We start from the raw sequence: 576,716 nt of genomic DNA on the forward strand, positions 1-576,716 counted from the left end.
GAACCACTTACAAGTGGCTTGTAAACACAATCATGTTGCACAAAACCGCTTATATAAAACCTTCCACGAACTTAGAATGACCCTCCCTACCATTGTCACAGTACTATTATCCCCTTTTCAGCATGAAGTGTATTTAGTTCTAGTTCAGTACCTTCGTGAAACAAATTTGTCCATATGAACGTTTCTCGGAGCATCAGAACGTGCTGAGCTTTTATTTAGTACATTTCTAAGTGTTTGCTCTTTCAGTCGTGACTGTTTTATTTGCTATGTATGTTTCCCATTCATTGTCCTATTCATGTATACGTGTCTGGTGGCTGCATGGTCGCAAGACTGAAAGCCAAGAATAAATTTAAATAAAACTTCCAGGCTTTAAGTTACCCTTCTCAACAATTTTCGTCTCGCAACTTGTCAGCAGATCTTACACAAGTGACAGTGTTCCAGTTCCAGTTGTTAATACAGAGGTTACTGACAAAGACAGGATGAACTCTCATTACATGACAAAAATTCGAATCTATCTGACTGAATCATCAAATCATAATGAAAATTATAAATTAGTACATTCGAGTAAGGAAAGAAGAGGAGGAGATGAAGCAGATTGTATTGTGTTCCTGATAGATGTGAAGAAGACTGCAGCATAAGTCTACTGTTGGCAAATATACGAAAGAATGATGTGGGAAAGTACAGAAATAGTAGCCTTACCTGACAGTCATAGCTGGTATGTGCAAAAGGATGATTAAAATACTGCGTTACGATACTACAATACTGCTTTGAGGAAAGAAAAAATGGTAATGGGCAATAAAAGCAATATACTGATGCAAAATTTAATTACAGATTGCTGCCGTATTGGTGAAACATGATCGACCCGGTAATTGTAACAGTAAGGTTTGGCGTGAGACTGTAATGACATCAGACTTCCAACTGGTCGTGTGAGTAACAGTTGAGCAGAGGATAAGACGCAAAATCTCGGTATATTTGATCGCGGCCAGATTATCCATGATATACGTATGGAAGGTGATTGGGGATTTAAATAAGACTATGGAGTAGGTATGTGGGAAACTGGGAGTCAGATTTCTAGAATCTAATGGATGGTTAGGAGACAGAGATTTGCGCCCAGATGGTCTTCACTTAAACAGCAGTGCTACATGTAAGTTAGGAAATTTGTTTAGAAGTGTTATAGGGAAGTACATTCAGGGAAACGGGGTGGCCTAGGGAGCGGTGATAAGGAAACAGGGAACTAGAAATCAACTACGGATGACATAAACATGTTAGTGCTCAACTGTAGAAGTATTCTAATGAAAGAAATAGAATTAAGTAATTTAATAGGTGTACTTACCATATATTGCAATAAATCATGTCTCAGAAGTGGTATAATGGATGCTGAAATTTTCTCATAGAACTGGAGGATGTATCGTAGAGATAGGATAGAAATGGTAGGAGGGGAGTATTCATTCTGGTGAAAGAAGAATTTGTAAGCTACGAAAAAATTATAAATGACAAACATGAAATTTTACGTGTAAGGCTCATCTCTAAAGATAATAGTCAATTTGATGTCTTTGGAGTGTACAGATCGGGAAAGAGTAGTGCTGACGCTGATTCAGAATTATTTGATAAGATAATCAGCTATGTGGGATACGATAAGGAAAGTAACGTAATTGTATCGGGCGATCTCAGTTTACCAAATGTCATTTGGGAAGGTAATGCGAACAACAGGAAGCATGACCAACAAATTACAAATAATTTAATATGGGAAGGGCATCTGATTCAGAAAGTGATGGAAAAAACTAGAGGGAAGAATTTTCTGGATATGGTGCTGGTAAAAACAGATGAGCTCTATAGAGAAACCGAAGTAATGGATGGTATCAGTGATCACGAAGTGCTCTTTGTGGTAGTTAAAAATAATTGTGAAAGAAAGGAAGATATAAAAATTAGGACTATTGAGTAGTACCATATGGCGGATAAAATAGGCATGAGGGAGGTATTAAAAAGTAAATATGATCGGTGGAGAACGGTAAATAAAAATGTAAACAGACTCTGGGATGGGTTTAAGGCGATTGTTGAGGAATGTGAAAATACGTTCGTACCTTTAAAGGTGGTAAGAAATGGTAAAGATCCACTACATTTTAACACAGAAGTAAAGGGAGGTGCAGGTTGGAAAGAAATTGAGTTAGAAATGGCTGTGGAAGTGAGGGGAAATTGAAGGAATTTAATAGGAAATTGAATCCAGTAAGGAAGTCAGCTAAGGATAACATGATGGCAAGAATAATTGGTGGTCATACTAATTTTTGTGGAAAATGGAACAGTATGTATAGGTACATTAAAGCAGAAAGAGGTCCCAAGATGAATATTCCTGGAATCATTAATGAACAAGGGTAGTGTGTAGGCCAGGTTCTTCAAAAGGCTGAATTATTCAGTCAGCAGTATGTAAAGATTGTTGTTTACAAGGATAATGTCCAGAGTGACTAATACTAATGAAGTATTAAAATTTACCTAAGATAACAATGGCATTTACTGTATGATACAAAAGTTGAAAACTAGAAAAACAGCTGGAATTGATTAGGTTTCGGGGATTTACTAAAGACAATGGGTTGTGATATAGTACCATATCTGAAGTACTTTTCTGATTGTTGTTCGCATGAAGAAGTTATACCAAATGAATGGAGAGTTGCTATAGTAGTCCCTGTGTATAAAGGAAAGGGTGATAGACATAAAGCTGAAAATTACAAGCCAGTCAGTTTGACATTCATTGCATGTAAGCTTTGGAAGGCATTCTTTCTGAAAATATAAGACAAGTTTTCGAAATTAATAACTGATTATATGGAAGGCAGTTTGGATTTAGGAAAGGTTATTCCACTTTAGCTCAACCTGTAAGATTCCAGCAAGATATTGCAGATATATTCTGGATTCAGGAGGTCAATCCGACTGTATCGCGATTGGCCTATCTAAGGCATCTGACAGGGGATGTCATTGGTGACTACTGCCAAAAATGAGTGCAGTTTGACTAGATAAAATAGTGACTGAATAGGTGGTTATATTTCTAGAAAATAGAACTCAGGAAATTAGAGTAAGCAAAGCTTTATCTGTCCCTGAAAGAATTAAGAGGGGAATTCCTAGGCCAGTATTATTGGAATGTTATGTTGTTTTATATATATCAATGATAAGTGTAAAGAAATTGCTTTTTTTTTATGCTAGTTGCTTTACGTCGCACCGACACAGATATGTCTTATGGCGACGATGGGACAGGGAGGGACTGGGAGTGGGAAGGAAGCGGCCGTGGCCTTAATTAAGGTACAGCCCCAGCATTTGCCTGGTGTGAAAATGGGAAACCACGGAAAACCATTTTCAGGGCTGCCGACAGTGGGGTTCGAACCTACTATCTCCCGAATACTGGATACTGGCCGCACTTAAGCGACTGCAGCTATCGAGCTCGGTAAGGTAAAGAAATTGAATCAGAGATAAGGCTTTTTGCAGATGATGATATTATGTACGGAATAATAAATTTATAAGATTGTGACCAACTGAAAAATTACCTCGATAATGTGAGGTGGACAGTAGGCAATCGTATGATGATAAACGGACTTAAAAGTCAGGTTGTGAGTTTCACAAATAGGAAAAGTCCTCTCAATTTTAATTACTACGTTGATGGGGTGAAAGTTCCCTTTGGGGATCATTGTAAGCTCTTAAAATAAGGAATGATCTTCATTGGGGTAATCACATAAATATAATTGTAAGTAAAGTGTACAGATCTCTGCACATAGTTATGAGGGTATTTAGGGGTTGTAGTAAGGATGTAAAGGAGATGGCATATAAGGAAGTTTCTGGTAAGCCCCCAACTAGAATATTGTTCCAGTGTATGGGATCCTCACCAGGATTACTTGCATCTATACCTAATATTTGAGGCTTGTGCTCAGACAACTAAAATTCAAACTATTGAATAAATAATGGGGAGTTTGAAGCTGTGATGGAGGGAGAAATTATGTTATGTATACTCTAAAGCCACACTGAATTTATTCAGATCCCACCCACTTAAGAATTGCGTTACTTCTAAGAGTGAAAGAAAATTAGGAATGAAGAATGAATGTTTCAGATATTGGTAATTAATCTAAACCTGAAAATCTACCACAATATTTACCTCAAGATGAAACCCTCAGAATGCACTTGAACAGTGAACAGACACTGAACCAGTGTAACCAAGTGCAGACCATGTATTAATGCATGTCAGTCAAGAATACAGCTTAGGGTTTACAATGAAATAAAGGCTTACATTTATTTTAATCAAAAGTGGTGTATCCCTGAAATGATCAAGATTGAAAACAAATTAATTTGGCTTTATTTGAAAAGAAATTTCAGAAAAAACCACCATATCTGGCGATAACTTCTTGTGAATGAATCTACATACTAGGAATGAATGTACTGAATTGGGAATTTTTAAGATAGCTTTAATGTACAAACAAATCACTGTATTTTACAAATCATTTAGCTATGTAACTTCTCTGGCTTATTATGTTTCAACTGAGCACATTACATAAGACAGTGCTGAACGACATTTATGAGCATGAAATTTAGAGTGCCAACTCCCGTTCGTAATTTCCTTAGAGGAAATGTTGAAGTTCCTACCTGAATTCGATCGCTCGAAACTTGGGATATTACAATTATTTAATGAACTGAGACAGTAACAAAACTCTGATTTTAAATATTGATTTCTGAATCTGATGGCATTTGCATCTGTATTGTTCACACTGACATGAAACTTACACACGAAGTGTTCATCAATGAATCATTCAAACATGTCTACCTAATGAACGTTTAAGAGTCTTTACGAGGTTCTATATTAGTTGTAAATAAAACATTGGCGAGTATGCAGCATTTTGTTAAAAAAACTAGTATAATAAAAATTATGTCATATTAATACGAATTATAATAATAATTATATTAGTCACATTATTATGATTGTTTTACCAATAGTGATGAGAACACTAAGACAAATTCTCCACCAGCTGTATGACGCCTTCACCAGCCAGAACATCAACACAGATTTGCAGGAGAGAGTGGTTTTTGGATACATGGGGAACGTGCCAAATAAGGACACGAAGGATCCATCAATTTAAGCATTCAAGGGATCAATAGTTCACTAAGCTTGGATAGTAAAGCCGCTGAATACTACTGAACACAGGAAGAACTCGAGAAAATTTTAATAATAATAATAATAATAATAATAATAATAATAATAATAATAATAATAATAATAATAATAATAATAATAAAATAATAATAATAATAATAATAACGGACTACACAGTGAATGAGATCCATCCCACGTACTATATTAGACATGGAATCCAAACTTAGCTGTCACTCTCTTTAGCATGGAGGTAAACTATGAAAACGTGATATTGACATGACCTATCTATCATGAAGAATGCATTCAACTTAGGGTAAATTGAGTCCAAATCTACATCTCTTCATTACAATGTGTTACCGGGGTCGACGTTTGCTGTTACGATCTGAAACTTAGATTAGCAACGAGTGATCCAAACCAAACCCCATGCGCAACAACCCTGACGGATTTGGTGACTGCTGTACAGCCTGAACGAGTGCAGATCACGAGGTGACCGGTGATCATCTCAACGTACGCTCTCAGCCGTTATTCTTCGGTTTCTAGGCCTGGGATTCTCTTACCGTAAAATATCTCCTCACTTGTTCCCATGCAAGTTGAGAAGATCCTGAAGTAGCCTTCATATACGGTAATAATCCCTGGTATTTGCGTGAATAGTATTCAGGGCATGCTTGCTACCCTTACACCCACACAACACGTGACCGAACAATAATAAGACAGAGATGAAAATAAATATGGAGAAATTAGATCAATATTTCCATGTTCGATACATTTCTATGATTCTCACAAAGGCACTGTAATCGATATGGGAGTGATCAAGAGCTCAGCTGTTGAGAAATGGACCACGTTTTAATGTTGCAGCTCAAAATTGCAGCACATAGACATCAACCAAAATCTGAGATTCAGAGTCGAAAACTAACCACATGATACTTAACAAACACTTAACTCGGGCACCAAATTGAGGTATTGAGTACGATGCAGGGAATTTTTCTTGATGTTTACAATGTCTACAAATAATGCTTAGCAACCGAAACACCGTTACGGCCGTCAAGAATAAGTGTCCTTAAATTAAGTAAACAACTCTGTTACAAAGATTATAGGAAGGAAACAAATGTTCTCTTTTGAAAATTTACATTCATTACGATTCAAAGGAAACTTGTGGGTAAATCTGCATGAATATCAGGTGAAGACTCAGCCCGCCTGGTGGCTATAATCCTAAAAGTGCCATGTCTACATGGTTGACACCGTTTTTAGCCATTTCGAGTCGTCCAATGATTTGAAATTAAAATATATGTTCCAAGGCACAACTTAGTTCTCAGGCATCTGTAGCCTCCTTGTTTCATAGTACATTAATTATATATTGTACCGTATTGTTTAGTTGGTGTTTTATTATGACGACAGTATTTTAGTGAAAGATGAATTAATTTGAAAATTCTCATCTCAAACTTAACAGTGTAACTAGGGGTACGTATTTCAACAGGCAGTATAAACATAATTAATATTCATTTGACTCAATTTTTGTGTGTAGAAACATTCATACCAATTTCAGAATATGCAAGGAAATCATGGTTTCATACTATTATCACCCTGAAATTAAACTAATAAGAAATTACTACGAAATCACCAGTACAAATAGTGAAAATGTCTAATGATACTTTAACACACATAAAACAAAGTTCAACTTGTTCTCAGAAGGTGTAATAGACGTGTATCATACAGTTTAAAATTAACTCAATGAAGCTGAGAAGAATTTGAAAATAGGATTTATTTGATAAATTAAACCCAAGAAACCAGTGGTTATGTCACATGACAATTTTGAACTCCTTCGACGTAAATGTCATCAGAATTTCCTTTTCTCAGCACTCGAAATTTCTGCCATCATTTAAACACCCAACAGAATCTGCTCTACAGAATTGTATAAGACGCACAGCATTTAAGTTACCTATTTAATTTTATCCAATACGAATACAGCATCCTTGAACAAAAAGCACACATTGTCACGAAGAGATAATATGTTAGATTGCACCTCGTTTCATCATCACACTCATGCACATATTACGTATCTGGAACTTTTTAGAGTACATGTTTTATTTATTGTCCCTTTTATTAGAAAACTGGACTCATCAATACAAGTTCACTAAATGATTTATATAGGCCTGTAAAATATAATTAAATTCACACCATTCTGTGACATAATGTCAGCTTACATATATCTGCGCAAGAGGGAGAGAAGTATTTAAAATATCCTTGCATAACAGAGTGTACACTTTCTATAAAATTGTTTTTTACTCTCGATCAAAAAATGACCACTCGAAATACGTCATTTATAGTTGCACTCGATAAAATGGTATGTCGACGAAGTTAACGCTGCACTTCCACATGTGTAATGTAGTCACATACATGGATTTATGCAATTTTAATGTTTAGTTTTCCATGAGTCCTACCAAAATGTGATAGATTAGTTTATCTATAATATGGAACTCAGTTACAGAGGTTGGAAATAACATAACATTCAACAAGGCCGTTTACACACGTTTCATATTAATAATTATATGCTTCATTAACATAATCACGGGAATAAATAAAAAACTAAAACCTCCAATAAATCATCGCTAGTTCAGTGAATTAATGTATACTTTCATAGCAAAATTTGTGAAATGATTTGAAATTAAAATGCATTAAATTGATAAATTTGATAAAACATACATCAATTTATCTACCCCATGTAATTTCCTGTAAATTATTATAGGATATTTTCTTGTCATTTTGATTGTAGTAAACGAATTCCGACCCTTTAATTCCCCTCTATTACTTAAACGCTTCGGTTCATATTACGTATAGAGAAATTCACATACTAACAATGAACGCATGTGTATAGGACGAACAATTGTGGTTTAAACTTTGATATAAGTAATTCCCGATAGATTACAATGTAATTATAACCAAGTCCAGAGGTATTCAAACGTACAGTACCTGAGAAACGCAAATTGGACTTATTCTCGAAATTTGCATGGTCCAGAGACATTTTATGATATCTTATAAGGTAAGTCATTCAGTGATTGTTTGAATATTAATACATTCCGTATTTTACAAGGTGATAAATAAATGAAATACCTCAGGAGGTGTGTACATCAAGACTAATAGAATTGTGAATGAAAATTCATATATTTCCTCAAACTTCAGCGTATGGCGAAATAACACACCATTAGCCTCCTTAGGTACTAACACGTGACGAAAACCACAGAGGTAGAGTCTTTAGTAAACTGTTCAATGTACTAGGCTTTGGTGTTATTTTAGCTACCCAATTCAACCGTCACGTAAGTACATAAATATTTGAACGATTGTTGGATGATCGTTTGAAAAATGCTACCGAAAACTGAAACTTATCTTCGGAAGGAAGTTTTAACTTGTCCTATTTCTCCACTCGGAGTATGGATATTAATAATTGGTCATACATTCACTCCTCGCATACATAGTGCATTAATGTACCGGACACGCTTTTGAGCTTGCATTAGTTATCTATGAACGTATTGTTTTCTCATTGCAATTATTTTGTTAATTTCTGACCCATATAACCATTGTCTTCACATATACATTATCCAAAATCATATTCAAGTACTTCAAAAAATTTTGAGGAGCTGTACTTAATCTCGCAGTAGTATCAACAATTTAACTCATATTTTAAAATTATAAAATTCAATACTATTTTCATTATATTTTAACTTTCATATTCTCTTTACGATATGCGAAAATATAATCATGATTTCCACATGCTACACGGCCATGTTGATTGCTAAATAGTCTCAATTCTTCGAGATCTGTCTAATTTTTGTGATGTCCGAAGAATAAATCTAAAATTTCTTATCTCTGAGATTGATTTTCCGTGCAATAACGTTCAAAATTCCTCTCCAGTTCCACGCTGTCTAATTCCTATGCACAACATATTCTACTAAATCATACGATCATGAATTCGTGAAAGTAATGCTCAATCCAATATGTATGTCCGTAGATAGAATGTCCATATACTTGTTCTATACAACATCTCTGATATTGTTGGCGTTACACAGCTGGTAGCTACAGTTATGAGCACCGATGTCACGGGCAGGGTTAACAGCACCAGTTAGTTGGATGGAGGAGACTTAGCCCTGGTGTCACCTCGCCAGCACCAGTAGCCAGAATAGCGTGAGCTGTACTGACACCCTATGACTTAAGCCTTGCCACCACGAGCCGCATCCTCCATGCTGCATAGCTGCTGGATTCTCACCTGCAACAAACACAAATTATATTATTCTGGAGGAGAAAAATGAAAATGGAAAACGAACAGCTTCACATATCTAACATAATATTTTTACAAGAAATTTGTACCCGTCAATGATTCAAAAATTATATGCAGTAATACAAAGCGAGATTTGAATTTATTCAATGAATCGTATATATTTTTACTCTTTACTGTATAACTACGAAATTAATAAAATTGTACTGACAATGGAAGTAAATAAATATAAAACTAATCAAATGAAAAGGTAGACTATACTTAACCTAGGGCAAAATAACAAAATAAAAAATTCTGCACGAAAATATGTTGTTAATTTTTTAAAATTGAAATCATTGGGATGCAGTCTACAAATAATCCACCTGTAGATTTTATCAGAATAACACAGTTACGTAAACGTACCATTGATGACAACTGAAGTGTTATATCACAGCAAAGAAAGTATAAAGATGTTTGAGTAAGCCGTTCTCATGGATTTCTATTTTTAAAAAAGAAAGCAAATGTAAGCTGGTGTAATAATTCGAAAATGTCAATATAGAAAAGGAAATGCTGTTGTGATTGAGAGCTGCTGATTGTTTGAATTTCCTCATGTTCTTATACAGAATTTGTGACAGTGATAAGTTTTGATCGTATTATTTTCTTATTATCATCGCCTTAATTTACCATTCATAGGACTGGTTATATGCCATGAAGTCCCTCAATGTCAGACGATCTTTCGCAGTTGTCTTCATTGCCACATTCATATGCTGTGTCATCCACGACAGCGGTATCTCGCCCGTCAATTTAATTTTTCCTTCAATGAAACCTTCCACTATTTCCTGCACGAATTTTGAATGGTATATCGCATGTCTTTAACGTGACAAATGCCGGTGTCCTACCATAACTACCTTAGAATCAGAGATTTTATGCCCATATTGTGATTTTTCGAAGGGATATTGCTAGAGGACAGCAATATTTGTAAATGTCTAGTCACATTTGCTTACATAGTAGAAATGGCATAAAATTATAGGGGCTGAATAGTAACTGTGAGTTTTCCTTTGTTCTCAAATGGTGTTATGATTATTTTGTAATATATTTCCTATTATTGTACTTCTTGGCAACCCGTTTATTTATATAGATTTTTAGACTGTAAAATTACTATTTAGCAAGTAAGTGAAATATTAATTTCCTGGAACATTAGGCAGATATTTTTGATACTCTTTCCTTTTCTATCATACTATATCGATGGCTTTCTTTAAAAACCTAGTAAGTCCGAATACTCTTCCTATCCATTATATTCCTTAAGACTGTTCACGCCTCCCACTCTCATATTTATATGCAGTCCAAAAGAATAATTTTCGTTATGGTCATTTTCCTCTGCCAACTCGTAGAGGAAAATCAACCTTAAATACATTATACTGTAGGAGCGTGTAAATTTGCCATGCAATCAACATCCCTACAATACTGTACGGTAAGGTCCATTTTTCTTTAGACATTCGCAAGGGAAAATGAACACAGCGAAAATTATTCTGATGGACTGCATACAAATATATGACCGGGAGGCGTGACCAGTCTTAAGGAATACAATGGGTAGGAAGAACATTTGGACATACGAGGTTTTAAAAGAAAACCATCGATATGTTATTGCCTAAGGGTACAAGATCATTCAAATTAATAGACAAATCACCTTCATGACCTGACATTATAATCCCAGTCATGGAGAACGTAATATGCCATAAATAAATATTACTCTCAGTAATATCTTGCTATGAGCATAAGCATTAATTTCTACTTGAAATGAATTATCTAGGAATGATGAGACCTTATTTCATAAAAATTCCGAATAAATTCCGTTAGCACAGATATAGTAATAACTCTAACCTTATTCAATGACCATTATTTCAGGTACAGTACGATGGTGGCTATTGTTAATTTCAGTTAAGTCATAGGGGTAGTCGGTCATCCCTATAATCTATTGAATCTATCTGAAGATTTTGAATAGTGAAGGGACGTGAAAATATCAAATATTCGCTCAATGTAACAAGTCTGGTGCCACTGGATGCAGAGGGGAGGAAATGTCCTTCGGAAACTGTTGGTCGGGTGAGATCAGTACCAGAAACACAAAGATAAATTGAAGTAGTTTTCTATAATGCTCTACTAAAAATAAAGCTGATGGGAATGACAGTGTTCACGACTATCGTTCTATGATTTATTGCTGACGTCGGGCAGTACATAAAAATGAAAAATCGTCTTGATGTTTGTGTTCATAATATTCCCTTTCATTTAACTGGCTTAGCAATTAGCTATTAACAACTATTATACAGAATACCTCTTAAACTTACTATGACACGTTAATGAGTATATAAACAAATAATAAATACATTGTATTGTTAAATAAACATTGAGATTTATTTATAGTTTATGAACAGTTATTTCGTTGTTCCTTATGATCGTAACCATATTTGTATTATCCACGTAGGTAATGGCCAAATTAATACCAGTAAGGCAGTGAAATTTAGCAGTCGCAGTGTTTGAGGTCTATAATATGTACATATTTCTGCGCTAATAACAGACCCTCATCAGAAGCCGAACCGAACTTATAAACTAAATATTAAATTTCGAATACTTTAAAGTATACGATCATGTCAATACATTCGTGGAAATGACATATTTAATCACACCAAACTTTGTAAAATTATATATTACATTGTATTTTTATATATTTTACTATTTGATGCTCCTCCTCTTCAATATATTCACCCTTAAATATAAACCATATTCATAGGAATTAACAGTCCGACTCGTTGGCTGAACGGTCAGCGTACTGGCCTTCGGTTCATAGGGTCCCGGGTTCGATTCCCGGTCGGGTCAGGGATTTTAACCTTAATTGGTTAATTCCTACGGCACGGGCGCTGGGTGTATGTGTAGTCTTCATCATCATTTCATACTCATCACGACGCGCAGGTCACCTACGGCCGTCAAATAGAAAGATCTGCATCTGGCGAGCCGAACCTGTCCTGGGATATCCCGGCACTAAAAGCCATACTACATTTCATAGGAATTAAAACGTATTGATGGAAAACTGTAACGTTATAAATCTCGAAAAAATGACTCGCAAATGTTCCGTAATAAGTCCTTCAATAGGATATTTTCTATGGAATTCTTGAAGATCGATCTTCGTGTATCTCTTCTGTTTACTAACTTTAATTTTGACGATACTGTCCTTCGTTATCAAGTCCGTACAACTCTAGATCCCGTCTCGTCCTTTCGATACACATCATTATAACCATCCACTTGCCTTTTCTAAGTAAATCTTGTCCTTAAAATGAAATACTCTACACTGTATTTGGAATGATAAATGATGGCGCTTCATGAATATTTTGTCTACTATTGTTCCTTAAATTTCGACAAACCATTCCAATTTACATTTTAAAAAAAATACAGATCTGGAGAATAAATCTCAAGGTTTCTTGTATTTAGAGAGAAAAGCAATTTCACGCTTCATTTCAAGAATAAACCTATTTTTTCTGTATATTTGTTCTCTGTCTTTGTATTATATTTTCCTGTAATCATATCAAAAAGATTCTAAAATATTCACGTTTCTTCATTCATTCTCCAACATTACCCGATCTACGTACCGTTGCACATTTTACTAGGCTCTAACCTCCTACGATAAAATTCTCCTACATGAGGGATTTCACTGAATGCATTTAAATTTCCTATCCTTCTTTCTCAACCGTTTTAATAGTTGCTATATCCATGAATTTGTTTGTTTTGTAATTTTAATAATGCGGACCTATTGATAGCTTAGCATTACATCAGGAACATTTATACCAAATATGGTTATCAATTAATACTGGAATAAGGTAATACTCAACAGTTAACAGCCCAAAAGTACTTGACGCAGTCGAATATTCGACAGAGAACATGAAATGATGATGGAAGAATTGTAAATCACCAAAAAATTATACTAAGGTAAATATTGAAACCCATTGGACATAGGTACCAATACACTAGAGCAAACTCTGTAACATTGACTATTTCTTACATATTAGGAAAATAATCTGGAGGGTTATAAAAGTAAGAACTGTTTGCAGCGGAACATTCCAAAGAATGAATCCAAATAGTCTCACTGGAATATTTCATTTATAATTAAAAATAACCAACACATGGGCTAAAGAGACTTCAGGGGATATAGAACAACTCCAGGTTACCCAAGAAAATATCAAGGATAGATGACTACTGGGAAACAAAACGTCTGCCAGGAAAATAGAGAGAAGAAGGACTAATGAAAAGGAAGAGAATAAACACAAAAGAACGAAGCAGATTATTTGAAAGACAACGCAGAAGGACTAAATATATATGCAGTTTATAATGATTCATCCGAATAAAAAATGAAATACGTACAGATGCTGATATAAATAAAAATAAATAATCAATCCTTAAATAACCGAAAAATATAATACTAATTGAATGTAGTAATACATTATTCGTGCTTGTTCCAGATTGTTTGTTTTCAGGGGCAAAATTAGGACATTAGATATACTATCAAGAATCTTTTACCGTACCAATTAATGGGACATGTGATCCTGCCTCGTGTAGTTTCATTTTGGCAAGCAATATTCTTAAAGGGCTTTGTGCAACTTTTTGTTCCTTGTCGTTTCCTCGTCAAAATGCTGGGTTCGCCAGCCTATGCGGGCCTTCCACTTTGTCCAGTTAGTCCGCAGGTACAGCAGGTTGTACGCCCATTTGTCTATCCCCACCCACAAAGTCAATCCAGCGCTTTCCACACTGTCTTCCGGGTCTCCGTACGAGGGAGTTAAGTGTGATAGCTTGCTATGCAATATATGCTGGTTCAGCTAGGGCTATTTGCCCATACAAGCGAATCCTTATCTCTGGTAAAAAAATTTATCAAAGCAGCTTTCAAAAAGGTCTGGATGGTTTAATTTCCGATGTTATAGAGCCGCATGGCCATCTTAGCACCTTCATTTTCATGGTATGAGGCATCTAGTCGTGGCTTGTAGACGGGGACCGAAACTGTGCCCCATAGACAGCCACTGGGTAGACAACCTGCGGTATACATTTAACTTCAGATGCAGATATATCTTCCTGGCACAAAGGATCTCTGTGATCTCCCACCATTTAAGCCAGGCAGCATTCATGAGGGCTCGAACACCCCGGAGCGCGCCAACATTTGCTAACAGGCATTAATATACCTGAATTCGTAAGACATCGTAGAATGAATTATAATGACGATAATTATCCCATCTTTCTGGGTCCCATATTCCAGTTGTTTATTATTAGATACGTTAGGCCCCAGTCCGCGTGCATCATCCGTCCTTTTCCAGGTTGATGAACGATTCTAATCTACTGCGAGAGTCACTAGCCAGTATAACATCGTCAGCATAATGCAATATTATTACTGAGTGTATTATAATTATATGCAGTCACATAGTACTTGCAGAAACTGAACAGCTACGGTGATAAACTCGAGGAGGAAATAAACAAGAAAACTTATGAGAACCCTACCAGTTTTTCAAGGACCAGTTTCTTAAACTCCCAAATGTAACGTTATTAATGCATATATATAACACGCACGTCAAAGAATTAGAAAAATAAATAGATCAGAATGAATACAAAAGAAGGAGGAAACCTCAGTGGTAGCGTGCGCAGCAGATAAAGTGGTGACTACGTACGTATGTTTAAATGTGTAATTAGAAGTTCTTTGAGACGCAATACTGCTGATATTCCTCTACTGGGATTACTTCGTACGGTTTGCATATTTGCTTGGAGATATTTAGGAGATAGGTCCAGCAGCCAAAGTTGTTGCTTCCTTAGCACCACCCTGGAGTCACTTGTAGGGCTTATTAAGGTTTAACCTACGGACGTGAAGCAACAGTGTGGAGGTGAACATCTTTGGTCTTTATTCCCACCTAATTCGAGGTTTGATCTCCCAAGAAAACTTGGATCATCCTCAATAGGATTCGATGCGGTCATAGAGTCTGCGCTGCGTCCCTTTATAAATGGGGAAAGATACAAAACCGAAGTGTGACTGTGGTGTTCCTTTTCAAACCATCGAATACAATGTAAAGACGTGTAGCAGAAGGGCCTACCCTGGAGATCGGTTTGATATTCTAGAGGCCATTACAGAGGCTGTAGAATGGATAACAACATTGGACATTAAGATATAATGTACTTGCTTTCCTGTTTCTGTATATATGTGCCGTACGATAAATAATAAATAAATAATCCTCTATTGGGTACGAGGGAGAATAAAAGTTTGATTCTGACTACTACACGACGCACACAATTTTCACATCATACGTAATTGTTGTTAATGTACATGTACTTCAGTAACTAATCTTCTGTGAATTAAATATATATTATTTTGTTAATAACGTTAAATGTTCAAGCTTAAATATCCACGTGAGTTCTTTTAGAATATTGGATTCTCCATAACATTTATTGCTTGTGTTGTGGCGGTGTGCTGGTCATTGTATTTGAGGGAGCAGAGCGAGTAGGAACTGTGAAGCGAGTTAATCCGAGGAGAACCGTTTGAGGCGTTGATATACACCAAACTGAGAAATTCCAATCTGTCTCTTGGAGATCGTCCGTGTGTTACGTGACTCTCCCCACAAAACTCCTCTCCTGTCGACTACCAATTCCATTCCCACACCCACTAGATGAGGCAAGACGAAGCAGTCCGTCACAGTGCAAACCAATTACAACCATCCTTCGGCTACCTCTGCTGAACTTAAGTCGGAGATTTGAATCAGTCACCGTCGAAAGCTGTGAGGATTTCTGCTTTACCATATGCGATGATTATGCCGTTTATGAAATGTAATGTATATATCTTATGTAGCATTTAATTTCTTATACAATTTATTCTTTCATTCCAACATACTTGAACGATTTTATTTAATAGTAATCAATTATTGAGAAATGTTCAACAATTAAGTGATCTGTTTTGCAAACTTCGCACGCAGGTAATTTTCTAAGTATTACATACCAGATATATGGGAATTAACAGAATATTGACAGTACAGTTGGATATATAAATACAAGTCTAAGAATGTTCCAACTATTAACAGAGGTAGTAAAGCTATTCAGTATTTGCAGTTTCCCGATACAGCCATCTGTACTACCCTTTGCATTAAAATCTCCCCTAAAATATGTCACGTGCCCAAGTAGATTCTAGTTACATTCTAGTTCTAGAGTGCGTTATCCTCTCGAGTTCCCCTTCAATTTATTTATCGTATGGGAAGTATACATGAAACTTTACAAAACAGAGAAAGAGAAAATTCAGTACATAACACAGGAATAATTTTCAGGCTGAAGAGCTATTGGTTTCTATATCACACATACAACACATGCAAATCTTGAAACAGCTAGTGCATGAAGTTGGGACATTAATCGGAAGATGTCACTCATAAATAACAAAGTATTTGGTTATCTTAACATTTCTTAAACTGACTGGATTTATTTATTTTGTTTGGGTGTACAGCAATAATTTTGAACTTTTCTCCATTGATGCCATTACAAAAACTGGGGTCATGCACTCTGGTACTCGGTGGAAGAACTAGTGATTTAAAGTAGTTTTGTGTTCTTATGTTTTCTCAACTAAATTAATTTCATTACTTTTGATATTTCAAGGTTTAAAACACCTCCTTCTCGTCCCGCCAGCTTTGACTCTGGCCAATGGGAAATGGTTTGTATTTATTTTTCAGCCTATGATAGGCTTCTTGTAACTTTTAAACTATCCAATAAACTGAGGGGGTGTGTCCGGATTTCGTCCAGAGCCTTCTCAAACTATTCCCTCGGGTATATAAACTGCGGATTTTTCAAGCTACATGGGATTATTGTGTGTTGAGGCAGGAGGCCGGGTGCCTCATCCTTCGGCAGGCAGTTCATCAGCCCAGGTAATGACCAACAGTTTTCTATCTATGTAGCTAGCTCTGCAAACTTACCCGAGGGGAAGGTCCTAATCTTCGACTATGTAACTAACTGTTTTCTAAAATGTAAACTTTCTTCCTGCTAATGTAAAATTTCATGAAGTCTTAAACTGTAAATCGGGGATAGAGAGTGTGTTACCCTCTCGAGTTCCCCTTCAATTTATCTTGAGGTCACTACGATTTTGTAACTATTTGTTTTCCTGTAATGCATTAAATTATCCTTTCATGTTAGTCACCTCAGTAGTGTGGGATTAGCCTCTGCACCATCGGGCCACAAGCCCAAGTAGTGTTTTAAAAATTGGTTTTCAAGGATCGCAAGTGTACGCCTCCATATTTTTGTGTTTGGGCCAGTAATTTAACATATACTTCTTTCCCACGAAGGCCCGTTAGTTTGGGTTGTAGATACCCCTGTGTACAAAAATTGTAAATTGTAGTTTGGGCCTAGAGAGGCCAGAAATTTTAAGATTTTTTTGTGTAATATTGCCTTGAGTAGGCTGGGAGCACAGCCTCCTTGGTTGAAGTTGGAGAGCATGTAAGCTCTTTTCTGAGATTTCTGAGATTGCTGTAATATTGAGGGGTGCCTCTGGAAGGCTGTAAATTTTAACAGTTGGAGCAAAGTGCTCTGTTGAAGTATGCGCTACATTGGCGACATTGTAAATTTGTAAATTAGGGGCTTGAAGCTCAAAAGTGTTAAATTTCCTATTCTGTGGTTTTCTATTCTTATATCGAAATTGTCATTGTACCTGATACACTGTTATTTTCACTAAGTGAAGAATGTTGTTAAGTTTGATTTTGTGAAAAGTTATATAACCTTTGATTTAAAGTTTTATATGAATCTTGATATCGTAGATAGACCCATTCAAGCCTGCACCTTCTTTTACCTCTCTGTGATCCACGAAACCCCGGTAACACTATCAATGTTTTTCTTTAATGCCATTTGTTCAGGGCGTCGACCTGTAGAGATCTTTCGCTCCTACTTGCACCTTGTGATATGAACCTGCGTGTAATTGGAATTGCAGAAGTGTAGAGTGTTGAATGGGTTGAAAGGAACGTTAAGGACGACAAAACCCTTAGTCCTCACGCCAGGGATATTAATCATTTACAATTAAAACGCTTGACCCTGCCGGGAATCGAACCCGGGGCCGCCCGGTGACAGGCGGACACATTTCCCCCTACACCGCGGGCCGGACATCTATGAATGTTAATGGGGCTTATGAGATACAGTAAGTAGAACTAACTGGGTAAAATAAGAGGATGCGTTGAACGAGTTAATGGCATTCGGGTAAGGGAATATAACGAGAAAGAGGATATTATACATTGTTCATAACATATATTAAGAGTGGGAACGGAAGAGAGTGGGGATGGTCTTTTTATCAGCAATACTATTACATGAAACATAGTTTCTGTTAGGAATAGAAATGAGTGAACGATTTAGCATTTGACGGAAATAGAAATGAAGGATGTGGAGAAGGCACGGAAGTTCTAGGAACGGTAAGCGCTTTCTTGAATCATATACTTTGAGGTGATTAGCAGTTACAAATACATTCTCCAAGCACAAGGCTATTCACAGCTGCACGTTGGAGGGTAGGCGCACCGTATACATAATAGAAGGAATAATAACCGGCTTTGAATTGAGGAAATCGATTACGAATGTGCGGGTAATCCGGCGATTTTTCGGTGATACAGACCACTATCTGATCTGTAGCGAACTGTGTATCTACAAGCCTAGGATAGGGAAAGTGAAATTAGCCAGCAGATGGATAAGTGTAGAGAATCTCCAGGACGAGGAAATTATACAGAATTCCTTGTATATGATTAATGGAAAGTTCCTAACAGTAAACAGCAAGCAGGTTCAAGGTATAGATACAGAATGAGTTACGTACGGGAATGCTGTACTAGAAACATCGATGGAACGCCTATAAATAACTGTGTTTGGAGATGAGGAAACACGAGTATAATACTGGAATGATGAGGTGAGGGCAGCTTGTAAACGTATGAAGAAGACGTATCAGAAAGACCTATAAACGAGGGCTGATGCGTGCAGGGAATTTTATGTAGATGAAAGAAACAGAGCGAAGAAATAATAACTGAATCCAAGAAGTCATGGGGAGATTTTGATAATAACATTCAAATGTTTGGTCAAGTGGCAGGACATAATTTCTGGACGGTGATGAAGAAAGGTAGGGAAAATTGAGGTGTTTAGCATTTTTGCGTAGATCAGATGAACTCATATTCGATCCGAGGGTATAACTGAAAAAGTGGAAGGAATATATTGAAAATATTCTTGTATGCAGACAACCGAAGTCATGGAGAGGAGGACAATGGTATTAGTAATATTATGCTAGTGTGAGTGGAAAGCCTGGCAAATAAACTCACTCTCTATAAAGCAGCACGTATAGATAAAATCAAACCGAGCTCGATAAGTGCAGTCACTTAAGTGCGGCCAGTATCCAGTATTCGGCAGATAGTAGGTTCGAACCCCACTGTCGGCAACCCTGAAAATGGTTTTCCGTGGTTTCAAATTTTCACACCAGGAAATGCTGGGGCCGTACCTTAACTAAGGCCACGGCTGCTTCCTTCCCACTCCTAGCCCTTTCCTGTCCCATCGTCGCCATAAGACCTATCTGTGTCGGTGTGACGTAAAGCATCTAGCAAAAAAAACCCGATTTTGCGTGTAATCTCGGCAATGCTCTGACCGAAGCGCCATGGCCCGAAGATCATCCCACATTCGAAGTCCGTTAACTCGCGACGTGTTGCCGCCTTCACGACACTGATGTCTGTGATAGACCGCTCAGCTACACCGCAGCTATCCGGGTCATACAAGGGCACATTTTCTAAAGGGACAACCCTTCCCGTGATGTTTGGCCACTCACTGTGTATTACTGGAGTGTATCAATTTACCTTACTCTGTATCCATGATTATATTAGAATGTACTTCACCACAGTGAGCTTTAGATCATGCGCTTGGCCAAATGGTCTAAATAAAAAAAAAGAATTAAGTTAGAAGTAACAGACGTGAAATTAGGGAGAGTAATCTCTGGTCAAACAAGTGTGACCAGTGGAAGTAGGACACTTAGAATGAGATACACAGTTTGAAATGACGTCGATGGATGAAGCTGTAGGCATAAGCTGGTTTCGGTAATGGGACATTGTGAGGCAAATGATGAAGATTAAGTCAGACAGGTGTATAATGGATGATAGGGGAAATACAGATTGATCAAGACGACGGTAATTAGACTCAGGTAAGAGATATTGATCTAAACGAGCGTACAGAGCTAGTTAAATATAGAGGATGTTTGAGGCGTTTAGAAAATTCACAGAGTGCAGAAATGCGTACTATCTGTAATCAAAATATGTGTATGTATGTACATATGTATTGCACCCAATTTGCCTTAGAAGATATGGTAGAATATATTAATTCTTTAGATTCTGTGTATTAATGTTACATTCGACAATTTTAGCATAGGACTTTAGTATTGTCACAGCCCACAAACGTAGAAGGTTTAATCAACCTTAGAAGAGATACGGCACGTTCTGTTGGGGTTTGTTAAACAATTATGTTATAAATGCACTCAGCCAGATTTTCCCTGGGAACTTCCACCTGCCGCATCTTGGGACTGTCGTTTACTACACCCGGAGAACATTCTTTTGGAGATTTTCCACGCATCTGTGTAAGACAGAGAAACTTAAGATGTACGAAAAGGACAGAGGATAGCTGAAATCTTTGTAATTAGACGAGTAGACCCAGTAAATGGCGCACCCAAACAAATTGCCCATTTTTTGCCGCCGAAATTCCAGCTGGGAGTTTGTGAAAAATTGCTCATCAATTGGGCTTCTAATAATTGTATTAGTGTGAAAATAAATTTTGGTGGACCCATTTAAATTAATTACAAAGTAGGGGGAATAATAATCATTGTGCGCAACTGATCACGTGTAGATAGCGGAAGTAACAATAGTAGCGCCATCGAGCAAATGGTCCGCGTTAGTTTAATTGAATCAACGCCAAGTGAATTATACTAAACGGTGCGATCGTACTCATACTTTCATCTCCGTACCGCGATACAATAAAAAAAGAAACCACGGACACTAGTAGAAATGATCCTAGTTAACAAGCGATAACCTAGTGAGTAAATGTCTACGAATAAGAAAAGAATGTTAATGAGAAAAATAAGAATCTACGTGGAAATAAGAAATGAACTAATGAAGGACTAGCCACTGTGTAATAGAGATAGGCAGATGTCTGCATAAAAAAGTCAGTAAATTATCTTTTTTGTGATGGTGGCTTTAAGTCGTACAGAAACAGATAGGTTTTATGGGGACGATGGGACAGGAAAGGGCTAGGAGTTAGAAGGAAGTGGCCTTGGCCTTAACTAGGGTACAACCCCAGCATTTGTCTGGTATGCAAATGGGAATCCACGGGTAAACATCTTCAGGGTTGCCGACAGTGGGATACCAACCCACTATCTCCCGGATGCAAGCTCACAGTTGCGCGTCCCTAACCGCACGGCTAACTCGCCCGGTGGTTAATAAATTAATGAAACCATTGGTTTAATTTGTGACGCTCCTTAATATCACCGGAAGTTGAGTTATAATCACGTATTAGAACCGAAGGCTGATAACAGACGTGAAACGAACCAAGAGCAAACTAATCATCGGCACTTTTTCCTGGACACCACTTTATCAGCACTCTCGTGAGTACAGTTCAAGTTCATTTTCAGTCAGTCGAACAGTTGAGTTCAGTCCATAAGTGAAGTCCGTCGTAAAGGACTACGTGTGCGTGTTCAGCCGAATTCGAGGGAACGCTAAGCGATCGACTATTCAGAACTTGCAACAAGGAAATTGAAAAATGTAAGTGAATATTCATAAACTATATTTTATTCACTCGCCGTGGAGAAATAGGCTCTAAGTAGAGGACTTTCTTAACGTAACAACTTCCTATTTCGTAGGACATTGTTCATATCATGAGTAGATGGGAGAAGTACAAGTAGCCGGTTTGTTTTGAAACAGTGAGGTGGACAGCATTACATTCCGCAAAGGCTAACGGAACATTGAGCAGGTAAAGAGGGAGCAGTTTGGTAAATCCGTTGTGTGGTCACCTGTATTTTAAGTGCGGGAGCATGTCCTTAAGCGCATTACGGACAATCATTTAAAGGACAATGAACGTTAAAAGGAAGAGTGGGAATAATTCTTAGCCAACCGTCAGGAAAGGTAGCACATTTGACCGAGATTTTAAGAGGGCCAGTTCGCCACATATGAGACCGGCTGATAGGGAGGTAGGTAAATATAGGACAGTGTCACAAATTACGCTGAGAGAGCGAGGGAATGGTTTGACGAAACATTAACTGTCTCCGTGTAATAAATAGAATTTAACTTTTGAGTCAAAAGGCTTAAATGAATATGAAAGACGAAAAGACCCTATAGATCTTTATATGGAATTGTACGTATTTTGTTTGGTGGTATTATTAATATGTATTTCACCGTATTTTGTTGGGGTGACACAAAGATAAATGTAACTCTTTGTTTTACAAACATTGATTTATGAAAATTTGATCCGTTAATAGCGATTATAAGATAAAGTTACCTTAGGGATAACAGCGTAATTTTTTTTAAGAGTTCATATCGACAAGAAAGACTGCGGCATCTTTAGGAGTGTGTTAGAATAAATAACAATATTAGAGCTTAGAATTAAGTTGAAGAAGAGTGTTTCGTGTGCATAAATAAGGCGTTTGTCATAAATGTAAAATACGCCAAGTTTGATATACACCAGATACACAAGAAAGATTGCGTCATCTTTAGGAGTGTGTTAGAATAAATAACAATATTAGAGCTTAGAATTAAGTTGAAGAAGAGTGTTTCGTGTGCATAAATAAGGCGTTTGTCATAAATGTAAAATACGCCAAGTTTGATATACACCAGACTTCACCGTGTCAACGTTAATCTTTCATATGGTTTAGCCCAAGGAAGTTGCCATGGATCGCATGGGATAGCCTGACTGATGCAGTTTGGAAACTTTAAGTAGCAAATTTAAGTGCCAAGTGATTGAAATGTTGTTGTAATTAATGTGTAAATAAGTAACTATAGCCGCGACCACGCTGTCATCCGGTGGAGATAACTATGCCTATCTTGCATTATTTTAGGGTTTCGTGTAGGACAGTTAACATTGCTTTAAACGAAAAATTGTAGGTCACGTACCATAAATTGCCAACATGGCGTGAATTAATGTTAAGGGCGCAACATTAAATCATCTATTTGCTTCACGCGTATTGATTTCATTGTGTGCAAAGTGTTGGAATGTCTACTGTATCGTTTAACGACCTAAATTTATATCTATCCGTGTCAAGAATTTTCATAGTGATGGATCGCAACCATAATAATGATAATTGTCTCGATGTTTGCCGACGACGTGATTAACAATAACTATTTATGAAAATTTGTAAAAATAAGGTGGTAATTATTATAATTCTGTCGCTGTTTGCGTGAGTGTTTAACTGACTCTCAGTTATGAATTTTAAGAGGTTTCTGACATAACGTCAGAACAGTTGGATATTGATATCCCAGAGAGGATGTGTTTGGCCATGCAGTAATAAAATAATTGGGAACTTGTAAGAAATAAATTATGAATATATTGGACTGTTTACGTAACATTGAATAGAACTAATATTGTGCCGATTGGATGTATAGAAGTGAGTTGAGGTATGATATAATGATATATCGAACAACAAACAAGAAAAATGAGAATCCCCGCATGAGGAGGAAATACTACTTTGGGGTACTAGTAGAAATGATCCTAGTTAACAAGCGATAAGCTAGTGAGTAAATGTCTACGAATAAGAAAAGAATGTTAATGAGAAAAATAAGAATCTACGTGGAAATAAGAAATGAACTAATGAAGGACTAGCCACTGTGTAATAGAGATAGGCAGATGTCTGCTTAAAAAAGTGCTCTATACACGAGATAAGACTGCCGTACTCACATCCAGACGCATTGAAAATATTTAATTGATATCGGATTGATTCCAGATTTGTACTCTGTTATGAAGCAAAGTTAAATGTATATCCAATTATTTTATACTATAAAAATTACACCTGTGAATAACAATAATAATAATCCATGACACAATAACATTTTCTACGGAGGTTAAATAATGTTTATTTATTCCTGTCCAGGAATTTTGATTGTTTGTTCATTCGTAATTTTTGTCATGGATGGATGAGTGTTCATTTCTTAATCTGATTTTCTTTGATGTTGAAATTATGCAAAGTTTCAGGCTTCTTTAAATTATTAGAGTGACCATGATATGATGAAATTGGACTTGGTCACACACACCGCCCACGGTGAGATATTACCATAGACACTGTAACGAGAGAAATCAATAGAACATTTGGTGACATTCAGTCATTTGAAAGACAGGTGTCTTCAGCATCTGAGATAGAAGTTACACTCAATTTTGCACGTGATCTTGCAGCTTGATGTAAATATTATAAGTTAGATATGATAGGATGTCTTCTCCTTCAGGAGTATATTTACAGTAGATCGTAGAATTATTATAATTGAGGTTTGGCTGCCTCTTTCTTTCACTTAGTTTGTTTTATTTAGTCATCGTGGGATTCACCCAAGGTCTAATGTAAATATGAGGTCATTAACTTTAGGGGAGGAAAACAGCTTGGTTATATTCTTAAAACAACATTTCGCTTTCAGTATCCAAGTAAATCACAACTGAAAAATAAAGTCACTGAACAGGCCTCTGTAGAATTGTAAATAAGTAGGACTGTAAGTGTAAAGCAGTGGACTTCGGACATTTGTATATAATTGGTGAAAAGGGTATTGGAATCATGCAACACATTTGAATGTGTAATTATAATATGTAATTGTTAAGCAGATCTGTTCACTTGATTTCTTTGTGTGAATTTATAACCTAGATAACCCATGGTGAAAACACAGAGATCATGAAATTCTCATGGATAAAAGTCTTGTTTGAGTATTCTTCCGATACCAGATAATGTAAGGTCAGTTGAGACCAAATTTAATCTTATGCTATTTTAAATAACAATAAGGTAACAGGCAGCAATAAACTCCCAAACTCAGGTGTATTCTCAGGAAACTCCTAATTATTTATCAGAGCAGTACCAATTCATACAAGTCAATGTAACTATTTTTTATGATTTTAATTTCGATACCTGTCAATTAAACAAAATATAACTTTAACACTGCTCAGCGTTCTCTTATGTAATAATTATTGAATTTGGAGTTGTAGATAATGGTAACTAGGTTACGCCAGTCATTGGTCAATAATGCACACATGTGGTGTCAATAATTAATTTCAGTCTAATAAGTCTGTTATGGAGAATTCTTGCTGATGGTATAACCGAGTTATTGGTGGCTATTTTACAGTCCTAGTCAATTTAATGATTTAATTTGCCTACTAAAATATTTCGATTTTTAATTAATTTATATTTGAATAAATTATTTAGTAACATTTTAACCTGTTCCATCCTTATTTGGTAGTAATAGTACCGCAGGAAGTAGTATCCTTATGTACCAGAAGAAAAAGAATAATACCGAACCGATCGCGCCAAGTATATTTTATTCCAGACCGCCGTGGCAGAATATTTTTTTTCGTGTGGCTATTTCTAGCCGAGTGCAGCCCTTGTAAGGCAGACCTTCCAATGAAGGTGGGCGGCATCTGCCATGTGTAAGTAACTGCGTGTTATTTCGGTGGAGGGTAGTGTTATGTGTGGTGTGTGAGTTGCAGGGATGTGGGGGACAGCACAACACCCAGCTCCTGGGACATTGGAATTAACCAATGGAGGTTAAAGTCCCAGACCCAGCCGGGAATCGAACCCGGGGCTCTTAACCGATAGCAGGTACGCTGACCACTCAGCCAGCGAGTCGGACGGCAGATGAATGATAGGGGAGATTACCGCTGACTCCACATTCCCAAGGGTACAGTATGTATGTATATCTGTAAATATGCTTGTGAAAAGAGAGCCTGATTACTCATTGTCTCCAGAGCGCCATTACTCATTGCATATAAGCAGCCAGTGAATGACAGCATAAACAATCCCTCCCAATAAATTTATATGGAATTGTAAGACCGGGACAGAAACTTCCTAATGTAATTCGGAGTGATTAACAATTCCAAATTATAATAACCTTCTTTCGGCATGTTGGCATCATGAGAAGTTTTGTGAGGTAGGAAACTATTTTCTTTCCCAGAAATGCTCCATTTAATGAAAATTAGACAACATTTCGTTGTCAAAATTTCCAGAATATTTTGAGATATTTTCCGAGCATAAGGGCCAAAAAATGCATGGTTTCTATTAAAAAGTGATACCGCAGAGCAGATATGTTGGAACCGCACCACGCTGTATCAAACGTGTGGATGGATCTTGTGGAAAGGGAGAAGAAGGAAGTAGTAAGCTATAGTATCGGCCATAACATTCAGTTGCACGCATTGGCTATATTTTTATCTACAGTTGAAACTCAAGTCAAGATGTGAAACCCTATGGCTCACGAGTTTGTTATTATGCGGAGTAGTATTTGGTGGAAAGGGAGTGATCACAAGCCCATTCAAAGTGTCATCTGGATTTCATAATGGACGGACACCATGATAAATGTAGTCATTTACCATCGGTATTTCACAGTGATCAGCATATCGATAGATGACGGACACATTTCGCGGGAGAATGAGTCAGAATTCTAATTATGGATTTGTTGTTACGAAGTGAAATTCGGGACTCTGATCTGCGAAGGAAAGACTTGGTCTTATGAAGTGAGAATCGGGACTCTAAATTTTTTGTGATCTGCAAGTTAGACAAGACTTGTTTCATTTCGAGAACGAGGCAAACTGACCTTTAGGAAATACTTTGTAATTTCAATACTAATTGTGTGACTGACGTTTCATATGAATTATTTTCCTACAAATATTTCCAGTATTTGTGTTAAATGAAATAAGATTTGCATGGTGGAGTACAGCTGTAACATTAACTTTGTACAGCCGAGATTTTCTGTGAGAAGTCTGCTTTTATAACACACCCTATGAGACAGCTGTGTTTCAAGTAGATTTTTTACCTCTTTCTGCCGTTATCCAGCTAATAGTAGCCGGCAGTCGAGCACCAGACATACTGTGATCGATTTTTGTTTTGTTTTTTACGCCGATGAATGAAACTGATTTGAGCGTGCTGATTAATCAAGTGACATTTCTATTATCAGTAAGAAGTGTATACGTTATTAGTGCTCATTTAAGTATCATGGTAGTTTCTATATGTACCATGACGCAAATGTTATATTTTTAAATGTTATGTAAATATATCTAAGCCAAAAGAAAGAAGTGGGAGGAGAATTTTTCATTCAGCTTGAAAGTTTGTAGTATTATGCGGTTCTAAATTGGAGGTTGCTGGTTGACCAACAGATCATCGTATATTGCTGTATAAGGTCTGTTGAAATTGTATTATAACCAAGTGTATATTTGGGCGCTTTTATTCTTGTAAAGGGTAGCTGTTCCTGTTAGCGGTGGGTGGTAAATTAAGATTAGGTAGTGTTATGTTATATTTTGTGTCGTGTAAGTCAATCAGTGTCAGAGTTGAGTTATTTTTCATTCGATAATTGGTGGTTATGTCGTGTTCTGAATGTTGTTATTATTATTATTAATAATAATAATAATAAAAATAAAATATTCGCGCTGTGTTCGCCGAGATTTATTCCGACAAGTTTTGGTAAACTTTCAGTACAGACGATACAAATTTATATTTCATATTATGTGTAACACGGTGTTTTAAATTTAATCTAATGTAAGTTACGTGTTCCAGATCTGTCGATTGGAAGTAAGTCAGTAAATTTATGGCAGAAAGGAATACTGCATTTCAGCGTTAAAGGCTACCACAGTTTCCTGAGATATTTTCAACTGAATACAAATGATATTTTAGGATTACCAAATCAAAAGAGTTTATTTCGATAGATTTTCTCGTTGCAAAAGGCGTATTTAATCTACATGGGATTTTAATGCCAGGTGCTAATAACTGATGCTCCTTGACCAGCATAATTTTTTTGTGCCTTGGATCAATTTGATCGTTATTTTGTTTATCTTGATAGGCCAGGGAGATTCTGCCTTGATCAATCCGATCATCATACTGTTTTTGTGTCCACCTCCGTAGCGTAACGGTTAGCACTATTAGTTGCCGCCCTCGGGGGCTCGGGTTCCTTTACTGCCAGAAATGTAAGATTGGCAGGAGGGCTGGTATGTCTTTGAAATGATATATACAGGTCACCTCCATTGGAGGTGTGCCTGATAAAGAGCTGCACCACCTCGCGACGTGGACACGAGTTTATTCCGGCTCCGTGGGTAAGTAGTTAGCGTGCTGGCCTTTGGTCCAGGGGGTCTACGGTTCGATTCCTTTCTGGGATTTAAACCTTCGTTGGTTAATTCCAATGGCTCAGAGACTGGGTGTGGTTACCGTTTTTATCATTAGAATTCATCACAGGTATAGTTCTATCCCTACAGATGCGCACGTCGCCTGTACGGCGTCAGCTCGAAGAACCTGCATCAGGTCTCCATTATAGTAAAATTACTTTGTGGCACAGTGGAGACATTTTTCTGGACATTTCACGTCCGTTTGTCAGGATATGGCATCAAGGTCTTATCTAAAAACTTATTTAAATAGGTGTCCCCCTTTACATGGTCAGGATTTTCTCCAATTGAATCCTGGAAATCAAACGCCACCTACCTGAATTTTTTCTCATTTTCGGTGTTATGATGGAAAATTATTGCAAGCATAGCCTACTATTCATGTATAGCATAAAACCTCGCAGTCTTAAAGTAACTAGTCAGCTACAAGCTGTTTATTATTTCGTGTAAATCACAAACCAATTTATTAAATGAAGTTAGCAAGTTTCTCTTTTCCATATATATTCTACCATTAGTTGGCAGTACTATGGCATTCCAATAGAAGGTCCGAATGACACAAAAACCGTAACTTGCGACTTCCAGTGAAATCCACACCCGCTTCCATCACAAAAGTTTGCGATGAATTCGACCACATGCAGACATGGGTGGATGAAAAATGAAATGACGTATGGCTTTTAGTGCCGGGAGTGTTCGAGGAGAAGTTCGGTTCGCCAGATTAAGGTCTTTTGATTTGACGCCCGTAGGTGACCTTCACACCGTGAAAAGGATGGAATGATGATGAAGATGACACATTTACCCAGCCCACGTGCCAGCGAAATTAACCAATTTTGGTTAAAAGTCGACCCCGGGACCCCGATGGCCAAAGGCCAGCACGCTAACCATTTAGCCATGGAACCGGACTCTGGATGGATAACTTTGGTGTACAAAGAATGTGATACAATAAACCAGTAACATATTAGCACAGTGAAGCAGACGGCCACAAAGGGTGTTCTAATGCATGCAGTGTATTAATACTCTGTGTCAATCAAGAAACCGTCTCATCACAGGCACATAAAATATTTCTTTAAATAAAATGCTATCCAGCTATCGTTATTTAGTTATCCCTAGTTTGTTTATATTAAGGTCGTCCTGAAATTTTAAAACATATCAATATGATCTAATGGGATACATACCCATAACATAGTTTTTTGTTCCGGCTTTAAAATTTGGTTTACTGGAGTTCCAAGTCAACAAAACCCTGTCCGATCCCAGCCTAACTACAGCGGGAATGCCACAGAGTAGCGTTATCTCACCGACACTATTCAATCTATACACATCAGATACACCCGGTTCAACGTACGCGAAAATCTATATGCTGATGGTGCTGATGACAAAGCAATTTCCTCTTTCTCATAGGAAACTCAAAGAGTTCAAAAATTTCCTACAGCAGCGCAACTCTTGCCTGGAGGATTGCAGCTAATATCCACCTGAACGGGGTTCAGCGTGTACAGAACTTCGCGTTATCTCAGGAGTACAATGATTCGAATGGAATCAAAACTTCCAAAATGACCTGAAATAGAAGATGCCTGTACCAAAAAAGAAAAAAGAATGCCTGTACATTCTACGCCTGCTTGTCATATAACCCAAATGCCCTAATATCATATCTCGATTCCGTTCTAACTAATAGTCCCACCGTTTGCCATCTATGTTGTCCAACTTCACTATGTTCAGAACTGCACTCAAGACCCCAATGCATCAGGGGGCTATAATCCCTCTGTTAGGTTCACCAATTAAAAATCAGAAAACACCCCACTGAAATCATATATTTTTACTATTTATTCAGAAGAAAAAACAATCACTTCTATATGTCAGCCATTCACATTTTTTTCAACACCCACACACCCTCTCTAACCCAGACATCTCTCTCTACTGCCAACCCTATCATATTAAATTTAATTTCAAATATGTTACAAACTCAACATCCTCCCACCTTGAGTTGTGGGAACAACGCAACACATCATTTATCCACATTAGAATACAAAACAGTAAGATCACCTCTCCCCTTTCATGTCTCTTTTGGAACTCAAAATAAAAAACACTTGAGATAAATATCACATAGAATAAATGAACACTTGTGAAAAAATATCACTCAATCCTCAAATCTTTTGGGTTTAATCACCAGTCTCCCACTACTAGATTTCAGTTTGGAGCTATCGGTCGATGATTTAATTGTCCTTCGGTCACTTTCTTTCTTTTCACACAGCTTAAATTATCTGAAGACGTGGTCTTCTGCAGATGTCACTTCGAGTAGGTATACCTTCTGCACCGGTCTCAAGAGTACCCCTCTTTCAGTCTTCAGACTAACAAGTCTCACAACACCACCTTTGCCAGGGATAACTTCCATCACTCTTGCCAACGGCCAATTCAGTCCTTTGGGGTTGTCATTGTCTACTAGTACTACTTCATCCACGAAGGGTTTGTACTGACGTTTTGTATGGTAGTTCTTCTGAATTAGTTGTCCAAGATACTCATTCCTAAACCTCAACCTTAAAGTTTCTTTTCTTTTCTGTCTATATCTGTATCTTTTGTCGAATCTTACATTTTCTATCATGTTGATATCGGGCATTCCAACCTCCTTGACCTCTTGCAGAAACGTTGCAGGGGTTATTGCCACCAGGTCACTCCCATCATTGGACAGGTAGGTAAGCGGCCGAGAATTCATCACAGCTTCGATGTCACACAAGACTGGCATCATTTCTTGGTACGACAAGCACGAATTTCCCATAACTTTCCTGAGCATTTGTTTGATAACAAAAATCAAACTCTCCCACCAACCTCCCCACCACGGTGCAGCGGGAGGATTAAATTTCTATTAAATTTCATTTGCAGAACTATATTGAACAATTTTATCCCACTGAATCGTCTCCAAGGCATTACAGACGCCATGAAAATTCGTCCCATTATCACTGTAGACTATCGCTGGCCTTCCACGTCTGGATACAAAACGTCGAAAAGCTTCTAGGAATGTTGAGGTAGCCAAAGATGTCACAAACTCCAGATGGACCGCACGAAAAACTGCACACGTGAACAAACAGACCCAGGCTTTCTCTCCTCCTCTCAAAATCATAGGTCCTGCAAAGTCTACCCCTGATATCTCAAAAACCGAAGCCTCTCTCACTCTGTCAACAGGTAGATGAGCCTGTTCCGCTTCAAGATGTTTTCCATGGTATCTTCGGCAGACAACACATGATGCAATTGCACTCTTCACAGTTCTTCTTCCACCGAGGATCCGGTATTTCAGTCGGAGCCCGCTGAGCAGAATCTGTGCACCAGCATGACATAACTCTTTGTGTTTTTCCCTAATGAGAGCACGAACTAAAGCATGTTTTGCAGGAAGGATAATAGGACAGCGGAAAGCATAATCATACCGACGTGCTATTATCTTTGTTTTCAGTCTCATCACTCCCTCGTCATCAGTGAAAACACAGAGTGTGCTAAATCTCTCGTCCTTTACTTCTACAAAACACTCTTTTTTTATGAACTTCATCACCATTTTCTCCACTCTGGTCGTCTCCTCAACTGATAGTTCTGCGTATATAATAGTTAATTTTTGTTGTCGACAATTGTGCAGAAATCTCAAGATCCACCCCATCATGCGACCTGTTTTCCGAAAACTCGAGAAATAGTCGAGGTGCCACTCTTGCGTATTTGACTTATTTTCTATTGCGGTCATAGTGTTGACTTTTCTTCTTTTTTCTTCGAACACTTCTTCATCGTTTCTTGTAACTTAGGAGCAGGGCCATTGAGTAGGGGATTGTTTCAGCCATTTCGGACCCTCCCACCATCTCTGTTCCAGTAAATGCTTTGGATCACATCCTCTTGATGCCAGGTCAGCTGGATTCATGGTTCCTGGAACATGTCGCCACTGTTCCCAGTAGAATCTGTATGGTTCCTCGGTCTTGTACGTCAGTTAAACAAATCTTCAGATCCTTTATCTCATCACTCCAAGTACCATTTCTAACATATGGGACAACTTCACAAATTATTTCTTGGCTCAAAACTTGCAGTTCCTTGGAATAGTTTCCCTCTAATCTTCTTAAACCTATGTTGTAACAATCATGCTTTACCTCTTGGGAACATACTCCACCAAACAAAGAGTGTATTAGAGTTTCCTTTCCGACTGACTGGTGCCCCATTTGTTCAGCTAGGCCACGCATAATGTAAGATTTAGTAGACACGGTATCAATGATCGCTCGCACTGTTTTTTGTTTACTCTTACCCACAACAACAACTGCCAGAGTTTGCAAATATACCTCAGGAGAACAAGAGACGTTAGCCATAGTCTTATCTACATGAGTGGCATCCTCACTAATCGACTTTCTTTCTCCCTCAAAATTATTTTTGGAAACACTTTCTTTGTCTTTGTTAACAAGTTTATAACACATTAGTACCACATGCTTCCCACCACAAACAATACATATAATAATGGATTTACAAGCTTTACTTTAATGACCTCTCTTTAAACAAATAAAACAACAGTGCTTGTTACTCAAGATTTTCCTTCTTTCCTCCACAGTCATTTGTTGAGCTTCAATGCATTCTGAACTTGAATGCGGTTTAAGACAAAATACACACTCCTGCCTTTTAGAAATATCACTAGATAACAAGGCAGAAGCGGTGGGGACATTTGGTTCAGAGGCTTCCCTTGGTTTTTTGCCTCCCTTAATCTTGAGCCCTTGGGATGTATTAATGTTGAACCCTTTCGTTTCTAATGAAATTCTTTCCTCACTAACAACTTCACTTTGGAGAAAAGCCATGAGCTGTTTCAAACGATCTTTGGAGACAGAATCACATCTGAAAGAAGTATTCCTTTGCCAGGCCCTTCTTCTTCTGGCAAGGATGATTCAATTAACGGGTATAGCATTGCAGTGCACTTTTCTGTAGTAACTCCTAAACTTTCCAGAGACCTGAGATGTGATTCTAATTTATCATATAAGCTACTAAGTGTTGGTTTTTCTGTAGAATTGACTGCATTGGTTAAAACTAGCTTCAGTAGTTCACGAACGTAAACTTCTACCTGTAAGTCCTCCCTACCAAATCGAGCTTGAAGACTGTCTCTCGCTTTATGATAATTGTCGGCAGTCGGGGGGAAACTTGTGACTAACACGTACGCTCTAGAACCTTATATCATAGCTTGAATGAGATACTGAAATTTATCTTCCTCCCCCGTGTCCTCATCTTCGTGTATTTTACTGAACTGACTCCAAAAATATATTATTTCCCCAGAAAACTTCTTCAATTCTATTTTTGGAAGCCTGTATTTCTTTCTTTTAGCTATATTTTCATTTACTACACTTTGGGTAGAGGAAGCCGGCACAGTGGTGTTCAAAAATCTTGTTGCTTTAGCCCTACAGCTCAATAATTTACGTCTATATTCATCAGTTGATTCTTCCTCATCTGCTATTTGATCAACCTCACAATTATCATCTATCATCTGTTGAAATACCAATCCATCTAAATTAGCGATAGTATCACACCTTTCTTGAAGGATTTCTAGTTGTACCTGAATTTCTTCTGTGTCTGGTTCACCGTCTTGTAACGATGACATAACCTCGTTGTATACTCGTGTAAATAACCGCCGCTTTACGGTCCTTGCTTTCGTGAGGTTTTCCATCTTTTTTTTCACGGGGGTCTTCCTTTATTAATGATGTCCTGTCACGGTCGCCAAGTAAATGTTAGGTTCACCAATTAAAAATAAGAAAACACCCCGCCGAAATCATATATTTTTACTATTTATTCAGAAGAAAAAACAAGCACTTCTATATGTCAGCCATTCACATTTTTTTTCAACACCCACACACCCTCTCTAAGCCAGACATCTCTCTCTACTGCCAACCCTATCATATTAAATTAAATTTCAAATATGTTACAAACTCAACACCCTCAATGGATTAGGGCAGTGGTCTATCTGTCTAATGTTCACCGCTGTCTGTAGAATTTGCTGGCGAAGTGTAGTGTTTACACTGCACTGTATCTTCTGGGATGGGCTAGAAACAATTTGTTACTTACATTGACCTTCCTCAGTCTCATTCTTGGATTTGACAATATCAAAGTAACCGGGGTATGAGCGATGCTAGTAATGGCATTCCTTATGCAGCGAGTCCCTGTTACGAATGATGTGAAAATATTGCTCATAGGGTACGTTGGTGCATGTATTTCAGTGGGATTGGCAGACTCGTATGTAATAGCAACTTCTGGCTCCGTGAGGAAAGAAACAGGAAAGTACAGTACCTCATTCCTCATTTCCCTAGTATGCCTCTTCAGTGACGCCTAGGCTATCTATGACAGCTTTGAAGGAGCTGTGGAGGATCAAACCAGCCGTCGGGATGAATACCCAACATACACAGCATTTTTTAACCGCGACGTTTCAGTAGGTTAATAATAATAATTTCGTGTGGCTATTACTAGCCGAATGCAGCCCTTGTAAGGCAGACCCTCCGATGAGGGTGGGCGGCATCTGCCATATGTAGGTAACTGCGTGTTATTGTGGTGGAGGATAGTGTTATGTGTGGTGTATGAGTTGCAGGGATGTTGGGAACAGCACAAACACCCAGCCCCCGGGCCATTGGAATTAACCAATGAAGGTTAAAATCCCCGACCCGGCCGGGAATCGAACCCGGGACCCTCTGAACCGAAGGCCAGTACGCTGACCATTCAGCCAACGAGTCGGACAGTAGGTTAATATTGAATGCTGATAGGAGTACTGACGTCATTGTCATGCCCTGTGCCAGTTTAGTTTAATGTGTGTCTTGTTTCTGTAGTAATATCCCGGGAAAATAGATGGGTGGATGTTAAATACACTTGGTATTTCAGTTTAGGATAAGTTCAAGTAGGATCTTAGCTGTAACATTTTCCAAAAAATCTTTAGAAAGGTGTGTTTCAAAAGGGGTCCAAACCAAAATCTCGATGTATCTCACGGTTGGATTGGCACGAGAATAGTCCATATCAAAATTTTGTTCAATACATTTTTCCGATAACTTGAAAAATGAGGGATTAATCTGTGGCATTCATGTGAAAGTTAAAGCCCAAGAGCAGGTAACTAGCGCTATAGACTGTAAAGAGAGTTGCTACTGAGATCGATCCGGCAACGTTTTAAGGCTTTGTACGCATGCCAGTATTATTGAATACTGACCCGGTGCTTCGCTTTCTTTTATACTGGAATGAAGAGATAAAATAAAAATCAGCAATAATTCAAAATAAATCAAACTGTAAAGGGCCACGGAGAGCAAGGACGCGAGCACGTCACAACAAGCCACTAACAGGGAGAGGCATACCCATTTATGTACCTAGAAAACTGGGAAATAACATGAAGGGTGGACAAACATATCATCATAGACATGCTAAGTGGTTGTCACGTTAACGACGGGTACTACAGCTAGTGTCAAATAAAATTATTTCCAAATTTCCACTTTGGAAATTGTTGTTGCTTAGAACTGACAGTTGAAGTACGAAGTAGGTTGTGTTAATAAATTACAGAACTCAGGAAGTGGAGAGGATGAAATGTTATTCCGCCCACTTCCTTAATATGTAATAGGTTATTATGCAGGTAGACTGAAGCGGGATAGAAGGTCAGTTCTAATTCTGACTATATTTGGCCACATAAGTTACTACTTGTCACCTCCCCTAATACTACACTGCACACCTCCATAGGTGGCTTTAATAGATTGTATCATCTTTTAAGACACCCCTAGCAGAAATAATGTCTCAACAAATTGCCTCCTACTGATGGTGTTGGTGGATATTTTCCAAATCTTCAGCAGTTATGTACAATTTTCCTCCTTTTGGGATAATATATTTCTATATTCGTGCTTTTACAATCATAATGTTATTCGTTGTTCTTCTATATTATTTTTCTGAAACCACTTTGATATCTCGAGGGATGGGAAAATTCTTCCGCCCAATTCATTGGTCTATTGGTCAAAATTCCTGTGTATATATTACTTAATAAATGCAGTAAAGTTATATCTCTGTAATTACATAAACATCAAAAGTAGTATAATAAGCGGGTTCGGGCGCCACCTCCACCTCAGGCTCCCAGTGGCCACCTCCACCTCCACCTCAGCCAGAGGCCTCCCAGATGCCTCCTCCACCTCCACCTAAGCCAGAGGCCTCCCAGAGGTCTCCTCCACCTCCCGCGGGAAATTTGAATTTGTAAACAAAGCCACGTGCTTTTTGACAGCTGTCATCGACAACAACGCAACGCTAACCTCAGTACTGCCATCTTGACGGGCCTAAACCTCAGTAGTGCCAACTTAACCTAACTAGCGCGAGGTAAACAAAGCCACGTGCTTTTTGACAGCCACGTGCTTTTTGACAGATTTGTAAACAAAGCCACGTGCTTTTTGACAGCTCTCATCAACAACAAAGCATCGCAAACCTCAGTACTACCATCTTGACGGGCCTAAACCTTAGTGGTACCAACTTAACCTAACTAGCATGAGGTAAACAAAGCCACGTGTTTTTTTTTGACAGCCACGTGCTTTTTGACAGATTTGTAAACAAAGCCACGTGCTTTTTGACAGCTCTCATCAACAACAACGCATCGCAAACCTCAGTACTACCATCTTGACGGGCCTAAACCTTAGTGGTACCAACTTAACCTAACTAGCATGAGGTAAACAAAGCCACGTGCTTTTTGACAGCCACGTGCTTTTTGACAGATTTGTAAACAAAGCCACGTGCTTTTTGACAGCTGTCATCGACAACAACGCATCGCTAACCCCAGTACTGCCATCTTGACGGGCCTAAACCTCAGTAGTACCAACTTAACCTCACTAGCGCGAGATAAACAAAGCCACGTGCTTTTTGACAGCCACGTGCTTTTTTGACAGCTGTCATCCGCCATCTTTAAACTACAGAGCACCGTGCTGCCCTCATTCGTCACCTGTCATCGGCAGTGCTGCCATCTTGACGAGCCTAAACCTTAGTGCTACCAACTTAACCTCACTAGCTCGAGATAAACAAATCCACGTGCTTTTTGACAGCTACGTGCTTTTTTGATAGCTGTCATCCGCCATCTTTAATCTATAGAGCACAGTGCTGCCCTCTTTAGCTACTTACCTTTGAAATGTGGTGGCGGATAATTTGAAAAATGCTTTTCGACAAGCAGCCATCTTTAATCCAGAGAGAACAGTGCTGCCCTCTATGTGGTGGCGGCAAATTGAAAAATTCCACATGCTCTTGTTTGAAAACAAACTCACGTGCTTTTTTGACAGCTGTCATCTGCCATCTTTAATCTATAGAGCACAGTGCTGCCCTCTTTAGTTTGAAATGTGGTGGTGGTAAATTCCACGTGCTCTTGTTTGGAAACAAAGCCACGTGCAGCTGTCATCCGCCATCTTTAATCAACAGAGCACTGTGCTACTATCATGCGGGCAATTTCATCACCTGTCATCCGCCATCTTTAATCCACAGAACACCGTGCTGCCCTCTTTATGGCTACTACCTTAAGCACGTAGTAGCGGACAATTTGAAAAGTTCTGTTAGCTATCATCCGCTATCTTTAATCAAGAGAGCACCGTGCTGCCATCTTTAGCTAGATACCTTTGAAATGTGGTGGCGGCAAATTGAAAAATTCCACGTGCTCTTGTTTGGAAACAAACTCACGTGCTTTTTCGACAGCTACCATCCGCCATCTTTAATCAACAGAGCATAGTGCTGCCCTCTTTAGTTTGAAATGTGATGGCGGCAAATTCCACGTGCTCTTGTTTGGTAAACATAGCCATGTGCTTTTTTGACAGCTGTCATCCGCCATCTTTAATACAGAGAGCACAGTGCTGCCCTCTTTATCGTAGTAGATGTAAATTCGTCACCTGTCATCCGCGGTGCTGCCATCTTTAGCTAGATACCTTTGAAAAGTGGTGGCGGATAATTTAAAAAGAAAAATTCTACAGCAGCCCTCTCTCGACGCTAATTGCATAAGATGGTGGCTATACATGACTCCTTAAGGGTGCTTACGCAAGATGGCTGCTATACACAGGTTCTTATGAGACGCCCTTGGGATGCTTGCGCAAGATGACAGTTATACATGGCTCCTTATGAGATACCCTAGGGATGCTTGCGCAAGATAGCGGCTGATCTTATGGGACGGCTTAAGGGTCCTTGGACAAGATGGCTTGAGACGCCCTAAGGATGCTTGCGCAAGATGGCGGACACAAGATGGCAGCTATACATAACTCCTTATGAGACGCTTTAAGGGTGCTTGCGCAAGATAGTTGCTACTCTTAGCTTAGAGGCTAACGTGTCGTGATAGTTCGATTCATTAAATTTAGGGCTTAAATGCAAAATGTTAAATATATCGAAAAGGGTGCACCGTAGAGCAAAACGGACAAAATTTTTCTGCCTAATACCTAGGTTCGCAGTATGAGGAACAAGAAAATCATAGTCTAATGATGGGATCAACGGTTCGGTTCCTACTTAGGCCCTTTGGCATTTGCTCTGTTTTAGCTTGTATTGAAGCGAGTCTTCGTAACATGATCAGGTCTAGCTATGGTAGAGAGTATAACGTACCGTGCAGGTTCGATTCATTAAATTTGGAGGCTTAAATGCAAAATGTTAAATATCTCGAAAACGATGCATCGTAGAGCAAAACGGACAAAATTTTTCCGCCTAATACGTAGGTTCGTAGTATCAGGAACAAGAAAAAACATAGTCTAATGATGAGATCAACGGTTCGATTCCTACTTAAGCCCTTTGGCATTCGCAGCTATCTATTTCTACAAGATGGTGGCTGCTCTTATGAGAAACAAGATGCCTTGAGACGTCCTAGGGATGCTTACGCAAGATGGCAGACACACAATGGTGACTATACATAGCTCCTTATGAGACGGCCTAGGGGTGCTCGCACAAGATGGCGGCTACTCTTATGAAGAAAGCTAGCTTAGAGGCTACTGCGCAAGATAACAGCTGCTGTTATGCATGTGGTGGAGGGCAATTTGAAATTCTATGTGCTTAATCAACAGAGCACCCTGCTGCCCTCTTTAGCTGAAATGTGGTGGTGGATAATTTGAAAAATTCTTTTGACAGCTATCATCTTTAAAAACAATGGCGACTATACATAGGCTGTTAAGGTCTTATCATTCTCCTCCTCCTCCTCCTCCTCCTCCTCCTCCTCCTCCTCCTCCTCCCCCTCCTCCTTCTCTACCTCCTCCTCCGCCTCTTATGTCAAGGCATAGCTTTATATCGAACAAGTTTAAACCTGCATCGCGAAGGCAAGCGTGTGCAGCGATAACATTATTGTGCATGTTTAGACTTTCGAAACATAAGAAGAGTAGAATCAAACGCTGTACTCGATACGACATGTGATCAGAACATTGATTGATGCGTTCAGAAAAACAAAATAAGTGATCAAGACTAGAATCGAACAATGTACTCAATACATCATGTGTTTAGAATATGTCAGGGGATACGCTTGTTCTAAGAAGATCAGATTGAAACATAACAAGACTAGAATAGAACACTGTAATCGATGTTGTTAACTTCAACATGTGATCAGAACATTGATTGATGTGTTCAGAACACAAAATAAGTGATCATGACTAGAATCGAACACTGTACTCGATACAACATGTGATCAGAACATTGATCGATGTGTTCAGAACACGAAATAAGTGATCAAGACTAGAATCGAACACTGTACTCAATACAACATGTGTTTAGAACATGTTAGGGGGTACCCTTGTTCTAAGAAGATCAGAATGAAACATAACAAGACTAGAATCGAACACTGTAATCGATGTTGTTAACCTCAACATATGATCAGAACATTGTTTGATGTGTTCAGAGCAAAAGTACAATTTTGATGATTTGCTTAGTGTAAAATCAAAAACTATGGAAACACACTGTGCACATATCGCGTAGCTAACTCGCTCAGTAAGCAATATTGCAAAACTACAACTTCAATGATTTGCATAGTGTAAAAATCAAAAACACACTGTACCCATACTGCGCAGCTAACTCGCTCGGTAAACGATATAGCCAAAGTATAACTTCAAATTATTTACCTTCCATCATTCGTCTTGTGTGTAAAAATCAGTCGAACAAGTTATCGCATAAACATGGCTGAAAAAAAATCGTGATAGGGTATGGAACCCAGGGGTTACATCTTATCAGAAGGGCAAAAAGGATGAAAGGACTCTTCCTCCTCCTTACCGCACATTCCTTGAAGGGCTAATTGGCTGAAGGGCTAATGGGCTAAAGGGCTAAAGGGCTAATGGGCTAAAGGGCTAAAGGAGCAACAACCTCGTCGATCGCTATCAGCAAGAACGTTTGTACTTTGTTAAGTGTAGAAAATTAATCTTTATTTGTAAATGGTTTCATGTTCAGAACAAGGAATGGAAAATCCCCGAGGTGCGATGAGTTACGTTTTTCGAACTAGTGTTTGGAACACTGAACTTTTCAAGATGATAGCAGAGAGTTTAGCAATGTTCTGTTGTTGGATTTTAAATTCCGCGCTACAACATGCATAAGTTGGTAGCCTTGAGGTTTACCGCCGTAAAGATGGCAAGAGTGAGGTTAACAATGTTCTGTTGTTGGATTTTAAATTCCGCGCTACAACATGCATAAGGTGGCAGCCTTGAGGTTTACCGCCGTAAAGATGGCAAGAGTGAGGTTAACAATGTTCTGCTGTTGGATTTTAAATTCCGCGCTATAACATGCATACGGTGGCAGCCTTGAGGTTTACCGCCGTAAAGATGGCAGCAGTGAGGTTAGCGACGCTCTATTGTCCTTCAAAGTGAGGTTAGGGTTCGTCAAGAAGACAGCTGTCAAAAAAGCACGTGGCTATGTTTACCAAACAAGAGCACGTGGTCGTGACGTCACGGTCACGTAGTATGTTGCCTCAGCATGTAAAGTTCAATGTCTACACCTACGTAGTTAACACTCTGCTATGTTCACAAGATTTTTTACACATAACTATTCTTTATGCTTTAAGTTCATGCACATAGGCTATGCTAAGATAGCAGTACAAACACATGCGAACTTTTTACATTCTAATGGAATAAGTTTAGTACTGTGTGCATCATGGATACATGATGTGTGCACGCATTTAATCTTGACTATACGTAATGCTGCTGCTTTGTTTACAAGATTTTTATACATTGCTATTCTTTATGCTTTAAGTTCGTGCACGCACAAGCGATACTTGTACGCTCTAGCAGGAGAAGTTTAGTACGATATTCGATACATACATTATCGATAGGTGATGTGTACACGCTTTAGAACATAGCTCATCTTTATGCTTTAAGTTCGTGCACAGGGGTTTGGGATACACAAAAGCGATTGCTACATGCTCTAGCGGAAGAAGTCTAGTACGATAGTCGATGCATGTAAAATCGATAGGTTATGCTAAGATAGCAGCACACTTACATGATTTTAGCACAATCTAGTGGAAAAAGTTTAGTATGATAATCGTTTCGTGCAAAATCATTAGGTAATGTGTAAACGCTTTCAAACAAGGCTATTCTTTGTACTTTAAGTTCATGTGTATGAGTTATGCTAAGATAGCAGCACAACCTAGCGGAAGAAGTTTTGTACGAGAGTCGATACATGCAAAGTCGATAGGTAATGTGTACAGGCTTTGAAACATGGCTATTCTTTGTACCTTAAAGTCATACGTATAGGTTATGCTAAGATAGCAGCACAATCTGGCGGAAGAAGTTCAGGGTGATCTGTACACGCTTTGAAACAAGGCTATTCTTTGTACTTTAAGTTCATGCGTCTTAGTTATGCTTGCGATAGTCGATGCATGTAAAATCGATAGGTTATGCTAAGATAGCAGCACACTTACACGATTTTAGCACAATCTAGTGGAAGAAGTTTAGTACGAGAGTCGATGCTTGCAAAATCATTAGGTAATGTGTACACGCTTTGAAACAAGGCTATTCTTTGTACTTTAAGTTCATGCGTCTTAGTTATGCTAAGATAGCAGCACAATCTACCTGAAGAAGTTTTGCACGAGAGTCGATACATGCAAAATCGATAGTTGATGCGTACACGCTTTAAAACATGACTATTCATTGTACTTTAAGTTCATGGGTATAGGTTATGCTAAGATAGCAGCACAATCTAGCGGAAGAAATTTAGTACGAGATTCGATGAATGCAAAATCAATAAGTAATGTGTACACGCTTTGAAACATGGCTATTCTTCGTACTTTAAGTTCATGTGTATAAGTTATGCTAAGATAGCAGCACAACCTAGCGGAAGAAGTTTAGTACGATATTTGTTGCATGCAAAGTCGATAGGTAATGTGTACACGCTTTGAAACATGGCTATTCTTTGTACCTTAAGGTCATGCGTATAGGTTACGCTAAGATAGCAGCACAATCTAGCGGAAGAAGTTTAGTACGAGAGTCGATGCTTGCAAAATCGATAGGTAATGTGTACACGTTTTGAGACATAGCTCTTCTTTGTTCTTTAAGTTCATGCGTCTTAGTTATGCTGAGATAGCAGCACAATCTACCTGCAGAAGTTTAGTACGAGAGTCTATACATGCAAATTCGATAGTTGATGTGTACACGCTTTGAAACATGACTATTCATTATACTTTAAGTTCATGGGTATAGGTTATGCTATGATAGCAGCACAATCTAGCGGAAGAAATTTAGTACGATATTTGATGCATGCAAAATCAATAAGTAATGTGTACACGCTTTGAAACATGGCTATTCTTTGTACTTTAAGTTCATGTGTATAAGTTATGCTAAGATAGCACAACCTAGCGGAAGAAGTTTAGTACGATATTTGTTGCATGCAAAGTCGATACGTAATGTGTACACGCTTTGAAACATGGCTATTCTTTGTACCTTAAGGTCACGCGTATAGGTTATGCTAAGATAGCAGCACAATCTAGCGGAAAAAGTTTAGTACGAGAGTCGATGTGTGCAAAATCGATAGGTGATGTGTACACGCTTTGAAACATGGCTATTCATTGTACTTTAATTTTATGGGTATAGGTTATGCTAAGATAGCAGCACGATCTAGCGGATGAAGTTTAGTTCGATGGTCGATGCATGTAAAATCGATAGGTCATGTGTACACGCTTTGAAACATAGCAATTCATACTGCTGCTCTGTTCCCAAGACTTTTAAGCATAGCTAACCCTAATACTGCTCTTAACGACGTCGAGCTAAGGATTGATTACGTGACCGTGACGTCACGACCACGTGCTCTTGTTTGGTAAACATAGCCACGTGCTTTTTTGACAGCTGTCTTCTTGACGAACCCTAACCTCACTTTGAAGGACAATAGAGCGTCGCTAACCTCACTGCTGCCATCTTTACGGCGGTAAACCTCAAGGCTGCCACCTTATGCATGTTATAGCGCGGAATTTAAAATCCAACAGCAGAACATTGTTAACCTCACTCTTGCCATCTTTACGGCGGTAAACCTCAAGGGTGCCACCTTATGCATGTTGTAGCGCGGAATTTAAAATCCAACAACAGAACATTGTTAACCTCACTCTTGCCATCTTTACGGCGGTAAACCTCAAGGCTACCACCTTATGCATGTTGTAGCGCGGAATTTAAAATCCAACAACAGAACATTGCTAAACTCTTTGCTATCATCTTGAAAAGTTCAGTGTTCCAAACACTAGTTCGAAAAACGTAACTCATCGCACCTCGGGGATTTTCCATTCCTTGTTCTGAACATGAAACCATTTACAAATAAAGATTAATTTTCTACACTTAACAAAGTACAAGCGTTCTTGCTGATAGCGATCGACGAGGTTGTTGCTCCTTTAGCCCTTTAGCCCATTAGCCCTTTAGCCCTTTAGCCCATTAGCCCTTCAGCCAATTAGCCCTTCAAGGAATGTGCGGTAAGGAGGAGGAAGAGTCCTTTCATCCTTTTTGCCCTTCTGATAAGATGTAACCCCTGGGTTCCATACCCTATCACGATTTTTTTTTCAGCCATTTATGCGATAACTTGTTCGACTGATTTTTACACACAAGACGAATGATGGAAGGTAAATAATTTGAAGTTATACTTTGGCTATATCGTTTACCGAGCGAGTTAGCTGCGCAGTATGGGTACAGTGTGTTTTTGATTTTTACACTATGCAAATCATTGAAGTTGTAGTTTTGCAATATTGCTTACTGAGCGAGTTAGCTACGCGATATGTGCACAGTGTGTTTCCATAGTTTTTGATTTTACACTAAGCAAATCATCAAAATTGTACTTTTGCTCTGAACACATCAAACAATGTTCTGATCATATGTTGAGGTTAACAACATCGATTACAGTGTTCGATTCTAGTCTTGTTATGTTTCATTCTGATCTTCTTAGAACAAGGGTACCCCCTAACATGTTCTAAACACATGTTGTATTGAGTACAGTGTTCGATTCTTGTCTTGATCACTTATTTCGTGTTCTGAACACATCGATCAATGTTCTGATCACATGTTGTATCGAGTACAGTGTTCGATTCTAGTCATGATCACTTATTTTGTGTTCTGAACACATCAATCAATGTTCTGATCACATGTTGAAGTTAACAACATCGATTACAGTGTTCTATTCTAGTCTTGTTATGTTTCAATCTGATCTTCTTAGAACAAGCGTATCCCCTGACATATTCTAAACACATGATGTATTGAGTACATTGTTCGATTCTAGTCTTGATCACTTATTTTGTTTTTCTGAACGCATCAATCAATGTTCTGATCACATGTCGTATCGAGTACAGCGTTTGATTCTACTCTTCTTATGTTTCGAAAGTCTAAACATGCACAATAATGTTATCGCTGCACACGCTTGCCTTCGCGATGCAGGTTTAAACTTGTTCGATATAAAGCTATGCCTTGACATAAGAGGCGGAGGAGGAGGTAGAGAAGGAGGAGGGGGAGGAGGAGGAGGAGGAGGAGGAGGAGGAGGAGGAGGAGAATGATAAGACCTTAACAGCCTATGTATAGTCGCCATTGTTTTTAAAGATGATAGCTGTCAAAAGAATTTTTCAAATTATCCACCACCACATTTCAGCTAAAGAGGGCAGCAGGGTGCTCTGTTGATTAAGCACATAGAATTTCAAATTGCCCTCCACCACATGCATAACAGCAGCTGTTATCTTGCGCAGTAGCCTCTAAGCTAGCTTTCTTCATAAGAGTAGCCGCCATCTTGTGCGAGCACCCCTAGGCCGTCTCATAAGGAGCTATGTATAGTCACCATTGTGTGTCTGCCATCTTGCGTAAGCATCCCTAGGACGTCTCAAGGCATCTTGTTTCTCATAAGAGCAGCCACCATCTTGTAGAAATAGATAGCTGCGAATGCCAAAGGGCTTAAGTAGGAATCGAACCGTTGATCTCATCATTAGACTATGTTTTTTCTTGTTCCTGATACTACGAACCTACGTATTAGGCGGAAAAATTTTGTCCGTTTTGCTCTACGATGCATCGTTTTCGAGATATTTAACATTTTGCATTTAAGCCTCCAAATTTAATGAATCGAACCTGCACGGTACGTTATACTCTCTACCATAGCTAGACCTGATCATGTTACGAAGACTCGCTTCAATACAAGCTAAAACAGAGCAAATGCCAAAGGGCCTAAGTAGGAACCGAACCGTTGATCCCATCATTAGACTATGATTTTCTTGTTCCTCATACTGCGAACCTAGGTATTAGGCAGAAAAATTTTGTCCGTTTTGCTCTACGGTGCACCCTTTTCGATATATTTAACATTTTGCATTTAAGCCCTAAATTTAATGAATCGAACTATCACGACACGTTAGCCTCTAAGCTAAGAGTAGCAACTATCTTGCGCAAGCACCCTTAAAGCGTCTCATAAGGAGTTATGTATAGCTGCCATCTTGTGTCCGCCATCTTGCGCAAGCATCCTTAGGGCGTCTCAAGCCATCTTGTCCAAGGACCCTTAAGCCGTCCCATAAGATCAGCCGCTATCTTGCGCAAGCATCCCTAGGGTATCTCATAAGGAGCCATGTATAACTGTCATCTTGCGCAAGCATCCCAAGGGCGTCTCATAAGAACCTGTGTATAGCAGCCATCTTGCGTAAGCACCCTTAAGGAGTCATGTATAGCCACCATCTTATGCAATTAGCGTCGAGAGAGGGCTGCTGTAGAATTTTTCTTTTTAAATTATCCGCCACCACTTTTCAAAGGTATCTAGCTAAAGATGGCAGCACCGCGGATGACAGGTGACGAATTTACATCTACTACGATAAAGAGGGCAGCACTGTGCTCTCTGTATTAAAGATGGCGGATGACAGCTGTCAAAAAAGCACATGGCTATGTTTACCAAACAAGAGCACGTGGAATTTGCCGCCATCACATTTCAAACTAAAGAGGGCAGCACTATGCTCTGTTGATTAAAGATGGCGGATGGTAGCTGTCGAAAAAGCACGTGAGTTTGTTTCCAAACAAGAGCACGTGGAATTTTTCAATTTGCCGCCACCACATTTCAAAGGTATCTAGCTAAAGATGGCAGCACGGTGCTCTCTTGATTAAGGATGGCGGATGATAGCTAACAGAACTTTTCAAATTGTCCGCTACTACGTGCTTAAGGTAGTAGCCATAAAGAGGGCAGCACGGTGTTCTGTGGATTAAAGATGGCGGATGACAGGTGATGAAATTGCCCGCATGATAGTAGCACAGTGCTCTGTTGATTAAAGATGGCGGATGACAGCTGCACGTGGCTTTGTTTCCAAACAAGAGCACGTGGAATTTACCACCACCACATTTCAAACTAAAGAGGGCAGCACTGTGCTCTATAGATTAAAGATGGCAGATGACAGCTGTCAAAAAAGCACGTGAGTTTGTTTTCAAACAAGAGCATGTGGAATTTTTCAATTTGCCGCCACCACATAGAGGGCAGCACTGTTCTCTCTGGATTAAAGATGGCTGCTTGTCGAAAAGCATTTTTCAAATTATCCGCCACCACATTTCAAAGGTAAGTAGCTAAAGAGGGCAGCACTGTGCTCTATAGATTAAAGATGGCGGATGACAGCTATCAAAAAAGCACGTAGCTGTCAAAAAGCACGTGGATTTGTTTATCTCGAGCTAGTGAGGTTAAGTTGGTAGCACTAAGGTTTAGGCCCGTCAAGATGGCAGCACTGCCGATGACAGGTGACGAAAGAGGGCAGCACGGTGCTCTGTAGTTTAAAGATGGCGGATGACAGCTGTCAAAAAAGCACGTGGCTGTCAAAAAGCACGTGGCTTTGTTTATCTCGCGCTAGTGAGGTTAAGTTGGTACTACTGAGGTTTAGGCCCGTCAAGATGGCAGTACTGGGGTTAGCGATGCGTTGTTGTCGATGACAGCTGTCAAAAAGCACGTGGCTTTGTTTACAAATCTGTCAAAAAGCACGTGGCTGTCAAAAAGCACGTGGCTTTGTTTACCTCACGCTAGTTAGGTTAAGTTGGTACCACTAAGGTTTAGGCCCGTCAAGATGGTAGTACTGAGGTTTGCGATGCGTTGTTGTTGATGAGAGCTGTCAAAAAGCACGTGGCTTTGTTTACAAATCTGTCAAAAAGCACGTGGCTGTCAAAAAAAAACACGTGGCTTTGTTTACCTCATGCTAGTTAAGTTAAGTTGGTACCACTAAGGTTTAGGCCCGTCAAGATGGTAGTACTGAGGTTTGCGATGCGTTGTTGTTGATGAGAGCTGTCAAAAAGCACGTGGCTTTGTTTACAAATCTGTCAAAAAGCACGTGGCTGTCAAAAAGCACGTGGCTTTGTTTACCTCGCGCTAGTTAGGTTAAGTTGGCACTACTGAGGTTTAGGCCCGTCGGGATGGCAGTACTGAGGTTAGCGTTGCGTTGTTGTCGATGACAGCTGTCAAAAAGCACGTGGCTTTGTTTACAAATTCAAATTTCCCGCGGGAGGTGGAGGAGACCTCTGGGAGGCCTCTGGCTGAGGTGGAGGTGGAGGAGGCATCTGGGAGGCCTCTGGCTGAGGTGGAGGTGGAGGTGGCCACTGGGAGCCTGAGGTGGAGGTGGCGCCCGAACCCGCTTATTATACTACTATCAAACATTGACGGTGCTGCAATATCTAGAATAAATGACGAAAAAATTATATAGAATGCTATACTAGCTTTACGAAAAGATGCCTTTGCTGACGTCAATGTATTCACTATTCCTTGTTGTTGTGGTTGGTAGTGTGGTGTTTAGCATATAGATGAAGATGCGTGTATTAAGACGAACATTAATACTAAGTTCGAGCACCAGGTCATTAAATATATACAGTTAATATTCCAGGTCCTTAATCGGACTCGTAGCTCTCTGAACCGAACGACTTTGCGCTCAGTATTCAGCCAAAGATTCGGATGACGCAGGTACATAATAAGGGGTTGATACATTGTATCACACATCACACATTAATAATCATTGGAATTAACGGTTCTAAGAAATTTGATCCCAAATGTAATTATTATATGCTCTGGACCGAGTACGTAAACAAAGAACTTGAAGTAGATTGTGGGTATTTTATTTCAGTCCGTGAAAGATCATTCAGGCAAATACAAGGATCAATTCAGTAGCTGTCCAGATTCTAACATCGGATTTTATATGTTGAACACCACAATACTACCATTGAATTTTTCAGTGTTTCTGAGTTCAGAAGAGAATACCAATATTTATAACCATTTTCAATTGCACCCGGACGGAGGACAGTGTATGTTTGATAGTGATAAAATAATAATAATAATAATAATAATAATAATAATAATAATAACGGTAATAAAACATTTCAGTGGAGTGTTGGTAGTAGTTCGTTTAAAACTGTTGCCATTCGCAGTATTAAGCATAACTAATGGAATATGTAATGTAATGACATTTCAATACTGTCTTCCTTTAACCCACATTTCATCCGTCCTCAGAACGTGGGCTGAATAATATGTAGCAGTAACACAGTAACTAATTCATACGACACAAGTTCTCAAACCGAAACGTCCCGACAAGTTAAACGAAGCATTCGGTACACATACGTGCCTCTCACAGAAAGCTTATAACAAGCCTGCTTGTGTCACACAACAAAATAGTTGCATTACGCCGAGCTGGTGACTAGGCCATGGCCCTTCGAGGCTTTTGAGCCATGGGTTGTTTGTTTTTTCACAAAATGTCTTCCTTCTGTTGAATCCCCAGTGAGGAATTTCACGCTCCGCCACTCGGCCAATCAAACCATACATAAGTAGATATTATATTTTGTTATCTAAAAGCATTGAGTACACAAGTACATTACGAAAAATCTAAAAAATGTCAAATTGGTCCTACAGGTCTTCCTTACATCATTGAATCGACAAAGAAGTCGTTGAATAACATCGGTTGGATTCAAGTCAGGGCAATAAATGTTCGACACTCCTGCACCCCTCCTCCCCACAACCCCTTTCCTAAATTTAAAGGCCCCTGGCTTGGTCACCGTGGAGTTACCTGTTAATAGCAATATATTGTAGCTGTTTCTTTTTGCTAGGATTTTAACGTCACTGCAACACGATTCTGCGAGAGTAGGATGGGATGGCATCAGCCGTTGCATTAATTAATATACACTGTCGGAAATAACTTCTACACCTAAAAGAGATGTTCAAATTTTCGTGGCAACAAAATTTGTAACCTGGAGGATATCAGTTAATGTGACGGACGTTTTAAATACATCGACTAGGAGGTGGCATGCCGTATCCAGCCAGGTATAATACAATCACCCGTTCGCCTGGAAGGTTCAAGTTTGCTTACGTATGTATCATTCAAGGTATAGACGTACCTCGAAGACGGTTACGTCCCACTCTTGTGGAATTATAACCTTTTTGGAGGTTTCACTTCATGGGATGGGGGAGATATAAAAATAATAGGCTAATATAGGCAAAATATCGAATTTGTCGTATAAGGACGAGACAATGCTCAATTTAATCCTCTTGACGCAAAGAACAAAACTCGGTAAGCTCTACGGGCCCGAAAACCATGTTTTAAGGCCCTACAACCAACCGTTACGGAGACATTGCCACCACAATACCACTGCTCTAAGAATCGGATAAAGTAATGAACTGCCGTAACCACGGCAACGTCAGCCCCAGGATTCTACAGGAGCGAAATTATCTACAATAAATCAGAGAAAACTAACACGTTACAGAAATGAAAATTGATATTTGGAATCCCCTTTAAAAATAAAAGAACATAAATATTTGTTTTCAGACAATCCACTTAAGGGGGGGGGGGGATTGAAAAGAAGTGGGGAAGGAGTTGATTATTTATATGATGATACATATATCTCAAAAAATGAAGATGCTACAGACTTTAAAATTTGTACTTGGAATGTCCTTTAAAAATGAACACACTATTTTTGGAAAATCCACTTAAAAGGGGTGAAAAGAATAAAACAGCGGGTGAATAATTAAAATGATTATTTTCTTCTTCTTCTATCGCTTTACACACACCTGTGGGGTTGCGGGTGCGAACTGTGTCGCACATGTGGATTTGACCCTGTTTTACGTCTGGATGCCCTTCCTAACGGCAACCGTATGGATAGGGATGTAATCTATATTTCTATGCTAATATTATAACGAGGAAAAATTTGCATATTTGTTTGTAACGGATGGACTCAAAAACTACTGAACCGATTTTAAAAATTACGTCACCTATGGAAAGCTACATTGCCAGTGAGTAACATTTTCAAAACAATTCGAGGATGGGGCGACGGGGGAGATATAAGAACATTAAAATAATAGGCCAATATAGGCGAAATCGAATTTGTCCTAAAAGGACGAGACGAAGCTCATGTTAAGCCTCTTGACGCAAAGAACATAACTCGGTAAACCCTTCCTGCCCGAAAACCATGTATTAAGGCCCTAAAACCAACCGTTATGGAGATATTGGAAGCACACTACCCCTGCTCTAGGAATCGGATAAAGAAACGAACGGCCGTAACCATGGCAACATCAGCTCCAGGTTTCTACAGCAGCTAGATTATGCATGTACGTTTGGGCATAACTGCCAACCAAAACTGATACACATATGACTTACTATCTGGAAAAAAAAAATGTTGTGTAAGACGCTCATAGCACTCCTTTGGGTGTGGATGGAAAGGGAGTGAAGTATAAAAATAATAGCTCCGGAGATCTCCGTAGTACAGCGACCAGCGGTTGCCGACGGGCCTCCGTTTTTACGTCCCGTGTTTTTTTTTCGCTATTTGCTTTACGTCGCACCGACACAGATATGTCTTATGGCGACGATGGGAGAGGAATGGGCTAGAAGTGGTAAGAAAGCGGCCGTGGCCTTAATTAAGGTACAGCCCCAGCATTTGCCTGGTGTGAAAATGGGAAACCACGAAAACCATCTTCAGGGCTGGCGACAGTGGGGTTCGAACCTACTATCTCCCGAATACTGGATACTGGCCGCACTTAAGCCACTGCAGCTATCGAGCTCGGTTCTTTTACGTACTGGCTTAGGTTTCAGCATTTTGCGGTGGCTGTTACTTACAGTTTAAACTACTTTCTATCAAATCATGGAGTAGTAGGATCACTGATGTTATTAGTGCCGCTATTTTGATCCACTTTTACAATCACTGTAACCATGAAAACAACCTATATACTGTACACAATTGTCAAGGTGGAGCGCCCATGACTTGAAAAAGTTTCTCAACATTTATACTCAGATTCATTATATGATGTGCGACGTGAGTGACAAGCCCTGAGAATTATAATTCACGATAATTATAGTAGTTTGGCGTATTTCCTTGATCATTTGTAATAGTTACGAAATGTCGGATTAAACAAATATATTCAATAATATTTATATTTGTGTACTATCTAGCGGAAGTATACTTACACTAAACCTGCAGCTTTGTGAAGGGTGCAGGTATATCTAGGTGGGAACGAAGGACAAAACATGGTAGCAAAAGATCTTAGAGGGCCGATGACCTTTGATGTTAGGCCCCTTAAAAAAACTAGCATCAAAGATCTCTGAGGTCGACGCTAATTAGGAACTAATATTTAGAGGCCCCCTTGAAGAAAAGAAGATACAGTATAATTCCAAACATGACAAATAATTTATACGTACTTAAGTAAATACACCAGTGATATAAATATCTAATGAAGTCAGTCACACCGATAGTATGAGTAAATAAGGCCACTTTATGATAACTCATACGAAGAACAGGTAATTCTGCTAGTGAGGCTATATTTTCAATGGTGGTCAATTGAACGGGTTCATCAGGTTCGGGATGGCCTCGTTGAACAGACGTACGATGAGACCAGTGTATTGTTAGGGCTTCTCTAGTTGATTGTAAGGCATCCACAGCAGAGGTCCGAGTGAAAGTGAGATTTACTTCAGGAAAAAAGTAAGAATCTGTGTGCTCTTGACCTAATCGAATTCGGTTATTACTCCTGAATAGCAGAGAAAGCATCGCCTGGATAAAGAAATGTAGCCCTATTACGTTTAGGGATAAGAGCAGGTTCTGACTTCATGCAACTGATAGCTCTTTACATGTGTCACGATGATCTAGTGAGCGTCGTCTTGCAGTGTGTATTTGCACCTCGACATACAGTTTCAACTCCTGGCAATCAGGTGTGGGATCGTAATAAGCTACCATTCCCTTTCATCTTTGGTCTTCGTGGAGGATCCATTAAACTATGTCCGCCACATTTTGGGCATCGTTCGACACATTCTGATGCCATTGCTACAATACAAAGGTAACGCACTCTTTCAGCAGGGTAATGCTCCACCATCGCTGCTAGTACGCGACGTGTCTTCGCGGTGTTCGACGAAGACCCTGGCCAGCACTCTCCCCAGACCTCTCTCCCTTTGAACATGGAGGGATAATAATGGGACGATGCCTGGCACAGAATCTACGGTCAGCTACCGACCACGCACAGTTGCCTCAACACAGGATGATATTAGTCACCTATACGATCGTTTACATGCGAGAATACCGTACAAGACTCTGTGGCTTAATGAGGCTTTACACGGTACATTGATGTTGTGCTAAGCACTTTCAGTACTTGGCATCCATTGGTTGATTTGATCATTAGTGTAGATATTTAAAATCGAGATGCCATTGTACCCATTGTATTTTCTAGCGTGTTATAAAATGGCGTCAAAGTAGATGTATAGCCCACACAACTCAAAATTATATAAATTGGACTATGATTTGAAATTTCACTGGAGGCCAAGATCGAGAAGAGAGAGCACAATTCCAGTGGCTGTGAGTAAAGAACATTAAAATATCAAGTGGATTGTTTAAAAAGAAACAAGAAAATGTTATTATATTGTTACGCTAACAAATTTGTCACTGAAGACTTTAGCTGCGTACGAAGAGAAACAAAGATATTTCCAAGTAAAATACATCAAAATTACTTGTCTTGAGAGGAAGATACGACGTAATTTAAATATTCTGTGCTTAAGAAGAGAATTGCGGCGTTAAATAAGAAGATTAACTTTATACAATCTAAGCAAGTGATCAGACAAGGACCGTAACATAACGTCGAAGGCAATTGAAGATAGAGGTCGGAGGACAGAAAATAGTCGAGAATTTTACCAAGAAACAGAATTAAGGGAGTCAGAAACATTAATGAGCGGAATTATTATCGGAATTCTATATAAAAATCAAGGCAGAAATAATACTGGAAATACACTGAACCCAGTATTAAATATTTTGGGAATTGTCAGCTCAAAAAGCAAACATATAAAAGGAGCATTGACAACATATTTAGACTACATGAAGCATTGATATGGACTTTTACATATCGGGATTTATTTATGTTGACATTAGCACAAGAAAGATGATGAACATGAGTTGATAAATTCGCACTGGACCGACCTGGAGATGAGTATGTCAGCGGCCAACCAACCAACCTGATGAAGGAGTGGACTCCAACTGATCCATAGATTCCAGTCGGTCAAGGACAACATGTGTAGCGCAGACAGCTATAAAATCGTCATAAGCCAGAGAATGAGAAGCAAAGTTTACTAAATTATAATTCCTAATTAAGTTAGGGTGTAGTAACCTCATGAAATTATTAGTTTTTGTGGTGTATTTGAGATATCAAGTGACTCGGTGAAGTGCAATGCCTGAATTAAGCTTTTCAAGGTTAAGTTGTGATAAAATCGATATATCTCAAAGAAGTGACTATATATATATATATTGAGTCTATTAGGATAGCTATGGAATTTATGATTATTTGCGAGAATGAGTATAGATTTTACACAGCAATATGAAAGCATATGTACGTGATGGATTTCCTAAATAGGTTAGGAAGCCGAACATGCTTATTTATCATCATACTACCGAGCTGGATAGCTGTAGTCACTTAGGTACGGCCAGTATCCAGTATTCTGGAGATAGTAGGTTCGAACTCCACCGTCGGCAGCTCTGAAAACGGTTTTCCGTGGTTTCCCATTTTCACACGAGGCAAATGCCGGGGCTGTACCTTAATTAAGGGCACGGCCGCTTCCTTCCCACTCCTAGCCCTTTCCTGTCCCATCGTCGCCGTAAGACCTATCCGTGTTGGTGCGACGCAAAACAACTAGCAAAAAAAAAAGATCATCATAATGATATGATATGGAAAGGATGTAGATAGTATGAACTATTCCTTGTCGATGTAAGTCATTAAGAGGTATCATGGTATACTAGATGTTAAATGTTATTCTGAAAGATGATTTATTATCCCATGAGCAGAGGTTACGATATGAAGAAAGATGGTTATGTGGATAAGTGTTATTGAATGAACTGAACGATATACAAAATTTAATGGAGACGTGATAAGGCAACAAAGTGAATTGTTATGAAATTAGATACAGAGGATATGTAATGATGGATGCTGAATACAAATATTCGACTTCTGGATCAGTTACATGAAGCAAGTGCATGGATAGATTAATACGTCATGGGAATATCGTAAGGTAAGGTAGACATGGCTAACCCAAACGCATATGTCAAAGCAAATGATTCTTGCTATATTTAAAACAAGGTTGTGTTATTAGGAAATACCCACATCGAATTAAATATAGAGGTAGTGCACGGATTGAAAGATGAAATGTATATATAGCTGTGTTGAATAGTATTGACATCTGAGATATTAATTGAGCTATCATATTAAGTTGAAAGGAGTCACTTAACTTTTCGAGGCGAATGAGACTTCATTTAGAGCCAAATGTGGAATAAGAGGTGGAAATTATAATTAATTTAGAACTAGAATAGTTATAAATGAGATTTAGATTTTTATTTTAGAAAGATATATGATTTTCAAGTGATTAAATATAGCAAGACTAGGATGGTAGGTGCCAAGATTATAAGTGGCAGTAGGTGTTAGTAACCTTTGCACGTCATTCAATGGAGATAAATAGTGATAAAGCATTGACAATTAAACCATTTAGCGTTCGAAAACTTAAAGATAAACATTCAGGTATGAGAAATATGTGTCATTCTAGACAGTCATATGGTTAATTTTTAAACTAATTATTATTTAAACATGCGATGAATTCAGGAAAATATATAAATATCAGATAGTGGCTGAAGATGTGGTGTTAGCTCATGTCAAGATTGAGAATTAATAATTTTTGATCAGCGCTGATGAGAATGGAATCATTGGACAATTTTAATTTTAATTTTCTGATTTTTGGAACAAATATATCAGTTAATTACTTTCTCTTTCTTATGCATTATATTAAGTTAATAAACTTGTTGACTTAGATTTTAAATGTGTGATTAATTAATTCGTAGGCTGTTACTGTAGGATAATTTAGTCGTAAGTGGATTTTAGCGATCTTAGATATAAGGTGCGTTGGGACGGTATGCGAAAGGATGAAGGCGTTCTTCTGAAATTGAATTATGAGCTAGTCCGGTTGTATTTCTCTTCTGAATTCACGCAAAACTGGACTGTTTGTAAGAAGAATTACCCTAAGAGATGAGTATTTTTATTTACGTCGTTGCTGCACGCAGGAAGGGCGCACTATATTACCTGTAGATTACATAGAGAATAAAGTGAGATACCTACATAGTCTTGGTGTTAACAGTTTTTCGTCAGTCCAGGCATTTACAGCGTGTGAAATTGTACAAAAATAAGAATTACTTTGTGGTTGCCAAAGGTGGGTTTCGAACCCTTCGTCTGCTAAATTCAACCTTACTCTAACACAAGCCAGTCCTCTCACTCTCTATTGCCGATGTATTATATCACCCACCTCAGGGATATTATTATTTCACTGTTAGTACATATTACCACTGGGATATCTCCCAGTTATAAGGATTTCTAATAATGATAACATTGATTTTTATTTGATAGATTGCAGAATACGGAATACAAACTTTTCAATTGTCATCATTGATTTGAAACACAGCTGTGAACTTGCATTCGGTAGACAGTGAATTTAAACCACACTGTCGGAAGCCCTGTACCTTAATTAAATACACGGACGCTTCCTTCGACTCCTAGCGCTTTCCTATCTCATCATTGCCATTAGACCTATGTCTGTCGGTGCGTCGTAGAGCAATTATTTAAAAAATGATTGGAATATTAAGACTTCTAGGTCTCAAACCTCAAGTTATCACTACATCATTTATAAATAGCACCTTTACTATTATCGTACTATCCAAAGTGAGAATGACCTCAACCAATATTCTTATATCATATCAATAACTGCCAAAACTTCATTTAGTAAATAACTAATACATCACTGAAATGTCACTCATATGCTGAACAACATTTAACGACTGGGAGGAAAAGATTTATTGGAAGGCAGTTATTCTATTTCTAAGTGAAGCAGCAGCTTAAAAATTAATGATATATGATGTATGGAATTTAATCAGAGGCTGGCAGCATGATGTCATTACACCGTCAAAGGCACATGTTCATAATGATAATACAAAGTTTGGTGGTAAATAATAGAGTCGTTTAGAAGTAATTCACGAGTGGGCGAGGAACAAGAGAGAATTCATTATATTTCAATCATATACGTTTGGCATCTGGGAAAGGATTGATTCACAAGGAATTTGGAAGTGTTTTACTGACGTGCAATTCTTTCATTACGGAAAGTTTTACAAATTAGGAGTATATGTCCACGACACAGCTTGTAAAATTTTCAAAAGTTTTTCCATCGTTTATTTTAAATTAGGGAATCTATATATAAGGCTGGAATGGTGGAATCTCGATTGGCGGTAGAAAAATTGGCAAACAGTGACTTGCAGATGGAACTTCCCTTATAGCTGGAAGTGAAGAGGTACTCACTGACCTGTTCACAAGTGTGAAGATTATTAGCCTCCACTATGATCTTGAGATAAACTTTAAAAAGGACCAAACTAATGGTAGTTGACCGGCAAGATCGAATCCAACTTTCACGATGTGTAAGGGACGTGGAGATAGTAAAGGAATTTGTGTACCTTGGGTCAATCATCAATGACACAGGAAGCTGTGAATTAAAGATCAAAATACATATTGTTCTAGGTCGTGCCGCAATGGTTAAACTCACTAAGGTCTGGCAGAACCGTGCAAAATCAAAAGCTACGCACATGCGCATGGTTGAATCGCTAGTGTTCACCGTATTTTTGTACAGCTTTGAGATCTGGACCGTGAATAATGGAGACAAAAGTCGAATTGATGCCTTTGAGATGTGTTATTATTATTATTATTATTATTATTATTATTATTATTATTATTATTATTATTATTATTATTATTATTATTATTATCATTATTATTATTGTTATTATTATTTTCGTTAAATTGTACACGAACAATTTAAGTGTGAGAGATGGAGAAAGGGCAAGCCCCGCATACACGGAAGTGGCTCCATCCCAACATGTATGCGTACATAAACTCTACTGAATATTTACATATATGTAGACAATTTTAAATTTACCTATTTACACTCCAAACACTGCCCTCATAGCATAATAATTATTATCTTGATTTATTCTATACATATTAGAGTAAGAAGACCAAGCAATTTATAATCTCACACATACCCCCGTGTACACACTCATTCACAACGCGCACGCATCCACATTCACTCACATTCAACTGTACTGTACTTGCACCCATCTTTCTTACAATTCTAATTTATACCAGTTATATAAATCACATATGGATTTCTTTTTATACATATATTTTCCTGACTACGCGGAGGAAGTGAGGAAGGAGGAGCAGTTTTATCTCAGATGGCAGAAGATTCCAGGTACGAGCAGACCTTGCGTAAAGGCCATTTAAATATGAGGTCGTTCTGGCGAAGGGAGGGACAAGAGTAACTCCTTTGCCTCTCTTAACGGAGCGGTAATTATGCTGCATGCTGTGGAAATGGGAGAGGTCTGTGTTGGGTGTCAGAGATTTCTAAAGGAAGGCTACGTCTGTTTGTGTACATATCGAGTTCACTGGTTGCAATGACCTGACGGAGAATGTTGCATGTGCCCTGGATGAAAAGAAGAACCAATGTTTCTATTCTAAAGGAACTGAGCATCCAGAAACGTCTATCTTTCTGTGTGAGTGAGTGTTATCTCCAGTTCCTCGGCCACGTTTTCAGAAGAGAAGGAGAGAACTTGGAAAGGATCATTTTGCAAGGCAAAGTTGAAGGTACTAGACGACGGGGAAGAACGGCAAGTAGATGATTAGATCAGGCAAAGAAGATCACTGGCCTTCCTCGTCAGATCATACTAAGAAAAGCTGAAAACAGCTCTGGATGAAGGCATCTCGTCAAGGCCGCGACGCGGAAATGAGTGAGTTATGAGATGTCGGCGCTCAGCAATGAGCTAAACGGCTAATATGTCCCATCTCTGATTAACGGCGATATTGAGAAAATGAGAAATATTTAACAGCTAAAACTGGCAAAAAAATGAAGGTTATACGCCATCTACAACAGAAATAGGTACTTTAAGGCAGAAGCATGTTTCAAGAAGGATATTCCAGTAACCATTAATGAACAAGGAGAGTGAATATCTGAGGATTTACAGAAGGTAGAATTATTCGACCAGCAGTATGTAAAGATATTTGGTTACAAGTTTAATCTTCAGGTAAACGAGGTGACAAATACTAAAGAAGTACTGAAATTTACCTACGATAACAAAGACATTTACCATAATATATTCAAAAGTTGAAAATTAGAAAAGCAGCTAGATTTGATAAGATGTGTGGGTATATGCCAAAGAGAATGTGATGGGACAGAGTACCATATCTGAAGCACTTATTTGATTATTGTTTGCATAATGGAGCTTTACCAAATGAATGGAGAGTTTCTATAGTAGCCCTTGTGTACAAAGGAAAGTGGTATGAACATAAAGCCGATAATTATAGGCTATCCAGTTCGACATCTGTTGTATGTAAGGTTTTGGAAAACATAATTTCTGATTATGTTAGACATGTTTATGAAATTACCACCTGGCTTGATAGAATGCGGCTCGAGTTCAGGAAAAGTTATTCCACTGAAGATCAACAACAAAATTATAGCAGCTATTTTAGATCCAGCATATCAAGTAGACTGTGTAGCGATTGACCGTCAAATACGTTTGTTAGGGTAGAACTTGGGAGAGTATTGACAAACATTAGTGCAAATTAGACTAGAAGAAAGAGTGACTGAATGTGTGGCTGTATTTCTAGAAAATAGAACTCGGAGTTGGTGGTATATAATAATTTCGTGTGGATATTTCTAGCCAAGTGCAGCCCTTGTAAGGTAGATCCTCCGATGAGGGTGGGTGGCATCTCCCACGTGTAGATAACTGCTTTTTATTGTGGAAGAGGATAGTGTTATGCGTGGTGTGTGATTTGCAGGGATGTTGGAGGCAGCACAAACACCCAGCCTCCGAGGCACTGGAATTATCCAATGAAGGTTAAAATCACCGACCCGGCCCGGAATCGAACCCCAGGCCTTTCAACCGAAGGCCAGTACGCTGACCTTTCAACCAAGGAGTCGGACTCACAGTAGGTGAAGCATTAACTACTCCTGGAATAATCAAGAAAAGAATTCCTCAAGGCAGTATTAGCGGACCGTTAATGAACTTATACCGGTTGGTTCATCGCCCCCTAGTGATCTAGTTTATGCAACCCGCCACGTTAATTTCAGTACTGTACACTATCAAATCACCTCCTGTTGTAAGGTATGAGTACTTCACATATGTGCTCGTTTTGCGAGTTCACTCGAGGTACCCATGATGAATTCATAGTAGCGCTCACAATGTCAGCTGTCGTCTGTCCTGCAACCACACATTTCGTTATACGAGTATTACCTTGGTTTAGGGAGATGCACAGATGTACTATATTTCAGATTTGAAGTAAAAGTGACGGGATGCATAAAACTAAACCGCAAGGGGCCGGTGGACCTGTCGGTATGTATAAATGACACAAGTAAAGAACTGGTATCAGGAATGAGGATGTAAAATGTCAGGTGCAGCGAGGGTGTCGGTCATTATATTAAAACTGATCAATTTGATTGTGACTGGCAGTAGGCAAAGAGTCTTGCCATTACAATGAACACTCCCTAAACCAGTAGTGATTATACGGTAACACAAGAGATATGCTTCTTCTTCTTCTTCTTCTTCTTCTTATTTATCGGTTTACCCTCCAGGGTCGGTTTTTCCCTCCGACTCAGCGAGGGATCCCACCTCTCCCGCCTCAAGGGCAGTGTCCTAGAGCTACAAGCTCTGGGCCGGGCGATACAACTGGGGAGGATGACCACTACCTCGCCCACGTGGCCACAACGGCTATGCTGAACAGGGGCCTTGCGGGGGGATGGGAAGATTGGAAGGGGTAGACAAGGAAGAGGGAAGGAAGCGGCCATGGCCTTAAGTTAGGTACCATCCTGGCATTTGCCTGGAGGAGAAGTGGAAAACCACAGAAAAACACTTATAGGATGGCTGAGGTGGGAATCGAACACATCTCTACTCTGGTGACCTCCCGAGGCTAAGTGGACCCCGTTCCGGCCCTCGTAGCACTTTTCGAATTTCGCGGCACAGCCGGGAATCGAACCCGGGCCTCGGAGGGTGGCAGCTAATCACACTAACCACTACACCACAAAAACGGACCCTAAGAGCTATGCAATTTAATAAAATCTTACTCACAACGTGTACACTACTTCACCTAGTATTTTGTATACCATGTAGAAATCCGCAGTGAATCACGGGTACAACAGGTAGTGTCAGAGATAGAGTGAAGGTTTCAGACTCGTAGCATGGTCCCAACGTCGTCGACAGAATATTCACTGTATGTCTTAACATATTTATTTTTATAATTGTAAATAATGGCGTGTGGCCTCCCTACAGTCCTGCGGCACGTCTTTTAATTATTTTGTCTCCCTATAGGTGACATGCGGGTCCAGCATCCATCCCCAAGCTCAAAAGAATTAACTAATGAAATTTAAAACCCATGTGATGCATGGAAATCGAACCTAACGAATGGCTAAGTGTTCAGCATGCACGTTTGATTTTTTGTTATTTTCTCAGTTTGTCTAAAATTAATCTGCATCACAATACAGGAATATGAAGGGTTGTTAGGAAGTATGTGAATTTTCCAAATTAGAGTATTTTGATACATCGAAGACAGAGCAGTACAGTATCTTTCTCCAACATCACATTATACAGCTACACTGAGCACTTCTCATATAGGTTCAGTATTTCGATTACACACCATGGTTCGATTCAGTTACATGTAACGTCATTGTTGTCTAAAATACTCATACCAGAAGTAGTTCCTGAACTAGACGAGATTTTCTGGGGGACCTGCCACACTAACTAAGGAATATTTCAATGCCTTACATTTATACTTCAACTCCTTGATCAGACGGAAGAGTTCATACTCTCTCCAGTTAGCCAATATTTACGTGGAACACTTTGAACAGGAAGCCTAATCCACATGGACGAAACGTTTATCATTTACACTCACTTGTGCCGGGCTGAGTGGTTCGGACGGTTCATGCGCTGGCCTTCTGACCTCAAACTGGCAGGCTCGATTCTAATTCAGTACAGTGATATTTGAAGATGCTCAAATACGTCATCCTAGTGTCAGTAGATTTACTGACAGGTAAAAGAACTCCTATGGAACTAAATTCCGGCACCTCGGCATCTCCAAAATCCGTAAAAGTAGTGAGTGGGACGTAAATTAAACAACATTATCATCTTACGTGTGTAACAAACTTCAGTTATTTCTCGACCATTGCAGTTCCTTTCGTGATAATAGTAGTTCATCATTGTGATCGGTGCAGAGGAGAAGCTATCGCTTCTGAAAATCTACGTCAAATTTAACCCCCATGAAACTTTGAGTCAATCAGTACTGATTATCGGAATCCTGCCCAAGAAGACTGATACCTGTATGTTTCTTGCAACACCACTCATAAGATAAAATAATAATAATAAAGAAATACTGCCCTACATAAACACGACAAATCACACTCGAAATATTTAGAAATACATAAACATTTCTATTTTTTTCTGTTTAAATCCTGCCATAAAAGCTATCTGTGTCAGGGCGGCGTAAAACAAATAGCAAAACAAAAAAAATGCAAATCCTTCAAAACGTGAAATTTTGAACTTATTGTAAAGAAGTCTCACGTATTTCCAGGCTATCATAGAAGGCGAGTTGTTGCAATATTACAGCTTGACGTTTATGAGGATATAAACAGAAATAAAACATAAATGTTTATAGAGTTCGAAATATTTTGAGTGTGATTTGACAGAATATGATGTGTTATTTCATCAACGAAACATATCGTTCTATTTTAACTTTCTTCTTCATGTATAATTCTGTTACCATATATTTTCTTTTTAAGGTAGTTTATAAATGTATTTATTTAAAATTAGATTCGTCAGACTCAAGGACCTAACAGTTATTAAAAATATATATTGGAAATTTCAACATCAAGACTATTTATACGCTACTTTGAACAATTGCTCTACAACCTCTTAAAGATACCTTAGCATTGCAGACTAATTAAGTCTACTATACTGAATATAAATATAATATCTGCTACGTATGTGAAAAGAAGAGGCTGGTCACTACCAGACTCAATGAGCATACCCATTACTCCAAGAATTAAGACAAGAAATGTTCAGCTGTAGCTAAGCACTCCCCCGAAATAGTCACGAATTTTCTTCAGAAAAATCTGCAATTTTTATCAGCTGTATCCCATAATCCCTAATGATATAACAGAAAGTAGAAACAACCTAAAAATATGAATTTAAAAGAGGACTTCAAAAGTAGCAATTTTGGTAGCCTATAATTCACGAATTACGAGTATGTAGGACAGGTTATGAAAATACAGGACATCTCCAGCAACATAATAGTCACAAAATACTTCCTATCTGACCGGCGGGTAAGCGTCAGATATCGCATGTACAACGATGTCCTCGGGACTCGTGTGAACATGGGAAAGAAAATCCATATAGTAGTAGTAATTTTATTTCTTGCTTTTCGGCATTCAAAATATTCCAATTACAATGTTAACAGAGCAACATTGAATATCGTTCGGTACTTACAACAATAATTAATACGTAATTCATATATATATATATATATATACACACACAAGTGTTAAAATAATTTATGCATTCCGTTGCCCGTTGGCTTAAGATTTCTCTCATCCACATTTCTCCACCCCCTCTTTTGTTCAATACGTCCTCGTAACGAATTCTTCCTTCTTCTTTCCTACTAGTCCGTGTACACTCATATAACATGTATCTAATAATTTTTTCACTTTCTCCGTAGATTCTGAATTTCCATTTTTCAGTTTCTGTTGGCCAAAGCTTCATCTGAATCTATCAATGATTATTTGGTCTTGCTTGCGTCCTCTTCCGCGTAGACTTTGCGGTATATCCTTTGTTATAATATTCTTCTGTATTTGGCAGTTATGGCATTTCTCGATCTTGTTGACTATGACTTGCTGCTCTACGTTTTTGTCCCTCTTGGGCAAGCTGTCAAGTTCCTCTTCTTCTTGTCCCCACCTCCATCGGACTTCTTCTGGTGAAAAGGCTCTTCGGTTGTAATATTTCCGGCGTCTCGTCTCCCATTTGTATAGTCTTTATTTCCAGCCATGTAGTCCTTTCAAGCATTCTTTTAGTATTTTTTTTATTTTTGCCGCATCTTTGCTTCGAATGCTGTTCTAATTCCGATGTATGTTTCGATGTCATCCCGTTTGCATTCATCCAGTACGATATAATTTGGCGTGAATCAATCCAGTTCCAAGATCCATATTAAGTAACGTAATTGTGTCCTTTCAAGCTTCACATTTCTGTGCTGCATAGAATAAGGTGCTCCTTACTAGATTGTCATACATCATAACTCTTATTTGGAAGTAAGCTCAAAAATATTCGTTTACATATAACCCAGACTTGCTTCATTTCAATTAATGCTCTATTGTTGGTCTGTATGACGTGCTTTTCGGCATTTACGTTCTTGGTGAACAGATACCCAAGGTATTTCAATTCGTGTACTTATTCTATGTCTTTACTTGCCCGTTTAAACTTGCTGGTTATTTCCTAGCTTTTCCTCTTTTGAAGGCAAGCATTTTTGATTTATCACCGTTAAGTTTTAGGTTCTGCTTCTCAGTATATCTGGAGAGTGTTTCTAGCATCCATTCCCTCATTCATCTTTAGCGAGTAATACAAAATTGTCTGCATATTGCAGCGATCATCATTTTCTCCTATGGTTATACCTCCAACATGGGTTTCATGCAGGAATTTCTCAAGGTTTTCTATTAGTGTAGTGAACAGTGTGGAGCTGAGTGGCCATCCTTGTATGACGCCTTCAATCTAGAACTCCTCCGACTAGTTACCATGTATTTTTACTACACATGACGTATTCTGGTAGATTTATTTGATCTTGTGTTCAAGATATCCATTAATGCCGGCGTCTGTCAATGATTTCGAAATTAAATCTCAGTCAACTGTATCGAAGGCTACTTTAAAGACTGAGAAAAATGCGTACAACTTCCCTCCTCTCCATGATATTTCTCTCCCTGCAATATATTTAAGTGTATACTATATGTTATCACTTTTACTTCTTACTTACCTAAATCCTAACTGTGCGTCCGGTAGTGCTTTCTTGTCTTCTCTTTATTTCCTCATTTTCTCTTCCAGAACCGTTGCATAAATCCAGTGTGCGGTGTTAAGAATTATGATTCCTCTTCAATTATCCGTTTGTCTTCATCACCCTTTTTATATAGATGTGTGGTGATTCTTTTCCTCCATACTCTAGTAAAGCGTTTCCCTTTCCGAGCTCGTCTTATTACAAATGTCAACGCTTCACGTCCTCTGCGGGGCATATCTAAGCTTCGTGTCTGATACTAATATCTCGTGCACATTTCTTCTTTGTAAGCTTCTTAATTTGGATTTCTATCTCATTGTCTGATAGCTCTGACATCTCGTTTGAGGTGCGTCCTTTTACCTCCACTTCTATAATTTTCTTGTTCAGTTGTCCTCCTAGTCGCTCCATAAAGCACTGTTCCCAATATACAGTATAACTGAAATGACGTCTGCCGGTATCCCTGCCTTCCGAAACGACATGTCGTCTAAACCGTTTCGCGGAATATCATGATATCTAGCAAAAATATTCTGAGACATGACTAACTTCGTTCTATTTCAAAATATCGAACACAAGAACGTATAATTTATGAAATTGCTTGCGAAAATTTCGTAATAAGTTCCTCCCAGGCTAAGTACAACGGTTAGGTTAGCATAAAAATAACATACCGTTCATTTTTTATATGAGGCCGGAAGTAGACATTTTGATAGTCTGGTTTGCCGAGCGTGGTGAAATAATGTCGGGCATGGATGAAGGAAAGGTGTGTAGGTGTGCAAAATGAACAGCCACTTTGTAATTATGTCATTAACGAAATAATGGAACAAAGCAGTGAGAAGAGCAGAATTATGATAGAAATGTGTGAATACATAGACGATACATATAGCAAGTTGTGTGGGTATGCATAGTGACGTATTATAGGATATATGACTTGGTTTGTACAAAATATATTTCATGAAGATATCCGTAAATAATCAGATACACCACCGAGAATTTTTTGTGGTATATTCATGTAGTAGGGTGTATAAGCAAAATTGCATTTTAGTATTAGTGATTTAGTAACATTTAGGCGTTAGGAATATCTTCAGTATTCTGATTTTAAATATCTGACTACGTGTGTTAACGGAAATAAGTTAAAAGTAAACCCGCGTCCGCGGCCCTAGGTGGTACGGTACTTTTCAAGCATAGGTGAGCTGTATGTACCACTTTTAACCACATACCAGTCTTCCTGCCATTGTTAAATCTCCGGCAGTACCAGGAATCTAACCTGGGCCTCAGATGACAACAGCTAATAGCACTAACCATTACACTATGGAGTCGGACTTACTAAAGAATACAATGAATGAATACCACTTCACTGGTTGCCGGCTATCCTTTATCGGAAGATCAAATTATTTTGCTCAATTTATTTCGTTATTTCATACTCACAGAAGCAATAAGGGGCTAAAAAATGCACGTAACATTCAGTATAGACTCGGATTTAAATGCTTTGAAATAAAACGTACGGACATTTTTCAGGTTATAATTAGAAAATCGTCAAAATTTGTAGAAAATATGATAATATTTTCTCAACCGACCATTAGTAGAGAAATATACCTTCCCCCACTTCGCCTTTTCTCCCCATTATGTGTGGCGTTGTCATTTCAACACTAGTGGCAGGGTAGTGATTATGTGGCAGATAAACAGGATCATAGTAATGTAACGATTTTGAAGTTTGGTCACTGAGCATCAATTGTATAACTAGAGTGACACAAACACACACACAAATCTGAATAAACGTTGCCGTTCGCTTCGGCATGTTAGCTACATGGTTCATAATACACCAGACCGGACAATGGTAATGGAATTGTGAGGGGTATGATGGAGTTGGGGGGAGGGTGAGTTTTGTCACAAAACGAGGACCACGTGGACGGAAATTGAGCACCATTACGTTGTATGCACATATTTTTAATGCAGAACACGTAATTAATCATTGACGGAACGCTGTAATTAAGCTTTTAAATACTACGGCCTTTCTAATGGAACGATTATTCAATGACACCAGTGCACAGTTAATAAGCTTGCAACCAACTTTGCTGTGCGTAACTGGAAATTCACCCATCCGAATAAAACTCTTCACAAAACATTGCATTGCTGTTAATGTATTATACCATCCTCTTCAACAATTTTCATTTTATGTTTAAAGTTTCCGTCATGAATTCGAGTAACACTAAATCCTTATAATATAAGTACTTAGGCTGTTACTGGGAATAATAATAACTTGTTACCTATGAAATGAAGTACATAAAACACCGTATTTATTAACGCTTTATGGTGAGGGATTTATAATTATTAAATGTTACTAGTTATTGTGTTATTTATTTCAAAGTTTGTTTCCTTACTTACCCGATTAATGGCAGCTTTAGCATGTTGATCCACAACGAAAGCGGATTACTTGTTCATGAAAGTATACCAGGTATAAAGTCGGACAAAGAAAAATATTCTGTAAATTGGTTCCATTCAACCACTGTAACATGGTTGTCATGTTTAAACCATCGTTGATAACCTCCTATTAATAATGCTTAGAATTTAAATACGCTAAAATACGTTCCTATCGCCCTTGTTCAATTGCTGCCCAATAGCCTACATTGGTGGTACCTAACCTATATAGAACAACATGACTTCACCTCGAAAACAAAACGGAAAGTAAAACAATCCGTGGTCACGCATATTAATTGATAGTGTTAAGGGAAGATAAGGGGAGATGTCACATTAAAATAAATTTCCTCAGAAAAAGGCGCTTTCTGATATAAGTTCTGAGAAAATCTTATTTTCTTAGACGTGTTCGATAACTGGCACACAAAAATAGCTACAATTATATAGAAACGCTGCTATCACGAAAAACAGGAAAGGTCATCAGTAGCACATGTACGAATCGGTGGTCTCAGACTGCGTGCACGATAAATCTGCCCTTGTTTGGTAACAGAAAATTGAGACACGCTTTCATGATATGTTTCTTCAAAAATTATCGTCTAATCCGTCATGATCCTACCCCATTTTCCCAATGATGGCCACATTTTTATTGTAAACCTTCGTCCCCATTCCCCGAACAGGAATTTGCAATTGATTGCATGTTTCATTCAGGAATTTATACGAAGAGAGAATGAGGATGATTTCCGAATTTATTGCGCGGTACAGTTCCTATTCCTCAATTGTGATAAATTCTCTCCGCTTCTCAGTTACGTATTATCTGGCTGAGTGGCTCAGACAATTTAGGCGCCGACCTTTTGAACCGAACATGGCAGGTTCGATCCTGGCACAGTCCGATGGTATTTTACTGTGCTCAAATACGTCAGCCTCATGTCGGTAGATTTACTGGTACGTAAAATAAATCCCGTGGTTCGAAATTCTGGCAACTCGGCGTCTCCGAAAACAGCTTAAAATAGTTAGGGAGACATAAAATGTAACATTAATTAGTTACATATTGTTTTGTCTCTGACCACTGGCGTGGCGGTGTGACAAGATTTACGAAACCCACCTTGGTGATACCTCCTTTATTACCTGTTCTATCGAAAATGGTAAAATGGCTATATTATTCTTCCCATAAGTCCAGCTTGAAGTGACATGCACCAAGTGTCCAACGAGACTTGAACTAAGAATCCAATTTTCGTACCAATCTATGCCATTACCTGTCGCAGATACATACGTATATTCATAAACGAACGGGAATATCATATTCTTGGAAATTTAATAATCTGACGTTAAGCCTGATGTTAACGAAGATATTTAACAATATCCTTCGTATATGCTCCAACTCCATGTGGTGACCATGACAATATATGCTCCCGACAACACAACATTGAATGGATAGATTGCGAATACGGAGTTTGGTTGAAATATATCCAGCAGTTTCCCAGTTTTAAGAACACAGCCACATAGATGAACAAACAAACAGATAGACTTACGCCGAAAGGGAGTAATCTTTCAGATTATTAGTATCACGTGTGAAACAATTATAAGGAAATATTTCTCATGAAAGTTATGTAAAACACACAAGTCTTACGAATTTACGTATCTAGATTATTATTGTTACTATTATTATTATTATTATTATTATTATTATTATTATTATTATTATTATTATTATTATTATTATCGGCATCAACATCCAGGTCTCATCGTGTTCCCTCTGTGTTCAGTTACAATAGATGGGATTAATGTTAAAGCTGAATTAAATATTATGCGGCTTCTGATTGTCTCCCGTTAAGTATCCTTGAAAACACTGCTCAGCACATTCGTAACAATACAACAGGTTTCAAAAGCCACTACCTTCTGAAGTTCAGTGTAGATGATCTATTTGAGGTTCAGATGATAAAAAGTATTAAGTGGCTGGTGGGGAATTTGCCCAAGCTTTCACAAGACTACTCGAACACTACAGGATATCTGATTAGCAGACACATTTACCAATAAATTGAATCCCAAAACTGTTGTCTTCCAATGCGTGTGAAATTCTTAGCAGGACGTTTACAACACGCAAGTTCCAAATTCAGTAACACGTTATATTATGTTCAATATATTTTAAATATACTTGTTGGAATTTGGGAAACAATGTTTAAATTGTAGGACTCTGTAATTTCTGGCCGGTGTCATCGCAATTTCCTCTCTGTTTTACCAACTTGTAGTTCGTTTAGTATTGTTTCAGTGACTGCGTGTTCATTCTGGGCCTCGGTTAATAAATAACCATGACTTCGATGATGGCATTCCACGGCAGTTTGTAGGCAACTATTATTCGAAGGTCGCTGAAATACTGCGTCAAATTTTTCCTACAGTTCTAGCGGATTTTCGGGAATAATTGCTTGTGAGACTTCCCTTGATTTTCCACTGTGAATATACATACATTATCATTATAGACTGTTATGCATTTCAGCGTTCAGTCTGCAAGCCTTTGTGAATTTACTAAACGTCGCAACAATCCTCGATTTGCAACTAAAGTTGTGGCCTCATTTAGTGCCATAAATCTTATCTTTAAATCGTTAGAAACCGAGTCTAACCACTGTCGTCTTGGTCTACCTCTACATCTCTTACACTCCATAACAGAGTCCATTATTTTCCTAGGTAAACGATCCTCCTCCATTCGCCTCACATGAACCCCCACCGAAGCCCGTTTATGAGTACAGCTTCATCCATCGAGTTCATTCCTAAATTAGCCTTCATATCCTCATTCTGAGTACCATCCTGCCATTGTTCCCACCTGTTTGTACCAGCAATCATTCTTGGCACTTTCATGTCTGTTACTTATGAATTACTTATGAATACTTATGAATACGATATCCTGAGTCCACCCCGTAAAGCAATGTTGGTCTGAAAACAGACCGATATAAATATAGTTTCGTCTAGGAGCTGACTTCCTTCTTACAAAATACAGTTGATCGCAACTGCGAGCTCACTGCATTACCTTTACGACACATTGAATCAATCCTACTTACTATATTACCATCCTGAGAGAACACACAACCTAAATACTTGAAATTATCGACCGGTTCTAGCTTTATATTACCAATCTGACATGCAGTTCTGTTGAATGTATTACCTACTGACATCAATTTAGTCTTCGAGAGGCTAATTTTCATACCATACTCATTGCACCTGTTCTCAAGTTCCAAGATATTAGACTGCAGGCTTTCGGCACAATCTGCCATTAAGACCAAGTCGTCAGTATAGACCAGACTGCTTACTACATTTTCAACTAACTGAATCCCTCCCTGCCATTTTATACCTTTTAGCAGATGATCCATGTAAACTACGAACAGCAAAGCTGAAAGATTACAGCCTTGTATAAATGCTGTAAGTACCCTGAACCAAGAAGTCATTCTACCATCAATTCTCACTGAAGCCCAAGTGTCAGCATAAATGCCTTTGATTGATTTTAATAACCTACTACTAATTTCATAGTCCCCCAGTACAGCGAACACCTTTTCCTCGGTACCCTGCCATATGCTTTCTCTAGATCTACAAAACAGAAACACAACTGCCTATTCCTCTCGTAGCACTTTGTAATTACATGGCACATACTGAAAATCTGATACTGACAGCCTCTCTGTGGTCTGAAACCACACGGTTTTCATCCAACTTCTTCTCAACGACTGATCGAACCCTCCCTTCCAAGATGCCAGTGAATACTTTGCCTGGTATACTAATCAATGAGATACCTCAATAGTTGTTGCAATCCTCCCTGTTCCCTTGCTTATAGATAGGTGCAATTACTGCTTTTCTCCAATCTGAAGGTACCTTACCAACACTCCATGCTGATTTTACTACGCTATGAAGCCATTTCTTCCCTGCATTCCCACTATACTTCACCATTTCAGCTCTAATTTCATTTATTCCTGCTGCCTTATAAAAATGGAATTTATTTACCATCCTTTCCACTTCCTCAAGCATAATTTCACCAAGATCATTTTCTTCGTCCTCATGAGCTTGGCTGTTCGCAACACCACCAGGATTATTTCCTTTTACATCGAGAATATGTTCAAAATATTCCCTCCACCTCTCCAGTCATTCCCTGGGATCTATTATGAGTTCACCTGAATTACTCAAAACACTGTTCATTTCCTTTTTCCCACCCTTCCTAAGATTATTTATTACTGTCCAGGAAGGTTTCCCTGCTGCTTGACCTAGCCTGTCCAGGTTATTACCAAAATCTTCCCACGACTTCTTTTTGGATTCAACAATTATTTGTTTCGCTCTGTTTTTTCATCTACGTACAAATCCCTGTCTGCCTCGGCCCTTGTTTGGAGCCATTTCTGATAAGCCTTCTTTATACGTTTACAAGCTGCTCTCACTTCATCATTCCACCAAGATGTTCGCCTTTTCCCATCTTTATACACAGTTGTTCCTGGGCATTCCCTTGCTGTTTCTACTACAGCATCCCTGTATGCCACCCATTCCGTTTCTATATCCTGAACCTGCTTACTGTCTACTGTTCGAAACTTCTCACTAATCATATCCTTGTACTTGCGTCTAATTTCCTCGTCCTGGAGATTTTCTACCCTTATTCGTTTGCAGACAGATTTCACTTTCTCTACCCTAGACCTGGAGATACTTAGTTCACTACAGATCAGATAGTGGTCTGTATCATCGAAAAATCCCCGGAGAACTCGTACATTCCTAACAGATTTCCTGAATTCGAAGTCGGTTACGATATTGTCTATTATGGATATGGTACCCCTAGTCTCCCATGTGTAGCGGTGAATAGCCTTATGCTTGAAGACTGCATTCGTAACAGCTAAACCCATACTAGCACAGAAGTCCAGCAAACGCTTCCCATTCACATTAGCTTCCATATCTTCCGCACATTTACGAATCACCCTTTCGTATCCTTCATTTCTATTCCCAACTCTCGCATTGAAATCGCCAATTAGCACTATTCTATCCTTGCTGTTGACCCTGACCACGATGTCATTCAATGCTTCATAAAACATGTCAACTTCATCCTCATCTGCACCCTCAAGTGGTGAATACACTGAGACAATATAATTTCAAAATAATCACCTGTTTGGAATCATTCCTGTGTATCCTACCAAGGAAAGTTTTTAAAGTGTGGGACAACTTCTGATTAGGGCATTAACGCTCACACCGTTTTCCCTCTAATTTTATTAGTACCAGTTTAGATACCTATCGTTGATGGGAAGGCACAACATAGGTGAAATACATTTAGAGCATGTCATGTAGATTCTATGTTAGGGAAATATTCCGCTCGTTGAAGAACCCCTAAGGATGGATTCCTAACGCCGGTCAGAACACTATCCATTGACCGCAAGAGTTTTTAGTTGATAAAATGTTATCAATACCGTTCTGGGCTGTATTCGTCTGTCATATATTGCTAGCTATGCTGGGCCAACCTCGTCTCGGTGTATCTATTTATACATAAATTAACTCTAGTGGCACAAAAATATCCGGCTCCCCGGTGCCTTCGGAAATCTTTTAGTAGTTAGTGGGATGTAACATACTGTAACATTATTATCAGCTGTTCCACACGCAATAGATTTACAATAGCGTTCTCCCTGTGAGCTGATCCTGACGTTCTATCAGCATCGCTCTCCGACTGTCTTCTTAAATCTGGCCGCATTCAAACCGGCCTCACATTCAGAAGCAATCTCAGACATCCTATTATTGGACTGGTGCATTTAAGTTTTTAACGATGATTTCCAAGAAGTAGCCCGTTTCTTAGAGGCCATGGTAAAAGGCATCAACTCATCAATGTGTAGTGATCTTCCCGCTGATTCATAACAACTTTCAGTTAATGGCACGTTATGTAGATGGCTAAAAGGAAACTGGGCGAAAGAAATATCACATAATATCACTCAAAGAGAGGAGAGACCATATTATAGGATTAACATTCCCGTACATTTAGAGAACATAAGAAAGATTACTGAGAAATTGAATATAATTGAAGACAGGATAATATTTTAGGGCAGTCGGATAGGACAAATAAGTAAATACTATGAGTATTTATTGAAAAATGAAATATCCCTCACTAAATACTGATCGTATGAGTTAAGGATTTTGAAGGCTATTACAGAAATTTCCGCTTAGGCCTTGTTAAGTATTCAGATAATAAGATGACTGATGATATTATTATTAAGGTTAAAAATGCAAGGCAAAAGCAAGATATTCAAGCACAACATTGAAGAAGTGGAGAAATACAGTAACAAATATAGAAGATTCCACGAAACACCTTACATTGTGATATAAGGGCTGCACTCAACAGTCCTGTTCAAATATTAACAAGCACACTTGGCACTATTCGAAGATGACTGTAGCCGTCAACGGTATTCCGCATATATCCGGCAGAAAAGCAGCATGAAGCCTCTCACCCCTTCTACTCAATGTACAACCACGAGTTTGCATGAAAAATGAAGAAAATGGATTACTTTACTTCCCTTATTGCAAGCAGACTGAGATATTTCCATGGCAACTGATAGACTCATTTACGTTCTCCGAATGTGTCCATAACTCGTGGCAAACACGAACCCCGTAATATTTAAAAACATGATTTAAAATGAAGAAGTCTTCACATATAGTCTAGAACTTTTACAGAAAAGCAGTAGTGTACGAGAAAACATTAAGTAACTATTTCGGTCTTCCTACACACCCCTAGTCTACGAATGCAGTGACTATTAAATCAAATGCGTATTAAAACTTGCTCACGGAGGAGCAGACTCTAAATATGTATTTTGGTTGGAGCACGTATGATCACATTGCAGTAAATGAGACAGCAGCATGCGGAAGCACATCTGACCTTATTGCTGCAAATAACACAACTGACGGTGAGCACCATGAAAGTTACTCACAGAATATACTCTTCTTCCTGCAATATTTCTCCATGTCTTACGCAGTCTGGCCAGGCGGAAGTTCTAATGCTTAAGGTCAACTCGTTCGTAAACCTGTGAACAAATGTTCTAGATCACTTTTACCTCAGAGCGATGGCACTGTGATGCAATAATCTCGAAAACGGTTGGTTTTAGGGCGTTGCTGTCGAGGTAAGGTTTCTCGAGGTATGTTTCTAGTGTCGTAAGACTTACAATGAGCTTTGCCTCATCCTTAGGTCTATAGGACAAATTCGTTTTTCGACTATAGTAGAACATGCTATTGTAGCAACAACCCTAAATCTAGGGTAGAAACTAAATTTTGAAAACATCCTTTCCAAGTGCACCTCTAGGGCAAGAGGTAAAAGTGTGTTCCGTATTTCAGATTCTAGTTCTTATCTGGCGATTTCGTGATCGGTGAGTGGCATTTGGCTTTTATGATTATTTATTTATTTATTTATTTATTTATTTATGTATTTATTTATTTATTTGTTTATTTTTCTTTATGATTCATATTGTGGGTTATTGTAGTCACATCCTAATTTGTGAACCATGGGCAACGGCTGAGTGGCCCAATAAGTATTCCTGAGAGTCGGCATACCAGTTGTTATGGAATGGGAGTGGGTATCTCGGAAATATTCTGAGACATGGCCCTCCTTGTGCTCAGATGGCTAGGACTATACAACCCAACGATGGTCCTATACTGTTAGAATGGGGATCTTCACTTAGACTCTGCGTAAGTAGGGGTATCATCCTGCTTTTCAGCGAGCACGCTCAGAACGTTTTAAGCAAGACTCGGACCTATGGGAGTAACGGAGTCCCACTCTCAATTGACAGGCGGGAGACTCCTTGGAAACAACATGCCCAACGAAATGGAATTCGATTGGGAGCTATAAATATTAATTGGCCTTATGTAAGAAAGAAAGTAGAACTGGCTGACTCGGAAAAGAGAATGCATCTGCATGTGGTAATAATAAATGATATTCGGGTAACATGAGAAAACGAGGAGAAAGTAGGAGATTATAAAGTCTACTGGACGGGTGTAAAAGGGATGGGCAGGTTGTGGGATAGGGTGTTTCAAGAGGAATACTATCTCGCCCAACATAGTTTCTGTTAGGACGTAAATGAGTGAATGATATGCGTAGATTTGGCAGTTGGAGGAATTAGGACGAGCGTGTCTCACTGTATTCACTATGTGAGGGTGCAGATGAGGATGAAGTTGACAAGTTTTATGAAGCATGAGTGACATCGTAGTCAATGTCAACAGCAAGGGCGGGATAGTGCCAGTGGAACGATTCCAATGTGAGAGTTGGGAATATATCTGAAGGATACGAAAGGGTGATTGGTAAATGTGGGGAAGAAATGGAAGCTAATGGGAATGGGAAGCGTTTGCTGGACGTCTGTGCTAGTATGTGTTTAGCAGTTATAAATACATTCTTCAAGCATAAGGCTATTTACCGCTACACATGGGAGGCTAGGGGTACCAGATCCATAACAGACTATATCTTAACTGACTTTGAATCCACGAAATCTGATAGGAATGTAGGAGGTTTCCGGGGATTTTTCGATGATACAGACCACTATCTGATCTGTAGTGAACTAATTATCTGTAGGCCTACAGTAGAGAAAGTGAATGCTGTCTGCAGACGAATAAAATAGACAATCTCCAGGACGAAGAAATTAGACAGATGTACATGTATATGATAGTGAAAAGTTCCAGTAATGGGCAATAAGAAGGTTCAAGACATAGGAAGGGAATGGGTTGCGTACAGAGATGTTGTAGTAGGAACAGCAAAATAACGCCTTGGAACAACTGTGTATAAAGATGGGAAAAAGCTAACATCTAGGGGTAATGATAAAGTGAGAGCAGCTTGAAAACGTAAAATGAAGGCGCATCAGAAGTGGTTCCAAACAAGAACTAATGCAGACAGGCAATTGTACATAGAGGAATGAAACAGAGCGAAACAAAAATTATTGAATCAAGAAATAGGTTGTGGAAATCTTAGGTTAAGTAGCAGGGAAACCTTTTGGGGCAGTAATAAAGAAAGGAAGGCAGGGTAAAAGGGAAATGAATAGAGTTTTGGGTAATACACGTGAACTCGTAATATATTCCAAGGAACCACTGGACAGATGGAATGCATATTTTGAAATCTTTTCAACGTAAAATGAAATCTTCCTGGTGACGTCGCAAACAACCACGCTCATGGGAAGGAGGGAAATGATGTTGGTGACATTACGCTTGATGATTGTAAATAAACTCCATTGTCATAAAGAAGCCGGAATAGATGAAATTAGATCTGAAGTGGTGAAATATAGTGGGAAGGCAGGGATGAAATACCTTCATAAAATAATAAGATTAACATGGAGTGTTAGCATGATACCTTATGATTTGACAAAAGTAGTAGCTGCACCCATCTATGACTATCGAGGTATCGCATTGATCAGTATACCAGTCAATGTGTTCACTGGCATCTTGGAAGGGAGGGTGCGATCGGTGATTGAGAGGAATATGGATGGAAACAAGTGTGGTTTCAGACAATAAAGGGCTGCTGGGGTCAGATTTTAAGTGTGCGCTAGGTAATTGAAGAATGCTACGAGAGGAATAGACCGTTATGTTTATGTATCGTAGATCTAGGAAAACCATATGACAGAGTACCGAGGTAAAAAGTGATCGCCGCACGGGGGGACTATGGGTTTAAGCGTAGATTATTAAATTCAATCGAATCTTGTTGACAATTGGGATGCATTGATGCATGGTAGAATGAGTTCTTGATTCAACGTACTTACACAAGTCTGTTGTTGTTCCTATTGTGCAAGGATCATCTGCTGAATGGTGTCAAGTTGCAGAGAGGGAATCATTTGGTGGAAATGTAGTAAGCGTTCTGTCGTATGCTGACGATTTGGTCTTAACCCTCCTTTTGAAAGCCCATTTGGTTTTCATCTGAAAAATGCCAATGTCCTTTGAGAAGGGCGTTCGGTATTGATTTTTTATTATTAAAAGTAACAGCTATTTCCTTTCAGAATTTCCCAGTACAGTATAGTTAGATTAAGACTAACTATTTTTGCAATAAACAGCCTGTTTTTTTTTCAAGGCCACTGTTTCAGTATATCTGTCCAATCAGCAGGCATATTTATTTGCGCGCTTTACTTGGTGCGTGGCAACACCAGCAGTCCCACTGTGCACCTTGTCCACACTGTGTCTATTTATTTTTTGCACCATATGTTAGGAACCTGCGTTTATTTTGTAAATAGCGGAATTGTAAATTGTTGAAGGATGACACAAACAGCCAGTCCCCAGGCCAGGGATATTAATCATTCACAATTAAAAACCCCTTACCCGGTTGGGAATCGAACACGTAGCCGCCGGGTGACAGGCGGATGCGGTGCCCCCTACACCGCGGCGCCAAACTCTGTGTCTAGTTGCTCTCGATCTTTTCTGGTCCATTTATTGCTGTGAAAACGATTATATATCCATTGTGCTTGACAAAACCAAAGACTTTAATATTACTTATCTAGACTCACAGAGCGCGCTGATGCTATGCGGAATATTTAACACTTTCGCGCATCGCCATGTTGCGGGCGCTTCAGCTTCGAATTCATGGCTAGCACGTGGTAATGTTTACAGACCCTTGCATGTTTTCGATTTGAATTATGCCTGTTTGTGGATCTGTTTTAGTATTATATGCGACGGAGTGATAATATATTGTCAAATATTTTCTAGGAATGTGGGAACTGATACATTACTGTAGTTTCGTCAATATTAGGCCTAAAGTTAGGCATTACCTGTGGAATGGAAAGATAATTCATGAGGGTGAATTCGTGTGCAGCCTTCATACATACAGGGTGCTATCGGAAGGGATCTGGTATTTTTTTTCACATGTGAGTAGAAATTGATCTGTTATATAATAACATTCATTTACCATAGGGCCTAATCGAAAACTAAACAGGTTTTAGGGTGGTTGATTCAGAAAACGCATGGACAAGAAATTTAGAATATTTGGGCTTCTTCTTCTCTTTTTGTTTGCCTTTTTCCAATTCATCGGAAATAATTGTTTAGAACTAAACAGCTGTTCTGAAAAAAGACTACATATTTTTCACACAAACTGTGTTGTGGTATTAAAAATTGTATAAACCTGGGCCTAGAATCCGCAAGATATAATTGATACAACTTGATAAAACCTTTTAATATTAGGGTAAGATATTGCTTCAAATTATCAGTTATCTGAAAAATGGTTTGTTAGTACCGTATGTCTTCATTTCTCCAATTTCACCCATTTGTTTTATAATAAAAGAATACAATTGTTAATACGCTACTCCAGAGAAATCGGACAATGTAAAGTCTAAATAAAGCTCATTACAACCTTGTTAATCCTAGTCTGCAGTAGAAAACGCTAATCACAATAACTGTTCACTGTGATATTAATATTTTTGTTTGCAAGTGCTTTACTTTCAGTTTCACCTATTTTCTTTCTGGTATAAATCATGGTGCTCATATCAGAGAAAAATTAGAACACATTTTCAATTTGTATGTGCTCAGATAATGTTAATTCAGAATGAGTTTGTAAAACCAGTAATATTTAAGAAGATAATATCATGAGGAGGGTTTTACTTCTTAAATGATACCATTCTTACTTAAGCCTAACCGGGCGAGTTAGCCGTGCGGTTAGGACCATGTAGCTGTGATCTTGCATCCGGGATATAGTGGGTTCAAACCCCACTGTCGGCGGCCCTGAAGATGGTTTTCCGTGTTTTCGCATTTTCACATCAGGCAAATGCTGGGGCTGATTTTAATGAAGGCCACTGGCTCTTCCTTCCCATTCCTAGGCCTTTCCTATCCCATCGTCGCAATAAGACGTATCTGTGTCGGTGCGACGTAAAGCAAATTCGTAAAAATAAAACATAAGCCAAAACCACACAGGGAAACTCAGACTAATCCTACGGTAGATATTCATTTCATTTTAAGAAATGCACAATAGAAGACTAGCACTAGTGTAACAAATGTCGGGCAGCATTTAACTAAATCCAAATCACACAATAATGATAACTTCTGCTAATCCAATTACGTTATTTCGTATCCAAACCAAACCGAACCAAACCCCATGGCACAACAGGATCGAAAGGCCGTGGCCTACCAAGCGACCGCTGCTCAGCCTGAAGGCTTGCAGATTACGAGTTGTCATGTGGTCAGCACGGCGAATCCGTTATCGCACCGTCAGATAGAACCGCAATTGTACTCACATAGGCTGAGCGGACCTCGAACCAGCACTCAGATCCAGGTACAAATCACTGACCTGGCCGGGGATTGAACCCGGGGCCTCCGAGTAAGAAGTAGACACGCTGCCCCTACACCGCAGAGCCGGCATTTCATATTCAGAAAATGATAAAACATGTATCTAATTGCTTCAGAAAGATTTCTGCAGTAATGTACTTTTTAAACAATATGTTCAGAGAAGTGAGTAAAGTTTGCTGTAGGCCTAATGACTTATCAGAGAGGAATCATTAGCTATTTACTTTTCATAGAAAGATTTTATTTCACAGGTTTCCTTTTTTGCTGATATTGAAGATTATTGTTATCAGTACAGGAGTTTGTATATATTTAATTTATGTGCTCACCAGTCTGCTGAGTGACAGGCAATTTTTATCTCACGATATGTAATCATACTTAAGTTGTAGACTGCTTTTTGAACATGTCTGCTTATTTTCAATAAAGCTAAAATGTAGAGTCTAGGTTTCTCAAGAGACAGATTGTCACGTGATACTCGTCCTTTGAGTCTTGCCTTCTTGCCATACGTACAATATTCGATTACATCAGTTATAAAACATGACCCTTACATTAAAGTGAGCGACATGATCATTTTCGAGGTACCGCTAGTGTATTTTTGTAGTAGTGTATATTTCAGTCTTCTTATTCAGTCTGCTAAAGTTTTTTTTTAGGTGCGCCACCTATGGGCTATCAAAGGATTTGTGTAGATTGTTCAGTTATTATACAGAAATATATTTGAATATTACCACAGTCTTCATATTATGTATATTTATTGCGTGTGTACACGGTAGTCGGTGTAGCCTGTCATTAATTATGCAGGGCGGATATTTTCATGTGAGCGAAATTTAAGTTAAAGCAGGAATTCCATACGATCTCCGCGTCAAGATGAGGAGCGCCCGCTACATGGCGGTACGCGCATGGACAAGTCTTCGCCAGTCACACGCTTCTGTGCAGCCAGCGGTGTAGGGCCTTGGACAAAACATGAGTTTGTTTGGGAGGTCTTGAAAAATATACCCGTACTGAACTTGATTCTTCTTCTTCTTTTTCAGATTATTATTATTATTATTATTATTATTATTATTATTTATTATTGTTGTTGTTGTTGTTGTTTATAGTATGTTATGTAAGTGTTATGTAAAAGAAGTTTTTACCGTACTTCGTAAATATTGACATACTAGCAAATGTACCCGTGCTTCGCTACGGTATTCTGCTTTGTATACGAATATTGAAGTAAATACTGTACATGCAGTGAATAAGATTGTTTTAAAATAGCATGTCTCTTAGCGTTATCCAAGAAACAGCATGGAGAGGTCCCCATACGTTGTTTCCAATGTAAAGTGCTTGTTACGGATTTGTGATGATAACGACAGGCTCACTTGCCTATTGCCATTCACAATCAAATTGGGAAGTTTACATTATAACTACAGGCCCCATTGCCTACTGCGCGGTCACAATCGATTTGGGGAGTTTCCGTTACAATGGCAGTCCCCCTTTCCTACTTCCAGACATATTACAAATTGAGGCGTTTTTATTATAATGGCAGGAAACTTCCCTACAACCAGTCAAAATTGAGTTGTGCAGTTATCATTATAATGAGAGGCCCCTTTTCCAACTGCCAGCCAGCTTACAGCCAGTCAAACCAAGATGGTGAGTTTCCATCAAAATAGCAGGCCACTATGCCTAATGCCAGTCACATTTTAGATGGGTACATCTGTTTATAACTGCGGGCACGCTTGCCTACAGCCAAACACAATCGGGTAAGGGGAGTTTTGAAATACTACATGCTCCCTTGCCTTCTGCAAGTCAAATCGAGAAGTGAATTATTCATTACAATGGTAGGCCTGCCTTTTTAATGCCAGTTACACAGGAATTGGAGAAGGACCCCATTCCTACTGCCAGTCAAAGTCGGTGTGGGGAGTACTGATTACAATAGCAGACACACCCCTTCTCGATCGCTACAAGACGACATCAGTGAATATTTATAGATCGACATACGAAAGTATATGCATTCTTAAAATATTGCAGACCTTCATTTAGAGATTGACTGCTGCAAAACGGACGTCATATCGACAAAGGATTGTACCATAAGACGTCAAATTTAGCGGCCTAAATGGCTGGTCGTATGATATCTGATCTATTCATGGGTCCGATTGAGTTAGAAACGTTGAATAGGGTAAAATTTATTGTAAGAATATCTCACATTGCATTACTTTTCAGATAATTATGTGACAGCTACATACAATGCATTTGGCTCACATATAGCTACTAGGTGGGCCAATTTTCGTGTAGGGTTTGATGATTCTATCTTTCTTATAAGTGATTGAAAGTATGAATTTTGCATGTGAAAAGTCCAAATTTACTGAACGTCGAGAAATAGACAAAAGTCAAAAGTAAAATGGATTCAGATACAACAAAAGGTCATAAGACCAAGGTTGTAGATCACTCCAAATTGAATGGAGATTGTGCATTCCCTTATTTGATAGGACTTCGCGAAGATCTGCACCATCATTAAAATTGCCTCCATATTTCGATGTTCTTCGGGGAATAATTGAAAAATTTAAAGCTCTTGGAAATGTTCTGTCCGTTACAGGCTAGAACGTATAATTTTGCCTAATTTCTGTTTTCTTGTTCCTCTGGCAGATTATGCCGCAATGTGGATTTTGGGCGAGGAGGGTTAAAATTAGGACTTTCAGGAAACTAAACCAAACAATTATGCAGATGGTTGTTATTATTACCCCTTGAACGCGTAACTGTGCGAACATTTCACCAAAATAGTCAATGTAGAGGTACAGAGTTGTTATGATTTTACTTATATAGATAGACTAGCAAGGTACCCGTGCTTCGCTACGGTATTATACTGAAATTTGTAATTGAATGCTTATTGTTTTAGATATATAATCCGCCGAAATTCGCGATCTGACACGTTTTCAGCGAGAATCCACCAATATTCCCGATCTGACTCGTTTTCTATTAGATTACGCCACGTTTCCTCCCATTTTTCAATCTTCCTTTCCATCAATCGATTTCGTACTTCCCGGGCTAGGCTCAGGTATTCATCCCGGTCAGTTGGGTCCGTAAATCTTTGCCAGACCGTATTTTCCTATAATCATTTTTAATCTGGATAAAATCCTTCAGGAGATCCGGCGTGGTGTCATATTGGGTGCCTTGGCGGCACTGAACCCGCGGTCGGACTGCATTCTTAGTCATTACCCGTCCAGGAGCTGTTTCCAGCGCGGTCCGCACATTTGACGACGGTCCGGAACAATATAATAATAATAATTATTATTATTATTATTAGTAATGTTATTCTTCTTCTTCTTATTATTATTATTACTACTATTATGTGTTGCTGGGATGAATGATGACAGGGAAAACCGCAGTATCCGGAGAAAAACCTGTCCCGCCTCCGTTTTGTCCAGCACGAATGTCACATGGAGTGACCGGGATTTGAACCACGGAACCCAGCTGTGAGAGGCCGGCGCGCTGCCGCCTGAGCAACGGAGGATCCTTATAAGTACATTAAGAACAGTAAAATCAATTGGTCTCACCTCCTTTTACACCCCACCGCCGTTAGTTTTTACTGCCAACCCGCCCCCCCCCCCAAATTAAAAGAACGCGTGTTTCTTTATGTTTAAGGGAGATTCCAAACACCAATGTTCACGTCTATTACATTCAGTTTTGAGATATAAGTATCCCCATAAACATAATTTACTTTTGTCACTTCATTTCAAACTACTCCCCCCCCCCCCTAAGTGAACTTTCCCGCAAAAAATACTTGTTTCTTTAATAGTGAAGGATCTTCTAAATACCAATTATCACGACTCTAACTTCTTCACTTTTTGATTTATGTGTCCTCATGAAAGGAATTCAACTCCTTTACACTCCCGCCCCCCAAGATGGTTTCCCCCCCCCCCCAAAACGCGTTTTTCTTCGTTTTTAAAGGAGATCAAAATACGAATTTTCAGGTCTGTAACAACTTTAGTTTTTATTAGATGTATATATTCTCATACAATTAAAGTCAATTAATTTTTCAATTCTTTCACCCCCCCCCCCCATTCATTGGATTTTCCGAGAATACGTGTTTCTTTATTTTTAAAGCAGATTGCAAATATCAAATTTCACGTCTGTAACATCTTCATTTTTAAGATATCAGTAGCCTAATTAAAAGAATTCAACACCATGTTCAGTCACTTTCACCCCCCCCCCTCCACCCAAGTGGTATTTCCGAAAATTAAAAATACACGTTTCTTTAGGTTTAATAGAGATAAAAATACCATTTTTCACTTCTGTAACATGTTAAGTTTTTTTAGATATACTGTAAAAATTCTCATTTTAAAATTTCACCATTTTTGGGTTCCCCTTAAATGGAGTTTCCAAAAACAAATCACCTATGTTTCTTTACATTTACAGGAGATTCCAAACACCCACTTTTTACGTCTGTAACATTTTACGTTTCCATGATAATCTTTCAAAAAATTCACCCCAATTTGTCACTTATGTTTAACCGCCATTAATAGGATTTTCCAAAAACTAAAAAAATACGTGTTTCTTTATTTTTAAAGGAGATCCCATATACAAATTTTCAGTTCTGTAATATCTTCCGTTTCTGAGATATATGTATCCTCATTAAAGGCATTCAACCCATTTTTCACCCTTTTACACCCCTCCTATTGGGATTTGCAGGAAACAAAAAAATACGTGTTCCTTTATTTTTAGAGGAGATTCTAACTACCAATTTTTACATCTGTAAATTTTAAAGTTTTAAGATGTAGACACATTCATTTTAAAAAATTCACCCCCCTTTTCACCCCTCAATATTTGGATTTTCCAAAAACGAAAAAATACGTGTTTCTTTATATTTAAAGTAGATCCCAAATACCAATTTTTAGGTCTGTAATATCTTCAGGTTCCGAAATATAAGTAGCCTCATTAAAGGCATTCAACCCATTATTCACCCTTTTACACCCTTCCTATTGGGATTTTCCGAAAACAAAAGAATACGTGTTTCTTTATTTTTAAAGGAGATTCTAAATACCAATTTTTACATCTATAAATTGTAACAGTTTTGAGATATAGATACACTCATTTTAAAAAGTCACCCCTTTTCACCCCCCATTAACTGGATTTTCCAAAAACAAAAAAATACGTGTTTCTTTATTTTTAAAGGAGATCCTAAACACCAATTTTCAGGTTAGTAATATCTTCAGTTTCTGAAATATAAGTAGCCTCATCAAAGGCATACAACCCCTTCTTCACTCCTTTTCACCCCTCCTATTGCGATTTTCCGAAAACAAAAAAATACTTGTTTCTTTATGTTTAATGAAGATTCTAAATACCAATTTTTACATCTGCAAACTTTAAAAGTTTGGAGATATAGATTCACTCATTTTAAAAATTCACCCCCTTTTCACGCTCCCATTAATTGGATTTTGCAAAAACAAAAAAATACGTGTTTCCTTATTTTTAAAAGAGATCAAAAGTACCAATGTTCAGGTCTGTAATATCTTCAGTTTCTGAGATATAAGTACTGGTATCCTGATTAAGGGCATTCAACCCATTTTCCCCATTTTCACCCCTTTTCACCCCTCCTATTGGGATTTTCTGAAAACAAAAAATACGTGTTTCCTTATTTTTAAAGATGATTCTAAATACCAATTTTTACATCTGTAAACCTTTAAACTTTTGAGATATAGACACACTCATTTTAAAATTTCACCCCTCTTTTCACCCCCTTAGCGAAGAAATATACAAAAATCCTCTCTTAGCGAGCACCTACATCTTAATATGAATATATCCCCAAAATTTCATTTCCTTACGTCCAGTAGTTTTGGCTCTGCGATGATGAATCAGTCAGTCAGTCAGTCAGTCAGTCAGTCAGGACAAGTTATTTTATATATATAGATAAGGAGAATCCACCTGTCCTTGGGTAGGTTTCAGGGCAAATACTGTTTCTAAATCCATTAAATGACGGGGGGGGTTTATACGAAACCAAAACCGTGATTTTGCACCCCCACAAAATGTACACAACCAAACTTAATAGAAATCTACCTGCCTTAAAGGAAATTAATTTTTAAACCTTTTTTCTCATGTGCATCATTTCGGTAAGAGGATTTATAAGGGAGATATCATTAACCGGACTTAACTTAAGAACGGGCGCGTGTTGAGCGTATTTCTTACAACTTGAAAACTATTGAAGATATTCGAACCAATCTTTATATTTAGCGTCCACCTGTCCAAAGGTAGGCTTTAAAGGTCAATAACATTTCATGTTCCCGGAATGGACTGGCGGTTTATAGGGAACCGAAATGGTGAATTTACTCTTCCACAATATATAGAATACATGACCAACCTGACTGGAAATCGACCAAACGTGATGGAATTCCATCCCTAAACCTTTTTCATGTGCATTTTTTCGTCAGTAGGATTAATAAGTGAGATATCATGAATGGTCTGTTTTGCAAGTTAAGTCCAGCGGACATAGCCAAAAGGTGTTGTACGTGGAGCAGATTCCTTATCTATTTATGTTTATAAATTCGTAACGACTGTGTGCCTGTACATTGACTATTTTGGCGAAATTTTCGCACAGCTACACGTTTAAGGGGTAATAGTGACCATTTGCATATTTTTAGTTTAGTTTCCTGTAAGTACGAATTTTAACCCTCCTCGCCCAAAATCCATATTGCGGCATAATCTGCCAGACAAAAAGAAAATTGAAATTTGACAAAATTATGCGTTTTAGCCTGTAACGGATGGAAAACTTTCAAGATCTTTAAATTTTTCACTTTTTATTTCCGAAGAATATCGAAATATGGAGACAATTTTAATGATGGTGCAGACGTTCCGGAAGTCCTATCACATCACAATCTCCGTTCAATTTGGAATGATCTACAACTATGGCCTTAAGGCTTTTTGACGTATCTGTATCCTTTTTACGTTTGATTTTCTCTATTAATCGATGTTAAGTAAATTTGGACTTCTCACATGCATAATTCATACTTTCAATCACTTATAGGAAATATAGAATCATCAAACTCTTCACGACAATTGGTCCACCCAGTAGCCATATGGGAGCCAAATGCTATGTATGTAGCTGTCACATAGTTATTCGAACAGTAAAACAAGGTGAGATAATCTTACAAAACCTTTACCCTGTTCAACATTTCTAACTCAGTCTGACCCAAGGATAGATGAGATATCGTAAGACCAGCCATTTAGGCCGCTAAATCCTGCGTCTTACGGTACAATCCTTTGTCGATATGAAGTACGTTCAGCAACATTTAATCTGTATATGAAAGTCTGCAATATTGTATACACGCATATACATTCGTATGTCGATCTATATATATTGCTGATGTCGATTTGTAGCTATCGAGAAAGGGTGTGTATGCTATTGTAATCAGTACTCCCCACACCGACTTAGACTGGCAGTAGGAACGGAGTCCTTCTCCAACTCCTGTGTAACTGGCATTAGTAAGGAAGGCCTAGCATTGTAGTGAATATTTCACTTCTCGATTTGACTTGCAGAAGGCAAGGGAGCATACAGTTTTGTTTAAAACTCCCCTACCCGATTGTGTTTGGCGGTAGGCAAGGGTGCCCGCCATTTTAAACAAATGTACTCATCTAAAATGTGACTGTCATTAGGCATAATGGCCTGCTATTCTGATTGAAACTCAGCAACTTTGTGTGACTGGCAGTAAGCTGGCTAGCAGTAGGAAAAGGGGCCTGACATTATAATGATAACGGCACAACTCAATTTCGACTGATAGTAGGGTAGTTGCCTGCCATTATAATAAAACCTCCTCAACAGTTATCTGTCTGGAAGTAGGAAAGCGGGGCTGCCTTTGTAACGAAAACTCCCAAAATCGATTGTGACCGCGCATTAGGCAACGGGACCTGCAATTATAATGTAAACTTCCCAACTCGATTGTGAATGGCAGTAGGCAAGTGAGCCTGTCGTTATATCACAAATCCGTAACAGACACTTTGCATTGGAAACAACGTATGGAGACCTCCCCATGCTGTTTCTGGGATAACGCTAAGAGACATGCAAAATTGAAACTTTGTTATTTACTGCATGTACAGTATTTACTTCGATATTTGAATACAATGCAGAATACCGTGGCGAAGCACAGGTACACTTGCTAGTAATATAATACGTCTTTCAAAAAATATGTGGCGTGATGTTGCCTAGCAACCGTGCAGGCTGTGATGTGAAGTATTGATGGATGACCATAACATACGACCTGTGCAGCTCTCTAGGTACTGTTGCTGGGTAACATCGCGTCACACATTTTGTCACATGACACTATTTCGTCAGACCAATTTTCGGTTGACCGCAACTCTTAAGACATAGCTATTTATGTCAATAAGTGGTTTCATTTCCATCGTGATCAGGAATCAAGGGTTGGCTTCAGAAAGCGCATCCAGCCGTATAATTGGACTTAATCCATTTACAGTGCCGTCCGTCTCCCTGACTGAATAGGTGTGACAGTTGAGACTTTCGGTTCAGAGTGTCCCGGGTTCGATTCCCGGCCGGATCGGGCAGTTTAATCGCATCTGAATAATTCTTCTGGCTGGAGGACAGGGTGTTTGTGTTTGTCCCAACAGTTTCCTCTTCATATTTAGACAACACGCCACACAACTAACCACCGCAGGAACACGCTATAGTGATTACTCTACATCCCTCCGTACCGAGTTGGCGTCAGGAAGAGCATCCGGCAGAAAATCAGGGTCAAATCCACATGTGCGACCCAGTCCACACCGGTGACCCAATAAGTGTAAGAAAAGCGGTGTAGAAGAAGAAGAATCCATTTACAGTGCCAATTCCAAGAAATTGGCCCAGTTCGCACCGCGACCCAACAAGTCTAAAAAAAGCGGTGTAAAAGAAAAAAGAATCCATTTACAGTGCCAATCCCAAGGAATTGGAAAAGGGGATAGGAAGAAGAAGATAAAATGTTCATAAACTCTTGATTATTTTGCCACTGATTTCATGTTTCCGTTCACTTATTTGCCTTTTTATATTATTTCTTCCTAAATCAGTCCCTTTTCCTCTACTTGCTACTCATCTATGGCCAACATTCTTGACAAATGGCATAATATGCATGGGGTTACATTTAACTCATAGTTATCTGTGTTCAAAGTTCAAAGAATATTCATAATAAAAGTATTTTGAAAATAATATTCTGCAATTTTATCAAACACTACTCACCTGGGAAAAACTATTTGTTCCAAACCACTAACAGGTCAACATCCAGAAATGTCCGGCTACATGGCTAAATGGTTAGAATGCTGGCCTTTGGTCACAGAGGTCCCGGGTACGATTCCCGGCAGGGTCGTAAATTTTAACCATCATCGGTTACTTTCAGTGGCACGGATACTGGGTGTATGTATCGTCTTCTTCATTTCATCCTCATCACGACGTGCAGGTCGCCTACGGATGTCAAATCAAAAGACCTGCACCTGGCGAGCCGAACATGTCCTCGGACACTCCCGGCACTATAAGCCATACGCCGTTTTTTCATCAACACGTTAGATGAAGTGATACCAAAAAACAAAATCATGGGATTTCAGCAAGAATTAAGGTGCTTTGTGAGACATGGTACATATCTAAAAGACTTCCGAATGGGGAATCGAACCCACGTCACTTCGAGTGAACCGAGCACGCCTTTATTACCGCTTCGGCCAGGCAGCTCCTAATGTGAATGAAGTACAATCTTTCCTTTTATACTGTGTTGAATTTATTTTTACCTACATAAATCTATATATGTAAAATAAGAGTTTTGTCTGCACATTGCTCATAATTTGAATATAATGGTATTTCTGTTTCGGTTATGTCCACAGTAACAAGGAAATGCAATTTTTACTTTTCTGTAATGTCTGTCTGTCTGTCTGTCTGTCTGTCTGTCTGTCTGTCTGTCTGTCTGTCTGTCTGTCTGTCTGTCTGTCTGTCTGTCTGTCTGTCTGTCTGTCTGTCTGTTCACACATCACTAGAAAACGGCTGAAGAGAATTTAATAAACATCGGTATGCAAAGTCCGGGAATAAGTCGCTACAATCTGGATTACAAATAATTTTATTCGCGCTGATTAAAATGGTAGTTTAGGAGAAGGCCTAAAATTAAATTCTCAAATATGTATATTATTAGTGGTGATATCTTAATTAAAAATTGGAATGCAAAGTCGAGGAGTAAATCGCTACAATCTACGCTATTTATTTACGCTGAGTAAAATCTTAGTTTTAATATAATATATATATTTATTGTTATTTCTCAGATCTACAGTAAGAATACCTATTTGATCCGTTAAAGAGAAAATAACAATGTCCAACCTAAGCCAAAATTCACACTCTATGAACTGTAAAAAAAAAATACATATCACACTCTATGTGCTGTACAGAAAAGAAAAGAAAATAATGTACGGAATGAACAAATATGAGTAGAACAATATTTCTATTGCTTTCCCAGAATCACACTCTATGAACTGTAAAACAAACAAAAAATAAAAAAAAATAAAAAAAATATCACACTCTGTGTGTTGTACAGAAAAAGAAAAAAAAATAATGTACGGAATGAACAAATATGAATAGAACAATATTTCTATTGTATTCCCAGGATGTGCAATTTAAGCTGTATTATGTATGTCACAGACCTTTGTGCCCCTGCTGAGTAAACACGCGAACCTTTGCACATTCCATTCCTCCTACATTTCCTCTACTTGACTCCCTCTGAGTTGCTGATTCCTTACTTCCGTTGCACACACATTCTGCTACAACGTACTCTGCACACGTTGCAAATTTATCACTGCACTACTTATCTGCTCCTGCTCGTCTTATACAGCCATTCTTAATCTAATTTAAATAATCAAATACAACCAACTTTGCTTACCGATCTACCCTTAATTAATGCATCACTTATCAATACCATTTAAACTGTGTTGCCTCTCTTATCATCTATCCATCATCACCTTTCATATTTGGCACTTCAATTAGAGTCCTCCATCTAAACTTCACTACCTTTCTTATCATCCATCTATCGGACTCCACAAACCATACACATACAGACACCATCGCTTGCATATTTACCATCTAAACTTCGTTCTATCCATCATCTAAAGATTCACTACCTCTCTTATCATTCATCTATCGAACTCTACAATTCATCCATCTTATACCTAAAAACACTTGAATAAATACCATACCATTACAATATACTTAAAAACACCTTATCACCTCGTAACCTTTCTTATCCTTCGTCCATATATACAGACACCATCACTTGGATAAATACCATCTAAACTTCACTACCTCTCTTATCATCTATACCATTTAAGCTTCGCTACCTCTCTTATCATCATCCCTCTTGACACTTCCAATCCAGTCGTCATATCATCACTTGAATAAATACCGTACAATTAATTCATCCATCTTTACCTAAAAACACCATCACTTCAATAACAATTATACTACACATCATCCATCTATCGAACTCCACAACCATCCATCATTTACCAGGCCACATTAACTTCAACAATTAGATACACATACTGACATCATCACTTGAATAATACCATCTAAACTTCTTTACCTCTCCTCATTTCCATCCCTCATCTAAACTTCGCTACCTCTCTTATCATCCATCTATCGAACTCCACAATTCATCCATTTTGTACTTACAAACACTTGGATAGCTACCATACAATTATAATACACTTAAAAACACCTTATCACCTCGTTACCCCTCTTATCATTCATCCATATATGCAGGCACCATCATTTGCATAAATACCATCTAAACTACGCTACTTCTCTTATCATCAATACCATTTAAGCTTCGCTACCTCTCTTATCATCCATCCCTCATCATCACCTTCCATTCTTAACACTATAAATCCAGTCGTTATATCATCACTTGCATGAATACCATACAACTAATCCATCCATCTTTAACCTAAAGACACGATCACTTCAATTACAATTATACTATACATACAGGTACCATTGCTTGGATAAGTACATACATACAGACACCACCATAGACTACACTTCCACTCTTGTCATCCAGCCATAGGCAAACTATGTTACTTGCTACTGTTACTTAACTTTTTACTTCTCGTAATTATTCCTTCCATTTTTCCCTTTTTGTCCCATAGGTCCTTCAAACTCAAGCTTCTCCCTTTGATCGCAGCAGTTCTTACTTCTGTTTCCTCTCTCGAACCATTATTCTCACTCCGATTCTGTGCACTTGTCTTCCCCTGTGCTTCTTTTTCTTCCCTCGCGCAGACCTCCGACACTAGTTCGTCCATTAAATTCCTGACTACTTCCATCCTCCTTGCATTTACTTTTTCTTCAGCTCTTTTCATGATCTCTTCCCAGGAACCCCATCTACTCAGTGTTCCTTCCTTTACAGTATGTACATCAGCCCTGGTAGTATCTTCTTGCCTCGAACTGTCAGCCCTGCTTTTTTCTTTTTGTCTCACATCATTCCTGGTAGTTTCTTCATGCCTCAATCTCTCAGCCCTTCTTATTTCTTCTTGCCTCAAACTCTTTTGCCTCGAACTCTCATCCCTGCTAGTTTCTTCTTGCCTCAAACTCTCATCCATTAATTTCAGTTTCGATATTGTCCACTTTCGGGTCCAATTCCTGTCGCTCACCACAAGTATCTGACCACTAATATACGCTTTCAATCCCTGAATTTTTGCTTTCACAAAATGTTTCTTAAGAATTTTAAAATTTTTACTCTCTTCTCTTCCGAAATCTCTCTTAATTCTAATGTTCTCACACTGTAGATTACCAGCGTTCCTTATCACTATATCTGCCATCAATGAAGATATCAGCGACACTTATATGGGCCTGTGCCCTCCCACCTTGCCAACTCTCTCCACATTGTCTATATCTACCTCACTGAAATTTATTTTCATTTTTTTTTTGTATAACATCTACCACTTTGTAAATAATGTCTACCTTAGATTCTGCCTTTTCTTCCTCTACCCCATAAATAAATATGGATTTCTTCTTACGCTCCTGTCTGCAGACTTCAATTTCTTTCTTCAAGTTTACCATCTCTTCTTCCATATTTTTTATTTTCTCTCTTAGTGACACCAGTTCTTTCTCACTGCCTTCTATCATCGCCTTCGTATTTTTCATATAATCCTGGATCCACTGTCTCGTCTTTTCTTGCTCCTGGACTTGTTCTTGAAGCATTTTCTTTAATTGTTCAAACGGACATACCTCCTGTATTACTTCTCTTACTACTTTCCTCATAACCTCTACGTCTACCCAATTCATCGTATCTATCTCCTTGCCGACCGCTTGACCTTACCGCTTCCTCACTCCTAATCCACTCCACTCAGCAGGCGCACGTCACACGACACGTCCGTCCTCCTCACTGGCTTAAGCTAGACTGAAAATCTTAGTTTAGGGGATGACGAAACCTTTTATTCTTAAATATTCACGTTATTAGTGGTCCTATCTCATTGAAAATTTGTATGCAAAGTCGGAGAACAAGCCACTAAAATCTAGGCTATACATCATTTTATTCAAGCCGAGTGGAATGGTACTTAGGGGGAAGGCCTAAAATTTAATTCTCAAGTATTTATATTATTAGTGATCGTATCGATAAATACTACATAACTAAAGTCATATAGAATTAAATTTCCGACCATTTATGTCTTATACATTTTTACCGTACCGGCTATGATAACAAAGATATTCGTGAATTTGTATTTTTGTTGCTAAGTCTGTATCAACGACGAGCCACGAGAAAACGGGTTAAAGGAATATAATAAAAATCGGCATGTAGAGACGGCGAATAATAAAATACACTCTAAACTATAAACAATTTTATTCAAACTGTATTAAATAGTAGTTTAGGGGAGGGGACCTAAAATTTAATTTTTAAATACCTATGTTATTGGTCCTATCGAAAAGTACTACATAACAAATGTTACAGAAAATACAGTTTCCGACCATGTATATTTTATTCAGTTTTACCGTACCGACTATGATAGGAGTGGTATTTCAGAGTCGGAAGAAAATAAAATGTGAAGGCCTACAATATCGAAAGTGCATAACATTGATGAACAATAACATTACATTGACCATTGTTAGTGGCGGTGTTCTTTATCTCTTATGCTGCCTCTCAACTCCGATAGATGGGATTACTGCTGCGTACCGAGTATAACAACCTGACTGATTACTGGCGGAAAATAGCCGGGGATTTAGAAAATTTTCTTCTTTAGCATGCCATTCCTCTGGTTCATACATTTTCTGATACAGCTGGTTATGTAACACACCGGTTCATCATAGTATTCCCGCTGTTCGATCTCAACTCTGACGCGCTGTTTTGAATGAGCAGTGTGCATACTTAAGGCAGAGACTCACTTAGTAGTAGCAGTAGTAGTAGGCCTATGGCCTGGTCTAGAATAACAATTTAGGACTATTCCAATTTAGAGCACCACAATTCACTAAATGACTCAAAATTTAACCCTGAAGAGAGCCGTTTTTAAGCTTCTTCACCCTCACTTTTATTAACTTCTACATTCATTTTATTCAAAATTAGCAGTGAAGAGGGTGTTTCTCCTCTGGCTTGGAGGAGAAATTTGCCTCCATGTGAGATAGATTTTTCCGCCGCCAGTGTAGTGAATTGATATTTACCGACTCATCGGGTACTCCTAGGAAATAGATTAGTAAAAGGGCATGATTTTTGCCCTAGGAGTCTCGACTATTTGACCTCCTTCCCGCCGAAAAATATGCGAAGAGTGTTCACGGATCACGGCTGTCTGCGGCTTGGTCATCCCAGCTCCGAAACTTTGGACTGTAATATCGGGAGCTTAGATCTGTTTGTTAAAAGTGCGAGAATGTGTGGTTTGTGATTTGATCGAGTATTTCATATGAAAGCATTGCTTTTAAATGCGCCATTCCTACTGACGTCACTGTAATGTTCGTTCATTTCAGTTGGAAAAACCAGTAAGACAGTCTTTCTGAGGATGTAAAAAAGGCAAGTGGAGAGTGAGTGTCGACCATTAAAATGAAAGCTTCCCAACCTTATTGTGACTGATGGTATGCAAGAGGGTCAACCATTACAGTGAATATTCCCTAACTCAGTCTTCATATGAGAAAAGATGTTGGGTGACATCGCCGTCGCGTTTCTAGGGTAACGTTAAGAGCTTTGCAATTTAATACTATCTAGCTCACAGCGTGTACACTATCTAACCTAGAATTCTGTATTCAATGTAGAATTCCGTAGCGAAGTACGGGTACATCAGCTAGTTAGAAATATATTTGGGATTAATTATTCCAGTTAGAAACGGGTACGCTTTACAGTGCTAACTAAGGAGTAACATCGTGAAACGGATGCTTAAATCATTCATAATGAAATTTAGATTATTACACCTGTATTTAATTACCCAGACGTTCACTGCTAAGAATGTGGATAGCATTCCGAGAATAACAAGAAAGTCACGTACTGCGCGTAACACATTAATGCGACTGAGATGCAACAGTCTACGAGGGAAAATGAATTATGGTAACAACGTGCTCCACTGCTTGAAAGAAGAGCATATTGTCAACTGTTATTTTCTTACTTACTGTCAATGTAGGGGCTGCCTGGCCGAGGCGGTAAAGGCGTGATCGGTCGCCCGGAAGGACGTGTGTACCTAAAATTTAAGAAACGAGATTTCCACTTCCTGAGGTGCATATGACCCTGAGGTTCACTCAGCCTACACCAAAAATGAGTACCAGGTTAATTCCTGGGGGCAAAGGCGGCCGGGCGTACAGCTAACCACTCTACCCCATCACGTGCCGAGGTTAACAATGTTGGAAGCCTTTACCTTCCACTCCTCCAAGGGACTTCATGGCCTGTACGGAGGTGACTTTGCTTTGCTTTGCTTTACTGTCACTGTACCTAATGATACGTGAGAAACACAAAAGATACATTGGCTACAATTATCAGTCACTTTAACCGTACTTAATTACAGAGGACTCGTCCTTAATTTATGATGTAAACCAAAACAATTGCTCGTAGAATTATTCGATTATATCTTTAGAAGTTACATGTCACTCACCAAGGCGACTATATTCGCAATCCAGTTACTCAGGCGATAGATTGAAACAAGCAGTCAGGTCAAATCAAAAAATAGAATCCAATGTTTCTAGATATACTTAATCGTAATCTTGATTGATATATGACCTTTAATATAGGTAAGAATTCTGATTGCATTTGTATTGGATGGATAATTAGTGAATATCTCCTCAATGAATTACTACAAGTACTGTTAACTCCTAATGAGTTCCTAATATTCTGTAATGAAACGGACTATTGTCAATTCGGGTTTCAGAATATTTAATCTAGTGATTTAATTATGCCATGTCCAAGAACAAACTCAGTTTTTACAAAATACGAAATTTATCCTATGTTCTAATTTTAACAAAGGTAATGTGATGTTAGCCATGTTTATGAAGTCATACATTATATAATGAACAAACCTACATGAAAGAAATGCTGAGAGTTTGTTCTATGACATCACACTTTAAAATAATGATAGTTGTTTTTACGTCCACCAAGGACTTTTACGATTTTTGGAGACGTTGATGTACCGAAATTTAGTCCCAAAAGAGTTACTTTACGTGCCAGTAAATCTACCGGCACGAGGCTAACGTATTTGAGCACCTTCAACTAACACATCACAATTTGGTAGCAAAGTATCAGAGTAAATCGTCGCTGCCGGGACAAAACCTCCTATGTGAAATATTTTAGCTTAGAACATTGGCCGGTAAGGTTCTGTCATCTAAGGTGCAATATTGTGTGAATATTGTCAAGGCATTCTCGCTCTTCATAATGTACGTGCTGCGGGTCAGTATATCTCCAAAAATATTACCACATAGAAGGTCTTTGTCCCGGCAACGACGAAATACTGAATATAAAACAGGGTACAAGCATTTGAAAGAAATTAAACCTCACAAATAACACTCGGAAATGATATCGCGACACAAGAAATTCGTGCAGAAATGCTAATAACCCTACACATAATGTATTCAAAACGGTCCAAGTTTTAACAATTTTGGAATATTACAACACACTTTTCAAATATAACAATGTCAAAAAGTTTCATGAACAGGAATTTCACATCCAGGACAGTTCATAAAACGAATTAAAATTAAATGCAATTCTCACAATACACTAGATAAATGAATTCTTGTATATTACTTGTTGAAAATATAATTTCCTAACTTTAGTCTTCAGTGGTATGTCACAATAGTAATTTTTATTATCATTTCATATGCGCTCTAAATTAACTAAACCACAATAAGTTACATATGTACACAATAATTTCAAATTGGTTCAATTTCAGCACCGCTGATCACGTGATTGAACATTGAAAGCTTGAACATTTGAAGAAGGGACAAACAGACGTGCGTACGAGGTTACCGATAGTTTTGCCAAAAATATTTTATAACAAATCTCCTATTTTCATGGTACTTCAGGATTCTTTTAACAACGTGCACATTAGTCACCTTATTTATGACGCAGCTAAACACAAATTGCCAACTGATGAGTTTTAAAATATTTTTTACAGTAGAATGCATGACGTGATAAGTACTCGTATAATGCCACTAAGGATATTTTGTTCTTAGAGAATTGATAAATAATTAAATTCGCCATGCAGGCCAAGTAGCGAAATTTCATGATTAGTTTTGGATATAAATTCCCTGTCCCTCTCTTACGTCCCAGGATGTCAGGTATGACATCATCATTCCACATTCCCCCAGTGGGCACGCTTTCCATGTGCTCTCTTGGTCATATATAGCGCACTGTTCAATGTTCTATATATCAGGTAATTGTATAAGAATCTACAATCTACATTGCATGCAACATCCCTATGATAAAATTCTAGTAATAATAATTATATTCCTCAACTATTATTTGTACCCGTTCTTCGCTCGAGATTTTGCAGTGGATTGATTACATGTCACCTTCAGGACTTTATGCGAAGTAACATTGCTCTATTCACTTGTTTAACGAGACATGTTAAAATGACATTTTCCTACGAAAGCGCTTGGTAATAACGTGAAATATGATGAAGCTGAGCGAAGTCGAGAGAGAATGGAGACGATTTCTGAATGTATTGTACGGTACAGTTTCTGTGCTGAAGTTGTGCGAAATTCTCCATGGTTCTCAGGTTGCGTATTTTATCTCTAGCCACTGGCGTGGCACTCTGACATTCATCATATCTCCCTTACTAGCTGTCCTATGGAAAAGAGTAAAATGGTTCTTTAGTTTTCTCGTTACCCACCTTGAAGTGGCATGCACGACATGTCTTACGGGACTTGGACTAAAAATCCAGTATTTTGTAATCATCTGCGTTATTATCCGTCGTACGGTAAATATGTATATGACATAAAGGAACAGAAATAACATATTCTTGAACGTGTATTGAACACAATCTTTTGATAGACCTAATGTTAAAGAAAATATTTGAGAAAAATTTTCCAATAACTACCAACTCCATGTGATTACTATGACGTCACACAATCCTGAGTGAGTAGAACGCAAATACCAAGTTTGGTTGAAATAAGTCCACGGGTTTCCAACTTTTAGGAATATGCAAAATGATATACAGTCAGACAGACAGACATACGGACACACGAACACCAAAGGGGAAAGTTCTACCTCACGTAACCTCGGTGTTCAGATACTTTAAGTTGGAGTAAATTTAAAGCCGAGAAAAATATGATGCATGCTCTAATTTTCTCCTTCTGTGGATCCTTCAAATAACTATACGTCTGCGAAAGTATCCGCCACTGGCTGCATAGTACGAAGCCCGTAGATAATAGTAATTTTTTCCGTCAATTGAAGAGTAAGAGAAAATTGAAAAAACACTCTTCAGATAAACTCCCAGTATGTTGAGTGATCTCTAAATTATATGCATATCGAAGCCTGCTCCATGATGAGTAGACTTTAGATATAAAGTTTTGTCAAGGTAAAATCAATAGCGTAAGAGAAATATTCGTATAAACCTCTAGTCTATTCAGTGATTTTTATATGATATGCGAATCAAAACCTGTACCTAGATGACTGGACTCTAAATATGAAATTGTAACTAGGTATATTCAATAGAGAAAAATTGTCTTCTTATCTTCTTATAAACTCCTAGTTTATTCGGTGATTTTCAACTGATATGCATATCGAGACCTGCTCCTGGATGAGTAGACTCTAAATATGCAATTGGCTTTACGTCGTACCGACACTGACAGGTTTTATGGCGACGATGGGACAGGAAAGAGTTAGGAGTGAGAAGGCAGCTGCCGTGGCCTTAATTATATTAAGGCACAGCCCCGGCATTCGCCTGGATTGAAAATGGGAAACCAAACAAAACCATCTTGAAGGCTTCCGACAGTGGGGTTCGAACCCACTCTCCCGAATGCAAGCTCACAGCTGTGCGCCCCTGAACGCACGGCCAACTAACTCGGGACTCTAAATGTGAAGGTTGGTGGAGATATATAAAATAGTGTACGAGAAAATGAAAGAAACTCTTCTGGTCTTCGTTTAAAACCCCAGTCTATTCGGTAATTTTTTAATGATATGCATATCAAAACCTGCGCATGGCTGACTAATCTCTAAATATGACGTTTCGTTAAGATATAATAAATAATGTAAAATAAAAATTGAAAAATCTATTTCGGTCTTCCCATAAACCCCCAGTCTATTAAGTAATTTTTAAGTTATATGCACATCAAAGCTCGTTCCTGGACAAGTAGACTATAAATATGAATTTTTGTCGAAATATAATCATCATCATCATCATCATCCGTTTTCCCTCCAGGTTCGGTTTTTCCCTCGGACTTAGCGAGGGATCCCACCTCTACCGCCTCAAGGGCAGTGTCCTGGAGCTTCAGACTCTTGGTCGGGGGATACAACTGGGGAGTATGACCAGTACCTCGCCCAGGCGGCCTCACCTGCTATGCTGAACAGGGGCCTTGTGAAGGGATGGGAAGATTGGAAGGGATAGGCAAGGAAGAGGGAAGGAAGCGGCCGTGGCCTTAAGTTAGGTACCATCCCGGCATTCGCCTGGAGGAGAAGTGGGAAACCACGGAAAACCACTTCCAGGACGGCTGAGGTGGTAATCGAACCCACCTCTACTCAGTTGACCTCCCGAGGCTGAGTGGACCCCGTTCCAGCCCTCGTACCACTTCTCAAATTTCGTGGCAGAGCCGGGAATCGAACCCGGACCTCCGGGGGTGGCAGCTAATCACGCTAACCACTACACCACAGAGGCGGACCGAAATATAATCAATAGATCAAAATAAAATTGAAGAAAAATATATTTTAGTCGTCGTATCACCTCCCAGTCTATCCAGAGATTTTTAAATGGTATGCATATCGAATCCTGCTCCTGGATGAGTGGACTCTAAATATGAAGTTTGGTTAAGGTATATTCAATAGTGTAAGAGGAAATTGAAGAAAACTCTTCACCGGGGAGTTAGCCGTGGGGTTAGGGGTGCGCAGCTATGAGCTTGCATCCGGGAGATAGTGGGGTCGAACCCCACTGTCGGCAGCCCTGAAGATTGTTTTCCGTGGTTTCCCATTTCCACACCGGACAAATTCTGGCGCTGTATCTTAATTAAGGCCACGGCCGCTTCCTTCCAGTCCTAGCCCTTTCTTATCCCATCGTCGCCATAAGACCTATCTGTGTCGTTGCGACGTAAAGCAAGTAGCAAACAAAAAACAAAAAAGAAACACTTCCGGTCTGCCTATAAACCAGCAGTATGTTCAATAATTTTTATATACTATGCACGTCGACACCTGCTCCTGGATGAGTAGATTTTGGTTTTGAAATTTGCTCGAGATATATTCAGCTGTTTACCAGTAATGGTGGAACAAACAAAGAGACACGAAAGCTAAAAACTACTCATACGATCTTGAATTGACCTGAAACGGATAAATATATCAAAGTTTTACGAAATAAATGGCATTGCAGACAATAAACCCCCTATAATTTTATTTTTAAGATTGAAACTAATCATAACATAAATAAAAAACGACAGTCACGAGCGAGACATCGGGAAGTGCAGACGTGTGAGTAAGACGAGGTGCGCAATATGGGAATAACGCTACAGCAATACAGGATGAGAATTGGAAGATGGCATGGTGCAAGAGGGAGTTGGAAGGAAGGTGGACCTGAGAGAGGGAGAGAAATTAGTGGTTATAAAGGACGGTTGGAGATGATGTTGTGTGCGGCGGTGATTGCGACAATGCTGGTGGTAGGAGGTATAGAAATGAACCCGGGGCCAAACCAGGGACCGTTCGGATGGGAGGAACTTGAAGAGATTTAGAGAGTGGTGAAGGAAGCGAGTAAAGGAGATGAAATAAAGGAAATGATGCAGGAACACCAGGCAAACCAAAAGCAGGAGATGAAGGACTTAAAAAATTTTATAAAAGAAGAAATTGGTGGGCTAAATGGTAAGGTAGTGGAGATAGAAGATGAGTTGGGAAGCTTGAAAAAGAAGGTGGTGGTACTGGAAGAGGAATTGACAGCAATGAAGAGAGAAGTGAGGTTAGCGAGGAGCGAATCAGCAAGAAAAAATGTGTTTGTGTATGGTGTACCTGAGGAAGGAACAGAATCAAAAGTGGAATTAGTATTGAAAGTGGTGGACATAGTTTCGAACAAAATGAAGATAAACTTTTCTGAAGTTGATATAGATGATATATATAGAGTAGGAAGAAACAAGGGTCATAGGCCGGTGAAGTTAAGGCTAATTTCAACCCTGATGGCAGATATACTTCTTAGGAATGCTGGAAATCTAAAAGGATCGAACATTTATTTGAAAGCTGAGACAGAGAAAGAAGACAGGTTGCGGTTGGATGTCTATAAGCGGCATATTTGGCGGGCTAGAGCTCAGGGATTGCGAACCAAGATTGTGGGGAGGTGTCTGGTAACTTCAGGCAGAAATTGGTCGCGATCGTGGACTCAGGAGGAACTGCTGAGGATGGAGAAATGTGAGGAGGAAATGAGTTGCAGAAATCGAGAGCAGGGCGACATCAGTATGGAGAAGGAAGAGAGAAGACGGGACTGCGGTGTCAGCGGTCAGGTGGCGGAGACAGCAGAGTCCTTGGTGAGTCAGAACAACCCAGGAAGGAGTGAATCAACAAGTAGGACACTAGTCCGAAGTGAAGTGGATACAGGTAGTGAAGAGGTGACGGGAAGGGAAAGCAGTCAGGGTAGTGACTCAACCTCCCCGAATAAGAGAAATGCAGAAAGAAACCTGGAGAGAAAACAGGCGTTGAATAAGGCGAGATCGTTAAGTTTAAAAGATCTATGGGGTGGGAAAAAAGGCTCTGGCACGGAAAAGGGGAGGATTGGGGGGGAGAAGAAAGGGAAGGAAGGGGAGAGTGACGTGGTGGAGCCAAAAGGAAGAATTACGAGAAGTAAGGGGGGAAGTGGTGAAACGCAGGATAGAGAGGGAGGGGGAGGAAATAAATAACTAGAGATGGCGATAGGGGTGTTGAATATTGAGGGATTGATGGGGAAGTTAGGAAATAGGGAAATTGTGGATCTAGTGAAAGATTTTGAGATAATTGCGCTAGTAGAGACGTGGTTAGGGAAAGGGGTTGAAATTACATGGGACGGTTATAGAGTAGTTAACGTGTTAAGAAAAAAAATAGGGAAGAGAGGCCGAAATCCAGGGGGCATAGTAGTTTTAATAAGAAATGACGTAGCGGAATGGGTGGAGACGTTACAGACTGGGGTAGAAGGGGTAGTGTGGCTGAGAGTAAAAATGGGGAAGGGGGCAACGGAAGCAATTTGTCTGGCACTGCTGTATAACCATCCGAGCGATTCAGTTTATGCTAATAAATATTTTTTTGACGAATTGATTGAAGAAATAAATACAATTAAAGGGATATATGTAGAAGATGGGATGATCTTATTGGGGGATTGGAATGCGAGAGTGAGCAATAGGGTACCGGTGTACGGGAAAGAAGTAAAAGTAGAAGGGGAACTGCAAAGGAAGAGTAAGGATAATGTTGTAAATAGTTATGGAGAAAGGTTATTACAGCTGTGTGCTATAGAACATTTATTTATTTTAAATGGATGGATGAAGGGGGATAGTGTGGGAGAGTTGACGTATATTACAACAAATGGAGGAAGTGCAGTGGATATAGGAATAAGCTCAGAGATAGCGTTAAGGAGAATAATAAGTTTTGAGGTGTTAGAATGTGGGTTAACGGAACATATGCCTATCAAAATAAAATTGAGAACTTTGGTTGCGGATGAGAAGGGAAAGATGGAGGAAAGTAGGGAGAGATATAGGAATGGTGGATGGAAGTATCTATGGGATGACAATACTAAAGAGAAATTGGGACGACATTTGAAAGAGGAGGGAGATATATTAAGGGTAGGAATTGAAAGGGCGGTAGAAGAGAACGACATGGATAGCGTGGTAAAATTAATAGAACTCCCTGTATGGAGGGTAGGAAAGAAAGTAAGGAGGAGGGTAGAGAAAAAAAAAGAATAAAATGAATGGATGGTTTGATGAAGAATGCAGGAGGAAACGTGAGGTTGTAATGAGAGCCCTAGCGGAGTTTAGGAAGGAAGGTGAGCAAGAAAAGAGGAAGGAATATTGTAAATTGAGAAGGGAATATAAGGAGATATTGAATGAGAAGAAAAGAGGATGGAAGGAGGCAGAAGCTAATAAAATAAATAGATATTGTAGAGAGAAGAAATTTGAGAGGATATGGGAGGTAATAAACAAGATCAGAAGAACGAAACCGGTGGGGAAGGGGGATAAAATAGGAGAAAACGAATGGCTTAGGCATTTTAAAAGGCTTTTAGAAGGGGAGGGGAAATTGGGTAGAGAATTAGACAAGTCATATATAGGAAGTGAATTGGAGGTAGGCATTACAATTTTGGATGGGGAGATAACAAGTCAGGAGGTAATTAGAGTATTAAAAAATGCTAGACCCAAGGCTGCAGGAGGTGTGAACGATATTCCCAATAGTGTATGGAAGGAGGTTGGGGCAAATGAATCGATGTTGAGGGGGATCGTGAAGTTCTTTAATAGGTTGCTGGAAAAGGGGAAATTTCCTAGAGAATGGAGGAAGGGGGTATTATGCCCTATTTATAAAAATAAAGGAGCTAGGAGCGATCCTAACAACTATAGAGGAATTACACTCCTAGACTCGTTGTCGAAGGTGTACACAGGGGTTTTGGCGAATAGGATAACAAGATGGGCGGAACAGTACGGTAGGATATCTGAGTTCCAAAATGGATTTAGGAAAGGAAGGTACACAGTCGATAATGTTTGGATTCTGGACACTTTGATTACAAAGTATGTGAGGATTGCAGGGCGTAAATTATATGTAGCAGCGATTGATTTAGAAAAAGCCTTCGATACGGTCAGTAGGGAGGCGCTATTTTTGAGACTAAGGGAGGTTGGAATGTCAAAAAAAATGAGGGTGGCAATACAGACAATTTATGAGGAAGTGTTTGTGATGATTAAATTGCAGGATGGAAGGTTGAGTAAGTGTTTTGAATCTAAGAGTGGGGTGAGACAGGGGTGTAAACTATCCCCGATATTATTTATATTATTTATAAATAATATTTTAGAGGGTCATGGTGGAGAGGCTTGGCAGTGCCCTTGGATAGGAAAAATGGAGGTTCCGGGGTTGTTATTTGCGGATGACCTATTGATTTTGGCTTTGACGGAAAGGGGATTGCAAAAAGGGTTGGACAAGGTAGTTGAGTATACTAGGAAGTGGTCTCTCAAAGTAAATGCAAGGAAGACTCAGATAATGGTATGTAGGAAAAGGGGTGGAAGAAAGAATAAGGAAGTTTGGAGGCTAGACCAGGAAAATATTAGACCAGGAGTAAAAATGGAATATCTAGGTGTAATAATTAGTAAGAATGGTTCTTGGAAAAATCAGTGTAGGAACGCAAAATTCAAAGGTAGAGGAGCTCTTGCGGTAGTGGGGGTTTTAGAGAAGAAATTCCCAAATGTTAAATACAAAATTCAGAAAACGGTGTTCAAATCACTGGTAATGGGCAAAATGCTATTTGGGGTCGAAGTATGGGGAATGGAGGAGGGCAGGGGTGAACTAAACCAGGTGGTGGCGAAATTTAGCAAGATTATGATGGACCTACCGAACTGTACAGCCAATGCCGGTGCCAGATTAGTCTGTAAAGAATCGATAGAGGTTGAAATAGCTAAGAGGGTGTTTAAGTATTGGATTAGATTGGAGGAAGGGAAGGGCGGGGCATTAGTACAAGAAACGTTTAAGTTTCAGAAAGGTATGACGAATGAAGGTTACTGGGTGAATAAGTGCAAAAAATGGTTACAACAGGTTGGTTTGGGGGAATATGGAGAGGCCTGGGGGGGTGGTAGGAATAAATGGGTATGGGAAAGGATAAAGGGAAGACTACTAGATATTGAAAGACAGAGCTTAATAGGGGAATGTAGAGAGAGAGTCTCTTTATCAGTATTAAATAAATTGGTGGAAGTAATAAACCCGAAAACGGAGTTTGAGGGTAGAAGGGATAAGAGAGGTCTGTATTGGTGGGTTTTGGGGGTGCCGAGGAACAGGGGATGGGTAGGCAGTGAGAATAGTGATAGATGTGTGTTATGTGGAGGGATGTGGGAGGATCTGCATATTTTTAATCAATGCCGAGCTTTGGAGGAGATAAAGATTAAACTACTGAGTAAGAAGGAGCTGGATTTGATAGGGGAAAGTTATAAGATGACATCTTGGTTATGTAGAGAGTGGGAGAAAGGAACGAATATAGCGAAATTCTTAAATGTGGCCAGAGCTATATTTATAAAGAAATTGAGGGAGTAACAGGGGATGTGCAGATAATGTGGTTCTTGCCGAGGGAGGAAGGGGGAGGGCATTCTGCTCAGAGGAATGGATATCCGCCCTGAGCAGATGCGGGAAGGGGATGATATCAGAAAAGGGGGCTGTAGTGTTAGGGGAAAGGGGGTGAGCACCTTGCCCTGTGGAAAAGGTGATCCGCCTGGGGCAGGGTGTTGGGAAGTAGATAGGGAAGTAGTAGGAGGGGAGGAGGTGATAGATTAATGACTTCTGGAATATGAGAGCAGAGGTGTATAAGAGAAGAGTTGGTAACAAGGGAAAGACTGAGAAAATTAGGTAAGAGTTGAGAATAGGGGAGGTTGAGTTGGCTTGAGGGTAGTGTAAATTTAAGAAGCTGTTCTATAGTTTAAGTTTACCGTGGATGGTAGTAATGAAGCTTAGGTAAAAAAAAAATGAAAAAAAATGTAGTGAGATGGCTGAGCGAACTAATGAACTTGGAATGGAGTACTATTTGTTTGTGTGTATATGAGGTGTAAAAAAAAGTATTTGTGTGAGGAGGGAGGATAAAGATGGTGTGTGTAATAGTAATTTAGATAGATTAAGGGGGACTGTAGTTAAGGAGAAAATGTTGGAAGTATAAAATTAAGTTTAACAGTTTGAGGCAAGTGTGGTGTTGTAGATTGTGAAGACTGAGTGAACTGATGGACTTGGAATGGAAACTGTCTGTTTGTGTGTAAGTGAAAAAAAAATTGTTGATGTTTAAGTCTTAAGTGCAAGAAGGTGAGATGTAGTGGGCAGGAATAGTGCGAGAGAGGAGAAGGTGGCGTATCAAGGGAAGAGGGAGGGGTTGGGGGCTTGACCCAACCCAAAGAAGCTAGGCTTAGCATGTCTGCACGGCAAGAAAAGAAAAAGAAGAGGGAAGGTAGTGAGCTGACAATGAATAGAGAAGGTGTGACGTATATAGCGGAAGTGTGTGACAAGCCATGTGATGGGTCGGGTTTCCGCCAAGCTGGCTTGGCACACATGGTAGGTAAGGAATACATTGTCAGCAGGTGTAGGTGAGAAATAAGATCAGTTCTCACGTGGCGAGGCTGGTCCCTGCGATCAACGGGTTGGTGGGCATGTATTCCATACCAGGGCTGACGCAGAGACCGGTCTACTATATATATTTTTTTCTAGGTGGTTGGTAGGAATAGGGGAATAGGGAAATAGGGTAATTTGTAGTGCGGTGCTTTCTGCACGTCTGCCGGCTATCCGCGTGCGTGTGGGAGGACACTGAGTAGATTTAGAGGTAAATAATTTAGCTAAGTAGTTTTAGGAGAGATGTAGTGCCTAGTGTTTGTTTGTTTGTTATTTTGTTTTTGGGTTTCGCTCTGTCTGTCTTTATTACCTGTAAAGCCGATGGTGTATTCTAGGGTGGGTAATAAAGATATGTATGTATGTAAAAAAATAAAAAACGAGGATAGTTGATGCATATATAGGTATCATATTTATATCTAATTTTAATTCAGATCTTCGCGGGTGTTCTATGGGTTCTTTATGGGTTCTTCTTTATTACGTGAGTGTACTTAGCTATGTTCGATAATTGTAAATTTGTACTGTTGTTGCGTTACGCCAACGTTGACCATAGTGTAGAAAATGTGGTCGCGTTATTAATTGTACAATAGATGTTAGTAAGATAGGAATTAGACCGACAAGTGGCGCAGATTAAGTGTAAGCAAAGTTTTAAACGAACACCTTTATTGCAAGAGGTCGTCACGAAACAGATTTAAACTATTTTTTGTGCAACTCTAAGCGATGCTCCTTTAATTTATTTAATATACACTCAATTTAATTTCATTTTTATCAATGTTGTCCACGTCAAATTTAATCCAATTAATCAATACTGAACGCTGAAAGGCATAACAGTCTATAATGATAATGTATCTATGTATGTATGTAATTAATACTAATTCAAATTTGGAGTAACTTTATGATAATTAAATAACGCAGTGACTGTAAATTGATACTACTTTTCTTGGTTCAGGTTTGTAAATTTTATTTGGAGTCAATTAATTCAGCTTATGTTTTATAATTTCAATATTCAATTTCGCAGTTAATGTAATTTCTCCTTCTTCGTTTCTAGCCAATTTCAATCCACTGCTGGATATAGGCCTCTTCCATATGCTTCCATCGTCTTCGGTCTTGAGCCACTTGGAACCAGCGTGTTCTAGTTAACAGCTTTATGTCATCGAGCCATCTCTTCTGGGGTTTTCCATTGCCTCTCTTGTGTTCCCATGGACTCCAGTGAACAATCATAGAGGTCCACCTGTTGTTGTCTACGTATCGTACCTATTGCCATTTTAGTCTTGCTACTCCCTCTCTAGGATGTCTGTTACATTCGTTCTCCTCCTGATGTTCTCTGAACGGTTCTTATCTCTACGGGTTATCCCTAGCATCTGTCGCTCCATGGCTCGTTGTGTTCGCTGAAGCTTGCCAGCACTTTCCTTCGTCAGAGTCATCGTTTCCAGACCGTAAGTAGCAACTGGCAGCACGCACGTATTATAAACTTTGGTCTTCAGGTTAATGACCGGCTCCATGGCTAAATGGATAGCGTGCTGACCTTTGGCCAGAGGGGTTCCGGGTTCGATTCCCGGTAGGGTCGGGAATTTTTACCATCATTAGTTAATTTCGCTGGCACGAGGGCTGGGTGTATGTGTCGTTTTCATCATCATATCATCTTCATCACGACGCGCAGGTCGCCTACAGGAGTCAAATCAAAAGACCTGCACCTGGCGAGTCGAACATGACCTCGGACACTCCCGGCACTAAAAGCCCTACGCCATTTACTTTCTTTTTTTTTCAGGTTAATTGGAACATCCTTTTTGGTCAGAATTAATCTTCGTTTTCGGAATGCTATCCAACACATACCTATTTTGCGAGGAATTTCTGCACGTTGCTTGTCTTTTCCAAGTTTTATCTTGTGTTCAAGCTTCTATATATTGGTTTCCCATTTTAAGTGGTTGACTGTCTGGGCTTAGTATTTTCGTTTTACTAATGTTAATTTCCAAACCAATCTTAACAGAGGCAGTTTTTAATTATTTGGATCATTCTTTCTAGCTCGTCAAGATTTTCAATTATGAGCACAATGTCATAGGCAAAACGCAGGTGGTTCAAATATAACCCGTTGATTTTTCATCCATTACTATCCCAATGAAGTGTTTTGAATACATCTTCCAACGCAAGGATTAACAGCTTTAGATAGATTGGGTCACCTTGTCGAACTCCTTTTCCAACTGGGAATTTATTGGTGATAAGGTTTTCGTCCACTCTGAATACCATTGTTGCTTGATCATAAATGTTTTCCAGGATCTTTATATACTTTGAGTTTATCATGGCATTTTGAAGTGCTTTCATAATCGCCCAAATCTCCACTGAGTCAAAAGTTTTTTTATTATCAATGAAAGCCAGATGAATCTTGATGTACTCAGTGTTTTTTTTCAAGAAGAAGACGAAGCGTCTGGATGTGTTCAACAGGTGAGAAAACTTTACGAAATCCCGCTTACTCGGAAAGTTCATACAAATCCAGTTCTCTTGTGAGGCGGTTGGTTACAACTTTAGTCATGGGCTTGTAAACATTTGATAACTAACTCACAGGACGAGAGTTCTCTAAATTTTCCTTATCACCTTTTTTGAAGTGTAGTATCACTTCAGCATTTATCCAATTTTCTGGTATACTTCCAGAATTAATACACTTGTTGAGGATTATTCTCACGGCTTCTAGAAGATATCTTCCACCTAATTTCAGCATTTCATTCTTTATTTTATCCTCCCCAAGGGAGTTTTTTTTTCTCTGTTGTTTAAGTGTATTTTCAATCTCAGCAGTGATTACTTCCGGTGTTACTTAATGCGTATAATTCTCGGCTAGTTGTTCATCACTGGGTAGTTTATTAATGGTTGATGCATACAGCTTGTTGTAGAAATCTCTAATAGCCTCAGTAATGTACAAATTAAATTCTCATGATTTTTTTAATTTACACAGTTTCTCAATTCAGTTTTCAGTTATTTCAGTCTTTCAGCTGAAAATAAACTTACAACCGGTTTTCCAGTCAGTGACCAGGTCAGGGTTGGAGTGAGTGAAGTCTACATTGATTGATTGATTGATTGATTGATTGATTGATTGATTGATTGATTGATTGATTGATTGATTGATAGCTGACAAATATTCACATAACCACCAGCGCGCGATCAATTAAATTACAGCTACTTCAAAAATTCAAAACCAAACCTATTCACTAGTTCTTCTATTGAAGAAAGCATTTGTCGTGGATTATCGTGCGGCGAGGATAGGACTTTTGCCGGCTGCCGAAGCCTGTCGCATTCCCCTGGGGCAATGATTAATGACTGACAGATGAAATGAAATGATAGTGGAGAGATTTGCTGCAATGAAAGATGACAGGGAAAACCGGAGTACCCGGAGAAAAACCTGTCCCGCTTCCGGTTTGTTCAGCACAAATCTCACACGGAGTGACCGGGATTTGAACCACAGTACCCAGCGGTGAGAGACCGACGCACTGCCGTCTGAGCTACGGAGGCTTGATTCTTTCAGTTAATAAATTAAATTTTGATTCGGTCTGCTTTCATTTAGTAGCTTAGCTCATATCGAAGGCTTGCTTTAAAAACCTCGTAAATCCGAATACTCTTCCTAACCATTATGTTCCTTGAGACTGGTCCTGCCTCCCAGTCTCATATTTATATGCAGTCCAAAAGTGTAATTTTCGTTATGGTCATTTTCCTCTGCCTACTAGTAAAGGAAAATGAACCTTAAAAACATTATACTGTAGGAGTATGTAAATTTGCCATGCAATCAACATCCCTACATTACGGCATGGTAAGGTCCATTTTCCTTTAGACATTAGCAAAGGAAAATGAACACAGCGAAAATTATTCTGATGGAATGCATACAAATATATGACCGGGAGGCGTGGCCAGTCTTAAGGAATATAATGGGTAGGAAGAACATTTGGACATACCAGGTTTTAAAAGAAAGCCATCGATATTTAGGAACCTGTACGTTCTCCAACGAAGACGAAGTGACCGACGGTCCGCACCCTGGGATAAGAGAAGAAATAGTAAGTATCTGAGCAGCACCGACGCAGAACCCGAAGATATTGATCTGTTGAAAGAAGAGGAGCAAAGTAAGGTTACATACACACAGACACACAATTATATTCAATCATTAGTGACCGTACTCCGCCAATTGCTGTAAATTTGCCACTCTATCACATCAGGACTCCAGCTGGGTAGTCTTTACTTTGAAAAGGCTATAATCGTTATTGTTAGGCTAAACATTTTAATTTCACCGCACACGTTCGGTCGCCTTACTCAATAGCTGCACGCTGACAGATTTGTGCACAGGGCTGCTGGCGAGCACAGTAAAATGCCACAGTTCCTTGGCTTGACTCCAAAGAAAGTCCGCTTGAAATACTTAACACTGATAACTACACAGCAACAGCTGAGCAGTGGTAACGTGCACGATGATACTTCTTGCAACGACAATTAACGCTGATCCATGTTGGTCTACACTCCACGGTAGTATGCACAGTACGCCATTGCTGCACTACTGCAACTAGCCTCCTTTTTATTTCCTGATGGTGCAGTGCTAGAATCTTCGGGGTTCGGATAGAGATGGAGCATTCTCGTTGTACGGGGAAACCAAACGTAGACAACATTAGATGAGAGACCGCGGCATGTCCCCAGGCTGGCAGGGAGGTCACCGGGGTGACTTAGGCATCCCTTGTAGAAATACCGGAAGGGGCTACGACAGGCCTGGCAAGTAACAGTATTCAAGAGGCATCGATGAAATCCGACACCCCATCTTACAACATCTTCCTGACGAAACATTGCAGCTTCTCCTCCGGATTGTCAATGAACTTTGGTTTGAAAAATGCATACCTGAGTCATGGAAGACACAAATTGTAGTACCCATCCTCAAGCCAGGAAAAGAGCCAGGAGATCCAGCAGGATATCGAGCTATTTCCCTTTCTTCCTGCATTGGTAAAACGGTGGAAAGAATGATTAAAAATCGCTTGGATTGGTGGCTAGTATCACAATCTCTGCTACCTTCTACACAAAATGGATTCCGCAAGGGTCGTGGCACGTATGATAACCATGCCATATTAACCACAGCGATTCATAAAGCTTTTCTAAATAAACACTACTTTTGTGATCTATTTTTGGACATATCCACTGCGTATGACAATGTATGAATACCAATACTAATGGACAAACTGATTGCTCTTGGATTGCCTCCAACTTTTGTGTCGGGTATATATCAATTTATACATGTTAGATGGCTTTATTTTCGTTATAACCATAGACTTCTCGGGCCACGACGATCGACTCAAGGACTCCCTGAAGGTGCAGTACTTAGTCCCCTACTGTATACTATTTATACCCGAGATTTGGAAAATATTCTGCCTCCTAGAGTTAGTCTTCTTCAGTATGCTGACGATGTATGCATGTTTACCTCAGCCACGACACTACCAGCTGCCAAGTGTCGTCTTTCAGATGCTATGCAGCATGTAAATCAGTGGTTACATCAACATGGGTTAGACCTCTCTGCAAGTAAATCCTCGGCAGTAATATTCACAAAAAGAAGAATTGAACCACCAATTTAAACTTCATCCTGGGATCACACAGCATCTTAGTTCACCCACAAACCAAATTCCTCGGACTTGTGTATGATTCCGGTCTCACATGGACTGCTCATATGCAACATATTATTCCAAAATTGGAACAAGGGATCAATATCCTGCGTACATTAACACGAACTTGGTGGGGAGCACACCCATCTATACTCTTAGTGCTATATCGCACGCTGATACGATCGAAGATGGACTATGGAAGCATGTTTTATTTCAGTGGCGATAAACGCCTACTAAATAAACTAGATAGTAATCAATTTCAGTGCATTCGCATATGTTTTGGAGCTATGAAAACCACGCCAACTAATGCTCTTCTCTTAGAAGCCGCAGATATGCCCTTAACTATCCGTGCACAGTTTCTTTCAGATAAGTTCATACTAAAGCAAACTCATACTAAAAATTCAACAGTTCTAATACCTCTTCGCAGATTACAACATTTAGCAGACGATCAAGACCGGCTTTCTTTGAATCAAAGATATCTCCTGCTGCAAAGTGTCACATATATAGACTCATTACTGACCCAAAACTGTCAAAAGAGTGTGGCAGAAATATATGATATTCCATTTGAGCACTGCATATGCCCTATGGAAGTGGATAGATCACTAACATATCTACAAAGAATCACAGATTGGCGCAGTTATATCAAGAGGATTTGACTCTCCGGTATCCTTCGGCTGTTAAAATTTATACTGATGGCTCAAAAGTACCAATAAGTGGCGTAGGATGTGCATTCTATTGTCCTGATCAACATGAAACTCAAGGTTTTCGTTTGCCAGAACATATTTCAATCTATGCAGCAGAAGCTATTGCCATTATAGAAGGGCTCAAATATGCCAGACGATTCTACCGTAAGAGTATCACTATCATTTCCGATTCATTGAGCGTCCTTTCCACACTATCTACACCGCTCATCCTCCAGAAACCAAATATCTACCATATCAGTATTATTCAAAAAACATATCAACTCCAAAGACGCGGTTCTAGAGTAAACTTCGTATGGGTCCCAGCCCACATCGGGATACCACATAATGAATATGTAGATGACTTAGCGAGGAAAGCATGTGTCAGTGGACAGGTCCTGAACACTCCCAGTAACTTCGTAGATTATGCAGTGATTATGCTCCAACGAGCATATAGTCAGTGGTCACAGAAGTGGGAGGAAACAAAGAGCCACAAAGGTAAATTTTACTCAACGATTGAACAGTATCCCCCGCCACGTCCTTGGTTTGCACAATGGAACACTCAACGACGATTCATCTCGACTATCACTCGAATGTGCTTCAATCACGGAAGTTTTAGAAGTCACCTTTATCGCATCAACGTAGTGGACACACCATACTGCTCCTGTGATGCCCAGTCTATTCAGGACATAAACCATCTCTTTTTTGCATGTGCTCATTACCACCAACAGCAAAATGTGTTTATTACAGCTCTACTTCATGCTAAGCAACAGTTACCAACCTGTGTAAATACACTACTGGCGACCAAAAACAAAAAAGTGTATACTATTATTGGGAACTATTTAAAAAGAACTTGTCTACAAATTTGATTGATTTTCTATGGAAATGTATGTGATTTTAATGTAATGATGTGCAACATCTTACACTGTGACAATGACTTGTAATGAATTGTAAAGTTCAAACTAGCGTACTGTAATATCCAGGTGGCTGTTTGGCCTGTACCTGATCTAAAGCCAAATAAATACATTTTTAAAAAAGGAGTGCCTAGAGAAGAATTGGCAACGGTTCGTTTCTTTACCGTAACGCACACTACTAAACCTTTTAAGTGACTACATTTCCTCCTAGGGGCTTCTCAACGCTCGGTTCACTCACAAGGCCGAGTGTACGATTCCCCGTCTGGAAGTCAAAACATTTTGGACACTTGCGTTCTTCCTCGAGAAGCGAGTGAGTGGAAAAGAAATGGAGGGGAGTGAAATGTATAGACAACCTATTTTACGAGATACAGACAGAATATTCAGAAATTTAAAAAATGAGCCAAGACAAAAATGCAACAGAATGATTTTCCTTTTATCTCCATTTAGGACATATAACATTTCCGTTGCTTCAACAGAATGAACGTATTACCCTGATTCCAACGCAATATTGGATAAACATAACTACTTTCTCTTAGAAACTTGACTGGATCCTGCTCAAACTTTTCGGTAAATGGAGTCATAAAACTGTTTAATTCAAATGGCATGTCTTCAATATTTCTAAACCATTGCAGAATTGTTTAAGTTTTTCACAGTTACTATCAGATTTAAATAGAACAAATCACATGGTTTCAAGCATGGAATTTCCTTAAAATCTCTCTACTGTAATTGTTTTTTTTAACAACGGCAGTTCCATTTTAACAGCACGAATTCTGTTCCTCAGAGCACTAATCAACACGTTTTACTTCGTAAATAAATATTTAAATCCACAAAATGATTCGCAATGTCGACTTAAAAGGAAAGGTCGCCACTTCCACAGAGTGAGGGAGGGAGAGAAAAGTGATAATAGTGAAGGGTACCCATGGGCTGCGTCAGGGCTCCCTCTAAAAACCCTGCCTTGGAATGACCATTTTTTGGATATACATAACATGACAATAAAGGTGCAGACTGCACGGAGCTAGCGAGATGTGACACTGCTGGCGCAGCGGTGATTATGAATGCGAGACCAGCAGCAAACAAAACAATTCCGCCGGTGAATTCTTGAGGTTCGCAATACGAGTAAGTAAGCTCCTTAGAAGAAACTGGAAGTTGATTAACAGCAAGGAAGACGCCTAAAACGATATGAAAATGGAAACTGTCAGAACGTTGTGCAGACTTGCGTAAAAAAAGCGACCTCGGGAAGAGTCAGTTAGTCTAGACTAAGTGAGTGATTAGTGAACGCAAGCAGACGGTCGCGAGTCACGGAGGTTGAAACCGTCAGACGGCTACGCGGAATTCAGCGAGGCTTGATGCGAACTGCTCTGGAATCGGACACACTCTTGATAATGGAGAATTTGACACGCTGGTATGCTGGATTTACATTCATGGGTAAAAATCTGTGTAGAGTGAAAAACTCAAATTCAGTGAATTTGTAAATACTAATTTTACGTAAATAAATGTATTCAGTATTGAACCATATTATCTCTTACAGACATTTTAGTTTGAAGGACCGTGTTAACCAACCACAATAATTACGTCGGAAGGCTATTGGCATACGAGAACATAAGGAGATCGTTGTGTCGGATCTTACACACGAGCGCAAAGGGTAACGTGACCAATTATATGTACAACAGTTTACTCATGTATTGTAATTTAGAACTTTGGGTCACATATTTATGATAATAAATATATTTTTACCACTATTTGTGAAAAGCAGCTTTCCCCCAGGTTAATTACATCACAGAAATAATTCCTTTTCCACCTTCCTCTGGAGAAACCCCGCAAGGTAAATTGTATGACGTCCACACGTCATAAAGAGAAAGTACTGTACGTACACCATCTAATTTATTTCCCTTATTCTGTATGCATAAAACTTGGGGGAAACTTTCCATACAAGACGAAACACAAGATCAATTCACGAAGGCTTCAGGCAATGACGCAAAGAGCTTCTGTAAGAAGCCCCTTCTTCCATGGTTAATGAACAATGATGAAAAAACTCCTATATTCCCATAGAATTTTAAAGAGAACAATCTGAAGATGAAGAAAGTTTAAATGAATATCAGCACGACAATTCACGACAAATTCTTTCCTCAACGGAAGAACTTCAGAATAGACTTCGTTTTAAATTTTTGAAGTAGCTATAATTTTATTGAATGCGCACTGGTGGTTATGTGAATATGTGACAGCTATCAATGAATCAATAAATCTATAAATCAATCAATCAATGCAGAATTAATCAATACCCTGAACATTACCCACTGAACCAGTATTTACTGCACTATAGAAAAACAAAATATGCTGCATTACAATTACACAAGCATGCAAATGCAGTAGTTTGAAATGATATAATCTTAATCAAACTATCGTAGGCGTATGTTAGTTTGCGCGCGAGGAACTATCACAAATTCCTCTGTGAATATTTTCAGAAAGTTCCGAATCCCTATTATTGTTCTGCTAGATATGTCAACAGTGATTTAGAGATGTTCACTCCAAATTGTGCAAAATAATCTGTATACCTTAAAAGTAACTTGAATAATATAATGTATCGCGGCTCAGCTGCCCAAAGATAACGAATATCGCAATATTAAAAGAATTCCAATGGCATTAATTAAATTTATTTAAATGTCTTATTGCCCTTATGTATTAATCAGTACGTTGAAACTTTATGGCATCCATAGTATTAGGGCAGCTATCCTTAGTGGATTTTCTCCCACTGGGAGAAAGTTTAACGTATGATAACCTACATTTTCTCTACATATTTTTTTGCAGAATTTCAAACAAAATGTATATCGTCATTGCCGGGACGAAACCTTCTATGTGATAATAAATTTGGAGATATACTGACCCGCAGTACGTACGTTAGGAAGAGCGAGAATGCCTTGACAATATTCACACAATATTGCACCTTACATGGCAGAACCTTACCAGCCAAAGTTCTAAGCTAAAATATTTCACATAGGAGGTTTTGTCCCGGCAGCGACGATATTTTATGTTTCATACCAATGTTATTATTTTATTTGTCTAGAACATTTATTTGTGAATCACTGATGAAACACACGTAATAAATTATTCTCCCGAAAATATTTGTCACCTGCATTCAATATAAAGTACTATATTCATGTCGTATATTTTCCTCCTTAAGAAATGTGCGCCAGTCACGTGGTGAAAGGTCAGAATGCTTGTGTCTTACGCGTAGGATCTTGGGTGGATTTGGTGGCTCTTTATGTGATGACTAGGGGCTGGAACGGTTTTAACTCAGCTTGGTGAGACCAGCTGAGGAACTATGTTATATGAGGTGCAACTGAACCAATCGCAAAGGGATGGCAGTATATCTGAGAATATCTTTGCGCCGCTAAATATGTTGTGACGTACCCACTTGGCCCACAGATGTTTGACAAAATTATAACGTGGCGTGTCACTTTAATATTAAAATAAATAAGTCATTGTTTCTCCATAAACAGTATCCCAAGGGCGCCAGTCTTCAAGCTTATGGCTTGAAAACAAAAGTTGATAATTAATAATAATAATAATAATACGTAATGAGACTCAAAAAACTCCCAGGGGTGAGGTGAACGGAACACAAATCATTAAGTACACTAACTTGGAATTTAAGGATCATTAATAATAATTTCATGAAATACAAATTAAAACAGCTATATATTAGGATGAAAAACGTGACGTAACGGCGTATTAACGAAATCTGAACTTACGGAAGCAAAAGAAAAATTGAATGAAATTAACTCTAAGAAAATGAACTGTTGCGCGAAGACTTGCAGTAACTTATACCATAAGCTCACCATATGTAGACTCTGTTGTCTTGAAGCTGAAGATGAGTGGATCTCTCGTTCAGGCTGCCTCATCTGTTGTTGGATGCCAGTCCTACTTCTACATTTCCTGTCTTAAACACTTCCTACTGTACTCCTTACATAAAGTCGTAATGAGTCCTAATTTTAAATGCAAAACCACCATGGGTTATGTTCATGGAGAGAATACACTTGTATTCTTCCGTATTACGATGATGCTTGTTGTTTAAAGGGGCCTAACATCGAAGGTCATCGGCCCAAATTCCGTATTACGGAACAGTAGCGTAGCTAAACTAGTAATAAAAGCTCTCCTCCCATCAATACAAGTCAAAACCGGTCTCCCGTTGACTACCTCTCGTCATTGAGATAACAAGTCCCAATGAGAGTAACTTTTGAGTAGTATATACTCAGATGCGAAATGAACTAAGTTAAAATCTTCTCCGATGTCCGATGTGCAGACGTAGAATCGTAATAAGAGTGTCTTCCAAGAGTGAGAATCAGAATCAGAATCTGAATAAGAATAATCATGTCCGAATACAAGTGACAATCTGCTCACGAGTAAGAATAAGAATGTCCTCTCCAGCTCTCGTCTCCGGGTATATATCGGTTTAAAAGTCTCCTTCCATCAGCCATATCACATGGTCCAGTAGGATTATAGGTCTCATCCCTTCTCCTATGTATTGCTGTGAATCCATCACGTTGCTTCATTACGTTCATTCACATAGGCTGAACTTTCCCGCTGAAATAAAGCGTCAGTTCGCGCATTTCGAAAAGTTGGCGTTTATAATGTATCAACCGTCTCTTCATGATGTGGAGAGGGTAAGATCTCTCGTAACCTAGATGACGTACTTTTCCTGGAAATGTGCTGAATTTAGCCTGCTGACTCTCATCACCTCACAACGACTATTGGAAAATATACTGCAAGTTATAAATACGAATGATGTTGAAATATTTTTCCGAATAATTTGTTCGTTCAGAATACGTTATAGCCGCGATACAAAGAAATGAAGTGATGATTGAAATGGATGATAAAACCCAATATATATACATATTAATTTAAACATGACCTATCAGTTATTAAATATATACCTCTTATCAATTAATTACCAAGTTCAATAATTGAAAACATGCAGTGATGTCCCAAACATCACAATGTGACACTCCAATATCTGCTGTCATTCTTGCTGGGCATCAGTCATCTTGGTTACTCCACGGGCTTCTAAAAATAATATATGCAGCAACTTGTGACCACAGTGCGTGTATTACGCTGCTATGAAAAACGCACTTTCCGTAACCAAGTTCTGTAAAATTATAATACCACACATGAACATTCTCAAGATTGCAAGTTATTATATGAGGAAACTTACCATTGAGGACGTGAACAGCTATGGTAGTTGAGGCGACGTCCGCTAGGGAGCAGGTGTAGTTGCCCGAATCTTGTTTATTGGCATTAGCGATGTAGAGGCGGCTCACGGCACCTCCGGGCTGAATGTCGGTCTTAACACTGCAAAAAAGAAGAGATGCATTTTACCAACTACGTAAAAGTACCTCCTGAAGCTTCTCTTGTGGATGAAGGGAATGTCAAGTGAAATACGAATTTAATATTTTAAATATACGGAGTAAATGATATATTATAATTAAAAAGGTATATCACAAAATGAGCCGGCCGCGCGGTCTAATGGCAGCGCGCCTGCATCTCATCCGCAGGACCCTGGTTCGAATCGCGGTCTAGTCAGTGATATTTACTTTGGATCTGAAGACAGGTTCGAGATCCACTCAACGTGAATGATTATAACTGGACAGCTCTCTGACGGTGATATTGCGGCCTGGCCCAGAAAGCCAAGAATAACTACTGAGAGGATTCATCACTTTGACCACACGCCGCACCGTCCTGTAATCTGCATGTTTTCAGACTGAGCGGTGGTCAAGGAAGTTTTTATCAAGAAATGAGCAAGAGTGCACTATTTATTTACTTGATTGCTAGTGTTTTAACGTCGCACTAATACATCAAAGATATTCGGCGACGCTAGGATTTGGAAGGTAGCGGCCTTGTCCTTAATTAATATACACGCCATCATTAGTCTAGTGTGAAAATGGGAAATCACGGAAAACCATCTGCCGGTCTGTCGACGATGAAATTCTGAAGCATCTCCTCTCGGATGTAATCTAACTGCAAGGCCAACTCACCCAGTGAGTGCATTAATATTAAGTTACTCCATGACACGTTTTGATAGATGAACACATTCAATGCAACTTCACTCTATCAGAATGAAACGAATTCTTATAGCGATGAAATTATCTGCATTGTGAAAGCAATCGGACAAGGGCTGGAGCCAGGCCTCTTCGAACGCTTTAAATAATTACAGAATCGGTGAGCGCACCACTAGCATTTTCCCCGGCATTTCGCATTGTATTCTAAACCCTCCGCTTAAAGTTCTTCATGAATTTCCACAGATTATAATTTGGTAGTATATTTCGGCTGAACCAAGAACCGAGTTCAAGGTAATCTGGACTAGTGTTGGCTACTGAATGCATGATTCGAAGCAGTGTATCGATTCATTCAAGTGTCCGAGTGAATCGATTCACAGGCACGGCGAGCTCACGGCACACGATTCAGCTTACTCCCAGCGGACAGTGCTGAGTGGCGCACTCACTGGACGTTGACGGGGAGCCGAGCTTCCGCTGCAACGAGACAGTGAATCATGACACATCGAAAGAATCGTGAACGAGCGCGGCTCAGTGAGACACATGATACACACGGCTCCTTAACAGTGAATCATGACACATCGAAAGAATCGTGAACGAGCGCGGCTCAGTGAGACACATGATACACACGGCTCCTTATCGGCTCACTGGACACGCGGAGAGCCGAGCTTCCGCTGCGGCGAGACATACAGTAAGCCATGCTACACTGAAAGAATCGTATGCTATAATGGACTCTCGAGCTCAGCTCATTTGAAAATAATACCCATTTGCATTCACTGTCCTCTTCTTACAGGGAGGTTTAAATAATAGATGGATTTATTTGCAGTGTTAAAGAGGTAGTCACAACATAATTCTGAAGTAGCTAGTAAGTAGGTAGGCTATTAGGTTATACTATTTATTAGTTTAATGAATCTTAGTGTTATAACTTAGTTGACATTTGACAATTAAACTCGATTCTAGCCTGCCCTATGACTATGAGTCAGACTCATGACCACTCAAAAGGACCTGTTTTATATTGGGAAGAACGGCTCAGTATTCTCTCAGTTCATATGACACATCGTTGCACAAGACTTCAATCATATCTGGACAGACGCAATAACAGTATGTTGAATCAGAAAACCAGCGGGCTACTGTGCCTCTCGGGTAGCCTATACAAAATATGACGATTAAAAAAAAATTCTCGGCTGATAGAAAAATACTTTTTTTTTAAATGACTGAGCGAGTTGTCGTACGGTTAATATCGCGTGGCTATGAGCTTGCATTCGGGGGATGGTGGGTTCGAATCCCACCGCCGGCAGCCGTTAAGATGGTTTTTCCGTAGTTTCCCCTTTTTCTCACCAGGAAATGCTGGGACTGTACCTTCATTCAGGCCATGGCTGCTACCTTCCTAACATTTCCCACCCTGCGTCGCCGGAAACCTTCGATGTATTAGAGTAACTAGCATTTTTTCTAAGAAAGGAATTCATAGTATGAAGACCAGATGGCAGCTGCGAGCACTGAATGCTGTTGTTGCTGTCTTACCAGCACTACACAGATGCAGTAGGAGCGGTGACCAATGAGCCGTGAATCGGATCACTGTATCGATTCAGTAACGTGAACGGAATCAAATGAATCGATTCAGTAAAATGAATCGAATGTGCCATCACTAATCTGGACGGTGGCAAAGTACACGATGTCAACCGCTAGAATAAATAATATTTTTATATATAATTTCATATGGCTATTGTTAGCCTGGTGCAGCCCTTATATATAAGGTAATTCCCCCACCACACCAGACCCCGAGCCAGAGGAATTAATCGCTTACAATTAAAATAGTCGACCTGGCCGGGGATCAGAGCCGTGGCCGTCTGAACCGAAGACCACTACAGTGATCATTCTGCCAAGGAAGAATTAGTGAAATGAATAATTGTCCTTAAATATTTCTGCTCGTAATAATCGTATAATGGCCGTTTGGGGCAGTGGCATACAGATGTAAACTTTACAAGAGAAGGAAGAATAAGAGGTGAGTGAAGTCCAATAATGAAGCTAGTATGCTGGGTAATGGGTAGGACTATCTATACCTGATATTATATAAATAAGAGTTTTGTCTTTACATTGCTCAGAACTTAAAAGGAATGGCATTTCTCTGTCGGTCATGCCCACAGTAACAAGGAAATGCACGTTTTACTTTTCCGTAATTTTTGTCTGTCTGTCTGTCTGTCTGTCTGTCTGTCTGTCTGTCTGTCTGTCTGTCTGTCTGTCTGTCTGTCTGTCTGTCTGTCTGTCTGTCTGTCTGTCTGTCTGTCTGTCTGTCTGTCTGTCTGTCTGTCTGTCTGTCTGTAACTACGTGCATCATGAGAAAACGGCTAAGGAGAATGTAATGAAAATCGATAAAGTCGAGGAATGAGCCACTACAATCTAGACTATAAATAATAATATTCACGCTGAGTGAAATGGTAGTTTAGGAAAAGGCCTAAAATTTAATTATCAAAGTTATATAAAATTGAATTTACGATCATTTATATCAACCATTTTTATCGTAGCGGCTATGATAACAGAGGTATTCATGATTTGTATTTTTGTTGCTAAGTCCATATCAATCCCGAACAATGAGACCATGAGTAAACAGAATTTAATGAAAATCGGTATATAGAGTCGGTGAATATGAAACTACAGTCTAAGCTATAAACAATTTGATACACCTTGGATTAAATGGTACTTTAGGGAAAGGCGCCAAAAATCTAATTTTTAAATACCTATGTTATTGGTCCTATCGAATGTGGTACATAACAAAAGTTATAGATAATACAATTTCCGGTCGTTTATAATTTATTCAGTTTTGCCGTACCGGCTATGGCTATAGTGGTATTTCAGAGTCGGAAGAAAACAAGATGTGAAGGCCTACTATCGAAAGCTGATAAAATTGATCAACAATAACATTACATTGACTATTGTATGTTGTGATATTCTTTGTCTCTTATGCTGACACTCATCTCCGATAAATGGGATTACTGCTGCGTATTGAGTATAACAGCCTGCCTGAATATTGGCGGGGAATACCTGGGGAGTTAGGTAACTTTCTTCTTTAGCATGTCATTCCTCTGGTTCATATATTTTCTGATACTGCTCGTACGTAACACACTGGCTCATAATAGTACTCCAGCTATTCGATCCCTAATCTGACGGGCTGATTGGAATGATCAGTCTGCACACTGAACGTGATCATGGGAGAGGCTCACTTATGACCTGGTCTAGAATTACAATTTCGGCCTATTCCAAATTATAGCACAACAATTCAACAAATAACTCAAAATTCAACCTTGGAAAAGTGTCTTTTCGTAAGAAAAGTTTCTTCCTCTTCACTTTTATTAAATTCTACATTCAATTATTCCAAATTATCAACGTAGAGGGTGTTTCTACTCAGGCTTGGAAGAAAAAATTGTCTGCAAGTCATATAACATTTTCCCCCGCCATTGTGGTTAATTGAGATTTTCCGACTCATTGGGTACTATTATTAAACAGATGAGTAAAATGGCATAGTTTTTGCCCTGAGACTGTACACTGTTCGCCTCCCACCCCAATTATGGTGTGTTCACGGTTTACGCTATTTACGACCTGGTCATTACAGCTCTGGAAATTTGGACTGTTAGATCGGCAGCGTGGTACTATGCGTTAAAAGTGAGAAAATGTGTGGTTTTTCATTTGATCGAGTATTTCCTGCCGGGATGAGTGGCTCAGACGGTTGAGGCGTTGGCCTTGTGACCTCAGATTGACGGTTTTGATCCTGATTCAGTCCGCTGGTATCTGAAGGTGCTCAAATACGTCTGCCTCGTATCAGAAGGTTTACTGGCATATAAAAGAACACCCGTGAGGCTAAATTCCGGCACCTCGGCGTCTCCGAACATCGTAAAAGTAGTTAATGGCACGTAAATCATATAACATTATTATTCTCGAATATTTCATATGATAGCACTGCTTTAAATTGCTACATTCCTACTGCCGTCAATGTAATGACCTATGTTGACTTTAGTTGGGAAAACCACTAAGACAGTCTTGTAAAAGGGTAGGTGGAGTGTGAGTGTCCGCCATTATAACAAAAACTCCGTAACATGATTGGAACTGATGCTAGGCAAGAGGGCCTACGTTTACAATGAAAATTCCGTAACCCAGTCTTCACATGAGAAAATACGTTTGGTGACTTCCCCGTCGCGTGTCTAAGGTATTGTTAAGAGCTACGCAATTTAACACAATCTTACTCACAACATGTACGCTACCTTAGAATTATGTATACAATGTAGAATTCTGTAGCTAAACACGGGCGCATCAGCTAGTCTTGAATATTATCGGCCGAAAAGGAAATGGTACATATTTAACGAAGAAGAATTAGTCAAGAAGGATGTTGCTAGTCATTATTCAATGAAAGCATATCAGATTATCCCCTCTTCTTGAAATTTACCGTACGAAAATTAACAGCTCCGGATGAAAGAAGTGAAATAACCTGAGTTTTTCAGTCAGATAACCCACAGTAAGTGTTCAAATTTAATGGACTGCCAGACTATTCAAATAATAAAAGCGTTTGTTAAATAGAAATTAAACATGTAATAATCCCATAATAATCTGTAAGTAATAAAGTTGTATACATATTAAAAAATGTAACCCCAGTAGGTGTTTACGCGGCCTGATATCGAAAATGACCGAACGGATTTTGATGTGGTTAACACTGTTCCATTAAGCATACAGTATAATATCCATGAATGGTTCGAAGGCGTTCCCTGTTAAGGGGTGATTTTAGTGAAGAAAGTCAAATACAAATCTGTCATTTGTGTGCATTATTTACAATTTATTTATTTATTTATGAATTTATGCACGTATCATATAACAATGTTATATACAAATATTTACAAATATTTACAAATATTTACACTGACATGTGAAAAGAAATGTTCAGATCGAATGTACTTATCAACTGCAGGACTGTAGGTGTTGCCAGCTGAAAATCAGACAAGCCTCCTTAACATGACATTGCCTTAAATTTGGACGCAATGTGCTGACTAGACTGAATAACAGCACCACCGTCACACTGAGGAAATGAAATTTATCCCTAATTGTAAAGAGATCCACTGCAGATTCCATGAATGGTCCTGTTACGAGCAGTCAAAGCTTAACTTGGTAGATTAAAACCAGATGCAGGGTTGTTAATCTTGAAATAAGTCCAAATATGACGATTGGTGTTCTACCACCATTCCTCTCTCCACTGGAAAAGTGTTTACTACGTTGCCTAGTCTGGGCTAGACCCCAAGGATATGTGGAATAGCAAGAGCTCTACAATATCACCCTCGATGGTATACGCCAGTCTCTAAACCAGGGCCTCTCAAACGCCCAAAATCTCACGCGTGCAGAGTGAGGCGCAAGAGCTCCGTGCACTGTGCATCGGTGCCGCTCGGCATGACTCGGATCAACGCTTCGTCTCTGGGCTACTCGGCCAAGCTCGGCTCTACTCGGCTATACTCGGCTACACTCAGCCCGGATTTGGAGCGCTACGGCGCAAGTGGGGCGGAGGGAGACAGGCGGAGCGAGCGAGACAGGCGTGAGGAAAGAGAGAGTAAGCGCTATTGCTCCAAATCGAGGAGTGGGGGGTCTGCACTCTGGTCAACCAAGCCAAGTCGTCTTTTGCACCGTGCACAGCGCATGCACCACGCGCATGCACCCTGAGAGGCCCTGCTCTAAACGGTAGACTCGATAAGAGATTTTGCATTATAGTTTTCATTAAAAGAAATCAACCTTAAAATTATAAATCATAATGTTAATCACGCATACTTTTCAAAAGAAATATACTTGATACCCCAATAATTTTATTAAGATAGAAATGTCTTACACAGTACCAGTATTTAATTTGTGTGTATGGTGTAGATGTTATTCTCGTATAAGTGAAAGTGCAGGAATTCATGGGATATCCCATACAGAGAAAGGAGCGAGCTAACCGGGAGGCTGCCGGAAGAACCATGGAAATACGCCGCAACGAGTTATGTGCGTACATCAAGAGGGGAAAACAACTAATGACGTCTAAAAGAAAATTCAATAATACTCATAAGCATTAAATCAAAATAATTCCAATACGAAAATTCTCAGCTCTCATATCATGCTTTATGTGATTCAATTTACATTTTATTACTAACATTAATCCGTGTTATTAAACTGACGAAAAATTTCCCCGTTAAATTCGACTGAAATGTTTATGATATTAAGCAAAATGTTGCCTCAAACAAGACCTTACCTTATAGTTCGCATTAAAATAAATCAACCTGAAAATTAGAAATTGTGAACTCTAACCAGAGACACCGAAAATTATGGCTTCTAAGTAAACCATAATTAAGAAAATTGGTCAAATTTCTGAAAAGCAACACCGCCAGGTTCGAAGTCTTGCAGTTGTCTTCCATCTCACATGTCACCATTATGCAGTAATTTATTTTCGAACCTTACGAGATTATTATGTACTGCCAATGGTTTTAATGCCGTATCGTGTAAGTCATTACTGGTACATTTCGAACTGGACTAATGAATATTTTATTTGTCTGTGGTATTGTACATTTAGTAAATTATGAACACTGGCGGAAAATGAAATCGAAGCAAAAAGAAAGAATTGTGTAAGATAAACGAAATTCGGTGTATTTACACATCTGAAAGATGACGCCTATTGAAACATGTGCGCATGCCGACGAAGAGTGGTGCTAGTAGCGTCACTATGACGGTGCAAAGCAAGTTTACTTTAAATACGCGCTGTACACTTCGTGAACGTTAAGTCATCGCCAGGTGTTGACGTTGTGAGGTAGGTGTGAGTCGAAAATGCCTTTAAGGAGATGAACAAGGCAGTATCAGCAGCTTACTGAACGATGCCGTGTAATAGGGATAGGAGAAGGTGAGAGTTCTTTTCGCGAAATTGTAGAAAGACTTGGCAGAGATGCGTCCACAGTGCACTGGTGTTGGCGACGATTGTCACGGGAAGGTACTATCACAAGAAGAACGGGATCCGACCGCACAGGTATGACTTCAGAGCGGGAAGAACACCGTAATCGTCGCATGGCTGTGATGGATCGTACTGCATCTGCAGTAGAGGTTAGAGCTTCAGTTGGCATCAGAGTGACACAAGGAACTCTAAGCAATCGATTACTGTACTTGAAGGAGAGCTCCGAGCGAGACATCATGTAGCGTTCATGCCACTAACTCCGAATCACTTCAGTGGTGTCAAGCTAGACCTGAGTGGAGATCTGTTGTGTTCTCAGATGAGAACCGTACCTGTCTTGGTGCCAGTGATGGCCGTAGGTTGATAAGAAGGAGGTCGGGTGAGCGCTTGGAACCACGCTGTCTGCGGCTTCGACACAGTTGACCTATACTAGGAATTATGCTCTGGGAGTGATTTCCCTTGACGGACAGTAGGAGCACTCTCGTCATTATAATAAGACCACTGACAGCATATCTGTACGTCAGGTTGGTGATTGTACCGGTTGTACTGCCATTCATTCGCAATATTCTAGAGGGCGTTTTCCAACAGGATACGCTCGTCTTCACACCGCTGCTGTCACCCAATGTGCTCTACACGGTGTCAACCAAATGTCTTTTCCTGCAAAATCACCAAAGCTTTCGTCCATGTCCACATATGGGACACTATGTGTAGACAAATCAAGCGACATCCAATACCAGCATTATACGTTGCTGATTTGACTGACGAAGTGTAACAGCCGTAGAACTCAAACTCACAAAATAACGTACGATACCAGTACGACACAGTGCATGCAGGTTTTCAGGATTGCATTCACAATCGTGGTGACTGCGGTGGTTATTATTGTACTACCATGTCCCATGACATCTCCGGCATATTTGAACCGGTGATCCATAATAATCAAACAAATATATTACCTAGGCAATTCCAGATATTAGATTCCTTCTATGGGGCGTTGATTTGAATGAGCAGTGTGCACACTTAACAGAAAACGGCAGTTAAATGTTTACGGCTATCTCCGGCCTGGTCATTCCATCTGTGGAACTTGGCACTGTTAAAAGACCGTCGTAGTATTTTCCGTAAGCAATGAGGAACTGTAGAGTTTTTCATTTTACCGAGTATTTCACAATATACCATTGCTTTGAAGAGCAACATTCCAGTCGATTAGTGTATTCTGACAAGAATACTGATGTCGATGTAATGATCTTTGTCTTGTTTAACTTATTATTTGTCTGTATCTGTTACAGCATCACGGGAAAATAGATAGGTGGATTTTAACGAATCTCAGTATTTCAATTTAAATAAAGGGTTCGAATGGGATCTAATATCTAAGTCGTCCAAAAATATCAATAAGATTTGGTGCTTTAGAAGGGTCCTAAAGAACAAAAATTAGATGTATCTCTGTTACGGTTGATTTTACAAGAAAATATCTCGTGGTGAATTTTGCCCCAATACCTCCTTCCATAACGTAAAAAATAAGTCAATTGTGAGTGATTCATGTGAAAGAACAAATGAAAATTAAAACCTGCAACCTGTTTTCCAGTCTTTGACCGGGTCAGGGATGTAATGAATGAAACATATCGATGGTTTTCTTTAAAAACCTCGTAAGTCCGAATACTCTTCCTATTCATTATATTCCTTAAGACTGGTCACGCCTCTCAGTCTCATATTTATATGCAGTCCAAAAGAATAATTTTCGTTATGGTCATTTTCCTCTGCCAATGTGTAAAGGAAAATGAACCTTAAATATATTATACTGTAGGAGTGTGTAAATTTGCCATGCAATCAACATCCCTACAATACGGTGCGGTAAGGTCCATTATCCTTTAGACATTAGCAAAGGAAACTGAACACAGCAAAAATTTTTCTGACGGACTGCATAGAAATATATGATCGGGAGGCGTGACCAGTCTTAAGGAATGTAATGGGTAGGAAGAACATTTGGACATACGAGGTTTTAAAAGAAAGCCATCGATATGGGCTATTATTACAATGGGGTCGCCACTTCCAATGTGATATTAATGACTGATAAATACTACGAAATAATAATGGAGAGTGTTATTGGAATGAAAGATTACAGGGAAAACAGGAGTACCCTGAGGAAAACCTGTCACGCCTCCGCTTTGTCCAGCACAAATCTCACATGGAGTGACTGGGATTTGAACCACGGTATCCAGCGGTGAGAGGCCGACGCGCTGCTGTCTGAAATAAATAAAGTATACTGTAAAGAGACTTGCTATGGAGGTCATTTCGACAAAGTTCTTATAGATTTGTACACTTTTCAGTGTTTTAAAAATATTGACCCATACTTAACTTGCGTTAATACCGGAATGAAGATATAAAATAATGATCAGCAATAATGCAAATATAAATATGAAACTGCAAAGTTCCCGACAGAGCAATGAAGCGAGGACATTACGACAAGCCACTGACAGGCATGCCTACATATGTGCCTCAGACTCTGGGGAACAATGTGAGAGGAAGAAAAAATGTAATCATGCACGTGCTAACTCATTGTCCTGTCAACGTCGGGTACTGCAGTCATGAAATATGAATGAGAGATAATGTGTTCTTCTTTCCTAATGGCTCAGTGGACATGAAAACTGAATCTATTATGAAAATCGTGATATATTTCGTATAGTAGTATGAAGGGGACTCCTATATCTTATGTTTTGTGAACAATATGCTAAAGTATATTACTGCTTTCATTCAGTTTAATTTGTTCTAGTAATGTTTGGTACTTTTAAAATGTAACTAGACAATTTTTCCGCCTCTGTGGTGTAGAGGTTATTGTGATTATCAGCCACCCCCGGAGAGCCGGGTTCGATTCCCAGTTCTGCCACGAAATCTGAAAAGTGGTACGAGGGCTGGAACGGGGTTCACTCCGCCTCGGGAGGTCAACTGATTAGAGGTGGGTTCGAATCCCCACTCAGCCATCCTCGAAGTGGTTTTCCGTGGTTTCGCACTTCTTCTGCAGGCAAATGCCGGGATGGTACCGAACTTACGTACACGGCCGTTTCCTTCCCTCTTCCTTGTCTATCCTTTCCAATCTTTCCATCCTCCACCAAAGCCCCTGTTCAGCATAGCAGGTACGGCCACCTGGCCGATGTACTGGTCATTCTCTCCAGTTGTATCCCCCGACCCTATGTCTCACACTCCAGGACACTGACCTTGCGGCGGTACAGTTGGGATCCCTCGCTGAGTCCGACGGAAAAACCAACCCTGGAGGGTAAACAGATTAAGAAAGAAAGAAAGAAAGAAAGAAAGAAAGAAAGAAAGAAAGGAAAGAAAGTACTAGACAAGTTGACAACAATGATGGGTCATAGTTAAGGCAGCCATATTTGCTTTTTAGGGACCAACCTCGCATGATTTCATGTCTACACCAAGAGAAATATCCGAGAGAAATACGTCCTATGATCACAGGAGTTGGGCGTAACTTACGAATACGCACTGTACTAGTTTTCTCACTCATTTTTTATACTATAAATGACAAGTAGGAAACTTAAAATACAGTATGTCAATAATCACGATGTTAGATTTATGTATAAAGAGGAAGCAATAATAATGATACTTGTTAAACGGCCTTGTAACTACTACCTTAGAATTTCCGAGAACAATTATGAAGGCGAATAGAAGTGTTTCTCGTTTACTCATCGTTGATTTAATTCGAGAATATGGCAAGTCACTCCTACATTTACGATATATAAAATACATTTTTTAAAACCATGGCGCAACAGCCCGAAGATGACCTTGGCGTACCAATCGAACGCTGCTCAGCCTAAAGGCCTGCAGATTACGAGATGTCGTGAGGTCAGCACGACGAATCCCCTCGGCCGTTATTTTTAACTTCCTACTGTACAACGGGATAATATATAGCTGTAGACAAGCAAACTTGTCGCATTACGGCTTAGTTGATTTCGTGACCATAAACTCAGCTACAATACACAAGCGTTTTTATTTCACGCCATCTAGTTTGCATGCATGTCAATAATTTCGACGTTCCATTTTATTATATCAGACTGCATGAAAAAGAATCTATGATAAACTATATATGGCTGAGTTTGAATTCTATTTGTCTGGTAAACAAAAATATATCACCAGAGGTCACTGCATGATGATATCGTACGACATGGAGTATCGGAGGTACATTTTCCACCATTCCAAAATCCATAAATCTCAGCGTGGTTTGCACCCGCGACCTTGGGATCGAGAGGCCGGCACTCTACCACTGATTCACAGAGACAGTTGCCGCAGGAATGCTCACTAGAAGCATACCGCTTGAATTTACCGGGTTTCGAAACTTAATAATTCTTAATATGTTTTCAGTAGTTTTATAATAATATACATTATTAATTTACATTAATGCCTAAACTTTAATTATATTATTCACACGTTGCATAGCCGACGGTGTTGGCGTTGTCCTTCTTTCGTCTCTTAGCGGCCCTACGGCAATTGAAATTAGCAGAGGCCATTCTTTGTTAAATGGCATCAAATTACGAGAATTCCCACAGTCAGTTCTATGTCAGATGTCGGATGGAAAGCGTTAATTGCGAGATTATTAAATTTAAGTTGGCTAGCAGGTATCGACCGAGCTGACTGTTGCAGGTCACTCTTTCTCAAGAGACATGGACGTGATCCAAGCTAGTACAATTGTATTTCCTCCCTAAATGAGTTTTACCGCAACCTTCTGCAATGCTTACTGGGAAGGTAGTCATCTGCAGTATCTAATCAACTAATAGTTCTCAATATGTGTTCATTTGCGTACCTATTTATGTACCTATTGGATGTAGTTCTTTAGTTAAAAATTCTGTCCTGGACTACGGCATGGATAAAATGTTTAACTACTGACCATTCATTAACGACTATTTTACTCTTTAAAACCCCTCTCAGCTGGGTGGTGACATACAAAAGCAAGTAATTTAGCACATCATTGACGGATCTAAAATTTGAAGAAAGCATTATTGCACAGGGGGTGCAAACAAGTACGATCATATCTCTGTTAAAGAGAATAACGAATGTGAACTGGATATGGCTTTGTAATATTAAAGCGAGATAACACTGAAGATTTTGTATCTTCATTATGTGCAATAAATACTTGTTCCACAACTGAAACGTGTCTCTTATGATTTACACAATACTACTAGCACTACCAATAATAATAATAATAATAATAATAATAATAATAATAATAATAATAATAATAATAAAAAAAATAAACTCCGCCATTGCCGGTCCCAAGCCCGGGGCCCCATCTTGCAAGTGATGGGGAAGGAGGAGGGGGAGGAGTAACAACCTCGTAAAAAAAACCTGGTTCCATCTGGCTCCGGATGGTAGCACCCTGTAAGGGCCCCTGCCTAGGGTTACAGGTGAAACCTGGTCAACCGTCTCGAAGGCGGATGAAGAACTTAATGTCACAACGGCGGAGAGAGCGGAAGAACCTAGTGGAGTAAAGCAGGAATAAAAAATCATTTCGGACTAACAATCCGATCTCATCTTGGAATTAATTTCCTACCTTGTACAATGTACAATTTCAATTGCAGAATGGAAAGTCCGCTGAATGAAAGCACTACCCCAGGTGGTAGCTCGGAAGAGAAATCCACCATTGCATTATGCAATGCATCGGGACCTAGGGTTCTGGGGAGTCCCAACATCTGCAGTAAGGGTGAGTCGGAGCATCCTTGGAATCCTTTCAGACTTAAATTTAAGAGTAAATTCTTTGCAGGCATTCTTAATGTAAATTCCTTGCTAAAAACCGGCAAACAGAAAGAACTGGAAATTTTCTTAGATAGACATGAAATCCAGATCTTAGCAGCTCAAGAGACACGGTTTATGGATGAGAATGTAACAGAAACCAAAAATTATAGAATCTTTAAAGGTAAACCAGCAATCAAAATTATGAAAGGAATGCCACTACTAGGTACCGCCTTTTATGTCCATAAAGCAATAGTTGATAATGTTATGGAATTCAAATCTAGTTCAGAAAGGTTATCTCTTCTCACACTTAAATGCAAGAACAAAAAGTATACATTTGTTAACTGTCATGCACCAATAAATGAAGATAATAGCAAGAACCCAAGTAAAACTGAAGAATTCTCGAGTCTTCTAGATGATGAAATGTCAAAAATTCCAAAATCAAATGTTATTATTCTACTCGGTGATTTTTATGCACAGGTAGGCAAAGAAAAAGTTTTCAGCAAAACAGTAGGGGCATATCCGGCACACAAAATAACAACCAAAAATGGCATGAGACTAATTAATCTCTGTAAATCCTTTCACCTAAACTTAATGTCTACCTTCTTTAAGAAACTTCCAAGAAAGGCTACAACATGGGTGTCCCCAAATCCGATGTTAGGTGAGTTTCAGTTGGACCCTGTAGCTATTTCTCAAGAAAATATTAAGGAAATTATGAATGTTAAAGTAATAAGAAGTGGGGAGTTTGACTCCGATCATTACCTCTCTCAAATTAAGCTAAAGCTTCTACCTCGTAGGAATCAAAGAAGGCCGAGAAAATTAATGAAGTACAACATAGATAGGCTCAACATTACACAAGCAACTATAGAAAACTTTCAGGAAGAAATTAAAATAACTCAGCATGGAAAATGGCCAGAATTATCTAAACAGATTAATAGTGCAGCGAAGAAAGTATTTGGATCAGTTAAAACTGAAAAGAAAGTATGGTGGAATAACGTATGTGAGGAAGCACTTATTGAAAGAGTGAAAAAGTGGAAAAAATGGAAATGTTCCGGAAAGAATGAACACTATGAGCTATTTAAACAACAAAGAAAGGATAAGAATAATAAGGCAGGTTAAAAGATCTTTTGAAAAATCGCAGCTAGTCGAAATTGAGAATAATTTTGTAAGAAATAACTCCCGAAATTTCTATCAGACCTTTAAGAATAACCTGAAAGGTTATCAGTCCCGGAGCATTTGCTTCAGAGATGCAAATGGTAATATTGGCCTTAACAATGCCGAGAATTGTGAGATTCTGGCAAAACACTTCGAACACCTGCTGAACTGCCCTGAGCCAAATCATAAATTACAATTTTCAGAAATTCAGGAAAATCTAGAAGCTGATTCACCTCCAACAGCGGAAGAAATAAAGGAAGCAATAAAAAAATCTTAAAAATAACAAAGCTAGTGGGGAGACTCCATAACAGCTGAACTTTTAAAATGGGCTGAACCAAAAATTATAGAAGATCTACAAATAATCTTTGAAGAAATTTGGGAAACAGAAAAGATCCCAGAGGATTGGAAAGTGGCTCTAATACACCCATTACACAAGAAGGGTAACAAGCAGGATGTCAACAACTACAGAGGTATATCTCTCTTGCCAGTTGCTTACAAGATATTCTCAACAATACTACTAAATAGAGTAAAATCGACACTGGACAGTCAATTGGGTGAATATCAAGGTGGATTTAGAGAAGGAAGATCTTGCTCCAAACAGATTTTCGACCTGAAATCTATAATTCGACACAGATTAATAAACTCCAAAGACATAGTTGTAACATTTATTGACTTTAAAAAAGCCTTTGACTCTGTTGATAGGAAAACCCTAGATAAAGTAATCCGTGAATTTGGAGTTAAAACTAAATTGGCAAACCTAATTCGTGAAACACTTACAGACACTGTCTCGAAAGTAAAATTTATGGCTGAAGTATCTCGACCTTTCAAAATAAATATAGGTGTCAAGCAGGGCGATGGTCTATCTCCACTCCTTTTCAATTGTGTCACAGAGAAAATTGTAAGAATTTGGATTGAAAACGGAAAGAATCTAAAATATTGCCACTCATGCTGGGGAAGAAGAACAAAGGTGTTGTAATAAATTGCCTAGCATTTGCAGATGACTTTGCCATACTTTCAGAAAGCCTTACAGATGCAGCAATGCATGTCAATCTCCTTGAAAAGACAGCCAACATGACAGGCTTGAGAATCTCTGCCGAGAAAACAACATTTTTGACGAATATAAAAAGTGCCCCAAAGTTTTTAGCAACGGATATTGGTCGAATAGAAAAGGTAAAGAAATTCAAATATTTGGGTGAGACAATTCAAGAAAATGGTTTAGAAAAATCTGCTATAGAGGAGAGGATACAAAAGATGGAAAGAGCATACGGTATAATTAAGAATACTTACAACAAAAAGTGCTTATCAAGAAAACTTAAAATAAAGCACTACAACACAGTAGTGAAACCAGAATGCCTTTATGCCAGCGAAAGTCTATCACTGAACTACAAGCTTGATAAATTAGAAATATTAGAAAGAAGAATTATAAGGAAAATATTAGGTCCTCCAAGAATTGCAGAGTTCTGGAAATTAAGAAGTAACAATGAAATTTACCAGAACGTAGAAAACATATCAGAAACAATAAGAAAAAGGAGATTGCTATTTCTTGGACACATTTACAGAATGGATGACAATAGACTAACTAAACGAATCTTCAAGTACCTTTGGGAAAAGAAATCAACTACCACCTGGATATAAGAAGTCAAGAAAGACCTGGAAAGGAACAACATACGAGAAGAAGAATTATTGGAAAGAAAGATTTTTAGGAAGAAAGTCTTACAAATGGAAGGATTCCAAGGGAGGAAGGAAAAGAAGACAGGCACAAAGTGGACTGAAGACAGGAAAAAGAAACACATTGAAACAATGAAAGAATACTGGAAGAAAACGAAAGAACAACTAAGGAGGAACAATTGAAATTGTAACGTGGTCCTTAGAAGGCCGGAACGCAATAATAACAACAACAACAATAATAATAATAATAATAATAATAATAATAATAATAATAATAATAATAATGCATTGTTTCCAGTCATCTGCAACATGAAAATATTGGACTCAGCAAGAGAATCCAACTAGACTCTTTCACTCCAACTCCAGCACATAACCTGCAAGAGGTGCCTTTGCTGAGCCGAGCAACACATTGGAAGATTGGGTACCAATCCCAGCGGGAAGTTGGGTCGGCAAACCGATCAGTGCTGGGGGCTTCAAGGCTTACAACATTGACAGTTAACAATTTGTTACCTGCGGGTAACCACCCTAAAAGTTTTTCATAAATCTCGCAACATGGAGAAAAGGACCAACGGAAAAACTACACCAGATGGTAAATAATCTACCCCTGTTTTGATGGGGCAAGCAATCCTTTGGATTCTGCGGAGCTTGCACATTCATGTGAGACGAAGAAATGTTTTAAATTCTTGGCGACCATCAACATCAACTCCCTCTTAGAGACAGGAAAACTAAAACATATACTAGGGGGGCCTATATAATTTAACTGAACACAACATCTTGATAACAGCTGTGCAAGAGACCAGATTCCTCGATTAAGGAGTAATAGAATCACAAGGTTATCGGATCTACAAAGGGCAACCAGGTGAAAGAGTGGTGAAGAATGTGTCTCACTTGAGGAGAGGCTTCATAGTGAGCAACAAGATGATCAACTCCATCATCTCCTTTTCATCTCCTAATGGTAGAACGTCCACTATAGCTTTTAAAATGCTGAACGGAGCATGCACAGTTGTTAACTTTCATGCACCCACTAATGACACCAACAGGTAAGATATTGAAAATGTGGAATTCTTTTGGAGGGTACTCGAAGAAACAATGGACCGAACACAAAGCACCACATAACTGTTTTAATGGGGGATTTTTAACTCCCAGATTGGAAAATGGCAAAGAGATAATATTTGAGGACATAGTTGGAGAATACCCAGCCTACAAGAGTACCAAAAGGAATGGAGAAAGTCTGATTGACCTGTGCAGAAAATACAACTTAGTCCTCAAATCTAAAGCTTTTAAACGCCTTCCTAGGAAAGCCATGACTTGAATATTCCCTAACCCAGTGCTCGGGGAATTCCAACTGGACCATGTAGCCGTCAGTAAAAGGAATAGCAAGGATGTGCAAAATGTCAAATTATTGACATGTGCAAACATTGATTCAGACCACTATCTTTCTTTGGTCAAATCCAATGTCATCCCTCTTAAAAGGAGCAGAGAAAACCACTGCATGAAGTCGCGAATTCCAGGGTTCAATCCAGTCAAGCTGAAAAATAACAATAACTTCACCGAGACCCTGGGTAAAAACAAAGACAAAAAAAATTGGCCTCAACTACAGATGACACTAACTGATGGAGCATCAACCACAATCCCGGCGGTTAGAATGAGTCCATGGTAGACAACCACTTGTGACAAAGCAGTAGAAGAAAGAAAGCAAGCATGGCTAAAGTGGAACCGCAACAAAGGTCTGAAAAACCATAAATTTATGATAAGGTAGGAAAACTGCTACTAAAATGAGCCGAAACACCAAAAGGCAGTAGAATTAAATATATCATTGACCAAGCAGAGAGGAATTTTCAAATAAACAACACTAGAGACTTCTACCAAACTTTAAAATCTCAAATAACATTTTACCCAGCCCCTACATTTCACCTTTGAGGAGCTGACGGAAAGCTGAAACTGAACAATGAAGAGTGCACCACAGTTCTAGCAGAGTATTTCAACAACCTTCTAAAGCCAAAGGAACCCAAGAAGGAACTGCATTTCGAACCTCAGAATGTTGCTAAGTTGGACTCTCTCCCCCCAACGAAGGAGGAGATCCAGAAAGCTAATTCAGAATTGAAACCTAACAAAGCGGCGGGCGAGGATGGAACCAAAGTAGAGCTCTGGAAATACGCTTATGAGGAGTCAATCCAAAGTTATTTTTTCTTTGCTAGTTGCTTTACGTCGCACCAACACAGATAGGTCTTATGGCGACGATGGGACAGGAGATGGCTAGGAGTGGGAAGGAAGCGGCCGTGGCCTTAATTAAGGTACAGCCCCAGCATTTGCCTGGTGTGAAAATGGGAAACCACGGAAAACCATTTTCAGGGCTGCCGATAGTGGGGTTCGAACCTACTATCTCCCGAATACTGAATACTGGCCGCACTTAAGCGACTGCAGCTATCGAGCTCGGTCAATCCAAAGTATCCATGAAATAATATCTAATATCTGGGTGACAGAAGTATTACCTAGCCACTGGACCTCATCTTTCATCAACCAGTTACACATAAAAGGTGACAAATCAGATCTCAAGAACTACAGAGGGATTTCCTTTGTATAAGTGACGTACAAGGTACTCTCCAAAGTATTACTCAAAGGAGTAGAGGCTCAATTAGACTCCCACATCGGAGACTACCACGCTGGGTTTTGATATTAAAGATTCTGAACCTCAAAATCATCTTCACTTACAAAAACCAAAGCGCCTCACTCTATGTGGCAACAATTGTCGACTTCCAAGAGGCCTACGATCCAGTAGATAGAGAGTCACTCTGCCAGACACTTGCTGAACTGGGACTAGATAAGAAAAACTTGAATCTTGTGAAAGCAACGCTTACCAACACTACAGCCATAATCAAATTCAGAGGGGAACTCTGCCAGAGCTTCAAGATCAGAACAGGTATTAGACAAAGGGATGGCCTATCTCGAATCCTCTTTGATTCCTACTCGAAAAAATTATTCGTGAGTAGACGAAAGTGCCAAAGGATGAATCTGAATTGAGAATAGGCTACAAGAAAGACAAGTTAACAGTCAACAGTTTAGCCTTCGCACATGACCTTGCACTCCTGGCATCCAGTGTGGAGGAAGCTATCCGTCAGTTATTCTTTCTTGACTACATATCATGTAATGTAGGGTGTAAGGTCGCCATCAACAGAACACAGTTTATCACCAACATCAGAGATACGCCGAATTCAATCCCACTGGGGGGACAAAACAGTACAAAGGAATAACTCCTTCAAATACCTAGGAGAAAGTATAACCCGAAACATGAATGAAGACCAGGCCATTGAATAGCAGATGCATCAAATTGAGACTGTCAGTACCATACAGTACGCCTCAGAATGCCTAAACATGGTATGAAAAGGGCATCTCAGAAAACTGGAGCTGAAGGAAAGGAAGATTCTGACGAAAAAAAATGGGCCCTATTAAAGGCGAAGGCAAGAACAGAATCAGGTACAGCTATGAACTGTACCAAGAATTAGGGAGCATTACAACATCCATAAGGAAGAGGAGATTGAATTTCGATGGTCATGTCCTGAGAATGGACAATCAGAGGCTCACCTCCAGAATCCCCTACACCATCTCTCTAGAGAGGGCCACTAATGCCGAGTGGGCAAGAGTTGCCAGAAAAGACCTTCAACAATTGGACATTGCTCCTACAGAAATCTGTGACAGGAATAGGTACTAAACATTGATCAGAACATCACACTCTCTCCAGTCACTAACAGAAGAGACAGTGCGTCCGGGAGGAGGTGTGAATGGACTAAGGAGCGAAAGACGTTCACGGTGCAAAAATGAAGAAAGCTGCTAGAGGTGGTCCATAGCAGGCCAAAACTGAACTACTATTACTACTACTACTACTACTACTACTAATAATAATAATAATAATAATACCGTGCCCAGTCAGCTTTCGTGGGGGTCTGGCACCGAATTGAGTAAGCGCTAGACATAACTTCTCGGAAGATACTGGGGTGGGGGCCTCAACCCCGACACGGCGCGTCCCATATGGCTGATAGGGGATGCTCCTGTAGATATGCAGGGCAGGTGTGAATAAGGCCAAGCCAAATAAGCACCCGCGGATCAACTGAGGCAAAAAGGACTGGAGTCAACGGTCTCGACGGCGGAAGAGGATATTTCCCAACGGCTGAGAGAGCGGAAGAACTGGCTCTTCGGCTTACAACCGAAGTTCTAACCACGGACTCCTAAGTAATCGTAAATGATAATTTAGCCAGAAGACACCAAGAGGCACCTCTCGATCTTAACCATCGAGTTGTAACCTTGTGATCATACCAGTATGGTCACCCCCTGCATGTATCTTCAACTTGCAACATTGGCATGGTGGATAACACGTTATCACAGCAACTACCCCAGTCTCTGGACACACCTAGTCCGGTTTCTCCCGATCATCGGATTCTGGGGGATCGGGAGCATCATGCAGAGAAGAGTCGGAGCTTCTCAAAATCTCTTCGTCCCAAGAAAAAGACCTTCTTAGGTACAATTAATGTCAACACCCTACTGAAAACAGGCAAGCTTAAACAGCTAACGGACACCCTGGATAAGTTCGATATTCAAATCATAGCACTCCAGGAAACGCGCTACCAGGATGAAAACCATTTTGACTCTGAAGAGTACAGGATATTTAAGGGTAATCCTGCCATAAGAATCCATGGGAACTTAACACAACTTGGAACAGCTTTTGCGGTACGAAAAACTATCATCAGTTCTGTACTTGACTTTACATCCCCATCTGAAAGAATCTCAGTACATACTGTGAAATCTGGCAATAAAGCTTACTCCTTGGTCAATGCCCACGCTCCCACAAACACTGACAATATGAAAAACCAAGAGAAAGTGGAAGCCTTCTGGGAAATCTTAGAAGAAACCACTAGCAAGATTCCAAAGCATCACGTGAAAATCTTAGTAGGTGATTTTAATGCACAGGTTGGCAGAGAGAGGAAACACAAATGGATTGTTGGTCATCACTCGGCACATTGGAGAACGAACAAGAATGGAGAACGTCTTATAGACTTCTGTAAAACCTTTGTCTTAAAACTAATGTTTACGTACTTTGCGAGACCCCCCACATAAGAAGAAAACGTGGAAATCACCAAACCCGTTATTGGGCGAATTCCAGATCGATCATGTCGCAATCTCCAGAAAGAATATGTGTGAGATCCAAAATGTTAGGGTAAGGAAGGGAGTTGTCGACTCGGACCACTACCTAACACAAATCAAAGTGATATTCCAACCCAACAGATGCAGACCTAAACACAAAATATCTCTAAGAGTTGATCCAGAATGTCTTCGACAGAACGCCACGACCTTTCTACAAGACATACGAGAGCAGGACCCCAAGGACTGGCCAGGCCTTCGTAAAACACTTCAGACATCAGCCATGGAATTAGGACAGCCTCCAAGGAAACGCAAACATAGGTGGTGGAACAGGACCTGTGATAAAGCCATTGATGGACGGATGAAAGCATGGAATCAGTGGAATGGACATCAAACAACTAAGAGATGGGAGACCTTCCTAAAAGTTCAGAAAATCTCCTCAAAAATAATCCGCAGGGAGAAACGAGCCTATGACAAAAATAGACTCATGGAAATCGAACAAGATTTCCTTAGAAACAACTCCAGGAATTTCTACAAGACCTTCCGTGAGAATTTATCTAGCTATCAACCACCATCTTTATGTTTCCGTCGAGCAAATGGAACATTAGAAACGAACACCAAAGAGAACTGAACTATTCTAGCTGACTACTTCCGAGACCTCCTCAATTGTGATCCTCCAAAGGAAAGACTGAACTTTGAAAAGCCCATGCCCAACCCCGATTCACAGCCACCGACAATACAGGAAACAGCAGAGATCATACGATCGCTTAAGAATAATAAAGCTCCTGGAGAGGATGGCATCACTGCGGAGATGTGTAAACTTGGAGATGATCTTGTAAGCAAAATTCATGCAATCCTAGTAGAAATATGGGAAACGGAAATGATTCCACAGGATTGGAAGTGTGCATTAATACACCCATTGCACAAGAAAGGTGACAAGGCAGATCCAAACAACTATAGAGGCATATCTCTACTGCCAATCGCATACAAAATCCTTTCCAAAGCTCTCTTGAACCGGTTAGAAAAACAGACAGATCATCTGATTGGCGAGTACCAAGCGGGTTTCAGGAAAGGTCGATCATGTGCAGAACAAATATGGAACTTAAGACGATATTAAGGATTCGCCGAAGTGCCAGCACGATCGTCACCTTTGTGGATTTTAAGAAGGCGTATGACTCTGTGGACAGACAGACGGTATTTGATACTCTAGAAGAACTCAGAGTGGACAAGAAGACCAGAGCACTTATCCAGCAGACCCTCACAAGGACGACCTCTAAAGTGAAATTCCTTGGAGAAATCTCTGAGCCTTTTGAAATATGTACGGGCGTTCGTCAAGGTGACAGCATCTCCCCTATTCTGTTTAACTTAGTTCTAGACAAAGTTATTAGAGAGTTGGAAAAGGATATCAAGGGTGTGAACATCGGAAATTTGGGAAGCAAGGTCAATGTGAAATGTTTAGCATTTGCTGATGATCTCGCAATCATTACTAAGACCAAGGATGAAACAAGGTATGCCATACAGAGACTGCACAATGTAGCATCAAAGGCAGGCCTCCAGATATCCTACGAGAAAACCAAGTACATGGAAAATCTACGTCAAAATAGCAAAAGAACTCCGCTAGAGATGGAAAATGGCACAATTTCACAGGTGCCCTCCTTCAAATACCTTGGAGAAATTATACTACCATCAGGATTAGACAGTAGTGCCAATATAGAAAGAAACACCAAACTACATAAGGCATACAGACTGACGTGGAATTACTACAACAAAAGAGTCATATCGCGTAATGCAAAATTACGACACTACAAGACAGTTGTATTGCCCGAAGCTTTATATGCCTCAGAAACCATATGCTTAGGTGGTCACTCTAAAATTACAGAAATTGAAAAGCAGGAGCGGAAAATTCTCAGGAAAATTTATGGTCATACGAGAGAAAATGGAATGTGGATTAAGAGGAAAACAGCAGACCTCTACTCCTTCACCGACAGGTTTACTGATGCTGTACGGAAAAGGCGCCTTAATTTCTATGGCCATATCTACAGAATGGACAGCGACAGACTAACTAAAATATTATTCAAAGTAATCAACTCAAAGAAGGTCAAAATAAAATGGCTAGAAGAAACTAAGGCGGACCTCCAAGAAATAAATATTACGGACGACAGAACCAAAGTAGCCAATCATAAATTTAGGGAGAAACCAAAAAAGACAACTGGTAGGAAGTGGTCGACAGAACGCAAGATGCAACACAGTGCATTCATGAAGAGATTTTGGGAGGATAAGAAGGCACAAACCATCAAACCAACTAACAAGTTCAAACGCCCTCTATGAATGGGCATAATGAAGAAATAATAATAATAATAATAATAATAATAATAATAATAATAATAATAATAATAATAATAATAATAATGCTTATATTCTATGCCGTTAACGAGATATATTTCTTCTCCCTACTCATTCCTAGGTCAGCTCTACTACTGCCTCAGTCGAGTTGCCGTTATTCACTGAGCCATGTCTGGGCGAGTTAATGATGCAATGTCCGCCTGGCTGATAGATGTCATTGTCACAGTTAGGCTGTAATAAAGATTTGCACAGTTTAATTTCCACGTGAAAACACATTTTCATAACAAGTTATTGGGACATCCCCAGGCTAATAACGTCACTGCGTCGATTTCCGTCCCGGGCTCTTCACATTTCCGTACCAAGTGCACTCGCACTTGATTGTACTTCCCAGGGCATTCGTCGTTTAGATTTTAGCCACGATCACCCCCTACCCCTATGGGACACATTTAAGGTAAGTTGCAACATCCCATAAAATTGCTGTCCTTTTCATATCACATATACAGAGAATGTTAACACAATAAACACAAGAAATGATTTATTGAAATATTATAACCCATAAATTTGCACGTTGGTACCAGAAATATATTAGTTGAGGCAAAATAATATTAATTCCACGATATTTTCTCAAATAAAGACATATTTCACACGAAAAATATAAAATATGCGTACATTGCCATGCGTGTAAGATGGTACAAGTTACATTGTACAGCAGTAATTATTGATGGGTTTGTTGGTTTTCAAAGCTTGTGAATCAAGAGTTCAGAGCGCATTTTCCTGTGCTGTGGAATTTTAAGGCACGAATCTGCAGGCAGAGTAAAGAAAGAATTCCGCAAAAAAAATATCCTGGAGTGCAAGTGCCAACGCTTTACGGCATTAAGGAAATGAAAATACAAGCAAAACCGTGGGATAACTGCTAAACAAAATATCAATTAAACAATCTATTTTATTACCTGACGAAAACGTTCAGAATATTTGCGAAATGACTTGAGCGATCCTCCCTAAAATCACTCAGGAAACTGGCTCAGCAATGTGAGGTTTCATATTTCCTGCACGGCGGGTGGCAAGAATGAATTAGAGCCTTATAAAGTCACGGAAGTGGAAGTTTAAGCACAGGAGATCGGAACACAAGAGGAGCTTATTGCATTTGGTTTATTCAGTCTATCATTAATAGTAAATTAAACTCTCAACTCGTGCCCTTTAATTATTAGGCGTGGTTTTCTTTGGATGGAAGCTTAAATTCGTAAAATAACCGGTACTGGTTACGAGAGAATCCAAGAGTAATTAATGGAACTTAATTTCTTGACCTTAAATAGGAGTTTTTGTGGGCTATTGGTGCTGAAATAATGGTAGGGTGAATTTCTGAATGACACCATTAATTCTGACCGATACAAGAGGTAACAATGAAAAAGGTTGTCAATTGAGTGAACAGTAAAGGTTTATTGGATATTTAAAAATCACGCTCTTTCATACCGCATGTAATCCCCAGCGATTACCTTTCACCAGAAAGAACGTATGGATACCTCCTCGTGGTGTTTATCACATAACAACAGGAGACATGCAGTTTACTAAAATAGTACTCACTGCGTGTAAATTAAATTTCGTAGCAATCCTTATAGAACGCAGAATTCCGTGGAGAAGCACGGGTACATTTGCTAGTCATATCTATAACACGATGGGTAAATGCAAATAGTTATCACTCATTTTTTGGAAGGGATCAAATACTTCTCAGGAAATTCGAGCTCAACAAGGGCAATGTTTTACTCCAAAATTAAATAACCAGAATCGTGAAATCAAATACATTTCAATAACTCTAAAACTAAATAATAGGTCGGGGCTCAACATAACAACCCATGTTTAAGCATTTCTTTCACCTGGTGGGGTATATTTTTGTAAAGCTATCAGTTCGATGGTATGTGAAGAGGTGTCGCTCTTGGGAAGTTGGAAATCTGCAGACCTCGTTTTGATTCATCTACCCGTACATAACCCAACTCTTACAGCATAAAATGTCGGCTTCACGATGTTCTCGTAAATCTTGGTACGTAAAGCAACATTATTAAATTCAGCCTCAGGCGCCCTAGATTTTCAGTGGCGTTCACTCTGGGAGCTGAACCTTGCCTGCTGTCAGTATCATTCCCCAAATTTCTTCCTAAATCTGAGCACATTCAAACCGACTTCACGATCAGAATTATTCCCATTTTTCACACCAGGAAAATGCTGGGGCTGTACCTTAATCAAGGCCACCGCCGCTTCCTTCCACCTCCTAGGCCTTTTCTACCCCATCGTCGCCTTAAGACCTATCTGTGTCGGTGCGACATAAAGCCACTAGCACAAAAAAAAATCGCACATGTGGATTTGTGTTTTTAGGCTTTGAACGAAGATTTCTCAAGCGCAGCAACTCTTGACTCTCAAAAGTGTCACAACGTAACCACCACTGACTCTAAGTAATTCCCAGTTAATGGCACGTTATGTAACTTAATCGGCGAAATCATACACTGCGAATGAAAATATGCATGAAAGAAATAGTGCATAGTATCATTCAAGGAAAGAGGGTCCAAGTTTCGGGATTTATGTTCACATACATATCGATGGCTTTCATTTAATACCTCGTATGTCCAAATGTTCTTCCTACCAATTATATTCCTTAAGACTGGTCACGCCTCCCGGTCATATATTTGTATACAGTCCATCAGAATAATTTTCGTTGTGTTCATTTTCCTTTGCTAATGTCTAAAGGAAAATGGACCTTACCGTACCGTATTGTAGGGATGTTGATTGCATGGTAAATTTACACACTCCTACAGTACAATGTATTTAAGGTTCACTTTCCTTTACAAATTGGCAGAGGAAAATGACCATAACGAAAATTATTCTTTGGGACTGCATATAAATATGAGACTCGGAGGAGTGACCAGTCTTAAGGAATATAATGGATAGGAAGAGTATTCGGACTTACGAGGTTTTTAAAGAAAGCCATCGATATGGAGAAATTTAGGAAGAAAATAATGCAGTTAAGAAAATTGACAGTTTTCAAGACGGAATAATAACTGAGGACAGCCGGATAGGACAAATACATACTTATTATGTGGATGTATTGGAAAAATGGAATATCTCCCACTAAACTGTGATGATATGAGTTACGGATTCAAGAAAGTGTTAACAAAAGACTAATATAGGCCGAGGGATTCTTAGGTAATCAGATAAAGGGATTATCTGTGGTGTTATCACTTAAGTCTGAAGAGGTCAGACAGAGGCAAGAAATTAAAGCAGAAAACGGAAGTAGAAAAAATACAATATATCTGGAGGACCCTTGCTGTTCCCCATAATTCATTTTAAATAGTTCGCTTAGATATGTCTGCCGTAGTCATATTGCTTCCCCTGGCCTTTCGAATGGTCAGAATTCATCCTTCTGATGTCACCATGCCGTCTGTTTGGTAAACATCTATCCATATATTCTCTATTTATCTCGCAGTTCTTGATGTAAAGCTTGGTATTGTGTCGCAGAAGGCAATGTTACTTTTAATCACAGTTTTTCTACATGGAACAATTATGTAGTGATCGCATAGGTTAATCTCAAAGGAGCATTTCCTGCCGGGTAGAGAACATTTTTAAGATACATGGCCTTCACCCCTTCTAGTGTAGCTAGGTTAGTCATCGATAGGTGTTCCCAGAAAATGTATAAGGCGTACGTCATGATGGGATCTATTTGTACGTAGACTGCTTTATTTTAGCAGCATGTAAGTTATTAAGTTCGCTATGCCATCTTTTTAATATATTTGGAAGCTTGAAAAGTTAGAGAATCGAAGAGTATCTAGCAGGGAATAATATTCTTCGTTGATCAAAGGAAGTTTATACTCTCTGGCTTGACAGGTAGTAATCAAACATGGCTGCATGCAATTACATTACTAAGGATTAAAATAATATATAAGAATATTAATGAATATGTTAATTGCTTTGCAACCTGATAAGTACAGAATGTATTGCGGGTTAGGGTAAGCCTTAGCCTGAAATTATTGGAGTGCTCATTTAATGATTTGATTTTATGATTACTCAACGTTGGCTGAACTTAGAGACCTATCAATGTAGGATGATTCACCGGCAGGTAATTCCGGAGATAATAAAATTAAAACGGAGGAAATCGGTCTTGTAGAACGGACAGACGAATTTACCAGGGCTGTTTTCAGTGAACGTTTTTAATAATGTGGATAGCGTATGCAGAAATCACCTTGCAGTGTAAAATATTAGGCCACACTCTGCGGTAGTGTTGATGTATAAACAGCCACACTAAATACTATTCGGTATTCAGCAAATATTAGGCAGAATTGCAGCTTGACGTCTCTCTCGTCTTCTACCCCATGAACAACAACGAGTTTACAGGGATGATGACGAAAATGGCATTAAGCTACTTCCTTGCTGGCAAGCAGCCAGAGACGTTGGCTCTATTCAGGATCAGAATTCACGAAGTAAGAAATGGTATTAGTGATCATGAAGCTGTTTTTGTGGCAGTTAAAAATAAATGCGATAGAAAGGAAGGTCTTAAAAGTAGGACTATTAGGCAGTACCATATGGCTGATAAGAGGGAGGGGAAGGAATGGGGGGAGTTGTAGAAGACAGGTAGTCTAATGTTCTAAGGGGAAGGAGATTGCAAGTGTCTGTGCGAAATCGGTACGAGTCACAGAGGGAAGATGAGGGACAGGGAACTGTTGGTGAGATGTGTGGAAGTAGGAGGAAGGGAAAAGGTAGGAAAGGGAAATGTAGAATAGAGGATATGATAGGAAAAGACAGGTGGAACAGAGTCATGGGAAGGAAAAAAAGGGAGGAGGAAGTAGCTTCTGCAGCTATCAGGAAAGATAGGGCTGACCAGGAGGGGAGGGGAACAAATGAGGTGGGTGGGGTTGAGGCTCTGGTCATGGGGGATTCCATCGTTATACACATGGGGAAAGTGTGTGGAGGAAAGGGAACCAGGGTAGAATGTTATCCAGGAATTAGGTTGAGGCAGATGTTGAGGAAAGTGGAAGAGAGGGAGGAGGGGAAGGAGAAGGTGGTAGTGTTTCACGTTGGTACCAAGAACGTAAGGCAATCTGATATAAGTACCAACATAGTTAGAGATGTGTGGGATCTGGTAAATGCAGCACGGGTGAAGTTTAAGAAAGCGGAGATTGTTATTAGTGGAATACTGTGTAGGAGGGTTACTGGCTGAAGGGTGATTGGGGATTTAAATGAGACTATGGAGTGGGTATGTGGGAAACTGGGAGTGAAATTTCTAGATCCTAATGGGTGGGTAGGAGATAGGGATCTGCGCTCAGATGGCCTTCATTTAAACCGCAGTGGTACATATAAGTTAGGAAATTTGTTTGGAAGGGTAATAGGGAGGTACATTCAGGGAAACGGGATGGCCTAGGGAGCGGTGAAGGAAATCAAGCAGGGATGACATAAAATTGTTAGTGTTGAACTGTAGAAGTATTGTATAGAAAGGAATAGAATTAAGTAATTTAATAGATATATATTTACCAGATATTGTAATAGGAGTTGAATCATGGATGAGAAATGGTGTAATGGATGCAGAAATTTTCTCACGGCACTGGAGTGTGTATCGTAGAGATAGGATAGGAATGGTGGGAGGGGAAGTGTTCATTCTGGTGAAAGAAGAATTTGAAAGCTACGAAAAAGTTAAAGATGAGACACATGAAATTCTAGGTGTAAGGCTCATCTCTAAAGGTAATAGGCAACTTGATATATTTGGAGTGTACAGATCGGGAAAGGGTAGCACTGACGCGGATTCGGAATTATTTGATAGGATAGTCAGCTATGTGGGAAACGACATGGAAAGAAATGTGATTGTAGCGGGAGATCTTAATTTGCCAGATGTTAATTGGGAAGGAAATGCGAACGACAGGAAGCATGACCAAAAAGTGGCAAATAAGTTAATATGGGAAGGACAGCTGATTCAGAAAGTGATGGAACCAACCAGAGGGAAAAATACTCTGGATGTGGTGCTGATAAAAAAAGATGAGCTCTATAGAGAAACTGAAGTAATAGATGGTATTAGTGATCATGAAGCTGTTTTTGTGGTAGTCAAAAATAAATGCCATAGAAAGGAAGGTCTTAAAAGTAGGACTATAAGCAGTACCTTATGGCTGATAAAGCAGGCATGAGGCAGTTTCTAAAAAGTAACTATGATCGGTGGAAAACGGCAAATTAAAATGTAAACAGACTCTGGGATGGGCTTAAAGAAATTGTTGAGGAATGCGAAAGCAGGTTTGTACCTTTAAGGGTGGTAAGGAGTGGTAATGTCCCACCTTATTATAATAGAGAAATAAAGAGACTAAGATGGAGGTGCAGACTGGAAAGAAATAGATTTAGAAATGGCTGTCGAAGTAAGGAGAAATTGAAGGAACTTACTAGAAAATTGAATCTAGCAAAGAAGCCAGCTAAGGATAACATGATGGCAAGCATAATTGGTGGCCACACTAATTTTAGTGAAAAATGGAAGAGTATGTATACGTACTTTAAGGCAGAAACAGGTTCCAAGAAGGACATTCCAGGAATAATTAATGGACAAGGGGAGTGTGTATGCGAGGCAGAAGTATTCAGTCAGCAGTATGTAAAGATTGTTGGTTACAAGGATAATGTAGAGATAGGGGAGGAGACTAAGGCCAAAGAAGTAATAACATTTACATATGATAACAATGACATGTTCAGTAAGAAACAAAAGTTGAAAATTAGAAAAGTGGCTGGAATTGATCAGATTTCTGGGATATACTAAAGGCAATGGGTTGGGATATAGTACCATATCTGAAGTACTTATTTGATTATTGTTTGGTCGGAGGAGCTATTCCAGATGAATGGAGAGTTGCTATAGTAGCCCCTGTGTATAAAGGAAAGGGTGATAGACATAAAGCTGAAAATTACACGGCAGTAAGTTTGACATACATTGTATGTAAGCTTTGGGAAGGCATTCTTTCTGATTATATTAGACATGTTTGTGAAATTAATAACTGGTTCGATAGAAGGCAGTTCGGTTTTAGGAAAGGTTATTCCACTGAAGCTCAGCTTGTAGGATTCCAGCAAGATATAGCAGATATCTTGGATTCTGGAGGTCAAATGGACTGTATCGTGATTGACCTGTCTAAAGCATTCGATAGGGTGGATCATGGGAGACTACTGGCAAAAATGAGTGCAATTGGACTAGACAAAAGAGTGACCGAATGGGTTGTTATATTTCTAGAAAATAGATCTCAGAGAATTAGAGTAGGTGAAGCTTTTTCTGACCCTGTAATAATTAATAGGGGAATTCCTCAAGGCAGTGTTATCGGACCTTTATATTTTCTTATATATATAAATGATATATGTAAAGGAGTGGAATCGGAGGTAAGGCTTTTTGCGGATGATGTTATTCTCTATAGAGTGATAAATAAGTTACAAGATTGTGAGCAACTGCAACGTGACCTCGAAAATGTTGTGAAATGGACAGCAGGCATTGGTATGTTGATAAACGGGGTTAAGAGTCAGGTTGTGAGTTCACAAATAGGAAAAGTCCTCTCGGTTTTAATTACTGCGTTGATGGGGTGAAAGTTCCTTTTGGGGATCATTGTAGGTATCTGGGTGTTAATATACGTAAAGATCTTCATTAGGGTAATCACATAAATGGGATTGTAAATAAAGTTTACAGTTCTCTGCACATGGTTATGAGGGTGTTTAGGGGTTGTAGTAAGGTTGTAAAGGAGAGGGCATATAAGTCTCTGATAAGACCCCAACTAGGGTATGGTTCCAGTACATACACTGGGACACCAGGATTACCTGATTCAAGAACTGGAAAAAATCCAAAGAAAAGCAGCTCGATTTGCTCTGGGTGATTTCCGACAAAAGAGTAGCGTTACAAAAATGTTGCAAAGTTTGGGTTGGGAAGAATTGAGAGAAAGAAGAAGAGCTGCTCGACTAAGTGGTATGTTCCGAGCTGTCAGTGGAGAGATGGCGTGGAATGACATTAGTAGACGAATAAGTTTGAGTGGCGTTTATAAAAGAAGGAAAGATCACAATATGAAGATAAAGTTGTAATTCAAAAGGACAAACTGGGGCAAATATTCATTTATAGGAAGGGGAGTTAGGGATTGGAATAACTTCCCAAGGGAGATGTTCAATGGATTTCAAAGTTCCTTGTTATCATTTAGGAAATGGCTGGGAAAGCAACAAGTAGGGAATCTGCCACCTGGGCGACTACCCTAAATGCAGATCAGTATTCATTCATTCATTAATTAATTAATTAATTAATTCATTCATTCATTCATTCATGTTGCCATGTTAACTGTTGTTGGTCTTCGAGGGTGTCAGTCACTCAACGCAGTGCATGTTATCCTTAGAAAATAGTAATTTTCTCCGTCATTTGAAGAATAAGGGGAGGAGGGACGGAGAGAGAGCGTGCACCTTCTGCACTTACTGTAATGGGGTAAATTTCAATTAAACGGGGTTAAGAGTCAGGTTGTGAGTTCACAAATAGGAAAAGTCCTCTCGGTTTTAATTACTGCGTTGATGGGGTGAAAGTTCCTTTTGGGGATCATTGTAGGTATCTGGGTGTTAATATACGGAAAGATCTTCATTAGGGTAATCACATAAATGGGATTGTAAATAAAGTTTACAGTTCTCTGCACATGGTTATGAGGGTGTTTTTATCTGTTCCCTAGTCTGACTATCCAGTCATACATTTTGCTGGATTTTCTACGGGCGTATGGGAACGGTGTGGCGGCGACCTCGCTCTCGTCTACCACCGTGTGACATTCAGGAAGGACGGCAACCCTTATGGGACTCGCCCTGTGTAAAGTATGAATATGAATTTCATACACTGCTTCAGATGTTCTATAACTGTAATTCAGTGAATGCAGTAAGGGGTGATTACGAAGAAGGAATATTATTTCAGGGGATCCTGGGTTGTTTTACCACTTGGGTCGGGATTTTAGCCACGTTAGATTAATTCTCCTGCTCTTAGTCTGAGTTTGTATGTTTGTCTTGAAATACTCGCACCATACCACATATTAGGAGTACGCAATATATCAGTACACAGAGGTTTGGTGTCAGGATGGGCATTCGGTCTTAAAACATGCGACATAGTCCGTAACTGTGACCCCACCAGGGTGTTGTAAATTTTGTGCAAGAGGAATTATGTTCCAATTTATTTTTGTTATTTTGAGTCGGAGATATTATATCGTCTTATTAACAACTTGCAGGATTCACCAGAAAACTGGAACAATTTCCTTTCATCGCCAAAAGAGATTCTGCACAGGATCATTAATCTTGACATCTATTTCAATTTTGCAGGAACTTTTCCTTGCTTTTTTCTTTGATTGTATGGGGGAAAGCAATATTTATAATAATTTGAACACGAATATCATTTACCTTGTTTATCAATCATCAATGATCTGAACTTAGATCTGATGTCACGGTGGCAGATTTCCTATCCATTGTTTGCCTAGTCCTTTGCTAAATAATTTCAAATGACTTGGAAATTTACCGAACATATCCCTCGATAAATTATTCCAACCTGTTCCTCCTCGTTCTGTAAATGATATTTGTCCAAATTTGTCCTCCTGAATTCCAGCTAAATTTTCATATTATGATCTTCCCTCATTTTAAAATTTCCACTAAAGCTTATTCGTCTACTAATATAGTTCCACGCGATTTCTCTACTGACAGCTCGAAACATACAGTTAAATCAAGCATCTTGTTTCCTTACTCCCATATCTTCCGAGCCCAAACACTGCAATATTTGTGTAACCCTATTCTTTTGTCGGAAACCACCAAGAACAAATAGTGGTGCTTTCCTTTGGATGTCTTCCTGTTTCCATATCAATTAAGTCTGGCGTGAGTCCCATACACTGGAATCATACCCTAACTAGGGTTTCACCAGAGATCTATACGCTCTCTCTGCAACGCATCCCCGTGATGTGAAGGAATGACGTTACACGCAACAAACGCCATAGGGTTACGTGAACAGCGGAAAGGGTAAGGAGCACAAATAAAAAATCCAACGTACAAAACTTCAAGAAAATGTTTAACGTACGCAGACACAAGCGGTAGCGATGTAATCAGTACTGAAAACCCTGTTTTTTAGAAAAGGTCTATGATCTCCGGGAAATACTGAGCAGGTCATCAAATTAGAACATCAGTATTCTTTAAAATAAAATTATAGTTAAATTTTTGGAATAGATTACCTTAAAGGAAAATCTTAAAATCAATAATATTTCGTAAATAAATGACAATTTGAAAATATAAGGAAATAAATAGTATTAATATAATAACTCCTCAGCAAAATAAATCAATCAATTAATTATGAGTCTAAAATAAATATAAGCATATAACATATATTTTCTTAACAACAAACTTAGGTATGGTGCACCATAAACCACCACTATTTTTATACAACATTTTAATATACCTTATAATAAAATTTAATAAAATTGAATGTGGGACGAATAGCTAGGCTGAAATTAACGAGTGGAGTTTATGGCAATTCTTAGTGGAGGCATTACCAACCCAAAATGTGATCTGGGCATAGTTCCGTTAATCATCACATGAAATTAAAACGTAAGGACCATCCAGACGAAAATATATTTAACACATAACCAGCCCAAAATTTTGAAAGGAAAACAAACACAGATAAATCAAACATAAATCCAAAAAACAAAATGAAATTGATTAATAAACCAACCAAATTAAATCTCATAGTCAATAAAATAGAATTCAAGGCAGACACGGTAACTCAAGGCGTCCACACACACCGAGAATCAACGACGATCTTACGCCAAGATCAAAACCAATCAGTGCCGCCACGCAAGAACAAAAGGAGGATGCGCAATGTAAGGCAACAATGACATCGTTACGTAATTGGATAAAATGGAGGCAAGATAACACAACAATACGAAGTTAAGATGAGGATTATAAACGCTTGAAACACTCCAACAAGGAACGCATAAAACCCCCACGAAATAATGGGATTTAAGTTAACACTTTTTGGAATATTTCAGTTAAACCGTATACTAAAATAAACACAAGCCTTAAAATATCTACGACGTCTCAGCATTAACAATTAAAGGTACTATATAAAATGCCTTATGTGGGTATTAATTTTTGGAAAAGAATACGAAATATTTACAATACTGAACAGGTTTTAAAATTAAAAAAATGAAATTTTTACCAGATTTGAATTAATAAATAGTAGTAATAACCAAACAACATAACCCTTAAGTTACTTTGAGCTAAAGTACCATGAGGAATTATCATTTACGAAACACCAACTAATAATAATAATAATAATAATAATAATAATAATAATAATAATAATAATAATAATAATAATAATAATAATAATAATACCATTTTAAATTAATAAGAAGAAGGTGACAGAAATTGTGATTACGCACCGCATAGGTCAACATGAGGATATTACGGAATCAAATGTATTAAATATAAATAAACCATAACGGAATGACAAAATGAAAGCCCGCAAGAACACGGGGCAAGGAATACCATATCTACAAAACACAAGAAAATATAATAACAATAACACACGAACGAAACCTAATAATTCATGGAAACATAAAATGGGCAGAAATAATATTAATTATAATCAGAGGGGGAAAATAAATATTTTATGACCCAAAATAAATTTAAAAGTTATAAGACCAACAATGGGCATGCCATTCAAATATCACCAACATGGCGCTCAAACGGCGAATAAAAGTAGAACACAAAACCCAAAATCTCACCATAATTCCACCAGCAATAATCAAAATGACACATAAGAAAAGAATTATATGATCCCACAAAGAATAAAAAAGGGAAGTACTTACAGAAGTGGAGAAGTATACGATAACATTTTACCCGTCCTGACCCACGCACTGGTAGTCACAGACACCAAATAAAAGTTCACACTAAATTTACATAATAAGGATTTTAAGAATATAAGTAAATATATTGAATAATCCCTAAACGCGACACTTAAAGCGGATTCATTCGACTCCAGCCGGGTGGTCTTTCATCTTGGCTTCCTGCGTCTACATGAATATTAAATCTTGTTACGTCACGCTGAAATAAATTATCCGCTGCATAACATCTATAACCCTAATTTAAATAGATAATCAGCAGGAATGATTTTGAAGAGAAATTCATTTTACTATCTGTAACTAATTGCAGCTTGTATAAGGCAGACACAAGGACGAGGGTGGTAGGCATCTGCCACTTCTGAGAAACTGAATGTTAGTATGGCGGTGACTAGTGTTGCGTGTGTTATATCAGTTGCAGGAATATTGGAAGGGCACAGCCAACCAGCACCAGGCCAAGGGAATTAATCATTTAAAACTGAAATTATTCGACGTGAATGGGAATCCAATCCGAGGCCCAGACGACTGACTATCAAGACGATAATCAGACAGCCATGGAGCCAGATAGCCTGAAATAAAAAATTGACATCATATTTGTTCGTAACGCTTATTAATACGGGGCATAAATTTGTCGAAATTCGTTTAACAATTCTGCGTTTAAAATATTTCTATGTGATTTAGAAATAATTTCGCGTGGCTATTTCTAGCCGAGTACAGCCCTTGTAAGGCAGATCCTCCGATGAGGATGGGCGGCATCTGTCATGTGTAGGTAACTGCGTGTTATTATGGTGGAGGATATTGTTATGTGTGGTGTGTGAGTGGCAGGGATGGTGGGGACACCACAAACACCCAGCCCCCGAGCCATTGCAATTCACCAATGTAGGTTAAAATCCCCAATCCTGCCAGGAATCGAACCTGGGACCCTCTGAACTGAAGGTCAGTACGCTGACCATTCAGCCAGCGAGTCGGATATGTGATCTACTTAGCTGTTAGGAATAGCAGCACTTGCCATCCGCGATTGAATATTAATTTTAAGAAACCAGTTATTTAGTCAATATCATCGTGCGAGTCTTTTTGCTTATCGCTTTCTTTTTGTACTATGTGGAAGACATTTCGTATTCCGTGGTCATATTATTTATTGCGTTGTATTTTTGTAACGTGTTAAACAGCGATAGTAGGTTTTTATATAGAAAAATGTAGTATATATTGTTCTAGTGGCAACCCTATAATTAGGGACTTTATAAAATATATTCCAACAATGTGCTACATATTCTTATATTAGAAATCCATTTCATGACGTTACAATTCATTTATACCTAACTTACAGGCGAGTACAGTTTCTTAAATTCCGGATAATTACTCTACATACTCGTAGCAACGACTAGGATATGTATTGAATGTTCATCGTGGACGCAAAAGTGAGATTCATTAGCATTTTATTGCCTCAAACTTTCTCAAGAATAACGCGCAACATGTTTGCCCAGGGATTTTCATAAGAAAGAAAGTTTCACAATAAATTAATAGATCCATCCTTCCTCTATTGAATAAACATGATAACATAAATGCCTACGTACAAACTGTTTTCAGGTAATTGCATATTCCTTTGCCCTCATATATTTCAATAAAGCTCCGGAAAGTTTGTTCCATGCATTAGATCTACGTCCAATTTGAGTACAGTAAGTGATCGACTTTCAAAGTTACACTAATTAGTTAATTAAAAGTCCCTTGTAAATTTGTATCATGGGAGAAAAATAGATATACAGTACCCACCACTGCAACCTTTCATCATTTAACTATTGAACGTTCATGTTTAATATTGAACGCTTACCATCCAACTGCTTGAAAATTGAAAATAAATTGTTTATATTCTTTATAATCACTTAAACTGTTGTTATTGTTTACGTTAATTATTCATACCTGTGACTTTAGATATATCACGTAATTAGGTGCGTATACTGCCGATTTGGAAATACTATGCATTAGCAAATGTACCCGTGCATCGCTACAGTATTCTATATTGTATACGGATATCCAAGTAAATCACTGTACATGCAGTGAATAAGATTTTTTAAATTCCAGCCTGGGGAGTTCCACATACGTTGTTTCCAATATAAAGTGCGAGTTGCGGAGTTGGCACGGTAACGGCAGGTTCACTTGCCTACTGCCATTCGCAATCGAGTTGGGAATCATCGTTTTTAATGGCGGTCCCCATTGCCTGCTGCGTGGTCACAATATATTTGGGGAGTTTTCGTTGCAATGGAAGCCCCATTTCCTACTTCCAGATAGATAACAATTGAGGAATTTTTATCATAATGGCAGGCACCTTCCCCACTGCCAGTCAAAATTGAGTTGTGTTGTTATTAATATAATAACAGGCCCCTATTCCTTATGCCAGTCAGCTTACTGCCAGCCACATCGAGTTGGTGAGTTTCCATTATAATAGCAGGCAACTATGCGTAACATCAGTCACTATTTTAGATGAATATTTCTTTTTTTATATGACGTGCACACTTGCCTAATGCCAAACACAATCGGGTAAAGGAATTTTGAACAAATTGCATGCTACCTAGCCTTCTGCCAGTCAAATCATTACAATGGCACATATGAGTTGGAGAAGGACCCAATTCATATTGTCAGTCAAAGTCGATGTGAGGAGTATTGACTACAATAGCAGACGCCCTCCTGCAGAGAGTCATTATCGACTTGTAATGTATTAATTACAAAGGCACACACACCCTTTCTATATCGCTACAAATCGACTTCAAAGTATAAATATAGATCGATATACGAATGTATGCGCATTTTCACATTTATTTAAAGATTAATTGCTCTAAACGGTACATCATATCGACAAACGGATTGAACGATAAGACGCCACATATAAGAGTCTGAATGGATCGTCCTATGATATGTTCTCGTATCTGAAATATTTATGGGTAAGATTGAGTTAGAAACCTCCGTGGCTCAGGCGGTAGCGCGCCGGCCTCTCACGGCTGGATACCATGGTTCAAATTCCGGTCACTTCATATGAGCTTTGTGCTGGACAAAGCGGAGGCGGGACAGGCTTTCCTCCGGGCACTCCGGTTTTCCCTGTCATCCTTCATTCCAGCAACACTCTCTACTATCATTTCATTTCATCTGTCAGTTATTAATCATTACCCCAGAGGAGTGCGACAGGCCTCGGCAGCCGGCACAATTCCTATATTCGCCGCAAGTTGGGGACTTCATTCAACCCATTCCTGACCCAGTCATTGACAGGAAAACAGCTTGTAGGTTTTCCTTGAGTTAGAAACGTTCAATAAGGTCAAATTTGGGTAAGGTTTTCTCACATTGCATTGCTTTTCGGATACATATGTGACAGTTACAAACATAGGATTTGGCTCACATATAGTTACTGGATGGGCAAATGTTCGCGTAGAATTTGATGATCCTATCTTTCATATAAGTGAATCAAACTACCAATAATTGGTAGTATAATTATTATGCATGGACAAAGTGCAAAATTTACGTACAATCCAGAAATACAGCCAAATCTAACGTATAAGGGATAGAGATACAACAGAAAAGCCATAGGACCAAAGTTGTAGATCAATCCAAATTGAACAGAGATTGTGCCATCCGTTTTGCGATACGACTTTCCATTTAGCCACCAAATACCTCGAAAGGAAGGTCTGAACCGTCAATAAAATTGCCTCCATATTTCGATATTTTTAGGGGGTAAAAATGAAAAATTTAAAAATCGCGTCATTTTTCCGTCGGTTGCAGGCTGAAAGCTATAATTTTTCCAAATTTTAATGCTTTAGCTGGTCCAGTAGATTGTGGTACCATGTTGATTTGGGACCTTCGGAAAACTTTTAAGCCCATTAAAACTATATGTTATCGTTTTGGATAAATATATCCCATTGCGTTCTTACGCTGAGCCTCAAATTTGAGACTCCCAGCGAGGCACCCTCAGGTTATTTAGAAAATATTCGATTTTTCTAGGGATCCTGAAATAATCTGGAACCAATTTTTAAGTTTATAAGATGTTTGGAAGTGCCTCATTAATTTACGTCTACTTTAATATGTATACCTTAATTTATATATATACCGTACAATATATATAGATCGTTCTAAACCGACTTCCATTTATTAATGTAGATTATATTTCACCCCCTTCCCTAGGGGTTCTAGGGGCGTCTTGCCCCCAAAGTGTTTTTTCCGGACAGTAGGTAATATTTGTACGCCTCCTACCCCAAGGCGGGCCAAACTTGTACATTAAAAGTATCCGGAGTGTTACTATTCATTTCACCAACCCCGAAAAGTATGGATTCGACAATATTTCTTGTATCACTAACCCCTCGCCCCCGCCCAAAAGGGGGCTGAAATTGGACTTTAAACATTTCCGGATTGCCACAATTGATCTCAGGGACCTAGAAATATATGGATTCGACACTATATTTGATTATTTATATATATCACTCCACCTCGCCCCCCTCCACCACACACACTCCAAGGGGGGCTGAATTTGGACGTTATAAAAATCCGGAGTGTTACTGTTCATCTCAGAGACCCCCAAATCAATGGATTCGATACTATTTTCAATTATTTTTATATCACTCCGCCCTCGCCCCCATCACGAAGGCGGCTGTGCATGGACTTTAAAAAGTCCGAAGTGCCGTTATTCATCTCAGAGAACCCGAAAGCTATGATGTAATCGACACTAGTTTCGATTATATTTTATATTACCCCCTGACCCCCCCCCTGCCCCTAAGGGTGCTTGAAATGGCTTACACCCCACAATGCTCAAACCAGATAATAAGTTATGAGTGTACCAAGTTTCGTTCATTTTGCTCCACTGGATTAGGAGGAGATGTGTCATTTACATTCATACATACATACAACATAGATTCATTTATATATATATATAATTATATTATGTTATCATTAGGTCCATTTTCGTTAGTAAAATTACGAATTTGAAAGTAGGTTACCATCGGAAGTGAAATAAAAGTGCTCTTGTATGGGAACAATGCACGATAAACTTTGTTCACAATTCCTTCATCGATGATGCGACAATCCTTAGAAGTCTTTAACACATTTACTGTGATATAGCTGATATGTTTTACAATATCACAGGGTAGGGACACAAATTGGGTAACCATAAATGACGTGTTTGTCATAACCTAGTAGACGAGCATCCCCAGAAATATTCTCAAAGAAAGACCAAATATGATGCTAAAATATTCATTTCTGAAGAGTAGAGCATTTTCATTAAATTAAAGTTAAATGTGTCCATATAGAGAACTAGCAAGATACCTGTGCTTCGTCACGATTTTAAACTTAAAGTTGTTTTTAGTTTTACATTTTGGAGAGTCTACTGTCAGCCGAGCCTGTAAAATATGTCCTCAGTTCATACGTCAAACGGTTTTTGGGGAATTACTATATTTTTTTCTGATCTAACACTCATTTGAAACCGATACGGAAGAATTTGAATGTTTTAATGTTCTAACATGTTCGATGTAAAAGCGACCATCCTGTGAAATTTTTATTTTGTTCTTGGGACAATACCGGTAATAGAGGAATGAATAATTTTTAAGAGGTGAAGTTTTATAAATATGTATCAATATCTAAAATATGGAAGGCCACCCTTCATGAAAAATAAGTTCATGCCTAATACGCTTTCGGAAGAATGGATATTTTGTTTCTGAAAATCAATCACCCCTTAGGGGAGAAATATTTTGAAGTATACGATATTTTACATGTAGGACATGTAAAATTACAACTTTGTAGCCTATGTCAAACGGTTTCGATGGGATGAATATATGTACCTAACATCATTTAACCCTTTAGGAGTGGAACGTTTAAAAATATTTAAAATTTTACCCCTAGGATTTTAAAAATATACCGCTATTGGAATTTTGTCTTCGTACGTTAAACCGTTTCGGAGGAAGGAACGAATATATTTATTTTCGGACCTCAACACCTATTTAACCCTCTGAACTGTTAGATATGTTTCAAACCTTCTGTTATTTAACACCAAGGATATCATTTGAAATATTAACGTCATAATTCAAACAGTTTCGTATAAAAGCATATTTTTGTCATAATTTCTCATCCCTCCCAGTCAAAACCCCTTGGAGATGCATTGTTTAAGTCAGATTCTTATTTGTATCCTCGTAAAAATAATTCAACTCCTTTTACACGCCCTTAATTTGATTCCACCTCGCCACCTCCCCCCCACCAACCCCACCACAAAACAGGTGTGTCTTTATTTTAAAGGAGATTCCAAATACCAATTACTAGGTCTGTACCATCCTTAGTTTTTGAGATATAAGCATCCGCAAACAAAGAATTCAACTCATATTTCAAATAATTTACCCCTCCCAGTAAAAGCATTTCCTAAAAGCAAAAGAATACGTGTTTCTTCATTTTTAAAGGAGATTCCAAATACAAATGTCCATATCCGTAACATCTTCAGTTTTGAGATTAATTCCCCTCACAAAAATAATTCAACCCCATTTTTCAACCATTTTACAACCCCTGTAAATGTATTTTCCGAAAAAAATATAGCACGTGTTACATTATTTCTAAAAGAGATTAAAATACCAATATTCACACATGTAACGTGCTAAGTTTTGAGATATACTGTAGATATGCTTATTTAAAAAAATTATCCCCCTTAACACTTCGCCTTAACTGGAATATTTAGATAACAAATTGGGCTTGTTCCTTACTTTTACAGGAGATTCAAAATACTAATTTTTACGCCTATAACATCCTTCGTTTTCGAGGTATTATCCTCAAACCAAGAATTCAACTCATGTTTCATTCATTTACTCCATCCCTCTAATTGCATTTTCCAAAAGCAAACGAATACGTGTTTCTTTATTTTAAAGGCGATTCCAAATACAACATCTTCAGTTTTGAGAAATAAGTATCCTCATAAAAATAATTCAACGCCGTTTTTCAGTCATTTTTCAATCTCCTTAAGTGCTTTTTTCCGAAAACAAAAACCATCTTGATTTATTCGTAAAAGAAGTTAAGAATACCAGTATTCACGCCTGTAACATGTTAAGTTTTGAGATATACTGTAGGTATGCTTATTTCATAAAAGGCACCCCCCTCAGCACTTCCCCTTAATTGGATTCTTGGATAACTAATTGTGCGTGTGCCTTTACTTTTACAGGAGATACCAAATACCTATTTTCACGTCTATAACATCTTCAGTTGTTAAGGTATATGTATCGAGCTCGATAGCTGCAGTCGGTTAAGTGCGTCCAGTATCCAGTATTCGGGAGATAGTAGGTTCTAACCCCACTATCGGCAGTCCAGAAAAAGGTTTTCTGTGGTTTCCCATTTTCACACCAGGCTTCCTTCCCATTCCTAGCCTTTCCTGCCCGATCGTCGCCATAAGACCTATCTGTATTGGTGCGACGTAAATCAAGTAGCAAAAGAAAAGAATAAGGTATATGTGTCCTCATAAAATTAATTCAACCCCTTTTCAGTCCTTTTACAACCACCCTTTAAGTTAATTTTCCGAAAGCAAAAATATACATTTTTCTTAATTTTTAAAGGAGATTCCGAATACCAATTTTCACATCTGTCATATTTTCAGTTTTATTGATATCTGTATCCTAATAAAATAATTCTACCCCCTTTTTCGGTCATCCCCCCACAAGTTTTTTCCGAAAACAAAAATTTGTGTTACTTAATTTCTAAAAGAGATTAACAATAAAAATGTTCACATCTGCAATATGTTACGTTTTCGTGATATACTGTAGGTATACTCATTTTAAAAATTTACATTCTTGTCACTCCTTTTTACCCCTCCCCTTTAAATCGATCTTCCTAAAACAAAAAAACATACGTGCTTATTTTCAAAGGAGATTCCAAATACCAATTTGCATGACTAACATCTTCAGTTTTGAGGTATAAGTATCCTCATAAAAGGTATTCATCATCTTTTTCACGATTTTTCATCCCCCTTAAGAGGATTTTCCGAAAAGAAACAAGACACGTGTTTCCTTATTTTTAAAGGAGATTGCAAATACCTTTCTTCACGTCTTTAAATTGTAAAATTATTGAGATATAATTACACTATTTTAAAATCCCCCCTTTTCATCCCTTTCGCGACGGAATGTACAACATCCTCCCTTGGCGAGCACGTACATTGTAATATAAATGTATCCCCAAAATTTCGTTTTCTTACGTCCAGAATTTTTTGCGCGGTAATCACGAATTATTCAGTCAGGGCATATTATGTTATATACATATATTTTCATAAGGCTAGAGCTTCTTGTGCATCACACGTCAATCCACTGGTCAAGGGGCTTCTTGTGTAGCTCAGAGGAAGCTAATATTAGAAGGGCGCTTGCAAACATTGTACTCAACGTATGAATTGTCCACGTGTTACAGACCTCCAATAATGTATTCTGTATCCCTTGAGATAAGTAAATCGTCCATAGGAAATATGAAAGTTTGTAAGCCTAATGTTGGATGGTACAAAGGTTGCATAAATGACACCACAGCGGCATCCTACTTAGCAGCTTGGGTGACAATTTTATTATTATTATTATTATTATTATTATTATTATTATTATTATTATTATTATTATTATTATTATTATTACTATTATTATTATTATTATTATTATTATTATTATTATTATTATTATTATTATTATTATTATTATTTTCTTCAGGAAAATGCATCAGGAAATTATTAAAGGAGATGGAAGTATTGTGCTTGTTTTAGTGCACACGATCTCAAGAATATTTTGACTCTGAGGCGACTTAAAGGATTCCCAGGGGCTCTTAACTTGGGAGCGTGTGTAGGCGACCACGTGGCCCTTAGATGAACCCTGACATCACTTACATGTGCCAGACACCTCACTATCATCTATCCTATCCGATCCTCCTTCGTCAACTTTTGCTCTTTTACGAAGCCGACTGTATTAGGTTTCCTAAGCCTTGGAGGTCACGCCCTTCGTGGCCCTGTCATTCTTTCCTCATATCTTCGAAATGTCTAACCCCTTCAATCCTCCCCTCTGAACAGTGTTGAATTATGAGTTCCAAGTTGTACTTCCTAAAAAAAAAAAGAAAAAATCACCAGCACCACCCTACATCATGATTGAAATTATAATGCAGTTCCTAGGGACTAATTTTAGAACTTCTTCCATTTACGAAAAGCCAATGTTGATAAGACAGTTAGTTGTAACAAGGATTTAATCTCGAAATTATGTGATTATCTAGTATATTCTGAACTATACCTAATAAAGGTTTCTCATTTGTTAATAATAATAATAATAATAATAATAATAATAATAATAATAATAATAATAATTTTGTGTGGCAATTTCTAGCCGGGTGAAGCCCTTGTAAGGCAGACCCTCCGATGAGGGTGGGCGGCATCAGTAGTATAATTGGATGGTTCTGCGGCCACCTCCACCTCGGGCTACCAGAGGCCTCCTCCACCTCCACCACAGCCAGAGGTCTCCCAGAGGCCTCCTCCACCTCCCCGGGAAATTTGAATTGGTAAACAAACCACGTGCTTTTTGACAGCTGTCATCGACAACAACGCATCGCTAACCTCACTGCTGCCATCTTGACGGCCCTATACCTCAGTGGCACCAACTTAACCTAACTAGCGCGAGATTTGAGTAGGTAAACAAATCCACGTGTTTTTCGACAGCCACGTGCTTTTCGACAGACAACAACGTATCGCAAACCTCAGTGCAGCCATCTTGACGGGCTTAAACCTTAGTGCTACCAACTTAACCTGACTAGCGCGAGATTTGATTCGGTAAACAAAGCCACGTGCAGATGTCAACCGCCATCTTTAATCCAGAGAGCACCGTGCTGCCCTCTTTATCGTAGCAGATGTAAATTCGTCACCTGTCATCCGCAGTGCTGCTATCTTAACGGGCCTAAATCTTAGTGCTACCAACTTAACCTCACTAGCGCGAGATAAACAAATCCACGTGCTTTTTGACAGCTGTCATCCGCCATCTTTAATCCATAGAGCACAGTGCTGCCCTCTTTAGCTACTTACCTTTGAAATGTGGTGGCGGATAATTTGAAAAATGCTTTTTGACAGCAGCCATCTTTGAGCACCGTGCTGCCCTCTTTAGCAAGATACCTTTGAAATGTGGTGGCAGGCAATTCCACGTGACAGCAGCCATCAATGATCAAGAGAGCACCGTGCTGCCCTCTATGTGATGGCGGCAAATTCCACATGCTTTACGAACTCTCGTGCTTTTTTCTGACTGCTGTCACCCGCCATCTTGCATCACAAACCTCAGTGCTGCACTGTTTAGCTAGATACCTTTGAAATGTGGTGGCGGCTAATTCCACGTGCTCTGTTTGGAAACAAAGCCAAGTGCTTTTTTGACAGCTGTCATCCGCCATCTTTAATCAATAGAGCACTGTGCTGCTATCACGCAGGCAATTTCGTAAGCTGTCATCCGCCATCTTTAATCCACAGAACACCGAGCTGCTCTCTGTAGTACCGGGCAATTTGAAAAGTTCTGTTAGCTGTCATCCGCCATCTTTAATCAAAAGAGAGCACCGTGCTGCCATCTTTAGCTAGATACCTTTGAAATGTGGTGGCGGCAAATTGAAAAATTCCACGTGCTCTTGTTTAGTACACAAACTCACGCGCTCTTTGTCAGCTGTCATCCGCCATCTTTAATCTATAGAGCTCATTGCAAAACTCTTTAGGTATATACCTTTGAAATATGATGGCGGATAATTTAAAAATAAAAATTCTATATCAGCCATTTCTCGACGCTAATTGCACAGGATGGTGGCTATACAGGACTCCTTAAAGGTGCTTATGCAAGATGGCCGCTATACATAGGTTCTTATGAGACTCCCTTGGGATGCTTGCGCAAGATGACGGTTATGCACGGCTAATAATGAGACTCCCTAGGGATGCTTGCGCAAGATGGCGGTTTCTCTTATGAGGCGGCTTAAGGGTCCTTTGCACAAGATGGCTAGAGATGCCCTAAGGATGCTTGCGCAAGATGGCGGACACAAGATGGCGCGTATACTCGACTCCTTACGAGGCACCTTAAGCGTGATTGCGCAAGATGGCTGCTGCTCTTATGAAGAAAGCCAGCTTAGAGGCTAACGTGTCGTGCTAGTTCGATTCATTAAATTTGGGGCTTAAATGCAAAATGTTAAATATCTCGAAAACGGTGCATCGTAGAGCAAAACGGACAAAATGGTTCTACCTAATACCTACGTTTGCAGTATCAGGAACATGATAACATAAGAAAAACATAGTCCAATGATGAGATCGACGGTTCGATTCCTACTTAGGCCCTTTGGCATTGGCAGCTAACTATTTATACAAGATGGCGGCTAGACATAGCTTCTTATGAGACAGCTCAAGAGCGCTTGCACAAGATGGCTGCTGCTCTTATGAGACGCCCCAGGGGTGCTTGCGGGAGGTAGCAGCGACAAAACGGTGACTATACACAGCTGCTTATGATACGGGCTAGAGGTGCTCACACAAGATGGTGGCTGCTTTGATGAAGAAAGCTAGCTTTGCATTGTGCAGGTATTTTTACAGCACTAAACCTCATACCTTTGAAATGTGGTGGCGGGCACTTTGAAAAATTCGACGTGCTTTTTCTTCACAGCAGCTATCTTTAGACAATAGCGGCTATACATGAGCTGTTAAGGCCTCCTCTTATGTCAAGGCATAGCTCTATCGAACAAGTGTAAACCTGCATCGGAATAGCTAGAGTAAGCACGTGCTGCAGTGATGACGTCATTAAGCATGTTTAGACTTGCAAATCACAAAAGAAACGTAACAAGACTACAATCGAGCACTGCACTCTACGCCGTAAACTTTATCATGTGATCGGAACATTGATTGAAGTGTTTAGAACACTAAATAAGTAATCAAGACTAAAATAAAACACTGTACTCGATACAACATGTGTTTAGAACATGTCAGGGGATACCTTTGTTCTAAGAAGATTAGATTACCGCACATTCCTTGTAGGGCTAATAGGCTAAAGGGCTAATGGGCAAAAGGGCTAATGGGCAAAAGTGCTAATGGGCTAAAGGGCTAAAGGGCTAAAGGGCTAAAGGAGCAACAACCTTATCGATCGCTATCAGCAACAACGCTTGTACTTTGTTAAGTGTAGAAAATTAATCTTTATTGGTAAATGGTTTTATATTCAGAACAAGGAATGGTACCTAGGGGTTACGTCTTACCTAATGAAATCCCCGAAGTGCGATGAGTTACGTTTTTCGAACTAGTGTTTGGAACACTGGACTTTTCAAGATGATAGCAGAGAGTTTAGCAATGTTCTGTTGTTGGATTATAAATTCAGCGCTACAACATGCATAAGGTGGCAGCCTTGAGGTTTAACGCCGTAAAGATGACAAGAGTGAGGTTAGCAATGTTCCGTTGTTGGATTTTAAATTCCGCGCTATAACATGCATAAGGTGGCAGCCTTGGGGTTTACTGCAGTAAAGATGGCAGCAGTGAGGTTAGCGACGCACTATTGTCCTTCAAAGTGAGGTTAGTGTTCGTCAAGAAGACAGCTGTGAAAAAATCACGTGGCTATGTATACCAAACAAGAGCACGTGGCTGTGACATCACGGTCACGTAGTATGCTGTCTCAGCATGCAATGTTCAATGTGTACACCTACGTAGTTAACATTCTGCTATGTTCACAAGATTGGTTACACATAACTATTCTTTATGCTTTAAGTTCATGTACATAGGTTATGTTAAGATAGCAGCAGATACAAGCGATGGTCACATGCTCTAGTAGAAGATACATGCATATCAAAAGGTGGTGTGTACACGCTTTTAAACCTTGCTATTCTTACCGCTGCCATGTTCACAAGATTTTTAAACATCGCTATTCTTTGTACTTTATGTTCATGCACATAGGCTATGCTAAGATAGCAGCACAAACACATGCGAACTTTGTACATTCTAGTGGAATAAGTTTAGTACTGCGTGCATCATGGATACATGATGTGTACACGCATTTAAACATGGCTATATTTAATGCTGCTACTTTGTTTCCAAATTTCTTTACATTGCTATTCTTTATGCTTTAAGTTCGCGCACATAAAAGCGATAGTCATACGCTCTGGCAGATGTTTAGTACGATATTCGATACTTACATTATCGATAGGTGATGTGTACACGCATTGGAACATAGCTCTTCTTTGTGCTTAAGTTCGTGCACATGGGTTAGGGATACACAAAAGTGATTGCTATATGCTCTAGCGGAAGAAGACTAGTACGATAGTCGATGCATGTAAAATCGATAGGTTATGCTAAGATAGCAGCACACTTACACGATTTTAGCACAATCTAGTGGAAAAAGTTTAGTATGATAGTCGTTTCGTGCAAAATCATTAGGTAATGTGTACACGCTTTGAAACAAGGCTATTCTTTGTACTTTAAGTTCATGCGTACAGGTTATGCTAAGATGGCAGCACAATCTAGCGCAAGAAGTTTAGTACGATATTTGATGCATGCAAAATCGATAGGTGATGTGTACACGCTTTGAAACATAGCTATTCTTTGTACTTTAAGATCATGCGTCTTAGTTATGTTAAGATAGCAGCACAATCTACCTGAAGAAGTTTAGTACGGGAGTCGATGCATGCAAAGTCGATAGTTGATGTGTACACGCTTTGAAACATGACTATTCATTGTACTTTAAGTTCATGGGTAAAGGTTATGCTAAGATAGCAGCACAATCCAGCGGAAGAAATTTAGTACGATATTTGATGCATGCAAAATCAATAAGTAATGTGTACACGCTTTGAAACATGGCTATTCTTCGTAATTTAAGTTCATGTGTATAAGTAATGCTAAGACAGCAGCACAATCTAGCGTAAGAAGTTTAGTGCGATATTTGTTGCATGCAAAATCGATAGGTGATATGTACACGCCTTGAAACATGGCTATTCTTTGTACTTTAATGTCATGCGTATAGGTTATGCTAAGATAGCAGCACAATCTAGCGGAAGGAGTTTAGTACGAGAGTCGATGCATGCAAAATCGATAGGTAATGTGTTCACGCTTTTAAACATGGCTAGTTCATGTGTATAAGTTACGCTAAGATACCGGCACAATCTAGCGGAAGAAGTTCAGTACGAGATTCGATGAATGCAAAATCAATAAGTAATGTGTACACGCTTTAAAACATGGCTATTCTTTGTACTTTAAGCTCATGCGTATAAGTTATGCTAAGATAGCAGCACAATCTAGCCCAAACAAGAGCACGTAGCTGTGACATCACGGTCACGTAGTGTGCTGCCTCAGCATGCAAAGTTCAATGTGTACACCTACGTAGTTAACATTCTGCTATGTTCACAAGATTTTTTACACATAACTATTCTTTATGCTTTAAGTTCATGTACACAGGTTATGGTAAGATAGCAGCAGATACAAGCGATGGTCACATGCTCTGGTAGAAGATACATGCATTATCAATAGGTGGTGTGTACACGCTTTTAAACCTTGCTATTCTTACCGCTGCCATGTTCATAAGATTTTAAACATCGCTATTCTTTGTACCTTAAGTTCATGCACATAGGCTATACTAAGATAGCAGCACAAACACATGCGAACTTTGTACATTCTAGTGGAATAAGTTTAGTACTGCGTGCATCATGGATACATGATGTGTACACGCATTTAAACATGGCTATACTTAATGCTGCTGCTTTGTTTACAAGATTTTTTTTACATTGCTATTCTTTATGCATTAAGTTCGTGCACACAAAAGCGATAGTCGTACGCTCTGGCAGGAGATGTTTAGTACGATATTCGATACTTACATTATCGATAGGTGATGTGTACACGCATTGGAACATAGCTCTTCTTTGTGCTTAAGTTCGTGCACATGGGTTAGGGATACACAAAAGTGATTGCTATATGCTCTAGCGGAAGAAGACTAGTACGATAGTCGATGCATGTAAAATCGATAGGTTATGCTAAGATAGCAGCACACTTACACGATTTTAGCACAATCTAGTGGAAAAAGTTTAGTATGATAGTCGTTTCGTGCAAAATCATTAGGTAATGTGTACACGCTTTGAAACAAGGCTATTCTTTGTACTTTAAGTTCATGCGTACAGGTTATGCTAAGATGGCAGCACAATCTAGCGCAAGAAGTTTAGTACGATATTTTATGCATGCAAAATCCATAGGTGATGTGTATACGCTTTAAGACATGGTTATTATTCGTACTTTAAATTCATGCGTATAGGTTAGGCTAAGATAGCAGCACAATCTACCTGAAAAAGTTTGGTACGAGAGTCGATGCATGCAAAATCGATAGTTGATGTGTACACGCTTTGAAACATGACTATTCATTGTACTTTAAGTTCATGGGTATAGGTTATGCTAAGATAGCAGCACAATCTAGCGGAAGAAGTTTAGTACGAGAGTCGATGCATGCAAAATCGATAGGTAATGTGTACATGCTTTGAAACATGGCTATTCTTTGTACTGTAACTTCATACGTCTAGGTTATGCTAAGATAGCAGCACGATCTAGCGGAAGAAGTTTAGTACGATATTTGATGCATGTAAAATCGATAGGTGATGTGTACACGCTTTGAAACATGGCAATTCATACTGCTGCTCTGTTCCCAACACTTCTAAGCATAGCTAATCCTAATGCTGCTCTTAACGACGTCGAGCTAAGGATTGATTACGTGACCGTGACGTCACGACCACGTGCTCTTGTTTGGTAAACATAGCCACGTGCCTTTTTGACAGCTGTATTCTTGACGAACCCTAACCTCACTTTGAAGGACAATAGAGCGTCGCTAACCTCACTTCTGCCATCTTTACGGCTGTAAACCTCAAGGCTGCCACCTTATGCATGTTATAGCGCGGAATTTAAAATCCAATAACGGAACATTGCTAACCTCACTCTTGTCATCTTTACGGCGTTAAACCTCAAGGCTGCCACCTTATGCATGTTGTATCGCGGAATTTATAATCCAACAACAGAACATTGCTAAACTCTCTGCTATCATCTTGAAAAGTTCAGTGTTCCAAACACTAGTTCGAAAAACGTAACTCATCCCACTTCGGGGATTTTATTAGGTAAGACGTAACCCCTAGGTTCCATTCTTTGTTCTGAACATGAAACTATATACAAATAAAGATTAATTTTCTACACTTAACAAAGTACAAGCGTTCTTGCTAATAGCGATCGATGAGGTTGTTGCTCCTTTAGCCCTTTAGCCTTTAGCCCATTAGCCCTTTTGCCCAATAGCCCTTTTGCCCATTAGCACTTTAGCCTATTAGCCCTACAAGAAATGTGGGGTAATCTAGTCTTCTTAGAAAAAAGGTATCCACTGACATGTTCTAAACACATGTTGTATCGAGTACAGTGTTCTATTTTAGTCTTGATTACTTATTTAGTGTTCTAAACACTTCAATCAATGCTCCGATCACATGATAAAGTTCACGGCATAGATTGCAGTGTTCGATTCTACTCTTGTTACGTTTCTTTTGTGATTTGCAAGTCTAAACATGCTTAATGACGTCATCACTGCAGCACGTGCTTACTCTAGCTATTCCGATGCAGGTTTACACTTGTTCGATAGAGCTATGCCTTGACATAAGAGGAGGCCTTGACAGCTTATGTGTAGCCGCTATTGTCTAAAGATAGCTGCTGCGAAGAAAAAGCACGTCGAATTTTTCAAAGTGCCCGCCACCACATTTCAAAGGTATGAGGTTTAGTGCTGTAATAATACCTGCACGATGCAAAGCTAGCATTCTTCATCAGAGCAGCCACCATCTGGTGTGAGCACCTCTAGGCCGTATCATACGCAGCTGTGTATATTCATCGTCTTGTCGCTGCTACCTCCCGCAAGCACCCCTAGGGCGTCTCATAAGGGCAGCAGCCATCTTGTGCAAGCGCTCTTAAGCTGTCACATCAGAAGCTATGTCTACCCGCCATCTTGTAGAAATAGATAGCTGCCAATGCCAAAGGGCCTAAGTAGGAATCGAACCGTCGATCTCATCATTAGACTATGTTTTTCTTATGTTATCATGTTCCTGATACTGCAAACGTAGGTATTAGGTAGAATCGTTTTGTCCGTCTTGCTCTACGATGCACCGTTTTCGAGATATTTAACATTTTGCATTTAAGCCCCAAATTTAATGAATCGAACCCGCACGGCACGTTATACCCTCTACTATAGCTAGACTTGATCATGTTGCGCAGACTTGCTTCATTACAAGGTGAAACAGAGCTAATGCCAAAGGGCCGAAGTTAGAACCGAACCGTTGATCTCATCATTAGACTATATTTTTCTTGCTCCTCATTCAGCGAACCGAGGTATTCGGCGGAAAAATTTTGTCCGTTTTGCTCTACGATGCACCGTTTTCGAGATATTTAACATTTTGCATTTAAGCCCCAAATTTAATGAATCGAACCTGCACGGCACGTTATACTCTCTACCATAGCTAGACCTGATCATGTTGCGAAGACTTGCTTCATTACAAGCTGAAACAGAGCTAATGCCAAAGGGCCGAAGTTAGAACCGAACCGTTGATCTCATCATTAGACTATTTTTCTTGTTCCTCATTCTGCGAACCGAGGTATGCCGCAGAAAATTTTGTCCGTTTTGCTCTACGATGTACCGTTTTCGAGATATTTAACATTTTGCATTTAAGCCCCAAATTTAATGAATCGTACTAGCATGACACGTTAGCCTCTAAGCTAGCTTTCTTCATAAGAGCAGCAGCCGTCTTGCGCAAGCACCCTTAAGGCGTCTCATAAGGAGTCGTGTATAGGCACCATCTTGCGTCCGCCATCTTGCGCAAGCATCCTTAGGGAATCTCTAGCCATCATGTGCAAAGGACCCTTAAGCTGCCTCATAAGAGAAACCGCCATCTTGCGCAAGCATCCCTAGGGAGTCTCATTATTAGCCGTGCATAACCGTCATCTTGCGCAAGCATCCCAAGGGAGTCTCATAAGAACCTATGTATAGCGGCCATCTTGCATAAGCACCTTTAAGGAGTCCTGTATAGCCACCATCCTGTGCAATTAGCGTCGAGAAATGGCTGATATAGAATTTTTATTTTTAAATTATCCGCCATCATATTTCAAAGGTATATACCTAAAGAGTTTTGCAATGAGCTCTATAGATTAAAGATGGCGGATGACAGCTGACAAAGAGCGCGTGAGTTTGTGTACTAAACAAGAGCACGTGGAATTTTTCAATTTGCCGCCACCACATTTCAAAGGTATCTAGCTAAAGATGGCAGCACGGTGCTCTCTTTTGATTAAAGATGGCGGATGACAGCTAACAGAACTTTTCAAATTGCCCGGTACTACAGAGAGCAGCTCGGTGTTCTGTGGATTAAAGATGGCGGATGACAGCTTACGAAATTGCCTGCGTGATAGCAGCACAGTGCTCTATTGATTAAAGATGGCGGATGACAGCTGTCAAAAAAGCACTTGGCTTTGTTTCCAAACAGAGCACGTGGAATTTTTCAAATTGCCGCCACCACATTTCAACTAGAGAGTGCAGCACGGTGCTCTCTTGATTAAACATGGCGGATGGTAGATGTCAAATAAGCACTGTTTCCAAACAAGAGCACGTGGAATTTTTCAAATTGTCGCCACCACATAGAGTGCAGCCCTGTGCTCTCTTGATTAATGATGGCTGCTGTCACGTTGAATTGCCTGTCACCAGAGTGCAGCACGGTGCTCTGTCGATTAAAGATGGCTGCTGTCAAAAAGCATTTTTCAAATTATCCGCCACCACATTTCAAAGGTAAGTAGCTAAAGAGGGCAGCACTGTGCTCTGTTCATTAAAGATGGCGGATGACAGCTGTCAGAAAAGCACGTGGATTTGTTTACCGATTCAAATCTCGCGCTAGTTAGATTAGGTAGCACTAAGGTTTAGGCCCGTTAAGATGGCAGCACTACCGATGACAGGTGACGAATTTGCAGCTACTGCGATAAAGAGAGCAGCACGGTGCTCTGTAGTTTAAAGATGGCGGATGACAGCTGCACGTGGCTTTGTTTACCTATTCAAATCTCGCGCTAGTTAGGTTAAGTTGGTACTACTGAGGTTTAGGCCCGTCAAGATGGCAGTACTGAGGTTAGCGATGCGTTGTTGTCTGTCAAAAAGCACGTGGCTGTCAAAAAACACGTGGATTTGTTTACCTATTCAAATTTCGCGCTAGTTAGGTTAAGTTGGTACTACTGAGGTTTAGGCCCGTCAAGATGGCAGTACTGAGGTTAGCGATGCGTTGTTGTCGATGATAGCTGTCAAAAATCACGTGGCTTTGTTTACAAATTCAAATTTCCCGCGGGAGGTGGAGGAGACCTCTGGGAGGCCTCTGGCTGTGGTGGTGGTGGAGGAGGCCTCTGGGAGCCTGTGGTGGTGGTGGCCGCAGAATCCCTGTATTATACTACTGGCATCTGCCATGTGTAGGTAACTGCGTGTTATTGTGGTGGAGAATAGTGTTATGTGTGGTGTGTGAGTTGCAGGGATGTTGGGGACAGCACAAACACCCAGCCCCCGGACATTGGAATTAACCAATGATGGTTAAAATCCCCGACCCGGCCAGGAATCGAACCCGAGACCCTGTACGCTGACCATTCAGCCAACGAGTCGGATTTGTTGTTAATTAAAGGGGACAAATACATTATATCCATATAATGTCCTGCTAGAGTCTGAGTCATGGTTAACAGATAATAGCCAGTCTTCTTTGTGTTATCTTGAAGGCTACTCGTTTCTGAGAAATGACCGCACTCACAAACGGGGTGGAGGGGTATGTGCACCGAGCACAGAATAACATGGGGATGGCAATGTGCCGACTGAGTTGAAGTAAGTGAACACAAGCGGCCGCCATGTTGCATGTACCAAAACATTGGAGACCAGTTGGTGTAAGTAAGTGAGCAGTGCACCACGTGTGAAGTAAATAAAGGAAGTTTGTGTTATGATTTTAAAATGCCTACTTGTGTAGTGTATGGATGTGCAAACAGAGCTTCAAAGAAAATACCAGGGATAACTTTTCACAGGAAAGCAATATGTTTTACTAATATTCAGTGCCGAATTGTTTTGCCCTTGCACATGCAGTATAGCTTAAGAAGCCCCTTTATCATTTACAGTTTTTTCTAAAGATAATGAGCGACGGAAGAAATGGATAAGAGCTATACGAAGAGAAAATTGGTCCCCCACACTTTTCAGCACCATATGTTCAGCTCACTTTACTGAACGTGATTTTGATCGTACTTCATTGTGTGTCGTAAGGCTGATGGAATGGGCTGTGCCATCTGTGTTTGATGCTTTCCCAAAGTACCTACAAATAAAATCAAAGGTTAGTTTCTCTTCGTTTTAGCCGTTTGTTGTGAGAAATATGTCGAAATAGGCCTACATACTTATAGAGTAAGCCTACTATCTCTTAAATATATTTTACAGGAGAGGAGGATCCTTAAAATATTTGTAGGTGTTGTATGTACCTAATTTTATCTCACTTGAAGTCCATATACCTATGTAGTTATTTAAGGTATGGTTATTTCATTACATAACAAAATAATCCTTGAGATGAATTAATTTCATCAAGTGTACTAATGTAAAAATATTTTTCTATTTTTTTAATATGATTTACTTGGCTCAACAATTCTATAATGATTAGGCCTATTTACTTCATTCTTACTGCTCTTCCAGGATATCTTTATTATTGGCCGTGAATTATTTTATTTATAGGCTTACAGACTGTATTTTTTTATTGTGTATGATGCTGTGTGTGGGTGTGTACTGTATATGTTATCCATAACCTGTCTTATTCTTTCTCTACAATAGGTCTTTATGGAAATGTTCCATTATTTTTTAGCTGCACCTTGCAAATCGGCAATTCGTTTGAGCTAAATACAATCTGACATAACAACAGGCTATTTGAGCTCATATTTCCGAATTTTAAACTACCGGTACTGCGATTAAAACAGTGTTCTTGACTGTCCCGTACTTATCATCATGACTGAGCCACTTTTCTACTGCGTTAGATACGTTAACCAATGAAATAATGTTACAGAAATCTTTTAAAATGACAGACTCTGATAGGAATTAACGTGACTCGGCTAGGAATTAACTAGCACTGCTGGTAATGACAACATGGCGATGAGCGCAAAACTCGGCTTCAGCGAGCCAATGCATTGCGGTAGGTATTGCCATCTCTATGTTATTCTGTGCTCGGTGGGTATGTGGCTATTTCCTAACTAGCCTCAAACCTAAGTTGTTAGATCATTCACCAGGCAGGTATGAGGGAAAATCAGAATACATGTTCGTAGAAATAAGACCGAACGGGTTTAAAGCCCTTGTAGGAGTAGTTTACGAACCTCCGAATACAGGTCACTTAGAAGATTTTGAAGCTGACTTAACTAAATTACTGAAAGACTACCCTCACACAATAATTATGGGAGACTTCAATACGGACTTAACGGACGCAAATTCTTCCGAATCCACACGACTCAAAACATTGTTTCAAGCCTAGAATATGTAAATTTAACCTCTCTCTCCGACTCACCATACATCTCATTCGTACACACTATTAGATCGTATAGTTACCAGCAACTCAGAGAGAGTTCTCAATGTTGGTCAAACCTTTGTACCTGGAATATCTGCACATGACGCAGTATACATATCGTATAACCTCCGGCCACCGAAACCCTCCCAGAAATTTATCACCTATCGACCATTGAAAAAGATAAATAACGATAGACTCTTAGAGGAAGCAGGCAAAATACCCTGGCATGACATAACGAACTATAACAATCTAAACGATAAAGTTGACTTCTTTAATAGCAAAGTAACGGAACGATTTGACAAGCATGCCCCAAAGCCGCGAGCAAGAATATCGGAAGGACCCTCCACGTGGTTTAATGACGAAATTGGACAACTAATGAAACAAAGAGACTGCGCGCACAGACAGTAAAAAAAGACCCTACCGTACAAAACTTTGACGAATATAGGAAGTTACGAAACAAGACACAACAAATACGAAATGCTGTACTGCGACACGCTTACAGTTTAATTACGCCTGACGGTAGAACAGCGACGACATTTTGGAAATCTATTAATAAGCTTGGACTTACGAAGAACAAGAACAGAGAAGAAATTACAGTACCTCTCGAGACTCTTAACGAGTACTTTACTGCTAACTGCTCCGCAGTACGACCTGACGACAAACAGAGACTTATGAATTATTACGGTACACACTCTACCCCTGACAGAGATAAATTCTATTTCAGTCACGTGACGCCCCTCCAAGTCAGAAAAGCAGTCCTCAGAATGAGCACGAAAGCAAAAGGAATTGATGACATTGGGGCTGATATGGTCACTCTAATTCTTGATTTTATATTACCAACCTTAACTCATATAATTAATTTCTCTCTTGTATACTCCACATATCCAACTCTCTGGAAGAAGTCTATTGTGCTACCTCTCCCGAAAAGTCAAACGACTTTGAACGAGGGAGACTATCGTCAAATCTGTATTTTATCAGCTTTATCTAAAATCTTAGAATATGTAGTCCATACAGAAATGTCTGAGTACCTTCGAACGCACAATCTCCTTAATCCTCTCAAGTCTGGTTTCCGACAAGAATATAGTACAACTACAGCCTTACTTAAAGTGACTGAGGCTGTTAGACAAGCAATAGACAGAGGACGAATCACAGTTCTGGTACTACTAGATTACAGTAAAGCTTCCGACAGCGTAGACATTGACATTTTACTTGTAAAACTGGAAGTTCTACATTTTTCTCAGAGTGCGATTGCTTGGATGCATTCTTATCTTCACGGGCGTCAACAATGTGTGAAAGGTAATAACGGAATCGTTTCCTCGTGGCGCCACGTGAACAGAGGAGTACCTCTAGACTCTGTACTTGGTCGTCTTCTTTTCTCACTCTTTGTGAATGACATATCATCGAATTTAAGACACTGCAAATACTATATGTACGCTGACGATATTCAACTCTACACAGACTCTACAGCACGAGACCTCCAGGAAAATATAGACTTACTAAACATTGACCTACAGTCTGTTAGTGATTGGTCTGCTGCGCATGGCCTGAAATTGAACCCTACAAAGTCGCAAGTAATCCTTCTTGGCCATCAAAGTCAAATAACAAGTATAACTAATCGTCCGTTGCCAAGAGTAATCATTAAGGATGTTCCAATTCCTTTTGTATCACAAGCGAAGAATGTCGGTGTTATCATGGACGAACGCATGACTTGGTCTGCACATGTCTTACATATCTGTAAAAACGTTTACTCAGCTTTACATTCTTGATATAAATATAAACATATATTTCCAATAAAGCTTAAAAAGAAATTAATTGAAGCCCTTGTAATGCCACATTTTGATTATTGTGTTGTTGTTTTTAATGACGTGAGGCCGCAATTTTCCCTAAGGCTACAGCACGCTCAAAATGCAAGTGCGAGATATATATATGCAATTTAAGAAAATATCACCATGTGTCACCATATTTCCTAAAATTAGAGTGGTCGCGACTCCATGTCCGTCGTAACCATCATACTTTGTCTCCCCTCCATCGAGTTCTTACTACATTTTCCCCATCTTACCTTTCTTCGCGTTTCCATTACTTCTCAAATGTTCATGACAGACATACAAGGGCTCAAACATCCAACCTGCTCATCATCCCTCACCATCGAACTGCCGCATATAGCAGCTCATTCTCGGTGTTTGCCGCACGAGAATGGAATCGCTTACCTGACGACGTCAGAGGAATACCAACTACAGTGTCATTTTTATTATTATTATTATTATTATTATTATTATTATTATTATTATTATTATTATTATTATTTCTTTTGTATGTATGTCTCACTGTGGTGGAATTTTATTCAGTTATATTTTGATTGTGTTTAAATTGTGTTTTCTAATATTAATTACGGTAGTATTACTTATGTCTTGAATGTATACTAATTCGTTTAGTGTAAGAGAAGGCCCAATGGCCTTAACTAGGCTAATACAGTCATTTATCTATCTATCTGTTAACAAATTAACCATGCCCTACCTTCATTGTTTTAAAAAGATCGAACCCTTACTCAGGCATATTTTTTTGACATCAACTTGAAAATTGGTAATTTAAACGTAAATCAAGAGTTGTTTACAGTTTCTTTGTCGTTAACGTGTTCATGGTTTTTCTAATGCTTATTTTAAGTATTCTTATTTTGATACCGTATGGTAATGGCGTCAGATCTACACAAGTGATGCAGTCATTATTTTGTGTCCAGTTATTTTAAAATGAATTTCAGAGAGGTATCCTTCAATGATGGGCATATTTGACTTCAACAAATATTGTCTGGTAGTTAACGATTGGTCAAGTTGTAATTGAAGTTTCTGCCGTCCCAAATAAGGGTTCAATCAGTGTTTGTCTCGTACTCCGCATTGGTACTGAATCGGTGGACAGCCTTGCATTGAAGAAAACTTTTGAGACTGATTCCGAGAAACCAAACTTTTACGAGCAAACACTTTAACCAAGAGTTCAATTTGAAATCAGATTTAGTTTCCTGGTCTCTTTCTTTTAATTACCAGCGGTCTTAATGCAACATAACCTCAGATGACCATTGGGTTAATTCGTAATAAAATCGTATATTATTTATGGTATTTCTTTAACAGGATTAATGCCAGGCTGAGTGGCTCAGATTGTTCAGGCGCTGGCCTTCTGACCTCGACTTGGTAGGATCGATCCTGGCTCAGTCCTTCTACTCTCTAGATAGTGAATTCAAGCCTGTCAGATGTTGGATTTTCAAAAGATGGAAGAAAGTCCACTCGGCGCACCGTGTCGTACGATGTTCCCCCTATAAAAGCTATCTGGTGACATATTCGAAGTTTACTCGACATCATTCATTAAAACTCAGCCCTTGATCGATCTACAGAGTTTCTATGCCACCTAGTAGAGTGCTATGGTCTTAAATGAAACTTGGGCAGCCTAAAATGGTGTGAAATTAAATGTATGGAACATGGTAGCAGAAGTCACGTGATGAATTGTTGACATGAGAGTCGGATATATATAGTATAGATTTTTGCCAATTAAGAAATCTTACTGTTATTCTTCGTGGCTTGAGAAATGACTTTCTCCTGAGAAAAACATGCCACTTAAAATTACCACTTGAGCCTTAGCGTTTAATCGAACATAGCATTATGTTCATAATAATTTTGAACCTCTCTCTCTAAAGGAGTGAGAAAACTCCATCTTACGTAACGTATACGACAGGCAATTGTAATCTATCGCGGATAAATAGCGTTGTATTCTCACTCATGAAGTCATTCGTCAGTTCAAACATAAACAAGTTTCGTATTCCCATGTCCTTACTAATCAGAATCACAATCACAATAAGACAGTTCTACCAATAACTGATGTGGCCTCTTGAAGTCTGAAACTTAGGTAAGAATTTAGGATTTGCCTCCACTTCCAGCGATCTTGAGCGATGTTTCGCCAGTTGACTCCGGCGATTTTGAGGATGTCTTTGTCCCAGCGATCCGGTGGCCTTCCTCGAGGTCTCAGTTTATATCTTGGTCTCCATTCGATAACAACCTTGGTCCATCTGTCATCCCTTCTTCGGGCCACATGTCTGTCCCAGGTCGATATTCTCGTTATGATGCCACCGACATTTGTGACTGCTCTTATGTCATGTCATGTCATGTCTCTCTATTCCATCTGGTAAACCCAAGCATAGACCTCTCCGTTCCTCTCCTTACTAATATAATGATGATATTGTTTTTCAATCATGTTTCTTGAAATTTCGAGTTTTAATTGGCAAGTAGAAAACTAATATGACGATAATAATTTACAAAAAATGCGGCTTGATCCAAAATATTTGTAATATTCAGAAAGGAACACTACACTGAAGTACCGTCATGATTCAAATCCCAAATATTTGCTGATTAGCTTATTGCAACAAATACCGTCAACATCGCACTTCATAAATATTTCATGACTGCTTTTAAGTGACTACATTTGTGAGCACTGAATTCTAATGTATGGATCATAGGTGTGATATTTATGAAAAAAACAGCCACTCGTTTCCGAATATCCGTTGTTATTCAGAAGTTGACCTGATTTATAAATCCTCCCATAACAGACTATCTAAATCAATCATCGTCTGGTCAATATTACTTCGATAATGTCTATGTCGAGTAATAGAAATAAACACATAGCATAGTTAAAGGAATATCACGCATTTCAGCGCACTGTTTTTACGGGTAATATGGCTATGATATTATCACTAGTTGTTATTCCGATGTTGACGGGTTAGTTCTCCTCAATTGGAGAAAGTGAACTTTCATAGTCTCTTCATCAGCAAGTTAATCAAAGCTGAGATGAGTGACAGCAGATACTATAAGGCACATATCAATTAATGACTGTCAATCAGCGTAATATTACAACTTACTTTCTGTAAATATTGGTTTAAATGCATAAAATTTAAACTTCAACCGATCAACAAATACCGATCGCAAGAATAGTTGCGCGAAGGAGAGATGTGGATGAGATCACGTGATTCAGGCAAGAGGAGGGTTTGGCAGGAGGATTCTGACATCTAACTGGCTTTGGCACACTTCGTAATATTTTAATTGATATAAAAATGAAATAAAAAAGCCATTTCGGCACAGGTCATGAATGCCCGTAGAAGAGATGAAGGAAAAAGCTCCCACCATCTTTAACCTCGGACGTAACCATGTACTCATTTTTTATGTAGGTTGAGCGGATCTCGTGGTAAAGAGCCTCTTCATAAGTGGAAATCTAGTTCCTAAATATGTTTACAGGGAATCGAAACCATGTCCTTCCAGGTGAAACTGTCACTGATTTACCGATACCACCTACGTTGGACGTCCTCCTAAAATTAATATTTCGCTTATAGGCCTATGCATCGTATTTTGATGAAAGGTGCTGGTGTCTAGAAAGGAACACAGTATGTATTGGACAACTTACCTTATGTCACAATTATAACATACTCATAATAATAATAATAATCGTATGGCCTCAGCTACGTGTGCAGACATTTCGATTTGACGCCATCTGGCTGTCTGCTCGTCAATTTTGACGTTCCCTTTTACTCTAGGTCCGCTAGATGGCAGACAGAGTAAACCGTATCTCTCTTGGGCGTCTATGGCTGAGATTTAATTAATTTTGTCGGGTAAATACCAAACGTATCACCAGAGATCTTTTACATGCCGACATCGTACGACATGGAGTGACGAATGGACTTTCTTCCGCCTTTCAAAAATCCGACTACCACTGCCGGGTTTGAACCTGCTATCTTGGGATCCGGAGGCCGACACTCTACCACGGATCCACAGAGGCAGCTAGCATACTCATAACAGTTAGAGAGAGTGTATATATGTTCACCCTTACCATCAGGGCACCTGCTCCAAATCTAAAAAATATTCCCTATTACTTTCGTAATGAAGAACGTTGGTTACCGGTACAGCAAAGTTTTGCACAGAATCACGATTCACTTCATCAGTGGTGAAATTTATCCTTCAGGAACTTTATCCAACGGTCCAAAGACGGATAGTCGCAAGGACGTGGTCTGGGCTCCGAGGCGGGTGAATTAATAAACCCTAGTGAAGTAACCAGTAGGCCTACTCCACTAACCAGTACTCAGTCGCTAACGCATACTTTTTAGCTTTACAGGAGTCATAAAGATGGCAAAATCATTCTCATACAAGTGGTTTAAACACGTAATTTACTTTATTCTTAAATTATCGGCTTAATGCATTTTACCGTCAGTGACCTGCATAACGGGTTATGATGAAGCTTAACTGTCTATTTTTGTCTACCTTGCAGTTATTACAGACATTATATTACCTCAGTACCTTAGCCCGAAGGAACTTTGATGTACCAAGCAATCGTTTCTCAGTCCGAAGGCCTGCATATTATGAAACAAAACTTCGTTAGTACCACGAACTCTCTCGGCCGTTATTCTTGGCTTTCTTAACCAAGGCAAATATCTCACTGTCAGATAACTCCTCAAGTGAAGTCACATGGACTTCCAAACATCCCTCAGGTCAAGGTAAAATTCCCTGGTCTGACCCGGAATAGAACTATGGATTTCGGGCTTAAGGGGAATAATCAGTAAAGAGGAAAATCATTGTATTTAAACCGTATATGAATTTTCTGTAATATATTACTGTTCCGCATTTTCTTGCATGTGAATCAGTTTCTGGTCAAATTAGAGACAAACGTTTGACATCTCCGTGCCTCCGGAAACCGTAATAGTAGTCGGTGAGACGTAAAACCAACAACATTAGTAAATGTGATTAGTTCTAAGATACCATCCGGAGTAATCATCAACTGTAGCCATGAGAACAAACTTGAGATTTTCAACTTGGTACATTTCCTATTCTTATATCGGATATTGTTACAGGTGCGTCTATAATAAATCATTGCAAACTCGTAGAAACCTTCTTATATATTACTTTTTGCTGTCTGTTCATTGTTAAAAGTTATCGTGTTACATCTTTGGCTAGCTGCAGCGAACATCAGAATGTCCCACATCAACCCATACTAAACAATAACTTTGAAATACGTTCAGCATGGACAACATATGTTTTAGAATGAATCCTTCAGAATTAAAAGTACTTGCTATGCGTTGAATACCTTCATGCCGTTTACAAATATTTACACGTCTATGGAAAGTTTTACCCTGATGCTTATGGACAAAAATAAGTCAAACTAAGCTGGATTGGGAATTTAATAAACATTCCTAACTTGAACGACGCTCATGCTACGGTCAAATATCACATGTATTCAAAGAGTACGATTTCGTTTGGAATTGTCAGACATAGGCCTATTTAGTTATTTTTTTCTAAGGAGGAAGCCATATATTGTTAGTGTCAACACAGTTACTGCAACTTTAAAGCTGTTCATTCTGTCAAAACACATAACATACTTGTAATAATCATACATGTATGTTATAACGTTATGTGTGTTATAATTAGTGTTTTTACAGGCCGAAAGTATTTAAAGTTACACGAACATACTTAGAAAAAACAATACGACATATGGGAAAAATCCAGTTAACTTTTGATCATCTGCTGTCTACGTTTTCCTAGCACTAAGATATTTGTTTATTGAATATACTAGTTTTTGTGAATTCAGTGTTATGTGGATTTCTGCATCAGTGGTTCTCACAACAAAGGAGAAGGTGTTTATCATGTAACATTATTTCCGATCATGCGGAGTGGGGCGTCCGAATGGATCGATATTGCTAAACTTCAAGGAACAGTACGAGGAGCGAATTCATAAGAAGGTAATAAAAAACAGAACAATGTTTCCTGTTGTTAACAAATTCCGTCAACGAAAGGGGACTGCAGGGCGCCCAAGAACCATCACCACAAATAAGTATCATGGATGGCTTCTCCAACATATGTTACAGTGCACAAAGTGTAGCGTACGACATATATCGCTGAAACTTGGTTTGAGCGATATATCTGTCCGGCAGATGTTTAAAGGGCTGGGTCGATTCGCATACCGTATTAAAATTGCTCATCGTCCGTCAGAAGGGTGAGCGGGGCCGATTGTAGTATTGCATCCGAGTGACTTCCATTGCGTATGAAGATCCAGATTTCTTTCTTTCATACAAAAGCCATATTCACATTGATGACTACATAAATCGTCGAACAACACGTTATATAGAAACCGCTACAAAATGCGTGGGTTACGATTTGGTGAAAAGAGTATTTGGCCTTATTTCGTTGAAGATGTTGCACATAATCAAAAACAGTGGAACAGGTAGTCAACAGAGACCTCATTTTAACCCATTTCTGCAGGCTTTTCGCCTTCAACGATAACGGATGAAGCAAGATGGAAATATTGCCACACCGCTGAGGAGTCGCTTTTCTGCAGCATCACTGCATAGAACTGCATATAATTTTAGATAAATAAATGTACGAAAGGGTATGGTAATATGTGTATCATGTTATCCTTGGTAGTAGTTTCAGTGCCTATGTTCTAATTAACAATGCCCAGAAGTCTAAGGAATGTCTTCCATATGAAATGATTTCGTTTGTAAGATATTTCTTGTACTTACACTTCATAACAAAGGAACGAAAACGGCTTCTGGCATCTTTAATTGAACTTCGAGATATTTGCCAGCTGCAAGAGACTGCCTTTGATGGGTTATGAGAACTGGCAGATGGATTCGCCTCTTCTAGCGTTCATTCACCATGATGTTTCTCTTTGACAGCATTGATTTGGCCTCTTGCATCTCAGAGCATGAGATATTTTTCGTTACAATTAATAACGGATGAACAAGCCTTGCAGTTAAGGGAGATCTATTCTTAGCAGTAATTAGAGAAGACTTTCAAATGTGATATGTTTCACATTTAAAAATGAATAAATGTTTCGGTTTCATTATTTTCATTTACAATTATACAACCAGATCGTTAGAACGGTGAACATGGCTGTTATTAAAATCGATTTGATTTCCATGTGTAGGACCACGTGGCATTTACTAACAGTTAGCGGATTAAAACATCATTTCCGTGAAGCTCAGTCTTTTTTTCTCTTTTTTTACTTACACCAAGAAAGGAAGAATACATGCCTGTTGGAAGGACGTTTGACTTACTGGAATGATATGTCCTACCTTTATTCAATGATTATGATGCTTTTATTCAGCCACATTCTTTTCTGCAGTTCCTCATGATCTAAATTACAACACTCGCTGCTCGAGTTTCAGTACTATCACTTCTGTCTCTTGAGATACAAGTGATTGATGATGTTCCTTGCCATCATTTGACGCAGATAGGGCGAAACAACACATTTAGATGCCGATGGTGCGCGAGCAATACCTCGTCGTATCCCACAATTTTCTTCCTATCCATTATTCTCCTTAAGACTGATCACGCCTACCAGCCATTCATGGATGTGCATTCTTCTGAACAAGATTATTTACGTTCATTTTCCTATGCCCGCCTGTAAAGGAAAATTAGTCTTATTGTACCGAATTGTAGAAATGTGTATTTTCATAAAGTATTGTCCGGCTCCATGGCTAAATGGTTAGCATGCTGGCCTTAGGTCCAGAGGGTCCCTGGTTCGTTTCCTGGCCGAGTCAGAGACTTTTCCTTAAATGGTAAATTTCCTTGGCTCGGGGACCGGGTGTTTGTGCTGTACCCAACATCCCTGCAACTCACACTACACACATAACACTATCCTACACCACAATCACACGCAGATATCTACACATGGTAGATGCAACCACCCTCATCGGAGGGTCTGTCTTACAAGGCTGCACCCGGCTAGAAATAGCCACACAAAATTATTATTCAGTATTTACACACACCTAAAGTAAAATGCATTTAAGGTTAATTTTCCTTTACACGCAAGCACACGAAAACGAACACAACGAACATGGTTCTGATGGACTGCAGGTACATGTGTGGCTGGGAGGCGTGACCAGTATTAACGAGGAAAATAGATCAGAAGAGCTTTATGGGATACGAGGTTTTACTCGCGCACCGTCGATATGTGAAGACGTATGCAAGAAGGGTATAGGTAATATTCCTCGCTTTAAGTAAATCAATATAATACCTAATAATAATGTTATTTGCTTTACGTCCCACTAACTACTTTTTCGGTCTTTGGAGACGCCGAGGTGCCGGAATTTAGTCCCGCGGGAGTTCTTTTACGTGCCAGTAAATCTACCGACACGAGGCTGACGTATTTGAGCACCTTCAAATACCACCGGACTGAGCCAGGATCGAACCTGCCACGTTGGGGTCAGAAGGCCAGCGCCTCAACCGTCTGAGCCACTCAGCCCGGCAATATAATACCTGGGCTTTTTGCAGTCGTTCTCAATTCTGTATCTCATTTAATACTCTATCCACTACAACATTACCAGTGAAAAGCCTTTTGTATGATTACACTTCTTTACTGTTATTATCCTCCGGCTCCATGTGAAAATCGTCCCAGATTCGTTTCTCGGCCGAGATGAAGATTTTAGCTTTCATGATTTAATACCTATGGGGCTGGGTGTTTGTGACATTTTCAGCGTTAGAATTCATCTGAGGTTGGGTACCAAACTCAGAAACACGCAGTAGATCCCTCGACATTGGGCTGGCGTCAGAAATGGCATTCGGATGTGCAATATCATGTCCATATGTGTGACACAATTTTGCACCCGTTAAATTATTCTAATACTGCGTATGGTGAACTTCGCGGTTAGGCTAGGTTTGCAGGGTGAAGGAATATAATGCAGAAATTAAAGTGATATAGCCTAATAATTCAGAAAAAGCAATAAGAATGTTTAGACCTGATGAAACACTGACAGATATACAGTATTTCGTTTGCAAAAATTGATCAAATAAAATGTAAATGAATTATAAAATGATAATTCAAATCAATTATTTACAGTATCCTTTCATGAAAAAACTATCGAGCAAGGTGGCCGTGCGATTAGAGGCGCACGGCTGTGAGCTTGCATTCGGAAGATAATGGGTTTGAACCCCACAGCCCGGAAGATGGTTTTCCCTGGTTTACCATTTTCACACAAGACAAACGTTGGGGCTGTACCTTAATTAAGGTCACGGCCGATTTCTTCTCACTCCTAGTTCTTTCTTATCTCATCGTTGCCGTAAGACGTAATAATAATAATAATAATAATAATAATAATAATAATAATAATAATAATAATAATAATAATAATAATAATAATAATAATAATAATAATCTTCTTCTTTTCTAGCCTATTTCAATCCACTGCTGGATATAGGCCTCATCCATGTGCTTCCAATAATAATAATAATAATAACAATAATAATAATAATAATAATAATAATAATAATAATAAAACCTACAGTAATATGTTTTTAACTGATTTCTGCTACTTTTTATTGAACTAGTGCACTGGTGATCATCAGTAAAATTGAAAGGAATGTATAGTTTTATACATGCTTTCTGTTCTATGCGTATATTTTTAAAATAATGTCATCATTCTTATTACAGTCCTTTGTCCGTTACTCAATAATCGCCTTTGTTATTTCTTTGTGCTTAACTAAGACTACTTCTACGGTTACTTCGTTTGATCATGCGTACAGAACAATATTGAACTCAATGCTGTGTTGATCGACTGTTAAGTCCAAGTTGTTATTTCTACCCTTTGTGATCAACATAGGAAGAACGGTTTCTAGACAAACCATTCTAGTGGTTTAATTTCAGTGGTCTTTTTCAAGTAAGTTGACGTATTTAATAGCCTGCTGTAAGTCGGATTAGTATCATTCGAATCAAATTTACCAGTAACCGTTACCTGTAATATTGGAGGAAAGGAAGATACACATTGCTGGCTGTGCGAGTGACTTCAAATACTACGTGAGACAATTCTGAAACTATAAACACAATTATAGATAATCAGGAAACTTCACCTTCTCGACTCTGATTAAATTACATTTTGGTTTGAGAAAGTCAGAAAGTTCGAATATTATTTCTCAAGAAATAATTAGAGATCATTGACGAATCCTGAAGCTTCGTTGTATTTCCTGATTGACAATCTTAAATAAAATGTACGATATCTTCTTTGGGAAATGTAATCCTGCTTGAAATATGTTTAATACCCCATTATTCATCAACGACTAATAATTTTTTTAGTAGTGAAATGATATATGATTTTAATATCAATTTTACCTATGGATGATCCGTTAATATAAAAATGGCTCCTCTTACATTACGTGTCACAAAGAAATACTTGGGTTTGTTTCGTGTGATAAACAATTTTTACCAGGTGGTAGATATTATTGGGTGAGACAAATCTCTGTCGCTGCTTGGAACGACAGCTCCGATATATTAAAGTTCCTTTCCCAATAAAATGAAAGCGGGTTGTATAGATTGACGAAGTAGACAGATTCCCCCACGTTAGTTGCAGGTTGTCGCTGTAGCTCGTAACATTGATGGCCTTCTCCTTTTTGTCACGGTTTTGTTTGGTATTCATTGGTAAGCACAGAAAATATGTGAGGCATGTTCAAATTAAATATCGAATTTGCAATGCATAGCATGTTTCAGATATTCGATAGAGTAATTTAAAGTGATCAATTAGTAAGAACAGTACTGAAGTGATTGTGTGTAAACACCTTCATTATTTTATTAAAGCATTCACATTTTTAATTCTGCTATGAACGTCATACACTTCCGCTTCAATTAATTACATTTATGTTTCAAAACTGAAAAAATTATAAAATATTACATGAATTCGAATCAAAAAGGATTCGATTACATCAACTTTCAACTAAATTGTTACAAAAATAATTTCTCACAGTGTCCAGGACGTCCGTATCCCTCTCTCAGAGACTCGGGAGTCGAATCTCGGGTAGTAGACGAGTCTCTCTCATTCCCATGACGTCGCGCGTGGGTCTGTGTGTTTTAACAGAAAGTTAATCCGGTTATGAATAGTGATGATATCCTCACTATGACCTTGCAAACTCCCTTGTAGCAGGAGATGGTTATTTGATGTACTTAGCCCCTAAATAAATAACAGGGGTTTCGAGGGCTATGTGAACCGTGATTAATTTTTTATGAATGTTATTCCTGACTAGAATTAAAATTAAAACGAACTCCAGGACATAATACAAAGACTAAAGTGCTAGATATGTTATTTATTTCGATTATTTTTAAAAATTACCGGACTGAGTAACTCTGATATTAGGGCGGTGGTCTTCTGAGCTCAAGTTTGCGGTTTCGAATCTGGCTCAGTTGAGTGGTATTTGAAGGTGCTCAAACACGCCAGCTTCTTACCACTAGGTTTACTGGCATGTACAAAACTCCATGAGACAAATTTACGGCAGATTGGCGTCTCCGAAAGCAGTAAAATTATTTAGTGGAACGTAAAGACGATATTATCATTATTATTATTATTATTATTATTATTATTATTATTATTATTATTATTATTATTTTATAAGGGCAATATTCATAACAACGTTTCAGAAGACAGTCAGAGCTATTTCATTGTTAAAAACTGGTATGTGTTTTACACTGTTTCTTGACCCCATGGTGGAATCCCATCTCAGGGAAGCAAGAGCGACACTGAGGATTTGTTTATAGATATAGCTCCGTTTGTACGGAGACATCTGCCTTACTCCAATTCTAATACAAAGCACTGGAACGTAAGATTATGAGACTCTCCAAGCACATAAATACAAGTCAAATACAAATTACCGAATACACTTCCTCTCGTGTTATGACGTCAGTATCAAGACCTGTTTCTGGTACGACATGGTGTATACACTGTACTCTACCTTCTGGTATGGGTTAGGAGACACGCATTACATTCGTTTGTCTGCCTTAGTCTCATCCTTGATTTTCAAAATATCGTCGTTGAACAAACCAAACCTCGCATGTCACAAGTCTCATATGGATATGCAGTCCATCAGAACAATGTTCGTTGAGTTTATTTTCTCATGCGTATTTGTACCTTAGCGTACCGTACTGTAGGAAATAATGTTTGCGCGATGAATTTACTCACTCCTGCAGCATACTCTATGTAAGGCGTTGACTTGGTAGTCAAGACGCAGTTCCTGATCTTGATATTTTGATATTTTATTACGGTTATTAATCATTTTTCTCATTCATTTTCTGGTCTTGATGATATTTTCAATAATGTTTTGAGGTTTACATTGTGCCTTGGTTTTCTTTGCGTTTATAGTTGCTTTTTTCATATACTTATAGGTAAATACACGTGTTGATTGTTTACGTTCATCGAATGGTTGCTATGTTATTCTACATTACGAATATTTTAAAGATTAACTAAGGCAATATCCGATCGGGACAATTAGGGCAGTATCGCGTCTTTAGGCCCTTATGAGTAAATATTGTACCATCTTCTGGCCGTATCGCGTCTTTAGGCCCTTATGAGTAAGTATTGTACCATCTTCTGACCGTATTATTTGTGGCCAAACAGTCTAATCTGGTTACATATGATACCAAAATTTGAGGTTACGTGCTGCATTTGGACATTTGATTGGATATTTTGGATTTATATAGCAAATATTAAAATTCAATTAGCTGAATGCTAGTATTGCCGCAGAACATTTATGATATCGTATAGATTATTTTAATGGTCTGCCTCTGATTTTCCTCTGTGACATTACCAATATACAACCTCCGTGATATCATTGTGGGTCACCTTCTCTGACGGCTTCGTTTGGTCCATTTCTGTACCACTGTTGTCGAACAAATGACGATGTATAAGCGTTGTTATTATTCTGGCACTTAAAAATCTGCTGTTTACCTTAGTGTTAGCAGTGGAAGTAAATATCTGACTCTTTCAGATCATTCGAAAGCAGCATTATTACAGATTAGCTACACACCCCAGAACATGGTCGATTCTCCGGGAGTATAAAGCACTTAATGTGCTGTACCTACCTTTATTGAATGAAAGACATGTGACAGAAAGTTTACAATGAGGAGCATTAAAATAGCAAGAGCTCATGAGTCACTATCCCAGGACTCATCATTTGTGGATGAAGAACAATTGCACGTTAATTTAGGAATTCCTCCGGCATCTAAAATTCCTCATCCAAGTTTATCAGCTAGCCACACTGCGTATTCTTCAAATCAAGCATTTGACAATATGAATTCTCAGTGTCCACACTGCGGATGTCATTACTCCAATTCCTGTGGGTTCACATATACATCAGCAGAGCTCATCCTGATATTCACCGTCAAATTTTAGTTTCTAGAAATCGATAGGGAGTTGATCCCACTTAAAATGTCAAAAATCGCTCAAGAATGTGACCCTCATGCTAACACGGAAACTAGCGGTGTCAACGCTTTACATGATGAATTTAAGCAGATCAATGTGCAGTGGCGAAACAAATTTTTAAATAATTTGACAGACGAGATCTTTAAGCATGAGATTAACACTTGGTGTGAGTTCATGGCTTCTGCGATTGGTCTACTCTCTGGCCCCAAACATCCGTCACGGAAATACTACCAGTACAGGTAAAATAAACAAACCTCAGAAAACCAAACAGATAGGTAATCCTGAACGGGCAACAAATCGGAACCGAATAAAAAGTGCAAAAGATACATATATCAACTCACCCAGTACCACTTTTACAATCAGCGCAGAAACTCTATTAGATCTCTTTTAAATTCCAATACTGAAAATTGTAGAATTCCTTCAGATAAAATATTTCATCATTTCTCTGAAGTTCTCGATTAACCTGATATATCATGATTCGAACCGAATACCCATCTCACACAGGTGATATTCATAGGAAACAAATCAACATTTCATTTAATGGCACTATAAGCCCAGATGAAAACAACTTCGCTGTTATTCATACAACCGTAGACACATCACTCAGTCCAGACCACGCCCTTGTCAGAGTTATCAAAGACAGTATTTCAGTCGATATCATATCTCACATTGCCACGCGTATGTTGAAAACTGGGGTTGTATCTTCTATCTTCAAAAACGCCAGTAGTGTTCTAATCCATGAAGGTGGAGATACACTCAATATTACAAACTGGAGACCTATCACAATCTCTTCAATAATAATAATAATAATAATTGAGTGGGACCGTGACAGGCATCTCCGTGGACATGTTGTCTCAAAACCCAATCAGCGAGGATTTACCATCTCCTCTGTAACTCATGTCAACACTGCGATACTCGACTCTCTTCTTCGTAAAGCCAAAAGCAAACAAGCCAATCTGACTACTATATTCCTAGATATACAGAAAACCTTTGGCAACGTTGGTCATGCTCATTTAAATGCGACACTAATGTCGTTACCAATTCAAACCAAATTTGCGAATTTGATCACGAATCTGCAAACAGGAAATGTCACACAAATTCAGACGCAGGGAAGCAGGGGAGTTATGTAAGATTCTCCTCTGTCGCCAATCCTGTTTAATCTCGCCATCAATCACATTCTGGATGGCCTTAGCGAAACGTCGATATTTACCCAATATGGCTTTCAATTGAGTCCAGATCATGAAGTTCTAACGGTATTAAGTTTTGCTGATGATGTAGTAATTGTTTCAAAATCCTCTGTGTCAGCTTTATTACTTGCTCATGCGGTCATACATCAATTACAAGAAACTGAACTTAACATCAATATTGGAAAATATAGAAGAATATACATCACACTTGGTCACCTATCAGAAGAAAAACTATTCACTGCAAATGAAAAACAGATACCATGTCTGATGGAAGGAGAATCTATTAAGTATTTCGGTGTAAATTGCTTTAATGAAACTACTTTCCACTCCATCGAGGTCCTAAATAAGCTCAAAAGCAGCCTGGAGCTCATCATTTCTTCAACACTTTTGCATTCCGATCAAAAATGTGTAATCATAAACACTTTAATCTGTCCCAATTTGGTATATAAATTTCATATAGTACCGTCAAAAAATATCCAGTCAAATTTACAAATGACGCCGATATATGGTTATGGGAGGATTGAAGGAAATTTTGCAACTACCCATGTAGAGTATGTCCCGAATGTTATGATGTACGCTGAAATGAAATTTCAAAGTCTGGGTTTTTTGTGCATCATGAATAATCTATATGCAACATATTAATGCATGCAAAATTTTTAAATCTTCCAATAACATTTTTTTTACACTCAACGAGAAACTAATGTTAAGAAATCGGCACTAGTATCGCCGTATTGAATGTAGCAGGAACAGAATCTACTCGGGACAAAAGGCATGGTTTTGTATATACAAAGGAAGTTCGACTTGAATAAAGAAGAAGAGCTTTTGACAACTGGAGCAAGAATGAGTAAAAAGTCAAAGGTGTATATTTACATAGACTCGTGATCATAAAGGATTTTCTTGCAATGAATTGCGTGATGAAATAACAATGAATACAAATTTCTCTGCTTTGCGTACTGTACCTGGCAGTACGCCTCTGTCGGCGTTGCCACAGAGAATTCGAAACTCTTTCACATGTTCTGGGAGCCTGTCCACATGGTGAATTACTGCGCACCTCACGCCATAATATAGCCAGATCAATGGTATCTAACGCTTTGAGAGGACAAAGTTATAATATCTATGAAGAAGTACACGGTCTCTCCAACAGAAGAAACAACCGGCATATTGACATTACTGCTTTTAAGCCATCCATTTCAGGTTTCATCATTGATCTCACAATCAGATTTGAGACCAACGAAAACCAGCCAGAAGAGTTCGATGCGGAAAAAAAAGAAGTATTTGTGAAGAAACGGTGGACTTCTATAAGAAAAAGTATAGGCTCTCATCCATCTCTCTAATCGGCTTGATGTTAGGTGCTCGAGGAAGCATACCTAAAGCTTTTGTCAACTTCTCCAATATCTTTGGGCCAAATAGATATTTCATCTACAACATCGCCATTACCATCCGTAGTGATCTTCATGAACCATGCTTGCGGACTTCAAATAAAATATTGACTTGCCTCACTCTTTTGCCTACACTTGACCTAATATGATCTCATTATCTACTGTATCTACATCCATTATTGTTGTTACTTTTTCGCTGCTCATTTCCGACAATATTCCGAAGAATGTATGGAGTATTCTCCAAAATAGAAATAACAACGACAAAATCGAACTAATATTATATTTCTTAGCTTGTCAATACATGTTTTTAAAAACGAAGCTATTAATCAACAAGAAGAAACAATACCGCGTATCTGACAATGCTCTTTCTATCTATTAGGTTCCTAAACCTGGTCACACGTACCAGTCACATTTGAACATGCAGTCCGTCAGAACAATTTCCATTAAGTTCATTTTTACCTTACCTTGCCGTACCGTATGTCTGCATGACGCATGTGTGCACTCCTACTATATAATGTATTTAAGATTAATTTTCCTTTATACCTCCGCATAGGAAAATGAACACAATGGAAATTACCCTGATGGACTGCATATCCACATGTGGCTGGTAGGCGTGACGAAGCCTAAGTAAAGTAATGGATAGGAAGAGCATTTGTCAGATACGCGGTATTGTTTCTTAAGAGGCGATAGATTTCAAGCTCGAACATCTTGTACTTCAGCTAGATGCTCGGTACAATTACCTGAAAGGGTTTAGACTAATTTTATTCCATTTATTATACTTCAATGTAATTTTCTCTTACCCTTAATCTCGTTGACAAACATATATATTCGTAGAAATAACATGATTCACGTTACATTTATCAACGTCATTTTGGTAGGTTTTGATACTGAGAAACGAATGAGAAAAATCCTCAACTTTTTATAGCATTATCAAAAATTATTCATGGTAGGCTGATCATGCTGGGAACTATGATACTTATCCAGAGAGATTACATTTTGCCAAGGTGTTATATTGGTAAAACTCCTGATTATAAGTATAACAATTTCTCTGGTGGATTACCTCAATATAATAATTTCTAATACTGCAACTGTTGGATGAAGTAATCTTAAAACCTGTTTTCTGCAAGTAGAAATTATATGCGTGAATTTAAACATACATCATACTAGACCTACCAGCGCCAAACATCACAACATTCTTTTATAAACATTGATGTAACATTCATCCTGTGAATATTTCTGTTTTATAAAATTCCTTATGGATAGTACGATGAAATGTATAAAAAACGGAGGAAGTTATTAACTGCCACTTATGCAATATTAATGTACTATTTATTTTGCTACTACTGTAATGGTAAACTCGTATACTCGTTCCGAGATGGTGTAGCCTTTGCCATGCACATCCGCAGTGAAGGTTAGCTGTATCTACATTTTTGTTAACAAAATATCAACCCCCCTTCCACTATTCCATTTCTGGCCTAGTGGGAATCGAGCCCGGTCCTCCAGCATCGGCAGCACATGCACTAAATCTTACACTACGGAGATGTACATTTTAATTAATAGGCCAATCAACAGGCATGCCTTGAAAACAATTTTATACAATTTTGGAGTTAGAGTAAAATATTTCCAGTTCGTCATATTTTTTTTCCTTCAGGATTATGAAGACCATTCAATCTGATGATTTGTAGCCATGCATTTTTAGTTGGTTAGTTTCACAATTTCAATTTAGTTATGACTTACTTATAACAGCAACATGTCAGAAAAGCGGGAGTCCATAAAACGGAGGCTAAACTGCATGTCCCAACATCAATGGCTAAAATACCAAATAATTGCGCATCAACACAACACCTGAAGAGAAACATTTGATGGAAGGGCAGCAGGAAGTGCTACCTCTGCAGATGGATAACGCTAGGTTGTGGGGCCACATTGGACATTCAGAACCGCATCAATAAATTAGGGGGTTCCTTCGTACAACTAAGAACCGTCTGCAGATCTAACAACTTATCATGAGTACCGTACCAAGTTAGGGATATTTAAAAGCAATGTTAAATCAGTGCTGCTGTACGGATGCGAATAGTGGAAGGTGATCACTGGGTTTACCAACAAACTCCAGATCTGCTTGAACAGATGCTTGAGGAGCGTATTTAGAATAAGGTGGCTGGGAAAAAGCCAATCGAAAGCCAATATTGGAGCAGATGAAGAAGAAGCAATGAATGTGGATCGAGCATATCCTAAGGCAAGATGAAAGATCAACTGAGAAACAGGTTCTTGAAGCGCAGTAGACCCCAAATGACCTGCAAACGTTCCATGTGCCAGGTAATGTCAGCGGTCAACATGACATGGCAAGAGGCAAACGAGATGGCGCAGAATAGAATTCGGAGGAGGATCTTCGTGGAAAATCTACGTTACACTGTGAATTTAACGATGATTGATTGATTGATTGATTGATTGATTGATTGATTGATTGATTGATTGATTGATTGATTGATTGATTGATTGATTGATTCATTCATTCATTCATTCATTCATTCATTATGATAAATGGAAATACAGTATTAGTAATATACATTTATATATTTCAAGACATTTGAATGAATGGTTTAAATTGTCAGTAAGTTCTAGAAATGAGAGCAGAGATCTTTCAGAATATATACCTGACGGAGATTAATGCGAAAGGTATTGACCATCAGGTGGTAAGAAACTACATTAATACTGTACATTGTTGCAGCAATTCACTAGGACCTAAAAAAATGAATTAATGAATTTTAGCTTTTATTTGGATCAAGTAAGTTCCTTCTGTTATCGCAATTTGGGAGTTGTGTGCGTAAGTTAATCGGACTGTATTAATTCTAGCATTTCCTTCGGGTTATGTTTTTGCCCGTCCCCTCTATTTTTCATCTTCCTGCAGTACACAGAATGATATCATTAGTTTTCATGCAACCGGTGTTTGAGTGGTCGTCCTCAGCTACTGACTTCCAAGACAGAAATACTTGATGTTTATGTCTTCGCCTCAAGATAGCGGTTAGAACGGCCCATCTGCCTAATAAATGTTATGGCCACTGGTTTCGCTTGCTGTAAGCAAATTCCTATAAATTCCGGCTGCAAGCAAAGTTGAACAAATGAATAAAGTAGAATTAGTTGTTAGTGAGCTGAATGAACCTGGGTGTACAAGCGACCTTGAAATAAGGAAAACTGCTATATAAAGGCATAGTTGTAGCATTTAGATAATCTACCTTCCGATTGGACGAAAGTAGTTTATACAGTAAATGAATAGAAAGCGTTCTACCGCTTATTCCCTTGTTACTAGAAAAGTTCATCGTGGTATTTTGTAAATAACATGAGATCGTTGGTGGAGAACAAGCTTATGTAATGCCAGTTTGCCAGAATTAGACCTTCGGTACTCAACAAGTAGCTAAGGCATGCTAGAAAAGGAATATGACATAGTATATGTGTTCTGTAGATCTAGAGAAATTTGTGACGAAATACGATAGGAAATAATGTTGGCCGCAATCTATATATATATAAAATAAGAGTTTTGTCTGTACATTGCTCAGAATTTGAAAATAATGGTATTTCTGTATCGATCATGTCCACAGTAACAAGAAAATGCAGTTTTTACTTTTCCGTAATTTCTGTTTGTCTGTATGTATGTATGTACACGCATCACGTGAAAACGGCTGAAGAGAATTTAATAAAAATCATTATGTAGAGTCGGGGGGTGAGCCGCTACAATCTAGGCTATAAATTATTTTATTGACGCTGAGTGAAATGGTAGTTTAGAAAAAGGCCTAAAATTCAATTCTCAAATATTTATATTATTAATGGTCATATCGATAAATACTACATAACTAAATTTATGTAGAATTGAATTTCTGATCATTTACGTCTTACGCACTTTTACCGTACCGGCTGTGATAACAGAGATATTCAGGAATTTGGGTTTTTGTTGCTAAGTCCATATCCATATCAATGGGTAAACAGAATTTAATGAAAATCGGTATATAGAGTCGGGGAATAAGAAACTACAGATAAGCTATAAACAATGTTATTCACCCTGGGTGAAATGTTAGTTTAGGGGAAGGCACCTAGAATTTAATTTTTAAACACCTATGTTCTTGGTCCCATGGAAAAGTACTACATAACAAAAGTTACAGGGAATATAATTTCCGATCATTTATTTATGTTTTATTCAGTTTTACCGTACCGACTATGATAAGAATGGTATTTCAGAACCAGAAATGTGACGGCCTACAATAGCGAAAGCGCATAACATAGATCAACAATAACATTACAGTGACCTTTGTTTGTTGTAATGTTCTTTGTCTCTTATGCTGACATTCAACTCCGATAGATGGGATTACTGCTGCGTACCGAGTATAACAGACCAACTGAATATTGGCGGGAAATAGCTGAGGAGTTAGACAACTTTCTTCTTTAGCATGCCAATCCTCTGGTTCATACGTTTTCTGATACTCTGTTTTGAATGAGCAGTGTGCGCACTTAAGTCAGAGGCTCAGTTAATTGTAGCAGGAGCAGTAATATGAACTGGTCTGGAATTAAAATTTAGCCCTTTCCAAATTATAGTACCAGAATTCACTAAATAACTCAAAATTCAACCTTAAAAATAGTCTTTCTTAGGAAAAGATTCTTCCTCTTCACTTTAAATCTACATTAATTTTATTTCAAATTAGCAGCGAAGATGTGGTTTCTTCTCTGGCTTTGAGGAGAAATTGCCTCCACGTCAGATAGTTCTCTCCCCCGCCAGTGTAGTGAATTGAGATTTTCCGACTCATCGGGTACTCCCAGGAAGCCGATAAGTAAACGGGCATAGTTTTTGCCCTGGGACTATCCACTATTTGAACACCCCCTCCCCCCCCGCCGAAAAAAAAGACGAAGATTGTTCACGGATCACGGATGTCTGCATCATGGTCATTCCAGCTCTGTAGCTTTGGACTGTTATTTCGGCAGCATAGTACTGTTCGTTAAAAGTGAAAAAAAAATGTGTGGTTTTTCATTTGATCGAGTATTTCATATGAAGGCATTGCTTTTAATCGCGCCATTCCTACTGACGTCATTGTAATGATCCATGTTCATTTCAGTTGGGAAAACCACTAAGAGAGTCTGAGAATCTATAAAGGCAAGCGGGAGTGAGTGTCTGCCATTATAATGAACACTCCCCAACCTTATTGTGACTGACGGTAGGCAAGCTGGCCTACCATTACAATGAAAATTCCCTAACCCAGTCTTGATATGAGAAAAGACGTTGTCGTGCTTCTAGGGCAACATTAAGAGCTATGCAACTTAATACAATCTTGCTCACAACGTTTACACTAGAATTCTGTATAAAATATAGAATTCCGTAGCGAAGCACGGGTACATCAGCTAGTGAGTTATAAAGGGCTCAAGTGCAAACGTTTATGAGTAATCGAAAATATTTATGTTGACAATCAGGCTTCAATGAGAGCTGTTGGTAGAATTAAATTCTTGTTCAAATTAGTTCGAGCGCTCATCTAATATAATTATATTTCATTGTTATTGTTTACATGTTTCGTTTACTGACAGCGATACGCCGAACGAGTGAGAATAATTTGATCATAAATATTGCAGAAATTGGTTTATACCAATACTTTGATTTAATAGAAAACTGTGTAATAAATCATTTTAATCAATCTTCCGACTTGTAATGAAAACGGGAACGGATGATAAGAAAATCAGCAAGTTAAAATTAATTCAGTTCATTCCAGATTTAGTCCCTATTAGAGAACTTGAAGTTAGTGATGGCGAATTATTTCAAGTACGTAGGATACATGTTTTGACAGGGTGATGCTATACCGAAGGAAGGTGACTCAGTGATTGACATCTGCGATGAGAAGTATGTTACATGACGGCAGTGAGTCCATTTACTCACACGATACTGAAGAGGTTAACTATTTGTTAATAATGCACTGGAAGGATGAGGTTATATACATAATATGGCTTCAGTGGTGAAACTTTAAGACTAATGAAGGAAAATCTGTTATTTAAAGGATTAATGGCTTCAACTACGAAGGGTAAGAGAAGTGTGACCTACGAGACTATGGTTAAATGAGACTCTCTGTGATTTTAAAGGGACCTACAGTATAAAGGGAAGATGCTAGGTGACTAGTTTAAGTACAGAATTATGGGGACGATTTGTTCATTTACAGAGGTTTACAAACTGGTCTAATTGCTGAAGGAGATAACAAACTCCTTTGAACTAAGACAGGACGAGAAGACATTAGATTTCTATTAGGACACATTTTAATACACTGACTGACAGAGCAAATGCAACAACAAGAAGGAGTGGTCAGAACTTTATGCCAATTGCAGGGTAGACTGACGTCACTGAGATATGCTCATGATGTGAAATGCGCCGCTGTGCTGCGCACGTAGCGAACGATAAATGGGACACGGCGTTGGCGAATGGCCCACTTCGTACCGTGCTTTCTCAGCCGACAGTCAATGTAGAACGTGTTGTCGTGTGCAAAGGATACGTGTACAGCTAAGAATGCCAGGCCGCCGTCAACGGAGGCATTTCCAGCAGACAGACGACTTTACGAGGGGTATGGTGATCGGGCTGAGAAGGGCAGGTTGGTCGCTTCGTCAAATCGCAGCCGATACCCATAGGGATGTGTCCACGGTGCAGCGCCTGTGGCGAAGATGGTTGGCGCAGGGACATGTGGCACGTGCGAGGGGTCCAGGCGCAGCCCGAGTGACGTCAGCACGCGAGGATCGGTCCGCCTGTATCTGCTACATCGTTAGCATGCCCCGACAGAGTGTACGTGAACCGTTTGTGCAACTGACAGAGTTTGAATGAGGGCGTATAGTGGGCCCACGGGAGGCCGGGCGGTCATACCCCATAATTGCGCAATACGTGCGTCAGGAGATGTCCTTAGTGCATTGATGTTGTCACCAGTGGTCAGCAGAAGGTGCACATGACCGTCGTTCTGTGTCCGGACAGCGGCGACATACAGATGCACGCCAAGAACGTAGCATCTTACAGAGTGCCGTATTGCGACTTCACAACAAATTAGGGACACTATTGCTACGGGGAGGTATCAGCGAGGAGCATTCGCAACCGTCTCCGGGAAGCAGGGCTACGATCCTTTGTGGCGTTAGGTGGTCTTCCCCTCACGCCCCACCATCGTGCAGCCCACCGCCAGCAAGACGGTCAATGGGCCATTCTGCGGGATATTGGCGGAGTACCGTTGGAAGTTACTATGGTCCTAGAATAGCGCTAAGGTGTGTTGTTAATATTTGAAAAGTACACATTATTTCAGACCATTATGTGTTTTCTAGCAATTGCGGCTAATTTTATTGTATTTCTGGTCTACTTCTGGTTTCCACTTTAATTTCCTTCCTCTGTCTTCGCCCTTTAGTTTTTATTAATAACACCATCAGCCCTCTTCTTATCTGTCCGACTCTTTGGCTGAATGGTCAGCGTACTGGCCTTCGGTTCAGAGAGTCCCGGGTTCGATTCCCAGCCGGGTCGGGGATTTCAACCTTCATTGATTAATTCCAATAACTCGGGGTCTGGGGGTTTGTGCTGTCCTCAACATCCCTGCAACTCACGCACCACACATATCGCTATCCTCCACCACAATATCACGCGGTTACCTACACATGGCAGACGACGCCCACCCTTTATCTGCCCTATAAGGGTTGTTGTGCATTTTTTTTCGAAGGGAAATATCATGAACGATCAGTCCAGCGGACGTAGTCCAAAAGGTGTTTTACGTGGAGCAGATTCCTTATATGTCTATATAAATAAAATCGTAACCACAGTGTGTCTGTGCATTGACTACTATGGCGAAATTTTGGTACAGCAAACTTTTAAGGAGTAATAATGACCAAATACATAAATGGTGGCTATAGTTTCCTGAAAGTCCTAAATTTTACCCCCCTCGCCCAAAATCAAGATTGCGGTACAATCTGCACGACGAGCTAGCAAATAGAAATTAGGCAAAATTATATATTTTAGCGTGTAACCGACGGAAAAATTCCAAAATCCTTAAATTATTAACTTTTTATCCCCGTAGGATATCGAAATATTGAGGCAATTTTAATGAGGGTGGAGACATTTTTTTCGAGGTATTTCGCTGCTAAACAGCAATCCTACCACAAAATGGATGGCACAATCTCGGTTCAATTTGGAGTGATCTACAACTTTCTTCCCATGACCTTTTGTCGTCTCTTTCTCCCTTAAACGTCAGATTGGGCTGCAAATCTCCATTGTTCGTAAATTTCGTGGTTTTTACACATACATTACACAGTTGGACTCACTTATAGGAAAGATAGAATCATCTTATTTGGCAAGCATATTGACACGACCAATGGCTATAGGCTACCCATTACGTATCTCAAAAATAATGTAAAATATTAAAATGTACCCATGTTTAACCCTATTCAAACATCGTAACTCAATCGAACCCATGAATATGGGAGATGCGAGAAAAATTCTTAAGGCCAAACATATAGAGCGATAAATTGGGAGTCTGATGGTGCAAAAGGTTCGGTTTGTTGATGTGGTGTACAGTTTAGGAGCAGTAAATTTGGAAATAAAGGTCTGCACTTACAAACGTGCCCGTGCGAATATGTCATCTATATATATAAAAGCAAGTCGGGCTGGAGCGATGTATATATAAATATTTAAAAATGAAAAAAGACGTGAATTAATGAGGCACTTCCAGAAATCTCAGAAATTTGAAACTTGGTACGGAGGAAACTGATGACCCCAGGATCCCTAGAAAAATCGGAAATTCTCAAAATTCCCTGAAGGGGGCACGCTGGGGGGGCTCAAATTTTGGGCTCAGCATAAGAACACAGTCGTATAGTATATCCAAAACGATAACCTATAGGCTTCGTGGGTTTAAAAATTTTCGGGAATTTCCTCATTTTTATCCCCTATCCCCCCAAATCAAAATGGCGGCACAACCTGCCAGACGAGGTAGACAATTGAAATTTGGTGAAATTATAGCTTTTGGTCCCTAACCGACGGGAAAATTCCAAGATGTCAAATTTTTCACTTTTTACCCCCCAAAGATATCGAAATATGGAGGCAATTTTAATGACTGTGCAGACATTCCTTTTGAGCTATTTTTTGGCTAAACGGTAAGCCGTATCACAAAACGGATGGCACAATGTCTCTTCAATTCGGAGTGATCTACAACTTTGGTCCTGTGACATTTTGTCGTATCTCTCTCCCTTATACGTTAAAGTTGGCCGTATTTCTGGATTGTTCGTAAATTTGGTGATTTTTACAAGTATATTTCATTGTTTGACACACTTATAAGAATGATAGGATCATCACGTTGTGTGCGCACATTGGCGCGATTGAGGGACATATGTGTACCAAATTTCATGATTCTACCTTATACATAAGTAGGCAAAAAGTAATGTAAAATGTTAAAAATGCACCCAAATTTCACCCTATTCAAAATTTGATCTCAATTTACCCCCTTAATATGGGAGATACGAGGCAATGGTTTAGAAACAAACATGTAGAGCGATAAATGAGGCGTCTGATGGCGCAAACCGTTTCTTAATATCATAAACCGTTTAGGAGATATGAATCTCGAAGTGGAAGTCTGCACTTTTCAACGTGCTCATGCTTATCCGTCATCTATATATATAAAAGCAAGTCGGGCTGGAGCGATGTATATATAAATATTTAAAAATGAAAAAAGACGTGAATTAATGAGGCACTTCCAGAAATCTCAGAAATTTGAAACTTGGTACGGAGGAAACTGATGACCCCAGGATCCCTAGAAAAATCGGAAATTCTCAAAATTCCCTGAAGGGGGCACGCTGGGGGGGCTCAAATTTTGGGCTCAGCATAAGAACACAGTCGTATAGTATATCCAAAACGATAACCTATAGGTTTCGTGGGCTTAAAAATTTTCGGGAATTTCCTCATTTATATCCCCTATCCCCCCAAATCAAAATGGTGGCACAACCTGCCAGACGAGGTAGACAATTGAAATTTGGTGAAATTATAGCTTTTGGTCCCTAACCGACGGGAAAATTCCAAGATGTCAAATTTTTCACTTTTTACCCCCCAAAGTTATCGAAATATGGAGGCAATTTTAATGACTGTGCAGACATTCCTTTTGAGCTATTTTTTGGCTAAACGGTAAGCCGTATCACAAAACGGATGGCACAATGTCTCTTCAATTCGGAGTGATCTACAACTTTGGTCCTGTGACATTTTGTCGTATCTCTCTCCCTTATACGTTAAAGTTGGCCGTATTTCTGGATTGTTCGTAAATTTGGTGATTTTTACAAGTATATTTCATTGTTTGACACACTTATAAGAATGATAGGATCATCACGTTGTGTGCGCACATTGGCGCGATTGAGGGACATATGTGTACCAAATTTCATGATTCTACCTTATACATAAGTAGGCAAAAAGTAATGTAAAATGTTAAAAATGCACCCAAATTTCACCCTATTCAAAATTTGATCTCAATTTACCCCCTTAATATGGGAGATACGAGGCAATGGTTTAGAAACAAACATGTAGAGCGATAAATGAGGCGTCTGATGGCGCAAACCGTTTCTTAATATCATAAACCGTTTAGGAGATATGAATCTCGAAGTGGAAGTCTGCACTTTTCAACGTGCTCATGCTTATGCGTCATCTATATATATAAAAGCAAGTCGGGCTGGAGCGATGTATATATAAATATTTAAAAATGAAAAAAGACGTGAATTAATGAGGCACTTCCAGAAATCTCAGAAATTTGAAACTTGGTACGGAGGAAACTGATGACCCCAGGATCCCTAGAAAAATCGGAAATTCTCAAAATTCCCTGAAGGGGGCACGCTGGGGGGGCTCAAATTTTGGGCTCAGCATAAGAACACAGTCGTATAGTATATCCAAAACGATAACCTATAGGTTTCGTGGGCTTAAAAATTTTCGGGAATTTCCTCATTTTTATCCCCTATCCCCCCAAATCAAAATGGCGGCACAACCTGCCAGACGAGGTAGACAATTGAAATTTGGTGAAATTGTAGCATTTGTTCCCTAACCGACGGGAAAATTCCAAGATGTTCAAATTTTTCACTTTTTACCCCCCAAAGATATCGAAATATGGAGGCAATTTTAATGACTGTGCAGACATTCTTTTGAGCTATTTTTTGGCTAAACGGTAAGTCGTATCACAAAACGGATGGCACAATGTCCCTTCAATTCGGAGTGATCTACAACTTTGGTCCTGTGACATTTTGTCGTATCTCTCTCCCTTATACGTTAAATTTGGCCGTATTTCTGGATTGTTCGTAAATTTGGTGATTTTTACAAGTATATTTCATTGTTTGACACACTTATAAGAATGATAGGATCATCACGTTGTGTGCGCACATTGGCACGATTAAGGGACATATGTGTACCAAATTTCATGATTCTAGCTTATACATAAGTAGGCAAAATGTAATGTAAAATGTTAAAAATGCACCCAAATTTCACCCTATTCAAAATTTTAACTCAATTTACCCCCTTAATATGGGAGATACGAGGAAGTGGTTTAGAAACCAACATGTAGAGTGATAAATGAGGCGTCTGATGGCGCAAACCGTTTCTTAATATCATAAACCGTTTAGGAGATATGAATCTCGAAGTGGAAGTCTGCACTTTTCAACGTGCTCATGCTTATCCGTCATCTATATAAATAAAATCGTAACGACCGTGTGTCTGTACATTGATTATTTTGGCGAAATTTCCGTACAGTTATCCGTTTCAGGTGTAATTATGACCATCTGCATCATTTTTTGCTTTGGTGTCCGTTTGTCTGTTTGTTTGTCTGTTTGTCTGTCCTTCTATAACTTCAAAACTACTGGATATATTTCCACCAGACTTCATATTTAGAATCCACCTGTCGTTGGGTAGGTTTTAGCGCAAAAAATAAAATCGTAACGACCGTGTGTTTGTACATTGATTATTTTGGCGAAATTTCCGTACAGTTATCCGTTTCAGGTGTAATAATGACCATCTGCATCATTTTAACTTTGGTGTCTGTTTGTCTGTTTGTTTGTCTGTTTGTTTGTCTGTTTGTCTGTTTGTCTGTCCTTCTATAACTTGAAAACTACTAAATATATATTTCCACCAAACTTCATATTTAGAATCCACCTCTCCTTGGGTAGGTTTTAGCGCAAATATCGTTTCTAAATCCCTGAACTGAGTGGGGATTTTTACGAAACCGAAACCGTGCTTTTGCACTCCCTCAAAGTATACACAACCGAACTTAATGGAAATCAACCTGCCTTAATGAAAATGAATTTCTAAACCTTTTTTTCTCATGTGCATCATTTCGATAACAGGATTTAGTAAGGGAGATATCATTAACGGACCGTTTTTCGGTACAAATCCCAGCGGACTTAACGCAAGAGCGGGTGCGTGTAAAGCGTACTTCTTACAACTTGAAAACTAACAAGATATTTGAACCAAATTTTATATATAGCATCCATCTGTCCAATGGTAGGTTTCCTTGGTGTCTGTTAGTTAGTTAGTTAGTTAGTTAGTTAGTTAGTTAGTTAGTTAGTTTGTTTGTTTGTTTGTTGGTCTGTTTGTCTTTCTCTAACTTGAAAACTACTGGATATATTTCCACCAAACTTCATATTTATAATCCACCTGTCCTTTGGGGAGGTTTTAGGGCAAATATTGTTTCTAAATCCCTGAACTAATTGGGGTTTTATACGAAACCGAAACCGTGATTTTGCACTCCCTCAAAATACACACAACCAAACTTTATGGAAATCTACCTGCCTTAATGGAAATTAATTTCTAAACCTTTTCTTCTCATGTGCATCATTTCAATCACTTACAGGAAAGATAGTATGATCAAACTCTACACGAACATTGGCCCACCCAGTACCCATATGTGAGCCAAATGCTATGTCACATAATTATCCGAAAAGTAATGCAATGTAAGATATTCTTACACAAATTTCAACCTATTCAACGTTTTTGATTCAATCTGACCCATGAATAGATTAGATGCGAGAAAATATCATAGGACCAGCCATTTAGATCGCTAAATACTGCGCCTTACGGTACAATCCTTTGTCGATATGACGTGCCGTTTAGCAGCAGTTAATCTGTAAATGAAGGTCTGCAATATTGCAAACATTCATATACTTTCGTATGTCCATCTGTATATATATTCATTGATGTCGATTTGTAGCGATCGAGAAAGGATGTGTCTGCTATTGTAATCAGTACTCCCTACACCGACTTTGACTGCTGGCAGTAGGAATGGGGTCCTTCTCCAACTCCTGTGTAACTGGCATTAGTAAGGAGGGCCTACGATTTTAATGAATAATTCACTTTTCGATTTGTCTTGCAGAAGGCAAGGGATCATGCAGTTTTGTTCGAAAGTCCCCTACTCTATTGTGTTTGGCTCTAGGCCAGGGTGCCCGCCATTATAAACAAATGTTCCAATCTAAAATTTGACTAGCATTAGGCATAGTGGCCTGCTATTTTCATGGAAACTCACTAATTCTGTGTGACTGGCAGTAAGCTGGCTAGCAGCAGTAAAAAGGGACTGTCATTATAATGATAACTGCACAACTCAATTTTGACTGGTGGTAGGGAAGTTGCCTGGTATTATAATAAAAACTCCTCAACTGTAACCTGTCTGAAAGTAGGAAATGGGTCTGCCATTGTAACTAAAACTCCCCAAATCGATTGTGACCGCGCAGTAGGCATTGGGGCCTGCAATTATAATGTAAACTTGCCAACTCGATTGTGAATGGCAGTAGGCAAGTGAGCCTGGCGTTATCATCACAACTCCGCAACCCTCACTTTACATTGGAAACAACGTATGTGGACCTCCCCATGCTATTTCTCGGATAAGGCTAAGAGACATGCAATCTCATTTGCTGCACGCACAGTATTTACGTCGATATCCGTATACAATGTAGAATACCGTAGCGAAGCACGGGTACATTTGCTAGTCTATATAAATAAAATCGTAACGACCGTGTGTCTGTACATTGACACTTTTGGCGTAATTTCCGTACAGTTATCCGTTTCTTGTGTAATAATGACCATCTGCATACTTTATAGATTTGGTGTTTGTTTGTTTGTTTGTATGTTTGTTTGTTTGTTTGTTTGTTTGTTTGTTTGTTTATTGTCTGGTTGTCTATAATTTAAAAACTACTGGATATATTTCTACCAATTTTCATATTTTGAATCCACCTGTCCTTAGGTAGGTATTAGGGTAATATTGATTCTAAATCCCTGAACTGACTGGGGGTTTATATGAAACCAAGACCGTGATTTTGCACTCTCACAAAATATACACGACAAAAAGGAAATCTACCTGCCCTAATGAAAATCAATTTCTAAACCTTTTTTTTCCATATGTATCATTACGATACGAGGATTAATGAGGAAGATATAATTAACGGACCCTTTTTGGGTACAAGTCCACCGGACATAACTCAAGAGTGGGTGCGTATAAAGCCCAATTCTTACAACTTGAACACTACATTAGATATTTCAACCAAACTTCATATTTAGCATCCAAGTGTCCAAGTGAAAATTTGTGGGTCCATACCATGTGAAATTCCCGAAATAGACTGGGGGATTATAGGGAACCGTACCAGTAAATTTACTCTCCCACAATACATACAAGTCCAGCCTGACAGGAAATCGATCAGTGTTGTACGTAGATCAGTTTCTTTATCTATCTATATAAATAAAATCGTAACGACCGTGTGTCTGTACAATGACTATTTAGGCGAAATTTTCGTACAGTTATACATTTCAGGTGTGATAATGACCATGTGCATACTTGTTAGCATCAGTTTCCTGAAAGTCCTTATTCATAACGCCCCCCCCCCACCTCTGCTCCCCCAAAGAATGATTAAGGCACAATCTGCCAGACGAGGTAGAAAATTGAAACTTCACAAAATTATTTGTCTTAGCCTGTAATCGAAGGAAAGCTTTCATGAATTCAAATATTTCATTTCTTGCCCCTGAAAAGTATCAGAATATTGAGGCAATTTTAATGCTGGCGTAGACGTTCGTTTCGACGTATTTCACGGCTAAACGGTAAGTCGCATCACAAAACGAATGCCACAATCTCAGTTCAATTCGTAGTAATGTACATTTTTGGTCCTATGATGTTTCGTCGTATTCCTACTCATTATACGTTTGATTTGTCTCTGTTTCTTGATTATACGTACATTTTGTTTTTGTACACATATGATTCGTAGTTCGAATCACTTATACGAAAGATAAAACCATCTAATTGGACACTAACTTTGGCCCACCCAGTATCCATGCGTGAGTTTAATTCCATTTTGTAGCTGGTATATTAGTACCCTGTGAGAAAACATCACGCAAATTTCACCCTATTCAACGTGTATAACTCAATTTTACCCCTAAATAGATGAGACAGGGGAAAATATCTTAATACCAGCCATTTAGACCGTTAAATGAGGCGTCTTATGGTACAATCCGTTTGTCGATATGATGTATCATTTAACAGCAGTTAATCTGTACATGAAAGTTTGCAATATTGTAAACATGCATATACTTCCTATGTCGATTGAAGTCAATTTGTAGCGATGTAAAAAGGGCATGTTTGCCATTATAATTAGTATTTTACATCGATATTGATTCGCAGCAGGAGTTCGTCTGGTATTGTAATCATTACTCTGCACATCGACTTTGACAGACCGTAGGAATGTAATACTTCTGCAAGTCCTTTGTAACTAGCATTAGTAAGGAGGGACTACCATTGTAATTAATATTTCCCTTCTCGATTTGACTGGCAGAAGTCAAAGGATCACGCAATTTTGTTGATAACTTCCTTAACCGATTGTGTTTGGGAGTAGGTAAGTGTGCCCGCCATTACAGACTAATTTAGCCATCTGAATTACGACTGACATTAGGCATAGTTGTTTTGCTATTGTAATAGAAACTCACCAACTCGGTGTGACTGTCATTAAGTAAAGGGTCCTGTAATTATAGTGATAACAGCACAGCTCATTTTCGACTGGCAGTAGGGAAGGTGCCGGCTATTATAATAAAAACAAGATTCCTCAACTGTAATTTGTCTGGAAATAGGAAAGGGCGTCTGCTGTTGTAACAAAAACTCCCGAAATGGTTTGTGACCGCGCAGTAGGTGATGCGGCCTCCCATTATAATGAATATTTACCCAATCGATTGTGAATGGGAATGGGCAAATGAGCCTGCCGTTATAATCACAACTCCACAAATCGCAATTTACATTGGAAACAACGTATGGGAACCTCCCCCTGCTGTTTCTGGGTAACGCTAAGAGACATGCAATTTAAAAAAAATTCTTATTCACTGCGTGTACTGTAATTTACTTCGATATCGATATACAATGTAGAATACCGTAGCGAAGCACGTGTGCATTTGCTAGCTGTAAATGAAATGAAATTCCGTGTGGCCTCCGAAGAGGCCTGGTGCAGGTCTTTTGATATCACGCCCGTGCGTCGTGATGAGGATGAAATTATGAAGACTGCACATACAACCAGTCCCCGTGCCAGGGGAATTAACCAACAATGGTTAAAATTCCCAACCCTGCCTGGAATTGAACCCGGACCGCTGTGACCAAATGCTAGCAGGCTATCCATTTAGCCATGGAGCCGGACGTTTCATATTGTGAAAAGTGCAGTACATATTGGATAATCAAATGTATGTTATAGTAATTGTCTTTTAATACATTTATTTCTGGTAGTTTCCTTTACAGTGCCATGCAATAATAATAGTTCAAAAAATACATAGTACAAACTACTCGAGAATATAACAAAACATGACCTTTCCCTACGTAACATTGTCATTCATACAGATGCAAGTTCTTCATCTAAACATATGAATGAAATGAACCATAGCACCAATCCTAGTACTTTGTTGAGTAATCCTTGGTTTTAATGACTACTTGCTACCAATGCTGCAAGGAATTTACTAGCCTCGCACACGTTTCTTGGCTGATTCTTAGGTCACCACTCGTTTAAACTCATCTATGGATGAAACCTTTTTACTGTGAACCCTAAACTTCAAAAACACCCAAAAATGTTCAATAGGGTTCAAGTCAGCACGCTGGGGATATTCCTAATAAGTTGTGCTGAAATGTTCCAAATGAACCACTCCTAGTTCAGCTCAGCGGTATGTTTGTGGTCGTTATCCCGTCCATACATGTAAGTCGGTAGCATTCTCAATTTTTCAGCACTTTGTTTAACAACATTCTCCAAAATATTATTATACACTACTTTATCAGTCGTGCCTCAATAAACTGAATATTCCTCACACCTTCTGCCAACAAACACCCCCACGTCATAACCGATCCAACCCCGTGTTTCACGCTGGGAATTGTATTGGCCATATCGTTGTCGTTATTGGTCTTTCTCTACACGCTAGGGGCATCATCGAAACAGGATGATTTTTGTTTCATCACACCAGACGACATTATTCCAAAACTCTTGGCCGTTCTTTACACGTTCTTTCGCAAAGAGCAGTCTTGCAGCACGGTTCTTCTTACTAACATAGGGTCTCTTCCTTGGTTCATGGCCATGGTGACCGTGTCGATGTAAAAGTCGCTGGACCATCCGAGTACACATTTTCTTCCTAGTTCCTTTAAAAAGGAACCCCTCGTGCATTCATATACCCTATTAGATAAAACACAGAAGATAAATGCATCCGACTATTCAAATTAATATCATGTAGCAAGCTTTACACAATGTACAGTAACTACTTCTACAGAAGGAAGCAAAAATTTTGATAACGTGTTTATATCCCTTGACTTCTTCCTTTGTGACATGCAAGGTGAAGGTGTGGCAATTTCAATGGAATTGATGTAAATCCTTGCTATGCCTACTGCAAACCACCTTTTTGGAGCACTTATGAGAAGTTTGTATTTCACACGCCTCACAATAAGTCTTCCTGCTTGTGGACCTAGTTTCTTTGTTTGGGTCTTCTTGGCACATTCTTCACTGACCCTTTGTACTCAAACTTATTTACGACATGTTGAACAGTAGCATGACTTTTCTTCACCACGAGTCCTATTTACCGCAAGGACAAACCCCTAAGTGCTAGACTGACATTTGTCCGTTTGAGCTCATAGTCAAACTCTTCAGTCTTACCCATTTCTACCAGCACTCTCACAGGTTTAAGACGAACGCAACCAGCAACACCTTTCCTCGCACCACATCTACTTACGTATGCTCCTTTCAATGATGTCAGATGACGCCATCCATACTAGTGTATGAATAACACAGTGACTTGAAGTTTTGGAGTGTATGCAGTTTTTATTTCTCTAAACACAAATTAATTTTACTCACAAAAATGTGCATTGAGTGCTTAAGTCTTATTATTACATTCACGACACACAGCTATAAATCAATAATTTCCACAAATATACAGGCACATGGTACGCTTCATAACGAAATGGGTTGTGTGTGAATAGGAAATTAATATACTGTATTCCTCAATACCTTGCCATTCAGAAGACGATGTGACTACAACGAATATCAACCGTGCCTGAGACAAGAGAACTTAATGAATTTTACATTTTTAGTAATATTGGTTGCCAGTGTTAACATTCGTTGCGAGTAATGCAATTTATATTTGCTGTGATACATTCTTATTTTTACACTAGCAGAAGTACCCGTTCTTCGTTCGGGTTATCAGAAACTGGCTTTAGTGTGACTGACTTCATTAGATATTTATATCACTGGTGTATTGCCTTAAGTACGTAAAAAATTATTTGACATGTTTGGAATTATAGCGTATATGCTTCTTCTTTTCTTCATGGGGACCTCTAAATATTAGTTCTTATCTGGCGTCGACCTCTAAGATCTTTTGCTACCTTGTTTTTCCTTCATTCCCACCTAGATATACCTGCTCCCTTCACAAAGCTGCAGGTTTAGTGTAAGTATACTTCCGCTAGATAGTACCACAAACATGAATATTATTGAATGTACCTGTTTGATCCGACATTTCGTAATTATTACAAATGATCAAGGAAATACGCGATGCAAAAAAGGAACTACTATAATTATCGAGAATTATAATTCTCATGGCTTGTCACTCATGTCGCATATAATGAATCTGAGTATAAATGTTGAGAAATGTTTTTGAGTCATGGGCGCACCATCTTGACAATTGTGTACAGTATATAGGTTGTTTTCATGATTACAATTATCGTAAAAGTGGACCAAAACATCGGCACTAATAACATCTGTGATCCTACTACTCCATGATTTGATAGAAAATCGTTTAAACTATAGGTAACAGACTCAGCAAAATGCTGATACCTAAGCCAGTAAGTAAAAACGGAGGTCCGTCGGCAACCGCTGGTCGCTGTACTACGGAAATCTCCGGGGGTATTATTTTTATACTTCACTCCTTTTCCATCCCCGCCCAAAGGAGTGCTATGAGCGTCTTACACAACAGTTTATTTTTTCCAGATAGTAAGTCATATGTGTATCAATTTTGTTTGGCATCTATGTCAAACGTACATGCATAATCTAGCTGCTGTAGAATCCTGGAGCTGACCTTGCCATGGTTACGGCAGTTCATTACTTTATCCGATTCCTAGAGCAGGGGTAATGTGGTGCCAATGTCTCCGTAACGGCTGGTTTTAGGCTCTTAAAACATGTTTTTATTTCCCGTAGGGCTTACCTAGTTTTGTTATTTGCGTCAAGAGGATTAAATTGAGCTTTGTCTCGTCCTTATACGACAAATTCGATATTTTGCCTATATTAGCCTATTATTTTTATATCTCCCCCCATGCTCCCCCACCTCGAATTATTTTGAAAATTAAACACAGCCCATGTTTCTCACTGGCAATGTAGATTTCTATAGGTGAAGAAATTTTTTAAATCGTTTCAGTAGTTTTTGGGTCTATTCATTACAAACAAACAAATTTTTCCTCTTTATAATATTAGTATAGATGACGATAAAGGATTCGTAGTATCGTCCTATCAATGGTACAATACTGAACGCATTCTGATACAGATTACAGTGTGCATATTATATGAACGGGAAAAAATTCAATTTATACACTTTCGATGTTTAAAATAAATGATAATAATAAGCTAATAATAATAATAATAATAATAATAATAATAATAATAATAATAATAATAATAATGGTAATCGTATGGTTTCAAGCAGTATATGCACGAATTCTAATCGGACATCATAAGAGTGCCTGCATTGGATTTTTGACGTTATGGATTTTCTTATTACATGGTAGTGAGTTTGGAGCTTCATTAGGCTTATTTACAGCCATAGATCTTTTATATACCCATTTCGTACGTAATGGAGTGTCGAACTGTCTTTATTCCACGGTTTGAACATCCAAATACCTGTGCTCCGACTGAACGCGCAATCTTTGGGTCCACAGGACGCGACCTACTGATTCACAGATCGAGCTTAGAAAATAGTGAAGACATAGAAGATTCTATTTTAATATACATTTTGTTTGGAACTTTTGGAATTCACACGCCCAGTATGTGGCTTACTTGTTCCACCCAGGTGACTAAATATACAACAGTTCTACGGGAATTGGAATTGCGGGAATATTATATTATCTTCGTTTCGTAACTAACATGTGATATTGTGAATCTCGTTGAAATGTATTCATTTAGTCACAAAGCAGATGTTATAAAGATAGTGTGTATCCGTTTTGCTCAGTGGTGTATAAAGAGATAATAGTATAAAGTAAAACTTTGAAGCACTCATGCGCCAAGCTCTTGCTTTATAACAACGTATCCACGTGACCCACATTTAAAAAGGAACCGCTCATGCATGCATGTACTCTATTGGATAAAACACAAAAGACAAATACATCAAACTATTGAAATTAACATCGTGTAGCAAGTTTTACACAATATACAGTAACTAATTTTACGGAAGGAAGCAGTTTATATCCCTTGTCTTCTTCCATTGTTACACGCAAGGTGAAGGTGCGGCAATTTCAATGGACTTGACGTAAATCATTGCTATGTCTACTGCAAACCACCTCTGAGTGCATAATTATGACAATAATGTTATTGGCGTTTCGGTTTTCGGAGTTGCAGAAGCGCCGAAATTTTGTCCCACAGGCTTTCTTTTACGTGCTAGTAAATCTACCGTCATGAGGCTGGCGTATTTGAGCACCTTCAAATACCACCGGACTGACTCAGGATCGAACCTGCCAAGTTGGTGTCAGAAGGCCAGCGCCCCAACCGTCTGAGCCACTCAGCCCGCCAAACTGCATAATTTACATGTTGTATAAGCACATGAGCGATGCGAACATTTGGAATTAACCCCAACACATTTTTTCCAGATGTACAACTGTAAAGTCCAGGTCGTTACACACCATTGATATACTCTATGTTCAAAATAATTTGAATTCGAATTAGTCATTTGATATCAGGTTATATTTATTTATTCCTGACTTACATTTGTGGTGAAGTTAGGGCTCACGGCCCTCCCTTGCAACTAACCACTTTAAAAAATTAAATTTAAAAATTTAAACACAAAAGTAAGACATAGTAATTCTAGAAAGAAATAATACTAAAGTCAGTACCGTACTGCAATTAGTGTAACAATACTAATAATAATACTATAGAGAGGAAATATAGTAACAGGAAGAAAAAGGACTGAAGTGCATAATAGATGAAGAAAACACATTCACTCAACATACACACAATGACTCACACAAATCAGTTATACATTCCCGGGAAAAACTTTCGGCAGGAAGATTAGAGCTTATGAGAGGAAGGAACGTGTCAGTTGTCCGTTGAGAGTGTATTCCAGAGTCCCCATGCAATATCTAAGAAGGGGCTGATTGTAGGAATTCGTTCTATTTAGTGGAATTTCAAGTAGGGAACCAGAACGGGTACTAATGTCATGGAATAAGAAAAGGAAATAAAAATTAGAAGATAGGTAAGTAGGGGTGTTCGTCGAGAGCACTTTGTAAACAAGTGTCATTAGGTGAAAATTCCTTCCTTCATTCATGCATTGCCATCACAATGTTTTGAAATATGGTGTAACACGAGCGTCATGCCGCATTTGGAAGGCATATCGTATGCATGCGTTTTGTTCTCGTTGAAGTCTCAAAGCTTGTTCAGCATTTAGATTGACTAGTACCGTATAACAGTAGTCTAAAATAGGGAATACTAGTGCTTGGATTAATTTTAATTTACGTTTTTGAGGAAAGTAATTCTTGTGACGTTTCAGAGGATATACAGCAGGGCTGCATGAAATTTTCTACATTAATTAGTTATATGTTCATTCCAGCTCAAATTCTCATTGATGGAGATTCCAAGAAGAGTTACACTTTTGAGGTACGGTACAGCAATGTCATTGATTATGATTGATATTGCTTATTACATGTAATAATTTAGAGCTTCCTAAGATAATACTTTGAGCTTTACGAGGATTTTGTATTAAGTGGTTGCTTTTAGAATAGGCGGTAAGCCTTTCAATATCTGAATTAATATGCCGAATTGTTTCATGTAAATTGTTTGTAATTGTTTTTTGTATATCTGCAGATCATCAGCATATAAGTGGTAGTTACAATACTGAAGTGTGGAGGATAAGCCATTACTATGCAGGACAAACAATAGGGGGCCTAGAGCGGACCATTTAGGGCCACCGGATGGTTTTACAGCCCATTGGGATCTTTGATTGTTTACCACTACGCACTGGTCATGATTTGTAAGGTACGACTTAAACAAATTTAGGGCTATCAGGCCGATATGCAGAGAGCCTAGCTTGGATATTAGTATGTCTATTGTACCAGGAATGCCTATGGCCTGGAACATAGATTTTAATTAGAAGAATATTTGCAACCGGACGGCTCAAACACATGAGTAGAACGCGCGAGGTAACGGGACGGCACGGAGCCGCAGGCAAGAAGCGAGCGGGCTACGTCACCGGCTGCAAGCATGCGGGATGACGCAATCATCACGTGAAATTCGCATAATCATCTAGAATGTACCAGAAGGATTTTTATATCTTCGAAACCCTTTGAGATATTCATAAATGAAGTACATCATCATCTAGCTCGTTATTTAAATGTCAACGTGCTAAAATTTAATGTACATCGGCTCACGGATTGTCGAGATGTGCAGCTACTAAAAAATCGCATTTTTCCAGGAGGACAAGCAGCTGACCTCGACATTTTGTATAAAAGGACGGGCCCTGGCGAGGTGTAAGCAGTTACAAATCGCAACTCACAGATGACAGATCGTCATACTGTCTCCGTGTACGGGTCTCGAATCTAGTAATTTCGTCGCCTGTTATCTTGATATAATCGTCACCGTACTTGTAAAAGTTATACAGTATTTCGGATCTTAGAAAAAATTCAGTGTGAGTCGAGAGGAACTTTAACATTTCACAGTGATGGCTCCGGACTTATTATATTTTGATATTCACGAACTTAGTATTTTTAACGCCAGCGAGTGAACGAATTTATTTATCTTTGTCTTGTATAGAAACTAAAACTTAACCCACTTTGAACTGTGATAGTGACCAGTCGAGTGAATATTAATGTTATTTTATTATAATTGAGTAGAATACTAAATCTATTTAAAGTAAATAATTCATATTATCTGCTAAACTCGAGTGCAATGAATAGCTGGGGACTATTAAACTACCTCATACTTGTTTTGTGAGTGAACTGAATTTACACTTGGTAACACGATAATTATTTGAAATCGTACGTTGTTAGAAACCAAACATCCATCATACATCGAGCCATAAAGACAATGATGTGAATTACGTGTGTAAATAGGATGAACTGTTTGATAAACTGTGCCTTGGACTGTGCCTCTAAGATCTAATTATTTTGAAATGTGCTTATAATTAATCGAGCCATAATTATTTTCGAACCGTGCTTTTAAGCTATAATTATTAACTGCGCTTCTAATTAATCAAGATATAATTACTTTTGAACTGTGCTTCTAATTTTAAAACTGTGCACGATAAGCTGCAGTTCGAACTGTGATTCTGATTACTTTCTGTTAGTTATTTAACATTTTTCACTCAGTAAAATCGTGCTATTCCGACACCCGTAACTTATACAGTCAGTTTAACTTTCTCGTATTCGCGAAACTCATGAGTAACACCGGAAAACCTGACAGAGTGTCTACCTCACCATATTAACCTGATGTTCGAGATGACGTGGGAATTAACGTGGTACAGAGTGAGATTTAACGTGGTACAGCGCGGGAATTAATGTGGTAAATAATGGGATTTAACATGGTACATCGTGGGAGATGGTACTTGGTACTATGGTGGACATCACGACATCAGAGGCATTCCAAATGCTGTTCGCTGAACAGCACTTTCTAGTTCCAGCATCGAGACTATTCAGGTGATAGGAGTGCATTTACCAACAAACGTTTGTTTCAAACATTGAACGGTAAGGACAGTGATTACTTCATTTTCAACGAACTTTCATTACCAATTACAAGTCATATAATTCACGGAATTTTTAAAAGTGTTAAACAGTACTCGTACAATAGGCTAAGTTACAAAGTAATACTTGTCTTTGCAAGAAGAGTAACTACATGTTTTTTCTCAAGTATCAACTTTAGAAAGATTGTATTAATTTCAAGTGCTAACATTCTAGAAAGTATTTAGGAATTCTGAGTGTTAATATTATAGAAATACTTTAGGAATTCTAAGTGTCCATATTCTAGAAATACTTCTGGGGAATTACTTTTCCAAGTGCAGTGATATATATATTGCGAACTCTATGAATTTAATGAAAAGAATGATTAGTTTTCCAATTTCATTTGTTGCAAACACTTACAGAAATTCATAATATTTCTGAAATCGGGAAACATTAAATCCAACAGAAGAAATTAAAATTTAATTTCCATTTTTAAAATACGAAATAATGAAGGAGTTATTTATGCCGTATGCAAGTTAAATAAACTTAACATTTTAAAAATAACATGTATTATTTCGCAGTGCGAACACCTTTCTCTGTACCGGCTCCTGAGAACTGAACACTCTCTTAGACAAGTCTCATGCCCCTTTTTCGTATTACTTTCCCTGGTACACTATATTTACCGTCTCGAACGCACTACTAAAGTCAAGGAGTGTCAGTATCGTCACCTGCCGTTTGTCCATCGCTAGTCTTTTGTCATCTGTTACCCAAAGAAGTGTAGTCGTAGTACTGTGTCCCTATCTGAAACCAGATTGCAATGGGTCAAAAAGAGAATGACTGGTTAAGAATTCTACTAGCTGCTCGTGTACAACTCATTCAATAACATTCGAGAGAGGGGGAAGAATCGAAATAGGCCGCTTATCAGATGGCGCATTTGCTGTGGTATGCTTTAATATTGGGGTTACCAGAGCATCCCTCCATACAGTTGGAAATGTCTCCGTGGTGAGACAGTAGTTTAAAATGTGGGTAATAATTGGTAGAACCGCACCAATGATAATTTTCATAAAGCTCATTTGGATATTATTTGCTCCTTTAAGTTGTGACTTAACTGAATTCAAAATATAAGGTTGTGCGTGTATATATCATCGCTCCGGAAGAACAATGACACAACTGTCAAAACTGCAGTTGTACAGGAGACGCGAAAAACCAATTTATCTTTCGTTAAGATTAAATTACGCAGAAGTTAGTTCTGTAGGAAAATGTAACCAGGGATAAGTGTAACATATACAAGCGCACTACAAGATACAGAAATGTTTTCAAAATAATAACTTTATTTTCACCCAAAATGATCCCTTTTCTGCAAATGCGTCATTGTTCTTCTGAAACTGTAATCAATATGTAACGAAGTTCGTCAGTAGTATCAGAAAGAAAAAGACCCTACGTCTTGGTACCATTCTGCTAACAAAATAGGATAAATGAAATACAAACTGTAAACACTGAAAGTAATATAAAACTGTCATGTGTAATGAGCTTCTCAACCAATGAAGTTTCGACCAGGAATCACAATTACGTCATTGTTCCAACAGGCACGAAAGATCAGTCGCGAAGTCAAAGACAGAACTGAGACATACGGCGATATTGCTCTGAAGTGCGATCACAAACAGCTAAGATTTATACAACGACGCAATTGCCCTCTAGTGGCCTAGAGCATAACTACAGTTCGAACGATATTCACACGTGCGCGCTAGGGGTTTCTGAACACAGACGACGACGTAACTCCATTTGATCAAATTGTGCAGTTGCGTCATTGTTCTTCCGGAGCGACGATATATTGATAGGGCTATTTTAACATTTCACGTTGTCATTTTCATCTCACATTGTATACGGTGACTGTTAGTGAGAGCTGAAGGAGAGTTTCATAGAGGTAAGATATTGCAACACCTAGGCTAAAATTGACTTGCAAAAATCCAGAATTGGGACATCACGTAGCAGTCAAGATACGGACAAAGGGAGATTTCAAGAATTTGACGACAGGGTCCGGCGAAGGTCAACGTTTGATACTGTCCTCTTACAGGACGATTTAAACACGGCAACGCCCCTTTACATAGGTTAGCATGGGATGCGTTTTAGTGGTGGCAAATCTCCACCTATGTAGAAGAGTCTATTTACGAAGGTTTGACGGAGGAAATTCATGCAAAGAGGAGAGGGATACAACACTGAAATTTTATAGGTACACGTGATATATAACAACAGAGGAGTCACTTAGGATGATATATGAGAGACGAAGGCTTCTCACTCCACACTTATTAGATCAGCGGTAGTCATCACTTAGAGCAATACAGTGGCAGAGCTGAATTACTTCAAGTTTAACTTAGAGCCTCTAGGCTATTTTTACTTCATATCTTAACTCACGTCGTGTCACATCTTCAGGCTACTCGTAGACAATTATTCCCGTCCAGAATGGACAGAAGACTTGCTTTGTCCTACTCATGTATAGTTACAGTTTTATATCTGGAAAGCCTATCCGTTTAACTTGGAACAACTCCGACTTGACATTCTCTCCAATTCAAGGTACCCATGGTGGTAGAATTTATCAGGACTGACGTCTGTTTTATGGATATTAGTTTAATAGGGAGTGTTAATAATAGATAAGATGTCCTTCAACTTTTAGTTGACGAACGTAATAGGCATGGACGATATTAAGATGATGAGTCTCTCGTTACTTCACTTACAGGATGAACATATTGAAATAGTTACCTACGAGATCCAGTCGCTACAAAACTGCATATGTACACATTTTGAATATGCAATACAAATTATCAAGTACTATTTTATCTTAATAAATTCCTCTTAACTGTGACATTATTTGGTAAGATAATCAGCTATGTGGGGACAGAGAAAGGAACGTTATTGTAGAGCGCAGTCTCAATTTACTTAATATTAACTGGGAAGGTAATGCCAGTGACAGAAGACATAACCAAGGACATGTAAATAATTTAATCTGGGAAGGACACATGAATCAAGAAAGAACGTGACCAACTAGAGGGAAAAATTTCCAGACGTGATGCTGATAAAACAAGATTAGCTCTATAGAGATCTGAAGTGACAGATGGTATCAATGATCACGAAGCTGTTTTTGTAGCAGTTAGAAAAGGATTTCTATATAAAGAAAGGTTTTAAATGTAGACATATTGGAAAATACAATATGGTTAATAAGACAGGCATGGGATGTAAAAAAAAAAAGTAATTATGATGGTAATGGAAAATCTCTTAAATAAAGTTGTAGGGGTCTGCTGTCTATAATTTCGTTTAATTTGCCATATTTTGATATATGTATCCGCTTTAGGTGAACTCAAGACCATATCAGTAGTTTCGAGCTTTCGTGTCTGTATGCCTGCTTGTTTGTTTGTTAGTTAGTCTGTTTATTTGTTTGTTTGTGTATTCAACCATCACGGGTAAACGGTTGAGAAGATCTCGACCAAACTTTATATTTAGAGCCTACTCATTCAGGAGCAGGTTATTATATGCATATGGTTTAAAAATAATTGGAAAGGCTGGGGGTTTCTAGGAATAACATGAGGGTAATTTTTAAACTTTTTCTTATACACTATTGATTTTCTGTGTAGTCTACATACTATACATGAAACGTGCTTTCATTTTAAATTATATAGGTTATGTTCACAATACCTTTTACTCTTCAAATGATGGAAAAATGTATTATTTTCTACGGATTTCTTGCTCGGCAGCGATTGACGGACATCCTTGAAGATCGACAGCCGTATCTGCCAGTTTCCATGGCAACATCACAGTCTGCTTGCCAGCAGGAATGTCACGTAATCCCATTTTTGTCACCATTTCTGTAAACTCGCTGTTGTTCGTTGGTTAGAAGGTGAGATAGACGTCAAGCTGCCATTCTTTGCGATATTTGCTGAGTACCGAAGGAGGTTACAATCGCCTTCCGATAGTGCTAGGCGTGGTTATTAATATTTGAAAAATACCGCGGCGTGTAGCCCATCATTTCACACTGTAAGGTGTTTACTGACATTTGCTATAATGTTTACTATATTTCCCTTCTACATCCGTTTTCTGTTCAAATTTCCCTTGCCTCTTAGGGCTGAAGTGATAACACCCTAAGTCATCCCCTTATGTGAATACATTCCCTGTGCTAAATTTCTCCCCTGTTACATTCAAAAATCCGTAACTCGTATTATCAGTATTTCGTGAGACGTATTTCAGTTTTCCAACATATCCACATGGTCTTTATATACTTTTTACTATCCAGCTGTCCTCAGGTATTGTACAATCTTCAGTTAATTTTAACATTATCTGAATCCATGTCTAAATAGTTAGCAGGTTGGCCTTTGGTCCGAGGGGTCCCGGGTTCGATTCTGGTTCTGGCAGGGTATTTTAACTTTATTTTAACTTTCTTTAGTTAATTCCATTAGCTCGGAGACTGGAAATTGGCGCCGTCTTCATCTTCACCTTAGGTAGGGCCACAACCTTACAGCCGTGCAGATCGCCAATGCGGTGTCATCTGGAAAGACACGCACTAGGCCTTTCCGGAGGCCACACATCATTATTATTGTTAAATCTCGTAATTTCTTCCTGAAAAATTTATGTGTACGTATGGGAGTCATGATCCCGAAATCTGGACTTCCTTCCTTTGAGTAAAATTGTGCAATATTTCAGTCGTGGATTTTTGCCTTCTCAATCTATGAATTCGCCGATTAAGTCGCATGACGTACTGTTAACTGGAACTTAATTTAGAGTCAGTACGTAGATTGTAACAATTTTGACAGTTGTTCCTTTTACTATGGCGTTAACTAAAATATGCTGGCCTTGTGAAATCATCGTTCAAAGCTTAAAAATACCATTCCACGTCTAGGGCGTCCGACAATGTTTCCGAACGTGAAGCAGTTTTGAATGGGGAGAGATTTAGGAAGATATTTGGAGAGCAATGCTGATAGCAGGTCAGGATAATCTCGCAGAGAGACCGTCCTTGTACATCTAGGTATTCTGAGGGCACTTTAAATAATGTTGTTTACGTCGCAATGTTACTGAAGACACCGGATGTTTTGTGCCTTAAGGTTTCGTTTATGCACAGGTAGGTCTACCGACGTGAGCTTTACAGCTTCTCAGCTTACCAAGAGTGACACCGCTTCACATGCCATCAAATTGAGGCCGGAAGAAAAGCACTACTTTGGTGACAGCTTGTCTACGGTCTACTATCTGAGCCATTTAGCGAATCAAGCCTGCTTCAAAGCACCACGAGGAGAGGTTCGGTGTCGACGGATTTAAGAATAGCACTGGTCAATATGCAGTGTGTGACACTGATCGTGAGCCAAAGTTTTGTTCGCAGAAGATTATGTGGTACCGTTTAATTGAAACATCGTTAGATGGATCCAATAAGACTGGTAGAGGCCTCTAGTCTCCCACAATCAACTATAGTGGTTATGTACATGTAGCTGTGGTGGTGTGAGAGATGTGGGGGTTGAAAGTGGCCGACTACATAACAAATTAACCTGTGTGATCTTTTACGTCACCTTACAGCCGTAAATATCTACCGCAGGAATTTGACGATATCCAACTACGTCCTTTATTAGGATCTTGCCTAGGTATAGCCGACAGGCAATTTATTCCTAATTCCTTTCTAGGCGGTATTTCATGGAATAGTATCTCTTCTGGCTGCGAACCACGTTGCCGAGATTTGCAAAATGGTGCACAACAATGGAATATTTTGAAGGAAAATCTAAAGTTTCAGTTCTACCAAAAACATATAACTTGTACAAACGGAAGAAGACAAGTGCACTCTAACCCATTTGTTCCCAAATTATTTAATTTTTTATTTGTTTGAAAATTTATTACGCTTTTGCACATAGAGGGTCCCAAAACTACAGTAATGTAGTTAAAATTATCTTACGAATATTCGTAGTACGTTTTTCGGAATGTTCCATTAATGGAACAGCGGGCAAGAACGGGTTGGGTGTTTTTTACAACAACGAATTTTACATTTACGTGAGTTTTAATGCATTTGCATTTATTGTCCCTCAATTGAAGACTAAATAAAAGAAAAATACACTTTATTCACAATTTAAATACAGGAAATATTGTAATTATCAATGAAATAAAGAATCAAACAAACAAACAAGCTCTGCTGGCTTAGTGAGGAAGGATCACAAGATAAGCACTATGTTACAGCGGTTCATTCTCTTTTTAGTCACTGTCTCACATGCCATGAAATACTGCAAAACAGTTGACGTGAAGTGCTATGCCACACTTCGTGCACATTTTTGTAGTGTTTTTCTTGCACTGAGCGCATCTAGTCTGTTTTTCCTTTGAAGCAATTACATGACCTTTTTTGTCAAAACGCACTTCATCTGAAACTCTTTTGTTTACTGGGCAGACCTGCCTTGGTGATCGGCCTAAGGAAGCTCTTGAACTATATTTTTGTAGATATGGTACAGCTATCCTCCTAGTAAATGCCAGGAAATCGAGTGGTTGGTCTTTATACTTCCTGGAAAAGCGATAAAGCAACCAAGCATTATTCACAGACACATTTAGGGGAAATGCGAACAATGGCCAATACCATTTCTTCATCCTTATGGACACTCTAAGGCCCCCAACATTTTCGTTGACTCGATCAACGCCACCCATGTATGTGTTGTAGTTCACTATTGTTGCCGGCTGAGGAACATCAATTTTTCTCTGCAGTGATCTGCTCCACCTCTTCGCTGTTCCAAGAGGACTAACTCCTGCCTGAGTCGAGGCTACGGTAACAATGCTGTTATCATTGTACCGGATAAAGGTAATTCCACCTTCAGCATCAGTTAACTGATGATGTGATCCTCTTCCCTTCTTGGCTAACTCCTTAGCATTCATCAGCTGAACTCCCCCTAACCTGTTTTGACGTATTGTTCCTGTTCCATTATGTCCACTTTTCTGGAGTTCCTCCAACAGTTTGATTGAGGTGAAATAGTTATCAAAATAAATATTATAGCTGATGTCCTTAGGTAATAATGATACCATGTCTAAAACAACGGATCCACCTACACCAGCTCCAATATCAGTCCTTGTGTTTCCTGTACTGGCTCCTTGATATGGATCAGCCTGAATAACGTAACCTAGACGATTGCATGTACACCAAACTTTGTACCCAAACCTTATTGGTTTACCCATCATATGTTGTTTAGTTCCATGTTTCCCAAAATAAATAGAATTTTAGCCACCGCTCATTCATCATCTTCCAAAGAGGTCGAACTTTAGTGAATTTATCATGTTTGTCTATATTATTGTTATCACACGTATGTAAGTATCTCATGATTTGTTCAAACCTGTTTCTAGACATGGCTGTTGCAATAGCTTCATTATGGCTGTCCGGAGACTCTTCCCAATATAAACGATACCTAGGAACTCTCGTGTATCCGCTTACAAGCAGTATAGCAAGAAACACTTTCATTTCCTCGCAAGTGACATTATGCCCTATGTCATTTTTTGGGCCGCGTATGTATTTGAATAGTTAACCAGCATTTCGGTTACTTGCTGGTCATAAAAAAGTTCGAATAAATCAATCGGTGTGTAGTCTTTTGAAAGGAAATCAGGAAGTGACCATTCCTTTTCTTGTTTTTGCTGAATGTCAACTTCTTCCCACTTTCTTGGTGGCGTAGATGCTGTCTTTCTTGTTTTTGTTCTATGACTATCGAATACTCCCGAACTTTGTAAGTCAACTGAATGGACACACTTTTTATTTGATTTAGTCTGTTCACTGTTACACTCATCCAAACCTAAATGTATATCTACAACTTCTTGGTCTATGATTCTCCGTACAGTTGCCTCCGCATGACCTCGGAGCTGGTTGCCCGATAAGTGATCAATGTCTTCCGCATCTTCATCTCCACTATCTTCATCCGACCCTAAGTAATTCTCCGGCGGCCCAATAAACACATCTGTGTCCAAAATGACAGCTGCCGTCTCCATTTCATTCAGACATTCTTGTATCTCATGAACTGACAGTCTACAGAGAAACACAAAAGAATAGTGAGAATCCCAATATTTCTGGATGATAAAATTAGAAAGAATGTAATAACAACTGTAAACATCAATAATAGTCATGTCCTTAGTGCCAACAATAGAACAAGTTAGCAATGATAAACCCCATGCCATTCATGCCCGCTGTTCCAAAAATGGAACGTGACATTATAGCAGCTCAGGAAGGTTATTATTAACTCGAGTAATAGAGTTTTAATGCTATGTTCGGTTAACTACAACTCTAGTCTTTCTATTTCCATAACTACGTTGATGAGAATGCATTTCATGTTTATGAAACAAACAAAAAAATTACCCTTTGCATGCTGATGATGGGGAAGCCATGTTTAAAAGCACACATCTGTAAACAAACAGCTGAGAAACAATTGATTATCACTCTAAGCAACACAGTCTTGCCAACTCTAAACGATGTGAAGTAAATATTCCCTCAAAATTATGAAATATACCTACACAACAGCTTTTAAGAAATGTTCCATTTTTGGAACAGCGGGAACAAATGGGCTAAAATAACATTTAAAATACCTATAAGCAAAACATGATTAATTCATTTCACAGTTATATACAAAATATCACTTCTACAAATTAAAGTAAACAGGGAAGTTTACTAATTGTACGTAAACTAAGATATTCACACTCATACGTGCATCAGTAACACAACGCTACACCCAGACTGACCGCGAAGTTTGTGCGGCTAGGATTGCACTCTTACAGCGACTTGAAGATATATTGGTATTTGCAAACTAGGGGCCCAGAGCAGGCAGTAGAAGAGGATCTAGATGACGGTGTCTCCCTCGCATTGTACCACAAACGCTTTCTATTGAGGCAATTCCTATACCGAATTGTCAGTTTCGAAGTTTTCAGTTTTTTTGGCAATTCTTTCGGGTTTTGCAAAATGAACTCGACAATGTTTTGAGATGCACAGAAGGCAATGGTACGACGATAAATGGGGTTAAAAGTCACGTTGTTGGTTTTACAATAGGAATATACCTCTCAGTTTTGATTACTGCGTTGATGGCGTGAAAGTTCCTTTTGGGGATCATTGTAAGTACCTAGATGTTAATATAAGGAGAGATCTTCACTGGGGTAATCACATAAATATGATTGTAAATAAAGGGTGCATATCTCTGCACATGGTTATGAGGGTATTTAGGAGTTGTAGTAAGAATATAAAGGAGAGGGCATATAAGTCTCTGGTAAGATCCTAACTAGAGTATGGTTCTCGTGTATGGGACCCTCATCATGATTACTAGATTCAAGAACTGGAAAAATCCAAAGAAAAGCAGCTCTGGGTGATTTCATACAAAAGAGTAGCGTTACAAAAATGTTGCAAAAATTTGGTCTGGGGAGACTTGAGAGAAAGGAGACGAGCTAATCGTCTAAGTGGTATGTTCCGAGCTGTCAGTGGAGAGATGGTGTGGAATGACATCAGTAGACGAATACGTTTGAGTGGTGTCTTTAAACGTAGGCAAGATAACAATATGGAGATAAAGCTGAAATTCAAGAGGACAAATTGGGACAAGTATTCGTTTATATGAAGGGGAGTTACGGATTGGGATAACTTACCAAGTGAGATGTTCAATAAATTTCCAATTTCTTTGCAATCATTTAAGAAAAGGCTAGGAAAACAACAGATAGGGAATCTGCCACCTAGGAGACTGCCCCAAATGCAGGTCACTAATAATTGATTGATTGATTGATTGATTGATTGATTGATTGATTGATTGATTGATTGATTGATTGATTGATTGATTGATTGATTGATTGATTGATTGATTGATTGATTGATTGATTGATTGATTGATTGATTGATTGATTGATTGATTGATTGATTGATTGATTGATTGATTGATTGATTGATTGATTGATTGATTGATTGATTGATTGATTGATTGATTGATTGATTGATTTATTTATTTATTTATTTATTTATTTATTTATTTATTTATTTATTTATTTATTTATTTATTTATTTATTTATTTATTTATTTATTTATTTTTGTAATTTTTTCCTATACCACCCCAGTATTGAGATAAACAAAAAAATCTTCAAACCGGTCGAAACATTTTCATGTTCTTTCGGGACTAACGCACGGCAATGTTTTGTTATATAGAGAGAAAGAAGACAGAAGTAGACGCCTGTGTCCGTATATTTCACCTTGGAGCTAAAAATGCCCACCGCAGACCGTGTTGTACGAGGTAAGGCCGACTATATGTATAGGATAGACGTGTGTGTTCGCACATTTCAGTTTGTAGCAACAACTACCCATGGCAGATCACTGATGATTGTGTGTTGTAGTAGTTTGTGTCTCCCATCATACACTTCACTGGTTGCATGTCGGTAGCTATGGTGGTGTGGGAGATGTGGGCGTTGAAAGTGTCCGTTTATATAAAAAATAGACATATTTTTCCGCATATTTCACCTTGAAGCCAAAATTACCCGTCGCAAACCACTGATGTTCATTTGTGACAGTTGCTTCGAATCTCGCATCGTGCACTGTAGTGGTTGTGTGCCGCTGAATTTGGTGGTTTGCGTAGGAAGTGGCCGAGTGTATATACAAATAGACGTGTGTATCCGTATATTTCATCTCGCAGACACAAATACCCATCGCATATTTCTGGTGTTTGTGTATAGCAGTAGCCTCGAGTCTCCCTTCGTGTGCTATGTTGGTTGCGTGTTGGTAGCTATGGTGGTGTGGGAGATGTGGGGGTTGAAATTGGCCGAGTGTATAAATAGACGTGTGTGTTCGTATATTTCACATAGCAGCCAAAACTACCCATCACAGACCACTGGTGTTTGTGGGTATGTACTGGTCTTTTGAATATGTATTCAATATTATGTAAGGAATTTCAATAATGAAAGATAAATTATGTCCAACTAACAGTAATCAGAAATTAAAGAAGGATTAAAAAATTAAGTTAAAGTTAATATTTGGTTTTCTGAATCAACATTAAAGGAAATTAATAACACGCCAATTGGTACATGTAGTACAGCAATAATTTTTAACGTAAATAAGCCAAAACGTACTAGAATAAGTAAACAACAAGAAAATACAATTTTTGATGAGAAATTTTAGAAATGATTGGTGCTGAGACCAGCATACCTTGGCCACGTTATACGATCAGACGCATTGGAAGAAGTAGTCATGCTAGGAATGATCCGCGGTGCAAGAACACAATGTCTCCAGAGGATTCGTTGGTTAGACTCCGTTAAAACGGACAACATAGTCACCCAACAACTAAATGAGACAGTGTGGAACAGGACAACTTGGAGAGCGTTAATACATAGAATCGCTGATAGTTGGATTCGATTGAACGGATGACATCATCATCATTTCTCCTTAGATATCATCACCATGCCTTTGTTCGTTTATTACTGTGTAGCTATGCAACAAGTTCTTTATTCCGCGCCTGGTTCTAACGAGAATTGTCTAATCTGATGCTGCCCTGTCATTAGCTGGGAGAAAATCACCCATCGAGCAAGGAACATCAAGTCAAGAACATACTAGCAAACGGCATTTAGATTGATAAATTCCACACAACGTATGCCTTCTTTTCCAAGAATGAACTGGTCATCGAGGAATGTACTCATACGCTTGAGCACCGTATAGTAGATCAGTGATACAGGACGGAATTTTCATAGGACTTTTGGTTCCTTGCGGTGTTTTAACACGGCCACCACTTGACCTTTCCTCCACTTATTCGGGGTATGAACGTTGGTGGGGCATGCGTTCATCATGTTCAAGAGCCATTGTTGTGTCCTCTCATCAGATTTCTTGATTTGTTAAAATCTGAACTCATCAATCCCCGCCACACTCTTGGCCATCATACTGGAGATTGCAGTTTGCAGTTCTAGGAAGGATAAAGGCTCATGTAGGAAATTATTTTCATTTACCTTGCAACAAACGAGGGGCTCATTATATTTTCGTCTCTAGATCTTAAATTTCAAAGTAGCTTCCTGGTCACATTTTCAACGTTTACCTCACTAAATGTCATATCATATCTAAATTCTCCACCAACTCGCACCATCTCGTTCTTCGGGTGTCGTTTACGGTCTTCATCGGCTTGAATTTTGTCTTCAGCAAAATGATCTTTTTCGAAGAGGTCCTGATGATGATCAAGAAAGACTTGGCATATAGTAATATGTCAGCAATATATTGCGTTCTGCAGATTCTACGTATTGTTTAGCTTGAGATATTTTTGACCGTATCAATAAAGAAATTGTACTCGTGAGTTTATGCAGGTATTAATTTATTGTCTAGCAGTAGACTGAAGATTTTTCAGTCAGATTTCTTGACATTGAGCTTTTTCTTAAAAGGCACTTGCTGTGGGCGATGAAATGCATACGAGTGGTCTATGTTGTGTTTGTGGGCTTTGTTCAGTCATATGCTTATCATGTTCTGCTTCTATTCTGGACGGTACGAAGATATTGTCAGGGTTGTACGCTTTCTTACACCTTCCCCTTTTGAACGACGATGATAGCTTAGGGTCATGGATCAACTGGAGACCACAAGTGCCCACACGTGATTCTATTTATTCTCGATCCCTCTCTGTTTGTTGGTACACCCAACATGAGCTTCTGCAATTAAAATCACCCAAAATGAAGTTAGTACCTTGTTTGCTGAAATTCTCTGGCTCTATGAAACTGAATTCTGCTCTGGGTGGCTCTGGAACCGTCTGATGCTGCATTGTGGAGTGTGCTGCTTCTTATTCCTATTCTTTTATTCCTCATGGGGCTATGTGGAGTACGCATAGTGAGTACTTCAATGTTGTTACTCTCTTTTACTCCTACTGACTGCACTGGAATACCCTGCCGAACTAAATTGCACTTCAGTACTGATAACGTTGTCTCCATACAGCCATTTGCACGCCATTAAGGCTGGGTCGAATTCTTGTGCTACCCATATGTGTCGCTTGGATAAGGATACATGCAGTGTTCCAACTTGAGAAATGCATATTCTCACCGATTTCCCTGCATATTCTTGGATACGAACCCACAAATTTCGCGCGTCAAGTAATAATAATAATAATAATAATAATAATAAGAGAAGAAGAAGAAGAATTCGTAAGAAGCTTGTTCCATGATATTAATGTTCATTTTAGGGGGTTAGACATAGTCCAACATTGTACAACTAAGGTTGTTAGCCTTAGATGTCCTCATGTTGTTTTCTGGCGAAAGGCAGGCATTTCCTCCAACATAAAAGTTCTTGTGGAATAAAAGAAAAAGCGCAGAGGGGGAAGATGGACTGAAGAGAGAAGAGTGCAACATTCTGAAAGAATGAAGGCACCGTGGAGAAAGAGGAACGAAGAAGGGATGATAAGGAGAAAGTGAAGTGGTATTGGCGTGGTCCTAAGTTGGGCCGGTTCACAAGAAAGAAAGCATAATAATAATAATAATAATAATAATAATAATAATAATAATAATAATAATAATAATAATAATAATAATAATAATACAAATTCTTCACAATCCTAAGAAATTTACAAGTGAGGACTCAATGAAATCAGCATAATTTGTTACCGACCTCGATAGCTGCAGTCGCTTAATTGCGGCCAGTATCCAGTAATCGGGAGATAGTGGGTTCGAGCCCCACTGTCGGCAGCCCTGAAGATGGTTTTCCGTGGTTTCCTATCTTTACACCAGGCAAATGCCGGGGCTGTACCTTAATTAAGGCCACGGCCGCTTCCTTCCAATTCCTAGGCCTTCCCTACCCCATCGTCGCCATAAGACATATCTGTGTCGGTGCGACGTAAAGCAAATAGCATAATTTGTAGTATTTGATAATGTAACAATATGAATTACTTAACAAGCGCATTCTTAATGACGTACTTTAGACAGACGTACGGTGATGAAAGCCAGATGAATTTAGTACTTATCTCAACACGGATAGAGGAGTCCCTATAACCCCGTCCTTCGCGCGTCAAAATTCAAGATGACCCTTTGGAGATTACCAATAAAATTGTAATGCGATTTAAAAGAAAATAGATCAGTAAATAGAGGATGTCAAGATCTATAAAATGAATATCTAGACGATTCGGTATTGTGCCAGCCAGTCAGTCCGATACGCAGTAATAGTGCAGTTAGAGTTTCTTTGTGTGAAGTTATAGTTGTCGTGTGAAATACCAATCTCAGCATTCAATAAGGGAATGCAGACAAGTAGTATTAGTAGTGGTATTTATTAAGAACGGGTAACACTGCAAAGAATGGTCAAGACGTAGTGAGTTACTGAAGATAGAGAACCAGTAGTTATTGCACTATAATTAACGGATGTTCAGTTGTCAGAGGAAACCAACATAATAAATAAACTTTTGCAGATTAGCCAGGAAAATTAATAGTGACGCTCACGTAGGAACAAACAAATTCGTGAATATTTGTCTTTATAACGAACGGGAATCTAGTAGCGGTCTTCAGGGACACTAATCGCTACTTGTGTAGTCCATTTCGAGTCCATGAGTGGATTTGTCAGTGTCATGTTATTTGAAGTCATATAAACAGTGCTTCAAGTAACTGATTCCTAATTTTGTTCCCATGTATGTGAGTGTTCTTCGAACCCAGGATTTACCACGCCGAGACCGCGCCTGTGCGCCTGCAAATTTCCTGTTTGAAGGTAGAAGACCAAGGCATCATGGAGTCAACACGGAACGAGATGAACCTAGGACTCTCTGTTAGCGGGACGGCAGTTATGGATAACGAAACCAACATGGGTACCTCAGGATGACAGCAGATTACACATCTAAACGATAAGTACATTCCCATTATATCTCAGCATGAAAATCAGCCGTGTCGCATTAAGAAGTAAAACTTAACTTTGTAAATAGAATGTAGGAGCATGCATTTTGATTTTTGTAAAACGATTAGGTGGCGCAATAAGCGAGTTTCAATGGGGTAATGTTTCCTTTATTAGTTTTATTTTCTTGTCTTGTGTGATTTTTGGTTAACCACAAAGTTATTCAGTGAATTTGTATGAACTAGTGTGTATGATCCTATAATTTATTATGTGTTTGAGTGAAGCATACGTAAGGGTGGACTTAGATAATTGGCGGACTTCATAAGCCTTTCCAATTTCAATCATCTGGTATGGATCTTCTAAATTTTTCTATTATAGGTGGTTCAGATGCCTCACAACTTTAGTGCATGAATACAGTTACTCCTCCTTTTAGTTTAAGGAGGCTGACGACTGGAGAAAGGAAAAGCAGACCCGAGGTGCGAACCAATGACCTTAGATAGATACGCGAGTGATTGATATGTTTATGTTAAGTCCCTGTCGTTAGGAACATTTCAATGTGTGAATAATGTGGATATTATGTACACGTGTATGAGAAATGGAACGTGAAACCATATACGTGAAAATGTGCAGGGCGATTGACTTGGCAATAATAATAATAATAATAATAATAATAATAATAATAATAATAATAATAATGCGGTACCAATATTGAAACTGGCTGAGGCATTGAGATAAAATGACACGTGAACAGTGCCATGAATTATCGTATACCCGGAGAACACGAGATAATTGAATTACGTACTTGTGTCCGGATGAAATTGTATGCGTCTACTCAGCTAGTTGGAAGCCCGGCTGTCCTCGAAATGAGTGAAGGAATGACAAGACGGGGTAAGTGCTAGCCCCTTAGCTGCTTGTCCCGTTAAATACCGGCTACCCAGTTCCCTCTCGGGATTAATGTGCGACGGGAATCGTTCTGCAAACTGAAGAGGAATTCAACTGTGAAGAGCATATGCCTCCATTCATTCATGGTCCAGTTTCGATGTTGACGGCTCCACATTAGACGTACCGGTCCCTGTGTTGGAGTGAGCAGGACGCAGTCCGCTGGACGCCCGGCAAATAGCCCAGCTGTTTTAGCCTACGGTACATAGTTTGCCGGGGAACGGCAACCCCAGAGACAGCTGCAAGCTCAGCCAACAATTGTCTTGCAGGTGCAATCCGAATTCGTCGGGCGGTTAAGGCCTGATATCGGTCGTGCTGTGGGGTAGTTACCCTTGGTCTACCTGGTACTGGCCTACGACTAACATCTCCTGTGTTCGAAATCGTCTCCAAAGCTTGGAAATGACAGTTTGTAGCACATTCAAGGATATGGCGACTTCGGTCTGTGTCTGGCCTGCTTCTAGGTGGCCGAGTATTCTACCCTGCGAAACGGAGTCCAAATGGCATCGTTGTGCCATTATGTTGTCACGTTCACCATGTGGCTACACTTCGCACACTATAACAGGGCAAACACGATGGAGGGAACATGGGGCGCAGGCACTGGCTGGGTTTACCTTGCGGTCATGCCGCTTGCAAAAGCAGGGAACACTATTTTCCTATACTGAGCGAACACTGAAGGTTGGTAGGTGCGTATGTCGTGCGATTTGCGGTTTATTTCCTGTTGCCACGCTTACTCGTAACTTATGCTTAACTTTTGGACAATAGTGAATAAATCTCCAATATTAATCGTCCTTGTTATAGCAGATCAAATTCTAGGTTACACAATACATGGCATTACATAAAGAAAACAGACGTAGCCTTGGTTAATGAATTCGTGCCTGCTGTATACACACTCATCGTCGTGCCGACAAAACCAATATCGGAATGTCCACCTTCCAGAGGGCGGTCACTGCTCTCCACGACATGTGAGTTTTGTAAGAGATAAGAGTAGCCTAGCCTACTGACCCACACCTCATATCTACGGAAAATCCACCTGATTAGTAATATACTTACGCATACTTCTAATGTTGTGCGACCAAATCCAAATGCTGTATTTAGTGCTCTAATTAAAGCTTCTGAACTCGTCTTAGTTCCGTATGGAACGCGCGGAAAAGTATACAAACTGTACTTATGACTAAATGCTATAAAAGGCCTGCCTTCTACTCTCAAAGGTATCTGCCTAAAGCTACTTCTTAAATGAACAGATGAAAACCATTTTTTACCCTGAAAACCCTGAATCAACTCTTCAATCGTCTGGTCAGCACACATATGGTATTCATCTCTCTAGCATCGATAATCAGTGCAAAACTTCCTTCACTCTTAGGCACAATAATTAAAGGATTTAAATAAGAGCCATTTGACACTTCAATTTTCCCATCAGCTAACATCTCTTGTATCTGATCGTCAACTGCCTTGGCATATTTGTATGGTAGGGCATACCATGGCCCGCTGAAAGGACTGTCATCCAGCATGAAAAAGAATGTTCACACACATGTGTTTTACTGGGTTTCACTCAAAAAATCTCTGCGTGTTCATATAACAGTGCCGACAATTCGTCTCTCTGGACCTCGTATCCCGCCATCATTTCCAGTAGAGAACTCACAGTTAGATTAAAGTAGATTCTCTTGGCATATAAATAAACATTTAAACACATTTGAAATAAACGATATAAATTAAATTGACCATGCAATTGTTCACCTCTATAATAAGGTCAATAATGAACGGAAGTATATAATTCGTATTGCCAGAAGTCCCGCGCACTTGCCTACGCGCGACAATGGTGCTGGTCTCATCGTCAGCAATGACAACGGCAGCAGGTAATTTACCGCCAAGTAGTCGTCTTACATCTTGCTGCGGGGTCCAGATCATCAATAATAACAGTAATGATAATAATATTAATTACCTAAATTCAACTAATATCACCCACCCTAATAATAATAACAATAATGTTCTGGACCGTCGTCAAAATGTGCGGACCGCACAGGAAATGGTCCTGGGTAATGACTACGAATGAAGTCCGGCCTCGGGATCAGTACCGCCAAGGCACCCAAGACGACACAATGCCGGATCTCCGCATGAATTTTATCCATGTAAAAAATTGGCGGATTATATATAAAACGTTAAGCATTCAATAATAAATTTCAGTATAATACCGTAGCGAAGCACGGGTACCTTGCTTGTCAATCATACAACTGATCCTTTAAAATAATCTTCACTTCCACCAACAGCACACTGTTCCACTTACAGCATTCGAATCTTAGATGTTGCGGGTTCCTAGTTGTTACTAGCCGTGTTCTTCTATGGCGTATGGCCTCTGGAGAGGCCTGGTGCGGTTATTTTTCTCGTAGATGGCCTATTATGCGATCTGCATGTCTGTGAAGGTGGGGGCCCTACCCAGGATGATTTCTAATGCTGAAATCGCCACACACACGCAGCCCCCGAGCCATTGGAATTAACAATTAAGGTTAAAATCCCCGGCCGGCCGGGAATCGAACTTGGGACCCACTGGACCAAAGGCTAGCACGCTAACATTTTAGCCATGCTGCCGGACACAATTCATGTTGAATGGCGCTAAATGTGGTAAATGCTATTTAGTATCACAGCTCCTCTTTCTGTATCTCTTGTTTTACAAAATTATATCGTAAACAACACAAGGCATTTCCATTAATTTCCTTCCCGCTATCCACACTAATCCAATCATCCTTATCACTAATTGAAATCACGTTCGAGTTCCATATCAGCGTCTCCACCAATGTTATCTGTGTCTATTTGCTATTGTAACTATTGTTAAGTTATAGCGTTATCGCCGGAAATTTCGTCATTTATCGTAATTCCTGAATACAGTACTTGTAATAATGAAGTTCATATTTCACACGATGTTCAAACTTCAGTCATAGGATATTATATTTGTTTGTTGGCAACGAATTGTAAAACACGACTAATAGCCTAATACCTTGCTATTAGAGGGGTGTGTGTTGTGAATACATAACAATATGACCCAGGATTATTATTAATATTATTATTATTATTATTATTATTATTATTATTATTATTATTATTATTATTATTATTAATATTATTATTATCATTATTATTATTACGGAAGTATCGTGTAACAGAGAGGTATAAGAAGGTGCCGATGTGAATGGGCTGTCAAGGAAATGACTAGAGCATAAGTTAAAACAATAAATATTGAAATTTTATTTCTTTCCTTCTTTTTTGTTTAAATTTTAAAATGTGATTGATATAAGATTTGTAACAAATAACTGTTAATTAGAATAACAAATGAGCTCGTCATCTCTGATAACAACAGCGAACTATAAGTCCAAAAAGTCAGGTACAATAACTAGAGAGAATTATCAACAAGATAATATATACAAGGGATGAGCATAATCACTCAGAACAACAACAATATTTTATAATAGCATGTTTGTTCTACTCACTATCATCGACGAGGAGTTTATAGCTCCAATACTGAATATAATCCGGTCTCTCAGAGGCACTAGTTTGATAAAAATTATAGCTGATACACTTCAAATAATGTGTTTACATCATTTCTGCTCAACAGTTGAGCACTCGTCTATAAACGATTATCAAATAAATAGGGGCAATGAGTGCCCATTCTAAATGGTCTTAATGTAAAAATAAAAGGTTTAACTCGATCAGCCATTAACAAACGGCTAGGAGGCGAAACACTTGGACTCCTTTTAGGAAACACACTTAAAACCCTAAATGGACTAATGGCCCGAAGTTACAAAGGCTAAGCCTATACTACGGAGGGGTGACTAAACGAGAAATATACAGTGCTCGATAGCTGCAGTCGCTTAAGTGTGGCCACTATCCAGTATTCGGGAGATAGTGGGTTCCAACCCCGTTGTCGGCAGCCCTGAAAATTGTTTCCCGTAGTTTCCCATTTTCACACCAGGCAGGTGCTGGGGCTGTACCTTAAATATGGTCATGGCTGTTTCCTTCCCACTTCTAGCCCTTTCCTGTCCCATCGTCGCCATAAGACCTATCTGTGTAGGTGCGACGTAACGCCACTTGTAAATAAAAGACGAGAAATATTAAATGCCAAAAGAGTGTTAATAATTTGGAGTTTTTGAAAAATTTTAGTCACCCCATACCAAGTATAATGGGAATCAACAGGGGGTGATCATTCTTTGTACCTTTAATTTACGTGTTTTTCAGAGTCCTCAGACTTGCCGAAAATGTACATTTAAAACCTTAAATTAGACTATACATAAAATTAAAGAAGTTTTATACCTTCCTCTCAAGCTACCTGCGTGGAGCTCTCACATGTTACCTTGAATAGTTGGGCCTTCCGAACGTCGCCCTGCAGCCCCTGTCTGCGAATAACACGCCACGCTCACAAGACCGGAGCGATGAAGATGACAATACGGCCTTAAATCGCCCAGTTTTTGTAGCATTTCTGAGGGGAAATTTCCGGAATTTTTTACTGATAGGCTGTATGTCTGTACACACCCTCAATTTTATTTTGGCTATAGAGAATATTCACAGAATTCCTGATCGGTTAATAACTAAGGAAGAAGGAAGCAGTAGGAGTGTTGACAACTTCGATACATGAAAAAAACAATCTAGAAAAACTTACGGTGCGCTATCCGTAAAAATTAACTTTCCTTTAAGAATTAATTATCCTTAATCCCGCCAGAGGGTGCACATAGGCCGATGGTAGGGACATCTAATGGTTGAAAGTTCAAGTATGTTGTATTACACTAGTTTCAGTTTCATGACACAGATGGCCTTATAGAATGCGCGCAGATTAACAGAACGGAGAATGTGTACCCCCGCTACAAATATTATTATTATTATTATTATTATTATTATTATTATTATTATTATTATTATTATTATTATTATTATTATTATTATTATTATTATTATTAATAATTATAATAATAATAATAATAATAATAATAATAATAATAATAATAATAATAATAATAATAATAATAATAATAATAATGTTACTTGATTTACGTCCCACTAACTACTTTTACGGTCTTCGGAGACGCCGAGGTGCCGGAATTTAGTCCCACAGGAGTTCTTTAACATGCCTGTATATCTACCGACACGAGGCTGTCGTATTTGAGCACCTTCAAATACCACCGGACTGAGCCAGGATCGAATCTGCCAAGTTGGGGTTAGAAGGCCAGTGCCTTAACTGTCTGAGCCACTCAGCCCGGCGTTTATTATTATTATTATTATTATTATTATTATTATTATTATTATTATTATTATTATTATTATTATAAATTATTATTATTATTATTATTATTATTATTTAAATAAAGTTGTAGTGGGTCCGCGGTCTGTAATTTCGTTCTTTTAGTCAAGGTTTCAGATATTTGTCAGTTTTACGTCAACTCAGGACCGTATCTTTGGTTTTTAGCTTTCGTGTCTGTGTGTGCGTCCGGCTGTTCCACCATCACGACGGAACGGCTGGATAGATCTCGACCAAACTTCAAATTTAGAGTATACTTATACAGGAACAGGTTTAGATATGCATATCGTCGTTGCCGGGACTAAACCTCCTATGTGATAATATTTTTTGAAGATATACTGACCCGCAGCACATACATTATTAAGAGCGAGAATGCCTTGACCATATGCACACAATATTGCACCTTTTAAGACAGAACCTCACCGGCCAAAGTTCGAAGCTAAATTTTTTCACATAGGAGGTTTTGTCCCGGCAGCGACGATATAATTTAAAAACCACTGAATTGACTTGGGGTTAATACGAAAACAGGAACAGGTCCATTTCAATTTTCTCTTATACTATTGATTTTCTGTATAATCCGAAGACCGTATGTGAAACTTCTGTTCATTTTAAATATATGTTGTTATTTAGATAATTTCACTTACTCTTCAAATGACGCAGAAAATCCCTTGGGTACAAAGCAAGGGAGACGTCAAGCTGCCATTATGTGGGATATTTGCGGAATACCGTTGGAGGTTACAATCGTCTTAGAATAGCTCTAAGGGTGGTTGTTAATATTTCAACATTACACGAAGTGTAGCCCATTATTTAAAACCGTTAGGTGATTTGTGGGATTTGCTAAAAACTGTTACTGTATTTTTGTTCTCCTTTTCTTTTCTGCTTTAATTTCTTGCCACTGCCTTGCCTCCTTGGGCTTAAGTAATAACACCGTAAATGATTTTCTTATCAAAGAATACAAGCGCCTAAATTTCTCCTCTAGTACTGCCTTCTTAAATCCGTAACTCATTTCATCACAATTTAGTGTGGGAGAACTCATTTATGCAAACATCCACTTCGTTTTTAGCTTTAGATAGAGCTGCATTTTTCGACTACAATCAAAACACTCCAACTCGATTCTGACTGGCATCAGGAAAAATTTGTAAAGAAAACTCGATTGTGAATGGCAGCAGGCAAGTGAGCCTGCCGTTGTAGTAGAAACTCCCGAACTCGATTGTGAATTACGGTGGGAAACGCGAACTGCCATTTTCATCAAAACTTCCAAACGCACACCTTACATCGCAAACAACGTATGGAGTCCTCCAAGTGGTGGTTCTCGGATAACGCTAAGAGACATGCAATTCAATATAATCTTACTCACTGAGTGTACAGCAATTAACGTTGAAATCCGAATACAATGTGGAATACCGAAGCTAAGCACGGGAACATTGCCAGTTTCATTATTATTATTATTATTATTATTATTATTATTATTATTATTATTATTATTATTATTATTATTATTATTATTATTATTATTATTATTATTATTATTAAAGCCCTTTAAGGAGCACTGATGACTAGTTCTTCCTGGATGCTTTTCTTCGTTCCCAATATCTCTTGAGCCCTGCTGATAATTTCTCCTTTCTCTCCTGTGGAAGGGGTTTCCGACTTCTAGGGACTCTAGGTGGTGGTGTCCAAGACTGTACCATAGCACAAAATTTGGAAGGATCTTCTATATCAATGTCTGAAATTCAATAAGCCACAAGCTTTCAGTCTTGTAGCTTTTAATCAAATAGAAGATCTTCTTGGTAAGCCTGTTGCTGTCCATTCGTTGTAGGTGTCCGTAGAACTTAAAGCCTCCTACGTCGCATGCTGGTATTTGCTAATTCTAACTGTCGATACAGCTCAGAGTTCGATTTAAGTCTGTACGTTCCATCTGGGAGCAATCTCGGTCCATGAAAGTTTCCTGATATTATTATTATTATTATTATTATTATTATTATTATTATTATTATTATTATTATTATTATTATTATTATTATTATTATTAAATGCATGTATATTTTCAGTTTCATGTGGCTGGCTAACTCTGCTTCTTTGTGGAATCCGAAACGCTGAGATTAGACTTGACATTTCTGCAATCCCACTTCCATCAGCCAGGATGCGAATTAGAGTTATTATTATTATTATTATTATTATTATTATTATCATTATTATTTCTTTGCGTTTAGGCCATCTGTGGACCACGGTGCTTGTGTTCTAGCTGTGTTTTTGTCTTCGTCTGCCCCTTTTAGCATACTGGATTGTGTTCTTAGTGGCCTCTTGAGCCTTCCTGTTGGCCCGGTATTCCTTCATTTTCTCGTTGAATTCTTTCCTGCGCTCCTCTGACCAATTCCCGGCACCTTTGTGGCTAGCTGATGCAAGGGATGTTAGGAAAGGTTTAGTTTTGACCATTAAACGGTATGCATTTCTGTCAGTAATGGCAGCTTGATTAATATTAAGCTCTGCAAGATCTTTGTCCACTTGTTTGGTCCAGGGGAATCCAGTAGCTTTGCCTTTGTTAGCAACCTTGAAGATCTTATGGGATAATCTATTAGGATCCATTCTGTATAGGTGTCCATAGAAAGTCAGAGGTTTTCTCCTGATGGCATCTATGAGGTTTTCTTGATGCTGGTAGAGCTCATTGTTGGGTTTGTACCATCGCCTTCCATCTGGTAGGATCCTTGGCCCTATTATTCTTCTCAGGAATTTCCGTTCTTGATTATTATTATTATTATTATTATTATTATTATTATTATTATTATTATTATTATTATTATTATTTAAAACACAACTTGCTTCTTATCAATATCTGGGGTTTGGCACAAAGTCAGTGGTCCCATGAGACGGCTGATCAGTCATACTCAACCAGAAGTTCACTTGTAGTAGACACCACTTCCTTTCCTCCCTTCCCCTAAACAACAGTCGGTGATCAACTCCTTCGGAAAGTTGCCAAAATCTATGTTGCAGTACCTCGGATATGTTAAGGAATCGATTGTTTAAAAAGGTTGCTTATTTATCATTTTATATATAAGTAAAATCGTGACAACCGTGTGTCTGTACATTGATTATTTTGGCGAAATTTTCGTTTAATTACCCATTTCAGGTGTAATAATGACCATCTGCATATATTTTGCCTTTGGTGCCTATTTAGCCTATGTCTGTTTGTTTGTTCACCTGAGTTCTTATAACTTGGAAACTACTGGATAGGGTATATTTCTACAAAACTTCATGTTTAGAATCCACATGAACTTGGGTAGGTCTTAGGGCCAATACCGTTCCTAAATTCTCTGAACTGACTGGGGATTTATACGAAACCGAAACCGTGATTTCGCACTCCCACAAAATGAACACAAGCAAACTTAATGGAAATCTGCCTGCTTTAATTGAAATCAATTACTAAAACTTTTTTCTCATATTCATCATTTCGATACGAGGATTAATAAGGGAGATATCATTAACAAACCGTTTTTCAGTCCAAGTTAAAGCGGACTGCCTAAAAACGGGTGCGTGTAAAGCTTATTTCTCATAACTGCAAAACCGCTGGAAATATTCCAATCAAACTCCATATTTACCATCCCCCAGTCCAAGGGTACGTTTTAAGGTTTCAAATTCCCGGAGTGGACTGGGGGTTTATAGGAAACCGAAAGAGTGATTTTACTTTTCCACAAAATATACCGGACCAACGTGGATGGAAATCGAACAATCTCGATAGAAATCCATTTCTAAACATTTTTCCTCATGTGCACTATTTCGATGGGATGATTAAAATAGGGAGACATCATTAACGGACATAGTCCATTGGACATAGCCCAAAAGGTGTAGTACGTGGAGCAGATTCCTTATTTATATTAATAAAATTGTAACGACCCATGTGTCTGTACATTGACTATTTTGCTGAAATTTTCGTTCACTTACCCGTTTCAGGTGTAATAATGATCATCTGCGTATTTTTTTAAGCTTTGGTGTCTGTTAGTTTGTCCGGTTGCTTTTCTGATGTTCTTATAACTTGAAAACTACAGGATATAGTTACCAAATTTCGTATGAATTAGAATCCACCTGCCCTTGGGCAGGTTTTAGGACAAATGCCATTTCTAAATCCCTGAATTTATTGGGGATTTATACGAAACACAAACCGTGATTTTGCATTCCCACAAAACATAAACCAAACTTAATGGAAATCAACCTGCTGTTACGTCATTTAAAGGTGGGTTACAGGGTTTAAGTAAAGAGCCATTTTTCTCTTTTCGATAGAACAGGTAATAAGAGAGGTTATCGTAAACGATTGGTTTCACGAGTCTTCGGCCATAGTGCCACTTCCGGTTTCAGATAAACAACAATATGTAAGAGAAGTATGGAGACTTACGCAAAACTTCAGACCAGTAACTGTACTGTTGAATAAACTTTGTGATCATCCTCATTTTGTCTCCACTTTGTTCACTTTTATCGTACTTCATGTCAGACTACTAACACTTGCTTTTGTAGAAGAATATAAATTTAACATGACGCATTACACGTTTGAATACAGGGATGTAACTTCGCACAAATCGTGAAATCTAGTACCAATTCCCGTGCGAAGAACGGGTACGTATGCTAGTTTGTAATATAACTTAATTTATAGAATTTAAAATATGTGATTTAATATTTTGCATTATTTCTCTCATATTTTTGTTTACAAACTTCAAATGTTTCCCGCGTACTTCCGTTGTTATCTCGGACTAGGTATACAAAGATCAAAAGTTATTTCAGTCCATTTTTTCTGTCTGACTGTCTGCCTGCCTGCCTAGATGTTTATTTGTTTTTCTGCTTTTTTAGTTAGCTTGCTGGTATGTAGAGACATAATGAGAAAGGGACTAAACAGCATTTCTGGTTACTCGGTATTTATGTTTAGGAATAGCCTTTGTGTGTACTAGGCTACATATTATTTGTTAAACATATACAGTGATGTAGCAATATTACAGGGGCAAAGACAAAAGAAGTCAATTTTTCCACGTATGTTTACTGATCGAGGAATAACAACAGAGTTATTTGCGTGCTTTAATAGTTTTGTCAAGTATCTCTCTGAAAATATGAGTTCTTTGTGAGTTCTTTCTTTAAGTCGAACACTCGTCTTTACTACCTAAAGTGGCGAGGGAAATTAATTCTGTCACTATAGGCAGCGTGCGCGACGCTCTAGCGGCCGGGCGGAGAACAACACGTGAGGCAGACTCCAGACTCGCAGTAGCTGTTCTGTTATGGCTGAGCGTGTAGTCACTCAGATGATAATGGCAGAGAAAAGGAGATCAAGTAAATGCAATTGTTGTGTTGTTAGATGATCGAATACTTACGCAAATACGGGAAGTGAAGTACAAATTTATTGTTTTCCAAAACGAGCGATAGATGTGGGCCGAAGGAGGCGATGGATAATACAATGAGTTAACCGAACAAAGTAAGTAGGCTTACACATACTTACTGCACATGTTTGCAATAAGTTCAGTTGATTCGATTTAATTTAATTTTTAGTACTGATGGATCACTTTGGCAACCTACTACTTACTCAAGAATATGTAGTGCAAGTGCACATTTCATCGGAAACAAAATATCTGGTCACCGACTAAGTCCAGCGTATGTTCCGAAAATATTTCCGGATGAATCCAAGAAGAGGAATGTGTCGCCGGTATCCAGCTTACAGCGCTTTCACTGACAACCCAAGTGATTATAAAAGGAAGAATCAGACGGAAAATTTTCAAGTATAGTTTGCCCAAGTAACATAACCAAGGATGCATCCGTGGGAACAGATGCATCTGAATTTCATGATTCAGACTTCATGTTTTCTTGTTCAAAACATGAAACAAACGTAAATACAAAAGCATGTATTACACTTAATTTCGGTCTGAGAGAGGACATTACGAAACATGTTAAAATGTGTGAAACGGAAGACGACCATGCAGACATCAAGGGTCCAGGTTTCCAAGGCTACACAAATGCATGATTTAACAGGTGTGAACTTCAAAGTCTTTGCCTTGCCTTATTACCGAACTGTAATGTTTCGAAATTATGTAAAGAAACCAGATTATTCATTTTCCTAATGAAAATGAAAATCGGACTGTCCTATTCTGCTTTGAGAGTGTTCACAAGACAAAAATTTTACGTATTTTTACGACCGTGCTTATGCAACTTGCACTGCTTACGAAACATTTCATATTCTGGATTAGTAAGGAAAGTGTTCAAGAAACAATGTCTCCAGCATTTAAAAGAAATTACGATAATTGTCGAGTCATTATTGACTGCACGGAATTTAGAGTTGAACAGCCTCTCGAAGTAGATCAAGAGATTGTATTTCTATTCTGAATACGAGGGTTGATTCACTGCAAAAGTCTTAATTGCAATCACGCCCAATCGTATGATCGCTTTAAATCTAAATGTTACGGTGGAAGAGCTAGCAATTCATTCATAACAACCGTCAGTGGTTTACTTTCCTTAAACCTGGCGATGAGGTCATGGCTGATAAAAGATTTAGGCATCAGAACTAACTTATCTGGCCGCGGTATCATAATCGTGACACCACCGTTCTTACATGACGGGAGATTAACAGATGAGGAAGTTGAGAGTACTTACAATATTGCGAGCGTTAGAATTCACGTAGAAAGGTGTATTCAAAGAATCAAAATATACAATATATTACAGAAATTGCCAACAGAACTTTTTCCACACGTGGATGACATCGTCTATGTGTTGCGTGTTAACGAATTTGCAACCTCATCGAATAATACGAACAACATATGAACTTCCATAGCATTCTATTGCTTCGCTTTGCATTTCACTTCCGTAAGAATGTTCAAAGCAGCTCCCCGAATTGGAGATTCATTTACAAATGCGAGAGCTAAAGTTTCAAAGTTATGTCGCCTAGTTTTGATCCGATTTGCTTTCGTGAGAGTGTCCAGGGAGATTTTAATTGTATGATCTCTATCAACCTGCACTTTGCTGGTAAAAAACATTTCGTCACTCACAGTGCGAAAGGTGTGTTTGTCTGGCAAGCGCACGTCGTTAGACACTTGTGAATGTAATAGCTGTGTCACAATTTCCTCACATTCTTCTCTCTCCACATCATTCACTACCCTGTATATCAATAAGGTGACTACGGCCCTGCACGATTGTTCGATTTCTGTACTGGCTTCTGCTCGATGCTTTTTGCGAAGACTGCAAGGAATGTGTTTTAAAATATCCTGTTAGCTTGCATCCGGGAGATAGAAGGTTCGAATCCCACTATCGGCATCCCTGAAGATGGTTTTCCGTGGTTTCCCATTTTCACACCAAGCAAATGCTGGTGCTGTACCGGTGGCACTCCCGTACCTTCAGGGGCTGCCCAATCCTCTGTTTCAGCAGGATAATGCCCGCCCACACACTGCTCGCATCTCCCAACAGGCTCTACGAGGTGTACAGATGCTTCCGTGGCCAGCGTACTCTCCGGATCTCTCACCAATCGAACACGTTTGGGATCTCATTGGACGTCGTTTGCAAACTCTGTCCCAGCCTCGTACGGACGACCAACTGTGGCAAATGGTTGACAGAGAATGGAGAACCATCCCTCAGGACACCATCCGCACTCTTATTGACTCTGTACCTCGACGTGTTTCTGCGTGCATCGCCGCTCGCGGTGGTCCTACATCCTACTGAGTCGATGCCGTGCGCATTGTGTAACCTGCATATCGGTTTGAAATAAACATCAATTATTCGTCCGTGCCGTCTCTGTTTTTTCCCCAACATTCACTTTCGAGCCACTCCTTCTTGGTGTTGCATTTGCTCTGTCAGTCAGTGTATTTTCTCCAACTGCATTTATATCAGTAACACCCCGCTCAGGTTTGTTTCGAAGATGTGAAATAGGCTATTTGAAGGTTGTGATGTTCATGAATTTCTGAACCAAGCTGGCTAGTTCTCGTCATCTGATAAATACGTTCCTTTACACCAAGGTAGCGATGATCCCTATCCCGGTTCAGATTTGGTATAAAATAGAGATTCCATTGCCATGGTCATTGTATTCTCAGTCACTTCACACAGCACACTGTAAACTTAGAAACAATGTTCATTTACTGTAATAATTCGATTCATCATTTACCGTTGCCGTATTGTAGGAATGTATGTTTGCATGACATAATCCCCTACTAGTGTATGATGTATTTAAGGCTCATTTTTCTTCACAGAAGCGCATAGGAAAATTAACTCAACGAAAATTGTTCTGATAGACTGCAGATCAATATGTTGCCGGAGGGCGTGACCAGACTTAAGGAAAATATTGGACAAGGAGAGCATTGTCAGATACGCGATATTTGTTCCTTAAGGGGCGAAATGTATTATTTTAAACATATCGAGGTAAAGCTGAAGTATTGTGAGTGATATGATAATAAGACCAGTAAACCCACAGTTGTTCATCTGCAGTCTGCTATATCCATTAAAATCGTAATTAAAATATCTTTTATTTAGTCATCAGTGATGTGTGCTGTTAATTGATTTATTTAATACTACTTCTTGTCATGGCTCTTCTTCTCGGTTGCTATGCCATATTGTGAAGCCCGTTCGACGTACTATTTGCTAACTTTTTAATATTCTCCAATTTATAAATTGAAGAAAGTGTAATCAGTGTTACCTGTAATATCTACCATCGTCGACTTCGTCGGTGACGATGGTTAGTCATTGTGTTCCTATACTCACGAGAAATGCTGCCACATGCTCACGTGCCGGAGGCCACATGCCATTATTATTATTATTATTTCCACAGTTTCTTTCGCTTTCCCCAGTGGGATTATGGAGATTTACTAACACATTTTCCAATGTTGTTTTTCAACTCCGACTGGAGGTCGGTGATATTTGAGTGTAAGATCCTGTCTGTTGTGCAGTTGAAACTTATACGCTAAAGTACGAGCACTTTGGAGTCCCTTGATCTCGGAAGCTATTGTAAAGGCGTTAAATGCATATATAACATTGTTCTATTAGTTAAATATATTCCTCTACCAGGCATCCAATCTGTAAGCTAAAGCCATATTATCAGTAATAATGTCACATTCCCTGCAAAGCGTGAGAGACTCATTACGACAGTGTCCGGCTCCATGGCTAAATGGTTAGCGTTCTGGCCTTTGGTCACAGTGGTTCCGGATTCGATTCCCGGCAGGGTCTGGAATTGTAACCATAATTATTTAATTTCGCAGCCGCGGGGACTGGACTTATGTGTCGTCTTCACCAACATTTCATCCTCATCACGACGCGCAGGTCACCTGCGGGTATCAAATCAAATACCTACGGCAGGCCCTTCCGGAGGCCACATGCCATTATTATTATTATTTCCACAGTTTCTTTCGCTTTCCCCAGTGGGATTATGGAGATTTACTAACACATTTTCCAATGTTGTTTTTAAATTTACTTGAGCAGCTTCCTTCTCATTAGCAAAATATTTGCATGTGCGATATTTATTCGTTTTCTTATTTTAATAACTGTTAGGTTCTTCAGTTTGCCGAAACTAATTTTCAATATATAAGTGCATAAACTACCTGAAAAAAAAACATATGGTAACAGAATTATACCTGCAAAAACTAATTAAATTAGAATGACATATTTCGTTTTTGAGAGAACATCATCAAATTATAAGGGTCAGTCAAATGAAAATCGAACACCAGCTACAACGTGACCATGGAATGGTTTTATTGATAAGTAATTGCCAGAAGCGTTAATACGTTTATCCCACTGAAAGACGAGACGATCAATTCCAGTTTTGTAGAAAGGGATCCACAACAGCACTCACACTTGCACTCCTTCGTCCGAATAAAACTTATGTCCACGAATGTCTTTCTTCCTCCGTGATTTGTCGGTGTTCTGGGATAAGGCCATCGGTCCGTCCTATCTTCGCTTTGCAGTGATTTGCGCCCTACTCGGAATCTCCCTATGCCATTCGGGCATATTTCTCGTGAGCATGCAGTGTTCGCCATACGCAGCAGATATGCGACAACGAGTTTCGTGTACTCCAGAATCCTAAGCCACCAGAAAACGAACCACACGTCTCTGCTCTGCTTTGCTTACATTCATTCCTACAGCTGGGCGAACACACTAGACCAGTCCGCATACCACCTTTTTTTTCTTTTTTTACAGGGGGCCCCCGTAGCTCGCTACCCCGGCGTGGCAATCAACACAATCTACATTGCCTCCGACATGCTATAAGATTTAAATAGTAAAGAGATATCAGGGAGAGTGGGAAGTGATACAAGGAGTATCTGCTGGTTTCCGACTTAGACTCGCTACCACGGCAAAAGTTTGTATTGGTTAGGTGGTATTGAGGTATGGTATTGAAGGGTCAGGGAAAAACCACATAGGCAGAAAGAGCCTACATGTAAAACCTGACATACCACCAATGACTACCGCCCCTTATATACCCTATCAGGCCAGGTAACAACACTAGATACGAACAACACTAATGCACTCTGGTGGCCGTTCTACCTATCACAGAAAATGACAACTCTAAACATTTCCATACCCACCGATGGTGTGTTCGTGTATGAAGTTACGTTGACATTCGACCATTTCTTCTCGGTCCATAATTTTTTTTGTCAGTCAGTGTACATATTGAGTGACGTCATGCCAACAATTCGATGTTTGGCGTACACCTTCTTCGAAAGTTATACACTTAAGAAAATGGAAATTGCAACACCATGCATGCATTGGTCGTTTGTGTTGATTTTCAAGATATGGAATGATGCATGTAGGTATGTAAACGATAAAAGTTTCAGACCCATTGGATTGTTGCTACAGGTCTCCCCACGTGATTGGTCGCGGAGGAATCAACTCCAGTATACGGACTCTGGTGTAACGTAGTTGACTTGCAGTCTGTGCAGTGAAGTGTTTCCCGTCAAACATGCCTCGACGACAGAGAAGAGCACGCTATCAACAACTGTCGCCTTTTGAGAGGGGTCAGATAATTGGGCTGTGTGAGGCTGGATTATCGCTAAGGACTGTCGCTGCACGTGTTGGCCGACAAGCATCTACGATACAACGTGTATGGCAGCAGTGGTGAAATGAAGGTACCCACACTCGTAGACCTGGCACTGGCCCAGCGCGACAGACAACTGTGAGTGAGGATCGCCGCATCATTCAAATGGCCCGGATGGAAACCCATGCAACAGCAGCGCAAATTCGAGCAGCTGTTGCACACCACGTTACACAACAAACAGTTGGTAATCGACTGCGTGCAGCTGGCTTACGAACCCGTGTCCCTGCAGAAGGTGTTCCATTTACCCCACAACAGCGACGTGTAAGGCTGGTCTGGTGTCCAGAAAGATCGACGTGGGTCGACGAATGGCATAGGGTCGTCTTTAGTGAGGAACTGCGCTTCTGTCTTGCCCGCAGTGATCGCCGGAATCGTGTGCGCCGACGTACCGGGGAGAGGGGCCGCCCAGATCTTATTGTTGAGAGGCACACAGGGCCAACACCAAGCGTTATGGTCTGGTGAGCTATTGGCTTTAATGTGAAATCACAATTAGTGCTTGTTGAGGGCACTATGACTGCTCGTTAGTATGTTGATAGGGTACTCAATCCAGTGGTTGTCCCTATGATGGCGAACATTGCTAATGGGATGTTTCAGCAGGACAATGTCCGGATTCACACTGCACGCATCTGCAGAGAATCTCTCCACGACATCACAATGTTAGAATGGCCCGCCAGATCCCCGGACCTCAGTCCTATTGAGTATGTGTGGGACATGATGTGTCGACAACTGGCCAACCGTCCTCAGCCACCCACAACCTCGGAACAACTGACCCGTGTAGTGCAGCAAGCATGGGCCACAATTCATCAGGAAGCGATCCAGAGCCTTATTGACACCATGCCTCGACGAATTCATCAATGTATTGCAGCTCGTGGTGGGCATATCCTGTATTGATTGTTGTCCAAGCTTGCGGTCAGAGGAACCTAAAAGTGAAATCATCGAATCACAATCGAACACTCGTCCTGCATGTTCAATTGTAGCAACGTAGCACCACTCCTTCTGGGTGTTATAATTTCCATTCTCTTCAGTGTTTTTTTGAATGACCAATAAACGAAGGTTACCGAGCAAGAAGATGCGTAACTCTAAATACTTTTTTCTAAATAAGGGTCATTACTGAAAAAAATTATTGAGAATCTTCAAGAGTGTAGGAGAACATCTCTGGTCTTGTAGGCCGTTATTTCAGAAAACACACATGCAGCATTTTTGTCTTTTTGAGAAAAATTAAAAATAGTGTTTTATTTCACCTATATTACTTTCTCTTCTGAAAAGAATGCACATGTTAAAATGGATATTTGTTAATTATAATGACTCAGCATTTGGAAGATATAGGTCATATTGGAATTAAAAAACAAAATAAAATATTTGCACATGTCTTGTTCCTGCATGAAACAACTTTTTCAGAAACTGAAGTACACTTTTTAAAATTATATACACATGAATATGAAAAAGGGCACAAATATTTCACTCACTGCAGGTCTGCTATAGTAATGTGAAAATCAGAAGAGTTCCATAACACTGTTCTAGATTTATACGTCGTCGGCATCTGAGGGAATCGCACGAATGAGTTCTTTGTCAGTTGGCCAATTGAAAATCTGGCTGTAAAACCATTCATAGCCAAGAGTGTACATTTCCAGCTTCTTCAAGTACTCTATCTCGTTTTTATTAATGTAGACATTTTCTTCAGGGTATGCTTTTTTCCTAGGAAGAGAAGGAGAACTATCTGTTTTAAAAGAGCTGACGGTGTTTTGACACAGTCCATTAATCAATGGGTTGATGACTACCTGCCCTTTCTTCTGACATCTGTAAGAAAATCCCTTAAAAGGCACTCTATTTTCCAAGTACACTCCTCGTCCAGATGAATCATCTGAGGTCCCTCATGGTATGCATAAAATGTTGCTGCATTATTTTTCAGGTTGTGGGTACAGAGTATGTTGACAAGGTTGGCGGAGGTAAAACACTTCTTTTACAGGAATTAGTGGAAGAGATTGACTTTGCATATAATTGAAGGCTAGGGCCGCAGTACCATACTCATCATTTTGAGATGCTGCTTTCAATGTAGTGCAGAACTTCTTGGCACGTCTACGATGAATAATCATTTCTGACGTCACATTCCTTTTGGCATTGTCACTCAGATTAAGATCTAACATCTTTAATTTAAAAAATTCATATTTGCTGCACACGTCTACATGTGGTATGTCAAACGTATAATGAAAGTTTTCTAATAAGTACTTTCTGTAGAAACTGTATTTAACCTTATTCACATCTTCGGGGTGGTCATTTAGGAACTTCTCATGCATAATCTTCACACTGAGTCTAGCATGTAAATAATACATTTTCCCACGATAGTTACCTTCTTTAACTTGAAATTTGGAAGTATGATTCTGAATCATTACACAAATCTCACCAGAAAAATTATTACAACTTAAGTTCATCCCTCTTTTATCTTTAGGCGAAGTTGAAAAAGAAGGGCAAAATCATACCTTTGGTTTTGACCATAAGTACAACAACTTCAAGGTTCTTGAGGTGTTATTTATTAGGTATACCCGGTTTGGATCTGTTACTTTTCTGTTGTCAGTTTCTACTGGATGTGTCACATTAGCGTCTAATCTGACGGTTGCACAATGGATTACATGCCCGGGAAGGATTATCTGTGTTCATCGCGACACTAGCAGAGGGAGTCTAATCTGTGACTTAAAATATCGTCGCTGCCGGGACAAAACCTCCTATGTGAAATATTTTAGCTTAGAACTTTGGCCGGTAAGGTTCTGTCATCTAAGGTGCAATATTGTGTGAATATTGTCAACGCATTCTCGCTCTTCATAATGTATGTGCTGCGGGTCAGTATATCTCCAAAAATATTATCACATAGGAGGTTTTGTCCCGGCAACGGCGATATGTTTGTTTGGTGACATTTCTGTTTAATATCTATTATCATAACGAAGAGATCTCAATTGATTCTTCAATTTTTTGGTAATTTCTAGAATTTGTACATCGTTAAAATATTCTTTTTCCATTGTTCATTGATATGTACATATATGTATGTCCACATTTATTCATTCATTTAATATTTTATTTATCTCTAATTATGCATATGGAAAGTAAAAATAGTTTCTGTTCAAGGATATTATTTACTCTTACGGATGTGTTTCGTGTTGATTTCCAGTTAAAGGGTAGATTGTTCTGTATGGATATTCCTGGCGTATCTCACTGTATGGAGTGGTGTTCCATTTTGATGCAGAGCAAAGCACCTAAGTTGTGTTAGGAGTCTGGGAGGGATATAGCGTGTGGATGGCAAGGCCTGCATTCCTCCTATTGCATATTACCGGGCGATACGAGGTGAAGAAGCAAGGCGGCAGCTGTAGCCATGGAAAGGTGGGATAGCAAGATAAGAATAAAAAGAAGAAAGCGGGTGACGAAGTGATAAGTAGAAAGTGCATAGTTCCATGCTGATAGGAATTTCAATAACGTACCTGATGGAAGCATGAGAACGCCTTTGCCCATCAAATAGTAGAAGACGTCTTAACGTCAGAAACAGAGAAGGAATGTATATTCTCCATTTGAAGCTACTCTCACAAGAATGACAAGGAAGATTACCTTTCAATGAATGAGCCTCTGTATTTGTAGAATAATTAGCTTTATATCAGTAGAAATATTTCTATGCTTTTCAGAGTTTCTAACAGTTTCTTGGGTAGTAAATTGATTAGCCTACTAGAAACTATTGCTTATACGCCTACACCAAATATTATTTCACACTGTATCACTCACATGCAGTAAATAATTTCATTAAGTTTAAAACTTTCGAGTAACGAGTTTTTCTAGGTCGGTAGATGCAGAGTGGCTCACGCCCCATAAGTGGCCATGGCTGGTCCATGGTCCAACAGTTCTGCACTCTGACCGGCCAACCGAACAGAGGAGGGGTAGCCACGGCTCTACCGTGGATCTACGCCTCTGCGTTCGGGAGACGGGACAGGGCTGGACTCCACGGCTCGCCACAACCATCGGCTGTCCTGAGAATGCTTTTCCGTAGTTTTCCATTCTGCTGTCCCGCTCCATGGCTAAATGATTAGCCTGCTGGCCTTTGGTCACAGGGGTGCTGGGTTCGATTCCGGAAAGGGTCGGGAATTTTAACCTTAATTGATTAATTTCACTGGCACGGGGGCTGGATGTATGTGTCGTCTGCATCATCATTTCATCCTCATCACGACGCGAAGGTCGCCTACGGGTGTCAAATCAAAAGACCTGCATCAGGCGAGCCGAAAACAATTAATTAACAGCAGTTTAATTGCGATGAAGTTGTACGATGTAGTCCCACCCCAACATATGGCATTTAATTGTTGACAATATCTTCATAAGAACGGTTTTACGAACGCCCTTGCCCCGTAATGCCAGGTTATTTTTACTTTGTTTTTTGAGGATAAGAATTATCATTATGATTATTATTAGTAGTGGTAGTAGTATTTAACAGGGCCTGTAATCACGAAAATACGGTTTATTCTTTCCTACAGTGGTTGATTGTGTTGCTATTTTATAATGAATTCATAGTCGGGACCGCTAACATTTTAGCCAGACTTCGCACACAAGAACTACGAAGAAAATGGGGAATTTGACCCTCAATGAATTGACATATACATTACGTCTGTCGCCTTGATAGAGCCGTGTCGTTCCTTGCTTCATTCCCCTCTCCCTTGATTGTCGAGCCATTGAAAGTGTGGGCAGGCGGGGAAGCAAGTACCTTCCCCTCCGCGTGTATTTCGTTCATGCTAGATATCCTCGTACTTCGTTTTCACCCCCCCCCCCCACCTCTTCAGGTGTGTACATGTGTTAACGCGTCTAATGTTTGTGACCAATGAGAGATATTCTTGTGTTTTAAAGGGGCCTAACATCTAAGGTCATCGGCCCGCCAATGAGAGAGAGTCTGTAAGCAGGTACTGGGTGGTTCTGAGGGCTGTATTGATTTGAACATTTTTGGCCACGAGATACTAAAGATTTCGAGTATCCAGGTCAGGTAACTGTAAGCTTGCGTTCGGAAAATGGCGGTTCGAACACTACGTTGGCAACACTAAAGGAGGTTTTCCGTAGTATACCATACTGACATCAGGAAAATTCTCTATCTGAGTATTAAGAAGGCCACAGCAACTATCTTCCCAATCACAACACTTTCCTGTCCCATAGCCACCGAAAAGCTGAATTCCACGACGTTAAATGGATACCAAAAGAAAACATAATTAAATCGCTGTGTTTATACTGAGTCAGAATGTTAAAATAATTATCCAGGGACATATTCACAAAATACTAATGTGACCGTATCGGTCATGTACATATTTACTTTATAATTATTTTAGGCAGTGAAAATTTTTGTTAAGCTCCCTTGTCCATATTACAGAAAGTTGCATTAGGTTGCACCTGTTTGCACAACGCCTCTAACTTGGTTAACACGAGTCCGTCATAGCTGGAGGAATCCCCAGATAGAGAGAGACCTATGAAAAATGACAAGGAAAGAAAATCAATACTAAAAACTCCGACCACTAAAAATGGCTGAAACGTGCAAGCTTGATTTGTATGGTAAGATTTCGAGATATGCATAACAATTAGTAAGGGAAACCTCGGCATGTTATATGTTATATGTCATATGTCATAAACCTATGCCAAAATTCGACTTGTTTAAAAAATGTTAACATGTGGAAAAATACGCTACCATCTGATTATATAACCACTAGTAGCGTACCCACGCTAACTGAGTACGCAGAGTCCTCACGGGAGATCACCGTAATGGCATTTCGATAATAAATTTGAATAAACCGCCGATCGATGCGTGTTTCGCACATGACAAAAGTACTTAAGAGCCTGAATCACACGTTTGAACGCATTACCGATGTCATACAACACGTAGAACCACTAATTTAAAAAAATGTATTGGGGACTGACCGGCGTCTATTGTGGGTGTAGCGGTAATGTTATAAAAGGAGCAGCCATGCTGACACAATATCCACTTGACGCGAAAGATGGAAGGCAGACCGACGGTCCGCTGGTTTTCTGACCTTACCTGTATTTGGGAGTGATAATGTACATTTTGCAAATACGCGGTATCAGAAACCTTATCCAAGTGATAGTATTGAAAGTATTTAAGTAACGTGACCACGAGAACTGTGTTACAGTTTTGAAAAAATTGTGTTGTGAGTGACGCAACTTATTTCAACGCCATTAGAGTTGTTACAGTAAAGAAGAGGTCCCTGGGATTATGAACGTGCTCAGCAGGAATAGAAGTGGATTCAGACATGTGATCCTCGTCAGCGCCATGACAGGCTAAGCGACGATAAGGGCTTTTACTGGGCCCGAACCATGGATTTCAAGACATAATAATAAGTAGAGAAAATATAAATTTTTATCTAAATAAATGGACGGTTATGTAATATGTATATCACACACATTAGATTAGTAATGTAAATTGTATGTATTCTTGAATTAGAGAGGGACAACTTGTGAGCGGTCTTCATATTGTTTGTATATTCATCTAGATGGGAACTGAAATTCTATTATAAGGGCTAAAATTTCGGGCCTGAAAAATAATTTTAATGTAATGCATATATGTGATTTAATGGAAAAATATCAGTAAGTCTGAGATTGCTTTAGATTAGGTGGGATAAATGTAGATTTGTATTATTGATGATTTCAAACCGTAATATGTATATTTTATTTTTTGGAATATTCAAGCCTATTGAGTAATGCATGGTGACAGTGTCTTCAAAATGCACTATCGGCATAATAATCATGAAGATAGGAAGGCACTCTTGTTTTAATGTTATTTCGTATGATAAGAATATTTAGATGGCTATATTAATTATATGCGCAACTTGTGACAAGCCTGGTCAACGAACAAACGTCCTCCCATTTTAGATAAATGTTTTTCCTTTATGTCAAGTATTTGTTTTTCTGTAATATGAGAATAACATTATGGATACGATTAAATCAATACTTGATTTTTGTCTGAGTTCAAACTGTAGGAAAACATACGCTGAGATATTCAATGTAGTCGGATGGATGTGAACCTGGACATTCTAAGTCCATGGATGTGAAATTGAAAAGATGAACAGTGGCTTGATATTGAATTAAAGAATTGTAACAGGGCAGTGAATTAATAAGCCAGTTGAGCTTTGGAATGTGATAAGAGGATATCAGTTGAAATGCTATTATTTACCAAGAAGTATTTTCAGGGAGGCGGTTTGTTTCGCCTTGAGTTTGTTGTCAAGAAGTGATCTGCGGCCACCAGTTATTAGGTGCGGTTATTCGTTGTATGATTTATGATTTTAGAAAGAGGGAACGCTAGCAATTCCTTGTTAAGAAGTAAACTGCCAAGTGTATTGCTCAAACCTGTCCACTAAGCCTGAATGTTTGGGGTTTCGCATAAACCCGATTACATTTAAGAATTATTTAACTCGTTCACGTTTATTTCTATAAAGAAATTAAATAACTGGAATGCCAGTTTTATTAGTAATTTGTTGACATTATGAAAAATTGAGATAGGGAGCTTTTAGAGACCCGTTTGTCGATGGCAACTTGGTGATCATCGGTTCGAACTCCAAGGCAGACCATGGATTTTATTTGTCACACAATATTTCTTTTACGTTATACAGCCAGTTGCATGCGTATATTTGTTTATAGCTTGTTTTAAAATATGCGTACATATTTTTTGAAGATGCTCCTTGAGTTGTGTTTAACTTTTGTTTTTGGATTCCAAAACGGGTTTTGTCTCATTATTTGTCATCGGATTAATTGTGATTTGGGTTCGATTTCTGGACCCGACATCAGTCAAATTTTATTTTGATGATTATGATTTTATCCACTAGTGTTCGCTTATTCTTTTGTTTATTTATTTAGTAGTATAATTATTTAGTTGGGCGACCACTCCAAGTTGTCTCCAATTTTTCGCATAGATAATTGTTTCTTCTAATAGTGAAGAAGGATTATAATGAGAACCGTCGCATTTATAATGATATTTCTGTTCTTAAGAATGATTTTGTACTGATTATTTAATGTAACCCTTATTGTCATGTCAAAAAGGGAATGGAACAAAAAACTTCGACATTTAATCAATAAATATTAACAAAATATGAATTATTAAAATTTCGTTATGAAATGAGCGACATCTCCAAATTTTTATTTAGTCCATCAGATATTGTATATTTTATTTTCATTATAGTAGAATTATTCAGGGTTAATTTCAATTAATCGTGATTTTATCAAGGAATAATAAATAGGTGTTTAAACTTTTCTTTGCTTGTCATTTTGCCGGAAAAACATTGCATCCTGAATTTCCCTCCGTTCATGTATGCCTTTAAGTTAGTTAAGTGTTATATTATGATATTTTGTCGCGAACGATCCATGGCCCTGGAGGCCGTTGGCTTGATTCTTTGCAGCGGAGGAGTGCAGTTGATCCTTGCACGGTCGAAAGCGCTTTTTCTCCCCCATCACTTTGAAGTTTATTTTTCTTCGTTTTCTAGATGAGGTGGCATTTGACTCGAGACTAAAAAGGTCCCATACCATCGAACGCCTTGGCGTATGGTGCTGTGTGGCGTTAGCCCGAAATTTGGAGACAATGATGCTGTCATGTGGTTCTTTGAGGCAATGGCGTGGGTGGTATGGTTGCAATATACACCAGTAACTAAACTGTTCAGTACAATATGCACCGGCGGAAAAAAGTAACCATCATGAAATATCTCGAAGTAACACACTTATCTGATTAATGGTACACGACTAGGGTACTTTTGATGATGGAAATAATCCCGGGAATACTGTTCATGAATGGCAGCACAACAGGTCGAATCACCAGACGGACGTACACATTTGCCGTCGTGATGGGTCAGATAGACACGAGAGTGCTCCTGCTGTCATAGGAAATCTCTCCCCAGACCAGAACTCCCGGTTTAGGTCCAGTGTGTCGACGCCGCAGGCAGGTGGAATGTAGGCGCTCATCTGGCCTCCTTCTAACCAACACAAGGCAATCATTGTCACCAAGGAGGATCGGCTTTCATCGGAAAACACATCGGACCTCCACTCCATCCTCCAATGAGCTCTCGCTTGCCACGACTTAAGTTGCAGACGGCGGTGGTTTGGGGTAAGCTGGATGCACGCCGCAGGACGTCTGGCTCGGAGCTTTCCTTCAAGTAACCGATTGTGAAGAGTTCGTTGCGTCAGTGTGGTGCCAACTGCCGCTCGAATTGTTGCTGCAGACACAGTCCGCTGCGCCACAGCCATACGCCGAATACGGCGGCCCTCCCTCGCGGTGGTGCCACGGGAACGTCCGAAGCCCGGTCTTCTTGTAGGCGTACCTTCTCATGACCACTGCTGCCAGCTCGCATGCACCGTGGAAGCATTCCTGCCAAGTCGTTCTGCAATAGCGCGGAAGGAAAATCCACCTTCACGTAGCCCTGTTAAAACGTCCTCGTTCAACCACAGTGTGATGTTGATAATGACCTCTTCGTCGTCGTAAAAATTTATTTGACCCACACACAGTCACTCCGTCCAATCTCACTGGTAACTAATGTTCTCGCACAGTACAGCCCGTTTTTAAAGCAAACCTGACGTGCATGGGGCCGCTACTAGCGCCACGCTAATGCGATTTGCGGAACATTTGAATCAATGTCATATTTCAGATGTAGCACAATCCCTTCTTAGTATTTGGATATATATTTTCCGCCAGTGTATGATATACACAGTTGAACTGTTCTTGCAATAAAAAAGAGATTATAAATTTGAATGTAACGTGTGACGTATGAAAGTTCAATCATTTCAAGTACTTGACTGCATAGTCTTGTAGGATCACGGAGCAGAAAATCCAAGTTCACATTTCTGATCAATGTAATGTTTGTCAGAAATCAATAATCCAGATCAATTATTTACAGGCAATTATCGTTGAAAACATAGTCATAATTTGTTATGGTATGATCAATGAATTTGGAACACACAAGTAGAGCAGAGTAGTTGAAGTCCTATGAATTATGGCTGGATTCCTGATATATTGATGGTAAACTATCGATTCCGTCGACTCGTTGTCTGAATGGTCAGCGTACTGCCGTTCGGTCCATAGAGTCCCGAGTGCGATTCCCGGCCGGGTCGGGGATTTTAATCGTTTGTGATTAATTTTTCTGGCTCGGGGCTGTATGTCCCACAATCTCCTCTTCATATTCAGAAAACACACCATACTACCAACCACCACAGAAACACACAATATTGATTACATACCTTCATATAGAGTTGGCGTCAGGAAGGGCATCCGGCCATTAAACAGGGCCAAATACACATGTGCGACTCAGTTCGCACCCGCGACCTGTCAGGTGTGGGAAATGCAGTAGAAAAAGATGAATGAAGACACTATGGATTCCGTATAATAATATGGCGTTAATCAGATCCGGAATCATTATGAGAGAAAACAATATAAAACATATTCATAATTTGTTATGGTATGATCAATGAATTTGGAACACACAAGTAGAGCAGAGTAGTCGGCTCAGTCGCAGGGATTAAATGAGGTGAATGAAGAATTTTGAAGAGATGAGTGCGACCGATACACTTCAACTACTTGAATTAAATAAATGATAAGTGGTTGATATAACGAATGAAGAAAGATGTAAACCTTGTCATTTCTCCTGCATACAGCACTAATAGTTCGAGCGAAGATTCCTTTTAGACTGGTGCCCATTCCTCTTGAACAATAAAAGCTGCCCTCCATCTTCACAGTCTCACTTTCCGATGGAGTTTCCCTATATCATCTTCTAATCTCATTTTGTGTCTTCATTTCTTTCTCATCATACTTACTTTTGAACACTCTTTCTACAGTTCTTTCCTCTAGTATTCTCGTCAATTGTCCAAACTATTCCAATCTCCCGATTTTGATCACGACAAGGAAAACATACTAATCATAGTAGACTAAACAATTGGCAGAAAATAATATCGAATTTTAGATTTAAGTGCTCCTTCGAATGTGCATCGTATTTCGTTACTCGAAGAAGCAAGACAACGGCGTATTTTACAAAAATATAACACACTGCAATTAATCACGGTAAGGATTCATGAGCCTCTAAAATATGCAGACGAATGGAGATAATCATATGTCGCATGTAGTCTACGTGCTAACTTGTATATCACTAAAACAAGTATGCTGTGAATTCTCACAAGCTCGTTGCTGGAACTTGGCAACATTTCTCCTCCCGGGAGACAAAAGGGGAAGAGAAAATGAGAGTAGAGTGGAAAAGAGAAGATGAACTAGAAACTTCAACGTGGAAATCTCTTCACAAGCGTAAGTTTCCACTGGGGTAATACCTAATTTATCCCATGCGCTATGCAACCAATTATAAGTCCAAGGCCCTGAAGTGAGTTGAACGTTAGAATAATGAAAGAATTAAGGAGTGTGAAGTATCTAGTAACAACCAGTAAATTGACAGTCACATGTTATTTACAGAAGCTTATAATATGTTGTTTTCGATTGCTGTCGAGACCTTGTGTTTACAGTGTACTGTGACTTCTGGTATAGGCTAGAGCGAAATTGATACACTAATTGATTAGTCTCATCTTTGGATATGACACTGTGAAAGTGATCGAGCTGTCAGCGATGATATTGATACAGTTCCTTATGCAGCCAGTCCCTGTTATGAACAGTGTGGAGATGTCGCTCATAAGGGCCGTATTTGCGTTCACTTCTGTGATTTTGGCAGACTGGTATGTAATAGAAACGTCTATCTCAGTGAAGAGAACAGCGGGAATTTATCTCACTCCTTATCCAAGGCCAACTAGATATACAGGCCATAAGGCTCCCCCTCCACTTCCGGCGCTACGTCACACGAAGAGCCATCCGCTTCATTTTTCTCCAGTGACTTGTAGGCTGATATGAACCTCGCAACAGTAAGGCTATCAATGGTGTTGAATGACTTAAACGTGTGTGAACATTGTGAATTATGCCCACGTCGTGTTGTGTACCTGGTTGTAGAAGCAACTATAGTTCAGAAGAGCCCAGTATTTCAGTGTTTAAATTTCCTACTGATTTGGTTCGGAAACAAAAGTGGATCCATCGAACAGAATTTGTCCCTTCAGCAAGCTAAGTTGTGTGCATAAAACACTTCGACGAACGTTTCGTAATTAGGGAGGATTCTGTTAAAAGACCTGATGGGTCTATTTTAACAGTAACATTTTGATCACACAGTTTAAATTATTTAGTGTACTTATAAGAGATAAATTTGAATCGAGGTTTTTACATGGTGATTCTCAAAGAAACATTCTGATTTTGCTTGTCAACAAAGTTCTGGAAAATGAAAACGTCATGTTTGAAACATGCAGTGATTGTAGAAGTAGTTTTAAAGATTACGTTGACAAATGCATATACATCTTTTGTAATATATTATTGAATAACTATAGAAAAGTTATCGCACACAAACTCGTTGCTGTATGTATGTATGTTTAGTCATCAGCCCGAAGGCTGGTTGGATCCTCAACATTTCCGCCATGAGCTGTCATAGATGGCCTAGGCATCACTGAAGAGGCGTACTAGGGAAATGAGGAGTGAGGTAGTTTCCCGTTGCTTTCCTCACCGAGCCAGAAGTTGCTATTACATATCAGTCTGCCAAGCCCACTGAAATGGATGCACCAACCGACCCTGTGAGCAACAGTTTCACACCATTCATAGCAGGGACTGGCTGCGTAAGGAATGGCATTACTATCATCGCTCATATCTCAGTCACTTTCATTTTGTCAAAGCCAAGGTTAAGACAGACAGATCAATGAAAGTAACAAAATTGCTCTAGCCCATAACAGAAGACTTAGTGCAGTGTAAACACTAGGTCCCGCCAGCAAAGGCATAACTCGTTGCTAAGAAGAAGAAATCCTCAAGTAAGGATAGCCATAAATCGGCGAAGAAAAGGAAAATTGATAAACTGAAACCTTAAGAATTGTTAGATAAGTTTTAAGCTGAAGCCTAATTTCTAAGAAAGGTTCCAGACTATTGTTGTGAATTGCTATCATGTATTTGCATAGTAACATTAAAACTATTTTTATACGTATTATGGGTTTTAATCTTTTGCATGAAACCGTGTTCCGTTACAAATGACAGATGTCAGCTTAATTTTACGTAAATAAATGTACATAAACTGTTCCGCTAGTTTTCCCCCGCATAAAACTGATGTAGTGCACAAGCCTAAATAAAACCACAATTAAAGGCGTGTTCAGTTATATCGTTAAGGTTCAATAAATTAATAATATCATGGAAACAGTGAGAGCGGGCCGTATACTCCCATGCTGAACGCCAGCCACTGGCGTGACGTCACGGTCCGAGCCTTGTGGCCTGTCTATCTAGTGCGGCCTTGCCTTATCTCACCAGTACAAACTTCAGTGACGCTTGGGCTATCTATGACAGCTGATGGTGGAGATGTTGGGGATTCAATCAGTCTTCGGTATGAATGCTATACATACATACATACTGTATCTTTCCTTAAAATCCACAATTCTCACCAATTTCCGGAAAAGTGGTCTGATGAGTAAAATTTTAAAAAGCATAAAATCATATCTTGGTGTCATTTGTTACATCATCACGCTCCTGGTGGCCATATTCGTTAAGCCGTCAAGTCTTTAAGGTCTGACACCGTGGTTAGCTGGTTCTAGTCCCTTTAGTTGAAAGAAATTTCAGCATCTGAAAATTGGCCAAAAGGGTAGGCGAAATGATGGTATACGATTTCTAATCACTATGTTACGCTGGTGAATATCGGGATATTAAAACTTGAACAGATCCCCTGTGTTACTCCGCAGGAGTAAGCTACGTGCACACACACACACACACACACACACACACACACATACACCACAAATACACACTCACAGACGCGCTGGTCATCGAAGGTCATCAAATGGAAAGACCCGCACAGGGCCTCTTCGGAGGCCCCAATCAATCAATCAATCAATCAATCAATCAATCAATCAATCAATCAATCAATCAATCAATCAATCAATCAATCAATCAATCAATCAATCAATCAATCAATCAATCAATCAATCAATCAATCAATCAATCAATCAATCAATCAATCAATCAATCAATCAATCAATCAATATGTATGGTCCTGAAAATGGAACGGATTTGTACTTGGTTAGTACGAAAAGTAAAGAAACGGAGAGAGCGTGAGTGGGATGCATGTAACTGTTCTCGAAATACGTGGTGCAGCTTCCGCAATTTGGTAGCTTATTATGTTCGTTCAAAGTAAGGACATCACACTGCAAACCTAAAAGTTATATACAAAACAGAGAAGCATTATTTCCTTGAAAATTACTCGAGTTACGAAAAAAATTTATAGAGACGTTTTTTCTACCAAAACGAATTTTAAATTCACCTACATCTGTTCAGTTCCACGTTTCATAAAATGAAACGTTCCGTTATTCACTTTTAAGGGTACCAAGCGTACGTTCTCTTCGAGCTTGCTTCACATTTCCTTTCGCTACATAACCCGCTCAATAGATAGTGTGAGAGTAAAACACAGAAAAGCATCTTTTGATGGTATACTGTTAGAATTACGAGGGAAATGCTCACAAACATTTTTCAAGGAAATCGCTGATTCCGCTATATCATTGGACTAACCGTTTTGTCAGAGTATTCACTTTTAAGTGTCCCCGCCGTGCATTTCCCTACGATTTGTTTCACAATTTATTTCACTGCACAGCCCTCTTAAAATACTAGTAGTAAGTAGCCTATAGCATATGTTGACATGGTAATACGCTTTTGAACATTTGCCGTGTCAATATAAGGTGGAATTCTTTACGTTTTGCAGAGAACTTTGCTCCACATCTTCCGAATAAAATATCCTCTTTTCCCGAGCGAAATTTCTCTATATGTTAACAAACGGTTCTAGATGCCTAATTCAGAACGGCCCGTCAAGTAGTTTTGCGCCTAAACACAGCAAAGTACTTTTTCATGAATTCTCTTACAGATACGAAGAAAATTCATGAAAGTGTATTTCTGGAAAATTGGTTTCAAGTACACTTGGTGTGCTCCATTATTCAATAGGTCTAACAGACTAGGCAGCGTGTTCAATTTTAAGGGTCTCGTGCATACGTTAGGTACCCTTTGACTTGCATCACATTGTCTTTCGTTACACAGCCCACTTAAAAGATATTATGATAGTAAGCAACTTATATGTTAACCAAGGGTATCAGCTACAATCCTACCAAATTTGAGAACCATCAGTAAATATCAGTCTGGTTGTTCCTGAGATTATCCTTTACGTACAAATAAACTCACAGTCTCTCCTTATACTGTATATTAGTGTGCTAGTAGCTTACGATCTTCCTACCCTTAAAGCCCCTTAATGCCATGAATGCTATGTTCAAACATTGCTTCTTTTTAATATGATATTTTGAACGTATTTTTGTCCATGAAACTTAGAAATTTTTATTTACCGTTTACGGTTGTACTTCTTTTAGTGACGGTTATTTTATTCCGCAATTTACTTTATTGCTTGTATTTCGTTGTTAAAAATGATTCCGTTGCTGATGATTAAGCCAGGATACCCTAGTCGAGAGTTCGATGCGTTAACCACTCAGCTTTTTTAGTCTGCAGATTTTACAAAGGCACAAGATTATTCGGGATATACAGACTTTTCAGAAATATAGGATTTTTACTGAACTATATAGGTGATGCTGAAGATCTAGCACAGCACTGAAAATCCAGACTCGTATGCCATGGTACCATAGCACTGGCAATTGGTAGTAAACTGGAGAATATAGCCTCCCACTTTCCTAATAAATACTTGATGTTGCAGATCTATAAGAATACCATTCCTCATGTTCAGTGTTCATAAGTTCAGTACCGGGTGAGTTTGCCATGTTGTTAGGGCCGCGCAGCTGTGAGCTTGCATCCGCTACATGGTGGGTTCGAACACCAATATAGGCAGCCCTGAAGATGGTTTCCGTGGTTTCCCAATTTCACACCTTAATTAATGATACGGTTGATTCCTTCCCACTCCTAGCCCTTTCCTATCCTATCGTCGCCATAAGACCTACCTACGTCGGCGTGACATAAAACAAATTCTAAAAGAAAAAAGGTCAATCAGATATGGTGAAGCTTATCATTAATGACTGGCTGATGTTCACCTTGAATTGATAACTTCACAGAGTAGCCTAATTTATTTGGTGGTACGGTGGCTATGCCATTGGAAACAATGTCTATACTCACGGGGTAGGTTCTATATCCATACTGAAAATAAAGAAAACCTACTGGCTCTTTAAGAAGTTAATGAATTTTTCTGGGATATTCAGATAATTTAAAATGTGTTGATACGAACCATACCTCCTTCACTCATAGTAGTTCAGAAGTTTCGGTGTTGATAAAGATCCACATTACGGTTTTATGTGCATGGATGGATGAACTACCACTGAGAAAGGAGTCAATGACGTTTGTTTTTTCCTTCAGCGGTATATTGAAAATATATTCCATAATAAGTGAGAGAATTGCATCCTCTACCTTAGCTTAACGTGGATAAAATATGGACCACTCAACAACCCTTAATTGATAGGGCACGTTCCGTTTCAAAAATAAATTATCATTGTCCTCTTTCTGTGTTCTTCAGCCTTATAAATACCGGAGCATTTTTTTATAATCTGTTTAACCTCTTCGCATTGACACACATGTCTTATGGCGACGATAGGGAAGGAAATGGCCAGGAGTGAGAAGGAATCGATTGTGTTCTAAAGTAAGGTACAGCCTTAGCTGGTGTGAAATTCGGAAACCACTGAAAACCACCTGCAGGGCTGCCGACTATCTCTCGAATGCAAGCTGGCAGCTTTGTGACCTTAACCGAGCATACACTCACCCGATCCATAGGAGTAATCAATGCACAGATCGTTTACAAGGCACATACGAATATTTGTTATCATGAAGGATGCGCGTAATACTCCGCCTCCAACACTTTTCTTCGTCTCAGAGAGAAAATAATGAATGTTTCCGGAGTAGATATGGTGCCTTCAAATGAACCAGCAGAAAAACTGAAAAACATTTACGGCGTAAAACTGTTTCAGCCAAAACCGCTCTACTGGTTTCTCAAGGCTATATATGAAGTACACACAGAATTAACTCTTTATGTTTGTTGTGAGTTTAGTCTCCATAGGGGCTGCCTGTCCAAGGCTGTAAAGGCGTGCTCGGTTCGCCCGGATGGACGTGGATTCGAATCCCCGTCAGGAAGTCGTAAATTTTAAGAAACGAGATTTCCACTTCGGGAGGTGCATATGGCCCTTAGGTTCACTCAGCCTACAACAAAAATGAGTACCAGGTTAATTCCTGGGGGCAAAGGCGGCCGGATGTAGAGCTAACCACTCTACCCCCATCACGTGCCGCGGTTAACAATGGGGGAAGCCTTTACGTTAAACTCATTCAAGGGCTTTCATGGCCTGTGCGGAGGTGTCTTTGTCTTTGTTGTCTTTGTAGTCTTCATAAAGTGTACACGGATTAGCACGACAAATAACGGGACCTACGTGAAGACTTCCACTTTTCTTCCACAAAGACCTATGATTTTAATGTGTTTGTGTTGCATTCTGTTTCATTGTCTTGGTTAACATTCAAAATCCATCGATGGATGTCATGAGGAAGACCACATGTAATTTTTATGAAAATAGAAATGAATGCTAAATTGTATTATTTATTTACGTTTATAAATATTCCACCATTAAATAACATTGTTTCATAAATTTGCTCTGCTGCAGTAAACGATTATAAGTGTGAACGAGATTTATGAGATAACGTGTAACTCGCGAGTGATGGCGCGATATAAGACCAATTCAGTGATACAGGGTTAATTTTCTTTCAATAGATTTACCTACATTTTATGTCATAATTTCTGTCACACTGCACAGTTGTCGTAATATAATGAAAATTATTCCTGAAAATCTTTAAATTACTAAATATGGTAGACATTATTTCGTGTCATTTAGAGAAGTCGTTGCTGAAGTGAGATTGCATCAAATGCTCCAGATATCTTGAGCCCAGACGTATCAGTGATACATATGAGAAATACTACCTGCGTCGTCCTCCTTCCATTTCAAGCTGGGAGTCAAGCTTTCCTAACTTCAATGAGACTCATAACCAGTTGTGGCACGTCTCACTGGCGGGAGTCCTTTCATTTCCACAGCCATTGTAGGCGTCTCTGAAGGGTTGGAAGGATACAGGATGCTTCCTAGAAATACTTCTATACAATAGAGTTGGGCTCTGTGATCATTTTAGCTTTCAGCATTTCGAGTGCTGATCTGTGAGTTGCATTGACCTGAATTCTGCAGTGCTGGGAGAGAAATAATAATGCTTTATATATATATATATATATATATATAATTTGCTTTCCACCTACACAGGTCTTATGGTGGCGATTGGATAGGCAAGTGTTAGGTGTGGGAAGGAAGTGGCCGTGGCCTTAATTAAGCTACAGCCCCAGCATTTGCCTGGTGTGAACATGGGAAACTACGAAAAACCATCTTCAGGGCTGTCGACATTGTGTTCGTTCCCACTGTCTCCCGAATTCAAGCTCATCGCATGGCCAAGCAGCTCGGTCATATATTTCTATACGTTGTATGTGCACCAAACAATAAAGTACACATGAGAGTTCAAAATTCAAAATTTCTGCGAAATTTTTTATTCAAGAAAGAAAATGTTCAACAGATATTTGTTTTCTTAGTTTTCATCAGTATAACGCTAGATTATATCCCAAAATTTACTACCGAAGACATTTCAGTTTCTTTACGGGTTTTATTAGTAATGACCACAGTTCAAGAAGCGAAACCAAGAACAGAACTCCCTTTGATTTTTGAAGGAATGTACGTATGTTTCTATCCAGAACTTGACACTTCCTAATAATTTCTACAGCAATTTAGACTTAATGTCAATTTTTACACTACAGGTATATAGTACTATAGATTTATATGCAGTTGTATAGTGTTCAGGCATAATTTACACGTATGTTTCCGACGCACTTCTTGGGTACATGAAGCGAGACCTTTAGCTAATTCTATGTTGGACAGTCCTTGTTTATGCCACCTAAGGAAAGTACGTTTTCCTCTTTATTCACATATAGCAAATATCTTATCAATAATGTTATTGTATTAACGTTCTCTTAACTATTTTTACGATTTTTGGAGGTTTTAAAGTGCCGGAGATTGGTTCCGTAGAAATTGTCTCAAGTGCCTGTAAATTTACCGACATGGGGCTGGTGTATCCAATTACATTCAAATACCAATGGACTGAGCCGGTATCGAATCCATCATTTTAAGTGCTCTACTCAAAGAGAATGAATTTATTATTTGTCTGCAGAACTTCATGCTTCGCAATAACTTCTAGTGAAATTTAGGCGTCATGCTAATTTTGATACCGAGCTTTATAGCTGCAGTCGCTTAAGTGCGGCCAGTATCCAGTAATCGGGAGATATTGGGTTCGAGCCCCACTGTCGGCAGCCCTGAAAATGGTTTGACGTGGTTTCCCATTTTTACACCAGGCAAAAGCCGTGGCTGTACTTTAATTAAGGCCACGGCCGCTTCCTTCCAATTCCTAGTGCATTCCTATCCCATCGCCGCCATAAAACCTATCTTTGTCGGTGCGACGTAAAGCAAATAGCAAAACAAAGGCTAATTTTGATGTTTGATAATGTTGATATACCTTTGTGTGCAGTATGCCTAAGGTAAATTTAGCCAATCAGCTTTGGGTACTTTTCTTTGATTGTAAGTTAATTCCTCTACATTTACTCGGTATGACAAGTTATAGCTGAACCTGGGATAAATTCATTAGGTATGACTTTCTATCAGTTAATAACAGAAATCAGCGTGAACCTGTTCTGCATTTCTCAGTATCACGTACCCGAGCGCTATTTCTGTTTTGTTGTAACATTTAATCGACATGCAGACTGATCCATTTGTCAGCAACAGCCTGTGATTGACAGGCACGCGAACCTGTGGAGTGTGACGTCATCACGTCAGAAGTATAACATCGAAAATAATTACAGCTCACTGGGATGACTTGATAAGAACAAACTTGTTCAACTCCTGTGAAAAAATGATGATCCACTCATGTCACAAGTTTCACTTGAGTTGTAAAATTACGGGAAGAAATGACTTAACATAACTGACAGAGGTTAGAATTACTGTTCATAGCGTTTTCTCATACGTAACATTTATGGCCTAAGATGATTATAAAGGACACTGAACTCCAGTTTAACGTCAATTTTAGAAAACGTTTACCACTCCTACTTATTCATTTAACCCTCCCGGTAAAATGAATGGAAAGAGATATGGATAAAATATATGAGCTGTGTGACGTAAATGTTTGTTACGTGTCAGACTGAGTGTCTAAAAAAGAAAGTTGAGGGTAGCGCATCTAGTATCTCAAATATAAACAACTTGGTAAGAATGCCAGATGTGGATAATTCACTACCGTATTCCATACTACAAATCACAAACAATTACACAAATAGGACAAACAAAACTGAATCGGTTATTGTCAAGATTTCCTATGTCCCATATAGTTAGTTTTGAGAAAAAAACAAAAACTGTTCTTTTTTAGAATAGCAATTAACATAAAGCAATGAATTCTCGTTTAGACAAAAATATGTATTATTGCTTAAATGGAGGAATACTTCCACGTAGTTGTCAGCACTCCTTTCTGTAAACTTGTTATCTGAATTTTGAAAAATAACAACCTTTTAGTAATTGACAATAAATAATTGTTATGATTTTTAGTAAAAAATACAAAATAGTTGCTAAAGTAATTAATTTCAAAACTTGAAACACGTTAACAAAATACTACTAGTACTACTACTAGTAAAGGTCAATGGCTATGATGCGTACGAATTACATGCCCGTTTTTTTCTGTATTCTCCACTACTAAAGGATTAATAATACTGCCATAAAATTTTAACTGTTTATGTGGAACATAGCGTAAGAATTTCGTAATATCCTGGAATAATTAACATTTGCCATTATAAGTTGGGTGTTGAGGGAAGATGATATAATCGTTAAACAGGTGTTGAGGGAAGATGATATAATCGTTAATCACCAGGTAAGTTTAAATCAAACGTATGCCTAAATATACCCGTCAATAAACTCAGGCTTCCTTAGACAAGAGGAAGTATAGCTATGTATACAAAATCAGAATAGCTTGCAGGTTCAAATGAGACATTTGAAGTACGAGAAACTTGCCTGCCACGATATTCTACAGGAAGGTCCCCTATTTTGTAAACCTTCGACCACCGCTGGTTGAAGTAGTTCCTTTCCATGCATCACTTGATCTACACGTATTCCCTGTTGGGTTCAATGAACAAAGAGCTCTGTATATTTTGGTGTATAGATTCTATCTTACCAGTGGCTCTTTCAATTAAACCAAAAATCCTATATACTTACTTACTTACTTACTTACTTACTTCCTCTTCATGGATTAGGCTAATAGCCTGTTCCGACCTCAGATTTCATTCCATCTCTTCATAGGACGACCAATATCTCTTCTTCCCGTAGAATGGTATTCCAGGGAAAGTTTTGGGATTCTGTCGTTATCCATCCTCATAACGTGGTTTTTCCAAATTATCCTGTTTTGAAATATTCTTTCATTCATTGAGAATATATTTAATTGTTGTCTTATCTCTTCATTTCGTATTTTATCTTTTAGGGAGTATCCTTTCATTGATCTTAGGAATCTCATTTCAGATGATTTTATTTTATTCCTATAGCTTGTTTTATCCACCCATGTCTCACTTCCATATAACAAAGTCGGTACAGCCATAGTCTTATAGAATTTAAGTTGAGTATCTTCTCTTACTTTCCCTTTCAGTGTTCGGCGAATTGTCCCACACATATATGGAAATCGACGAAGCTTCTTCTTCACCTCGTCATCATCATTAAAAGATATATCACAACTAAGGTACTTAAAATTTGTGACTTGTTCTACTGGTTAATTGTCAATTACTATCTTCGCTCTAATAGGATATTTTCCTTGCCACGCCATAAATTTTGGGTTTTTGTTCTGGATAGCCGAAGATTATAACTTTTACAAATGGTGTTTAACTGATGTATTGATTTCTGGAGTTTATCTTCATCATCCTTCAGGATAAATTGATCATCTGCAAAGAGCATAGTACTTATAGATGTGTTTGTGTTCAATTTTATTCCAGAGTGCATAATTCGTTTCCAATTTCTGATTACTTCATCTATATATATATTGAATAGTGTTGGAGAGTGGCAGCATCCCTGACGTACACCTTGATTAATTAATATTTCTTCCGTTAGTTTGTATCCTAGATATAACACAATTCTCGTCCTTTTGTACAGACTTTGGATAACTTGAATAAGATGTTTACGGTATCCATTTTTTACCATTATATTCCATAACTGTTCTCTATTTACCCTCTTGAAAGCCTTTTCATAGTCGACAAAAGCGACATAAGTATTTAAGTCAAATTCTCTTCTCTTCTCCAGTATCTGTTTGAGGCTAAATATATTATCTGTACAGTATCTGCCTTTCCTAAATCCACATTGTTCTTCCAATAAGAGATTGTGTGCAATGATTTTAAGTCTATTATTTTAGCATATATTTTATAGCCAACATTTAATAAACTTGTTTCTCGATAGTTACTGCAAAAACTTCGATTTCCTTTCTTGAAAAGTGATATTATATTATATCAGAGCAAATATGAATGTCTTCGGACAGGATATCAGAGCACAATTTTGTCAAAGCGTTTAGTGTCTATGAATGCAGTCAAACTCACTGTATTCCAGTGATGGATCATCATTATAGCATCAAATCCCCTGCTGGGTTCAATGAACAAAGATCTCTGTATATTATTTTGATGTATAGATTATATCTTACCAGTGGCCTTTCAATTATGCCGAAGTCCCTATATCAGGGCAAATATGAATGTCCTCGGACAGGATATCAGAGCACAATTTTGTCAAAGCGTTTAGCGTCTATGAATGCAGTCAACCTCACTGTATTCTAGTGATGGAACATCATTATAGCATCACATCCCTCCTGGTGACCATCTTCGTTTCACCATCAGAATGTAGGCCGGCAGAGTATTTCGCATTGAATCCCGGATGCTCTGATTTCGGGTTGATGCATGCATAAATGCTAATGGAGGGCGTTTTGAAAATTTCATGGATGAAAATGTTTAATGTGGTATGCTGTTCCTGTGTGTTCCCCAAGAGTAATGTACTATGTGGAGTTGTATAAAATGAGTTCTAAAAATAAAATTCAAGCGTTCACGGACCCATGTTACATAACATATTATAACCTTACAATGAATGTTGGATTAGAGTCGGTGGAAACATTGGAAGTTTATGGTAAGATAAAAGTTAATGAAATCGTACGTCCAGTTATTACACGCCCAAATATGTCAGAAATTCAAATAACGCGCTCAACCAAATAAATAACAGAAAACGGATTGAAGGTACCGGCAAAATGATAAGCTCGGAACCCCATGGTATCTCATTAAATTACGGTTGATGACAGTATGTCGTAGCACAAAATAAAAAATTAAATAAACATCGCAGTTTCTTCAAGTAGAAGATTAATAAATGTAAATAAATGGCGAGAAACATCTACGACAGAAATATGTATCGGAGGCCATGGAACGAGTTAGATCAAATGGGCCAAGTTCAATCTATATATTGTGGCCATACCTTGCCTATCTATAGAGCGTTCCAACCTTAAATTGTAGTACAGCAGTAATGGGATTATTCCGTCTCTTTCCTTCTCCCATGTTTTGCGGGTAGCGCTGTTCTACTCTAATGCAGCGGGTTTGCCAAATATCCGTAATTCAGAATGTTATCGGTTAAAATGGGTGAATATCGTGTTATGTACAGACTTTCAAGGCGCATTTGATGCCGTTAACAAAAAAATGTAAAAAAGCATAATTTAGTGTGAAAATGGTAATATAAGGGAAAGTTTCGCCAAATGCAAAATCTTCATTGCATAGAACTTGTCATAACTCCTATTTTATATTCATAATTTTCCTAATTTTTTCACTGCTGGTAAAAAAAAAACATTTCAGCTCGATGTAGATAAGTTTATTTTTAAATTTAAATGATAACAAAATGCAGTATATGCGTTTATTTTCAGTCATGTTCAGGGAATTTTATGTGCAGACACGAAAAAGTCAGTCGCTGTCCAGAGTCTATCCTATTGAATTTACATGGAGGGTCAAAGCGAGGCAAATGGTCTTCAGATATGGAAGTTATTGTTAAAACAATCCCAACTTTCTTATCTTGCTTAGTTCTTAATTTGTGACAGGAATAATATCTCCTTGAATTTTGGTTTCGCGCATGACTCGGCTGGCTGTCTGTCTGGCTGGCTGAAGTACCGGTAGTGATCTCCCATATACATGCGCTGCGCTTTTAACATTTCCAGACAGTCGCATGCACTGCATTGCTCATTTCGTCAGTAGTATGTATAATAGTGATTAAATACATATTTGTGACATATGTACAATTCTTGAGGGAAAGTGTATTTCGTTTGAGTGGTTCGTGAGTTCGTGCTCGTGCGTGGGGATCTAATTTCGAAGAAAAAGTGCAAAAGGATCATGGCGTGGTTAAAGCAAATCAAACGGTCTTCGGATATGGAAGTTTTTTTAAAAATCATACCACAAGTCCTTATCTCGTTATCTCTTAATTTATGACAGGGAGAACGTCTCGTTTGCTTACGTTTCGGCTGGCTGAGATTTTAAATATACTGACAGCCGTGTGTAGTGGTGTTCATTTAATCAGTATTATAAGATTGATTAAATAAAGATCAGTGATATATATACAGGGTGTTAGGTGTATACGTGCAGATATTTATTGTAGCAATAGAGAACGATGTGACGAACCACTATATATCAAACTTTTAGTAATCCTCGGAAGTTATTTTCAAGAGCAAAGGGGTACGATGTTTTTAGAATAGGTAGTATGCCTTGTTCTTGTGAATGAATAGCTTTCCTTTGATAACAGGCAAGTCACGCGCCATCCCTGCCAAACTGGTTACTGTTCTGTTTATGTTTAAGAGCAAATGTACTACTGTGACAGCTGAGCGCTCCCTATTCAATGCCACGAGATGTTACGTAATATACTTGCCAAACTGGTTTTATGTTTACGAGCAACTGACCTACGGTAACAGCTGAAGGCTACCAGTCTACAACATGTTACGTTACATTATCGCCAGACTGGTTTGTTGTTGTTAGTATTTAGTTTCCGTCTTAGGGGTTTCAGACAACACTAGTTATCAGTTTCGGACCCTCGAGATGTATTGAATTCTCAGCGTTAATACTGGTTCATTTGCTGTTACATCCTTTAGGGGATAGGGATATCTGTGGTCGTCAGCCCTGTGGTCTATTGAGTATGGAAATGACCTGAAAACCTGTGTCGGTGCGCGACCTGTACGAGCGTGTGATATAATTATTGGTTGTGATACGCATGCCGGGACGTGAAATGCTGTACGATCCCCGTTGTGCATTGCGTAAAGGTAGAAGAAGGAAGACAGTTCCTTGCGCCAACGAACAAATGCATGGCATAGGATATCCATATGAGTAGAATCAGAATTGAATTATCGAAGCACATCGAACGTTTTGTTTCAAACGAAAAATGGACATATTATACAACTAAGTAAATTAAACGTACCTACATTTCGTGCTTCCTGCCTGGTTGAGTGGCTAAAACCGTTGAGGTGCCAGCCTTTTGACTCCAACTTCGCATGTTCGAACCTGGCCCCGTGCAGTGGTATTTGAAGGTGCTCAAATACGTCAGCCTCGTGTCGGTATATTTACTGGTACACCGAGCTCGATAGCTGCAGTCGCTTAAGTGCTACCAGTATCCAGTATTCGGGAGATAGTGGGTTCGTACCCCACTGTTGGTAGCCCTGAAGATGGTTTTCCGTGGTTTCCCATTTTCACACGAGGCAAATGCTGGGGCTGTACCTTAATTAAGGCCATGGTTGCTTCCTTCCCACTCCTAACCCTTACCTGCCCCGTCATCGCTATAATACCTATCTGTGTCGGTGCGACGTAAAGCAACTTGTCATTCGAGCCAAGACACCACTGTGCTTCAGAATATCCTCTGGTGCTTAAACATACGTTCACGGAGGTCATCCGAAGTGGTTACCTCAGTTCGGTATACTTTGTTTCTCATGTCCCCCCAGGCATAACAATCCACTGGAATAAGGGCTGGCCAATTGATAGTTCCACATCGTCCTGTCTACCGTTGAGGAAATGTCTGCACCATCGTGTAAAATCCACGTGGTTCGGCGTAGTCGAAGCGACACGTCCTCTGAAAGCTCCAGTAACGTACTGTATCTACTGTACAGGAGCAAGATAACATTAATAAAAAGATGTAACCGACCTCCAACTACACCCATCCTGATATTAATTAGAACCGGTGCTGGAAACTGCCTTGTCCTATTGAATGGGGATATTCCACAGCTCATGAGTGGGATATAGTGGGTTCCAACCCCTCTGTCGGCAGCCCTAAAGGTGATTTACCGTGGTTTTCCATGTTCACACCAGGCAAATGCTGGGGCTGTAACGTCATGAATGCCACGATCGCTTCCTTTCCGATACTAGCCCTTTCCCGTCCCATCGTCACCATAAGGAAAGCTACACCGATCAAATTTATGCAAGTAAGGTGATTGGTACCGGTCTGAGTGTCTGAGACCGTTGAGGTCCTTATCTTCCGAACTCCAACTTGGCAGGTTCAATCTTGGCTCTGTCTGATGATATTTGATGGGGCACACATACGTCAGTCTCGTGTCGTAGAAATACTGGCACGTAAATGAACTCCTGCGATATGAAATTTCGTCACCTCAGCGTCTCAGAAAACGGTATAAATAGTATGTGGGACGTAAAGCAAAATAACGCTAATAAAAAGACGATTGGTCAAAGAGACAGACTTCCCACTGCATCCATCCAGATATTAATTGAGAGCCGGTGCTAGAGGTTGCCTTGGTATACTAAATATTAAACACTCCTTCTATAAAAATTGCCTCATGTGTCACTAATACACTTGACAGAAATTCTGGATCGAGTGCTTGATCAATTAACCAGCGGCAGAAATCCACTCTTAAATCATCACCGAGCTTGATAGTAGCAGTCGCTCAAGTTCGAACAGTATCCAATATTCGGGATGTACTGGCTTCGAATCCCTCTGTCGGCAGCTTTAAAGATGATTTTCCGTGGTTTTTCATGTTCACACCAGGCAAATGCTAGGGCTGTACCTTAATTAAGACCACGGTTGCTTCCTTCCCGATCCTAGTCCTTAGTTATATCTGTCGCCATAAAACCTATCTGTGTCGGTGCGACGCACCGATACAGATAGGTCTTATAGGACGATGGGATAGCAAAGGCCTAGGAGTTGGAAGGAGGCGGCCGTGGCCTTAATTAAGGTACAGCCCTAGCATTTGCCTGGTGTGAAAATGGGAAACCACGGAAAACCATCTTCTGGGCTGCCGACAGTGGGATTCGAACCCATTATCTCCGGGATGCAAGCTCTCAGCCATGCGTCTCTAACCGCACGGCCAACTCGCTCGGTAATAATAATAATAATAATAATAATAATAATAATAATAATAATAATAATAATAATAATACTATTTTTTGCTGCCGGGCAGAGTGGCTCAGACGGTTGAGGCGCTGGCCTACTGACCCCAACTTTGCAGGCTCGATCTTGGCTCAGTCCGATGGTATTCGAAGATGCTCAAATAAGTCAGCCTCGTGTCGGTAGATTTACTGGCGCGTAAAAAGAACTCCTGCGAGACTAAATTACAGCACCTCAGCGCCTCCAGAAACAGTAAGAGTAGTTAGTGGGACGTAAAGCAAATAACATTACCGGTATTATTATTAACAAGTCATTAGGAGCTGAAAGGCAGGGAAGAAAATAGTAAAATATCGTGGTGTAGGAGGAAACAAGATGAAATGTACTTCACCCGTGCCTACATCGCTCACAGTAGTTTACTACAGGATAGTATGCGTAAGACCAGAACCAGGTCTCTTTGCGATGAGTCAGGTGTATCTTCGTATTGTGGTTAGCACTAGAGGACAAAGTGTGACAAACAGGTTTTGTGTATAAACATCAAACATGCACATCAACAGACACACACACGCAATGTACCCAAACCAGTACAGTGTAGAATGAAGAACTGCCATGCTGTGTTCAAGGTCAATATCTAGCGTTTTAACAAGCACGTCTTCCGTGTGTTGTGTTCATCTTGCGCCACGTACAAGGCAATCGCGAACTGAAACTCTAGATTTATAATTTTTGTTACCGGTACTTCAATTTTTCTGCTCGGATTTATGAGAATGTCGAACTATCGAGACTCAAACTACTACATCGATTGAGAACTGAACTCCCAACTCAATACGCTGCAGAAATGGTGTAACATCTGACATACCAATGTGAAACACGTAGCAATTGTTCAAGTGACCTACCTGGACTACTCTGCAGGCTTCACTTCTCCGTACCCGGCGAGTTGGCCATGCGGTTAGGAGCGCACAGCTGTGAGCTCGCATCCGGGAGATTGGGGCTTCGAACCCCAATGTCGGCAGCCCTGAAGATGGTTTTCCGTGGTTTCCCAAGTTCACAACAGGCATTGCGGGGGTTGAACCTTAATTAAGGCCACGAACACTTTCTTACCATTCCTAGGCCTTTCTTGTCCGATTGTCGCCATAAGACCTCTCTGTGTTGGTGCGACGTAAAGCAACTAACAAAAGAAAATCACTTCTCCGAATCCAGTCTTCCGTAATATCCATTGGAGATCTGGCGGGCCAATTGATGTGTCCATGTCGTCCTATTCGCCATAGACCAAAGGACTGATCCAAATGATCACGCAGTAAGCGGCTTATATCAGGTGGTGGACCATCGTGTAAAAACCACATGTTTCGGCGTAGTCGAAACGGAGCGTCCTCTGAAAGCTCTAATAACGTACCTATGAGGAACTCCAGGTAAGATACCCCTATGAACTGTGCAGGTAAGATGATGATAATAATGTCATTGGCTTTACGTCCCACTAACTACTTTTCACGGTTTTCGGAGACGCGGATTTGCAGGAATTTAGTACCATAGGAGTTCTTCACGTACCAGTAAATCTACTGACACAAGGCTGACGTATTTGAGCACCTTGTCAAGACTGGACTCAGAAGGCCAGTGCCTCAACCGTCTGAGCCACTCAGCCCGGCAAGATGATTGGTGCAGCACTGCGTAAAGTGCTGGCCTTCTGAACCCAACTTGGGAGGCTTGGTCTTGGCTCAGTCCGGTGGTATTTGAAGGTGCTCAAATACGTCAGTCTCGTGTCTGTAGATTTATTTGCATTAAAAAATACTGCGATAAAAAATTCTGGCATTTCAGCGTCTCCGAAAACCGTGAAAATTAGTTTGTGGAACGTAAAGATATTATTATTATTATTATTTCACGTGTAAACTTGCTCCGCACTTACCTGCCTAATTATCAAGATAACTAGCAGCTGGGATTCCTTGTGTGTGTTCAGCCGTCATCACTAAGTGCACGTTTTGATTTAAAACTGTCAAAATGACTCTCAAGGACGTCGAGAGGAGGTTGTCACAGTACGAGAACCGCATGGCTGAATTTCAAGCTCGCTTGGAGGAAGCCATGACGGCTTCCGACCGCAGTGCAGACAGCAGTGCCGCCAACCCCCAGGAGCTGCTCACCAGCCTAAGCTCCGACTTTAAGAACTTCAGAGATTCCATGGGTGCTGAGATAGCTGACATGAAGCAGGCCATTGCGGAGATCCATCAAAGGATGGATAAACAAGAGGAGATGGCTGATGAAGCAGCCCAGTACAGTAGGCGAAATTGCCTACTGATACATGGGGTTAAGGAATCACCTGAAGAGGACACCTATGGGGCTGTTATAGACGTCATTAAGAACAGACTCAAGATAGATATTGGCATGGACAGTATCGATAGATGTCATAGATTGGGTGGCCAGCGCAGGACGACTGCCAACGTAGTGGCCACTGGGAACAGGCCAATAATTGTGAAGTTTCTGCGATACCATCAGCGGGACCAAGTCTGGCGGGCGAAGCGACTACTGAAAGGCACAAACATCATGGTCACGGAATCCCTCACGGCAACAAGAAAAGGGATTTTGAATAAGGCACGCGACGCATTTGGACTGCGGAATGTGTATACACAGGATGGACGTGTGACTGTAATTACACCAGACGGCAAGAAAACCACTCTGATCACTCCTAGGGACCTAAACGTTCTCATCAGGCAGCGTAGCGGAGCACAGAATCAGTGACAATGAGTGAATATATTATAATAGGGCTAGTTTTAAAATATGTAACAGGACTCTTGTTTACCATGAGTTTCAAATTTGCCTCAAATAGTGTTAGTTATGTGTATATTTTTTTGAAATGTGAGTGTGAATGTGTGTGTGCAACAGTCAACGGTCTCATTCAACGGGAGGCAGAGGTGAGTACCCATTGTTTCTGTCAATCTAAGTTAAACATAATCCCCTTGTAATGTTAGCTCAACGCCCGCTACCTGAGTCTGGCTCCGGTCCGCAACCCCCTGTTGCAACAAGTGTCTTGTTGAGACAGGCTCTCTCCTCTACGCCACATGGTTTGCAATGTTGCCATGTGAACGCTCTCTCTCTCCCTGCTCACATAGATGAAATACGTACAATTGTTAACGACAATGACGTACATGTTTTTTGTATTAGTGAAACTTGGCTAAGGCCTACTATCCCTTCCGCTATGGTAAATATTAATAATTACGAACTCGTCCGCTGGGATAGAACGGATGGTAGGAAAGGTGGCGGTGTCGCCCTTTATTTCAGAAATGACTTGAGAGGTAGAGTAATATGCACATCACAAAATGCCACTCAACCGGGACCAGAGTTCATGGTCGTGGAGATCACCGTTAAAGGGACGAAAGTCCTCTTCGCCGTAGTTTATAAACCTCCAGATATAGTGAACATGACGGAGTTGGAAGCTTGTTTATTCAACCTAGTACCAACTTACGAACATATCGTACTATTAGGAGACTTAAATATAAACTTACTGAAAGAATCAGCTCAGAAGGACAAACTACTTGATATACTATTTTCCTGTAACCTTACGATTCTCCCATTAAATCCTACCAACCATATATATAACAATAATCACACTTCACACTCACTAATCGATCTAATCATAACAAACAATCCCCAGAAAGCCTTAAATCACGGCCAAATTCCTGTTCCATCGATCTCAACACACGACCTAGTTTATTTATCCTATTCTCTTCGCATACCCAAATACAAACCTAAGTTCACCACTTGTAGGAATATAAGAGATATTAATTTAGATCAACTGAAGTATGACGCCTACAACCTACCATGGAACGATATTCTACTACTAGACGATATTGACGCAAAAATAGACAAACTAAATTCCCTCATTACTAATCTATACGACAAACACGCTCCCAAACGACAAGTGAAAGTGAGTCGCCCCCCCTGCCCATGGCTAAATGACGAAATTATGAATTTGATGGCTCGCCGTGATTCATGGTTCCGACGGTACAAACGTACCCGTAACGAATCCGATTTTGAAAACTATCGGGTACTTAGGAACAGAATTAAGCAAGAAATCAGAAATCAGAAATTTAAGTACTTAAACTGTCTTTCAGGTAAACTGAATGCCAGGAATTCCTGGAAAGAACTACGCTCTCTTGGTATTGTAAAAGGCCAACAACAGCAACGAGAACCAACTGTTCCCCTAGACGAGCTTATTACATATTTCTCTGAAGAACGAATCACGTTTAAACCAATCAATCAGGCAGAATTAAATACGAATCAACCAGCCATCCCTCCACTTAACCGTCCTCAATTTTCATTCCAAGAGGTCACTAGCAACCAAATTAAAAAAGTACTGTACTCTATTAAATCTAAAGCAGTAGGAGTAGATGACATCCCGATACATTTCATACATAATATAATAGGCGCTATCCTCCCGATTATCACACATATATTCAATTACTGTCTCAGAAATGGAACTTTCCCTGCACTCTGGAAACAAGCTAATGTCATCCCAGTGCCCAAGATAAACGATCCTAAACTGACCTCTGACTATCGCCCAGTTTCTATTCTTCCAGCGCTTTCTAAGGCTTTGGAAAGACTGGTGTACGAGCAAGTATTGAAATATTTAAATAACTATTCTCTCCTTGACCCATTACAATCGGGCTTTAAGAAAGGGTACAGCACTGCCACGGCTCTCCTTAAAGTGACAGAAGACATCAGACTAGCTATGGAACAACGACAACTTACAGTACTAACGCTACTGGATTTCAGTGGTGCTTTTGATACAATAGACTTACAGCTACTAATTAAGAAAATGGAATATTACTTGTTTGACCCTTTAGTACTGAAGTTTTTTACGTCATATTTGAAAGATCGGAGGCAGCGGGTGATAACTCGCGAAAGAAATTCAGAATGGCGTACAAGGAAAGTTGGCACGCCACAAGGTAGTATTTTAGGACCGTTGCTTTTTACATTGTATATCAATGACATTTCATCCTCTCTAAAAACGTGTAATTATCACCTATATGCTGATGATCTCCAAATTTACTACCATTGCAGCTTAAGCGAATTACCAAACGCAGTAAAATGCATAAATGATGACATGAAAAGACTCAGTGAATATGCTCTCGCAAACAGACTTCTCATAAATCCATCAAAATCGCAAGCTATCATTGTCGGTTCCCAGAAGCTCCTACACAAGATCAATGATTCGATCATTCCTCCTTTACAAATAAATAATAGCACAATTCCGTACAGTAAAACAGTGAGAAATCTTGGGGTGACTATGACTGAAACTCTAAATTGGACAGAACATATCAAAAACATAAGTCATAAGGTGTTTGCTACTCTACACCCACTGAAATTAAACAAAGATATTATACCACTAAACATGCGGCAAAGATTAACACAGACCCTAATTCTTCCTATCCTTGACTACTGTGATGTTATCTTGGTAGACGCTACTAAAGAACAAACTAGGAAACTGCAGCGTATTATGAATTGTTGCCTTAGATTCATTTTTAACCTAAGATATGATGCGCATATTACTCCTTATTATCAGGCACTGCACTGGTTAAAACCTGATAAGAGACGTGAATATCATATACTTGTCTTAATACACAAACTCCTGCATAGTAACTCCCCCCGGTATATTTCATCTAAACTTCACTTCCTCTCTTCCTTCCATAATCGTAACACTCGCTCGGGCTCCACTTTAGCTATTCCTCTTCACCACTCTTCTGTGTATAATAAATCTTTCATTGTAACCGGATCCAGGCTTTGGAATTCCCTGCCAGTAAGTGTCAGGGGCATTGACTCCTTCCTCAAATTTAAAATATCTTGCCGAGACTTCCTGTTGAGAGATACCGATTGAAGTGTGTATTGGTGTGTATTGTGTGCGTGTGATTGGTAATTGTAAAATTAAAAGTTGTTTCTGTTAGTTTTATATAATATAAACGTAAGGGTAGTTGATAAGTGTGTACATTGTAAGTGTATGTGCAAGTGTCTGTGTGAGATAGAAAAGACTGAAGTAACGAGCTAATAAGCTGCATATTGTGTGGATGTGTAACTTAAGCTTAATTTAGGAAATAGTATAAGTAGTGCAATTAGTATAATTAGTAATAGGCAACCTTAATATTATTTATTGTATTGTGGTTAAGTGTAAGAGAGGGCCGGGTGCCCTAACTTCGCCACATGAAAGAAGCCATAATAAATAAATAAATAAATAAAATAAATAATAGTAGTAGTAGTAATATTATTTTTACGGAATTTCTAATTAAACGGGTCCATTACAGTCATCATTTTACCTATCGGTACTTACTGTTCAGTAATAAGCCTTCCGTCCGCCTCTGTGGTGCAGTGGTTAGTGTGATTAGCTGCCACCCCCGAAGCTCGGGTTCGATTTCCAGCTCTGACAAGAAATTTGAAAAGTGGTACGAGGGCTGGAACGGGGTCCACTTAGCCTCGGGAGGTCAAATGAGTAGAGGTGGTCCGATTCCCACCTCAGCCATCCTGAAAGTTTTTTCCCGTAGTTCCCCCCTTCTCCAGGCAAATGCCGGGATGGTACCTAACTTAAGGCCACGGCCGCTTCCTTCCCTCTTCCTTGTCTATCCTTTCCAATCTTCTCATACCCCCGCAAGGCCCCTGTTCAGCATAGCAGGTGAGGACGCCTGGGTGAGGTACTGGTCATTCTCCCCAGTTGTATCCCCGATTCAATGTCTCACGCTCCAGGACACTACCCTTGAGGCGGTAGAGGTGGGATCCCTTGCTGAGTCCCATGAAAAACCAACCCTGGAGGGTAAACAGATTAGGAAAAAGAAGAATAAGCCTTCTATGAGAAATGCCCGGCGGAAATTCCACAGTAGGTCTTTTTCCTTCGAGCAATGTTCACGATGGATGCAACTACGGTTTTTGAAATTTGTCTCATTAATAACAATTTCACTGAATACTTATAGCCTTTTCTTTCAGTGTCCACCGTTCTTTCAATGACCTAAAAAGTTTATGAATAAGCATAGACAACCCGCATTGTCTATTGTCAGAAATTTATCGTAGACTGTCGCAATAACAGCACAGAAATGTTGCGCCCATATTTCATTTACTTATTAACCATTTCCTTTCATTTTGTCAGCTTGGATCACTGAGTAATGCCATTGACGTCTTAAAAATCGCACACAAATACACAACACCTGATTCGCACGTATGTGCTTGTACGGATCTTCGACGTCACTGTAAGGATTCTGTGTACTTTTCACACAGAGTACCCTACACCGGTTTTCGAGTACAGCAAGTGACCTGGCACGTGAGTCATCCTCTTCTACTTGCCAAGCCTTTAGGGGAAGTGCACAACAACATGTGTTGGCCTGCGATAAGAAACAGGTTCAACAAGCCCTATATTCTGCTACTGTACTTCCACTACGCGTGTACAGAATGACATCACCGGCGTATCCTGCTACGGCCGTTCAAAACACATTAGGTCCTGAAATATTTGGCTCAGTTATGGGCAAACTAATAGGACAAGGTAAAAAGTACATAGCATATATTATGAGATGTATTTTTCTTAGCCGACTAGCTTAATATAGGGTGTTAGGTGTATACGTGCAGATATTAAGCTAGTCGGCAAAGAAAAAGACATCTCACAATATATGCTCTGTACTTTTTATCTCGTCCTATTACTTTGCCCATAACTGAGCCAAATATTTCAGGACCTAATGTGTTTTGAACGGCCGTAGCAGGATATGCCGTATACCACATTCTGTCCACGCGTAGTGGAAGTACAGTAGCAGAGTCTACGGGTTGTTGAACCTGTTTCTTATCGCAGGCCAACACATGTTGTTGTGCACTTCCCCTAAAGGCTTGGCAAGTAGGAGAGGATGACTCAGGTGCCACCCCACTTGCTGTACTCGAAAACCGGTCTAGGGTACTCTGTGTGAAATGTACACAGGATCCTTACAGTGACCTCGAAGATACGCACCAGCACATACGTGCGACTAATGTATTGTGTAGTTGTGTGTGATTTATAAGACGTCAATGACATTACTCAGTGATCCAAGCTGACAAAATGAAAGGAAATAGTTAATAAGTAAATGAAAAATGAGCGCAACATTTCTGTGCTGTTATTGCGACAGTGTACGATGAATTTCTGACAATAGACAATGCGAGTAGTCTATGCTTATGCATAAACTTTTCAGGTCAATGAAAGGACGGTGGACACTGAAAGAAAAGGCTGTAAGTATTCAGTGAAATTGTTATTAATGAGACAGATTTCAAAAACCGTAGTTGCAACCATGCGTGAACATTGCTCGAAGGAAAAATAGCTACTGTGGATTTCTTTTGCTAGATGCTTTACGTCGCACCGACACAAATAGGTCTTATGGCGACGATGGGACAGGAAAGGTCTAGGAGTGGGAAGGAAGCGGCCGTGGCCTTAATTAAGGTACAGCCCAAGCATTTGCCTGGTGTGAAAATGGCAAACCACGGAAAATCATCTTCAGGGCCGCCGACAGTGGGGTTCGAACCTGCTATCTCCCGAATACTGGATACTGGCTGCAGTTAAGCGACTGCAGCTATCGAGCTCGGTCTACTGTGGAATTGCCGCAGGGCATTTCTAATAGAAGGCTTGTTCTTCTTTTTCCTAATCTGTTTACCTTCCAGGGTTGGTTTTCCCTCGGACTCAGCGAGGGATCCCACCTCTACCGCCTGAAGGGCAGTGTCCTGGAGCGTGAGACATTGGGTCGGGGGATACAACTGGGGAGAATGACCAGTACCTCGCCCAGGCGGCATCACCTTCTATGCTGAACAGGGGTCTTGTGTAGGCCTTGCGGGGGAATGGGGTGATTGGAAGGGATAGACAAGGAAGAGGGAAGGAAGCGGCCGTGGCCTTAAGTTAGGTACCATCCCAGCATTTGCCTGGAGAAGTGCGAAACTACGGGAAACCACTTTCAGGATGGCTGAGGTGGGAATCGAACCACCTCTACCCATTTGACCTCCCGAGGCTTAGTGGACCCCGTTCCAGCCCTCCTACCACTTTTCAAATTTCGTGGCGGAGCTGGGAATGGAACACGGGCCTCCAGGGGTTGGCAGCTAATCGCAATAACCACTATACCACACACGTGGACAGAAGGCTAATTACTGGACAGTAAGTGCCGATAGGTAATGTAACGGACCCGTTTAATTAAAACGTCCGTAATAATAATGTTACTACTACTACTACTACTACTACTACTACTACTACTACTACTACTACTACTACTACTATCTTTACGTTCCACTAACTAATTTTCACGGTTTTCGAAGACGCTGAAGTGCCAGAATTTTGTAAAGCAGTACTTTTTAAATGCAAGTAAATGGTCAGACACGAGACTGGCGTATTTCAGCACCTTCAAATACCACCGAACTGAGCCGCCATCGAACCTTCCAAGGTGGGATCAGAACACCAGCGCTCTATCGTCCGAGCTACGCAGACCGGCATTGGAGCTTAGAGTAAGTTGATCGTGCGGTTAGGGGCGCCCATCTGTGAGCTTGTATTCTGGTGATAGTGGGTTCGAACTCCACTGTCGGTAGCCGGGAAGATGGTTTTCCGTAGATTCCCATTTTCACATCAGGGAAATGGTGGAACTGTACCTTTATTAGACTTCGAACGCTTCCTTCCCACTTGTATCCCTTTTCTCTCCCATTGTCGCCGTAAGACCTATTTGTGCCGGTGCGACGTAAAACAATTTGTAAGTACATGCTTCGGTAATTTCGGAGACATATCTGCAATTATAATATTAATAATAATTCGGACCTGTTAAAAGTTCACTATTTTCTTTAGTGTTTTCTGACAGATTACGAGCTACGAAGTTTGAGTGGGGCGATTAACTTTTATTTTCATAATAGTCAGTAATAATAGACTAACACAGTTTTTATAATAATATTGTTAGTGGCTTTTCGACGGATGCAAGCTAATCGCACGGCTAACTCGCCCAATAATAATAATAATAATAATAATAATAATAATAATAATAATAATAAGAAGAAGAAGAAGAAGAAGAATAAGAATAAGAATAAGAATAAGAATAAGAATAAGAATAAGAATAAGAATAAGAATAAGAATAAGAATAAGAATAAGAATAAGAATAAGAATAAGAATAAGAATAAGAATAAGAATAAGAATAAGAATAAGAATAAGAATAAGAATAAGAATAAGAATAAGAATAAGAATAAGAATAAGAATAAGAATAAATCTTCACGTGCCAATGGGGACGCGCGGTGTCGGAATTTTGCCCACAGGTATTCTTTAACGTGCCCGTAATTCTACCGATCAGAAGCGGTCGTAATTGAGCACCTTCAAATACCAGCGGACTGAGCCAGGATCGAGCCTGCTAAGTTCATGAAACCAGTGCTTGAACCGTCTGAGCCACTCAGCCTGGCAACGTTTATTTTGATACGTTGAATAGGCACTGCAAAATCAGCAGTGAGCTAGAAGGTTCACATTTACATTTAAACACGTTCTCTTCGGTTGGAAGCTCGAAAGGAAGGTACGTTTAATTAATTTATGTTTATAACATGTCCCTTACTGGTATGAAGTAAAACATTCGATGTGTTCTGACATTTCAATTCCGATACTACTCACTTTGAAATTCTATCCCATGCATTCTTTCGTTGACGTAATAAACTTTATTTACGTACACGTCAACACGGGTTGTTTCTGCATACGGCGAGCTGGACTCCCAAAAGACCATGATATTGAAATCGCACTGTGGGAGAATATTCCACGTAAGCAGTTCGACAAAAGCATTAGACCTGTCACATGCCGGTTGTCTGCTGTTCCTAGCAACGGGGATGTGGCTGGACGGGTTCCCCACCCCTACATGAAACCGGTCTGTCTGACCTTGACCTGAATAACAGCTGTCAGAGATGTGAATTATCGTCCGTACTAGTACGCGAGTTACTTCGTAGTAGTAGCATCAGTAGTAGTATTTGAATAATGCCAGTGTATGAATACCACGAATACCATTATATGCTGCTAGTGTATCGTGTGGCAGAACAGAACACGGGTCGCCCTTCATGAATCTATCGGGAAAGGCTTCGAGCAATTTATATGTTGTTTCTTATTACCTACGAGTTAAAACAGAGGACACACTGCGTTTTTAAGGACCGATGACATTACGACAGCAATCATCATCATCATCATCATCATCATCATCACCATCATCATCGTCGTAGTCGTCGGCACGTATAAATATTCAATAAAATAATCGTTTTATATTCATCATTACTGAAATAGGAACTATAAGTTATCATTTAACTTAAGAAGATTGCCTAGAGTGTTTTGTTAATTTACAAAAGAAAGTTTAACATTTCTTTTAATGCAATCTGTATGTTTTTGTTTTCTAAACAGTTGTACTGTAATGTTTAACATAGGTACATTATGTTGTTCACAGGCGTTTTCGTGTACGTTCGTAAATCCGTACTTTTCTATTCGAGATAGTCTTGTTACCGTCCACCTGGAATTACGGAGCCCGTACTGTATGTTAGACATTATTTTTCTACAACAGAGTGTTACGAATGCGACTGTAGTTCCCGCGACCACGCCACTCTTATGTCTGTGTCACTAATGTGCACTTTGTTCAGCTGTGTGCTGCTTGACTATGTGGCTCTCGTTACCTTCTTCTTCCTCTTCTTCTACTGCAGCCTTATGTCTTAACAGGTATACTGTATTCTACCGACATCATCTCAACACGCAGTAGCGTAATCTGCTGCGATTTAACGAGCTCGATAGCTGCAGTCGCTTAAGTCCGGCTCCGTGGCTAAATGGTTAGCGTGCTGGCCTTTGGTCACACGGGTACCGTGTTCGATTCCCGGGAGGGTCGAAAATTTAACCTTAATTGGTTAAATTTGCTGGCACGGGAACTGGGTGTATGTGCCATCTTCATCATCATTTCATCCTCATCACGACGCGCAGGTCGCCTACGGGAGTCAAATCAAAAGACCTGCATCTGGCGAGCAGAACTTGTCCTCGGACACTCCCGGCACTAAAAGCCATACGACATTTCATTTCAGTGTGGCCAGTATCCATTATTCGGGAGATAGTGGGTTCGAACCCCACTCTCGGCAGCCCAGAAGATGGTTTTGCGTGGTTTCCCATTCTCACGTCAGGCAAATGCTGGTGCTGTACCTTAATTAAAGCCACGGCCGCTTCCTTCCCTGCCCTAGCCCGTTCCAGTCCCATCGTCGCCATAAGGCCTATCTGTGTAGGTGCGACGTAAAGCCAATAGCTGCTGCGAATTGTTATTAGCACCATCATAGTAAAATGTAATATAGTTGTGGCGGAATCTTCTTAGATATGTTCGACATCGAACGCACATTGCGGTCCATGGATTCCGCTCCCGGACCACGCCTGGCTGAGGGTCGGTTGCTAAAACTGAACGCGACATTGCGTTCGGAGGGTGGGAGCGTCGCGATTCGTGCGGCCACGACCGCCGCCGCGTCTCCTGAAAAGAGCTTCACCCCGGTGGAGCTGGACCGGTCGACACCACCACTGAGAGTGTGTGAGACGGGAGGGTTGGTCCGCGCAGCGTCTTTGTGTCTGCTGGCGCCGGTTCGCCGTCCTTGCTCCGCGACCAAGCTCGAAAGTGTGTGCTGTGTGTGCAGCGACCGAACATTTTGTGCGACACGCACGAACCAAACACGACCTCAAAGCAGGCGAGACTACCCGCTGAATTTAAGCATATTATTAAGCGGAGGAAAAGAAAAGAAACTAACAAGGATTCCCTTAGTAGCGGCGAGCGAACAGGGAAGAGCCCAGCACCGAATCTCGCAGGTTCACCCTGCCGAGAAATGTGGTGTTTGGGAGGGTCCACTTATCCCGGGAACCTGCGGCGAGTTCAACTCCTTCTTGAATGGAGCCACGCTCCGCAGAGGGTGCCAGGCCCGTAGAGACCGCTGCGGCTTCCGGGAGGATCTCTCCTTAGAGTCGGGTTGCTTGAGAGTGCAGCCCTAAGTGGGTGGTAAACTCCATCTAAGGCTAAATATGACCACGAGACCGATAGCGAACAAGTACCGTGAGGGAAAGTTGAAAAGAACTTTGAAGAGAGAGTTCAAGAGTACGTGAAACCGTTCGGGGGTAAACGTGAGAAACCCGAAAATACCTCAACCGGGGAGATTCAAGCCTTATCCGCGCCTCTTCCCCTGCTTTGGCCAGATGGGTACGTCCCCCTGCACGGAGCAATCCGGCGTCAGGGTGGTAACGGGTTTCTACTCGGCCGGGTAGTGGTGGGGAGGTCGGTGGGCCGCACTTCTCCCCTCGTTGGACGTCGCGACCCGTTGGGTGTCGGTCTAAGGCCTGGGTGTGTAGCCTGTTCGTCCGCGTCGCAAGGCGTGTTCGTCGGACAGACCCCCGGTGTTCCGGCCGACGGCTCGACGGTATGTGTGCGCGGAATTGATTCGCCGCCCCTGACAAGCGAGGGCGCGTGGCATGGACGACGGACCTCCGGCCCGGCTCCGGCCCCGCTCAGCTGTTGGTTTGGGGATGCCTCGACAGAAGAATCTTGTAGACTCCCGTCAGCGGCGCAAAAGCTTCGGGTAATTTCACGACCCGTCTTGAAACACGGACCAAGGAGTCTAACATGTGCGCGAGTCATTGGGTTGACACTAAACCTAAAGGCGCAATGAAACTGAAGGTCTCGCCTCGTGCGGACCGAGGGAAGATGGGCCGCGCTGCTGTGCGGCTCCGCATTCCCGGGGCGTCTCGTTCTCATTGCGAGTTGAGGCGCACCCAGAGCGTACACGTTGGGACCCGAAAGATGGTGAACTATGCCTGGCCAGGACGAAGTCAGGGGAAACCCTGATGGAGGTCCGTAGCGATTCTGACGTGCAAATCGATCGTCGGAGCTGGGTATAGGGGCGAAAGACTAATCGAACCATCTAGTAGCTGGTTCCCTCCGAAGTTTCCCTCAGGATAGCTGGTGCTCGAACGAGTCTCATCCGGTCAAGCGAATGATTAGAGGCCTTGGGGCCGAAACAACCTCAACCTATTCTCAAACTTTAAATGGGTGAGATCTCCGGCTTCCTTAAAACATTTATGAAGCCGCGAGAGATTTATTTCTTGGATCGGAGTGCCAAGTGGGCCACTTTTGGTAAGCAGAACTGGCGCTGTGGGATGAACCAAACGCAGAGTTAAGGCGCCCGAATAGACGCTCATGGGAAACCATGAAAGGCGTTGGTTGCTTAAGACAGCAGGACGGTGGCCATGGAAGTCGGAATCCGCTAAGGAGTGTGTAACAACTCACCAGCCGAAGCAACTAGCCCTGAAAATGGATGGCGCTAAAGCGTCTTGCCTATACTCTGCCGTCAGCTCGGCACTGTGGATTGTGTATAATTTGATAACTCATCTGTACTCATGAAAGCGACCGTCGGCCTGGCGTTCAGGTTAATAGCTACATGTCTCTAACGTGTAACCTAGTTCATGTTTCTTATATTTGTTGATGTGTATGTTTTATGTTTATACACAATACGAGATTACAGCTGACTCATCCCCACGAGCTTGACCTGGTTCTAGTTTTACGCATAGTAATCTGTAGGTAACTACTGCGACCGATGCTAACTCACGTGACATACATTTCATCTTGTTTCCTCTTAAACCACGCATATTTTACTATTTTCTTCCACGTATTTCAGCTTTTAATGACCTAATAATAATAATAATAATAACGTTAAGTGCTTTACGTCCCACTAACTACTTCTACGGTTTTCTGAGACGCTGAGGTACCCGAATTTAGTCCCGCACGAGTTCTTTTATGTACCAGAAAATCTACCGACACGAGGCTGACCTACAGTATTTGAGCACCTTCAAATACCACCGGACTGGGCCAGGTTCGAACCTGTAAATTTGGAGTCAAAAGGCCTGCACCTCAACCGTCTGAGCAACTCAGCCCGGAAGGAGGCACAAAATGTAGGTACGTTTAATTTATTTAGTTGTATAACATGTTCATAATCCCTTTGAAACTAAACTTTCGATGTGGTTCGATAATTCAATTCCGATGCTACTCATTTGGGCATCCCATGACTGCTTTCGTTGGCATAAGGACCTGCCATCTTTCTTCTACATTTACGCAATGCACAACGGGGATCTACTGTATTTCACGTCCCGGCGCGCCTATCCCAACCAATAATTATATCACACGCTCGAACAGGTCCCGCACCGATTCAGGTTTTCAGGTCATTTCCATACTCACTAGACCACGGGGCTGATGGCCACACATATCCCAATCCCTTAAAGGACATAACAGAAAATGAACCAGTATTAACGCTGATAATTCGGTACATCTCCAGGGTCCGAAACCGATGACCAGGGTTGTCTGAAGCCTCTAAGACGGAAACTGAATACTGACAACTACTAAAACAGTCTGGCGAGAATGTAACGTAACAAGGCATACGCTACTGTAAGTAGCCACCTTCAGCTGTTATCGTAGCTCAGTTGCTCTTAAACATAAAACCAGTTTGACAAGTATGTTACGTAACATCTCGTGCATTGCATAGGTAGCGTTCAGCTGTTGTACGTAAACATAAACAGAAACCAGTTTGGCACGCATGGCGCGTGACTCGCCTGTTCTCAAAGGGAAGCTATTCATTCACAAGAACAAGGCATACTACCTATTCTAAAACATCGTATCTCTTTACTCTCGAAAATAACTTCCGAGAATAATTAAAAGTTTGATATATAGTGGTTCGTCACATCGTTCTCTATTGCTAGAAGAAATATCTGCAGGTATACACCTAACATTCTGTATATATATGAATGTTATATATATATAATATGTAATGGCGTGTGGCCTCCGAAGAGGCCGAGTGCAGCTCTTTCGAGTTGACGCCGCATATGCGACCTGCGCGTCTGTAAGAATGTGGCTCTACCTGTGATGAATTCTAATGCTGAAGACGGCACACACACACCCAGGCCCCGAGCCATTGGAATTAACAAATGAAGGTTAAAATCCCCGATCCGGCCGGGAATCGAAACCGGGGTCCGCTGGACCAAAGGCCAGCTCGCTAATCATTTATGCCATGGGGCCGGACAAGATCAGTGATAAATGTACACTGACTGACAGAGCAAATGCAACACCAAGAAGGAGTGGTCAGAACTTTATGCCAATTGCAGGGTAGACTGACGTCACTGAGGTATGCTCATGATGTGAAATGCGCCGCTGTGCTGCGCACGTAGCGAACGATAAATGGGACACGGCGTTGGCGAATGGCCCATTTCGTACCGTGATTTATCAGCCGACAGTCATTGTAGAACGTGTTGTCGTGTGCCACAGGACACGTGTATAGCTAAGAATGCCAGGCCGCCGTCAACGGAGGCATTTCCAGCAGACAGACGACTTTACGAGGGGTATGGTGATCGGACCGAGAAGGGCAGGTTGGTCGCTTCGTCAAATCGCAGCCGATACCCATAGGGATGTGTCCACGGTGCAGCGCCTGTGGCGAAGATGGTTGGCGCAGGGACATGTGGTACGTGCGAGGGGTCCAGGCGCAGCCCGAGTGACGTCAGCACGCGAGGATCGGCGCATCCGCCGCCAAGCGGTGGCAGCCCCGCACGCCACGTCAACCGCCATTCTTCAGCATGTGCAAGACACCCTGGCTGTTCCAATATCGACCAGAACAATTTCCCGTCGATTGGTTGAAGGAGGCCTGCACTCCCGGCGTCCGCTCAGAAGACTACCATTGACTCCACAGCATAGACGTGCACGCCTGGCATGGTGCCGGGCTAGAGCGACTTGGATGAGGGAATGGCGGAACGTCGTGTTCTCCGATGAGTCACGCTTCTGTTCTGTCAGTGATAGTCACCGCAGACGAGTGTGGCGTCGGCGTGGAGAAAGGTCAAATCCGGCAGTAACTGTGGAGCGCCCTACCGCTAGATAACGCGGCATCATGGTTTGGGGCGCTATTGCGTATGATTCCACGTCACCTCTAGTGCGTATTCAAGGCACGTTAAATGCCCACCGCTACGTGCAGCATGTGCTGCGGCCGGTGGCACTCCCGTACCTTCAGGGGCTGCCCAATGCTCTGTTTCAGCAGGATAATGCCCGCCCACACACTGCTCGCATCTCCCAACAGGCTCTACGAGGTGTACAGATGCTTCCGTGGCCAGCGTACTCTCCGGATCTCTCACCAATCGAACACGTGTGGGATCTCATTGGACGCCGTTTGCAAACTCTGCCCCAGCCTCGTACGGACGACCAACTGTGGCAAATGGTTGACAGAGAATGGAGAACCATCCCTCAGGACACCATCCGCACTCTTATTGACTCTGTACCTCGACGTGTTTCTGCGTGCATCGCCGCTCGCGGTGGTCCTACATCCTAATGAGTCGATGCCGTGCGCATTGTGTAACCTGCATATCGGTTGGAAATAAACATCAATTATTAATCCGTGTCGTCTCTGTTTTTTCCCCAACTTTCATCCCTTTCGAACCACTCCTCCTTGGTGTAGCATTGTCACTGTCAGTCAGTGTATAATTCTTGAGGACAAGTGGATTGTATTTGTTGTGTTTGTGTAGTCTGTGTAGTTGTCAGTTCATGCTCGTGCTCGTGCGGGGGGTTCTTAGTTCGAAGAAAAAGTGCAGAAGGATGTACAATGGATCGTCAAATCAAAAAGAAACGTTCCGTAGGTAAACTGGATTATTTTTAAAGACTATGGATATGAGCAGCGCAGTCAGTGAAACAGCTCAAACTACAGGTTGTTCCGAAAGGACAGTCTATGCTATAAGGAAGGAACACACACATGGTCCTTTGCGAACTCCCGCAAAAAAAGAGAAGGACGGCAGAAAAATGCACGGAAAATTAAATGTGATGAAATTGTGCGAAGTGGAGTGCGTCGGGTGGTTCACTTTCTTTTATTTGCTAACATACCACCGACAATGAACGTGATTTTGAGTCAGTTAAATGGAGAAGATTCTTTGCCACGATTTTCCAAAACTACGTTGTATCGCTTCTCACATGATATAGGCTTCCGTTATTTAAGACGGGGTAATAAAGCAGCTTTCACTGAATCTGATGAAATTATTAATTGGAGGCACAGATATCTCAGGGAGATAAAACGTTTAAGGGCACAAAATAATGCTATAATTTACACAGTTGAATCGTAGGTAAATATTGGGCAGACAGTGACAAAAGAATGGAAGGATACGGCAGTGAAAAGTGCACGGCAGGCCGCCATTGAAGGGGTGAGTTCGGGACTTAGGTTACCGAAAAGCCCAGGACCGTGATTTGCCTTAGTCCACGCGGGTAATGAACATAGTTTTGTTCCAAATGCCCAATTAACATTTTTATGCCATAAAAACATAAGACAATTGGGCAAATTACGCGAACGAAGTAAAGAAAAATGAGAGAGATTTGTGGAAAGCAGACGAATTACAGAACGATGTCGACGATGAAACGTTTTTAATACGACTTTCTTCATCGTCCGGATCATCTTCATGTTCATCTCCCGAACCCGGTTCATCCAAAGCGGGAACATAAGGCCTTGCAGAAAAAGGATAGAAGGTGTACGTCCAATGTCTGAGAGCAACGCCAGTGATTAAGGTATGTTGTATTTATTTTACCATCCTACAAATATTAATTCATGAATGTATGAACTTAAAATTACAAAATTACAAACGAAAAATGTGGAACTGTGACGCCCTGTTTGAGTCACACTCGAGCGCGATCTTCACGAGTCGATTTCGCAACAACGCACTCCATCTACGCTGTACTGCAATTTAAGGTTGGGACGCTCTTTCTTATAGTCCGATGTCTGTAGGAGCACTCTGTACCATGAAGTCAGGTGTTTAACGTCACAAACATATGGGAATCTACGGAATATGGAGAAGTCTTTAAAAAGCAAACCGGCTGTTATTATTGCAGTCTAGTGATTTTGTTTCTAAAAAAGAAGATTACAGTTTGTTGAAAGATTCTGAAGCATTAGAAAGGTTGCACAGGATTCAGGAGGAGATCAGGCGAAAGTTGAATTTTCTTACAATAGTGTTATTAGTATTAAGAGTAATTGCTTTGTAAGAGAAAAGATATATATCTGGTTCCCCCCAAAAATATACTAAGGCAAGTGTTATGTAATAGTATTGTAAATGATACTCATGTGTGTAGCGCTATACTAATAGCATGTTACAAGTTTCAGGTATCATGATGTCGAGTACCATTGAAGACGTTTATAAGATGTTCATAAATCCCAGCATGGCTAACTAAATTGTGATGCGGTCTTGAAAGATCTGAGGAGTGTTGGGATGGATACCAACCGATAAAATACTAATTTTTTTGCTAGGGGCTTTACGTCGCACCGACACAGATAGGTCTTATGGCGACGATGGGATAGGAAAGGTCTAGGAGTTGGAAGGAAGCGGCCGTGGCCTTAATTAAGGTACAGGCCCAGCATTTGCCTGGTGTGAAAATGGGAAACCACGGAAAACCATTTTCAGGGTTGCCGATAGTGGGATTCGAACCTACTATCTCCCGGATGCAAGCTCACAGCCGCGCGTCTCTACGCGCACGGCCAACTCGCCCGGTGATAAAATACTAAAACCGGAGAATAAGAGGTGTTTTCTCCCTGAAATCAACGACGGATAAGTATTCAAAATTGTGTCTTATTTATTCTGGTATATAGTTGCTTAATGTTGAGAAGTGCAATTTTACGATATAAAAAATGTGACATGGCTAGAAATACAACTTGAGTGCAACAATTCAGTCGTCAATCATTACCATACGATGGGTAGGAATGTTGTAAATTGTGATGTGAATAATCCTGGAAATTATGGTCTGCTATACGCTGTGTTGTGAGAATCTAAGTGGTCACTAGTAAGTGTTATGCAGGTAAAATTTAGGCATGGATAACGCATGTGTTAAGGTAGTGTCATTATAAATGAACCTCAGTTTAATTTATGGTTCAGATATGTGTTTTGCTGGGCTGAGGCTCAGACGTTTGAGGCGCTGGCCTTCTAACCCCAACTTGGCAGTTTCGATCCTGGCTCAGTCCGCTGGTAGTTGAAGGTGCTCAAATACGGCAGCCTCGTGTCGATAAATTTACTGGCACGTAAAAGGACTCCTGCGAGACAAAATTCCGGCACCTCGGCGTCACCGAAAATGGAAAAAGTAGTTAGTGGGACGTAAAGCCAATAACATTATTAGATAAACGAGTTTTGTAAGGAATCGTGAAGTAATAGATGTGCGTGATTTGGAGTCATCTACGATCATTTATATCATGTTAGGCATGGTATTCGTGAGTGTGATAGTGATATTATTTATCGCGATGGTATTGTGTTGATAGTTGTATTAAAATGAATATTCTTCGAAATATAAAGTGCCTGAGTATGTTTTAAATGAAATGAGAATTCGTCGATCATGACATGCGTATAAAATGATGAGAGGTTTATTGTGATAGGGTCGTCGAATAATAAGAGGTGTTTTCTTCCTGAAATCAACTACCGATAAGTACTCAAAATAGTGTCTTATTTATTTTGCTATGTAGTTGCTTAAAGTTGAGTAGTTTCATTGGGATTAAGCATTTCATGGAATAATGCGATGTTAGAAGTCCCGGTGATATTTGTTGCAGTGAAGATTGATTTCGTCATGCATATGAATTTGATTTGCAGTGAAAAATGAAATGGCGTATGGCTTTTAGTGTCGGGAGTGTCCGAGGACAAGTTCGTCTCGCCAGATGCAGGTCTTTTGTTTTGACACCCGTAGGCGACCTGCGCGTCGTGATGAGGATGAAATGATGATAAAGACGATACATACACCCAGCCCCGAGCCAGGGAAATTGACCAATTAAGGTTAAAATTCCCGACCCTGCCGGGAATCGAACCCGGGACCCCTGTGGCCAAAGGCCAGCACGCTATCCATTTAGCCATGGAGCCGGACATTTGCAGTAATGAGTAGTGACTACTTAGGCATAAAGGCGATATTTGCGATGTTGTTTCGAGGCGTATTGATGGCACTTGTAGGGTGATCGTCAAAGATACCTTAATTAGAATACAGTATAGGTAATTGCACACAATATTGGAGGATGATATAAGTACTTCATTAGTTAATGACACCATGCAGATGGGAGCCATGTCACAGGTGGAATGTGCAACCTTCACGTATGTGTAGAATGTAGATTGATTTCCTTGGTAGCTAAATTTCTTCTTATAGATAATAGAATTGACGCTTATTGCTGAAGTAGATTTTCCAGGTTTCTTTCACGGAGGGCACCAGAGATGCAGAGCCATCGTAGATCCTGAATCATTGTAGTTGGTGATCATTATATTTTCAGATATTTATTATTTAGGTGGAGATGCCGACGGAGCTCAGAGGAGATTGATTTAATTTTTATTGTCCAACTTTAATGTTTTGAATAATAATAATAATATTGTTCTATGTGTCTTTGATCATTTTTAAAACTGAACGATAGCAAAATAAGCACAGGTTATTGGTGCGTTCAAATTGTTTAGCTAGATTTTCGTTTAATTGAATGATAAATACAAAATAATAACGGGAAGTTAAGACATGTATTTTGAAATCAGTGAATAGGTGTGCCAAACATACATGATTTAATAATTTAAACCATCAGTTAAAAGATAGATGTGACGAATGATGGACTTATTTGTAAAATTAAGCCTTCAGCAAAGCGAGGTTGGTTTTCCTTTTGACTTTCTTGCGAGTTTTAAAGATTATTATTATTATTGCGACAAACCTGCTATGATAAGAACATGATGATGTAAAATGGAATATTAATAAGAGTCAGAGATTAGAACTGTTTTCTTTTAATCAATTTAATATTAAGTCACTACTAACGTCCATTTGTGTTGCTTTTATTCCATTAATATTGTAGCTGTTATTACGAGTCCTTCCACGAAATGAAATATTTTCGGATTTATCATTTCACAGAATAACATCATGATTGTTTAGGTTATTAATTCACAAACATCTTTACACGTCAGTCAGATCTAAAACAAAGCCAACGGTGTGATTCTGTGACCCAACTCGATGAACTTTAACGTCCCTAGAGAGGAAAGTTTTGCATCTCCGCATGACATATTTTATTCAACAAGAACCCAGAATTTAGAGATGCATGAAAGGTCACAATATATTCTTCATCTACGGGCGGGGAATGTGAGCTTCACCAATGCTAAAGGAGGTAATTTTTAGAATTTCATGGATGAAAGGTTTTCATGTGGTATACTCTTCCTGTGTGTTTCCCATGAGTACTGTACTATGAGGAGTTGTATAAAATCTATATATATAAAATAACTTGTCCTGACTGACTGACTGACTGACTGATTGATTCATCATCGTAGAGCCAAAACTACTGGACGTAAAGAAGTGAAATTTTGGGGATATATTCATATTAAGATGTAGGTGCTCGCTAAGAGAGGATTTTTGGATATTCCTTCGCTAAGGGGTTGAAAAGAGGGGTGAAATTTTAAAATGAGTGTGTCTATATCTCGAAAGTTTAAAAGTTTACAGATGTAAAAATTGGTATTTAGAATCTCCATTAAAAATAAGGAAACACGTATTTTTTTGTTTTCAGAAAATCCCAATAGGAGGGGTGAAAAGGGGTGAAAATGAGGAAAATGGGTTGAATGCCCTTAATCAGGATACCAGTACTTATATCTCAGAAACTGAAGATATTACAGACCTGAAAATTGGTACTTTTGATCTCTTTTAAAAATAAAGAAACACGAACTTTTGGGTTTTTGGAAAATCCAGTTAATGGGGGGTGAAAAGGGGGTGATTTTTTAAAATGAGTGTATCTATATCTCAAAACTTTACAGTTTATAGATGTAAAAATTGGTATTTAGAATCTCCTTTAAAAATAAAGAAACACGTATTCTTTTGTTTTCGGAAAATCCCAATAGGAAGGGTGTAAAAGGGCGAATAATGGGTTGAATGCCTTTAATGAGGCTACTTATATTTCAGAACCTGAAGATATTACAGACCTGAAAATTGGTATTTGGGATCTACTTTAAATGTAAAGAAACACGTATTTTTTCGTTTTTGGAAAATCCAAATATTGAGGGGTGAGAAGGGGGGTGAATTTTTTAAAATGAATGTGTCTACATCTTAAAACTTTAAAATTTACAGATGTATAAATTGGTAGTTAGAATCTCCTCTAAAAATAAAAGAACACGTATTTTTTTGTTTCCTGTAAATCCCAGTAGGAGGGGTGTAAAAGGGTGAAAAATGGGTTGAATGCCTTTAATGAGGATACATATATCTCAGAAACGGAAGATATTACAGAACTGAAAATTTGTATATGGGATCTCCTTTAAAAATAAAGAAACACGTATTTTTTTAGTTTTTGGAAAATCCTATTAATGGCGGTTAAACAGAAGTGACAAATTGGGGTAAATTTTTGAAAGATTATCTTGGAAACGTAAAATGTTACAGACGTAAAAAGTGGGTGTTTGAAATCTCCTGTAAATGTAAAGAAACATAGGTGATTTGTTTTTGGAAACTCCATTTAAGGGGAACCCAAAAAGGGTGAAATTTTAAAATGAGAATTTTTACAGTATATCTAAAAAACTTAACATGTTACAGAAGTGAAAAATGGTATTTTTATCTCTATTAAACCTAAAGAAACGTGTATTTTTAATTTTCGGAAATACCACTTGGGTGGAGGGGGGGTGAAAGTGACTGAACATGGTGTTGAATTCTTTTAATTAGGCTACTGATATCTTAAAAATGAAGATGTTACAGACGTGAAATTTGATATTTGCAATCTGCTTTAAAAGTAAAGAAACACGTATTCTCGGAAAATCCAATGAAGCGGGGGGAGGGGGTGAAAGAATTGAAAAATTAATTGACTTTAATTGTATGAGAATATATACATCTAATAAAAACTAAAGTTGTTACAGACGTGAAAATTCGTATTTCGATCTCCTTTAAAAACGAAGAAAAACGCGTTTTGTGGGGGAAACCATCTTGGGGGGCGGGAGTGTAAAGGAGTTGAATTCCTTTCATGAGGACACATAAATCAAAAAGTGAAGAAGTTAGAGTCGTGATAATTGGTATTTAGAAGATCCTTCACTATTAAAGAAACAAGTATTTTTTGCGGGAAAATTCACTAAGGGGGGGGGGGGAGTAGTAGTTTGAAATGAAGTGACAAAAGTAAATTATATTTATGGGGATATTTATATCTCAAAACTGAAGGTAATAGACGTGAACATTGGTGTTTGGCATCTACCTTAAACATAAAGAAACACGCGTTCTTTTAATTTGGGGGGGGGGGGGGTTGGCAGTAAAAAGTAACGGCGGTGGGGTGTAAAAGGAGGTGAGACCAATTGATTTTACTGTTCTTAATGTACTTATAAGGATCCTCCGTTGCTCAGGCGGCAGCGCGCCGGCCTCTCACAGCTGGGGTTCCGTGGTTAAAATCCTGGTCACTCCATGTGACATTCGTGCTGGACAAAACGGAGGCGGGACAGGTTTTTCTCCGGATACTCCGGTTTTCCCTGTCATCATTCATCCCAGCAACACATAATAATAATAATAATAATAATAAGAAGAAGAAGAAGAAGAAGAAGAAGAATAACATTAATAATAATAATAATAATAATAATAATAATAATAATAATGTTCCAGACCGTCGTCAAATGTGCGGACCGCGCTGGAAACGGCTCCTGGACGGGTAATGACTTAGAATGCAGTCCGGCCGCGGGTTCAGTGCCGCCAAGGCACCCAATATGACACCACGCCGGATCTCCTGAAGGATTTTATCCAGATTAAAAATGATTAAAATAAAACACGGTCTGGCAAAGATTTACGGAACCAACTGACCGGGAAGAATACCTGAGCCTAGCCCGGGAAGTACGAAATCGATTGCTGGAAAGGAAGATTGAAAAATGGGAGGAAACGTGGCGTAATCTAATAGAAAACGAGTCAGATCGGGAATATTGGTGGATTCTCGCTGAAAACGTGTCAGACCGCGAATTTCGGCGGATTATATATCTAAAACAATAAGCATTCAATTACAAATTTCGGTATAATACCGTAGCGAAGCACGGGTACCTTGCTAGTCTATATATATAAAATAACTTGTCCTGACTGACTGACTGACTGACTGACTGATTCATCATCGCCGAGCCAAAACTACTGGACATAAAGAAATGAAATTTTGGGGATATGTTCATATTAAGATGTAGGTGCTCGCTAAGAGAGGATTTTTTGATATTCCTTCGCTAAGGGGGTGAAAAGGGGGGTAAAATTTTAAAATGAGTGTCTCTATATCTCAAAACTTTAAAAGTTTACAGATGTAAAAATTGGTATTTAGAATCGTCTTTAAAAATAAGGAAACACGTATTTTTTTGTTTTCAGAAAATCCCAATAGGAGGGGTGAAAATGGGTGAAAATGGGGAAAAATGGGTTGAATGCCTTTAATCAGGATACCGGTACTTATATCTCAGAAACTGAAGATATTACAGACCTGAAAATTGGTACTTTTGATCTCTTTTAAAAATAAAGAAACACGTATTTTTTGTTTTTGGGAAATCCAATTAATGGGAGGGTGAAAAGGGGGGTGAATTTTTAAAATGAGTGAATCTATATCTCCAAACTTTTAAAGTTTGCAGATGTAAAAATTGGCATTTAGAATGTTCATTAAAAATAAAGAAACACGTATTTTTCGTTTTCGAAAAATCGCAACAGGAGGAGTGAAAAGGGGTGAAAAAAGGGTTAAATGCCTTTAATGAGGCTACTTATATCCCAGAAACTGAAGATATTACTGACCTGAAAATTGGTGTTTGGGATCTCCTTTAAAAATAAAGAAACACGTATTTTTTTGTTTCTGGAAAATCCAATTAAGGGGGAGTAAAAAGGGGTAATATTTTAAAATGAGTGTATCTATATCTCAAAACTTTTAAAGGTTATAGATGTGAAAATTGGTATTTAGAATCTCCTTTAAAAATAAAGAAACATGTGTATTTTGTTTTCGGAAAATCCTAATAGGAAGGGTGGAAAAGTTTGAAAAAGTTGTCCAATGCCTTTCATGAGTCTACTTATATTTCAGAACCTGAAGATATTACAGACCTGAAAATTGGTGTTTGGGATCTCCTTAAAAATAAAGAAACACGTTTTTTCCTTGGAAATTCCAATTAATGAGGGGGGGCGGTGAAAAGGGGGTGATTTTTTAAAATTAGTGTATCTATATCTCGAAACTTTTAAAGTTTATAGATGTAAAAATTGGTATTTAGAATCTCTTTTAAAAATAAAGAAACACGTATTCTTTTGTTTTCGGAAAATCCCAATAGGAAGGGTGTAAAAGGGTGAATAATGGGTTGAATGCCTTAAATGAGGCTACTTATCTTTCAGAACCTGAAGATATTACAGACCTGAAAATTGGTATTTGGGATCTACTTTAAAAGTAAAGAAACACGTATTTTTTCGTTTTTGAAAATTCCAAATATTGGAGGGTGAAAAGGGGGGGTGAATTTTTTAAAATGAGTGTGTCTACATCTTAGAACTTAAAAATTTACAGATGTAATAATTGGTAGTTAGAATCTCCTCTAAAAATAAAGGAACACGTATTTTTTGGTTTGCTGTAAATCGCAGGATGAAAAATGGGTTGAATGCCTTTAATGAGGATACATATATCTCAGAAACGAAAGATATTACAGAACTGAAAATTTGTATATGGGATCCCCTTTATAAATAAAGAAACAGGTATTTTTTAATTTTTGGAAAATCCTATTAATGGCGGTAAAACAGAAGTGACAAATTGGGGTGAAATTTTTGAAAGAATATCTTGGAAACGTAAAATATTACAGACGTAAAACGTGGGTGTTTTGAATCTCCTGTAAATGTAAAGAAACATGTGATTTGTTTTTGGAAACTCCACTTAAGGGGAACCCAAAAGGGTTGAAATTTTAAAATGAGAATTTTTACAGTATAACTAAAAAAACTTAACACGTTACAGAAGTGAAAAATGGTATTTTTATCTCTATTAAACATAAAGAAACGTGTATTTTTAATTTTCGGAAATACGACTTGGGTGGAAGGGGGGTAAAAGTTACTGAAAATGTTGAATTCTTTTAATTAGGCTACTGATATCTTAAAAATGAAGATGTTACAGACATGAAATTTGATATTTGCAATCTGCTTTAAAAGCAAAGAAATACGTATTCTCGGAAAATCCAATGAAAGGGGGAAGGGAGGGGGTGAAAGAATTGAAAAAATAATTGACTTTAATTGTATGAGAATATATACATCTAATAAAAACTAAAGTTGTTACAGACGTGAAAATTCGTATTTGGATCTCCTTTAAAAACAAAGAAAAACGCGTTTTTGGGAGGAAACCATCTTGGAGGGCGGGAGTGTAAAGGAGTTGAATTCCTTTCATAAGGACACATAAATAAAACACTGAAGAAGTTAGAGTCGTGATAATTGGTATTTAGACGATCCTTTACTATTAAAGAAACAAGTAATTTTTGCGGGAATATTCACTTAGTGAGGGGGGGGGGAGTATTGTGAAATGAAGTGAAAAAATAAATTATTCTTATGGGGATACTTATATCTCAAAACTGAAGGTAATAGACGTGAATATTGGTGTTTGGAATCTCCCTTAAAAATAAAGAAACAAGCCTTCTTTTAATTTTTTTTTTTTTGGGGGGGGGGAGTGAGTGGCGGTAAATAAACTTAACGGTGGTGGGGTGTAGAAGGAGGTGAGACCAATTGATTTTACTGTTCTTAATGTACTTATAAGGATCCTCCGTTGCTCAGGCGGCAGCGCGCCGGCCTCTCACAGCTGGGTTCCGTGGTTCAAATCCCGGTCACTACATGTGTCATTCGTGCTGGACAAAACGGAGGCGGGACAGGTTTTTCTCCGGATAATCCGGTTTTCCCTGTCATCAGCCATTACAGCAACACATAATAGAAACAATAATAATATAAATATTAATAATAATAATAATAATGTTCCGGACTGTCGTCAGTTGTGCGGACTGCGCTGGAAACGACTCCTGGACTGGTAATGACTAAGAATGCAGTCCGGCCGCGGGTTTAGTGCCGCCAAGGCACCAATATGACACCACGCCGGTTCTCCTGAAGGATTTTATCCATATTAAAAATGATTATAGGAAAATATGGCAAAGATTTAGGGACCCAACTGACCGGGAGGAATACCTGAGCCTAGCCCGGGAAGTACGAAATCGATTGCTGGAAAGGAAGATTGAAAAATGGGAGGAAACATGCCGTAATCTAATATAAAACGAGTCAGATCGGGAATTTTGGTGGATTCTCGCCGAAAACGAGTCAGATCGCGAATTTCGGCGGATTATATATCTAAAACAATAAGCATTCAATTATAAATTTCAGTATAATACCGTAGCGAAGCACGGGTATCTTGCTAGTGAGTTATAAAAGTGGAAGCAAAGCGTTAACGGAACCATGTTCACATAACATATTTTCTTCTTCTACGTGTGAAGAATGTGTGCAGGAAATTTTGACTTAACTTGTTGTTACATCCTGTACATTTACAGAACCAGACTGTCGCACTTGAGTTCAAGTACATGATTACATGTTGAACAGGCACACGATATTTGTTGACAAAATAATTGCTTCCAATTGATGTAATTAAATAAATTCAGGTTATTTTATCCTAAAAGCGCCAGTGTTTAGCCTCACTGTGAGAATGTATTTAATTACTTGAATTGGAAGCAATAATTTTATTATTGGTCATGTTAGCTTAGGAAGGCATATGTAACAAACTCCATTTATTTATGGAAGAAATAGGAAGTAGACAGTGGTTAAAATAAACAAGGTGATAACTTTAATTTCTTTTGGACTTTGAAACATTTTCCTCAGAAACTTGACACTTATTAACTGAGGATTAATCTAATTTTAACGCTTTCGTATACCTTCATAGTACTATGGGGCATCTCCAGCAAGGAATGATCACAGTTACTGATATTGCTGAACAATAGATGCAAGAAATGAATACAGTAGACAATGATAATGAAATATCTTTCATGTCACTCATTAACCTTTAACCTACTTATTAGAAGTCAGTACCTTTTAAAGCCGCGAAAATGAAGGATGCGATGATTATGCCTAAAAGTATGTTGAGTAGAAGAAATATTATTCTTCAATGAACTGCAGCTGTATGACCCGGCGTCTGTAGGATGAGATGATTCTGAAGGAGTATTTTACGGGCATAGGGAATCATATTTAAACTTACGGTGGTGTAGATATTTTGCTTTCACTGTAGAGTTTATACTCGCTGAAATTTGATGTTGGTTTTAAATATATTCGCTCATGAAACGAACCTTCCACGTTACTTGGTGCAAAAAGGAAGCAGCTTCCAAACGAGAAACGTAGTTATGATATATTGAAAACAGATTGTTGCTCGCTCATACTTCTGAATAATTTAATATTTAGATAAAATATGAACAAATTCTTTAGAAACGGTCTCTTCCAGTTTTCCAACAATGATTAAACCTAGAGCTTCCTGAGATTTTTGGAAGTCCTTCATTTGTTACTCTCAACCCTACACAAACATGAAGAAACTCCTATAGAGATAGCCAAGGACGCGTAGGTCCATCATTAGTCGTATTCTCTCTCTGGTGTGGTTGCTGTAATTATTTGTTTATGTCAGTCCCTTGCTCTCCCAATATCATAATTTGGTATAGGGTGCAATAAGCTAATAGACCCGATAGATATTATGTTTGATACTGACACATTTAAAAGAGTTCAAAGGGAAAGGCTATCGTCAATTGTGCTGCACATACTGAGAAATACTCAACGATCTATGTATTACCAGGCTGTTTTCAAACATATTCACCCCAGTACAGGAGCAGGTTAGTCGAACGCATCACTATTTTTTTAAATGATTCAACAACGGACTTATTCATTCACCACTTATATTTCTCTTAGTAAAGTCGTCCTTAATACCTTGATTTTCATAAATGTTCCACAAAACGGATTAACAAAGTCACGTAGGTGATTATTAGCCGATAAGTGTTCTAAATTTGAATTAATTCCCGGAAATAATACAACGTAGGAGTTACAAAGGGGAAAGCGACATAGATTTCAACGCCTGAATCGAGAATTCGGAGAAGCCGTTAATCGCTCTTCTCACTTGATTATCTCCCGGTAACGACTATGCTAACGAGAATACTAATTAGAATGAACTATCGCGACTGTTGGATTCTGATCTGCTCATATGGCTATAACATGCTGTACACCAACCAGCAAGTAACATGAACGACTGATATTGAGGATGTTTAAGAAATTAAGTTTAAAAAAGGGATGGAGGTTGTTTCCAAGACACTCTCGTACGTGTACATTCTGAAAAATGTCTGCTTGTGATTCGGGGATGTGCATTCGTTGAAATTAATAAGTGAAATGCATGACATTTTAGAACTTGTATCTCACCTTATATCGTCTTTTGGCACTTCAGTATAATCTTCTTCTTCTAAATTCTTGGCGTTAACCACAAGGGCACAACAATATATCATAATAATAAGACAATATGTGACACACTGATGCCATTTTGGTGAACGGAATTCCGAAGTCATGACAGTACGGCAAATAATAACTATGCCATTACTAGAAAATAAAATTGGACCTGCTATTAGTCCAGGGTGCATTAGTTTATGTCAAGTAATAATATTTTTCTTCCTTCCGCAATATTAGGAATATTAATTAATGCTTTCCCGTTAAAATTATTCGCTATTGCTTTGCTTACAGCCTATCTTTGTAGACCTAATAAGTCAAATATCAACATGTTCAAAAACATATCCTTCCGTCCGCCAAAATGGCAATTTGTACCTACTGTGTATAGAGTTCTAGCTCATGGTAATAACGTGATGAAGAAGGTAATGAATGTTTAGTGTAGTCTAGCAAGATACCCGCGCTTTGCTACGAATTTAATTGACAGTTATCATTGAATGTTTTAAATTTTACCATGTCCATTCCCGGCTAAGCAAGTAAAATATACCCCTGGTTCATACGTCAGACGGTTTTCGAAGAATGGTTAATTATTTTCGGATCTAAAATTGAATACCATAGAATTGGAAGGTTTCATGAACTTGTCTGAAATTTACACTTTTAAGTAAAACTGCTTTGGAGGTGAAGAATTTTTTAAAACTCTTTGTTAATTAGCATTAAACATTCTTGTAAAATTACAACTTCGTTCATCAAACGGTTTTGGAGAGATGGACAATTTCAATTAACTCTTAGGGATGGAATGTTTTAAAATATTTCCTATTTCATACCTAGGATTTAAAATACATACCGCCATATGGATTTTTATTTCCGTACGTTAAACAGTTTCCAAGGAATTAATATTTTTGTATTAGGATCTCAACCCCCATTTAACTTTATGAGAGATTATTTATTTTATATCTTCTGTTAGGTAACACCAAAGGTATAGTTTGAAATTTAACTTCGTACGTTAAACATTTTCAGAGAAATGAATATGTGTGTGGTAAGGTAAGGCCCCAATGACTCGCCCCATCCAAAGTCGAAATCCCTTAGTGGTATATTGTTTTAAGACCACTCACATAAAATCTAAGACATAGGCTGGGAATTAGACATAGACATAGAAATATATATAAAAGAGCACCAAGTACTATCATAACATCGAGATGGAAGCTTCTTACCCTTTGAGAGTCAGGTTTCTTAGTTCACTGCACACCCCAAAATTTAGGTTATTTCACATGTTTGCAAAACAACCCTCAAGAGGCATTATATTTTAATAAAACGAATTAATTTAACATAGTATGTTAACAAGACATCAAACAACTAGTATGAGCACAAAAATTGTGAAACATCATTTTTAGTAATGTTTTTTGGTATGATAATCATCAAAACAAGGTACAGGGAACAATTTTTTACTTGCTTGCTTAATCTGCTTACCATCCAGGTTTGTTTTTTCCCTCGGACTCAACGAGGGACCCCGCCTCTACCACCTCAAGGGCAGTGTTCTGGAGCGTGAGACATTGGGTCGGCGGATACAACTGGGAGAATGACCAGTACCTCGCCCAGGACGCCTCACCTGCTATGCTGAACAGGAGCCTTGGTGGTGGATGGGATGATTGGAAAGGATAGGCAAGGAAGAGGAAAGGAAGTGGCAGTGGCCTTAAGTTATGTACCATCTGGGCATTTGCCTGGAGGAGAAGTGGGAAACCACGGAAAACCACTTCCAGGATGGCTGAGGTGGGAATCGAACCCACCTCTACTCAGTTGACCTCCCGAGGCTGAGTGGACCCCGTTCCATCCCTCGTACCACTTTTAAAATTTCGGGGCAGAGCCGGGAATTGAACCCGGGTCTCTAGGGGTGGCAGCTAATCACACTAACCACTACACCACAGAAGCGGACTTCTTTTTTTTTTTGAAAATGTCAATTTCTGAAGAATTTTTCGTCAGTGAAACATTCTGTATTCCTGACTTACTGCCATCGAAGCTAAAGCGGTTGGCGTGAATTGGTTAGTTATAGTCTCGTCATCCCAAACTCTGTGATTACTAGGCGCTTTATTTACGTTCGTTCGCTTCGGATGTGACGGCTGTAGGACCTCATCCTCACTTTCATTTAAGTCTTCGCCACTTGAATTATTTCCAGATATACCTCCTACATCGTCTTCATCACTGTCTTCAAATACCGAACAACCACTTTCAGTATTCATAAGAATATCACCAACTGTATCGTCGCTTGTAAGCAAGTCAGCTCGACTTCGCGCAGCCATGTTCAACTGTTTGCAATTGACTCGCTAAAGCTGAAGACATCCGCTTAAAAACATTTCATTTCCAGCGCTCCCCGTGGTGATAACAATAACCTAATGACTTCAAAATAAATCCAACAGATGTAGGGAGCTCTCTGTTTTTCAATCGTTGTCCAAAGACATGCAGTTACGAAGATATATCACTTCAAATTCCGACACGCAATATATTGCGCCGTAACCACAGCGGCACTTACCGCTACACGCAATATATTGCGCCGTGAAATTCAAGGGGTTAATGTTTACTGCATGTGTTATTAAGCTGGTGGAAATTTGATTAGTTATTCGAGAGCTTTAAATCTTTCTAAATGTATAGATTCAATGTGGGCAAGAATACGCATCTACCAATAATGGCACAAAGTCTCCAACATATTTTCGTGTACTAAATTTATGATCATTTCAGTTAAATACCTCAGCTCCTATAGTAGATTTTGTTGGCAATTATAGAGAAGAGTTGGAAATACGGTACATTATCTCGGCTTCTGTGAAGACTTTTAGAACTTTAACTTCTGCATGATCACAATCCTTATGTATAATCGAAATATTTTTAATTATGTAATAATTGATACCTACGACATAAAAGAAGAACCTTGCTGAAAAATTACCACTTCGTACGTCAAACGGTTTGAGAGAACGAATAAGTTTTCATCAGTGTTTACTCCAAATGAAAACCCCTTAGGGTCGTATTGTTATAAGATCACTTCTAGGTTAACACATACGACATAGAGGAGCAACCATCATGTGAAATTCCTATCCCGTCAAAGGGTTTTAGAGAATTGTATATTTATATCGCGGGACTTCACACCATCGCCACTCCCAGTCAAAACCCCTTTGGGGTGCACTGTTTTAAAACCCCATCATATTTAAAATAATAAAATGACGAGCACCAATAATGCAAACGTTTAACTTCGGAAGTCAAACAGTTTCAGAGAAATTACTATTTTTGTTATGAGCCCTCATACCCGGTCGGAACAATTGTTTTAAGACCATGTCTCATTTAAAATCTAAGACATGGAGCATCAACCATTACGTAGAATTTCGACCTCGTGTGTAAAGCGATTTCAGAGGTAAGAATATTTACGTTCTCCGGTTTCGCCCTCCGGGTCAAAACCGCTTAGGGTTGTATTCGTTTGAGATCAATCTTTATTTGGAATATAAGATATGAGGAACACCAGTAATGTGAAATGTTAGCACTGTTAGTCAATTTTCTCTGAGAAATTAATATTCTTACCATCAGGCCCCAACTACCAGTCAAAACTACTTGGGCGTGTATTGCTTTATGACCAATTCTTATTCAAAATCTGAGATATACACGAGCTACGGTCATGTGAAATTTCAACCTCGCATGTCTACCGGGTTAAGAAAAATAAATATTGTTATTTTCAGACAATATTCCCACCAGTTAAAATCACTTAGGGGTGTATTGTTTTAAGACCACTTCTTATTTAAAATCTAAGACGCATACGGAGAACAGTCAAATGAAATAATTACAAGCACAAAACCTTTATAGGTGTATTGCATTAAGAAAACTTCTTACTTATAACACAAATAGGAGGAACCAACATGTCAAACTGTCTAACTTAAACCTCATATGTCAGACGGTTTTAGATAAATTAATAATATTTTCGAGTATTAGCCCCTATTTAACCCTTGAGGGCTGATTTTTTCTAAACTTATCTTATTTAACATCTATTTTGTAAAGGATCTGTTTCAGCATTTTCATGTGAATAATTACGGAGTAATAAATATTTTCGTTTTCAGGGTTTTATCCACATTTTATCCCTTTATACGAGGCAATTTTGAAACAACTATTTAGTGGGTGCCTACACTGAGGTAGAAATGTATTCCCGAAATTTTATTCCTTTATGTCACGCATTCAGTTTGGAGCAGTCCATAAAGGTGTAAAATTGAACATAAACATGAATTAATGAGGTACTTAGAGGCATCTCTGAGACTTAAGACACTCCACCAGGATAGCCGCTAACCTCAGGATCCCAAGAAAAATAAAAAATTCCCAGAAGTTCCCGAGCGGGCCAGGCTAGGTTTTTTGACCTATAGTTTTCATGTGCTTAAACGTTTCTTGAAAGTCCTAATGTTTATCCCCTGCCCCCAAATCAAGTTGGCGCCACAATCTGCCAGACAAGTTAGAATATTGAAATTTGGAAACGTTATAGATTTTAGCCTGTAACCGACAGAAAAATTCCTAGATATTCAAATGTTTAACTATTTATCACCGAAAAATATCGAAATATGGAAGCAAATCTAAAGACGGTGCCGACCTTTGTTTCGAGGAATTTCGAGGCTAAAGGGTAAGTTGCATCACAAAACAGATAGCACATTCGCATCCATCATGTAGAGATCTACAACTTTGGTCCCCTGATGTTCAATACTAAATTGATCTCTTACGTTCAATAGAGCTGCATTTTGATTGTAGGGAGATTTTGTAATTTTTACACGGATATTTTATAGTTTAGCACACTTATAGAAAAGATAGAATCATATAATTCGTCACGTACATTGGTATAACCAGTGGCCACATGCCAGCCAAATTTTATTATTCTAGCTGTCACTTAAGTATCCGGACATTAAAGTAATATGTGACAACTGTACCAATATTTCACCCTGTTCAAAGTTTCTAACTCAGTTTCACCCATAAATATAGGAGATACGAGACAGTGTCATAGGATTAGTCATGTAGATCCCTAAAAGTGGCGTATTATGGCGCAATCGGTTTGTCGATATGACGTACCGTTTAGCGGCAGTTAATTTCGAAAAGAAGTTCTTCATGCAATTAATAAATATGCATATAACTTCGCACATCTATCTATCTATCTATCTGTCTATCTATCTACATGTTACATTGAAGTAGATTTGTAGCGATCTAGACAGGGTGAGCCTGCCATTGTAATTAAAACTCCACAAATCGATAGTGACTGTCAGTGGGAGAGGCATCTACTATTTTAATCAAAACTCCCTACATCGGCTGTAACTGACAATAGGAAATGGGCTTGCCATTATAACGGAACACCCCTAGTCTACTGTAAGTAGCGTTAGTAAAGGAGGCCGGCCACTGTAATGAAAAATTTCCTTCTCGATTTGACTGGGCAGAAGGCAAGGGAGCATACAATTTTGGTTAAAACTCCCCTACCCGAGTGTGTATGGCAGTAGGCAAATGTGCCCGTCATTATAATCAAAATCCCGCAACTAGATTGTTTCTGGCAGTAGGCAAAGTGGCCTGCTATTATAATCGAAACTCCCCAACTCGACTGTGGCTGTCAGTAGGAAATATGACCTGCTGTTATAATGAGTACTCCCCAACTCGGCTATGACTTGCAGTAGAAAAGTGTGCCTCCAATTATAGTGAAGACGCCCCAATTCGTCACTGGTAGTACTTAAGGGGACTGCTGTTTTAATGAAAGCAACCCATCTCGATTGTGACTGGCGGTATGCAAGGAGGCCTATCATTATAATCAGTACTCCACAATTCTATTGTTACTGGTATTAGGAAGGAAAGCATGCCATTATGATGATAATACAACAACTCAACTTTGACTACCATTAGAGAAGGTACGTGCCATTATAATGAAAACTCCACAACAGGAATGTGTCTGAAGGTAGGAAAGGGGACCCTACATTGTAATGAATACTCCTCAAATCGATTGCGACTGGCAGAAAGAAAGGGGCCCCAATAAAATGAAAACTTCTCAACTCGATTGTGAATGGCAGTAGGCAAGTGAACCTGCCGTTATCGTAGAAACTCTCGAACTCGATTGTAAATGGCAGTACTATCATACAAATTCACAACTACACCTTACATGGGAAACAACTTATGGCGAATTCCCCATGGAGTTCCTTGGATGGTGCTAAGCGCCATGTAATGTAATAAAATTTTACTCACTGGGTGTAATTTGCGTAGAAATCAGTTTACAATATAGAATACCGCAGCGAAGCCAGATACATTTGCAAGTTTATATAATGTACAATAAATGACGAACACTGATTGCCTGGTTACAACGTTGTCGGTTCTTCGTCCACGCAACGTTGTCTATGCGAGAGATTGGCAATGGACCGGGAGTTGTTACCCGAAGCTCGAGCTTATCCAAAAAATGCGACAGCCTCACGCTTCACAGTGGAAAAGGCCGGAATCGTTATGCAGCACAGGTGTGCTGGTACCTTCGTAGCAGTCGGGAGGGGCTCTCCCGACCGGCGAAGTTTGTCATATTGTCAGTGGTTACGGAACATAAGTAACCCCATCTCAAGAGTGAGCTGTGTCACGAGAACTCTAACAAGTTAATAATAATGACGTGTGTTCCTCAAGGACGTTTGGTGCAAGTCTTTCGAGTTGACGCCGTATAGGCGTGTCTGTAAGGATGATGCCCTAACTAATGGAATTCTAAAGTTTGAAACGGCAAAAATACCCAGACCCTGAGTCAAAATAATTAATCAGCGAAACATAAAATCCATGAACAGACCGGAAATCAAAACCGGCTCCCTCTGGACCAAAGGCCAGCGCTCTATCCGTTCATCTATAGAGCCAGACATCTTGTAAGTTCATCAAATGGATTTGGAGATTAAAGCAAAACTAAACGACAATTTACATTTTCCGAAATGTTCCAAATAATTAAAATTCACTTTAGGTAGAATTTCCCAGACTGTGGATCCTTTGATAATTAAGTGCATGGGTTACATTCCATGTCTCCCAGAAGGCACAACTGTGCCCAATTCAAGTCTAAGACTGTACCCAAAGAAACCAATGACAACATTTTGAAGGCATGTTTACTTTTCTGTACCCTCGGATTAAGAACTTTAGAAATTGTGGACAGGAGAAGCTTCATTAAGGTGTCAAACGAGCAATTCAAACTGGAAGTCACGTACGGGGTTGTAACTGCTTGTGGAAACACTACTATGAAATAGTACAGTCTCGCTTCAAATCCACAACTATGCTGATCATATAAAGGGAGATTTTTCACCTCGAATAAAGGAGGTTATTATTAATAAGAAGTTCTATCTTACAACATATTTGTGGACTGACAAATACAGGTGGTATGTTTATCTGACAGTTATATCCCACCTCATAGGTGTGATATCAGTTGGGCCTCTCAAACAAAAGTGCACTTTACAGCTATATTTCCACAAAACAGAGCTACGACCGAATCTGAAACAAGCAGGAAATACACCAGCAGATGAACAAAATCGGGTATTCGTCAGATCCTAAATTCAAAAATGACATTTTGACGAAGAAGGAAGACCAAATAAGAAAACTGGAACAACGTGCTCTGAAGGCAAAAGGAAGCCCACCATCAAATATGAAAGAAAAATTCGCACGAAGGAAGGCATATCGATGGCTTTCTTTTAAAACCTCGTATGTCCAAATGTTCTTCCTACCCATTATATTCCTTAAGACTGGTTACGCCTCCCGGTCACATATTTGTATGCAGTCCATCAGAATAATTTTCGCTGTGTTCATTTTCCTTTGCTAACGTCTAAAGGAAAATGGACCTTACCGTACCGTATTGTAGGGATGTTGATTACATGGCAAATTTACACACTCCTACAGTGTAATGTATTTAAGGTTCATTTTCCTTTAAACACTGGCAGAGGAAAATGACCATAAAGAAAATTATTCTTTTGGACTGAATATAAATATGAGACTGGGAGGCGTGACCGGTCTTAAGGAATATAATGGATAAGAAGAGTATTCGGACTTACGAGGTTTTTAAAGAAAACCATCGATATGCTCGCCTCTAAGTACTTTCCGTAGTCTTAATGGGTTTTATTGTCGAGTATAATAATAATAATAATAATAATAATAATAATAATAATAATAATAATAATAATAATCTCGTACAAAAACCGAGAGCTCTCAAATCTTGCGACCGACATCAGAAAAAGACGCCTGAAATTTTACGGACACATCGAACGCCTTCCAGAAAACAGACTGACATGAATCTTACTTGAGGCAACAGAAAACATCTAAACAAATAGGTGGACAACGGAAATCCGCCAAGACCTGGAAAAATCAGGAATTAAAGTGGCCGACATCGCTGACCGAACCTGCTACAGAACGAAAATCAACAAGTGGGAAGTAGAGTCAGAGAGAAACCACAAGAAGAAGACAGGAACTAAGTTCACAACATTCTCCGTACAGACACACCAAGTTATCTGAGAATGGATCTTAAATACTTGTCATCTCCAAACAGTATACCTACAAGGTCAGAAACCTCTTCCCTGCTGAGCTTCCCAATTTACCGCACGACCGGGTACGGCAACTCATTCATACCTGCAACCATACGCTCTTGGAATTCCCTTCCGGCTGTAATTAGAGACATACATAGTAGAAATGTATTTTAAAAAACATGTTATAAATGGTACATAGACTTAAGAAATTACTATTTAATGTTTTTTTTAAAGTGACTATCAGAAATTTACCTTTTGTTTATAACTATTATTTAGGTTTAATTTTATAATTAATTATATGTAACTAGAAATCCTAATACTCTGTAGTTTGTACAATGTAGTACATATGAGATGGATTGGCATAACAGCAGGCTTCATAGCCTGAGCCACGCCACAAGTCAATAAATAAATAAATAAATAAATAAATAAATAAATAAATAAATAAATAAATAAATAAATAAATAAGTGGACAGAAGAACGAAGAACCACGATGAGAGAAAGATTGAAGGCTGCATGGCAAAGAAGGAAATGCACAACTTCTAAGTGAGCTCTGAGTGATCAGTTTTATGGTCTTTTTTGCATCTAATAATAATAATAATAATAATAATAATAATAATAATAATAAAAACACAACTTCTCACTCTACCCAGTCAACTCAGACGTCTGGTGTCCATGAAGTAATGAATAATTGCGAACAAATGCCAAGTAACGATATATATTAGGAAAAACAACCAATGTACCGGTAATGTAAACACACAATTCATTCCGTAAGTTATAACATTATTTTAATCAGTTGTTTTTCATGTTTCGCTTCCATAAGGGAATAAATATGATTAACCTGCCCAAGTGTAATTGATGCAAGAGTAATTTTTTAAATTTACAATTGGACGTTTAACAAAGAATAGGTCATGCCGGACTGAATCAAATCCACTAACATAGTGGTAATGTAAACACACAATGCATTCCATACTTAGTAATGTGACTGTTTCTTGATGAATGTGAAATTCTTGCATATACCTCTGGGCACAGACCAGGGCAAGTCATAACTTCTCCTTTATGGCTGCGACATTATGGAAGCTGCTGAAGTATGAGCGATGATAAGTAAAGCCATTTATAGTTTGCCTGGTTCATTACGAAAGTTGCTATATGTAGGGTCCGTCGTACTGTTATAGCACCTTCTGGCCTGGTGAGAAAAGCCATGGCAATCTACCGCGCTTATCATGTCTCGTATGCCTTTTGCTGATTCCCTGTTGATGGTGCTATTTGAGGATGCAATGAAATTCCGGGCTGAAGAATCAGCAGACTCAGTAACTTGAATGAATGATAAGCTTTCATTAGTTTATCCCAGTTATTTATCGGGTCGTTGGAACCACCCGGGTCATTTCTTGTTTACTTGTTGGTTTTTTTGTTGTTGTTGTTTTTTGAATTAGCTTCACGTCGCACCGAGACAGAGAGGTCTTACGTCGACGATGGGAGAGGAAAAGGCTAGGAGTGGGATGGAAGCGGCCGTGGCCTTAATTAAGGTACAGCCCAAGCATTTGCCTGGTATGAAGATGTGAAACCACGGAAAACCATCTTCAAGGCTGCCGACAGTGGGGTTCGAACCCACTGTCTTCCGGATACAAGCTCACTGCTTCGCGCTCCCAACCCCACGGCCAACTCACCCGGTTTCCTTGGTTTCAGCCTGAAGTTCATGACCAGATGTCCTTACTGACGGCCTGTGATTTTATAGTGAACATTTCAACCCAGTATCGACCGGGATTCGAAATTCGGCTGTCGGGGTAGAAAGCCAGCAGATAATCCACGGTGCTAATCACACGCCTTGACTTGAATGAATGATGGAGAAATTTATATTCTTGAGTGTAATACACGAGATGAAGGTTCTTCATTTTCAATTCCCTTGAGAAGGCAACTCATTTTTGCTGCTGTATGCACGCGGTAGTAGTCTGCAGTTAATTAACGACTGGTCCCTATCCTCGCCAGAGCGCGCTCTACTCTGCTCTTGCTAGGATGGAAGTGGTAAATTGAGTTATCAGTTCAAAGTGAGCTTTTGTTCAGTAACCCTTCTATGCAACCATTAACGAATACGAAATGCGCTCCAAGAAAAGCATTTCTACAAGTGCTGGACATACTTTCTGAGGATTCATTAAAAATGGAACCTAATTTACATTCTAAACTTCCAAACTGGTAGCTGGAATCATTGTGTTCTGAAGAATTCTTTCTGCCTAAATTAAAATAATTTTAAAACAAGAAAGGAAACGAGTGCTACAGAATAAAGCCTTGGCATTACTTCCAGAAGTTAAAAGTTCGCAACGAAATTGCAGTTGGTCTCCACGCAGGTATGCTATAGTTTGTTCCTTCTTATATTAAAAACTTATACTTCCTGCACATTAGCATCACAACTTTGTTGGAAATTACAGTCAAGACTCGACTACTTATTTTCCTTATTACCAGTATTTAATTAAGTGTGTTCAGAAGTAACAGAATCCCTAACTAAAATGCATGGAATGCACATATGGTGACTTGAGGTCAAGAACTTTGCATGTATTACTAGATATTTTACTCGTCTTTGACGGGTCAGATTTCTCGCAAATGCAGAAAACGCTTTCTAGAATCCCGTCAAAGGTATATCATCTGTAGTGATTAGTTAACTCACTTCTACTATGTCCCTACTCACCATTAGTGGTCACCCTAAATCACCTACAACATTCTTAATGTAAAGAAATGCAATTAATATAAATGGAAATCTTCAGTCTGTTTCTAGTCATCTGACCGAGTCAGTTCAGGATAGGAATTTTCCGGCTGCCGAAGCCTGTCGCGCTCCACTGGGGCAGAAATAACCCAATGGGTTACGATTATGAAAATTCCAGTACCTATTTACCTAGGTATACACACCAGGCATTTGTTAGAGACTTATTTCATATATAATACCTTAAAATAATATATTTTCCTATTGTGAGAGCGAGGTGCTGTCAAGTAGTTTGGTTTTTGATGAGCTTAAAAATAAGAATGCATTATTGACATTGAATTAAATATTGCTAGTACTATTTTACAGTACTTCCTTTCTACATTTTTGTATCACAAATCAAAGAAAGATTTCGTTCTTTTTACGGCAACATTTACAGGAACGTTTTGAGAGTCTGAATATTTTCAAAAATTTGGGCTCCTTCAAAATTTTTAAACCACTGATAAATAAGATAATCTCCTACATTTTGAATTTGATTCAGAAATTTATCCCTATCTCAGTCACCTTATATGCACCGTATGCATATATTCTTAAAGTATGCAACATTGGCGGCAACAAGAGACGGGGAACTCATCGATGAGCAATAATCGGGTTGTGTAAGATTATTTTTAGTCACTTAGATCACTGTAGCCCTTCACCTCCTCGTAATTAGGTGTGTTCTAATGCATCGGATTATCAGTGTTTTCGTGGTACGTGAATTATGACGATATATTTTAGAACTAATATTTGTGTTGGTGCCCTGGGACATGACATCAAGTGGTATCCGAGCATTTTCTTGGAGAGTGTCGAATAACCCAGGAAATTAACACTATCAGTATAGTTATATCAGTAAATAAATATTATAATTATTTTCAAAGAGAAACATTTCAGAAACAGTTTCTCGCAGACATGTCAATAATGGTCTGTTCTACAAGGATGAACTGAACAAAATCTCTTGAATACCTTAACCAAAATCATTAACTGCATTCTTTCGAATTATATTAATTGTTAAGGTGTTGCCTGTGCTCGGTTCACCCGGAAGGGTGTGGTTTCGATGATAAGAAACGTGATTTCATTTTCTTGAGGTGCATCTATCGACTGCCCTAACTGTACAGGACGAATAACATACGCTGACAGAGGTATTTACCGTGCATGTGGTTACAGTGTTGCCAAATTGCCACTCTTCAACGTCCTTTTTCTCCCTGATATATTCGCAGGACCAACTTTTGTGAGAGATATTTTTTTATTGTTGGGATGTGAGGAGTCGCACTGCGACGCCCGAGTGCGCGAATTTCGCTTCACTGTGTATGCATTAACAAGCATTACTTCTACAGAAGAAATTTTAAAATGTTACTAAAGTTTCTTTGACTGTGATGGTGTTTGATATGGATGCTATTTGATCTTACATGGAGAGGACCATAGCCTATGCTGAGACCAAGTTTCGTTGAGGATGTTCCTTGTATTTCTCGGCCTTGTAAATATTGGAAGCAATATTTTGGTACTATTTGCAATCAATATGCTAGTCACAGTATGGAATCGTATATTCCGAAACAATAAGTATCTCGACAGATTAATTCTGTCTATAAGTTTATAATATGTTAACAAAACGTCCTATAAATAGCGAAACAACACTTAGTTTAGCTTAGATTTTGCCTTTCTAACATAGCGGGGCTCAGGATATCAGGCCAGCTATTTTTTCAAACCATATTATTCAACACTGTTATACAATTTATAGAATAATGAATATAATAGTAATGAATAGAATCATTAGTTCTTTCTTTCTTTCTTAATCTGATTACCCTCCAGAGTTGGTTTTTCCCTCGGACTCACCTCTACCGCCTCAAGGGCAGTGTCCTGGAGAATCATTAGTTAAACATCATATTTCTAAATATCACTCAAATTAATTTACTTAACCTCTATAATTTTGTATCCTTATTGTTAATTATGGACTAAATATTCTTTTTTTACGTTAGTGAGATCTATTTTCCGAAGGTTATAGTACCAAATCAAATATTTCCTTTTAAATATCCTCGGATTGCCTATGACTCTAATTTCAGCAGGGATTGAGTTCCTTGAACGCATGGTAGCGGATAAAAATGAGCTGTTGTTTGAGTTACTACGTTGAATGGGAATGGACAAGACGGATCATGCGGATGATCTTGACAGGTATTTAAGATAGTCCGATCTGCTTGTGTGCAGAACACGGTGGAGGAGGGAATCAGCCTGGTATTTACGTCGTTCGGTCAATCGTAGCCATGACAGCAAAGAGAGGAAAGGGCTAATATGAGTTTGGACTGATATATTTAATACGAATCGAGCAAAAGCATTGTAGGCTCGCTGTAGTTGACATGAAATTGGAAATTGTTTTGCTTAAAATAATATAAACTACATCTCCGTTATCAAATATTGGGAACATTAGATTATAAACTAATAAACTAATAATTTTCTTGTACCCTACATGCTGTTCAAAATTACTTTGCTCGTAAGAATACGGAAATGTGGATCCATAAACAATAAGTACATCGCAGATTAACGATAGCTATGTTTTTCAAATGTTCAAACAGGATTCCTCCTTCACCTTTCCTACACTCACGCACATCCATAATCCTAACATCAGGCCTGTATTCTACTGTAGAATCCTTGAGTTGACTTCCTCTTGGTTTCGGCCAGTAATTCCCTAATCCGTTTCCTACAGTGGGGAGCGTGTTGCCAATATCTCCATAACGGTCGGTTTTAGGACATCCACACATGATATTCTGTCCCATGCAGACATCCTGTGTTTTGTTCTACACGCCGTGAGACTGAAAATGAACTTTGTTTCGTCCTTGTACGACAAAATTCGATATTTCGCCTGTATTAGCCTATGCTAAAATGCATAATGACCCAAACCACGCGTCTAACGGGAACCGTTTGATATTCCATGATGATACATAGCCAGGAATGATGATATCTTTCAAATGGTGAAAGAACTTCCGAAATCAGCCCAGCTGTTTCTGAGATACCCATTGCATAGACCCAAACGCACGATGTGTCTTTGAAGATTAGTATAAAGGAATAGATGTGGAAGTATTGAAGATTAAACTAAGACAAAGATCCAAGCTGTAATGAAAAGATTCGATGGCTTTCTTTTAAAACCTCGTATGTCCAAATGTTCTTCCTACCCATTATATTCCTTAAGACTTGTCACGCCTCCCGGTCATATATTTGTATGCAGTCCATCAGAATAATTTTCGCTGTGTTCATTTTCCTTTGCTAATGTCTAAAGGAAAATGGACCTTACCGTACCGTATTGTAGGGATGTTGATTGCATGGCAAATTTACACGGTCCTACAGCATAATGTATTTAAGGTTCATTTTCCTTTACAAGTTGGCAGAGGAAAATGACCATAACGAAAATTATTCTTTTGGATTGCATATAAATATGAGACTGGGAGGCGTGACCAGTCCTAGGGAATATAATGGATAGGAAGAGTATTCGGACTTACGAGGTTTTTAAAGAAAGCCATTGATTTGTTTGTCTAAAGGCAATACCGTGAAACAAATACTGAATTTAACATAATATCCAGATAAATACTCACCAGATTTGTAATTCAGTCATTGAATCTGTCATTATAGTGCAAGAAAGCGGTACCGATATCTACTACCAGGAAAAATTGAAATATATTAAATGTCAGGGACCGCACAATCACCCAATATCTGAGCAAGTTAATTAATTGTCATCAACGTTTAATGTCCCACTATCCAGCCGGGAATCAAATTTGGGACCCCATGGATCAAAGACCAAGGCACTGACAACACAGTCTTGGAGCAAGACGACTGTATACTCAGATGGAAGAAGTATGCAAGTCTTCGAAGTGTGGTATTGCAGAAGGATGTTGAATGGAAAATTCCTAGTTCACATCTATACTAAATATTATGGAAACATAACATTCATAAGGATTATATGAGTCTGGGCGGTAATGTTGGGAATCACTGAAGAGAACACAGCAATTTCTTCAACTTTAGAAAGGTAATATAAATGTGTTAACTTATCTTTGGAGCAGACCGTTCAAAAAGTAACGTGGCAAAACTGGGCACCTGGGAACTATAAAAGTGAATATGCTACCTGAACTGTTAGTCCTATTAACAGTCACATATCAAACGCAGTGAGGGTGGTCGCGGTTCACACTTCTTGGCCGCACCATTTATAGATTGGTCCATTTGTTTTAAGCGGTTGTAAGATTTAACTTTAACTGCTATTCTGTAAGTTGATGAAAATGAAACCTTCCGGTGAGTGTTCACAATTGAGTTATTGCTATTTTGTATTTGAATGTGTCAGTTCAGTGTTGCCAGGTAATAAAATTCCCCATCCATGTGGAGAAATTAGACGTGATTGCGGTAGAAAAGAAAAAAAAATGGGGGAATAAGCATGTCTGAAAATCGCGGGAATGTTGTTATGACAGTGTTGAAGTTACATAAAATGTTATAACGGTCCTTTGCAAGTTAGTAGAAATGAACTGTTTTCTAAAAATGAGAAGGTTAAATTACTTTCGTATACAGGGGAAAACATGCATGAAGTTTTTTAAAAATATGGATAGTTCAATTTGTGTATCATAGGCTAATAGAAGAGCTCTTCAACTAACACTAGTCCTGCAAACATTTAATAATGGTAAGGGAAGAAAACAATACGCGACCAGAAAGAACAGAATGTACGAGTAGCTTACGAGCGTAGTTGGAATAAAATGAACCGTGCTCTGACTACCGCTTCACTCTCACCCCTATAATGACGCCACGCTCATAAATTGATTGTCATCAGAGGATGCAGAGAAACATAATGGACTGGAGTAAACAAGAGTTACAGACATGAACACAGTACTCCAACAACACTGTAGAAAGAAATTGATAAATTTTATATTAAGGAAGTCCATTGTGCAGCATACTCAAAAGCCACCCACAAAAATATAAAGGAAAGGAGTGAATCGCAGTAGGTTGTGGCACTAACACTGATAAATTAAACACCTTAATTGAGGCAGATCATTTCCCTATCGATCTTCCTGCCTGTTGTCAAGATCGACTTAGTAAGTCGGTTGATCATATCGCTTTTCAGTATGCGCAAGGTAATTGAACAATGCTACGCGAGGAATATACAGTTATTTTTATGTTTCGTAGATCTAGAGAAGGAAGATGACAGAGTAGCGATGATAAAGGTTTTCGCCGCACTGGCGGTTTATGGAATGAAGTGTAGATTATTGAAAGCAATCGAAGGCATTTATGCTGACAATACGTGAGAATTGATTTCAGAATGAGTTCCTGGTTCAATGTACTCACAGCGGTTAGACCTTTAACTTTTGTTGTTCATAGATTATATGGATATTCGTCTGAAAGGTATAAAGACGCAGGGGGTATTCAGTTAGGTGGAAATGTAGTAAGCAGTTGGTCTTAGTGATAGATTGTGCCGAATGCCTGCAGTCTAAAATACTGGAACTTGAAAATAGGTAACATGAATGTTATATGAAAATTAGACTTTCCAGGACCAAAGTGAGGTCAGTAAGTAATAAATCTAAGAGAACTGAATATCAAGTTAGAAATACAATGTTGGAACAGGTAGATAATTTTAAGTACCTTGGATTTGTATTCTCCCAGGTAGGTAGTATTGTAAGTGCGATTGAATCAAGGTGCATCGAAGCTTATGCAGTGAGTTCGCAGTTGAGATCAATTGCATTCTGTAAGAAAGAAGTCAGTTCCCGGATGAATCTTTATACCGTTGCAATTGATGCTTTCAAGGCCCGTACTTATAGACATGATACTGTATAGGCTTTTGGGCTTATGCCGTGTCAAGAAAATAAGATGAAATTTTTTATGTTTCGCAGAGAATTGTGCTCTGCGTCCTCAGAACAAATATCGACTCTCCAAGAGGAAGGCTTCTTAAACAATGACTCTTTGAATTTATACTTTATAATATAAGAGGAAATGGTACGTTCATTTGCCACCAAATGTCTCCCAGGGCGTGGCACAACACTAGCGTTCGAAGCGGAAGCTGACCGAACCATCAGAATCAGTCTAAGCGTTTCACATAACGTGTGTACGTAACATATGGCATTGACTGGTGTATGACATAGACACAAGCCTGGAATCAAACATCTGCCGACGAGGACCGTACGAATTTGGAAAACACCGAGACGAAATAACAATAGTGAAGGGGCAGGGAAGGGAACTACCTACGTAAAACTTAATGGCTGGCAACCAGGTATTAATTAATTGAAAGCTGGTGTCTCTGTTGAAATTGTTAGGATTTCTACGTTTTTCCACAGCTTCCCGTATAACCCCGGGCCTGTAATGTCTAGTGGGGGTAAGAGCTCGAGCATCTTGGAACATGACATCATGACCCGACGGTAGAGTGTGCTCAGCTATTGCCGATTTGTCTGGTGGGTTGAAACGAATATTACGTTCATGTTCATTGAAACGGGTACCAATGGACCGGCATGTTTGGCTGATGTATACCTTACCGCAAGTACAGGGAATTTCGTAAACCCCAGGATGTAAAATTGGGGACAATTTGTCCTTGGTTTTACTCAGACTGTGAGCAATTTTAGTAGCGGTGCCAAACACGGTTTTTATGTTGTGTTGTCGGAGGACCTTGGCAATTCGCTCTGTGGTGTTGTGAATGTAAGACAAGTATCATGTACCATGTCTATCTTTGTACCGGTTGAGTCAGGCTAACTTTGCCTTACGGGAGTAAAAGATCGGTTGACTCAGGATATCTTATTCACAAGTTAGAAGTAACGGACATGAAAGTAGCGAGACTGATCGCGAGTCCCAACTGGTGGGAATAAAGGCAGAGGTGTACTGGTAAGGTGGAGATAAAGGCTGTCAGGAATGAGTGATTTAAAGATAAGAGGGATATAAATATATATAACTAAATAACGGCACAGAACTACTTACAAATAGAGGATTGTAACGGCTTTCGATAAATTCACAGAGTCTTGCAGACTGAAAGCTTAAATGTGTAACCGTCTTTAATGAAGATTTATGTATGCATGTGCCGTAAGTTGTTTCCACTGAAACTGAAGTTACTGTTCATGAACCTCGTGCTCTAGAGGTTATGGATTCTAATGAGTCAGATGAAAATGCTGAAGGAAAGGAATTATTTAACTATATACCTTGACTAATTCCTATCATGTTTCATACTTTGCAGCTATCACGTATTTTCATTGCACTAAAGGCATCTATTATACTATGTCGATATCCCTTAAAACGTAAGTATACTAGAATTGAGCTATGCATATTGTAAATTAATTTTAACAAATGTTAATTTCTGAAGAAAATTTAATAATTAATGAACTGGTTTATTCACATCACGTATTTATTTAAATATAGCCGTTAACCGGAAAAGCAATATGCTGAATTCCCAGATCATGAGTAATAAAAAGCACTTGTATGACCTAACTACCGAAATATATATAAAAGGCGTGAGAACAATAAATTTCTGACGTGGACCATTCTTGTTAATCGGTGCAACACGAGCGGTGACATAATGATAATTCAATGAAAATTTAATTTTGACAACCGCATAATATCTCAGTTCTACGAGACTCTTACAACTCTTTTTGCTGGTGGTATACATAACTGTACGTCGTTCGAGGCAATTTGGTACCGGTACTTAATTTTATCATTTCATTTTCTCGAGAAGCCTCAAGAGAAACATTCTATTCAGGTAAAATACGTTAAGTGTCTCAGTAAATTAAACCAGATTTAATTGTAAACTGAGTAGTGACAAGGTTGAGCGCTTTTACTGTTAATGGTCATTGTTATTTAAGATATATTCATATTGTTGATCACCTTATAGGCACCATAATTTTGCGTTCACTTAGTGCAGTGAGAATTTTTATTGTTCGAACATGTTTAAACATTGTTGGTAATGTGAGGTGTTGCTGGTTGGTGGCACCTCGTCATGTCAATACCCACATTCACTGGTGGAATAAATATTTAATATTTTTCAATCTAACCTTAGAAATAAGAAGCTTTGTCTTACGTTCTCTAAATGTTGAATGTAGTGAAAAATTAGCAGTTCAAGTACACTAAGTCTACATCTAAGTTTACATTACGTCATTGTTCTCGAATTTTGTAAGCTAGATAAAACAATTTAAGTCATAAAGTCAGCAGTGAATTGATTTGAAAAAAAAAGTTACTTAAACCTGGTCAGCTACGAAGGATGTAATTTCAGCTACAGAACGCTATTTATACCCTAACAAACCACTTGAAGTTGTCTCAATGACTGACAAGAATGAAAGAAAGCAATCTAAGTCACGGATGACGTATGTAACGATTATGAACCTGTTAAAAACAGAGAAATGAAAAGCGGAGCATAGCCATGAACGCTCTTGGAGCCCAGCCACCTTTGCAGGAATTTTTTTATTTTTTTTCTTACAATTTGTTTTACGTCGCACTGGCACAAGTAGGTCTTATCGCGACAATGGGATAGGAAAGGGCTAGAAGTAGGAAGGAAGCGGCCGTGACCTTAAATGGAGTATAGTCCCAGCATGTGCATGGTTTTGAAATATCAAAATACGGAAAACTATTTTCAGGGTTGCCTACGGTTGGATTCAAATCCACTATCTACCTAATGCAAGATCATAGCTGCGCGCCAACTTGCTCGAATCCGAGTAATTCTTCTGGTACTGACTTGTTGGTTAGGCTGAATGAAACCTCAGACCAAAGTGCCTCTCCAGATGAAGAAACCTCGTCTATAATTTGCTCGGGCAGGAAACAGGACACAATAAAATACAAGCAAGCTGATGCTTTTATGTTCACTATTGATATCGGTTCTTAGCAACGGGTCCTTAAACTTTTCATGGAATCTGAAATTTTTATTTCAACGATCTCATGTAAATTCACCAGAATTTGAAACGCGGCTGCCATAATAATATTCACATGACAATTGTTTCACACATGTTTAATTAATAATCGTAATAAATAATTATTTACGGCACATAATGTCATACGAGTTCTTTTTTTCCTTTACTTATAAATGAGAATTGAAAAGATTCATCACATGTTAAACGTTTAAGGTCTATGAAGTCGTGTTGTAGTTAGTTAATAGGGATACAGTTATAATTAGTAACATGGGTGGATTCCCAGAGAAACCTAAATCGGATGAATGGAATTTCGTGTATCATCAGTGTTAAATGTCAAGTTTCATGACAATTCATCTCGTTTTTGCCAGTAGTTCATCCTAAAAGTTTGCGGAGAGTAATTACACGACTCGTAGGAACTAACACTCAAATTATGAAGCGACATCAAATTTCATGCAACATTACAGTGCTTAGCGCCCATTTCTAAGGTAGTAAACACCGCCGAAAAAACTCAGCAATGAAAGTATGAATGTTTGACACTTTTTTCCAGGAGGAGGAAAACTTCCCACAGTCCCACCTTTAAAACATATCAATAGAATGTAAACGTTACTGTTTATATCTGGCTCCGTGGATAAATGGTTAGCGTGCTGGCCTTTAGTCACGGAGTCCTGTGTTTGATTCCAGGCAGGGTCAGAATTTTAACCATCATTGGTTAATTTCGCTGGCACGGGGACTGGGTGTATGTGTCGTCATCATCATTTTATCCTCATCATGACGCGTAGGTCGCCTACGGGAGTCAAATCAAAAGAGCTGCACCTGGCAAGCCGAACATGTCCTAGGACACTCCCGGCACTAAAAGCCATACGCCATTCCATTTCAACATAATATTTTCTAATCAAATAGGGTCAGTACGAAGCCATGGATAAGTAACTGTAGAAATGGCAACAAGCGGATGTGATACCGAACTGTCTACAGCTTGGCTGGTCACAGCTCTCCAGGGAGTCTTTCCAGCTAGCCCTGGCTTCATCTCGGCGCTTTGCCTCCGGTCACGCTCTGCATCAACGCGGCCCACTAGAGACAATACCATGAAGTAGCTCAACTCGGAGGAAGAATGGACAGGAATTCCAGGAGTGTGACGAAGAAATATCAATGGGCACAGCATAAAAACCGTTCGGATGTCATGCTCCTCATATCGATGTTCACGACTGAACTTCGGTACCAGTTAAAGATATCCCGTACTAACTTGTTATTTGAAAGATCATGAATGCAAGTTCTCAAGTTGTTTCGTAGGCAAAAATAGCTAAGGCTTGGTACAGGAGGATAAGTTCTATGTGCAATAAGTGAAGATGTGCTTTGAATATTGGTTTTCTTCAAAATATCGGAAAGTTGAAATTCATACCCCCTTAGTGCTGTGAACTACCATCTCCCGAATCGCCTTCCAGATTCTGTGGTATAAATGGTGTGAAAATGTTTCTCACAGGATCAGTTGGTGAGTGTTTTCAGTGGCCTTGTCAGACTACTGGTGTAACTTCAAAGGTTCTCGGCGACGGAAGGTTGGGAATAGGCTAGCGTAAGGGCAGGTAGCAGCAGTGGCGTTAATTTTTTTTTTGCTAGGGGCTTTACGTCGCACTGACACAGATAGGTCTTATGGCGGCGATGGGATAGGGAAGGCCTAGGAGTTGGAAGGAAGCGGCCGTGGCCTTAATTAAGGTGCAGCCCCAGCATTTGCCTGTTGTGAAAATGGGAAACCACGGAAAACCATCTTCAGGGCTGCCGATAGTGGGATTCGAACCTACTATCTCCCGGATGCAAGCTCACAGCCGCGCGCCTCTACGCGCACGGCCAACTCGCCCGGTCCTTCCAGAATTGATCTCAAGGAAACCCGTATTCCAGGATCCTCTCGTCACCATGGAACTGGGCTCATACTCCCAATTCCGCTCACCAGCACGGAATTGAACCCGTAACTCTTACCTGAAGGTCTCAAATTTCCTGGAACTTGATGCGGGATAATCACTCGTGGTTTAACTCTATACGAGTGTCCACAGTCGTACAATGCCCTGACACGTTCAGAATCACTTGACAACCAAGATTTGTAAAAAAAATGCCATTAATTGATGTAGGCGAACAATACGTAGTTTGAAATATGCTAGAAACTTCACTTGACACTTGCAGAGAGAAATTAATGAATGTCACTTCAAATGTTGAAAATGCGGATAGCATTGATTTAAGAAACTAAATGATGGAACACAGTTCATGGTTATTTACCACTGAAAATTATGAAACTATACACCGTTCACTTGCAGTACACTCTCTCTGTGGTTACTTCCTACTACGTAATATAATATTGTCGCACATGATACAAAACAAAGCCTATTTAAGAGTTTATCCGTGAGATACTGGTATTAGCGATGAAATAAATAATAACCTCCCAGTCACTTTTATCACAGCGTGTCTCGGAAAATAATAAAGTCACTGAAGAATATTTAGAAGTAATTATGTACAAGTATGTGCAGCAATCAGTTGGAATCCAGTTACGATTAACACTATAATGGATTGTAAGTTTTACTGAGTTCGGTTCTCGGCGTGAGACTTACACGTCGCACTTGATAATCACCACGTCGTCACTCGACTCTACTTTTGACGGACAGAATAAGATAGAGTCTGACCATGCACAGCCCTTGACGAAGAATGCCTGTCTATTGCTGTGTAGCTCTTCCTTTCATATGGTCAAGGCCTACACGTCATAGGATGACGTGATTATTTAGTGGGTTTACTCGAAAATCCATCGATGGATTTTTTGAGATTTTATGATGGCCTCGGATGGCTTCATTCCTGATGTGATCAAGCCACACGATTCATAGCGTCTTAATTTCCATGGTACGAAGCATCTGCTCGTATCTCGCAGACGAAGGCAAAAACTCCACCACATAGAGAGGTAGTGCTGTGTATGTTCGAGTTCAAATGCATAGGTATCTTCCGTCACATAGGATACCTGTAACCTGCCAGCACTTAAGCCAGGCAGCGGTTACTCGAGCTCGAACAACCTGGAGCACACGGAGCGTGCCACTATGATCGGAACTCATAGGACTTGCAAGAGGAATTTCATTGGCCAGAATTTCGCCATATGTCTGTCTGTCACACTCCAGGGATACAGTCTAGGAGAAGTTAAACCGGAGTCCGAATACATCCATCCTTCCTTTCCATTGGTTGACAAGCTGCTCAAGTTTATTCCGGGAGTCAACGACATAATAAAGAAACATGGCTGATGGTTTTGTATGTCTTCAGTCACAGAGTCCCTGCAGAGAATGAACAGCAGCTGTGATAAATCCGAAACTTGACGGTACAATGTGTGCGCCTGTAGTTGTTTTTGTGTGTGATATCAGAGTCATATACCCTCAATATTGTGTCTTAACTTTCTAAGTAAATGGCAACTGTAATTAATAAAGAGAATGCGAGAATTATTTTTTTCTGTACAACTCGACAGGACAACCTCAGGATGATAATCAATGCTAACTCTGACAGTGTTTGTTTCGTATCTTGCCTCTGATTTAAATTGGCATGAAGAATAATGTATTGCTCTGGTTCCAGTTATATCTATCAGCGACAATTATTTTACTCACAGCAGGTAAATGCTTTCACAAAACTGACTAAAAGGCACTCCCCACTGCAAAGATCACAACATCAACGCTCGTACCGTCCCTGTTAGTGATACTGCTGAGTTCGTAGAAGTTCCTTCATCCATCCCTACCTAGTCAGTACTGTTTCGTAGTATGAGTAGCGGTTGGGGAGAGTTAAGTTAAGAGAAGCTTTCCTGCAGGCACAATCTGGATGCACAGATAATTCAGTGTACACAATCAGACGCATGTAGGCTAATTTTCAACTTAAAATTTTGAACATAATATTACAAACATCACATCGTATCTACCTCCAACATATCACGCAGGCGAATCAGCCAGCATCATCCACAATGTATTATCGACTTGTAAATACGGTAGAAGCAAACTAATATGGATATTAGCTCATTGTAGTTCTATGGTTCAATCTGAAACTGGATTCTGCACATTTCAATGTAAACAGAGGGAGCGAGCGGAACACGAGGGATAGTGAAAGTAAACAAAGTTCAAAATGTAATAGGTAATTAGAGAACGACCTATTTATTTGATTTATATCACTCACGTTTGGTTATGTTGCCGATCTGCTAGCAATTACTTTTGAAGTGCGCACTATATCACTCGTACGGGTAAACGTAGCGAGCGTTGATTCTTCATGCTCTAATGACAAAATTTGTCAAGTGAAACGGCATCCATTATGGGCAAAGTTATGGAATTCAATTTTGTGGAGTGCAGGCCGTGACGTACAGAAGAGAAGAATCTCATTAGTGTGATAAAACTGAGCACGTTATCATTACGTATTCAAAGCGCAATCGTTTTAAATTCAATTGTGAGATGATATTTACAGCCCAAGGGACAGGAACTTCCTTGTCTAACCAAGTCTCCATTATCTCGCATGAACAGTGTAAAAATATACAAATGTAAATTATCATAACCCAGTGAACATGGAGACCACAGAGACAAATGATGTAACTCTTGATGCTAGAAGTTCGTTGAAACGTCCAGAAGATTAAAAGTTATTGTATTTTTTGTGTCAATAAATATAGCTTTAAAATACCTCGAAGAGCAATTTTGCATTTACTGTATACTTCATGACATAGGAACTGAGTGCATGCTTGTGGGAAGGAATCAACCTCGAATTTTGAATACCTCGTCTTCTACTATATTTCGTTGCACTTTTGTGTCATTAGCATTCAAAGTAAAAACAGTATTTATCCTGTACTCTCTCCTTTCATATTAAAATATTTATGGCCGTATACTATACCATGAACTATATCCTGTAAGTGGATGAACTTATGTTTAGATGGGATGTTTTCCAGACTCTCTCTCTCCTGTACGCGGGAGAAAGATCACAAAGCGTAGGATACCTCATACGCAAGTTGAAAGTAACCGACATGAAAGTAGCGTGCACGCTTATTGTTAAAAGAGAAGAGAACAATAGCAGAAAGCCATTCGCAATATGTTTGGAATGAACTAGGTGAATGAAGTTGTGCGCATGAACCACCTTCATTTGTGGGAACATGGGAAGCGAGAGAGTATGAATAGATTACACAGGCCAATAACGAATTCATGGAGGGAAGGATAAGTGGAGGGGGGCTAATGAATCGATTTCCATACGCATTATTAATTATTTAAAGTTAAAATGGTCATACAATAAATTTCGAACTTATGAAGACGCTTAGTTCATTCACAGCGGTTTACAGAGCGAACGCTTAAGGACTTAAGAGTCTATAATGAAGGTATTATATAAGTACGGTTGTATGTATTGCACCCATAAGACAAGTATATATGCATGCTTGTACATACGTACTCTATAACTTATATTTCTTGAATTCACACTTCATCAATAATGTATCGAAGTTCCGTTTTGGTAGAAAAATTATCACAAGCGCTTAATACAGTTCGTAACTGATTAATATTCTTTAAAGAAGTTATAAAAGCAAACAAATTCACTCTTTTACAAACAACGTGTAAAAATGTCCGTGTATATATCAGTCGATGAATCTCTATGAATATTTAGTTTAAAGATCCAATATCCAACCTGGTATAAGAATATCACAATGTCAACATCTGTCCATCGCCACAGAAATATACTTTAACTGCTGTCACTTTCGTACTAACACAACTTTATTTCTTCTTTGCTCCAACACCATACTTCAGTTGTCTTCAGAAATTCATTTTTATTGCTGTGTTATGTTGATAAAGCTGACAGCCGACACATTTCGATGCTGTGGTTCTAAGAGTTCTAATGCAAAATTATTATCCTCGCATTGTAAGTTGTTCTCTATAATATAAATTATGAATACCGATATATTTTATTTCATTTATGTTTATTTGAATTTGCTATCAATATTCATCTATATTTCCCACAGAATTCAGGCAGGTAGCAACTTTTACAAAATAGTTAAAGACATAATATGGAACAAGAAAATACCAACAAAATGTAAGAGAGTCATATATGAAACTTATTACGTACCAATCCTGACCTATGGTTGCGAAACATGGACCATGAGAAACAAAGATGTTAGTAGAATCCAGGACACAGAAATGCAATTTGTCCGTAGCATGATCGGCAAAACACGGAGGGACAGAGTCCGTAATGAGGATATCCGCAAGCAGGCTCAAGTTGTAAGACTGTAGGACAAAATAACAGTGCAGCGACTGAGATGGTATGGACATATGCGACGCATGGGTGATAACAGATTACCAAAAAAAATGTACGATCTAAAACTTGAAGACAAAAGACCAAGATGGCGACCAAGACTCAGGTACAAGGACATGGTGAAGATTGACATTCAACAGAGAGGACGTACTTTGGAAAGGATTGAAGAAGGAGAGGAGTTCAGGGACTGCAACTGGTGGAGAAGCCTCGTTTGCTGACCCATCGCTTAAGATGGAACGACGTGGGATATGTATGTATGTGTGAATTTCACCTCTTGGAGAACAATAATTGAACGAGAAATGCAACTATGCAAGCTAAGGGCGCCAATCTTTAAGCTGATGACTTAAAAACAAAAATTTATAATAAGCTTGGACGGACTCTCATCACAGGGATGGGGTGATAGTGCACTAATCATTAAGCAGGAGAATTAGAAATCAAAAGGCTAATTAAGGCAGATTGATTAAAGTGAACTAGGAAAATACTATTTATTATATTGAATGTAAATGACGACGGTTTGACGAGAACTGAATTTAAAATAGGAAATGAATTCAACAAAAAATTGAATGACTCTACTTCGCGAAAACTTGCAATATTTTAACTCGCTTCCTCATCATTTAGTCTTGTTCTGCTGGTCCTTGGAAAGCTTCCATCCTTGTAGCTGGAACATCACCGGTCGTCTTTGAGATATCTTCATCTGCAGCTAAGTACCATTCCTGCCTTGCAAATTGCATCAACCACTAATTGGATGATGGCTTTGAAACTATCACTCCCTGTTATGCTCTATCCCATATATATTGGAGATGAGCCCTAAATCATAGTTAGAAAAACCTCCTTGGGTTATGTGGAGAGGATACTCAATTAACAATCCTTCCAACTTTACTGAAAATGTGCACTGAAGTTTCATTTCTATCTAGTTTAATGCTACCTATTGTCTTAGACTGGTATAAACTGGTCTAATACAGAGCTGTTCGTACTTCCTGATGAGAGTTGCTATACACCCATCATTCAGAAATTCCTAAGTACCACGTCGTGGTAACGAAGTAATGAATGTAGAAGTGATAAACTATCACACTAGTCCACTATGGTACAACAACCATAAGACAAGTTATCAGACCTAAAGCGAAATACAAGATAGAAGAATCGTGCCAAGAGCTCCAACACGCCCTTTTATAACCTTTTCTGGCTCTAATTACAGGTCGCTACACGTGGTCCAATCAGTTGACACGTCTCTCCCCACCCCAGATATTAAAGTTGATGGGTCCCAACCATGATATCAACTGTTCTTCTATTAGCCCTTTCACTCAGTATCCATGGCAACATGACGGTCCTTTGAAAATATAGGCGGTGATCAGTTTGAATTATTCTGGTCGAAATACAGTAGCTGTGGTTACAACGCTTGAACACGTGCTCGCTTTTCCCAGAATTTGATGTCTAAATTTGTCCTTCCTTCTTCCTCGGTGATGTGGCAAGATAGAGGAAAATCTACTGCAAGTTAAATTTAAACGAATGTCGCAAGAATCTAAGTTAATATTAGGATATTCAGCCCTCGTTTACACGTCGTAGTTACAAAGTAATGAAATGATAGTGAGCAAATGATCAAACATGAATTATAATAAAATTACATACGAAGATAAATATCATGACGTTAAATTCCTGAATTAATTACACATAATAAAATTAACATAATTACACTGTGACGTCTGGAACGTTACATATGTATCAATATTCATCTAATTTTGTAGTCAATCGCATAATAATAATAATAATAATAATAATAATAATAATAATAATAATAATAATAATAATAATAATAATAATAATAATAATAATAATAATTGTAATAACTGTAATAACTATGAGACTCGATATTCAGATTCTCTCTAGATAAATTCTGGAGTTTTCGTTAACTACCAATGTGCTCCGCCATTTCGGTAATGTTTATACTCGAGGACGCTATTTGTGTCAGGATGTTAACAACACACACACTACAAATGAGATTCGTTTGATTGTGCTTGTTGTTTATGCGTTCTATTCCTTTAGTCTATTTTCAAATATTCTACACTGAATACGCAAAATTTTATACTTCCCCAGCATCAATAAGTTTAATCCTAGTAACGCGTATGGTATTTTATTTCAATATCATATTCATCATAATATGTCTGTGGTCTTTCTGGTTGTTGAATTCTGGGACAAATAACGAGATGACTGTCGAGTCGTACCTGTTTGTCTTGTTTTCAGAGGAGGTGCTTTTCTCACTAAATTGCATTGACATTTAATTATTGGTTGAGCGTAACATTCATATAGAGCAAAACATCCTCACGCAAAAGTGATACTGCCACCCGGAGGCTAATTTAGAAGTCCACACATAAACATGTATAAACCACTGTCGACCCGACTTCCAGGGATGCCAAAGGCTTCATTCCCTCAAACACAACATTACATTAATTAGCTTGTGTTCAACTCAAATATAATGATTTCTGGTGGGGTTAACTTCTCTAGTTTAGACAACGGACATGGGAAATTTCTATCAAATAATATAGCAAAAAGTTCATATGGGGCCGTTAAAACTTACTTGTCTACAAGTGTCTAACGTGAATTTATTCAGCTTACAATTAGACATGGAAAAAGTTATTATTTAAATTATGAATACTTTGACATCTACCTATTCCCAATAAACATTAAAATAATTACTTACGTAGACTTTGCCTTTGCTATTAAACGTTTACCCTAAATTAATACACCCTTTGACACCCACCTGATATTAAAAATGAATACTCGAATATTTAGTTTTGGGTGATATTTTAGTTTCGTTTTCATGAAAAATTTGGAAATTAAATTATGTTTCCAAAAGAATGAGGTAAACTACCGAAGTCCTGTAAGAATGCCTTTCCCTGAAATTAGCTTTTCAACTGTATGCTTGGATGGTTCCAGCCGTGACAGGAGGATGAACTGTACACTGAAAGGAACATTTCATAATTGTGAAAAGTTTTAGTTTTGGGTGATTTTATAATTTCGTTTTCATGAAAAATTTGGAAATAAAATTATGTTTTCAAAAGAAATAAATGAGGTAAACTCTGAAGATAAAGATACAATTTACATCAGAAACAAATTTGATCTTTTGATTGAGAGATAGACATACTGTATTGTCCTTGAAGACGAGGACGTGTGAAAACGCATATCCCCCAAAACATCGTCATTTAACAAATTATTTTGCTCATTGATTTTTTGACAAATATTTAAAGAATACTTCAATAATTCCGCATAAATCTCCTATTAATGCAACGACATATTTGTAACTATAGTACTTCATAGATTCCTTTGGAGAAATGTTTTGGACATTAAGTTGTAGACGACGTACGTTAGGTAGAAAAAATTGGAACAGAATCAACTTGGATCCTTCCATTGGAAGATAAATTTACTAGACTTGAGTTATACTTCTCTCAACATGACACTCACAACATAGAACGTCCCTGTTGAAGTCACTTGGCAGCATCCAAGAATGATAGGAAAGTACAGGTAATTTTAATGCTGGGTTGCCAAAATGAACAAAATTTGACTCTTAAGTGTACTTATACTGACCGTAGTTTCGTCCAAGTTGGTCTTAATGATTATTGTTTTAACAGGAAGTACAAATGGGCAAACATCCTGTATGTAATTTGGTCCAGTAACGAGTTCTTATTGAAAAGTATATTCTCAAACGTACTTTGGTGAAATTCTGTGTTTGTTTATGCGACTTTAAATGGATAGAATAACGAATTTTACACTACACTCTTGTCCTGGCTGGACCTAGCGTTTAGAGCTTACAATTGTTTAACTTTGATTGATCTGCCTCAGTCTCATCCTTTGCTTTGATAGTTTGTAAGTGACTGAAGCGTGAGTGATGCCAGTAATGAAATTCTACATGCAGTCAGTCTGTGGTATGAATGGTATGAAAATGTTTCTCACAGGATCAGTTAGTGCGTGTTTTCAGTGGCCTTGTCAGACTACTGGTGTAACTTCGAAGGTTCTCGGTGACGGCTGGATGGGAAGAGGCTAGGGTAAGGGCAGGTAGCCGCAGTGGCGTTAATTAAGGTACAGGTGGTGGTGGTGGTGGTGGTGGTGGTGATGATGATTACTATTTTAAGAGGAAGTAAAACTAGGCAACCATTCACTATTAACATGATTCGGAGGAAAAAATTGGACGGGGTCAGACACTTCGAAAAATGAAGGCATCGGCCAAAGAACGTCCAGGGTAACCAAAGGCACAAAAGTGGAAGATTCCCTAGGCCTCTATACGTAACACTGTCGGAGCTAGAAAAGAAAAAGTGCCGACCAAGGGAGGCCGAACAGGACAGATGAAAGTGAGGAACCCAGCACAAGTAACTGAAAACGAACCCAGGACCCTGCCAAGGGCCCAGCAGCTGCCAACCTATGCACCTAAGTTAAGAATGGTGGTGATGGTGGTAATTACTGTTTCAAGAGGAAGCACAAAGGGCAACCATCCTCTTAAAATACCAAACAGGGAGAAAATGGAAGGGGTCCGATACTTGGAAGAATGATATATCGGTCAAAGAAAGACAAGGGCCATGAAGAGTGTGAACGTTAAAGACTTCCTAGGCCTCGTAAACCCAATACCGTCGGGCTCGGAAAAGAAAAATGTTTCTCTAAGGGAGGTCGGATAAGATAGATAAAAGTGAGGATCCAGGCACAAGTAAATAGAAACAATACTAGGACTCAGGTCATGGCCCGTGGTCACCAACCCACGCTCCTAAGTTGCGAGTCCCTGGGGCTCCTTTTAGTCGCCTCTTACTACAGGCAGGCGATACGGTGGATGTTATACTTCCACCACCATATACAAGGAGATAATTAAAGTACAGCCATTTTAACCACATACAGCCGTTCTCCTATTCTTAAGTTGCTGGCAGTACCGGTAATTGAACTCGAGCCATCGGAGACGGCAGCTTATAGTGTTAACACTTACGCTACGGAGGCGAACAGAAATCTCGTGAGGATTAGCATGGATATATTCTGACGGTCCGTGCCTAGCTATGCAAGAATATTAGCAGAGAATGATACAAACATAAAACTGTAAATCTGTAAGCTTAAATTGAGACGACAGGTTTCAAATATCTGCTCCACGGGAGAGATGTACTGTACACGCTACACATGCCCTCGACAGCTGAGTATGAGGTGATGATGAGATCTGCAGTTTGATTGGCTGTCTGCCACAAACGAGATCCATGGCTTCACAAACCACAGTACATGCAGGTTTCTTCTTGCGTTCGGGAGGTACAAATCCTCTATATAACGACTCTCCTGCGGTTCAGTTCGAATGATGGAAAGGAAAGGTGCTGGCTCATAAATCTGAACACTATAATAATAATTTATAATTTCGTGTGGCTATTTCTAGCTGAGTGCAGCCCTTGTCAGGCAGACACTCCGATGAGGGTGGGCGGCATCTGCCATGTGTAGGTAACTGCGTGTTATTGTGGTGGAGGATAGTGTTATGTGTGGTGTGTGAGTTGCAGGGATGTTGGGGACAGCACAAACACCCAGCCCCCGAGCCAATGGAATTAACCAATTAAGGTTAAAGTCCCCGACCCGGCCGGGAATCGAACCCGGGACCCTCTGAACCGAAGGCCAGTACGCTGACCATTCAGCCAACGAGTCGGACAATCTGAACACTACAGGTAATACTCATATAAACTAGTTAAGAACAACTTGTAGCCCTATTTGGATAGTCATGTGAAGATATCTAGGATCAGATGGACTGCAGTTAAATCTCAGAGAAAATGGGATTATACAGTATTTTTCAGACATGTTTATGATATGGAAATATAGCATTACTGTTGGTGGTAAAAGCTGAACTTCCCATGGTCGATTCGCTTCAATATATTCTGTGCACAAAACTTGACGAAAGCTAAGCCTGACTGAAAATAATCTCTCTCTAAACGAAATAACTGTGATCAGTTTTTATCCGGTAAAGTTTTGCAAATTTCTTACTCCCATTCCGAATTTATTTTCCCCATTTAGACAAGGAAGTTTCACTTTTCGGATTTCTCGGCAGTTAGTCTCAGTGCTGATAACCGGTATCTAGGTATGACTCTTCTTCCTATAGTTCAACAACAATATGCAGGTGAACGTTCTCCCGATTCGGCGAGATAGTAATCTAATTCTTATGATCTTGAGATTTAATAAGATTTAATACGGAACACATGGACAATATCCTCACGATCACTTCTTAATGCATCCACGTATACAAGATCAAAGTGTTGCTCCAGTTAGCTGAGAATATTATTATTATTATTATTATTATTATTATTATTATTATTATTATTATTATTATTATTATTATTATTATTATTATTATTATTATTATTCCACCGCTTCTACGCCTTTATGTAATCGTGGGGTTGAACTGTCTTGCAAATGTCGACTTGGCTTGGTTTTATGACCAGATAATCTTCCAGATGCCAACCCAATTCGGAGAGATACATTCGCTACTGTGTGCTTCGTGGTGGTTGGTAGTGAGGTGTATTACGGGTATAAAGAGAAGTGTGTTCGGACAAACACAAAAGCCCAGCCCCCGAGTTAGAAGAATTATCCAAACTGAGTTAAAATCGTCTTAGCGAAGAACCGAGCGCGGGAACCTCTGAACCGAAGGAGACTATGCTAACCAATAAAGCTAGTAGCCAAATTTTAATTATTATTATTATTATTATTATTATTATTATTATTATTATTATTATTATTATTATTATTCGAGCAGGAACGTAAATTGCACACTGACTTAGCTGTTGTATCTTCGGATAGACGATAGATTTTCGAATTTCGGTCATGTTTTCTGTAACAATCAATGTGAGCAATAGTGGTAGCAAAAGGGATAATATTGGTTAATGTCCTCAATGATCGTACTAAAGAGTACAATATCTCCTTGTTGATAAACTCTGAGAGACCGTGTGCGTTTGTTAGAGGACACTGAGTAGTATGAACTCCATTGCTGACCACACAGAGCCGTCATGTGGGCTTGAATAGCTGGCGGCAGGACTACAGGCTGTCCTTAGTGGCGTAATCGATAGCTACAGAGTACAGCGCACCTGACGTTGGAGCCGGTGGGAATAAATGTACACGCCTTAGAGAAAATGTGTAAAATGTTATAATGTATTTTTAGACTCGATGTCTAAAGCTTTCTGTTTAAATGAAGGAACTGTATTCACGTCAATGAAGAGGACAGATCAACTTAGATCAGTGCACATCATGTCGATCACTGTCAGTATATTTGAAAGACTGGCTGGTGTAATGTACTGTACACTTGAGACTGCATTCTAAGTTTTCTCATTCAGTTATGGGCATTAAAAATTGCGAGCACAGGAGTAGGGTAATTCGGATGGTCCTGCGACATCCGTAATCCGATAGCTTCCGGACGGGGGCTGATCCGGTGGGTGACGTCAGAGCGCGGGCCGGTTGCTAGCTAATAGCGCGCCCTTAAATTCCAATAACCTTACGCTGGCTACATGTCCAGGCATAACATTACAGACCTCGGGTTCAACCACAGTCCTAACGGAGTTAAACGTATAGAACCATGTTCGATGCAAAAATGCAAGCGGAACCCAACTGCCAACGCGACTATGGCCAAGATTGTAAGCTTAAGTTAACTAGCATGGATTCGAAACTTGAGTGTGTAATAAGAAAAAAATCTTCAACCCGACCTGAAATCGATGACGAGCTTTTATTTTACTGAAGACAAAGTGTGAACTTTCAGTTCAAAGTGGGGAGTGAGAATGGTGCTAAAGTGCGGTCGTGATAGTATGTGAATTTCTCTAAAAGAGTTGACATCACCAGCAAGTTGATTGGTCTTGGGAGTATTTGGCTGAGACATGAAATACCAAGTTCATTGTTTTTGCATTTAGCCTAGTATGCACGTATCAGCAAAAAATGACTGAACGAGCAAGTTGACAATACATGGAAGTAACTTATTTGCTGAAACAGGGAATATAAAGTTCAGTGTTTCCACAAGTTCGCGACTTATCATGCAGAATCACTCACCCTAATAATAATAATAATAATAATAATAATAATAATAATAATAATAATAATAATAATAGTTTAGAGGAACCAAACCACCATCGTACTGAATACTCAACATGCATACACAATTAGGTAAAAATCTGGTGCTGAAATTAAGTCCCGCAAGAGTTCATGACACCGAGCTCGATAGCTGCAGTAGCTTAAGTGCGGCCAGTATCCAGTATTCGGGAGATAGTGGGTTCGAACCCTACTGTCGGCAGCCCTGAAGATCGTTTCCCGTGGTTTCCCATTTTCACACCAATTATTGTCACGGCTGCTTCCTTACCACTACTGGCCCTTTCCTATCCCATAGTTGCCATAAGACATATCTGTGTCGTTGTGGCGTAAAGCAACTTATAAAAAAGAAATCATGACATAGCACGCACAATCAAGAACCCTAATAATAATTTAGAAGATCCAACCCACCTTCGTACTGAATACTCAACTTGCGTACCCAATATGAAAACAAATGTGGTGCCGGAATTTAGTCCCGTAGGAAATCACGTATTATCAGAATTCCCCAATAAAGAAAATATCCCCGATCCAGCCGGGAATTAAAAAGTCTAGAATATATAATAGCAATAATAGTAATATTAACCAGCAAATGTACCCGTGTTTCGCTACGGTTTTCCACATTGTATACACATATCGAAGTAAATTACTGTACATGCAGTGAGTACGATTTTGTTAAATTCTATGTCTCTTAACGTTTTCCGAGAAAGAGCATGGGCAGGTCACCATATGTTGTTTGCAATGTAAAGCGTGAGTTTCGCAATTGTGATGATAACAGCAGGCTCACTTGCCTAGTGCCATACACAATCGAGTTGGGAAGTATACATTATAATGACAAGCCCCATTCCCTACTACGCGGTCACAATCGATTTGGAAGTTTATGTTAAAATTGCAGCCTTCCTTTCCTACTGACAGACAGATTAGACTTGAGGAGTTTTTATTATAATGGCAGGCAACTTCCGTACTGCGAGTCATAACTGAGTTGTGCTTATGGTTTTATGATATTTTCTCGTATCTCATCTATTCATGGCTCAAATTGAGGTATAAACGTTGAATAGCGAGAAATTTGGATAAGATTGACACACAGTGCATTACTTCTCGGATACTTATGTGACAGCTACATACAAAGCATTTGGCTCACATACGGCTACTGGGTGGGCCAATATACGTGTAGAGTTTGATGACTCTGTCTTTCCTATAAGAGATTCAAAATATCAATTATGCGTGTAAAACTTGCGAAATTTACTTACAGTGGAGAAATAGAGACGAATATATAAGGAATAGAGAATCGACAATATGACAAGGATAAAAATTGTAGATCACTCGAAATTGAACCGAGATTTTGCCGTCTGTTTTTTGATAGGACTTGCCGTTTACCCACGAAGAACCTCGAAACGGTGGTCTGCACCGTCATTAAAGTTGCCTCGATATTTCGATATTCTTGGGGTACAAGAAGTGTAAAATATAAAGTTCTTGGAAGTTTTCCTTCGCTTCAAGGCTAAAACGTATGATTTTCCCTAATTTCAATCTTCTAGCTCCTCTCGCAGATTGTGGTGTAATCTTGATTTTGGGAGAGGGCGTACAAATTAGGATTTTCAGGAAACCAAAGCTAAAAAGTATGCAGGTGACCATTATTACCCCCTAAACGGATAACTGTATGAAACTTTTGTCTAAATAGTCAATGTACAGACACAGGGTCGTTACCCTTTTCATTTACTGCATGTAGATAGGTAACGAATCTGCTCCACGTACAATGCCTTTTAGGCTATGTCCACTGGACTTAGCCTGCAAAACCGACCGTTCATGATATCTCCCTTATTAATCCTCCCGTCGAAAAATGCACAACAAAAAAGGTTTAAAAATGGATTTCCATTTAGGATAGTGGATTTCCATTAATTTTGGATGTGCATATTTTGCGGAGTGCAAAATCATGTTTTCGGTTTCGGATAAACTCCGAGTAAATTTAGGTGGATTCTAAATATCAAGTTTGGTGGAGATATATCCAGTAATTTTCAAGTTATAATAATTTAAAACAAAATCACAATCAAAATCACTTTATTTGCAAATAAACTTTCTACCTCAGTGGCAAATGGTACACTCAAATACATTATTATCAAGCACTAAATTGTAAATTAACTTGAGAAGAAGTAATTTTCCTAGAATGCAGTATTATACAATTTACACTAACAAATTGTCTATTAAATACGCAGCTCATCCTTAATAAATTTGTATTGTTAACAAAATTCTGCTCATAATGTATTCTCTACTTACAGGCATAGCGATGGCTTTCAGTAAAAATCTCGTAAGTCCGAATACTTTTCCTATCCATTATGTCCCTTATGACTGGTCACGCCTCCCGGTCTCATATTCATATGCAGTCCAAAAGAATAATTTTCGTTATGGTCATTTTCCTCTGTCAATGTGTAAAGGAAAATGAACCTTAAATACATTGTACTGTAGGACTGTGTAAATTTGCCATGCAATCAACATCCCTACAATACGGTACGGTAAGGTCCATTTTCCTTTAGACATCAGCAAAGGAAAATGAACACAGCGAAAATTATTTTGATGGACTGCATACAAATATATGACCGGGAGGCGTGACCAGTCTTAAGGAATATAATGGGTAGGAAGAAGATTTGGACATACGAGGTTTTAAAAGAAAGCCATCGATAATCAACTCATAAACAGTATGTGGTATTACTTCAAACAATACTACAAAACTGCTAAGAGATTAAAACTTACATTGCATTAATTTATTTTTTACCCATTTTGGAACGTAACAAGCGTCAGACCAGCTGCGTCTTAACGAGAGCCCCTTTTGCCACCGCTGTTCAGAGTAGTGCTCCCAGTATGCTCGAAGTCCCCACTGTAGACAAACAGTCAGACGAACCGACACACCGTCAAACAAACAAACAAACAAACAAACAAACAAACTGAGACCAAATCTAAAATGTTGCATATAGCCATTTTTACATCTGAAACAGAGAACTGTACGGGAATTTCGCCAAAGTATTCAATGTACAGGCACATAGTCGTTATTAATTTATTTATATAGAAAATATTGCAGGATACAACCCACCTTCGTACTGGATTCTCAACCTGTGTACCCAATAAGAAAATGTAATATGGTGCCAGAATTTAGTCCCGCAGGTGTTCGCGTATTATTAGAATTCTCCAATAAAGAATAAAATCGCCGACTCAGCCTGGAATTACAAAATCTAGAATATAAGAAGAAGAAGAAGAAGAAGAAGAAGAAGAAGAAGAAGAAGAAGAAGAAGAAACATAGTGAACAGATGAAAGCGTACTGGAAGAAAAGGAAAGAACAAAGAAGAAGGAACTGAAATTGGCACGTGGTCCTCTGGTGGCCCATTCGAAAGAATAATAATAATAATAATAATAATAATAATAATAATAATAATAATAAATTAATAATAACATGTAGGATACAACACGCCTTCGCACTGAATGCTCAAACTGCGTACCCAATAAGAAAAAAATAATGTGCTGCTGGAATTAAGTCTCGCAGGATTTCGCGTCTTATCAGAATTACCCAATAAAGAATACAATTCCCGACCCAGCCGGGAATCACATAATCTATAATATTTAAATCAGCCTGGATTATACATCTACACTCACACACACGCACATTATTTCAGTAATATTCAAACGTTACCAGGTAAAGTGCTAGTCCTGAACCAAAGGCATGTCCCACACTGAATTGCAGTTTCTAACTACTACGCTCGCAAAAATTAATGCTGACAAGCAAAAGGAAGTTTCGTGTTATTGCATTCTTCGGACCTCGCAAGCTTGATGTTCGCAAGTACTATCAGACTCTTTACTCTTCACTCTAACGATTTTTCTCTATTGACGAATTGTACTTCTCGTTGTGACTTCAACTTTTAAGTACGTCAGATCTTTATTAGTCAACTTTTGATTTTCTCTAATCATGAGTTTGCAACTATACGTGACCCATTACTCTTAGAATTAATATATATTTTTGAAGTGATGTTATTTTGTAACCTCAAACGCGCAGCTGTGTCTGACCTTTATTGGTTACAATTTGTTTTCTTCTAATTTTAAATTTGCAACTCTATCTGACCCTTTATTCTTACGTCTAATTTCTATTGATGCATTTTTGTTCTCTTTTAACTTAAAACTGGCAACTATATCCGACCTTTATTCGTCAAATCTTGGTTTTCTTCTAAGTTTAACTTTACAACTACCCTTGACTATTCACTCTTACGTCTAATCTCTATTAATTAACTGTTGTTTTCTTGTAACTTAAAACTTCTAAATATGTATGACCTTTATTGCTTAATTTCTGTTTTTCAAATCTCAGCCTTGCAACTACGTTTGACTCCTTACTCTTACATTTAAAATCTATTGATGAATTGTTGTTCTCTTCTAACTTCAAACTCGCAACAGTATCCGACCTTATTAGTCAATTCTTGTTTTTTTTTCCAATTTAAACTTTGCAACTATGTGTTGACTATTTACTCTTACACTTAACCTGTATTGATGAATTGTTGTTCTCTTCTAAATTCAAACTTGTAAATATGTTTGACCTTTATTGGCCAACTCTTGGTTTCCACCAATTTTCACTTTGAAACTCTATCTGACTCTTTACTCTTACGTTTAACCTATATTAATGAATTTTTCTTCTTTTCTAACTTCAAAATTCTAACCGTGTCTGGCTTTTATAGATCAACATTTGCTTTATTCTAGTTTTTAACTTGCGACTCGACTGAAGGACATACAACGTAAAGGCGTAAGTTAGCGGATACATTGTAGGAGATAACTGAAGTTGTTACCATTTTGATTGCGGCTACATCCTCATCTATTGCTATCTACAAGGGTGCCTCTACTTTCGCAAATATAAACTAATAATAATAATAATAATAATAATAATAATAATAATAATAATAATAATAATAATAATAATAATAATAATAATAATCGTATGGCCTCAGCTATCGTGTGCAGACATTTCAATTTGACGCCATCTGGCTGTCTGCTTGTCAATTTAGACGTTCCGTTTTACTCTAGGCCCACTAGATGGCAGACCGAGTAAACCGAAACTCTCTTGGGCGTCTATGGCTGAGATTTAATGAATGTTGTCGGGTAAACACCAAATGTGTCACCAGAGATCTTTTACATGCCGACATCGCACGACATGGAGTGTCGAATGGACTTTTGTCCGCCCTTCAAAAATCCGACTACCTCTGCCGGGTTTGAACCCGCTATCTTGGGATCCGGAGGCCGACACTCTACCACTGATCCACAGAGGCAGCTTTTCGCAGATATGAAAAAAGGAATATCAAGTGGTTTATAAAAAGGTTGTTTCATGAGATAGTATGTGAGCATTCATTAAATTTATTTCGCAGGGATTCAACAAGCTGCAGCATTTGGTGAAATGCGCTCTTTAACATCTACAGTATTTAAGTGTAATTTATGCACTAATGAGTATTCAACGCGTAGCAATCTTGCCAGGCATAAAGGTGCTGACTACAGTCTTTGTTCCATGTGGGCAGTGTCAGCCTACTTTTAAAAGACAGGATTACCACACACAGCATATCGATGGCTTTCTTTTAAAACCTCGTAAGTCCGAATACTCTTCCTATCCATCATATTCCTTAAGAATGGTCACGCCTCCCGGTCTCATATTCATATGCAGTCCAAAAGAATAATTTTCGTTATGGTCATTTTCCTCTGTCAATGTGTAAAGGAAAATGAACCTTAAATACATTGTACTGTAGGACTGTGTAAATTTGCCATGCAATCAACATCCCTACAATACGGTACGGTAAGGTCCATTTTCCCTTAGACATTAGCAAAGGAAAATGAACACAGCGAAAATTATTTTGATGGACTGCATACAAATATATGACCGGGAGGCGTGACCAGTCTTAAGGAATATAATGGGTAGGAAGAAGATTTGGACATATGAGGTTTTAAAAGAAAGCCATCGATATTATAGTAAAACATCCTAGCGTAACACTGCGGACACTGTAACACTAATGTACAATCTTCACATTTTCATGGCTACTTAAGAAGTAATGCACATAAAAATAATGCTTGCAGAACTGCAGCTAATAGGAACATCGAAGTAATTGACAGCGCTTTCAGAAGTAGGATTTTGAGTTCCAGATTTCCTACTAGTAAGAAGTTTCAAGTCACTGATAACTTATTTCATAGCGTTGAACCGGATGTGCAACAGTTACTTAACAAAACATTGTTTGATCATAATTCATTTCAAGATAATTTTGGACTTTTTGCGTTGTAAATTAAGAGCACAGACGAAGGTGAAATTACGGATATTAAATCATTAATTACTAAGAATATAGTTCTCAGTCAACTGATTTTTGTAATATTTTTTGGAGATATCCCAAACGTTAATTCTACTATATGTGAAGAGTTTCAAGAGAAGGAATCATAGTGGGCTTTAGTTTAAATTTTGTATCTTTCGAGGAGTCTCGTACATCGAGCTATCGACATGGATTAAGCATAAAGAAAGCTGTTGTAAATGTGAAAAACAATTACGAGGCGTGTTTTGCATGTTATAATATATCGGCTTTAAACTCAGCGAAATCAAAGGCAGTAAACAGAATATCATCGTATCCTCACTATTCAGCACAACTACATTTAGAGGTTATAGAATCTCCTATGCAGATAAAAGATAATGAGCGCGTTGAAAAGCTAAATAATATTGGCATTAATGTGTACGGCCTACACAAAATGTCTGTTGTAGGACTGTATTATACAAGTGAAAAGAAATGCGCACACGTTAATTTATTCTATATCGATGGCTTTCTTTAAAAACCTCGTAAGTCCGAATACTCTTCCTATCAATTATATTCCTTAAGACTGGTCACGCCTCCCAGTCTCATATTTATATGCAGTCCAAAAGAATAATTTTCGTTGTGGTCATTTTCCTCTGGCAATTTTTAAAGGAAAATGAACCTTAAATACATTATACTGTAGGAGTGTGTAAACTTGCCATGCAATTAACATCCCTACAATACGGTACGGTAAGGTCCATTTTCCTTTAGACTTTAGCAAAGGAAAATGAATACAGCGAAAATTATTCTGATGGACTGCATACAAATACATGACCGGGAAGCGTGACATGTCTTAAGGAATATAATGGGTAGGAAGAATATTTGGACATACGAGGTTTTAAAAGAAAGCCATCGATATAGAAAGCAGTGAGATAGTCACTTCTGTTGGCTTAAAAATTTGAGTAACTTGTTGGTAGCCAGTTGTCAAAAAAGTATAACAAAAAGTGGTTATGTGATGGATGCTTGCGATATTTTAAAACTGAAGATCAGTTAACAAACCTTTCTAAAAATAACTGCAATCCTGTACATACAGAGATACCTTCCACAGACAAAAAATGTTTTGAAATTTACAAATTATAATAAGCAGCTGTGGGTACCTTTCACTATCTACGCGAACTTTGAAGCAATCCTCAAAATTTTCGAACATGCACGTCCCATCCAGACATCTCTTTAATTAATACTACTCACATGAATGTCCCGTATAGCTTTACGTATTATTTAAAGTACAGTTACGATAGTACGCTTAATTAGAGTTGTATAGAAGATCTGATGCCGCTACAGTAATTTTAGAAGAACTTGAATGTGATGCAGCACATTTTAGCCGAATTCAAAATACTAACATTCCTATAAAACCACCGACTGAAATTCAGTTTCATGAACATGAACAAAATGTAGTACTTGTGATGGTGAATTTTTAGACATTGACCCTAGAGTTTCGATCACGACCATTTAACTGGCTTGTATAGATGCCCAGCAACAAACTTCTCAACTGCGTGGACATCACACGATAAGGATATGGCTTTGTTTAATAACTCAGAAATTTCTCTACGATGATCTGCATCAAGATTTAACGTTAACAGATCCTTGATTCGATTTGAGTAATGCTCTGTTCTAGCTTTAACTCTTTTCAACTGAGCCTTGGAAGGCGCAATGTTCTCAAAAGAATTAAATATATCACTTAATTCATCTAGATCTTCAACGATAAGTGTTACCGACTCACCGATTGACTGCTGGTCCTGGTCAGGTACAGTAATGGGAAATGAGCAGGAAAAGGAATCACTCTGCAGTTGCTCAACTTCGAGCCCCAACGATGCTTCCCAATTTTACGGCCCCCATGATTAAAACATATGTATTAAGCCTAACACCAGCCCCGTAGACCCGTGCCGTCATCATGTTCCGATTTCTGTTCCTAGCTCAATGCCTTTCAACATTACTTCCCCTACGAACAAAGCATATGTATTACGTCTTACACCACCTCCCTATTCCCATCAGTACACCGTGTAGCCACAAAGCCAGTGTAGGGAAGGGCTTCTGGTTAGGTTAATACCTGGTCAGCATGAGGCTAAGCCTACACTCTTAGCCATTAACATCATGTAAGTGTATGCCTACACTTTTATGCGGTTAGTCTAGGCATCGAACTTAGCTCTGTAAGGTTAGCGCTTTTGGCTTGGGGTCGAACCCGGGATCTGCGAGGTTAACCCTAGACACGTCATGCCTGTTAGGTTAAGCGTGTGCCCGTAGCCATAATCACGTTGGTCGTTCGGGTAAGCTTTCACTTTTTCACATCAAACTTGGCCCTATACGGTTAACGCCCTTAGGTCTGGAATCGAACCCGAGGTCGGCGAGGTTAAGCCTGGAGGCGTAGACGGCGTAAGGTCCTGTGAGGTTAAGAGCACGCTCTTAGCTAGCAGCCCGCACCGTGCTGTGACGTCACCCACCGGATCAGGCTTCGTCCAGGGGCCACATGATTCCCGATATCGCAAAACCATCCAAACTACCCTACTAAAATGCACTAGTAAAAATGTACCATAAAATCACAAGATATCGGAAACGGAGATGACAATTCATTCTCAGACTCGTAAATGACACAACTATGGCTATGGAGGCCCTTGGAGGAGTGGATAGTACAGGCTTTTCTTTTCGGTACTTGTTTAACGTCGTACTAACATATCGAAGGTTCTCTACGGCGGAAGCGTGGGAAAGGGCTAGGATTGAGAAAGTTGCGGTCCTGGCTTTAATTAAAGGCCGTCTTATGTGAACATGAGGAACCACGAAAAACCATCTTCAGGGATGCCGACGGTGGGAATCTAACCTACAGTGTCCCGAATGCACCCCTAACTATCATTTGTATCTCACACAACTTTCCTGTACGAGCTGTGATTAAGGAGATATTAACGAATTCTGATATTTACAGTGTTGCCAATCCACAAATCTTTTGTCCGCTAAATTTTAGATGAAGATCCGCTAAATTCTGATAAATTTCTAACTGAACCAAAATAGCATATACCAGCTGTTTTAATAGAGGAGATTATCACAACACTCGCCTGTTTCAAAACACTGTATCGCCTTAAGCAGACATGGTTTCACATGAAACCACATGGTACTATTCTTTTTCAAAATGCATGCAGGCAGTCCACAGTAGCAAAGCACATACGGAAATTTTCAAATCTATTTTAAAGTTATTTTCACTTTCATTACTGTTTTCATTGTTTATGATAAGTGAGGAATGTCAAACAATTTCGCATTTATATTGAACTGTCAACCCGCATCCGTGGTTGGGATCACTGGGGAGCTCAACCAACTAGTCTTTTAAAGTTTAATTATTTAACTACTCTTTACGAAATATCTGACAATACTGTTCAACATTTTCTTTCAATATGATGACGTACCGTACCAAAAAGAACCTAATGTCAAAAGAAACACGATATCAAACACGACACTACCCGGCTCATCAAAAGTACAGTAACGATTGCAACAAATTCTGACTGAGGCTGTGGGCCAGAGCTGGTCTAGAAAACGAGTGATAGTATGCAGCATAAGTTCAATACTCTAGGCTATGATATCGTAGTAAGCTCTATATTATTTTTTCTCATGGTGATAAAAGGCGATATTGTTACTGCTGAAAATCGTTAATAGAAGTTTGAAAATCCGTCAAAAAATCCGCTGTCCGCTAAATGGAATTGTTTCCGCTGTTCCATTTAAAAATCCGCCACATTTAGCGGAAAATCCGCTGAGTTGGCAACACTGGATGTTTATTGCAAAAGCCATCAAAGAAAACATGAACAAGAGTTAAAGAAAAGGAATCAAGGACGGAGAGGGAGTGAATTAATCGCATCAGATGTTCTAATATCACCTAGGTGAAAGATACCTAATTGTGAAAGCCTACATTCAGAAGTCTTCAGTACCACTGCGCATACGAATATATGAAAGGGATTTAGATTATCTACACTAATATTATAAAGAGGAAAAATTTGTATGTTTGTAAGGAATAGACTCAAAAACTACTGAACCGTTTTTTCAAAAATTAATTCACCTGTAGAAAGCTACATTGCCAATAACATGAGCTGTATTTTATTTTCAAAACAATTCAAGTTGGGGGGCACGGGGGTGCGGTAGATATAAAAATAATAGGCTAATATAGTCAAACTATCGAATTTGTCTTATAAGGACGAGACAAAGCTCAATTTAATCATCTTTACGCAACGAACAAAGCTCGGAAAGCCCTAAGAGCACGATAACCATGTTTTAAAGCCCTAAAACCAACCGTTACGGAGATATTGGCACCACACTACCCCTGCTCTAGGAATAGGATAAAGTAATGAACTGCCGTAACCATAGCACGGTCAGCTCCAGGATTCTACAGCAGCGAAATTATCTACAATATATCAGAAAAACTTAACATGTTACAGAAATGCAAATTGATATTTGGAATCCCCTTTAAAAATTAAAAACACAAATATTCGTTTTCAGAAAATCCACCTAAGGGGAAGGGTGTGTGTGAAAAGAAGTGAGGAAGGAGTTGAATTTTTTATATGAGGATACATATATCTCAAAAACTGTTGTGTAAGACGCTCATAGCACTCCTTTGGGCGGGGACGGAAAGGGAGTGAAGTATAAAAATAATAGCCCCGAAGATCTCCGTAGTACAGCGACCAGCGGTTGCCGACGGGCCCCCGTTTTTACGTACTGGCTTAAGTTTCAGCATTTTGCGGAGTCTGTTACCTATAGTTTAAACTATTTTCTATCAAATCATGGAGTAGTAGGATCACTGATGTATTTAGTGACGATATTTTGGTCCACATTTAATACCATTGTTACCATGAAAACAACTTATATACTGTACACAATTGTCAAGGTGGTGCGCCGATGACTTGAAAAAATTTCTCAACATTTACACTGAGCTTCATTATATGATGAGCGACATGAGTGACAATTCTCGATAATTATAGTAGTTTCTTTTATGCATCGCGTATTTCCTTGATCATTTGTAATAGTTACGAAATGTCGGATCAAACAAATACATTCAGTAATATTTATATTTGTGGCACTATCAAGCGGAAGTATACTTACACTAAACCTCCAGCTTTGTGAAGGGAGCAGGAATATTAAGGTGGGAATGAAGGAAAAACATGGTAGCAAAAGATCTTAGAGGTCGACGCTAATTAGGAACTAATATTTAGAGAACCCCATGAAGAAAAGGAGAATAAGATACACTATAATTCCAAACATGAAAAATAATTTCTACGTTCTTAAGTAAATACACCTGTGATATAAATATGTCAGTCACACCGATAGTATGAGTAGCTAAAGCCAGTTTCTGATAACCCGTACGAAGAACGGGTACTTCTGCTAGTGTGACATAAAATATTCTCGAAATGAATATCGTAGTGATAAAATTATATTATGTTTTTTATGCGAATTAATCACAAAAATTAACCCTCTACTGCAACAAATAACTTTTCACCTGGATAAATATTATAGACAGAGGTAGTTTTACGGCACACCTTCAACTGTAGAGTCATTTTTTTTTTACACATAACATAAGACAAAACAGCCCTACAGCCAAAGGTACTTCTTCCACCCCGTCAACATCCACGCGAACCAACCACCGTTTATTTTACGTGGGCCCTCCCCATCATATTCCCACAGGCTTCAGGAGTACCTCTGGCTCAACCTCAAAGACATTACCGACCTACGGTCATGCAAGTATACTTGCGCCTTGCAATACGTACCCATGGCAGTAATGTTCGGTATTTGAATGTTAAAAGCTTAGCGTAAAATCGTAAAAAATCGTATATATATTCCAATATGGCAATCCAGATCACATCACATACGAGTGTTAAGCTATTAGGCCCAGTTAAGAATTGCTGGTATATCTAAAACACTGAGCGTATGTTGAACATTAAAGCTTCAAATTTTCTTCACCAAACGGATATGAAGAATAATTCATGCAGTAGAGGGTTAAATAAATAAAATTTTAAACACTAAAAATAATACAGTAACAGTTATTAACTTGAAAGCCCGAAGGCCGCATGCCTATATTCGTTGTTAGTAAATTTAACTATTCATTATTCAGCGTGAAAATCTGTATCTTTTAGCTGTGGCAATTTGTAAAATAACTTGTCCTGACTGACTTACTGACTGACTGACTGACTGACTGACTGACTGACTGACTGACTGACTGACTGACTGACTGATTCATCAATGCCGAGCAAAAACTAGTGGACATAAAGAAATGAAATGTTGAGGATACATTTGTATTTCAATGTAGGTGCTCACTACGGGAGGATTATTGGACATTCCTTCGCTAAGGGGATGAAAAGTGGGGTGAATTTTTAAAATTAGTGTATGTATATCTCAAAATGTTATAAGTTTACAGAAGTAAAAATTGGAATTTAGAGTCTCCTTCAAAAACAAAGAAAGACGTGTTTTTTGTTTTCGGGAAATTCCAATAGGAGGGGTGAAAAAGGGTGAAAAATGCGTTGAATGCCTTTAATGAGGATACTTATATCTAAGAAAATGAAAATATTACAGATCTGAAAATTGGTATTTGGGATCTTCTTTAAGAAATAAAAGAACACTTTTTTTTTTTTGGCTTTGCTTTTGGGAAAACCAATTAAAAGAGGGTGAAAAGGGGGGGGTGAAGTTTTGAAATGAGTGTATCTATACCTGAAAACTTTAAAAGTTTACAAATGTAAAAATTGGTATTTAGAATCTCCTTTAAAAATAAAGAAACACGTATTTGTTGTTTTTGGAAAATCCCAGTAGGAATGGTGAAAAAGGCTGAAAATGGGGTTGAATGCCTTTAAAAAGGATACTTATATGTAAGAAACTGAAGACATTACAGACCTGAATTTGGGATTTCCTTTGAAAATAAAGAAACACGTATTTTTTGTTTTTGGAAAATCCAATTAATGGGAGTTAAACAAGAGTGACAAACTGGGGTGAATTTTTAGAAAGAATATATATACGGTATATCTCAGAAACGTTAAATGTTACACACATAAAAATTGGAATTTTGAATCTCCTGTAAATGTAAAGAAACATAGGTGATTTGTGTTTGGAACCTCCACTTAAGGGGAACTAAGAAGCGGGTAAAATTTTAAAATGAGCATTTCTACATATGTATCTAAAACTTACCATGTTACAAAAGTGAAAAATGGTGTCTTTTATCTCCATAAAAGTAAAGAAACATGTTTTTTTTATTTTCTAAAATACCACTTGGGTGGGTGGGGGGTAAAAGTGACTGGAAATGGAGTTGAATTCTTTGAATTTGGATACTGATATCTCAAAAACTGAAGATGTTACGAACGTGAAATTTTGTATTTGTACTCTCCTTTAAAAATAAAGAAATACGTATATTTTGTTTCCGGATATCCACTTAAAATTGGGGAAATTGAAGAATTAGTTGAATTACTTGTATGAAGATACTATTATCTGAAAAACGATTTTGCAGACGTGAAAACTGGTATTTGGAATCTGTTTTAAAAGTAAAGAAACACGTATTCTCGGAAAATCCATTGAAGAGGGAGGAGGGGAGGTGAAAGAATTGAAAAAATAATTGAATTAATTGTATGAGGATACTTACATCTGATAAAAACTAAAGTTGTTACAGACGTGAAAATAGGTATTTGGATCTGCTTTAAAAACGAAGAAGAACGCATTTTTGCGGGGAAATTATCTTGCGGGGTAAGAGTGAAAAGGAGTTGAATTTCTTTTATGAGGAGACATATCTCAAACAATGATGATGTTATAGTCATGATACTTGCTATTTAGAAGATCCTTTACTATTAAAGAAACAAGTATTATTTTGCCGGAAAATTCACATAAGTAGGGGGTTAAAGGAAGTGAAAAAGTGAATTGTTTTCATGAGGATACTTATATCTCAAAACTGAAGGTATCAGTCTTGAACAATGGTATTTGGAATCTTCTTTAAACATAAAGAAACACGCTTTCTTTTCGGGGGCAGAGGGGGTGGGGGTAAATCAACTTAACAGCGGTGGGGTGAAAAGGAGGAATTGAGACCAATTGTTTTTACTGTTCATAATGTACTTATTCTGATCATGAACCGATTGTTTTTAATCTTTCCTGGGTTTGGTTTCAAGGGCCATCTTTTCCTTTGGAGAAACTATAGATTACAGTAGATTCTCCTGACATATAAATAAACAAAATAACACATTTGAAATAAACGAGAGGAATGATATTTACCGTGCAATTGTTCACCTCTATAATAAGGTCAAAAATGCACGGAAGTATGTCATTCGTATCGCCAGAAATCCCGCGCACGTGCCTACGCGTGACTATGGTGCTGGTTAAATTGTCATCAATGACAAAGGCAGCAGATGTAATTTACCGCCAAGTAGCGGTCTTGCATCTTGCTGTGAGGTCCAGAACACCAATAATAATAATAATAATAATAATAATAATAATAATAATAATAATGTTCTGGACCGTAGTCAAAATGTGCGGACCGAGCTGGAAACGGGTCCTGGCCGGGTAATGACGACGATAGCAGTCCGGCTGCGGGTTCAGTATCACCAACGCACCCAACACGACACCACGCCGTATCTCCTCTAGGATTTTATCCATATTAAAAATGCTTATAGGAAAAGATAGCGGAGTTTGAGAGACCCAATTGACCGGGTGGAATACCTGGACGTAGCCCGGGAAATGCTAAATCAATTGCTGGAGAGAAAGATTGGAAAATGGGAGGAATTTTGCCGTAATCTGTCAGAAAATGAGTCAGATCACGAATTTTGACGGATTCTCTCAGAAAACGAGTAAGGTCGCGAATTTCGGCGGATTATATAAAACGTTAAGTATTCCATTATAATTTTCATTATAATACCGTAGCGAAGCACGGATATCTTTCTAGTCTGGATATAAATAAGAACAAGCTATTTCCTGCAGGTATGTTACGTGTTCAGCATTAAATGCGATTTAATTTTTCTGATGAAGTTCAGTTCTGAAAATACAGATACACAATTGCATGATAAACCAAAAATTATACATACCGTAACTTGATTACCATCTTCTTAAAACCGAGTAATATGTCGCCGGCTAAGAAACAAAACGTCGTATGTCACATCGCTCTTCCTATCCATTATGTAAGACTTTCTACGGCTCATAGCCAAATATGGATATGCAGACCATACAAACAGTGTTCGCGGTCTTCATTCTCCTTTGCATGAGTGTAAAGGAAAATGAACAAAAACACAGCATACTATAGGACTGCGTACAGTGCGATAAGGGGCGCGGACAAGGGTTCACAGCTTCACCCCTCCTGCACTTTGTAGAGAAAACATTACATTTTTATTCCATTTTAACCGGCTGAAACTAGGAATTATATGAAAATTATTAAAACAAACACTTTGTACAACACTTGTTGTCTTATCAGCTAATTATTTCCTCTATTTTCTTTAATTTATTAACCAAAGTATTAGCGTTAATACGTACAAAATGTCGTTCGTCGCGGCTAACCGATTTGCATAGCATTACAACAAGTAGTGGAGACTTTGCGTGTGCTGTGAGGAAGGATAGTAGAGGTATATTTCTGCCAAGGTCATGGACATTGAGGTATGATTGACCCACTTGTCACGCGTTGGTCAGTCTGGCATTCTCATTAATAGAAATGTTAGTTTATTAGTGTGAAATCAAATACCAAAATATTTTAATTGTATGATTACACAGCACTTCTATTTAATTGTAATGCGTGTTTAATATTGTCCCTTTGGTGAAAGTTTTACCGTAGAGAATCGAATCAAAATCTCAGAAATATATTACCGACTTGTGTTATTAGACTTTACCTCTTTGTCGAAATTCGCTCAAAGAGCATAAAAATCGCACCATTTTGTAGCTTATATTGTTTTGATTTATATAAACCCCCCCCCCCAACCTCCGCGCCCGCTATATCCCACAAGCCCGGGTACTTTTTGTTATCTATACATTTGTTTGCCCCCCATTACTTGTAAGTCCCAATCGCCGCCACTATTTATGCGCATCGCTATTTTGGATATTAATTCGCAATTAATTCAACGAAAATCTTTCCCTTTCCTTGCAATTCTTTGTTCATTACGTTCTTGTAGATAATTGTTGCTTCATTAGGTTTCCATACAAGAAATTCGAAGTGTCCCTGCGTCGATGGATAAATGCTCTTCCCTTTATGGCAAAAGCGTGTAGATTCTTTGCACCACAGCACCTATACTTAACCACCGCACCTTGTTAGGCAACAGTACATTACCGTATTCAGAATCTGATTCATCAAGGAATGATCTGAACAAGTGATGGCGGGCTATGATTTAGCACGCATGAAGTTCAGTCTTTTCAAAACATGTTGCATCACTGCCAGGGGTTCAGAATGTAATTTATAACACAAAACAGTTTGGTGAACAATGCAGTGATATGATAACAAATGGAATTAGAAAGATGTTTTTGAAGACATTCGTGTGGAGCGTTGCATTGTATGGAAGTGAAAAAGAAAGAAAGAGAATAGAAGCTTTTGAAATGTGGTGTTACAGAAGAATGTTGAAGGTGAGATGGATACATCGCATCATGAATGAAGATATACAAAATCGAACTGGTGAGAGGAGGTCGATTTGGCTAAATTTGACGAGAATGATAGGGCATATCTTAGGACACCCGGGACTTGTTCAGTTGGTTTTTGAAGGAAGTGTAGATGGTAAGAACGGTCGGGGTAGACCAAGGTATGAATATGACAAGCAGATTAGAGCTGAAGTAGGATGCAACAGCTAGGTAGAAATGAAAAGTTTAGCACAGGATAGGGTGGCATGGAAGCTGCATCAAACCAGTCTATGGACTGATGACTGAACAACATGATAACAAATCATGTGGATTGTTAATTTCCAGTCGTGGAAATAATCTTCTATTACAACTTACTATACATGGAGCACCGCCGGTTGTAAGGGATATTAATTTACATGAAAATAATTCGTAAGATTGTATCACTTTTATGAGGGAATTTTAGTAGACCTTCCGCTAGTGTTTTTCAAATACTGCTGCAGTTCCTTATTATCCCAAAAATTCCTGCTCTTTTGCATCGAATAATCTCACGAACACTAATACCTGAGCAATGCCTGTATAATCACAGGACTGATATACCGCAAACTGGCGTAAATTTTTAAAAAATCTTTGATTTTGTTTTTTGTTGGGCGAATAAGTGCGTATTTCTTTGAAGAAACTGTCTCTGGCACACGTTTAATGGTGTGAGTTACATCCGTTTTATTTTCAAAAGATGTCTCTATGACACCAATCATACATTCCTCGACTGTGTCTGTGCCACTGAAAGTTTTCACATGTTTTCCTATAATCCATGAATGAAATGCGTACAGTCCTTTTATTGCACTTTTCTTGTCCCGTCATAGATCGACTTATAATCTCCGTAAATTTATGTTTTCTACCAAAAGTATCGTTCTGCAAACGATTTCTGTTTGGTTCTAAAATGTCTTCTTCTTTATATTAGAACTTTTGATTATTGTGAGTTTTTTGTTAGAAATCAAACACACTGCTAGAGATCCACAGTGACATGGAAGCGTGAACGACCATGCGCAGTTCTGGCAACTCGGCAGATCCTCCGCAATTACCTAGATCGCGGCTGACTTGACGTTTGCACGTTCGCTACACTCCCTGAGGAGGGTGAAGCAGGTCGCATCAAGTCGTCTGCGCTAATGTCAGACGTATCTTAACTGCAGAGAGAATTGTTACGAGATGACAGCGTAAAGTAAAATATAACTTTTTAAAAAATTTCAATCATTATGTTATTTAGTCTAACCCAATTAGACAACACGCAAACAAAACAACTACTAAAATTTCTCCTTTTATGTTACTTGATCCGTACGGAATCCTCTGTGGTGTGGATTCTGACTGGGCTCCACCAATTGGCGATCTTCATGGTGTCCCACGTGTAAAACTGATTACCACTACCATTACACTGACTGTTGTTTTCTGACACGTGCTCTCTTTCTTCTGCTGACACACATCGCCACATGATGTCATTACTATTGCAACTGAAAAATACCTAAACTCTCAGCCTAAATATCACCGAGCCGAGAAAGGAAACGAGTTGTAATGTCATTTATTGTCCTATGTCTCTACAACACTCACTCTAAAAATGAGGGAGGAAAATGCATCTTAAAAAGGTATCTTGAAAGTCTAGAGTTCAAATGCCCAAAAAATTATCAACATTAACGTGGTGCCGAATGACTGTTGCGACCGTTCTCCGCTAGATTACTGCTGCAGTTACAAAAGATTACTCGACAACGGTGGGTGCAAAGCAGTTAGCCAGAAGTAAAAGAAAGGTGTCGCAATAAAGCAGTTTATTGTATCTAGACCTATCTTTATTCGTCCAACTACAAAGAAATAGGGAAACTATCAGACACCCGTTTCCAACGAACTATCAGTAAAGACCAATAAAAATATTTAGGAATATTATAAGAAACAATGGTGTTGATAAACAGTCGTTTTATTCAGTCAATAACGAGGAAAGATATACAACGAATTTGTAAACACGAGCTCTTGCTCACTATTCCATGACAGATTTTATAATGCGTAGTTGTAGTCTTATTTCAGTCAGATAAGTGTGTAATATTTCTCAAAGAACGAATCACTGATAAAAGTATTACGGCTGATAGGGTTCACATGACCTCACATTTGTTTCGGAAGTAGCGTATGACTTGATTTATGGTTGTACCCTGGGGATCATATAAGAGATTATTTTTGTGAGGTTCTTCCAGCAGCTTAGCCCTGGTGAAATCGGACGGAATATGACGTATGTCAGCCTTTTGATAGATTAATGTACGAGCCGGGGGGACCGTCTATCGCTGTAGGATCCGCCTTCATACTTTTGCTGAGGAACAGAAAAGGTAAAAGACAAGCTCCAATCCGTTCTGGTTATTTCAATTTTAACTTCTAAATCCTGTGAAGTTATTCTTTTATAAATATATCTCTTAGAAATTAGACGGTGGCAATAAAACGTAGATTCTACATATTACGACCAATTAATAACTTTCATAAAAATGGCTTTTTGTTGTTGTTGCTGTTGTTGCCAGTGGTGAGGATTTTTTCCATCATTCAATATACCCCTTGATTCAGCTGTATATCTCACTATCCAGCGCCTTAATACACTGACTGACAGTGACAATGCAACACCAAGGAGGAGTGGTTCGAAAGGGATGAAAGTTGGGGAAAAAACAGAGACGGCACGGACGAATAATTGATGTTTTTTTTCAAACCGATATGCAGGTTACACAATGCGCACGGCATCGACTCAGTAGGATGTAGGACCACCGCGAGCGGCGATGCACGCAGAAACACGTCGAGGTACAGAGTCAATAAGAGTGCGGATGGTGTCCTGAGGGATGGTTCTCCATTCTCTGTCAACCATTTGCCACAGTTGGTCGTCCGTACGAGGCTGGGGCAGAGTTTGCAAACGGCGTCCAATGAGATCCCACACGTGTTCGATTGGTGAGAGATCCGGAGAGTACGCTGGCCACGGAAGCATCTGTACACCTCGTAGAGCCTGTTGGGAGATGCGAACAGTGTGTGGGCGGGCATTATCCTGCAGAAACAGAGCATTGGGCAGCCCCTGAAGGTACGGGAGTGCCACCGGCCGCAGCACATGCTGCACGTAGCGGTGGGCATTTAACGTGCCTTGAATACGCACTAGAGGTGACGTCGAATCATACGCAATAGCGCCCCAAACCATGATGCCGCGTTGTCTAGCGGTAGGGCGCTCCACAGTTACTGCCGGATTTGACCTTTCTTCATGCCGACGCCACACTCGTCTGCGGTGACTATCACTGACAGAACAGAAGCGTGACTCATCGGAGAACACGACGTTCCGCCATTCCCTCATCCAAGTCGCTCTAGCCCGGCACCATGCCAGGCGTGCACGTCTATGCTGTGGAGTCAATGGTAGTCTTCTGAGCGGACGCCGGACGACGGGAGTGCAGGCCTCCTTCAACCAATCGACGGGAAATTGTTCTGGTCGATATTGGAACAGCCAGGGTGTCTTGCACATGCTGAAGAATGGCGGTTGACGTGGCGTGCGGGGCTGCCACCGCTTGGCGGCGGATGCGCCGATCCTCGCGTGCTGACGTCACTCGGGCTGCGCCTGGACCCCTCGCACGTGCCACATGCCCCTGCGCCAACCATCTTCGCCACAGGCGCTGCACCGTGGACACATCCCTATGGGTATCGGCTGCGATTTGACGAAGCGACCAACCTGCCCTTCTCAGCCCGATCACCATACCCCTCGTAAAGTCGTCTGTCTGCTGGAAATGCCTCCGTTGACGGCGGCCTGGCATTCTTAGCTATACACGTGTCCTGTGGCACACGACAACACGTTCTACAATGACTGTCGGCTGAGAAAACACGGTACGAAGTGGGCCATTCGCCAACGCCGTGTCCCATTTATCGTTCGCTACGTGCGCAGCACAGCGGCGCATTTCACATCATGAGCATACCTCAGTGACGTCAGTCTACCCTGCAATTGGCATAAAGTTCTGACCACTCCTTCTTGGTGTTGCATTTGCTCTGTCAGTCAGTGTATTTTCATCTCCACTTAACCATTGTATTCTACGTGTGTTTAGTAAGTGCGGTAGTTTAGTTTTTGTCTTGGCGCTCCCTTATTACTCTTTCACCATACACTTCCCACAGCTAAGCAAGTAGGCTACTGGAATCTCAGGTTGTGTCCCGTCAATTTGACTCTCCTCCAGATCAAATTACGCAGAATTACCGATATTTTACTAGCAGTCCCGTGAGGTAGAGGTGACGTGCCTACCTCTCTCCTGGAGAACCCGTATTCGATTCCCAGCCAGTCCAAGGATTTTCATTGTGGACTTGGAGCTGGAACGGGCACGAGGACGAGGTCGACCGTGGAAGTGAAAGGACATGCGTGGCTCTCACTCCGCTCTCTCTCTCCTCTCAACGGCTGCGGGTAGTCCTACTGCTCGCCACGCACCGAGACCGTCAAGACCTTCGAGATGGACACTCACTCGCCCCAACCGGCTACCGCTTCTCGGTGCCTAGGGTTAGTCAGGGATTGCCGTGAGCCAGGGGCCCGTTCGTGTCGGATCACCCCGCGTTCACTAGTTCTCATTAGCTTGCCCCCACAGTTACACACACAGGACCAGGCTCACTCGTTCCAAAAGAGCAATCTTCCGAAAGAGCAAATTGTCAGTGAGCCTGAGACCTCACAGACAATCTTCGAGCGCCGAGAACTTCCAGAGACGGCCGCTAGGGGGGAGCATCTGTTATTACAGCACTCAACCCAAGTAGCGGGCGTCATTTCGCCGGTCGTGAAAGAAGCGCTGTTCTCACAGCGCTCTCACGAATTGCAGGAACTACAAGAGCTGGAAACCACACAGACCAGCCCCGCTACGCTCTTGTCAGAGTGTTACTTCCCCCCTCTCCCCGAACACAATTCTCCGGTCATCGGTTCCACAACCGAGACACTTAAGGGGAGAAAGGCCACTATGCAGGCTACCCCTCAGGCTGCGAGGACACCTTTAAGCGCCGTACGCGCAGACGGCAGTGCCATAGCTCGCACGGGGAGCGTATCGCGCAGTGGTGAGACCCCCTCATATACCGAACGCCGCACGAGATCTGATAAATCACAGCGGACAGGTATAACAAACCTGGCACCGGGTACATCACCCGACGGGCAGGCTATATATCTGGAGCAGAATATTCATCTCTCAGGGCGATACATTGCAAACATGGCGCGCACAAGTACAACATACACAGTCACCACCACCACCACCACAACACGCAGCACCCCCACCACAACCATAAGCTCAGGGACGCACATACCAGTGCAAGCGGCACCTAGCCGGCCGGCAAGCATTATTGCAGAGCCCCTATCTAGAAGAGCGCTGCATAGGGAAGGCGGAACAGAATGGTATGTGGAGCAGGAGAGCGAACGGGAACCGGGGCAACGCCCTGATGAGCCGGACCTCTCCCGTGAGGAGGAGTTAGAGGACTCGCTCGAGGCTACGGACCGGAACGGCTCAGCCAAGGACTCCAACTCGGACAATTCAAGGCTGGTAATAGACGAGTCTCTCGTCACCCAGACCAGGGAAGCACCCGAGAAGGAGGAAGGCAGGGTAGTACCGGAGCTCACAGCGCTCACACTGCAAGCCACGGCGCCGGAGCCGGAGAGCCAGCAGGGGCGCTATGTAAAAGTCAAAAGCAGAAGGACACGTCAGAGGGAGCGTAAGCAGGGTATGGAAACCCAGGCTAACGAACAACCCAACGCCTCTGTCCGCTCTGAAGGGTCTCTAAACTCAACTGTACAGCAACCCAAGAGACGCCACAACAACATGAGAAACCACCCAATCACCATATACACCAACGACCTTATGAAAATTGAGTCTGCGCTGCTCAAGTACCTCCCTCACGGCGAAAGGAACTATAAGTTCGTAAAACCCAGGAGGGATTCGCACGAAGCTGTCCAGCTGATATTATACTCAGAAAAAAAGCTATCACCTGGCAACTATCGCACTTGATGAGCAAGATATTCAATACACTCTGCTCAACTACGGGAGGACTAAGAGATATGTACTCAGAACCCCCGTAAACAAGTACACGTTCAAAGAGATCGGCGACGCCATCACAGCTGATCAAATCCCAGTCCTGGCAGTACAGCGGAAGGGAGGGGAGGAAACAAGCCCCGCTCTATCTTGTCACGCTAAAGGACCAGTCGGGAGTGGAAAAGATGGAGAGCCTACGCACCCTCCTAAACATGACTGTAAAGGTTGAGCCTTACCGGTCTAAAGCCACATGCACCCAGTGCAGAGTGTGCCAAAGGTTCGGTCACTCTCAAGAGGGGTGTAAGCTTAGCCTCAGATGCAGGTGGTGTGCTGGGCCCCACTCCACCCGAGAGTGTCCGAATGGCGGAGACAGGGAATTTGTTAAATGTTGTAACTTCGAGGGGAGACACGCGACCAACTACAGTGAATGCCCGAGCCGCAGGGAATATGAAAGCTCCCTCAGAGCTAAGAGACCGAAGGGCGCGAGAGAACAACAGCGTGGCCGCCCTGAGGCTCAAACACGCCTATCAGGTAACCAAGGCAAAAGGGACGCAAAGACCACGCCTAGGGAACCCGAGCTGGAACTAAAGGGAGAACCCGCAGCCAGCTCCACCCCTCGCAGTCAGCGCACGATAACCAGGATTACACACAAAGCATCCGCTACCCAAACCACGCCCACCTCCACGGACACAGCACTAGACCCACTACCCCAGCCACAACTTACACGAGAACCTCCAGGTCAGAAGACCAATGCGGCCGAAGACATACTGAAGTCACTAGGCATAAATATACCGCTGACCACCCTGATACCCACCATACTAAACTTCTTAAAAAGGGTGGCAGAGGAGGAGCATCTCAAGTGGCTGAGGATAATAGTAAACCTTATCGAGTCATTTATCTCTATTCCCTGAAATGGCTGCACAAAATACCCATCACCTAAACACGCACAACACACAGGGGCTGAGAGTTCTAATTTGGAATTGCGATGGAATACGCAACAAGAAAATAGAACTCGAAGCCTTCCTAGTAAAGCATGAAATACACGTAGCACTAATCGCGGAGACATTTCTGGCCCCAGGCTCGAAATTAACAGTTAAAGGCTACAAAGTACACACGTACGACAGACCCTCGCCCAGAGGAGGCGTGGCAGTACTGGTAACAAGGGACCTAAAACACATGGAGCTTGAAATTCCAGAGCTAGTGGCAATGGAAGCATGCGAGATACGCCTACTAGTACGCGGGACGTTAATCAACGTCATTGCAACGTACTCCCCTCCAAGGACAGTCAACACAGGTGACATTGACGTACTCCTAGGACTAGCCAGAAACACAATAATTGGCGGAGACATCAATTCGAAACACGAAAGCTGGGGCTGTCTTAAACCCAACAAACAAGGCACCACGCTGTACGATCACATGCTCGCCCGCGAATACGTCATAGCAGCACCCAAGGAACGCACCTTCCTAGCTCCGAGAGGGCACACTTCTGATATACTAGACATCGCCCTACTTAATCACATCCCTCTGGAATACAGCATGAAGGTGATCAATAACCTAGTATGAAGACACCAGCCAGTACTACTAACACTGGATGCTGACCCCGAGGGATACGAACTAACTCCCAAGCGAAGGCTAAACTATAAAGCAGCCAAATGGGACAAGTTCGTAAGGAAACTTGATTCGCTGTTACAGGGAATAGAAAACAACACCCCTGAAAGCCCTGTCGAGATTGAGGAGACAATTTCAAGCCTCATTAAGGCAATACAAACAGCGACAGAAGTGAGCGTACCCACCCACACACTTAAAGAGCACACTTTCGAAATTCCAAACAACCTTAAGGAACTCATACGAAGACGGAACCGTCACAGGCGCAGCTGGGCCCGATACCACTACGACATAAACGGGGAAATGAAAAATCAGTTGAACACTGAAATTCAAAATGCCCTGAAAGAATATCGGTCCAACGAATGGAAAACTGCGAAAATTCGACACGAACACCAGACCCGTCTGGCAACTAGCAAGACACTTCACACGCGAACCACACGGTATACCAACCATTAAGGGACCGAACGGACCAGTATTCGACACGCGGGAGAAGGCCGAAATCATAGCTGACACATTAGAGGCAGCATTCACACCGAATGACAGTCCTTCCGACCCCGAATTCACGCGGCAAACCGAAGCAAAGGTAGAGGAATTCCTGAACAATGCACCTAGGTCAGAAGTTGAAAAGACAAATATCCATGAAATTAAATGGATAATTGATCACCTCAATTCCAAAAAAGCCGCAGGGCCAGACGACATCATGAATCTAGTACTCAAAAAACTAAGCAGGAAAGCCCTCACTATAATCACCAACGTATTCAATGCCATGCTTAAGCTGCAATACTTCCCAGAACAATGGAAACTAGCAAAAACCCTTGTATTCGGGAAGCCAGGGAAAGATAAATCGGATCCCAACAACTATCGGCCCATAAGTCTACTAAAAGCCTTAAGCAAAGTATTTGAGAAAATACTGCTAAAAAGGCTCGTAAACCACATAAAGGAGAAAGGAATACTAAGGAACGAGCAATTTGGGTTCCGTAACGGACATTCCTCCACTCAGCTCCTCACGCGGTTCTTCGAACATGCCACTATCGGGTTTAACAAGCGAAGGGATACAGGCACGGTATTCTTAGATATACAAAAAGCTTTCGATAAAGTATGGCATGAAGGCCTGCTAGCAAAACCGATAGACTACGAGTTCCATCCAGGATATGTAAGGCTAATCAAGTCTTACCTAACCGACAGAAAATTTCAAGTAGACGTGCACAACACTCTATCAAGTACTAGAAACATCAGAGCGGGCGTAGCCCAAGGCTCACAAATAGGACCGATCCTATTTGTCCTGTATACCAACGATATGCCGACCGCAGAGCTCACTACCACGTACCTCTATGCTGATGACACAGCAATTACCGTCCCGCACCCACAGCTCCTGAGCACAAGAAAGAGGCTCCAGGTAGCGCTGCACACACTGGAACCGTGGCTCACTAAATGGCGCATTACAGTCAACGTAGAGAAGTGCCAAGCAGTGATGTTCACACGCAAAAACAGACGCACACACCAACCCGCCAACATCAAACCACTGACACTATTCAAGAAACAAATAGAGTGGCACGATAAAGCCAAATATCTAGGGGTAATCCTAGACAAAAGCTAACGATGCTACATCATGTCAGAGACCTAACGCGAAAGGTTCAAATAAGGCTCGTAAAACTGTACCCCATACTAAACAGTAGATCCAGCATTAACACCAAGGTAGCAGTCAACATGTATAAAGCCTTAATTAGGCCAATCATCATGTATGCTGCCCCAGCATGGGGATACACGGCCAAAACCAACATAATCAGTCTCGAGCGCATACAAAACAAATGCCTGCGAGCACCGGCGAAACTCCCTTACGGAACGGCAACAAGGGACCTACGCACTCTAACAAACACTCACTCTATAAGATACCACCTTAGAAAGCAAACACTACGAATGTACACCAAAGCGTGGGGCAACAAAATCAATCCCCTAATCAGGAGTATTGGAAGGTACGACCCAGACCAATACAAAAAGTACCCCACGCCAAAACAAATACTATTCAGCCACAGGAATAGAAGGTAACGGACTCCACACTCCTTCTAAGGCATAACTCACCAAAACATACCCAAACAAACACCACTCAAACATCACGAAAAAAAAGGTGTATATAAATTGTATATTATGTTTTATTATGTTTTATTATGTATATGTTTCAGCAACGCGAGGGAAAGCAACTGACCAGCCCCTCAAGAAGCGCACATGGACAACAATCGCATCAGATTGGCCACAGGGACAAGAGAACGGAACCTCGAGCCCGCACTCTGTAATCATTATAATATCAAGCATGTATGGTCTCCATTGTTTATTTATGTATGTAAATGTTTATCTCTAGAGTAGAAGTGACATGAGTGGCCACCACCGCAACGCTGGGACACACCCAAGGGATGAGAAAGGAAGAAGACGTTAAAGAAAACGCTAGCCCCAGCTATACAGCTGGCTTGGCTTATCCCTTCTTCGCAATTGGAGGCTTGGCACCAGGGAACAGTGGCGGCTGGACAATGGGACCTTTCCTGTAGTTCCAAAGCCCAGAAGCCATTGGACCCGCGCACGAAATTCCGCAGTGCCAAGAAGGCTGATCCCCATATAACAAACAAACATTTCTGGATAATGGACATGACTTGTGCATGATACATACTCCTCACTAACACAACCTGGAAAAATCCAACCCACATCCTTGCATGTGCTATCTACAAAATGTCAGGTTTTACATGTAGGCATCTTTCTATTTCCGCCTATGTGGTTTTGTCCTGACCCTTACTACCCGATTACACCACTATTGATACCCACCACCACATCTGGCCTGGTAACATGCTGAGCATGGGGACAGGCAGATACTCCTGTAGCATCACTTCCCACTCTACCCAGCTATCTCTCTTCTTCTTAGAAATTAATAGCATGTCGGAGGCCATGTAGATTGAGTAGATGGTCACGGCGGGGGAGCGGGCTACGGGGGTCCCCCCGTACAAAAAAGAAAAAAAAAGCTGGAACGGGGTTCTCTCTACCTTGTGAAACCGAGGAGCTGTCTGATGTGATAGGCAGCATTCGGCTAAGAATGTCGCTATACTGGACACGTGATACAACAATTTCTGCAGGCCTTCTGGATGGGCAGCAGTCGTTTCGGCAGCCCACGTTCCTTACTGTGGTTTTCCTGGCACGAGATTTCTTTACATCAAATTTTCACCAAACTTGATTCAAAACTTCTTCCTTTTGAGATCGACGAGCCAATCATACCTTCAACATACGATACCATTTTATTGTTTCATGTTTTATCAACAATTTTTCTGACAAACATTATTTTGTAAGATGCGTAGCTATGTTTCTGCTTATATAAGGGCCATTTTCATCGGATAATCAACTTGGATGAATACACATTTTATTTTGCTGCCCTCAGTACAGTGGAGCTTAAGTCCTTGTCCTGTTCCTTGACCATTAGGTGCGATATCGGCTGTGTACGATGGCATGTCGTTGGCTTCCGACTAGACTACTTTTACCTATACCCATATAATTAGTTTCACGTGAATTCTTAAAAATGAAAACGAACATCAGCACGCATTTTATAGAATAAAAAGTATTACCGTCATCATTTTCGATTGTTAGCTGACTATCACTTCTTAATTGAAATTGTTAATTTAGTGTGAAAATGACTGGGAGAGTTATACGCAGCTTCCTTACTTTATGTTATGAATGGCGCGTGAAATTTTAAGATAATAATGGCCTGGTGCGGGTCTTTTCCTCATAGACGGCCTATTAGGCGACCTGCATGTCTGTGAAGATGAGGGCCCTACCTAAGATGCTTCCTAATGGTGAATACGTCACACACACGCAGCCCCGGAGCCATTGGAATTAAGCAATTAAGGTTAAAATCCCCGATCCAGCCTGGAATCGAACCCGGGACCCTGTGGAAGGAATACCAGCTCGATAACCGTTCAGTAATGGAGCCGGACACCATTTAAGATGAACTGTGAAGAAGTTGGGATAGTTAATTTAATATTTTATGTTAATTGTTGATTTTCCTACGTAGCAATATGAAAGGATTTTCAGTGATCATGCCACCTTTCGCTGTCAACATTTCGCCGCCTTATTTTTGCGGAGGATTATGTGACATGAAATGTTCTGTAACTCTTGTGACATTATTTCGTAACAATGGATTGTACAGCATCTGTTAAGACTGTGGATTTTGTAATAATTTATGAAAGGTAAATATTTACAAATATATACAATATTCTACAATTACATATTTTACAATATTTAGTTAGATAATCATTAAAAAGACGACAAATGGGTGGCCATTTCAATTAGTTCTTACCAATAACCGCACACGTGAAGTAAACTTTCATCTCATTCGTCGCTTCTAGATTCTGTGTTTCATTGTGTAGGATACGGTACTGAAAGTCAGTTCTCATTTTGTAAGCTGTTGCAACGCGGTGTATTTTGAAGTTCCCGATTTCAGGTTTCAAATTATACCTGTATTGGCAACAATTGTCCAGAATAAGTAGCTTGCGAAAAATTACTAACAGGAAGTCTTCTCCTTCTTAATGAATTTCTCCCATTACCTGCGGTTGGATTTGCATGAATTAAGGCCAGGTTTTCGGCAGACACTCTTTCTAACGCCAAGAATGTATAAAATGATAAATTCACTATTATGTTCATTTACGGTGGATCGTAGTGTGATCCATTACATTTGGACGAACACAAACCCTCAGCCTCGTAGCTGGAGAAACTAACTATTTGCGGATAAAATCGCCAGCAGGGAATCAAGCCAAGTGTCCTATCAAACGAAGGACAATTAGCTGAACATTCATCAAAAGAAGTGGACTGGTAATTTTAAATAAGGTAATTCATTTCATATCTCTACTTAATAATCTTGTCGGCCTCGCGGAGTAGTTTTAGCATGTCTTCCCCTTACCTGCAAGACCCGGGTTCGATTCCCTACCAGGCCAGTTATTATTACCTGAATATGAGGGTTGGTTCGAGGTCCACTCATCCTACGTTATTAAAATTGTGGAGCTATCTGGCGGTGTTATGGTGGCCCCGGTGTAGAAAGTCAAGAATAGTAGACAAAAAGATTCGTCGTGCTGATCACACGACACCTCGTAATCAGCAGGCCTTCGGGCTGAGCAGCGGTTGCTTGGTAGGCCACTGAACTTTGGATAAAACCTAAGATGCGTGATACTGATGCTTGTGTATATTCACCTTGAATCATTTCCACAATTCTGGCTCGGTCAAACTAAGAAATAGGCATTGCACGTAAAATGTAACCACTACATTCAGCCAATGCCAGCCTTCACCTAAAAAGTCATAGTTCACCCTAAACTCAACACAGATCGTAGGCAGCGACACGTGCTGTATTTTACACGAGCAGTTCGTGTAGAGAGTGCTATCTAGTATTTACAACGTGCGTACACACACACACACCCTTACCACATAACATACAGTTTTTGAGGACTATACACTTATGCCGTAAATGATCCCCTCTAATCTTAAAACTCTTTGCGACTTGTTGGAATTTTCTAGAGAACTGTATTCCACAACGAACTCGTACCCGATAATAGGGAAATGCTTGAGCCGAGGTGGTAGTTGGTCAGTACTGTAGAAACCAGCATCAGAGCTTATCTGGAGACCTTCGTACGGAATACAAACAAGAGAAGCTCTCAGAAGTCAACGAAACAATTGGCTTAAAGTACATCCCAGAATACAAAATGAGGAGTTCTTAGCATGTTGCTCTTGAGAGCTATTTATTCTAGTGTCCGAAATAGTAGAAAGGGAACATAGTAACATAGTTACGTCAAATAAAACCTATCATCAATGATAATGTTCTCTTTAAAATAATATTATTCGTTTAAATACATGAAGATAGTTTAAATTATTCTCATGTTAATGGAACTGACTTTAAATTTTCATCGAATAATATATTCATATTAACAATATTGTTTCTGTAAATTCATTTTGAATTTTAGGCAGATACTTGGGTCTTATCGCGGATGAGATGTGTAATAATCACTTCCTTCTTCGGGTTATTCATTATTAGTCTTTTGTGGACAAATCACGTCAAAATGTTTGAAATCATTTAAATGAAAATCTTACTGGTAAGAAAACTACGCTACCGGTTATTACAGTATACCTAAGCAGACGGGTTTAGGGATGGCAGAGTGTTTACAGGTGGCTTGTCAGTATTTCTCGTACGTATTTTCACAACGTTTATAGTTTCAAAAATAGGGCATACAGCAAAAGTTATAGGAAAATTACTTTCAAAGTTCTTCATCAATTCATTTTCTACTACGATGTGTTATTACTCATCAAAAATGCGATAATCCGGGTAATACTGCGAAAGTCACTCATTTCATACTCCGTGATATCTGTACAAAACCGAGCGAGGTGGCCGTGCGGTTAGGGTCGGGTAGCTGTGAGCTTTCATTCAAAAGATGCAGGTTAGAATCCCAGCATCGGCAGCCCTGAAGAATATTTTCAGTGGTTTATCATTTTCGCATCAGGCAAGTGCTGAGGCTGTAGCTTAATGAAGGCCACAGCCACTTCCTTTCCAATCTTAACCCTTTCCCATCCTTCCGTTGCCAAAAACTCTCAATGTGTCAGTGTGATTTTACTGTAAACCACTAGCCAAACAATATATCTTCACAAATCCAAGTTCAAATATCAGTTAGGTTTCAGCAATCTCAGATAAACCCCTAAAACTTATCAAAAAGCACCCTACAATGCCTGATGGTTCATTATATGTGCTCTGTCCCTTTCGTCGCCATTCACCTGTCATAGACAGCTTTACTGTCAATGTTCGTAGTCCGCCAACACGGTAGGCCTACTCTCCCTTATATCCGACTTCATTAATTACTTTAAGCTATATGAATGTTTCAAAAATATTACATTTCTACATCTTTTATATTGATGTTAGCATTCATCAAAACTGAAAAGTGGAGAAATTACTCGGATTTTACTGCGAGGGATTCTGCTGAAGTATTTATGAAGATACAGTTTCTGCAATTTTACAAATGCTAAACAATCAACTACAGATACGAAAAACAGAGTTCTTCTTTTTCCCTTTATTCCTGATTTATTGGGGTGCGCTTGGTGCAGACATGGCCCAGTTTTACTCTGTGATGACTAGTGTGACGCCAAACTCAGGCGCATATATTCACTATCCCGTGGTTGGCAGTGTGGTGTGTTTTATGTATATAAAGACAATTTAATATACACGGTAAGCCAACAATCCAGAGCAATTAATCGCATGCAGGTAAAATTTTCAAACTAGCCAGGACTCGAACCCAAGGCTTGCTGGACCAAGGAAGAGTTCGCTGAGATTCAGCCAAGTATCCAGAGAGGTACAACGAGTAATGATAAATAATTTAATACTTAAAAATGTAATTAATATTCTTTACCTATTCCGAAATTGCTGGAACTTAAACGGTCCGATTATCGAAATAATATGTGTATTTTATTCTAACCCTTTCCCGCCCGCATTTTCACTCCGCTTATCCCCAGGTTTCAACCTATTATTTAGCAAAAACTGAAACGGTCCGTATTGTTTCAGATAAAGTTAAATACAGTAAAAACTATTGATCACAATGAATTCAAATTTTCAATAACATTAGAAAATATACCATCACATCCATTTCTCTGTTTATTGAGTCATAATGTGTTCTTCAGCCCCCCCCCCCCCCCCCTGGTGATACTCGACACAGAGACAGTCTGCATTTGTCACATTCCCATGTTGTCTGAATCCCTCAAAACCAATAATCACGTGCTTCTGGAAGTAGAATGATGCCCATGTATGTAAGATTTTATTTCATCTGGGCAAGGGTCTTCCCGTTCTGTTTCTATTTTACCGGAATGCGACTGTTTGAATGCTGCATTGTTATATGCGCAATAGGCTATGCCACTGAACAGCTTCTCTTCTCCTAACATAAGTAAAAACAATCTCTTTCCTCTAATACCCTTTCCGAATTATGCGCAGGTTCAACATCATCCATTTAATCATTCGGAGTAACGAAACGTAATATTTGTGTTACCTGTATTGCCGTGGCATCGCCATCAGGTCCGATTTATCGATATTCGTTTTCATTCATATCACTGTTATCACTAAAATTATCTTCGTTGATATATTATTCACTCATTCAAAATTCACCTGCACCCCTAGTCAAGGATTCTGTGTCACTTTTTTCGCCCATATTCAGCTCAGTTTCAATATACGCGATATTCAATCTCGCCATGTTCACGAACGAAACAGCTGACCCGCGGTCGCGGAAGTTCAAGACCGTTGCCTAGGCAACGTCAAGACAAATTATCGCTCTTCCTTTATTTCCTAAGACTTGTAGATTGCACTGCGTGTTCATAAATGCCTTATAAACACTTCACTGAAGAGAAAAATAAAAAAACTATCTCACAGATCGCAGACGAATGCAGATAATGCAGCCGGGCGCTTTCGGGCGCTAAGGACCGGAAGGCTAAATGAACAGTCGGGCGCTTTCGGGCGCTAAGGGCCGGAAAGGGCTAATCCAAAAGACTTCACAAACGAGTACTATGTGACGAAGATATCAAGATTTTGTTTTCAAACTAAAAATCTGTACACAGACGAGATTTCATTATTTATACCTGAAATTATTCTTACTTCAATTGTTAAATCTTAATTGTTGTTGCTGACCTCCTAGGGTATCGAGACATCTCTAATCAATGGTCATGTGCAAATTTGTGTGAAGAAACTATCTAATAACCCACGTATTAGTGGATTTATGGCTATTATTTGCGCGTAGGTACGAAGTATACATAGTTCTTCAGCTAAGTTGGCCACCTCAAATACTTTCTTATCTGTGAAATATATAATTAGTCTGTTAACATTTCTTAAACTGAATTAAATGTCTGATAAAACACTGCCCAGTTCGCCTCAATCAGGTACGTTATTACCAAGAAAATGATAGCAACTGTGATTCTAAAAATATGACCACACTAATTTCACCCGATAGAACGACCAAGAATCGAGCGACATGCTTGGTGATGTATTTATTTTCCAAATCTGGTGAATGCTTTCGGAGATATTCATTGTTTTAATATGTGTGGGTATTACACAGATAGCGATGCGCCACTCGCTGTAATTCCAGAGCATGGTTCTGCGTGACTCAAGCCTTGTTGATAAATGTCCATACCTGATAAACAACAGTGTGATATACAGCATTTCGAATTTTTTTGTTTCGTTTTCGTTGGATCGGAAAGAGTTGAGTTAACTCAGTGAAAGTTTAAGATTAAAATACTTCAATGGCTTTCTCGTCCTTCTCTTGAATACACAGTACATGAAATAAAATCATCAAATTCATAATCCAATGAATAACATGGTCAGTGGAATGAATGGACGCAAACATTAATGCGGAACGTTATTGTTGGGCCCTTTGGTCCTTCATAAAGACAACATGTATGATCGATGTACCTTTGCAATAGGCAGTGATCGAGGTGGGAATAAATAACTGCTGGTGCACCAGTTTGCATCGCTGGTTAGACAAAATGGTTAAGATACTTTTAATTTTAGGATCATTGTTTCATTCTCCCTCCTCCCAACCATTGTAATGGGGCAGTAAAAGTACAGTCACTAAAAAAGTGGTTCAGTGCATCCTATTTTATCTTTATCAGCACATCCGCTCTCGTGTTAAACAATTTCGCTCGGTTTATTCGAACATGTGTTGATTTTCAGGAAAATGTACTGCAAGATAAGTAGTTTAACGCAAGCGTGGATATGCCTGACAGAGACTTTGCCTCTTTGCACTGGAATCAGCTGATTACGGTGTCGGACCGTAAACAAATGACGCCTGAATTGTCATGGCCTTTAGCGAGGTTGAGGTGGTGGGTGGAGAATATCCCGTCGGGCAAAAGATCATATCTCCCAATGCTCTTCGTATCCATTATTTTCCTTAAAATTGTCGCGCCTCCCAGCCACATATGGATATGCAGTTCATCATTTGAGTTAATTTTCCTATTCATACGTGTAAAGAGAAATGAACCTTACCGTACCGCTCTCTAGGAATGTTTGTTTGTACGACTTATTACGCACTCTTACAGTATAATGTTCGTATGGATCATTTTCCTTTACACGTTAGCATACAAAAAAGAACACAACGAAAATTGTCTTAAGGAATATAATGAAACGAAGAACATTGTGAGATATGACCTTTGGCCCGAACAGCGACGAATTAATTTACATGCAGTGACTTCTTCTGTTAAGGCCTCTCTACTACATCAATATTTTTTCTTCTTACCGTTTGCCATTCGTCGCATTCTACTGCTGCCATATTCTCACCATCTGCTTGCTCACTTAGCTGTCCATTATCTGGCCTGTTCCACTCCACTGCTGCTGCTCCGCTGTGACGTCACGCTACGTATTTTTCTTCGAGTAATTTCTGGACTCACTTCACCACCTATATAAGCGTGCTATTACTTTGTTTCGCCGGTCAGATATCGAGTGAAATTATCCCTGAGTGGAGAGAGCAGAATATTTCGCAGGCGGCTGGTCCGTTGCGATGTTTTACATGTTTGTTCTGTGAAAAGCTGCATTGAAAATCCTCATACAGACTGGGTAAGCAAATGTTATAACTGTCTCATCTTTCGTGTTTCCATCAAGACTTGAAGACTGAACTATTGATTATTCTATGCCCTTCTGGCTTTCATTCTAAAAGAGTCCTTCAGACTGATTAATTAATCTTCTGCTTTACATGATAAGCTACATCTGGACAAATGTTAGAAGTGTTCCCACATCCTGAACTTTTCTTGAGGCCGGAGCGGTCACTCGCACTACCAACTTATAGGATTTAATTAGCCTGAAAAAATCCCCCTCCCTTTCCTTCCCTTCTCAGTCTGTCTCCTGTTATTTTTCTTACCACGGTATTAACACGTATATTTCGGTCTTGTAACGTGCTCTAACTCTCTTACCCCCTTTTGGGTTTGATATTTGATTGCAAAGTGTGGCCTTTAATAACTATTGTCAAATTGTATTAATACCCTTCCTCCCCCCCCCCCCTTTTTCTTTCTTAATCAGTGTCGTTTCAAGAAAGAATAAAAAGTATACTGATTGTGGTTTTCTGCCGATTACGGGTCTTGGGTTTTTGCAGAGATTTCTTGGTGTTGTTTGTAGGAATTTTTAATCAAGATCTGTCTCGATCGCATTCTATTGTAAAAAGGGCTGAGCCTTTAATAAATCTGTGTGATTCCTATTCTTGGTTTGTTGCACTCTACCTGTTCTAGTCATTTATGGTTGAAATATAACTTACTCAAATTGATTCCCTTTTCTTTAATTCTTGTTTGTTGTGTGCTCCCTTCCCTCTGTTCTCCTTTTTTTTTTTTTGACTCTGCACTTACCACGGACGGCCCTCTTGGTCGGCCCGCCGAAGCTCCACTGACTCTGCTGATTGATTAATGTCATGTCTAACACATCAGTGTTTGTGTTGCCGTAACCTAACGAGATTTGTGGTTTTGGGTATCTGACATATGCCCTTCCGTGGTCTGACAAGTTCCCACCAGTGAAATGATACCTGCCTGCCTTAGATGGTGAGTAGCTCGAAATGTATACTGTTTGATGATCCTTTGTGCCGTGCGTCGATCACTTTTCATTACCTGTGCTGTGATTTACATCGTTTTCGTAATTCTTATAAATATATCATTTATTGATACCACATTCTATCACTCTTCGCCACACTTCATGGATTTTAAAATACGGTAACGTATGACGTGTTTATGCTACATATTACGCTCCGTTACAAGGTATCCTTAGGTACACTTAGCGTAGCCTACTACTATGGTAAGTACTTTTTTTTGCAATGGGCATGACGTCGCAACGACACAGATAGGTCTTATGGCGACGATGGGATAGGAAAGGCCTAGGAGTTGGAAGGAAGCGGCCGTGGCCTTAATTAAGGTACAGCCCCAGCATTTGCCTGGTGTGAAAATGGGAAACCACGGAAAACCATCTTCAGGGCTGCCGATAGTGGGATTCGAACCTACTATCTCCCGGATGCAAGCTCACAGCCGCGCGCCTCTACGCGCACGGCCAACTCGCCCGGTGGTAAGTACGACATCCATCAGTCTCATCTAATGAAAGTAATACAAACTAGAATATTTATGGCAACACAAACACTGTATTTAATATATTTTTACATCATGTATACCGAGATAGGAGACGAAACTACTAAACGCTAAAACGCTAAATTTATTCAGTCTGATCTCCTATTTTACCTTCCAAAAGTATGATGCAGAATATTAAGAAGTTTTCATTACAATTTCTTTGATTTTTAAAAAGGTCTGAGTGGGTATAATTTTGATTACGAACAAATTCTTCGAAACGTACATTTTGAGATAGCTTTACGGTACTAATTAACCTTATCTCGATGCCACTTGATCACGTAGAAAGAAGATAATGTGCTTGCACAAATGTTTATTCTAATGTGTATCTGACCTAACACAGAGGAAGTTATTTCAAAATGTTTTTCTGCCTTCCAATATATTTTGGTGACCCGTAGGAGGAAATTTGAAATAGTCTACAATTAACATTTTATTATTCTCTTTCGTAGCACGAATGTCATGGTCAAAATGAATTCCGGAAAGCAGAGTACGGATATATATATATCCACTAAGTGCCACACTGTGGTGTACAGGGAGCGTGATCATCTCTTACTTGGAGCTTCCAGGCTCGATTCTCGGACAGTCGAGCGACGTTACTTCTAAAATGAGGACTTGAAACGGCTGCAGTCTATTTCATGAGACAATCTCAGGAGCTGTTTGATATGAAACGCAGCGGACCTCCGTTTAAGAAAGCGAAGTAATACGCTTGAGAATATAGTTATGCTGACCGTGCGTTACCCGGCAATATCGTCAATATTAGTTTCATGAAAGTTACATCCATGTCGTCCCTTAAGCAACAATACCGCGTATCTGACAATGCTCTTCTTAACCACTATTTTCCTTAAGCCTCGTCAAGCCTACCAGCCACATATGGATATGCAGCCCATCAGAACAATTTTCATTGTGCTGATTTTCCTATACGGAGGTATAAAGGAAAATGAATCTTAAACACATTATATTTACCAGGAGGAGAAGTCTAGAGGGACTGTCAGAGCCTTTCCTATTTGGGAAAAAGTTAGTTAAGACAACCTCATTTAACTACCTAGGGGTAATCCTTGAGGCAAGACTGAGTTGGAAGAAACATATAGACTATAAGGTGGATAAGGCTCGCAAGATTATGTGGGCCTGTCGCAGAGCTGTCGGAAAGACTTGGGGCCTAGGACCTAAGGTGGTCCAGTGGCTCTATATTTCTATTGTACGGCCCACGATCACCTTCGCATCTTTAGTCTGGTGGCCAGGTTCGGAGAGTAAAACTGTAACCACCAAGTTAGACAGTGTCCAAAGACTTGCGTGTCTAGGAATAACAGGGGCACTGGATACTACACCATTATGTGCAATGGAGGCATTCGTAGGTCTTTTCCCCTTACATTTAACATATAAATAGCGGGAATGTGTGCTTACCGCCTCTGGGCACTCAGAGGATGGTCCTTCATGCCTCTATTCTTACAAGGCTTCACCAGACCTGGCCTACGACAATGATGATCGGGGACCTGATAAAGCATAGTTTTAATCTGAACTATAAGTTCACAGTGGTGATACCCACAAGGGAGGAGTGGGCCGCGTATGCTGGGGCCCGTCTTAGGTCTGGGGGCTGTACATGGTACACAGATGGCTCGCGGACAGAGACGGGCACATGCGCCGGGGTCTGGGGGCCTAAGACATGGCTCTCCCTTCCCATGGGTAAATATGCTACTGTTTTCCAGGCCGAAGTATATGCAATACTGGCTTGTGCTGTAAATATATGGAACATGCCTGACATAGAAGATGCATCACCGTTTGCAGTGATAGCCAGGCAGCGTTAAAAGCACTATGCGCAGTTAGAACAACATAAAAAATGGTATGGGAATGCCAAAGGATGTTAGAACAGCTATGTGAACTTAGTTCAGTTACCCTATTATAGGTCCCTGGGCACACAGGTATCAGTGGAAATGAAGAAGCTGACAAACTAGCGAAACAAGGCTCGAAAGGTCCTTTCATTGGACTAGAGCCCTTCCTGGGAGTGTCACTCCGAAGCGTGAAACTGGTAATATCCCAGTGGACAAACCAGTCTCACTTAGACATTTGGAAGAGGTTAACCATAGCAAGGCAGGCACGTGAACTTAGCAAAGGGCCTAGCCAAAGTTATAAAAAGGTCCTGATAAATTTGAATAGGACCAGAATGCGAATGGTAGCTGGACTGTTGACAGGCCACAATACCTTACAGAGACACCTACACATCATGAAAAGCAATCAAGACCCGATGTGTAGAAGATGCGGTAGGGAGGAAGAGACCACCGCGGATGTGTTGTGTCAGTGCGAGGCTCTTGCAAGCACTAGACATCGATACCTTGGCTCCCATTTTGTGAGCCTGGAAGACATCAGGAATGCCAACATCCGGACACTGGTATCCTTTATAGGAGCACTAGGGCTGGACTAGGCAAACCAATTTAAGGGACACAAAGGGTCTTCACAGACCTACGTGTGGCTCACCCATTCTTTATCTATCTAAACACATTATACTGTAGGAGTGCGCAAAAACGTCATGCAGACATACGGTACGGCAAGGTACGGTAAGGTTCATTTTCCTTTTTAAGACGGTATAGGAAAATGAACTTACGGAAAATTGTTCTGACGGACTGCACATGCGTGCGTGGCTGGTAGGCGTAACCAGGCTTAAGAAACCTAATAGATAGGAAAAGCATTGTTAGATACGCGTTATTATTTCTTAAGGGACGATATGCTTTTTTTGTAGTAAACAAATATGTTAACTGTGCTACATAGCGACAGAGCGGAATTCGAAGTCCATTTTATATGGTGACCAAATTTTCAGTTCACTTGATTTCCTCCAGTTCATGTTATTTTCCTGAAAGTGCTGCCTGCTCCGAGAAAGTTGGCCATCTCGTAAAATGGACCCTGTGATCCACTATGAGTGTGCCTTCAAATTTCCCCCCAAATTATCGGATGTAAAAGCCAACATTTAATAATCTTACACGACGCCCACATAAAAATAAAAGTTTATCCTCTTGATGGCCAGATCAAGCTCTGTTTCCTTATCCACTTAAGGCAAAACTCCCACGTTAGGGTTTAGAATTCCAGGTGATATTCAATGTTCAGACGTACGTACATGTTAAGCGTTTTAAGTACCTTCCTAGTTGCATCAGAAAACGTCCAAAGTTTTATATCAGAATATTTATCCGAAGCGGAGAGAGAGAGAAAATTGAGGAATGATCAATAAATAATTGCATTTTCCCCGAAGATACTCCTGGCATACTCCATTCGGCAACGTGCTTCTCGACAGGGATCTCGATTTTCTTGATGAGCTTTCCTTGATTTTTGAAATTAAGCTCTGTTTCTAACATGACGCTGCCAACGTTAAGGATGACTAGAATGCCACTTAGTTTCTTGGCAACGACCATGTGCTTCGTTTTCTTAACATTCATTCGAAAACAAATATATAAGTTAATTAAATTAACAATAAATAGGCCTAAATAAAGAAATGAATAAGTAAATAAGTCAGTCAATAAATAATAAATAAATAAATAAATAAATAAATAAAAATAAATTCATTAATTAATTAAACCGCAATCCCACGGCTATACTAGCATTAGTGGCATCATTTAGCAGTTCCAATAGGTCAACCAGAATCATAGTGAACAAAACAGGATCATTATCGGATTTGATATCGTTTACAACAGCACCTCCGAATAACCCTTAAAGAGATGTTGCTTTTTGACTTACTTGGTTGGAATTTCACATACAGTAATTCGTTTACAACAGCAGGTCGTCTACTTTACATATCCGTTACACATTAAAGACTTGACTTCAAGTAAGCGCCGAATTTCAGACAAATCAGTCATGTTGGTTTACTTCAAACAATTCACATTGTGAATAAGGTAATTTAGCTTTGTACTTAGGTTGGTAACGCATTGTGCTATGAGCACGCTTGGTCAAAACATTTTTATATTACTTAAGAATAGCATTTCCGGAAGTACTGCATATCATAATATTAAACGGAGGGCAGTACAAGCAACGAGAGAATATGGCTCCTGAATCTGTCAAAAACGTATGATTCACAGTTCCCTTGAATATAAAATATATGAATATTTATTGTGAATAACACATGCACAAAATATGTTCATGAATATTCATAGAGCTTCCTATAGACGTGCACTACTTTCAATGATGCATGGCTTGCATTCGATCATTGTTTATATTGTACTCAGATCTACAATTATGCTAAAAAGTAGAAAAAATAAAGATAATGTTTTAGCGTCATATTTAAACATTTCATTGAATAAATTACGATGGGAAGTGATTTATATATATATATATATATATATATATATATATATATATATATATACTTTTCGGAAGAGGCACCATAATACGACATTGCTCATTGTTTATTAGAATCCGATGCAATAAAAATCTAGACAGATCTACATCACTTCTGATATGGAACTTTGTAACACATTTTCATGCATAATGAACTTCCCCATTAAATAATATATTAGTAAGTGTATTGTCAGGGTTAGAGAAAGGAACATCTGCTTTTTCGCAATCTGCAACGTAAGTCAACTTGTTCACATCTAGAATCATAGAGAGTAAGTGTGTTAATTAACAAACACGATAACTAATAACTAACGACGCGGTATGCAGATAACAATCTGTAGTAAGTTATAGGTTTAAAAGCAAAATTATTACAATAATTCAAACATAAATGGTGTAAGTCATCCTTCCCACTAAATGGTCTTCCAAATTTTAATCACCTACAGCTAACAGTGATTTATTATACAGTCCAGGTTTTGATGCTTATAGAATAGATTTTCAATTGTGCATTATAACTGCAGATATATACTTATAGAATTAAATCGGGTTTATCGAATATTTCTAAAATTAAAAGTCACGTCCCAAATGTTTGGATTCAAAATAAAACTAGAATTCCGATGCGATGAGAAGAATTACACCAGTCACGTAAAACTAAAAGCTTGCTTGATTTAATTAATTTGATATTACACTGATATTATCAAACTGCATCATGCACTGTTTTCTTACAAACACATGCCAGACTATGTGTAGCCGTCGTTATAATCCGAAATGTTTCACGTAATTATGAAATTGAAATGTTATGCAGTATTTCTCCCTAAAGAAATACGAGGGTTGGAAATTTAATGGTGGCAGTCATGTAATTACAACTGGTAAAAAAGCGATATATGTTACCAAATTTTACTCTCCTTCTAAGTAGTCACCAGCATTGTGCACAACCCGTTGTCAGTGATGTGGAAGTCATAGGATACATTTAGTTGCACCTGTTGTGTTGATAGTTCGAATGGAGATGTTTACTGACTGACGAATCTCTGGAACATTTCTGAAGCAGTGCCACGAAGTAGTTCATTAATCTTAGGAATCAAGTGAAAGTCACAAGGGCTAAGTCCGGTCAATATGGTGAATGTTACGGCAATTCCCTGCCCTATCGACCGAACAAATCAGTCACAGCTTACGCTGTATTCGGTCGAGCGTTGTCGTGTGAAATGGTCGGTGGGTTCTGCATAAAGTGTCACCTTATCTTTCCCAAAGCTGGTCGCAGGTTGTGTTCCAAAAATGAACAGAAATAGTGCGAATTGCCGGTCTGCTGAATATTAAAAAAATCGTCAAGACGTAGTGAGTTATTGACTATAGACGACCAGTAGTTATTGTACTGTGATGAAGGTATGTTCAGTTCCGGGAGACAGACAGCCTAACACAAGTAAACGTTTTTAGATTAGCCAGGAAGTGCTCCATAAATGAACAGTGACGCTCCGTAGAATTAAATAACACCAATAAATATTTGTCTCTTTAACGAACGGGAATCGGGTAGCGATATTCAGGGACAGTAACCGCTACCTGTGTAGTCCTTTATAGTCTAAGAGTGGATATATGAATGCCATCTAATTCGAAGACATATAAACAGTGCTTCAAATAACCGATTCCCAAATTGTTCGCATGTATGTGAGTGCTCGTCGAACCTAGGATTCAACATTACAAGAATGCGCCTCTGTGAATGCGAAATTGCTGTTGGAAGACAGCGCAGATCATACAACAGTAGGGGTTTGCAGATCAAGACACCTTGGATTCAACCCCGAAGGAGATGAACTTAGGACTTCCTGCTAACGAGACGCCAGTTATGGATAACTAAGTCCAAATAAGTACACGCAGATTACAGCAAGTTACACACAGCAAAGGATAAGTAGATATCATGGTATTCATAGCATGAAAATTAGACGTGTCGCATTAATATGTAAATTTAACTTTGTAAGTAGTATCTGTCAGCATGCATTTTGATATCCATTATGACATATAGGTGACGCAAAATGCTATTTCAATGGGTAAAGTTTCCTTATTAATGTTTTTTGTCTTCTGTGATTATTAGTTTATCACAAAGTTATCCCGTGGATTTGGCATGAAGAAGTATATAATGCCCTACATTTTACTGTGTTTGAGTGGAACATTGGTAAGGGTGGGTTTAGATAATTCATTGGACTTCATAACCCATTCCACTTTCATTCAGCTGATATGGATCTTCTCAAGTTTTCATATAAAAAATTATTTGGATGCTTCACATCTTTAATACATGCAGTTACTTTCGCTTTTAGTCTTAAGGATGCTGACGACTGGTGAGAAGAAGGTGACTCGAGGTGCGAACCTACCTTATATAGCTATGCAAGTGAGTGGTATGCTAAATTAAATCCCGGTCGATTAAGAACTTCCCAATGTGTAAATAACGTGGATTCGATGTACACGTGTGTGAAAATGAAGGGTGAAACCGTATATGTCAAAATGCTCAAGGTGACAGATTTAATAATAATAATGATGAAGTAAACCAGTACTGAATATGGTTGAGGCATTGAGATGAAATTATACTTGAAGGTATCCATAAACTGTCGTAAGCCTGGAGAATACCAGATAATTGAAATTATGTGTTTGTATCTGGGTGAAAATGTAAGTGGTTACTCAGCTTGCGGAAGCCCATGCGGTTCTCAGACAGATAGATTTATGGCCTTCAGATTGAATGACAAGAGGGGTGAGCGCCTGGTCCCACAGGCTGGTCCCGTTAAAATCTGACAACCACTCGCAGAAACCACATAAGGTGTTTTATTCCATTTTCACATTATACTGAATATTCACGTGCCAATAGGTTGTTACCATCAACGCTGTACGTTTTCATGATACGATAGGTGACGTACACTCCTCCAATATTTATGTATTTAAATAAGACCGTAGTAGGGATTTTCAGATAGCACCTCGAAGTCAAGATAGCGTGGCCCGATACGCGATTGGTATCGGCGTCCTTGGATCGACACCGGGCTGGTGAGTTACAGGATAACAAATATTTTGCGTCCGCTTTGTAGATATTAGAATAAGTTACTACCCCCGAGAAATGCGTATATTTCGATAGTGTGATGTCTAATTAATGTGACCATGTAGACTTTATTAGCTAAATGCGACGATATGATTATCATGATTGGATAAATATGCGGAACTCTTATTGAAGAAACGTCGGAACACGACGGCACAGTAAAAGTATTACTGTTTTCCTCGCGAGAATGCCATTTTTTCATATAATTTTGTGTTGATATTTAATAATATATTGGATACCCATGGCTATCAATGTTTAGATAAAGGGACAGATCCCTAGTGATTAATGGTTATATTGTATGTGCGCCGTGTTAATGGGCGATGTTTGAATACCACAATGAGATTTCGAAGTGACAAGACTGATTATACATTTGACGGCATTACCCATATGATAATTTTTAGTATTTAAAATTGCCACACAGGCAATACTACGGCATTTCTCCTGTATATAAATATTTTCATGTGACACTCTCTGTTATTAAAATTGTAGTTTTTGAATTGGGAACAATCCATTCCTTTCATTTAGTAGATTAGCGTATTCCTCCTACTATAGCACCCTACTTTCAATACATTTAGATTAAGCGCCCACTTTATTTAACGAAAAGAACAACTGACTCGTATGTCCTTAAGTGCATCTGTTGTGCCAGTTGAAAGTAGGGATGATTGGACTTAGACCCAAGGGTTTGAATCTTGCCGCCCAATGAACGTGGGGCCATATTGTTGTTGTAGGGATATTTCTACCAACGTCACGGTGCACATTTGACGTTCGTAACGTTAGGGGATGTGCGGCATTGGCATATATGACCAACAGATGGGCGATAAATATTTTTCACAAATATGTAGCCAGATTATGAGGCATGAGTTTGAATACGGCTATTGTGAATGGGAATATCGAAAGTTAAGGCAGTATTACCGAGTTGGTATACCCAGATGAGATAAAGAAATACCGTATATTAAGTCGTATAGTACTGGTAAGAATGAAAAGATCGCATATCCAGTTCAATTGGAAATGTACACGACAGTCACTCATACTCATTATGGACCCGAGAAAACCATGGAGTTGTGAAATTCCAGAGATAATATAGTGATTCTCGCAATATTTAGGATGAAGTGACTGGGGAGTATTCCTCATATTTGACCAGTTACGGGTCTCGGCTAAAGGTGATGCATTTATGCCAAACCTCGGTAGTTCATGGGACGTGTCCCATTGTTAATGGATTAGATATCGCTGTTAAGAGGGGAAGACTTCTCCGACACTCCTAAATTTTAAATGATGTGCATTGCAATGTAGCCAGATTGGGGAAGGGGAATTGTCTGCTAAAATATCTGGTCAGTCTCAAAGCTGATGACATCTAACGTTTAGTAAATATTCCATGTTTCCTGTATTCGTAAATATCGAGCACATTCTAGCTCGCGAAATTGCAGTCATTTTAATTTATGAAGCTCTAAATTAAATTAATTAATGAACATATCGAAACATTAATGACGGAAGTTTTATATACTCACTGAGGGCGTCGCTAATAATAATTACTAGGCGTGAAACAGCTGTTTTGAAGTTGAGTTACATTTGTTGATATTTTAATATTAAAAAAAACACGCCTAAATAAAATATAGAAAATTGAATCGTGGTGTTAAAACAGTGTATCCTTGCTTCATTTTGGGGTTATCCGATTTCTCAGAACGGTGTTAGTACGGATATGGAAGCGTTACGGGAGATGATGGCCAAGATCCTGACCGAGCACAAAGACGAGATTATAGCGGAAGAGGCGGAGCGTTTCGATAAGCTAGATCAAGAGAATAAGAAGCGATTCCATCAATCAGTTAAGGACACTAAGGAACATTTCGATCAGCAGATAGAGCGTCTAGATCAGCTATGTTAGGACAATAAAGAACGATTTAATAAATTATAAGAGCGTCTTGATCAGCAGACCGAGCGTTTCGATCAACTAGAGAGTGATAATATAAATCAATATGACAAATTAGACAAGCGTCTCGATCAGCATACTGCAGTACTAAAGCATCTCACTAAACGTCTAGACGAGCAGGATACGTATTGAAAGACTCAGGGCGCAGAATAAAATGGTTTGGTCACGCACCATACTAAATTAACAGAGAAAATAGAATTCGTAATAACAACATCAGAACAGGTTGAAACTCGTTTGACCGACCGAATGGGAGTGATCGAAGTGAAGTTACCAGCCAGTAGGGTAAAGTTGGAAATCTTGAGGTCAAAGCGGTAGCCGTAACTAAAGACGTCGATGCCTTACTGGCTCACTAAAGATATCAGGGGACGGTTAGTGCAAGCCGCGGAGAACAATGAAGCTATGTTCGAGGCAGTTCATACCCTAATCGACAGGAATAGGACCAGATAAAAGAGGTCGTTAGTACTGACATAAGAGCAAGGCAGCAGGAACTTCGTGTTCAATTACAGAACTTAGCCAAGCAGACTGTTAATTGAGTCAGAAGTCTCATAAAGCTAGCATTAGGACGGCCATCCATGAGGAATTGATTTAAGAAATACGACAAGAGTTGGATAACCCTAAACGACAAGAAATTAAGGGGGAACCAGTTATGAAATCAATTCTTAAGAAGAAAGGGAGCCGTGAAACTGACATTCCAGCCCACAGTCTAGACTCAGGAGTAATCGTGGACTCATCGCGGATGAGTGATGCTATTCCATCACTTGTTCCGCCATGTCGCAGTTCGGCTCCACATAAGGTAGGCCCGCTTCCGATTTATAATTTCGTACGGATGGCAAACGACGAGCCTAAGACATTTGAATGCAACGTCCACACAACTCCTCAGGGATTTCTTGCGGAAGTAAACCAGTATTTCCACTGACCATAACATACAAATCGATAAACGTCTCAGAATCGTTGAGCGTTAACTAACAGAACAGTCGTTAATATGGTTCAAGGAGTTCAAACACCGCTTCGACAGTTATGAAGAGTTCGGGCGCCGATTCCTGGATAAATATTGGTGGATCGAAACCCAAGAGAATCGGCGATTAGAACTCTATTCGAAGAGATATCCCGCCGCGGGACAAACACGAAAAGAACCTATTATTGCGGATGAAGTAATTGGACAGCTCGCCATCGGTACTTGAGCTGATATCAGTAATAGGGAAAGAGTTGCCTCTCCAGGTCCAGAAGATCCTAATTTCGTCCAGCGTGAAAACAGCCAGTGAAGACCAATATATTCTGCGTCATTTGGACCAGACGACAAATGGGGACATTCGAGACGTCATCACGAAGCAGTACACACAGTGAGCGTGGCTGAGATGTGGGTCAACCAAAGCATAGGACACAGGGTACTAGCACCGACAAAATTAAGGAAACTGGTTAACCGAGGCATAGGGACGATAGGTGGACTTGATTTGTGATTGGGCACAGACCTTGGGAACGTTACCAGGAAGGGTGGAATTCCAGAAATTACGACTTGCGGCGTCATCCGGAGATAAAATCAAGGCCACGCTACAGGCTGTACAGTGGGTTCACGAGACCGCACTCCCAAAGGAAAGACGAAGGGAAGAGGTCATGGTCATGAGTGAGAGCAAGAAGCTGTATCTCGCCTGTGTATCGAGCAGTTGAGAAACAAACCAGCAGGCACTGATAAATGGCAGAGGCCCATTCAAGAGATCGCAACGTCAGGAGAATGCAGAGGTGCAGATAGCCTCCAATTCCAGACGCAGCGTTCACAAACAGAAGGCAATAACTTAAATCATCAAGCGACAGTGTATTTCACAAGGAACGGAACACGAAAAAATCCAATTAGGTAGCGAGGAGAATTTTCGCAGATAGCAACCATCCGACCGATTCAGATTGGATGGCGATGAAAATCGACTCATGGGTTGTTCAACCGGGAGATCTATTAGGGGATCCAAAGAAATCTAATAAGAAAGTTATCAGAGGACTACCGGTGATCTATTGTATATTAGAGTTCAGGGACTATACATACGTTGTCTAATAGACACTGAATAGAGCGTAAGCATAGTATTCAAGATATTCCGTCGAGAAGTCCAATCCAGATTCCAAATTCCAGTACTGCCGGTGTCAAATTTGAAAGTGAAAGGGATCATGCCAGACCGTACGACTGTATGTGATGCTCAAGTCAATTTGTACCTAGATATACGCAACGCTATTCTTTTATATCCGCTTTCGATGTTGGACAAAATGAGGTATAACATCATTTTGGTTGCAGATTTCTTAAGAGAATGCAAAGCAGTAATAGATATAGATAAAAATCAAGTTAAACTCCAAATGACTATCAGTCAAGAAGACGTTCAGCTGAATGACATGAAGGAGGTTACGGGTGAAGGGAGAATTTGGACAAATCAAGTCCACCATAACAATGAAGATGGTCCTGATGTACTCCCAAACTTGGAGCAACAAGAAAAGGAGGAAATTCGGACCAAACTAGTGAGGATGGTTGCTAATTTGGAAAAGACGAAAAGGAAGAAGAACGTAAATTTGAGGACATGGTACAGATTAAGGTTAAGAAAGCTAAGATCAGCGAGGAAGATTAATAGAAAATGAAGTACATTTTAGGAAAGCATAAAACAGTATATGGATCACAACCTAGAAAAATTTTAAACATTAAATATAACCTGGTGGTAAAGATTTGGGAACCGTTTTGTAAGAATCTATATCATATCCCCGGAAATCATCATGCGAAGGTGCGAACCATCATTTAAGGGATAAATAAATGGTGTGTGGCCTCAGGAGGGGCCTGGTGCAGGTTTTTTCTATTAGACGGCCTATTAGGCGACCCGCATGTCTATGAAGATGAGGGCCCAACCTAGGATGAATCCTAATGTAGAATACGCCACACAAACCCGGCCCCCGAGCCATTGGAATTAATCAATTAAGGTTAAAAATCACGACCCGGCCGGGAATTCATCCCGGGACCCTCTGAACCGAAGGCCAGTACGCTGAGCATTCAGCCAACGAGTCCGACATGAAAGAGATAGAGGACCACGATTGGATTACAAAGGCTCCGACAACATTTTAGAATCCGTTAGTGATTTTTGCCAAGCCCAATGGATCATCGAGTTTGTGCTTGCATGCAAGGGCCATAAGTGAACGATTAGTGCCCGAGTATGACAGAGCACCGAACAAAAAGACAGTTTGAAGAGGTTCCAAAACATGTAATTATTTTCAAGTATTGATTTGAGGGCACAATGTCACCATGTAGAATTATCCAGTAATCGAAGATCCTTACCGCATTTATGTTCTACCGACAGATATACATGTACAACCGTTAACCATTTAGGCTCAGGAACGCTGGATCAGCATTGATTAGGGCGTTAGACCGAAACCTAAGTGAGAAGGTCAAGGAGATAAGAGGTAAAAAATGAAGGAAGGGAAAATATTTAACATGAAATGAACCAGGTCAAGGAAGAATGATAAAGGTTTTATGCAAACATGCAAATTCAAATGGACATAATTACTGCCGCCGACAATCAAGGGAAATCAGCGACTACATTCCGTAATTGATTATGCCAGCAGGTTCACACAGGCCGCGCTTCCCAACAGATTCTTATTCAAATTCATAGCACGAAACTTATATGATCAGTGCATGTAAGCATCATATATAAAATAAAATACGCCCAAACAATACACGGCTACACAAAATTCGACGTATCGGAATGGCAACAATCCTCTCACCAAGAAAAATCAAGAAGCAAAAGGGGGAAAAGGTATCTAAGCTACCATGAGTTAAACAGGGGCTGAGGACCAAAGCATGCGTTATATGTGCCGTAATGAAACAACATATAGTGACCGAAATAAAAGTCAACCATACAAGCAAAGGTAATAACGTATGATCGACACAGGTACGGACTCATAGGAAAAGGAGACGAATCAGAAAAGGATCGAATGAAATGAAAAGTAAACATTCAATAAAATACCAACATAAATACGACGTCTGTTGTCTCCAATTCATTCAGTCACAATATTCGCGCGACCTTTGACTCCAACACGATAAGATATACATGGCAGCAAAATCGCCAGTAGGTTAAGGGCGCGATAAAACAAAATCGTGACCTCCAGAGTCATGGGATAACGGGCGCAGACACATCAAATGCCAGCAATTCACACGCCTTGAGCAAGGCAATATGCATATCCTTCGAGCCAATAATAAACCATGCATACGTTACCATTATACCGCGATTCTTAGAGATCCGGACATCGCAAATCCGACACGCATCGCAAGTTATTTCGCACGGTTAATTCAACGCAGACAAAAGGTACAAGAGCAAATGTGCAGGCCCATATCATTAATAGGAATAACATCTACGTGGTATTACATACATCTGTTCCATTCAAAAGACATGTTGAAACAGTATGTATCAGAAATATAAGACAAGACAAACAGATATGAAACAAGGAGTCACGTACCTGGACATATAAAACAATCAGATAGAAATATCAAGCGGTCATTTGCTTTCATTTGAACCTATTAAAACATTCTGATTCGCCACAAAGGCTGACTCAATCCGCATGGGGTCCATGTTGATATTTTTCGTCATAAAACAAAAACTCAGGCAAGGCATAACAAAATGTAATTCTTCCGGTAGGCTGCCAACTGACGAGTACATCGGGAAACACTGAAATCACGTAGTGCGAGTTAGTTAAAAATGTACCAGGTAATAGGGTTCGGAAACGAACCAGAACGACACACTATCGATACAGGGCCATCACCAAATGGCACATCATCCCGCCGTCTCCTCATTAAAATGCGCCGTTTCTCGGTGATCAGTCGAGCGGGCTCATTTTAATGAGAGACATAAAATCTTAAACCTAAAGGCGCGCCTTACTAATCATAAAGACCTTACATCTAATTAAAAACTACAAACATATAGAATAACATATAGTGATGTCAATAAGACACCGCAAGGCAAGGGTAATCTACTCCGTGCACTGAATCAAATAAAAGCTGATTGAATCCGTCATTACAATAAAATTTCTTCACGATATATCTCAGTTTGGTTATTGACTCCTAACAATCATAGACATTTCAGAATAGCTTGAGGTTCAGTTAGTTCCATGTGACATCGTATAGATCGAGAAGATGGAAGGCACGACTCAGATCCTCTCCCGAGACGAAGCGACAGATTTTTCCTTTTTAGGCGATCTAAGGGGGCCGAAATGCGGGAAAAGTCTTGGATGAAATGGCAGTAGAAACCAACCATGCCTGGGAATCTTTTCACCCCGCTGACACTTTTAGGTCGAGGGAAATCCTAAATGCATTTGACTCTGTCTGGATTATCGGCAATACCGGAGTCGGATATAACGTGCCCCACGAAATTCAATCTTTTGGAGCAAGTAGATACTCCATTTGGCTTGATTGTAAATCCATGCTTCCACAGACGACCGAGAACCTCTCGAAGATTGGCAAGGTGTTCGTCAAAGGTTGCAGAAAAAACGAGGAGATAGTCAAGGAAGTTGAAAATTAGGAGAATTTCAGAACGCTGAGGATCGAATCCAAGATACGGCTGAGCGCTTTACCAAAGAAATCGATATGCCCATAGGCACTTTATATAATTTGAAAAGCGTGAACGGTGTGGTGAATGCGGTGTAGAGACGACTCTTGTGGTGCAACGGGATTTGATGGTAAGACGAATTAAAATCGAATACATTGAAAAATTTACCTCCGTGAAAATCCTGAAAGGCACTTTCAATATTGGGTAATGGGAAACTGTCGAAGACTACGTTCATGTTGACCTTCCTATAATCCACAACAAATATGGGTACAAGGAACGCGGGACTGCTGAAAGGAGATTTCGACAGGCTGATGACTTACTTCTCCAAAAGGTTGTTCACACATTCCTCATAGTGAATAGCTTTAAGGGAGAACAGCGGATGGGAGGGGACCTTAGAGGTGTGTCGCCTTTCAATTCAATGGAATAGGTGAAATTCTTACCACAACCTATATCGGGCGTCAGGGCGTCAGAATATTCTTCTAACAGGTTGTTAGTATCAAATTTTGACTATCACTCAACTCACAAGAAGTGCTTGGAAATTTGGACTGGGAAACTGAGCAAACAGTTGCTCGTTGAAAAGGAGTTTCGAAGGGGTAATTTATGCCAGACTTCAATCGTAACGCGAATGTGCGGGTGACAAAATCGATGGATAGACCTGTCGCTGGCATGAAATCGGTCCCGATGATGACAGAGACGTACAAGTAACGGACAGTCATAAATGTCCAGTTCCACGAGATGTTATGAATTTTGATGTGTCAAGCAGTGCATACAACGCGCGCAACGCGAGAAAAATTTTGGCCCACAGGGTGGAAGAGGGGAGACGCCAAATCTTTTTGCCAACATCGGTATTCGGCGCCAACGACGGGCCATCACTCTGGCACGTACCAAATTTTCCTGTTGAGGATCACATCTATGACACACATTTAAGGATACACAATTTAAACTGCAATTACGACATTTGACAGAAGATTTGGACCAGCAATACTTTAATACATGCAACCAATTCTCCACAATGCCAACATTTTCATCCAAAGGTGTCCCCTGTAGTGATAGAGTTACAGGGTTGGATGGCGTTCACGCCTCGTCGAGGGGAGGAAAGAGGTTGACCTGCGATCGCTGTGACCAGAGCAACGGGGCGGCGATGGGTCTCCAGAGAACGATACACTCTTCATAGGGGTGCGACAATCGACATCGGGGAAAGAGCAATCAGAAGGAGTAGGGAGGGGACGATGCAACTTGTTTGGTATAGAGTCGATACGAACTCACTCCCTAATTCGATGATTTGACCGACGTTTTCGACCTGAGACAGATTTATATATAGCTTGTAATTGGGGGCGAGATTCCTATAGAATTGGTCAAAAACCTCCAATTCAGGCATTTTCACGCACAGTCGATTGAAAAGTGTTGGGTTTCCGTTCGCGTAATCATCGATGCATTCAACTATGCCTTGGTTCAGGGGTTAGTCCATGTCGGACAAACCAAAACGTCGCTTTCTTTGCTGATTGAAATCACCCCAAGATCGGATGTTCGCCTTGATCAACCGAAATCATCAGCAGGCCCACCCAAAATTCCAGGTATGACTGGGACAAACAAATCGCAGGGTAATGAGCTACGGTCAGCTATATCCTCCACTCTTTCCAGATATTCGACCACACCGGAACTATTTCCCTATCCTGTGAAATTTATGTTCCACTTTCTAACCATATTGAAAATAGGGTTTACGCCAGGGACATGGTCACTAGCAGGCCTAGACAGAGGAGAGTCGGTGCCCACATGATCTTCACCAAACGTACTTTTTCTACAAACAATAGCGTCATCAACTTGGGTCTCACCGGAAATATCGCGACCAGATGCAGGCGTCTCATCACCTGTTTCGAAATTTCTTCTTTTCTGATTTTCGAGGTCGCAGGTTTTCCCGGTAAAAATTCACTACCTTTACTCATATTCACAATGTGCTCACCTTCCATAATATAACCGTACTTCAAGAATGACACACGTAGAAACAAGAACAGAAGTCGGCGCTTTGGAAAACACACCCAGTCAAGAAACTTGGGGTACCTGTATTACACGATAAGAGAGAATCCTACCAATATACCGAACTAGCAAAATTGCATGGTATTTATATCTCCAGTTCTGCCCCTTCCGATCCAGTTACGGAGGAGACATCCAATCGACGTCGCATCTGCTACTATTTCTGAGCCGAACCCCAACCCCAAACACACGCGAATGTCCCACGTATGCAGTCCGCAGAGGCACAATGAACAAAATCAATTCAAGTCCGAGGACCGCGATTGAGAAAGGCTGCAAGAAACAGGCCTTGAACAGGAGACAGGTCCCTTAAATTAAACCTGCAAAGACTGATGCTATTAGTGAATGAAAGCTGAGAAGTACTCGAATTCACAATTTATTGAAACAAAATATCGAGGATAAAACGGAAAGGAAGGGAAAAGGTTTAACACGAAATTAACCAGGTCAATGAATATTAATAAAGGTTTTATACATACATGCACGTTCAATGGACACAACTGCAGTCGACAATCAAGGGAAATTGGCTACTACATTCCGCAATTGATTATGCCATGAGTTTCACACAAGTCACGCTACCCACCAAATTCTTATTCCAATTCATAGCACGAAACGTATTTGATCAGCGCATGTAAGCACCATATATAAAATAAAAAACGCCCAAACAATACACGCCTACACAAAATTCGACGTATCAGAATGGCAACAATCCTCTCCCCAAGAAAAATCAAGGAGCAAAAGGGGATAAAGTACCTAAGCTTCCATAGGTTAAACAGGGGCTGAGGTACGAAGCATGCGAAAGATGTGACGTAATGAAACAATAGATAGTGACCAAAATAAAAGTCAATAATACAAGAAAAGGTGCTAACGTATGATCGATACAGGAACGGACTCAAACATAAAAGGAACCGAATCCCAAAAGGATCGAAGGAAATGAAAAGTAAATATAAAATAAAATACAAACATTCATTCAATCATAATATTCGCGCAACCATTCACTATAACACGATAAGATATACATGGCAGCAAAATCACCAGTAGGTTAAGTGCGCGACACAGTCAAAATCGTGACCTCCGGAGTCACGGGATAACGGGCGCAGACACATCAATTGCCAGCTCTTCACAGGCCACGAGCAAGGCATTAAGAATATCCTTCGGGTCATGTACGTTGCCAGTATATCGCGATTCGTAGAGATCTGTTCACCTCGGGCTCCGACACGGATCGCGATTTATTTCGCACGGTTAATTCAACGCACACAAAAGGTACAAGAGAAAATGAGCAGGCCCATATCATTAATAGGAATAACACCCACGAGGCATCACATACATCCATCCTATTCAAGCAACGGTGGAAACAGTACGTACCAAAAATTAAAGAAAAACAAATATTAAACAAGGAGTCACGCACCTGGAGATATAAAACAATCTGTTAGAAAGATCAAACGGTCATTTTCTTTCATTTGAACCAATTAAAAATATTCTGATACGCCACAAACGCTGACGCATCCGGCATGGGATCCATGTTGATATTTTTCGTCATAAAAACAAAAACTCAGGCAAAGTATAGCAAAATGCTAACTCACGTAGTGCGAGCTAGTACACTGTCGGTACAGGGCAATCACCAAATGGCACAATACCTGATTGCATCGCAAATTTAGTAGGAACACTTAGAACATTTTCAACTCGTGTTGGAAGAGGTCAACAGGAACAACATTAAGATCAACATTAATAAAACACATTTTTGCGAAAGAAAAGTTTTTTTTGGGTCACATCATTGATTCGGAGGGTGTTTCCGAGGCTGTTTCCCCAAACTCCGTCAAATTTTAAGCCAACCAAAATTTTCCGAAACCCACCACACTTAAACAGGTCAGGCAATTCCTAGGTATATGGGATTTTTTGCGGACCACTGCCCAGCTTACACGACCAAGGTTGTTCCTTTGCAAGACCTTCTTAAGAAGAACAACCGGTGGAAATGGGACTAGGCATGTGATGAAATGTTCAATAAGACTAAAGAATTTCTTAGGAATACTGTGAAATTAGGATACCCTGAGTTCGCACAAACATTGGTTATCCACAACGATGCATCGATGATCGGCGTCGGCGCTGTGCTTTATCAGGAAAGGAAGTATTTATGGTCACCATTAACTACCTTGCTACGGAAGCACGAGCGGCTTTACACCATGAAAGAGCTAGAGATGTTAGCTATCGTCACCGCCCTTAGTTACTGGCGAAAGTACATTTGTGTATTCCCTATCATTTCTCAGGACAGACAATAAGGCTCTGATATTTATGCTTAAATAAACCATGTGAAGTGAAAGAATTAATCGGTGAACTTTATTCGTGCAACAGTTCAATCTGGAATTGGAACATTGCGCGGGTAAGGACAATGTCATCGCTGATGCATTGAGTAGAAAACCTGATCGAGAAGTTGAAGCCATACACCACCTTGAATTGATCGGAGGCGACCTAGTGGCACTAGATCAGTTGAGGCCTATTGGCGAAAAACAGGAGAGCAGGGCAAAGACTCGTCGATTGATTCACTTTTTCCATAAATAAATTTAACTGTAACACCTGAATATCAGGATGCTGGGTGACATTCCAAAAATTATAACTTCTTCAATGGGTTCCTTTATACATTCTTGGAAGAAGCTCAAACTCCACATAGAGTTGTTGTTCCACCGGGACTTCAAGTTGATTTGATACGGCTTGTGCATGTTGCAATTGGACATGTGAGGTTTCATAAACTGAATATCACCCTTAAGGAGATATTTACTTGTCCAAAAATGAGGAAGATGACGCACCCAGTATTGATGACCTGCGATATTTGTCGGCGTGTCATGCCAAGTGCGTATTTATTGAAACAGCCACCGAAATGGTGAATACTGTTGAAACCTCGAGAACTGTTCGATATGGGTTTTGATGGACCAACCCGAAGGCAACGAGGGGATTAAAATTCATTTTTGGATGCATGGATATATATTCAAAATTCGTTATGTTACGTCCGGTACAAAAATCTAACACCCGTACATTGATGGATCAGATGTACTACAAGATAATTCCAAACTTGAGAAAACCGAAGAAGATGACCACGGATCACGGAACAAAGTTCACTTCTGCCGCCTATAAAAGAGAAGTAGATCCATTAAACATCCAACATATCATGGATTTCATAAGACATACTGTACCGGTTACGACCTGCATATTTTTTGAGAGTTGATCGTATTTTATCACCACGCGTATTACTCCGTACAAGCCTGGTTTGTTTACATTCTGCAGGACGAGTGAGCAATCTGAGAACAGCTGTATGCGTGACGTAGCCGCAGGGGCTAGTTAGATCACCCGCCTGTCATGCCACGTGCAGCTAGCCTGAACTCGTATGTTCCAGATTCAAGCGTCACACCTTCCGGAACATTCGATGCAGAACAATTTAAAACTCCTATAATAATTGTGGTAGCGACTTGAGCAACATGTCATTTTAAAGGGAATTACATAAACGTCGCAATACTTGAATTTCAAGAAAATCCGTCGAGGGATTCAGGAGATAACCAGCTTCACGGCACATGTGACGTAGATGTCCCCAAAACAAATATAAGGAGAGCTCAATATAGCCTGATATCTCAGTCAGTCAGTGACAGTCGAGTAGTCAGCGTGGCTCTACTCGCTGCCATAATCGTCGGAAGCTATCTCGGGTGTGGTAATAGTCTCACAGGGGAACTCAGAATTTCCTCGAAGTCTTTATTTACAAGTGTTAAGGAACGAATTCTTCTAAGTCTTTATAAATGGGACTTGCAATATTTACGAGTGTTGAGGAACGAATTCTTCTAAGTCTTTATAAATGGGACTTGTAATATTGACGAGTGTTGAGGAACTCTGAATTCTTCTAAGTCTTTGTAAATAAGACTTGTAATATTTACCAGTGATGGACTTTAAATTTTCGCCAGTAATTATTCAATGACTTGTGATATTTAAGAGTGATGAACTCTAACATTATTCAAAATTTTCATGAGCGTAGACTTGTGATTTTCACCAGTGATTATTCAAAGACTTGTAATATTTACCAGTGTTGGAGTCTAATTTTTCGCCAGTAAGACTTGTAATATTTACCAGTGTTGGACTCTAACTTCTCGCCAGTGATTATTCAAAGACTTGTCATATTTAGCAGTGATGGACTCTAACTTTTCGCCAGTGATTATTCAAGGACTTGGAATATTCACGAGTGATGAACTCTAAATTTGTTCGAAGTTTCCATGAGCATAAACTTGTGATTCTTGCCAGTGATTACTTAAGGATTTGTAAATTTTGCCAGTGATGAACAATAACATCATTGAAAGTCTTCATGAACACGGACTTGTCACTTCCATGAGTGTTAAAGTGTGAATTCTTAAGTCTTTATAAACATTGACTAGTGGTTTTACTAATGGTGTGAAAACTAATTATTTAAGGTTTTCATGAACTTTGACTTATCAATTCTGCGAGTGACGAAGAACACATTTTCGGAGTTTTGTGGGCATCAACCTCATTGTACTTGGGTAATGTGATTACCCTCAACATCGTCAGGAACCAGCGGAGGTCATCACGAGCATCGGGAATTTGAGGCGTATTCCATGCAACCAACCTGGATGGTCCGTCCGCATCTTGACGGAGTACTTGGGCAACTTCTGGAACGTGTTCCAGCTGGTGCGGCCTGGTGAGCTGAAGACCCGGGCCATTTAAAGGACAATGTGGACGACAACCCTTATCTACCATGTGGTGATGTGCAATTTAATATGCATTACATGAATAAACACTTATCAAATCAGATTCAAACTTTTCTTGTAGATAGGACCCTGCCTCCTGTACCAAGGCCTAGCTATTATTCATACAGTTTAGCCCTGAGAACTATTCCATGCTTGCATTGAAAATAAATCTTAAAGTCGGGCTCTTTTACTGGTACAATACGGAATAACATTTTTCATAGACGATAATGCGGGAGATCGGAAAATTTTCCAGGATCTCTTGACCACGACAGCTTTGGCTGTGGACTGATGGTATTCCAACCTTCATGCAGTGCATCAATATCACAATCCACGAACTGACTGGACAAATTTCCAGTGTCGTAAATTTTGACTAAACGCCGGAGAGAATTTGGAAGGATGTAGTGCCATGCCCAGAAGACCGGAAACCATTTGTGGAGTTAAGAGCGAGGATCACTTTAAAACACCTTAAGAAGCAAGCCAAGAAACATTGAGGCGGCGCCGAAACAGGCGATTCCATTGAACCCTGCGTGTGGGAGCGCTTGTGTTGGTAAAGCGACCGGCCATCTCTGATCCTCCCAGTAATTTCTACCATAAGTTCGTGGAGCTATATATAGGATCCTACAGAATCATCCAAAATCTAGATAACAACGCTTACAAGGTCCAGTCAATATATGGACCGACAGAGGCAATATACAATGCATCGAACCTCAAACTGCATCATGTACCTGCTGAATTCCTGCCGATAAGGAAACACGAGAAGGACATGAGGAGGTGGAATATGTTGACATAGCGGAGAATCCGGGATTGGAAGAAGAAGCCAAGTATATCTGCCAATTATTGATTGAAGAAGATCATCATGATATGAAGACTGATGGTAACTCAATAGAGGCGGATGAGTGTAAGGAATGCACGGTAAAACGGGAAGTATTGATGAAAGAATGTCTACAATTCCTGGTAAAGAGAAACGAACTGATACGCCTTGCTTAGAAAAGGACTACGTTCATTTCAGAAATCTTAAGAAATGACAGCATACCTTGTAAGAAAATCACCAGTTTTTCTTAGGAGAACTGGGTGAAGATGTAGCCGTTCAATACAATGCTAGGAGACATGTCATGATACCCAGCAATACACATATTCCGTTCTCCGCATTATTCTACGAAATGTTAGGTTGTAACAAGCATTTTATGCCCGGTCCGGGATAGGAGAGGCACTGCGCAAACTCGAAGGTTCAGGCTCTAATTGCGCGTACCGAGAGAGACCTTGGGACTTGCTCTCTTTCGTGCAAGCGAGAATGAAGTAGGATGCTACGCTCAACTGCTGCTATGTCAGGAGGCAGAGTGAACTTTACAGGGTTCTAACTTGAGAACTGTATATTCTCACCAATATTCCTGCATATTCATGGATACCAACCAACAAATTTTGCGCGTCAAGCTCTAATAATTATAATAATAATAAAAAGTCGTCATAAGAAATTTACAAGTATGGACTCAATGAACTCAGCATAATTTACAACATTTAATAATATAAGGAGATGAATTACTTAACGAGCACAGTATTAATGACGCACGTTGAGCAGGTGTGTTGTAATGAAAACTATTTGTTCATAGTACTTATCTTGACAGAGATAGAGGAGTTCCCATCACCCACGACTTAGCGTGCTGAAATGCAAGAGGACACTTGAGAGATTACCGGAAAAGTCTGCGATGCGATTTAAACGAAAGTAGATCAGTGAATAGAGAACGTCAAGATCTACAAAATGAATATCTAAACGACTCTGAGAGACAATTATTAGCGGGGCGATTTTTCCCATGGGAGCGGAGTTATCCTCTCCTTACCTGGCGACCCGTATCTTCTATATAAGTACACCAGGACAACCCTCAACTACTCAGTGTTTTCGATATCGTGTTAGACAGAGGTCCACTCCACGTCAGTTCAGATTCGCATTCATAGTGCAGTTACAGTTTCCTTGTGAGAAGTGATAGTGTTAATCACCAGTATTTATTAAGGGAATGCAGACAAGCAATATTAGTGCAGGCTAAAATGAATGGGTTTGGAAAGAACGGGTAATATTACAAAAATCGTCACGACGTAGTGAGTTATAGACTACAGAGACCTAGTATTTATTATATCGAGTTTAAGCTACGTGCAGTTGTCGGAATCAATCAGTTATATTAGCACCCTACTTTCAATATATTTTGATTAAGTGCCTACTATATTTAAAGAACAGAACTACTGACCCGTACGCTCTTGTGCGTAGCCGTTGGGAGATTTGAAATTAGGGAGGATGGGCATCGATATCCGGGTTTAACTTTTCGAAGTTTCTCATCCAGAAGTTTTCCACCCAACGATTTTTTGAAGTAAAATTTTATATTTAGCACTCTGTCAAGCCCGTGACAGGTGCAATAAGGCGAGTGTGAGTTCTTGTTGTGGGTGGTATACTGAGTATTCTGGCTTGTATCTAATGCTCGTTCATTGGTTTCGGGTAATCCTATGGACAATGGGAATGGAGATGTCCTGTAATTGTAACACTCATCTCGACAATAATATGTCAGGCTAATCACCATCGAGTTCCGAAAGGTTGGGAGGACGGACAGCCCACAGTCCACCCAGGGCAGCAGAGATGAACAAACCAGCCAGTGAAGGATGAGTACTACTTTTGCTCTTTTTGTTTATTATTTCTCTTTAATGCCTTGAACATTGCATAGAGAGATGTTTTCTATTGATATTACCGTAATGAGTAGCTATAACTCGAGGAATAACTACAGGATTATAGATGTAAATATAAAGAGGTACAAATACACGCAGGGTCTTTAAAAAGATTGGTGTATTCCAGAGTTCGAGATCGTAATAACTTAAAGCTATGTTCTTAGTTTATAGAGGAATGTAGGTGATATTTATATCATTTGTATATCGTCACAGTTATACATGAATTAACAGTGTATCATACTTTATCAGCCAAGTATTCAAGCCATATTCTAACATTCGTGATGACTAGGAGCATGTGTGTGTAACTAGGGGAGATTAGGTAATCTTTAAAAAAGGGCCAGATTTATCGCGAGGATCTGACTGAATCTTCTAAAGAAATACGTTTACCATGTATAAGATCAAGATATATAAGGAACGTCTGAGAAGTTCAAGAATATATCTTTTATGAGAAATGTTTAAAAGTCTATGCAATTGAGAATTGATTTCAAGAAGTTTGCTTGCGAGACGTATATTTGTGAAATTAAATAGAGTCGTCGGTGATGAAGGAAAAGAGTGAAATTTATACTTTAATATATTAGATTGTATTATTGAATGGAGACATGATATTCGAAATATGATTAAGTGAATTTATGATGTAAATGTGATACAAGGATGTGTATTCTACCGTATGTTCGTTATGGTATTCCACGTTTATGCTGCGTTTGTATAAGCTAAATAGAAATCTTCAGACGTATGATACTATAGACGAAGGATATTTATGAGACCTTTTATGGAAAGGACCTGGAATATATTGATCATTTCCCCTATGATATTATAACCTATGAATAATTTAGGAAGCAAGTTGCACAATGTTCGATGACGAGCAAAGTTTTACAATTTTCAGACGTGTACACGTTATTCCTTCCTCTGTCGTACTTGTAACGGATTAGTGTGTGTTCATTTATTTAGTATCTACTTGCCACGGAGCTATACGAGAACCTGGAGACGATCTGCATGTTAACCTTATTTACCATGGTATATTGATTTGTCTGCTCGAATTTTGCCTTTCACTTTAAGATGGATTGTTTAGTGTAGATATTCGTAAATTTATTTTTGTGCAGGATGTAGGTACTGCGGTGGGAGGCTTATTGTTTTATCCGGTGGTTGAGCTGTGGAACACCATTCTTTTGTTGCTATTGTTTCATTTTAACTTCCTCAGCGTTTTATACATTTTCTAGGCTATTGTTTTTCCACTGAGGTTGCAAATTGGCGATTCCTTCTACGTAGGATATATTGAAAGGAGCAAAAACGAAGAGAAGGGGCAGGAGTGTGTATTGAAATCTGAACAAACAAAAGTGATTAATTTAAAGCAGACTTATATAAACAATGTATTAATGGCATCTTGGAACATCAGATTTATACTTTTGCCTTCAGCATATTGGTTATACTCATGAATAGACGTATTATTCTTATTTACATGATTTGAATTTTACTCAAGAAGCTTGACGTCAGCGATTATTCGTATTTGTTTATATTTTGAGATTGTCGGCCATCATTGGTTTGATACTAGACTCCATTGTTTATATTTAACCACAAACTCACACGATTACCATATCATTCAGTAATGTGATAAAGACAATCGAACAGTCCCTTGTGATAAGACATGAGTAAATCATTCAGCGACTTTGTAATAATTTGTCTTTAATATCAGTTTCTTGTTTCATTAAACCGGGTGCATACTTCCACGTTAAAAACGTGTTTGTGTTGTGTAGAGATGTGTGTTGTGTGTTGCCTCCAATATGACTGAATATCTTTTCCAGTGCAAGACTTACACTGACGAGATACTGTCGTCTGGCAAGACCCAGTCGTCCTGTAGATGGAACTTTTTTCCCGATGAGTGAGGCTGTGGCGTACCCAGAACCCTAGAGAAAGGTGAAATGAAGAGATGGATTTATCTGCTATAAAGGGGTGTAATACTTACATATATACATACATAAATACATACATGCTCTTTAGGTTGGTCAAAAATGCACTGATATGAACTAAAAATCTTCCTAAACGGGCGAGTGGGCCGTGCGGTTAGGAGTACGCAGCTGTGAGCTCGCATTCGGGAGATAGTGGGTTCGAATCCTACTGTCGGCAGCCCTGAAGATGGTTTTTCGTGGTTTCCCATTTTCATACCAGAAAAATGCTGCGGCTGTACCTTAATTAAGGCCACAGTCGATTCCTTCCCATTCCTAGTCCTTACCTTTCCCATCGTCGCATAAGACATATCTGTGTGGGTGCGACGTCAAGCAAATAGATCTGGCACACGGGGGCGAAACGCTGGCAACCAGGAATGAGTTAGCTGGAAAATTTATAATGTCCAATAACGGACCATTTATATTGGTATTATAAATTTACTCATTCGGAACAAATATTTCAGATTCCCTATGGGAATCAACACCTATATCATCAAATCATGCCCCAGTCGTACGGATTTTTACTTAAATGTTGTATTTGACGAAGGACGGAGATGTAATTTCCAGCATGATTTTTATAATAATTATACATGTTATCGTCCCAAAGACTTTAAATTTAATAGACATCGGAATGTCAAATATTGTTCCCCCAGGGGTTCTCAAAGTTCCCAAAGCTAATGCCAGGTAGTTGTCACATTTGACAATTCTGAACTGACACTGACCACAAGAATAGAAACCAGCATCATCGAAATACAATGAGTAACAGTTTGCGCCGTGACAATGACCGCCTTTATTATTATTATTATTATTATTATTATTATTATTATTATTATTATTATTGTTATTATTATTATTATATTCCGGATGCTTCCGTGGCTCAGACGGCAGCGCGCCTGCCTCTCACAGCTGGGTTTCGTGGTTCAGCTCACGGTTACTCCGTGTGACAACTGTGTTGGAAAAAGTGGATGTGGGGTAGCGTTTTCTTCGTGCACTCCGGTGTTTTTTGTCATCTTTCATTCCAGCAACACTTTCCAGTATCATTTAATTTCATCTGTCAGTCATTAATCATTGTCCCAGAGGAGTGCGACCGATTTCGGCACCCGGCACAATTCCTATCCTCGCCGCTAGGTAGGGGCTTCATTCATTCCGTTCCTGACTCGGTTGAACGACTGCAAACAAGCTGGGGATTTACAATAACATATTCAAGCTACTTAGATTAATTGCCAGCGTCACGCGTCAGGTTGAAGTGTCCTGGGTTAAATTTCACGGGTCGGGTTGGGGATTTTAGTCTCTTCAGGTTAATTCCTCAGGTCTGGGTTTCTGGTGTTCATCTTGGTCTGAATACACACCTCTTCATAACCACATGGCACACCACAATGCAAACCACTACAGAAACACCTAATAAAATTTACATCACTCCACACAAAGTTGGCGCCAGGAAGTGCATTCGATCGTAAAACAGGTACAAGAGTACATGTTCGATATAGTTCGCACCTGTGACCAAACGAGGGTGTGGGATAAGTGACTTATTATTATTATTATTATTATTATTATTATTATTATTATTATTATTATTATTATTATTACAAGGATTCTGTGGAACGCAGAGGTGATAGAAGGTGCGGGCATGAATGGGTGGATATACCAACATCGAAAGATTGAATTAAAACTTTTAAAAATAAATTCTTTTCAGATGTTTAAATTTAACAAAGCATTTCGCTAAGCGAATAACAAAATCTTAATAGTTTGTCATGTAATTAACAGTTATGAACAAAAGCTTGAATAACACTTTTAGGGAGGTCTAATATAATCAGAGAACAATTTTACAGGCTGAGCTTGAAGCTCCCACTTACAAATTTTACCTGAGCACTGCTGCTCCTTTAAATCACTAGTTAAGGAGACGGATCTTCCAATTCCTTTTACACCACTAGGAGACAGAGTATCCAAAATATGCTATCTTACAAGATCACATTTGCTCCACAAAATTTATATAGGAGACTACTCTCCAAACATTATGCTATTCCAGCCTTCCAAGGCACTATTCAACCTTTATATTAATTGGAAGAGCGTCCTTGCTCTATAATTTTACAATTAGGAATCTATTTTCAAAAATTCACACTTTCCAGGCCTATCAGAAACACAAGCTACATTTAACAAAATTAACCAACGTTCACTGTCTCATACGCTCAACCATCTGATAACTTTAACGTGAAATGAATGAAACAGAGGTTAGCGGGGATAACAAGCACCCATACTACATGGCCTTTGGTGAAAACAAAAGGTAAAATACTGGCCGAAAAACAAAAATGGTGAGGAGGCGAATACTTGCGCTCCTTAAAATTTACATTAAATGCATAAATCTGTATTTGGGCTTATGGCCCGACGTTACAGAGGCTCAGACTATTCTACGGAGGTGAATAGATGGATAAAAATATTTAAGTTACAGAAATTACAAGATAGAAAAGTTTACAAAATCATAGTCACCTCACCATCAGGTTGAGAGGGAACACAAGAGGGTATATCACTGTCTATTCCCTGATTTCGGTTAAGTTCTTTCGGCTTGTTTGGAATTTACATTTAGAGTTTGAAATTTGCATTTTAGAAACATGAAGTTACATTACTAAATATTAGAAACCTTCCCCTCGAGCTAGCTTTGAAATACTTTTATATATGAAACTGGATCTGCCATTACCTTGAGCTGGGGAACCTCTCGAAGATGGACGAGGCGCCCCCGCCTACCCTCGAACACGCACTAGATGTAGACTGGGGCGATCAAAAAAGACAAACTGATTCACAAGGTGCCAGCTTTTATAATAGAGGGGAACGTTCCAGAAAACTCTGGGCTAAGGTCCTCACTCACCCCCAAATCTCATTGGGTAATCAAGTAAATACCAGAAAGTTTTGATTCGCCGAAAAATAAATGTACAAAATTTTTAATTGGCCAACATCTTAAGTTGGAGGTCAGAGACAGAAGTGTTGTAAACTTTAGAACACTGAAAACAATGCATAAAAAATTCTGTTTGGGAAACCTTAACATACAAAATTACTCCAGAATTTTAATAGTTCCTCTCCACACCAGAGGCACAACATAAGTTTATAGTAGCGACGTCTTTTGAGAAATGTTCGCACTATCTCCGAAATGAGTTTCAACTATCCTGATCTAGAAGGCCTTCTACAAGGCGCTGGTTTTAAATGAACGGGGCGGGTGTACCACCTGTTTTTTTATTATTATTATTATTATTATTATTATTATTATTATTATTATTATTATTATTATTATTATTATCGTATATCAATATCGACTAGTAACTAAATGATAAAAAATTATCATTCCTTTACAACATGGTTGATCCTGTCTTCATTGTACAAGGAAGACTAGTAATTTAACACGGATATGGATACATATTTTTGTTTGAATATTCCATGTATCGGGAATTTTAATCGGTGTTTTAAATATCGGAACCTTAATGTGGTCATTATGTGCGCAGGCACTCTACCTGAAACACAGTAGAACATGCATTAGTGACGGACATCAGTTAGCTGCCTCATAACCTTTGACGCCTGCCCAATTGGTTGAATGCGGCTAATCGCGCTCGCAACACGCAACCATTACTCTTTACTAACGGCAGGGAAATAAGGTGATATACGCCCACTACATGGAGCTTCGCTACCGAACAATACAATTTATCTGCTCAATGTACAGGCCAGTGGCACATTAATGATAAGTGTCGCTAGTTAGCAGGTCGATGTTCTCAACCAGGAAAAGGCAAATCATATTATTCTTAGACGCGTGAGTGTTAGTGATAATGATAATTGTTAGCGTAGTAATAACAATAATCGTACTCATCAGTAATTCACCCACAAGTACTTAACGCAACAGAAAGTCTGATTTTCAACAAGGAAACGATGAAAGGGCCGGAAATTAGAGCTCACTATTATCCGTTCACAAGAGCAAACATGTATACTTGTGATAAGCTATCCGTTTTCTGAATTATATGTACTCGTACAGTATGACTCAGAATATTGCGATATAAATGATTTCATCGTGAGTTTTGAACGTATAGGCACACACACCACCCCACACCGTGGGATAGGCGCACAATTTCGATTTTGGAACTGAGAACTAAGGAATGGAATGAGAAATTGATGTGTATTCCTTTATACACGTCTTCCAGTTATTTTGCTCCCCTTTCTTTCTCTATTTCTGTCTTGGTATGTTTTGGAACTTAACTTTTTCGGATAAAAGCCAAATGCAGATAAGTGGAAATATACACTTCCCCCAGTGCACCGTCTCTCATAGAAGGCTTGCCGTGGTGTCTCAACAGCGCACTAGTCACCAGCGTCTCGGAAATGTGTGGCAGTCCAACAGACGAGCCCAGTGCCATACTGGGGCGAAACAAAGGTAATTTCGCGATTGAGAAAGCCTAAAGAACTGGGATGATTTTAACATTTGCAATCGATGATATTAAGTTATTATTTACTTTTCCAAACCTTACGGCGCAACAGCCCTGAAGGGCCATGGTCTACAAAACGAACGCTGCTCAGCTCGAAAGCCTGTACATTACAAGCTGTCGCATGATTTGCACGGTGAATTCTTTCGGCCGTTAATTCTTGGATTTCTAGACAAGGGTCGGTACCTCACACTCAGGTAGCTCCTCAATTGTAATTAAGTAGGCTGAGTGGACCTAGAAGCAGGTCTCAGATCCAAGTAAAAGTCCCTGGCATCTGGGTGATAGTCGGGTCGAACCTCACTGTCGGCATACCTCAATAGTTTCACATTTTACACAAAGTAAATGCTGGGGCTGTACCTTAATTAAGGCCACGGCCGTTCCCTTCCCTCTCCTAGCCCTTTCATATCACTCCGTCGCCATAAACCTATCAGTGTCGGTACAACGTAAAGAGTTACAAAAGGATAGTCTCTGGCCTGGCCGAGAATCGTACCTGGGGCCTCCGAATAACAGGCAGGCACGCTACCCCACACCGTGGAACCAGTACACATTTTCCTTTTTTGTAACTGAGAACTGAGAAAAGGATTGGGAAACTGATGTGAAGGATAAGGGAGAAGAAGATGAAATGATCCATAGTGGCTCAGACGAATAGAAAAATGAATATTGAGAAATGATGTTGGAATGAGCTCTTCGTTCAACATAATTACTGGGAACAAAATGAATGATATCTTACATCTTAACTGCTCAAGGTTTACATTATCACAGAATGAAAACATGTATATAGGCAGGCAGGTATCTATTTTTTTGACAATGTTGTAAGAAGTCTGGTTTAAGACGAAGACTAAATTAGTAGCAGACTGTGATAGCTTGCAATCCAATGTCGTGAGTTTTTTTGGTTAGAAACCTAAGGGAAAGAGTATCAAATACGCAATACGAAACAATCAAAGGTGGATTATTTTATGCACTTAGGATGTACTGTATGGTCTCCAAGGTAGTAAGTGAAAGTCAGGTCGTACATAAAGAAGTGAGCTCTCATACAAATTATTTATATGTCCCAGGTTTCGGCTCAAATTTGCTGTACGGAAGCAAGTACAAGAAGAAGTCAAGATATTTCAAAAGCTTGATGACACTTGCTTGAATGGTACTAGAAAGTTTTCTGGTGTAAAAGATTAGAAATAATATCAGGACAGGATTAGTTAGGAATGAAATCGTTTGAAAAAGTTTCGGGTACGAAAATGGGTTCGTCATGAGGTCATTTGAATTAGGATGTGTTACTTAGAAGAATAATGTAGTCTGCCATAGAGTGTAGGAAATACAGAGGTGAACAAGGTGACGATAGTTAAGCTAAGCCTTTAACTACTTCAGGGCAAGAGATGTGAAATGAGAGAGAATCACAGTGCCAGTTACAAATAATGGATTATGGAGGTACAGAGACTTGCAGACTGAATGCTGAATCGTGTAACAATGGGTAATTAGTTAATAGCAGACTGTGTTTAAAGTTTGCATTCTACTATCGTGAATGTCGGTTGGGTGGAAAACTTGCTTGTTGTTGCTTGTTGTTTTAAGAGGACTAACATCGAAGGTCATCGGCCCAGGGTAGAAAACTAAGAGAATGAATGTCAGATAAGTACTACGAAATAGTATTAGACTAAATAATAATAATAATAATAATAATAATAATAATAATAATAATAATAAAATGGATGTTCATATGGAAGCGAACTGGAGAACATAAACCTGATGAATTTGACTAAACCTTAGCAGATCTATGCTTTGAATCCGTATCGGCTGTTTGATTGGTTTTCGAACGATGTCTTGATAAAACTGCTCGTACATCTTATAAAGAGTTTAAATGATATCGTCGCTTAAGAAAAGAAACCTCGGATCCCACAATGCTCTCCTTATCCATTATTACCCACAAGACCGGTCACGCCACCCAGCCTCACATGGATGTGCAGTCCATCAGAACAATTTTCGCTGTGTTCATTTTCATATGCTATGGTGTAAATAAATATGAATCTTACAGTCTTACCACACTTTACTGTAGGAATACATATTTTCATTAAGCATTTACACACTCCTACAGTGTAATATCTTTAAGGTTCGTTTTCCTTTATACGTAAGCATAATAAAATGCACACAACGAAAATGTTCTGATGGAATGCATATCCATAAGTGGCTGGGAGGCGTTACTGATCTACAGGAAGAGCATTGTGGAATATGAGGTGTTGTTTCTTAAGCGATGATTTAATTATGTAAAATGTTGAAACACAGGCTTTAATGTCCAGAAATTTTTACTTACGTAACACGTTATTTCATGGGACCAACACCTTAACTAAGTCCCATTAGTCAAACAGTCGACGGTTTCTCATGTAAAATTGCTTTCAACTAATACAATTTTACAAAAACGGTGCTTGTTGAGCTACCAACCGCTATGTGAAAAGATAGAAGAGAAGACGTTCAAAATAATACAGTATACTGAACAATATATATAGTCTTCATTTAATGTGACTTTATTTCAAATATCTTGCCATTGTCGTAGAATATATGCAGTTCCAAATTTGAAACAAAATTCTGAAAATTAAACATTCAAACTACATTCCCGATACTTTGTCTCACAAATTTTATAAAACTACTTTATGTTTCTAAGTCGCGGCTTACTTAATATCATCAAGTTGATCTATACTAATATTATGAAGAAAGAAAGAAAGAGAGTTGGTGAGTTTGATTGTGTATGGTGGGAAATCTCTGGAATTACTGAAACGTTTCCTTTCGTCATTAGAAAACAAATTTATTCCATACTATGGTAGGCCATTTATAAAATTATACTACTTTAAGTTATCAGAGGAGTCGGCAATTTCAAGAAACAAGGAGTAAGCCGGGAAACTTGTGAATCCATAAACCTTAAAAGTTAATACGCTGCCTTTACGGTTAATCCTGTTAAAGAATTGAGCCCACACAGTGGACTTAAAATTCAATATTTTACAAAACAGTTAATATTCAAATTCCTCCTTACTCTTGTAGATTTTTAGGTGAAATATTTTCTATTGTGTTTGTACATGCTTTAACCGATAAAAATCAAGCAACGAGTAAACTACTAATCTTGTAAAAACGGAAGGATATAGTAAGAAGAATTTAATTTCCCATAAACTATTCATATTCATTTTCTTTGTAACTCTAGCGGTCTTCAATAAATTAGCGCGTTTATGTGCTAAGGCATTCAAACCTAGAACCTTGCACGTAAAGTGGGTTACGGCAGACTGGTTCCATTATTGTATCCATTGGCGTCGACAGTCTATCTATATTTCATTTTTATCCCCCTGAGGAGAAGTTTTGTAAAGGTGTAAGGCATGGCAAGAGAAGAAGATGTGGATCAAGCCAAAGTAATTGTACATCTGAGATCCTTAAATGATAATATACAGTCCAGTCTGTCAGAAATAGAAGTAGTATTTCCTGGCTTTTATCTTGGACACACTAATAGAAGAAGAAGCCAAGAAGAGGGATGAAACGTGGCAGAGAGATTGATCAGAGGTACTGTAAGTTGTTATTGGATATTTCACTATTGTTATCAACAGTGTTAAAATCTAATACCGTCCGACTTCAACGCAGGCAAAGACATGTAGGATGCTAGTTTAATAACAACGGCAAGTGAACATGGTACACAGGGTGTATGGAAAATGGCGTCCAAAAATCTGCGAGCGTGTCAAAAGGGTTAAGACAAATCAAATGATAGGAACCAAACTCATATCTCGCAATAAATTTTCATCCCAAGATGAATGGGGCAAAGTATGACATGTAGTCGCGGGCAGATTCCTTGAAATGGGTCGAGAATATTTTGAAAAACTGCTGAAGCAACGCCTAGTTGACCACATTAACATCATTATTACGCGTCTATCGTTGGTTTAATGTTTTTTTCAGTGTGTCCCATTTGATACGATTTCATTCCGATCATCATTATGGCTAAGAAAATGTTGCTTTCTATAGTTACATTATTCGGTTTAATGTTCTATAAGCAGCAGTGATATTACTGGACGGCATTCTTCGTAAAGGCTGTATATTTTGCAGTGTCCGGTCCCACAGTGTAGGGTACAACGCGTCTGCCTGTCAACCGGTGGCCCCGGGTTCGATTTCCGGCCGGGTCTGGGTTTTTAATTGTAAATGATTAATATCCATGGCGTGGTGACTGGCTGTTTGTGTCGTCCTCAATGTTCCTTTTCTCACATTCAACACTTTACATGTCCGACATTTCCAAATACACGCAAGTTCAAAACATATGGTGCAAACTAGGGGCAAACGATATTTTTAGGTCGACGCCCCAAATAAATAGCATTAAAAATTACACTGGGGTAAAGTTAAATTATTTTTCAAGTTATAATTAGCAAAAACTTAGTTTTCATTAAGCTACATATGGTACAGAGCTCGATAGCTGCAGTCGCTTAAGTGCGGCCTCTATCCACTATTCTGGAGATAGCGGGTTCGAACCCCACTGTCGGAAGCCCTGAAGATGGTTTTCTGTGGTTTCCCATTTTCACACCAGGCAAATGCTGGGGCTGTATCTTAATGAAGGACATGGCCACTCCCTTCCCACACCTAGCCCTTTCCTGTCCCTCGTCACCAAAAACCTATCTGAGTCGATGCGACGTAAAGCAACTTTTAAATATACTGTATATTACTGTATTGACGCTATCTACTATCCTCCTTAAGACTTGTCAAGCCTCTGAGCCACACATGGATATGCAGTCCATCAGAACAATGTTCGTTGCGTTCATTTTCCTGTGCTCATTTGTAAACGAAAATGAAACTTATATGCATTATATTTCTTATTTAACATACTCGTTACTGGTACACTTCGTCCAAACGATAAATAAGAAAATTGTGCGAAGAAAATTTAAAGACAAGAGAAGAGTAATTAGGAAAGTATAAATAGTTGATTGCAATATTTGGATATTCAGCACGAGAACCTCTGCACACAGACTTGACAATGAAATCGTCGCCTTTATATTGTCCTTCACCCTTTCGTTTGATCCTCTCCAGGAGCTGGATTTTACAGCAAGCCACTTATCTGCAGCCGACACCCGCGGTGCAGAGCATGATCGCTGAACTGTGAGCACATTGGTCACCACAGGGACACAATTCACAATAATATCAAGTCAAAGTCTAAGACAATTTATCGGAGAGGCCAGAGCAAGAGCTTCCTCTTTGACCGTCACATTTAAAGCTAAAATGTCAGATAACTATTAAGCCGATTTACTTTGATAGAAGCATCCGAGAAATTTGTAGTACTACTTCGAATTCGTCTCTTACATTGCACAAAGAGAGATAAACAGAAATTCCTAATAAGTTAAAAGGAAGGACGACAAGTTTCGATTCCTCGGAACGCGAGCATATCGGCTGAGGAAATAATGGAGCAATAATATTCAGCTAATAAGTAATACTAATACAAATAAGAAGAAGATGATAAAGTCATATGGATGCGAAACATAGAACCTTCAAATGAACTCAGAAATTCAAGTAACTGGATAATTGGATACAATTAAATGCGCTCTAAAAAGAGGCAAATAAGGCTAGTGCTCGAAAACTGGAACTGCCCTACATAATCAAACAGATGCAACAAGTGAACAATATTCTGCAAGGCTTGATAATACTGAACAATAGTAAAATCAGAGGACCTTTACGTCTTGGAGTACCAGACACTGTATAATAAAGAAAATCAGTAGAAACTCGTAAGAAATATCAGAAAAGCTTGAGAAATATTTTAAGACTATTGAGAGATACTTATAGGACATGGAAGAAAAGAAAGAACGAGGACCTTTGCAGACATACTCACAGTAGACGATATGAACAACATAAAGAATTCCGGAATCCGCATTGACAATATAAAGACTTTCGAAGAGAAACCACCTAAATGTAGGCCAAAGTTGATAATATCGAAGGAAAAGAGAAAGGTCAGAATTAAAATAATAAAGTGATTTTGAAAAGAGCAGAAATTGATCGGATAGCTTTAGGATATTTGGGGTCCGTAAATATCCGCAGTGCTTAATTTCTAAAATTTTAGGTTCCGGAACGCATACCACTCGTCGTTTTCCCTCCTTTTTCAACTATACGCCTCCCCTCACCCCATGAAAGTCACGAATTTCGATATATTTTAAAAAGTGTGATAATACTGCATGAATCTTGTAAAAAGATGCACGTTACAGTAACTTTTTATTGAGCAATTCCCTCCAAAACACCTCCCTCGGAGGTTCTGAAACCCCGTCCCGGTACGTTCCGGCCGAAATTAATCACAGGTTGGCCAAATTCGTATCTAATAGTAATAATAATAATAATAATAATAATAATAATAATAATAATAATAATAATAATAATCGTACAGGATCAATTACTCTGGTATCCAGGCACGCTGTACCGCGTCCGTTAGCCCTCTGGTAACAATGAACGTGCCACTTCCACTTCTATTGTAATGTCCAAATTTAAAACATCATTGTCTGAGAAGCCTTTCTCGTGAACAGTCGAGATATTTCTCTGAGGATTCAGAGCAAAGTTCTCTGCGAAACTTAATGAATTTCACCTTGTTTTCTTGACACGGAATAAGCCCAAAAGGCTATATCATGTCTATAAGTACGCGCCGTGAAAGCATCAATGGCAATATAGCTGCCATTTTACTACACTCATTCTGTAAAATGGTACATTTGTAAACATATCAATGCTCCAGAAAATGTAAGGCTTAATAACTTATGGATCATTCAATGTACATACCAGAAGCGAGCAACTTCTTGGTAGAGAGAAATTTCCGTACTTGCATAAAAGAATAAGTTCTTAATTGCACCTCGGCTTGGCGAAATACGTGTATAGAAGGCAGGCGGCTACTTGGAAACTCCTGCACATACCGTCTTCGATCTTTGGCTATGTATTCGCCGTTGTTGAACTCACCAGCCATTGTAGATATATTGGCATTCACTGTAGAGCCACTGTACCAAATATCACCCTGCTACTGAGCATTAAAAAACGTGGCAAAGTAGCGAATTTCAAGGGTAGCGCTGAGGAACATACAGTGTACAGCCGTCCGGTTGTTATTGTATCTCTTCTCTGACGTAACTGCCCTGCAAGCAGTAATGCCCGTGAGAAAATCAGTTATTAGATATTCCATTCACACGTGTATGTAAAAAGTTGGGCGCTGGCGCCTCACCTGGCGTATACAGTAAGTGTGTGTGTATAATTTCCTCAATGTTCATTCGTCATTTAAATATACAGACATTATTTAAGTAATTTAGCATGATTGCGTTGGCACGGCCATGCGGTCAGCCAAAAAATTGGTGGCTGGATGGACTCCCCGAAGACATATGTGCGATATCTGTCGGCACCGAAGACGCCTTGGATCGAGTTAAATGGGGGAAATAAAGTTAGCAAATAGCCCAAGAACTTGTACGGGATGTACGCAAAGAGCGTAGGAAGAGGAATAGAAGAAGAATAAGTTACGGAACTACGATGATACGGGTTTCAAATACCAATCAAATTATAATTCTATAGTTCCTACAGTCTACATATCGTCTTATTCCTTATTTTCCTTAGAACTGATCACGCCTCCCAGCCACATATGAATATTTCTATGCAGTCCATCAGAACAATATTTTAGTTATGTTCATTTTCCTATGCATGAGTGTAAAGGGAAACGTACCTTACCGGACGCTAGCGTAGGAATGTATGTTTGCGTAACGTATATACTGTATGAATTCCTACAGTGGACTATTTAAGTTTAAATTTCCTTTACACTCTCGCACAGGAAAATGAACACACGGACGTTGTTCTGATGGACTGCATATCCATTTGTGGTTTTTGGACTGACATATCTTAAGGAAAATGTTGAGTAGGAAGAAAATTGTGACATACGAGGTATTGTTCCTTCACTGAAGATATGGTGCTCTATATAGGCCCTAATACACTATTAATGGATTTCGTGTGTCCATTATAGCATCGTCCTCCATGTATGACAAATATTTAATGATAGTGTGGTAGAGAGAAATTTAATACGTCCCACTGACTAGTTTTACGGTTTTCAGAGACGCCTAGGTGCCATAATTTTGTTCATCCAGGGTTTTCTTGCGTACCGGTAAATCCTTCGACACAAGGCTGACGTAGGTGAGCTCTTTCAAATACCAGAGGACTGATCCAGGGTCGAACTCGCCAACTTAAACTGTACCGGTTGATGTGAATGTTGTGTTTGGTGTATGCATTTCAGGAATGTTGAAAACAGCACAAATACTGTACGCCAAGGGAATAAATTGTTTACCATTAAAATCCCACGACCAAGCTTGGAATCAAACCCACGCCACTGAGGCTTGAATGCAAAAAGCACTGACTACTCAAAAATGAAACCGATCAGTTCATTGTTGAATAAGCTTTTAGTGGGTTAGTTCACGATGAACATCTCTTTCTATCTAAGAGATGAAGAGTGGTCGTCAACCACCCAAGCGGCCATGGCCTTAATTAAGGTACAGCCCCAGCATTTGCCTGGTGTGAAAATGGGAAACCATGGAAAACCATTTTCAGGGCTGCCGATAGTGGGATTCGAACCTACTATCTCCCGGATGCAAGCTCACAGCCGCGCGCCTCTACGCGCACGGCCAACTCGCCCGGTGATACGCCATGTATAAGAGAAACTTGCCTATACAGCTTTCTCTATAAATATTTTTCTCTTTCTGGCCTTTGTTCCTCTCCTCGTTTGAATTCGCTAATTGATCCTGTTCCGCGTTTTATTCAGATTTAGTTGGGCTTCCCACTGATCATGATCATAATCAACATCTAAATTTGATGAGGTATTCCCAGAACTCTCGGCTGAGTTATAGTTTTCATTATTGTCCAAATCTTATGGTCTTCTGTGCTTCTTATCTCATGGTCGTGGAATCTTTGGCTGCTCTCGAAAAGTTTGTCAACAACGGACCTACATCGAAAGTGCAGCGAATGAGGTCGCACCATACGTTGGCTAAAAGGGTGACTACAGCGACTCATCTCAGGAGCATGCAACCTATCTACGTTTTTGCTTATTCACGGGCCAACACTCCACACTGTGCAACATAACTGCACTTATTGCTGTTTTATGCACTCTACTTCCTTTTCTCATATTAATTCTCCTGTCGCATAATATTCTAGAGGGGTTTCTCCATTCCATCCACATGATGTGTGACGTTTCAATGATTTAGTCTTCATAGGTTATTTATTATCTCTGGTATTTTCTATCATAATTCTGATGTAATGGAGGGCATCGATTGTATATCACCTAGAACAATCAACACTGATTCTATTTTTTTATTACAAGTTGCTTTACGTGGCACCGACACAGACAGGTCTTATGGAGACGATGGGACAGGAAAGGGCTAGGAGTGAGAAGGAAGTGGCCGTGGCCTTAACTAAGGCACAGCCCCAGCATTTGCCTGGTGTGAAAATGGGAAACCACGGAAAAACATCTTCAGGGCTGCCGACAGTGGGGTTCGAACACTCTATCTCCCGAATACTGGATACTGACCGCACTTAAGCGACTGCAGCTATCGACCTCGGTACATTGATTCTCTGTTATCCTTGTGTGTTGATGAAGCATACATACTATTAATGACCATTTCCTGTATTATAAAGTAATACGAGATGAGTTTTATGCCTCCATAATTTTCATAGAGGCTTACATCACAACTGCTTTTATAGAATGGTATAAAGAACGTCCTTTTCCAATGATCAGGCATCCCGTCGCTCATGATAAATTGTAATTAATAGTCCGCTTTGCACAACTTCTTTCATTGCTTGCAGGGAGACCTCTTCGATCAGCTGGTAAAATGACGCTCTTGACTTTCCACTTAATCCACAACCTGGTGAACTCGTGGGCGCAGACTCTTTCGCACATGTTGACTTGTCAATAATGTAGAGCCTGATGACCTTCCTGGCGCTAACGCCGTGAGGAAGACAATACTCACTATTACTTGTTTCTGTGGTAGTTGGGACTGTAGTGTGTTGTGTGTATATGAAGAAGTAATGTCACCCAGTCACCGAGCGAGAGTAATTAATCATAAGTGGCCAGAATCCCCTACCCAGCCGATGATCGAACCCGGGACCCTTGAGTCGAAGTCTACTGCGATGAAATAGGATTACTTTTGAGGTAATCCTTGTTCTAGTCTCGAAGGCACCTCTTAATTAGGCTATATGCAGATCAAATACAAAAATTAATCTGCAGGTCATAGTAGTCTTGACTCATTAAATTTGACAAAAACATTGGCAGCAAGAACAACTACTATTGCCTTTATCAGATAATCTTCCTTGGGAAGGAAAATAAAATCATTACTTAAAGTAATCATTGAGGATACGCAGACTTTAATTAATATCCCAGAGACTAGATATTGGTAATATGTTATTTAGTACGGGATAATAAACGCAAAGGATTGATTTAATATTCAGCTAGTGCGTGCTTCCTGGAGAGAAGAAAGTGATGTATGTAATTTTTCAGTCACCGTTATCCCCAGGGGTGCGTAATAATGGGGCGGATGGCCGTCAACAAAATGTACATGTAATTTAATCCAACTGCAGACATTTAATTGATAGCTCATACATCACAGGGCTGCCAACGCTCCCCTCTCTACTGTCAGACGTACGCAGAGCTGAACGACACGGACAGTATAGACTCCACTACATGGTACTCGTATGCAAGAATTACGGGACGCTGGCTCACTTCGTCCGTTGTGATGATACATCGACAGACTCATGCTTTTTGACAACATACAATTTCGTTTGGTCATTCATCAATATGTCATAACGTATTCCAGGAGTTGTTTAAAGGATATATTGTAGTCGCTTATTAGGAGCGCTGGGGTGAAGAAGTCACTTTTACATTAATATGAAAAATAGCCTTCCCAGTCAATAAACAATTTACGTCAATTACAATTGATATACTATTCCCCATGGGAAGAATATAATATCCACTGTTTGTCGGATGGGGCCACTAAAATCGGTTATTCTCAACTTATGCATGTAGACTGATGACCACAGAGCACCTGGCTCAGTTCTGCAATAATTTGACTTACTCCTCAAGTTCATCGTCTCTATATGATCTCTCTTGGTCAACTATTCTTCTCTACCTACTCCAAAAGTAATGAGGTTGCGTGACTTAGTTAATCATCCAGTTTCACACCCTGTATGGCCAAAGTTATTACTGACGAGTTGTCATCAATATTTTGGGGAGGCTCGAGTGTACTTGGTTGTGTGTGTGTATATATATATATATGTGTGTGTAGGTGATTTGTAATGGCGAGATCAAGCTTATAATTTTAATACTGGATTATGTAACACGGGTGACGGAGGATAACTCCTACAGAGACCAGATTAAATAATGCACGTAACATACTGTACAACAATAAACAAGGAAGATCTTTCTCAAGCCCCTATGAAGCAGTTTTATATTAAACAATAGACAAAACTAATTCATTTCATTACTCAGCTTTCATAACGCAATTTTAATTCTTCAAAAGTCTGACTCCGTGGCTAAATGGTTATCGTGCTGGCCTTTCGTCACAGGGATCCCAGGTTCGAATCCTGGCAGGGTCAGAAATATTAACCATCATCGCTGGCACGCGGGGTGGGTGTATGTGTCGTATCCATCGTCATTTCATTCTCACCACGACGCGCAGGTCGCCTGCGGGAGTCAAATCCAAAGACCTGCACCCGGCGAGCCGGACAGGTCCTCGGACACTCCCAGCACGGAAAGCCATGCGCCATTTCATTTCAATGCTTCAAAAGTAACCTTATAAACCCATATAAGTATTTTCCCAAACATTATACCTGCAGGTACCATAATACTATGTGAGTTAAAGGTTTTAAATTATAGTTAGATTAACTGTGATTTTAAACGTGATAAGATTAGATCAAGGACAAGATATTTATATAGCATCCGGGAGATAGTAGGTTCGAATCCCACTATCGGCAGCCCTGAAGATGGTTTTCCGTGGTTTCCCATTTTCACACCAGGCAAATGCTGGACTGTACCTTAATTAAGACCACGGCCGCTTCCTTCCAGCTCCTAGGCCTTTCCTATCCTATCGTCGCCATAAGACCTATCTGTATCGGTGCGACGTAAAGCCCCTAGCAAAAAAAAAAAAAGAAATTTATACCTAGTCCTTTCAACTACATATATTTTCTTAGCACGCAACATACTGAAGAGAATTATTTATTTTCCTCGAAATACACAAGCTGCTATTATTTCTTGATGTATGAAATAGATTTTGCATGCGTATTTCGAATCTGCCGTGACAAAATGTAGCTTTTTCCATCCTCCTTATTGTTAAGTGTTATTATGAGATTTATACCAATGGAGTTGTAGAGAGATAGTAGGTTCGAACCCCACTGTCAGCAGGCCTGAATATAGTTTTCCATGGTTTCCCATTTTCACACCAGGCAAATGCCGGGGCTGTACCTTAATTAAGGCCACGGCCGCTTCCTTCTCACTCCTAGCCCTTTCCTATCCCATTGTCGCCATAAGACCTACCCGTGTCGGTGCGACGTAAAACGAATAGCCAAAAAATAAGAAAAAAAGAAAAAGAAAGGAATTGTAGAGTTTCTTTCAACGATTTCATATGATCGGAAATACGTTCTACAGGTTTATCAAAATAAGGTACGTTTACTCGTTCGCTTACCTGTTGCTTTTCAGAAATATTTTCCTGAATAACAACCTCTCTCTTCCAAGTTAGATTCTATGAACTCTCCATACACTTTGAAATTATACTTTTATATTAATTACCGTTTTTATAATATATGTGTATTGTTTGTTATGTTATATACATGTCACTCACATTTCTGATTGTGAATCTCTACTGATCATGCTGACACGAACCATCGCGCACCTAAGGACATGATAAAATAGCTGTTTTATATTTAGGCGACTCTCATTCAGCATTCAGTTTACTGTGTTTTTGGTCCCTGTACTTGACTTGTTTTACGTCGTCCCTAACTGCCAAATATTTTAAGAGAATAACCTACAATCGCGGATTAAAGCATTAATTACTTACATCCCCTTACATTCAGAAGAAATTTAATAAACTGAAACTACAGTTTAAATATTTAATTTTGTGTTCTTTATTTGATAATAGTCAATGTGATATACAATTTTAAATATGAAAATCCAAAAGCATTACCAACAAAGTCATAATGTAAAGGTTGGTGGTAACTGTGTGATACTCAGCTGTAAAATGTAAATATTGTTTGACCTCAAATATTACAGATATTACAAAATGGACGTTCACAAAACAATTTATCAGTGTTAAAGCCTTTCAAATACTTAAATCATCCCGATCACATGCACCACCACACTACGCAGTTACGGACAGAGCGAAAACATTTTCTATTTAACACTTTAATATTCTGTGCTCTGTATTTGCTGCAGGGACATGAGTGGTTTTCTGTCTCATCTGTTTTCTTAATTTTCTAAAATGTGCCTTCCACACTACATAAATAAATTCAATCAATATAATATACGGTTTGCTTAGTTTCTGTTAAAATCAAGAAAAGTTTTATTTTCAAGGTTATATTTTCAGAAAAGCTCACATTTTGTCGCTAATCGCTGGTCAAAATGCGTTCATTTAACTTATGTAAACTGCCACAGGTACCTGATAATACTGTATACAAAAGAGATACACTTCCTGGAATTCCAGAATCTGTTAGCACCATCAAAAATGGAACGCAAGTACTTACTATTATGTTTGTTACTTATTATATTATTACATCTAAAATGATGAAAACGTGACAAATTTGGATACGCTACCCCCAAATTTTATTTTTTGCTACTCGTGTAAACCTTAAAATGATGACTGTATTAAAAATAAAATTCCATTATGAATATTAATTAATTTAAAATCTATTTATTGTAGTTGAAAATAACAAACTTATGATGATTGTACACATAATGAGTATGGTGATACTGCTAAAGAAATCTCACATTTAATGAGATGTAAAATTAAAAATGGCTGCACTCGTCGAATGGACATCATCACCTTCGACGAATAAAATGAAGGCGAGTATACAATCTACCTAGCCGTCGGATTCGAAACTGGTGCGATACATCCAGAAGAAGCCAACGAAGAGAAAATTAATAACGTAAATACAATCTGTGTATTCCCTACTGTTGTCCCATAAAAATATCACATGCAAGAACCTGGTAGTTGTGGGACTTAGTCGGAGCAAGAGATACGATGACGTCTTTCTTTGTCGACTTCCGCCGCAGACTCAGAATCAACAAAGGTATCATCAACGCCACTCTCCTCATCGCGTCGAAGGGATCTGTCAGGATATTAAATCATCATTACATGCACCTTCACCTTGACGCACTCAATGTGCCGCATATTACAAATCTTTATCCATTATATTTTATTTTATACTGGCGGTATTCATAACCGCCGCAGGCTGTTAATAAAAAAAATACAGAGTATTCTGGATCCTTGTGGTCATGTATTTCAGGTATATCAGTAAAAAAGAAATTCAGTCTGTCTCATTTCTTGGAAAGAAATCATGCTATGGATAGCAAATTGTGTACCTTCAATTATGTAATCCACCGGCCATAAAACGTACAGCTATACTGGCTAGTGGAATGTCGAAAGCAATAGGGAAATTTTCCATCTATTTAATGGTATATGGAGGACAAAGGTGCGTGGACAAATGCAATGAGGCTCGTCTGTTCACTTCCATTAGTTGTGCTGAATTACCTGCATCTCCGGTACAAAAGAATGACGTCCCAGTGTTACACAGTGTTTCGACTAGTGATAAATTCACGATGGTATTCCGATGGCATATATAATCGTTAATATATGTTTTAAAGGTTACCGAATCACTATCAATTCAACTAGAATTTCCTTTAAGTTTCAAATGTTAGACCACGTTTACACTTTCTCATTATTCTCAGTGGTCAGAAAAAAATAGGAATAAGTATAGACATTAGCGGGATTAGAGAACAAGTATGAGTTAATGGCATATCGATGGCTTTCTTTAAAAACCTCGTGAGTCCGAATACTCTTCTTATCCATTATATTCCTTAAGACTGGTCACGCCTCCCAGTCTCATATTTATATGCAGTCTAAAAGAATAATTTTCGTTATGGTCATTTTCCTCTGTCAACTTGTAAAGGAAAATGAACCTTAAATACATTGTACTGTAGGAGTGTGTAAATTTTCCATGCAATCAACATCCCTACAATACGGTACGGTTAGGTACATTTTCCTTTAGACATCAGCAAAGGAAAATGAACACAGCGAAAATTATTCTGTTGGACTGCATACAAATATATGACCGGGAGGCGTGACCAGTCTTAAGGAATATAATGGGTAGGAAGAATATTTGGACATACGAGGTTTTAAAAGAAAGCCATCGATATATGTTCATCAAGGTATAATTGATCAATAGAACTAAAGTGTGTTGCGTTATGTTGAGTAAGTCTGCGAGTTCCCTTCAGTGAAAAATACAGTACAAAACCAGCGTCGAAATCTTCCTGGTAAGTTATAGTATCGACCTTATTTTTTTTTCTATGGGCTTTACGTCGCACCGACACAGATAGGTCTTATGGCGACGATGGGATAGGAAAGGCCTAGGAGTTGGAAGGAAGCGGCCGTGGCCTTAATTAAGGTACAGCCCCAGCATTTGCCTGGTGTGAAAATGGAAAACCACGGAAAACCATTTTCAGGGTACCTTAATTAGTAGGATTCAATCATGTTTAAACAAATTAGATCAATAAAGTAGGCTTAATGTATTAACATGGAAGAATTAAGTACTACTGAATTAGAAAACACTGTAAATTGTTATATCGAAATTATTTTTCATGAATTAGAGCAGGAATGTTAAACTTCCTTTACGGTCAGGTAGGACAATACATTCAATTACACATGGTCTTCCATATTGCGGTTTCCACGGCAATCACACCCTCTCCCCAATATGATGAATGAACCATTCTTACCAACGTGTGAAAAGTGAATAACACATCATACATTTACCAGTTATAGAGATAACTTGTCCAGACGAGTAGGTCCGTTAAGTGAACATTCAATCTTTCAACGTTATAAAAGTGAACCTTTAAGCGAATTAAACATGAACAATTAAACAAACTCACGTACGTGAAAGGTGAGACACTGAAGTGCACGAACCAGTCTTAAGGAATATAATGGATAGGAAGAGTATTCGGACTTACGAGGTTTTTAAAGAAAGCCATCGATATAGAAGAAACGTTTCTATTTATTACAGCAAAATAATTGGAAATTTGACCTGGAAATTTCCGAAGTATTACTAGGAAGACTTTATAAATCTAAACACTAGTACGGTATTCGTCTCTGTATTTTATGTGATGATGATGACGATGATTATGATGATGATGACGACAACGACGAAGGTTGTTGTTTTAAAAGGGACATACTTCGAGTCATCAGTCTCGGTGTTATAGAAAATTTCTCTCAGATTTAAATGGAAATTCTTTGTCACTGTATGTTAGTCCTTCAAATATTTAAATATTCATTGAACTGTTGAAATACGATTCAGTGAAGAACTGTCCCGGTATTTGATACATTTCTCATATTTTAAAATATCGATGGTAATGGCATTTAGAGTAATACATTCTATTAGAACACAGATATAGGCAGATATGAAATCAGTGATGTGGAACATGTATCACCCTTCAGGTACATAAGTAGAATTAATTTTCAGTATAAGTATGTGAAGCAATGTATGACACAAAGCGAACAATCTATTCCGTATTATTATATGGTTGTAAAAGTTAGGTTCCCCTGGATCACATATCGTAGAGAGAGAAATATATAAATCCTTACGCAAAGGCGAAGTTTGTAGTAGACTAGGTGAAATAAATTAGAAAATGGTCAAGCAAGCTTGTAGTTCTACGTGATTGTCAATATGATTTTAAAAAATTGGGTTTACGTCGCACTGAGGCAGATAGGTCTTAAAGCGACGATAGGATAATAAATAGATATGAGTTGGAAGGAAGTGACCGTGGTCTTATGCTTGGCCTTTGTCTGGTGTGAAAACGAGAAACCTGGGAAACCCATCTTCAGGGCTGCCGACAGTGGATGTTGGTATCGTGATCATCGCCATGAGACATCCAGTTTTGCGTGGAATCCAGTCCATCGGCGGTGTACAGTATGTTTTAAGTCTGTGTAATAATCTGTGCCGATGTGTTGCTGGTGTGTATCTGTAATTAATTATTAGGAGTTAGGTTGGGGAATAACTGTCGTAGCATGTAAGGTTTAGTAAGACCCATGTGTGTACCTAGAGTTGAAGTGGAAAACCATAAAGGAAATTTCTAGGACGGCCAGGAGTAGAATATTAACTCCAAAGCTGAGTTATCTCAGTCCGATTATACAGTGATCCTATCCCTGAATCTAACCTTATAACTGAAAGAGGGGCGGAAATCGAACAGACGTTGTCTAAAGGGGAAATACATTCAGCAACAAAATAATTAGATCAAAATTCCTTCAATTATTTCCAGTAAATTTCTTTAGCTATATGTCATTTTATTGACTAAAAAGCAAGACTTGATTCCGAACACTTATTATTACATTACGTTCTTTAGTATTCGACTGAAATAAATGATATTGAGTAAAATTTTCTGTTCCAATGAGCATGTCACTGTCAAATTCAATCCCCTGCATCATATTCCAACTTATCATGGTAGACACCTAGATTCCACCACCCTGCATTCCGTACCTGCACACGTTTCTTACTTGGGACATGATGATGGGATTATAGTTGCTTTCTGATACGCTCAGGTCCAAAATAATGCCCATGTACCTACCATTACAATGTTATATTTCATTTAGAATTTAAGTGTCAATTATTCGAAATGTTGAAGACTGAACAGGCTTTAGTGGCAGAGTCAAGCTAGATAAGTAGGGAAGAATAGAACAATGAACTCAGCCTGAGAGGTAAAGAAAGCAGATTGATACGTTGGTGATGATAGTCAGGCCTATAATCAGTTTTTATTTAAGATGTATAGAACTTGACGAGGCCACAACGCCAGTAGCAAACAGAGACTTTTGCATGCGCCAAGCTCATTCACAGACGCTTCAAGACAAGATAAAAAAAATTGTGGATGTGTGCAATTTGTAGGGATACGTATGCATGTACAGTCAATATATCAATGTTATTTATGACATACTGAATTGCTTTTTTTTATCCAAATATCCATTCCTAATTTCGACGTGAAACAGTTAGGCTGTATTTGCCAAAACAGTTTAAAATTGGTTGCATTAGTTGAAAATTACTGTAATTTTGATTGGTTATTCCACAAAGCACATATATTGTTCAGACGATTTGAAAATGTGTCACCATGTGCAGTAATTTGCATAGATGTTGCATTTTATTGGTGATAAATACCATAATAATTTAATTTTCTTTTCTTATTTAAAAAATTGTCTTCCATAACTTCAAACCAGAGCAATACCTACATGAGCCTTCATTTAAAACCTTGGATGGCTCTTTTTAGGTCGAATATTTGTTGGTCAGGGAAAGTAATAACCGACTTTGCAGTACTATCTCTAAGTAACAAAGATTAAATTCATGATTTATGCACTAGCAAAAATATGGTCCTTTCATGTCCGTATATACCCGACTAGCTAATGTACCCGTGCTTCGCTACGGGATTTTCATAAAGACTGACTTTGTGGTTTTCCTAACTGAATTCAACATAGGTCATTACAAAATCGTCAGTAGGAATGTAGCGATTGAAAGCAATGTCATCATATAAAATATTCGATCAAATGATAAACTGCACACTTTCTCACTTTCAACGAACAGTTCTACGGTGCCGATCTAACAGTCCAAAGTTCCAAAACTGGAATAACCAAGGTCGCAGACTGCCGTGAACACTCCTCTGTCATTATTCCGTTAAAAATGCACACTACTCATTCCAATTAGTGGTTCAGAGTAGGGATTGAATAGCTCGACTGCCATGATGAACCAGTGTATTACGTACCAGTAATATCAGAAAATGTATGAACCAGAGGAATGGCATGCTAAAGAAGAAAGTTATCTAACTCCCCAGCTACTTCCCGCCAATGTACAGGCGGGCAGTTACACTCGGTACGACCAGGCGAGTGGGCCGTGTGGTTAGAGGCGCGCAACTGTGAGCTTCCATCCGGGAGACAGTGGATTCGAACCCCACTGCCGGTATCCCTGAAGATGGTATTCCGTGGTTTCCCATTTTCACACCAGTCACATCAGACTGTACCTTAATTAAAGCCTAAGCCGCTTCCTTCACACCCATATTCCTTTCCTATCCCTTCGTCAATATAAGGCATACCTGTGTCGGTGCGACGTAAATCAATTTTTAAAACACTCGGTACGCAGCAGTAATCCCATCTATAGGGGATGAGTGGAAACAAAAGACAAAAAGCACATCACAACAAACAATGGTCAATTAAATGTTTTTGTTGATAAAGTTTATGAGCTTTCTATATTGCAGGCCTTCACATTAGTTTTCTTTCGACTCTGTGATATTAGGGCGTCTTACAAAATTATTTATATCGTAGACTGTAGTTACTTATTCTCAGACTTTACATACCTATTTTCAGCAAATTCTGTTTACCCATTTTCTCGTGACTTGGCGCTGATATGGACTTAGTAACAAAAAACCAAATTCATGAATAACTCTGTGATTATATGCGGTACGGTAACAATGTATAAGACATAAGTGATCGGAAATTTAATAACTTCTTACATAACTGCTATTAAATTATGACATAACTAAAGTCATGTTAGTTATGTAGTACTTATCGGTACGACCACTAATAACATAAATAACTTATTTGAGAATTACATTCCAGGCCTTCCCCTAAACTACCATTTCACTCAGCGTGAATAAAATAATTTATAGCCTAGATTGTAGTGGTTCTTCACCCGACTTTACTTACCGACTTTCATTAAATTCTCTCCAGCCGTTTTCTCGTGATGCGTGTACATACACACAGACGGACAGACAGACAGGCAGACAGACAGAAATTACGGAAAAATAAAAAATACATTTCCTTATTACTGTGGACATGACAGATACAGATATAGCATTATTTTCAAATTCTGTGCAATGTACAGACAAAACTCTTAATTTATATAGAGATTACATTTCAGGCCTTCCCCTAAACTACAATTTCAATCAGTGTGAATAAAATTATTGATGGCCTAGATTATAGCGACTTATTCCCTGACTTTGCATACCAATTTTCGTGAAGATACGACCAGTAATATAATAAATATTTGAGAATTAAATTTTAGGCCTTCCCGTAAACTACCATTTCACTCAGCGTGAATAAATTTCTAGCCTATATTGTAGTGGCTCTTCACCCCACTTTACATTCCGATTTTCATTAAATTCTCTTCAGCCGTTTTCTCGTGATGTGTGTACATACATACATACCGACAGACAGACAGAAATTACGGAAAAGAAAAAAAATGCATTTCCTTCTTACTGTGGATATGACCGATACAGAAATATCCTTATTTTTAAATTCTGTGCAATGTACAGACAAAACTCTTATTTTATATATACAGATTACATTTCAGGCCTTCCCCTAAACTACCATTTCAATCAGTGTGAATAAAATTATTGATGGCCTAGATTGTAGCGACTTATTCCCCAACATTGCATACTAATTTTCGTGCAGATACGACCACTAATATAATAAATATTTGAGAATTATTATTATTATTATTATTATTATTATTTTTTTTTTTTGCTATTTGCTTTACGTCGCACCGACACAGATAGGTCTTATGGCAACGATGGGACAGAAAATAGTTTTGAGTGGGAAGGAAGCGGCCGTGGCCTTAATTAAGGTACAGCCCCAGCATTTGCCTGGTGTGAAAATGGGAAACCACGGAAACCATTTTCAGGGCTGCCGATAGTGGGGATCGAACCTAATATCTTCCGAATACTGGATACTGGCCGCACTTAAGCGACTGCAGCTATCGAGCTCGGTGAATTAATTTTTAGGCCTAACCCTAAACTACCATTTTTCTCAGAGTGAATACAATAATTATTTATGGCCTAGATTATATCGACTTATTACTCGGACTTTGCATACCGATTTTTCATTAAGACACGACCACTAATAACATAAATATTTGAGAATTATATTTCAGGCCTTCCCCTAAACTACCATTTCACTCAGCGTGAACAAAATAATTTACAGCCTAGATTGTAGTGGCTCATCACGCGACTTTACTTTCCGATTTTCATTAAATTCTCTTCAGCCGTTTTCTCGTGATGCGTGTACATACAGACAGACAGACAGACAGACAGACAGACAGACAGACAGACAGACAGACAGACAGACAGACAGACAGACAGACAGACAGTACGGAAAAGAAAAATGCATTTCCTTGTTACTGTGGAAATGACCGATACAGAAATGCCATTCTTTTTCAATTCTGAGCAATGTACAGACAAAACTCTTCATTTATATACCAGGTGGCTCACGGACGCCGTACTTTCTACTTATAAATGTCCCGCAGGCATAGGTGATGTGTGGGGGTGTCTACCAACTGATTTTAACAGGGGAACTACTGCCAGCGGGCAGGTTACGTCAGAATATGAAGAGATAAGAAACAGAGTCATACTCGCTGCATGTTACTCAGCGCTGCCGGTCGAATGCATCCCTTGCATTCTGTTGCATTCCGACCAGATTGTCCAGATTAAAATAATGTCTGTGTATTCACCGCTGCTGATCACACTAGCTACTGCCGATATGCATACAGCAAATATAGTGCGGCTGTAGCATACACCAGCCTAGAACTATGCGGTCGAAAACTATGTTTACTAATGCAAGGGGTGCATTCGACCGGCAGCGCTGAGTAACATGCTGCGAGTGAGACTTTGTTTCTCATCTCTTCATATTCTGACGTAACCTGCCCGCTGGCAGTACTTCCCCTGTTAAAATCAGTTGGTAGACACCACACACATCACTTATGCATGCGGGACATTTATAAGTAGAAAGTACGGCGTCCGTGAGCCACCTGGTACATGGATTAAATTTCAGGCCTTCCCTTAAACTACCATTTCACTCAGCGTGAATAAAATAATTTATAGCCTAGATTTTAGGGGCTCATCACCCGACTTTACATTCCGATTTCCATTAAATTCTCTTCAGCCGTTTTCTCGTGATGCGTATACATACATACAGACAGATAGACAGACAGAAAATACGGAAGAGAAAAAAATCCATTTCCTTGTTACTGTGGACATGACCGATAGAGAAATACCATTCTTTTTAAATTCTGAGCAATGTACAGGCAAAACTCTTATTTTATATATGTAGATTAAGGAGTTTATGAAGTCGCAACCAGTAAATTTCCAGCTTATACAGGCGTATATTCTAGTACAAAATTAATATTATTTAGAACTTTTGCAGACTCGGGAAAGATGAAAATTCTGTTCAACTATAATATCCAAATATTCCAGTCATAAATAGGCATGACGAGTATGTTGCCTTTGAACAAACAAACACTTAAAATGCATAACGAATCGCACAATGTAATTATAAGTGAACGGATTTTTATGTAATTACATAAACTGACTGACAGAGCAAATGCAACACCAAGAAGGAGTGGTTCGAAAGGGATGAAAGTTGGGGAAAAAACAGAGACGGCACGGACGAATAATTGATGTTTATTTCAAACCGATATGCAGGTTACACAATGCGCACGGCATCGACTCAGTAGGATGTAGGACCACCGCGAGCGGCGATGCACGCAGAAACACGTCGAGGTACAGAGTCAATAAGAGTGCGGATGGTGTCCTGAGGGATGGTTCTCCATTCTCTGTCAACCATTTGCAACAGTTGGTCGTCCGTACGAGGCTGGGGCAGAGTTTGCAAACGGCGTCCAATGAGATCCAGACGTGTTCGATTGGTGAGAGATCCGGAGAGTACGCTGGCCACGGAAGCATCTGTACACCTCGTAGAGCCTATTGGGAGATGCGAGCAGTGCGTGGGCGGGCATTATCCTGCTGAAACAGAGCATTGGGCAGCCTCTGAAGGTACGGGAGTGCCACCGGCCGCAGCACATGCTGCACGTAGCGGTGGGCATTTAACGTGCCTTGAATACACACTAGAGGTGACGTGGAATCATACGCAATAGCGCCCCAAACCATGATGTCGCGTTGTCTAGCGGTAGGGCGCTCCACAGTTACTGCCGGATTTGACCTTTCTCCACGCCGACGCCACACTCGTCTGCGGTGACTATCACTGACAGAACAGAAGCATGACTCATCGGAGAACACGACGTTCCGCCATTCCCTCATCCAAGTCGCTCTAGCCCGGCACCATGCCAGGCGTGCACGTCTATGCTGTGGAGTCAATGGTAGTCTTCTGAGCGGACGCCGGGAGTGCAGGCCTCCTTCAACCAATCGACGGGAAATTGTTCTGGTCGATATTGGAACAGCCAGGGTGTCTTGCACATGCTGAAGAATGGCGGTTGACGTGGCGTGCGGGGCTGCCACCGCTTGGCGGCGGATGCGCCGATTCTCGCGTGCTGACGTCACTCGGGCTGCGCCTGGACCCCTCGCACGTGCCACATGTCCCTGCGCCAACCATCTTCGCCACAGGCGCTGCACCGTGGACACATCCCTATGGGTATCGGCTGCGATATGCCCTTCTCAGCCCGATCACCATACCCCTCGTAAAGTCGTCTGTCTGCTGGAAATGCCTCCGTTGACGGCGGCCTGGCATTCTTTGCTATACACGTGTCCTGTGGCACACGACAACACGTTCTACAATGACTGTCGGCTGAGAAAACACGGTACGAAGTGGGCCATTCGCCAACGCCGTGTCCCATTTATCGTTCGCTACGTGCGCAGCACAGCGGCGCATTTCACATCATGAGCATACCTCAGTGACGTCAGTCTACCCTGCAATTGGCATAAAGTTCTGACCACTCCTTCTTGGTGTTGCATTTTCTCTGTCAGTCAGTGTATATTTTTGCGTAAGTTTTAAACCAAGTTGCAAAGTAGAGTATTCCTATTGTGCATCCCCAAGTGTAAAAAGTTCATCCTATTTCACATAAAAACACATAAAAATACATATTTTAAATGTAAATACATATTTTAAGAAACTCTGTAATAAGCACATAAATCGACAATATTTGTTAATCAATAAAATTTTAAATGCTTCTGCGTTATAATATAATGCTCATATTTTCATTTTAAAACCACGGTATTGTTTTAACAGTGTATTTAACATCATGTATCTGAATGTTTCGGCTATTTATAGACTTCCCTCCAGAAGTTCTAAAAATTGCTGGTCACTGGCTACGTCGTTACATTTAGACAGCGATTTGATGCACAAGATGTTTCCTTGCATGATGTCATTCCAACTCGCTTTCATGAGTCAGCCCGCTCGGGTTTTGTTTATAGACTATCATCGAAATGTAATCACGGAGAGATAAGGTGACGTAATTCCGTTACGACATTTAAGACTGGGAAGAATATTGCTCCACCATTAGGCAGTGGGATTTCATCACTCCTAAGAGTGAGGTTACCTGTTCGGGTTCATATATCATTCCCACCGTTGTGTGATTTTGCATGTATTTCTAAGAAATATTGCCTTCAGTGTCCGCTGCTATTCTTTTTATTGAAACAGTGATTCATCGTAAATGCGTGTGGCGTAACCTGCAAAATAATGCCGAAAGAGAAGTCAAGTACAAGGTCGCGTCTTCAACAGTATGTAGTGGAATTAAAAGCATTTTCACCACCGATATAAAAGTATTATTTTGCCAACCGTGTGGTAAAACAGTAAGCGCAGATCAATGTTCCCAAGTAACCCAGCATTTGTCTGGAAATAAGCATACTGCGGCTGCTTCGCGTGTGCGTTCGCGACAATTACTAATAGCTGAACCAGCTACTTCAATTGCAGGCACATCTAAATATTCCCAGTATTATTTAGATGTATGCAAAGCATTTGTTTGCGCCGACATTCCTCTTGGCAAAATAAATAATCTGGAACCGAGACGTTTCCTAGCAAAGTACATTAATTTTGAGCCTCCAAACGAATCCACATTAAGGAAAACCTATCTCCCACAATGTTACGAAGAAACTTTACAGAGTATTCGGGCAGTATTTGATAGCGAAAAACTGTGGGTAAGCATTAACCAAACCACTGATTCAAGTAGCAGAAAAGTAGGAAATGTTGTACTTGGAGTGTTGAGGAATGACGAATCTGCTTGTGAACATTCTTATTTGCTAGCGTGTAAAGAAATTCTTGCTGCAAACCATGTCATTGTCGCTAGGTTATTCAATGAAGCCATGCACCTACTTTGGCTGAATGGTATAAAATACGACCATGTATGGCTTTTCCTTACTGATAGTGCAGCTCACATGAAAAAGGCAGCCGAATGCCTTTCAGTGAGCTTTCCGAAAATGATACACGTAACTTGCGTTCTTCATGCTCTACACAGGTTATGTGAAACTGTGCGGGGTCAGTATCCTCAAGTGGATAAATTAGTGCCTAATGGCAAAAAAGTCTTCGTTAAAGCACCCTCAAGAATCGACCTGTTTACAGACAAAAATGCGTATCTTTCACTTCCTCCTCTGCCTATTGTTACGCAGTGGGGTACCTGGCTTAGCGCTGTGGTATTCTACGCAGACAATTTCGAAAGTTAAAATTGCATCCGTTGTGAATGCACTAGATAAAAACGACGCGTCTTCATTTAAGATTCTTCAAGAGATACAGAAATACAGCTCTTTGAAAAATGATTTGGCGTTTATATCTGCCAATCTAAGTTTCTTGTGTAAAACTATAGACATACTTGAAAAATCCCCTAACCTGTTGTCCGAGACAGTGAAGGAAGTGCGCGCTGTTGAAAATAAATTAGATTCACTCGCAGCTTCGCAGGTACAGAGACTCTCAAAATTTGTTCAGGAAAAACACATGAATGTACTATTTTTTCAAAGATGATAGGTTGCTTTTGCCATAGTTAAAGAAAATATTGCCTTTTAAAAAATTACCATGACAATATCTACTCTGGCATATCAAAAATTAATTTACCATATTGCACGTTTCTATACACAGACACCAATCTGCCTTAAGGAGCACGTTTGGTAGCACCATATTCTAATACAAAACGTTATACTTATTTACTTCTTGAGCGCGAGTAGTTATGTGATATTTGAAGGAAAATAATTTTAATTTGTTATAACATAGTTGTATTTTAAACTTTTTTTAGCACATAAAAAGTAACATTTTTCACATTTTAGCGCATAAAAATCTGCTCCGTATAATTATATTTCCCCGGACAAACTGAAATTATCTCAATCTATTAAGCTCACATTTAGAGGAGAATTAAATTGTTGATGGACCTACCTTATGCCACCCCGTGATGTGTCGTAGTTGAGCATACGCTGACCGTGTTTCCAGGTGACGTAAGTCGATGGCTGGGGCACTTGGCTTATTACACACTTGAGCTCTATAGTGCTCCCAGCTTTGTAGAACTTATCCGGTATGGACTCTCCACGCTCGTCCACGATCTCCACTTTCGGAACTGAAACAAAAGACCACATATATGTTAATCTACGAGTACTTTCTCTTACTTGCCTATGATAACATACTCTACACTTGAAAAGAAGTTAAGTCGGCATGGTGTTTACTTCAAATGTAAAGGCTAGCCACTATCGAGTGACAAGCCCAATTGTTGTTAGTCATACGAGAGGCACAGGATGCCACACAAAGTCTTATAAAGGAAATTAGCGAGCTAATAATATCAATATACGGAGTGGAAAGGAACGTTGTAGCGCGATGGTATCGGATAGCAAAGAATATTCGCAAGGCATACGTGAAAATCATGTTTATTTTCCGGACATTCCGTAGTTACTCTGATGGTACGTTGTAAAACAAAATGTACTTATGTAGGATATTACCATAGATATGAACACGCGCTATAGTACAGTGGATAGCCACTGTATTCTGTGAGGTGCACCAGTCGTGACCTCTAGTGAAAACACTTTCTGTACGATGGTCAGAGCAGTAAAATAAATCACAAACACCCGCAGTGTTTATTTTAGTGTTTACGAACACTCGCTGTGTGTCACAGACACAAACACCTATGCCATAGTAGTCTGACGGCCACGAGTGTACGGTGAGTAGGCTACGTATTTGTTTACTATCACTCGCCACGCGTGCGACGTAAAGCAATACGAAAACATTGACTTTTGTCCTTTTGGACAATAACAGGTCGTTGACAGCTGTACCTTATTGTAGCAAATACACTTCTTCTACACACCTCCCGTGTTTTGGTACAGTTTGCCTTTACATTCTGTATCTATATATTGAAACGGTAACACCCTACGAGCATTCACGTTTCATTCTTTTATTAAGAGAAGCTCGCTAACACCCGGCCGTAAGCATTTAAAACTTGCGCCGAGCGCACAGGCATAATGGGAACTGCGAGCAAGTTCGCGACGTTCCAGAACACCGGCCAAGGACAAGCGACGTCACGCAGAAGGTTCCTTCGTGTTCCATTGCTGCATGAACGAAATATAAGCGAGTCGCCAGCCTGGGGTAAGGCAGAATGTAAGCAGAGAGCCTGCAGTAAAGCAGAAAGAGAGTGTGCGGTATGCGACGGCAGTGTGCTGAAGGCAGAGAGTGGAGTGAGTCGGCAGTAAGCCGTGAGTCAGCGAGTGTGTGCAAGTAAGCACGTCGCGACATAATTCGTCTCTCGGTCCGGCTGTATATTTGAATTCGTTTAAAGACTGTGTTCTCGCCAGCTTGAATTCATTTAAAGACTGTGTTCTCACATAAACTGTGCCAGCTTTGAATTCGTTTAAAACTGTGTTCTTGCATTAATTGTGTCAGCCTTGAATTCGTTTAAAGACTGTGTTCTCGCCAGCTTGAATTCATTTAAAGACTGTGTTCTCACATAAACTGTGCCAGCTTTGAATTCGTTTAAAACTGTGTTCTTGCATTAATTGTGTCAGCCTTGAATTCGTTTAAAGACTGTGTTCTCGCCAGCTTGAATTCATTTAAAGACTGTGTTCTCACATAAACTGTGCCAGCTTTGAATTCGTTTAAAAACTGTGTTCTTGCATTAATTGTGCCAGCTTTGAATTCGTTTAAAGACTGTGTTCTCGCCAGCTTGAATTCATTTAAAGACTGTGTTCTCACATAAACTGTGCCAGCTTTGAATTCGTTTAAAAACTGTGTTCTTGCATTAATTGTGTCAGCTTTGAATTCGTTTAAAGACTGTGTTCTCGCCAGCTTGAATTCATTTAAAGACTGTGTTCTCACATAAACTGTGCCAGCTTTGAATTCGTTTAAAACTGTGTTCTTGCATTAATTGTGTCAGCTTTGAATTCGTTTAAAGACTGTGTTCTCGCCAGCTTGAATTCATTTAAAGACTGTGTTCTCACATAAACTGTGCCAGCTTTGAATTCGTTTAAAACTGTGTTCTTGCATTAATTGTGTCAGCCTTGAATTCGTTTAAAGACTGTGTTCTCGCCAGCTTGAATTCATTTAAAGACTGTGTTCTCACATAAACTGTGCCAGCTTTGAATTCGTTTAAAAACTGTGTTCTTGCATTAATTGTGTCAGCCTTGAATTCGTTTAAAGACTGTGTTCTCGCCAGCTTGAATTCATTTAAAGACTGTGTTCTCACATAAACTGTGCCAGCTTTGAATTCGTTTAAAACTGTGTTCTTGCATTAATTGTGTCAGCCTTGAATTCGTTTAAAGACTGTGTTCTCGCCAGCTTGAATTCATTTAAAGACTGTGTTCTCACATAAACTGTGCCAGCTTTGAATTCGTTTAAAAACTGTGTTCTTGCATTAATTGTGCCAGCTTTGAATTCGTTTAAAGACTGTGTTCTCGCCAGCTTGAATTCATTTAAAGACTGTGTTCTCACATAAACTGTGCCAGCTTTGAATTCGTTTAAAACTGTGTTCTTGCATTAATTGTGTCAGCTTTGAATTCGTTTAAAGACTGTGTTCTCGCCAGCTTGAATTCATTTAAAGACTGTGTTCTCACATAAACTGTGCCAGCTTTGAATTCGTTTAAAACTGTGTTCTTGCATTAATTGTGTCAGCTTTGAATTCGTTTAAAGACTGTGTTCTCGCCAGCTTGAATTCATTTAAAGACTGTGTTCTCACATAAACTGTGCCAGCTTTGAATTCGTTTAAAACTGTGTTCTTGCATTAATTGTGTCAGCCTTGAATTCGTTTAAAGACTGTGTTCTCGCCAGCTTGAATTCATTTAAAGACTGTGTTCTCACATAAACTGTGCCAGCTTTGAATTCGTTTAAAACTGTGTTCTTGCATTAATTGTGCCAGCTTTGAATTCGTTTAAAGACTGTGTTCTCGCCAGCTTGAATTCATTTAAAGACTGTGTTCTCACATAAACTGTGCCAGCTTTGAATTCGTTTAAAACTGTGTTCTTGCATTAATTGTGTCTATCCGTTGAACTGTGTTGCATTATGATCTTAAGTGCCAGTGATAATCTGAAAATCACGACGTACTGGAACTTGGACTGTCATTTATTTCAACAAATGTATTATGCTGGTGGAGTACAGTGCAGAGACTGTACTCGATTTTCTTTATGAAGTGCTTGATCACCGCACCTCGGAAGGTCCTAGATTGTTTCATTTGCGTATTATTCCAAATACGAACTGTGACTCTAACTTTATCCTTGCTGCTGTGGGAACTATTTCGGCGTGCTTCGCCATAGGGAAGTGTCACACCAGTACCCCATGACGGAAATGTGGAAGCTCCACATTTCCCCGTTCCTGCCTCTGGTTCGAGTCATCAACACTAATACAAACACCAACGACGGAAGACAACGCCGACGCTGACCGCAAGACGACGCAGCCGCCGCGGGACAACGTCCTCTTCACGCCCTCAGGGACAAATCTACAATTCAGCTATAAAAGGTGACATAATTATTTGCCTATTTATTGAATAAACTGAAGGATCCACTTAATCATGAATTTTTCTTTCACTACCCTTCTCTCCTACTCTCTTAGCATGGGCCGTACACGCCTTGTCGTTCCTCATGCTCTCCGATATACTGAAGTACGGGCGTTCCTGTTACAATATACAAAGTTACATTTTCTTCTGTACGCTTCAAATTCTCGCCCCATTCTTCGGTTTGATCACGGGTCACGTACACAAAAGTCGAAAGTTTAGTCCTTGTTTGTTACGATATTACGGGTAAAAGGCTAAACAGAATATCTCGAAAATTGGTATTTTAATTCAGGGGCAGCAGTATGTACACTAGATTAGCCTACTTTTTCTTTAGTATACAATGGTGTAACAATATAAATGGGGCCATACAGGAATGTCAAATTCCTACGTTAATACACAGTTCAAAAAACTTGGGGAAACATGTTTTGTAACGTCTAGTATGTGAACGTTAATTTGGTAGATGGGGTTACTATGGTCCTGCAGCATACCTTGATACCTTAGCTAGTCGGGATATGTAAACGACGGTACCGTTGTGAGGTACACAGCTACTGCGGTCATCTGAGCAGGTTGTACGTCAACCAGCACATCCCATGAGACATCTTAACGAGGTTCAATTGCAAGGGCCGTCACCTTGATACAGGGAGGATGGACTTCGTCGTGTTGTTGTGGATCTCAATGTCTCTCCGTCATTCGTTCACCGTTGTGGAATCTCTACAGTGAGACAGGCCAGTTCACAAGGAGGGTTGGTCAAGGTCGTAGATGCATGTCTTAATAGGATTACCGATATCTGACAATCCGTGCGTTGCGGCGTCGTTCAGCAACTGCCAGAGAACTGCAACAAGACCTCAGGAGGGTCACTGGAGTCACAATATCTGACCAGACAGTAAGGAACAGGTTAAGAGAAGTGTCCTTACGACCCAGACGTCCTGTTTGAGCGCCCCATCTAACGCGGCAACATCACGCAGCTCGCCTTCTGTTTGCCCGTACCAACGTCAACTGGCAACTTCGCCAATGGAGACCCGTGTTGTTCACAGACGAGTCCTTATTTCCCCTAGCGCAACGTGATGTACGTCAACGTGTATGGAGACGCCGTGGTGAGCAGTACATGCCAAATATTGTCCAGGAAGGCGACCGATTCGGACAAGGTCCTGCGATGATTTGAGGTGACATCAGTATTGATGTCCTTTCGGATCTTGTCATCGTCTGAGGTAATCTTACCGCTGCGGGATACATCGAGCAGATACTGCTACAGCAAGTGTTGGTTGCTGCATACGGTGTTGGCTCTGAATTCATAATCATGCACGACAATGCCAGGGCTCATGTACCGAGCGTCACCAGAGCTGTCTTGTGAGAACTAGACATTCAAGAGATGGAATGGCTAGCAGTGAGTTCACCCCTTAATCCCATCGAGCATGTGTGGGATAGGTTTGACAGAAGTGTTCGTGGGCGTCCGGTTCCACCACAGTCTCTCCAAGACCTCGACCAGCCTCCCTTTGAAAAATGGGACCTGATGCCGCAACGTGACCTCCGTCGACTTATACGGAGCATGCCACCACGTAGGTGCCAATCTGTGATAAATGCTCGCGGAGGACATAAGCATACTGAAGCTCTTCAACTGTGATAAAAATCAACCTTGGAGGATGCTTATCACTTTTGTATCGCCCCTATTTGGACATTTCCGTTTGTGTTCTGAAAATGAACGAGAATCCATCGATGTTCTTTCGTATACTTCAACGGTAAAGAACAAAGGGTTAGCTGCTAATAAACCTGGGCGTGAGGTATTGTTTTGTGGAGCATGGCTTACTTCAAAAACATGTTGCCTAATTTTCTTGAACTATGTAATAGTTATGTAGAAAAGCACTAAAAATTAAGTTGTTGTTTAAAACGTGTTTCGAACTTCCATGCTTTATGTATTTTTCTGTATGAGGGGTGATAACGAAGGTATTCGCGCTTATATTTTCTTATACTTCCAAATATTCCAGAAAAATGTTACTGTACCTAAAGCCTATTCAGGTCCAATGTTGTAGAACCTGCAGTTTCCATTCTATAATGACTCATTCGCTTTTACGGTACGAGTTTGCATAATTGAAATATTCACCATACATTTTATTTCAATATTGGTCAGAACCATTGATGTGGGCCTACTAATTCATAGTAACGAATTAACAGGCGCTGGTGTCGCATGGAGCAAATCGATGTGGAACTTAGTCTCTATAGATCAGAATACAATGAAGATGACTCGATATAAGAAGGAACGAACGCTCGAAGGATGACGGAAAATGGAATCTTGGTACAAGGGGTTTGATTGTCAATACATTGAATACCCTATTATTTCCTAGCGGGGACCAGTTAAAACGTTCCTACAAGAAGTGATTTTTTATGTTAGTTGAAGTGTGCTCTCTCATATTCTGCAATATATTTCCACTGGACGCATTACTGTTGCTGTGGGAAATTTAACCGATCAACGACGGATACACAACAGCTAGTGGTACATGTGTAACAGGAATTATCTTTTAAAAAAATGTAATGTTAGACAGTTTCCTACTAGTCATTGCTGTGGTAGTAGAATGGTGATTACCAGATTTCTTATTGTAGCTTATGAAGAATGGTAGAATTTTAACATAAATAAATTGTTTAAGAACATCACAGCCAACCGCTTGGAACTTTAACGACTCAGTTAATGGAAGTAAATAAATGTATACTTCAACATGGTGGTAGCATTTAAAATTATTTTTCCATCTAGTTCCAATATTCCCAGCATTATATGGTCATCAGATCAAATGTCTCCTTGTGATTTAGTTGTTACCATAATTGGAAAATCAATATCTAAATCCTTCAAGTGTTCATAATAAAACTTCGACATAATACTCGGTATTTTACGAATTCCGTTCTACTAATTTTTGTGTAAAATGAAAAAAAAACTAAATTACGAATCGAGGGAAGTGGCTGCATCGAATGCATGTAACACATTTTGACGCAATAACGTGTATAAAAGCAGGTTATAAAAATTAAAACTTTAGAGGAATGGAATCATATGCTCACATTCCGACTTATAGGTCCAGAACTAATATCGAGACCTGAATGGTTGCTCTACCGTTGGATTGAAAATACAAAGCACGATAAATTATGACACCCGGTGAAGTTTAGCAAGATTATTTGACAGTAGGTGGCTTGAAATAACTGTGATTTTTATATATTTGATTAAGCTTGTTATTAGTAGTTTGAACCTCAGTGAAGTTACTGTTCTTATGGAACATTCTACACGTATTTTACCGCCTCACTGGGGAAGTAGTGAAAAAATTATTCAGTTATTGCGCTCCCAAGGAGATTGCACTATGTTTGAGTAGGATATTTTGAAAAAAAATGATGTTTTGGCTCTATACTTTCGCACACCAAAGTGCTCCGAGTCACTGGTAAGTCCCCAGTTAGATGATGGTCTCAGTGTATGAAACCCTCTTCACGATCACTTGATTCTAGACAGGGGCCTTAATTTGAATTTAGGAAACATTTTCAAAAATCAGTATTTTTTGACGAACAATTCTGACCCCTCATTTTCAGCACATTAGAAAGCTCTTCTCTGAGGCCGAGATGATAATACCATCACGGTAGCCCTACGAACCTAAGGGCTCGATGATAATTTGCTTCACATCGACTTCTGAATACAAAAGTCTGTCCCATGATACGTACGGTATATTGTAGAATATGTTTTCAGCCGACTTTATGGTACCATCTGGGTAGACGCAGGATATTTAGGGAATAAGTTATATGCAGTAAAACATTTCGAAAATAACCTGTACTTTGATACTGTACTCTAGTTGCCTTCATTCGCAAGGGCACAATACGTAACAGTATTTCGTATCATACTAAAGAGGAATCCGAATAAGATTTAGAACTTACTCTTCCATAAACTTTTCATACTTCACCTTACAAATTATAATAACCCGGAATCATACAGCTTGCATAAGTGCACGCACTGATTCATACGGAATGATATAAAGTGAAACATGTCGCGAATTCCCGGCCTACATTATCTGCCATCCGTGTCCATGTGCAACCAGCCAGGTGCATTAATTCACGATATGCTACATTAAAAAGCAGACACGACGATAAAGGGGTAGCGCGTAGCCTCTTTCCGGTAGGCCCCGGCTTCAATTCCCGGCCAGGTCAGGGACTTTTACCTACATCTGAGGGCTTGTTCGGGGTTCATTCAGCCTACGTTATTATAATTTAGGAGCTATCTGACGGTGAAATGGCGGCCCCGTTCTAGAAAGCCAAAAATAATGGCCGAGAGGATTTATCGTGTTGACCATATGACAACTCGTAATCTCCAGGCCTTTGGTCTGAGCGGCGGTCGTTTGATAGGCAACAAATTTCATACATATCATGAGGGTATTTATGATAAAAATTCCACTTTGGAAAACATTTGCACTCAATTGACGATACAGTCTTAATTACAACAACAAAATTTCGTGGCCAAGTACACCGGGAAAATAAAATTATATGTCATGTGCTACTACAAATTTCAGGTCGGAATTCGGAATACAATATAGGCTACAGGTGGCAACACATATTCACCGTAGTTCTTCACAAAACTTCCTTAAGTTCTTTAAATAAGTATCGCAGTGCACAGTGTCCCTCACTTAATCTCGGAAGCTCATTTAGGGAAGAGATAATTATTATTTACTACCATTTTTCAGTAAATATTCGACGCAGGTGTATTATCCCAGGATAGATGTTTTTATTACACCATTAAAAGGTATTTCATTCCGTAATCGCACGATTCGACCTGGCATGACCACTAACATGAACCAACATATTTATTTAAATATTATAGATGATCAGGTATTACCTTTCAGTCAACATCTGCTTGATGATTATGCTATTGATACCCCGATTTTTCAAGAAAACAGCAATTTTAATCGAGCTGGGTGCAAATGTGACTGGTTTTATGAACACTTCCCTACCCTATTATATGTCGATTGGCCTGCAATATCACCTGACTTGAACCCCAACGAAAACCTGCGGGACATGTTATAACAGCGGGTAAAACGCAGATATCAGTGTCCCCGAAATTTGGTGGAATTGCACGACCAAATACTCAGCAAATAGCTTAACGTGGATGTGGCGTACCTGCACAACCTTGTGGACTTACGACCTTACCGAATCTAGGCGGTTATCAATTAAATGATACTTGTGATGATTTGTCTGGAAGTGACTAATTTATCTTAATTGGTGTCCTAATAGTAAGTTATCTTATTTGTAAATATGGAGACAGTATCAAATTATGAATCCCTCAGTGAAACACATTTTGGTTTTAAATCACAGCAAGTGCTGATCATCTAAACAACACGGTTGTTCCCAGTCACGGGACTTAAAATACAAAGAAGTGAAGTAAAGCCAACATGAGCAATGCAGTATTGTTAAATAGGGATTTAAAAATATTAATTTCAGAACAACGTAACTAGTTTGCAGCCTCAGAACATAATTATATTTCAATACGAATGATGATTAATCATATACAGTACCACGTGATATGGAAGAGAAATGTTATACTTCCAGTGTAAGGATACAGTTTCTCCCTCTTGTTTAGAAAGCCTTGCATGTGATCGTTAGCTCCTCCAAGAATTGTAGTCTTTATCAGATTACAGAAACAGAAATCATTGAGCCTCGTGATTTCAACTGAAGTTCTCTCTCCTACGAGAGAGAGCGAATCCTTTAAAAATTACTAAGTGATTTGAATGAGGAAGTTCCATCGATGACCACGTTTCACGAAAAAGCAAAGTCCTCTGAGTTGCATTTACAATGTTGATGATGATGAAGTACCTCATAGGGATCCAAATAAATCTTGTTCTTTTAGTGTCTTCTCTATTACTGAAGGTTCTCCACAATCACAAAGCGAATTTTGCACGATGTAAGTACTTAGGCGTTATTATAAGGAATGTCATTGCGACAATTGCATTAACGGGATTGTAAATAAAGTATCGAGACCGCTTCATATGGTTATGAAGGTATTAAGGGGTTGTAATAGAGATACGAAGGAGAGGGTGTATAAGTCATTAGTAGAGCCCCAATTAGAATATAACATACCAGTGTAAGGGTCTCTTACTAGGATTACTTGATTCAAAAACTCGGGAAGATCCAAAAGAAAGCATCACGATTTGACGTGGGTGATTTCCAACAAAAGAGTAGTGTTACAAAAATGTTGCAAATGTTGGGCTAAGTATATTTGAGAGAAAGTGAACGAAATGCTCGACAAAGCGGTATATTTTAATCTGTCTATGGATATATGGCGTAGAATGACATTAGTAGGCTAATGGGCTTGAAGGGAGTTTCTAAAAGTAGAAAGATCATGATATGAAGGTAAAATTGGAATTCGAGGACAAATTGGGGCAAATATTGGTTTATTGGAAGAGGAATTTCGGAATTGCAATAATTTACCAAACGAAATTTTCAAGAAATCTCCAAAACTCTGAAATCATTTAAGAAAATACCACGTGAGCAAGTAATACGGAATACACCTCCCAGGGGAGATCCCCATATGCAGATCAGTGGTGACAGGTCTACGATTCTTTGACATTCGATATATTCAGGACGTTTGGCAGTGGTGGCTGTTATTACTTTAAGTAGAAATACGACGAGATTATTACCTTCTGTCAACACAACTACGAAAAGTTTAAATACATGCGAGGTTGCACTGTACGTGTTGGCAATTACACTGATAGGCATACATGAATACCCTAATATCTTCGGAGTCGGAAGGAGAAAGCTGGTCAAAACAGATCGAATGATAAGTATGAAACAGAGGAGACCGACACAAGTAAGTTGATTATTAGAAGTCCTGTGGTCGCACATAAGACTCCAAGTTACGAGCCCCGGGGTTCACAGCCAGGAGATACTGTTGTTACACGTCAGGCCATAGAAAATTCGTTGCGTAATAGGTTTCTAGAAGGACATAAGGCCCTTAGCGAGGCAAGTGTACAAAGATGCAGTAAGCTTTCCTTATTGAATGTTCTCTGCAACATAATTATCAACACAGAGGGACTGAAGTCGTTAAATTTGTAGGGGTTCCGCTGTCTGTAATTTCTTTTGTTTTGCCAATTTTTCAGATATTTACCGTTTTACGTCAACTCAAGACCGAATAGGTGGTTTTTACTTTTCGAGTCTGTTTGTCTGTTTGTGTGTTTGTCTGTCCCACCATCACGTCGAAACGACGGGATAGATCTCAACCAAACTTCATATTTAGAGTATACTCATCCCGGAGAAGGTTTCTATATGCATATCATTTTAAAATCTTTGAATAGATGGGGCTTTATAGGAGAACTAGAATGGTTTTCCTCGATTTTCTCTCATACTATTGATTTTCTGTAACTCTGTGGACCGTACGTGATACGTCTCTTCATTATAAACAATTTTTGTTATATTCATAATTTACCTTACTCTTCACATGACGGAGAAATTTACGACATTCTGCGGGTATCGTGCTCTGCATTGAATGACCAACAGACCGACAACGAACATACAGGTTATCATGGCAACGTCTCTGACTGCTTGCCAGCAAGGTAGTAACGTTTTGCCATTTTCCTCATCATGATTTTAAATTCGTGGTTGTTCCTTGGGTAGAAGGCAAGAGAGGCGTCAATCGGACTATCTGCGGGATATTGGCGGAATATCGTTGGAGGTTATAACCGCCCTCGAATAGATTAATAATACCACCATTAGTCATCTTCTTATCTGTTTACCTAAGAAACACTGCTCCTAAATTTCTCCTCTGTTACCGCTTTATTATATCCATAACTCACACCAGCATAAATTACTGAGGGGCATTTGATTTTCCAATACATTCACTTGTCATTTATATATTTGTCGTATCCGGCTGTCCTCAGTTATAATTCATTTTCTGTTAATTTCAAATTTCTTAACTCTGATATTTTCCTCCTAAATTAATGCGTATGTACGTGAGTGCTAGAATCTACTGGATATATTTCCACCAAACTTCATATTTAGAATCCACCTGTCCTTCGGTAGGTCTCTGGGCAAATATTGTTTTAAATCTCTGAACTGACTGGGGGTTTATACGAAACCGATACCATGATTTTGCTCTCCCACAAAATATGCACAACCAAACTTCATTTCTAAACCTTTTTTTCACAAGTGCATCATTTCGATACGAGGATTAATACGGAAGATATCATTAACAGACCGTTTTTCGGTACAAGTCCCATCGGACTTAACTCAAGAGCGGGTGTGTGTAAAGCGTATTTCTTACAACTTGAAAACTACTGAAGATATTCGAACCAAACTTTATATTTAGCATCCACCTGTCCAAAAGTAGGTTTTAAAGATCAATAACATATCATGTTCCCGAAACGGATTGGTGGTTTGTAGGGAACCGAAATGGTGATTTTACTCTTCCACAGTATATACAGTACAAGACCAACCTGACCGGAAATCGACCAAACGTGATGGAATACGTCTCTAAAACTTTATTTCGTGTGATCTTTTCGTCAGGAGGATTAATAAGGGAGATATCATGAATGGTCAGTTTTACAGGATAAGTCCAGCGGACATAGCCCAAAAGGTGTTGTACGTGGAGCAGAATCCTTATCTGTCTATATAAATAAAATCGTAACGACTGTGTGCCGGTACATTGACTGTTTTGGCGAAATTTTCGCACAGCTACCCGTTTGAGGTTTAATAATGACCATCTGCATATTTTTTGGTTTAGTTTCCTGAAAGTCCTAATTTTTACCCTCCTTGCCAAAAATCCAGATTGCGGCATAATCTGCCAGACAAAAAAGAAAATTGAAATTAGACAAATTTAGGCCTTTTTAGCCTGTAACGGACGGAAAACTTCCAAGATCTTTAAATTTTTCACTTCTTTTTCCCGAAGAATACCGAAATATGGAGGCAATTTTAATGATGGTGCAGACCTTCGGGAAGTATTATCATATAACGGATTGCACAATCTCCGTTCAATTTGGAATGAACTACAACCTTGGTCTTATGACTTTTTGTCGTATCTGTATCCTTATTACGTTTGATTTTTCTCTATTAATTGATGTTAAGTAAATTTGGACTTTTCACATGCATAATTCATACTTTCAATCTCTTATAGGAAATATAGAATCATCAAACTCTTCACGAAAATTGGCCCACCCAGTAGCCATATGTGACCCAAATGCTATGTATGTAGCTGTCACATAATTATCCGAAAAGTAATGCAATGTGAGATTATCTTGCAAAACCTTTACCCTGTTCAACGTTTCTAACTCAATCTGACCCATGAATAGATGAGATATCATAGGACCTGCCATTAGGCCACTAAATCCGGCGTCTTATGGTTCAATCCTTTGTCGATATGACGTACGTTTAGCAGCAGTTAATCTGTAAATTAAGGTCTGCAATATTGTAAACACGCATATACTTCCGTATGTAGATCTATATATATTCACTGATGTCGATTTGTAGCGATCGGGAAAGGGTGTGTCTGCTATTGTAATCAGTACTCCCTACACCGACTTTGACTGGCAGTAGGAATGGGGTCCTTCTCCAACTCCTGTGTAACTGGCATTAGTAAGGAAGGCCTACAATTGTAATGAATAGTTCACTTCTCAATTTGACTTCCAGAAGGCAAGGGAGCAGGCTGTTTAGTTTAACACTCTCCTACTCGATTGTATTTGGCAGTAGGCAAGGGTGGCCGAAATTATAAACAAATGTCCTCATCTAAACTGTGACTGGCATTAGGCATAGTGGCCTGCTATTTTGATGGAAACTCACCAACTTGATGTGACTGGCAGTAAGCTGGCTGGCATATGGAAAAGGGGCCTGACATTATAATTATAACAACACAACTCAATTTCCACTGATGGTAGGGTAGTTGCCTGCCATTATAATAGAAACTCCTCAATTGTTATCCGTCTGGAAGTAGGAATGGGTGCTGCCATTGTAACGGAAACTCCACAAATGGATTGCGACCGCGCAGTAGGCAATGGGGCCTGCAATTATAGTGTAAAGTTCCCAACTCGATTGTGAATGGCAGTAGGCAAGTGAGCATGCCGTTATATCACAAATCCGTAACAAACACTTTACATTGGAAACAACGTATGGGGACCTCTCCATGCTGTTTCTCGGATAACGCTAAGAGCCATGCAACTTTAAAACAATCGTATTTACTGCATGTACAGTATTTACTTCGATATTCGAATACAATGTAGAATACCGTAGCGAAGCACGGGTACATTTGCTAGTGGGGGTATAAGCATATATACACGGCGCATAAACTTCTCAGATAAGGTAATATGGTTCCTTATTGAGGTTCTTCTACTTTCACCTATTTACCTCAATTACAAGGTGTGCCTCATTGTTTGTTCACAAAAAGTAGACATAAACTTACAGATAGGTTTCTGAGATTGGTAATAATAATAATAATAATAATAATAATAATAATAATAATACTTTCGTATGGATCCCTGTAACACGGTGAGGACCATGTAAGCCAGACACTCCCAACAAGGGTGGGTGGTGTCTGCCAGGTATGATAGTGTGGTGAAGATTATTCCGGTGTGTGAGTGTATAAGTTGCATGATTGTCTGGACATCACTACCACTCTCTTCCTGAACTAAAGTAAACAATACTGTAGTTCCTTCCCCCGACTAGAGCGGAAACCGAGCACGGGACTACATGATCAGAAGCTAAAGATGTCTACTAGTCAGTCATTCCTTTCGCAATGAAATTGTTGAATCATTGCATACGTCTTCATGATTCAGTAGGACCTTAAGTATAATGAATTTTGGATCCTTCTTATACCTGTACAAACGCGTGTGACTGATTCTAGAATAGCCTTCTATGATGTATTTGCCCCCTTCACTTCATCATTGTTAATCATTGTTATCACTAATATCAGTTAAAGAATATATATTTTCCCTGTATCATTCCTATAAATTTCGATAGTACGAGCTGTAAATAAGGTGTTGAGGAAGAGTAAATATCCTATAAGAATATGCAGTCCACCTAATGAATGTCATGTCATTCATTGTAAGATTAATGTGGAAAACAGAAAATATGTACTACCAACTAAATTCGTAAATAACATATATACATAGATTTTATCTATCCTAATGAACATCCAAAACACGGAAGTTCATAGGTCAATGGATACCTAAAATACAGTCTACGATACTTAAATGAAAAGAATTTGGCCACTTCGCAAATGCTTCCATTTCGCTTGGGAATATTTAATCAAGGAGGAAGCTATCATCAGTGTATCATTAATTCATACAGAGAGAGTTACATATCCTCGGGAGTTAGTTACAACTACAGTTTCCCGTTGCTTTCAGCCATGTAGTAGTAGTATCAACATAGCAAAGCCATGCTAAATATTATTACAATCAATCATCCAGATTGCCTCTCTTACAACTTCCGGAGGCTGTTGCCTCCCTTTTAACGAATTATTCGTTGGTATGGTCTCTCGACCGGTACAATCCAGCACGGTTCCACCTACGGCTCGGACACTTACTTCGATAGGATGAACAAGCCTCCGCTCCGCGGCGGGTGTCATATGTTTCATTGTGGACACTATAAAACATGTTAGCATATCGTGCCTTAAGAAACAACACCGCGTATCTGGCGATGCTCTTCCTATCCATTGATGTTCCTTAGGACTGGTCTCGCCACACAGCCACATATCGATGGCTTTCTTTAAAAACCTCGTAAGTCCGAATACTCTTCCTATCCATTATATTCCTTAAGACTTGTCAGTCCTCCCAGTCTCATATTTATATGCAGTCCAAAAGAATAATTTTCGTTATGGTCATTTTCCTCTGCCAATTTGTAAAGGAAAATGAACCTTAAATACATTATACTGTAGGAGTGTGTACATTTGCCATGCAATCAACATCCCTACAATACGGTACGGTAAGGTCCATATTCCTTTAGACATTAGCAAAAGAAAATGAACACAGCGAAAATTATTCTGGTGGACTGCATACAAATATATGACCGGGAGGCGTGACCAGTCTTAAGGAATATTTGGACATACAAGGTTTTAAAAGAAAGCCATCGATATAGGAATGCAGTACATCAGAACAATTTTCGTTGAGTTCATTTTCCTATGCGCGGTGTAAAGGAAAATGAACCTTACTGTGCCGTAATGTAAGGATGTATGTTTTCATGACATAACGCCCTCCTAGTGTATGATGTATGTAAGGCTCATTTTCTTCACACAAGCGCATAGAAAAATGAACTCAACGAAAATTGTTCTGATGGACTGCATATCAATATGTGGCCCAAGGGCGTGACCACACTTAAGGAAAATATTGGACAGGAAGAGCATTGTCAGATACGCGGTATTGTTTCTTAAGGGACGATATGCTGAGGGTTAAAAGATCAAAAATGACTTAACTATGAAGAGCGTACCTGAGGCTATTCTAATAGCTCTCACTCGTAATAGAGTCTGTGACCCAATATACAGTTGACGACTGTGTTGCGGTAGACCGCAGAGTTGGAGAGGAGAGACGGAGTGGCCAAGCAAAACAAACACGTCAGGTCTGGGTGCAAAACACCAGGCTTCATCTAGCCACAGCATCAGCCGCGTAATTGCATTTTACTTGAGTTGTAGGATATCGTCAGTAAATGTTTGTTGCCGGATGAGGAAACTTACATAGTACATTAATAATAATAATAATAATAATAATAATAATAATAATAATAATAATAATAATAATAATAATAATAATAATAATAATAAAATGATTATTATTATTATTATTATTATTATTATTATTATTATTATCATTATTATTATTATTATTATTATTATTATTATTATTATTATTATTATTATTATTATTATTATTATTATTATTATAATAGTAATATGTTGACTGACTAAACATACACGTTTACATTTGTAGACTTCAGAAAGGCATACGACTCCATTGATCGTCATGTGTTGGTTCAAGTAATTGCAGAAATGGGAGTCGACGAAAAACTGCTAGCGGTAATACGAGCAACCCTCACTAATACCATCTCCAAAGTAAAATTCCAAGGATGATACTCCACACCCTTTGAAATTAAAACGTGTGTTAAGCAGGGAGATGCACTCTCTCCTCTCTTGTTCAACTGCGTACTTCAGAAAGTAATACAGGAATAGCGTCAGATATAAAAAAGTAGAAACTGTTCAGAATATTAAGAAATGGGACGAAGAAGAATGGAGTAGAAATTGTCTGCTTAGCTTTTGCCAATGATACAGCAATAATGACAGAAAATGTTGAAACTGCAGCAGAAGAAATTAATGCGCTGAAAGAGGTACCAGAAAAAAAGCAGGCTTGCGGATATCCTTAGGAAAGACGAAAGAAATTACAAATATCAATGACAATACGACCCAAAATAATACCAAATATGGAACAACATACCGTGTGCATAGGTTTTAATACAATCAATCAATCAATCAATCAATCAATCAATCAATCAATCAATCAATCAATCAATCAATCAATCAATCAATCAATCAATCAATCAATCAATCACTACTGATCTGCCTTTTCTTCGTTTCGGGATAATAGGTGGCTAATCGGTAAATCGTATCACAAATCAGAAAGCACAATCGCCTTTCATTTTGGATAGATCTTCAGTTTTGGTCCTATGAGATTTCGTCGTATTTCTATCCCTTATACGTTAAATAGAGCTGTATTTCTCGATTTTAAGTTAATTTTGTACTTTCATACGTATATATTAACATTATTTTGGCACACTTATAGGAAAGATAGAATCATCATTCAGCACGCACATTGACATGACCAGTGGCCATGTGATAACCAAATTTTATGATTCTATCTGTCACATGAGTATCAAAAATATAAAGTAGCATGTGAAAACTGTACAAAATTTCACCCCATTCTATGACTCTAACTCAATCATACCATAAATATAGGAGATACGAGAAGACGTCATGGGACCACCCATGTAGAACACTGAACGAAGCGTCTGATGGTGAAGTCCGTTCGTAGATATGTCGTACAGTTTCAAAGCAGTAACTCTCGAAATAAAGGTTTGCACTGCTAGACGTGTCCATGCTTATCTATATGGATAAATATTGTAGGGTGACCGCTCTCTGTAATTCCGTTTGTTTTGCCAATTGTTCACATATTTATCCGTTTTAGGTCAACTCAAGACCGAATCAGTGGTTTTTATTTTTCGTGTTTGTTTGTCCGTTTGTCCGTTTGTCTGTTTGTTGCACCATCACGGCGAAACGGCTGGATAGATCTCGACCAAACGTCATACATACTCATCCCGGCGACGGTTTCGATATGCATATCATTATGAAATCATTGAACGGTTTTCCTCCATTCTCTCTTATACGATTGATTTTCTGTAAACTCCGTGAACTTTATGTGAAACATCCCTTCATCATAAACAACTTTCGTTAATGTTCAAAATTTACTTTATTCTTCAAATGACGGAGAAATTTGCTATTTTCTGCTGGTATCATGCTCTGAATTGAGAGACCGAGAGACCGACAACGAACCAACAGGTTACCATGCCAACGTATTGCCATTTTAGTCATAATTCCTGTGAATTCGTGGTTGTTCCTTGAGTAGAAAGCAAGAGTGGGGTCAATCGGACATTCTTTGGGATATTGGCGGAATATCGTTGGAGGTTAAAACCGTCCTCGAATAGCTTAAGTAATAATACAATTAGTAATCTTCTTATCTGTTTACCAAGGAATCCCTGCTCCTAAATATCTCCTCTGTTACTGCTTTCTTATATCCATAACTCATTCCAGCATAATTTATTGAGGGGCATTTGATTTTCCAATACATTCATTTGGAATTTGCATATTTGTACTCATCCAGCTGTCCTCATTTATAATTCTATTTTCTATTAATTTCAACTTTCTCAACTGTATTACTTTCTTCCTTAATTACTTCGTATGTATGCGAGTGCTAATCCCAAAACCTGGACAATCTATTCTTGGAGGAAGAACATCTTCCAGGCTATGGAAACGTATAAATTTTAGCCCTGGTAAATATCGGAATTTGGATGCAATTTTAACAACGATGCAGACCTTCTTTTCGGAATAATTGGTGACTAAAGCGTAAGTCGTATCACAAAAGATCGCTTTTCAATTTGGAGAGATCAACAACTTTGAGCCTATGACATTTTGTCGTATCTCTATCCCTTATTCGTTAAATAGTACTGCATTTCTAGGGTTCAAGTTATTTTTGTACTTTTTACAAGCGTATGTTATCGTTTAGCACACTTACAGGCAAGATGCAATCATGACGTTGGGCACGCACATTAACATTACCAGTGGCCATATGTTCGCAAAATTTCATGATTCGAGGGTCAGATGTGTATCAAAAAATAAAGTAGTATTTGAAATCCGTACCAAATCCCACCCCATTCAATGAATAACTGAATCTAACCCATAAATATAGGAGATACCGGAAAATGTCATAAGACCAACCATGTACCCTAGAACACTGAACGAGTCGTATGATCGTGAAGTCCGTTTGTAGGTGCAATTTAATATAGTCTTACTCACTGCCTTTACAGTAATTTACGGAGAAATCCGCATATAACGTAGAATACCGTAGCGAAGCACGGGTACATTTGCTAGTCAAATAATAATTTGGGAAGGGAATCACAATCCAGGAAAGAATTGCCTGTTAAATTGATTTATCTGAATCTGCAAGCGATCTGGAGAAATTGTATACAACTTGCGAGTTGGCCGTGCGGTTAGGGGCACGTGGCTGTGAGCTAGCTTCGAGAAGATAGTGGGTTCGAGCCACACTGTCAGCAGCCCTGAGTATGGTTCTGCGTGGTTTCCCATTTTCACACAAGCCAAATGCTGGGGCTGTACCTTAATTAAGGCCACGGCCACTTTCTTCCCACGCCTAAGCCTTTCGTATCCCATTGTCGCCGTAAGATCTGTGCCATTGGAAACAAATTGCAAAAAAAAAATGTATGCACACACTCTTAGAGAATGAGTACAAGATGATAATAAATAAATTCGAAACAAAAGTAAAGGACTGCAGTTAAACGCAGCCAGGTGATACAGGTGGTACTATGTTAGAAAATTATGTCTTAAAGGAAATAGGTGAATATTGTTACTTAGGCATTTCATAAAAAAATAAATTTACTCACTTCGAAAATTGATGTAGAAATTAGAAGGATGTTTTTGAAGACCACCGTTTGGATAGTGGAATTCTCCTGAAGTGAAATATGAACAGTACCGGTAACTAGCACAGAAAGAAACAGAATAGAAGGTTTTGAAATGTGGTGTTACAGAAGAATGCTGAAGATGAGATGGGTAGATCGAATCACGAATGATGCGCTACTGAATCGAATTTGGCAGGAGCGAACGATTTAGCTGAATTTGACGAGGAGAAGGTATAGAATAATAGGACAAGTCTTAATACGCCCAGGACTTGCTGATATAGTTTTCGGGAGAAGTATAGGCGGTTAACAACGGTAGAGGTAGACCAAGGCATGAATATTACAAACATATTAAAGTAGGAGTAGGTTGTAGTAGTTAAAAAATTATATTGGCGTTCGGTCTTAAAGACCGAATTGACTTGATGAATGGAACTTACAAATTTAAGGCGAACACCAACACCCAGCCCCCGAGCCTGGGAAATTAACCAAACGGAGTTAAACTCCCCGAGCGGGCCGGGAATCGAACCCGGCGGGACCGCGTGAGCAAAGGTCAGCACGCTAACAATTGAGCCTTGGAGGCGGACTAGCATATGGTAGTTACATAGACATGAAGAGATTAGCACATAATAGGATTGCATGGAGGGCTGCATGAAATGTGTCTATGGAATAATGACACAAACAATAACACTGCCTTACTTTGTCTCCAACCGGTCTGTTCATTTTTCCTTCATAGGCTGCAATACTATACTCATTGAGGGGCTCGTAGTTAGTAACGCATCCCTCGCAGGTTATTTTACTTATTCTGTGCGCGTAACTACGTTCCTTTATATCGCTATTGGTCGATATACTCTGATTAATTATGTTATTTGTGGGAGAATCATTGGAAAGATCGAGGTATGAGAAAACTAAAATGTTGATGTCATATATCCTCAGCGCTTCACAGCCTTGATAATCCAATTACCCCTTGTAAGGGCAACTATATTCCGACCCATTCATGAAGGTATGTGTAAAAATACAAAATATGTCCATATATGTATAAACACCCAAAACGCTGGATTCTAGACACTGTACGCGTGGTCTGTAACTGAAACGCGTGATCATGCTCACCTGAATGAACTGTTCTAAAGTAATGCTGCGATGTCGTGTCCAGGTTGTATTCAGAGGACAACACTCAGAGTTACTCCTTATAGCTTCAGCACGCAACGTTACGCCAAAGTAAGGTATAAAGGTGGAGAGACCAGCACAGATATAGCACGGCTCATACTGATTACTCTCCTAAGAGCAGGTTGAAGGGCAAGTCTCGCCTTTATCTACCACGCCTCTCTTTAATCTCAGAAGACACGCAGAATGAAATGAGCGCCTTAAATACTTCCCACCTTTTTCTTAAAAGTCGATATTACCAATATAAATTCGAACGGTATAATCATTCTCAATGCTCTTTCAGACTGTAAAGCACTGAATTTTTGAGTCCAAGGTGGCAGGTTCGATTTCGGCTGAGTCCTATGATACTTGAAGTTTGTGGCATACGGTCGCATACGCCATTCTCTTGCCGAAAAATTTAAATTTAAGGAAAAGAACACCTGCACCAAGGCGTGTTGTCAGAAGAGCGTAAAACCAATATTATATTTACGAAACGAATCGTTGTATTTTAAATAATTGCGAGGCATATTGGAATCCGAACTTCAGTTTCACTTGTAACATTTAATCTGGAAATAATACGTAATTAGGGTACCTGCTTTTATATATTAATCAACGCTTGGACATATACAAAATCTTATTTTGTCATAAATCATAAAAAACGTGGAAATTATAAAATAAATATCCTAAAAGTATACACAAGACTATTGGACATTGCAAGGTCTTAAAATATTCAGCATTTAAAATTATAAGACAATTAAATATTTTTGTTGGTTGAGAACAGTTACACTGACTTCATAACCCAAGTCTAAGTTCCTTATTTTTTTACACACACATATGTCTACTCTTTGGCCAATAATACGAATGATTTTGTTTCACCTTGCAGAAAATGTACGGAGACACAAATCGAAAGGGTCAAGAGGAGCAGAGGCTAACACGTGCCTGCAGGCCCTCAAGTGGCTACCGTATCCAGTCTGACTAACTCATGCCTTTCAGGACCTACTGAAGGGTTCTTTACGAGAGCTGACAGCCATATTAGCAGACGGCAATATTAATAGATCCTATGTGAAAATCATTAATGATTTGGTAATCAATCTTCGGTTAATGTGAGTGTGGAAATTTCTGGTATCCAATTATATTTTGAAGCGAGTTATAATGTGTTTGATCATTGTAATGCAAGCGAAAATTGGAAAAATTTTCCAGGATTTTGTACGTACATACATCCATTCATACATTATCATTATATACTGTTATGCCTTTCAGCGTCCAGTCTACAAACCTCTGTGAATTTACTAAACTTTGCCAAAATCGTCTATTTGCAACTAGTGCTGTGGTCTCATTTAGTTCTATATCTCATACCTTGAAATCGTCAGAAACTGAGTCTAACCATCGTCGTCTTGGTCTCTCTCTACTTCTCTTACCCTCCATAACAGAGTCCATAAAATATTAATTCATTTAAGCTTAGACTGAACGGGAAACACGTGGGAATAGGCAACTTGCTTCTTTCCACTGTCATTGTTGTACTGAGATCTTCGGATCTTTAAAAGGTTGTAATTCAAAACTTCGTGTAAGTTGCTATCTCAACATATTCGTCCTTGACAATTGGTTCCGGATAACTTCCTCACTTTCACAATTAGGTGGAAATTGTTCTATGGACTTTATACTACCTCAAATTACAAATTACAGTGATATGATTTCTCGGAAAACATGCACATCCAATATCGGCGTCCTAAGACTATAGATTAAATTTAGATATTTCAAACTTTATACGCATACAGATTGAGAAAATGGAAGTTACAATTGAAATGCATAGAATACAGGAATCAAAAATCGTACAAATTGTTTAGATGAATGTCCTGTTATCCTGAAATACCTCAGACAATAAAATAAGATTTATAATATTGAAAATCAAAAGTGAGCCACACTGTCGAAAACATTACGGATCAAAACAGAAACAATCATAGATTCTCAAATATCTATGTAAAACAAATTGAGATTTTGAACATTATATACTGATATAGTGTCATCTGAGAATCTGACTCATTCATTGATTGAGAGTGTGATTATATAGTTCATTATTTAATTGGTGTGTTATCGCAGGTAATGGTTATTTGATGCACTACAGTCAGGTCCATTTGTTGCCAGCTCATCATTGAAACCATGCTGAACTCATTTAATTATATGCAACTTGTGATTCTTTCATACATAATGTATGATAATTGATGATAACCACAAAGTTTAAAGGAATACGGATAGCGAACAGGCAGATTTCGTAAAGGTAACTGAAAATTAATTAAACGTGTCAGATTTCAGTTCGTTTTTCCATTCACTGAACTGTGGCATATACTCTTACAAGTCGAGCTATGGTGGCTCACTAAATTGAAGCTGATTCCGTCAATTTGATAGGCCTACGACTTGAAATATTAATTTTAGTGGATCTTGAATTCGTATTTCGTCTCATTCCACCCATAAGCAATTATTATTATTATCATTATTATTATTATTATTATTATTATTATTATTATTATTATTATTATTATTATTATTATTATTATTATTATTATTATTATTATTATTATTATTATTATTATTATGATATGATATGATATGATATGATATGATATGATATGATATGATATGATATGATATGATATGATATGATATGATATGATATGATATGATATGATATGATATGATATGATATGATATGATATGATATGATATGATATGATATGATATCATATGATATGATATGATATGATATGATATGATATGATATGATATGATATGATATGATACAACTTCTTCACCGTTCAGTCCGAAAGCTTTTCGAATTAACTCAGAGCTTTCGAAAACTATCCCTGTGGCCTCCTTCACTTCCACACTCCTTTTCAGTAAAACCTTTGAAATGTAGCCCAGACATCGTCAAATTGTCTCCATTTATTCATATTGCTCCACCGCCAAATCCATTTAATTTCCCGGGTAACCTATCCCCTACCCATTCGCCTCACATGATGCCACCATGGAAGCCGGGTCATGCGTACAGCTTAATCCATCGTGTTTACTCGCTGTGCCTTTATCTCTTTATCTGATTTTACTAGCAATCATTCTCACTAATTTCACATCTATTACATCTAACTTACGAATGAGGTTGCTCGAGTAAATAATAAAGATTCAGTTCCATAAAAAGAGACTGGAAATAAGAGGATATCAAGATTTCCGGCCGAGAGCTGACTTCACTCTTACTGAGTACGGTTCATCGCACCTGTGAGGTAACTGCGATAGCATTGGTGCACTTTGATTGTTTCACTCAGTATACTACCATCCTGGAGAAAAACTTCTAAATACCCTAAATGATCTACCTATTCTAGTTTTGTCGTTTCTGACATGACGTTCATTCCCTATAAACATCACTTTGATAAACAAATTTTCATCTCTGCGCCACTTTTCAGGACCCAAGATATTTGATTGCATGCTGTCATGACAGTCTGCCATTACGACCGTGTTCTCAGTATTGGCCAATCTTACCATAGTTTCACCCATCCGACCCCCTCCCTGCACTATTTTACTTTTAATTACGTGATCCATGTGCACGGTGAACAAAAAAGTGCCTTGTACGACCCCTACAAATACTTTAGACCAACAACTCCTTCTACCATTCATAATGATAAGAAGAAGAAGAAGAAGAAGAAGAAGAAGAAGAAGAATTTCCTTGATTTCCTGCAAAAACCTTCCCCTAATTAGATAATCCTTCTGTACGGCTAATATATTTTCCGTTGGTAGTGTGTCGTATGCCTCCTCCAAATCTACGAAACATAAACAAGGCACACAGAAATGTTCATTTATTAGACGCCTTCTGAAAATCTGGTCCACCTTAATTGGTCTGAAGTTACCCTGGTCTTCATGCGATTTACTCTTCACCATTGATCCCACTCCCTTTTCGAAAACGCCTGTGAATACCTTACTTGGTACACTGATCAATGATGCACCTTGATAGTATTTTCTATCCTTTATTATGCCTTGCTTATGAACAGCTGCAATTACTGCTTTCATCCAATCAGAAGGTACCTTACACACATTCCATGCTATCCCCATTATAACATAAAGCCATTTCAACCCCGTCTTTCAACATCTTGGATCCGATTTCAATTGTTTCTGCTGCTTTACGACAATGTAGTTTATTACCATCATTTCAGATCTAATTGAATTGTCACATTTTTCTCCTACCTCTGAATTGCGTTGCGCACGACTTCAACGATTTCATTTTGTGTTGAGAAGATTTTTAGAAATATTCCTTACATCTGGCCGGCGATTTCCCGGGATCTGCAATGAGTGCAATTGATTTACCCAAGACATTATTAACTATTAATTTCACTTTACTGAACCTTTTAAATATTATTTGTACCGGGAGGTACACCTCAACTCCGCACATTCAAAAGAAGCGCCCTAAAGAACTCTATCTAACTAAACGTGAAACACCTACCGGTATGGCATGAAGTTGGGACATTGACCTGAAGATGTCACCATTGAAGTATTGAGTAATTGTGTTATTATAAAGTTGCCTAAACTGGATGATATATTATTTTTTTTTTGCTATGAGCTTTACGTCGCACCGACAGGATGATTTATTTGCTTTGCGTTTGTTTACTTCAAAAAGTATAAACTTTTATGCATAGCTGTCATTATAAAGATTTAGGTATTGCACTCTGGTGCAAGGTAAAGGAATTAAGGAAGTTTTAGGTTATTGTGTTGTTCAACTTTCATTTATTTTGTTATTTCAAAGTTTGCAACACTTCTTTCTTATTTCGCCAGTTTTTGAATCCGGCCAATTTTCTGTAATTATTTTTCAACCAATCACACGTTCCTTGTTCATTTTGAAATTACCAATAAAAATGAGAGGGCGTGTCCGGACAAGTCCAGAACCCTCTGGAACCGTCCCCTCGCGTATATAAGCTGCGGAGTTTCAGGCTACCTTGTCCTTTGATCGCCGTATTGCTGAGAGTGCGTGTGTGAAGACGGGAGGCGGGGCGCCACATTATTCGCCAGGCAGTCCATCAGCCAAGGTAATGACCACCAGCCTTATTTTTCTGTAGCTACCTCCGCAGGTTTACACGAGGGGAAGGTTCAAACCTTTAAATATGTAACCTCCTGTTTCCTAAAATGTAAACCTTCTTTCGGATAATGTAAATTTTCATAAATTCTTTAAACTGTAAATCGAGGATAGAGATTGCATTACCCTCTTGAGTTCCCCTTCAATTTAATTTGAGGTGACTATGATTCTGTAACTTTTTTCTCTCTGTAAAGTGATAGATGAATCTCCATTCAAGTCACCTCAGTAGCTTGGGATTAGTCTCTGCTTCATCGGTCCGAGAGCTCAATTAGGGTTTTAATTTTCTAGGAGTGCAAGTGTACGCCTCCATTCATTTTGTATTCGGGTCAGTAATTTAACCTGTTTTTCTTTCCACGAAGGCCCAGTAGTTTGGGTAATTGTTACCCCTGTGTAAAAAATTTAAATTTTGCCTAGAGAGGCCAGAGATTGTAAGGTTTCGTGTAATTTTGCCTTAAGCGGGCTATAAGAAATTGGTTAAGGCGGGAGAGCATGTTAGCTCCTTTCTGTGATTTCTAAATTCAACTGTAATATTAAGGGGTTCCTCCAGAAGATTGTAAATTTGTTTTAGCCAAGTGCTCTTGATGTAGGATTTTTTCCTTGTCTATGTAAACAGTAATTGGCGATATTGTAAAGTGGATTTTAGGGGCATGAATACCAAACCTGTTAAATTCTCCAATCTTGTGTTTTCCTATCCTTGTTTCAAAATTTCTATTTGTATATGTCACCTTATTATTTCACCAAGTGAAAAGTTGTTCAGTAAGTTTTTTGAAAAGAAATATAACCTATGCCATGTTATGTTGATATCGTAGATAGACCCATTCCACCCAGCAACTTCTTTCACATCTTTCTGCGAACCACAAAATCACAGTAACAAGTGGTAGCAGAGCGTGGTTTAATGGGTCTAGATTAAGCCCTTTGGACGGCTGAAAGTAGTATCTGTTTGGAACTCTAAGAATTTTCTCGGTTGCTGGGATTTTTTCTAAATTTTTACTTTTCTGTCAACATATCTGGTTCCCACGAAGTGCTCTCTCCGGGGCACTTGCACAAGGAGGAATTGATCTATGAATTCCTCATTAGGAAGGTCCAACCTGTGGGCACGTTTGTTGCAGATATTGCCAAACATAAAATCATTAGAGTCATTAGAACTGCCTGTTGGTATCCCAGTCTTTGAGGAAAGAGAAATTGATGAGGCTCTATCACAGACAGTACCACCGAGCTGGCGTCTGTAGTTACTTTCTTTGAAGAAAGCGATCCATCTGCTAACAAACTTAAGAGAGTACGGGCTAAACTGTTTCATTTTTATAACAGGGCTAGGGACCTATTGTCTCTCAAATTAAAAGAGGATCATCCTAAGGAGGCTAGTAAATTGGTTGAACATCTATCAGATATGTCAAATAGAGTTAGTCAATTGTTGACTGGGGCAGCTGCTCCCAAAACCGACCAATTCAGTTTGATAAACATAGTTACCGAGGAGGATTCGTGTAAAGCCGTAGAAAGTAGGAAATCTGTGGCAACTCAACAAACTTCTGCCTCATTGGAAACTGAGTCTGATAATCCTAGACAAATTCCAACTTTATTTTTGAATAATGCTGGGTTAGAGATCCCTCAACCTTCTATTCCGTCACCTATTATATCACCTCGTTTCAGTAGTCTGCCTCATCCATTGGCTATGTTGCTGAAGATCATTTCAAAGTTGTCAGTCAACTCAACGTATGAAGTAATCTCTTTTCTAAGATTTTTAGTACAATTTCAAGACCATGCGTTAGTGTTCTCCCTATCGCATTCTCAGATACTTTAAATAATGTATCCATATTCGGAAGTTAAGGCTATAGCCGATCGATCATCAATAGAAGATTTCAACGCCCACCTTTTGGCAAACTTTATTCCGGCTAGGGCAATGTCATCATTGATCCAAAAGTTCTATTTTAGGGTACAACGTCTGGATGAAAATCATGCGGACTTCATCCAAGATATCAAGTTTTATGCCCGGGTGTTGGCTTAGCATTTGGCCGAATATCAAATAGAGAAAACTATTGTTGAAGGTATCTCTCCGCCCCATAGGTCATACATATGTTTCGCGTCTCGTCCTCAAACCTTTTCAGAGTTAGAGTCTATGGCTGTATCAGCCGAATGAGTAAGGTATGCCGACACCTTACGATTTGCGAAGGATCCCCCTCCGTATTGTAATAGTTTTCGGCCTCCACTTCGCGCAACTTTCACCACTCGCATACGCTAAGCTTGTAGTTCGACGGAACATCTGCCCAATAAATGTCTACTGATAATGCATCCCCTGCGAACTCCGATAATAGAAAGTGACTTCTGCCATCGGCTAAGTCGGCATGTTCAACTTCCAGAGGCTCAGCCCCTGTTGAACCCAGTAAGAGCTCTGGTAGGGGTAAAGATTCTTCTAACTTATCGCATGAAGGCCCCAAAGAATGCCTCAGAATTGCGGCAGGAACCCCCGGATTTGTGCCATTCCTTAAAATTGAAGTGAACTGTGAACCTGTCACTGCTCTAGTAGATTCAGGGAGTGTGATTTCTATTATTTAGGCTGAATGGTATTCTAAATTAAAAACTGTTTGTAAGTTTCCCGACTATTGTTCGTCTTCTGTATATGTGTTTCGGCTAACTCTTCTCCATTAGAAATTTTCGGTTTCACCTTTGCTAAAATTCGTGTTTCTAAATTCACCTGGAGAATAAAATTGTTTGTGGCTAAAAACTTGTCTTGCCCTGTAATATTGGGGGCTGATTTCGTGTCTTCCCGTACTAGTCTGGTGCTCGACATTCAGAGCAATTCGTGCCCCTTCATATTTGCTCGTAACGATAACATTCCTCTTTTAAAATGTAAAACTGCATCATGTTCTTCTGTTTCGCCTACCCAGAGTGAGATGTTGTTAGATCTTAGACATCTACCTGAGGAGGAGGCTGAATGTATTCGTAAGTTGTGTCAGTCCTTTCCTGATGTATTTTCCGATACTGTGTCACTGACCTTATCGAATACAAGATTGAGGTTACGGATTCGATTCCAGTTAGTTTTCTGCCTTATCGACTGTCATCACCTAAAATGAAGGCTCTTAGGGAGGTCATCGATCAAATGTTGAAGGATGGTGTAACTCGAATTTTTAAGTCGGGGTATACATCGCCCATTTTTGTTGTGACGAAACCCGAAGGTGGCTTCAGGCCTGTGATTGATTACAAGGCTTTGAACCGTTAGGTGGTGTTACAATCTGTGCCCCTTCCCGATCTTCACTCTTGTTTTTCATGGTTTCGGAAAGACAAGTTCTTTACCATCCTGGATCTAAATCAAGCGTACAACCAGATCCTTCTAGCTAAAGAATCGAAACATCTAACTGCTTTTGCCACGGACTGGAAGTTGTATAAGTACAACAGCGTTCCTTTCGAAATCCCCACGGGGGCAGCCGTTGTTACTAGATTGCTAGATAGGGTCTTCTAGGATATCAAATTTGAATACTTGTATCACTATCCTGATGATGTCGATGTATTTTCTGAGATCTTTGAAGAACACCTAGATCAGCTAAAGGAAGTACTTAATCGCCCTCGTAAGGCTGGGTTGACCGTGAAGGATCCCCCTCCGTCTTGTAATAGTTTTCGGCCTCCACTTCGCGCAACTTTCACCACTCGCATACGCTAAGCTTGTAGTTCGACGGAACATCTGCCCAATAAATGTCTACTGATAATGCAGCTTTTGCTAAATCTTCTATGTCGTTCTTAGGGTATATTGTGTCGACCGATGGTGTTTCCTTCGATCATTCCAGGACGCAGGCTACCCGTGATTTCAAACCACCTAAGGACAGCAAAGGAATTGCCAGCTTTATAGGTATGGTGAATCTCTTCAGGAAATTTATTCCTAACTTCGCTAACCGAGTGGCGCCCTTGAACTTACTCCGTCGCCAAGGTGTCAAATTTGAATGGGGGCTGTCTCAGCAAGCCGCATTTGAAGATCTGAAATTAGCTCTTTTTAACTCCCCTGTATTAGCAATTCCTGATTTCTCGAAGAAATTCATTGTCCAAACTGACGCCTCGTCAACGGTGGTAGCTGCTGTCCTTCTCCAGGAAACGGAACTCGGAAGGCGACCTATCGCCTATGCTTCTAGGACCTCATAGGCTCAAGAGCCAAAATATTCCATCTATGAACTTGAGGATTTCTCAGTTTTGTTTAGTTTAGAGAAATTCAGTTTTTATCTGGAACATGTCAAATTTGACCTAGAAACATATAACCAAGCCTTAAGTTGGGTATTAGCTAGGCCTCGTCGTACTGGTCGTATAGTCCGCTGGGCTATCAGTATTTCTGCGTTCCAATTTGATGTGAGGCATACCAGAGGAGCTGAAAATGTTGTTGCGGATCGACTAAGCTGCATGTTTTCCCATGAAGTGGAGACCACTGAACAGGAAGATAGTTCTTCTCTTCCCACGCCCATACCTTCGGGCAGTGAAGCCATTCTAACTGATGCCCCTATGTTATTTCTGGGTATTGAGAAATATCAACGTGAAGATCCTGTGCTGCCTCCTATAATGGTTACCCTTTCTTCTGGGAAACGTGTAGTCCCTTATGTGTTCAGAAACGGGGTTTTGTGTTGCCCTTCGTGGCACAATCAAGAAATGATAGTAGTAATTCCAGCTGTGCTTGTGCCCATGATCTTCAGGTACTATCATGAGACCCCATTAGGGGTGCATTTAGGCATCTTCAAAACTCGAGAAAAGATCCAAGAATTGTTCATTTGGAAAGGTATGGTCGGTGAAATCAGAGAAATGTTAAAGGTTTGAAAATCTTGCTTGCTTAGTAAGCCCACCTTGCCAACTAAGCTAGGTCTATTGTCATCTCATCAAACGTCGGACGTTTCCCACAATCAAAGAGGAACGCAAATGAATTTATTCTGGTGTGTGTAGATGGTTTCACTAGAATTTCCTGGTCATTTCCGCCTAAGCTGGAAACCGCTCACTCTACTATTTCTTGTTTGAATACCATATTTGCATTCTTTTGGTCCCAGTCAATATATAGTTTCTGATAATGCTAAGGCATACACATACAACTTATTCCATAAATTCAGTTTTGACTTGTCTAGCTCACACGTAACCTCTTCAGATTATTACCCTCAACCATCTCTGGCTGAGCGGGTCAATCGTAATCTCCGATCCGCTTTAATTGCATTCCATCATGAAGAACATTCCAGGTAGGATACTCCCCTGCATTGGTTGGCTTTTGCTTTAAATTCAGGGGTTCATGAGTCCCAGAAGTTTACTCCAGCATCTCTCATGTTTAGACTTGTACCTAACAAGCCGCTCTCTATCTTTGGTCACTTAATGATACCTTACCATAGACAATAGATCCCGATAATATTAGAGATCTATGATAGAAGGCTAAATACAATCTTAAAGCTTCCCATGAAAAGGTTAGAGAAAGATATGATAGAGGACGGAGACCCACCAATTTAAAAGTCGTAGATCAGGTCATGGTTAAGAATTTCGTACCTGCGAGCAAGCTTGCCCCCAGATTCCATGGGCCGTGTATAATTCTAGATTTCCTAACCCCCGTTACACTATTAGTCAGTAACCCAGCCACAGAGACGATATTTAGGGTTCACTTCTCTAAGGTGAAAACTGTGTAAATTCAGGGTTATTTTTAATTCGCCACTAACAATTGGCAGGATTCGAAGGTTGTCTTTTTTTCAAGAAGCGTAGTACTGTTTAAAATTCATGTAATTTAATGGTGTGGCCTTCTGTCCTTATTGTAATAAGCATGTAGTGAGATTTTCACTGTAAAACCTTCCCCTCCGAGAAATTTCCTGTCAGTCAGTACCTGGTGGCAATTACCAAGCCCCGTCTCCTTAATCCTCGCATTGCTAACACACTCTATCCATCAACGCCGCCCGCACCTGTACCTCCAACAATTAAAAATTTTACTCGCATGCTCCAGCGAAACATCTCTTTCGCCCAGATATTATCGTTTCAGAACCCCTCAGCCGTCGGCGGCCGTGCCTCAACATCTAGCGAGCGATACCGGTGTGGGAATGGGCCCACTCCACTCTGGTGAAGACTCCGTCTGGACGGCGCGCTGGAGCTCCGTCTTTCCAGCAAGGGCTGAGGTGCGGTAACCCTACCGCCAACCCATATGGGGACTCCACATGTACATCTAATCTGCGGCGACCTTTACTACGACTACCCCTCTCAAAGTAGCCGGAGGTGTGTATCTGAGGGCACTGAGGGGGTCCGGACAACCTCACCTGGGTAACGGCAGCGGCGGCACGTCTTGTCGTCAAACACAATCGGCATATCCGAGAATTCTACGATGACCAAAAGACTTCAAATCTACTTCTCCAAATTAATTTGCTAAAAATGAACTTTTCAACAAGTTTTTCTCGCTTATAAAATGTTATGTGCAAACCATCTTCTGACGCAAGAATAAGGGGAAGACATTGGTATATTATAACCATACGGCGGAACATGAATGGAATGTTATCCTAAACTTTAAGATTTGTAGACTGTTGTTACTGTGCCAAAACCGCGAATGTAACAATGCGCGTCTGTAAAGGAAAATGAACCTTACGGTACCGTACTGTAGGAATGTATGTTTTAATAACATATTTACCCACTCCTAGAGTATGATATTGAAACGGGAACGCCCTACGAACATTCACGTTTCATTCTCTTATTAAGAGGAGTTCGCTAACACCCGGCCGTAAGCATTTAAAACTTGCGCCGAGCGCACAGGCATAGTGGGAACTGCAAGCAAGCTCGCGATGTTCTAGAACACCGGCCAAGGACAAGCGACGTCACGCAGAAGGTTCTTTCGTGTTCCATAGCATTGCTGCATGAACGAAATGTAATATCAATATTTCAATAACGTCACCTTGCAGGCAGGAATAATGAACGCTGCTAGCCGAAATTTCGTGTCAATCGGTGTGAAGATGGCCAAGATATAAAATTTTCTTGGGGCCCACATGTGTAGCCACGCCCACCGGCCTTCGGCAATATAAGCGAGTCGCCAGCCTGGGGTAAAGCAGAATGTGTGCAGTGTGCAGCTGCAGTGTGCTGTAGGCAGAGAGTGAGGGGAGTCGGCAGTAAGCCGTGAGTTCAGTGTGTGTGTGCAAGTAAGCACGTCGCGACATAATTCGTCACTCGGTCCGGCTGTATACTCGAGTTCAGAACGTTCGTGTTAAAAGCTTTCTCCGTGGGCTTGACTTTATTTAAAGACTGTGTTTCTAGCATAAACTGTGCCAACCTCGATTTCATTTAAAGACTGTGTGAAAGCCGCGATAGTGTTTCTAGCCAACCTTGATTTCATTTAAAGACTGTGCTTCTAGCATAGACTGTGCCAGCCTTGATTTCATTTAAAGACTGTGTTTCTCGCATAAACTGTGCCAGCCTTGATTTCATTTAAAGACTGTGTTTCTAGCATAAACTGTGCCAGCCTTGATTTCATTTCAAGACTGTGTTTCTAGCATAGACTGTGCCAGCCTTGATTTCATTTAAAAACTGTGTTTCTAGCATAAACTGTGCCAACCTCGATTTCATTTAAAGACTGTGTGAAAGCCGCGATAGTGTTTCTAGCCAACCTTGATTTCATTTAAAGACTGTGTTTCTAGCATAGACTGTGCCAGCCTTGATTTCATTTAAAAACTGTGTTTCTAGCATAAACTGTGCCAACCTCGATTTCATTTAAAGACTGTGTGAAAACAACGATAGTGTTTCTAGTCAACCTTGATTTCATTTAAAGACTGTGTGAAAACAACGATAGTGTTTCTAGCATAGACTGTGCCAGCCTGCATTTTATTTAGAGACTGTGTTTATCCATTTTTCGGAACTGTGTTCGTAATAAAACTGTGCCGACCTTCATTTCATTTAAAGACTGTGTCTATCCGTTGAACTGTGTTCGTAATAAACTGTGCCAACATTCCCTCTTAAAGACAGTATTAACTTGTGGAATACAGTATCGTGATTTCTTTCCGAGGAACCATGCCAATTCCCATGATAACCTGTTCAGAATCACGTATGATCTTAAGTGCCAGTGATAATCTTCTGAAAATTACGACGTAACAGAACTTGGACTGTCGTTTATTTCAACAAGTGTGTGAATATTATGCTCATGGAGTACAGTGCAGAGACTGTACCCGGTAAATTTAATTTTCTTTATGATGTGCTTAATCACTGCACCTCGGAAGGTCCTAGATTGTTTTCGTTTGTTTATTATTCCAAATACGATAATTCCTTCCATCTTATCCTCGTGGAACTGTAACTCTAACTTTATCCTTGCTGCTAAAGTGCGTTCAACATCACTGACTGTGGGAACTATTTCGGCGTGCTTCGCCTTAGAGAGGTGTCACACCAGTGTCCCATGACGTCCAATGTGGAAGCTCCACATTTCCCCGTTCCTGCCTCAGGTTCGAGTCATCAACACTAAGACAGAGAAAACACCAACGACGGAAGACAACGCCGACGCCGACCGCAAGACGACGCAGCCGCCGCAGGACGACGTCCTCTCCACGCCTTCAGGGACAACTCCACAATTCAGCTGTAAAAGGTGACAATTCTTTGCATATCTATTGAATAAACTGAAGGATCCACTTAATCATGAAATTTTTTTTCACTACCCTTCTCTCTCACTCTCTTAGCATGGGCCGTACACGCCTTGTCGTTCCTCATGCTCTCCGATAAACTGAAGTACGGGCGTTCCTGTTTCAATATATTCGATTTATAATGCATCAGATGTAAGGGCAATGTTATTTCACGGTAAGGTCATCTACATCATTAAGGAGGTTGAGTAATTCGTAACACCAATTTATGGACGGAATACGTGGAAAGGGACATACCTTTTATTTACACCAAACTGTGATACATGTGCACGATAATAGTACTAAATGGTATTCGGTGCAGAATTCCGGTCACGAATATAAGATAAAATATTGAGTATCACATCTATGTCCCTAGCTGGAAGTTTTGAACTCATATTAAGACCCCAGGTTGTTTGGAATATGAATTAATTTCATAATTATCTTACTTCAATTTCATCTCCTATGAATGTTTAGCTGATTGTTTCAAATATAGAATTGCAAGTAGATACAGTAGATAATAAATGTGTTTTTGGTTCATTATTTATTCATGATTAAAATGTGGTTATTTATGCTTGTTGCTTTCTGAATACGTCACCATCACAGTACTATATACACATCCAATGATTTCTTTCCTCAATTAACATTGATTAAATTATTTTATTGACTTGTAATTGGAATAATTGTTTCTTCGTTAAACAAGAGTCATAAAGTAAAACGGATTCCGATCATATAATGATTCCATTTAGGAATTCAGATTATATTAGTGTTGTGTAATATTTTGAATATTAGTGTTGAATTTACCACGTTTCATTGTTGATTGCTTTTATTTATTTTGGACATTGGTAATCGATAGATTACCTCGATAATCGAATTGGGTAAATACAAGATACCGAAATGATAAACTCTGAATCTGATAACTGTTTATATATCCCCGCAGAAAACTCTTCTGTTTTTCAGTAACAAACGACAGCTATATTTCCTGAATTCAATTGAGACCAAATGTTATTTAACTGTTACAACTTCGGAAATTATATAGAATCATTAAAATAAGTCAGTGTCCAAGTTATGTACTTGTCAGTGTTTTAATCTTGCAAATTTTAGAATTTAATTAATCTCTAAAAATAGTACCAACAATGGAGTTTGTGATGTTAAGAAACATAACCGACAACCGAGATGATTCACCATAGCCCTGAGATAAATTTGGTGTGACTTACCTATTGGAATAGCCTGGGAAGGGATCCACGCAATTAGGATATATCTGCGTCGGGGTACAGTGTCCTATTGCAAAATATATACGGAATTTTTTATAATAATTGGATGGGTTTTCAATGAAGTGTTCGGTTTCACACTACGATACACAAAGTGAAGATTAAATATATGGAAAAACGTAATATTTGGATAACCTGAACTTTACCGGAAGCAAATCGTTTTGTAAATCAAATTAATTAGAGATCCAAGTTACTTATTTTTGAAAGCTTTTGGGTTTCGGAAGTATAATTCAGACGTATTTTAGGTTTCCAATATATTAACTGCTATTTATAGAGTTATTTGCACTTCATAAATGTCCAATAAACAGTATCTGATCCAAAGTATCCAACACCTACGTGAAATTGAAGGCAGAGTTTGCGGGTAAAATACTCCCTAATAGTGGACAACAGTATGCTCTTAGTCCGTCTGTTTTTTAACAGAGCCCCGGCTCTGTTGAGGAAATTATTCAGCAGATAACGGAACGTTTCCATGGGAATGAGATCCCATTTTTTCCGAAGAGGCGCAACCAGGATAATTACGAAGTCATTGTCCTAACTCTTACCACACGTGTTCTATTAGGTTTTTTTTGGCGAGACTCCGGGTAGGACAGTCTAGTTGTAGAATATTATTATCATTAAACCATTAGCCTACATAGCCCGCTTTATGACTCGGATCTTTTATCATGTAGGTATAAAAATGGTCATCACCTAATTGATTTTCCAGGGAGGCAGTACTAAAGCATTTAGAATGTGTAGATATCCTTCTGAGTTTACGGTGTCGTGCGGTCCTACAAGAGAACAAGAGAACCGAGTCACTGCCATGAGAACAACCCGCACATCATAATGCAACCTCTTCCCAACTTCATTGTTGTTACTAAACACAGAAGATACCCAAGATACCCAAATCCTCCCCTATACTGGCACATGGTACTAAACACCGAAGTAAATAGGGTTCCCGTAATAATCTAGATACCCAAATCCTCCCCGTAGATTGGCACAATTCATAACGTGATTCATCACACGAAACTGCATTGTTTCATTGCCCGGTGATGTCATTCTTCGAACCATGCCAGGTGAGGCTTTTTGCTAAGAGGGTATATATTTTGTTTATGGGCAGTTTCTCGAACACGAAACCCTATTTTTTAATTCGCGTCGCACAGCCATGGGAATGGTTGTAGTTGGCGAGGTATTTTGAAAGTCCACGGTGATTCTTTCAACATAAAACCGACGATTTTCCTTGGCTCCGGGTGTCAGACCATACCAGACCATAGTTGTGCTGTGGTTGGTTGTACCTTGATGTTTCCACTTTAAAACTGTATCACAATTTCCCTGACAGTTGATTTGTTTACATTTGTAATGTTAGAAATATACCTTACAAATTCCTTCCTTGTGTGTCAACCAAGGTTGACCCCATGTTGAAAGTCGCTAAGGCCACCTGACCTACAAATGGCGCTATTCTGTAGTCGTACTGAGCAATACGAACCTATCTGCCTCCTGTTATATACGGTAAGGCGTGTCTCAGGTCGTTGCTGCAACGGACTTCCAACGTAGCACGACTCCTATACGCGTAGGCTTTTATAAGCATGGACATTTAAGCAGTCGTGTCGTGCTGAAATGCGTGCGTTAAATGCAATGGCGATGTTATTACCAAATGTTTCCAAACAGGACCAACGTGCTAATATTCTGTTCTTGACTGCCGATGGACAAACACTGGTGGACATCCATCGAAGAATGAAGACTGAGTATGGGGTAGCATGTTTGTCGGAAACCTCCGGTGTGGAATGGTGCACCCAGTTCCGTGCAGGTCGCATTTCGACTAGACGCTGGTCGATCTGGCATGCCAGTCTCATCCTTTATGGACAACAAAATCCGGGTGGTGGATGATTATCACGCCTTCGGTCCCCTCTAAAAGGCCTTGAATGGTAGGCGCTTCCTGACAGAGGAGCATGTACAGCAGGCAGTTACGTACTTCTTCACGCTGTAGGTCATGGTGTTTTACCATACGGGGATCTTCAACCTGGTGCGTCGGTGCGATGAGTGCCTTAATGCTAACGGCGATTTTGCCTGATTGGCATTGTGATTCAGGGTTGTACGTCTATCGAATGGAAACATTTTGATCGCCCCTTATACTCGAACAATGCGTCATTTGTTGTCGTTTAGTAGTGTGCTAGGATGTCTGAATTATTTTCAATCAGATAATGTACATACACTAACTGAAGACGTTCCGGAAAGACATGAATTAATTTTTTAAATGACTGGAATAGTGAACACAATGTAGTAGCCGTCTTAAAAATACTAGAAATATCACTGAACTTGTATTCATTGCTGTATTTTTACAGTACATTTCTTTTGAGAACTGAAGAAACATTTCTTCCAGAGGAAGGCTGTCAGAGGTCATAAGTTATAACTACCTTAGCACATTACTTGGAACTGGAATTGTTTAGAAATTTAAGGTATATTGCGGTGAAAGTCAGTACACTTCCGATGGTGTTGGCTATGTGGAAGGATGACGTCATAAAAGTGCACAGCTCCCTTCATAGCTGACAGGACTGTATTAAGGCCGACTTCAAATCGAACTGTGCTACTTCTCTTCATCGATTCCCTTCGTGCGATGTGGGATGGGCTTGAAGCTGATTGTAGGATAGTATCTGTATTAGTATCTTAAACAGTTACCCTATGAATTCTGCTGATGATTTCATCAATAGTGAGATCAGGATCCTTGAGGACATGAGAAGTAACCCTGTGCTATTGATGGTACCCAACATCACGTACGGATTCACTGTTATTGCATTTTCTCAGTAGATGAGCAAGCATTGTTGTCCAATTTCGACAATATTGACTATACTATTCACATACACGATATAAACACGTCACGACTGTAATTTGGGTGTTAAAAAGTCATAAAATTAATTTTCAGAATGTAGCATGCCTTTTTGTCTCGTTTGAATGGAGTTAGATGTATTCCGTGCTTTAGGGCATTGAGATATTAGGTAAATCATGAAATAACTATTTACTGCATATTTCTGTTCCATAGAAATCAAAATGTTGCATTAAGACTTGCAAAAACCATTTCATTTAGTGGAATATATACATAAATAGGTAACTATATAGATGCATAAATTATTTAGTTAGGTATTGTTATAATTACTTGTCTCTGATTTACTTCCCATTAGTGCATAGCGTCCGAAAAATCGGACGTCGAAAAAGTTGTGCAGTGCCAATAACGGTAGCGGCATCATTAATTGTCTTAAGCCCGCGATACTCTCTTCTCTCCAGAAAGGCTGTTGCTAACAAGATCCAAGAATACATCATTCTTTATCCTACCATTCGTTGTTGAATCACACTTATTGCGAGCATGGCGGCAAGATAGTACACAGTTTTGTGCAAGAGTGGAGATTTTTATTTATGAATTATAAAATATTTCCAATAATTATAAACTCTGCTATGGACCATATTGTTGACACTCCTATGAATCTACTGACACACAAAAATGTCTATTATGTCTTATTATTGACGTGAGAGGGGCTTGTAAATATAGCTGTCCTAAAAATCGGACGCTATGCTCCGGGAGTCCTACAGTCTCAGACATTTTTATTCCTTACTACTGTAGTTTGATGGTGAGTGAAATATTGGAAGTTTTGGAGGAAGAACTGACATTTGGAGAAAGGAGCACATCAAACCTCCTAATGACGGGTGTGAAATGGTTCATGGTAATGACGAGGGTAATCTAAATTACGTTGGTAGAAACCTACTTCTGAATAAATGTGAAGGGCAAATTGCTTCAACAAAATATAAACAGGGAAGGCTAGGTCCAGTGGTAGTCAAAATATTACGGGAAGTTTGCACAACTGAAAAACCAGAAAGCCAAGAAAAATAGAACTGTCAAACGAAAATAAACAGAGTCATATACAGAGTGTTCCACCCAACTCTGCGATCCCAAATATCTCCGAAATGAAACAAAATATGAAAATTCCAATTGACCAGGAACGTACCCATGTCAGAGGCTCAAACAATGAAAAGGCACGCACAATCCACAAAGGCAAACAAATAACACCTCCAACACCAAGTTGCGTTTTTTTTAAATAGAACACATAAGTTTGGAAAATTCTAAGTTCCCATGAAGGGAATTAGATACGTTTATTCTAACAAAATGACAACTAGAGCTACAACTAGTGATAACACACTTGGTTCCGCTTTTCTAAACACATTTACTAGTGGTCTTTAGCCCTCAGAAACTTCATTGTTTTGCAGTACTTCTGGCATGGAAAATTCGCCAACAAATCACCAGTAGCGTCTTGTCTGATGAGACCTTTTCACATCAACAGATGTTCGAAGAGCCCTCCGTTTGTATCAATACACTTTTGGAATCTGGTAATAAGAGAGTGTTGCACGGATTGCAGTGTTTCTACAGATATTACCGCACACGCCACAGTAATACGATGTTGCATATCCTCTACTCTCATTGGCGGTTCTTGATACACTCTACTTTCAATGTGCCCCAGAGAAAACAGTCGAATGGCGTCAAGTCTGGGGACCGAGGCAGCCATCGCACAGGACCTCCCCGTCCTATCCACCTATTTGAAAACGTCGCATACACAACTTCTCTGGGAACTTGTGCAGAATGTGCGGGACATCCATCATGCTGGAACCACATTGATAGACGCGTTTCGAATCCCACATCCTCCATGAGGAGGGGTAGAGTGTGTTTCAGAAATGAATATCGCTGTCCGTTTAATGTTCAATGATAAAAATAGGGACCTAAAATACGGTTACCAATGATACTGCACCAAACATTGATACTCCACTGTCGTTGATGAGAAATTTGGCGAATCCAGTGGGGATTTTGCTCGGATCAGTAGTGCATGTTCCGCAGATTCACATGACCATGATTTGTAAATGAAGCCTCGTCCGTAAACAACGTATTACGTAGGAATGCTTGCAACTGCTACACTGCAAAATGACAGAATACAATGCGGGATTCAATGTCCGCCCCATACAGTTCCTGGTGCAATGAGATATGGAACGGATGGAACCGATGCCTTTGCAAAATTCTGCTCACACTACTGCGACTTATTCCAGAGCCTCGTGCAGTCTGTCGGACACTCACCTGAGGATTGTGCGCTACGGCAGCAAGAACAACAATTTCGTTTCCAGTGCCAGTCGCTGTCTTTGAACGTTTTCGCTTTGTGCGAGCCCAGCTTCCTGTTTCCCTGAATTTCTTGCAGATGTTGGCAATGGTACGACGTGAAGGACACCGTAAATCTGGGTAGCGTTCGGCGTACAATGCCACAGCTGCGGTTGCATTTCTGCGACATTCGCCGTAAATTAAAATAATATCCAGGAATTCTTCGTTATTGAAGGCCGGCATATCGACTAGATGACGGCAATTATTACACGCCACACGAAAACACGGTTTAATGTGTCAATATGCAAAGCAATATCCGAAACGTACGTGAATTTCTGTACATTATGACAGCAGACCAGATCAGGAGATACTAGTACACTGAAGCTAGAACGTGCCGAGCTGATATCGGTTTGTTTACAGCAGGCTACAGTCCAGTGCAAGCAACCCCTGCTCTGAGCACAGAAGTACATGCGTTGAATTACGTCAGAAACCGTGGCGCCATTGCCATCCTCTAACAGCCACGTATTTCAGAACGTATGAGGTTAGAGAAACGTGAAACCAAGTGTGTTATCTCCAATTGCAGCTCTAGTTTTCATTTAGCTAGAACAAGCATACATGTCCCATTAAAAAAAACGCAACTTGGCTTTGGAAGTGCTACTTGTTCACCTTTATGGATTGTGCACATCTTCTCATTGTATGAGCCCCTGACATGAGTATGTTCCTGGCCAATTGGAATTTTCATATTTTGTTTTATTTCGGAGATATCTGGGGTCGCAGAATTGGGTGGGACACCTTGTACAAGATTGGGCCAGTACCCCTGTTTCCAATATCCCTGATAGAGAATTCAAAAGCATTAGTAGGTCAAATTGTAACACAAAAGAAGCAACCCCGAAGTGGACAAATCACAATCTACATCTCATACGGTGACTGTTTTCCTGGCCCCCCTCCCCCATCCAATCAGATGACGCGCAAAATTTTGAAATTCCGCTAGGCTTCTTTCTCTGTCAGTTGCTATAGGATACCTTTCCACCTATCCAAGCGTGTATATCAATTTTAAATGAAAGGCTGAAATAATTTTGACCTGGAGGTAGTTTAGTCCTACCTCTCATTGATGCAGGTGGAACTGAATCGAACATGGGGCATTCAATACATTTTGACAACTACTTTACATTCCTGAAATGAGTAAGACATCTGGCTTGAAAGGGAATTTGTGCCACAGGGACATTTCAAGAAATCCAGACAGGACATGTCCCCTTCAAAGAAAGGCGGACATGAAAAGAAGTCATACGACTGCAGGAGTTTTGGTGGTGCGTTGCTGGTGTCCTGGAATGACAACAATGTTATCACTGCTGGTACGAACTACAAACAGATGGAGATAAAGCGGTGCATCAAGGTGGTAGAGCGCAAAAATGTGCAAAGTGTCTGTACCGCAATGAAATCTGTTCAAGTCTTATAGTGGCATCCGAAGAGTGGATCAGATTGACCAGTTTGGACTTTACCTGAAATGCTTCTGTGGATATCTTAATCAGTAAATGCATAACCGCAAATAGCGCATACAGTATTGTGATAAGCATTTAACGAAAATTGTAGATATACTTTACAGTGTAAGTTGGATAAGATAATCCAACTCTCTAACACTAAACATTATTGTACAATATAATGCTGAGTAACTAGTGTTGTTGTACTGACCTGAGTGCATAGCGTACAATATATCGGACGGCCTGTGTTAACAAAACCTTTACTTGTATGAACTTTCTGATTGTTGGAAAGTGTTTATGCAATTATTAGGAGTGGAAATGTGTAGATAAATTTAAATAAAACACAAGAAAATTAACTTCATGCACTAATGGGTTTATCTACTAAAAATATTAATAAAGAGATATAGGCTGCTGGTCAACTGTTCCCGATAATCTGTAATATAAACAAGATACCAGTATTATTTTAGTGTAAGGAAGCCAGGATACTAAATAGAGGTTGCAAATTTTACGTATGTCTTCTTCTACGTTACAAGAAATAATTTTATTTTCCGTTGCTTGCGGAGGTCCAGCTCGGAAAGTGTAAAATTCCAATAGCAATTTAATCTTTTTAATACAAATAGAGGGTATAATGTTCATTTTATCCTTAGAGCTACGCTTGCTTCTTAACGTTTAGGTAACAAATGCCGTACAAATTATCAACAAAGGGAAACTTGATGCGTTGCTTTCAAAAGTGCAAAGCAGAAGGCAATATATGTAAAAGCATAGCCTTGTTAGAGGTTAACGAAAGTTTCTTCCAACCAGACAGGAAGAGAAGAGTGATAAGGAGAAGAAAGCTGAAAAGGAGGGAAGAGCGCCCTGCCTCAGATAGCTTAATCTCATCTTCCTTAATAGAGCAGGCGTGATATATGCAGTGCTGAGAACAGTACGTGAGACCGTAGGAAGAGAAGGATTCTTATTAAACACAGGAAACTAAGGAAAGAATGCTGCATCCTCTTTTAAATATACAGGAAGGAAGGAATGAAGGGGGAAGGGAATATAAAAGGGAATAGGCGCCCGCAGCACGTGGCAAAGATGTGAACACAATAACATAAAGAGAGCGAAATTAAGTAATTGAACCATAACAGTACCGTTTTCAGAAATGAGCCTAACATTAAGCGAAAGAGTTTTCTTATACACTTGTAAATTTATGCTACCCTTCCAAGTAATCCATTAAAGGAAGAAAAAGATTTCGTAAAAAGGATTTTGTTTCAAAAATGTTGGAATTCTTGCAAGAGGAAACTCACAAATGGAGTGGCCATGTTACACGATATATATTCTACAATAATTTAGTTCACCAAGACACGTAACAAGACTTAAATTACCGAGCTCGATAGCTGCAGTCGCTTAAGTGCGGCCAGTATCCAGTATTCGGGAGATAGTAGGTTCGAACCCCACTGTCGGCAGCCCTGAAAATGGTTCTCCGTGGTTTCCCTTTTTCACACCACGCAAATGCTGGGGCTGTACCTTAATTTTTTTCTGCTAGGGGCTTTACGCCGCACCGACACAGATAGGTCTTATGGCGACGATGGGATAGGAAAGGCCTAGGAGTTGGAAGGAAGCGGCCCTTCCCTGTCCCATCGTCGCATAAGACCTATCTGTGTCGGTGCGACGTAAAACAACTAGAAAAAAAGGCTTAAATTAACGGTAGGCCTGAAACAAGGCCATCTGGACAGGCAGCAGTCTCTTTTAGCTTTATGTACTGCTGAATTTTTTTCTTCATTTATTGCAAATATCGGCAGAAACATTGTTATACATAAGCAATTGATATCTTTCCAAATTTCCCGAGAATCTTACGTTTGTTTATAACGTACATATCATCATCATCATCATCATCATCATCATCATCATCATCTGTTTACCCCCCAGGTTCGGTTTTTCCCTCGGACTTAGCGAGGAATCCCACCTCTACCGCCTCAAGGGCAGTGTCCGGGAGCTTCAGTCTCTTGGTCGGGGGATACAATTGGGGAGTATGACCAGTACCTCGCCCAGGCGGCCTCACCTGCTATGCTGAACAGGGGCCTTGTGGAGGGATGGGAAGATTGGAAGGGATAGGCAAGGAAGAGGGAGGGAAGCGGCCGTGGCCTTAACTTAGGTACCATCCCGGCATTCGCCTGGAGGAGAAGTGGGAAACCACGGAAAACCACTTCCAGGATGGCTGAGGTGGGAATAGAACCCACCTCTTCTCATTTGACCTCCCGAGGCTGAGTGGACCCCGTTCCAGCCCTCGTACCACTTTTCAAATTTCGTGGCAGAGGCGGGAATCGAAACCGGGGGTGGCAGCTAATCACGCTAACCACTACACCACAGAGGCGAACTATAACGTACATATACGACAAATTTTTCAGAAGTTATTCTTGAAGTTTTCAAGAGGGATAAGATGCTTAATGGAGTACTTCTAACCTGACGGTGAATAATAACAGCTAGTGGTCTCTAATCTAAAGTGCCTGGTCCTACGGACTGAGCTTAAGATATAATTTAGTATCAAACGTAATAAGTAAGTGATTCCAGTGCTTTTGACTTATAGAGAATGAGCATTACAGACATTTCTGATGAAGCGTTCATGGCTTGTAAGGAAGATATTTATTGTCAGCAGTAGCCTTGCCTTTTTGTCATATTCCACCATTCTCCATCCCTCTGGTCTTCTTTAATGAGACATCTTTCCACGATTTCAGCAATAGTACATGATTAGGTTTAACTACTTTCCCGTTTACGTCCTCTCCTAAGCGATGACAAGTTAAACACTCACTGTGCTCATTGTTGTGCATCCTCGAACATGTCCATTCTACCTACGTACCTCAATTTTTACATAAAATTAAAAATTTTGTTTCTCGACGGTTCTGTGCTTTTTCATATGTGTATAGTACAATTTATTTACTTTGTTTATTTAATCAAAATCGCATATCTGATTTCCTCCGTTTTCATTTTATTTACTCCCCTCTCTCTCTCTCTCCCTCTCTCTCTCACCGAGCTCTCACCGGCCAGTATCCAGTACTCGGGAGATAGTAGGTTCGAACCCCACTGTCGGCAGCCCTGAAAATAATTTTCCGTGGTTTCCCATTTTCACACCAGGCAAATGCTGGGGCTGTACCTTTATTAAGACCACGGCCGCTTCCTTCCCACTCCTAGCCCTTTCCTTTCCCATCGTCGCCATCAGACCTATCTGTGTCGGTGCGACGTAAAGCAACTAGCAACCCCCCCCCTCTCTCTCTCTCTCTCTCTCTCCTAGTAACACCACACGCCCTCCTGATTCCAAGCGCAAACTCACTCTTTCATAAGTCTGTAGTCAGGCGTGCTACCTTTATAAAGGTGCATGTGTTTATAAGCATTTCCTTAGTACATTATTGGCATATCAGTCTGAAGAACCACATGGCCTTCGTCTTCTTATTATCCTTTTGTATTGTCTTCTCCATTGCTGGAGATTTGCCAGAGGGCCGATAACCTTAGATGTTAGGCCCCTTTAAACAACAAGCATCATCATCATCATCATCATAAGATTTTCTATAAACACTCAGCCGAGAGTATGAAGGTATTACCATTACAAATAATAGACAGGGGTCTGTGTTGGAGCCCAGGCGGCAGGTCACTTGGATGTACAATACGTCGCATGGCTGTTAGGTGGTTGTTAGAAATAAGCAAATTCAGAGAATATTGTTCTCTTGGCTCGCCTTTTCAGTGTCAAATCATTCTATTTCTGATCTCCATCGATTCGATTACATCTTGTTTTCTCTCCATAGGCTAGGCGAGAGCATTAGACGTATAAATCTCAATTGCAGCTTGTGGCATTCTGTCGCCTCGGCTTTCTTATATTTTATGTGGGCTCTCATATGTTGTTTCTGGGATATGCTGAGGTTGTTTGATTCGTATTGATTCACTCTTCCTTATTGCTTCCGTTTTCCCGAAGATTGAGCTTTCTTTGAATTAAAATATTAACTCATTTCTAAAATATCAACAAAGTTCACAAATATGTCACAAGGTTTTACTTACCTAATGGCTGGCTTCATAGCTAAATGTTTAACATTACGGTCTTTGTATCGTACTGTAGGAACACACGTTTGCTCGACGAAATTACTCACTCCTACAAAACATTATATTTAAGGTTCATTTTACTTTACAGTCCCGTATAAGGAAAAGATCACAACGAAAATTGTCCTCATGGACTTCACATTAATATGGGGCTTGGAGGTGTGACCAGACTTAAGGAAGACTAGCATTAGCGTTATCCGAGAAACAGCATGGGGAGGTCCCCATACGTTGTATCCAATGTAAAGTGTTTGTTACGTATTTGTGATGGTAACGGTAGGCTCACTTGCCTACTGATATTCACAATCGAGTTGGGAAGTTTACATTATAATTGTAGACACCATTGCCTACTGCGCGGTCACAGTCAATTTGGGGAGTTTTCGTTACAATGGCAGCCCAACTTTCCTACTTCCAGACAGATAACAGTTGAGGAGTTTCTACTGTAATGGCAGGCAACTAACCTACTATCAGTCGAAATTGAGTTGTGCAGTTATCATTATAATGTGAGGCTCCTTTCCCTACTGCCAGCCAGCTTACTGCCAGTCACACCAAGTTGGTGAGTTTCCATCAAAGTAGCAAGCCACTATGCCCAATGCCAGTCACATTTTAGATGGGCACATTTGTTTATAATGGCGGGCACCCTGGCCTACAGCCAAACACAATCGGGTAGGGAAGTTTTAAACAAAACTGCATGCTCCCTTGCCTTCTGCAAGTCAAATCGAGAAGTGAACTATCCATTACAATGTTAGGCCTTCCTTACTAATGCCAGTTACACAGGAGTTGGAGAAGGACCCCATTCCTACTGCCAGTCAAAGTCGGTGTGGGGAGTACTGATTACAATAGCAGACAAACCCTTACTCGATCGCAACAAATCGACATCAGTGAACATATATAGATCGACATACGAAAGTATATGCGTGTTTACAATATTGCATACCTAACTGCTGCTAAACGTACGTCATATAGACAAAGGATTGTACCATAAGACGCCGGATTTAGTGGACTAATGGCTGGTCCTACGATATCTCATCTATTCTTGGGTCAGATTGAGTTGGAAACGTTGAACAGAACAACGTTTTTGTAAGATTATCTCACATTGCATCACTTATTACTTTTCTGATCATTATGTGACAGCTACATACATAGCATTTGGTTCACATATGGCTACTGGGAGAAGCAATACAGTGGATCGGTGATCTTGACATTCAGTTGTAGGGAGCCTTTTCTTGTTCATTCTTTTCATGTTATGTAAATATGTGTATAATTTATATCTGAACTCAACTTGATTGTACGGGCCATACGCTAAATAAATAAATAAATAAAATGGCTACTGGATGCGCCAATTTTCGTGAAGAGTTTGATTATTCTATATTTCCTATTAGTGATTGAAAGTGTGAATTATGAATGTGAAAAGTCCAAATTTACTTAATATCGATTAATAGAGAAAAATCAAGCGTAAAAGGGAAACAGACACGACAAAAAGTCATAAGACCAAATTGAACGGAGATTGTGCAATCCATTATGTGATGGGACTTCCTCACGGTCTGCACCATCATTAAAATTGCCTTCATATTTCGTTATTCTTCTGGGATAAAAGTGACGAATTTAAATATCTTGGAAATTTTCCGTCCGTTACAGGCTAAAACGTATAATTTTGTCAAATTTCAGTTTCCTTTTTCCTCTGGCAGATTATGCCGCAATTTGGATTTTGTTCCAGGAGGGTAAAAGTTAGGACCTTCAGGAAACTAAACCAAAAAAAATGCAGATGGTCATTATTACCCATTAAACGGGTAGCTGTGCGAAATTTTCGTCAATATAGTCCATGTAGAGGAACACAGTCGTTACGATTTTATTTATATAGATAGATAAGGAATCTGCTCCACGAACAACACTTCTTGGTCTATGTCCGCCTACAAAACTGACCGTTCATGATATCCCCCTTATTAATCCTCCTGACGAAAAGATGCACATGAAATAAAGTTTTAGAGACGGTATTCCATCACGTTTTGCCGATTTCCGGTCAGGTTGGTCTTGTACTGTATATACTGTGGAAGAGTAAAATCACCATTTCGGTTCCCTACAAACTACCAATCCATTCCGGGAACATGATATGTTATTGATCTTTAAAACCTACTTTTGGACAGGTGGATGCTAAATATAAAGTTTGGTTCGAATATCTTCAGTAGTTTTCAAGTTGTAAGAAATACGTTTTACACACACCCGCTCTTGAGTTAAGTCCGATGGGACTTGTACCGAAAAACGGTCTGTTAATGATATCTTCCGTATTAATCCTCGTATCGAAATGATGCACTTGAGAAAAAAAGGTTTAGAAATTAATTTCCATTAAGGCAGGTAGATTTCCATGAAGTTTGGTTGTGCATATTTTGTGGGAGAGTAAAATAATGGTATCGGTTTCGTATAAACCCCCAGTCAGTTCAGAGATTTAAAAACAATATTTGCCCAGAGACCTACCGAAGGACAGGTGGATTCTAAATATGAAGTTTGGTGGAAATATATCCAGTAGATTCTAGCACTCGCCTACATACTTATTAATTAAGGGAAAAAATAATACAATTAAGAAAGTTGAAATTAATAGAAAATTAATTATAACTGAGGACAGCCGGATAACGAGAAATATGTAAATGCCAAGTGAATGTATTGGAAAATCAAATGCCCCTCAATAAATTATGCTGCTGTGAGTTATGGATGTAATAAAGCGTAACAGGGGAGAAATTTAGGCGTAGTGATTCTTAGGTAAACAGATAAGAATATGACTAATCGTGTTATTACTTGATCTATTCGAGTGCGGTTATCACCTCCAGCGATATTCCGCCAATATCCCGCAGTTAGGCCGATTGACGCCTCGCTTGCCTTTTACCCAAGGAACAACCACGAAGTTAAAAGCATGATGAGGAAAATGGCAATACGTTAGTTCCTTGCTGGCAAGCAGTCACAGTCGTTGCCATGGTAACCTGTAGGTTCCTTGTCGATCTGTTGATCACTCAATGCAGAGCATGATACCCGCAGAAAGCAGTGAATTTCTCCGTCATGTGAAGAGTAAGGCAAATTTTGAACATAACAAAAGTTGTTTATAATGAAGAGAGGATTCACGTACGGTAAGCGGAGTTTACAGAAAATCAGTAGTATAAGAGGAAATGCAGGAAAACCGTTCCGGTTTTTCTATAAATCCCCCGTCTTTTCAAAGATTATAAAATGATATGCATATCGAAACCTACCCGGGATGAGTATACACTAAATATGAATTTCGGTTGAGATCTATCCAGCCGTTTCGACGTGATGGTGGAACAGACAAACAAACAAACAGACACGGAAAGTAAAAACCACCGATTCGATCTTGAGTTGACCTAAACCGAATAAATATCTGAATAATTGGCGAAACAAAAGAAATTACAGACAGCCGACCCCTTACAACTTTATTTATGTAGTTAATGGATGGGGAGGGCATTCCGGTCAGCATTGTTTCCTTCACCGATGATATTGGTTTGAATAGCTGAATGCTGACCGTTATTCAACAGTCTGTGAATAACATTTAATTGACTTAATTGTAATACCGCGTTTAGTGCCAGTAGTTGGAATATTTAGCTTAATCTGGATTTGTTGTTGTATATCCTGTTATTTGGCTAATGTAGCAAAATCAACTAATATTCCTAATTAACAACTAACGCTCCATTCTAGTTCAATAAATCCTTTTGATTTATAGACCAGTGTTTTGTAATAGTGGAAGCCATATCTTTACATTGCGGCTCACTTAAGGTTATACTGTAGGTTATTCACTCTGTCGAAACTTGTTATGAATAAATCAAATTTTAAAATAATTCTGAACAAGAAAACAAAGATTATTCTTGAAAAAAAAGGATAACTGAATTAAATTTCAATGACATGTTACGTTCTTGATAGGACATCGTCAGTCTTTTTTTCTGAAGTCAAATATCTGTTTTCATACAGTAAATAAGTATTGATGAACATTATTAAGAAGATGTTAAAATCTGTGTCCACTCTCATAATAATTGTTTTAATATTATAACGTATATTAATGAGGTACTCCTCAGTGTGTTTGTTCTCTCCTAACTGGTCCAGCTAGGTGTACGACGTGGCGCAATACGTTGGCACTGGCGTTGTGCCAGCTGGCTTGTTTACTGTAACATTCCGTTATGTCATGCACTGGTGACGTCATGGATTTTCACGAAGTTGTAATTATAGTCTAATCTTTCTTGTTCTTCGTATTAGTATTACTGTAGTAATTAAAATTGTTCTGAATGATTAAGGGGATGTTTAGTGAAATAAATCTTTTTAATGAAGTTTCAATTATTACGTTCCTTGGTGCATGATATAATTTATCTAGGCTGAGCCCGTAGAAATTCAACGGAATACTAAGATTCCGGTTCAGTAAAGTATATTTTTGTGGCAGTTAAAAAGTGTTGAGTGACAGCATTTGCTTCATGTAGTTTGAAATGGCTCAATAAAGACTCCAGAATTTTACTTACAGACTGAAGTGTGCTCTCAGGGCAGCTCCTTAAATACCACATTTATTGACCTACGGCTCGCCGGCACTATTTCTACATTCAAACTGTCAAATGATCTAACTCTAGACATTGCGACGTACAGCTGTCTATGGATAAATACAGGTTCGGGTAAATATACACGAACACGGTCTAATGTCTGTCCTTGAGCTTTCTTAATCGTCATACTGAATCAAAGGCGAAAAGGAAAGTGGCGCCTTTTAAAATTAAATGAAATACAGTAATAGTATCGGAAGGTGTAAAATCGATTCTAGGAATCAAATTTCTCTGTCCAACACTTAACCCCGTAGTGATTTCGTGATCCAAACAACTGTCATGCTTTTTTCATACTATTAATATTTTTCCACTTAGTAGCCCCTGTGTAGCAATTTTCTTAATAAAATTGTAATTGTCCAAGGTTTCAATTTAAGGGCAAGATGAGGCAAGCCACTTAATTCTAAGTTGTTCAGAAATTCTACAGGAAATTGAAGAGCCTCATTTTCATCTTCTGTAATAATTTTTACGCTGATGTATGTTAAAATATTTGTAACTTAAGAATTTATTTGATCGCTGTGTTAACTTTTACGGACATGAATGTCAATTTTGAACAAACTTATAACGTCTTATTGTGACTCAAATTTATTCCCGCAAATTTCGGAGACGATGTCTTGCTTCGCGATGTAGAGGCTGGTAAATCAATAACAGATTGCTCTGGCGATCCATGACCCATTGAAGGATAATCTCCATTACGAATTTTCAGCAGAAAAATCGGCAAAGACTAATTATTCTGGTCTTGCTAACTTACTTTTAAACAGATGAAATATTTTAAATTCTGACCAAAGAGGGGAAAATTTAATAGAGTTATGAATAACATCTTGTTTGGAAGCATGCGCAACCACAGAAAATCCCTGTTTAAGATCTCCACTTAGAAAAATAACTTTCCACCCACGATGTCATGCAAAAGTCTGCGAACGCTGACGCACATCAGGTCATGATTACTAGGCGCTGGTGCTTAATCCTATATAATAAGTATTGTTGACCTGATATCATCTGCTGCTGTGCTGTTCATTTTTGAACATGTAGGAGAAGGAAGATTAGTGTAATTTCACCCGCAACTAAATTCTGCCGTCTGTCGTACGACCGTTTGGTAATAGCTTGGCAGCAATTCTAATACACGCCACTGGTATCAATTCTAAAACCAAATTAGTGCACTATTTTATGAAACAATGGCACATGAATGTCTTGCCAGTACCGCCAGAACCATCAACAAAGTACGCATTACTATTACCCGTATTGTTCTCTTGCATAGGTTGAATAAATTCATCAAAGATGAATCCTTGTTGTACATGGTAAGTCACTGATAACTAGCAACCCGAAAGTTGAAAGAGAAAAACCATGTAATTTTTTCATCTTACTTAAGTCGCAGAGAGTCAATTCATAAGCTGTTTGCTGGTTGTGAAGACGTAGGTTGGTCTTCACTAAGCGAGTAAAAGTATCCCATAATTCAAATTAATTATATGATTATTGAAATATGCAAGTGAAGAGAAATTATTGCAACAATTGAAATGGCATTTGTAAAACTGACGCTTCACATAGACAACGTTGCTATTCAGCAACGTTCCATCGCTGCTTCCGTAAATGAAGGATAGCACACATTTTTGACTGCATTTTGTACGTTAAAATCGGGTAGCGTCTACTACGTGAAGTAACAGCAAACACAGGTGTTATCTCTGATTCCACTGGAAAAACGTTGTACATTCTATCTATTCCTTTTCCAGGCTTAACTCTTTTCTTCAGACGCATTTATTACTTTCCAGAATATAACAAACTGGCGTTTCTGAATTGTAGGGACTTCCTGTCGCCAAATTCGTACTTAAACCATGTCATCAGTTCTGTGCTTTAAACTCCACTCGAAGTAGATATTCACTGGCATTTCATTACAATAGTACACCTTCTGTTCATATTGTAAATGTACAGGTATGCAAACTATACTATGTGATTGTTCGTGAACAAGATAGGAAAATATTCTACTGTAAAAGTTAACTTCACTCGGACTCACGTATCTCGTGTTCAGAAATCTAGATATTTCATCATGGTGAAGTAAACCCTCTTCAGTTTTTTTTTGTAGATCGACGCGGTCACATCCTTTGAAATTATATTTGTGGTTATATTTTATATTCTTAACACTTACACAAATCTCTACATTAATATGAGCTTGGATGTACAATAAAAAGAAAGGATTATAAGGCACTATGAAACAATTGTCAACTTTCACGTCGTTAACATGAAAGCGTTTAACAATAATTTTGACTTTATCCCGCCTTCGATAGACAGGATAGCCGTTCACATTATCCTTTGTTTCGTCCACGGAATCCGTTGGGAAGTCCTTTATACATTTCTCCGTCTTCGATACAAATAGAAAAAGGACTGAGATTACTGCGAGGCCATGTACCATATCAGACCACAACATTGTATAAGGTAGTATTACTGGGATCGGGTATTTCAGCAGAAATGCGTTTGTCAATATCCGAGATGTGCCTGAACTTAGAATTTTCTTCTAGGCACAGCACAAATGGACTTGGGGCAATCCTCTCTTTTCAAATTCAGCAGTATATAACAAAGTTTGTATATTAACAAATATTGATGTTCGGTTTATTAAACGTAACAGTTCCTTAAGTTTTGAATGGAATACACGGCCTATTATTCGCTGTTTCATATGAGTTTATACTGGAAGAGATTTCAAGCTCTAATGGATTGCAAGTAAACGTTGCGAAAATATCCGGCTTTTGAAAATTTTCTTACCATTGACATTACATCCTCGTAATTTTGCATCATATTTCGAGGGCTTCTCGTAAAGTGAGGAGGTAATATAACCATACGCGAAAAACGTAAATTCACATTTACACCTCTTACATGCAGTGTGTCCGCTCAACCTGCGCATGTGTCTACTCGCAGTCTGTCACCTTCGATGCAACTTCAGTAATCAACAATCCATTGTTGAGTTAATTTTCCAGCATTAATAACAGGATTAAAGTCTCCTATTGCTGAATGACCCCTGAGTTGAAGTCTGTATGAAATATATCCCCTCATAGTGATATTCTGGCAGATTTTAGTTTTCGTCTCTCCTACAGGTGGCATTGAAAAATCCCATACTATCACTCCACACGGCCAAATATGTACGTAGGTCATTGGATCGCAGTGCATCCTGTCAAAATCTATATTTGTAAGTCCATTACGTTTAGCATAAACGGCAGTGTATGTGTGAGAGGGTGGAACACCAACGGATAATTCGAAAACATCCGAGGATAAACCGCATCGCTAAATTTGCCGGCGCACGATTTTGTCTAGAAGTTATTTCTTGTTCTTCGTGTATTTTTGATGCATAGTTTTATGACACCGAATTTGACTTAAAATCCGATGTGTTCTTTCAAAAACATGTTATCATAAGGATCTATTTAGTGCATTTCCAAGTCGAAATCAGTTAGCGTTGGAAAATTCTACAATATATAACTCCTAATAGGAAGGGTTTCTTTCTTTGTGAGGGTATAAATATGAAACGTAACGATGTACTACATCTTGATATTAAACTCAGTAAGTTCCATGACCCGAAGGTAATTTTATGATTGCTCCAGGTGAGACAAAGGGCAGTGCTCTCGCTACCCACCGGAATCTGTATGAACACAAGCGCCTGCCTTTCGGAGTATCCACATGTGCGGCGGTTCTTACTAGTCTGGTAGAGAGGGTCTTCTCCGATGTTAAATTTGAATATCTCTACCATTATCTAGATGAAGTTGATGTTTTCTACAAGGCATTTGAAGAACACATAGGTTAACTAGTGGAAGCTCTTAATCACCTTCATAAAGCTGTATTGACGGCCAAGTTGTCAATGTAATCTTTTGCTAAACCATCTATATCCTTCTTGGGTATATTGTGACACTTTATGGAGTTTAAGTCGATCATACCAGGACGCATGATTCCGTAACTTAAATCCTCCCACGGATATTAAATGGTTTGCTAGATTCATCGGCATGGTGAATTTCTTTAGGGAATTCATTAAGAACTCCACTAACTGGGCGGCACACATACATCTACTCCGCAGGAAAGGTGTCAAATTTGAATGGGGGCCATCGCAGCAAGCAGCGTTTGAGGATCTGAAATTAGGTCTGTGTAACGCCCCCGTCTTGGCTATGCCAGATTTCTCCAAGAAGTTCATTGTACAGACAGACACCTCATCATCTGCGTTTGCTGCGGTTCTTCTTCAGGAATCTGAACACGGAAGGCGGCCAATTGCCTATGCGTCTACAACCTAGTCACCTCTAGAGGCTAAGTACTCTATATACTAGTTAGAAAGGCTGGCTGTTCTGTGTGTCTTCGAAGAGGTTAAATTTCAATTAGAGACCGACAATCTGGCTCTGAGCTGGGTCTTGGCTAGGCCCCGTCGTACCGGGTGAATCGCCCGTTGGGTGAATCGGATTTCAGCGTTTCAGTTTAACGTGTGACAGATTCGGCAATCTGAGAATGTGGTCGCAGATGGATTAAGCCGTATGTTTCCCGGCGATTCTGATTCTCATGACTCGAAGGAAACCCCTTTGCCTTCTGTTTCACACGGCTTACTATAATTGCTTTTCTAAATGAAGCCCCCTTGTTATTTCATGATGTAGCGAAATACCAATGTGAAGAACCAGTGCTGGCTCCTATTATGGAAACCATCTCTTCTGGGGAACCTGTTGTTCCTTATGTTTTGAGGAATGGTTTTCTGTGTTCCCCTTAGGGGCAAGATCACAAGATAAGAATTGTGGCTCCAGCTGTTCTAGTGCCTATGAATTTCAAGCATTACCATAAGAATGGATTAAGGGGACATCTGGGCATCTTCAAAACTAGAGAGATGATGAGGGAGACGTTTATCTGGAAGAGTATGAACGGCGGGATTAGGGAACTGGTTAAATCATGTAAGTCTTGTTTGATTAGCAAGCCCACGTTGTCTACCAAGGTAGGGCTATCGTCACCACACCAAGCATCTCGCCCTATGGATCAATTGTACATAGATTACGTCGGACCCTTCTCTCAATCTAAACGAAATTGGAATAAATTCCTTCTTTAGCGTGTGGATTGTTTTCACACGGTTCTCATGCCTGTTTCCAACAGGCTTGCAACTGCTCAGTCCAATATTCCTTGTCTCAATTCTATTTTATCATCTTTTTGTTCCTGTCAACATATTGATTCTGATATCTCTAAGGCGTCCAGCTCTAATTTAGTTCGTAAATTATGTTTCGATCTCTCCATATCATATGTCAGGACGTCCGGCTACTACCCACAGCCATCTCTGGCTGAGCGGGTTAATCGTTATCTTCGATATGCCCTTATTGCTTTCCACCACGAAGATCATTCTCGTTGGGACACTTCGTTACACTTGTTATCATTAGCCTTATACTCGGCCGTTCTTGAGTCCCACAAGTTTCCTCAAGTTTCTCCTATGTTTTTGTCTCAAATACTCCTTTGTCAAATTTGTGGTTGATCAATGAGCTTTTTCCAGAAACAATAGATTCAGAGATTATAGGGATTTATGGATAAAAAACTACAAAAAAAGTCTTAAGGCCCCATCAGAGAGAAAACACTTGGTATGAACGTGGACGAAGACCCACCATTTTAAAAGTTGGAGATCAGGTTATGGTCAATTTATTGTTGCTGCGGGCAAACTTGTCCCCAGACTTCATGGACCTTGCATTATATCTGATTTTCTTACTCCTGTCACCCTTTTGGTGAGTTGTCCGTAAAACGAAATGAGTTTTACTGTTCAGCTGTCTCAAGTAAATCCTCTGTGAAGGCCTTTGCTTCTCGTTATATGCCACCAAATAATTATGTTGCTGATTTAATTACATTTCATTCCCTATCATCGTATTAGTTTAAGATTTATGTAAGCAAGGTAAGAATAAGGAGGCCTTAAGCCCCTGTTGGTTGTCAGAAGTTGTAATTATGTTTAAGTTATATCCTAAGTTCACATTCATTTCTTTGTTTTAATCTTTTTGTGAAAATTTTCCCTTCGATAATTTCATTTCCATTTTGCCATTACGGCCCCTGCCTCAAAACCTGAGGCGAAAACTCCGTCCATTCGTCCTACGAAGTCACCAACCTTTCCTACACCACATGTAACACTGTCTGTGAATCAGTTACTGTTGCGACAAAGTTCAAGTTTACAGTGCCCTATTTTCACCAGAGGCCACGTCGTTTCAACGTGCGAGAGATGCCGGCGCGCGGTATTGGGATAACTCCATCTAAACTGCCCCCTTTGGGACTGACATCACTGGGATTAGCTTGGAAGCTGGACTCAAACCGCCCACACTATCCTTGGGCAAAACAATACTACTTGGTCCTTGACCGCCTTCACCCTGCCTGCTAACCTCTCAGTATACATGAGGATGGTACATCAGTGTACCTTGGGGGTCCGGTAGACCCCATCCTGATATCGGCCGCTCTTGCCGTCATCTCCGGGCGCAACGGCCCGAACTTCTACTAATTTGCAAACACCATCAAGACTACCTTACTTCATAAAACAAACTAGAACGTTCGATCGTTCGTGCCATACGTCTTTATCGTACGAGGGATAATAACGGACGTACGAAAAATTAGATTTTTTGTCCAAGTATGGTAGGACACTTGATGCATATTACTTCATGTTGTGTTGATGGGAAGAATTAAAAATCCATTTTAATTTTCTTTCCATAGGGCAGATGATAAGGGTATTATAATCAACGATGGGTTTAGTGATTCTTCAGACACAGGGTCACGCCATCATTCTGACAAACAAACAATATGAAACTGAGAAGCAGGGAGAAATTCTCACAACTCCGAACCGGGAAGTGTACAGTAAATGAATTCGGAAATCATGCCTATCTATCTTGTCTTTCTTCAGCTTTATCATATTTCACGTCACTGCCGCGTGCTTTGGAGAAACATATTAGTTTAGAATTTCATATTAAACGTGTGAACAGAGCCGTGCAATTTCTTCTTCATGCACGAAGGCAACAGTAATCCACTGCAAAATTCAGTGCGAAGAACGGGTACAAAGGCTAGTCTTCACTATATGGATCAAAATCACGTACCGAAAAACGCAACAACTGGAACTCCATTACAATTTTAACAATTCATTAAACATACCTGCAAACAAGAAGATAAAAGAAGAATAGACTATAATTACAACTCCGGAAAAACCCATGGTGTTGTCGGTGTATGACATAACGGAATGTTACAGTAAACAAGCCAGCTGGCACAACGCCAGTGCCAGCGTATTGTACCACTTCGTACTCCCAGCTGGACCAGTGAGGAGAGAACCAACACCCTGAGGACTACTTCATTAATAACGTTACAACATTTAAACAATTATATGGTAAGAACGGACACAGATTTTGACATAAGTGGTTTGCGGCTCTCAATAATATTATTAAATTCATAATTTATAAATATATAGATATAAGTGACTTGATAAATTCTGGTAATGTTCTTTTAAGAGAGAAACCTCACATTGTAATTTAATTAAGTTGTTTCTTCCTCACTTACTTTCTAATTCTATTTTATTCAAAAAATTATTTCGACGGACAAGAAATTAACTTATATATTAAAAAATTGCCTGACGAAAAAAACCGAAGTACCCAGACGAAATGGTCGGATATCATTGAAACTTCGTACACGTACAGACCATGGGTGGTATGCGAAGGATTAGAGTTGCAATTTTCTGTGAGAGGTGGAACGGCCATTGCAGTGCATTAGCGGTTTTCATGTTTTTTGGTGTTACCAGCCTTCGTAATATTAAGTGTGTGAGCAGTGTCAGATTTGATAGATGACTGTGAAGGACACGGAGATGGCACGTACTCGTGTGAGACTGAATTATCAGCACATGACAGATTTTGAAAGTGGCCACTCTGTGGGTCTTCATTCGGCCGGCTGACTGATTCGAGGGTTTTAGAAATTTGTGGGGCATTCGGATATGATAGAGGCCCAATATTGTACTGCATGGAAAAGTGCGAGCAGGCTTACTTGTCGTTACGTTAAAGTTACGGTTGATCACTTCTGACCACCTCAAGGGAGGATCTCCGTATTGTGCACCAACTATAACGAAACCCCTCTACATCTGCGCCTGCCATCCGAGAACAAACAATGGATTCCCTGCAAATTCTCTGTCATCCCACTAGGGAACTACCCTCTCAAGCGTAGGCTGTTGTTAAAACCACAGCACAAACGGCTAGGTTTGGAGTGGTGCCATGACCGGGAGGCCTGGACTGTTCAGGAATGGCATTGCATTGTGTTCAGCAATGAATAGCGGTTCTGCACTACCCCGGATGTCTATTTTTGCGTGTACTGTGGCGACCTTGGTATAGGTCCCATTCTTCCAATGTTTTAGAGAGGCGCAGTGCTGTTACTCCTGGTGGTGTGGTGTGGGGAGCACTCAGATCCTCATTATTAGATCTTCTCCTCTTCCACTGTGGAATTTTGCCAAAGTTAATTGGAACAGTTTCTCTGCTGATCTTGATAGCAGCATAAGATGGATTCCTCCTGCTGTCAACAATTACTGTAGATTTGTTAAAGCAATACTTGCCGCTGTATAAAGACACATTCCTAGATGAGTCAGGAAGGAGTATATACCCGGAAGGAATGAAACATATGAAAAACTCTACAGTGATTTTCAAAAGAATGGTGAAACGGATGTTGCTGATGAACTCACGAGCAATTTAGATGAAGCCAGGCGGAAAAAGTGGACAGAAACTATGGAGACTATGGATTTAAAACATTCTAGCTTAGAGCCTCTTAAAGAAGTTGGGGAGATTACCTCACATTCGACAGCCCAAATCTGCTGTATCACCTGATCAAGTTGTCAAACGGATTGATGGATTGTCTAAAGTGAAACCCAAGAAAGAACTCAATGGGTTAATAAGAAAAGAACTAAACTTCATGAAGGCAAAATATTGGTTCATCGAATGTCTCTGCCCCTTTCACCGAAGAAGAGCTCCTGCCTGCTCTTAAGATAACAAAGAACCGCAAATCACCTGGTTGTGATTGTATTCACCCTTAGTTCCTCAAGCATTGTGGGAAGAATACAAGGAAATGGTTGTCACGGTTTTTCTCAAATATTCTGATTACAGGCAAACTTACTCCAGAGTTCAAACGAACCAAGATTTTGGCTATTCTGAAACCAGTGAAACTTCCTGATATTCCTGAAAGTTACCGTCCAATTGCTCTAATGACTGTTTGTTACAAACGTCTGGAATGGCTCATCTACAACAGAATAAGCCCACTAATTTTACAGTCACTTTCAGCAGACCAAGCCGGTTTTAGACCTAACCGTAATTGTGAAGACCAAGTTATGCGTTAACAACCCACATTGAAGCAGGTTTGGAAAACGACTGAAGAGTGTTGCTGTGTTCATAGACCTTAGAGCCCCTTATGATACGGTTTGGAGATAGGGAGTTGTGTACAAGTGTTTTAAACTTGTTGGATGCAGAGTAATGTCAAAACTCATAAACAACATGCTATCAGATAGAATGATCCCGGTAGTTATGGATAACGAACATAGTAAAGTTAAAAAGCTTAACAATGATCTCCCTCAAGGATCTGTGTTCTCTCCATTGCTTTAATATGTACATAGCAAACATACCTGGCACTACATCACGCCAATTTGCTTACGTGGACGATCTAGCAGTAGTTACTCAGCAATCCAATGTGAATGAGATAGAAAAAATTCTAAACAGAGACTTTGACATTTTAAGTGAGTACTTTGATAAATGGTGTTTGATACCTAACACCAGTAAAACAGAAACTTGTCTTTTTCACCTTAATAACAGGCAGGCAAACATTACTTTGAATGAATCCCTCGACAACTCTCCTCTACCACACAATGCTAACCCCAAGGAATAACTCCTGATAGGACACTATCCTTCAGAAAAAATTAATGAATACCGCTGCTAAACTGAAGACCAGGAACAATATCAGAAACTTGCAGGTTCTATATGGGGAGTATCAGCATCCACACTTAGGTCATCAGCATTGGGACTTGTATACTCTGCAGCCGAGTATTGTTCTTCTGTTTAGCTGAATAGCCCTTATGTATAGAATATTAATGTTGTCCTGAATCAGGCGATGTGCATTGCCTGCGGCGCAGTCAGTTCCACTCCTCCTTTTTGGTTGCCAGTCTTGAGCCACATAACACCTCCAAGAATACGCGAGTTCAGGAAGATAACAATGAACCCAAGTCTTCCCATTCGTGAAGATATGGTTGTGAGGTATGGACGTTTGAAATCAAGATCTCCGCCCATTCAGACCGCAAGGGAACTCATCAATAGACACTTTAATGGTTCTGATGAATGGCAATCGGAGTGGACCAACACAGCTCCAGACGAATGAAAGACCCTCTTTAGTCTTCAACATCCACCACCTGGTTTTAATCTCCCCAGAATAATTTGGGTTCTTCTCAACAGAGTCCGTACCAATCATGGTCGATGTGGTTCATTGTTGCATAATTGGTGTATGCGCTCCTCCCCTGAGTGCGACTGTGGCGAGAAGAAACAGACCATCAGTTATATCGCCATTGAATGTCCAAGGAGGTCATATTCCGGTCAGCTGAAGAAGTTTGTGTGTGTTTCTGACGGGGTTGAACAATGGTTGGAGACTTAAGTTTGAGTTTGTGATCTGTTTTTGAGATTGATTTATTGTTTGAAGTGTTATATTGTTTTCGAAACAGACTTTCAACGTATTAGGTCGTGTTACGTACATGTAGTACGTTTTGAAGAGATGTTAAGTACAGAACAAAAATGGCCAACCGGACACCAGTGGGATCCGAACCCACAACCTCCCGATTTCGCGTCGGTTGCTCTACCAATTGAGCTATGGTGGCCCAGGCCATCTTTGTTCTGTTTGTAGAGTTATGTACTAGCCATAAGCTAAATAAAATAAATAATTAAATAAATAAATAACTTCAGGTCACGGCTGATAGTGATTGAGGGAACTCTGTTGGCACAACAATACGTCACAGACATCCAGCATTCTCACGTGTTTCCTCCCATACTACAGTATCGTGGTGTCATTTTTAACAGGACAATGCCCGTTCACATACGGCACGGTATGTGCCTCTATGAACCGTGTGATATCGAGGACTTCTCGTGATCAGCAATATTCCTACTTCTGTCTCCGATAGAACATGTGTGAGGCCAATTCGAACGTCAACTCCGTTCCAGTGCCAATCTCCAGGATATTAAGGACCTGTTATAACAGTTATGGGGCAGCTTGCCTCAGGAGAGGATACAACGGCTTCGTGACAACCTTCCCCGCCGAATGAGTACATTCATCCAGGCCAGAGTAGGCATAGTGGCTGCAATATCATATTGATAATTGGGCTTGTACTGTTTTTCGAGTTTTTTAATCACTTAAATAACATCGCATATCCTCTCTATACGTGAAGTTCAATTTCGTTTCCTCCTCCCAATCTGGGTGCTTCAAAGTTTTGTCAGCAATGTATACATGGACGAATGTACGACTTTGCTACTATTGATCACACTTCTTTTTCAAGAGAAGTAAAAATGATAGATCTCAAATGTATATGCACATTGCCTTTACGAATAATAATAATAATATGAATATTAATAACAATAATGAATGTGATGATACTTGTTCCAACGTCCCTTCAACTGTTATTCACCTCACCTCACCACAGCCAGGATTTGTCACATTAATCACCCTGAAATTCTACTGACGACTGTCTGGATTGAACCTGTTATACTGTGTACAGCAAAATGACTAACCGACCGCATCAAGACGTTCAGTGTTGTTTTATATACGGCATGTGGCAAAGCAAACGAAACTGAAATTATTTCTCATCTGCTGCATTTATTGTATCCATAGTTTGATATATTTTGAATGTAGTGGATCTGGCGAGGATGTGGCGCGAGTGACAATATTCAAGTGCCTTGGCTCCACAGTCACTGATGATGGCCAACTTTTGTTGAAGTGGTTAATGCAAACATATCCGCAGCCTGGAAGAAATGGAGAAAAACAACCGAAGTCACTTGCGACAGGAGGATTAAAGAATCTCAAACCAAAAATCTATCGTACTGTCATCTGACATGTACGGTTGCGAATTTTGGCCGGCTACGACTGAGACAGAGCGTCGACTCGGCATCATGGAGACCAAGATGCTCAGGTGGATAGCTGACGTCACTAAACTTAATCGCCGATGAATACATCAGGGAGGGACTTAGCTTTGCATCGATCCAAGAGAAAATGCGCGAGAGTCGTCTACGTTGGTTTGGGCAAGTACTAAGGGCAGACGCTGACACTACCGCGAAGACTGGTTACATGTTAGAAGTCGCCGGTAGGAGGGGATAAGAACGACCAAAACAGCGATGGGCCGATACCCTTCACAAAGATCGGAAGAGCGTCAGTATACACCCTGACATGGCCCTGGGCAGAACTAAACGGTGACAACGAATCCATGTAGCGGACTCCGCCAGCAGCATGGACAAACGCTGAAGAAAAAATGGAAGTGGTGTGTTAATTTCTACAATTATGGTTCTCTCAATAGGGGAGAATGAGTTTATCGAGGAACATTAAATCCGGTCAAGCGGAGTGGGGCGTCGGAATGGGCTAAGATTACTCCACGTTAAAGAGCACTACGAGGAGCGATTTAATCAGGAGGTACCAAATAATGTTAGTTGTCGTTGACAAGTTTCATCATACGGGGCCAGTCCTGTGTTAACGAAGGAGAACAACAGGCTCCCCAAGAACCGTTATCACAATGCACAGTCTACGACAAATATCGGTGAAACTTTATTTGAGCGATAGGTATGTTCGGCATATATTTAAAAGATCACGGTGGATATGCATGCCCCATTAAAGTTGCTCAGCGCCTAACAAAAGAGGTTGAGAGAGCCCGGTTACAGTATTCCAGGTTAGTGTTGTCCATGACGTATACGGTTCCAGATTTCTTCTACACACATCGTTTCCATATAAAAGTCATATTCACATGATCGTCGCCCGAAGACCTATCTGTGTCGGTGCGACGTAAAGCCAATAGCAAAAAAAATAGAAACATATTCACATTGATGGCTAAATTAACCGACTAAAACTCGTTTTTTAGCGTCTGAACCGTCTGATTTTGTTATACAGAAATAACTACACAGCGTGCCTGTTACGTCTTGGTATGCCGTATCCTGTTATGGAAAATCGTGTCCTTATTTCTTCGAGCATGCTGAACCGAATCCAAAAACAGCGGACCAGGTAGTCTACAGAGGCCACGTTATTATCCCATTCATGCGGAATTTGCGCCGTTTATGTCGCGCCAGGAACTTGCCCCACATCACGCGGGAGTCACTTATCCCTCTGCAACGCACATTGGAGATCGCCAAAATTTCTTGTGTAACTCCTTTCCCGTACCTTTCCTGGTTCCAGGATCCTACATCTCCAGATGCCTGATATATGGGACGTGTTGAATTAAATATTTTTCAAGACGGATGACCCACTTCAAAATATTCTCGATTTACAGGAAAAGATAACGCCATTTTTTGCGTCGTTACAGCAGATGTTGTTCAATAATCTTCATAAACATTATGAACAATCTGTGGCACGTCATGGTACAAGTTTTGAACACATATTGTACCAACGCCAAAAAAAACATTGTCGTTTGCTCGGCGCCTACGGTAATTTCCAAACCAAACCAAACCAAACCAAACCAAACCAAACCAAACCAAACCAAACCAAACCAAACCAAACCAAACCAAACCCCATGGCACTACAGTGCTTGAAGGGCCTTGGCCTACCAAGCGACCGCTGCTCAACCCGAAGGTCTGCAGATTACGAGTTGTCGTGTGGTCAGCACGAGAAATCCTCTCGGCCATTATTCTTGGCTTTCTAGACCGGGGCCGCTATCTCAATGTCAGATATCTCCTCAATTCTAATCACGTAGGCTGAGTGGACCTCGAACCAGCCCTCAGGTCCAAGTAAAAATCCCTGACCTGGCCGGGAATCGAACCCGGGGCTTCCGGGTAAGAGGTAGGCTCGCTACCCCTACACCACGGGGCCGGCTTCTACGGTAATTTCGGGGTGATAATTTTGATTTCATGTGATTTGAGGAATCTCAAAGTGTCCTTTCTATGAGCTGAAACATGCAGTTCCGTATTTTATACTGCTTTACATTTCGACTTTTATGGCTCACGTTTGTCTTTGTACTTTAAACTGTGCCTGACCACCTCTAAATCTTCGCATCCTCACTGTTGTCATAAGGACACACTCATATCTTCTTCTTCTTCTTCTACTACTACTACTACTACTACTACTACTATTATTATTATTATTATTATTATTATTATTATTATTATTATTATTATTATTATTATTATTATTATTATTACTTGTTTTATACCGAGCAAGTGGCCGCGTGGCTTGGGTCACGTAGACATCATCTTGAATTCGGTGGATAGTGGGTTCGAATCCCATCGGCAGCACTGAAGATAGTATTCTGTTGTTTCCCATTATCATACAAGCGTCCGGCTCTATAGCTAAATGGTTAGCGTGCTGGCCTTTGGTCACAGGGGACCCGGGTTCGATTCACGGCAGGGTCGGGAATTTTAACCATCATTGGTTAATTTCGCTGGCACGGGGGCGGGGTGTATGTGTTGTCTTCATCATCATTTCATCCTCATCACGACGCGCAGGTCGCCTACGGCTGTCAAATCAAAAGACCTGCACTTGGCGAGCCGAACGTGTCCTCGGACACTCCCGGCACTAAAAGCCATACGTCATTTCATTTTTTCATCACACAAGCAAATTCTGGGACTGTACCTTAATTAAGCCCGCGGTCACTTCCTTCCCACTTCTAGGCCTTTTCTACCTCATCGTCGCCGTAAGACCTATCTGTGTCGGTGCGACGAAAAGCAAATTAAAATAAAATGTTTTAGGATGCATCGACACAGACAGGTCGTATGACGACAATGGGAGAGGAATGTTCTGGGACTGGATAGGAAGTGTACATGGCCTAAATTAAGGCCACGGTAAACCATCATAAGTGCTGCCTACAGTGGTGTTCGAACCCACTATTTGCCGAATGCAAGCTCCACAGCTGTCACCCAAACCGTGAAACCACTCGCTCGGTCACATGCACCTCAAGTGACTGTTTGTGATCATACTAATGTCCCTACCTTATTATCAAATGAAACAATGGAATTGTAGGAGTTCGATCTTTACCTGATTTTGTTGAAACCATCAGCAGAGGTTTGAAGGCAGATGCGGACTATAGTATGGAAATTCTAATATATGATACAATATTCAAATGGAAAATGGCATTTCTCCGGTGAGAGAAGTAAGAATTCGTAAAGGCAATATTTGTGAAACACCCAGGGCAAAATTTAAATCTCATATTTCCTAGCGTCAGTATTATTATAGTAACAAAGGGCTTATTTCTACATGAACTGCAACATTCTATACAATTCTATTTCTGCTTCAAATCCTTCCCATGTCATATTTATTGGCGATGAAATTCAACTATTGCAGTTAAATTATACTGCTACCTCACATTTCGACTTTCATTTCCAATACAATGGGGTCACTGAATCGTAATGCCCGCCAGAGGAAAACGTATAACTTTTGGAGTAAAAATGCTCACCAGGATAAAAGAATAACCCAGTCTGACTCCTGCAGAAGAGAAGAAAGTACAGACGTGAATCCTTCATGAATAATGAATTCTATCTTGCATGAATTTCCGCGACGCAGGGTTAGGAAGAGTAACCAATAGATACATCATTTTATGGAGCTTGTCAAATTGAGATTAACGAGAAAAACAGTAACACAAGTTCAGAAATAGCTTTTTATTCACATATCTCCTAGCGCATCATAATTTTTCCAACGTATGTTGCGTTCACTGAACTCCAGATACATACAATAACCATTCTTGTCTGCCGTGAGAGATTATTTTTCCGCCTCTCCCAACGGAATACTTTTGGGTTTGAAGTCGGTTATTACTAATGTGTCTAAGTGCTTTAAAGTAATGTAGACTCTTCTAGTATATGAACGCTATTGCCTCATTATATAACGGCTACTATGAAGTATGACATAAGAAAGAATGTGAAGTATTCATACTGTTTTTCCAATTTACCTTAAGGAATTGTGGTTGTCTTAGTGTGTTGAAGGTTCAGAAGATATTTCAGTTTCAATGTTCCAATGTACTGCTCTGCGGTATAAACATTCTTCTTGTAGAGAGGAGACTTTGTACATTTTAGTAAACAACTATGTATGCGGATTCCCGTCAAATGTCAGATGTTAAGCAATTGTACAGCAAGTTGATTACTTAGGTAATTACTTTTAGAAAACAACCTCTAACTGAGGAAACCTAAGCAGCGATCTCAACAGCGTGGATTGCATCAACCACTGAACTCATACACCGCTTTTAATGGAAAAAATATCAATTTTTTTTCTTGTGGTTTCATTTGAATGGCATTTCCTTTCTGAACATACGTATGACGTTTTATTCGAAAATATTTATATTTCGCTAAATTATTGCAGTTTTAATAATGGTATATGCTATTCTGTCAGGTGAGTGGGCGTGGTGTGACAAGTAGCTATATTTTTCAGTAGTTCTTTTCAGTGCATCCTTTCAATCTTGTTGGAATAAAAATGGCTGCTGTATGTTCTGGTTACCATGGAGACGTTCTGGTAACCATGGGATAGAACCGTGTTCATCATTACTTTCTGAGGACAGTGAGTGTGACTGTCATATAGGTTATCCATCTTCACAGTTTGATGAATGATGCCATTGCATATGTAAGTTGAAAAAATGTACTATAATGAGATCAATTTAGTAGAAACATCAGTGCTGGTTTTAGCAAGTACATTTAAGGCAAGAAGCAGTTCTTTCGTCCTCCAAAAAGTAAATACGTACGTACGTACGTACGTACATACATACATACATACATACATACATACATACATACATACATACATACATACATCATTATAGACCGTTATAACTTTCAGCGTTCATTCTGCAAGCCTCTGTAAATTTACTAAACGTCGCCACAATGCTATTTTGCAACTAGTGCTGTGGTCTCATTTGGTTTTGTATCTCTCATCTTTAAATCGTAAGAAACTGAGTATAGCTATCGTAATCTGGTTCTCTTACTCTCCATACGGGATTCCATTATTCTCCTACGTAATCAATCCTCCTCCATTCACCTCATATGACCCCACCACCGAAGCCGTTTTATGCGTACAGCTTTATACATCGAGTTCATTCATAACCTATCCTTTATATCCTCATTCCGAATACCCTCCTTTCATTGTTTCCACCTTTTGTATCAGCAATCATTTTCACTACTTCAATCTGTTACTTCTAACTTATGAATAAGACATCCTGAGTCCACCCATTTTTCACTCCCGTAAAGCTATGTTGGTCTGGAAACAGACCGATGTCAAGAGAGTTTCGTCCGGGCACTGACTTCCTTCTTAAATACTGTTGATCGCAACTGCTAGCTCACTGCATCAGCTTTACTGCACCTTGTTTCAATCTGGCTTACTATATTACCACCTTGGCAGAACACACATCCTAATTACTTGAAATCATTTAGTTGTTCCAGCTTTGTATCACCAATCTGACATTAAATTTTCTTGGACTTATTTACCTACTGATATCAATTTAATCTTCGAAAGGTTAATTTTCATACTATATTCATTGCACCTATTTTCAATTTCCAAGATATTAGACTGCAGGTTTTCGCCACAATTTGCCATTAAAACCAAGTCGTCAACAGAGGCCAGAATGCTTACTACATTTCCATCCAACTTAGTCCCTCTCTGCCACTTTATACCTTTCAGAATGACCCATGTGAACTACGAACAACAAAGGTGAATGATTATAACATTATAACCCCTAGAAGTACCCTGAACCACGCACTAATTCTAAAATCAATTCCCACTGAAGCCGAATTGTCAGCATAAATGCCTTTGATTTATTTTAACAATGTACCCTTAAACCCACAATCCCAAAATATGGCGAACATATTTTTACTCGGTACTCTCTCATATGCTTTCTCTAGATCTACGAAACATAAACACAAGTGTCTATTCCTCTCGTAACATTTTTCAATTACCTGGCGCATATTGCAAATCTGACACTGACAGGCCATCTGTGGTCTTAAACCATACGTGTTTTCATCCAACTTCCCCTCAACCACTGGTCGCACCCTCCCTTCCAATATACCATTGGATACTTTGCCTGGTATACTAATCAATGAAATACCTCGATAGCTGCTCTTACCAACACTCCATGCTAATCTTACTACTCTATGCAGCTATTTCATCCCTGCCTTCCCACTATATTTCACCATTTCAGGTCTAATTTAATTTATTCCTGTTGCTTTAGGACAATGGAATTTATTTTCCACCTTTTCCACTTCCTCAAGCGTAATTTCACCAACAGTATTTCCCTCATGCCCATGGGCACGGTTGTTCGCTACACCAACGAGAATATATCCTTTTACCTCGAGAAGATTATCAAAATATTCCCTACACCTGTCCAGTGATTCCCTGTGATCTATTTATCAGTTCACTTGAATTACCCAAACACTGTTCATTTCCTTTTTCTCTTCCTTCCTAAGATTCCTTACTACTTTCCAGAAAGGTTCCCTGCTGCTTGACCTAGCCTTCCCAGGTTATCACCACAATCTTCTAACGACTTCTTTTTCTACTCAACAACTATTTGTTTCGCTCTGTTGCTTTCAATAACGTACAATTCCCTGTCTGCATCAGTTCTTGTTTCGAGCCATTTCTGATAAGCCTCCTTTTTACGTTTAAAAGCTGCTCTCACTTCATCATTCCACCAAGATGTTCGCTTTTTCCCATAAAATGTGCTCTAAATCAACCGTACAATAGTTTATTCCATGAGGTGTCTCGGGCAGAGTTTGACAAATGTATACATGGAAACCGACTTTCAAACTAATAGGTCTGCTACGTACATTTAGTACGCGTTGAAGAGTTGTTAAGTACAGGACAAAAATGGCCTACCGGACACCAGTGAGGATCGAACCCACCACGTCCGGCACGAAATCTCGCTGGTTTCCGGTAGGCCATTTTTGTTCTGTACTTAACACCTCTTCCACACGTACTAAATGACGTGAAAATTCAATATTCATTAAATTTAAAGATGTTTTGTGGTTTTATGGTCTTGCAGCCATCAGTAATACAGACGACATGCATTCTGATTGTTAACAGAATTCTTAGTGCAACAATGTCTGGGGCCGATGACCTTCGATGTTATGCCCCTTAAAGCAACAAGCATCATCAACATCAGCAACAATGTCTGTGGCCAACGAATGAAAGAAGAAAGCTGGTGAAGAGGAAATGGATCAATCTGATGACCCATCAAGGCGAGAAATGACTGTTTCTAGGGATGGAAGTCGAAAAACGAGAGGGTATATACAGTATTACGATATGATATTGTCTCTGTAATTGGAGTAGAAAGTGGCAAAGTTACAGATTTTCAAGTCATGTATTCGTACTGTAGGATGTGCGTGAAGTAGAAAAGGGCAATGAAAGGTTCAAAAATTAATGCAAGGGTTGAATACCACACACCTGTTTGCTCAGCAAACCGTCAGGAGAGTGCTGTGAGCATGGAATGTAATGGACTTCAAGAAATATTCAACTGGTTGGAGTAAAATTATAATATTAAATATACTGAGTACATTGGAGATTGAGACACCATACGTTTCATGGTAGTACATAATTCTATTTCATACGGTCCAGAGATCCATATAAGAACAGTTGAATGTGTGGAACACGTTCAAAGGAGAATGGATACCAGGCTCAGAAACTTCAAGGAATTGTCAGGCAAGAAAGTGATGGCAAACATATTGGTGGTACTGTTAGATTAACAAATGATATTATCGATAAACTGAAACTGTATTGTGGCAATGCCATCAAAGAATACAAAGACGATGTTAACAAAATGAGGAAAGCTATCTAGACCATATAGTATCATGAATCTTCAACTGACACTCAACCACAACACTGGATGTTCACAACAGGCCCTGATTCATGGTGTAATTATCGTCGATCTGAGACAGGAAGAGCTGAAGTGCATTACACCAAATCCCAGTGAGCATTATAATGGAAGTTAAGTCAATTTTCAAAGACCTAGTAGCTACAGAACTTCTGCGGAGGACCCTGAAAGTTCGCACACAAAATGCGAACGAATATTTTAACAAGGTGTGGTCACTCTGCTCCAAAACAACTGATAGTGGTCAGAAGATAGAATTACTGTTGCTGATGCAGTAGCATCTTTCAATGATGAGAATACCAGTAACTATAAATACTGAAAAATTTGTATATTGGTGTTTGGAAGCATGGTAGCAGTGCACTATGTCAACTTGACTTTGAAAGGGTGAGGTCAGCAGAAATGTGTCTTTGTGAGTCCACTAAGGAGGCAAGAAGGACAAGGAGAAGGCTAAGGCTCAAAGAGAACAATATAAAAATCGATAAGTACGGCAGAACAAACACTTTTGGACCATTTTATAAAGTATGAAAGCAGTTTCTTTTTTTGTTTTCTTTAAAACTGATTCCCCGAAAGTTACTAATTTTGTTACAAAAGTATGATGACTCTCACATTTGCCGCATAAATTAAAAAAAACTTCACAAGCACATTGCATTGTACAGGTTCTGGAGAACATAGTAAGATAATTAGAAACAATTCGAAAATCAGTGAAATGATTATAAATATATGAAGGGAACATCACAATTTTTACCTAACTGAAACTTAAAACTGTGTGGAAAGTTTAGTAATAGTCTCAAGGCATTCGTACTAATTCATCCTCGGCTACATGTCGTTTGCTACTCAGAAAACAAAATTCAAACTAATCTCATGAGTATTTTTGCCAAATTCATGCTTTTGTGTGATGTTATCATAAAAAGGTTGGATAATACTTTCTTTGTAAATATTTTCATCATACTACCAAAAAGATAAAGTTTGTGGACATTAGATGCATTTAGAAAGTCTCTTTTGTTGGCTTATAAAGTTTCCATGCATTTACATTTAAAAATAATCTAGGTAGAGAGTTTTGAATCGTAACAATGCAGAGATGGCTAAGAACGGTTTATGAGCCCCCTTAAGCCAACTTAAGGCAGAGGATCAATGCTTCTACGTTAATGACGTTGTTTATTACAGACAAATATTGTGGTACTACAGTATAACAGCTTTTTGGTAAATAATTCCACCTTTACAATACAATGTTTTTAATATTTTCAGGGTGACAAATCTATATATAAAAGAAGAGTTTTGTCTGTATATTGCTCAGAATTTGAAAAGAATGGTATTTCTGTATCGGACATGTCCACAGTAAGCAGGAAATGCACTTTTTACTTTTCCGTAATGTCTGTCTGTCTGTCTGTCTGTCTGTCTGTCTGTCTGTCTGTCTGTCTGTCTGTCTGTCTGTCTGTCTGTCTGTCTGTCTGTCTGTCTGTCTGTATGTATGTACACGCATTACTAGAAAACGGTTAAAGAGAATTTAATGAAAACCGGTATGCAAAGTCGGGGAATAAGTCGCTACAACCTAAGCCATAAATAATTTTATTCACGCTGATGGAAATGGTAGTTTACGGCAAGGCCTAAAACTTAATTTTAAAATATTTATGTTTTTAGTAGCCCTATCTTCATAAGAATTGGTATGCAAAGTCTAGGAATACGTCGCTACAATCTAGCCTATGAATAATTGTATTCACATTGAGTGAAATAGTAGTTTAGGGAAGGCCTAAAATTTAATTTTTAAATATTTACATTATTAGTGGTCCTATTTCACTAAAGATTGGTATGCAAAGTCGGAGAATGAGCCACTACAATTTAAGCTATAAGTATTTTTATTTACGCTGAGTGAAATGGTAGTTTAGGGGAAGGCCTAAATGTAATTCTCAAATATTTATATTATTAGTTGCCTTATCGATAAATACTGCATAGCCAAGGTTATAGAGAATTAAATTTCCGGCCATTTATGTCTTACACATTTTTACCGTACCGGCTATGATAACACAGATATTCATGAATTTGTATTTTTTGTTGCTAAGTCCATATCAACGCCGAGCCACGAGAAAATGAGTTAACAGAATTTAATGAAAATCGGTATATAGAGTCGGGGAATAAGAAACTACAGTCTAAGCTGTAAATAATTTTATTCATCCTGGATGAAATTGTAGTTTATGGGAAGGTGCTTAAAATGTAATTTTTAAATATCAATATTATTGGTCCTATCGAAAAGTACTATATAAAAAAATAAAAAAGTTATAGAGAATACAATTTCCGGTACATACTATGATAAGAGTGGTATTTAAGAGTCGGAAGGAAACGAAATGTGAAGGCATGTAATATCGAAAGTGCACAACAATGATCAATAACATTACATTGACCATTGTTTATTGTGATGTTCTTTGTCTCTTATGCTGCCTCTCAACTCCGATAGATGGGATTACTGCTGCGTTACGAGTATAACAGCCTGACTGAATACTGATGGGAAATACCCGGGGAGTTAGAAAACTTTCTTCTTTAGAATGCCATTCCTCTGTTTCATAAATTTTCTGATACAGCTGGTACGTAACACGGATCATCATAGTATTTCAGCTATTCATTCCCTACTCTGACGCGCTGTTTTGAATGAGCAGTGTGCATACTTAAGGCAGAGCCTCACTTAGTAGTAGTAGTAGTATAGCCTGGTCTGGAATAACAATTTAGGCATTTTTCCAAATTATAGCACCACAATATTAAGTAAATAACTCAAAATTCAACTCTGAAAAGAGTCGTTTCTGAAGAAAAGCTTCTTTCTCTTCACTTTTATTAAATTCTACATTCGATTTATTCCGATCTAGCAGTGAAGATGGGGTTTCTCTTCTGGCTTGGAGGAAAAATTTGCCTTGAAGTCAGATAGATTTTTCCGCCGCCAGTGTAGTGAATTGATATTTTCCGACACATCGGGTACTCCTAGGAAACAGAATAGTAATTGGGCATAGTTTTTGCCCTGGGAGTCTCCACTATTCGACCCTCTCCCCACCGAAGAAAGCCGAAGAGTGTTCACGGATCACGGCTGTCTGCGGTTTGGTCATTCCAGGTCTGGAACATTGGACTGTTAGATAGGCAGTGTAGTCCTGTTCGTTAAAAGTGAGAAAATGTGTGGTGTTTCATTCGAACAAGTATTTCGTAATATGAAAGCATTGCCTATAATCACGCCATTCCTATCGACGCCATTGTTTGTTCATTTCAGTTGCGAAAACCACTAAGACAGTATTTCTGAGGATGTAAAAAGGCATTATAATGAAAACATCCCAACCTGATTGTTAGTGATGGTATGAAATTGGGCGTACCATAACAGTGAAAATTCCCTCAGTCTTCATATTAGAAAAGATGTTTGGTGTCCTCCGTCGTGTTTCTAGGGTAACGTTAAGAGCTATACAATTTAAGATAATCTTGCTCACAGCGTGTACACTACCTAACCTAGAATTCAGTATACAATGTAGAATTCCGTAGCGAAGCACGGGTACATCAGCTAGTTTCCTAATAAAATGGGACATGTTTCATAACCATGGGGACATCTTCAGCCATAAACATAAAACAAAATAGACAATAAATAGAACAATGATTGCGTTGGAAAACAGACGTCAAAAGACACTTGGTGGTTCTAATGAGTGCTATGTCCAGCGTCGATTAAAAACCTTAACCTTTGTCAATGCTATAGAGTACTGATGCATGAAAGAAGTTATAGCAGTTAGATCATTTATCTTATTTTTAAACAATGATATTAGGTATTAGACATATAACATTTATTTGTTGTAATCTTCCACGCGTAGAAATTGCTCTTGGGTGGGCATGATAAATCTGAATTCTATTGGTAGGAATGCTGCTAGGCACACAAGCCTTCTAATCTTAGTGGTGTTACCTCCAGTAGGATGGCCGAGAGTCCCACCAGCTATACCCTCCCTAAGCTTATGGCGTTCCACAAAAGAGGTCACATCTTTTATCACGCAAAGAACTTCCTCATTGGTAACATCGCCTACCCACGGTACTTTGAGGTCATCCAGCAGCACGGCGCGACGGCTCGAAGGCGTCAATTCTTCTCCTTCCCGCGTAACCATACGTACACGTTTCACTGACGCATAATAGCACACTGCACACAAAAGTTTAAAAGTTCTTCTTCCATAGGCCGATGTCGATGTTCTTGGATGTGATGTGTATTTTCTTCTTGTGAAGGATGCATCGGTTGGTTGATGCTGTTTACAATAGCTGCCGTACTTCGGTTGTCACATGTTATCCTGCTTCATAGACAGGTAAAGTTATCCACGCGTCGATCCACGAACCCCTCCATCCCGTGTTTGCTCACCACGAAGCTCTTCATCGTGCCCTTCTTCACAGTTAAGTTGTATCCGGTACTGACTTCGGCTTCCAAATAATTCAATATCCGCTGTTCGTCACTCTCATCCAGGACTGCTGGGTCATCTCCAACGCTCAACGTATCCACCTGTTTACCCTCAAACCCCACTATGTCCTCTTCTTCTCACCTCGCTCTTACATCCTCCAGAGCTTCTTGGATGTATATGTTGAGCAGTAGGCGAGATTGTGACCATCCCTGTCTCACCCCTTCTTCCTGTTGTCCACCTCATATAATTACAACCACTTAATTTTTGTAGTGACGACATACAAATCTCCTGCCCTTGAATTTCAATCCCGCCAATATCAACACGTGAAACAACTGGAGCCACTTCACTCTATCAAATGCTTTTTCTGAAGTCGATGCAATCAGTATAGGTGTCCTTGTCTTTAGGAAGTAACTTCTCAATGTAGTGATCACCTCATAACTGCCTCTTCCCTTCCGGAAGCCAAATATGTGAATATCTCCTCGGTTTTCATCCCGTTCGCTTCATGACAATATTTACTTAGGATCGTTGGGGCATGCGATAATAGACTGAGAATGCCGTGATGGTAACATCCTTTAGAACCATGTTCTTTTGGCAATGGGACAATGATGCAGTTCGTGAAGTCCCGCGTAGCGTCCAATTTCATAAAGGGTGCACACCAAGTGCGGTCTCCTGAGCTGTGATTAACTCGGCTGGAAGTCCTTCACATTCCACCAACTCCTTGTCCTCCATAGACTGAACTGCCTTGTAAAATTCTCCTTACATTATGTTATTTCTTAGGTCCTGTGGATCGATGGGACACTCGTTGTCGATACCAACTACACCTGTTGTTTCTCTGTCACCATAGATATTTTCCAGTTAGTGTTTCCATACCACCGCGGCTGAATCTTCATATAATCTTTCAGAAAGTCTTCGAAAACTACTGTCCTGTTTCCAAATATACCCCTGAGCTTCTTGTAGGTCATTTTCAAATTGCCAGACCTAATTATCTCCGCAGTTCCTTCCAACTATTCTGCAGTGATTTTTCCATGCCTACCCTTCATTTTTCCGTTCTTTTTTTTCTGTACTGTTGGTTTTCTTGCTTCGTATCAGATGTTTCTATTTTCCTTCCATACTTGATCATCCAAGTCAGCTCAACAGTCATCTATTCATTTTTCTCTTGACATTCATCTGTAGCCCCAAAACTCCTTCTGCAGACTGGGTATGACCTTCTTCGATCTTTATCCATTTATCCTCATTCCCGCCAATTCCTTTATCTTCCGTTACCTCTTTGAACAGAATTCTCTCCTTCATCTCTTTTAGTTTGTCCAAGTTCCATTTTTTTTTGCTTCGTTCATTTATCTAGATTCTGAAATTTAATATGGCACTCACTCAGCACCAGCTTGTGTTCCGGGTTTATGCCAGGTCTTCAGTGGGTCCTTCAGGCCCTTTTTTGTTCTATCTTTGGTAATAACGTAAGAGATCTGGTAACACAAGGGATCACAAGGGCTTTCCAGTTGTATCATCTTCTGCTGCGGTATTGGAAACAGGTGTTAGCCACCACCAGCTAGTGGTGAAAACTTCACGAAACAGTCCCCTCCCACATTACTTGTTCCAAGGCAGAAATGGTCCTCCTCCTACGACAACATTCCAGTCCCCTGTGATAAACAACTTCACCTTCGATGCATTTTATGATCTCATCTAGATGGACACACACCCCTTCGACTTCTATGTCCTCCTGGGTTGATGTTGGCTAAATGTTTGTATATCATAGCTTCATTACATTTGATATGCATCTTTGCTAGAATCGTATGTACGCTATACCGCACGTCCGTCCCAGCTCCTTATTCAGAAACACTCCAACTCTTCCCTGGCCAGTTCCTGTGTGGATTAACCGGTAGTCCTCACTCCCGAAGGTGACGTTGTCAAGCCGCCTAGTTTCGTATATTCCAAGGATGTTCAGTAAAATTTTAGCCTTTTAAAGCTCAAGTTTTTCAGAATATATTTTACCAGAGTACGGAAGTATCCATGTTCCGATTATCAATTTGCAAAAGTCTCAAAATGAGCTAAGATCCTTTTCCATATATAATTATAATCCTTTTGGATTTACTCCCCAAAAACTTTTCCTTTTTCCCGATACACTCAAAAGCCCATAATATTCCCGTAGGCGTTCATTTACTAGCAATTAGATCTACCGAAACGATAGTAGTGAATTTGGTTCTCTTTAAATACACTAGACTGAACTGGAATCAGATACTTCTTTGAACTCCTACGGCCAACAATTATTGTTATTCATGACTACCTCATTTCAAAGGTGTTAATTTCAAAAGATAACATATTTCTCTTTTGCAATCACGTCATTGTTGAAGACCGTTACCATTTATTAACAGGCAATAAGGATAACATGGGTATTCTACTAATACACCATGAATTATTCTGAAATTTCCAGATATTTTAATGTATGGTACATGCAAGTGAGATATTATAACAAAGACAACATGAGATTGAAAAGTAGAAATGACCAATTTTGACTCTCAGAAAGGCAGAGTCTGCGATGACATGATATGCGATTATTGACGTTAATTGATCTGGAGTTGGGGAAGGTGCAATATCATCCCGGTGCTACCAATATCTAGCCAGCACCAATTAGGCAATAATTACCGTGATCACTTCATGAAGGGCGGAAATTGCATTTCTCATGATAATCTCCCTTGATTGATTCCTTGGGCTAATTATATTTCTCAGATGATTTGTAGCCATAATACAAAACATCATATTTCTAATTAAAGAACTATAATATATATTATGAATACATATTTCATGCATAATGCAAGCAGAAGGAAAGAATCACAACAGATGAAGTGTGTTCATCAAGTGATAAGTGTAGTATATATATGAATGACTGCGTAATTATGTTCACCAACACACACATATATATTTACAATATCGAATAAGGATTCAAGTAGAACTTGCACTATATTATTGTGTGCAGAAAGACGCTTAATTTTTCATGATATTTACTTCAGGCATACAGTATGCTGGATTGAGCTTACATAATGTTTCCGACTTTCCATACATACACTGCAACAAGTAGACCTAAGTACCCCTGAGTGGAAAACTAGGAGAAATATGTTGGTTTACTAAACACAAATTAATAAAGAGCCTTTATGTTGACCACGGTAAGAATACGGATAGTACTAATAATGACAGGGAATTTAAACTAATCGTGTAAAAAATTAAACTCCAGAAAGACAAAATGAAAGGAAGAACAGCATTCATACACCAAATATTACGGTTTAAGGGACGTTATAATTTCTGTTCAAATGAAAACTGAATTTTTATTACGTTGTTGACTTCCGTTTATGGGACGTTCAATTAATTGCAGAACCAAATTCATTTTAATCAATTATAAGATGAAAAAATCAATAATTTCATGTGAGATACTAAGCCAAATGGAACTTGCTACAAATGTGGAAATAATCCTATGAATATAATTTGCATACGCAGTGTCTTAATAACGTTTGAAGCTCATGACTAAGGCAAATTTAAACTCTCACTAAGGATCTGCATCAGTATAATAACTTGTTTCCATTGTAAAGAACCTCAGCTCCAAATTTAAGCGACTGAATGAGAGGAATGCAATATTGTATTGGTAATATTAATTATTCAGCAATGGCCGTAAAAAAAAAGAGTATGTTCCTTCACATTCAGTATTAACTCTTCAGATATTTGCCTCAGCCATAATGCCCACTTTTTATGTCAGCGTTCATTCTTATACATTTTTGACTAGAGCTGAATAATCAGGAAGCAAGGGAAACAAGTTGTGTGTTGGAAGGAAATTGTTGCCATAGTGAAAATATATGTACTCACCAGTTCCGTCGGAGAAAGAAAAGGCAGCTCTGCACACAAGATGCCAGGCGTCATGAACTTTAGGGACCCTATTATAGTTGCGAACTCACATCAAAGGAGTGAGAGTACACCCTTTTCGAAAAGAAGGAGCAAGATAGGACACATCGATGGAATCTCGTGAGAGAAATAATGATGAACTCATTGATGACGGAACCTGGAGTAAGATTTAGCAATCGTGTAGAATTGTAATTATTGTGCGTGGTAATTTGAATGGGTACGTCTGAATCCGATCAAGTCGTATGCATGTGACGAAACTCAAGAAATAGATACGTTACAAGAGTTCCAGAACACGGTGAACCTCATGCCGAAGTTATATGTTACGGTACAAGTAATGAAAAGGTAAATTAATACCATAACTGATTATTATTCTTAATCATCATTTAAATAGCTATGCTTGAAAACTGTATTTTAATTTATTACTTTTACCGGTGCCTTACAGAATTCAAAAAATGATTTGGATTTATAAATGATTTATTGAATATGTCATCAAAATAAAATTAACTCTCAAATACACAAGACTTAGAATACGTAAAAACGAAATTACAACTTTCAAAACTAAGGGATATTATGTATATAAATAAAATCGTAACGACCGTGTGTCTGTACATTGATTATTTTACCGAGTGTTCAATACAGTTATATCCGTCTCAGGTGTGATAATGACCATCTGCATATTTTTTAGCTTTGGTGCCTGTTTGCCTGTTTGTTTGTCTGTTTGTCTATAACGTGAAAACTACAGGATGTATTTCCACCAAACTTCATATTTAGAATCCAACTGTCCTTGACTAGGCTTTAGGGCTAATATTGTTTCTGAATCCCTGAAGTGACAGGGGGTTTATACCAAACAGGATCTGCGACTTTGCACTCACAAAATATACCTACCTTAATGGAAATCAATTTCTAAACCTTCTTCTCATATTCATCATTTCGATACGAGGATTAATAAAGGTGGTATTAACGGACCGTTTGTCCGTAAAAGTCCCTCCGGAATTCACACACGAGCGGGTGCGTGTAAAGCGTATTTCTTGCAACTTGAAAACTAATGGAGATATATCAACCAAACTTCATGTTTAGCATCCAGCTGTCCATAGGTTGCTTTTTACGTCCATACCATTTCAAATTTCCAGAATGACCTGCGGATTTATAGGGAACCGAAGTAGTCATTTTACTCTCCCACAATATATACACGACCAACCTGACTGGAAATCGACCAACCTTGATGGATATCCATTTCTAAGACTTTTGACTGGAAATCGACCAACCTTGATTGGTTATCTATTTCTAAAACTTTCTTGCTGTGCATTTTTTGAAAGGAGGATTAATAAGGGAGATATAATGAACGGTCGGTTTTTCAAGCTAAGTCCAGGGGACATAGACCAAAAGGTTTTGTGCGTACAGCAGATCCCTTGTCGGAAAACCTACAACCTGTTTTCCAGTATTTGACCAGGTCAGGGGGTCTAATGAATTAATCATATATAGGATATTAGTACAATGGGGTCGCCACTCCCAAGGTGATTTATTAATCAGTGATAGATGCTATGAAATGATAATGGAGAGTGTTGCTGGAATGAAAGATGACAAGGAAATCCGGAGAAGCCGGAGAAAAACCTGTCCCGCCTCCGCTTGGTCCAGCACAAATCTCACATTGAGTGACCAGAATTTGAACCACGGAATCCAGCGGTGAGAGGCCGAACGCTGCCGTCTGAGCCACGGAAGCTTAGATTCCTTATCTATATAAAAAATCGTAACAACCGATTGTCTGTACATTGACTATTTTGGCTAAATTTTCGTACAGTTATCTGTTTCAGGAGCAATAAAGACCAGCTGCATATTTGTTAGCTTTAGTTTCCTGAAAGACCTCATTTTAACCCAGCCCCCCCTCTCCAAAGCAATACTTGAACACAATCTACCAAACGAATTAAACATTGAAATTTGGCAAAATTGTATCGCTTAGTCTGTAATCGACGGGAAATATTTCATTTTTACCGTCGAAAATTATCGGAAATTTGAGGCAATTTTAATGTAGGTGCAAACTTTCGTTTCGAGGTATTTCATGGCTAAACTGTAAGTCGTACCACAATACGGATGGCACAATCTCCGTTCAATTTGGAATGATGTACAACTTTGGTCCTATGACGTTCCGTCGTATCTCTATTCCTGATATGTTAGATTTGTCTCTATTTCTCGATTATACCTACATTTTGCTCTTTGTACACGTATAATTCGTAGTTCGAATTGCTTATATGAAAGATAGAATCGTATAATTCTACAACAACATTGGCTCATTCGGTATCCATACATGAGCCAAATTCATGTTTGTATCTCTCAAATGAGTAACCAAAAGTAATGCACTGTGAGAAAACCTTACCTAAATTTCACCTTATTGAAAGTTTCTAACTCAATTTTACCCATAAGTAGATGCGCCAGGAGAAAATATCTTAATACTAGCCATTTGTACCGCTAAATGAGGCGTCTTATGATACAATTCGTTTAGCAACAGTTAATCTATAAATGAAGCTTTGCAATATAGTTAACATGCATATACTTCGTCTACATATATTCACTGGTCGATTTATAGCGATGTAGGAATGGCGTGTTTGCCATTATAATTAATATTTTACATCAATAGTGACTCTCAGCAGGAGGGTGTTTGCTTTTGTAATCATTACTCTTCAAATCGACTTTAGCTGGCAGTAGGAATGGGATCACCGAGCGTGATAGCTGCAGTCGCTTAAGTGAGGCCAGTATCCAGTATTCGGGAGATAGGTTCGAATCCCACTGTCGGCAGTTCTGAAAATGGTTTTCCGTGGTTTCGCATTTTCATACCAGGCAAATGCTCGGGCTGTACCTTTAAGGCCACGGCCGCTTCCTTCCCACTCCTAGCCCTTTCCTGTCCCATCGTCGCCATAAGACGTATCTGTGTCGGTGCGGCGTAAAGCAACTAGCAAAACAAAAAAAAAAAAAAAAAAAAAAGAACATTGGAAATGGGATCCTTCTCCAACTCCTTTGTAACTAGCATTAGAAAGGAGGGACTACCGTTCTAATTAATTATTCCTTCTAGATTGGACAGAAGTCAATGGAGCATGCAATTTTGTTCAAAGCTCCCCTAACAAGTGCGTTTGGGAGTAGGCAAGTGTCCCCCCCATTACAAACAAATGTACCCATCTAAAATGTGACTGGCATTAGGCATAGTGGCCTTGGTAATATAATGGAAACTCACCAACCCGGTGTGACTGTCATTATGAAAAGGGGCCTGTCATTATAATGATAACAGCACAACTCAATTTTGAGTGGCAGTAGGGAAGGTGCCTGCTATTATAATAAATATAAATAAAACAAAACAAAACCTCATGGCACTACAGCCCTTGAAGGGCCTTGGTCTACCAAGCGACCGCTGCTCAGCCCGAAAACCTGCAGATTACGAGGTGTCGTGTGGTCAGCACGACGAATCCTCTCAGCGGTTATTCTTGGCTTTCTAGACCGGGACCGCTATCTAACCGTCAGATAGCTCCTCAGTTCTAATCACGTAGGCTGAGTGGACCTCGAACCAGCCCTCAGGTCCAAGTGAAATTCACTGACCTGGCCGGGAATCGAACCCGGGGCCTCCGGGTGAGAGGGAGGAACGCTACCCTACACCACGGGGCCGGCTATAATAAATATAAGTAAATATAATAAAATAGAATATAAAAAACTTCTCAACTGTAATCTGTCTGGAAGTAAGAAAATGCGCCTGCCATTGTAACGAAAACTCCCCAAATCGATAGTGACCGCAAAGTAGGTAATGGGTCCTCCCATTATAATGAAAACGTACCTACTTAATTGTGAATGGCAGGTACTATGTTGGGAGAAATTTCGGATAAATATATCATATCGAAGGTCTTTCTATCCAAACTCACTCAAAGGAAATAATTAGGTTGTAAATTATTTCAAATTATTTCAATGTCCAATACAGCCTATTTCATTAGTAAAAAAAAAAAACAGTTGCATAATAAAAGTTTACACATTTATATCAGTGAAAGTATATATGGAATAGACTGTGTATCAAATGAGTTCTTGTATTTTCTCATGGGAATATAAACCCCAAAGACAATAAATTGAAATAACCCTATGGTTTTTAATTTTTAATTGAACATCGTGTCCGGACTGAAGTATATTTTGCTACATATTGGGACTGCACAAGATGGCGTCCGGGAGTAATCGCGTGTCGGTTTTACTCCGTGTGTTATGTCTGTTAGTAGTGTTCAAATGTAGTTATCACATCCGTCCGAGTTTGCGTCCGGGATGACTATCTGCTAGACATCGACGCGAAATATGAGAAACGTTGGGAAAACGTACTTGTGAATGGCTCGGAGCTTCGTATTTCGTCTCACGTGCTGGCTTTAAATGGAACTATGTGTTTGATGACGTCACAACCAGGCGACCAGTCTGCCAGAAAACAACAGACGAACTCTAGCCCGAAGATATCTGTTTAAGAGATGCGTGTGCTTCTAATGGCTTTGTGATATTCAAATGAACCCAGGACCCCAGCATGACAATGGTATGCATTTCTTCTGACGAAATACAGGGCGCATATGTAACTCCTTCTGTTGTTTATATTCATTTATCTGAAGTTGTCAATATTGTACCTCTTATCTATCCACCGATCATAAGGCAGAATATAAAGTATTCAACGCATCATAACCTCCGATATTTACATCTTCTTGCCAATCAAATCGCTGGATATAAAAATGTCTAGATTATTCGGCCATATTATTATAAAAGTAGTGAAAAGTTTGGCCTACTGGTCTGATCTTACTGCGGTGAATATTTGTGCGTCTTGACGGAAGATAGAGAGGATTTCTCTCGGGAGATGGAATTCGGGGGTCCGGCCTGAGCATATCTCAACAAAAAAGGTATGGCAGAATAATAACTAAGTTAACCTTGCTGCGTCTGAAATTTAGAGGAAATTTCGTAGGCATTCGTTAGCATGTAACAGGTCATGTAGGGCTTCCTTATTTTGATGTAGTGTATATTCATCTGGGAAGTTTTCGGACTTCAGTTATTTTCCCAAACGGGAACTTTTTTAAATGCAAGGGAGTACAACTGGTTGCCCTCGTAATACTGCCCTCTCACGACTGAATTTGGTGAATGTGTTTTCCTATCCTTCTAAATTTGCCCCTTATTTTTTGGCTTTTTCCTACTTAGTCACCAGGTAGCATGGGCATAGCCTCTGTGTCATCGGGCCTCAAGCCCACTTAGGTGTTATCCATAACTATACTTTGGGAATGCTTAATGATATTATTATTATTATTATTATTATTATTATTATTATTATTATTATTATTATTATTATTATTAAATGAAAAGCGCACAATGTGCAAAAACTATGTTTGTACAGATGGTCAATTATGCTAATGCCATTCTTATTATTGAGGTTGTCCTCATTTTGCAGTTTTATGCATGATATCTATGACAATGATCGTTGCACAGGTTAATATACAGTCTTCTTTCAGCTGGTGGAAGTTTTTGGTTTGGCATAATCTGTGGTGAAATCCATGAGTGGCGTAACGTGTCATTACGTGCCGTAGCTTGTAATTAGCTTGCTTCCACTCTTCCGTCATTATGGCGTCCGTGGAGTAGAAGTCGGAACAAATAGCATTTCGTTTCTCGTTTAAAGTTTGAGGTGCATTCTCGTAGGGCTTGGTGTTTAGTAGACAAAACTGTGTATTGATATCGTCAATGAAGTAGTCCTCTTTGGTTAGAAAACATGTTAAACTTGAAGGGGCTGACTTCCCAATGCCTAGAATTCTATTGAGATATCGGGCCTTGACGTTTTCTATTGTCATCAGGTCGCTGAGTGTGAGTTTTTCCCAGGTGATGCTAATCCGGCAGGTTGCTATTGGTGATATGGCTGTCCTGAACAGTATCAAGGCTGTACCCAGTGATATTTGTTGAGGTTGTTGAATGTTGTAGATGGCTTTTATTGCTGCGGCTGCTCTTTCTTTGACGTTGATATTGTAGGATGTTAGAGTAGTTTGGAGGGTGACTCCAAGGTACTTGAATTTCGGCACTGCTTCTAGAGGTTTTTTGTGCATGTTTATTGTATTTTTAGGTGCATGTTTTCCTCCTTTCCTAAAGGTTATTTGTTTAGTTTTGTTGTGGTTTATTTGCAAACCGTTTCTTTCTGCCCATGATGTGAGCCTGTTGAGGACCTCTTGGAGCTCTTGTATGTTTTCTGAGCGTATTGCCATATCATCTGCGTAAAGTATAAGCAATGCTGAGGTATCTATGATTATTTCTGCGATGACTGCTGTCATAATGTTGAATAAAATTGGGCTGATTGGGTAACCTTGTAGGACTCCGTTTGTCTGGGTTACGTTTTTGGATAGGGTTACGTTGTCTGATATTTGGACATAGTTATATTTGAGGATATTCGAGATTATGATTGCTATCGGATGTGTAGCCCCTATTGAGTTCCCGGACGAGTGTTGCTCTATCAACAAGGTCAAAAGCCTTACGATAGTCTACGAAGACTACAAAATGCTTCTTTCCTAGATGCCTCAATGTATCTTGGACTTGTTCTATTAGGTATTTTACGGCATATAGTGTGTTTCTTCCCTTTCGGAAGCCGAATAGATTTTCTGGTATCTGGGAGTCTATTTCTTCTTCAAGCCTGAGTGTTAAGATTTTTATGAAGATTTTCGAGGATCAGGATTGTCAGTTTCTCTTTTCTTAGACATAATTCTGATTGTTGGCAATCCGCATTGTTCTGGAACTTCCCCAGTGTACATGCATGTGTTGAATAGTTCTTCCCAGTTTTCAAGCATAACAGGTAGAGAGTCCTTCAGGTGTTCTGTGCAGATGCTGTCTGGGCCGGGGGCTTTTCCATTTTTTGCTGCTCTTATTGTATTATATATTTCCTGCCCCGTTATGGGGATGTTATTTCCCGTCATTGTTACTGGAGTTAATTCAAAAGCTGTTGATCGGTGTTGGAGACTGAGAATGCTCTTGAAATGGTTTTCTCATGACTCCATTGAGATATTATTTCTTGCTGAACTTTTTGGTTTGCTAAGCACTAGGAATGGGTCATTTTAGGGCATTTGCAGCACGTCTCCTGGCGTCTTCCTCAATGTACTCCGTTCTTCTTTTCTTGATTAGTGATTTATATTTCCTTCTTTGTTCGGCGTATTGGGCCTGGTAACTCGGGTTCGATGTGTTCTTAGCTCGATGTAGTGCCATCAGGACCTTTTTCCGTTCATTATAACAGTCTTTATTGAACCATGGTTGTGATCTCCTTACTTTCGTATGAGTTTGGCATGATTGAAGGTTTCTTGTACACATCTCGACTGCTTGAATTAGTTCATACTTTATCTATTTCATCACCGATGTGTCTTAGTTTCTCTGGATCTAATTCCATGGATATTTTCTTCCTCGGTTGTATTGGCAATTGATCTTTATGAGTGATTTCAAAGACTGCCGAGATTGGAATATGTTTCCTAATCGGGGCTATGGCTGAAGTCCATAATGCTTTTCGACTGAATTTTTGAATGTCTGTACCTCTGTAAAAGACTAAATCTATGACGCTGGTTCCATTCCAGGCTATGTACGTTTTCATGTAGGGACTATTGACAAGGACATAGCCGGCTTCTTCCAGAGCCTCTTTAATCAATTCTGTTCTGACGGTTGGATTGTCTATTCTTGCATTTAGGTCGCCTGCGAAGATTACTCTATCATCTGTTTGCGTTTGTGACAAGGCCTCTGTCATTCTTTAGATTGTGTCCTCTGTTGACATATGTGGTTGAACATTCATGCCAATGATTGATAGTAGGTTAGCCTTTACGATAATTGTGTTCCCTTCTTTTATTATTTGTTTTATTTTCTCTAAGTTCGGTTTGAGAAATATGGAGACCCCTCCTGCTCGTCTTCCTGCGGTCTGACGGGCGAATGAATTAAATTCCGTAATATCCTTAAAAGTTGAAATTTTGTGTTAAGAATGTTTCTGTCAGTATAATGGCGTTGTAGTTGCTTAATGTCTCTATTGCATAGAAATACAGAGCGTATTTTATGCCTTCAATGTTCCATAGGAGCATATGTTTATATTTATTGTAGTTCTCCTCCTTCAGCACGGTTTGCTCTCCGAAACGAAATATTCTTACGATTGTTCTATTTGGACAGAATTCCGGTCGTACAGAACCTTCAAGGAATTTGAGAGGGAAGTCTATTTTGAAGGCCTTGGTTTCACTTCGTGTGTGAAGTTCTTCGCAATGGATATTATCTTTAATTCCATTTTTCTCTAGGTACTTGTTAACCTTCTCGTCTGGCGCGTTTCCTTTCAGATTGCCTAGGTAAAGCCACGCCATTTTGTCAGCAGCTTGTACATCATCTTCTTGAACCCTTGTCTCTCTAATGGTTTGTGTGCATCTTTTATTTATTACAGTTTCTCATTCTGTTTCTCCTCTATAGTTATGATCGTTATCCTTTCCGTCTGTTTTGTTATGGAATTCTTCATTATCCTTGTGAGTAAGCACTGCATTCCTATTCAGGGTCTGCGTAATATTTTCTTCAATAATTATATTTATTTTATTCGTTAGGAAGTCCATCATATATCTTAGGGCTTCATCTCCTGGCCATAACCAAGAACCTACAAACAGCATCAATATCCAACTTCACCCATCTGACGGAGGAATGCAAAGCTCGCATTTATTTGAACGGACAACCCTGCTCATTCAGCGAGACAAAGCCGTGACCAATGAATCTAAGGATCTAGTGGATTTAAAAGAAACCGAATGCTTGATATTCCACCTGCATTCGATATTTGTTTTGGGCCTCTTGTGAGTGTAATCCTTTTTCTTCTTTCGTGGCCGAGTAGCATGGGCCTAATGCCTCTGTACGTTCTTTTCCTTAAGAGGGTAATATAGCTACCAAATAAATAAATTGGTACTGAAGTGTAATCACTGTTTGGCGACCTCGAATATAATTTTCATAGCCTATAATTGTGCAGTGGTTCATGGTGTGTGTTACTGTAGACACGCCCTAGTTCGTAAACCATGAGCAACAGCTGAGTGGCCTAGTAAGTGGTCCTGAGAGTCGGGATACCAGTTGCTATGAAATGCTAGTGGGCATCTCGGACGTATTCTGAGTCATGGCCCTCCTAGTGCCCAGGCGGCTAGGACTATACAATTCACCGGTGGTCCATAACCCGTTAGAGGAAAGATCCTCACTTGGACTATGTGCAAGTAGGGTAGCATCCTGCTTCATGAATTTACCGAGTTCAGAACATTTTAAGCAAGCCTCGGACCTATGGAAGTAACAGAGTCCCACTCCCATGTGACAGGCGAGGGACTCCTTGGAAACAACTTGGCGAACGAAATGGAATTCAACGGGGAGCTATCAATATTAATGGGGCTTATGAAGGAAGAAAGTGGAACTGGCTGAGTCAGAAAAGAGGATATATCTGGATGTGCTAGGAGTAAGTGATATTCGGGTAAGGGGAGATAACGAGGAAGAGATAGGAGATTATAAAGTGTACTTGACGTGTGTTAGAAAGGGAAGTGCAGAGTCTGTGGTAGGGCTTTTTATCAGGAATACCATTGCACGCAACATAGTTTCTGTTAGGCACGTAAATAAGTGTATGATGTGGGCAGATTTGTCAGTTGGAGGAATAAGGTCTAGAATTGTCTCCCTGTATTCACCACGTGAGGGTGCAGATGATAATGAAGTTGACAAGTTTTATGAAGCATTGAATGACATCGTGGTCAGGGTCAACAGCAAGGATAGAATAGTGTTAATGGGCGATTTCAATGCGAGAGATGGGAATGGAGCTGAATGATACGAAAGGGTGATTGGTAAGTGTGGGGAAGATAGGCAAGGTAATGGGAATGGGAAGCGTTTGCTGGACTTCTGTGCTAGTATGGGTTTAGCAGCTACGAATTCATTCTTCAAACATAAGACTATTCACCGCTGCACATGGGAGGCTAAAGGTACCAGATCAATAACAGACTATATGTTAACTGTCATCGAATTCAGGAAATCTGTTAGGAATGTACGAGTTTTCCAGGGATTTTTCGATGATAAAGACCACTATCTGATTCGTAGTGAACTAAGTATCTCTAGGCCTAGGGCAGAGAACGTGAAAACTGTCTGCAAACGAATAAGGGTAGAAAAACTCCAGGACGAGGAAATTAGACAGAAGTACATGGATATGATTAGTGAGAAATTTCGAACAGTGGACGGTAAGCAGGTTCAGGATATGTAAAGTGAATGGGTGGCATACAGGGATGCTGTAGTAGAAACAGCAAGGGAATGCCTAGGAGCAACTGTGTGTAAAGATGGGAAAAGGCGAACATCTTGGTGGAATGATGAAGTGAGAGCTGCTTTTAAACGTAAACAGAAGGCTTATCAGAAATGGCTCCAAACAAGGGCCGAGGCAGACAGTGTTTGGACGTTGATGAAAGAATCAGAGCGAAACAAATAGTTGCTGAATCCAAAAAGAAGTCTTGGGAAGATTTTGGTAATAACCTGGAGAGGCTAGGTCAAGCAGCAGGGAAACCATTCTGGACAGTAATAAAGAATCTTAGTAAGGTTGGGAAAAAGGAAATGAGCAGTGTTTTGAGCAATTCAGGTGAAAACATAATAGATCCCTGGGAATCACTGGTGAGGAGGAGGGAATATTTTGAACATTTTCCCAATGTAACTAGAAGTCATCCTGGTGGTGTTGCGAACTGCCCTCATGCGGAGCGGGAAAATTATGTTGGTGAATTACGCTTGAGGAAGTGGAAAGGATGGTAAATAAACTACATTGTCATAAGGCAGCAGGAATAGATGAAATTAGCCCTGAAGTGGTGAAGTATAATGGGAAGTCAGGGATGAATTGGCTTCATAGACTAGTAAAATTAGCATGGAGTGTTGGTAAGGTACTTTCAGATTGGACAAAAGCAGTACTTGCACCTATCTATAAGCAAGGGAACAGGAAGGATTGCAACAACTATCGAGGTATCTCATTGATTAGTATACCAGGCAGAGTATTCACTGGCATCTTGAAAGGGAGGGTGCGATCAGTCGTTGAGAGGAAGTTGGATGAAAACCAGTGTGGTTTCAGACCACAGATAGGCTGTCAGGATCACATTTTTAGTATGCGCCAGGTAATTGAAAAATGCTACGAGAGGAATAGGCAGTTGTGTTTATGTTTCGTAGATCTAGAGAAAGCATATGACAGGGTACCGAGGGAAACAATGTTCGTTATACTGGGGGACTATGGAATTAATGGTATATTATTAAAAATCAATCAAAGGATTTTAGGTTGACAATTGGGCTTCAGTGAGAATTGATGGTAGAACGAGTTCTTGGTTCAGGGTACTTATAGGGGTTTGACAAGGCTGCAATCTCTCACCTTTGCTGTTCGTTGTTTACATGGATCATCTGCTGAAAGATATAAAATGGCAGGGAGGGATTCAGTTAGGTGGACACGTAGTAAGCAGTCTGGCCTATGCTGACGACTTAGTGTTAATGGCAGATTGTGCCGAAAGCCTGCAGTCTAATATCTTGGAACTTGAAAAGAGGTGCAATGAGTATGGTATGAAAATTAGAATCTCGAAGACTAAATTGATGTCAGTAGGTAAGAAATTCAACAGAATTGAATGTCAGATTGGTGATACAAAGCTAGAACAGGTCGATAATTTCAAGTATTTAGGTTGTGTTCTTCCAGGCTGTTAATATAGTAAGTGAGACTGAATCAAGGTGTCGTAAAGCTAATGCAGTGAGCTCGAAGTTACGATCAACAGTATTTTGTAAGAAAGAAGTCAGCTCCCAGACGAAACTACCTTTACATCGGTCTGCTTTCTGACCAACTTTGCTTTACGGGAGCGAAAGATGGGTGGACTCAGGATATCTTATTCATAAGTTAGAAGTAACTGATATGAAAGTAGCAAGAATGATTGCTGGTACAAACAGGTGGGAACAATGGCAGGAGGGTACTCGGAATGAGGAGATAAAGGTTAATTTAGGAATGGACTCGATGAATGAAGCTGTACGCATGAACCGGCTTCGGTGATGCGGTCATGTGAGGCGAATGGAGGAGGATAGGTTACCTAGGAGAATAATGGACTCTGTTATGGAGGGTAAGAGCAGTAGAGGTAGACCAAGGCGACGATGGTTAGACTCGATTTCTAACGATTTAAAGATAAGAGGTATAGAACTAAATGAGGCCAAAACAGTAGTTGCAAATCGAGGATTGTGGTGACATTTAGTAAATTCACAGAGGGTTGCAGACTGAACTCTGAAAGGCATAACAGTCTATAATGATAATGTATGTATGTATGTATGTATGTATAATTGTGCAACTTTGTATAGTTAAGTAATATGAATTACTGGCTTGTGACCCGTTTTTGGTTAGACCTTCTATGAGATTAGGTTTCTTTCAACAAACTTACTTATTACTACCTCTTTTAACTGTATCGCTCTAAACTGGCTAAGAAATTTGCCAGGAGCTGAAACCGGGTCTTTTTGACTTATAAACAGAGTGAAAGAGGCACGTCCAAAAAAAAAATAACTAAACCCAGATCTGGGGTTAATTTAAATGAAACGCATTTATTAACACAAATTGGGAAGATATCAGTCCAAAACTGGCATAAAAGAACAAATAAATGAAGATATGTGAAGTCAGTTACTAACATACATAACGTTGAACAACGGTGCATCCAAAGGGAGTGTTACTCATTCTCATAATTCGAACAACGGTGCATCCAAAGGGAATGTTACTCAGTCTCATAATTCGAACAACGGTGCATCCAAAGGGAGTGGTACTCATTCTCATAATTCGAACAACGGTGCATCCAAAGGGAGTATTACTCATTCTCATAATTCGAACAACGGTGCATCCAAAGGGAATGTTACTCAGTCTCATAATTCGAACAACGGTGCATCCAAAGGGAATGTTACTCAGTCTCATAATTCGAACAACGGTGCATCCAAAGGGAGTGGTACTCATTCTCATAATTCGAACAACGGTGCATCCAAAGGGAGTATTACTCATTCTCATAATTCGAACAACGGTGCATCCAAAGGGAATGTTACTCAGTCTCATAATTCGAACAACGGTGCATCCAAAGGGAGTGGTACTCATTCTCATAATTCGAACAACGGTGCATCCAAAGGGAGTATTACTCATTCTCATAATTCGAACAACGGTGCATCCAAAGGGAATGTTACTCAGTCTCATAATTCGAACAACGGTGCATCCAAAGGGAGTGGTACTCATTCTCATAATTCGAACAACGGTGCATCCAAAGGGAGTATTACTCATTCTCATAATTCGAACAACGGTGCATCCAAAGGGAATGTTACTCAGTCTCATAATTCGAACAACGGTGCATCCAAAGGGAGTGGTACTCATTCTCATAATTCGAACAACGGTGCATCCAAAGGGAGTGGTACTCATTCTCATAATTCGAACAACGGTGCATCCAAAGGGAGTATTACTCATTCTCATAATTCGAACAACGGTGCATCCAAAGGGAGTGTTACTCATTCTCATAATTCGAACAACGGTGCATCCAAAGGGAATGTTACTCAGTCTCATAATTCGAACAACGGTGCATCCAAAGGGAGTATTACTCATTCTCATAATTCGAACAACGGTGCATCCAAAGGGAGTGTTACTCATTCTCATAATTCGAACAACGGTGCATCCAAAGCGAGTGTTACTCATTCTCATAATTCTTGTTTTTTGATTTAATGTTTCTTTCAACACACAGTGAGCACCGCGCTTAAGATTAGATTCAAAAGTAATTCTTTCTAGAAATAGGAAAAATAATATTTCCGATGTAGGAGATAACAACTTTCTTACATCACCAGAATCTATACTCTAAGTTTTATTGGACAATCCCCAGGGAGATTAAATCCCTAATATATCAAAGTTTCCAGCAAAATAACGACAGGTTGAAAAGAATAATCATGGAACTCAAAAGAGTAAATGAAAGGGTTGTCATAGCTACAAGAAATAAATAAACACGCGGCAGAAAGGCGTAAAAATGAGTTTATAATCCAAAACAAACAGATAAATTGGCTAGGAAAGCCAGAAATGAAAGTAAGATAAAATGGTAACAATGATAATAATAAATAATTACTAATGACAAAGACAAAGTCACCTCCGTACAGGCCATGAAGGCCCTTGGCGGAGTGGAAAGTAAAGGCTTCCACCATTGTTAACTGAGGCACGTGATGGGGTAGAGTGGTTAGCTCAACGCCCGGTCCTCTTTGCCCTCAGAAATTAACCTGGTACTCATTTCTGGTGTAGGCCAAGTGAACCTTAGGGCCATATGCACCTCCGAATGTGGAGGGATTTCAGGAAAGTAAAGCTAACAAATATGCAAATGGTCAGTATTACACTTGAAACGGATAACTGTACGAAAATTTAGCCCAGAAGGTCAATGTATACATACGTGGTTGTTACAAATTTATTTGTATAGATAAATAATCTGCTATAGGTAAAACACATTTTGGGCCATGTCCGCTGAACTTAGTCTGCAAAACAGATCAATCATGACATCTTCATTATTAATCCTCATACCGAAAAATGTATATGAGGAAATATTTTAGAAATGGATTTCCATAAAGGTTGGTCGATTTGCAGTCAGATTGGTCTTGTATGTATTGCGGCAGAGTAAAATCACTGTTTCGGTTCCCTATAAACACCCAGTCCATTCCAAGAATTTGACATATTATGGACCTAAAAACATTCATCTCGACAGGTGGATGCTAAATATGATGTTTGGTTGAAATATCTTCAGTAGTTTTCATGTTATAAGAAATATGCTTTACGCGCACCCGTTCTTGTGTTAAGTCCGGTGGGACTATTACCGAAAATCGGTCTGTTAATGATATATAACTTATTAATCCTCGTATCGAAATAATGCCCAAGAGAAAAGTTTGGAAGCTGATTTCCATTAAGGCAGGTAGATTTTTATTAAATTTGGTTGAGTATATTCTGTGGGAGTGCAAAATCACGGTATAAACTCCCAGTCAGTTCAGGGATTTAGAAAAAATATTGGCCTCAAAGCCTACCCAAGGACAAGTGGATTCTAAATATGAAGTTTGGTAGAAATACATCGAGTAGTTTTCGAGTTACAGAGAAACAGACAAGCAGACAGACAAACAAACAGACACGAAAACTAAAACATAAGCGGATGGTCATTATTCACCTGAAACGGATAGCTGTACGGGAATTTTTCTGAAATAGTCAATTATATAGATAGAAGAAAAATATTGTGGGAGAGTAAAATCACCGTTCCGGTTCCCTATAAAACCCCAGTCCATTCCGGGAATTTGAAGTGGTATTGACCCTAAAACTTACCTTTGGACAGGTGGATGCTAAATATAAAGTTTTGTTCAAATATCTTCAGTAGTTTTCAAGTTGTAAGAAATACACTTTACACGCACCCGCTCTTGCGTTAAGTTCGGTGGGACTTGTACCGAAAAACGGTCCGTTAATGTTATTATTATTAAAGTAATGAAAAACGCACAATGTGCAAAAACAGTTTTTGTACAGATGGTCAACTATGCTAATGCCACTTCTATTCCACGGACGCCATAATGACTGAAGAGTGGAAGCAAGCAAATTACGAGCTACGGCACGTAATTACACGTTACGCCACTCATGGATTTCACCACAGATTCTGCCAAACCAAAAACTCCCACCAGCCGAACGAAGACTGTATATGTAACCTGTGCAACGATCATTGTGAAAGATACCATGCACAAAACTGCAAAATGAGGACAACCACCGTTAATGTCATCTCCCTTATTAATCCTGGTATCGAAATGATGCAGATGAGAAAAAAAGGTTTAGAAATTAATTTCCTTTAAGGCACGTAGATTTCCATTAAGTTTGGTTGTGCATATTTTGTGGGAGTGCAAAATCACGGTTTCAATTTCGTAAAACTCCCAGTCAGTTCAGGGATTTAGAAACAATATTTGCTCTAAAACCTACCCAGGACAGGTGGACTTTAAATATGAAGTTTGTTGGAAATATATCCAGCAGTTTTCATGTTATAGAAGGCCCGACAAACAGACAACCAAACAAACAGACACCAAAGATAAAAAGTATGCAGATGGTCGTTATTATACCTGAAACAGATAACTGTACGGAAATTTCGCCAAAATAGTCAATGTTCAGACACGCGGTCGTTACGATTTTTTTTATGTGGAAGAAATGCTTTGGGGTCATCATAGCATGAGCTGCCCTCTGTCTGAGTAGGGATAAATTACATATCGGGCATGCCAAACAACCAAGGAAGACTGACAGAAGGCATCGCATAAAATGCGGTATCTGAGGAACATGAAAACAAGACAAGGAGTTTACGAGGTGTGGCTCAGCTTTCACTGATGTGAAACTTCTCGAAAGTGTTAGTTCTAGCCTCCACATGGTAAAATACTTAAATCTCTCTAAAAATGGGCTATGTTCCTTGATAGGGAGTGTCCTCCCCCACTGACTATCATTCAGGCGCTGCTGGGTTAATTCTTTTAATGTATTCAGTGTTTCTAAGCTCTTTTGTAATTTTGTAGGAGCTAATGAGACATCTTACAGTAAATGTTGTTAAACTATAATATTTCAGGATTGTAAAGATTACTGAGCATTAATGCTCTTATTGTCTTTTCTGAGCCTCATAATCTCCCCAATATATACTTCATTTTCCGTTGTTGTGTTAAAGCTTGGAATCCATGAGAAAAGTAATGAACATTTCCTCACGTTTCGTTAAACTAATTCGTACTCTGATTCGCACCTTGTCCCGCCATTCACCCCTCACGCCTCCTTCCCTCTAAGAATCACGGAAGACACCGAACAATTATTATTATTATTATTATTATTATTATTATTATTATTATTATTATTATTATTATTATTATTATTATTATTATTATTATTGTTTTAAAATCTCACTAAAATTTTATGGTTTTCTCGGACGTTGAAAGGCCTGAATTTTGTCCCGTAGGTTTTCTCTTATTTTCGGCAAATCTTCCTTTACTAGATTTACGTGATATATTTGTACACCCTCAGATAACCCCGAACTGATTGAACACACCAACTTGGTACAGAAAGTGAGCGCTCTACGCTCACGGCCGTTCTGCCTTGCGGGGCTCTCCGATCACATGAAATGCAATACGTCTTCACATTGTTATGCTGTATATGGGGCTGCTGTGTTATGTAGTTATATAGACTCATTTAATCTTCCGAAAAAAAGTATCCTTTAATCTGACCTTTTCCTCAATTTATTGGGGTCCAAATAACTGTGGATAAGTTCCAGTTTTATGACCAAATTCCTTTTCAGCTCTCTATCAAGGTATGTATTCACTAGTGTGTATTTTTTCAGTGGTTGGTTGTGTGATGAGTTGTGTTTAAATGAAGATGCGTATTAAGACGAACTAAAACAACTTCTGACTGTAGGAATGACCCATATGAGAGTAAATTCCCCAGACCATTCAAGAATTTAATCTGGGATCATTCAGCCATGGAGCCGGATTCCACCGAACACAATGTAGGGATAATTTCACATGTTTCATATTTTATACCATAGTAGGCGTGTAGAGTGACAGGTAGGATCTTCATATTATAGACTTTTCTGTATGCCCCTAATTCGGGCATACCGTGTACAGTACAGTGCATTATAACGCTGTCAGCAGGTAAGGCAGAATCCCCTTCATTTCGTGGCCCACTCGAGCATCAGCCGCTGTTTACATTGCGGCATGAGCCTCAAATCAGCTAACAGTGACCACACTAGCCGGTATAAAGGCTCTTAATTAGAACGATACCACAACAGAGGGGCAAACATAATACTGCAACTGTGTGTCGCCTCATTCCCCGACTTAATTACTCAAATCAATCAATACAACCAGTGACAAGAAAATTGACCCGTTTTGCTGGCAGGACCTAGTGTTTACAGTGCACTATGTCTTCTGGTATAGGCTAGAGCAATTTTGTTATTTTCATAGATCTGTCTCTGTCTTATCCTTGGCTTTGACAATATGAAAGTGACCGAGGTATGAGCGATGCTAGTAATGCCAATCCTTATGCAGCCAGTCCCTGCTATGAATGGTATGAAAATGTTGCTCACAGGGTCGGTTGGTGTATGCATTTCAGTGGGCTTGGCAGACGGATATGTAATAGCAATTCTGGCTCGGTGAGGAAAGCAACGGGAAACTACGTCACTCCTCATTTCCCTAGTACGCCTCTTCAGTGATGCCTAGGCCATCTATGACAGCTGATGGCAGAGCTGTTGAGGATCACACCAGCGGCATCGCTGACGGACTGAACATACATACATAAAAATACATTGTTACTGACAGCCATAATATTTTGTCTCAACATTTACCGTGCACATTATTTAGATGGTGAAGGATTAAAGTATTTTGTTTGTAAAATACTTGAAGTAAATCTGAACAAAGAAGATAATTGTAATTTAGAAAATTAACTGATCTGTAGTTTCACGTGACATGTTATTATGATCATAGCCAGACGACTTCCAGTTTCATGTGTAATTAGAAGGACAGGTACGTGACCTTTCATTTAAAAATATACGCACTGGCTGGAATCCGAACCATTACCTCCTTGGTGATATTATGATTTATACTCAACATGGTGAAATTTCTAATATTTATTTTAATAAAAAGAACTGACTCCGTCTTCTCAAATTTAGAATTTTCAAAACCAAACCGAATCATTACCATGTCTGCGTGTCTGTCGATATATATGAACCTCATAAGCGTACTAACAATCGAGCAGAATAAATTGTTATGCAGGATGCACGGAAGATGCTGTCCAATGAACACAGGCCGGGATAAATGAGGATAGGAATCAAACCTCTAACTCGCAATTTTCATCCAGAGTCAACTGGGGTATGTAACGTAATGCGGCTTTAAACGAGGTCTGCTGCCAAAATATCACTCGAAATGCCGTGAAATTGGCCCACATGATGTCCTGAATTTACAATTATGTTCAGAAACCTACTGTTTTATGTCAGTGTGTAGCGAGCTGGCCGTACGGTGGGCGACGCGCAGCTGTAAGCTTGCATTCAGAAGATAATCGTTTCGAACACCACTGTCGGCAGCCCTGAAGATGGTTTTCCACGGTTTCCCATTTTCACACCAGATAAATGCTGGCGTTGTACCTTAAATAACGCCACGGCCGCATCCTTCCAATTCCTAGCCCATTTCCCATCTGTATCGTGCGACGTAAAGTCAACTGTCAAGAGAAACAAATGAAAACTGGGAATTACTGGGTTCGTTTCTCTTCAAATTTCAATTATTGTAATTTCCTTTATCAATACTTATGATTATTGGTCAGGTTTTGTAAACTCTTTAAGAGTACCATTCTACGGTGGGTGAAAGGGGATGTTGTCTTAGCAGTGAGTTAGTTGTAGGCACGTGGAATATTTAACTTTCAATTCATACTAACATTTTGAAATGATACATCCGTAGATCAAATGTTTATTAATTGACAAATTAAAGGTACTAGCCGCGTTAATCATTCCAGAAATCGCATCTACTCTTTCGAAAGTATTACATTCCATTGTCTTGTATGATATGTTGTTTCGTAACGAATAAACCATACAAACCGCATGGAACAACGGCCCCGATGAGCTTAAGCCTAACAACCGACAGTTGTTCAACCGTGAGACCTGAAGATTATGAGGTGCCACGTGGTCAGAGCGACGAATCCGACGTGCACTCGTTTGCAAAACAAAGAATAGTGCAATTGTGGTAGGATATTTAAGACCACTACAATGGTGGTAAACTAACCCGTCTTTTATATTCAAGTATTCTTAATCAATGACTACTATAGAATTTTCTCACCTCTTGGGTTATAGGTTGTAGGCTCCAAGACTAGAATTGCCAAGTAAGTGGATTTCTGATCCACACCAAATTAAAAGGTGGCTATACCTCTGGTAAGCGATTGTTGCGAGTAATACATCCCGTTTCGTACAGCACTACCTAGCCGTGTTTCACTTTTGTTGTACAACAAACAATCAAACAAATAAACAAACAAATATACAAACAAACGTTTGACACTGTAGCTCATTAGCGCCATTCTCGGACAAGGCGCAGATACAGGAGTGATACGTGGTCAGCATGACGACATCCACAGCTATATCGTTTGACTTTCTGTATCAACCCCGCTGCATTTCGTAGTCGGAAGCTCATCAGTTGGTCTCTCAAGGCTCATTATACGTATATCATTCCACCCCTCAGTTCCAAATTAAACTCCCTAGACTGGCTGAGAAGCGGAATTGTGACCTATCGATAAGAAGCAGGCACACTACCCCTATACTATGGGACTGGATGTATTCTTGTATGCGCCTTATACATCATAAGTAAAAACTTCTTGCACGCAAACAGGTCATATATTTAACATAACATATGTTAGAATTATTTAGCTGAATGGTCATCGTAGTAGCTTCAAGATCCGAGGGCCTGGGTGTGATTCCCTCTAGCGCCGGGGATTTTATCAGCGTTGGGTTAATGTTTCTGGTTCTAGGACAGGGCATTTGTGTTCATATTAATGCACAATTCTTCAATTCTTCATATACATAAAATACATCGCACTGGCGACCACCACACCCACCCACGTCAGGGTGGGATCACTAAATGCATGGATCTACACATGGTGCCAATCCAGAATAATTGGGAAAAAATCTGAAAGAGGAAGAGGAGATGATGGTGATGATGACGGTGATTACTGGTATAATGGACCTAACATGTACATTATAGGTCCTAGAAAAGAAAGAAAAGGCAGAGCATGCAAAGGTAAAAGCACCACTCACATATAGAAACGTGAAGGGAAACTGTATAGGCTAAGACATATTTAAAACGTAAACATCAAGTTTGGGTGGTTACGCGATTCTCAGGCAGCCTAGCCATGCTGACTATGGCACGTGATAATTACCTGAAATTACATCGATTACCCCATCAGAGAAACGATAAGTTTTCAAAAGGAACTTTGGAAGTGTACGAGGATCTGGATTTCACTCACCTCATGGCAGAAGTGAGTACCAGCTTATTTTCTTGGGATACGTGCACTAGGGATTTACTTACGGATAGTAACTATATAACTTACTATGAATGTAGACGTTACGGAAAGGAGAGGTATTTACTTCCCAGCCTTGTAGTGGCCTTTGCTTGCTTTTCTTTGCTTTGCTTGCCTTAGCTTTGCTTTGTTTCGCTTTGCTCTCTTGGTTCTTCTACTGCCCTATATGCAGCAGAAACATCACGTCTTAGTCACAAAAGGAAATTAATGGCTCATAGTAGATATCTCTAGCTGGCTTATTCCTAGTGTGATATTACATTGTGTTTCATGTGTATCGTACCGAGAACATCTTGTGTTACGATTTATTTTTAGTAAGGTCGAGATAGACCTGAGGAGGACGGTGTACGTCCAATTTCTCCACGCCTCACTTCAAATGGTTGGTGGCAATGACCTGGTTCTGAAGGGCTTGTGCAAAGCTTTCCGTGTGCGTAAGCAGAAACCTATTCCAGACCCAGATCAGTGAAACAGCTTTATCGTCGTCTTGCAGTAAAAGGAGAAAGCTGCTATACAGAGAATCGTATTTGCATTCAGTTATTCTTTCTAGTACTGCTACAAAGTGTGGATTTAAGTTCCTAACGCAAAATACTTTAGAATATAAATGACACATTATTTACATTTAAAAAGCAGTATATGTCGTTACATAGTTTAAATACTTTTGTATTGGACCGATGAGAACTAACAGTGGAGGCGCTAAAGACGTGCTCGATTCCCCCGGAATAATGCGAGTTCATTCCTAGATGAAAACCGGAAAATTACGAAATGCAACTTCCCCATCTGAGGAGCCTACTGCAGAAATGGGTAGGGGTCTACGAGTTTAATCTCTGAGGGCATGAGCGGACTGGTATACAGTTAACTATTTTAACATACATAGGTAGTGGCGAGGTTAAGAAAGTTAAAAATACTCTGTCTTAGCCACACCAGGGGACTTCGTAGCCTGTGCGTAAATGTTATTTTTTTCCTCGAACTTTGAAATATACTGACCATTTTTTCTAGAATTGTTTTAAAACTTAACAATTTCCTTTACTCATACAGCTACTGTATATTCTTCACAACGTCGACCTGTACACCATAGAAATTGTTTCCAGTAAATTATTCGTTACTTTCTGGTTTGGAATAATAATAATAATAATAATAATAATAATAATAATAATAATAATAATAATAATAATAATTTCATGTGTCTATTGCTAGCCTGGTACAACAACCTTTGTTTGGTAAACCCTCAAACGAGGGTATTTGCCATGTATTGAAAAGCGCGTTTCAGAATTATGTTATGTGTGGTGTGTGCTGTGAGTTGCAAGAATCAATCAATCAATCAATCAATCAATCAATCAATCAATCAATCAATCAATCAATCAATCAATCAATCAATCAATCAATCAATCAATCAATCAATCAATCAATCAATCAATCAATAAATCAATCAATCAATCAATCAATCAATCAATCACTCAATCAATCAATCAATCAATCAATCAATCAATCAATCAATCAATCCTGACCTGCATTTAGAGCAGTCATCCAGATGGCTGATTCCCTGCCAATTGTGTGCCCAGGCGTTTCTTAAGTAATTTCAAAGAATTTTTATATTTATCGAACACCTCGCTTGGTTAATTATTCCTCTTCCTGTTGACGAATATTTGCCCCAATTTGTCGTATTGAATTTCAAATTTATCTTCATGATGTGAGCTACCGTACTTTTAAAATCACCACTAACAATTATTCGTCTGGCTGGATCTTGAACCTAGAATTTGTTTCACCTGTAACGAATAAACTACTAGATCATTATTGTTACGTTTTTTGTTTGTTTTATTAATCTAGTTTAATTCAGGATGACCCAATTAGTAAGCACGCTTACTGTAAACATATTTAGCCAAGAATGATCGCATTCCACTAAAAGGTGTCTACTTACAAAGTCTATGTCATCCTCTCAGTAGGAAGTCTGGCTATCCGGTATTACCTGGCAGGCGGTAATCCTGATGAGAACCTACCTTACTTTTACTTTGTCTCGCAAGTGCAGTCACCTCATACAGCAGCTGCATGCTGACAGATAGGAACAAAGACCTTCTGGCCCTCAAAACACACGACTGTTCAATGGCTCGGTTTTTGAGGATGTCCGCCCCTCAAAGATAGGCAATTCAAGTGGTCGCTTCACACAGTGAACTACTTAACGCTGACGATTAAACAGCAACAGCTCAGCAGTGCTAACCAGCATATACAGACTCCAAGACGGTCCTTAGTCCATGGTACTACACATACAGTACTCTAAGGTAGTACACAGACAGTACTCTGCTCAGCACACGAACATACTCTCACTCCGGTAGGACAACAACGACAGTGAGCGCTACTGATGCCCCATTCCAACTACCAAACTGACTGTTAACGGTTAGCCTCCTTTTTATACCCCAATGATGGAGTACCAGAATCCTGCGTCTCGGCTAGACGGCTAGAGACGGAACACTCTCGTTGTACCTTCGAGAAGGCGCACGGCGACACTTGACGAAAGAACATTAGAGAGCAGGCCACGGCATATCCTCAGAATGGCTGGGAGGACCCCAGCATGACTTAATCATCCCTTCCAAGAAATATGGAAGATGGCTACGGAAGGCCTGACACAAAACAGTATTATACTGAAACAAACGTGGAAAACTCATGAAGTCCTTCAATTAGTACAGAGGAGTTTAGATTTATAAAAAGAAAAGTGTGCATATTTTCTCACATCTTTTCAATGAAATGACCTATCATGTAGTCTGTCTCGGAAGCTGAATTTTCAGCTTCGTAGTTTTTAGACAGCGGAGTTTCAGATTTGATTTCCAGGTGAGTTGTAGGATTTTAACAGTGTGTGGTTAATTCTAGTAGTTCTGAACCTGCGTTCCTTGGCATTCCTTCAGTTCATACAATACACTGAATGACACGCAGTACACACCATGCGGTAGATATCGCTCACCCTCAATAGGACTGTCATTCAACGAGTTGCACCAGGCTGTAATAGTAGCACAAAATAAATAATACATTATCTTCAAGTAATGTAAAGTTGTCTCAGCTGCTTGACACATTGCAGATATTTTACCATATTGACTTTCTACGATATAACTCCAGGAATGACGTTCGTTATTCGTTCTTCGATCGAAATCCAAAACGAATAAAGTTGGCTCCAGATATAAATCGGGAAAGCCATTCCATATACCATGTCATTTTGCTGCGTGAACAATTGTGTTTCATAAATAAAATTACGCCATACAAATAATACCTAAGCCATTTGCATTACATCCATCCATTACAGTGGAATGATCCAATCACGGTACATGCTCTGAGATTTTACATTTTAATTGGTGACGTTATCTTAGTTTAATTTTGAAGATTTATATAAATTATAATTATCTAAATTTGTCTTGCTAGTGCTCAACCATTATTTCAACAATATTAATGTCTTTTTTATCACATTTATATCATTGAAATATATCACCCACCTCTTCTGACAGAGTTGGCGTCAGGAAGGGCATCCGGCTATAAAACAGAGCTTAATCCAAATTAGTGTCGTCCACACACAATTGGGGAAAAGTCCAGAAAGAAGAAGAGCAAGAAGTGAAATTAAGGAGTCCCACTATATTGCTTTCGTTTCGTTCTTAACTATATTTGTAAATGATTCACAAAACCAAGGAAATCATGTTTGCTGACATCGTAGTATGGAGGTAACATTTAGCACTGCAAACGCCGAGAAAGCACACTGACCAGCCTTCTTGCTATCTGCGTACTTTTCGCCCAGTTTTGTTCGTATAAGCGGAATATACGGCTGTCATTAGGACCACGTAACATCCCATTAAGATATTTATCAACGAGACTGGAGGCAATCTACTGCACGTTTATTACCACTCTCCACATTCCCAGTGCCGCGTGAACACCCGGTCTTATGTCTCCAGTCCTACTGTGCTGCATGGATACTGGGGAGAGATACGGTATTGGGCGGGATAGAGGAGCTCGTAATTCAGAATATTATTGAATGACAGGTTTCGATTATGATTGCTTATATTCAAGGAATCATAACCCCATATTTGGTCACATTGAATTAATAATAATAATAATAATAATAATATTAATAATAGCATATATGGGGACAGTTCTGGGCGTTTTAAGGAATGACCTGAAGTCGATTACCGTTTTTCGACTGCGTTGGTGCAATAAATATATACATTGCTCAAGCCCGAGAAAATGCACGTTCGGTAGCCTTGAAATATACTACTGAGGTACATCGATTCCATCGTCAAGTTCTAATTCTACCCCTATCACCCGAATAAAATCCGTGTAGGAAAGTAGAAGAATCATGAGCCAATCAAATTTTTCCACATTTAGTATTGTGGATTATGTAATACTAAAGTGACTGGGCTGCTGACTGAAGCGATGGGAATAGTACGACATACTTTTCATATAAGTAGTACTAGAAACATTTGTCCGTAATTGAAAGGTTCTTTGCCCGTATGGAGATATCAATTTGCTACGCAGTCAATAAATTGTATTAAAAATCTCGCAAACTACAAATAATATATTTAGTGCCCTCACCTCTTACAGACTCCACCGGTGGAAAATGTCTATTCAGTACTGTGAATGTAATGTATAGGCCTATTTAATGTTTTTCAATACCACCTCACGACGCTTACTCTATGTGGGTTCAATGGAGCATTCAGGATCAATTTAGGGATTAGTCGATATATTGAAGTTCATAAGCCCTTCTGGCCGCTACACACGTGTCTCACTGAAAATCCCAACCGTAGTTGCGTGCGACACCAAGTTACCCTTATGTTGTACCTTCCGGCATCGCATTCTTTATCAATGTCATAGATTAGTCTGACTGTTTCATATTCTCAATCTTGGCTGATAGTTCATTTTAATTAGACAGATGGCACCTCTCGTCATGAAAGATTGCCGAAGCATTTCTTTTTTACTATTATTCGATTATTTTACTCTCTAGGGGAGGCAAAATGGCTTGGATTGAAAATATGGAGGCGTTGGGCCATGAGATGATTATTATGGTTTTAACTGGTATTTTAAAGTTACTCATCATTTGCCCAGCATAACTCTCTGTTTTGAGTCAAAGTGTGTGAATAAATAGAATCTACGGATTCTACTCCTCATGGTTTCAGTTATTTATCTCCTTTTCCTTTTCTTGCCCTGCCATTGTTATGCTGGTCTTGTATGCTGAAAGATCCCTGTTCTGTAGATTATTCATAATTTATTTGCTGCAGAAATTTTTTCTATGTCCTTCATTTTCTTCACGTCTGCTTGTTATGACATTACATTTCATAATACAGTGTATAATTAATGCATTGTATTAATCCCTACGTAGGGGCGGAAGATAACACCGATCCATTTGATTCATGTCGATGATGTGTTTGTTTGTGATTTCGGTTGGAGACCTTTTGTTATTCACTTCTGCTTCGACGTTCGGCTTGAGCTGATATTCTGTTAAAATGGTTTAACGCTAATGCTGTGCATTTCATGTTCGCCATTTCGGGTGATATGAATATTTTATCTAGCGTGTGTGTTTTGGTTTGGTTATGACGTTGATTGAGTGAGCCTGACCTATATTGCGGTGACCCAAATTTCAGATCTGTGTTTTCGGATTGAGCTCACGAGCCTTTGGTTTACCCTTATCATTCTGTTACGAGTCTCATCGTAACGTGTCTTGATAATATATTATTTATTCTACCTTGCATATTTGGTATCTCTCTCTATCTGTGTCTGTGTGTGCTTGTGTGTTGATATTGCGTGATTTCGGATCTGTGTTATTTTTCAGTATCTTACAAATGCTGCTTTAGGCCCTACTACTTATCTTCCTATTATTCTCGGCTTATCTCCCTGTTTATTTGCCTATTTTCGAGATTTTATTTTCAATTCTATTTGTATTTCATTTAAGACATGTTTATTTAACTTCGTGGCTGTGGAAACTCCTTTAATCTCCTTGTGTTTTGTTTGGTCCTTTTCCAGTAGGTTTGCTTCTCTGGTGTTTGATTTCTGGGGAATATAGTCTCCTTGGATATTGTTGGGATCGGTGATTTTTTGAAAATGAATTGATTTTTAAGCCTTGTCTTATCAGATGCGAAGATTGTATTCTTTCTTTTCGTGAAGGCTGCTTCCTTAACCTGTTATTAACGTCTTGCCCTTGAGAAAGAAATGCTTGGCATGGAATATTAATTATATATTTAAAAAAATAGAAAAGAATTGAATACAAATGTTCCACTTTCGCTATGCTTTTCTTGCTTCTGTATAAAAGTTCATGAGCTTGCATTTTATAACTCAAAGACTCGATTGTGATTACGACACCCTCAAGGACTATGTATGTGAGTACCTTTTCCCCCTTTGTATCTCCCTATTTTGCTTTGTGTTCACATTTTAATCTATTTGCCTAGTTTATGTTAATAAACTTTGTTTTATCTTTCTAATCAATTCCTTTTCTTACTCCATTTCTATAGTTCAAGAGGCCCTAATTAAGCTCCTGGGAGTTTCTAGGCAGTTTCGAACGGTCAACGGAAGTTAGGTAGCTGGGTGGGTAGGTAGTGGTTACAGTAGAGTTGTAATGATTCGAACCCGAGACGTCGTCTTTAGGAGTCAATTGAAAGGATACTGTACCAAAGTGTGCCAAAATTATTATTATTATTAATAACAATAATTTGACAGTTTTCATAGGCAGAAATATCTCATTAATGACTAACAAAGTTAGGGTAGAACTATGGCGTCAACGAATTTGGTCGAACTCTGACAGAGTCAAAAATAAATTGATGCGTGTCTGCGAGATTGCACCCTCGGTCTCAATTAACGAAATAATGGTTATTCAAATTTAATAATCTGAATATATGTTGACAATTTGCATGTGAACGTACGTGGCATCGCTTGTCTAGTGCTGAGCATATACCTATTTGGTTCGACAAATGCAAATTTCACTTTTCCTATTCTTTCACCTGTCCTTTTCCCCTTTCTTTCATAAATTGAAAAATCGTTCGTAATCATTGCCGAACACTAACCTTCGTTAAATATTGCGTGGTTATATCACAGAACAGAAATGTGTCCACGTTATAATAAACATTTAATTAATAATGTTGGTGTATTTCTTTAAAGATCATATATTTACGCAAACATTAAGTTGTTAACCCTCACCGATTCGTTCTACGAGAAATGAAAGTTTTTGATACAATGTTCAAGGAATTTATTGGGCGACCTTGTCCAATTATCAGTTCAAACTTTGTAAGAATAATTCGCCTAATTCACTGATTTCTTGTTGTTAAACGTGAACAGCGTCCATCTTTTATCCTAACCGTAACAGTGGTTATAGAAATACCAGGATTTGTCAAGCAAGGAGTTGCAAGTCGGAAAGTTCATTACACAGCTTAAAGTTAGTCTGTGCATTTCCCACTTCGTATGGATAAAGTCAAAATAAGACGATAAATAAAGAAGTAGAAAAAATAAGATATATTCACTGGTGCGCTTCGAACCCGAGGTATAGGCTCGAAATTCAGAGACCATCAATGTTACAGATATCCCCTCCCACACTGGCAACGGATATGCAGCCTGTTAATTTTTAAATAAAATAAAATGAAATAAAATAAAATAAAATAAAATAAAATAAAATAAAATAAAATAAAATAAAATAAAATAAAATAAAATAAAATAAAATAAAATAAAATTTACTCGTTAAATGAAGGCCTATGGCAGAAACTCTCGGACACGTGTCAATATGATTTTGACCTAAATAAACTACCCAAAGCTAATTAAATCGGTGACCATCTGGCTTCTTTTTGTAAGTCAGTAAAACTTTTCATATGTACTACCAAGGTATTCCTGGAGAAAGAAGCAAAGAAGTAAAGAAAATAATAATAATAATAGTAATAATAGTAATAGTAATAATAATAATCTATCGCCACACCTGTGTAAAAAAAGTGCGGAATAACAAATTAAAATGTCCTGGAGCTTCCCTGCTTTCAGCACCGCCTATAAACAAAATGGGTCTATGCGACGTTTAAAAAGAACAAACGTAACGTCTCGCCATGAAGGCACTTGAAGGGGTGGGAGGTAAAAGCTTTCAACAACGTTACGACTTCGGTATTCGATGGGGTGGAGTGGAGTGGTTAGCTCCACGCTTTTGCTCTCAGCAATTAACCTGGTACTCATTCAGGGTAATGTGACCTTCCGAAGTAGAAATTTCGTTTCTTAATTGTTTCATCATCTTGACGGGGAATCCGATCCACGTCCTCCGGGTGAATCGAGCACGCCTTTACCGTGCCAGCAAGGCAGCCCTTAGATGTAGGACTAAATTGATTGTATAGCATGTAATGAATCGTGAACTTACGCACACGTGGCTTCAAAACTCATGATTTAACCGGTTACCCATTCAAAGTTATTCGTGTACTAGTTGAAAACAAATGATAGGTTGTGGTAGTGATTATTGTTTTAGGAGGAAATACAACTGGGCAACCATCCTCTCTAATCAGAGAGTAAATTGGAAGGGATACGACACATCCAAATAGAGGTATCTGTCAAAGGAAGACAAGGGCAACGAAGGGCGTGGAAATGAAAGACACCCTAGGCCTCGAGTGCTCTAATACCCTCGGGGTAAGAAAAGATCAAGAGTTGGCCAAGGGAGGTCGGATACGATAGATGAAAGTGAGGAGCCTGGCAGAAGTAAATGGAAGCAATATCAGACTCAGGTAAGGGCCCCGTGGTCACCAACACACGCTCCAAAGTTCAGAGCCCCGGAGGCCCCTTTTATTCGTCCCTTACAACAGGCAGGGGATACCGTGCGTGTTACTCTACTGCCCCGAACCCCAAGGCGAAAAGTTAGGTAATAAGAGCCATTACTGGCTTTGGTTCTACGGTTATAACCTGTAGGTTCGGTCGTTACGAGAGACATGTCCACAAAGCACATTTCATCCACATATGCTTTTGCTGGCAGGACCTAATGCTTACAGTGTACTATGTCTTGTGTTACTTTCATAGATCTGACTCTGCTTATCCTTGGCTTTGACAATATGAAAGTGACTGAGGTATGAGCGATGCTAGTAATGCCAATCCTTATGCAGCCAGTCCCTGCTACAAATGGTGTGAAAATGTTGCTCATAAGGTCGGTTGGTGTATGCATTTCAGTGGGCTTGGCAGACTGATATGTAATAGCAATTTCTGGCTCGGTGAGGAAAGCAACGGGAAACTACCTCACTCATCATTTCCCTAGTACGCCTCTTCAGTGATGCCTAGGCCATCTATGACAGCTGATGGCAGAGAGCTGTTGATGATCCCACCAGCTAGTGCTGATGGACTGAACATACATACATCCTTACTGAACCCTTGGCCAGTATGAAGGATACCTACCTTCCTTACCTATCAGCAATTTTCATGAGATTTGTCTCTTGGGTCGTTTCAGGTTCTTCGTCACTTGCTGAGGTAAAAGGTAAGGGTCAGTAATCCTAATCTATCTACTTAAATGTCAGGTCTATTCACAAAATATTTGTATTTATTTATGGAATTTTACGGAAGAAGATAATAATTTAAAAATCAATATATTTTGGATTCGATCTTGCCCACTTGACACCACAATAATTTAACATAGAAGAGAAGAATACTGGTTTGAGCCGTTGACTTAACTGCCTGACGGGCATCCTTATTAGAAAAAATTGTCTCATGTTAAATAAAGAAAATAAAGCCTGAAAATCATGAAATTCGGCTTCCATGTGAGACTGCATGTACCATCATAATGATCATTGATGGTCCAGCCCTCATATCACGAACTCTGGACTCTGGATATAATTAAGGCAGTCCAATCGGCGTGTGCAACACAGTGGTTGTACAGCATGGACCCTTAATTGAATCGATGTGACCTGCGACTATGTCATGGACCGAACATCTAAACTTCTAAGTTACTTTAAAGTCATTGTGGATGATGACCACAAGGAAAATGATGCTACAGTGGCATATGGCCCTAATCTAAGTCACTGAGGCTGATGATCCCCTGACCATCCAAGTTTCTAAGCTGAAGGCTAAATACAATTAAGTTACACCGGTTGATGACCAAAGTTTCCACTTAACTAATCCCAGCACATTTAATGCTCAATCAATCAAAGCCAAATAATGCAACAACAACATTACCTTCGGACATGTCCTCTTAAGCGTTACGTTAATATTTGAACTTTTCCAGAAAAATAAACTAAGATTTCCAGAATGCATCTTCAAGTTATTCATTTGGTTTAAAGTTATTTCACAAACACGGTTTCACAGAATTTAACAATTAAATGATTTAATGGATCTTAATAAATAACAAATTCTATCTCCGCGGACGAATGGTTTCTTTCATAAGTCCCTGCTCAAATTCTGACGTAATTAATTCATGTTTATCGTTTGTTATCGTGCAGATGGAAGAAAATTTACATCATTTATTTCCAGTATTATATCATGTCATGACATCACACTTCAAATCCTATCTAATACTAGCCATTATTAACACTTGGATAACCCCAATAATTGAGTACAAAACAAAAATCTGCATAAGTAACTCGCCATACAATGTTTCATATACTTCGCTTAAGCCAACAGATCTATAATAAGTTTTCTATGATGTTCTACTTCGTCCAGGTAGTCTATTAAGGGGAATAAATTGCTATAGAAATAATGTAACTAGCTTAGCGTTCCACAGGCTACTCTTCTCGTTGTCGGAGACGTCAAGGTAACGGAATTCTGTTCCGTAGATTTCTTTCCTTCTTCTAATTCTCCCTATCCTCTTTTGCAGTTACTTGGAGTCGGAACTTTCCAGGAGTTTAGTCCAATATTCTGCCTTCATAAACATAAATTGTTGTCCAAATTATCTTAAATTTTCCACTACCGGGCGAGTTGGCCGTGAGCGTAGAGGCGCGCGGCTGTGAGCTTGCATCCGGGAGATAGTAGGTTCGAATCCCACTATCGGCAGCCCTCAAAATGGTTTTCCGTGGTTTCCCATTTTCACACCAGGCAAATGCTGGGGCTGTACCTTAATTAAGGCCACGGCCGCTTCCTTCCAACTCCTAGGCATTTCCTATCCCATCGTCGCCATAAGACCTATCTGTGTCGGTGCGACGTAAAGCCCCTAGCAAAAGAAAAAATTCCACTTTTAATGTAACAATATTTAGGGGTCTGTCTACCAATTTCATCAGCAAAGTTCATCAGCAAATTTGCCACATCTCATTTAGAAAATGATAAAAGATACAAATAAACTGTACTGTACCTCAGACTTGTATTGATATCCTTCGAAAATCAGCAATTCTATGTTGTCTTTAACAACGTAACTTTACTTCTGAGAAATACTGAGTTGAGTAAGTTAAATTAATATCAATACACGAAAAAACTGCAGGCAATTATTTAAAAAAAGAGACACGATTTTTAAGTTAGAAAATTAGTCATTTGACAAAAATGTGTAGTTCTTGAGATACGCAATTTAGGCTTAGGACGGAAGTATTATGGCTGGATGCCTTTTCTGACACCAATCAATATTGCGTATTCCCGTGATGGTTTTTAATTTAATGTGTTATATACAAATAAATATGTGTATCGGACGAAAACAGATAGCTAGTCCCAGAGCTAAAGGTATGAACCAGACAAAGTTAAGTCCCTAAACCATTCGGGAATCGAACCCGCGCTTTTGAACAGAGGACCACTACGCTCATCATTTGGCCAAGGGACCGGACGCAAGAGTTCTTCCACCTGTCGTTATATCTACCGAGGATGGGCTGGCACTTTTGAGCACATGTAAATATAATGTCACAGAACAGGGATCAAATCTGTCAACATGGGTCCTAAGAGGCAGCGATAGAGCATATTATACAACCTGGCTTTGTAGAAATAGAAGCTGCAACAAATTGTTAATGCTAGTATGGGTAGAAAGAACAGGAAGTCTCATTGAAAAGGAAAATTGTAAAAAAGGAGCAGTATTAAAAATGCAGTCGTCCCTCCTCATAGTGTAAAATTAAAGTATAATTACCTCTAGGTAGTCGCACCTTAATATTATATCGTCCCTTAAGGAACAATACCGCGTATCTGACAATGCTCTTCACATCCATTATTTTCCTTAAGCCTCGTCACACCTACCAGCCACAGATGGATATGCAGTACATCAGAGCAATTTTTTTCATTGTGTTCATTTTTCTATTACGAGGGTATAAAAGGAAATGAACCTTAAACACATTATGCTGTAGGAGTGCGCAAATAAGTCATGCAGACATACGGTACGGCAAGGTACGGTAAGGTTAATTTTCCTTTACAAGACGATGTAGGAAAATGAACTTAAGGAAAATTGTTCAGACGGACTGCATATCCATACGTGGCTGGTAGGCGTGACCAGGCTTAAGGAACCTCATAGATAGGAGGAGAATTGTCAGATACGCGGTATTGTTTCTTAAGGGACGATATGAGCCCTGACTACTTGCAGGATAAATAATTGAAAATCAGATCAAAATAATGCCATTGTTTTGAAGATGAAATTTTCATCATCAATGTTACGATACTCAAACGCATTCTACAAAATTACTTGCCATAAGTTATGATTTATACCATAGGTGAAGAAAACGTATCAGCTTCATAATTCGCTTCTTGTATACTTTCCATGAACATCGAAGAAATCAGGCGATTGGAGGCCTTGGTCCAATTGAGTTCCTAGCTTTCAACCTTCCACAAGAAAATACGCTGGGAATTTTCATTGGTTCGTTCCGAAGATCAGTATCAATGACGCCAGCTGTGAACATTTTCGCTCTTAATTTTCAAGCTTGTACTAATAGCCTCCTGAATAAATGTTGATATTTTCTAACTAATCTAATTCCTTTATTATAATTTTAATAAAGTTAACGTTATCGTATTTTCCTTCAATTAACTTGGTGACAATCGTTCACACTCTAAATACCTCATTAACTACATTTTTGTTGACCCACGCTCCAAGAGTTCCTCGAACATTGCTTTGAAATCTGGAAGTGCCTGGATTTAAGTTCGTGATAACATTCTACTCGAATACTTACCTCCTTGGATAATTGTGAAGGAGTAATTATACAGATTCATATAAATTACTGTCCAGCACAATAATAATAATAAAATAATAACAATAATTATCATCATCATCATCTTCTTATGATGATCAGAATAAGTGAAGCAGGGGAAATATGAATTAAATTACTTGTATACAGATGTAAGTCGCAGATTAAGTGCTTCATATGAATGTAATTGTATTGATGGTCGACATTTTACATCCCTGGAGCATGAATGAAGACTAAACATTTCACACTTTTGCATTACAGAGAATTGAAACACTGTGAATGACAAAGTATATTTTACAAATTCGTCGACAAATTATATGAATCTAATTATCGGCATTGGAACACAAAAAGAGAATAATTACTGACTATACATTATCAGCGGCAGAGAGAATCAGTCTTGATTCTAGACAGGAGTTAAGACGAGTCGCGGGAGTCGCCAGTCGTGTTTTATCAGCCACTTCAGTGTGCTTCATCAAGGAAACAAAAGAAACAAAACATTTTTACGTTTCCGCTTTCTCCTCTAGAGGACTACTTAACTTTAAAAAGATCTCGTAAGAAAGCGGTTATCTCTGGGCACTTCATTCTTTTAACCTGCTACTGGCTTTTAAACATGTCAGCTCTTTAAACAGAGTAAGAAGAAAAACTATTACGTACAAGCTCAGCATCCTTGAAGAAGCTCTATCTCTTATACTCTCGACTGCGCTATGTGCTGTCTGCCATTATAAATGTGCGTCCACCCATCGTCAACTCATTTTACGAGATTTGCTCCAGCTTAGAGCGTACATAACAAGACCAATCGCTCAAAAGAGAAAGATTTATTCATACGAAGTTTCAGAATTGTTCTTGAAATTGAAACAAGGGGGATTTTTCCATAAGTCTACAAAACGTCGTTATATGCCTGATTTTTGACATTTCGTGATTGATATGTAATATAAAATTGTGTTTACGATAACTAGTACAGCTCTCAATGTCGTTACTTGCACACTACAGTGAATACTGTACACTAAAACCCTGTGTTATTTCTATAACCTATTCCAACTATTGAAAGCCGCTCATGTGAGAAACAACCGAAAAATGAAATAATAAAATTAAATAAATTAATAATTAATCAATTATATATATATATTCCTCCGCATGTTATCGAGGCATTTTAATGCATTGATTGTCACAATTTATGAATCCTGCTAACACTACGTTTCACAATGTGTAAGTAACAACATACTTCCTGGACGAATGCTACATATAGGCCTAGTCGAGAGAAGAATTCTTGAGCACACTGGGTTAGATGCAACATCCAGTTTGCCATAAGAAATACATTCTTAAACACGTTAGTTGTTCCCTTTACTTTAAAATACAATTCTTACTTGTACAGGATTTCAAATAATTAAACTAACTCCATCGTATCCATCATCACCATACGGCACTTACTACTTCTTCATCTTTTACGACTGCATCGGATCACTTTAGTCATTCCATCGTTCATGTCTCTTTTAAGGGATTGTTCGGGCTTTGCGGTCCTCCCAGTACTTCTTCAGACGCTCCGATCTTCGTGTCCTTTCCTCAGTTAAAATATGCGTGATGTTGGTTTGTTTCGTGTAAGGGTAAAGCGGAGTTTTGTATTCTTGAGTTTTGTATTCAGCTTTATCTTATTTGCGGTGTCTTCTGTTGTAAGGCCTATTTCCTTCAGATCCTCTCTTACTTCTCTGATCCATTTACATCCAGCTGTGGCATTTTCAGAGACGAGATTGTGTTGTACTAGTTGTTCCAAACGTATTGCAAACAAGTTAACTCATTTGAATCTTCGTAATAGTTCTAATATTTAAGATTAAGTACTTGTAAATTCTGTACATTTGCTTATCATAAAATTTGCTCATTAAATTTTATATTCATACCAGCATGTGCACCCGTTCTTCGCACCGGAAATGGTAATCGATTTAACGATTCTTTGATGAATTTATGCGAAGTTACATGCCTGTATTCAAAAGATTAATACGCCATGTTAAAATGAAATTCTTCTAGAAAGGCACGTGGAAGTAACGTGGAGTACGATAAAGCTGAGCAAAAGTAGAGACAGAATGGGTTAGATCACAGAGTTTATTGAACGATACAGTTTCTGGTACGAAGTTGTGCGTGTTCATCTGAAACCAGGAGTATCACTGTGGCCGAAGAATCATGAAACCAATCGTTGACGACAACCTCTCTTGTATAGAAAAGAGTAAAATGGCTCTTTAGTTAAACCATTTAAACTAACTTAAAATAGCATGTCACCCTGTAAGTCAGTCCATTAATGATGACTCTGTTGTGTTCCTCCTATCGAAAAGGTGCAGATGAGAATTTTTTTTTAGAAATTGATTTCCATTAAGGCTGGTAGTTTTCCACTAAGGTTGGTCATCTGTATTTTATGGAAGGGTAAAAATTACTGTTTAGACTTCCAATAATCCATCAAAACAATCCGGGATATAGAAATAATATTCACCCTATTCACCCTAATGCAGAGATATATAAAGTTTGTTATAAATGTATAGAGCAGTTTTCCAATTATAGGAATTCAAAAAACGGACAAACAGACAAATCAACAAAAATCATCAAAAATTCCGCTCGAATTTCGACTGAAAAACGGTCCGTTAATGATATTTCCCTTATTAATCCTCGTATCAAAATTATACAAATGAGACAGATGTTTCAGAAATTGATTTCCATTAAGACATTATATTCTCATTAAGTTGTATATATTGTGGGAGTGCAAAATCACTGTTTGGGTTACATATAAATTCCCATTCAATTCAGGGTGTTTTGCTATTGATTTTACGTCGCACCGACACAGACAGGTCTTAGGGCTAGGAGTGGGAAGGAAGCGGCCGTGGCCTTAATTAAGGTACAGCCCCGGCATCTGCCTGCTGTGAAAATGGGAAACCACGGAAAACCAACTTCAGGGCTGCGGACAGTGGGATTCGAACCCTTTATCTACCAGATGCAAGCTCACAGCTGCGCTCCCCTAACCGCACGGCCTACTCGCCCGGTAATTCAGGGATTTAGAAACAATATTGGGCCTAAAACCTTCCCAAGGACAAGTGGATTCAAAATATGAATTTGGTGGAAATATGTAATGTAGCTTTCAAGTTATAAGAACTCAGGTGCAAAGACAAACAAACAGGCACTAAAGCTAAAAAGTTATGGAGATAGTCATCATTACACTTGGAACGGATAACTGAATGTACATTTTGCCAAAATAGTAAATGTACAGACACACGGTTTTTACGATTTGATTTATATAGATAAGGAATATGCTCTACGTACTACAACGTTTGGGCTATGTCCATTGGACTTAGTCTGTAAAACCGTCCGTTAACGATATCTGACTTATACATCATCTTATAGAAAAAGTTCACATGAGGAAGACGCTTTAGAAATGGACTTGCATCCAGGTTGGTCTGGTATATTTTGTGGGAGAGTAAAATCACCAATGGATCATAATGTAATAAATGAAACTGTACATTGGCGTCCCACAAAAATCAGTACTGGCTCCTCTCCTTCTTAATCTATACATATCATATTCACCGGAAACTCAATCAAAGAAGTTTTGCTATGCTGTTGCTATAGGTGATATATTTGATATAGAAGGCAGAGAAGCATCAGTGAAACTGAGATGATCCGGCCATCCCTGAAAGCTATTTCTTCAAGTAGAGACTTAATCCAAGCCTAACATAAACTGAGGTATCTTGTTTCCATCTCAACAACAAGAAGGCAAACAATGTAATTCAAGTACCGTTTGGAGGAGCGATCCTCAGGAATAGTAAATTTCCTAAATTCCTAACCCTAGATCGCACACTTTCCTTCAGCAAACACCTTGAGTACACAGCAGTTTTCTCTGTAGCTGAATACTGTGCTCCAATGTGGGTAAACTGTCCTCACGTGGAGCTAATCGCCGACAGCTCAAGTATACCACGGGGAGGATTAGCAGATTCTTCGGAACCACTCTCCCTCACTGGCTTCCTATCCTCAGCGACATTATTCCACATCACCTGCGGAGAAAAGTCGCTCATGTCAGAGGATATGACAAAGTCATGGCTAATATGAAGCTTCAAATCCACGACGACATCCGAGATCTTCAGAAGTTGAGACAACCACGTACTGTTTAGGCCCAGGATCTAACTGAGGATCACTTCAATTCAATGAATGGAAAGAGGAGTAGGCTACCAACACCGACCATCTGATTTGGCCTCTGCTCAGCAAAAAGAGCCCTGTTCCAAGATTTCATCTCCGAAGATGGACATTTTTGGCTCTAAATAGGATCCGCACAACTACCGTAACCTGAGAAGAATCCTTGTTGAGGTTGGTCAAAGTTCACCCACCCAACCCCGCCAAGTGTGTCTAGGTGCTCCTTTACAGTCTATACACCACATCGGACTGCAGATTGCGGATCTAATAAAACGTGTACATAAACATTATAGACTCTATATAATATAATTATGAACACGTAGGACTTGTAAGCACTATTATCTTATAAATAAAGTTGTAGGGGGTCCGCTGTCTGTAATTCCTTTTGTTTTGCAAAATTTTCACATATTTATCCGTTTTAACTCAACTCAAGACCGAATCGGTGGTTTTTACTTTTCGTGTCTGTTTGTCTGTTTGTTTGTTTGTTTGTTTGTTTGTTTGTTTGTTCCACCGACACGTCGAAACGGCTGGATATCTCAACCAAACTTCATATTTAGAGTATACTCATCCCGGGGAAGGTTTTGATATGCATATCATTTTAAAATCTTTGAAAAGACGGGGGTTTAAAGGAAAACTACAACGGTTTTCCTCCATTTTCTCTTATACTATTGATTTTCTGTAAACTCTGTCGACCGTATGTGAAAATTCTCTTCATTATAAAAAACTTTCGTTATGTTCATAATTTACCTTACTCTTCAAATGACAGAGAAATTTACTATTTTCTTTCGATACCATGCTCTGCATTGAGTGACCGACAGACCGACAACGGATATATGGGTTACCATGCCAACGTCTCTGACTGCTTGCCACCAGGGAAGTAACGTGTTGCCATTTTCCTCATCATTCCTTTAAATTCTTGGTTGTTCCTTGGGTAGAAAGCAAGAGAGTCGTCAATCAGCCATTCTGCGGGATATTGGCGGAATGTCATTGGAGGTTATAACCGTCCTCGAATAGCTTAAGTAATAACACAAATATTCATCTTCTTATCTGATTACGTAAGAATCCCTACGCCTAAATTTCTCTCCGATTACCGCTTTCTTATATCCATAACTCACACTGGCATAATTTATTGAGGAGCATTTGATTTTCCAATACATTCACTTGGTATTTACATACTTGTCGTCATCCGGATGTCCTCAGTTATAATCCATTTTCTATTAATTTCAACTTACTAAACTGTATTATTTTCTTCCTTAATTACCACATAGGTATGCGAGTGCTAATCCCGAATGCTGGACACTCTTTTATTTGAGGAAATATTCTAAGCTATGTAAATGTATAACATTCGGCCCAGGAAAATTCCGAAAGGTGGATGCAATTTTAACGACGGTGCAGACCTTCGTTTCGGGGTAATTGGTGGCTAATCAGTAAGTCGTATCACAAGTCAGAAAGCAAATGGCGTTTCATTTTGAAGAGATCTACAACTTTTGCCGTATGACGTTTTGTCGTATTTCTATCCCTAATACGTTAAATACAGCTGCATTTCTCGATTTCAAGTTGATTTTGTACTTTTACACCTATATGTTTTCATTTGCCACACTTATAGGAAAGGTAGAATCATGACATTCGGCACGCACACTGACATCATCATTGGCCATGTAATAGCCAAATTTTATGATTCTAGCTGTCACATGAGTATCAAAGATATAAAGTAGTATGTGAAAACTGTACAAAATTTCACCCCATGCAATGACTCTAAATCAATGTAACCCATAAATATAGAAGATATGAGAAGATGTCATAGGACCAGTCATGTAGAGCACTGAAATGGGCGTCTGATGGTGAAGTCCGTTTGTAGATACGTTGTACTGTTTTAAAGCAGTAACCATCTTCTAGAGTGTGTCTGTACATTGACAATTTTGGCGAAATTTCCGTACAGTTATCCGTTTCAGGTGTAATAATGACCATCTGCATATATTCAGTTTTTGTGTCTGTCTGTCTGTCTGTTTGCTTGTCTGTTTGTCTATAACTTGGCAACTACCGTATATATTTCCACCAAACTTGATATTTAGAATCCACCTGTCCTTTGGTAGGTTTTAGGGCAAATATTGTTTCTAAATCCCTGAATTGACTGGGGAATTATGCGAAACCGAAACCGTGATTGTGAATTCCAACAAAATATCCACAACCGAACTTAATGTAGATTTGCCTACCTTAATGGAAATTAATTTCTAAGCCATTTTCCTCATGTGCATCATTTCAATACGAGGATTAATAAAGGAGATATCATTAACGGACCGTTTTCCGGTACAAGTCCCACCGGACTTAACTCAAGAGCGGGTGCGTGTAAAGCGTATTTTTTACAACTTGAAAACTACTGAAGATATTTGAGTCAAACATTACATTAACATCCACCTCTCCAACGGTAGGTGTTAATCGTCAATAACATTTCATGTTTCCGGAATGGACTTGCGGTTTTTATGGAACCGAAATGGTGATTTAACTCCTACACAATATATATAGTACAAGACCAACCTGACTGGAAATCGACCAAACGTGATGGAATTCTATCTCTAATACACTTTTTCATGTGCACTTTTTCGACGGGAGGATTAATAAGTGAGATATCATAAACGGTCCGTTTTTTCAGGTTAAGTCCGGCGGATATAGCCCAAAAGGTGTTGTACGTGGAGCAGGTTCCTTATCTATCTAAATAAAATCGTAACCGACTGTGTGCCAGTACATTGACTATTTTGGCGAAATTTTCGTACTGATACACGTTGAAGGGGTAATAATGACCATCTGAATATTTTTTGGTTTAGTTTCTTGAAAGTCCTAATTTTTACACTCCTCACCGAAAATCCAGATTGCGGCATAATCTGCCAGTCGAAGAAGGATATTGAAATTTGGCAAAATTATACGTTTTAGCCTGTAACGGACGGAAAACTTACAAGATCTTTAAATTTTTCCCTTTATATCCCGAAGAATATCGAAATATGGAGGCAATTTTAATGATGGTGCTGACCTTTGGGAAGTATTATCACATAACGGATGGCACAATCCCCGTTCAATTGGGAGTGATCTACAACCTTGGTCTTACGACTTTTTGTCGTATTTCTATCCATTTTACGTTTGATTTTTTCTCTATATCTCGATGTTAAGTAAATTTGGACTTTTCACATACATAATTTATACCTTCAATTATTTATAGGAAAGATAGGATCATGAAACTCTACACAAAAATTGGTCCACCCAGTAGCCGTATGTCAGCCAAATGCTATGTAAGTAGCTGTCACTTAATTATCCGAAAAGCAATGCAATGTGAGATAATCTTACACAAATTTTACCCTATTCCACGTTTCTAACTCAATCTGACCCATGAATAGATGAGATATCATAAGACCAGCAATTTAGGCCGCTAAATCCGGCGTCTTATGGTACAATTCTTTCTCAATATGATGTACCGTTTAGCAGCAGTTAATCTGTAAATAAAGGTCTGCAATATTGTAAACAAGCACATACTTTCGTATGTCGAAATATATATATTCACTGATGTCGATTTTGTAGCGATCGAGAAAGGGTGTGTCTGCTATTGTAATCAGTACTCCCCACACCGACTTTGACTGGCAGTAGGAATGGGGTCCTTCTCCAATTCCTGTGTAACTGGCATTAATAATGCAGGCCTACCCTTGTAATGAATAATTCACTTCTCGATTTGACTTGCAGAAGGCAAGGGAGCATGCAGTTTTGTTCAAAACTCCCCTTACCCGATTGTGTTTGGCTGTAGGCAAGCGTTCCTGCAGTTATGAACAGATGTACGCATCTAAAATGTGACTGGCATTAGGCATACTGGCCTGCTATTTTGATGGAAACTCACCAACTTCGTGTGACTGGCAGTAAGGTGGCTGGCAGTAGGAAAATGGGCCTGACATTATAATGATAACTGCACAACTCAATTTCGACTGATAGTAGGGTAGTTGCCTGCCATTACAATAAATACACCTCGACTGTTATCTGTCTGGAAGTAGGAAAGGGGGGCTGCCATTGTTACGAAAACTCCCCAAATCGATTGTGACCGCGCAGTAGGCGATGGGGCCTGCAATTAAAATGTAAACTTCCCAACTCGATTGTGAATGGCAGTAGGCAAGTGAGCCTGTCGTTATCGTCACAAATCCGTAACAAGCACTTTACATTGGAAACAACGTATGGGGACCGCTCCATGCTGTTTCTAGGATAACGCTAAGAGACATGCTATTTTAAAACAATCTTATTTACTGCATGTAGAGTATTTACTTCAATATTCGTATACAATGCAGAATACCGTAGCGAAGCACGGGTACATTTGCTAGTGTATAAATATATACACTAATACGAGTAATACACTTCGTTTAGGCCACATCTTTTGCGATACAGTAGCTACAGAGTTTGGACTTAGGCAGACGTGTTGTTATTTATAGTCATGTGTAATAATGTATGCATGCAGCCGAATGTGATGTATAGACTCTAAAGGAGCACCTAGACACTTTTGGCGGGGGTGGGAGGGTGAACTTTGACCAACCTAAACATGGACTCTTCTCAGGTTACGGTATTTTTGCGGATCCTATTTTTAATAAATAATTATCATTAAATTAATCAAAATAATTGTACCACTACTCAATGATTTAATTCTAAAACTGTCTAAATTTGTTTCCGTGATAGTCTGTTGTCTTGGTTATTAGAAGACATGCCTTTCTTCTTTCTTCTCCTAATCCTTTTTGTTCTTCATTATCACATTTTATTCTTCTACTACAATGAAATGATTATCTTAAATTCAACGTTCTTGGAATGGATCCCAGCATATTAGGGATTTAGGGAATGTGTATATAAATGCAAATTTGTACAAATTCCATGATTACGATATCTCTGGAGGTGCTGAATAACTGAGGGTGACATTTTGGGATGAAAGTTCCTCATAGGTTATAAGCTAAAACCAGAGAAACTATTTTCTTTAAATACGACCATAAGGCATAAACATACAACGTTAATGGCGGCAATTAATAACTTTGAGGCTGCAGGCTTATTTGAGGTACAGCCCCGGCATTAGCCTTGTACGAATATGGTAAACTACCAGAAACCATCTTCACTTACTTCGATGATTGGTTTTAATCCCCCCTATCTCCCGAATGTAAGTTTACAGCTGAACTCTATACATGCCGTCCAGCCAACTCCCTCAATAATGCATAAAGTGAGAGTTCTTTTCGATTAAAAGTCTGTCACTATAGGGAACATTTGGCTGTATATTAATTAAAAATTCGTCTTCAAGAAGAATACTTCTACGTGTTTTCATTTTTCCTGCCACTTCTTGTTAGGGTTTTCTTTCAGAAACATCACAAAAATGAAGTTGAGAAGTAATATATAGTTATAAACATATGACCGTTGGAGAAGAATTGAAATAGAAAATTGAGTCTTTAACGGAATTTAAATATTGATTTTTCTGTCTTCGTGTAAAATAAATAATAATACCGTTATTTTACCTCAAGGAATTGATTACAGTTGTAAATCCTGAAACCTCTCATATCACAGAGTTTAATGATATATATTCATTATAATTCCCATTATGTACAACTGGTAGTAATCTTTATAATTTCAACATTTAAAGACAAAGCAGGCAAAGTAAAGACGAAAGAGTTTGAATTTGTGGAGTTTAGTGAAGGAAGTTTCAATTCATCTCCCAAGTTCTCGTATACACTTGCAACTAAACTAGTATATCCTTATCAAAGGGATGTTCATTTGATATAATTGACTGCTTATTCGAGAATGGAATTGTGATGAAAGTTTAACACATATATTTCCATCTCTTGGATCACTTTAAAGTTATAGAAACTTATTAAAGCTAAAGAGAAATTCATTACAAGACGCTGTAGCTGTTATAAGAATTATTTCTTGCAGGTAACCCTGTTAAAGTGGAAACAGTTCTACGGCATATATCGGACAATGGGATAAATACTAATCTAAAACTTACACCTACGAAGTTCGTTATCATTCACTAAAAAACCGTGGATTCTTCAGCATCGCACGAAACTGAAAGCACGCATATTGCAACGAAAGACGTCCTTAGCTTTGGTCAACTAGGGAAAGAATATCAGATTTCGTTTTAAAGTGAAATCTTTGTCGGTAGTAAGATTCAGACTAGAGAACATCACCATCAACTGCTGTCACAATCTTGACAAAACAAAACTAAACAAAACAACTTTATAACGAGTGGAATTTAGATATTCAAAGTACCATTAAGCTTTCTGATGCGAGACTCTGTCTTTGAAGTAGAGCTACTCGTAAATGGAAATATTTTTGCTCAGGAATTCGATATCAAAAATGTCGGCGTGGAATGCATCATGCCCGGAGTCGCAACAGATCAATTCTTTAATGAGACTATGTTTAAATACACTATATTTGACCCGATGTTTTATTGTTATATATCCGTCCTAGTACATTAAGACCCTAGACGTGGGATATTGTATTCCCACTTCATGAATGAAACATCAGACCAGAATTTCCACAGAAAACAATTTTAAATGACCCATCGAAGTTAAACCACTACTTAATGTATGTTAACAAATGTTCAGAGTACTCATTTATTGTGCTCAGAACTGGTTTCGCAGTCCATACATTCACTCACCTACACAACGTCAAATACATTAAAACTCGAGAACATATCAGGAGATTGTATCGTTTAATAACCCATATGTTGATATATTTTTCTTATCATAGCTGTGTCTTCCATCACCCTCTCCGCCAAACAATTAGTTTATATCAAATGAGAATGACAGTCCCAGGAACATTCATGAGTGTTACTTCTTTCAGCTTTGTGATATACCCTTTAATTGTAATCTCCCGAACTAGATGGCATCAAATTTCTAAAATCTCAGGAGTTAGTCATCTTAATGCTTTTCGATATCATCTTTTTCTAACTCTTTAAGAGTTTCGACTTCATCCTCTTTACCCTTAAAAAAATGCCTTCCTATTAACATTACAATCACGATCGTCACTGGCTTCACAACGTGGGTGAGTTCGAATTCCGGTCAATGCATGTAGAATTTCTGAAGAGAAAAACTGTGTTACTGTTATTTGTATTGGTCTTGAAACCAGAGATCCTTTGGTTATCATCACGGCTTCAACAGTCACGTTAAATAACAAGTTCCTTTTTTTAGTTTCACACACTGCCGTGTTTTATCCGATAATAGGGCCTATACTTTACTAATAATGTGTATTACCTCAGTCTTCACGAAGTTGTGTACTTCAGAGCTCTATATTCGCAACAGAAATCACTCTTTAGTACGCTGTTAATACGCTGTTTATTAAACACCCCTTCAATACGCTTTGCAGAATCTACTTACTGCGTCGGAACTTAACAACATGGAGTTGTCACGTTTAAGCATCCTCAAATGCCACTGATCTCAAAAGGAATTCAACTCACTATTGTGAAAATAGAAGTAAAACGACTAGTAGACCGCGCACAGAAGTCGGCAGTATATTATTACTTATGTTGGGAATTTATGGAATATATGGTCATGGTCCTTTAGGGTCAGACTTGCAGATTAATACATACGTACAGACACCAGAGAACAACCTATTTTTCACTCTTAAAGGAACAGGTACGATGACCAAAACGTCCCTAAACTCCGATTATTCCATCAATAATAACGTAGCATTTATCTGTATGCCTGCCTCTGTGTCTCCCTTTATATTGTATATCTTGATCTTCAAACCCTTAGCTCCTACTGACGGCCGTGATATTCTTTGCCTCGATTGACAATAAAAGCTGGGAAAGTGACCGAACGGAGACAGACTTTAATCGTTTTCCGATGCACATAAATGTAAAGACCTATTAACAAAACCATTTTCTCCGTAGTATTGCATTGCCTTGCTCCTGGAAAAAAAGGGAATCATCGTTGAAGAATCTCCTGTTTTAATGTTACGCACAGTTAGACGCTAGTCGACTGTCTGTGAATTTAACATAAGAAAGCATAATGCTCTCATGTTTATTGATACAGATAATCCTCTAACAACACTCCATTACACAAGTACTTTTAGAGAACACTATAACACAGTTCACACAGCTCACATTTACTTAATCTGATTGAATTAAGATGTTATGAAATGGTGATTATAAAATTTTCTATATATAAGTACATTAATTTGTGGTGATTTCCGGTCGCAGTCAGCACTACTGTTGACCTTTTACGAAGTGTTTTCGCACTAGTCGATTCATACTTTCTAAATTTTGGTCAAAAATATAATATAGGTACTGAAAGAGTATGTAAGGTAATCTGAGGTAGTTATGGTAACTTTGCTAGTAAGTATGGCTGTAATTAATTTGGGCCTAAGATCAACTTGGAAGCAAACCTATAGTATTATGTTCCGTGCAACAGTACAAAATATAACGTAAATTATCAGTATCTGGAAGGTAGATATTAAAATATGTATTACAGAAATAAAAAAATGTCACATTTTTTATGTAATAATCATCAGGATGAGACCGATTGTGCTTTTGAGGGTATGCAAATCAAGAAATATAAAGTCTACACTTTATGTAACAAATTATTAATAACATGTTGTCAACACGCGACACTTCTTATTATGTCAGTAGGATAAGTTCAAATTTTGGTCGTTTCGATGAAAAGCCCCCTGTATGTATGTATACACTAGTGATGGTAGTTGTGGTGTCTTTGATGTTAAGTATGTCTGTAATTATTGTTCATTTCCACGCTGATATACGTTCGTTGCTTTTCTCAATGATAGCTATTGTTGTAGTTACTATAAACCGTTGTTAAGAGTAACTTCATAGTGTGAAATATAAACCTACACGTCTCCTTCATCTAATTCTGCACTTGAAATACTCTTAGCACAAGTCATAAGTGTCTGTTAGAATAAAATGGTAATGGTAGCATTAACTATAAATACTAGAGCTTTTCACTCAACACGCTTCCATCTTGCCTTAGATGGTGATGTATTTTCGCTCAAAAAATGTATGAGTGCAAGGTACTGTATCTTTCTATGGTTTCATATCCTATCATACTTAATTTTAATTATTATCACAGTTTAATTCACCTTCCATGCTGATACAAACCTTATGAATACCCACAACAAGCATTATTCTGAGAAAAAATCTACCTAATTATAAAATACTTATACACTACCATGAGTGCATTCGTTGTTTTGAACGTATGTGCATATTCCTGAACGTATAACAAGTATTCAATTATGCCGTGATATTTCCTGTTCTAATTCACGGTCACAAGCTGCACAGCTTGCAGCCGTACTGCTCCTCATAACTTTATTAGAATTGTCAAGGATTCTTTACCTCATAACGTCTTTAGGGTACAAAGTAGGGAACATGATTCAGCCCTTGACTTGGTTTATTTTTAAGATCCTAATGTGGATCTACTGAGACATAAGTAAGCGGAAATGCAACCAAAACCTCATCTACCCATATGTGGGTTTTATACCCTCAAATTATTAAAACTTGCTTTGTTTAGTACGGTTATTTAAAAACATTTATCAATATCTTTCACTATAGCACATTTTGTTACTTTTCTTCACTTTCACTGATGTGAAATGACTGATTTTTATACCGGTGGATGATTTCTGTGTTCTTGCACTATAGAAGATCAGAACACTGAAGGAGGCACTATTTACTGTATTTACAAACCAAGAATAAAAATCAGTACACTTATCGTTCAATTGCGACATTCGTACATTCTCTTTTTCAACATCTAAAATGCTCTTCGAATAAAATGCATATTATTAGGTATTAGATCAACAATATTACTGCTGTAATGTCTTTTATTATTTTGCAGAGAAACCAGACACAAACAGCCGCGACAAAAGAAAACATGTATCGACGTAGTGTGAATTTGAACTATATACGGATGAAGCCGGTTTGTATCTCAACAAAGCGATTCCTTCAGACGAATCACGTGATATACTACAAGAGTATAAATGAGCGTTAAATGAGTGATGTACACTCCATCTCAAGTAAAGTGGCCCGTCGTATTCCTTGTAAACCAGCCAAAACCACCGCAAGGAAAATAAATTTCAGTAAAGCAGACCTAGTGGTAGAAGAAATACGCACGAGACACGTCAGAAGTGGTTAATAAAGTGCGAATTTTTCACCACAACTATGATAAATATTGACAGAGAGGAGGAGATAATGAATTGTTATATTATTATTATTATTATTATTATTATTATTATTATTATTATTATTATTATTATTATTATTATTTGAGTCCTTGGCCTTAGACTTAAAATTCCTTCCTTACAAATATGTTTCAAACTAATGGACCTCCTCTCCTGTTGCTCCGCTGGTATGTTCAGTGGTCTAGGAGGACTTTTCAGGATTTTCCCTCAAGTCTAAAATTTTCTTTTCTGACGTTATCTTCTGCTCGTGTTATTCATAGTTCCTGTAAATCTGAGCCATTGGAATTAAACAATGAAGGTTAAAATCCCCGACCCGGCCGGGAATCGAACCCGGGACCCTCTGAACCGAAAGCCATTACGCTGACCGGTCAGCCAACGAATGGGACAGTGTGATGATTTCTTTAATTTTACTGTGACCTGGGGTTATACGCTTAAGGCAGTCCTGATGTGAAAGCTGAAAATCGAATCCACGCAATCGAGAAGGAACCAATAACGTCGAAGGAAGACCCACGTGTGTGGAAACAATATTGTTCTATGTTTACCTCTCGTGCTCATAATAGGGGCCTGCAGTCGCTTTTGTGAGACCCTCGTGGGTGGAATTGAGTGTTCATAATTCCGATGCAATGCAGAAAACATTGGCTTATAGGTAAATAATTAATATTGAGATATCAGAAGTGGTGAAATGTCGTCATCCGAATTTGCGATGTATAAAAGGTCTATGCTAAATATTTCTTATCAATGAATCTTTTGTCCGACTCGTTGGCACAACGGTCAGCGTACTGGCCTTCGGTTCAGGGTGTCGCGGGTTCGATTCCCGGCCGGGTCGGGGATTTTAACCTTCATTGGTTAATTCCAATGGCCCGGGGGCTGGGTATTTTTTGCTGTCCCCAACATCCCTGCAACACACACACCACACACAACACTATCATCCACCACAATAACTCGCAGTTACCTAGCCACGGCAGATGCCGCCCTCCCTCATCGGAGGGTCTGCCTTACAACGGCTGCACTCGGCTAGAAATAGCCACACGAAATTAATAATAATAATAATAATAATAATAATAATAATAATAATAATAATAATAATAATAATAATAATAATAATAATAATAATGCTATTTGCTTTACGTCACACTAATTACTTTTTAAGGTCTTCGGAGACGCCGAGGTGCCGGAATTTAGTCCCGCACGAGTTCTTTCACGTGCCAGTAAATCTACCAACACGGGGCTGTCGTATTTGAGCACCTTCAAATACCACCGGACTGAGCCAGGATCGAACCTGCCAAGTTGGGGTTAGAAGGCCAGCGCCTTAACCGTCTGAGCGACTCAGCCCGGCACACGAAATTAAATTAAAATGAATCGTTTAACATTACTCTCTTCTTATCAACGTGATTCAGACTACATTCGACATTATGAACATATTTTATTTTACGACAAATTTCTATAAGCTCCATAAACTTATTAAAACAGAATGTCAATTCGTTCTTGTATTGAATTATAGAGATAGTACTAATGTACCACATGATAAGCAAAATGTGCCATTGGCAGTTTTCAAAGCGACTTAGTGAGTGGGAGTGACGTGAAGAGAGAATCTCAAAACCAAAAGAAGAGCAGAGGCAGTATGGGTCTTTTCTCTGGAGACTAGAGGACTGTGCCACGGCCTCGAGGGAGGCACCGTGACGCGGCTTACATTAGACTCCCGTCTTTGAAGAAATGCCTCAGTGTGTGTGTGTCGGTAGGGGGGCGAGACGAAAGCAAAGTCACACTCACGAATGAGAATACACTACGTATCAACAGCAGGGCAGAAATAAAGGCCAGCTTTACGGCTTTCTCCCTTACTCTGAACTTCATTTAACGGGAAGCTGATTATTGTTTTGAAGGGACGTTTTCATCTTCCAACCAGTAGAGAAAAGATTTGATCTATTCGAAAGTGAAGGTACTGGAAAAGGTAAATGGAAGGACAACAAATGTGAAAATTTTAAAGACATCGTTCGTCTCGCAAACCTCATGCCGTCAAAGGGAGACGAGATTAAGGGGAGGTCATTTAGGAAATATTAAAGCAAGGAGTCTGTCCAGCTTTGTTCCAGAAAGCTGGAACAGGTAGATAATTTCAAGTATTTAGGTTGTGTGTTCTCACAGGATGGTAATATGGTAAGTGAGATTGAATCAAGGTGTAAGGCTAATGCAGTTAGCTCGCGGTTGCGATCGACATAATTCTGTAAGAAGGAAGTCACTTCCCAGACGAAACTATCTTTACATCGGTCTGTTTTCAGACCAACTTTATTTTACGGGAGCGAAAGCTAGGTGGACTCAGGGTATCTTATTCGTAAGTCAGAAGTAACAGACATGAAAGTAGCGAGAATGATTGCTGCTACAAACAATTGGGGAAAAATGACAGGAGGTTACTCGGAATGAGGAGATAAAGGATAAGTTTGGAATGAACTCGATGGATGAATCTGTACGCATAAACCGGCTTCGGTGATGGGGTCATGTGAGGCGAATGAGGGAGGATGGGTTACGTAGGAGAATAATGGTCTGTGTTATGGAGGGTAAGAAAAGTAGAGGGAGACCAAGACGGTGATGGTTAGACCCAGTTTCTAACGATTTAAAGATAAGAGGTATAGAAATAAATGACGCCGCAACAGTAGTTGATAATAGAGGATTGTGGCGACGTTTGGGATTCTCACAGAGGCTCGCAGACTGAACGGTGAAAGGCGGAGTCTGTGACAGGTAACAGAAATCTATGCAAAACGTAATTAGGAGTCCCGTGATTGCCACTTGACCTACCGAAGTTGAAGTCATAAAGGGAATTACACCTTATTATTTGACTGTTACTGTACCTTGGGTGTACAGGCTGCCATATATGGGAAAGCAGTGTAGGTACGAAAATTCTATTGATCAGGTAGCCATGAGTTTACAACTGAGCATATTGTTTGTAGGCTAGGCAGTAAGCTCGGTCCCTAAAACACACCGCCGCAGCGCTATTACGAGATAGTTACAGACCAGGCATTACTAAGTATAATGAGCCCGCCTGGTGCACCAGATCGTTGAGGCGTGAAATCTTTAAGGCCAGACACCGTAGTTAATTGGTTCGGGCGCCATTGCTAGAAAAAAAAAATCACTTTCAGAATTTCGGCCGCCAGGGTGGGAGAAATGATGACTGATGATACACAATTTCTAATCACAAGATTGCATGGAGAACGTCCTAGTTCATTTCCAAACCTTTTAGTACTGTTCATATATGACGCTTTTTATTGGTATTCGTACTGTGAATTGGGACGTTAAGCACTGAGCAGCCCGCTTGGTGTTATTCGACAGGCGTGGGCTATTTTCCGATATCGGGTTTCAGCCTATTCCTACATAATATAAAATAATGGCATACTAAGAAATACAGGTTGTCCATGGACGAAAAATAGAAGGATACATACCAGGCCACTACGAAGTCCATACACAATCAACATCAACTAAGTAATTCTGTTTTTCGCAAATTATGATGTGTTTGGGAAGAAAATGTGAGCATCTTATTCAATTTACTTTGTTTATGGGAACAGGATGGAAATATCACCAAATATATGGGATGAGTACAGCTTTCCCATAAGGTATATATTGAACTTTTAAATTTGTTCACGAAATTTATAATTTAATATCCTGAAAAATATGATATATTTTCATATAGTATACCGTTTAAACAAATGAAGTAAAACGAGGTTTCATTTGGCAAGTATAATCACATATCACTTTTAAATTTGTTTTAACTGATGAAGGTCTAGATAACACTAACGTTGCTTATGCAAACTGAAGCAATGGATAATTCAGTACGAGTAAATAATAAACAAGGAGTATCACTATGCAATTTTCTTGATTCTCCGCGATAGCATGCTACATTTTAACATTTAAATGGGACATCTACTTCGTTGAATGGAACTCATATAATGGTTCCGTAGCGTTTGTTCCTGGGATATTCTAGGTAACGAACAAATATTGCAAACGCAGACCCAGTAGTGAACTGTACATGCATTAGGGAAACGTTCCTGGGTTTAACTGGGTGGAATGAGAGTGGTCTTGAATACAGATATGTCTGCTTACAAACATTTCTCCCACAACTAATTACAGGCGAGCTAGCTGGGATCCACTCAGCCTCTTCCCGTAATGTCCCAGATATTCACTCGGTAATTAAACAACATAGCCTTGATTATCATCGAGATATTCCAGATCGGAATTTCTGAAGCTAGGCTCAAAGTTATAGAGCAAATATCAATGGATTGTTTTCAGAAATGCTATGAAAACGTCATTGAAACGGACGTACTTCAATAGCACGCTCAGAAAAGGAATTCAATGCGAAATATTTTTATTGCGTTTACCTTGACTGATAGAAATTGTTGGAATCACTTTTACATACACTGTATGGGGCAAAGAAGTAACAATTAAATATTATTAATTGCGTTGATACAGTATTGTGATGTTTGGAACATCCGTGTAATTAGTTGAAAAGATGTATATATTTAATCACTGGTAGGTCATTTTTAATTTGTTATATATACAGGGTTTTAATCATCCATTTCACATCATCATTTCATTTCTTTACATCGCGGCTGTAACGTATTCTGAACGAACGACTTATTGAGTGAAGTATTTCAACATTATTCGTATTAATAGCTTGCAGTAAATTTTCCAACAGCCGAAGTCAGGTGACCGGAGTCAGCAGGCTAAATTCAGCCCATTACCAGGAAATGTACGTCATCAAGCTTACGAGAGACCTTGCCCTCTCCACACTCTGAGTAGACAGTTAAAGCTTTGCTAACGCCTACTTTTCGAAGTTCGTGACCTGGCGCTTTGTTTCCGCGGGGAAGTTCAACCTACCGGTATGTGAATGGACGTAATGAAATAACGTGATGGATTCACAGCAATACATAGGAGAAGGGATAGTACATCAGATCTTACTGGACCATGTGATATGGTTGATGGAGGGAGACTTTGGAACTTATATACTTCGATGACAAGAGCTGGAGAGGACACTCTTACTTACAACTACTTAGGAGGACGATTCCAATCTATCATCGGAGGAGGGCTGTACGTCTTGACATCGGAGAAGATCTTAATTTAGTTCACTTCGCATCTGAGTAGTGTACTACTCAAAGTTTATTCTCATTGAGATCTGTTATCCCAATGACGAGAGTTAGTAAACGGGAGACCGGTTTTGACTGGTATAGGGCAGGAGAGATTTTGTTATGAATTTAGTTTCGCTACTGTTCCGTAATACGGAAGAATGCAAGTGTATTCTCTCCATGAACGTAACCCATGGTGGTTTTGCTATTAAAATTAGGAGTCATTACGACTTCATGTAAGGAGTACAGTAGGAGGGTTAAAGGCAGGAAAGTCATAGTACAGCTAGTGTACTATGCACAAAGCAGAAGTAGGACTGGAATTCACGACAAGAGATGACGCCGCCTGTACGAGAGATCCATCAAACATCAGCTGCTACATAGATTTTATTCAGATAACAGAGTTTACAAATGGTGAGCTAATGGCATAAATTACTGCAAGTCTCCGCGTAACAGTTCATTTTCTTAGAGTTTATTTCATTCAATTTTCCTTTTGCTTCCATAAGTTCAGATTCCGTTAATACGCCATTACGCCACATTTTTCATCATAATAAATAGTTGTTTTAATTTGTATTTTCGGAAATTCTCATTAATGATCCTTAACTTCCAAGTTAGTGTACTTAATGGTTAGTGTTCCGTTACCCTACCCCTGGGAGTTTTTAGAGTCTCATTACGTATTATTATTATCATTATAAATTATCAACTATCCTTTTCAAGCCATAAGCGTGAAGGCTGGCGCTCATGGGATATTTTTATGGAAAAACAATGAGATATTACTTAAATATATTAAAATCAAGGTGACCCACCACGTCACAATTTTGTCACACATCTGTGGGCAAAAGTGGGTACGTCACAATATGCGTTCAAAATACGTAGCATCACGTGGCACACATTTTTCATAACGTTGTTGGACGTAGATTGCTGTAAGGGTACAAAAACGACGTTCTGAATTTCGAATGATTTTCCTTCAGAACTGATTATTTCAATATGCCTCAAATGTAGGCATCTGGGGCCACGATTCCGGTAGCAGGAATGATAAGGTATGGCGTTACACGAGAAATTAGGCAATCTTGAAAGTGTCATTGCAGAGGGTAGGTAGGTCCATCTTGCGGCTTCCATTGTCATTGGAGGGGTAAGATTCCGGCGCGACAATAACGACGTAAATCTTCCATGAATGAAGTTGTTATACACTTCTTACTTTTTGTACATCGCACCGACACAGTTAGGTCTTACGGCGACGATGGGATAGGAAAGGGTTAGAAGTGGGAGGGAAGCGGCTGTGTCATTAATTAAGATACAGCTCCAGCATTTGCTTGGTGTGAAAACGGGAAACCACGGAAAGCCATCTTTAGGGTTGCCGACCGTGTGGTTCGAATCCACTAACTCCCGAATGCAAGCTCACGGCTGAGCGCCCGTGACCGCACGGCCAACTCGCTCGGTTTTCTGTAGACTACATAGTCCGCTGTTATTGTATTATGTGCAGCACTATTCTCGAAGAAGTAACGGCCCAATATTTCATGACCGGACCCCTAACACCTGTTGAAAAAGTCGTCCATAATTCTCGTTTTAGTGACTTTTTCGGTTGCCTTCTTGTCCCTTTCGTTGACATAAGTCTGATCCCGTATGGCGGGACTAGTCAGCGTCAGCTAAAATCATTGTGTTATATGATGTCTCCTTATTAAATCGCACCCCGTACTGTTATTTAACGTGAAGCAGTTTCGCTCGGCCCATTGACGCCCCGCTTCTATGACCAGAAATAATGCTTCATTGTAAACACCTACTCCTGAGGTGTGAGAACCTTAATTGAACAAACGAACACAAGATTGAATTCACTGTCCGTGTCCATGGCTCAATGGTTAACGTGATGGCTTTTGGTCACAGGGTCCCGGGTTCGATTCCCGGCAGGGTGGGGAATTTTAAACATAAATGGTGAATTCCGCCGGCATGGGGCTAGGTGTATGTGTCATCCTCATCGTCATTTTCATTCTCATCACGACGTGCGGGTCGCCTACAGGCGTCAAATCAAAAGACCGGCGAGCCGAACTTGTCCTCGGACACTCCCGGTACTAAAAGCCATATGCCATTTCAATTCATTGAGTTCACAATACCTTAAACGATTGTGTACATTAAATAAATACTTCGTTGATAGGGAAACCTGGGCAGCAGATCAGCAAAAATGTGAGTGTCCCTTGCTTTTCTGCATACGGCACAATGGCCACGATATGTAAAATAAAAGCTCTGGTTTCTATGCGTTCTATAAAAATGATATCGTGTGCATTGTGCCAAGTTCCCAAAAACATTTTCGATTTTTTTCCACCATATAATAGTGTCCAACGTTTACAGCTGAAGTCCGCTACTGTATATATGTCAGTCTAGTATGAGGGGGTCAGCTTCAAATATGTTCCTTAAGACTGGTCACGCCTCCCAGCCACATATGAATAGTAAATCCATCAATTCAATTTTCGTTGTGTTAATTTTCCTATACAAGCGTATAAAGGAAAATGAATCTTACCGTATTGTACACTCCTGTACGAGTGCATGCATGCATGACGTAATAACGCACTTCTACAGTATAATTTATATGTTCATTTTCTTTTACACGCAAGCATAGGAAAGAACACAACGAACATTGCTCTGTTGGACTGCATATCCATATGTGGATGGGTGGCGTCACCAGTCTGAAGGAAAATTATGTGTAGGATGAGCGTTGTAACATGTAACGTATTGTCTCTTCACCGACCATACGTAGATTATGGCCCTTTTCTTCCTCAATATAGCCTTTTATATATATTACAAATACATAGACAATTGAGAAAATCTTCTTACAAAGTAACTTCCCGATTCTTCTATATTATATTATGTTCAACGGTGAAGTTAGTTAATAAATAGGTCGGCAGAATATCTCATCGTAAATTCTTGTGTGGATCCATATCAGTCCTTTCACTGTCCGACAACGTAGGTACTATTCCCCCATGGCAAATGAAATCTCCCTTCGTCCTTATTATGTTTACTTGAATTCCATTGTTTCTCTGCTTACCTTAGAAAGTATGTCTTGTAACCACGACTCCATGCATAGTCCATTCCTTTTCACCACCGAAACAAAACATACGTAGAACAAAAGAGTTTACCGGCATCAAAACAGTCGGTCAGAAACGCCTATTGTCTGTACGAAGAGAACGGGAGCTTTCAAGTTACCGCACCTTCAGAATATTTAATTTATAAATTATACGTAAGTTTTCACCCCTCTGTTTTTTCGTAACCACGGCTTACGATTAAAAGAAATACGATTTTGAGAAGTTTAAAACAGATCTGGGATTTTTTATTTTCCAGTTTTATATTACAACACTAATGTGATAAATGGGTCTCTTCAATTTTAAACTTTCAGTTATTATCTGAGATTTTTTATTTACTTCACCAATACAGGTCCTCAGATTACGAAAGTAAAGAGAGGCATCGTACGCTCTTTAAAAGACAAAAGCTAGGGCAAGAATGACGCATTGATCACCTTTAAGTGTGGTGGGTTGTGGCTTTCCTTCCCGCTCTTTACTGACTAGTGTAGTGATAATAATGAAGGAAGAGTACAGCCCGATATTACCGCATATTTTCCTATGAGTACATATTTTCGGTTTCATTTCATTCTCAGTTATTTTCGTGTAGAATGTCATCGAAATCCATCTGAACCATCACAGTCGTTAAACGAAGTGCACGCTGCCTAAAATCAGGGGTTTCTACAAAAGGAGGCACACAGGAAATCAAATTTACATTCAAATTTGCATTACTGTAAAAAATTTACACCACTAAGAAGCGTGTTTGACTTTTACAAACATTATGTTTCTAGTAATCGATGGCCTAGAATGAATACCTCGTATCTCAAAAAGTTCTTCCTATCCAATATTTCCCTTAAGACTGGTCACGCCTCCCAGCCACATTTGGATATGCAGTCCATCAGAACAATGTTCGTTGGGTTTATTTTCCTATGCAGATGAGTAAAGGAAAATGAACCTTATGACAATTATACTCTAGGAGTTAGTAAATATGTCACGCAGACATACTTTCCTGTAGCACGGTACGGTAAGGTTCATTTTCCTTCACACGTCAGCATAGGAATAAAGAACACAACGAACATTGTTCTGATGGACTGCATATTCATGTGTGGCTGGGAGGCGTAACCAGTCTTGAGGGAAATATTGGATATGAAGAACTTTGTGAGATACGAGGTTTTCATTCTAGGCCATCGTAATAGTAAGTGTGATTATGAATACCCCTATTAATTTAAGACGGTGGACGGAGAAGGCGAATTTGGGTTCAAAATATAGGTAAAATAGAGTGCGATTCCTTACACCTTCTTATACTGATTTTCGCATATTTAATTGGAGCAACAACACAAAAATCAAATGTTAGTTAAAATTCGAGGAATATTAAGCAGCAGGTGTTTATTTGATTCCTTTATCCGTTATCATTTTTGTAAGCAACACCAGAAACGCAGGATTATTTCAATTTGATGTACGAGTAGTACTTGGAGGAACAATTCACTTGCAGAGCTTCATCGCATTTCCCGCATTTCGTGGACACTTTTCCTCGGCAAACTCTGCATCGTATATGCTTTCTCTGAGACAAGATAATGTGATCAATTCCGTCGAACTTTGAATCAGTCTTCTTCAAGCTGGATGTCCGACTTGTTTTGCTTGCTCTTGTTCTGGAGCTATTTCAAAAATAGATAATGCAACTCTTTGGTGATACTTCAGATGATTAATCTAAACACCGTTGTACCCATGTAACTCCCGAGAATTACGTTCGAGAAACCAGGAAAGAACCATTTCTTCCCTCCAATACCTGTGTTATACATATAATTCTGTTCGCAGCGGTCAACACCCACTATTCCCTTGTTGTAAGTAAAAATTATACGTGGATTGGCAAGGGAAATGATCCTTTTCCCATTGCGATGAAACCTTTCAAAATTAATTACGGATTCTGGAAGAGCATTAAATGTAACCGTAACAGGATTTTATCATTCAATTTTGTAAGAACAATTTTGTGTATGCTTTAATGTTACATTCTTTGTTACCATATGATTTTTTTCAATTATCTTCCATGAGATGAAATTTGAAGGTACTGTTTCCCTAACTGTGGATGCTCCTGGTATATTTACTGTACAAAGTTTCACAAGCAGAGGAAGAGCTGCTAATAAAAGGATCAAAGAAAAAATGAAATGGAAAAGCACCTATTTTTCCCAGAGTAACAAAATTATTCAATACCATAGATGGTCTATTATCAAATCGTTCATATTGTTCTACAATAACAGTAGTTTTTGTCTCCTGATATGGAACCATAAACCGATTGCTACTAAACAGTCATTATCGCAGCAGTGCAGATTTGAATGAATGAAGTCAAATCTGCATCTAGATAATGTTTTAGCCACTGTTTCGTGGGTATATTTCGTGTCCAATACAGCCTTCTCATGTGATAAAAATCTACCAAACAAAACAATTCGAATGAAACTTTTCATTTCATCAACAGAAATGCCAACCGATCTGCTTTGTTTCGCAGTATACATGTTACTAGCAATTCAATAGCACTTTTATCCAATACATTCTAGATGATGTCGACAAGTGGTTATTTCTTCCTTATAGATGAAGTTTCAGGCCATTCATTACTATCCACTTAAGCACAATCACGTAGTCACAAGTTCCACCTCAACTGTTTCACGAACAGTATGATGAGAGAGTTCAGCTTCCGCTGCAAGGTAAGATCCAGACAGGTTATATAGCATGTTGTATCATCCTCGTCCACTGAATCCTCATCCGTAATATCCTCTGTACCATTCAATCGTCTCTCTATGGCTACCTCTACCTCTCCAGAAAATAGTACGTCTCCCCGTTCGTTCTCTTCCAGCAGGAAAAGCAATCGTTCCAAAAAAATCCTTAAAATATATTTTGCCACATAGTTGTAAAATGTACTTGAATATATTTATCATACATTTAAATGGAGACCTGACTTTCAAAAAGTGCATTAAATCTTGCCAGAACTATGTTACTCATTTAACCTAATAAAAATATTCATACCAATTAAATGACCCATCGTAATCAGTAATAAAGCTTCAAACTGCAGAGTTTGAAGAGTATGTCATATAACAACCCATTAGTAAAAACCACCGTCTGCAACATCATCACTTTGCGCACAATATTAATCATTCTTGGAGTTATTGGTTCCAAAATTCCATAGTTGAGATTAGTAACACTTGCATGAATGAGGATGTAATAGGTGTTGAATCATGGCTGAGAAATGATATAATGGATGCAGAAATTTTCTAACGGAACTGGAGGTTGTATCGTAGAGATAGGATAGGAATGGTAAGAGGTCGAGTATTCATTTTGGTGAAAGAATAATGTGTAAGCTACGAAAAAGTTAAAGATAACAAGCACGAAATTCTAGGGGTAAGGCTCATCTCTAAAGATAATAGGCAACTTGATCTCTCTGGAGTGTACAGACAAAGAAAGGGTAGCGCAGACGCTGATTCAGAATTATTTGATAAGATAATCAGCTATGTGGGAAACGATAAGGAAAGGAACGTGATTGTAGTGGGTGATCTCAATTTACCAAATGTCACTTGGGAAGGTTACGCGAATGACAGGAAGCATGAACAACAAATGGTAAATAAGTTAATATGGGAAGGGCATCTGATTCAGAAAGTGATGGAACCTACTGAAGGGAAGAATAGTCTGGATGTGGTGCTGGTAAAAACAGATGAGCTGTATAGAGAAACCGGAGTAATAGATGGTATTAGTGGTTACGAAGTTGTTTTCGTGGTAGTTAAAAATAATTGTGAAAGAAAGGAAGATATTAAAATTAGGACTATTATGCAGTACTATATGGCTGATAAAACAGGCATGAAGGAGTTTTAATAAGTAACTGTGATCGGAGGAAAACGGTAAATAAGAATGTAAACAGACTCCGAAA

The 576,716-nt window shown here is 39.3% G+C and overlaps 1 protein-coding gene across 1 annotated transcript; it reads right to left on the bottom strand.

Annotated features, from left to right (window-relative positions):
- Positions 1-9,264: 9,264 nt before the first annotated feature.
- Positions 9,265-437,499, bottom strand: LOC136861099 (obscurin-like). Its single transcript, XM_067138800.2, has 4 exons — positions 437,481-437,499; positions 436,943-437,120; positions 119,571-119,707; positions 9,265-9,377 (listed from the first exon to the last, which is right to left on the bottom strand). The coding sequence occupies exons 1-4, from the start codon at positions 437,497-437,499 to the stop codon at positions 9,265-9,267; spliced, it is 447 nt and encodes a 148-aa protein (XP_066994901.2).
- Between the last annotated feature and the right edge of the window lie 139,217 nt (positions 437,500-576,716).

This window comes from Anabrus simplex, chromosome 1 (assembly GCF_040414725.1).
Source record: "Anabrus simplex isolate iqAnaSimp1 chromosome 1, ASM4041472v1, whole genome shotgun sequence".
Taxonomy (NCBI): Eukaryota; Metazoa; Arthropoda; class Insecta; order Orthoptera; family Tettigoniidae; genus Anabrus; species Anabrus simplex.

What these genes read in the sequence shown, in the direction of transcription:
- LOC136861099 (XM_067138800.2), bottom strand. An exon ending in ACATCACGGGGTGGCATAAG is followed by an intron (nt 119,708 to 436,942) that starts GTAGGTCCATCA and finishes TCTTTTTTGCAG; the next exon opens with TGTTAAGACCGACATTCAGC. An exon ending in AGCTGTTCACGTCCTCAATG is followed by an intron (nt 9,378 to 119,570) that starts GTAAGTTTCCTC and finishes TGTTTGTTGCAG; the next exon opens with GTGAGAATCCAGCAGCTATG.